This window comes from Canis lupus, chromosome 28 (assembly GCF_048164855.1).
Source record: "Canis lupus baileyi chromosome 28, mCanLup2.hap1, whole genome shotgun sequence".
NCBI classification, from domain to species: Eukaryota; Metazoa; Chordata; class Mammalia; order Carnivora; family Canidae; genus Canis; species Canis lupus.
In genome coordinates, this window is record NC_132865.1 from 21,311,663 (window position 1) to 21,888,378 (window position 576,716).

At 37.7% G+C, this 576,716-nt stretch overlaps 1 protein-coding gene and 3 long non-coding RNA genes across 21 annotated transcripts; 1 reads left to right on the top strand and 3 right to left on the bottom strand.

The window, feature by feature from the left end:
• The first annotated feature begins 41,598 nt into the window (after positions 1-41,598).
• On the top strand, positions 41,599-461,238 carry EYA1 (EYA transcriptional coactivator and phosphatase 1). Of its 16 annotated transcripts, XM_072804288.1 has the most exons (20): positions 111,064-111,231; positions 118,685-118,815; positions 124,016-124,123; positions 294,456-294,505; positions 296,041-296,168; positions 318,312-318,389; positions 329,596-329,665; positions 329,988-330,133; positions 333,794-333,931; positions 351,013-351,095; positions 351,489-351,675; positions 381,431-381,570; positions 382,890-382,973; positions 407,157-407,246; positions 437,035-437,093; positions 437,207-437,367; positions 438,333-438,447; positions 438,573-438,694; positions 443,310-443,410; positions 459,242-461,238. In XM_072804288.1, the coding sequence occupies exons 3-20, from the start codon at positions 124,091-124,093 to the stop codon at positions 459,320-459,322; spliced, it is 1,866 nt and encodes a 621-aa protein (XP_072660389.1). In that variant the 5' UTR covers positions 111,064-111,231; positions 118,685-118,815; positions 124,016-124,090; the 3' UTR covers positions 459,323-461,238. The 16 variants fall into 16 exon arrangements, with proteins under 16 accessions (XP_072660391.1, XP_072660392.1, XP_072660393.1 ...); XM_072804290.1 differs by lacking the exons at positions 111,064-111,231; positions 118,685-118,815 and adding an exon at positions 41,599-42,077 and having other exon boundaries at positions 329,991-330,133; XM_072804291.1 differs by lacking the exons at positions 111,064-111,231; positions 118,685-118,815 and adding an exon at positions 41,599-42,077 and having other exon boundaries at positions 329,991-330,133; positions 333,809-333,931.
• On the bottom strand, positions 43,155-100,342 carry LOC140620283 (uncharacterized). Of its 3 annotated transcripts, XR_012020062.1 has the most exons (6): positions 100,053-100,342; positions 68,825-69,015; positions 67,355-67,433; positions 66,392-66,442; positions 63,804-63,926; positions 62,942-63,098 (listed from the first exon to the last, which is right to left on the bottom strand). It is a non-coding gene; the product is annotated as an uncharacterized lncRNA (long non-coding RNA). The 3 variants fall into 3 exon arrangements; XR_012020060.1 differs by lacking the exons at positions 62,942-63,098; positions 63,804-63,926; positions 66,392-66,442 and adding exons at positions 43,155-43,477; positions 44,443-44,646; XR_012020061.1 differs by lacking the exons at positions 62,942-63,098; positions 63,804-63,926 and having other exon boundaries at positions 66,122-66,442.
• LOC140620284 (uncharacterized) lies at positions 103,044-110,732 on the bottom strand. The gene is made up of 2 exons (XR_012020063.1): positions 110,617-110,732; positions 103,044-103,864 (listed from the first exon to the last, which is right to left on the bottom strand). It is a non-coding gene; the product is annotated as an uncharacterized lncRNA (long non-coding RNA).
• On the bottom strand, positions 382,522-386,465 carry LOC140620285 (uncharacterized). The gene is made up of 2 exons (XR_012020064.1): positions 385,769-386,465; positions 382,522-382,951 (listed from the first exon to the last, which is right to left on the bottom strand). It is a non-coding gene; the product is annotated as an uncharacterized lncRNA (long non-coding RNA).
• Positions 461,239-576,716: the final 115,478 nt, after the last annotated feature.

A 576,716-nucleotide genomic window follows, 5' to 3' on the forward strand; every position in this document is an offset into this window, starting at 1 on the left:
CCAAATTGAACTCCAATAAAAAAATAAATAAACTGGGTTTTCAATTACTTGATAATTTAATACACGTTTAAATTAAGTGTATTTGTTTACAAATATCCCTAAGGGAATTGTATACCTCCAGATAGAGTCTGTTGCATTTCCTGGTCCTTCCTTCCTAGGAAGGGGTGGATTTTGTTTTCATGCCTCCTGGTCTCCCATGCAGAGTTGTTCCTCAGGAAGATGGAATCTCATCCTTTCAAGGTGGTCTGGTGAGACTAAGGGTCCCTACATCCTCGGTGGCGTGTGACTCAATTGTAGGCTATGAGTTGTAAAGGCAAGTCCCTTTGGGGGCAGTTTCTAAGGAAGATTTCTACACCTGGAAAGAAGGCCACAAGCAAGGATATTTCTTTTTGTTTCTCTGGATGCTGTTTTTCTGAACGTGATTTTCTTAATGGGATCCCTTGCAGCCTCAGAATAGCAGAGCTGTGAAGGAAAAGGATAGGCTCTTTGGGCTGAGGCCCTAAATTTATTGACCCACAAGGCTGCACACCTCAAGACTTCCTTAATGTGAGATATATATATATATATCTCCAAGGCTTTTTGAGTTCCAGTTTATGAAACCCGTAGTTTCTGAGAGCATCCTGATCAGGCCTCTGAGTGTAAGTATCTCCTCCAACCTCTGACCCTTGCTTTGGTATCCCCTCTTTATTTGCTTTGGTTTCCTAGTCCTGGAGGCTAGCTAGCTTCAAGTATAATCTTACTCTCTTTTCCTCTTGATTTCCTGGGTTCTTGTCATAAATGTCTCTCCTCCCTTCCACACGTATTTAATGAGCAGTCATTCGGGGCCCACTCCTCTAGGCATTGTGGATGCTAAGACACTGTCCCAGTCACTGTGTGGGGACACGGGCCTGGCCACCATGGTGGAGGATAGCTCCTTGATTTGTACACATACCCCCTATTGCTGTTCTTTCCAGGACTGAAAACATAATTACATTGAAGTCCACTTTGCTCTTTCATGTTCTGCTGCTCTGTTTTCTTTCCTTTTCCAGTTAGTTGCTGATTCTTTTCCTCCATCTGTTCTTGGGCTTGTTTTTTTTCCACTTTCCTTTGCCTTGCATGGGCATTGTGGTTTGTTCTCTTGTGTCTTCCTCCTTTGAGCACAATGGAAGGAGCTATTAATCCTCCCTTTCAGGCCATTGTGTTTTGAGGAGAAAAATACCCATTACCAGACACTACCAGAGATGCCAGACACACAGAGCCTTTCAAAAACCAGCAGTGAATCTGAGCAGAGAGCTGCAAAAGAGGGCCCTAAGAAAAGGTCATGAGAGCCATAGTGCAGGGGTTAAGCACTCAGGCTCTGAGTCCTCACAGTTTAGATTCAAACCCTAGCTCTACCCTTATAGATGTATGATCTTGACTTAAACTCCTTGTGCCATAGTACCCCATAAAATGGAGATGATGATAATTAGTGCTACTCCCATGGTTGTGATGAGGGGCAGTAAGTTCATATATGATAAGCACATATAACAAACAATTCCTGACCTATAGTAAGTGCTAATGCTTATACAATGGTCATTATCATGAAGGTTGCTCCTTCCTCATCTATGCTGTGAAGTCCTTTACAGCCATTTCTAGGGAACACCTGAAGGCCGAGCCCCAGGGGAAAGCCTTGTAGTGAGAGCAGGGGAAGAAGTATGGACAGGCCATAGGTCCTGGGTGAGTGTATCAATTGCATGATCTGGCCCAGAGCTAACCTGTCTTACAACAAAGTGGACCCTGTTTAGTGTGACACTGGCTCTCCCAGAGCCCACTGCATGCAGGAAATCCTGCCTGGTAACCCCCAAGACTTCTGGAGAAATTTTCTCTTTGGTTCCAAATCACAGATCTGAGCAAGTACCATACCGTGTGTGAGACTAGATACCAAAAACATACATGTCAGCCACACCACAGACTAAGCTCTGGTAGGGACCTCATATAAACCACAAACCACAGACCATAAAAAAGTTCTATAAGCTCATCCTTACAACTTCTCCATAAAAAAGCTGAATTGAATTAACTAAGGGCCAGCCTATTGCAACTCATCTCTGGATTGCATGCCCTATCCACGCACCATGGATAGTTAAAAAGGTAAACCTTATACTTGAATCTCAACCTAATCCTTTCTTCTTTCCCCCATTCCCTCATTCTTTCCTGAGCCATTCCAAAAAGGATGTAAATTTAGCCTTCTTGAAAATACTGTGTTAGGAAGCATGCAAGGGAAAGCATACTCTCATACATTGGTACTAAAAGATGAATTGGAATAATACCTATAGAGGGCAGCTATCAAAATTACAAATGTGCATCCTCTTTCACCTAGCATTTTGCCTTTCAGGATTTATCCTATGAATAAACACTGAGGACCTAAATGGAAAAAAGTTATTCATTGCAGTATTATTTGTAACATCTAAAGACTGGAAACAATCTAAAAGCTCAGTCCTTTACAGTTCATCAACCCAATTGACATCTCTACAACTCCCCCAAAAATGAGGAAGCTCTTCTTGTGTTCATATAAATTATTTCCCAAGATACAACACACACACACACACACACACACACACACACACACATTTACTCACTTGTAGATATTATCAGTTAAAATATCTTAGGAAAGGGAGGAGTTACATTGTTTGGGAACTTGGTGAAAGGGAGGCTTTTCACTGTTCAAATTACATTTGGGTTCATTGAACAGAGAAATAAAAATCACAAGGGCTTATCCATGAAAGAAGTCCAGGGGTAGGTGGTCCAGGGCTGACGCTATAGTGTCATGAAGTTAGAGCCATCCAGACTCTTTCAGGCTCTCTACCCCACCCCTCAGGTTGCGGTCCATTTTCTTGAACCCACCATCAGGCCCCCTTGCAGGAAGCAGGAGGAAGGAAGGAAGGGTGAAGTCCTTCCCATTCCAGAGGGCCTCCCAGATTCCTACCCACCATCCTGCCACAGGTCACTGATTGGACCTTAAGTATGCAGCCACACATTTTTCCAAGGAGTTTCTGGGAAATGCAGTTCTGGGCTAAAGTAAGGAAGAAAGCAAGCATTGGGAGGCTGCTACCATCAGCCCTTTCATGCTTTTGAATTATGAAATAAAATACTTATTAAAAATTAAATACAAATCAATTTAAAATATATTTTTAAAAAGGCCTACAAATTGGTACATAGGTCGGGCCAGACTTCTTTGGGGGCTTATCTCTGACCCCATTCTCTAGCCAATCCACTGAGGAGTTGCCTTTTCATTAGGTCCTGTTTTGTCCCAGGTGAACTCAGAGCTCCCCAGTCTCTCGTTCTCCCTGAAACCAGCGCCCCCTAGTGGCGACTTTGGTGGCTTGGATTCTGGAAGTAACCTACCAGATGCTTACAAGATTTCCATGAAGTCCTATTTTTACATCACCCAAAAGTCATTTGCAGAATTCAATCCACTAGGTAAATTCAGAACCATTGGCCTTTGAGTATTGTTATTATTGTTGTTGTTGTTGTTATTTTAAATATTTTGTTTATTTATTCATGAGAGACATAGAGATGCAGAGACATAGGCAGAGGGAGAAGCAGGCTCCCCACAGGGAGCCCGATGTGGGACTTGATAGCAGGACCCCAGGATCATGACCTGAGCCAAAGGCAGACACTCAACCACTGAGCCACCCAGGTGCCCCCTTTGAGTATTATTTTTAAATAATGCCTTGATTTTATTGATGAAAGCTAAATCTTTTGCCACAATAACTGACTATTCCTGCCTTATTACCTGACGTAAAGTAGCTTTGTGTATTCTTATAATAGGAAAACAAAAGTTTTAATTTCAAGCTCTATTTAACATACTTAGGACTGAGGAGTACTTAAGAGAGAATATAATTAGCTTGATCTTGGCATCCCAAATACTAGAGAAGAGTAATTCATATTATTTAACATGTAGCTATTAATGTATATTCAACATAGAGTTTCACTTTATCTTCTTCATTATAATCAACTTATTAAACACTTATTTAATAGAAACAATTCTGTAACTGCAGCCAAGCACTTTTGCCATCCTTCAGGAGTGGCAGCCATTAAAATCAAGTAAATTAATTTTTAAAAATGTCCCAGTCAGCACATTTTTCTTTATGTACTGACAACTCCAATTGTGAATAATAAATGCGAAAAGCTATTCTATCCAATAATAATGATGATGATCGGGGAACTATTTGCTTCATTAAGTGTAATCATAGATATTTAGGCTTGGTATTCACTGTTTATGTTTCCTAACCATTCACAAAGTAGGGCTATTTAACAGAATTTCTACTTAAAATATGTGGCCTCTCCTATCCTACTGACAATCTATGAGCAGTTTCTTGATTCTTTAGATTTGGACAGATGAGTTCTGCTGGAGGAATCCCTTAATATCTGCTTCTCAGTTCTCTATGGAAGAGGAGCTTTCTCTGCACCCTCTCCCGCCCCCAGGAGGAGCCAGTATTGCAGTGAAACTTCATTGTGAGATCCTTGAAAATCTAAGTGGCTTGTTTTGCCTCAGAACCAGAAAGCAGAGCCTCGCCCCCACACCTCACACGTTTGCACACTTGGAACAGGGTGCACTTCTTACCTGTACTCTTTTTGCTTTTTTCTTACCTGTACTTTCTTCCTGCCCATTTTGCTCCGTGGCCTGGGCTGGTGGGACAGATGTCTGGACAGATAAACAGGAGTGGCTTTGAGGACCCAGCTCCCACAAGCCAGCTGACAGAGATATACTAATTGATCCCTCTTTCTACAGCAGAAGCATTATCCAAAGACCCGAATGATGCTTAGATTTTGTGGTGTATCTCCTGGGGCAAATCCATAGGGAACTCCCAAACTTGTCCCCTCCGCCCCCAAATTTTACTCATTTTGGTAATTGACAATATGATTCAGAAATCTGGGGAGTCACGTTTGCCCCTTCCCTCTGTCTCACTTGCTGTACATTCAGTCCATCATCAGGTCCTGTCTGCTCTGCCCTCACATATATCTGAAGCACACCCACTTTCCTCCTCTCCCTGCCCCCAGACCCTCTCACCAGATAATCACCCAGCCTCCTAACCTACTCCAACTGGTGCTCCCTGCCAGCCCACTCTCCTATAGCCCTGACAGTAATCTTGAAACAGATAGGTCCAATGGTGTTTTTCCCCTGCTCCCTACCCCACTTCCACACCCTAGATTTTTCCATGACATTTGTTATGATCTGATAGGCTGTATATATTCATTCATTCATTCTGTGTCATCTCAGGAGTTTTTGTTTGGTTCACTATTGTATCCCCAGCCCCATCACATGATGCCTTCACCCTATTGGTGGTCAATAAATACAAGTAAAGAGATAGTGGTGTACTGCAGGAATGAGAAATTGGTTCATTTTCCTAAAGTCTTCAGTTCTATGTTAACATCATCTATGATGTGTCAATGTAAACAATCCAACAAGTTAAAATGTACTTTATTTGCAGACCAGCATAAGGCTGTTCAGGTTGTGTACTGTTCAATTCCATTGAGTCACATTCATGGAGACTTACTTTCTGGAGTTGGACACTTCTACAATCTGCAGGGCCCCTGGGAAGAGTGAATTCCTTTGCTGTTTGAGGGAAGGAAAAAAAAAACAGTGAAAGAAACTAAGGAAAAATGAATAAAGGAAGTAAAGGGGGGGTGTTTGGGTGGCTCATTTGATTAAGCATCCAACTCTTGACTTTGGCTCAGGTTGTGGTCTCAGGGCCATGAGATCGAGCCCCTTGTCAGGCTCCATGCTTGCCAAGGAGTCTACTTCTCTCTCTCTGTCCCCCCTCCCCCCTCCCTCCATTCTCACATGTGTATGCATGCTCTCTTCCTCTAAAATAAATATTTGGGGAAAAAAAAGAATTAAAGAAGTAGAAAGAGAAGCTGAAGAAGAGAGCAAGAGAGGAGAGTGCATAGTAGAAGAGAAAGGCAGAGAAGAAAGAGAGAGCTAGAAAGGCCAATGGGGGAATGCGAACCTGGCGCCATATCTCATTCCTTTCTAGCTCTCCCAGCCTGTTCATTGAGGACCTCTTATCCCCTCACTCAGATTTTGTTTAAAACTTGAAAGTCAGCCAGCCACTTAGGCCACTCTCAGCTTCAGCTGCACTGATATCTAATAAATACAACAGGTACCTAGACGGTCTACTTTAATTTTAAAAAGAATGCCTCTCTCCTAGAGCCAATTTCAGTTCATTTATGGAATGCCTGCTCTTGATGTGTTCGGGTGACCGAGCCTAGGGCGCTATGAACAAGAGATGGAGACGGACAGAGAAGCAGCAGGACTTGCCAAGAGATTGCAAGTGTGGTCACAGCAGGGGTCTGCAGTGATTAGAGCATGGGCAGTAGTACGGTGTGTGGCAATGGGCATGAAATATAAAACCAAGAGATGGTAATGAAGAGATAGCAGGATTTTATAATGATTGCATGTAATGATGGAAGGAATAACACAGGATCCCAAAGTTAGAGACCTGAACAGTGCTGGCTCTACTGTTATAAAACTGATATTTGAATAGGGGATTCTGTATGGATCAATTGAGTAGAAGAGGGAAGATTGGTTTTTAAATATGTTTAGAGGAAATTAATCCTTTGGAATTTTAGGCGAGTCCTCTTGAATGGAAAGAGTCATTAATAAAAACAACACACTATAAAGGTATCTGCATAATAAACTTCATTTTTATCTTAATTATGTAAGAAAAAACTGATTTTGACTATCAATTTCCAATTCCCCTTTCCTAATGAAGTTATACAGGCAAAATTGCAAAATATAGAAATTTGAACATAATTAGGAAAGGAAATTTTTAAACTAAACCTCACCAGTTTCCAGAGATGTTTAAAGAAGGAAAAGAAAGAAATTGCACATATTTTTTTTGGCTCATAGCCCAAAAAACTGCACTCCAAGCTTCATAAGAAACCGAAGTAGGGAAAAAGCTGGCAAATGCAAAAATAAGACAGAGATTGGGAAATTTTTTGGTAGAGGTACAGCTTAGTTGGAAATAAAAAGCCAAGAAAAAAAAGATTGCATTTTTATAAGAACTATAGTAGTAATGAAATCTTTAAACCTCATTTATAAGAAACAGCTTAAAAAATGTAAAACCTTGACTGATGTGGAAATAGAAAACTATATGCCCTTCTCACTTTCCACTAGTAAATCTTAAACCAGCTTCTCCATTTACGTATTACCATGTGACATTGGACAGTAAGACTATCAACCTCAAAGATTGTCGGGAAAATTCAGTGTAATAATCCACACGAAGCCTTTCGAGCAATACCTGCCATTTAGTAAGTGTTTCAGTAAGTCATTGCTATTCCAACTCTTAGCAATTTTAAAATGAAATGTCATCTTTGCTAAAAAAAAAAAAACAAACTAGATACCAATACTGATTTTTCCCAGTTTTGTCCCTTGTTCATTTCGGTCCTGGGAAAATACCTTTCCAGTTTTATAGCAGAGGACAGATAAAATGTCTGGCTTCCACCAATGCTCATTTGCTCTTGGGCATTTATCAAGGATAGTTATGCTCTTCTGGGTAGAATCAATTCCTCTTCCACTCCCGGTTTCTGAGGCAATGGACCAGGTATTGGAAATATTTCAATCCATAGCACCTATGGTCTATGGTACTTTCTCTTTCTGCCTTTGTCTTCTGCACTGTAGTGTAGGGACTCCACATTGAGGGAGACAGTAACCACCCACTCCCCACCTCCATTTCCCTTTCCCCCCACCCCACCCATTCACACCCCTAACTTTATACCTTATATGTTCTGGGAGCTTCAGTCTCCCAATGTATATGGAAGTGTTTGGGATTGAGGCAGTCAGGAATAATAATAGTAAGAGCCAAGAATACTAACTACTAGGCCATGTTCTAAGCATTTTATGTACTTCCTGAAAAGCCCATTTTATCCTCATACCACCCTATATGGTAGATTATATTACTATCTTCATTTTATAGATGAAGAAACCGAAGCAGAGACAGATAGTTAAGCTCCCTATAGCGAGTAGTGAGTAGTTGAGCTATCACTTGAATCTGCTCTAGAGGCCACCCCATTACACTAGCCTATCCCCCTGAAGAGAGTGTTCCAGCACTAACTGACAGAAAAATGGCAGCAAGTTGTATTGCGTATTCCTCAGGTATGGGCTACAGACTCTGTTTGCATCAGGAAGCAGGTGGCATCTCCCCATTCTCTTAGAAGCAAAGGACAGGCAAGCCAGCAATTATTTTTCTCAGAACTTGTCTGTCTTACTATCAGAGAAAATGTCTCCTTGGTCTCCTCCACACTTTTTTGGGACCGTATCTGGAGGTTTTCTCTAGAAAATTATAGGAGGGCCTCTTCTTTGGACCTTGGTTATTGCCATTTTCAACATCTGTTTCTTCTGCCACATGATATCCTCTCAAACTAGTTATGCTCCCAATTTTACCATCAAGGCGCTGCCCACTGCTACAGGCCCAGCACAGAGGCTCTCCTCGCACTTCAAGGGAAGAACAGTGGTTGCTGTTCATAGTTGGGCAGGTTGGGCAGCATGACCAAACAGGCACCATACTCATTGTTGACATCACAAACGCACATATTTGTTACAACAATTTTTCAGCAGATGGCAGTGAAGACTCTTGTTTTAACAAAATTTGTATACAATCATAATTTTCTGACAGAGAGTATTTTGAGGAAAGAGTCCCATCCCCATTCCTTTTTTTTTTTTTTTTTTTTTTTTACAGAAGTGTTGTGTGGACCACTGATATGGGCAGTGTTCAACTTCTCAGGCAGGCTTCCTCTGAGCCCCAGCTATCTATCTGTAAAAGACCCCACAGCTCTGGCCCCTTCCCACTTACCCTATTTAGACTAGACACGCTAATTTTCTCTTCATGGCTTCAAACTAGCCTAGTTCTCAAAGACAGGATGTTACATTCCAAGAAACTCTACTTCCACATAGCCCTAGAAATACAATTAGGCCATTGACACATAAATCTGGTTACTTCTTCCTAAAAAGAAAGGGGTAGGAGTAATAGGTGAAAGAAATGCTTAAATTTTTCATTTTTTCCTAGATGAGTATATAAAAGATAAGTATATAAAAAAATAACAGTTATCCCCCTTCCTCCAGGAAATCTCCATACTGGGCAAATATCTACAATTCCTCTCTCTCCTTGGTCTTTAAAAGAAAAGTCCAAGAAAAATTCCCTTAGATTGGCTAGAGGGTGAAACAGATAAGCATGCACACGGGGTAGATCACTCAATGTTTCTGGGTCTGTATATACTTAAAGGGGAAAAATATCTGAAAGGGATAATGGAGGATGGGCTGGGTATAGAAGTCAGATTAAAGATTTGGAGTGATGCAGTAAGGTATAGAAATTTGATTTTTGGAAGGTTTTGCTGTGTTTCATGATCTGCAACCCTCTCCTCAATTTCCTTAAAGAGCCTTAGCAAGGAAAAAACAACAAAATTACTTTGAAAGGCATTTGAGAATTAGATTTCTTTCTTTCTTTTTAACATCATTTGATTTGGGGTGACTGGGTGGCTCAGTGGTTGTGCATCTACTTTCGGCTCAAGTCATGATTCTGGAGTCCTGGGATGGAGTCCCGTGTCGGGCTCCCCATGGGGAGCCTGCTTCTCCCTCTGCCCATGTCTCTGTCTCTCTCTCCTTGTCTCTCTTGAATAAATAAGTAAAATCTTTAAAAAAAAAAAACATCGTTTGATTTTCCTGGTGATTCACATCAATGTCTTCCAAGTGGATGTCAATTTGGTAAATCACAAACTCCCCACTCTGTGAGGCTGCCTTGAACCACAAGTTTATAGGACCTATGCTTCTGTTCTACTGAATGATTATCCTCTTATAACAAACAACACATTCAGAGGGAGTAACACAAAACAGTCACAGGACAGCAAAACAAAAAGAAAAGGCATGATCTGATTTCAACAATAATGCCAAACTACTGAAAAAAAAAAAAAAACAAAGCCTGGACATTCAACTGAGAATAGACTAGGAAATGAATAAACAGTGGGCAGAATTAGGGTTTTCACTTTAGTTCTATATATACCCAAAAGTAGAATTGCAGCATTATATGATATTTCTATTTTTAATTAAAAAAATAATCTCCATACTGGTTTCCATAGAGGCTGCACCAACTTACATCCCCATCAACTGTGTGCAAGAATTTTATTTTCTCCATCTTTTCACCAACATTTATCGGTTCTTGTCTTTTTGATAATAGTCGTTCTAATAAGTGTGAGGCAATGACTCATTGTAGCTTTGATTTGCGTTCCTTGATGATGAGTGATGTCAAGCATCTTGTCACATACCTGTTGGCCACCGGCTTGCCTTATTTGGAAAAATGCCTATTCACAATTGCTCATTCTTTAAACAGATTTTTGGTTTGTTGTTATTGAGTTGTATGAGTTCCTTGTATATTTTGGAGATTAACCCCCTACCAGACATATGGTTTGCAAATATTTCTTCCCATTCTGTAAGTTGCCTTTTTTTTCCTTTTTATTTCTATTGTAGTTAACATACAGTGTTATATTAGTTTCAGGTGTACAACATAGTGAATCAACACTTCCTATATCACCCGATGCTCACCACAAATGCCCTCCTTAATTCATCACCTATTCCACCCATCCCTTTACCTCTTCTCCTCTGGGAACAATCAGTAGTTCTATAGTTAAGAGTCTATAGTCTGTTTTTTTCACTTTGTTCTCTTGTCTCGTTTCTTAAATTCTACATATGCATGACATCATATGGTATTTGCTTTTCTCTGACTGGCTTATTTCAGTTAGTATTATACTCTAGATCCATCAATGTTGTTGCATATGGCAAGATTTCATTTTTATGACTGAATAATATTCCACTGTATGTTAATACCTCATCTTCTCTATCCATTCATCTGTGGGTGGACACTTGCATTGCTGCCATAATTTGGCTGTTATAAATAGTGTTGCAATAAACAGGGGTGCATATATCCCTTTGAATTAGTATTTTCATATTCTTTGGGTAAATACATAAGTAGAGTTCCTGGATCATATGGTAGTTTTATTTTTAATTTTTGAGGAACCTCCACACTGTCACAATAGTTACAACAGTTTGCATTTTTGTTGGCAGTATAGAAACCTTCCTTTTTCTCCATAACCTTACCAACACATTTCTTGAATTTTTAATTTTTTTTTATTTTATCCATTCTGATACATGTGAGGTGATGTATCATTGTGGTTTGGCTTTGCATTTCCCAGATGATGAGTGATGTTGAGCATTTTATCATGTGTCTATTGGCCATCAGTATGTCTTCTTTGGAAAAAATGTCTGTTCATGTCTCCTGACCATTTTCAGTTGGATTATTTTGTGTGTATATGTTGAATTATATAAGTTCTTTATACATTTTGGATACTACTCCTTTATTGGATATGTCATTTGGCAAATATCTTTTCCCATTCAGTAGATTGTCTTTTATTTTGTTGTTTTCTTTGTCATGCAGAGCTTTTTATTTTGATCTAGCCCTAGTAGTTTATTTATGCTTTTGTTTCTCTTGCCTCAAGAGACACCTCTAAAAAGATGTAGCTTAGGCCAATGTGAGGGAAACTACTGCCTATGTCCTCTTCTGGGATTTTATGGTTTCAAGTCTAACATTTAGGTCCTTAATCCATTTTATTTCTGTATATGGTATAAGAAAGTGGTCCAGTTTCATTCTTTTGAATGTTGCTGTCCAGTTTACCCAGCACCATTTATCCTATTGCATATTCTTGCCTCCTTTGTATATATTAATTAACCATGTAATTGTGGGCTTATTTCTTATTTTGTTTTCTATTCTGTTCCATTGATCTAGGTGTCTATTTTTGTGCCAATACCATCCTGTTTTGATTACTACATTTTTGTAATATGACTTGAAGTCTGGAATTGCAAAACCTCCAGTTTTGTTTCCCTTTTTCAGGATTGCTTTGGCTATTAAGGGTTTTTTGCAGTTCCATACACATTTTAGGATTGCTTGTTCTAGCTCTGTGAAAAGTGGTGTTACTTTGCTAGGGATTGTGTTAACTCTAGTTTGCTTTGGGTAGTATTGACATTTTAACAATATTTGTTCTTCCAATCCATGAGCATGTAATGCATTTCCATTTGTTTTGTGTCATCTTCAATTTCTTTCATCAATGTTTTATAGTTTTCAGAATACAGGTCTTTCACTTCCTTGGTTACATTTATTTTTTGATATTTTATTATTTTTGGTATAATTGTAAATGGGATTGTTTCCTTAATTTCTCCTTCTGCTGTTTCATTATTAGTGAGTAGAAATGCAACAGATTTCCGTAGATTGATTTTGTATTCTGCAACTTTACTGAATTCATTTATCATTTCTAGCAGTTTTTTAGTGGAGTCTTCCCAGTTTTCTATATGTAGTATCATTTCATCTCCAAATAGTGAAAATTTTACTCCAAGTGGTGAGTGTGGACATTCTTGTCTCATTCTTGACATTAGAGGAAAAGCTCACGGGTTGTCTCCATTCCATATATTAGTTGTTAGTTGTTCATATAAGGCCTTTATTATGTAGATATATGTTCCCTCTAAACCTACTTGGTTGAGGGTTTTTACCATGAATGAATGTTATACTTTGTCAAAAGCTTTTTCCACATCTATTGAAATGATCATATTGTTTTTACCTTTTCTTTTATTGATGCAATATACCGCATTGATTTGCAAATGTTGAATCACCCTTGCATCCTAGGAATAAACCCCACTTAATTCTGGTGAGTGATTTATTTAAAGTTTTGTTGGATTCAGTTTGATAATATTTTGTTGAGGGTTTTTGCATTTAAGTTTATCAGAAATATTGGTCTATAGTTTTCTTTTCTACCCTGGCTTTCTTTCCACATTTATTTGCATGATAAATGTTTCTCCATGCCCTCACTTAGACTGCATGTGTCTGTAGGTCTGAAAAGAGTCTTTTGTGGGCAGCATATAGATAGGTCTTGTGTTTTTATGTGTTCTGTCACCGTAGGTCTATTGATTGGAGCATTTGATCTATTTACATTCAAAAGATTATGGATAGGTATGTGCTTATTACCATCTTGTTATTGTTTTATGGTGGTTTTTGTATTATTTCTCTGTTCCTTTCTTCCTTTGCCCTTTTCTCTCACAATAAATTGGCTTCCTTTAGTGGTATACTTGGATTCTATTCTCTTTATTTTTTGTATACCTATTTCTGGTTTTTAATTTGTGATTACCATTGAGTTTGTATATAATATGTTCTGCACATAGCAGTCTATATTAAGTTAATGATCACTTAACTTTGAACCCATCATTTACTCCTTTTCTCTTACATTTTAGGCATATGGTGTCTTAATTTACATCCTTTTATTTTGTGGCTCCCATGATTGATTTTTACAGATATACTTATTTTTACTGCTTATGCACTTCCTATTTTTATACTTATGGTCTTGTCTTTCCATTCAAAGAGTCCCCTTTAATGTTTCTTGGAGATCTAGTTTAGTGGTCATGAATTCCTTTAACATTTGCTTTGGAAACTCTTTATCTCTCATTCTATTCTGAATGATAGCCTTGCTAGATAGAGTATTCTTGGCTGGAGATATTTTTCTTTCAGCACTTTGAATATATCATGCCACTCCATTCTACCTTGTAAGGTTTCTGCTGAAAAATCAACTGATAGCCTTATGGTAGTTCCCTTGTATGCAACTGTCTTCTTTTCTTCTGCCGCTTTTTCACTTTTTCTTTATCACTACTTTTTACCATTTTAATTACTATGTGTCTTGATGAGGACCTCCTTGGGTTGATTTCAATGGGGGGATCTCTATGCCTCTTGAATATGGATTTCTGTATGTTACCCCAGAAGGGGTAACAGGAAGTTTTCAGCTGTTATTTCTCCGAATACATTTATCTTCCCCCTTTTCTATCTCTATCTCTTCTTGGGATCTCCATAATGCAAATATTAATACACTTGATGGTGTCACTGAATTCCCTAAGTCTGCTCATTTGCATTTCTTTTTCCCACCAGCTCAGCTTGATTACTTCCCATTATTCTTTCTTCCAGGTCACTGATTCATTCTTCTGATTCCTCTGGTGGTATTTATTCCGTCTAGTGTATTTTTAATTTTATTTGCATTCTTCATCTCTGATTGATTCTTTTTATTTCTCTTTGTTAATGGTCTCATTGAAGTCCTCCACACTTTTCTCAAGTCCAGTGAGTATCTTTATGATCATTACTTTATGTATCAAGTATATTATCTATTTCTGTTTCACTTAGATCACTTGCTACGTTCTTGTCCTGTTCCTTCATTTGGGATATATTCCTCTATCTCTTTATTATGTCTAACTCTCTGTTTCTGTTTCTCTGTGTTAGGAAAGTCAGCTACTTCCCCTATTCTTGAAAATAATGGCCTTATGACAAAGAAGTCCTGTAGTGCAGTGTCCCCTGTTTACTAGAACTTGGCACTTCAGGAGTGTCTCCTAAATATGTCGTGTGTGCCCTTCTGTTGTGACTGAGCTGCTTTTCCCTTCAGTCTTGTTGTCTTCAGTGGCTCTATTTGCCTGTTGTAGGCAGGTTTTGGTCTCTGTGATGTTAATGGACCAGTTTGGGGATTTTTGGGCTTGAGTTTAATCAGACCAGGTATTTGCCAGAGATAGAGAAGCAGCAAACTGCAGAGTACTTTTCCTGTGTTGTCCCCTGTGAAGCTTTCATTGCTGGGCAGGGCCTGCAATCAGACCAACTGTCTGCCCCCATCCCACTGCTTGGGCCACAGTCTGACTGGTCTGTGTGGTTATCTTTCCCTCTCCACAGAGCAGGAGACAGTTGGTACTGGTCTCTATTGGGGATGCATGCACACTGCTGGGCCTGTGGCCCCAGTTTGAATGGGCTCCAGTCAAGAGCATATTGGAAGCGGCAGATTCAAATTGTGCCCAGGGGTTGAGGCACAGCTCCCACAAGTTTTATGCTCAGTGAGAGGGGATGTGCTACTGCTGCCAAGATAGTCAGCCCTGGCCCATCCACATAGCATGCATGGTCAGGGCACGCAGTTTTAACAAGGTATGTGCTGGTCTTCCAGAGGGGACCAACCTCAACCAAGAACAAGGCACTGCAAGATGTGTGGGTGAGGAGACAGGTATTTGCAAGGTTTCTGCCAATCTTTTGCAGGAGAGGATCTACAGTGCTGGGACTGAGGCAAGCCTGGCCAGAGGAGGTGAATCACCAAAGCCAGAGGCAGGAGGAGGGGGAGCAGGCATGGTACAAGCATGTCAGGTAGTGAATGTTGGTGCTGTGCTGTTTCCAGCAGGTGGCCATGTGTTTATTTTGGGGGGTGGGGGAGAAATGGTGCCTGCCAGCTCCTTTGTTCCTGGAGGAGTCTCCTAGTGATCTCTGCCCCTCCAGGACATACTCTGAACTTAGTAAATAACTCTCCCTCCTGTATGCTCCAGGCATTTTTCAAACTGCTACCTCTATGCTATATCTACATGGACTTTTTAAGGATAAGGAATCAGTCTCTTATTGCCCTCCAGGTTAACCCAGAACCATGCCTCCTGATTTTTAAAATTCCAGGCTTTATGTCCTGCTGCTTCTAAGAAACTTATAGCCCATCTAGTTTCCAACACCAAAAGTTATGGGGATTTGTCTTCCCTGTGCATGGTCCCTATTGTGATAGTCTGTTTCTCTCCCTCTCTATACCTGTAGGTCCCTCCCTTCATGGACAGCCCAGCAGTCCATTTAGCTCCCCATTACATCTCTGCCCTTCCTGCCATCTTCGATGTGACCTCTTCTCTGCCTTTAGCTATAGAATTTGTTCTGTCAATCTTCAGGTCATTTCCTGTGTTATTTACATTGGTGTATCTGTAGGATAAGGTGAGCATGGGTCCTATTCCACCATCTTTCCAGCATTTCTCTCCTAGATTTATTTAAGAATGTGACAATATTGAATGGGTTTTAAGAAGGAGAAAGAAGACCCATAAATATTTGTGTTATGTTAGTTGTTGGTGTTACATTAGCTTTTCCTGTTTTTGTTGTTCAATCATTCCTAAATATTGTTACTTAAAAACTTATTTCTGGAGATCTTAATTATGAAAACAAAGAAAATCCATGGTTATATAACTGTGGACACCCCCACACTATACACTCCTTTATTCCATATTATAGGTGCACAGACATGCTAGAGAAAACTCTAGATTTGTTCCCATCCTGAATTGTTCCATGGGATGCTGATTTGAGAAATATAAGGGATACATTAATAGAAACTAAAAGTGACTATATCAGGAACAACTGCCTGATGCCATCCCAAATTGGAAGACATTTTTTAATGTGGAGTAATGCATTTTCCAAAAACAATATGATCAAAGATCATTTACTCAAGATGTAATGTCAAACTAAGTAAAAATGGCTTTGGGAAATTTCAAAATAACTATTATGTTGAAGAGTAGGAAACAGACAGTAATTATAAATAATTATAAATTGAAGTAAGTTTGGTTTCAGCTATAAAAAGTTTATATTAAATGATCTGTATTCTCTTAGAATAATAATATATGCAATGATCAGGCTTGTTTCATTTCACTTAGTAATAATACTTTCTTAAAGGTACCTCTTAAAAATTACTAGTAATGCAGAACAGCTTTATAGGTCAGCATTGCATCATAGATGGCAAGCTTTAACAAATGTTGCTTATTGATATTGTTTAATGAGGCATTGTTAATTTTGGATTTTCTGTGATCAATAAGATCTATTAAGTTTATAAGGAATTACCCCAAATTCACCCATAAATTCAAATGTTTATGTGTCACCTAAATGCATATACGTAGGAGATAAAGGAAAGGGGAAAGGAAGGATAATGACCTTAGGGTTATGGACAACATTTAAGTTCATTTAAATCAATGGCTCCTGTTTATTTTCCTTCAGGACTGTGGGCTTTATCAGATTTCATCACATCACACACCTGCATCTTCTTGGTTTGTTTACTTTCCACCCCATGACTGCATTCAATAAACAGTACTCAGAGTGAATAACAACAGAAATGGGATGGTGGAGAAAACCAGCAATATTCTTAAAACCTAATTTGAGTAAATACAAAATTTCATTATCTTAATTTTGGCTAGTTGAAATTTTATATTAACTTACAACAGAAAATAAATGCATTTGAAGAGGGGCTTCTTGATGATTCTTCTTGCATGTAATCACTATTGGTTTAATTTTAAAAAACAAGGAATCTGAACTTTATTCATTTCAGTAGGAAGCTGAAATCAATCACTGTGTCATTTCTCAACAATTTTTTAAAGAAACACCTTTCCACTTGTTCCTTGAGGTTTAGTTTTTTTAGGACACCTTCGAATAATTATTTAGATGAATGTAGCACCTCTTCATGTCATGCGATCCTGCAGTTGAAGAGGATTCTGTGGATTTTAAGTTTTTACACTCCTATCCTATGCCTTCTTCAGGAAGAAATACACAATAGGCAATTAACCATTTGGCGACGTCAAAAGGCAAAGAACACCTGAGCCCTTCCAGTCATAGAAAATGTGCATTTTGGAATGCATTAGTTTCTGTTTTTCAAAAATAGTGTTAAAACCAGGTTGAGGATACATTCCCATTAACAAGTTATGTGCTCTTCTAAGACTGAAAGCCTGAAGAAATTGAATGAATCCACAGTCTCAGTGCTTTGCATGATGCCTGGTATGTAGTTGTAAACAGTGGGTATTTGCTGAATTGATCTGAAATTTAATTATACAAAAATCATCCTTTATAGCAGATTATAGGATCAGGAGATCTTAGAACTGGAAAATAGTGATTACATTAACCAGTCCTCTCATTTTATCAATGGGAAACAAAGGTAGTGGGCAGAATCAAAATTACTAACTCAGCATTTAAAAAGCTCACTTACTTTCTCGGATTTACAGAATCATGGAATCTCAGGGTGGGGGCAGGTCTGAAGTTAGAGACAGCCTGTAGTGCACAAAACCTCCTTTATAATATGCTCTTCAGATAATCCTCCATACTCTTGAACACTTTGAGGTGGGGGTTATTTCACTTAAGAAGCCCATTTGATTTCCTAATAGGTATACTTTTTCTTTTTTTTTATTTTATTTTATTTTTTTTATTGGTGTTCAATTTACTAACATACAGAATAACCCCCAGTGCCCGTCACCCATTCAGTCCCACCCCCCGCCCTCCTCCACTTCTACCACCCCTAGTTCTTTTTTTTTTTTCTTTTACCACCCCTAGTTCTTTTCCCAGAGTTAGCAGTCTTTACGTTCTGTCTCCCTTTCTGATATTTCCCACACATTTCTTCTCCCTTCCCTTATATTCCCTTTCACTGTTATTTATATTCCCCAAATGAATGAGAACATATAATGTTTGTCCTTCTCCGGCTGACTTACTTCACTCAGCATAATACCCTCCAGTTCCATCCACGTTGAAGCAAATGGTGGGTATTTGTCATTTCTAATGGCTGAGGAATATTCCATTGTATACATAGACCACATCTTCTTTATCCATTCATCTTTCGTTGGATACTGAGGCTCCTTCTACAGTTTGGCTATCGTGGCCATTGCTGCTATAAACATTGGGGTGCAGGTGTCCCGGCGTTTCACTGCATCTGTATCTTTGGGGTAAATCCCCAGCAGTGCAATTGCTGGGTCGTAGGGCAGGTCTATTTTTAACTCTTTGAGGAACCTCCACACAGTTTTCCAGAGTGGCTGCACCAGTTCACATTCCCACCAACGGTGTAAGAGGGTTCCCTTTTCTCCGCATCCTCTCCAACATTTGTTGTTTCCTGCCTTGTTAATTTGCCCCATTCTCACTGGTGTGAGGTGGTATCTCATTGTGGTTTTGATTTGTATTTCCCTGATGGCAAGTGATGCAGAGCATTTTCTCATGTGCGTGTTGGCCATGTCTATGTCTTCCTCTGTGAGATTTCTCTTCATGTCTTTTGCCCATTTCATGATTAGATTGTTTGTTTCTTTGGTGTTGAGTTTCATAAGTTCTTTATAGATCTTGGAAACTAGCCCTTTATCTGATATGTCATTTGCAAATATCTTCTCCCATTCTGTAGGTTGTCTTTGAGTTTTGTTGACTGTATCCTTTGCTGTGCAAAAGCTTATCTTGATGAAGTCCCAATAGTTCATTTTTGCTTTTGTTTCTTTTGCCCTCGTGGATGTATCTTGCAAGAAGTTACTGTGGCCGAGTTCAAAAAGGGTGTTGCCTGTGTTCTTCTCTAGGATTTTGATGGAATCTTGTCTCACATTTAGATCTTTCATCCATTTTGAGTTTATCTTTGTGTATGGTGCAAGAGAGTGGTCTAGTTTCATTCTTCTGCATGTGGATGTCCAATTTTCCCAGCACCATTTATTGAAGAGACTGTCTTTCTTCCAATGGATAGTCTTTCCTCCTTTATCGAATATTAGTTGACTATAAAGTTCAGGGTCCACTTCTGGGTTCTCTATTCTGTTCTACTGATCTATGTGTCTGTTTTTGTGCCAGTACCACACTGTCTTGATGACCACAGCTTTGTAGTACAACCTGAAATCTGGCATTGTGATGCCCCCAGATATGGTTTTCTTTTTTAAAATTCCCCTGGCTATTCAGGGTCTTTTCTGATTCCACACAAATCTTTAAATAATTTGTTCTAACTCTCTGAAGAAAGTCCATGGTATTTTGATAGGGATTGCATTAAACGTGAATATTGCCCTGGGTAACATTGACATTTTCACAATATTAATTCTTCCAATCCATGAGCATGGAATCTTTTTCCATCTCTTTGTGTCTTCCTCAATTTCTTTCAGAAGTGTTCTATAGTTTTGAGGGTATAGATCCTTTACATCTTTGGTTAGGTTTATTCCTAGGTATCTTATGCTTTTGGGTGCAATTGTAAATGGGATTGACTCCTTAATTTCTCTTTCTTCAGTCTCATTGTTAGTGTATAGAAATGCCACTGATTTCTGGGCATTGATTTTGTATCCTGCGACGCTACCGAATTGCTGTATGAGTTCTAGCAATCTTGGAAACCATACCTATTCTCCTAAAGCTGTTTGGAAAGATAGAAAGAGATGGAGTACTTCCAAATTCGTTCTATGAGGCCAGCATCACCTTAATTCCAAAACCAGACAAAGACCCCACCAAAAAGGAGAATTACAAAACAAATATCCCTGATGAACATGGATGCAAAAATTCTCAACAAGATACTGGCCAATAGGATCCAACAGTACATTAAGAAAATTATTCACCATGACCAAGTAGGATTTATCCCCGGGACACAAGGCTGGTTCAACACCTGTAAAACAATCAATGTGATTCATCATATCAGCAAGAGAAAAACCAAGAACCATATGATCCTCTCATTAGATGCAGAGAAAGCATTTGACAAAGTACAGCATCCATTTCTGATCAAAACTCTTCAGAGTGTAGGGATAGAGGGAACATTCCTCAACATCTTAAAAGCCATCTATGAAAAGCCCACAGCAAATATCATTCTCAATGGGGAAGCACTGGGAGCCTTTCCCCTAAGATCAGGAACAAGACAGGGATGTCCACTCTAACCACTGCTATTCAACATAGTACTGGAAGTCCTAGCCTCAGCAATCAGACAACAAAAAGACATTAAAGGCATTCAAATTGGCAAAGAAGAAGTCAAACTCTCCCTCTTCGCCGATGACATGATACTCTACATAGAAAACCCAAAAGGCTCCACCCCAAGATTGCTACTTTTTCTTTATATCGAGTCAGATCTATATTCCAGCCAACTTCCACCTATGGTCCTCGTTCTGCTATCTGATATGAAATTTAAAAAGTAAAATCTCTCTTTCATGTGTCTGTCTCTTAAATGTGTAATAACATACATTATTTCTGTTCAACAGAATAGGCATTAATTGAATTCCTAGCATCAAGCACTTAGCATGTGCTGGGCACTGCTAAGTACTGGAATCTTAGAAATGGAAAGCTTAACATCCACATTTCCTTCAAACATTCCTTCAAAAAGTACATACCAAAAATCATATCTGTTTTAAATATCTATCAAATAAAATGAAGCTATTACCAATGATAAGAGCTATCAAATGCAGTTGTGATTTGTGTTGGTGTGAAAAGCTCACTCACTATCAAGCCAAATTGATTTGTTAAAGAGCTTACTTCTAAAAAAGACTGCTGGTACCCCTGAATGGAAATTAGGAACATTCTTTTATGAGATGTTATCTGACTCATCCTGCATCTTTCAAAATTCCCAAACTGAGGATTGACTTAATTTGGGAACAAAAAGGATATATATTCATTATGAAAAATTGATTCAAGCAGTGTAATAAAGTACATCCAAAATTACATGATCAGAAATAGCCATCGTTAACATTAAGTGGCCATAATTCCAGACGTACTTTGTATTACATTATGTTGCTATGAGAATGTCATATACATGTGGAAGACTGGAAGAGTGGTATGTGGGAATATATTGACCAAAATAATTGCACACAATTTTTACAAGTTTTTACTTAGCAGAAGACATGTAAAGGAAAATAAACTTGAAACACTTTACTGATCTTAAATGTTTCTTTACTAGAAGACATAGTCCTAAACATTCCTACTAAGGTTTAAAAAAAGGTTTGGTAATACATGAAGAAATTGGAGTTATGTCTAAGTTTCAATTTTAGACAACATTGATTCATTACCTAAAAATCATGAGATGATTTTTGTGATGTCCTTAGTCTTATTTTTATTTGCAAGATATATAGCAATTCCATTCTGTCCTATTAACATAATCCCAACAGCTACTTGCTTTTATTTTAAATGGGCTCAATATTGACTGTTAATAATTCATGTGAGCTTCTTTATGTCTGAGATTTTATTTTAATTCACTTTTTGACTTTTAATTAGCTGAATTTTATTGTCAAGTAGGTTTTCCATGAATAACTCTGAGTGTTATATCCTTGGAGCTCTGAAGTACAGGAAACTGTCTGCTTCCTTTATGTTGAAATGACCTCTTACCTGAGTATGACATCTAGGATCACAGTGGAGACATTGTGACACAGCTTTTGGCATGTGAATATCATGCATGTTCCTTTATTATGGCTACTGTTCTTAATTGTGATTTTTTTTGGCATTGAAAAGGATTTTCTAAGTTTCTTTGGTTGCCTTTTAAGGATGTCGAGAATGAGATGAGAACAATAAGGGAAAAACAACAGGCCAAGATTTTATGGCTGAGAAATTTTGGGAGGAAGTATGGAGACAAAGACCAAGTGAGTTAGGATGCCAGATCTCTCTCTCCATACCCATTCTTTCCTCAGAACCACACTTTATGCACAAGTTTTGAGCTTTGACTTTAATAACAATCACATGGGTATAAGGGTGTTCAAGACTAAGGCAGGCGATTTGGTTGCCTGGACATTTAGGGAAGGTTGGAACACTCTAGAATAAACGTCACATGGCCACTTCTGACATGACAGAGGAGCCAAGGGAAGGAAGTATTGAAGACAGACAGGTAGTTGGGAGGTGAAAGGATACATTTGTGGTTCTCATGGGAAGGCATGTGTAAGGCTTATGATCACAAGACATAAAATGAAATAGGGAGGAACTTTTGACACCAGTGGGAAATAACTGGAACCATGGACTCCATGAGGTGAACCAAGACATTGCTGCTAAAATGCCAGATGAAAACGATAGTACTCAATAGGCATTGGTTCCCAGAACCGTATCAGCCTACCTTGCAGGTATCCAGGGGACACAGAAGGAAATCTGAGGACCTAGACTCTGCTGCAATGTTAGAACATGCACAACACACACATACACACACGTGTATGCAAATGCACATATATGTACATACACAAACACACCTTGCCAATCACCCAGATTATCTTGGAGAGAACTGGGGACAGGAGATAGAGATGAGAAATATAAGAGGCTGGGCATTTTTCATGATGAGGATGAGGTATCTCTTATGCCAGCCAAGATGGAGTAAGCCCACTACAGCTTATCTCTCCTTCTGATTCCAACTAACAACTCTGGACAGAATAAAAAGCAACTATATAAGCACTCTGAGAAGTAGACAATAACAGACTAGGGAGGGAAATCAAAACTTGGGCGAGTGTGACAGTAAATTTACTAGTTTTTTTTTTCCTCCTTTATCTTTTGAGTTTGACTTGAGGGCAACTGATATCCCAAATAGTAAAAATTCCAAGAGAGACTTCACTGTTTCCAACCAGATGAAAGAGAAATGGGGACCTCATGAGAAAGTGTGTTTAGAAGGAGGATCTCCTTCTCTGTCTGCCTCTCTCTTTTTTTCTTGGTTCTTTCCCGAGGGCAACGTGGTCATAAAATTGTACCACCAGGTGATTATGGCAGTAAAGGCATCTATAATCTCTAAAAGAAAGTGCATTTCTCTGGCCAGAACTGGGACTTGGAGCCTGTGTAGTCTGAACAGTATGGTGGATCTCATCTGTTATTTTTCTCTCTCTTTTACCTCACTGCTTAACATCGGAAATAACACAGTATTTCCAATGCTGAGGGCTAAATATCTGAGAGAAACCCCAGATTTCTAGCCAGAAAGCTAAAAATTGAACTTCTGAAAGCTGAGAGTTTAGGGAAAGTTTCAGAGAGGAGAGAGCTGGAGAAAGGCATCCCCTACCTGTTGTCAACCAACCCACGTTCCAGATTCACTCCTGAGCTGCACTGACAAAGAAATATAGCAAAGGCTTTAGGATCTGAGCTATGATTAAGAACTATCACTCAAGTCTCAAACTAACACTAAGTCACGTATATGCATAGTAGATCCAAAAAGCACAGCAAAGGCTTTGAAAACCTAACTGGAACCACTGCGTGGAGAAGGCAGGATAGAATATGTGACCTGAACACAAGCAGGCTTATTGCCTCCCAAAACAAGCAAAGAAATAAATCAACATTCCCCAGAGGATTTTAACAGATCTCAAAGTCTCACAATATTACATCCAAAATCCCTAGTATAGAATCCAAAATTACATGCCAAAACCAACCAAACAAAAAACCCAGGAATACCTGACAAATTCCCAAGAGTAAAGGCAATTTCTAGTGTCAAGATAAAAAAAAAATTGGAATTAACAAAGACTTTAAGATAAAGGTGAATATTATTGAAATTAGTGGAAAGATGGAAATTCTCAACAAAGTAATAGAAACTAGGAAAAAGAATCAAATAAAAATTTTAATTCTTTTGAAGATTTTATTTATTTATTCATGAGAGACACAGGCAGAGGGAGGAGAAGCAGGCTCCATGCAAGGAGCCTAATGTGGGACTCGATCCTGGGAATCTGGGATCAGGCCCTGAGCCAAAGGCAGACAGACGCTCAACCACTGAGCCACCCAGGTGTCTCAAACAAAAATTTTAGAATTAAAAAATATAATAGCAGAAACAGGAAAAATTTTTGAATGGGCTCAGTAACAAAATGGAAGTAACAGTAAAAGGAGTCAGAAAACTTAGAAGTCAGTAGAAATAGTCTAACTTGGGGAAAAAAAGGGAAAATATTGAAAAATATGAACAGATCCTAAGGACCCATGGGACAATAATAAAAAATCTGAGATTTGTGTTGTTAGAGTCTCAAAAAGAGAGGAAAAAGGTAGGACTAAAAAATATTTGAAGAAATATTTACCAGAAAGTTTCCAAATTTTGTAAAAAGGGATCAATTTACAGATTGTAGTTGCTCAGAAAACCCCAAATAGGACAAATTCAAAGAAAAACATACTCAGTCACATCATGATCAAACTACTAAAAACCAGTGATAAAGACAAATCTTGAAGCAATCAGAAAATGATACACTACAGAGAAGGGAATAATTATTTGAATGACTGTGGATTTCTCATCAGAGGCCACAGAAGCCAGTAAAACAGTGGAACAAAATCTTTAAATGGCTGAAAGAAGTGTCAACCAGAATTCTATGTTCAGCATAAATACAAATATATATATAATATATATACAAATATGTAATATATATAATATATGTGTAATATATATAAATATATGTTATATATATATAATCTCCTTCAGGAATGAAGACAAGCTAGACATTCTCAGATGTACAAAAACTAAGAGAATGTATCACTAGTTGATGTGCCCTAAAGTAAATGCTAAAAAAAATATTCAAGATATAGAAGTAAATATGGAACATCAGAATAAAGAAACAACAGCAGAAATGGTAAATGGTATTTGGGTGAATATGAAGACAATTTTTCTCCCTGAAAGGTCTTTAAAATATGTATGACTGTTAAAAGTAAAAATTATAACATTGCCTGGTGGAGTTGTCACTGCATATAGATGTTAAGACATGGGGCAACTACAACACAAGAGAATGAATATTTACCTAAGGGTCTATTTTAAGTCCTGTATCAGGACACTTTACTGACTTTTTATATTTTACCCATTAGGGTGCTTATGGAAAAGGACAAAGCAGTTACAGAAAAAATAAACAAACTGAAATTTCCTTGCACAACTCAGTCAGTCACACATATGTTTTTCTGTCTTTGTGGAGAGAGAGTCAGACAAAATATTTTCTTTTTTTTAAGATTTTTTATTTATTTATGCATGAGAGAGAGAGAGAGAGAGAGAGAGAGAGAGAGGCAGGTACCATGCAGGGAGCCCAACATGGGACTCGATTCAGGATCTCCAGGATCATGCCCTGGGCTGAAGGCAACGCTAAACCACTGAGCCACCCGGGCTACCCCCAGACAAAATATTTTCATGGTTACCATATTGTTTCCGGTTATCTTCATATCTCAAGTAGGCAGCTCAGTTCAGAACTTGTAAAATATTTAATACAGCTTGAAAATTCTTCTGGATATGCTTTACTTTAGCTATTCCCTGTTTATTTCTCACTCCAAGCAATTCCATTCATGAACTGGAAAATTATGGTATTACCCATTTTTTGTAAATTGGATAACCTTTGTTAGACAACTTAGGGTCTCCACTCTCCCCTATGTTAAATGCCCTCACCAGATTCAATACCACCCTGAACACTAGCCCCAGATGAGGTACCACTACTGAGATATCTTAGTACTTACACTCCTGCTTTGGATCTTTAAGTTTAGGGAGCATGGACTCCTAAAAATTACTGATCATAGAATTTTCTTCACATCTCTAGCTGATGGTAGATGATGGTAGTAGCTAGGGGCTCCTACTCTTGAGAATTTTTCCTCTAATTTTCTAAAATTGCATCCTTTTAGTAGACAGATCTTCCTCACTCTATGATGGGCTTATGTCCCAGTAAACCCAACATAAGTTGAAAATATGGTAAGTCAAAATGCATTTATACATCTAACCTACCAAACATCATAACTTAGCCTAGCCTGCCTTAAACGTGCTCTGAACACTTAACATTAGCCTATGGGTGGGCAAAATATCTAACAGTAAGCCTATTTAATAATAAAGTGTCAACTATCTCATGTAACTTATTGAATACTATACTGAAAATGAAAAACAGAATGGTTGTATTATTACCGAATGATTGCAAAAATATCTATTATTTACCTTCATGAATGTGTGGCTGATTAGGAGCTATGGTTGCTGCTGCCTAACATCACAAGAGAGTATATTAGCCCAGGAAAAGATTAAAATTAAAAATTCAAAGTATAGTTTCTATTGAATGTGTATCACTTTTGCACTGTTATAAAGTTAAAAAAAAAAACGAAAGTTGAGGGATGCCTGATGGCTCAGTGGTTGAGTGTCTGCCTTTGACTCAGGTCATGATCCCAGGGTCCTGGGATCAAGCCTGCTTCTCCCTCTGTCTATGTCTCTGCCTCTCTCTCTGTGTGTGTCTCTCATGAAGAAATAAATAAAATCTTTTTTAAAAAAATCTTAAGTTGAACCATTGTAAACTGGGGCCATCTGTACTTCCTTTTACATAGGGGCATGTAAGAGAGAGAATTCTTCAGATTTTCTTGTCTCATCTTCTTTCCCCCCTGTGTTTTTGGAAGCAAAGGGATGATATTGGAAACCACACCAAAATATTCTGTTCTTTTATAAATTTTATGTCATGGAATTTTATTAGTTTCCCTCTCAGTTTCCTATTGGTAATTGTTTTTGCTGAGCTTTTCCTCCTTTCATTTGAGGGTAAAGAAGGATTGTTTTGTGAGGTATCAGGGGAGGAATTATCAGTGATCCGGTTTTATTCTGCTATCTTTACTCAGAATCCTGAGAATGAGATCAAGGTTTTGGCTATAACACAATATATGCAATTCTGAATAGTCCCACATCTTGCAAAATTGTACCAGAAATAAGAGGACTAATAGAAGAAATAAAATTAGGAATTCATTACTCAAAACCTATGCAACTTTGTAGTTGCAACAAAAAAAGTAATCTAACAAAAATACTGGCAGAGTTAAAATCTGCTAATTCTTTAAAAAGTGGTGAATGTAGCTCAATGGAAGAAAAAATAAAGAAAGGTTGAGGCTGCAGAGTTATGGAAACCAGGACAAAATGCTCACATGTCAGGAGGACATCACAACATGGACTTTGAGGACAGTGCAAGTAGCCAAAGCCAGGCTGAGAGGGAGGCTGTGGGGTGTATCCCATATGCTACTGAATGCCCCTGCAGCTTGCGTTCAGTGATGCTCATGTTGTTTGCACTTAACTGCTCTTATTTGATGGTATAAAACATTATTATGCTGGAGAAAAGTCCATATAAAAATTTCATATGAAAATTTTCAATCTATCCACAAATTCCCCTATTTCCCAGTTAGCATGAGCTAGCTGGGATTACTGAAAGACACATACATGACAGCAAAACAGACTGTATCTGTTGATATATGATATTTCCTGAGATCTGATTTCAACAGAATCTCTATCTACATAGTAACTCATAAAAATGGTGCTACATCACATATTTAAACAATACTCTTGTCAGTGTTTTAAAATACTAAAACAATTAAGAGCAATTAAGGGCAGAAAAAGATTGGAAATAATCTATACATGCAACAAGAATTTGATAAACTACAACATACCAACTCATTGGAATATGATGTGCACATTAACAAAGATTAAGAATACATGCGTTATCTTGGAAAGATATTTAAGTAATACTATATTAAAAAAAGGTCTATAACATACATAACTGTGTGTGCACATATACACCAAAATGTTAGCTTTGGTTATCTCAATGTGGTAGCATTCCAGTAAATTTTTATTTTGCTTTTTCCCCCTTATCTGTATTTTCTTTTTTTTTCCATAATAAACTTATATTACTCTTGTAATAAGATGAGGGGAAGTTATTATGAAAACTCACATCTGAAAATATTTTAGCTCTCACAGTATTTTATAGCAGGAAACAGCAAGCAATATAATTTCAAAACCATAGGGAGCTATTTTAAAGAGTCTCTTCTGCTTCAACCTACTAGGCTGGCGCAGCTTGGTGACGCGTGGATGTGGCATGAAATGTGGTGCTGGGGTCTGGAGAGGTTATACCAACACTCACTTATAGGTCTGTTGGATTTGGTCTGTTGCAACATCCTATGCTTATCAACAAACTTCGTTTTCAGGGATCATCCATCTCTTACGGAAACATTATTTCCTTGGAGGCACATATGGATGCAACACAATCCAGAGTCTTTATTGGGGGGAAGGAAAGAGTGACTGTAACAGGAAAGTAGGTTAATGCTACATCATGAATCAAGCCACCCCCACCCCAATAGTGATTTCTTGTACTTGCAAATATGACCACATTATGGTTTGAACCATCAAAAAACAGGGAAGATTCTGTTGTGTGTCTCTTGTTTCCAAGACTGAGCCAACAAGGCTAGATCTTAGTGGCTCTGCCTCAGTTATGATTCTTCATGTTAATAGTATCTGTACCAATTACTTGACTCCTCTGGACCCCAGCTTTCCTAAGTTGTAAAATGGTTATGATGACCTCAGAGGTTTTTATATGGCACTGAAATTCTATGGTGTGTTATAATTTAAGGGAATTCAGTTAATAATAACTGAGCACCTACTATGTGCAGGTATTACAGGTATTATGCTAGAAACGTCAAAAGGCATAAAGTTGAGTAATAGGTGGTCTTTCCCCTCCAGGACACTGATAATGTGATGAGATACAGGCATACTGACAATTAAGGCAAAATGAAAATGCCACCAGAGTAGGATATATGCAATACCCTGAAAGTCAGAAACAGCATAGACTCAAATAAGAATTCTAAAACTGTTCTCTAAGACTTCTTCAGCCACTTTTATGTGTTCAGCCATCTAGCTCTCTCAAACATGAACAAATTATTTTCAAAAACCCCAAACTGAAACTGTAACAATCCAATAAATATAGGAATCTATTTTGTTTCAAATACTAATAGATTTATTCTAATAAAATAGGATAAAACCTTAGTAATTCAGACCAAAGAAGGTAAGAATTGAGATATAATGCAAAGGCCATTATAGAACTTGAACAGTATTTGATTTTAATGAACTTGAGTTTTACTTTCACACGTATAAAAAACATCGTCTAGAAATCTTTACAAAATGGCTTTTGTGGAACATACAGTTTTGTGGAATGTAAAATATAAAACCATTCTAACCTTCTAGTAGAGACAAGAAAACTCCTACAAATCAGTCACTTGAGACCCCTAAGAGAGGAGCCATTTTAAATGACACAGCGAATGTCTGTAAATGGTTATTTGATGAACTTGAAATTTCTTGAAAGTGCCTTGTTCTCCAATGCTCTTCACATTGCCTATAATCTTGTCAATATATCACTTTGAGCTTTACATATATGAGAGATGTTTGATTGCAGAAGCAAGCTTTCATCTATTCATTGCCTTTTCCATTCGGTGTGGTTTCAACCAGGCAGTTTCTAGCCTAGATTGTTAATATATGACGTATGAAATAGAAGAAAGTCAATAAATGTTAACTATGAAGAGTCAACAAATGTTAACTATCCTGGTAGTATGTTTCCAGAAGAGGGGCCTGCCATTCTGCCTTAGCAGATTAGGTAACCATCAGCTATTATTGAGAAGTGCTATAAAGGCATTTTAATGCCTCTACTGTCCTGCTAAGACTACATTACACTGTTATGAATTCATTCCTCTGGGATATAATTTTGTGTCACCAGATGTCCTGTGTGAGAGGTAAGGCACTAAGACTTCACCTATTAGGTTCAACTATGTGAATTGTTGCTTTGGTATGCCATAAAGACTGGCAATTTAATATGGGTAAACTTATGCCCTGTAGGATTAGTTAGATATTAAAGCCATTCTCTCAGAGAACAGGTAATAGGACTCTGAAAGGAAAGAGACACAGGAAAGTTACATTGACAAAGGATTTAGAAACAAGAAGGTTTAGGACCGGGGATGTTGCTAAGATAGCAGATGTTGGGTGAAGTATCAAAAAGGAAAAGGATGCAAAGTAGACAAAATTGGTCCACTCTACCATTTCTTCAATTCCAGCTGTATTCAGAGAGATTCAAAGGAAGGAACTCTATTTGGCAAGAAAAGAACATACAAAATACCTAGCTTATATACAAGCCTATATAAAATCAAGAGCTGGATTGTTTTCAGACCACACTTATTATAATAATTCCAAAACAAGAAAAATCACTCTGGGTGGTCAGGCAAGAGTCTAAAGAGGTAATATCTTCAACTGAGGCTTGAAGGGTCTGAGTAAGTAGGAGGAAATGTACTATACTATATGCAGGGAAGATTGTATCCAGAAAGAAAATTGGCAGCTGGCAATGTGGGTATGAAAAGGGGTCCCTTGTTCTCCAAAGACCTCTACTCTTTTCCCTCACCTTGTTTGGAAAGAGAGAGGCAAAAATCACACAAAATGGTACTTAGCTAATCCCCCACTTTAAGTTCTCCATCACTGAGCAAGAGAACCCATGGGAAACAAATCCCATCTCTCAAGCTTGTGAATCTAATTTCAGTTCAAATTGATTGCTAGAAAATAAATAAATAGAATGAAGGCAGGACCAAGTCCTCAGCATCAGCATGTTGAGGTTCGTATGCAAAGGTTTTTAAACATAAACAGAATACCCAAATAGCTCAAGAGGGAAGGAAAGAATGTATTTGGCTTCAGTACAGGCAGTGTAACTGGACATCCAGGAAAAAGAAATATTCTGAGCAGGATTCAAAGATGCTTCTACATAAAGACAACTCTGCCTATACTTCTGAGAATATATCAGATAACTTGTGAAGAGCATTTGAACTATCTTTGAGACATATTTTCACTAAGAATCAGCTGTGGAAGTTATAATATTTTGGCAATAAAAATGTATTTTAAAATGACACCAGAAGTCCAAAAAATTCCACGAACATTTATTATGGTTCCTAAACTTTGCACCACCAATCACACCTTATATTGTTCTTTCCCCATTCCAGGATTCATGCTTTATCAGAGAGTTATTGTTATCCAATAAAAATCTCATTCCATCTGTGTTCCCACAACTTTTCCATTTTAGTTGTATTCTAGATTTTAACAATCTATACTTTGGAAAGAGACACAATATTATAAAATCATATATAGGGATCCCTGGGTGGTGCAGCAGTTTGGCGCCTGCCTTTGGCCCAGGGCGCGATCCTGGAGACCCGGGATCGAATCCCACATCGGGCTCCCGGTGCATGGACCCTGCTTCTCCCTCTGCCTGTGTCTCTGCCTCTCTCTCTCTCTCTCTCTCTGTGTGTGACTATCATAAATTAATTAATTAATTAATTAATTAATAAAAAATCATATATATATATATATAACAAGAAAGTTGTGATCTTAAATGATAATGCATACTAATTTGTTGTAGATCTGACTGTCCCTCTGTACTCACATCCAAGACTCATGGCATCCTCTCATATCCTCAAAACTAAGCAGAGGGCTTGGGCAGGGAGGAATAACCTTTTCTTATTCTTTTTTCCTTCTTCTTCTATATCTCAGCCCTATTTTTTTTAATATTTTCTGTTTTCAATCTTCCTTGCCAGTGCTCTTTAACCATAGTGTGCAACTATGTTCTAATTAATCAAATTTCAATAGGAATTAGTAAATCTTCCCTATGCCAGATGAGGAATTTGGTTTATAGTAATCTTTCTCCCTTCCCCATGCTTCCACCAATTTTGTTATTTGTATTTTGACTTTAGTTCTACACCTGTTTATCAATATAATTTTAAGCAATAGGCCTAAGCCTGCAATTCTTGTCACATCCATCTTCAACAGAATGACCTGAAATCCCTTTATACGTGCTCCCATACTTCTTCAATCACCTCTCTCACATCCACCTTCTGTCAGCCCTACCATTACTTTTTCCAAATTTCCTTAACTTTTTATCATAACAATTTTCATACATGTACAAAACCATCGTATAGTGAATTCCCACATACATGTCACCCAGCTTCAACAATGATCAATGATCCGCTATTCTTATTTCATGTATATGTTCAGTCATTCTTCACTCTTTCATTCACTAGTGTTTTTCTCATGACCTGAAGTTGTCAAATTTTATAACATTTGTCTTCTTCAACCAGCTTTTTCCCCCTGAGAAGTAATAGAATTCTAGAAAAAGTGAAAAAAAAAACTGTTGTTAGCTTGGATGGACTATTTGCAAATGAATGTACAATTTCTGTTAGCTTCTTTGAAATTATAGATACTTCCTGGCTCCCCCATAATGGCCCATCCTCATCTCCTGAGTCCATACTTCTGGTCCATAATTCCCCTGAAGAGCCCTTTACCCAAAACTAGATACAAGATCCTTACAGCTCATAGATGAGGTTAGGAGAGGAAAGGTAAAGTTAATAAAAAGAAGGATTTGACTGCCAGGCTAAAATTTTTGCAATAGATGCAATAGAAAAGATGCTCAATGAGGGAAAAATATTTGGGAGGCAATAGGATGTAGTATTGTTCATCTGGACTTCTCTACTAGTATCTTTGCATATTTGTTTTATTCATGCTCATAAGTTCTTTTCAGATGCAGCATCTTGTTTGCAGAACAAATGTATCCTCTGTTCCTGTTTGCCTCATATTTAACTTGAAGCAGTCTCTCCTAAATTTCCTGTCATGTCACCACAGAGCCAGAATTAGTTTATAATTATAAATCTCCTTACAAATACCAAAGTGTCACTGTGATATATAAATATGGTGTGGGGGGCAGAGATCTGTTGTGAGCTAAAATGAGAGCCAGACCACCCAAAGAAGGGGCCCGACCCACTTGGCTCTGGGAGGAGGGGAGAGTATGCCTGCTGTGGACAGCTCTGACCTGGAATGTCTCTCTTCTCTACCCCTGCCTCTCACACCCCCCTTGGGAACACTCTCACCTACTAGACTTTCATGCTGACCTTTGGCTTTTGAAAACTTCATAAGCCAAATATGCTTGTGATGGTCTTTGATGGGTTAGCTTGGCCAAGCTCAATCCTTCAGTTATTCAAAGAATTTTGTAGCTGTGTCTCTGAGGTGTTTTGTAAATGTTAATCATAATCAACTAATGTTAAGTAAGGGAGATTTATCTAAAATAATCTTGATCGGCCTGATTCAGCAGGTGAAAGAACTTCAGAACAGAGCTGAAGAACAATACTACCTTTGGACAGTGCAGAGAGTTCCAGCCTGCCCTTCCTGACAGCCTATCCTATGGATTTCAGACTTACTGAGATGGCCTTCTCAGTCATCTAAGCCAATGCCTTGCAGTGAATGTCTTATGTATCTACTGGTTCTTCTTCCCTGGATGCTGACTGACACCATGTTCGAAATTTTGCCCCAAATTGTATTTGTTCCTAGAGCAGAGATAGGACTTGTGTGCAAAAAGTATGAGGCATACATAATCAAGAGGCAGGGTGGCAATATGTCAGAGAAGCCATAGGAGCAAGTGATTTCATAGTGCTTTATTGGAGAGCTCTACTGAGTGGGATTTTAGTATGGATCATAATAAACTCTGCTACCAACTACATTGGAAAAAGAAACAGAGACAGAGGAAGGCAGGCCTCTCATTGACAGACCATAGGAAAAGCATTGGGAAAAGCATTCTTGCAGAGTCAGCTGAAAGGGTGAGGAAACCCAGGTCCCTCGAGCCATCCCCAGCTTGGATTGTCTGTGCTAATGAAAACAGAACCAGAGGACCTTCTATTCCTAAGGAGGCTTTTCATATTTCTGAGATTATCTGAAAATGTAAGCCACGTGCATGTGAATCTCAGGGAACTTTAAGAATCCCCATAGTCCCAGGTCTAATCCTGGAATTTAAGAGATAAAGTAGAATTTGGTTTCCTGCCCCCCCCCCCCATGTTAACTGGTTGGTGTTAACACTTGCCAATTAGGTCCAGGAAGTAAAAGACATAGTACAAACTTTAGAGCCACCCAGACCAGCAGCTTTAGCAAGCTTTCTAAACTCTTCCATGCTCGGCTTTCTCATTTGTGAAACAGAGATACTAACTGCCTTAGACTTTTTTTTTTTTTAAGATTTTCTTTATTTATTTATGAGAGACACACAGAGAGAGGCAGAGACACAGGCAGAGGGAGAAGCAGGCTCCCTGCAGCGAGCCCGATACAGGACTCGATCCCAGGACCCTGGGATCACGACCTGAGCCAAAGATAGGTGCTCAACCTCTGAGCCACCCAGGCGTCCCCTGCCTTAGACTTTAAAGCAAACAAAGTGTGTTGAGTTCTAGGCACATGGAAATGATGTTCCATAAACTGTATCCCCCTTTACATGCAAAAACTCACAGGGAATATAGAATCCTTGCAGTAAGCCTGAAATGAAGATTTCTAATATTATATCCCTTTCCTTCATTCCTGTCCATCTTTGCTAAAGTTTTTCATGACTTTTTTTTTATTATGTTCTTCCCCTTTGTTTGAAGATGAACATCATTTTACTTTCCTCTCTGGTGAAAAGTCCTTAGATTATGGGTGCTCAGTAAGCATTAATTATATCAAAAAAATGATGATTGCTATGATGGTGCAATAAATTTTTGAGAAACAAACATTGGACTTTCCTAGTATCCTGAGTCAATGACAGTCAGAAATAGATTCTAAAACTGCTGACCCATTGTCCTATGGTCTGCTAGCTCAAGGGATCTTTCTTTTAAGACCTCCACGTGTAATTAAGTATTCAGTTCTTCAATCATGTATTTTTCCTCTGCTTGGAACTTTTTTGCTGATGGCCAAGGGCATTAACTCCTTCCTTCCTTAGGCAATGGAGCCTTGGGAAAAAAAAAAAAAAACTCAGAGAGAAACTCTATAACCCTGGGAATGTACTACAAAAATGTAAGTGAGGAGACTTTTATTGGCTAATGATAGAAAGAGTTACCCAGCAGGTTTGAAACTGAAGATGGGCCTCTAATCTCTGTGATACATCAAATCAAAAGTTGCGTTTCCAAATTCCTGGAAATATCACATTTCCTCATGGTCTTTCGTTGCTTTCTCTTCCCTGGAGATAGTTTTTCCCTACTTCTTATGAAATGAAGTTTACTTTTCCCCAAAGATCCTCACAGAATTACTGTTTCATGATAGAAAAATTTCCCTGAGCACCAGGGTGAGGACAACGAGATGTCCCATCCCTACCCAAGTAACATGGAATTCCTCAATACGTGATTTAATTCAAGAGATTGATATACACTGGATTCTTATTTTGTATGTTTTCCTCCAGTGAAAAGGGGCTTTATCTCCAATTAAGAGCACTTTCAATAGTGTGTTGTCATCATGCCAGAGAGGACCATGAAAATTCAGCCAAAGTGAATTAATTCGTTGTTGAGAGGTAGTTGAACCAAGGGAGTGGGTCAGCAAATGAGCAGTTTTGAGAAATTATGTTAATTCTAGCAGTCAGTCAGAATGTTGGCCACCATGTCAAAAACAGAAAGGAAAAACTGAAAATGTGTTTAAAGTAGATTGCCGTAGGACACTTTTTTCTTTGTTGGTGTTTCTGGCATTAAGTCTTCACGTCTGCTAAGCAGTGTGGCCTTGTTGCAACTGGAAGCAGCACAAACTCCCTTCTCCCCAGTGAAACCAAAATACTAGCTATTGAAGTGATTGTGGTCCCAGTTGCTAAGACTCCTTCTGACTAGCCGGAAGAGAATTTCTGTTTCTAGCTGCACCTTGGTGCTTTTCCTTACCTTCTTTTTTCTTCTCAACCTAATACATCCTCCTTAAATAAAGGATCAATGATCAAATCTCTTAAATCATACATTATCTCTTTAATTATGCCATCCTGGTATAGACTTTTCATGTACATAAGACAGAATCAATCAAATTATCAGAAGTAAGTTGGGCTTTCCTTTTCTGTTCCCTCACTCTCCCTTCTCCTGGAGCCTTCAAAAAGATTGTGGCTAGGAGATACAACCATTTACCAAGACAACTGGAAATAGGTGGTTAACTGAAGTAGCCACAGGTAGCAAACTGTCTGCCCTTGGAAGAGCAGCACAAACAGGACAGCATGAAATGCAATCCCATAGACACTTCTAGACCTGACCAAACATAAACGTCCCTATGGTCCCCCATGGCCCAGTTTTCTAACGATAGGCTTCTTTAGCTTTATAGGCATTGTGTCTATAAATCCATGTTAAGCATTAAAATAAATACGTATATAGAGAGATAGAGATATATACATATATATAGATATATAATTACATAGGTAAAAGAGGTAATTTAATTTGCACTTCTATCATTGTATCTTTTTATATTTACCAAATTTTCTATAATATATATTCTGCTACAATCAGAAAAGAAAAACCTACTATAAATGTTGTTTGTATTTAACATTGCAGTGTGCTATTCCTTCACTTTAGCATTCAAGGACACACCTCATTCATTTTCTTATTGACTGCCTACTGTGTGCTAAGTACCAAGCACCACCCTAGAAAATTTGTGGGTTTTTAAGAAATCTAGGTCTGAAGTAAAAGGGACAATGGTTAATGGTGAGAAGGGCAAGAATAGATCCAGAACTAACTTAAATGTTGCTAAACTGGAAAATGGATAATTATAAATTATATTAAGTGAAAAAATCATAAGAGGATAGTCACAAAGTTACTTAAATTATAAAAATCTATTTCTGTATATTAGACAAGAAGGGAAATATGTTTGAGAGGAAGGAAACAGTGTTTATTGCTCATTTATGTTTCTAAATCAGACTGTAGTAATCACTCTTTGAAACTATAATAGAGCCCAGGCCATGGGACTCTGCTTAGAGGGAGCAGCTTCAGTGGGGGCCCTAAATTCTGGTGGCACTGACACCTACTTAGTTAAGAGAGCCACAAGGAGAGGAACAGAGGGAGGCAGATCTTTTGGTGTGAAGTTCACTTTAAGCCTGACCTTGACTAGCACACAAATAGTAACATTTGGTTCCATGCCCACAATGTTTCTATTTCTATTCACAGTACAAAATGGTTTTCTCAGTAAGATATGAACAAGGATACCAAAGTTCCAACATACTCGGTCTATTGAAAAATAGGCCATGAAAATTAAAAGTGAAAATGTGTTAGGAAATAAAACCTAAAACTTATTAGAAATGCTTTCAAAAAACCCAAGAGTAACATAAATAATAAAGACATTGAAGCAGCTCATATAAAGTCTGGAGGGGGTAGGCACTTCCCAGTTTGGTGGGACAACTCAGTAACTTCATTAGCATACCACTCGCTTTCTGACCATTCTGTCCTACTGTCTTCAGCATGTTGGCTTTTTACTTTTTGGTCATAAAATGGCTGCTGCTGCTCCAGTCAACATGACCTTGTTCCCACCTCCCACGCAAGAAGAAAAGGTTGAGAGCAAACACCTATCCTCACCAAGGTCTGACTTTCTAGTCCCGACAATTTCCCTTACAGCTCATTGATGAAACTGGGTATCATGCCCACACCTTAACTGGCTAACGGGCATAGATGACCATAACTTATCTTACCAGTATGGACTAACCAGTCATGACTTTTACCCCCTGGGACTAGGAGGAGTGTGCTTTTGCCAAGATCAAGGGACTCCTTTTGCTACCTAAATAAAATCTGGATTCATTTTTTAGCTAGGAAGAATGATTGTGAGACAATCAAAATCACCAAGGTCTGCCACAATATCCCCTCTCCTATCAGGCCGAAAAAGGTAGCATAGCATATAGTTGATGTCGCTAAAGTTATTCAAACCACGTATCCAAAATCAAGCATGCTAGACTCCTTTTTTTTAAGAGAATTCCTGAAACAGATTGTGTAATTCCTTCAGGAAAACCTTACTGGGACTAATTTTGTTTCTTGGAATATTCATTTATTTTCCCTTTGAATTTTTCCAAAACTCATTTAAAAATATGAATTGACACATGTGGTCAGGCTTGTTTAGCAAAGTTCAACATTTTTTGAAACATGTAACTGTAAATTTTTTTACAAACTAGATCTATTTGAAATGTGGTTGAATAAATGTGCCATTTGTTGTACTATGAAATGTCGACAAATGACCTAGCTAAAATATTGCTCTGTTTTTCTTAAAGGATTCTTTGTTCTATATCTGAATATAGGTGATGTTTTTATTTTTTAGAAATTTTCACTCAGAAATAAATCTGAGATAATACTTCTACCCAAACCCTCTTCAGGGACCATTGTAAGTGATCCACATAAGCTACTTTTAAAGTTTCCCTCATCTCCATATATTTAATTAAGTGGCCTAGGAATTGAAGATATTTCTTCATAGTTATGACTCATAGTTTTCCCATAAAACATAGTATAAAAATGAACTTTGAAAAATCTCCCAGTATATATCCAGCAATGCCATAGGTTTTTTTTCCTGACAGCCATTTAACTTGGGATGAGGGGAGTGCTGTCTATAAAATTTCACATGTGACAATGAGTTTCATGCTTTTTTGCCTTAGAATTGCAATGCAAAACACTTGGACTATCTCTCAACAGAAGCACAAAACTGGCGTCGACAAACATAATAAAAAGAATAATGTGAAACTTCTATAATTTTTACTTTTAGATTACCTATCTGGGTACCTTTAAGATATTTTTCAGATTTCTTTATGTTTTAATCATGGAGCAGTATGGAATTTAGGAGCTTGGGTTTGGGGTCGAATACAGAAGTTCAAATTTTGCTTCTATCTGTTATTACCTGTTCAACCTTCAGCAATTTGATGAGTCTCTTTGTTTTTTTTTAAGATTTATGTTTTATTTATTTATGATAGACAGAGAGAGAGAGAGAGAGAGAGAGGCAGAGACACAGGAGGAGGGAGAAGCAGGCTCCATGCCAGGAGCCCGTCGTGGGACTTGATCCCGGGACTCCAGGATCGCACCCTGGGCCAAAGGCAGGCACTAAATCGCTGAGCCACCCAGGGATCCCCTGATGAGTCTCTTTGAAACTTAATTCCTTCAATGGTTAAATAAGAAAAATAAATTCTTGAATAATAATTGTTTCAAAAAGTAAATCATGATTCTCATACAAATATAGAATGAATATATCCCAGAGATTTTTCTTAACTAATTAATACATAAGGAAAACAGCTGTTATAACCAACATAAAGTGGAATTTAAATCCACATCCATGTATATACCATTACAGATGCTCAAATGAATTTACTAATAGATGCAAAACTGGTCATTGGGCATTAGTTAATTAATGATTAATGCTTAATTTCATCTATTTCACTTCTACCAGACAAAATTTATTTGAATTTCTAATAACAAGAATCATTTGTATTGTATCTAATTTCTACAACGTCCAGAGTTATAAAGTAATTCAGACAATGGAAGAAAACCTAGAAAGATGTGCTAGATGGGGCAGCCTGGGGTGGCTCAGAAGTTTAGCGCCACCTTTAGCCCAGGGCATGATCCTGAGGACCCGGGACATGGGATTGAGTCCCATGTCAGATTCCCTGCATGGAGCCTGCTTCTCCCTCTGCCTGTGTCTCTGCCTCTCTCTGTGTGTCTCTCATGAATAAATAAATAAAATCTTTTTTTAAAAAAAAAAAAGATGTGCTAGATGGAATGTACTAGAACTCTGTAGGTCTCTGTCTATGGCATCCATTGCTTGAAGGGAAAATAGATGCAATTTAAAACCTGAAGGCAATATTAGACAATAATCAGGTGCCTGAGTCCGAAACTAAGTACCTTCTGGTTTGCAAGAGTTTGTCTTATGTGAATAAATCTTTTTCCTGCATTCCACACACTTCTTTAAATTTAAGAGTCTTTACTCCAAACCGGATAGGAGAGCATACTGAATGTGATGCTTTTTTCTCACTCTTTCCACGTCTGACAAGAGGATGTTGAAGCTAAAGGGAAAAGAAACCCAGATTGCAACTGAGTATGTTTCTTGGCACCCCCCTCTGGGTGTTACCTTAGGAAGGGCAGGAGAAGCTCCACGATGGAGTCCCATCCAGTCTTGGATGCTAAGAGCAGAAGACAGTTTGGCCCTGCTTCCCTCCTGAAATTCTGGAAGGAAGTAGCCTCACAGTATTTGCTCTTTCTATCTGGGGTTGCTGTGAAAATGAAAACATGGCAGAGGGGAATACTTAGAGTGACAGAAATTTTAATATACCAACCTGCATCCCCTATACCTTAGATCTGGCTTAGAGGAGATCTCATGCACGTATGTCCCTATGCACACATCTAGGATAAATTCAGTGCAGGGTGAGAAGCAGTGGATGCTAAGTACTAGACCTCCTTGGCTCAGACCCATGGCTCAGACAGCAGGAGATGTTGGCACTGCCCATCAGTAGATGGGGCTAGGTGCTGTAGGATAGAGGCCAGAAACACAGACCTCTCCACAAAGACCTGAGAGAAACAGAGGCAACATTCAGACATCCAGACATCTTTTCCTGAGGTTGGTGAGGGACAAAGTCCTTGAGAGAGGAGAAAGGTCAATAACAAGTTTGTCCTTTCCAGTGACTAAGTCTAAACCTTGAACTGATGATTTGCCCTAAAGTATCTCTACTCCAAACCACAATGACTGAATTGATCTGAACTGGACAGCTTCAGTTATTTCTACTATAGATTGGGCATTAACCACAATGGTGACACATATGAGAAGATACAGTGTTGGCATTTTACAAAAATACTGTAGAATAAACCCATCTTCCACCACACCTTATTGGCATTTTGCAAGGACCCCTACTGAAAGCACTCTCACCTTTTTTCATATTTTACAATTAGTTATTCATGTAGGTATTTCCCCCTTACTAAATCCCGGCAAGGCCTATATTTTGTACATCTTTTTGTAGCACCAACCCTGTTCATAGTAGGTGCTCAGTAAATGTGGATATTTATCAAACTGAGTTGGGTGGGGTTTTTTTCCCTAAATTAAAATGTCAGTGTTTTTTTTTCCTAAGGATAAATGTATTCTCTATTTTGCAATAATTTCAGAGCTAAAGGGATATCAGCGATCCTTAATTTTATTTTATCATGTATTTTCTAATAGCCAAATTGTTCAGGTATGTGTGCATGCACATACATATATAGTGATGATATAACATGACTCATAAATGGCTTGGTTGTTCCTAAATTAGCCAGAGGCCTTCACCGCACGGGCCATGGCCATGGTCTTGTCTTCTGCTAGGGTATTTGGGCAGTAGTGACTTTATCCTTTGGGTATCCATGCTTCTCCAGAAGTAGGCGTATGCCTGGCTCTCTTTTCATGCAGCCGACTGTGTTTAGGTTGCTGCCAGCCCCTACCTACTAAACTTCCATTGAGCTGTCAAAGTAGTTTTATCGTGCATGGCTAGATCATTTTTTTCCCCTGCCATGTTAAAATTAACCCAGAACTCATCATCGCATAAAGTCGCTGAATTGTTCTTTCCAATAGACATTACCTCTTACTTAACAGCCTTGTTTTTACCCTCCTGAAATTGCAGTGTCTGGCATCCAGAGATATGAGCTGCATGAATGCAGGACAACACAGGCACACGAGTCTCAGCACTGCAGAGTGGCTGCGGGCCCCACGATTCCATCTGACCCAAGGACCCATAAGTACCTCTCGGAAAGAGAATCTGCGGACCAAACACACTGGGAAGATTAGTGGGATGGCGATGGACCCTTGAGGGTGCCATGACATTGCAGAGAATGGCATCCAGTGCTGCTTCCCCCCCTCTGGTACCTTCCCATTCTTGGTGACTTTTGCCTTACTACCAATTCTGCATGCTGATGCAGTGCCCTTGCTCCTTTTGCTGTCACTGGTCATTCTTCTTTTAAACTGTTCTCCACGATACTTGACTGCATCCTGAGAAGCATTATCCTGCTCCAAAGGACTTGTCTCCTACTTACTGAAGGTGGTCTCAGGCTACTCTGGTGAGTACCATTCTGACTTCCCTTTAACTTAACTAACTCTCTCCCTGGATACTAATGAGGTGTCTGAAAGTGCTAACTCTGTTGTCTTAGCTTGCTAATTGCCTTCTTCAAAACATAAGAGATTTCATGACCCACTGTGTCACCTCTGCCCTTTGACCTATTCCGATGACACCTATAAGCATTCATGCAAGAATGTACATAAGTGTACCAAATAGCCTGAGATATTATCACATTTTGGTGGACTACTCTCAACACCTGTTAATGGATTTTCTTTTTTTTTTTACTCTGGTTGGCTAAAACATGAATTTTTGGACAACTGAAAAATATTGAGCCTTTGTAATCTAAAATGCAGTGTCCTTATAAAAAGCTTCCTGACATTTAAACTATAATAACTTGAGTTTAAAATGCACAATAAAGATGATGTTTATACAGAATGTAAAACATATTTTTTAAAGTTTAGGACCACATTACCCAACTTTGCACACCATATTCTTATTTCAGATTCTATTACAAAAGATGACTACCACACATGGGTAAGTTAGTTTGCCCCCTTGGCTTCTAGAATTTAAGTACAGGCCAGCTGTGAGAAGAAAATTCACTGCTTACAAACAGGAAGATGCAGATGGTTTATATCATACCTATAACCTAAATTATTAAAGTTAAAATATTTAAAACAGCACCTGGACCTTATAAAAATTCTATGTTATAGATGGATTCCAAACTGTTTAGCAATAACAATCATAATGGCTTATATAATTTTCTAAGAAATTTTCTTTTAAAATTAAATGACTGTTTGATGCTTCTCAAAGTTGATTTGTGGGTAGGGTTCTAGTCTGAGAAAAATCTGCTTTTATTTTTGAGTGATAGCAACATGAAAGAAACATATTTTTACCTCCTTTGCTGTTTTTCTTTAAAATTGCTCAAAAACATCTAAACGCTGAACACCAGGCAGTTCTTGTAGGTAGAGCTTGATGAGAAAAGCAAATTGGAAAAAGGTCTCCAAGATTCAGTGAATTGGTTTGAAAATGCCAGACTACATGCATGAAATAGAAGATTGTATTAGCTGAAACAATACTATAAGATTTTTGCCCAGTTTATTACAGTAAATAAAAAAGTTCGCCACCAACAGTTCCTCCCTAGATACAAATGCAAAACAATCAATCTAGATAACTGGTTAATTTGGACTTTGAAAACATTAAACGAACATTTGATTGAAATGGTTATTGGGCAAATTCTTTACAATGTCTTTCAGGCTTTGTCCATGCCCAGTAGGTCAGGAATCTTGTGTAGAGAAAAACTGCAGGGCAACCAGTAACTGAGGGAGGTAAGGATGCATGTTACCCTGAGCTCAGACTCTTCAGTTCCAGGAGTACGGGCCCCAGCAGAGGTACTTGCAAAATCTGAAGAGAAAACAGAGATATGTGCCATGGGATTCACTTGATGCCAGTTAGTTTCTTTTGCATAGTTTTACTTTGATTTTGCCAAATTCACATTACAGAGACTTTGAAATAAGTGAGGAAAGAGTTGATAGGAAATAGTTCTGACCAATTAATTTTCAAAAAGGTATTTTAGTTAGTTTTTGATTTTGTTCATAACCCTTTATATAACAGAGTTTTTATTTCTTGTTTAGGATTGTTTAGGGTCTCGTGGTCATAATTCTGGATTTCAGTTCTCTTTCAAAGCACCTAAGTGTGTTTGAAATGTAGGTGATTAGGCTGAACATGGCCTTCAGGGTATAGGCTGGGAGGCATTTTGGTTTAGCTTTGCTTTTACATCTTGTTCCCTTCTTTCCTTTAAAAATGGATTAAGGTGTACGATTATATGACGCTCTCCAAAAATATTATATATTTGTACATAGTATATCAATGCATCAATTGTATAGATAGCATAATCAGTTTTACCAACATTTTGTTGAATTTGACAAATCACATTCAACCTATTAAAGGCAGTGGTTAAGACTCCAAGCTAAAAATACACAAAATCTGGAAAATACCTAAGTTAGAATTCTGCTGCCAATGTTTGCACAGATACAGTAGGCACACAGAGAATATGGACGTATCACTGAAGATTTTTGTTTATGTTTGCCTAAAATATTGACTGCAAAAGAGTTTAGGATAAAGTGAGCAGCATGACAATGATGCATTCTTCTGATCAGAGATCAGACTGCTATTCCATTTGCAGAGCTACTGATTGAAGACAACCAGCCTATCTTGATAGGCAGAGAGTGGTAGACTTGAGGTTGAATTTCCCCCGTGTTCCTCTGCTTCTTTCAGCATCATTCATCTTATAAACATTGAGAACTTGCTGAATGCCAGACAAGTGCCGGGCACTAGAAATGCAAGGTTAAAAAAGACATCATTCCTACCTTCCAGAACTTAGAGTGGTGCTGCAGGAAGAAAGGGCAAACTGCGGCAGCCCGGGTGGCTCAGCGGTTTAGCGCCACCTTCAGCCCAGGGCCTGATCCTGGAGACCCAGGATCGAGTCCCACGTCAGGGTCCCTGCATGGAGCCTGCTTCTCCCTCTGCCTGTGTCTCTGCTTGTCTCTCTCTCTCTCATAAACAAATAAAATCTTAAAAAAAAAAAAAAAAAGAAAGGGCAAACTGGTAAATAAATGCAGGCAAATGGATAGATTACACTGAATAAGTGAGCTCAGATTGACTTGGTGAGCACACATACATGCACACACACACACACACACACACACACACAAAATCTGCCTCTAACTCTAAGCTTCTTGCACACATTAACTGTGCCCTTTAAAATGTGAATCCGGTCACATCATTACAACCACTCACCCCTGATTAAAATCCTTGTACAGTTCTCTACTCCTTTGAGGCTGAAAACAAAGCACCTTAGTACAACTGCCTACAGGAGTGTCATCACCCAGCTCTGGTGTCCCTCTTCACTCTCTGGTTCCAGCCATGCAGGCTTATGATTCTTCTGAAGAGATGTAACTTATATACCATAAAAATCACACTTGGCCTGTTTTAAGTGTGGAATTAAAAAAACTCTAGTTTATCACCACAGTCTGAATTTAAAACATTTCCGTCACCCTAAAAGGAAACTTCATATCTGTTTATCGTCAATCGTCAGTCCCAATCCCCACCCCTGCCCTGGGTAATCCTTAATCTACTATCTATCTTTATAGATTTGCCTTTTCTGGACATTTCATATAATTATATAATATGCGTTCTTTTGTGATTGGCTTCTTTCACTACACAGTATGTTTTTGAGGTTTATCCATGTTATAAACATATATCAGTACTCTGTCTCTCTTTATTTTAGGATAGTATTCTGTTGTATGGATTGACCATGCTTTGTCTATCCATCCCTCAGTGGATGGACATTTGGTTGTGTCTATTTGGGGGATATGATGAAAAATGCTACTATGAACATTCACATACAAGTCTTTGTGTGGACATATATTTCACTGTTTCTGGGTCGATACCTAGGAGTGGAATTGCTGGATCATATAGTAAGTCTATGTTTAACTTTTTATGAAAAATGATTTTCCAAAGTAATTCGCAATTTCCACAGTTTCATATACTCCTGTTAATATATAATGTATATTGGTTCCAATATATAAAGGTTCCAAGTTTTCTACATCCTTGTCAATGCTTGTTCATACCTGCCTATTATAGCCATCCGTAGGCTATAAAGTGGTATCTCATTGTGGTTTTGACTTGCATTTCCCTAATAACTAATAAAGTTGGACATCTTTTCATATGTTTATTGGACATTTGCACCTCTTCTTCAGAGAAATATTTATCCAAATCATTGACCCACTTTATTTGGGTTGTCTTTTCGTTCTTGAGTTTTCAGACTTCTTTATATATTCTGGCTGCAAGTCACATATCAAATATATGATTTGTAAATATTTTTTCCTATTCTGTGGGTTGTCTTTTCACTTTCTTCATGATGTCTTTTGAAGTACAGAAGGCTTTAATTTTTATTAAGTCCAGCTTATCTAATTTTTTTTATTCTACGTGTATGCTTTTGCTTTGATGTTGTGTCTAAGAAATTGGTGTCCAACCCAACTCTGCTCCTGGATGTAAACCTCTCCCCCACTCCCCCCATGCCAGCCTTTGTACATGGTATTCCTTCAGCATAGAACACTCTTTTGTTCCCCTGCTTCTCACCTGTTAATTTGAATCTACCCTTCGGCACTCAGCACAAACATTAGCTATTCAGAGAAGTCTTCCCTGACCTCTCCCTTCTACAGCACTGACACAGGTACAGCTTTTTCTTTGTTTGAATAATTGTTTTATGAATACTTCTCCCTCCTACTACACCTTAAGCTTCTCAAAAATTTGACCTATTTTTGCTTACTATTATATCCCCATACCTAAAAACTCCTCTTGGCACATAGGAAGTACTCAATATTTGTTGAAAAAAGAGTATATAACAAAGGAATGAAGTCTTAGGCTTCATTAAGAAGTTGTCATTTGAACTGGATACTGAAAGATGAGGTGCAGGGGTTTTGCAGGCAAAAAGGCAGGACAGAGAACTGCTGGGTGAAAGGATAGATACATACAGAGGAGTTAGGAAATGGTAAAGAACAGTGAAGGAGGCTGGCATGATGAGAAGTTCACTAAAGACAAATCATGGTGTGTGTGTGCATGCAAGTGTGGAGGTCTATGCCACTGAGCAGCTGACAGTAGAAGATCACAGATGGGGTGAGATATTCAGATATATGTAGGACACTGGCAGCAGTCAGAGAAATGGGGGGCTGGGGCAGGAGGAGCCAATAGACCGTGAGATCTGCACAGAGACCATGCAATATTCTACTACTGCCTTCTCTCTCTCATCCTGGCATTTTGGGATGCACTAATGGAAGGTGTTGTACCTCCTAGGAGTTACGCTTTGCAAAAAACAGAGTCAAAGAGAAGAATCCAAAAAGAGTCAACCCTAATGATGGAATGATGTCAAACACCAGAGCCCCTGTTTAGGGGAGACAGGAGCCCCTGTTTAGCAAGCCCTCCATATCATTTGGATTATGACCTGTACGGAACAGGGTGCAGCCCTAGGGAGGAGCAAGAATTCCTGTGTTATTCTAGATTCATCATTCATTCAGTATTCAACTCCGCAAACCATGCAGTTCACAAATGGCAAACTAGACATATTTTAACATGGGAACAAGATTCCTCTAGCCCATCTAATAAAGAACCACAGAAATGCTAAGAAAGTTGAGTTGTGGTAGCTAAACTGCACGAACTAAATTACTCTTCCAAAAGACTGTCTAGGGGCACCTGAGTGGCTCAGTTAGTAAAGCACCTGACTCCTGATTTCAGCTCAGGTCATGATCTCGGGGTCGAGGGGCTAGCCCCTGGCCAGGCTCCAAGCTCAGAGTGGGTTTGGATTGGGATTCTCTTTCTCCCTCTCCCTCTGACAGCCCACCTCCCTACTCATGCTCTGTCTCTAAAATAAATAAATAAAATCTTAAGGGGTGCCTGGTGGCTCAGTCAGTTGAGTGTCTGCTTTAGGCTCAGGTCATGATTTCAGGGTCCTGGGATCAAGCCCCCAGCTGGGCTCCCTAATCAGCAGGGAGCCTGCTTCTCCTTTTCTCTCTGTAGCATCCCCTGCTTATACTCTTACATTCTCTGTCAAATAAATAAATAAAACCTTAAGAAAAAATATATAAGACCTTAAAAAAAGAGAGACTGTCAAATGGCAGTGTGTAGAATACTTTGAGGTATCACGTATTTCTACTCTCCCTTTTTTCCTTTTTGATCACATATAAGAAAAAGTTGTGAAGTTTATAGTTTCAGTAAAATGAAAAAGATTGTGTTTGTAAAATATTTCATCATTTCTGTTTTTACTCTGGCAAAAATCTTTTAAGTTTACCTTCTTAAATTGGATCTTCTTGGCTCATTGCAACGATTTATTTATGTTTTTGTTGTTTCTATTGGCATTTCAAAGATTGGATTTTTAAGGTGCTTAACATAAAATAAATTCACACACTGATAAGTTTGGAACCTAGCAAAATTTGAAAACCACATGTTCGCAATGAAACAGGGAGAACTCTGAAATTCACAAATCCAAGTGAAACTTAGGATGAAACCAGAAATATTGCAGAAATGTCTCTGTGTTCAAGAGTTTGAGTCTGTGTGCATTGGTCTGCCCTCTTTCACTTATGTGATGGAAAATACCAAAAGCTACAAAATGAAGTCGTATGGAGAAATAAGCCTGGGATTAAAGATTCCCATCTAGCCTCTAAATATCCTTTCTGGTTATTGTTCTTGTTGCCTATCTTATTCCACACTTCATGACATTATTTTCCCCTAAAAATTAAATGCCAAACTCTACCCTCTCTTCAATTTATCAGCTAATTTGGGTGGTGTGGAACAGAAGCTTTGCTAATAATATCTCTGCAACGAAGTTTATTTCTGTGTTTTCTTTTGATTTGTATTGACCTGACTTATTTGTTCAATTTTTGTTTCAGATAAATATTCCTGCAGATCTTTGCAGGTTTGCATTAAAGAAAAAATAATGCTCTCTAGACATTTTTCTGGGCCTGAGAGTTCATAAATTGTAGGCTGGCATTTTTAGCCTTAATATATGGTAAAAATAAGTCTGTGTTGATATTTTGGTCGTGATTTAAAACTACTGTCTCTTATTTTTAACATTGATAAATGAGTCCTTTTATTTTCCTTCATTCCAGTTTATTTCATATGCATGCAGTTTAAAAGGCAAGACATGCATTTTCCATTCTGGCCACTTGAGGGAATCAGACTTTAGAAATGGCAGATAATTTAGATCATTATTTCAAAAGGTAGGAGAATAAATATTTATTTGTTGACAAAATGGTTCTTGTGTCACTTAGACATCATGAAGATCACAGAACTCAAGTTCTGAGATAAATTACTCTTTATATACTCTATATCCAGGTGGAAAAGAGGAATTGCTGATGAATGGGAGTCCGGGGAGGTACTAAGTGAGGGCCCCACACACAATTTATGATCAGCACTCTTGGACTTCAGAATGATTAATACCGTCAATTCTCACTGGAATAAGAGCTGTTTTAGCCCAGGAGAGGACTGTATATTACTGTTTATAGAAGCAGATAACATCAAAGTAACCCATGGCTTGTGTTAAGCAAATACAAAATTCTGGGTCAACGCAAATTAATCCTAAAGGAGTAAAGGAAAGTTCTTAATGACTGTGAGATCTATACATTATCACTTTTCATTCAAGTGGTGGAAAATGGTTAGACCTATTGATGAGATTTGCAACTGGTCTCCTTTACTGCATTGTGCTAACAGCTGCATAATAACATATTCTCTGATAAAGAGCCTTATTATCTATACATCTGTAGTTTGTTAATGAAGTGTAGAAGTCTATGCAATTTTAAAATTACATTCGGGAGCTTCTGGACCATTTTCATATTATGTTTCACAACAAGAATGCAGCAAATCATATTATACTTTATATATTCTTACACTTTAAGTGGTCGTGTGGATGGATGAATTAAAGACTGTTCTCTTATCTACATTATACAAAACAGATGTTATTTCAAGGGCATATCATAAAGAGATTTTTTTTTTCCAAATGATGTTACTCGGTGAGTAACAATATATCCCTTTGATTTTAGGAAGATGGGAAATTTGTAAACAAAAGGAAAATATATGTAGATATTAATATTTAAGTGCTGTATGAACACATTCTAAAAAAACATTTTGGGGATTTTGAGTGCAATTCAAAGGAACTGTGGATAAAGTAAGTTCCTCAACAAACATTTTTATATTTCTCTTCCTGTATAGTTGTTTTTCACTTTAACGCGTCTTTATTCTCAAATTCTTAATTATTTCATGGCCCCATTTGGGTTAGGTCACATATCCATCTTACTATTTCCAAATGAATTATGGAACGCCAAGCCTTTTCAGATAAGCATAGTAATAAATTAAAATTTATTAAAATCAGCTTCACGTCCTCTGCCTGACATGAAGTATATAAAGTAGAGTTTCCCTTTTTTCCCCCTACTGCTTCAAGTCATACCAATTTCAAAAAGGTAGGAATCTGATGGACTTGAAATTCACATCCTTTCTCTTCTTGTTCGGATGTTGCTAAAAGTTGCAATAGATAATTGGCAGACTAAATAATTTGCTAATTACTTAATCCAATCCCTAATAGAGTAAATTGATTTCCTTTGGAAAACACTTACTCATAGGAAAAATAAATTAGTCAAATGAAATTACTCTGTAGTAAAGTTTTTAAATTATTTTAATACTTAAAGATTATTTTACGTAAGTCGGTGGCTTAAACTCAGATTCCTAAAATTGGTATTTGACCATAACTTGTATTATATAATTTAGAGCAAGACGATTATCTTAGTCTAAATGATACCGAGAGAAATTATATTATCCCAATGAGTGTTCCTATGACATTTTTATTATTCAGTGTTTACTGAGTTGTGTGTATTTCTGACAAGTCATGTAAAATTAGGACTCACTTTGTTCTACCTAATTATGAAATAGTCCAGGCTTAACCACCCTGAATTTGAGCATTCCAAAACTAGTCTTTAAAGTGCTGACTGCTCACGCTTAAAATAGCTGCGTGCATTACAGAATCGTGAATGTGTGCCATTTCTGAAGTGATTTTCTTGAAAACTTAAGTCATAACGTAAAAGATGTTATCGCATTCAATTGTTTACATTCTTTCTCTCCTAGGCCACATTTTTAACGTCATGATCCAAATGCTTTATAGGTGCCCCTAATGATTGGCAAACAACCAATCAGCGTGGACAACCAAATCCAGTGACGTCTTTCTGACAAAAAGTGTTACTGTTACATGAGCAGGCTCTTTGTATACCATTTTTATTTGTCAAAGCAAGTCACTTTTCTGGACTTTCGAAATGGCATCTTCCCAACCAGGGCAGATAGAACCCCATTTAACAGATGAGAACCCTGAGTCCCAGTGGTCCAAAGTTAAGCCTGAGTCACAGAGTCCAGGGTCAAACAGCAAATTATGCTGCTTCAGGAACGGTGTCCAGGTATTTTGACACCTAGTCAGGGATTCTTTTCCTAAGCCAGTTGCCCAAATGATTCGCACAGTTTTAGTGAAGTTATTTCCAAAAGCTCTGCTTGCTTGAGTAACAGATTATTTCAACATGTCTATAAATATCATTCATATTAGGTAATAGACAGCCGTTGGGATTCTGATTTGGCTGCAATCGTTGTTGATAAAAACCCCTGATAAAGATGCTGCCCCAGAAATAGTAACCAGTGTAGTAGACTATGAGGATGTGACATTTTTTGTTTTGTTTTACTGCCATTTTATATTCAGGGAAGAAAGGAATTCCTCCAATATGTACCAATTTTCTTAAACAAAACTTTGTAAACTGTGTATTTATATACGTGTTTACTTCCAGTGTAGGTTTCTAAGCTAGTATCTTTAAGTAAGCAGTAGCACTTTACCTTTCAGCTGTGACATGGTAATGAATTAGCTCAACTTTTGTCCAGCGTGTCTTCCATTATCCTGCTCCCCCCCCCACACACACACACAATCTAATACCTTATATTTTCCTACTTCTTATAAGGGGTAATAAAGACAGTGCTCCTTGACTGGAATAGCATAGGATGCCAGCATGCTGTTTATTACGATGTTTATTCCACCCCCATTAGAATTTGCAACTGTCCCTTTCCTTGGGTTCTTATCAGTCATTTTAACGGTACCAGCCACTTGGGCTACCCTATCCATTGAGTTTATAGTGACTGTAAATCTATTAAGCCACAATTTGCACATAATAAAATGAAACAGCGAGTAGTTAAATGAAAGGCTCAATTCTGAGCCGCCGAACATTTTCCAGGAAAAGTCATTGAAACTGCTCCTGCTACTGCTCTCTGCCTTTGAGAAATTCAATCATGCTGATTGAGGAAACCTGGAGAGAGCTGGCTGTTCCTTCCTCCTGCTCATAATTGCCCTGTAGACCATTTAATCATCTGTAGATGAAACAAAGCTGGTGCTGTACAGGGCCGGAAACAAAGGCATGTGCTTATCAATTGCTTCCTCCCCACCCTGCAGAGCCAGCACCCATCCCTGAGCCGACCTGCCGTCGGGCGGGGGAGCTGCAGGCAGACTGGATCTTCCGGTTGTCAGTGCGGTGGCCTTCCTGAATGCCTTTATTTTATTACAGTAAAGCACACACCAGCCAAGTTTTTAAGAGCTGAGTTCAGAGCAGAGAATGAAGTCTTTCTACTTGCTGGAGAATGCAGATGGGCATAGATATACCAGCAAGACAAGAACTTGCCAGGTACTGACTTGACAAGAAGAAATTAGAGAAATCCTGGCATCGACCGTGCAAAACAAAGTGACCAGGAATGGCCATCTGCAAATAAATTTCACTGCAAGCGTGACACACACCTCTACTACAGATATTATCCGTAACATAAACAACCAGGTGCTATGTGTGCATATTTTGGTACATCCCCCTGAAAGCCTAATTTTTTTTTTTTTTTTTTTTTGCGTTAGCAGCCGGTTTCACTGCCCCATGTTGGTGGGTGACCCTGGCCCCTAGCACACAGAAGGTCTGGTCAGGAACCACATGCCCAGTTTTATTAAGTAAGAAAAGAAGACAGGCTGGCAAGTGGAGACATTGAGAACCAGAAAACCTGATACATCATACTAATTGACTTGGAATATTAGCTCTGTGTAGAGCCACAAAATGCCTTTCCTCCTGGGTATAGACAATTTGGCCAACACCTTAAGCCCCATAGGTAACTCTGCGAGGCTGTCATAAACTGTGATACCTAATTTTAAGCATAAAGTGGGATGGACATTTTGTTTACCAAAGAATTCCATAAAGAATAGTTACAGTTTGGAGCTGTCCATTTGATTACTACAAAACAATCTTTTTCATGTTTTTCGTTTTTAAGGTCTTCTTGTCAGTAGGAAATTCGTAGGGGATTTTAATTCTAAAAAAAAAAAAAAGAAAACACTCACTTCTGGCTAATGTGTGCCAATTAAGTTCTATTCATCGAATCAACAGTTTTCTGTTACCTGTTCCTTCAGGTAGAACAGAGTCTGATAGCCCTGCTCTTTCCCAGGCTTCTGTGCAAGGACCTTTGCTGCCTGCAAACAGTAGGGACACCTGTTTTCTGAGCAGGGAAGGCCAGCATCTGAAATCTTAGGAATGGGGCTGCTTTTGAAAAAGGGGTGCTTGATAAGGCAGCCACTGTGATAGGCAGCGGAAATTTGATAATGAAAGGAGATGCTTAATAGATTAATCTGGTGTGATTTGCCAAAACACAGGGTTTTCTGGAAGATTATCCACACTCGCAATAGGAAGCCCTTTGTTTTGTGAAAGTCTCCACTTATCATTGTATTCTTTATCTCAATAAGAAACATAATGGTTTACTTGTTTACATGCATGGTAGATATATTCAGAGCTGGGCTGTGGGGCTGTGAACTCCCTTTCATTTGAAATGTTTCCAGCATGCAGGTTATTAGCTGAGGGGGAACAAGCAGTTGGACACATATAAAATTTAAATCTGCCTTGCTTAGATTGGCAGAAAGGACTGTTATTTCATCCACTGGGAAAAAGGTTTTATTTCCTGCTCAAATACTTTCGGAGGAAAATCACAAGCTCATTTGTAGCCATCATATATGAATGTGTATATATTTTTAGAGCTTAAGTGGTCTGTCTACAGAAATGGACTTCTTGCTGTCAACCGGTTATTTTCCACTAATTTCAATTATTTCATTAGCTTGTCTTACTCCTTCTGTTTTGTTCAACTTACCATAAAGTGTGACTTCTGCCTTTACATTATTTACATTGACCGTGTGGTTCAAATCTAGCCCTTGATGCATCTTGAACAATACTGCTTTGGTTTCTGCAATTGATTTTTAAATATCTCACATATCCGGCAGGACAGGACTTCCAAAGCTCAGTGCTCCTACTCTGAAAATAAACAAAAGCATCCCCACGGTTGAACACAACTTGATTAAAGCTCTCACAGCTTTTTTTTTTTTTCTTTAAGTAATCCTCTCTATTGACAGAACTCTTTTTTTGTTGTTGTTCTCTTACAAAATAAAGCTTGCCAGAGGAAATAAATATCTGTGCATCATTTTTTGCACAGATACAGAGTTTTATATGCCATGCTCCCAGCGTCTCCCTGCTGAGGTTCAAATGATTACATCTCTGATCTTTAGTAAGAACAACTAACACATATTAGCTGGTTATAACATGCCAAGCCATTGTGCAGGGGACTTTTTAGGTTGTTTTTTTTTTTTTTTTTTAATGTAATCCTCACAACAATTACTCTCCCCTTTACAGGTGAAAATGAATGTGAAAAGGTCAGTAATTGCCTAGGGTTGCAATCCAACAGCAACAAAATGAGGACTTGAACCTAGGTGCTTGACCATCTGGAGAGTGTGTTTCTGGCGACTCCATTTCTTTTCTTCTTGGATCACTTGACTTTCCTTGTTATTCAATATTTAAGGAAACTGAGAGTGAGGTAGGGGGTGGTTATTTTTTATATAAGTGTGTGAAGAAGAAATTATTTCCAACAAGAAAGTTTGGGAGGCATGTAGCATACATAACCCACTGCTTTTCTCTGCTGCTTTTTTGGCTGCCGTGGGAGACTTTAGGCCACTGAATGACCTTTGCCAGGAAGAGTCGTCACATCATATGAGCAAGAAGGAGAGACAGAAGGATATAGAAATGTATGAAGGAAAGATGGGGGTGAAAATCTGATAAACCTATCAAAAGACAATGAATCTCCAAAGAATTGTCTGTCTAGACCAACTGATGGCTACAAACAACAGTTGCTGGCTCGTGCAACTGAAAATGGATCCAGTGCTGGGAAAATTTACCCCCAGGTAACACATGGCACCATTTGAAAAATGGCATTGTGCCTTCTTCAAATACATTTAGAAGATGAAAGCGCTGGAAATCTAGTCTTCACATTTATAGTTTTTGTTTCATATTTTACAGTTGGTTGAGGCACATATGGCTTCTCTGTCTTTCGTTTCCAGCCCTCTAGTTAACCTAAATTGGGGCTATTCTTATTGAAAAATAACTTTTCACTGGGGGGGGGCAGCTAAAGCTATATCACATACTTTGGAATTGCAGTCAACTGGTCAAACTTGAGCCTATGATTTCATCTTTCAAATGCTTTCTAAGATGGTCCCTAATTAACATATTTGCCTCAGAGTAGTATCGTTACATATTTTCATTTATTCAGCATTTGATTTCATTTTATATATGTGTAAAACTAATTTGACCCATTTTGATCAGTCTAAGAGCAGTAACTGTCCATCATTTCGGTATCTCGTGTAGAACATATTTTCAGTTTATTTATGTAAGGAATATGCCTCCTCTCAGTTGTGTTTCTGAATGGAAACGTATGGCTGCATGACCAGACCTGAAAACCGTGGTATTTCCTTTTCATAGATGTTAAAACACCATGAATAAGCAGGATTCCTCACCATCAAGCACCTTCATGGTTAATTAAATCTCTGCAGAGACACATAGAAGACTCGTGTCTCTGTGGTACAGTAATGGAGTCCCAGGGATAAACACAGGAACGAAATTGCTTGTTGGGCTTGGAATGTTTTCACTAGAAGCTGACTACTTCAAATAACTTTTTTTTGTTGACTCTAATTATTTACGTCGACTGGAATGATTTTATTTTCAGGAATAGCAATAGTCCTTTATCCTCCAAAATATTTTAGCAATGGGGAGTCCCAGATGAAAAAAATTAACATGAACAGTCACATTAAGTTCTGGCTGCAGATTTATAGAAAGCTTTGAATCACATTAAAATCTCCACTTTATAAACTTTTCTACTCAGTTTTAGTATCGAGTACAAGCCATGTGAGGTAGGATTATATTTGTGCCTTGAGCATTCAGGTCATTCTGTCTAGAGCAATATCTTATTTTCTTCCCTTATTATTATTGTCATGTTATTATTTATAATGTTTTGTTTATTGTTTCAATTATTTCTTAAATTTTGCTTTTTTGCTACAAATGTGCTTCCCCCACCCCCTGCTTTTTTTCTGTATAATAGACTGTCAGTTTTCTACAGAAGGATCACATCCTACCACACACACATTCTCCACAGCTTTCCCTGGGAAAATACACATCAACGTACTAAATATTTCTCAAATCTCCCTCTTGAATATATCTCTTCCACCATCAGTCTTATTCATTCTTCCTCATTTTTCACTGTGGCCACTGTAGCCCCTGCCTCATTTACTGCATCTACACCAGCCTCCTCCAGTCCGTTTTCCATGTTGCAATCCGAGGAGGTGTTCTAACAGCGCAAATCTGATCACCATTTTGTTTAAAACCCTTGAAGGCTTTCCATGACTCCCAGGATCAAGCCAAATCCCTCTAACCTGGTACAAACCCCAGCAGCCCCTTCTCCTGCTACCCTCTTGCTTTTTTCCTGCACGCCAGGGACACCGGCCTTCTTTCAGCACCTTGAGATCACTGTCTTTGTCCTCCTGCACGGATTCTGCACATGCCTTCTGTCAGCCTGGAATGGTCTTCCTTCTTCCTGTCACCTTCCTCGGAGAAGCTTCCCTTAACTTCTCTGATTCAATCACCCCTTTGTATGACCTCTCTGAGCCCTGGGAACCCCTATTGCACCAGTACCTTTATACTAACTTATGTGTCTCTCTCTTCCCTATTGGAGGTAAACCCCGACACTATCACTAGGATATGACCTCCCTATTGTCCTTATATAGCAGGCACTCAATAAAGACATATTAAACAATGAATTAATAGATTGAAAAATTAAATGCAGATTTTGCTAGGATATTTGAGTTAAGTTGCAAGTTAAATGAAACAACCTAAGCTGACAACTCTTTTCAGCACCAAGAATGAGACCGGTCTCATCTCACAGGTAGTGCTATCTGAGGCATAGTCAACAGATGGTGGAATAAGAGAGAGCAAATCTTCCTCTTGCACACCAACCTAGAGCTTGGGATCCCCACTGATGATATCTGTGTGAGGCAGGTTTATCATCAGCCCTTCTCAGGGATGTATCTTGCTGCTCTCAGCCCATAGGTCTCCAGAGCACACACTACACCTTCTAAATATGTAAACACCAGCATTGTGTTATCAGGTGAGCAAGCATAAAAAATTGCTTTAAGAAATAGTGTTCTGCCATCTTATTTATTCAACAAATTGGTTCTGTGCACACTGTGTGCCTTGCGATGAAGTTGATGCCCAAGAATGGTGAACTTTAGGAGAAAAAAATAATGTTATTGACAGTTGCAGTGAAGGCAAGGAAAAAAAGTCCTCAGCACCACTGAGAAGACTATAAGCCGGGATGAAAAAATCTTGATACCACCAAGGACATAAGTTTATTTACCCAAGGCTGCCAAGAGACTTGAGAAAGCCAAGCCCAATCAAGAAGTGATCAGCAAGACAGTGTGGTACTGGCACAAAAACAGACACATGGGTCAATGGAACAGAATAGAGAACCCACAAATGGGCCCTCAACTCTATGGTCAACTAATATTCAGCAAAACAGGAAAGACTATTCACTGGAAAAAGGACAGTCTCTTCAATAAATGGTGCTGGGAAAACTGAACAGCCACATGCCAAAGAATGAAACTGGACCATTCTTTTACACCAGACACAAAGATAAACTCTAAATGATTGAAAGATCTAAATGTGAGACAAGAATCCATCAGAATCCTAGAGGAGAACACAGGCAACAGCCTTTTTGAACTTGGCCAGAGCAACTTCTTGCAAGATACATCTATGAAGGCAAGGGAAACAAAAGCAAAACTGAACTATTGGGACTTCATCAAGATAAAAAGCTTCTGCAAGGCAAAAGAAACAGTCAACAAAACTAAAAGACAACCTACAGAATGGGAGAAGATATTTGCAAATGACCTATCAGATAAAGGGCTAGTACCCAAGATCTATAAAGAACTTATCAAACTCAACAAATGATCCAATCATGAAATGGGCAGAGGACATGAACAGAAATTTCTCCAAAGAAGACATAGACATGGTCAACAAGCACATGAGAAAATGCACTGCGTCACTTGCCATCAGGGAAATACAAATCAAAACCACAATGAGATACCACCTCACATCACTGAGAACAGCGAAAACTAACAAGACAGGAAACAACAAATGTTGGAGAGGATGCGGAGAAAGGGAAACGTTCTTCCTTGTTGGTGGTGATGCAAACTGGTGCAGCCACTCTGGAAAACTGTGTGGAGGTTCTTCAAGAAGTTAAAAATGGAGCTACTCTATGACCCAGCAATTGAACTACTGGGTATTTACCCCAAAGATACTGATGTGGTGAAACACTGGGACACTTGCACCTCAGTGTTCATAGCAGTAATGTCCACAATAACCAAACTGTGTGAAGGAGCCATGATGTCCTTCAGCAGATGAATGGATAAGGAAGATGTGGTGTATATATATACAATGAAGTATCAATCAGCCATCAGAAGAGACGAATACCCACCGTTTGATTTGACATGGATGGAACTGGAGGGTTTTATGCTGAGTGAAATAAGTCAATCGGAGAAGGACAATCATCATATGATTTCACTCACACATAGAATATAAGAAACAGTGAAAGGGATTATAAGGGAAAGGAGGGGAACTGGGTGGGAAAAATTAGAGAGGGAGACAAACCATGAGAAACTCTTAACTCTGGGAAACAAACAAAGGGTTGCAGAAGGGGAGATGGGTTGGGGGGATGGGGTAACTGGGTGACAGGCACTGAGGAGAGCACCTGATGGGATGAGCACTACGTGTTATACTGTATGTTGGCAAATTGAATTTAAATTTTAAAAATGTAAAAGAATTAAAAAAGAAGTCTTATCCTCAGCCATTCCACCAATGAGCTGCTATAATGACAACCCATTAAGACTAGGGGAGACAGGGGATCCCTGGGTGGCTTAGCTGTTTAGCACCTGCCTTCGGCCCAGGGCATGATTCTGGAGACCCAGGATTGAGTGCCGCATTGGGCTCCCTGCATGGAGCCTGCTTCTCCCTCTGCCTGTGTCTCTACCTCTCTCTCTCTCTCTGTGTGTCTCTGATGAATAAATAAATAGACTTGGGGTAGACAGCTATTCAACAATCTCAAGGTGTTCCAGGCCCTGTGCTCAGGTCAGAATTTCTGCCCTCAAGATCCTTGTTATCAACCAAGGCGGTCTGAAAGATGAAAGACTTTTCTCATACTAAGAGTTGGAGAACTGAAAGAATTCTTCACAGAGGAAATTACCCTTGAGCCAAACCTTACAGGGAGAGTAGAGTTCACCAGGTAAAGTCAGGGATGAAGAACATCTCAGGCAGAGGAAAGAGCTTGACCCAGAACAGGAAGATGCAAGACTAAGGCAAATCCAGAGAGCTGAAGCTCATTCATTGTAGCTGAAGTTGCGTGTGGAGAACGGGTCAATGAAGGAGTTAAAAAGATGCTGCTCATTATCCATAGTGGATCAAGGATGGGAAGAATAGCTGTTGTCCTTCCTACGTGGTGTCCATGTGGTGTCCACATGGTGTCTTTTCTCTTCAGGTAATCTGCTCTCTAGTGACCCTTCTTGCAACTTGCAGGGTTGCAACATCCGCCCTTCTGTCACACAGTGATGGAGCATTATGTGACAATGGAAATGGACAATCTTGAGCTCCTACTATTAGCATATTAGTTTTGTATTGTTGTATTTGCAATTTGTAATTTGCAATTACCAAAATTTAGCTGTTTAAACAACAAAAATGTATTATCTCACAATTTCTCTAGGTCTGTATGGCTGTATTCTCTGCTCAGGGTCTCACTGGGATGAAATCGGTGTCAGCCAGTGCTGCTATTCTCATTTGAGCCTCTGGGTTCTCTTTCAAGTTCATGATTATTGGAAGAACTCATCACTTTGGATTGGCCAGAATGACATCCCCATTTCTTTACTCCCTCTCAGGCAGGGGACACTCTCTAGAAACCACACATAGCTCTTGCCTCCCAGCCCCTTGATCTTCAAGCCAGCAGGCATGCTTCAGATCCTTCTCATGCCTTGGGTCTCTGACTTCTTTTTTACCAACTGGAAAACACTCCCTCCTTTTTAAAGGGCTCGTGTGATTTGGTTCAGCCCATCCAGATAATCTGCTTATTTTATGAGCATATAACATAACCAAAATATGGGAGTATAATCCATCCTATTCATAGAGATTATGAATATAACAGGGCAGGCAATCTTGGGAATGTTAGAATCTTCTAATTCTGCCTACCACAAGGAGCCACTACAATGGCTATGATTCAGCTTTTTGTAAACGAGAATGCAGTGACAATAAAAAGGCCCCTTGAAACTACCACCCACCCCCTAACCTTTACCCCACTGGCCTACCACCCCTAACACTGAAGTTCTTCTACAGATGTTATTTCTCTTCTAGGTTAACTAACAAACCAAAGGACACTGTGTGTAGGCGCTACCTACTGACCAAAAGGAAAAGGAAGACAATAGCTGGAGGATCCTTCTGCTCCAGTTCTTTCATATGGGCATATTCTCATGCACTGGTCTGTTGGAATCACTGGTTACTAACTGGGATACTCTAGGAGAAGGTTGTTACTTTTCACTGTCATGTTCATCACCCTTCTTCTGGCAAGCAGTCTTAATTTCCTTTGGGGAACTACCCCTGTCTCTAAGTCTGTGGGACTTGGGTGGAAATAATCCCCTGCCTAGTAATCAGGGGGATGTTGGACCCAGACCTGCCTGTGAGGATACAACAACTCTTTGGCCACAATGATTTCCCCATGGATGTGCATTTAACCCAGACTGAGTCAACTAGTACCAACAAGTCCCAAATTTTCACTAGAACTCTCTGGAAAAAAAAGAGCTCTCTTTTATTGGTGCTGGAATGCCTCAAGCAGAGTTTCTTAACTTCCAACACTATTGGCATCTTGGGCCCAAAAATATTTTGTTGAGGGAAAAGGTTGTGCACTGTAGGGCATTTTGCAGCATCCCTAGCTTCTATCTACTAGATGTCAGTAGCCATCCCCACCCCCATTCCCAGTTGCAACGACCAAAAATGTCTCCACAAATTGTCAGATGTCCCTTAGAGGGCAAATTCACAAACTATGGAGAACTTCTGACTTAGAGCTACTTGCGTCCCTCTTGCCACCAGGAGGAGAGAGTCTGCTTGAGAGTCAAACCAATATAGAAAACAGACCTGTAACATGTTGGGGAACAAACTTTTTTTTTCCTTTTTAAAGCTTTTATTTATTTATTCATGAGAGACACACAGAGAAGCAGAGACATAGGCAAAGGGAGAAGAAGCAAGATCCCTGTGGGGAGCCGGATGCGGGACTCGATCCTAGGAACCTGGGATCACCACCTGAGCCAAAGGCAGACGCTCAACCACTGAGCCATCCAGATGCCCCAATGAACAAATTCTGATGACACCAGTTGAACACTTTTGAATCTTTTCTTATGGGATATACCATAGACTTTTTAGTTATATACAACAATATATTCCTTTCTTTGCTTAAGCCTATTTGATTTAGGGTTTGTTTGTTTTTTTAACTAAATCAGGCACTTTGGATGACATATAGCCTGGGAAAAAAGAGGCCAAAACATGGATTTCAATCCATCCAATTCTAGTAATAGGAGTCTAGGTCAAATGCATAGGAAAATGAGCTTCTTAGAGGAAAAGTGTATAGAACTAAATGATAAACTTCATCAAATTCATAATGCTGTCTTTTCCTTGCCTAGAACACTTCACTTCAAATTTGTCCTCATAGTCAAATAAGTAGTAATTTCCTGACTGATGGCCATCATAAGCCTCTGAAAGAAGCTTCCCAAAGAGGTACTAAAAAGTGTATTTAGTAGGACTTTTTCAAGTGCAATTTAGAGAAGCCAAACCCAAATTAGCTGAAAGAAATGATATTTAACCTCTCTCTCTCTCTCTCTCTCTCTCTCTCTCTCTCTCTCACATACACACACACACACACACACACACATACACACAAAGGCCAGGGAGACCTAGACATGGAGCTGGCCCAAGAGTAACTGAAACCATTCTCCTTACTTTCCTCCAATCTCTGCTATTCCCTGAACATCAATTTATACCTCCCTTGATGCAAAATAGCTTCTTAAGATGACACAAAACATAGCTACCAATGGCTCCCAGTATTCTGTCCCCAGGCCATAAAAGAGGGACCTCCCACATTTCTATATACCTTAAGTTCCATCATTTTAGCCCAGTGAACAGACTTGGAGCTGGTACCTTTTCTTGGATCAATCAACTGTGGCCATTGGGTAGGCTACCTCGATGGGCCGTGTGCCTCCTCTCCCTAACTAGTGCTGTGGGGTTATATAAGGACAAAACCAACCCCTGTAGTAACCATGTGGACTGGGTCAGGGGGTGTTCCTGGAAAAAGTAGGAAGGAGCATTGAGCCATCATTTTGGAAGGAGGGCACTCAAAGGAATATTATTTGAAACTTTTTCCTTGAAGTCCAAGCAATTAATATTAGGTCTTGCTATACTTATATTGTTTCTTCGAGGTTACTTTAGTTCAGTCCATTAGCAACTTAGATAGGGCATAATGATCCTAAGATGCATAGCCCTGTGAAACAAAATGAAAAAGAAAAGAAAAAGGCTTCCCTGAACACAGCAGAGCCGCATTAATGGTGGCCTTGTTCAATAAAGCTTATAGATATAACTGATAGGACTCAGCCCAGACATTGAAAGTGGTATCTATAGCAGGTCCAGATATCAGAGCCTCACGGCCTTTTTGGAAAGATCCATTGTTTGTAGACCTTTAGTGGGATCTGGATCTTGGTGCCCTGTTGATGCCAGAGTCTGTCTACTTGCTTCCCAAAGGACTTGCTGGATTGTTGGATGCAGTACAAATTCCCCATGTATTAATGCAGTTGAGAAACGTTGACATGTTCTTTTTTTAAATTTTTATTTTTTGTAAACCCAATTACACAATGGCTGGGGCGAGAGTGCAGGAGGAGAGGGGAGGCTGGAGGAGCTGCTGGCCTAACAGAATGCTCCAGTTTTCCACAGAAAAGAACAAATCCTCCGTAAACCCACAAGCTGATTCACATCTTCTTGACCTTACAAAGATAACCAGAAGGGAAATTTTTATTTGATGAGTTCTGAGCCCTGGTCCTGAAAACTCATTAGTATCTTGAAGAAAGAAAGGGTGGGGGGGAACCCTCAGCTATTCCACTTATTCTTACTACTTGCACATAGGTCAACAAGGGTGGTTAGAAAACTTGTAAACTACAAAGCAGCAATTACTAAATATTTTCTCTGCAAGAACAAATGAGCTTGACGAGGATTCTAGCCTAAACTAGAGCCAAAAGAAATTTTTAAAAGCCAGGCCAACACTCAGAGCCAAATGGAGGAAGATGTGTTGTTCTTCCCTTCCTACTTTTGGGAAGAAATGATATGTAGATAAGGACAGCATACAATATTTCTCCATCTCAGCTACCAAGTCTGGTTTTACTTCTTAGCAAAAATGCATCAGAGCAGAGTTAAAGCTAGAGAAAGGTGCAAATTGAATTGGTTTTTAGCCTAGTTTTTAAAGTCTTAGACCTATTCATCCAAACACTGCTTTTCAAACATTTTTTCCCTAATGGTTCCACATGTAACCTATTCTGAACCCCAAAATATAAAACAGAAAATGCGGAGCTGCTATAGCTAAAATGGAGGGGAGAGGTTCAGAGTTCCATGTGCTTGGCTTCATATCTTCCCTTTGGACTCCACAGAGAACCACTGACCTAAATCACTCTTGAGTACCTGGACAAAAGTCATACCATGGTCACTCCTAGACCCTTGAGATATGGGGCAGATTCTCCAGATGGCGCCTTGGGTCAAGCCTGCCCTCATGTTCCTGGTACCCAGGGGGTCGTGACACCTTCATGAAGATGCAAGTAACGCTGCAAGCCAAAAACAGAGGACTTGAAAATACAGACTGGACCACCTGCAAAAAGTGAGCTAGCCAATTTCCCACATCATGGAATGAGGCTACATTTGTAAAGAAGTAATTGGCAGTCCTCCCCAGTCCTAGACAAGCACAAAAAGACCACATTCCTGCACTGATCAGCAAGCCTGCCCTTAGTCCCTATCTGGGAAAATCCAATATTTGTCCCAAAGACTGAAGACAAAAGATAGAGGGATTGAGAGTCTCCTTGTCAGGGTGGCCCAGGTTATGCAGCTTTCAGGCCAGGCCTCCCCTGGAGTCCCAGCTGTCAAGCAGCAGTGAAGTCAGACTGAGATGATGGAACCACAAACAAATGGGATGTGTAGGATCTGTGAACCATCTTGTTACCTGATGGCTTGCTACCTATGGGCCGTAAGAACTGAAATTTTATCAATATAAAATCTTACGAGAACAATTTACAGGTTTTTTTTTTTCAGAATACAGATTCACTAGGCTAAAATTGCAAAATTTTAAATCCCAATCCAATTGCATTTTAAGTTTTATTAAATTTAAATTTAAAATAGTATATAATCTGTAAACCACTTTCATTTGCCCCCTACAGTGTCCTGGGGAGGTAGACAGCTGATAGTTGCTATGTATTTGCTCATACTTAACATATCACAAACAGAACTCCTTGTTTTGTCTACCCAAACCCTTCTCTCCTTTACTTACCCCACAGTCTCCAGTTATTTGTTAAATCTCTTTTTTTTTTTAAAGATTCTATTTATCCATTCATTAGAGACACAGAGAGAGAGGCAGAGACACAAGCATGAGAGACACACGGAGAGAGAGAGAGAGAGAGATTGAGGCAGAGACACAGGCAGAGAGAGAAACAGGCTCCATGCACCGGGAGCCCGACGTGGGATTCGATCCCGGGTCTCCAGGATCGCGCCCTGGGCCAAAGGCAGGCGCCAAACCGCTGCGCCACCCAGGGATCCCCTGACCACTTCTTGTCATCCCAAAACCCTAGTCTGAGACATCATTGTCTTGTTTTGTCTTGTCTTCTTTTCTTTTTCCTTTTCTTCCTTTTTTTCTTTTCCTGCATACTCTCCATTCTTCAGGTAGACATCAAAGTGATCTTCTCAAAGCCTAAATCAGACAGTATCATTACCCTGCATAAAACCTACATGGGGGGGATCCCTGGGTGGCGCAGCGGTTTGGCGCCTGCCTTTGGCCCAGGGCGCGATCCTGGAGACCCGGGATCAAATCCTACGTCAGGCTCCTGGTGCATTGAGCCTGCATCTCCCTCTGCCTCTGCCTGTCTCTGCCTCTCTCTCTCTCTCTCTCTCTCTCTGACTATCATAAATAAATAAAAATAAAAAAAAACCTACATGGGGGATGCCTGGGTGGCTCAGTGGTTGAGCGTCTGCCTTTGGCTCAAGGCATGGTCCCAGAGCCCTGGGATTGAGTCCACATCGGGCTTCCCTTGAGGAGCCTGCTTCTCCCTTTGACTATGACTCTGCCTCTCTGTGTCTCTCATGAATAAATAAATAAAGTCTTTTTTTAAAAAACCCACAGTGGCCCATTATACCAAAAAAAAATCCAAACTCTTAACCATTCTCTAAAATTCCTAATAATGTAAAAAATCATCACCTACAAGTTTTACCTTCTACTCCCAAGCCTTACCTGCCTCTAGCCAGATTGACCTTCTTTCTTTCTCTCAAACTCACACTCATTTCCATACTGGGTTTTGGCAGTGCTATTTCCTCTACCTAGAAAATTCTTCCCTCTGATTTTTGCATGGCCATCTCCCTTTTATCATATATATCTCAGGACAAGTATCACTCCTTTAAAGAGTCATTTTGACCACATGACCATGGCCTTTGCTATCCCACCCACACATGCTCTGTGTCATTGATGTATCTTATTTCCTTTAGGATATTAATCGATACTTAAAATTAGCCATATAGGGCAGCCCGGGTGGCTCAGAGGTTTAGCGCCGCCTTCAGTCCAGGGCATGCTCCCGGAGATACAAGATCGAGTCCTGCATCAGGCACCCTGCATGGAGCCTGCTTCTACCTCTGCCTGTGTCTCTGCCTCTCACTCTCTTTCTCTGTGTGTGTGTGTCTCTATGAATAAATAAATAAATTGTAAAAAATATAAATAAATAAAAGTATCCATATGTTTTTATTGAAATATTTATTCCATTTTTCCCATAATACAATGTAAAATTTATGAAGCCTAGAATTTTGTCTTTCTGCTCTACTTCTAGTATCTAGAACTGTGTCTATCACATAATAGACAATAAATGTTAGTCAAATGAATGAATTTGTTCTCCCTTAACAGTGGTACCAGGAACTATGCTAGGCCCTTTGTATATATTCTTTCAACAATCTTTAATAAGGGAGGCAGTAAAACACAATGGTAGAGGGTGGACTGTGGACTCTAGCATCAGAGTCCTAGGATCAAACCTCAACTCACCACTTATACTAGCTTGTAAAAGCTTGAGTAGTTGGATCTCACTTTTCTTACCTGGAAAAAATTAAAATAAAGTAATACTTACCTCATAGATACCCATGACATAATTAGAACAGTATCTTACCCATAATAAATATTTAATAAATGCTAGGTATTATCACATTATCTTACTTTATCCTGACAATAACCCAGCAATGGTTATCTGCATATTACATTTGAGGAAAAACTCTCATCCAGTTAGAATAATGTCAACTCTAGTCCATGGAGCTAGAATGAGATGACAGAGGAGATGAGATCTCTGCCAAGACAATACTTTTAATAGTCTACCATGTTGCTTTACACAATGGACTGTTTCTAAGATTCTCAAGATTTCCAGGGAATCAAGACTACTGGAAATTCTCTTGTTCTCTAACCCTTAAGCAGGTTTAGAATCTTCTTTGGTAGACTACCCATTTGATAAGAATTCACCCTTATTTTCATGGTTTCAGTGACGGCATATTTGGTAAAAATTCAATTGATCCCCTGGGGCACAAAGATGGTCACTATATCTCAGCTAGACCAATAAAACATTCTCCAGGATTTTTGGACTTGCAACAAGTGAAAAATCTCAGATCAATTTCTGGCCATTCTTTGAAGGTATAAAATACAAAATGTAGGAGCTACTAGCAGTTACATTTCCCAGTATGCTTAAAAAAAATCTGGAGAGAGAATGCAGCAAAAAAATGAAAGATAAAGAAGAGTCTCAATAGTCTTTGGTTTCCTGATTCCTATTGTTCCTGAAGCCTGGTTCTTTCTCCATCATTCACAGTGTGAATGTTCAATTCTTCCTTGAATACCATGAGCCAGTTCCTATCAGGTTCAAGTTGACTTTATAACTTACTACCAAAATAGTCTCAAGTAAGAGACAGAAGAGTGTGAGTGCATGTGTATATATGTTTGTGATGCTCTAACATATTGAATACTTACTATATACTAAATGTGTCTTCTGTACTATGAAAGAGAATGATGCCTAAGATCTAGTCTCAGTTGAGTAGAATTCTTCACTCTAGTGGGAAAGAATAGATGCAAAAAGAACATTATTAAAGCTATGTAGTAGATATTATAACAAAAATATGTTTATGTTACAGGAGCACAGAACAAAAGCAGCTAAAGGAGAGGTGTCCAGGGGACTTTCCTATCATCATACTTTCACTATACACCTTACGCTTCTCAAATTATGCTTTCTCTCCTTGGAGAGTTCCCTTTCCTTCTCCCAATGTTCCTAAAGTTTCTAAGTATATCCATTGTCCCTGGACTGCATAATCCACTTACAATTTCAGTGACCATGTATTTGGGGGAACATTCTAACTATTTACAACCTACACTCTTCCTTCTATCTAATTCATACACATCATCTGCATTTCTCTCCATCCCCTAAAACTCAACATATTCCAATATGAATTTGTCACCTTCTTTCAGAACCTATTGCTTTTACATTCCTTTGCCCAGATTGAGGTACCATCAACCACTCAGTGATTCAAGCCAGAAAGCAGAAACATCCTTGAATGCTCCACCTTCCTTGTCCTTCCTTACCTGACCCCTACTAGCACAGTCTATGGCAAACCTTCATCATCTCTCCCAGGACTACTATAAAGATCTCACTAACCATCCTTCACACACATACTAGAGAGACCCCTAAATAAAAATTTGATCACATGTTTCCTAAACCTCTCCATGGTTTTCCACTGCCCTAGAAATTAGATGCCAAGTTCCTGTGAATGGGGTTCCTCTGACCACCATTTTTTAAGCTCATCTCCTGTCATTTTCTACTTCAACCACAGCCTCCCTAGGCTGAAATTCAAGTATTTTTCTAAATATGTCTGCTGTGTCATGACTATACTTTGGCATATGTCTAATTTCTATGTGGAATGTTCTTCTACCCTCCAACTTTTTCTCTCCTCTTATATACATAGTTGACTAAGGTAGACTCAACCTTCAGCACTTAAGTCAGGCATCTTTTTCTGCAGGAAATCTCTGATATTTAGGGCTTTGGTAGGTGGCTCTACTTTGTGGTTCCATGATGCCCTTGTTAGCTCCATTTCTTTGTCCTGGCACTTACCATAGTTTGTTATAATTATTTTTCACTTAACTGCAAATTTCTAAGGACAATGACAGTATCTTATTCATCTTTGTATCCCTAGTCCCCAGAGCAGTTACTGGAGTGCATAGCAAGTCTTCAATAAGTGCATCATGGATTAATGAATGGATCAATGAGAGAAATAGTGAATGGGTGGATACATTAATATCCCTCTAACTCTCTACTCCTTTTCTATGATTAGCCCTGCCCAGATCTATGGGATCCCCAGGTTGTCATTTACAGTCCTCTAAAATTGGGCAGGGTGGAAGAGTAGGGCTTAGGGTGAATACAAACAAGTTCTCCAGATTGTTCACACTTACCTGTGTCTCAGGCTTTTTCTCAGGGTACACACACACCAGCCCCTGCAGCATTACATTTATTGCAATCTCCTAATACATTTTATTTGTAATTCAACATCTCCTGCAACATTCAAATTCTTCTTTTCATACCTCCATTCATTATACAGCTACATATTGAGTAGCAGCAATGTGCTGAACAGTACGGTGTAGCCCTGCAAATACAAGTGTGTATATTTTAGCATTCATGCTTTTGAGATTACATTTTAGAGAAGACAGCTAGGTCTGATCCTGTCTAACTCTTTGATAAAGATAGAAAATGCCTCTCATAGTTCCCCACAGTCAGAGGGTAGGAGTGGCTGCCTATTGTGTTTGGGCAAAAGAGCAGTTTTCTCCTCTCTTCCTGATGCATGCATGCATTACTTACATGCCACCACCATTTCTTGGATTTTCCTCAGTCCCTTTCTTCCCTCAAATAAGTGTTTGGTTGAAGCCACACCCACAGCCTCCTCCACACCAACTCCCCCTACAGGTACAGGCATCACACTTGCTTCATCTGGTCAGCCAGGCTGCTCAAATGGAATAATAATCTCTACCTGTAGTGTAATGGTGATTTTAGGATTGAGCAGAGGCTACACTGGGGAAAATAGTGAGGGATCAGTGCTAATGGTAAGAGGGACTCAGAGAAACTGAAGACAAGAAAATTGAGCTATATAGTTCCACCAGTGAGCAACTTCCTTCTCTGCCACCTTTTTCTTGGAACAGCCAACAAGCAGAGGAAGGAAAGTTTAATGACACCATAGAGCTATTAGGGATTGGAGTCTATCTGCAAAAAGATTTGGAGCTATTATACATATGCAGCATAGGGTGATAAAAACCATAATTCTTTACAAAGATTCTTATATGAAAATAAAGTGGATACATGGAAGGATGAATGGATATATGAATATATTGATGTATGGGTGGATAATGGATTTATATTTCCCCTTTTAAAAATATTATGAGTCATCTTTTTAACATATTGTATACTACAAAAATGTTATATTCTCATATATCACAAATGTCTCCATATTGTGACAAATGTCAAAAATGGGTAATTAATCTTTCAATGGAATCATTCATGTGTTTCTAATCTTACTGATCTTTTTACAATACTCTCTTCCTTCAGATATATTTTAATAATGTAGTAGTTTCAGAAACTTGAATATTAAAAGAGAAGTGCCTTTATTTTGGCATAATATGATATCAGACAGCATTTTGAAACTTCCTTCTAATCATATAAAATGATTACCAAAGTGCCTGCCCAGCATGGTGCTGAGCACATGGTGGGTTTAAACCAATATGTTTAACATTGCTCCTTTCAGTCCCTTTAAATAACTTAGTCATTATTATCTTGTGTATGCCAATGAGACTTAAATAGTAATTAGGAACTAAATACAAAAATATCCCCACTATTCCCCATGATAGTTTAAGCATCCAGAGGTACATTTCTCCTCATTGTGATGGATTTTCTGAAGTCAGATTTTCTTGGGGCCAAATTACGGTTCTACTGTTTTCTAGCTGTGAGACCCTGGTCAAGTTACTTAACATCTTTGTCTGTAAAGTGGGGATAATAAGAAAATTGTTCTGAGGTGCCTTGGTGGCTCAGTTGGCTAAGCGGCTGCCTTTGGCTCAGGTCGAGTCCTGGGATCAAGTCCAGCATAGGGCTCCCTGCTCACTTGGGAGCCCAATTCTCCCTCTCCCTCTTTCTCTCCCTCTGCCTCTCTCCCTGCTTGTGTACTTGCTCTCCCTGTATGTCAAATAAATAAATAAAACCTTTAAAGAGAGAGAGAGAGAATTATTCTGATAATTAAATAAGACAGTAAGACATTTAAGGGCTTAGAACAGTGCCCTGCACATAATATATACTCTCTGAATACAGTGGTATGGTTTTTCATGTTACAAGCTATAGCAAAATGGGTTTCTTCATCTAAAAAGCACCTAGGATTTTGAAATGTACCAACCACAGCTCATAGACTAGAAACCATACATAGATACCACAGTAAGAGAAATAAAGCAATGTTTGAGCTACATAACTTTTACAGACTTCATGGGATTAACTGGCTTTATGTCTCTAAAATGAGCAATTAGCATTTTAGGAATATCTGAAAATATGCTTAATGCAGGTATAAAATAACATTTCCCACATTCTGCATGATGGTTTATGATTATAGAATTGAATTTTGGCCAAATAATATCAACCAAAAAGTAATTTAGGAGCAACCCAGAATATGTAATATAGAAATACTACATGCAACTAGAAAGTAAATTATGTTTTTCCGAGAATGTGAGAGAGCTCCACAGTCTGGATTTTTTAAATTACAAAGAGCTGTTATAGACTATTTGAAATAATAAGTAAAATAGACCACAGTCAATCCCTTCTTGGAATTACCACAAAAATATACTAGAATATTGTACGATAGCAAGAAAGCAAGATGAAGCAAAGACAGTAAAAACATGAAAGTGAGTTTAAGAAAAAACAATGAAATGGGTTACTTCTATACTTGTCACATGCATGCGTTGGGGCTTAAATTCACAATTCTAATAAGCATGAGACCTCACTGGTTTTCTAGACATAAGGGTGTCAGGTCAGAGCACAGGGTGATGGCTCTAGCAAAGGGTAGATGAGGCAGTCTGTGTACTTGCTGCCCTGTGGCTAGCGTGTCCCAAGGACTAATTTCAGCCAAGAGACTGATCTTTTAGGTCATAGTTTGAGACACAGAGAGTATGCAACTCAGAGTTCATCATTACAGAAGATAAATAGAACAAGGAACCATTTTCTTTTTACTTGAATTCGTAGTTTTTCATGCTAGAAGGCCCTAATAGCACAGGCATAAAAGAAACCAGGGGAAAATCGGTCAAAATAGCACAGAGAAGGGAGACAGAAAACAACGTGGAAACAACAACAACAAAAGGCTCCTTTCTTTTGGCATTGTTACCTTGGATCCCCGTTTCTGTATATTTTAACTTTTACTCTGTTTATCAGTTTCCATCTAAAAAATAATGTCTGAGCCAAATTTCATCCTATGTAACCCTATGAGGATTCTCTTTGCTTTCTTCAAGCCTAATTCTCCCATGGCGTTGCAATGAGATGTAAATCTGACCCTAAGGGAATATTATTTCAGTGAGAAGAGAAACTGCCTTTTATGGAAACATGGTATCATTTAAGTGGGTTTTTTAAATGTAATCTTTAGGAGAGATATAAAATTTATAAGTGGTAATGATATCATTTTAATCATTGGAAGATAACAGACCAACACAAAATGAAGGTGTTTTCTTCTTAAGTGGGCTTAATCAAATGCAGAGTTTCAGAGTCTCCAATTTAGAGATACTCCTTCAAATAAGCATTTTTCCTGCTGAGTCACTGTGGTTTTCATGGAATTGGTTTCTGAAGGTTGGAATTTACATGGTTTAACATTTTTCCTGCCCCTCTGACCCTAACTCCAACCCATTTTCTGGTTCAGTTGCACTCCTGAGTCACTAGCCCGAGGACATCCCAGCATGACCAACCTGTAGGATTATTTGGCTCCCTCTCTTCCCACTTGACCATGTAAAACTCTCTCTCAAAACAGCAATAGAATCTAAGGCAGTCCCCACTACAGAGATCCAAATCCATTTTCAATAACCGAACTATCCATCTCAGTGCCCATATACGTTTTGCACTCATGATTCATTTCCTTACAATTATAATGATCTAGTGTCAATCAATTCTGCTACTAAAGTGCTGATATGCAGAATAGTAGTGGCTCACAAAATAGTAAAATTTTGTTTGTTTTTTTAAAGAACTGGTCAGTTTTTGTCAATAATGCTTGTCATTAGCAGAAATAGACTTTTTTTTTTTTTTCTTTTTGAGAGAAAGAGAGTACATGCACAGAAGGAAGAGGCAGAGGAAAAGAGAGAATCTTAAGGAGGCTCCACACACAGCTTGGAGCCCTACACAGCCCTATGCAACTGCTAAGGACTAAATCTTAGGACCTTGAATTCATGATCTGAGCCAAAATCAAGAATCCGGTACTTAACCAACTGAGCCACCCAGGCTCTGCCTGCTTCCTCCCCACCCCCTTTTTTTTCCCAAAAGAATCAGAGAATGACTTTTTGGAATGTATGGTTTTTCTGATTAAATAAAAATTGAAAGAGGACAGTTGATGGGATGAGCACTGGATGTTATGCTATATGTTGGCAAATTGAACTCCAATATAAATAAATAAATAAATTAATTAATTAATTAATTAATTTAATTTAATTAAATAAAAAATAAAAACTCTTTGCCAAACACACACACACACACACACACACACACACACACACACACACACACAAAAATTGAAAGAAGAAAAAAAGAAGAAGAAAAGGACCAGCTGGGCTATGCATACTGTTGCTGCATAGGGGAAGTCTCTCTTCCAATAGAATTTTCTGTGGCAAGGAAATGATTTATATCTGTGCTGTCCAATACAATAGTCACTGGTCATATTTGGCTACTGAACACTTGAAATGTGACGAATGCAACAGAGGAAATAAATATTTAACTTTATCCAATTCATTGAAATTGAAATTGAAGTTGAAATTTAACTGACACTGTTTTGGATAACGCAGTTCCAGAATCTTGAATTGCATAATTTTGAGTTTATTTTCATTATACTCATTAGAGTAATTAGATGTTTAAATTTTGTATGTCATTTCTAAATTTGATTGCAAATCACAAAGCACAAAAACTCTGAATCATCATCTTTTTACATATCCTGTGGAAGAGTGTTCCTGATCAGTCTCTTTAAAAACCAACTCTACTATGAAAAATTCATTCACCTTTGATTTATTTAGGAAACATATTTATTAAATGAAGATAGGGAAGAGACTAGCTTGATCTTTGTTCTGCGAAAGCCAGCTCCTAAGGATGGTTTTGGTCTCCTTAGCATAAAATTACTACAAGATCAAGTCTGATTTCTATTGGCTTTCTAACTAGTTTTTGATTTTTCATTGTTCTTTATTGCTTTAACAGTGCCCTGGGGGTCTATGCTGTAGGACAAGGTCAGAATAAATTTCTTCCAGCATTTCTAGTAACTAATTTCTCTTGGCAGAAACCCAAAACATATTAACTTTATACCAAATTCTATACAATGTTAGGTTACAGTAAAACACTCATGCATTTTGTAAGTCTTTCTGAATGCTTTGCAATTTATTTTATACAATGCAACTTCATTTCAAAATTATAATACAAGTACTTATGACCTACTTTGTGAAATTCTATACAGATGAATTTGGAGATAATTAGGTATGTATATTACTAAAGCACTTGCTTTTAGTCATTCAAATGTTTCAATTTGCAGAAATTTTATAGAGCCCAATCATGTAAAAATCTATAATATGAGATTTTAAGTGTTAATATTTCCTACAAATGTTATTTTATGGGTTACTAGTGTGTTGTTTAAAATTTGTGCACAATTTAAGATTTTATGTTAGCCATAATAATAGCATACGTTCAAATCATTAGCTGAAATTTTTAGGTAATTTAAAAAATAAATTAAGGATTCTTCAAGACTACATACATACCTGTGGTAATATTAAAATTTATATGTGGGTAAAAATAAATATTAATCTGTAAAGAAGTAATTCTCAAAAATATATTCGATTGCACCTGAAAAATAGGTAAGTATTAACAATATATAATTATTCTTGCCAGACTAAAAATTTAACTTTGACAAAGTAATATATCAAATAATAAGGAATAAAATAATAAATATTTATTGAAGTAAAATGAGGTATTTAAAAGAAGAGGACACATAGTCTTTATTCTTAAGCCTTTTCAACCATAACTGAAATACAGAATTAGAACTAGGAAAATAGGGGGATCCCTGGGTGGCTCAGTGGTTTAACGCCTGCCTTCGGCCCAGGGCATGATCCTGGAGACCTGGGGTCGCGTCCCGCATCAGGCTCCTGCTTGGAGCCTGCTTCTCCCTCTGCCTGTGTCTCTGCCTCTCTCATTCTCTCTCTCTGTTTCTCTCATGAATAAATAAATAAAATCTTTTAAAAAATAAAAAGTAAAAATAAAAACTTTAAAAAAAAGAACTAGGAAAACAGGCGATATTAAATAATGACAATCTGAACAATCCATAAATCAAAGGATAGCAAAAAAAGATAGCTGTGGGTATAAATCCTTTTGATACATTACTCAGATTCAGATGTAAGACATTAGCCATTGTCTCAATGCTTAGACGTTTCTGAAGAGATAAAAATCACGAGACCAGAAGTGATTTTTCAGACACTGGACAGGCATCACGAAGGTCTTCCGATTAGCGCTGGCTTTCAGGACTTGACTTTGTGACCCTCTCTCTCCCAGTGAGCTAACAAAACTTTTGCTTGGGGACACTTGAGTAGCTGAGAGGTTAAGCATCTGCCTTCAGCTGGGGACATGATCCTGGAGTCCCAGGATCAAGCCCCACATCCGGCTCCCTGCGTGTCTCCCTCTGCCTGTGTCTCTGTCTCTCTCTCTTTCTCTCTCTTTCTCTCTGTGTCTCTCATGAATAAATGAATAAAATCTTAAAAAAATAAAAAAACTTTTGCTTGCAAAGAACCATTGTTGGCTAGGGAAAACTGGAGGAATTCACAAATTCTCTAACAAGATGTTATAACCACCTAGATATTTTTACGGAACTGATATATAGCCATATTTAATAACAATATGAGGTATTCATGAGCCACTAGAAACAACATGCAATTTTAAAGGAACACAACTCAAATTAAAAGATAGTGAGTATTCAGGAAAATAAGTTAGACATGTACATTAAGATCGTTAAGAAGGTACTGGTTCTCAAGAAATTTAGGTGAGAAATTTTGTTTAAATGCTATGTTTTTGCTGCTATTTCATTTAAAATCTGTTAAATTAAGGTGACATATGAAAGGCAGTTTAGAAATAGACCCAGTTTCAAAAGAAGAAATATGATATGCAAATGGAGCATAATGGAAGAGAAAAGTTCAAAAGATCATGAGCAAATCATGTTGAGAAACCAGTTTAACTTCCTCAAGTTTTCCATTCATTAAATATCCTCACACCAAAAGAAGCTAAGTGATGGACTTTTAAGTACAGGCTTTTCCCACTATCCAAAAGTACAGCATTCCCATGAAACCTTTCATGAGATGAAACGGCATATAGTGAAGAAGTAATTACCATTAATTTATATAGAAAGATTTTTGAGAATTCCCAGACTTCGAAAAACAGAACCTCTCTTAGGCTTTTCTGATACTTTCAGACACACCTTGCTAATGGATGCACAAAATAAATTTGAGATAGAGCACAGATGCTCAAAGACACAGTGGAAGGCTATGGCCTGCAAAAAGAGCTTGGCAGCACCACTGTCACTGGGCTGGGTATGAGCTGCCTCTACAACTGCCTGCTGCAAAATAAACGTTGAAGAAGCACTGTTTTTGCTTTTTGCCTTTTTTGGTAAAAACATGAAACCTCTTCAGATTTCTTTTGCTTAGCAAAAATCAGGTGCTAATGTAGGTCTCTTATAAAAGGAAAAATGGCATAACATGAAATTTCAGAGCAGACGATACCTGGACCCTATATAATAATCTGGTGACTGATCTACAGTCTAACTAAAATGCCTCCAGAGTTTATCAATGACAAGATGAGCAAAATATCCTCTTGGCAAGTAAATGGTATCAGCGATTTCTAACAAAATCAGAAAGGAAATGCAAAGCAATTGACACTTGCAACTATTCTGGTATGGATGTTGTGTTTGCTGCCCTAAGCATCATGCTGTAAGCTTACCGTGGCCTTTCTGTAAAAAGCATTGAAATTCTGATCTATGATTATTGAATTATAGAATCTTGGGGTTAGAAGTCGTTTTAGATGTTGCTAATTCAGCCCAATCCTTTCTGCAATATCCCTGCTGAAGTCTCATCCAGCTTCTTAATAAACACTAAGAGCATCGGAGAACTTAGCAGATGGTTCTCATTTTCAGAGTTTTAGTTGTTAAAAAGCTCTTCCTTGTGTAGTTCCTAAGTGCATCTATCTTTAACTGCTCTCCTCTAGTACTAATTATACTTTCCCCTAGATGCTCAGAGTCAGTTTAGAGATCCTCCCCGGAAGCACTGGCCACTTGTTAAGTCTCCTTTTTAATTGTTTGCACCATTGCTCACTTACCATTATTTATGGCATCATCATCTTTTCTGGGTCTCTGTAGTTGGCCATGTCCCTGTTAGACTAGGGCCCCAAGAAACCAGCACAATATCCCAGATGTTATCTGACCTAAGCAGGGAAGAGCAGGACTTAGCCTTCCTTGAGCAAAGCACTGTGCTTCTTTTTATTTTTATTTTTATTTTTATTTTTATTTTTACTTTTATTTTTATTTTTTTCTGTGCTTCTTTTTAAGACTGGGTCAAGTTCTTTGACAGCTATTGCACTGCCACCGACTCATGTTGATCATGTGATCCACAGTGTGATATTAGCTACAGGTATTTTAGAGATGAGGCAGTTCCCTTCTGTTCCTAGTTTGCTAAGAATATTTATCATAACTGAATATAAACTTTATTAAATACGTTTTCTGCATCTTTTGAAATAGCCATACAATGTTTCTCCTTTATTCCTTTAAAGGATGCGACAAACCTTCCCTGACACATTTTACAAATGTTGAACCAACATTGTATTCCTGGAACAATCCAGTTTGAGCATAATCTATTGTCTAATTTATGTATTGCTGAATTCTGCTTCCACATATTTTATGTGGAATATTTTTTTTGATCTATCCTCATAAGGAACATCAGCCTAAATTATTCCTCTTACAGTACCTTCATCAGGTTTAAAAATTAAGGTTATGATGGCCTCATGAAAAGGAAATAGGAAGTGCTTCCTCTTTTTCAATGCTCTGGAAAAGTTTGTGTCTTAGTTCTTCCTTAAATAGTAGTGTTTGCACTGATCCATCCAGTCCCAGAGGGTGGTTTGGTTTGGTTATTGTTGAAGGTTCAAAATTACAGATTTAACTTCCTATGGATCTTTTGGTTTCTTTTTTCACTATAGCTATTTCATTAATATCTGGTCTTATCACTTCCTTCCTTTTGGATTGAGCTGGAGTTCTTTTTTCTAACTACATGAGATATATGTTAGCCCATTTATTCTCAACCTTTGTTTTTTGTCATATATAGAAAAATAGCATATGGTTGGGATTCATTTAATCCAATATAATCTTTGCCATTTCATTACATAATTTACTTAATTTATAATTACTAATGCAATTTTTAATGTAATGTAATTTTAGTGTAATGTAGCATAAATCTACCATAATTATTATGTCTTTCTATTTGTTTTTGCTTGGTCTTCATTACTTTTTCACTCCATCCTTGTCTTATTTTAGATTAAATATTCCCCTATAATTTCTTTATTGATTTGGAAATTGCATGGGTTTTGAAGATATTTTATTAGTTCTCCTAGAAATTATAATAGATACCCCTGACTCATCAAAACCCTATGTTAGATTTCTACTTCCAGCCAAAATTGGGTAACAAGGGCTTAATTTATCCTCTGACCTGAAACAACCTGAAAAGCTAGCTGAAATGTGTATATATATTACCAAATATACGTATGTATATAATATAATATATATTATATAATACATATACATATATATCACCAAAAAAATCTCTAAAGATATTAAATAAGTAACCTAAGGAGTATGCTCCCTGCAAGGCAATGAGGTAAGCCTTACAATTAACCTCTGCTTACTGCCTGGAGAAAGCAGTACAGGCTGTGGTGCAAAGAGGGGGATCCAAAGGAGAGCTAGATGGTTATTTCTAAGTGTAGAGGTAGATCTGGGAGTGGAAAGGAGCAAAAGTTACTAGGGGCTATAAGGCAGAATACCAGAGAGGAGAGTTGCACACAGGAGGAGCTCTGGAGATATGCAAAAAGTTTGTCTCCAGTATGCAATTGAGTGCCTATGAGGAAATTCCTCGAGACTGGGGAAAGAATTGCCCAAAGTATGAGAGGAGAGAGTGCCCCCAGATCACGGGGAACAGGAATAGTGCTTGTTCCTATATTAACTCTATTTTCTTAATTTCTGTATTCTTGATGCACTGGCATCTGGGGTTTCACTGACTAAAAAGAGACTACTCCTCCCAGAGTTAGCTAATTAATTCCTAGAAATGCAAATGACTCCCCTGCAAGCACACCTTTTATATGCAAACCAGCAATAGAGCAGCTCAAACCCTCAACTATCTCTTTAATTGAACACTTGAGAAGACAATACTTCTCTGCCCTAATTACCCCAGGGCCAGGCACCAGACAACTAGGGAATACCCCTCTAGCCCAGAGCCTACTGTAATTATTCAAACTACTCAGCAGTTTACCTTGCTTCACTTATTCCCTCCCATGGAAACCACAATAAAGACTTTTGCCTGTGCTTCCCCACACTCCTTTTGCCTCCTGACTGACCCTGGAGCTTTCCCATGTGACCCTGCTTGATAAGCTGTGCTTCTTATCTCTAGGGAACTGTCAGGAAAAAGACATCTTCCTTCATGATAGTCATTTCCATGTCTTTGTATCTTACCATATCTGATTAAAACAAATCCTAACAGCCAGAGTGAAAAATCTCAAACTCAAGAATTACTTAATTACTAAAAAGAGTCTCATCTCAGTACTGGGGACAAATTACCATAGGCTAAGATGCTGCCCTTGTCCCATGCAACAAAGGCTAAAACAAGACCACAAAAATCTAACAGATTTAAAATAACCACATCCCAGGATAAAGCTCAAGAAAATTTATAGAAATGCAAAAATATCTAGCACCACAAAAGGTAAAATACCCAGTGACTGGCATCCAATGAAAAGTCACTGGGTATGAAAAGGAATGGAAAAATATAACCCATAATGAGGAGAAAAAAAATCAATCAATTGAATCTCACTCTGATATGACACAAATGATAGGGTTAATAGAAACATACATTAAAATAGATAGTATCTTAGAGGGAAGCTGTAAGATATTAGCTGATAGATATTATCTTAGAGGGAAGCTTTAATCATATTAAAGTAGGAAAAATCTAAAAAAGACAAATGAAACTTCTTTAAATAAAAAATCACAGTGACTGAGAAAAAAGTACACTAGATTAGGGGCACCTGGGTGGCTCAGTGGTTGAGCATCTGCCTTTGACGCAGGTCATGATTCTGGGGTCCTGGGATCAAGTCCCACATCAGTATCCCCACAGGGAGCCTGCTTCTCCATATGCCTATGTCTCTGCCTATCTCTCTCTGTTTCTCATGAATAAATAAATAAAATATTTTAAAAACCCAAAACACTAGATTAGATTAATGGCAGATTAGACATTGCAGAAGAAAACATAAGTAAACCTTAAGACATAACAATAAAAAACATCCGAAGTGCAACACAGAGAGTAAAAGGACTGAAAAAAGTACAGAGGATCAGTGGTTATTAAACTTTAGGACAACTTTGTGCAACCAAATGTACATGATATTGGAATCTCTTCAGGAGGAGAATGAGGAAAGGAAAAAGAATTTTTCTGGAAAAATAATGGTCAAAAAATTTTAAAATTTGATGAAAACTGTTAATCCACAAATTCTTGAAGTTCAATACCACAAAACACAAGAAACATAATCAAATTGTGATCTGAGTGATAAAAAGAAACATCTTAAAACCAAGAAGAGAAAAAAAAAGAAGAGCAGAGTTAAACATGATAGCAGACCTGCACTGAAATATATATATACACATATATATAAGAGTGGAAATATATATATACATATATATATAAGAAAGTCCTTAATGCAAAATGAAAATGATACCAAATGAAAAATTATATCTACACAAAGAATGAAAAGAATCAGAAAAGGTAACTACGTGGGTAAACATAAACACTTTTGCTTGTTAAAATCCTGAAATTATTTAAAGCAAAATAATAATAATGTATAATCGTTGAAGCATATACAAAAGCAGAACATAGGGCAGCAAATAACAGAAGAGCTGAAACAGGAGAAATGGAAGCATACTGTTCTAGGGTTTTTTGTAATGTATGTGATGTAGTATATCATGTGAATATGTGTGTGTGTGTGCTATATTAAAGCAACCAACAGAATAACATAGCAAAGAGTTATAGTTAATAGGTCAACAATAGAGTTGAATTAATTTTAAAAAACCATTTAATCCAAAAAGGGTAGAAAAAAGAAAACAGAGAAAAAAGCACAGATGGAAGCACAACCAGGTTAATAGGCATCTGACCTGTACAGTCATATGAAGCTTTGCACTTAGAAGAGTACTGAATTTCAATTAATGCTCCATTGTTGCTATTTTGAAATAATTAATAATAATAATAATAATTTATGAACAAAGACCCCACAATTTCACATTCCACTAGACCACACAAATTATGTAGTCAGTTCTGCATGGGACAAATAGAAAACACATTTAAAAATGTAGATTTAACCAAAGAGGTAAAGGATCTATACCCTAAAAAACTACAGAACACTTCTGAAAGAAATTGAGGAAGACACAAAGAGATGGAAAAACATTCCATGCTCATGGATTGGAAGAATTAATATTGTGAAAATGTCAATGTTATCCAGGGCAATTTACATGTTTAATGCAATCCCTATCAAAATACCATGGACTTTCTTCAGAGAGTTGAAACAAATTATTTTAAGATTTGTGTGGAATCAGAAAAGACCCCAAATAGCCAGGGGAATTTTAAAAAAGAAAACCATAGCTGAGGGCATCACAATGCCAGATTTCAGGTTGTACTACAAAGCTGTGGTCATCAAGACAGTGTGATACTGACACAAAAACAGACACATAGATCAATGGAACAGAGTAGAGAATCCAGAAGTGGACCCTCAACTTTATGGTCAACTAATATTCGACAAAGGAGGAAAGACTATCCACTGGGAAAAAGACAGTCTCTTCAATAAATGGTGCTGGGAAAATTGGACATCCACATGCAGAAGAATGAAACTAGACCACTCTCTTACACCATACACAGAGATAAACTCAAAATGGATGAAAGATCTAAATGTGGGATAAGATTCCATCAAAATCCTAGAGGAGAACACAGGCAACACCCTTTTTGAACTAGGCCACGGTAACTTCTTGCAAGATACATCCACAAAAGCAAGAGAAACAAAAGCAAAAATGAACTATTGGGACTTCATCAAGATAAGAAGCTTTTGCACAGCAAAGGATACAGTCAACAAAGCTAAAAGACAACCTACAGAATGGGAGAAGATATTTGCAAATGACGTATCAGATAAAGGGCTAGTTTCCAAGATCTATAAAGAACTTATGAAACTCAACACCAAAGAAACAAACAATCCAATCATGAAATGGGCAAAAGACATGAAGAGAAATCTCACAGAGGAAGACAGACATGGCCAACAAGCACATGAGGAAATGCTCCGCATCACTTGCCATCAGAGAAATACAAATCAAAACCACAATGAGATACCACCTCACACCAGTGAGAATGGGGAAAATTAACAAAGCAGGAAACAACAAATGTTGGAGAGGATGCGGAGAAAGGGGAACCCTCTTACACTGTTGGTGGGAATGTGAACTGGTGCAGCCACTCTGGAAAACTGTGTGGAGGTTCCTCAAAGAGTTAAAAATAGACCTGCCCTATGACCCAGCAATTGCACTGTTGGGGATTTACCCCAAAGATACAGATGCAGTGAAATGCCGGGACACCTGCACCCCGATGTTTCTAGCAGCAATGTCCACAATAGCCAAACTGTGGAAGGAGCCTTGGTGTCCATCGGAAGATGAATGGATAAAGAAGATGTGGTCTATGTATACAATGGAATATTACTCAGCCATTAGAAACGACAAATACCCACCATTTGCTTAGACGTGGATGGAACTGAAGGTATTATGCTGAGTGAAATAAGTCAATCGGAGAAGGACAAACATTATATGTTCTCATTCATTTGGGGAATATAAAAAATAGTGAAAGGGAATAAAGGGGAAAGGAGAAAAAATGAGTGGGAAATGTCAGAGAGGGAGAGAGAACATGAGAGACTCCTAACTCTGGGAAACGAACTAGGGGTGGTGGAAGGGAAGGTGGGCGGGGGGTGGGGGTGACTGGGTGACAGGCACTGAGGGGGGCCCTTGATGAGATGAGCACTGGGTGTTATTCAATATGTGGCAAATTGAACACCAATAAAAAAAATTTATAAAAAAATAAAAATAAAAAATAAAAATGTAGATTTAAACCCAACCACATCCATAATCACATTAAATGTAAATGTTCTAAACACTTCAATTTAAAGCTGCAAGTTGTCAAATGAGATTTATTTATTTATTTTAAAGATTTTATTTATTTATTCATGAGAGACAGAGAGAGAGAGAGGCAGAGAGAGAGAGAGAAAGAAGCAGATTCCATGCAGGGAGCCTGATGTGGGTTCAACCCCAGGACTCCAGGATAACACCCTGGGCCTGAAGTAGGAGCTTAACTGCTGAGCCACCCAGGCATCCCTGTCAAATGGGACATTAAAAACAATACTCAAGTGTTTACTTCCTACAAGGAACAAATTCTCTCCGTGTAAGATTTCTTAGATATAACAAAGCATTATCTATAAAAGAATAAATTAATAAATTGAACTTCATTAAAATAAAGAACTATGCTATTTGAAAGACACTGTTAGGGTATTGAAAATAAGCCAGACTCAAAGAAAATATTTACAAATCACATATCTAAAAAAAAAAAATCAAAGTTGTTTCCTGAAAATACAGAGAACTCTCAAACTCAATAATAAGAAAATGATTAAATTTTTAAAATAGACAAAAGATTTGAACAAACCCTTCTTTCAACAAAGAAGATATACAGATAGTAAGTAAATACATGAAAAGATGGTCAACTTGCTTAGTCACTAGGGAAATGCAAATTAAAGTCACAATGAGATATCACTACACACCTATTATAATGTCTAAAGTTAAAGACTGACCTTACTATGTGTTAGTGAGTATACGGAGCAGTTAAAACTAACACTACTGATGGAAATATAAAATGGTACAACCTTAGAAGTTATTTTGTCAAGTTTTTTTAAATTAAATATATATGTACCATATTACCCACCCATTCTACTACCTGGTATTAGAAGTAGTATCTTAAAAAAATTTTTTTTAAAAATTAAAAAAATAAAAAAATAAAAAATAAAAAAATAAAAAATAAAAATAAATAAAATAAAAAATAAAAAATAAAAATAAAAAAAGAAGTAGTATCTTATTACGGCTTATCAAGCAGGGTCACATGGGAAAGCACCAGGGTCAGTCAGGAGGCAAAAGGAGTGTGGGGAAGCACAGGCAAAAGTCTTTATTGTGGTCTTCATGGGAGGGAATAAGTGAAGCAAGGTAAACTGCTGAGTAGTTTGAATAATTACAGTAGGCTCTGGGCTAGAGGGGTATATATACACATGTATGTGTGTATATACTAAATATATACTTGATAGTATATACTGTGCTAAATATGAAGAGTAGTAAACAAATGTTCATAGCAGCTTTATATGAAATAGCCAAGGGCAGCCCAGGTGGCTCAGTGGTTTAGTGCCACCTTCAACCCAGGGCCTGATTTGGAGTCCCTGGATCGAGTCCCATGTCGGGCTCCCTGCATGGAGCCTGCTTCTGTCTCTGCCTGTGTCTCTGCCTCTCTCTCTGCGTGTATCGTGAATAAATAAATAAAATCTTAAAAAAAAAAAAAAAGAAATAGTCAAGAACTGGAAACTAGCCATATGTTTATCAATAGGTGAATTAATAAACAAATTGTCATATGCAATAGAATACAAGTCATCAATCAAAAAACTACTGTCTTATGTAACAACATGGATCAGTCTTAAAATAATTATGCTGCGTGAAAAAAAGCCAGAGAAAAGGGGACTATACTGTATAGTTTCATTTATATAAATATCTAGTAAATGTTAGTCTATAGGGATAGGAAGAAGATCAGTAGTGGCTTGGGAATTGGATGGGAGGCAGGAAGAAATTACAGAGAAGCACAAGGAAACTGTTGGGGTGCATGTTCATTATCTTGATTGTGGCAACTATTTCATGGGTGTCCATACATATTGAATCTTATAAAATTTGTCAGTTTACTGCATATCAATTATACCTCAATAAAACCACTTTTTCAAAAGAGCCCTAAAGATACTGCATGTACAAGAAGGAAACAATAAAGAAAAATTTTACATTAAAAAAATACATCAGGGGATCCCGAGGTGGCTCAGCAGTTTAGCGCCGCCTTCAGCCCAGGGCCTGATCCTGGAGACCCGGGATCGAGTCTTAGGTCAGGCTCCCTACATGGAGTCTGCTTCTCCTTCTGCCTGTGTCTCTGCCTCTCTCTCTGTGTGTGTGTCTCTCATAAAAAAATAAAATCTTTTTAAAAAATTAAAAATTAAAATTAAAAAATACATCATGTTAATTGTCCTTATTCTGGACAAAGCAAGAATTTAATTTATTGCCCTCTCTACCAGGTAACTGTTATGTATTTTAATTCTCTATATAAATTTATGCTCCCAGTACATTATTACTTTAGTTTTATACAGTCAACTCATTTACATTTACCTGCATTTTATCATTTTTATTCCTTTTTATCTCTTCTTGCATCTCTTATCATCTGTCCTGTGCCAGCACCACACATGCTACTTTTAAGATTTTCTTTTTGTCTTTGGTTTTCGGCAGTTTCTCTATCAGTGCATGGATTTCTTTTTATTTTCTCTAACTTTAGATTTGCTAAACTTTTAAATTCTGTGGACTGGTAGTTTTTATCACCTTTAAAAATTTTCAATACACAATCACTTTAAATATTGTACCTTCTACATTCTTCACCTCCTCCCTTCTAGGTCCCCAGCTGAATATGTGTGAAAGCAACTCACTGAATTTTCCTTCACTAACTTTCATGGATTTCTTATCTTTTTGTTATTCCATGCTTTATTATGTGTAATTTATTCTTAGTTATCATCAAGTTTACTGTTTCTCTCTTTTGCTAAGTTTATTTTGTTCTTAAACTCAGCTATTGTGTTATCAATTTTAATTATTACAGTTTCCAGTTCTAAAACTTCTATTTGGTTCATTTCATATATGCAATATCATGCTTTCATTTAAAACTTCATGCTGGGACACCTGGGTGGCTCAGTGTTTGAGCTCTGCCTTCAGTTCAGGATGTGATCCCCAGGTCCTGAGATTAACTCCTGCATCAGACTCCCTGTGGGGAGCCTGCTTCTCCCTCTGCCTAGGTCTCTCTGCCTCTTCCTCTGTGTCTCTCATGAATAAATAAAATCTTTAAAAAAAATTTTTTTTAAATAAAACTTCTTGCTGAGTTTAACTTGACCTTTTATTTCTCCAAACATAGCAACCATGGTTGCTTTACAGTCTGTGTCTGGTATCTCCACCATGTGGAGTATCTATAGGTGTCCATCTGTTATCTGTGCTTGTTCTTGTCTCTGTTGTCATCTTAACTCCTCATTTGCTTCTTTATATTTGATTTTTTTTGATGGACATTGTAGTAGAAAGATAATTTTGGAAGATGATCTGAGACCTAAGCTATATAATAAGCTAAGCTAATATTACTTTCCTCCATAAGCAGCTGTCATCTTTTGCCAACATTTTATTTTCTAACATGTTCAAAATTACTGAAAATTTTAAAGTTTTATAGTAAACATTTTCATATTTACTACTGAATCTCTACCTCTCCCATTCTACTACACTTTTATCACGTATCTATCCATGTAAGAGGTTTTTGGTTTGGGTTTCTGCTCCCATCAAGAACATGAGAGAAATAACAATCTGGGATCATTTCAATTTAATTTCAGGGCTCAAGACTTCTCTGGACCGAGAAGATGAGTTGAGTGCAACAGTCAGTGCGGAAACTATTTTACTCTTCCTTCTTTTCTCTTTTTTTAGTGTGCTTCCTTTTGGGGCACTAACTGAAAGCACATGGCGGTTTACCAACACTCTCCCTTGGAAGACTCTGGACTAAAATTTTGCCTCCCCAATTTGTTGAAACTCCTAGATGTACTGATTACTCTCTCAGTCACATTTTCATAGTTTACAAACACCCTCAGAACAAAAACAGCCCAATATTACAGATTCCCTTCTCCTTCTTAGCTCTGCAGTTACCCAATACTTTTTTAGCCCTCTAATGATTTTGGAAGATTTTACAAATGTTTCATCCAGATTTTTAGGTTTCCCTAGTGTAATGAAATAAATGACCTAGACTACCATTACCAAAGCACAAATCTCTCATTTCCTCATGGACCCATTCAAATCACAATTTCATCCCCATCACTTCACTAAAACAGCCCTTCTTAAGGTCACCAGTAACTCCTGAATTTGTAATCCCAATTTTCACCCCAACATTTCAGTAGCATCCAGTATTACTGGTCAAAACTTGCTTTATTTACTTGGTCTGAGACTTCCCACTCTCCTGGATTTTCTCCCATCTCAATTAGCTTCTCCTTCCCTGGGCTCATTTGTTGGAAACTATTTCTTGAACTGGATCCTATGTATGAGTGTGGCCAGAGCTAAATCGCCTGAAAATTTCTCTTCACTATGTTTACTTTCCAGGTGCTCTCCTCCTGTTTTAAATAACATATACATCCATTCTGATTGTCAAATATTATTCCTCAAATCTTAAATCTAATTATCATAGAGACATTTACTTTTCATATGTTTCTTAATTCTCTAAGTATTATATTTTGGCCAGTTTCATTTCAAAGAGTATTGTATACCTATTCAACAGAACATTAAGGATTCAAATTGTCTTATAGTTTAATAGGTTTTTATCCTTAATAAAAAATGAGAAGTCGTTCTTAGAGAAAGGAAATGACAGTAATTTACCTACAGTCACAAGGCATCCTGGGCAATAGAATAAAAACCTATGAGTTCTGATTTTTCACCCACTTGTTCTATATCAAATTGCTTATGCAGCATTGTTACTAGAATATCTAAGAGACATTTTGACATTAACATGTCCAAAGCTGAATTCTTGATTCTTCTAATCCCAGTCCATTCGAGCTTCTCCTCCTCAGTGTTACACATAGTTAGTAAATGGCATTATCATTTGCCTAGGTTTTCAGACCAAAAACCCATGTGACATTATAACATTTATAACTTTATGGCTTTCACCAGCTTCGGAAAATTATTTACTTCCATATTTTCAAATATGGCATCAGCCCCATTTTCTTTTCCTTCCTTCTCAAACTCCGAAACCAATATGCTAAACCTTTCCCCAAGTTTCACATATCTCTTACACATTTTCCATAATTTTGCCTCTTTATGCTTCATTTCTTTTGACTTATCTTTCAGTTCACTAATCCTCTTTTGGCTGTGTCTAATGTACTGCCAAACTCAACTATTAAGTCCTTAATTTTGATTATTTTATTTTTCAGCCTTAGAATTTCTATTTAATACTTCATTATGTCTGGCTATCTACTGAACTTCAAAATCTAGTCCTCTATTTTTGGAACATATTAATGACAGTGTTTTTTTTTTTAAGATTTGTGTATTTATTTTAGAAAGAGAGTCAGGGAGGGACAGAGGGAGAGGTGGAGGGAGAAGAAAAGAATCTCAAGCAGATTCCCTACTTAGTTCAGAGCCTGACCCAGAATTCAATCCCACAACCCGGAGATCATGACCTGAGCCCTGAATTGGCTATTTAACTGCCTGAGCCACCCAGGTGCCCTACAACAGTGCTGTTTTTTTTTTTTTTTAAGTTCATGTCAGATGCCCAGATAACCATTATTGCCAATCACTATCTTTTTTTATTCTGTGATTTTCTTGGCTTTAAGTTATTTAGTCATATTTTTTATAGGCTTGCTTTTTTTGATTGACTATCAGAAATTTGAGACTCTTAATGATGTTAATTTCCCCCAGAGAATGTACCTTTGCACATAGCAGGGAGTAGGAGAAAATCTTAAAGAAATCAAGCTTTGAGCGGATTGTGATTCGATTTTCAGTCTTAGGAAGTCAGGTCTATTTATAGTTCACATTTACTTATAGGGTATATCCCTTCAGTGGTCTCAAGAGAACATCTGAGGTGTTTTCCATGGCCCCTCCATCTGGATGAGCCTTGAGCTCCCATTTTGGTCTTCCTAGCCCCATGGGACAAGTTCTGATCAGCATGTTAGCTTCAGTGCTTCCACATATGGGCTCTGTAAGTATCACAAGTGGAAAGCAGCACTGAACGTTGGGCTCACTCTCTGTATTCTTTTTCTGGGAGAAGAGTGGTTCCTGGAACCTCACATTTTGGCTGGCTTGATAGTTCTATGATGCCTGTATATTCATGTGTTTAATAGTTTATTAGCTTCTCTAGCTCTTGGTGCATGGTCTGATAAATTCTAATCCACTATAGTCTAAGCATAACCTGCAGGAAAGTGTCAATCTTGATTTTTTTTTCTTTCTTTTATATCACATCCATGTTTTATCCATTATGAAGTGCTGTGGGTTCTTCTGTCCAAATATATTCCTGAATGTAACCAATTATCACCAACTATTCTAAGCTAATTCACCTTTCACTTATATAACTGTAGTAGCCTTCTAAATAGTAAGGGATTTAGCTTTAGGTGAAAAGTCTGAAAAGAAAAAAAAAGAAAAGTCAAATTTTATTTTGAAATAGAGAAGGAATATAGAATGGATATGGATAAAGATACTTTTGTATAGGACACCTGGGTGGCTCAGCAGTTGAGCGTCTGCCTTTGGCTCGGGGAGTGATCCCAGAGTTCTGGAATCGAGTCCCACATTGGGCTCCCTGCATGGAGCCCACTTCTCCCTCTGCCTATGTCTCTGCCTCTCTCTCTCTCTCTCTCATAAATAAATAAATAAAATATTTAATAAATGAAAGATACATTTGTATATTCGGTGTTGATTCAAAACATGAGAAGTTTTCTCTTTGGTTTTTTTTATTTTCTCTGGAACTTAAGATGTGAGGTAATGTACTAGGGAAAGGGCAGAGGTACAAGATCAGAGGTTTAAGAATTAGAGTAAGAAAATGACTTGATTTGATTTAATGACTGAGCTAATTTAATGCAGGACTATTGAGACCCCATGGGGTCATGAATACAGCAGTACCAAGCTGCCATGTTATATGACCCAGAGGAAGTAAGTGGTTGGGCTCACCAAATTTAGTGATTTAATATTTAATATTTAATGATAGAGTCAAAACAAAGGTTAGAGGAACATTAGGTCATTGGAAAGATTGTTTTTACTACTGGAATGATGACCTGCAAGCTTTAATTCAGATAGGACTGAGATAAAAACAGTAAAGGCTAATATATTTGTATAAAGTAAAATGATCAGTGACCAAAGTTTCCAAGTGAGATGAAAGAAACATTATGGTGTGGAGTACATGAACAGACAAGCTGAAAACAAGAGGGTTGTGGTCAGAGTTGGGCTCAAAAACTAGTGATATTAGAGGTGGGGAAAATGCAGATGACGATAGTGTCTGAGGGGAAACTGTCACCTGAATGAAGTGGAGAGGAGAGTGAGGTGAGGAAGAGGGAAGAACTGAAAGTCCTTGGTGTGGCACTCAACCTCTGGGCACTCAAGTAACTCAAGGCGACAGCAGGGCTTCAGGTGGAGAGAAGGACCATCAGCCAAAGTCTTTTCATTGGCTGAGAGGTTTGAAGAGTGGCTTAGTGGAATGGCATGCGCTTCTAATAATTTGAGAGAGCAGTAAGGAGAAAGACTACTCCTGAGAGTAGTGTGAGGTTTTAGAAAAGAGACTACTTGTTGGTACTTCATGAAAGTAGCTTCTTTGTTCCTCAAGTCTCAGAGCTGGGTCAAGGACAAAAATATATAGGACATTTGGGGAAAGACTGCAGAGTTGAAGATGGAGGGTCAAGTGTCTAGAACAGATAGCTTCCAGGTTGCATTCCAACCTTGAGACCCTAGGATAACAAGGCATCATAAAGTATTTGTATTGTCTGAACAAGCTGCTTCTTAAATAAAGCATAGACAAAATTCTGATTTATTTTCTGGAAGATGAAATTAGTTGTGGTATCAAAAGTGTCTAAATATGGGGGGGAAAATACTGCCACTATGTAACTGACTCAACAGTGAAGGAGAAAAGGACATTATTAGATATTTATTATTTCTCAAGAATTTGAAGGAACATGTTACTCATAAAAATGGCTCCCTCAAGATAAAACATCAAAGATGCTTATTTTGTTGAAGTGGCACTTCTGTGTCTATGGAATTATTTGTGTGATTTCTCTTAGTAATCAATCCATTGTGGCTTGATTTTTTAGTAAATAATATAGCCATATTTATAAATGTATATCTTCCAGAAAGGGGTAGAAAGTGATCTTCTTTAAAAAAATAAAAAAAAAGATTTTATTTGCTTATTCATGAGAGACACAGAGAGGCAGAGACACAGGCAGAGGGAGAAGCAGGCTCCATGCAGGGAGCTGATGTGGGACTCCATGGCACGCCAGGATCACTTGCTGAGCCACCCAGGCATCCCTGGTCTTCTTTTTAAATAGAAATTCAGAATAAGAAAATGCTTTTATTTCTTGATTAGGTCTAAGTTATCCAGAGAGCCCTGGATTAACCAGAAACATCTTAATTCACTTTTTCATTTATTCAATTGATATTTAATAAATACCTTGTAAGTTCAACACACTGTTTTAAAAGCCAGAGATATAATGCAAAAAGAAGGGATCCCTGGGTGGTGCAGCGGTTTGGCGCCTGCTTTTGGCCTGGGGCGCGATCCTGGAGGCCTGGGATCGAATCCCACGTCGGGCTCCCGGTGCATGGAGCCTGCTTCTCCCTCTCTGCCTGTGTCTCTGCCTCTCTCTCTCTCTCTCTCTGTATGACTATCATGAATAAATAAATAAAATCTTTAAAAAAAAATAATGCAAAAAGAAAAAGAGAAAACAATATTTATTCTCCAGGACATTTATTTTCTTTTTTGATTGTGCATGCCTGTTCTCAAAACTAAGACCTGTTGGAGCGCCTGGGTGGCTCACTTGGTTAAGCATCTGCCTTTGACTCAGGGCATTGAGCCCCCATTAGACCCTCCTGCTCAGTGGGGAGTCTGCTTCTCCCTCTCCATCCCTCCCCGCTTCTCCCCACCCTGTACACACCCTCTTTCTCTCTCTCAGATAAATAAATAAAATCTTAAAAAAAAAAAAAAAACTAAGACCTGTTAATGAAAAGACAAAAATGGTCACGTAATTTGATCCAAAGATCAGCAATAGTCTAGGATAATGTGGATTTCTGGCAACTCAGTAGATAATTTTAAAAATTATTAGGTTTTAAAGATTCTTGCACATTTGCTTTCAATATGCTATGGATCAATATGGGTATTAATTGATAAAAATTGTGGCTTTTTTTTTTCATGAAACCATCAACTTATTCTTTAACCTATAGAATTAAATCCCGAGGTTGATTAAATCTATGCTTATAGATAAGGTGGCTTTCCCTCCCTCTATTCCCAGGACAATCCCTGTTGTTCTGGACAACCCTCAAAAGTATCCTTGTTTGGAAAATAAAATATATGGTCAGGTTACTTATAGATAACTGAGCCACAGACAGTACTTAGAACTATATTTCAAAAGAAACAAAGAAGATATATAGGAGCCAAATATAAATCCATAAAATTACTCTGTAATATTCAGGTTAAAATTTTCTATCCACAACTAACTATGGATTCTTTACAAGTGTTTTTGAGTGTTATTTTTTACATTCATGAATTGAAAATAAAGACAGTGTTGATAAATGGGAACTTGAATTTTAGAACAGGTTTTTAATGAGTGGTGACATATGATATTTATCTGCAGAATCAGTAAAAGCTATTAGCTTTTGGTTCCACCACAGAGAGACAGCAGCATGTTATGCATGATATCCAGAAAAAACACTAAAATAGTTTAACGAGCAAATTTCATTGTACCCTTAGGGGTGATTTTTAGTCAAGATCACTCCAAGTCTGCTATAACAAAGGTCAGGACATAAAGAACACAGAGGTACTGTCCAAAGTGCCTTGATCTTTTCTTGGTGACTTACAGTGTAACTGTCACCCACAGCATTCTCAACTGACAGTCTTTCCTTTAAGTCTGGAAATATTTTTATATTTTCTTTCACTTATTTTTCCCACTGGCATTTGTAAGTTGTTGCATGAAAATTATCCATACACACAACTGGTTTTAAAACAAGGAAAGATTTGTCCTGAAATTACGTTTTGGAATTAAATCTGTTTGGATAAATTATCATCCTATTCATGCCAATGAAGTAAAATTACCCCCTGGGTTTCTGGGGTTAAGAATTTGGCCTGACAAAATCATAGCTCATGTCTCACTAAATGTCGGTTCATTAATAATTTTTATGTGTAGTACCGTAGAGGTGCAATTTCAAGAAATTCAATTCCATCTAAAGATGTTCTAATGATATCGTAAGAATTTACCACTACCGAGTTAAGAGTGAATATACACCCATTTTATAGATGAAAAAGCTGATGTTCAAATATAAAAAGCACAAGAGAGAAAGAAATAAGAAATGTAGAATCCAGGCCTCTGCTATATGGAAAAAAGAAATTTATTATTTGGGCTTTTTTTTTCTTTTTTTAAGGGATGAGAAAGGGCATGGGGATTCAAATTCTATTGATCTTGTTTTACCCTTTCTCAAATAATTGGCACTCATTGAGCATCTACTCTATGCCAAGAATTCTACTAGGTGCCTAATCTACATTATTTAATTTAATTCTCAATACAATGTTGTAAGGCTGTCGTCTTCATAACAACTTCACAACATGAAATGAAAGCTGAAAAGATGAATTTATCTCAGTCTTACAATTCAGATTCAGACCCAGCTGTCTAATTGCAGAGCATCTGCCACAAACCAGGCTGCTTAAACATTTCCCAAGGTGAGATTGCCACCCATGATACTCAAAATCCTGTGAGTTTGCACTACTTCCATTTTGCAGATGGAGAAATTGAGGGCTCAGCCCTGTGCAAGAATCACAGTTTTGCTTGACTTCAAAGCAAAGCTATTCCCCTTTTATTCCCCAGTCTCCCTCCTTAATCCCACCCCTCCTTAAAATTATTTTACTTTTAGAAAATGTAAATAATCAATGTTTTTCCATTCTCCTTTTTTATAGTCTAGCACTTTTCCTCCACACTGAAAAGAATTTCTATCTCAGCAAGACCCTTTTATTATAAACTGGCATGATGTGTGAACACATGATGTACATATATGAAAGACAATGTAATTGGTGGCGGGATGACACCATATCAAACTGATATAATGACATATTTCCACATATTTCATTTCCAAATGAAAATGGCTATTTTTCATTTGCCCACTTTTTGCCTCATAGTATTTTATTATTTTCTGCATACTTTTTAGATTAGCATAGACTATGATCCCAGTGTTTTATCATTTCTCAATAAAATATTTAGGATCTGATTTCTAGCTGTGTGTCTTCAGACAAGTTACTTCTCTGTGACTCATAAAATTGGAGTAATCAATGCATCTACTCCAGAGGAGTGTTGTGAGGATTAAGTGAGTTAATACCAATAAAGATCTGGAATTAGATCTCAGAATTAATATAAAGAACCTGGCAATCAGATGATAAGATTTTAATTTTCATAATAGTAGGATTATGATTTAAACACACCAACACACACACACATGCATTAGAGCCTTCCAATTATTTGTTGCTTGTCCAATTTCCCCTTTCCTTTGGCAGTATCTTCATGGTAAATCTAAGTTTCATGAACACAAATTATATACCCTCCCTAGACACAATCATTTTGTTTTTGAAATTGGAGAAATGTTGAACTACACTAGAAGTGACCCATGACAAAGAAGACATTTTGAAACTAACTAAATAAAGAAGCTTACTACCAAAAAATGGCAGTAAACATTGGACTGAAAAATGTAGAAAGAAATCATCTTGCTTTTATTTATCATCAGTTGCCTTCTGAAGTAGATTATGGCTATGATTATCATCACCCTCCATAATAAAAGAAATCTTGAATCAAATGACTACCCAATGTAATGCCTTCCCCCAAATTTAGGTAGAAGAAATATAGCATGTTCCCCATAATACTGGGAAATGATACTTTTAAAGAAAGCAAACCAAATAATGATTTTAGACCCAAGAATATTAGCAACAAGTTAACCTTATCTATAAAACAAATATGATTGGCAACCATAACATTGAGACAGTTGTCAGAACTAAGCACAAATGTTCCACTGTAGAGCCTCAAAGTAATAATGTGATGTACTGTGACAAGAACAAAGAGAGGATAAGGTTCCCATATATGCCATATTTACATAATTTTTAAGGATATCTGAAAGTAGAAATGCTGTAGCATACCCTTTCCCAAAAATTTGCTGGCAAAATTAGATTTGTATGCGAGCTTGAATACTTACAGTATATGTGTTTTGTCCAATATCATGAGCAAAAAAGTTCCCTGAAGTTCCATTATTTCCAACTCTGTTTTTTTTTTTTTTCTGTAAACTTTACTGTTATAGCAAGTACCATGAACTTTGTTGATTATCATTTTAAATTGGCAATGCTTGGATTTTCTCTGCTCATGAGGTGGAGCCAGAATACATTCAGTGAAATCTGCCCATTCTGGAAAGATTGCAGATTAAAAGCAAACACATGAAGTGAAGGAAGACAAACATGCTCCTGAATGGTAATTAATACAGTACATCACTGAATAACGCATACAAATCTTTCACGTCCATGTGTGTATTATGCCTATATTTTGTAGTCCTGAATCAACAATGTGACTGTTATCTTTTTCTATGTACATTGCATGTTCTGATTTAAAATTTCAAAATGCTTTCCCATGTCAATGACAATCTTAATAGAGTCCAATTAGTTCCACAAGGCACTTTCTGATGCACAAGCCTCTGGCTTGATTGCGGTGAATGGTGGGTATTTCCTGTGTTTAAGCCCACATATGGATTGAGTAAGGTAGTGGCAGAGAGACTACTGTTTTCCTTCACTACATCTTCATTTCTTTTTCACAGGCTAAGCCTTTTTTGTTTTTCCTGGCTCTGTTGTCAAAATACTGACCAAAGTTTTGGCTCATGGTTTGGAACACCAGGCCAAAACAATCCTCTGGAAACTAGTGTGGCAAAATGTATTTTAATCTATACATTCACCATTCAACCATGTGCATAACCACACCCAGTGACCCACTCTGTGGTTTAAAAACAACATGGGTTTGCCCCCAGAACAGTTTGATTTATATGACAAGTTTTTTCAAACCTGCTCTATCAACATTAAAAAATGTTCTGAGGCTTGGTTTCATCACATCTCTTGTGGAAAAAAAAAAAAAAAAAAGTACTAACTACACTAGGATCATTTTTGTTTCTGTTTTTAAAAACAAGGTGAATTCCATGTGCTTTCTGCAGAATTTCCTTTAAAAATGTATTCAAATAATAGGTTATTTTGATAATGCATGAAAAATATGTCCAAGTCAGAAAGCAGTTAATGCAATTATTGAAAGTATTTCCTAGTAAGTTACCAATAAGAAAAGATTAAGAATTTTCCTTGAATGAGTCATCCTATTTTTCTTTAGACTAATTCACAATGATTAATTCCTAAGTATCAGAATGATTAATTCATAAGTATCAGAATCCATATTTTTTTCCTTGCCTTTCCGGAAGTGCTGGATTAAGTTCTTTGTTAACTCTATTTCACAATGCAAAAGCATCACGGGTACCTCTCCCATCCAAGTTTGAATATTGCTTGAGAGATAAGATTGTTCAAAGGTATTCTGAAGAACTTTACAAACAGTGAATCCCACTTTTGATGATTCATCCATTTCGTTTCCTCCTCTGTACTGAACCTACTTTTTAAAATTCTGAACTAATGAATATTTTAATGGATACTAATTGCTTCTTGTTTCAACAAAAACAGATTTTGATTTGTGTCTCCAAGTACCTGCTCCCCTCAAGATGTTTGCCTTAAACAAGGCAACACTGGAAAATTTTACTGAATTACTTAAATTTGCCACCTGGATTTTCTCCCAGATGAACAGCAAGAGCTAAAGTGGTCAAAAAAAAATGTCCTTTGACTTTAAATTAAGTATTAAAACTTTCAGCAAAACGCATTTTATAGTGTGTGCTGCAGAAAATTTTACGGTTCCCCCTCCCTCCGCTAAAAGAGAGCTCGCTGAGAAACGAGGGGCAAACTCCATTAAAACATTAAGCTTCTCTTCTCTTTCCCCCCCCTCTCTCCCATATCTGACTACCTAGGCTTTAGTAACTTCTATCTCTAGTAGGTCTGGCAGGATAAAGATTTCAAAGTTCCAAAATCTAGATCCTCCTTTTGGAAAGTGAAGAAAGTGTTGATTTGGGAACATGGCAAAGGAAAGAAGGTGGAAAAAAAGTGGGGGTTAGCGGAAGGCATAGCTTTCCAATAGCTGGTGACCTACTTTGGGCTCTCTGTAAATTTTAAATGCATTGTTTATAGGATATTTTAGTCAGTTTGAATCTTTAGACTTCATTGTTCTGTTCCCTCTTCTCAACCCAATTACCATTTCCAAAACTGTAAGTTTCCATAAACCAGAGATAGTCCCAGTTCCAAATACTTTTGTACTTTTAGGTTCCCAGACTAGTGATATACTACCTAAGGGCTTTCATGCGCATTTAGGACAAGGATTTAAGATTTTGAAAAGTCAGAGGCAGCTTTTGGCGATGTCACTGTCTGTGGGTGCCTAAGCCTACAGTTACCAGGGTACGCAGGCTCTCTGCCCACCCAGGCATCCCTGACTCCAGCTTGTCTTCACCTGGAATCCGTGGAGGCTGCACAACCCACAGTAGACGCCCCAAAGGGATCCCTCGGCCCGAACACAGGCACCCCGGGGTGGAGGAGCGAGTAGTGGCGACGTCACACCGTTTCGCATATCTCTGAATTGAAGACTGGCTTGTAAGCCCGCCTGAACCGCCCATCCACCCGCCAAGGCAAATCCACAAACGCATTAGAAGTCCCACGGTGTACCTGGACCTCCTGCCCCTAAATGAGCTGTGATTTTAATAAGCTGAATCATATTTTGCAGTGCCTCTCATTTCATAGGAAATAGGGAAAAACTGAAAATACCTCAAGCAAAGAACACAAAACTGTTATTTGCAGACAAAGGAGCTTTTATCTATGATCTCTGATCTGTTGAAATATTGGTCCTAGGAATAGTGGCTATTGAATTACCAAAGTTTTTATTAACTACACGACTAATAAAATAATCCTTGAGAGGCTGAAAAGAATCAGAAAATTATTATATTGCACTTATTTTATTAGGATTGTACAGTTTATCACCTATTAATACAGTCTTAACTCTGTAATGCAACAGGAATACATCTGTTTTTAATACTTGCTGTATAGATCATTAGCCTACCGGTCTTTCTGATCTGTTTCTCCAGTGGCAAAATAAATATCATAATTAGTGCTATTTTTGTGCCTAGAGTGCCACTTTTGTACAAGTTAAGAGATATTATTGGGTCTGCTAATGTGGCCCTGGTTTTCAACTCAGGTGATTAGTGTAGGGAATTAAGTGTGTCTACTCATTATCCATTGGAGATTGCAGAGATACAGCAGACAATCAGAATCATAATTCCAAATGAAAATAAAGCATGATTCTTTAAACGTGTTTAGAAGGGTGCACGGCAGGGCATATTTTCTTTCTTACTGGCAAGAGTTTGTAACTGGATACGTTAACATTACTGAGAACATGAAAACATGAAACAAAAGTATTGATTCAAGAATTCACTGAAGAATCCAAGTGCACACTGGCTGGTTTTATTCTTTCAAAGTAGAAGTTATATTGGTTGTTTATGGCAGACAGGTACAACTAACTGGTCCTTCCCTTCATGCATTTTTCAACATACATGAAAGAAAGTGTTATTTGTATTGTTAAATTTACATTATCTCCCCCTTTAATCGCATCAGCTGCTAACTAGATCTAGAAATAATGACATTTCAAGGGAAAATGGCAAGCATCTCCAGAAGACTGGAGTATAATGGAAGAACCTAATTAATTTAACCTCATAATCTTCCATAATGGCTGAGTTTCATCATTCCCACAGATGGAGCTTGGAGGAATTAAGAGTGCTGTGCATCCCCACAGACTCCACAGATTGGCTGGCCAAGGGGAGACTTTTCTCTATATTGCTTCAATTCACATATTAGCAATGTCTGCTTGAAGTATACAAGGAAGACAAAGTGTGTGGCATTAAAAGGTGAAAGTGAAAACCCCATTATTGCAAAATGTCTTGCTTCTAGTTTTATACAGTAGAGGCAAAACAAAATCTCTTTGTTGAGAGACGTGGGACCAAGAATTTAAGATTACCTATAAATATTCTTTTAGGTTTAAATTGCAACAGAAAGGGAAACAAGGCTTAACCTCAGGAAAATGAGAGATTTGCACACGTCTACAGCTAGACTTAGAAATGCCGTTATTCATTTTTTTTCTTGCCTGAATGATTTGTAATATTTTCTAGAACTTTTCCTAATATAAGAAAATGGAAAGATGTGGGGATCCTGTGCAAGCACAGGTACAACAGAGTAGGGGATTTAAAAAAAAAATACTTGTGTCATCAGAATACTTTCACTGTTGATTTCTCTGCAACAGTGACAACTACTGTAGGCATTATATACCGCCCAAATTCTTTGCTGGTGAAGAAATCTGAGAGCATCTCTCTCATTTTTTTTTTTTTTTCCCAAAGAAGCCAGTTCCTTTCCAGTGTCAAAAAACTATATGCTACTTTACATACCTTAACTGTGAATATAAGCATGGCTTTCTGTTTCTCTGATCACACTGAACATTCAATCTCAGAAAAATATTGACAGCTGTCTGAGGGAACACTAATTTCAGATCCTACCCGTATTGTACATGTATTAGATGGGCTGATAATCACGAAATTGGAATTATTTGCTTGGGTCTCATACAAATCTTAGAAAGAGGAAGGGTGGTGGCTGAGCCCTCAGCAGCTCACCACAAGGGAAAAAAACCTTACCCATATTATTGTAAACACTGGCACTTACTCATTCCATGATCTTTGCATTTCCATATGCCAAGCCTTATGTTAGAGGCTAGAATCCGCCTTTCCTGCAGGTGCCCCCAACAACGAGTGTCAAGCTTTACAAACATTTTTTTTTTTTTTTGTCTGTCAGATTGTGATTTTTAAGTTGCTGGTCTAAATTTCGGAAATACTCCCAAATCACTCTCTACCTCTTTCGAAAACGTCCAAATCCACCTTCTAGGGAAGGGGGAGGTCTTTACCTGGCCAAAGCCCTAGGGGTCTTCAGGTAGCACTTGGCTGACGAATAACGACCTCCCTAAACGCATGAGCAAAGGTGTTTCTCCAGCAAATGGCAGGTGGCACCGTCTGGCTGCACCCAGCACAGCCAGTCTCCGGCGGTGGCAGAAAGAACCCGAGACCGCCGGGGCGGGGCCGAGCCGCTGGCTCCCTGCGCACTTTGCAGCGCCTCGCCCGTTGCTTCCCGAGACTGTGAGCCACGGGTCCCCCAGGGTGGTGGCGGCCCCAGAAATTCCGCAAGGCTCTAGCTAAAGGCAACGACGAGCTGGGAGTGTGTCGGGGGGGGGGGGGGAGGTGTGGTCCTGTCTTCAGGTTGTGATGCACCGCACGCACGCGCTCCCCCACTCATTATTTGTTCACGGTGGGGGGTTGGCGGGAGTGATGCTAAAGCTGGTCTGGGCGACCCTTAAAAGCTCCACCCCTGCCTTGAAATGGAAGGTTTGCACTTGGCCGCGGTGAAGGCCGCCAAAACGCGGGGGGCGGCCAGAAAGGGGAGAGGGGGCTGGGGAGAAAGGCTTCCCTGTAAACTTTGTGCTGCTAAGGAGAAGGTACTGGCCGTACTAAGCCCCCAGAACTGCAGAAGGAAAAGTGGGGTGCGAGTGGGGGCTGGAGAGCGCGGATTCTCAGAAATCCGTTTGCAAGGGTGAAGGGTGAAGGGCGGAGCGCGGTCGGTTCTCGGGGATGTGTCCTCAAAAGGGCACCTGGGTTCGGGAGCGGCGTGCCCTGGCCTCGGGGCGCGCGGGGTGGGCGCACAGCCTCCCCGCCGGTGGTTGGGCCTCGGTTAAAGGGGCGCGCGGGGATTCCGACCTGGCGGCAGCTCCCGAGCCTGCGACCGCCTGGCCGGGTGTTCGCTCACTGCACACCTAGGGACTGGTGAGCACTCGCCTCGCGCCGGGCACTATTCTAGACGCCGAGGGCAGCAGCCGTGTCATCTTAGGCGGGTCCCTTGACCCCGGGGAACGCCAGTTTCTTCACCCGCGGCACCGCAGGGCCGGACGGCTGCGAGGCCGCTCAGATCCCTTCCAGCTGTCAAACAGGCCGCGGGCGCGATGGGTGTGCCCTCCGCTGACGGATGAGCCCCCTACTCTCGGCGGTGGGCGGGGAGAAGGACCCGATAGGCCATTTTGCTTGGGTCACTTCTAGGCAGGCGAGATGCCATTGTTCCGCACGCTTGGCCGGCACGACAAAGCTGTTCGGGGGTGCGGGAGCCCAACTGATCTCAGCCCCCAGAGGCTGGTTTCCCAAAATATTACGGCTGACCTGGGCGAAATCTCTTTTCAGAAGCACAGGCGTAAGGCATCTGACCGTCGTCAGGGTCAGAGCAGGCCTCTCTGCAGCACGCGGGCCAGCAGGAGGCCCCTTCCAGCCGGGGGCCACGGCCCGGGGCCCCGCTGCCACTGGGCGCTCGGAGGAGAGACCCAATCCAGCCCACCGAGCAGGGCCCCCTCGGGGCGCGGCCCGCCCCGCCCGACCGCGCCGAAGCCAGCCGGGTGCCCCGCGCCCACCGCGGCCTCCCCGGCACCGTCGGCTCCCCGGGCCCAGTTGCCATCGAAGGCTTCTGTGCGCGCCTGCAGCCGCGTCCCTTCCCGGGGACTGTTTCTAGCCCGAGCTGGGAAATGCGGCGCGTGGATGCGGTGCCCCCGGTCCCCGCGCGCACTCCCCAGCGCCGGCGAGGGCAGCTCTACCCGAGCCCCCGGGGCCCCGCGCGCTCCTCGCGGCTCCGGTCTCCGCGACGCTACAGGCGGCGTCTCTCCCGCCCAGGCCTCCGACTGCTTCCCCGGCGCGGGTGTAGGGGCCCCTGCCTGCGGCAAGCCGAGCCCAGCGCCCTTCGCGCCTCTGGCCTCCTAATCTCACCGCCCACAGCCTTCCTCCAACCTCTCTGGGTGGGTTCAAAGCCTCCGGGGCTTTCTGGTTCAATCCTCGGGCTCCCTCCCCCAGTCCCAGTGCCCCCCAGTCTGGAGCTCAGAACCCGCGCGCGTGACTGCGCCGCTGCGGGAACTAGCCGGGTCGCTGCGGAGCTGGGGGGAGGGGGAGGCGGGGAAGGGGAAGGGGAGGGAGGGACGCGAGGGAGAGGCCGTGGGTTGGGGCAAACTGATCCTCGCGGGGCTAAGCAGAAGCAGCTGCTGGTAATAGGGCCGCCTGGGAGGGAGCGGGTTTCCCAGCCCCGGCCGCTCGCCCCTGCAGCGGGTGCGCAGGCGGCCAGAGCCACCGCCGGCGGGGGGGGGCGCCCGGAGACACCCGCTCCACCCGCGGGCCCGAGCGCAGGTCCTCCAGCCCTCCGTGGGACCCGGCAGTCCCGGAGGGCTTCCCGGATCGGCCTTCCTCACCGAGGCGTGGTAACATGCCCCCACCCCCACCGCTCCCGCCCGAACCCGCTCTCCTTTCCTTCCTCGCACCCCAAGTACGGTGCTAGACGGGCGTCCTGCAAAGCTGCCTAAGGAGGTGGGACGAGGGGCGGCAGGAGAAGTGCCCTCGCCTCCACCCCTCACACCCAGCATCCTGGAGGAGATAGCCAAACCCCTCTCGCTGCTTCCGGGGGCCAAGCAGCAAGGACGCGCTTCACTTAGAAGCATCTCTGGCTGTCTTTTCCCATGGACTTCTGAGAAGTGAAGTAAGGAAATGATGCTTGCTGCAGTTTCAGAAGCTTATATTGGACAAGTGTTAGCGAATGAAAAAATATGAAACTTAGGAAAATTAATAAGCGCATGGAAATCCACGACAAGCCATAACAACTGATTTTTATCTATCATTTTATATCCGTCTATTATCCATCTAAATATAAAAACCCCGTGATTTTATGTAGTTTACATAAACCACAGGTATTTGGCACTTGCTCTTGTGTTTTATTCCGATATTCGTGAATTGGCAATGGGCCTTCCAAACCGACTAAACACGTATTTTAATCTTGGAAAAATAAAATTCTGCTCGACTTCTTGCATTTACATTTTATGAGGTTTTTTTTTTTTTTTTTTTTTTAATTGGGAGGTAGTCCTCTAAAAATCTCCTCAACCACCCAGTTAGAGTCCTAAGGCTTTCGGCCTCTGGTTCCACTGCTTCAAGTGATATCTAGTAATAAAATCTTTGCGGTCCCAGAATATAATCAATCTAGAATTTCTTTGGATGTTTACATCACGAAGAGTTTTCATTACAATCTTGTTAACATGTTTTGTTTAACTCAAGACATGTTAGAAAAGAAAAACAAAACTGAACAGTTCTTATGGAGGGAATACTTTTTTCTTCAATCTAGACTTGATTGAAATATCAGCGGTAGTACTCTGATCTATCTCCCCTTTCCAAAGGAAATTTGTGTTCGATTTTATTTGTCAAATGATGCATACACACTGACAGTTTGTCTTTTGATTTTGTTTTAGAATGATATGGACTCTTAGCCACTAGAAGGCATATTCTGAAGTAAACAGCTCTTTCGGGTATCCGCCTACCTGTTAAGCTGCCCAAAACAGATCCTTAAAAAGATGTCTTTTCATCTTTACTTCTCTAATTCTTGAGGACTTCAGACATCTCTAAACAACTAAAATTTGAATGGCCCGTTTTAGGGAGCCTATGCATTATTGCACCTTGGATTTGGACAAAAGAACTGTTCATAATCTTTGGGGGGAAATAATCTACGTCTATTTCCAAATAGCCCGGGAAACGGCATCCTTGAGGTCCTTCCGCAAAAATCCCCGCCGGTGAGCTCCTTGTACATTTACGTCCGTAGACACGTCTCTATTCGGGCCACTCTCTTCCCTCTTCTCCTTTTATTGGATAAGTGCAGCTGTGGAGAACCAAACACAATATATATTGGTAAAGAATAAGGGAGACTCGAATCCTAAAGCCGTACCATATAATTTCTAGTTTCACTTCTTCTCTTCCCCACCTCCCCCACCCTCCTATCCCATTTGCAGGACCACGTGTGCAATTCTGCATCCCACAGTCTGTTCTCGAATTTCTTATATAGTTTTCCCCCTCTCTCAAGTAGTCCCCCCTACACACACACACACACACACACACACACACTCACACACACTCGCAAAAATGCCGAGGGGGAAAAGGGCCTGAAATCGAATTGCAGAGGCCCCAGGCGGAGCGGGAGCGGCGGGCGCGCCTGCATGCGGTGACCCGCTCCCCGGAGTCTCGGGGCTTCTCCGGGAGCATCAGAACGTGCCGGCGTGGAGGACCCAGACGAGCCTTACGAGAGCAGCTAGACTCCCCAGACTTCCGTAGACTGCGGACGAAATCGACCAAGAAAAACCTCCTGCCCGAGGTGAATTTTGCTTAACTCTCTGAACCCGGCTCACGTCGTTTCATGGTCTTTGGTCTTGCGCTTCCTCCCCGTTGCCACAGCCCCCCTCCCCTCCTCCCCTGCGCGGGACCCCAGACTGTCTCTCTCCGTCTGTCTGTCTGTCTGTCTCTCTTCTCAAGCTTCCCAGCTCAGTGCTTCCCTCAAATGAGTTATCCACGTTTGATCCTTGTAAGCCACAGGCACAAAACTTCTTGAAGGGTAAAAAAGCAAACGGTTTGATGAGCGTTTCTAGCTCACACTTAGTTTTCTACATACTTTCACCACCACCACCCCCTCCCCCGCGCCTCTTCTCGCTGGCAATCCAGTTCCATCGGTGCAGAGTGCAGGTACATGCATGGTGTGTTTTGCCTCCATAGATCCGATGGTGCCCGAGAATTCCCCGTGTTGCTGGACTGACACCCAAACCTATTGAATTAATGACTTGAGACTGCTAACAAAATTTTACGCAACTTCAAAGATTAGAAATTGCTACAAGTGGTCACCCTGCAGTCACCACAGGGATCATGTTATACACGTACACCCAGGAATAACTCCTTTTTCGCTCCAACAAACATTTTGCCCCAGCTAATCCAGTAGCTTCCTTAGCTGATTGTGACAGGATTTGAATTTTTCTTTTGCATATATAAATAAATTCTAGGCTCTGAAAGGAAATATCTATGTCATGTTAAGTTTAGGCAAATTATTAAGCTAGGCATTTATTTCAGGATCTTCAAGCAAATTAAAAAATGAAATCCAGGGACAAGGATTTCAGAGTAAAATGGCCATTAGTTTGTCAGCACGCTGTGCATTCTGGAAAGCGAGTGATAAAATTTATCTGTTGGGATTTCCCCCCTCCCCCCCCCCCCCGCCCCCCTTTCATGCTCACCATAAACATACTGGTTTGGGGCTATGATTTAGTTAATATATAGATTTAATGTGATATAAAAGTACTGGCTTAAATGGTGCATAAAGCAATTTTAAGTTTTGTTCCTTCAAGGATAGCTTAAGCTATCAAACGTTTGTTTGATAAAATAGAATAATCTAGCAAAACAAAGCAAGCAAACAAAATGTCTGGTGTTTGGAGAGAAACCACATGGAGGCAAAGAATAAAACAAAACAAAGAAAAAATAGACAAAAACAGAAACAGAAGAAGTCAACCCCAATCAGCAATTCAGCTCTCTGAATATCTAATATTCAAGGACACATTAGGTTTTCATTATCAAAAACAGCTCTTCAGTGCCTCTTGTTACATGTTAAGAAATAAAGACAATTACAATGTTGGAAACATAATTTTCCTCACTATAAATATTTTATGCTTATCAAACAAACAGTGGATTGTTTGTTTTCTCCTTTCCACTACTCCTTTGGCACTAATTTTGGCACTTAGATGGTACTTGGTTTGGCGTGCAAAGCAAGGCAGTTTGAAAATTATCTTTACAGCTACCTCTGGTACTGTTGTTCAGGCTTATTATTGGCCAATAGAGAGCTGACTGTTTCATCTAAATGGCCTCAGCCCACAATCTATGCTTTTATAGGATAAACCCTTCATGTTCCATCTTTTCAATGAATCCATACTCTCTTATCCTGGGCTTTCTACCTGTTTCGTTTTATTTTTACAAGATGCCAGAACTCACAAAATGGAATCAATTTTATTAAAATGTTAATAGTAATTTGCAATTATAAACCAAAAGTCAACAAAAGTACTATCAGCTACCTGCCAAAAACATGGTAAGGAAATAGCAAATGAGATTTAACCTAGATAAGTACAAGTAGTATGTCCGGGGAAATATAATCTAGAAGTCATAAACTTGAGCTCCAGCTTCATACTCTTCATGAGTCAAACTCCCTGATATTTCCATTTTGCTGGCCATTAGAGTTTACTTATGGAGCATGCAGTTCTGTTCTAAACTATGCGAGAAGAACAATTATTTTGGATTTTTTAAAATGCACGTGCAATTTTATTATTGGAGAAAAGGGTGCTATTTTAAAAATTTCCTAGTTGTGAGAAAGAAGAATAAATCTGATGCTTGTTTGTCATGTGATATCACAGAGATGTAAAAAGAACAATCAAACCATTGCCTTTGGAGTGGGGGCAAGAACAAGTGACTGCCACATCAAGGAATCATATTCCCTTACAGCACTTGTTAGATATCATCTCTTTATAAAAGTAAAGGCAGCTCACAAATGGATATGTTAATTAGTAGAATGATCTGGATAAAAGCAAATTGGAAGCTCAGGAAAGCTCCAACTATAATAGTAGTTGAGAATGAAAACTATATATGTGCCAAGAAAGAAAAGTGATAAAAAGAAAAGAAATATCAGGCAAATTAGATTAAATATGGACAAAGACTGAATCTCAGTAACTTCGGAAGATGAACACAACAGATACTAATTTTTTTAAATAGTAAATGTACAATAAAGTTTACCATAGTAATTATTTATGAGACATAGGATATGGGTAAAACATCACTTAACCTTAAGTCTTTGCTTTAGTAGAACACTGGCCAAGAACCCTTGTGTTGTATCCCACACTTGGTTTCCTAAGCTATAAGTGCATAAAGCATCCCCTCATTAGATACCTCCAAAATGTCTGGTATGATTAAAGAATTTGATGATGTTCTTTGGAAGTGTTGATGGGGGAAATGTATTTGCTTCTGTTAGTCAATAATAAATGGATTAGAAAACCAGCCCTAATCTAACAAGAAATTGTATGTTAAAGTCAAAATTTATGGCTCACCTTATAAGTTCCTGTCTAGTGAGTAAATATCTACCTGGCTTACCTCATACCATTTTTTTTTTTTAGAAGAGCATTAGGCATAGAAATTGACTTTCAGATCACAAGATATTTCAGTAGATGAAAATTCCTGTGTACTTTTCATAACATAAAGGTCCTAGAGCATAGGGGTCGGTCTTATGCACAATTTTCTTGGTAATATTATGCTAGTACCTTCCATTCATGCTCCCAGGCCACACACATTCTACACTGAAGGAGTTAATGTGATGCTAACTGTACTAAGTGATTTAGCTAAGTGAAAAAAGACCAATACAGGGGGAGGGGGGGGATGGGAGAGAATTATTGATCTAGTAGAAGTTTCTTTAAATGGTTCCTGCACATAAGAATTTCTAACTCACACCTGAAGAGTTGGCTTGACTCTTGGCTGTTCCCATAATGGTCCAATCTTCTCCCACTGATGCTCAGAAGTAAATCTCAATGTAAGCTAGCGGGCTGGATCTCCATCCTCCTTTAAGCAAAATTCCCATTAGGTGCTTTTGACAAGTTTTTCTATATAAAATTATATTGCCCAATAAATAATGAAAGGATTTTTAAAGTGTGTGTGTGTGTGTGTGTGAGAGAGAGAGAGAGAGAAGCGCAAAATCTCTTTTGAATCAAGATTGTTCATAACACACCCAACCTGTCATTGTAGACACAATACAAATGCTCAATGAACTGTGAAACTTCTGTTGATTCTTGCCCTCTGCCTTCTATGGATCTGTATTGAGAGTTTGACTAGGACCTGGGTTTAAATATACATTTCTGTCACATGTGTTCTGTGTTTATGCCATAAAGCTAGAGTATAACTCTACACTTAAGCAATTTTTATGCCGTCATGTGCAAAAAACCCTGTCATTTCTTTATTGTACATAAGGTAGGTTAGGATAGCAGTTAAGATTAGTATTTTATGACATGTAAACAGCTGAATGTTCTCAATCCAATATAAACTAACAGATATCTAATTGATTCCTTATGGTATTTACTAGTTACTTACATGGAAATTCAACAGATACATATATCTATAAATACATCAACAGATGAATATAAACATATAAATTCTCAAGTGGATAATTATGAATATATATTTTATTGGGTTTTGGCTTAGTGTTAGAAAGGACATTTACATTTTTATTGAAAACTTTGTTCAGACCTGCAGTCATGTCAAATGAAAAAATAAGTATATTTTATGTTAAAAATAAACCTATCTTAGGTGGTATAATGCATTTGCAGATTGTGACCCTATGCCCGAACAGGACTATAAATCCACACTGTGCCTGTGATTGATTTGGGATTTGGATTTCTGATCTGGCGGAGAGATGTGTAAAAACCTCAAGTAGTCAACAGCTCCCTATTGGCTGTGCATCTGAGGGGCTCGAGAGCATTGTTTATTCCAGCAAGTGTCTGGAATACATTATACTCAATAAATTGGCTCCTGTTACTCCCGTTTTGGAGAATATGAAGAATTTGTATACTGCACTAAAAGAAATGTACTTTGCCCAAATAACAACTTTCCCAAATAGAAAATTCTGAATATGACTTTATCTTCTGAATCTGGTACTGCCAATATTTTAAACACATGCATTTCCAAAAGAGCAATAATAAGATACTTCTCCACACCTTCAAATTCAGAAACTGGTTCAAAGTTTCGATCTGTCTTTATCCAAAGACCATAGGAATGTTTTGAGAAGTTAAAATATATATATATCATCATATTCTATTATATATTATATATAATTTCTGAATTATAAAGATTACAAAGATTGATTTTTTTAAAATATGATTTTCAGATCAATACCATGCCTATAGTCTTTGAGAAAAGAAACTTTCATTCATAGCAGAGTTCATAGCAGACACTTATATTTGGTAGTTTGGGGTTATTGTTGCTTCTTCGTTAAATAAAACTTTTGATCACCTAAGCTCTCAAAGACTCTGGATGTGCTTTTTTATATCATAAAAATTTTTTATATTCATAATGGGTTGAAAGGATAAGCAATGGATTCAAAAAGGCAAAGCCATCCTCATCACTGGCTGACTTGGTTAATATTTCTATTATTTCTAGTAGGACAAGACATTGGGTTTACATAATTTATCAGTGCACTGACTTCTGCAAGAAGTCCTCTCACCTGATTTATAGGGCCTATTTTGGAAAGTTTCAGGCTCTGCATATATAGAAACATCTAATAATTTAGGACCAAAAATCAGTCTTTGTGTGTATTTCTATTTATTTCCTGTGTGTTGGTCTTATCTCAGAATCTATAACCTATGGTCTTTGAAGGTGAAGGACACTGACTCCAACACATGGTATTTAGTAGAAGTCAACAGATTCTTGACTGCTATAAACTACAGTAAAGCTTGTGAATCTAGATGAGTTTGAAAGAATATGCACAACTATATCTGTATTCATGCCATGCTTTATACTTTCCGAGGGCCTTTTGCCTACATGATCTCATTTGATGTGAATCATTGAGCGAGGAAGGGGAAGGCATTTTATTTGAGAGGGAGAGAGAACTGCAAACCCTGCAATGCTCTGGAGCAGCAGGAGTCCTTATAAGAACAAATCATCAAATCATTTGCATATCTTTCAGTGCCTGTGATTGGATTCCCTAATCAAGTAAGCGGAAGTTCCCAAAGAAGGAGAATCTCAGATTACAGGCCTGTGAGGGATGCTTCATCCAACGCCTAAATACTTCACAGGTTGAATCCAGGTTGGCTCTAGCCCCCTATGAACTCACAGATACAGAGGGATTTTGAGGTTACAGAAACTTCCCCTTACCCTCCCAAAGGGTTCCTTGATGCAAAAAAAGGTAAAAAAAAAAAAAAAAAAAATTAGTAGAAAGGATCCTGGGCCAAGATGGGACAGAAAGTGCAGTGCGGGCTGAACGATTTTGGGTAATCCACTTACCACTCTTTGTCTCAGTTTCCTTAAGTTGGAGGACATACCTTTAAGACCACTTATAAACTTATCTGAATCCCAGATGTCTTAATAAGTTTCAGTCTCACTGCTTATTCCATTAAATCCTCCCTACCCCAGCAGGAACACACACACACACACACACACACACACACACACACACCTTGTCACTGCCTCTCCTCCCCTCAGGGCCACCTGGAGCACACCTAACTCCCGCATGTCGACAGGCCAGCCCCCCCCCACCCGCCCCCGTTTAAGCACTGCAAGGCTGAGGAGCCCCGGACGCCCCGCGGGGCGCGGGCAGCAGGCCCAGGCTCGGCTCGGGCGCGGAGGGGAGTCGGGCCCAGGGAGGGGGACGCGGCTCCGGGGGCGGCCGGGGTGCGGGGCCGCTGCGAGCCGCGCAAAGGGCGCCCCTCCGGCCCGAGGCACAGGCGCCTTCAAGGAGGAGAGAAAGGAGGAAAAAAAAGCCACCGCTGGCTCGAATTTCTGGAAGCCGGAGCAGTGTCTGCCCTAAACACAGAGACCGAACCCCTCTTGGCGCTGCCCAGGCCTCTCCGTTACCCATTTTCGGTTTGTCTCGGGAAGAACCGGTTCCTCGGCCGCGCGCCGCCGCAGTGGCGACCCGAGTAAGTCCAGCCGCCGGGCCGGGCGCCCGCCACCGTCCCCGCGCCCCGCGCCCCGCGCCCCGCGCCCCGCGCCCCACCTCCGGCCCCCGCCCGCGCCCCGCCAGCACCGCGGAGGCGGCCGGGGGGGCCCGGCCCGCGAGAGCGCGCCCCACCCCGCCCCCGCCCCCACCCCGCCCCCCAGGCGCGGGCACCGCCGCCAGGTGCGCCTGGACACCTGGACACCTGGACACCTGGAAGGGCGCGGCGGCGCGCGCAGCGGGGGGGGGGGGCGCGCGTGGCCCCTGTGCCCGCGGCCTTGGGGCGCCCGCTGCACGTGGAGGGATGTGTCTGGGGCCGTTTGTTTTCCTTCCGGGAGGTGGTGACGGATTGGGACGTCGGGGGACGGAGGGGGGTCATCTTGGCCCTATTTGATGTTGTGATTGCTGTCCTGGACGTGTGCTTGCGCTGGAAGCCCCAGTAATGGGAACCATTTGGGGAGCCGTTGGGGCAAAAACCAGATATTTATATTTAGCGTCTACCTAGCCCCTGGAATTCCTTACTCTGGCTGAAAGTGAGTTGGTTGGGCCACACCAAGGGGGCCGGTCGGAAGAAAGAAGTAGCAGATGGATAGGGGGATGGGTGGGGGGAGGCCAACAACGGGCACTCCTTATTTCTAGGAATAATTAAGAAACCAAGCAAAAATAAACAGGATCTGTGCTTTACCTTCGGTGAGTTTGGCGGGGAGGGAGGTGGGAATCATGCATGCAGGAGAAACAATTTCTATAATTTTCTTTATGTTAAAGCCCACCCGACGATTTTTGGTCTGGTAGCCACACTGATGAGCACTCGCTCCATTAGTCATTTCATGAGCCTCAAAGCCTCTTTAAAAAATTTGAGTGGGGGGATCCCTGGGTGGCTCAGTGGTTTGGCGCCTGCCTTTGGCCCAGGGCGCGACCCTGGAGACCCGGGATCCAGTCCCACGTCGGGCTCCCGGTGCATGGAGCCTGCTTCTCCCTCTGCCTGTGTCTCTGCCTCTCTCTCCATGTCTACCATAAATAAATAAATAAATAAATCTTTAAAAAAAATTGTTTTTGAGTGGGAAGAGGTCTCAAGCCTGTAAAGAAGTGTGGATTAATTATATATTCAAAAGAATGGGTGGCAAGTATCTACTCAGCGAACAGGAACCCAGCTAGGAGTGAGAAGTGGAGGAAAGATGTAGAAGCAGGATGTCCCTGTAGAACAAGGAAGGCATTCTTCCATCCTGTTCAGAGGCCCCATGTGTCCTGTGTCTCAAACTCCAGCGGTTCATTCAGCCAACGCTGGGAAAGGTGCCATGTACCAAGCATCTTGTTACATGGATAAAAATGGTTTGTGCCCTGAAGGCGCAGTGTGGTGGACAATTGTGACCTGATGTGACTAGCACTCTGATGGGTGAAATCACAAGTGCACAAGGCTTCCTGGGGGGAAAGGACTGGATGAGCCTTGAAAGCTATGGAGGAGTCCGGGTGAAAGGTGTGTCCTTCAGATAGATATTTGTTGGCATCAAGGGCGTCTGGGAGCAGCCAGGGATAGCTGCAGGGGAGCAGGAGAGACTTGAGATGCAGGAGAGATGTGCAGGGATGGTAGCTGGGGCCAGGTTGGAAAAGACTTGGATGTCTATCATCCGAATCAGACGAAATCAGACTGTTCTCTGCTTTGGGAGAGAGCACAGTCTAACAAGTTTCACAGTTTGGAACATGTAAAGAAAAGCCCTTGGAAAGCAGGGAGAGGACTGTGCTAATTAAGACTAGTCACAAAATAGGAACTATGAAAAAAATCTTTTAGTAGGATTATTTCCCCTATAAAAAATAGTGTTCACAAAAGGTAATTGAAGAGAGGAACACTACGGTAACAGATTGTTTTACTAATTGTCATCTTAGTGACCCAAAATGCAGCTTCTAAAAGTGTCCGATTGTCCTTAAGCAGTTGACATACATCATAATTTTTTAATGTAAAGACTAGAGACAGCTAAGCATATTGGATTATAGTCTTATGACCTTTCATCCTTCACAAAATGCTTATCATTTGCTCAACCCAAATTTACTGAACATGTACTATGTGTAGGACGCATTTTCAGTAATTTCTATCCTATTAGATGATATTAATGTCATTGTATAGATGAAGAAACAGGCCCCAAAAGGTTAATTTTTCTAAGATCACAGAGTTTATAAGTGTCAGGGTTTCCAATCCTTACCCTCCTACCCTAAGCCTTCAGTAGCCTTTTTCACCCTTTGACTCATGAGGACTAGCTCTGTTTTTGGCTTTCTCCCCTTTATCAATATATTTTTTAAAGATTTTATTTATTTATTTGGAGAGGACATGAGTGGGTGAGCATGAGCACAGGGAGTGGCAGAGGGAGAAGCAGATTCCCTGCTGAACAGAGAGCCAAATGCAAGTGGGGGTGGATCCCAGGACCCTAGGATCATGACCTGAGCAAAAGGCAGACATTTAACCGACTGAGCCATCCAGGTGCCTATCAGTGACTTTATTTTTTTTTTTAATTTTTATTTATTTATGATAGTCACACAGAGAGAGAGAGAGAGAGAGAGAGAGAGAGAGAGAGGCAGAGACATAGGCAGAAGGAGAAGCAGGCTCCATGCACCGGGAGCCCGACGTGGGATTCGATCCCGGGTCTCCAGGATCGCGCCCTGGGCCAAAGGCAGGCGCCAAACTGCTGCGCCACCCAGGGATCCCTATCAGTGACTTTAAAGTAGAATGCTAAAGTAGTGGTTTTTATTGTTTTATTTTTTTAAATATTTTATTTATTTATTTGAGAGAGAGAGAGAGAGCATGAGCAAGCAGGGTGAGAGGCAGAGGGAGAGAGGGAAGGAGAAGCAGACTCTCCTCTGAGCCCCAAATATGGGGCTCGATCCCAGGCCCCTGGGATCATGACCTGAGCCAAAAGCAGAAGCTTAGTTGACTGAGCCACCCAGGCACCCCTAAAGAAGTGGTTTTTAGGTTGGCATATGATGTATGGCATGTGATGCATCCACACAAAGCTGGAATGGATACATCAGTCATTGGCTTGCAGAATCCTGAGTCAAAGAGAATCTGAGTGAGCTTGATTGACAGGCAGAAACTAACAAAATGAGAATTTCACAGGGATGAGTCAGTTCTGCAACTGTAGACTAGAAGGATTATAACTTGAAAAGAGGTCATTTGCAGAAGAGTTGGAGTGTTCCTAAGCTCAGTCAATGCCAGTGATGTTGGAATCCAGGGACCACTGGCCAGCAGACATGTTCTATGGAGGGAAATCATAAAGGTAATTCATTTTTAAAAACATATTTGGGGCCTAGAAAGGAAAGCCTTTGAGGGATATTATTAACTTTAAATGTTTCGAGAACATTTTGTATAGGAGGGCATTGGAAAATGTTTGTGTTGGTGAAGAAGAGAAACTGATCCTAGAGAAGGGATTTTGCTGGATCTATTTCATTTCACTCTATGGGAAAACCTCCTAAAAGTTAAACCTTCCAGTTGTGTAGCAAGTGACTTGCCAAGCTGGTGATCTCTGTCCCCAAAAGGGTTCCTGCAGAAGGAGACTGGCCATTGGATGTTTTAGGTGATTCCCATCCTCTCTGGGAGTTTGGATTCCACAGCTTCTGTGGCCCCATCACAACATCTTGTACTCTGGATTTCCCTGTACGTTATGTCACCCATTGTTTGCTCGTGGAATTGAGAGGAGGCAGATTTCTGAAGCTTTTCTAGTTTGACTCTAATGGAAGTCATCCTTTGATTTTAAGGAAAGAGTGAAATTCATGAAACCCTGAGTCAGTACCTCTTTTTTGACCGCTTAATGCTTTCTCCATGAATGTCTTTGTTTTCGGTGTTTTGGCCGCTGAGACTGGAGCCCGGCAATCTTATTCCATCAAGCAATCCTTACTCTGGTCTAGAAGCAAGTAAAAGTAAGAGTCAGCATCCACGAAATGAGGAAATAGCTTTGCTAAATTTGAGTTGTGATTGTCAAGGGTAAGTGAGTAGTGTTGGAGCGGAGCAGGGAGGTGTGTGTTCTCTAGTTTCTCCTAAACTGGCACGTGTGATCTGCATTAATTCTAAAGTCTAATGATGACCTTGGGTCCCTGAACTAAATATGTTCCCTAATGAGCTGGACATTGAAGTCTATGTCTATATCCATGGCTAAAATTGCCTTCAGATTTTAGCAGATTTTAGCATAAGAATTGGAGACATAAATCTTTCCACTTATTTTTTTTTGTTTAGAAATAAACCTGCTGGGCAGCCCCGGTGGCACAGCGGTTTAGCGCTGCCTGCAGCCCGGGGTGTGCAGCCCGGGGTGTGATCCTGGGGACCTGAGATCAAGTCCTGCATCAGGCTTCCTGCATGGAGCCTGTTTCTCCCTCTGCCTGTGTCTCTGCCTCTCTCTCTCTCTCTGAATAAATAAATAAATAAATCTTAAAAAAAAAAAAAAGAAATAAACCTGCTTTTTAATTTTGACAGCTGAACTTTTTTTTTATAGGCTAAGCACAGACCAAGTACTTTATGAATCTGACTCAGGGTATTACTGAAAACCTGACCACCATTCCACATTCTAATTTAGGATTTAAAGCCTTCAGGTTCATATCAATGATTGACATGCCAATTGAACCATAATACTAAAGAACATAGTGTCCCTTTTAATCTTCATCTCTTAAACCAAGGAGATGTTTTAAAGCCCCTTTTCACTTTTACACCTAAAAATGAAGATTATTAATTGTTGGACCCATATAATTTACTCAAGCAGGAGTGACTGTCACCTGCATTAGAAAGGAGTGTTAGTGGATAAGCGGTTAGACAAAGATCAGCACTAATGTCATGTTTGATTTGGAGGGGCAATGACTATTATATTACCAGAATGTTGCTTCCTTGATGGTCCTGGAAAAAAGAGGTTGATAACTGATAAAAAATGTGAATTGTAGCACATTTTTTAAAAATCAACTTTATTAAGTGTATGGCTCAATGAGTTTGTTTGTTTGTTTGTTTTTAAGATTTGAGAGACACAGAGAGAGAGAGAGAGAGGCAGAGACACAGGCAGAGGAAGAAGCAGGCCCATTGCAGGAAACCTGACATGGGACTTGATCCTGGGTCTCCAGGGTCTCCAGGGTCTCCAGGGTCTCCAGGATCTCCAGGATCATGCCTTGAGCTGAAGGCGGCGCTAAACTGCTGAGCCACCCAGGCTGCCTGATTCAATGAGTTTTGATAATCATGTTCACCCGTATCACCACTACAGTCAAGATACAGCACTTCTAGCACTCCAGAAAGTTCCCTTATGGCTCTTTATAGTCCATCAACCACTCTCGACACCCCCACCCCATCTTGGGCTCTGGTTCCAGGCAACCACTATTCTGCTTTCTATCCCTATGGGTGAGTTTTTGTGGTTTATTTTTAACCTCTTAGGAGGTATTTGATGTTAGATCTTTCTACATAAAAGTAAGGGAGTTGATGTTTCGTATCTCCTCCTTGTCTTTAGAATAAAGTGAGAAAATTTGTCATTTAGTTATAGTTATTTAGTTAATTTAGAGAGCAGAAAACATAACCACTGAATGGTACCAGTGTAGTTTGCTCCAGTTATTCTAGACCTTGTTATTTTAAAACTGAAACTATAGTCTCTGTAGGCTGAGAAACTATTTCTAGGATACACTGTATTATAAACTACATCTGTAGAGGACTGACCGTACCCTATATCCAGTAGATTCAACAGAATTAATATACCAGCCTGGTGAAATGTTAGATAGATTTCTTACTTGTGATTATGTTTTAGGTTCTTTTCTCTTGGATGCCTGCATTTGTCCATTACATATGAGATTTATACGCCTGTGGTTCTCAAGCAATACACTACCACACACCACTGTTCTTTAAATCCCTCACAGGTGTTCCACCAATCATAATTAATGGGAAACATTTACTATTTCTATGCTTTAGTATGAAGTATTTTATGACAATGGCTGTCAGACTCAACCCAATGAGTCATGTGACTTGGTGATTCACCTTGCTGAAAGAAGGGGAAAAAATGATCAGGATGGTATTAAAAGATCCCATGTTTACTGGAATGAGGTTTGACTTTTCATCTTGAGTCCAGGAGAGCAGATTCTATTCAAAGAGCAGTGTTGAGTGGAAGAAAGAGCAAATGACTAGCGTGTGATAACCATGCATACTTTTATCAGCATGGTGATGATTCACATCAATGATTTAGTTAAGGCTTTCAAATGTCCAGACATGTTTTTTGGTATTCAAAAATTCTTCTATGAAAAAAAAAGGTAACCTATGATATAGGAAGATTCACAAATGCTATCAAGATTATAGGTTCTGGGCAGCCCGGGTGGCTCAGCGGTTTAGCGCCACCTTCAGCCCAGGGCCTGATCCTGGGGACCTGGGATCGAGTCCCATGTCAGGCTTCCTGCATAGAGCCTGCTTCTCCCTCTGCCTGTGTCTCTGCCTCTCTCTCTCTCTTTCTCTCTCTCTCTTTCTGTGTGTGTCTCTCATGAATGAATAAATAAATAAAATCTTTAAAAAAACTTAAAAAAAAGATTATAGGTTCTGTGGTAGCAATTTCATTGGAATATCAAGATATGACTTTCATATTTCATCCTTCTACTAGGGCCAATGTTCTTTGTAAGAGAAATATGAATAAGGGAATTTGACCTCAGTTTCTAAGAATTACACTTTCAACTATCATACCTTTTGGTCCTTTAATTGCAATCTAGAATTTATCCTTAAAGCATTTAAAAGTAGGGAAAGAACTTGATGAATGCAGATCTTAAAGTGTTATGTGCTATAGTGCAAAAGTGAAAAACAAACAAACCAATGTCCCACTTTATGGGATTATTGCCCTGATGGAATACAAATTACATGGGAATATAAATTGCATTAAAAATGATAAATGTAGGGCAGCCCCAGTGGCACAGTGGTTTAGCGCCGCCTGCAGCCCGGGGTGTGATCCTGGAGATCTAGGATCGAGTCCCACGTCGAGCTCCCTGAATGGAGCCTGCTTCTCCCTCTGCCTGTGTCTCTGCCTCTCTCTCTCTCTGAATAAATAAATAAATAAATAAATAAATAAATAAATAAATAATATTTAAAAATGGTAAATGTAGACCATAAAATGATTATGGAACAATGTTAAGAGAAACTGGAAAAATACAAGCATGATGATTCACTACGATTATACTTTTATAAAAGTAAGTTGGGTTGATGGGATTATGGTATGTTTCTTCAGAGTTTTCTCAATATTGTTCATACGTAAGTGCTGCATTAAAATACTGTATAGGTCTACTGCTCTTGAAAATATAGTTTGAATTGAACTTTACTGAATAAACACATGCTATTAATTTTCCTTGTTAGTGTCAGCTCTTTTGATTGTCCCCTTGCCTTATATTCTTCATCTGATATTAGAAGGAAGTTGCATATGGTGGAAGCAGAAATCTGGTCATATTTGTATGGAAATTCTGTAATGAATAGATAGGCTTCACACTTAAAACTTTAAAACATTAGTATCAGTAAATCAGTGGAACAGCTATAAAAGCAAATTTTTGTAGACATTTATTTCTGTAGAAACTTTACCTCTAGCTGTAGAAGACTTTCGCCAATGTAGAGCTGAACTTGTTTTTCCATTAATGGCTTCAGTGGTTGGGAACAATCTGAAAGATCGTTGAGTGTCTAGTTTCTGAATCCCATTCACCTGAGTATACCCAATCAATGTTTTCCTTGATATAACCAAATTTCCTGGGAAGGTGAGTAAAGCAAAGAAGAGGTGACAGTGCCACACAGCATCCTGTGGCTTTGGGAACCGTGGAATAGTGAGTAGAGTAGGTCCCTGGAGGACATTCATCCAGTGGTTCATTTCACTGCAGGCTTCTGTTTGTAAATTTTCTTAAAGACCCCTTGATTTGATATGTTTATTCAATCTGTAGTTGTAGTCTTCTGGGGACATACTTCAGAATAGCTCTTTTCTTTTCTATAAAGCAATGTTCAACCACGAGTTTCTTTCTGCTTCTCAGGAATGTTAGAAAACTCAACACTTGGTGAGAAAGCAAAGATTAAAGTGATGGTGTGTTGCAATGAAAATACTCTTTCATCCAAGGAGCCAGAAGTTATTAACAGTGTCTGATGAGTCTCTGGTTCATTACAGGTGATTTGTGTGTCATCTAAAATATAATTCATTTCTCAAAACCAGCGGGAAAAATTAAAATATAGAAGATGTAAAAAAATATATAGATGATGTATAAAATATTTTAAAATATTTTCTTCTCAATCATATTAGTCTCTATCTTATTTTTCTTCCTTCTAGTTATGTCCTACAAGCCTGCCTAACTAGCTCCTTTATCTGTTTCATGCCTCCATAATTTATACACTTATGCCAAGTTAACTTTTCCCAATATTTTGTTTTAACAATAGCCAGGAAGTTTGTGATGAGCCAGAACTAAGATAAAAAGAAAGCGAGATAATATTTACATGTAAGATGAGGTGCTATTGCTTATTTTATCAACCACCTGGCTTTGGCTGATGGGGAGAAATGAATAGGAAGCAACTATGCAGAGTGAATATAGATTTTATTCAACCCAGGAAATTTTAGGTTCAGAGCTACTGAGCATTTTTCTCTTAAACAGCAAGTGCTGTTCATAGACATGGGGAGAAAAATTGGCATCCCGAAAGTTTAAATTATAGCAGGAATGTACAGAATAGATTTTTCATCTCACATGCATTAAAGTTTCTGTATTTAGAACTATTCAGTATTTTAAAAATTAATATGCTTGTTGGTTGCCAGAGGTCCTAAAATATGCCAAGTATCACTGAACTCTAGAGATATAATGTCCTCACTGGGTGCCCAATTTCATAATGCACCTGGGCTCCCAAGGAAATTTCGTATGATTACAATATTTGTCAGATTGTAGTCTCAATTTGATGCTTTCTACAGAGCCTGTTTTATCAGTGTGTAAGTCTAATATTTATTTGTTATCATCTGTTTACTAACTTTAGTCTCTTCATACCCCACTCCCCCAAGAGTGGCAAATATAAAGGAAGTTCCTAAAGCTTCCTTAACCCTGTGTCGAGTCCACCTAACAAAATTAGCTTTTTGGTGGTAGTGTATCAACAGTCCAGGCAGTTGGACCAAAGGAGGCACAGTTCCCTCAGATGTTGGAAAGACCGAAACAGAGCCAGTACTCTTTATTTCCTTCTTGTCCAGCATGCCTCGTGCTGTCCCTCTTGCTGAGAAGAACCACCTACATGATTCTGCTCAACACCACATGCCTGGGCTAGCATCTGGCCTGAGCCTGTGAGTGCAACACTATCCTGAGCTGTGAGTGCCCCTAGCCTGTCTCCTGTCTTCTGTGAGCTGTGGTGGTCTTGGAAGGGGCTGATTGTACCACTGCCTGTCCTAAGAGAGCATTTTTCTCAGGTGGCCTCATGCAGCTAGTGAATAGGAAGAGTTGAATCATTTAAATATGTGCCCAGCTGTGCAACTGTTTCCCAGCATTTTGTTCAGTTGATCTTTTCTTCTTACTTAAGGAGTTGTTGAAACACATTTCAGGAAGAGGCTTCCAGGCTTTTCCTCTATGCTCAGAGTAGATAAATGACTCCAGAATGATGAAGTTGGCCAGCAGAAATCCAGGCTGTCTCTTGGTCCTTTGTCTTTTTATCAGGGAACCTTACACTTCAGTGGCTGACAAGCAGTGGCCTTCCATGTTGTACAAGTCTACCTACCCTTCTTAGGGAGGGTGCCATAATAGTTGACTCAGGAGTGGGTAAGTAAAGGATCTGGCCTTTTGTGGCAAATGCACCCTGCTTAGGCAAGGTGAGTGCTGGAGGTGGCTGTGTGAATGGGTTTCCAACTGCCACCAGACTCATAGTGCCCTGTCCTTGTAGGGAGACTTCTGATGCCAAAACACCTGCCTCTAGTGCCCCACAAATCTCCAAAACAAATATCAATCCACTGATCCTTCCGTCTGTGTGTAACTGCCCTCACCATTCTGTATCTAGAATAGCCTTCCTTAAACATTCCTCTATTCTTTCTTTTCTGGGGAAACCACTCCTTGGTTTAAACAAAGTACCTAAGAATTTCACCTCTGAGTACTCTTTATGTGTTTATGTGTAGGTGTAAACAGTTTTATGACTAGCTACTCTCTATGTGAGCAGTAAGTAGGTAAATAGGTAGATAGGTAAATAGATATGAATTAAGTAATGTGTTTTTGCTTGAGCCTGTTTCTTAGATACTTGGAACAAATGTTTAGGACCAGAAATTTGATGGATACTTTTAAAGCTGATTGAATATTAGTACCACCATTTAACTGCACACCTAATTCTGGCTCTGAGTTTGCATGTATTAAAATATTGCCACCTATTGATAACACTCATTCAATTCATTCATTCAGAATATTTAATGAGTGCCATATGTGCCTTGAATAAGAGAATAAGGCATGGGCCTAGCCCTCATGGAGCTACAGTCTAGTAGGGGAGACAGGTAGAGAAATAATTACACTCCCATTAAGTAAGTGCTATAATGGGGGCAAGCTTATTTATAAACCATGAAAGATCAAGTCCAGCAAGGGAATTAAGGGTTTACTAAAGCCAGGCTCCTAAATATCAGTAGACCCAGTCATGGCATCTATTGCATGGTTTGGATTGACATGTAGAAATCTGGAAACAACTATGCTGATTTAGCAAGCAGTGGAGGATTTGTAAATAAAGTCCATGGCTCTCTGTGATTTTTTGATTTTTGAGTGGTAGTCTTTCTCAATGGAGACATCTATCTGAAGTAGATGAATGCTGACTCTTTTGACTTCTCAATAAGCTCAGTCTTTTCTTTTTAGCCCAGGAAACAATAACAAATACAGCATTTGGTACAGAACAGTTTCATCTTCAGAGAAATAAAATTACAAATGAAATACCTTTCATGCTCATGTAACCTGACCATTCTTAATACCTTAAACTGTTCAGTAAGTTCAGTATGGCAATAGGGAAAAGAAACACATGGGAAATAATCCTGGAATATCAAATATACAGATTTTGATTGAAACATGTTCTCAGGACAGGTATGGAGAGGATGGGAGTTTAGGGGAAATCAGAGGGGGCTTTGTCTTGGGCCTGCTCCCTTCTGTGAGGAATGAGACTGGACTTTGTCTCCCCACATATAGGTGCACTGTGGGCAGTTCATGTGAAAGCACTTTGTAAACTGTAAAGTGTTTGACCAATGTAAGGCAGGATTATTATTATTATTTTTAAAAGTTGCCTTATCGCCTAGAAAAGTTAATGTGCCTCAAGAGAATAACTCAAGCAATGAAGAAAGTCTAGTTTCTATAATATCTCTTCCTTGATTAAGCAGGTAATCCTCTAAAAGCCAGGATGGGGTGCATTTTAAGATTCAGTTCTGAGATTTTGAGCAATTTGAAATAGAGTAAATGTAATCATTGTATTTTCTTGGTTTAGCAGGCCATAGATACGTCCACGGGATTTTTATTTACTCATAATCTGAAATTATAACTTTGTTTCTGGTGACATTACAAAAACACCATGCTCTCATATGGATTCTCAAAATTTGGGGAGTTATTTATGAGTATTATGTTGTCCAAGAAACATCACCTTTGTGTTGACAGTGGATAACGCATATATTTTCCAGCACTGATATAGTTGTGAGTGAAATAAACATAATGAGAATGACTCCAGCATTTCAAAATTACATCCCAAATGGTCCAAGCTTGGGATCTTTTACCTGAAGATTATATGTGTAAACATACATTCATTAAATTATGCATATAAAATACAACCCTGTAGGATATCATCCAGTTGAAATCTCCAATTTCACAGATAATAAAACTTGAGGCTCAGAGGGATAAATTATTTACCTCAGGTCATTCAGCTGGTTAGTGGCAGAGCCAGAACCTGAATTCAGGTCTCATGACTTCTAGTGCAGTGGTTTTCCTACCATGCTGACTGACACTCAGAAGTTCAAGTACTTTTACAAAAAGTGATACCAAAGTTAGATGACTATATACTCGAGGCCCCTGGGTGGCTCTGTCAGTTAAGTGTCTGACTCTTGGTTTTGGCTCTGGTCATGGTCTCAGGTTGTGAGGTGGATCCCCACGTTAGCTCTGCGCTGGTCATGGAACTTGCTTAAAATTCTCTCTCTACCTCTCCCCCACAGCCCCTCATGTGCACTCTCTCTGTCTCTTAAAGAGAGAGAGAGAGAGAGAGAGAAAAGACCACTACATACTCTCTCTTCATAATTTTGTCTTGGGTGATATTAAGATCATGTCTATTCTTTTCTTTCTTAAAATTCCATGATATTTAAATATCTGTATTAGAGTTGATGCAAGGCACGTAGAAAAGTGTTTTAGTTGCCAAGCCCAAGTTAGAGAACCTGAGAGTCTGTTTTGGGTTCCTCATTTGAGCATGAGCATAAAAACCAATTCAGAAAGTTAGGAAATGAGAATGGGCAGGCAGATAATTACGTTTTCTTTCTTTCTTTCTTTCTTTCTTTCTTTCTTTCTTTCTTTCTTTCTTTCTTTCTTTCTTCTTTCTTTCTTTCTTTCCTTTCTTTCTTTTCTTTCTTTCTTTCTTTCTTTCTTTCTTTCTTTCTTTCTTTCTTTCTTTCTTTCTTCTTTCTTTCTTTCTTCTTTCTTTCTTTCTTTCTTTCTTTCTTTCTTTCTTTCTTTCTTTCTTTCTTTCTTTCTTTCTTTTTCTTTTGAAGATAGCTAACTGCAGAAGGTATTTCAGCATACTGCATTTATTGTCCACGTCTTGAAACATCTCCAAAGCCCATTCTTCTCAAAGGTGTTGAGTCTCTGAAGGTTCAGAATTGATCAGCCGTGAAACTGTGACCTAATGTAAACTTGCTAAGAAATAGTATAATAATATCCTTGCCCTGAGGGTAAAACACTCAACTCTAGATTTTCTCTTTTATCCTCTGCTCAGACTACAGTCATATCTCTTTGTTACTATTTCCTCTTTGCATTATGGTACAATTGACGTTGATAAATAGCTTGGAGAAACTGAATTCAAAAAGAAAAAAAAAAAAAGCTCTTGTACTGTTGGCTCAAAAATAATGTGTGTGGAAAGCCCTCTAGCTGGCCTCTCAATTCTTTTTTTTCTTGGGCTGCAGCTGCTGACAGCGGACACACTGAGCTATAATTTGGCCACATTTGGCTCATGTAAATTGTGATAAACAGTAAACCCATAATATTATTTTAAAGATTCATTCAGTGAAGGTAAGCATTCTTGACTTGTGTATACATGTATACATTTGCTTAAATGGAAAGCTGCAGATGCAAAGACCAGCTCTTGATTTCATGCTACACAATTAATATGGCTGCTTGATGCTCTATTCTTCACAGGTGCAAGGGTGTTGGAACCCTTTGAAGAAGTGTGTAGCTAATAGCCCATATATAATTCAGAAGAAAAAGTCTTCAATGGAAGACCCCCGGGGGATAAATGGACAGTCTGTAAGTAAACAGAATGTCAATCCTAAGGAAAGAGTTATTACTTTTAAAATCGTAATTACTATTTTTGTTGTAACCTGAGTGTCTGGAAATTCCTCAAAAGCTCTGTACCAATTTTTAATGATTTTAGAAGTTATGAATCAAGTAGTACACTATTTAATCAGCTTAACCTAATTTATATCTGTCTTAGAGATATCGGTTATCAAAAGTATAGCTCTAGAAGAAAAATGCCAACCTTTAGTATGACTTAGTTACACCAATATGAATAATGCAGTTTTAAGGCCTACATTTTCCTTTGCCTCTGGGAAAAACATATATTTGTCTCATCAAACTTGAAATTAATGTCTAAGTTTTGCATCGCCTTGTATTTGTTTTATGAATACATGTGTGTGCATCTTTCAAATGTGTGTTCAGTGTTACTTTTTTAGTTTGATAAACTCCTGATTGTGTTTTAAGTTAAGGAGAACCTCAGGTCTCTTGGGTTTTATTTCTTTTATCTTGTGATCAGAGGAGAAAGGATTCTGAAATTTTCCTTAGGTTCATATCAGGAAGAAAGCAGGCTTCCTTCGGCTCATCAACAAATATTCCCAATTAGAGGTAACCTTATAAATAACTTTTGAGGTATTTATAATTCAAATAAGGCAATGGGTGTTAATTTTTAAAGAGCATGTGTTAGTTAGTTTAAGTTGTGATGGAATGCTCATACCAAAATTTGGGATGGCATTTGTGACTTTGTCTTAGGTTCTCTGATCAGATATGATGCTTTTAGACCTGTGGTTTCACAGCTCAGCTCTGTCCACCGTAGAATTATTACAAACCTGAAGTGTGATCTTTAGTAATGCTGTTGTGGTTCTTATAAATGTGTGTTTTACAAGACCTGTTGGTGTTATGCAATAAAAGTAACTGCTAATGGATGAGGATTTTAATAACAAAGGGTCAAGTGCTATCAGAGTACTTTTGTAGTCATATTGTATGCAATTACAGGGTGTATTTTTATGGATCTCCTCGGTCATCTTGTGAGGTAATTCACAGAAGCACTTGGAGAACATTCCACAAGGCATAGCCTTTAGCCTAAACAGGCAAAGGACCCCTAACCCATTTAATTTGTTTGTTCTTTTAAACTCCCGTAATGGGCCTAGTGTATCTGATTTTATTGTGATGTTAAAATATATATATATATATATTTTTTAAAAGATTTTATTACTTATTCATGAGAGACACAGAGAGGCAGAGACATATGCAGAGGGAGAAGCAACTCCTTACAGGGATCCTGATGTGGAACTCGAACCCAGGGCCCTGGGGTCACTACCTGAGCCAAAGGCAGACACTCAACTACTGTTACTTAGGAGTAACAGTACTCCTTTAGGAGCAACCCAGGTGCCCCTAAAAATATTTTTGTAGTGCGTATGAAATAAATGAAAAATTTAACTCACTAATAACTTACTACTTATGCCCTCTTTTATGTAACTTTTTTCTTTAGGTTGATGTGAATTGATGTGTTAGAGATTCACTAGGAAATTTAACAGTATCTGCAAATAAATGCTGATAATATTTCTTTTGATATTTCATATTATACAGATTCTAATTTAAGAATTAAAAAATTAAGATCTGAGACTAAAATTTAAAAACTAGGTAAAAAATATAATGATTAGAAACGTTTTTTTGCAAGGGCACCTGGATGGCTCAGTTGGTTAAATCATTGACTTTTGATTTCTGCTCAGGTCATGATCCTGGTGTTGTGAGATGAGCCACAATGGGCTCCAAGCTCCGCGTGGAGATTCTCTTCCTCCTTCTGTCCCTCCCATCCTCTGCCTGCGTGGGCATGCACCCTCTGTCTCTAATTTAAAAAATAAAGATAAATAAATAAATAAAATGGGGACACCTGGGTGGCTTAGCAGTTGAGCGTCTGCCTTTGGTCAGGGCATGATCCTGGGGTCCTGGGATTGAGTCCCACATCAGGCTCCCTGCATGGAGCCTGCTTCTCCCTCTGCCTATGTCTCTGACTCTTTCTCTCCTTGTCTCTCAAGAATAAATAAATAAATAAATAAATAAATAAATAAATAAATAAATAAATAAATAAAATGTATTTTGGCCTATTTGTTGTGTTTATGGGGCAATCTCATTAAATATCTTTAATATTTTAATATCTAATTAAAATTATTAAATTTTAAATTATTAAAATATGTAATATTTTAATACCTTTTTTTAAAAAGATATTTATTTATTTATTTATTTATTTATTTATTTATTTATTTAGAGAAAGAACATGAGAGAGTGAGCCCAAGCCAGGGGGAGGGGTAGAGGCAGAAGCAGACTCCTTGCTGACCAGGGAGCCCCACGTGGGACTTGATCCCAGTACCCTGGGATCGTGACCCGAGTTGAAGGCAGACACTAAACCGACTGAGCCACGCAAGTACCCTCATTATATGCCTTTTTTAGTTTTTTTTTTTTCCTTTTTTGCTATGTAAAAGTGAAGCAGTCTCATTCTTGAAAGCTATTTGGCTACCTCAGGGGTAGCAAACCAGAAGGGATATTTCTCAAGGGTACAAACCACATGGCACTGGAAAGCATTTCCTGGCAATTTGCCTCCTGCCTGCTGCACTGCTGCCAATGGCTTGGATCTTTTCAGAGACCCTGTGCAGAGGCTTTGGGTGGGCTCCTGCAGGCTCGCTTCCCCTCACCTCCCCTCAGGTTCCCTCTTTTCCTCTGGAAGGTTGGTTGTCATGGGCACACTACAAAGTGCATACACAACTTGTGTCTTTCCACAATGTCTGCTTTATTCAAATAAAATTAATCACAATTACAAAGCAGGTTCAGGATTCCAAACTCAGTGACATTTCACCATGTGATTAAGCTTGGCTTCTTACGTGGCACACAGCAGAACATAAGACAAGCCCCACAACAGACAAGATAACAGAGGGTGTAGGAAGTTAGCAAACCAAAGACTAAGTCGATCTGTATCTCAACACAGTTGAGATATGGCCTCGATCTGCTCCGGGTCAGCTCTCAGACACTTACTGCTTCTATGTTCAAGCAGTGAAGGATCTCAGTTCTGAGATCTATTGGGTAGGGCCTTCAGCGGCAGCTGCCTATTTTCAGCAGTCAGACATAGAGGGGTCACGTCTGAAGAGTCTGACAGTTTGCTGCAAAAATCCTCCCCCTTGTAAAAGGATTTAATCAGTCTTGGGCCTCTGCAGACCTCCTCTGGTTCTGCTTGCTATCAGCTCTGGGGTGTCAGCTGATCCTGGTCCTGGCGAGATCTCCTAACTGCGATACCTTAACTGCTGGCATCATTGCTTGACACAAGCCCCTGCTTGTCATGAGACACTCTATTTTGCATTCTAGAGTGGGTAACAGGCTGTATGGGAACAGGCCTAGAATGTGGCTGCAAACATTGATGAAACTCAGGAAAGGAAAAGGGTCTAAAGCAGACCAGGAGCTCACACACTCCCAGACACGAATGAAAGTCCCCTTACTCAGGCATGGTCACCTTTCAAGGTCTTTTGTAGAAAAAGTTTAGCAATATTCAGAGCAAACATAAGAGCATGCTGTATCCCCACCGTATCCACGTCAATATTAGGATGCTGCCATTGTCATTTTGCCTTATTTCAATCACTGTCCATGCCATTGCTGAGAGACTGTTATTCTTTCATAGCTTTTTTTTTTTTAGATAAAATTTACATGCACTGGAAGGCATAAATCTTAGCTGTATGGTTTTGACAAATAGAAATACCACATGACCCATATCCTACCACAAATTAGAACATTTCTATCTCCCCAGAAAGCTCTAACCCAAAACTTTCTCACTCAATACCTCCCTAGGACCCATCCCTGACCCAAGTCAACCACCCTTCAGTGGTTTTCATCTTCGATCAGTTTTGCCTGTTCCAAAAGATCGTATACGTCGAATCTTCCAGCATGTTTACTTTTGCTTCTGCCTTCCTTCACTTAGCGTTAGGCTTGTGAGAGTCTTCAGTGTCTTTGCACGTGGTTTTTGTTGTTGTTTTCTGTTTTTTTGCTAAGTAGTATTTCACAGCACACATTTTTTATAAAATGTTAAATATATTCTATGCATTTCTCTAGGAACCTCAATTTCTACATCTATAAAATGAGGAGACTGAATTCCATTTAACCTAGTGTTCTTTTCAGCTTTATTTTTGTAATTCTTACTTTCTTTTCCTCTATAAATCTTTGCTCATGGAATTGCCTCTGCTAACGACCCATTCTGGACTGTGCCTCTTCTAATAAGACTTCATACTTGTTTCCCTAAGCATATTTCTGATAGTAGTAGGAGTTTTAGTTTCCTCATCAGATAAATGGTATGATGGTTTTTTTGTTGTCTTTTTTTTTTTTTTAAGAAAAAGCTACTTGAGAGGTTTTGTACACACCACCAGTTTACAAAACTTACCTGTAATGCTCACTATGTGTAGTTACCAGAATAATATTATGAATCTCTATTGCCTTAGTAAATAATGATTCTTGCTTAGGTCTCGATGGTTCTTTCTCTACTCCCTAGATAACATGATATGTGACTGGGTGAGAGAAGAGGCAGCGAAGCCTCTTCATCCCTTTCTTTAGGTCCTGAGATCTGGGCTGGCCAGGAGCTAATGAGAGTGCCATCACTGTTCTTTTAGCCCCTTGACAGCTGTGAGCTCAGAGGGTCTGTGTGCAAGAGGCTGAAAAGAAATCCCCTGGCCTTCAGTGGGCAGTGAAGTGGGAATGCTCTTAATCTTGGTGGTGCATGCAATGTGAGATTTGAAGCTAAGCTCTGAGGCAGCCTGTGATACTTTCAGGGAGGGGAAAATGATGATTTAAACATCAAAATGTATAACATTCCTATAATTTAGCCTCTTGACCCTCAAGGTGCTTTGGAAATGAATCTATCAAGTGACAAGGGATCATGGCCAGAGGTCCAGGAGCTTCTCATTTTGATCCTAAGTAGACCTAGCACTGGGCAAAATTTATATCATAAGTTCCACCTTTCTTATTCTGGAATGTTCTGTGTACTTTCCACATCTAGAAAGAAAGAATCTGGAAAGAAGTAGCTCATGTGATTTTGTAAGTCTTGTCCACTCTTTAGTTTGTCTCATGAGGACAGAAAAGAGAGGAGAAGGTTTATGAGGCTTTTCATTATAATTCTGGCCACTCCTTTATCACCTCTTGAGAAGGACCCATCCCTCGGGCACAGCTCCACTGTCTCTCAGAGCCAGGATTGGCCCTCTCTCAGGTAAACACCTCTGAAACACAAGCATCAAGAAGCCAAACAATGGTTGTGTCAATTTCTTTAGTGATTTCTGGAAGGAAATCATGTCCAGATAAGAAAAGCATCTGCTAGCTCTTTGGGGGGAAAAATGAGTTAAAAATACCTCATTGTATTTTTCTTATGAAGCTGGGAGGCCAGCAGTTAAAAACCCACCTGCAATCACCTGACCCTTGTATCTGAATTAGATAGACAGCCTAATATCTTGAAAACCACATCTTAGATTTGGAGTCAGAAGACCTGGTTTTAACTTTTACTAGTTATACGACCTAGGACAGATTTCCTAGCATCTATCTCTTCAACAGTAAAACAGAGATGATAATATCTACCTTCTTCTATTTAAAATTGCAATTTTGTAGCTAAGTGGGATCATGTATTTTAAGGCTCTTTGAAAACTGAAAAGTTCAATATAACTCTAATGTACTTTTATTGGAAATATCTCTAGAAAAATGTGGTCACAGATAAAAAATTATCTGGCCGGGGATCCCTAGGTGGCTCAGTGGTTTAGCGCCTGCCTTTGGCCCAGGGTGCGATCCTGGAGTCCTGGGATCTAGTCCCACATCGGGCTCCTGGCATGGAGCCCGTTTATCCCTCTGCCTGTGTCTCTGCCTCTCTCTCTCTCTCCCTATGTCTATCATAAAAAAAAAAAAATTATCTGGCCACCTGCAAGTGTGCAATAAAATTTTAAAAATGCAACCATCAGACCAGTGCCAGTTATAAGCATTAACACTACATATGTTTGGTCATGGTGTTGTCAGCTGTGGGGGGAATCATGTCTCCTGAAACTTTTCTAGAAAAAAATTTATTTTAAATACTAGGTTGTTAACTTGCTTTTATTACAAAAATTTCAAATGGTATTCTGAAGCTTTTCAGAATAAAAATATTTTTAGGCTCCTTTGTATTCTTGTAACTATACCTCTTATGTCTCAAATTATGGTCAATTTGAAATGCTAACCCAGCTTTTGCTGAGATGCTGGATTTTGCAAGAAAACCATTAAATAAAATATGTACTAAATATGTACTTAATCCCGTACTTGAAGAGTCTGAAAATGAAAAGTGACTTTTAACCAAAATGGAAAAATGAAATATTTATTTTATTAACAGGGAGACATACTGTTTAGCAGAAGTTACTAAAAGTAGTTATACAATACATATGTGTAAGTCAAATTAACTGGGAAATTATAAATGAAATCAAGATTTCATTTATGCAGCTTTACCATGAATAAAATGTTTTCTATACATGAAATTTCTAAGTAATTCTAAGAAATTTCTAATGTAAGTTTAAAAAAGAGAATTCAGAACCTCATTGGAAGCCTTTATTTGTTTCCTCAGATTGCTGTAACAAACAACCATAAAGAGGGTGGCATACAATAACAGAAATATATTGTCTTATGCTTCTGGAGGCTAGACGTACAAAATCAAGGTGTTTGCAGGGCTCCCTCAGAAGCCCATAAAAGAATTATTCCTTGCTTCTTCAGAGCTTCTGGCGGTCTGCTAATAATCCTTGTCATCCCTTGGCTTGCAGAAGCAGCACTTTGACCTCTGCCATCTTGCCACATGGCATTCACCCCATTTATGTCTGTGTCTCTTCTCTTTTTATAAGGACAATAGTTCTATTGGGTTGGAGCCCAACCTAATGACTTCATCTTAACTTGATATTTGCAAAGACCCTATTTCCAAATAAGGTCACATTCACAGACACTGGAATTAGGACTATAACAGACTTTTTTTTGGGTGGAGGGGAGTCCAATTCAGCACATAACAAAATCCAATAAAAATGTGAGCCCTACAATAAAACCTCATCTATTTGCCTACCATCCTGCTTCCCATCTCTGAGTAACTCTGGTTTATTTGGTTGAAAGTGATGAGAGTCACCATGAGCTGGCTTAAGCAAAAAAAAGGGAAGTCTGAAAGAAAGGAAAGGATCAGGGAATCCAGGCAGTTTTCTGTTTTTCTCTGCCCATTTTCTCCAGTCCTTTTTTTGTTTATGGGCTGGCTTTGTCTGTTCCCCTCATACATCTCTGGCTTACTGGGCCATCCACCATGCAGAAAGAGAGGCTCTGATTGGTCCTGCCTGGGTCATGACTATGTGGCAGATGGAGCAGGGAGCTGCAGCAGAAACATGGTGATTCCCAGAGAAGGGGGCTGGGCAGACCATCCAGCAGATCCCTCCGATGGCCCTTCAAGAAACTTCCTCATGGAGGCACCAGTTTGAAACCATAGTTTAGTCCTACCTCAACATTTTTTTTTAACATTTTATTTATTTGAGAGAGAGACAGAGAGAGGGCCTAAGCAGGAGGAAGAGGCAGAGGGAAACACAGAAGCAGAGAGAGAAGCAGACTCCTCGCTGAGCCAAAAGCCTTACGTGGGGATCGACATGGGGCTTGATCCCAGGACCTGGAGGTCATGACCTGAGCTGAAGGCAGTCACTTAACCATCTGAGCCACCCAGACGCCCTCTACCTTAATATTTTATAGATGAGGAGATACAGCCCTGATGTGCCATCGCCTACCTTCTAATCATCTTGATGGAAATATCTAATAATGAATAATTCTTTCCTGATAACTTAGGGTTTTTTTTACAGCTATTAGCTGTAAGCTGCATCTCTAATATCCTAGTTTTTCCTCTCTCCCTTGACCTGTCAGAGAGCAGTAATGCTTAGCTTTTTCAGAAGTAGAGCCTAGAGCTGGGGCAAACTGGTTGGGATGGGTGCACAGCAAATAGATACCAACTTCCAAGTTAACCAAGAACACCCTGACATGGAATCAGAATACCTGGTTTTGTGTCACAGCTCAAATGACCCATATTTGGGAAAGTTATTTCAACTTCTTAGCCTCAATTTTGTTTTTATAATAGAGATAATAAGATCTATATTGCTGGGTATCTGTGATGAAGAAATAAGATTGCTTGTGCCAAGGCACTGTGTAAACTGTAAAACAATATATACAACTACTAGTGCCAAGCCCTGTGGGGCATCTTTTCCAAAGTGCAGGATATTTTGAGTCAGATATATCTGCTTCATTCTTTGCCCCGTCCTTAGGCAAGTTTTTAACCCTCTCTCAGCCTTAGTTCTTCCTCATTTGTAAAGTAGGAATTGTAATACCTTCCTTGCATGGTTGCATGGTTCGAAATAACATATGAAAAACATATAGTGAATAAGATCATTTCCTGGAGTCCCACTCCTGGGTTTCAGATTTGAGCTGGGGTCCTCACTGGCTGCATGACACCTGGCATGTCTGCATGCCTCCCATGGGCCATTTTCTTGGTCTGTAAATAGGAATGAAGGTAATAACTTCTACCACAGGGTTGGTGTAAAGATTGAATGAGATTATTTCTGAAAGAATTGTTATATCTGTTTTCTATTGTTACTAACATTATCTCCAACATGCCACACACACATAGAGTAAGTGTTTAAAAAACTTGAGTTGTCATTTAATTAAAATGGATTTAATTGGGGAGGATGATGCACTACCTCTTAATTTAATTGTGATGGACACACAATCACAGGGTTAAGATGAGGTTATGACTCGGGATGTCAGACCATGCTGGGAGGAATTAGGCACATTTTTTTCCCTGCACAGGGCAGGGCTGGTGTGGGCATATTAAAGAACCCAGGTTGGAATGTGATCTGAGAGTCTGGAAGGGACTAGCCGTTAGAGTTCAAATTGGGCACCAGGTTTTATTACCAGCTGGGTATTTTAGGTGAAGAATAAAACCTAGACAGGAAAATTGCTCCAGAGCCAGGACAGTGACTTGTTTATATTTCTAGGGCCAAACATAAGGTCAGGCCCTTTACATGCACTCAGTAAACGTTTGTTTATCTGAGCTGGCTGGCAGCTTGTGTCCTGGTATAGCTCACTTGGTCCATATGCACCAAACAGATCTAGTGTGACAAGGATGAAAATTGCTTGTGGCTGATGCTGGAAAGAAAGGAGAGAGGAGCACTAACCACTTGGACTCCCAGCCTCCGTTTTGTCTCTGAACTCTTAATAACTTGGGGTCAGATTCCAGTGTATATGAGCATTAGCAATGATGTTATGTCCATCTCTCTTTCTGAGTAAAAAGCACAGACTTGGGACTTTTTTTTTTTTTTTTTTTTGGAGGTAGAAAGGGCAGCTTAAATACTTAAAAGAGTAAAGAAAACCTGATTTACATCTCTATAAACCCTACCCAAAAGCTGGAATAAGAAAGCCATTAGTAAAGAAAGTCATTTCGATATAGCAATAACATAATAAACCTTCTCTTTTACAGAGAAAGTAAAAGACCAGACAGTAAGTATTTTGTGCTTTGCAGGTGAGAAGCTCTCAAGTCTACAGCTGTGGCATGAAAGTATGGGTAATAGGGAACAAAACCACAGACTGAGGTTAATGCCCAGAGAGAGACTGAGGCTCTCGGCTTTTGTTCTCTTGTGAGCACATGCAGGTGAGGCTACAGTTGCACCTCCCCTCCCTTTTAAGGTTTTTCTGTGTTGCCCCTCCTCGGGCTAGCTCTGTTATCTTGGATGTGACTTCTTTCCTCCTGCTTCTTTCCTCCTACTGGCCTCGTTGTTCTCATTCATAAAATGAGGAATCCAGAGAAGATCTCTTTTGGTTCTAACAAAGAATGATTCTACTGATGTTCATGATGTACTGGATAATCTCAGTTAGTAAAGTTTAGGCATAAATATGTGTGCTGGCCCAAGGGATGGGCAGAAGGACCCATCACTTTTTGTGACCCCACCAAGTGCTCCGTTCAATGATCCCATTCCATAGTTCCCAAGTTTGAACCCTAATGACCCATTTCTTAGGCCTCTTATATTTTTCTTTTGCAACTTTCTTCATCCCTCAGTCAATGAATACTATTATTTGTTGAGCCCATAGCATATCTTCATACTGGCACTAATATTGTGATGAGGGTTCTTCACTGCCCACATTGCTGTATGTGTATCATTTTATTTATAAGTAATATCATATACAAATGTTCCTATGATTATTTTTAAACAGTGCTTGGAATAACAAAGAAGCACTTCTGTCTTGTGTCCCATTCCTGAATGTGTTTGTAGTGACTTTAAAATAAGTGTACAAATTCTTTGATACACCTTCCTGTAAGATATGAAGCCTTTTTATGATGAACCCTTTGAGATAGCCTCTCCTCTTGGGTTTGGTCTGGACTTAGTGACTCACTTCTAGTAAGGAGAAAAATTAGCAGAAGTGGTATGCTGCTGTGGATACTAAGTCATAAAAATCACTGTGACTTCCTCCTTGCTTTCTTTTGAATCATTCACTATAGGGAAAGCCACTTGCCATGATGTGAGGACACTCAGGCAGCTTTGTGGAGAGGACTGTGTGGCCAAGAACTAAAACCTTTTTTTCCCTCCATGTGATGGAGGCTTCTTGGAAATAGATTCAAGGGGTGCCTGAGTGGCTTAGTGGTTAACCGTCTGCCTTTGGCTTGGGTCATGATCCCAAGGTCCTGGGATCGAATCCTCCATTGGGCTCCCTGTGGGGAGCCTGCTTCTTCCTCTGCCTATGTCTCTGCCTCTCTCTCTCTCTCTCTTTCTCTGTCGCTCATGAATAAATAAATAACATCTTAAAAAAAGAAAGAAAGAAAGAAATAGATACAACAGCTCAAATCCAGCCTTGAGGTGATGCAGCCACAGCAGACAGCCTTAAGTGTAGCCTCATGAGTGCCCCTGGTATCCATTAATTCTTAGATAACCTACCCCCAGATTTCTGACTCTCAAAAATTGCATGAGATGATAAATGTGTGTTATTTTAAGATACTAAGTTTTGGGGTAATTTGTTACACAGCAATAGATTATTAATACAGTGATCTCATCCACCTGTTTTTGCCTTAAAATTATCTTTGCTCTATATTTTGTAACATAAGTGAAGCTTGATAATTAATATAATTATACAAATGAATATAATATTGGTTATAGATAATATAGTTACATAAGTATATACAATTATATAAATATAACTAATATAACTTACTTTTCCTTTTGCATCTCATGTAGAATCAATCACAGGGTGTTTTTTTTTTTTCTTTTGCCTACTGGGTAGATTCAGATATCAATTTTTTTATCTTTATCTGCTCCCCACAATCTTTTTCCTTTACACAATAAATGCTTTGAACTGCTAGTTAGTGTATGTTTTATTCTATGTTATATTGTCCACACATACTTACAAATCTGCTTGCCTTCTAGATGGTGAGCTGCTCGAGGGCAGAGAGCACGGGTGAGGAATAATCACCTGTCCCCTTGACAATCAGCCCTCTGTTTTGTACACTGTAGACACAAAAAATGTTTTGGTTGATTCAATGAATGAATGAATAAGTACAATTGCCTGGAGCGAAGATTCTGTAAACAGAGAGAAATCTTCACAAGTGCTAGTTTGGCAGCTTTTGCTCCACATGGCTCCAGGGAACCAAGCACCTTTGGAAACAGACCAGAAGTCAAGCTCAGAGCTTTCCTTGCTCTGTGAGGTTTCATGAAGGTAGAGGTACATGGAAAACAAACACAACTGCTGTGAAACTTCATTAATTGGGCCTCCATTATTAGAAATTTCTGATAATTTAAGGAAAGATGAAGTTAATTCTTACATATGTCCTTTTATGAAAACAGGATTATAAAAGAAAATGACAATGTAGGTTAGTTTTACCTATGTATGTGAATGTAGAAAAACAGGTGGGCAAAATAGGCTGACAGTCATATACCAAAAATTTCATGTGCTTTTACAAATAAATCATATTCACTTAAGAAATTTTTCAAAGTGTTCTGCTAGGTTAAACTAAATCGATTAATGTTTATGTTTCAAAGGAATCCTTGAATGTCTGTAAAAGGTCTCCCAAATTTAAATTTAACATAAATCAGACTAACATTCTCTTATTTTTAGAATTTTGATTCATGTGACACTGTGAACATATGCAACTATCTCTCATCAATACAGCAATAACTGAGCCTATGCTCTTCCCAGTTTAAGTCAGGAAACACCGTGAGGATACAGGAGTGAGCATAGGCAGAAGGCTTGAGTCCTGACTCAATTGCCAGCCTGGGTGTGTGCAAATCTCTGATCATCTCTCAGCCAGGGTCTTCATCTCTTAAAATTGGGATAATATTTCAGTCCTGTGTATCTCAGAATTGTTGTAAGGATCAAAAGGAGAACATGCATGCCTTTATTGAGCAAGATAGCAACATACGTACACGTTATGTGTTTACCAATGCACATCTTAAAAAACAGCCAATGCACACTTCTAGGTAGCATTCAAAAACAAATTTCTACGTCCTTTTTAACAATTCCCCTTCTCTCTATGAGATTCCAGAATTTAGGATAATTTGATATCTAAAAATTCTATGTTTTCTTACTATATCAAAAATTATTTGGCAAAGTATTTAATATATGCTGATTTTGTCCTTTATTGAGGCTTTTGTATTTCTTTCAAAGTATTTACAACCATCATGGGTGTTTTTCAAGAATGAAATTTCATGCTTCGAGTAACCAGCTATTAACCTTAACAGCAGTCATATTTTACAAGGATAAAAATAAATGCTAGATTTTTTTATTATCTAAAAATAGTATCCAAAAGGAAATGCTAGATTATTTATTATTCAAATAATCTATTATTTAAAGCTCTATTTGTAATTTCCATATACAAAAAGAAAATAGAGTTTCTTGGCATAAGGAACAATTGCCAAATACACATTTTACTTCTTTTACTGTCAGTGCTCACATTGGTGATTTTTAGTGATTTGTCCATTCCCATTTATGTGAAACATTTTTAAAAACATGCATTTGTTGCCTGGCTTCATCTGGTAAGCTGGAAGCATTAACTTTAAAAATGGGTTCAAAAATATTTTGTGTTTGGGTGTGTGAAATTATGTACCCTGAAGAATGTTTATAATTGGTTAAATGTGCTTGCATTTAACCACTTGTATTCTCAAAATAGGAAACTGTTGGTGGTGAAATGGAACCCAGACAACTTAAAACAATTTCATCCACAAAGCTGACTTTTATTAAAGTTCATTTATTAAAATATTCACTTCAGACATTAGAATGACTTATTTGTTCAGATTCCAAATTATTTGGGAAACAAATATACTTGGCCATTTACTATGAACTAATAAAATTAGATCTATATTTTAACTTAATCAATTAGCATTTTATCTTGTCTTTTAAAAAACACTTATCTTTCTGTTTGTCCTAGGACAGTTTTTTAAGTACAGTGACTGATTTCCATCAAAATCAATTTAACTCTTAGTTATATTTTAAATTTAAACTATAAATCAGGCTGCCATCTTAAAACAATATAACCAACAATTTTTTTTTGAGATTTTTTTCCTTTTTATTCATAAGAGACACAGAGAGAGGCAGAGACACAGGCAGAGGGAGAAGCAGGCTCCCTGCAGGGAGTCCAATGTGGGACTGGATCCCAGGACTCCAGGATCATGCCCTGAGCCCAAAGCAGATGCTCAACAACTTAGCCACCCAGGCATCCCAACAGATATTTTCAAATGAACCATGTGATCCATTTGCAATATTGAGTGAGGACTATAATTCACAGAACCATCAGCAATGGCCGCAAGTGAAAGAACTACACTAATTTACACAAGTGTGCTATGAGATTGTATGGTGAACTTCTCATTACTTGGAGCATTAAGAAAGTTGCATTACCTTCTTGGACAAAGGTGATCTCCTTGGAATTGTGACTGACTTAGCGGATTTTACCTACCCTGCTGATAAGAGTTGAATAGATTTTGATACTATTTTGAGAGACCAAGCCCCACAATTTTATGATGTTTTTACCTACCTTAACAAATGAGAAAAGATAGTATCGCATAAAAGACATTCATAAAAGTAAAAATAAACTCGTGATCCTATAATTTCATAAATTCTAAGATGATAAATGTGTTTTACTAAAAAATGAAAAAAATGCATATTAAAATGATCAAATTATTGTTCCAAGAGTTCCTTTATGTTGTTGCCAAGAAAGTTGTTTGCATTGATAGCTAATTTCTCCATACGTTGTATATTTTTAAGTTATTAGACCAACGATCGTTCTTAAATACTTGAATTTACAGGAAAATATGAAATGGGCTGCTCTTCTTGGGAGGTATCAGCTCTATGTCCTTGGAGATGTTCTGTGGCTGAATATCACAACTAAGAATAAATAAGTTTTACGATGTACTTACTACAGAGCTGGGGCTGTTCTAAACCTGTTACGCATCTAGCTTTAGCTCATTACTACTTGGTGATAGTGTGTTGTAGACTCTTGCATGGGAATAAGGTGGAGCTGGATTACCTTTAAAATCCCTTCCACTGCTGAGATTTAGTGAATCCATGATTTATGATCTAGTGCTTATTGAAAGTGAGGAAGCAAGGCTGTAAGGATCAAGGTGGTTTTTCCATATTCAAGGAAGCAAAATGCATAATGCTCTCTGTGTTCCTTTGGGGTTAGCATATAATTTTGAAGAAAACTTGCTCTATTTTTCCAGAACGGTTCACATAAAGCGCATACAGATTACAAATACTTCTCCTGTTTCTTCCATTTTTTAAAGCCTTCTGTGAGCCCCAAAATACAGTAATCAAGCCTCTTATTTCTTTGTAATGTCTAACAAAATTACTCATCGAACCAAGGTTAAGTAATATAAGTTTTAGCTTGTTATATATTTACTTGAAGTAATAATCTGTTTCTTTCCTTTCTCCCCATTCTCTTCTTGTTCTCTCTTTTTAACAGAAATTCGATCAATAGTTATAAATTTGATCTTAAAATGGGAAATGTAGCTAATTATTGTTGAAAAATAAGAACCTTTGATAATATGTGCAGCCTTGAGAGAGAAGCATAACCAGGGCTTGTTTGTGAAATGTTCAGAAAATACAAAGTAATTCATCTAACTCTTTTTGCACTTTGGCAGAAAAATAAGTATGTGTAGATTTTGATCATTTAAAAAGATATGTTGAGACCATATTTCCCCCACCTGAAGTTTTACAAAAATAAAAGAATTCTACAGTGATTTCTCTAGGTAATAGATGCCTGCTTTTCCATGCATCCTACTTTTTTATAAATCTCTATAGGGAATCTATAGATGTATCTTCATTTTACCTTGAAGTATTTATATTTCTCTTGTTTCTTGACATATATATAAATCACTTCTCATGAGTAGCTCAAAATTTTGAAAAAAATATTAGTCTGTGAGTATTTTCAGTTACATTAGAATAAAACTCACAAATATGATCATCTTATTAGTCTTAATCCATGTTACTGAAATGTGAGCGTGATATGGAGCACACTTTTGGATATAACTGAAAACATCAGTTTTAGCAATTTTTATGTATTTTTTCTCATTATTTGTTAATGCTGTTTCCATCTATTATTGATTATAGTATATATACATACATATATTCTCTTTGATTCAACTCCAAGTAATGCTGGCTTAATTTAGGTTAGAAAAGAAATATTTCTTTTTTTAAAGAGAGGGACGAGGGGAATAGTTAATCTATGTCCCATCTTGTGATAAATATTTTCTTAAAACTTTTGCAAATTTAATTACATGTTGAGATTCATGGAATCTTGGAAACTAGAATATATTTCCAACTAACTAACAAAGACAATTAACTGCAGTTGTTAAATTTTCCAATGACATGCATTTTGAACAAATTTTTAAAGAATTTCTCGAGGATATTATACTTTAGGTTCTTTCATTTTATGTGCACATACTTTTGGATCTAAAAATGTCCCCAGCTTCAGTCTTGATTTCTAATCTTCACTTACCTCTTTGATAGAATTAGCACAAATTGACTAGGAGCTAGATTCAGCTCACTCAAGCTGAACTCTGGCCCCGGGGGGTGTGGAGGTGGGGAGAGGAAGTGTTCTTCATCTCTTTCTCAGAGGTGTGGTTCTGTTTACTTTGGAAAGAAAAGATACAAGTATCTCCTAAAGTGGATTAGACATGGCAAGACAAGATGATACATTTGCACTATAAACTCTCAAGCAGCTGTGAGAATGCCTTATGTGTGAAATTTCTTACCTTCTTAAAAATCTTGATAGAGTTGTAGCTAAGCTCTTAACAGTCAAAAACAAACTGCCAATGAAGTTTATTTTCTTTTTTGCTGAGTTTTCTGGACCATTGTTCCGCTTGAGGGGCCCTGTTTGTTAGTTTTGGCTCAGAGACTTCTCTTCCTTCAGGATAAGCTCTCCTCAGGCACTTGGACGAGGCATACTCAGGGGCTGCCTGACAGTTTATTCACAGCCCCGGCTAAAGCATAATTCAACTGCGTGACTTCCTGTCTCAGAGGAGGGGGTGGCCGACTTTGGGGTTTGTATTTGTAATGTAAATATATAGTTGATTTTGTGGAAGACGGGGACGTTTTTGTTTGTTCTCATAAAAGATTCCTGCTAGAAGTTTTATTTTAAAGTTGGCTTTTAGCCTTTTTCGCTGTGACTTGGAGACTGATCTGATTTTCTGCTTTCATGGCCCTTCTTTTTTTTTAAAAAAAAAAAAAATCTAAAATATTTAATTCAACATTAACTATGCTTACAAGCTACATAGCAGAATAAAATCACATTACAAACATTGTAGTATTAGATTTTATCACCATTTATTTCTTCTAGCCTGTCCAGGGATTTCTTCATGTTCAGTAGAACTAATTTGCAGTCAGACATTGAGGTCTTCTAGAAGGCCAGCAGGCTCCAGAAATTAATTTATCCAAATAACCGATCCCTCCTAGGCCAACCATAGAGGGACACCAAAATGGCCTAAGAAGGCAGAGCCTCCTTTTGAAGTCTGGAATGTTTTGACTGACTTGAAACAGGCGGCTGGAATGAAAGGATAATTTTCAGTGACCCAGGGGATTTTTTTTTGCCATTTTCAAATATTAGGTAAAACAAAGAGAAATTGCTTGCTCTAATTTAGAAAGACTTAGTAATCAGGAAGGCAACCAGACTGAGAATAAAGTTCCGAGGTATATAGCAGAAGCTTATTTACTAAACCAAGATTGCTGGCAAAAATCAAATTTATTATACCCTTGAAAAAAAATCTTACAGGGGATACATTTTAGTCAACATATCTGTATTTTCATCACCCATACCTGAATTACTTTCTTCATATCTAAAAAAAGAGAAGGTTAATTGCTTTGATTTATTGCCATCTAAAAACATTACTAAATTTTTAATCTTAATTTTATTAAACTACGTTATAATTTAAAAGAGCCTCCTATACTGAATTAGTTTACTAGAAACACTGAATAGATATTTCGTATTTGTCTAATTTTCAAAAAAAATTCGTAGATTTTAAGGCTATTAACTTTTTAAAGCAAACCGTCACCTGAGCTGATGGACAGGACTATCCAGGGGTAACAAATGTTTTTTGACTACCAACTCAGAGGAATAGAGCAAAGTCATTCTGAACAGATTTCTTCCTTATACTATAGATCAATATTGATTGTCCCAGAAAAAACAAAAACAAAAACAAAAAACAAAAAAACCTTTTTTGTTTTTCGTGAAGAAAGGGAAGTAAAAATAGGAATTGGTAACCAAACAACCTCACATTAAGGTAAAGATAGAAAATGCTTGTTCCATGTCACCCATAGTGCAGTTATGCCCGTCAAATATTATTTAGGGAGAAAAGGACTGAATAATACTTGTCATTGAAAAGTTCTGGATATCAGATGCCAACTGGCTTTATGAACTTAAGGCTTTATTTTGCAGTTTTTGAAAATTACAAAATAATTTATGTACCGATGAGACCACAAGTGTTGTCAGTCCTATTGCTGCCAATTGGTCATTTTTTAATTGGTAAAATGTGTCCTGAATTAATTTAAATAGAACAGAAATTATAATTTTATTTATTTTGATTTGTGTCCGAGTTTGCTTTTTTTCACATCGGGTTGATCGGTATCTTATATTTTCATTATTGAAGTTGTCGATCCTTTTTTTCTCTAAGCTTCATCTTTTTGGATGATCAGCTTTCCATTTAATCAGCTGCTCTTGCAAAGCCAAAGTACACAGTAAATAGAAGAAAAACCTCCAAAGGCAGAGTGTTCTAAGGCAACATTCACATTATTCTAAGGTGTTTCAGAGAGGAAATAACATTGCCATTCACTTTTATATCATCCTTAAGTTTTTCTTTTAGCTACTGGAATTTTGAATTAAAAAAAAAATCAGCTCTTAAATAAGTTGTGGGAAATAGCCTTTGGGAAAGAAGGAATGTGAGAGGTTTAAGTAATGGTTCACTGGGGCCAGCAATGTTGATGGATTTCAGAGGGAAGATGAGTTAAGCTATCTTTGGTAATAACAGCTAAGACTCTACATAAGTACACAGCAGATTTGAGAAATGCGTACAGCTGAAAGCATTGGGAGACACGTGGGAGGTAAGAGTTGCTTATACCAGTGGAGTGCAAAGAGGAATGTCTGCTGAGGTTGTATAATCCATTGAGCCATTGGAAGAAACTAGAATTTCTAATTTTTAATTTCAACCTTTTAAAAAGCATATATTTTTGTGGGTTTTATATGTAGTATTTTAGGAAGGCCCTATTTGTGTATAGTGTATAGGTACATGTGTGCTTACATTTTTTTTATTGATGAGGAATTAATGTTTAAAAAATATTTAGAAGTGGTTGGTTTTGGTAATAGTTGGCTTTATATGCTTTATCCTGAATATTGTCTCTTAGGAATCAGCCCTTGTATAGGTTGATCAGGAATCCTAAGTATTGTTGACTCTGGATCAACACCGGTTTGAACTGCGCGAGTCTGCTTACCCATGGATTTGTTTTGGATAAATACAATACATGACTGTAAATATATTTCATCTTCTTATGGTTTTTTTAATAACATTTTCTTTTCTCTAGCTTACTTTATTGCAAGAATATAGTATATAATTCATATAATACAAAATGTGTGTTGATCAACTGTATGTTATCAGTAAGCCTTCCAGTCCAGCGGGCTATTAGTAATTAAGTTTTGGGAGAATCAAAAGTTATACATGGATTTTCAACTATGCAAAGGGTGAGTGCCCCTAAGCGCTGCATTATTCAAGGGTCAGTTGTTGTTGAAATATGAAATTCTACACTCATGATTAATAAATGCATATAGATATTTTCATTTTGTAGATACAGAATTTGTATTTTTCTGTATGTGTGGATAAAGTAGCTCAGTGGCACTTGACAATATTTTATCTTTAAAATCTAATACTAGTTTCTTGCTGAAATCACTGTAAGGTAAATATGTATCATTACATAAATATTACCTTATGCTTTATATATGATAATGAAGTACCTTGGGTAAAAAGTAGCTGATTTTTCTTTGAAATTATGGTAATGGACTTTACAATAACTTTTTTTCCCCCTCAGTATTCATTGTTTGATCATTTCTTTCTGTTTGTAATAACTGTAAATTTGACTTCTGGATAAATAGCACTACAGTTACTTGGTAATAAAGATTTACTGATGACAGAGTGCTTTTTTTTCTAAATATTTAAAAGGTTTGCATGCAGGAAAAGGCTTCATCTTACTATGTTTAACTGCAAATGATGGAGGATAAATAGCCATCTACCCATCATCGAGTAGATGATACTGAAGCCAATAAATGAGATGACTCAGGAAAACTGTGATGAAGGAGAAAAGAACCCAACAAGAGAATTAGGAGGATATCAGGGCCAAGGAGAAAATGAGGAGCCAACTACGAGGTCTGAGGTGGAGTTGGAGAGGTAGGTGAACCAGAGACACTGGGACTGGTCCCAGAAGAGGAGTGGCCAGTGGTGTCAGGTTCCCTTATGAGATAAAGTCTGCTAAGTACTAAATAGAATGGGCAGGACACCGTTAGTCCTAGCAGTTTGAGTGAGACAGTGAAGGGTGGAATCTGGATTACTTGTGTTGATGAGTAAATGGTAACTGAAGTAGGGGGAGTACAATATTGAGTGAGATTCAGCTACCCTTTCTAGAAGATTGGCTGATAAAAAGGAATTAGGGCCATAGCTAGAAGGAGATGAAGGATTGATAGAAGATTTTTAGAGGAGAAAGTGTTTATGGAGAGGAAGTCCAAGGAAAGCCTACCCTTCCTCTTCTGATCCTAAACTACTTCTAATGTTTGTTTGTCTCATAGGTACCTCCTTTTCAGAAAGTACAACTTTGTAGGAAATGGGAGGAGCACCAATAAAGTTATAGCTATAATAAATACCTATAACAAAACTGGATTGGGGCCATAGGATTTTCATATTTGCATAGTAGCAAATAACCATTTATGTGTTACTGGCTGAGGATCAACTTGTACTAACTCTCCTAGTTCTAAAAGCCACACCTTCCTTCTTGGCTTCACATTTCTGTGCCTGTTTCTCTGCTTGGCAAGAGCCTTCTCCTCCTCCTGTTTTGAAGTCAGAGGCCAACCCTATCTGAAGTCTACTTGGCAATTTCAACTAGTTGTCCCCTCTCTTCTGTGATCCTTTAAGAGCTCTACTGTGACCCTTTGTAAGTTGATTTACAACTAGCTATTTACACATCTCTCTTTCAATGAACTGTGAATTCTCAGAGGAACACCCTGTTCTGACTCTTAATCACTAGCCCATCATGTTGCCTGGCACTTCATGGCTCCTCAATCAATATTGCTTGAATGAATGAACCAACAAAAGAGGACTTGAAAAAAGACAGACTAAGCCTTAGGAGAGGCACCAAAACACTGTCTTTGTGACTATAAGTTATTTATACTCATTATACGCATCTGTGTGTAACTGGCTAAAGGCCAACTTGGTCTATAAAGAGGGGATAATTATTACAGTTAATTGAGATGATATTTACACATCATGATCCCTGTTTATCAAAGTAGGAGCATGCTTAGTTTATTAATCTCATCCTTTCAAAAAGTGCATATATTTGTGTGGGATTCATATTGTATGTAATAAGTCAAAGTAGAAATATGCTCAGTTTAGTCAAAGTAGAAATATGCTCAGTTTAGTATATTCACTATTTGTCAAGCAAGAGAAACTAAATGAGAATTTCACAAGGAGGTTTGAATTGCCAAATGGCTTGTTAGGAGTATTTAGAGGATACAATTATAGTTTTAATAGAGGCTATAATGTTCAATGGACTATTGTTGAAACATTTTGTTTGTTTTTCATTCTTTTCTTCACAAGAGTTGCTCCCATTGCTTAAGAATCTTCAAAGTGGAATTGCAAATTAATGTGAAAAATGACTTGGGTTAAGAAATCTTTTACATAATTTTCTATGTTTCTCATCATTTATTCCAACAGTACTAGGTTTGGCACTTTTCTGTCGTGGTAATGCCCTGGTATGAACTGTATCAGTAGAAAAAAATGTGCTACTACATAATTAATTAGCTTTTTCTTTTGATGTTGTTCAGATTCAACTCGATTTTGAGCTTGTGGTTAACTGCATACTTTGAGAGAGCTAGCAACTGAGCACTTTATTTATTATAAAAGGATAATGAGATTAGTCTCTCTTAGAGTCAAGAAATTGGGAAGCAGAGGACTGGAAGGGGAGAGTGTGGCTTTGGGATCACGTGGCTTGGGTCCTCATTCAGATACTGTCACTCACTGGCTCTGTCACCCACATCAAATTACTTATTTGGCCTTCCTCATTTAAAAAATGAACTACAAAAATGTCATGGAGTTGCAGGACACACATACAGTACGTAGCATATGGTAGCTACTCAGCTAACATTTGTCTCTCTTTTTGATCTGCTTTCTTTTGTAACTAAAGGCATGTAACTCATTGTCCTTTCTTTTTCACCTTGCCAACAGAAAGGAAGATCAGAGGCAAGTCTAATGCCAATTATTGAGGATTGTTTAATTCTAGATCTTAGTATAGGTCTCCAGTTTTTGTCTTCTCTACTAATTTTTTTGTCTTTAAGTTTTCTTAAAAGGCTGTGCTATTTCTACACAAGCAGTACATTAATAATACAACTTCAAGTTGTAAATTATTAAATTTACAGTAAATTATTAAAAAATAAAGCAAAAGAAAACCACCTTAAATCCTACTATCGAGAAATAACCATTGATAATATTAAACATATATCATTCCAGACTTGTCTTGATGTATATGTGCAGATGAAAAAGAATTTTATAAAAGTTGGCTCATTCTATTTAATCCTGTTTGATTTTAATTGAAGAAAAACACTCAAGTGAGCTAAAGAATTGCTGAACTCCAGGAAGGTGTTATTTTCCCAAATGATATAAATTTATAAAAGAGAATCTCAAGTTGAGAAAAGATGAATATAAAACTCTAAAGAGTTATTTTTTTAACTACATGTATTAATTTTAGACAGACCATTGACATTTTGTCCTAAAACCTGAGGAAATTAGACTACTTCTCACTTCCTCTTTCTCATTTGACAGATTTTGTTAGCAATTCTTTTGACATTGTCAAGGTTCATAACATTTGGTTATGACAATTGTGGTAGTTGTTTAATCTGAAGTACTAAATGTTCTTTATCAATTCAGTGAATCCAGTGTTATCACCATTCTTTTCTGTTTATTTGTTTTGAAATTTTTAGTAATTTTTCAAGAAAAGCTCCTGGGGTGCTCTGCTCCCTGATTTTGTACAAGTTTGATTAACATCTGTATTGCCTTCATACTTACAAGGCAAGGTGGAAGAATGTGAGATTATTGGGTCTCAGTTTTTGTCCCCTTACTCTTTAAACATCACATGACTGTCTTCTGCTATTGCATGCAATTGTGAGTGATGGTATGGACTGGATCTTTAACCCTTGTGCATGGTTACATTCTTTTCTACTTGAATAACCTTTTGACCTGTCTTTGCCCTTGAGACCTTAGTAACAACATATATTTGTTGATTTTTCTGTATCATTATCATTATTTTGTTTTGTTTTGTTTTTTTTTGCAGCACATAGTGTGTCTCTTAAAACATTTACTAGAAAAACTTTATGAATGCTCTGTGAGATTGGTATGCCCCTTTGATTGAAAAATTCAAGTATAGGGATGCCTGGGTAACTCAGCCATTGAGCTGAGCTCAGAGTGTGATCCCAGGGACTAGGATCGAGTTCCTCATAGGGCTCCTGCTGGAAGCCTGCTTCTCCCTCTACTTATGTCTCTGCTTCTCTCTGTGTGTCTCTTATGAATAAATAAATAAAAATCTTAAAAATAAAAACTCAAGTATAGATTTCAAGAGAGCTTTTGTTTCATTATATTTTGAATTTTGGTCTGTTTTCTTTGCTGACTTGATTCCTTCTGGATACTGATATGTATATGTGAGGTATCTCTTATCTGTTCTTCAGATATTTTCTACAAAATCCATTTTTAATTATTTTCCATTTTGTTTTCAATGATTTTCTTCAGCTTCTCTTTGGTATCTCTGACTGTTAAATCCATATTTATTCTATTCACTGTTGCTTCTATTGTAGCTTTTATCTTTGTCAAGAAACATTCCTAATTTTTACTTCTGTTTCTTTCAGGAGTTTTGCCTCTTCACTCTTTATCACCCCTTGTTGTTTTATATGGTCTCTTTGAGTTTTCTTTCTTTTTTTTTTTCCTTAAGAACACATGTGGTCTATAAATTAAATAAAATTTCTTTTTCTGAATTCTTTTTCACTCTCTCTGCCTAATGTCTCTTGTGACATATAGAGTTCTAGATTATTGAGTGCCTTTCTGAAATTTTGTATTGAACTACAGAGAGTCTTGAAGACATTATCATTCATTCATGAAGTCACTTCGAATGAGTAGTTCTTCTAATGGATCGGGGTTGGCATTATACACAATATACAATGTCTCACATTTTGCAGGAATGCTTACAATTTATGTGGCACTTTCCAGATTGGGAGATGCTTTCATATGTATTAATTGATCATGGCAACAGAATATGAATAGATGAGACATTATCTGCTTTTTACTCTGGAAGGGACTGGATTTCAGAGAATGTGTGAATCTTGGTCAAGGGTCACCAGGCTAGTGAACCAGGCCCAGGGCAAGGTACACTACTACTGAATCCCCTGCTCAGATTTTTAGTTTGGTGGTGTTTTCTCCCTCTTACTTTGCTCTTTGCACTGGTGGGAAGAAGACCCTTAAGATTCTCACATTAATTGCATAACTTCCCCCAATTTTTTTATAGAATCCTGTGACTTGGTTTATTAAATAACAACAAAACAGTGGTGGCAAGATGTTTTAAACAATTGCATACAGTATGGAACTTACAGGAAGTTCAATGACCTCATGAATGGACCACCATCTCTCTTCTCCACATGCGCTCTTGATTCTAACCATGCACCTTGGTGTGATGGCACTGTTAATGCCCTTACCTGTGCTCTCTCTTCTGCCTAACTCCTGTAAATCTCTTTCTAGAATTCATTTATACTCATCAAAACCTCCTTCCATTTAAGCATCATCTTTTTTTGAGAAGATGTTTTCCCCTAAGCTCTCTACACATTTTGATTATGGTCTTAGCTCCTTACCATGAAATAGTTGGTTTCCTTGCTCGTCTCTTCCAGGAGACTTCAGTTTTCTTTGGATCGGGGAACTTGTCTGATTGTGGCTTTTTATTGCTTATATTTTGGTGATGAGGTTGAAACACAAAAGGTATTCAAAAGGTATTTTCTGAAATGAAGGAATGGACCAACACATTAGTTTTGTCTACATGGGGATGTACGTGTTGAAGGTTTCTCCCTACTATCAGTTTCATCAGCACCATGAGTCTAGGCTTTTGTGTACAGGGTAATTTAAAGAGGCAGAATGAGGAAGACTTCTTAGAAAACTCCAGAGTATTAGGTGTGTTATGAAGATGGATTCAACTTCCTCTTTAAAGCAAAGCACTTAGAATGAAAAGAAAGGAGTAGCTGTAAGAAATACTACAAAGAATGAATGACAGATCTTGATGAGGGATTGATGGGATGTCTTTACTCATGTAATTCTTCAGCCTAGAAAAGTCTTTCCTCTCCTTTTCAGATACCTAATGTACTTAATTAATTATTAACTAATTTAACGATTTTATTTTTAAGTAATCTCTCCACCCAACATAGAGCTCCAACTTACAACCCAGAGATCAAGAGTCACAAGCTCTACTGACTGAGCCAGCCAGGTGCTTCTAATTTTTCTTTTTACTTTTATTTTTTTTAATTGAGATACAATTGACATACAACATTGTATTAGTTTAAGATGTACAACATGATTTGATATTTGTACATTTATGAAATGACTACCATAATGAGTTAACATGTATCACCTCAGAGTTACAAAAATCTTTTTCTCATGATGAGAACTTTTAAAATCTACTCCTTTAGCAATATGAAAAATACAGTGCAGTATTATTTAGTGTAGTCACATTATAGCTAACATTGCATGCTAAGGACTTATTTATATTATAACTGGAAGCTTATACCTCTTGAACACTTTAACCTGTATTGCCCATTCCCTACCCTTCACCTCTGGCAACCACCATCTGTTCTCTGTGACTATGAGCTCTGAGCTCTGGGTGTTTTATGTGTGGTTTTTTTTTTTTTTTTTTTTTTTTTGTTTTTGTTTTTTTTTTTTTTTGCTTTTGTTGTTTGTTTTAGATTCCACATATAATTGCAATCAAAACATTCTTTGTCTGACTTATTTCACTTTGCATAATGCCTTCAAAGTTCATCCAGGTTCTCACAAATAGCAGTTTTTTCTCCTTTTTATGGCTGAATAATGTTCCATTGTCTCTAAATACTGCATTTTCTTTATCAACTCATTGGTGGACATTTAGATTGTTTCTGTGACTTGGCTATTGTAAACAATACTGCAATAAACATGTGGGTGGATATTTCTTTTTGAGATACTGGTTTTTTCCTCTGGATAATTACCTGTAAGTAAAATTGCTAAATCATATGGTAATTCTATTTTTAATTTTTTGAGGAATCCCCATATTGTTTTCCATTGTAGCTGTACTAATTTATTGCCAGTAACAGTATACAAGGGTTCTCTTTTTCTACGTCCTCACCAGCACTCATTTTTTGTCTTTTTGATAATAGTCATTTAACAGATCAGAAGTGACATCTCATTGTGCTTTGATTTGCATTTCCCTGGTGATTAGTGATATTGAGCACCTTTCTATCCACCTGTTGGCCATTTGTATATATTATTTGGAAAAATATCTATATAGATCTTCTGCCTTTCTTTTAATTGAATACTTTAGTTTCCTTCCTCACATATGTAAATTTTATCCATCTTTTATGTCCCATTCAAAACCATTCATTAGTCAGCTTTTGCCACAATAATGCTGCATGACACACAAACTTCACATCTCCACAGTTTATAGTAGCAGATGTATTCTCATCCTTGTATGTACAGGTTGACTGTGGTTTAGCTGATGGATCCTGGGCTCAACTGGGCAGTTCTGTTTCAGGCCAAGGTAAGCTGGGTTTGCTTCTGGGTTTTGCACTTGTTCAGATCTGCTCCATGTCTCTCATTATGCCAGGTCTAAAAACTGCCTGAGAACAGCACAAGTGTTAAAGCCTCTCCAATGTCACATCTTGTGAACATCCCATTAGCCAAGGGAAGCCACATGGTCAGGCCTAACTTTACTAAAACAATATATTTTATTATACATTAAAGTAATAAATAGTTTTTTTGTGAGAGTGTAGAATAGAATATAATTAAAGAACAACTATCCAAAATACCATACCATCCTATCTATGGTTCTCTCAGCAAGAAACACTCTTTTGGTTCTGAATTTTCATGGCACTCTGTGCATACTACTTTTTCTTGGTACTATTAAAGCAGTAACTCTTGAAGGCAGAAAATGATTCCTTATATTTAAGAGACAAGACAATGTGTTCTCTAGTGGAGCAGATTCAAGTATAGTAAAAATGCTATTCATTTAAACTTCTCTAAGTATATTCTTGAAATAAAAAGGTATTTTGTCTCTGTACAATTATAACACATTTGTAGATATATCCTTATAGAAACTCACAGAGATGTTTTCTTCTTATATTCTATTACTTACATTGTCTGAGACACACTTTGAGCTTTTATATTAGGGCACTGGAGGTCAAAATGCATTGAAGTTCACTCAGAAAGGAGCATGTGTAGTCCTTAACCAAGTAATTAGTTTTTTCTCTTTAGACAATTCCTTTTTAAACAGGTGATTAAGATATTTCAGGGATGATTTTTTTCCTAGTTAAGCATACTTTCTGAAAAATAGCTTTATTGGGTAGAAAATTGTCTATTTTTGGATGAAGATAGTTTCTAAAGTAAATAATTTATTGGTTGAATTATAAAAAGTTGACCTTAAGTGAAGGACTAATGGCATTGAAGAAAGATTTGTTTTATTTTTTCTTTTTTTAAAATAAAATATGCATGAAGCTGTGTGATGTAAGCTACTTTCAGAAAAAAAATGATATATTTGCTTGCTTTAAGAAGCCAAATGAAGGGATCCCTGGGTGGCACAGCGGTTTGGCGCCTGCCTTTGGCCCAGGGCACGATCCTGGAGACCCGGGATCGAATCCCACGTTGGGCTCCCGGTGCATGGAGCCTGCTTCTCCCTCTGCCTATGTCTCTGTCTCTCTCTCTCTCTCTGTGTGACTATCATAAATAAATAAAAAAATTTATGTATAAAAAAAGAATGTTTCAAGAAGCCAAATGAAATAAACTGTTATGAGAAATATAGTATAGTAAGACATTTTAAGGTCTTGGTTAGTACAGTAGAATAAGGATGACAAAATGTATTTTCTTTGGATAACCTGAAATCCTGCCCTTTTGAAAAGCCTATTTGTTTTGGTGAGAGCTGTATAATTACAAGTTGACATTGAAGACCTGAGGAACAGTGTGAATAGAAAGTTTTTCTGTATAATGGAGAAAAATTGGGAATTCAAACAGAGGAAAATGCAGAAGCTGACGTACAGAGCAGATGGTCACCATGAAACAAGTCTGTCTACTTGGATAGTGAAGTAGCACAGCTATATGGATGATCCCTTAGGCAGAGCATCACATTTAAACCTCATCAAGCCATGATCAGATTAACTGACAAAGTTGGCCAGAATAGAGACTCATAAGAATATAATGAATTCATGTTTTATCATCTTACTTTAGAGCACCAGGGTGGCTCAGTGGTTGAGCATCTGCCTTTGGCTCAGGTTGTGATCCCAGGGTCCTGGGATCAAGTCCCACATTGGGTTCCCTGTGGGGGAGCCTCTGCCTATGTCTCTTTTCCCTCTGCCTATGTCTCTGCCTCTCTCTCTCTCCGTGTCTCTCATGAATACATAAAATCTTTAAAAAAATAATTTATCATCCTACTTTAACTTAAAAGATGTAAGGTGTATATATTCATCCATGTTTTGATGTTAGGCAAGGCTTTTCCTTTGAGAATGGACCCAGGTTTAGAATTCAGAATCCTTTTTTCTTATTCCCTAGGCTACTGTGAATATATATTTTTATTTCTTTCTGTACAAAATACAGCTCACTATACACACTGTTCTGAACCTTGCTTTTTGCATTTACTCTATCTTAGAGATAATTCCCTATCAGTACAGAGAAAGCTTTGTTCTTTTTATATAGTTCCATGGTATTCCATTGAATGGCTGTGTTATTATGTTGGGCATGTGGAGTTTTTCTCATATTTTGCTATTATAAACAATACTATGTGAATAATGATCTTAGAAGTATGTAATTTTGCATATGTAGAGTTATATATGTATATGAGTGGGTTAACAAATGAAATTTGTTAACATATGCAAAGACTAGACTAGTTTCTTACACAGTGTTTTCCTATTATTGTAGTTATCATTAGTGGGGTTGAAGATCTCTTCAACTTCTCTTCTTTCCCTATCCCTTTTCTATTACTTGTTGATCTTTCTTTTAAAAATTCTATGAGCTGGGACGCCTGGGTAGCCCATTGGTTGAACATCTGCCTTTGGCTCAGGGTGTGATCCTGGGTTCGGGATCGAGTCCCACATCAGCAGGGATGCCTACATCCCCTACAGGGAGCCTGCTTCTCCCTCTGCCTATGTCTCTGTGTCTCTCATGAATAAATAAATACAATCTTTAAAAAAAAAAGAATCCTATGAGTTTTTGGCAGCCCGGGTGGCTCAGCGGTTTAGCACCACCTTCAGCCCAGGGAGTGATCCTGGAGATCCAGGATCAAGTCCCACGTTGAGCTCCCTGCATGGAGCCTGCGTCTCCCTCTGCCTGTGTCTCTGCCTCTCTCTCTCTCTCTTTCTCTCATTCTGTTGCTCATGAATAAATAAATAAAATCTTTAAAAAAAATTCTATGAGCTTTTAATATATTAAGATTAGCTCTTTATATATCATCTGCAAACATCTTTGCAAGTCTATTGCTTGTCTTTTATTTCTATGATACTTTATCATGCACACTTTTCACATTTATATAAATCAAGTTTATCAATCTTTTCTTCTATAGTTTTAGGATTTTGATTTATAGAGAGAAGCCTTTCCCACTTTAAGTTTTTAAGGGAATTGTCCATATTTTCCTCTAGTACTTTCATGATTTCAGTTTTTACATATGAATCCTTAATCCATTTGGAATTTATACTGGTATATGGTTACAGAGACTTTTAATTTGTTTTTATCAGTCATCTTTTCCCAAGCACTGACTCATTCTCAAGGAGTAACAAGAACAAGCTCTTTTCAAATACAGAGTGTGTTTTATGCAATATAATTAAAGTTGCAAAATTACAACAACCAGGATTGATAGGCACACACAGGTTTGAGAAGAACCACTGCAATCTCTGTCTTGCTTTTGTAGTAGTGGATAAGAATATGTATATCATGTCTCAGGGTGAGGGAAAAAGAATGCTTTGCACATGAGGTAAACAAACACATAAAACCAGGCCTGCCTTATCTGGCTCACCTCACAAACAAAATGGAGCGTCAAACTGTTACTTCCAAATGTCAGCCTTTTTTGCAAACCTTCTTTGTAGGTGAAGTGAATGAAGATTCCGCTTCTTCACTCTGTTTTAAGACAGAATGATCAAAATAGGAATGGGGAAGGATAATAAAGCTGGCTGTGCAAATGAACTCTGCTTTTCTGGTTTCTAAGGCATTTGAGGGACCAGTATTTTAGGAAGGAGCTGGCTGGGTTCTTCAAGGTGGCTGTGGCTGTTGCAGCACCCACAAAAATCTGTTAGATCAAAAAATTACGGAATGCAGAGGGTGGCAAACTGTGCTGCTGCAAAAGCATTACTGAATTTCCAGTCTTTTTGGATGCCAAGAAGAGAGCATGGCTTCTCCTATGTGGGTGGTCACCTATTCCTGTCCCTGGTCACCATGGAATGAAAGATGAGGAAATTTAGTAGAAATGTTTTTGTTGGTATTGTTACTTCTAACTATGAGGTTTGCTTATTAATGAAGACTTATCCCGCAAGCAATATATAGAAACATGTCACAGTATTCTCTAGTTATTCCATGGATTTATTGAGTCAGCAGCTCTCACCCTTGACTCTAGATCAGATCACCTAGGGCACTTGGCCTAGCTCCAGACCTAGTAATTCTGATGTGCTGCCAAAGTTGGGAACCAGTGCATTAATCTTCATTTATTTTACTTTCATGGGAAATATCATAGTGGAAGACAAAAATCCAGGTTTCCTAAAGTGGGGTGTTTGGTCCTCCTCTGTCAGAACCATTTCCCCTGTTACAGTGAAGACCTAGGAACTCTACTCCAGATTTACTAAAACAGGATCTCTGGAGACAGAGACCAGAAGTCTGCATTAATAAGCATCGTGGGTTAATTCTGATGTACATCAAAGCTTGAGAATTGACATGAAAGTAAGTCCTGGAATATTTGAAGCTAGCAAAATCCAACGAACTTTATGATTGTTAAGATAGAGAATTTTTTTATCTCTCTCTGTGAATACAGTTTAGAAGATTTCTTTTGTAACAGATTAAAAAACATATGTAACCTTGACTCTGAGTTTCAGTAATGAATATATCCGTGAAGAAGAGAATGATGGAATATTTGTTGTGTGGTTTGTAAAGAAATTGATAGCCATCTTAAAACGGGACTTGAAAAATCTGAATAGTGTACCCATAGAATGCATATTTTAAAATCCACTTGATTTTAAAATAATTTGAAAGTTATTGCTAATTTGAAAGTTTTGAAAGTTGCTAATTTGAAAGTTTCTTTGATGACTTTAAGTTCATTTACAATTAAATGTAAGCTATGTAGCCCTAGAAATCCTTCTATAATTAATAATTCAGCTAGTAATTCTATTTCTGTAGTTTTACATTAAAAACAATTTGTTTAAATAGGTTCCATGCCCACTGTGGAGCCCAGTGTGGGACTTGAACTCACAATCTTGACCTGAGCTGAGATCAAGTGTTGGACACTTAACTGAGTGAGCCACCCAGGCACCTCACGTTTTTAAGTTTTATTTATTTATTTATTTATTTATTTATTTATTTATTTATTTATTTATTTATTTTAAAGCTTTTATTTATTTATTCATAAGAGAGACACATACACACACAGAGGCAGAGATATAAGCAGGAGGAGAAGCAGTTTTCCTTCCAGGAAGCCCAATGTGGGACTTCATCCTAGGACCCTGGGATCACAACCTGAGTCAAAGGCAGATGCTCAACCACTGAGCCACCTAGGTGCCCCTATTTTTAAGTTTTAAATTAAAATTCTTAAAAGTTACAGCAATGGAAATGTGATCTGTACTATTTATCTCTTAACCAGAAAGAGATGCACAGCAAAGCAAGTGCATGAACACATTTGCCTCCTAAAAAATAATTCCACAAAAAGTAACATAAAAACACTTATTTAAACCAAGAAATGGTCATATTACCCATATAGATTTATTTATATAATTTAGTTGTCTCTCATTTTAAAGAGTAGCTGATACTGGAATATCCACAATGGAAGAATCATTGAAATGTGAGACTACCAATGAGACCTCTATTGAGTGGTAGTTAAGAACATGGGCTTGGAATTGGAGACAGTGGGATTCAAATCCAGATTTTACTGTGTTTTGTAGGGGCATTGGGTACATTATTAATCTTTAATGTTAATAGTCATTTGTTATAGAAGTAGTATTTCTAGTATCAGCTTAGCACCAAAATCTGTGTAATGTATATGAATATATTTATTCCAACAGTGGTCATTGTATTAGGGTTTTCCAGAGAAACAAAACCAAAGTCAGTGGGATGGATATTTGTGTTTATTTTGAGGAATTGGCTCACATGACTATGGAGCCTGAGAAGTCTCACGGTCTGATCTATTTTCTGTAAGTTGGAGAAAGCCTGTAGTATAATTCAGTCTGAAGTCCTGAGGCTAAAGGCCCATGAACCAGGGCGGGTGATGGTGTAAATCCCCGTCTGAGGGCTGGAAAAGATAAGATGAGATGTCCCAGCTCAATAGTAAGGCAGGAATAAAGAGCCAAGTTTTTTTCCTCCTCTACCTTTTGTTCTCTTCAGGGTCCCTAATGAATGAAATGATGCCCACCCACTTGGGGACCACAATCTGAGTCCACTCTTTCGAATGCTAATTTCCTCCAGAAACACTGTCATAGACACCCCCACCAATAATGTGCAGCGTGGCACTCCGTGGCCAGTCAGGCTCACACATGAAATCAATTATCACAGCATCAAGGATCACTTTGTGAGAGTGTGTTTCTGTATTCAAAGTCTGTAGACCTCAAGGATGGATCTACTTTCTAGCCTTCCCATCTTTATTTTGGGAGTGCCGAAGGCTATCTCTTCCACTTTGAATACGTCTATTAAAACTGTTTAGCTGTTTTTAGATTTATTAAAGTTTTAATGAAAAGCTACTGTGAGCCAGAACCTGGTGCTAGTTATTGACTAAATAGAGTTCCTGACTTCAAGGAGTATTGTTGCAAAGAACTATGTGTATAGAAACAATTATAATTCAATATCAGAAGTGATACAAGGAAGATAATGGCTGACTAACAAGTTTTAATTGGGGATGTGGGCAGAATCCAGCATTCAGTTATAATAAAAATGCCCCATATGCTTGGGGAGCTAGTGATGATACTCCGCTAAATAAAGGCAAATGGATAAGGTTAAGCAGGATGCTTTTATTAAGACGCAAGATTGTAGATGAGCTCTTGACTAGGGGTTTAGAAGCTGGTTTGAGTTATATAGGTCTCTCTGTCTCTTCCTCTTTTTAAGATTTAATTTATTTATTTGAAAGAGAGAGAATGAGAGAGAGAGAGAGATCACAAGGAGGGGGGAGGGGCAATGGGAGAAGCAGACTCCCTACTGAGCAGAGAGCCTGATGTGGGGCTCAACCCCAGGACCTTAGGATCATGACCTGAGCCAAAGGCAGACGCCCGACAGACTGAGCCACGTAGGCACTCGAATCACACAGGTCTCTTTATCTCCAAGTTTCAGGCTTCTTACCTGTAAAGTGTTATATTCTAAGTCATAATCTATGATTTTATCAAATGACTAGTATTGCCAGATAAAATATAGGATGTCCTTTAAGTTTTAATTTCAGCCAAACAACGAATACATTTTTTTGGTATAAGTATGTTCCAAATGTTTGATGGAATGTACTTATATGAAAAATAATTCAGAAATTAAAATTTAACTGGGCATGCTATATTTTTATTTGCTAGATCTGGCAACCCCACACATCGTGCCAAGTGAATTAGAATGACTAAATTCTAACCCTGCCAGTATAGGTGATGAGAACTGGAAAGACAGTTTCTTTCCCTGTAAAAGTAATATGTGGAGCACAGGAAAAATAATAAGAAAGAAAACTATCCAAAAACCAGGAATAAAATACGATGTACACAGAATAGGAAGTAATAACACAGCTCACAGATCTGTCATTCTGGCGTTCATCAAATCCTTTTTGTATCATTGAGTCTAATGGAATGTCAGAGAGGGAGAGAAATAATCTGGTATTGTGTTATGTGAAGGTCTCATGATTAATGTTTTTAGAGAGATATACTTTTCGGGGTGCCTGGGTGACTCAGTTGGTTAAGTGGCTGACTCTTGATTTTAGCTCAGGTCATGATTTTGGGGTCATGAGATTGAGCCCCACATCAGGCTCTGTGCTCAGTGCAGTCTGCTTGAGATTCTCTCTCTCACTCTGCCCCTCCCCCTGTGCTCTCTAAAGAAAGGAAAGAAGAAAGAAAGAAAGAAAGAAAGAAAGAAAGAAAGAAAGAAAGAAAGAAAGAAAGAAAGAAAGAAAGAAAGAAAAGAAAGAAAGAAAGAAGAAAATGTAAAAACAGTGATACTTAAAAATTTTTTTACTTTTTTGGGTTTAGGTTCAACAAATATTTATCAAGCCTTTAATTTGTATCAGGCAGCATTCTAGGGACTTTGAAATGCATAGCTCATGAAATGAAGGATAGGATTAGTAGGTCCTAGAATCAAAAGCTTCAGTGAGTCTGAAAATTTATAGTATAAAAGAGACAAGATGCAGAGCTTGTTGTTCTAGTTGCAGAAACCTCCAGAATATTTGCACAGTTCACCATAACTGGAGCCTAAGAATTATAAGAAGGGCTTCCATAGCTAAAAGGTTTAGCTTTTTAAAACTAAGTTTCCAGAAAAACTGAGTTACAGGTTTTTAAAACCATATGGAGTAGCTCTACAGTGCTCTGCTCCTGGACCATTATCTTGACTTTGTGTGGCTGCAGCAGCCAGGATCCCTACCAGTAGCGATTCAGTGTCCATTTTCCCCATGGAGCAGGCTTCTTTCACTGAAAGTCCCGAAGTCGTTTTAGCATCCAGCATGCATGAGCTAAGAGTTTTCCTGCTTTTCTTTACATAGATGTAGTATAAAATATGGCCTGGTTTATGCTTTCAATCATCTAAATTTGTCCAGGCATGATGGAGGATGCCATACAATTTTCTTTTGGTAGTTAGAGCTTTACTGACATAATTGCAGCCCAATCACATTTCTAAGATAACGAGTACAATATGTACATATTTAATTCAAAGTTTCCTGGAGGATTTCAGGCAAATAATGACCATGTTTTAAGTCATCTCAAAAAACAGAGACTCAAAACTGAAAGTGCTTTTTCATCATCTGTGCAAGGTTGCTCTAGGCAAATGTGTTTATTCCGTCTGCTTTTGAGATTTTCCTTCCACAAGAACCCTGGCTTCCTTTCTATCCCAGACCTTGCTTCTTATTCTGCATCATTCTCTTCTTCTCTTCCACCACCCAACTTTTCATATACCATATTGTCGTTTTAAAGTCCTATCAAATAACTCGTAGGTTAATAAGAAAAGTTTATTCAAGTATGCTAATAAAACTTAATGGCTGGATGAGTTATTACTCCAGATGACATATTTACATTTTAGTGGTGACCTTTTATGTCTTGACACCAAGTTGAGGCCAAGGCGGGAATGTAATCATAAATTGAAATGGGCAGAGATTAAGGGGGAGATCATTTTTCGCACAGGATCTCTTCACCTCATCAAATCACATCACTAGAACTCTTTTTATCTGGCTCAAGTTTGGGGATAACTACAACGTAAAGATAGGACTCTTCAGCTAAGACAAAGAACTCATGTTGTTTCTAAAGGTCTTTACTTTTTATAGCATAGAAAATAAAGTCATGATGAAATTGCCTGTGTGTATGTGTATGAGTAAAAAAAAATGTATGCTGTAATGAAGTGGTAATAAAATGCAGAATATAGATTATTGCATCTCATTTGGATCACAGATTTCATTGAAACAAATATACAGAAATACCAAGATTAAAGAATATGCATGTGTCAGTGTCGAAGTAGTCACTTGACAGCTTACTTGTAGTAACTACTAGTTCATGGCAGATGATTTCCTCTTCTTTTACTATGTATATACATCCAACTTTGGAAAAAGTAGGAAGATTCCAAAAGCAGGAACTGAGATACCACTGGAAAACTAGGGAAAGAAAGGATAAAGCAGTGCCCGTAGAAAAGTAGATAAGAGAGCATTTTGAGGAGGGATATACAGGAATCATTCTGCAGATTCTGCAAGAACTCATCTCCTAGCTGTGAGACGTGGTAGCTTCTGACAGCAGTAGAAGTTGTGAGCCAAGTCTGGTTCCTATTTTCCTCATCATGGAGGTCAGTCTTTCTAATTAGTTGCTTTTATGCATACTTGTTCTCTGGCAATATATCTGATATTTTTAAGGTGGTTACAACGAATTAGACAAACTTATTAGTAGGATAATCTTGCACATTTATCTTCAGACAAATAATGAAGAAATTCACACTCATACATTCAGATGGCTTTCTGGGCATCCTTTGTGCATACAGCATGGCGACTTGCTCATTCAACATGCCTGAAACTGACCTTACTGTGTATTTCTGCTACATTCCCATTTCACTGTGAGAGTCGTCTTTTACTGCCACCTGCGGTTCCTCATTTTTAAATTCAATCAAATTCTGTCAACTTTACTTTCACAATGATTCTTAATCTGCTGTCATGTCCATCCCAGTTACCACTACTCTAGTTCACTGAATTTGCTCCTTAAATTTCCTTGACTGGATTATTTCAGTAATGGATAATTTATCCATCTATCTCCATTCATGCCCCTTTCATAATCTATCTGTGATATGCAGCCAGAATAATCTTTTTTTTTAATTTTTAAAAATATTTATTTATTCATGACAGAGAGAGAGAGAGAGAGGCAGAGACACAGGCAGAGGGAGAGGGAGAGAAGCAGGCTCCATGCAGGGAGCCCACGTGGGACTCGATCCCAGGTCTCCAGGATCACACCCCGGGCCAAAGGCAGCGCCAAACCCCTGGGCCACCGGGGCTGCCCCAGAATAATCTAAAGGTAATTTTTACTAAACTACAAAAAGAGAAAAAAAAAAAAAAAAAAAAAAAACAAGGTCCTTGACATAGGAAGCTCTCCATGGCCTGACCATCTCAACCTCTCTGCAACATCTCAATCCATTTCTTACTCTGTTTTATTTTCTAGATTGAGTGAGCTGCCCCATTCAGAAATCTGTTATAATCATGTTGCACTGTATTTAAACAATTTCTTGAGCTCTGTATAGCTTTCAACTAACTCCTATTCCTGTAAACAAGCAAATAAACAAGCAAGCAAAAATTCTCTGGTTTCCAGTGGGCAGTGATAGACTCTTACTCATTTCCCTATGCTCAGCATAGCATAATGGCTTTGAGCAGGCTCTGGAATCAGACTGCCTTCGATTCTAGCTCTATCGTTTTGTAATGAATAACGTTTAGTAAGTTACAAGAGCTTCTGTCCCTCAGTTTCTGCAGTTGTAAATTAGGGATAATAACACCTATTTCACAGGATTGTTGTGAGGCATAAATATCAGGCTTTGGGACAATCAGTGTCTGGCACAGAGTAGGCAACCCACTGTTATATATCATCATAGAGAATGTGTTCAGTATCTTATAAAACTGAAGGCGTATAAAAAGAAGTCATTGCAGGGGAAGGAGGAGCCAGATTTGCTGAGAGTCTTGCTCCAGTGGTACATCTATTTTTCATTTGGAAGTTGAATTAGACCATATGTGCTGGTGGGTGTTATTTAGAGTGTGAGGGAAATCCCTGGGCAGAGGGTCTCCAGCCCCTCACCCCACAGCTACATCCTGGTTGAAATTGTATCCCAGTATCCTTGAGGGCCAGCCTATGCTGTATAGGTTCTGCTTTTCCTTCGAGAGCTGATAGAAGACATAGTGTCTTTGTCTGCATTAAACTTGAACAAACAATGACCTGGTTCCTGTTTGGGAGGATAATGGATGCTTTCATCAGAAGGATGCTTCCAGTTCACAGCTCAACAGTGGCATAAAGATGATGGACATTTTGAGTCTAATGAATGATCGTTCTTTTTGGATGTATTTTTCTAGCTCTTCTCATGACCCCAGTGTAGTCTCTGATGAATGATTCGAGTGACCTTCTGAGTCCTATCACTACATTTCTACCATAAATGTAGATTATATATGCTTTAACAGTCACAGAGATGGATTGCCCATTGGTAGAAGACATCTTCCCTGATTTCTTACGGTCTCTGGAACTTTTCTCTGCTCACATGTGAAGAGGCATCCTGAGAGTGCTCCTGAGTTGAGCCTATCCAGCCATGTGGTCTGGTAGACAGAGTATGGTTTGGTAGCTAATGCTTATAAACATTATGTCTACTGAATTGTCAGTGTTCTTGGAATGATATAGAGCTGTTTCTCCAACTTATGACGGTTTGACTTAGTTTTTTTCAACTTCACAATGATGTGAAAACAGTATGTATTCAGTAGAAACCATAATTTGAATTTTGAATTTTGATCTTTCTTTGGGCTAGCAATATGTGGTGGATACTCTCTTGTGATACTGGTCAGTGGTAGTGAGCTGAAGCTCCGGAACAGCCATGCAATCATGAGGGTATACAACTGATAGGCTTCCAACCATTCCATACCCAATAACCATTTCATCTTTCACTTTCAGTACAGTATTCAATAAACCACATGAGGTATTCAAAACTTCATTACAAAATAAGCTTTGTGTTAGATGATTTGCATCAACTGTAGGCTGATATAAGTGTTCTTAGCACTTTTAAGGTAGGCTAGGCTAAGCTATGATGTTTGGTAGTTTAGGTGTATTGACAGTATTTTTGACTTATGATATATTTTCAACTTATAATGAGTTTATAGGGAAGTAATCCCATCCTAAGTTGGGGAAGATCTGCCCTCTTCTTCCTTTTTTTTACACACTACTTCTCAGTTGGTATGAAAATATTAACCTCAGAATGATTCTGAGACCAGGATGATCACAATGGTAAAAGGAAAAGTTTGACAGTAATTCTATTCTAAATACAAGAATATTTTGGTGCCAGTATGCAATGGCTCCTTCATGGGCAAGAGCCTGTAATATGATTAGATTTTAATTGGTGGCCCTTCTACCTCTTTTTCTTTTTTCTTTTGTAGACAGTTTACCATGCTGGAAAAGTGAAGGACATAAACAATGTGGGATAGATATCAGATTTTCTGGCTTTTGCGAATTTAATCGACCAACAATAATTGGTGGTAATTGACTGATACAATTGGTTTCCCTGTGGTTCTTTGAAAAGACTGTGTGGTAAAAGATTTAAAGACAGAGGGTGAATTTGGGGGCCATTTTGAAGTTGCTGCAATTCTTTTAGGCCAGTAAGGTACCATTTAGTAAATTAGTGTTTTGTTGATGAATTTTAGTTCCAAGGGTTAGTTCACAGAATAAGAGAAATTGGCTTAAAACATTGAAAAAATGCTGATATATTCTTTCTGTGGGTAACTGTAACTTCTAAATTACAGCAAGCTTAAGTATTTTAAATTAGAAACAGAATAATCTTTTTTTCCTATGAATATTTAACACAGTTTGAGCTATAACATTTCAGTTAGATATAAATAGAAATTACAACTCATAGTTAATTAAACAATTCAAAGATCCCTTCCTGTTTTACAATCTGTTTTTGGTATCAGGGTATAATCTGAGCGAATTAAGTGCAAAGACCCGTAATACAATGATTTGCATAAGGCTGCCAACAAAAATAAACCTGGCTGTGATTAAGGCTATGACAATGGTGTTAGCTTAGCTATACAGGCTCATGGAAGCATGCAGAACAAGAGCAATTAGATTCACAAACTGATTTATTACATAGGCTGCAGGTGTTGAGTTTTATGGGAATTGGGGATTATCAGACTTGCCTCTACATATTTCAGTTTAGTTATATGGCCTCTTCTTGAAAATCATTCACTGAAACATTAAAAAAAAATAGGCATAGTGTCTCAATTCAAGAGTTGTTTTTTTTAAAAAGTTAAATTAACTTAAACATGTAAAAATCTTGGTTTGAGTTTTAGCAATGTTTAGGAGTAATACTGTCTTCTCACCTATTGCAAACCTTTAATTTTAGAGTCGATCATCAAGTGAATAAAGCACCCACATTGCTGGCGGGGCCATTGCTGGGGTGATCTCCTGGCAAGGCATTCCCTCTCACAATGTGAGTTGGGAGGAAACTATGATACTGCTCACTTACGGTGGAGGGCCACTCATATTCACTAATTATTGAATTATGTTTGTCATAATTGATTGATTTTCTTAAATAGAGGACTTCAAAGAAGTTAATTATATTAGAGGAGAAAAAAGAATCACCGTAGAATGTTGACTTAAAACTAAAATTAAGATGCCAGTAATTCCAGTTCCTAGAACTAAACTTTATTGAACTCCCCAAATAAATTTTACATCAAATCAGAGCTATTGCTACAGTTTGTTAGTTGTTATTTTTATTGTGGAAGAAAAAAAAACACGCTTGTCAAAGCCATACTATGGTAGTAATTTTGAAGATTTCAAGCATTTTATTGCAGAAAAGAATTATCTTTTATGGCAGTAAATTTTTGAGAACCACTAATGTTTATCTCTCTAATGTGTGTATTTTGCTTTTCTCAATTTCCTTCAAAAAAAAAAGTATAAATTTGCAAGGTCATCAGCCTTGAGTTAGTGGTTTGCCTAAGTATGTTCTGTGTTGTGGTGTCTTCCAGAAGCACAGAAAATATTCATAAACTACTTTAGAGTTTGCTATTGCTGTGTTTGTAAATACTATATTGCTTTGGCCTTAAGAAATGGAATGAACCTTACTCAAATTTTAAAACTTATGGTTCAATTTCTGTCTGTTAACTTGTTTAATGAATATTTTATTGAATTTGGCTTAAAAATATTCACATATGTGTTTCTCATGCCTAATTCTGTTATTTACAGGGTGTTTTCCTTCTACATATTTGAGATTATAAATGCTTGACTTAAAGCAGCTGCGTATCCACTTCGTTTCTAGCCCTTGGCATGGAAGGCTTGCTCCAGGCCTTGTCTTCATTTACCTTTCACCAGATTGCAAATGTGCAGCATTTTTCTTGCACTTTTTGAAACCGAGCAAATTATTCACAAATGTTATATGGTGACTGAAGCTAATGGTCTACTTCTCTTAAAATTCTTTTGCCTCTGTGCTTTCCTTGAAAGAATACTGAGTTTTGGCTAGGGTATACATTGCTGAGGCGGTAAGAATAATTGGAATGAACAAGTAAAAAGAATTTTCTTAGTAGCCAATTATTGAATCTCCATTTAAATAATATAGCATAGTTGTTACATTGTTGAAATTGCTTAAAATAACACGTTAATTACATGAGGGAAAAGTTGTATAATCTGGAGAAATAAGCAAACTAGAACTCTGAAGTGAATTCACATTACAGTGTAAAGCTTTTCTATATGCGAGGAGCAGGAGCCAGCAGCTTTGATATTTTTGTTGTCTTACAGTTTTGTTGTTTCTGAGGTTTGTTTGGAATCTACGAAATGAAGCACTATCTAATTTCAGATCTACAAAGCCAAGCTTTGAAATTATGTGCAAAGCTATTCTGCCTCAATACTATTATTATAATTTATAATGAAACTTAAAAAAAAAAGGGAAGCTGAATTTTATTTTGAAATTTTCTGTAATTGGTCCCATTCAACCCTATGGAGACAAATAGGCCTCTTGAAATCCACTCCAGAAAGTTTCAACTGGACAAATACAATGTATGACATATAATGAAACACACAATATTTAAAATGTTCCAAAAAATGAAAATACTTTTCTCTCCCCAGTGGGAGTAGAGTGATTTTTACACAGGGTATTGGATAAGGAGTATTTCAGAAAGCTCCAATGACACAGTTGTCTCTTAGTAGTTACATCCCTGTGGTCTTTGTATATAGTAAGAACAGTACGAATTCCTCTGGACAGTTTTACTGTGTGTTTACCGCTGGCTGTTGTATCACTATTTACTTGCTATCTTGTACCAGTTTAATTCCAGGCCTCTGAGCTGTTCTGAGTGTACTTCAGTGGGGGGCCGAGTGGTGAGGAAAGGATCAGACTGTGGGTAGCAGAAGGGGAGCCGCTGTCCCTGCAGAACAGAGGTGTGTGTGCGTGCGTGTGCTGGTGGACTGTCCCATCTATGGTTCTGCGGGCAGGGCATGTGGTCTGCTCAGGACTGGGGATTCCTGCCTCTTCCTGCTGCTATCTCCTCTCCATATCCTTACTCCATTGAAAATATGCTGTATTCATTACTAGTCTATTAAGAAGATTTTCAAAAATAACTGAATATAAAAGGTGGCTGGCATGTTTCTTAGTAGCTACTGAACAGATCTGAGTTTGGATGCTCTGCTCTCTGGGGCCTATGTGCTCCCTTCAGCCCTGTGGGGCCCATGGCAGCTACTGCCCCAGACATTATGGCAGATGCTGTTCCTAAACCCAGACTCCCTCTTGGAATCTATCTTAAGTATGGCATTTCAGCCTGCTACGGCCATGGATTGTAGTTGGCCGTTGAACCAAAACCCATCTACCATCCTTCCTGCAAGGCTGATCCCTCCAGAGGAAGCTGGGTCCAATAGTTTCTTACCTGCTGGACGCTGGTTGGCATTAACTAGATGCTGGGTACGTTCAAGTCTACTTTGCTTCTTAAGTAGAAAGACAAATATTAATTAAAATAATTGTATCTATTGGCTGACTCTATACAATAAGCTAAATAGAGAAAATAGCATACATCTCAGACATTTCTCTGCTGCTAGTAAATACCATGTAACTGAATTTGGTACTGCAGGTGTTATTCTGACTCATAGGGACAGAAGGTGGCAACACTTGGAAATTAGTTCACCAGGGCTGCTGGAACCAAGTGCCAAAGACTGTATGATTTAAACAACAGAACATTATTTGCCCACAATTCTGGAGGCTAGATGTCTAAGATCAAAGTGTCTGCACAGTTGGTTTCTTCTGAGGCCTCTTTCCTTGGTTTGTAGGTGGCTGTCTTCACCCCGTGTCTTCACATGGCCTTCCCTCTGTGCCTGTGTTCTAATCTGTTGGTTGTATAGGCCACCAATTGTGTTGGATTGGGACCCTTCCATATGACCTTATTTAGCCTTAATTACCTCTTTAAAAATCCTGTCTCCTGTGTATGAATTGGGGGGGGGGGGGTACAATTGAGCCTGTAACAACCTTTTTAAGTCTCTGATTAACGACTCTCTTCTCTTCGAGCTGTATCCATCAGAATAAATAGTTCATTTCCTTCTGGCCCTGCAAATAGCTAGAGTTCAGCTTCCTTAAACAATACTTCCATTTTCCTCTTACTGCTTTTTTGAAAAAGAAAGAGAAAATATATTGAGTGACCTGAAGAAAGTAGTGACCCAGGAAGAAGTCCTGTGTTCTAGCCCCACTACTACCACTTATCAGCTGTATAGTCTTGCAGAGCCTGCTTGGCCATAGGTCCATAGGTATTTCATATTCTCTAGAAAATAAAGAGGTGGGACCAGATGACTGCTTAGGTTTTTCCTAAAGCTAATATTTCGAGACTCTAATTAGTATTATTTTGTTCATTCATTTTTTCACCAGTTATTCGAGTGTCCATAGCATGACCTACTTTACGTGTCCTTCCCCCCAAGAAGTTCAGTGGTATCCAACTGTAGTAGCTCTTCACACATTTTAACTCCTAATTTCCTTCCTTCCTTCCTTCCTTCCTTCCTTCCTTCCTTCCTTCCTTCCTTCCTTCCTTCCTTCCTTCCTTCCTTCCTTTCTTTCTTTCTTTCTTTCTTTCTTTCTTTTCTTTCTTTCTTCTTTCTTTCTTTTTTCTTTTGGTTTTATTTTAATTCCAGTATAGTTAACATACAATGTTACATTGGTTTTAGGTATACAATATAGTGGTTCAACACTTCCATACATTGCCCAGTGCTCAGCACAGCAAGTACGTTCCTTAATTCCTATCACCTATGTCACTCATCCCCCCACCTCTCCTCTGGTAACCATCAGTTTGTTCTCTATAACTAAGAGTCTGTTCTTGGTTTCTCTCCCTCCTTTTTTCCTTTGCTTCTTTGTTTTGTTTCTTAAATTTCACATATGATTCTCATTCCTTTTCTCTGTACCCTCTTTTCTGATTAGTGCTTCTTTACAGCATGCAAATCACTTCTTCAATGAAAAATCTTTATGTTTTAATGGGTTACAACTTCTAAACTCTTCTAAACAGCTGTTTAAGTTGTGGCTTCTTTTCCATTTAATCCTTGCTTCCAAAGCCATTTCCTAAAAATGTTAAAACTTTTCATTGTAATATTTAAAATATGTTTTAAAACATAATTACACAACAGTTTCTCAAAGATTTATCTTGTAAACTCCCTAAGTTATATCCTCTCATTTATATAGTTGACTCTTGAATAACATGGGCTTGGACTGTACAAGTTCACTTATACACAGATTTTTTGGATAAATACAGTGCAGTACTATAAATGTGTTTTCTCTTCCTTATATTTTCTAAATGACATTTTCTTTTCTCTAACTTTATTGTAAGAATACAGTATGAAATACATATACAAAATATATGTTTGTTTGTTTGTTTTTACAAAATATATGTTAATCAGCTGCTTCTGTTATCACTTAGGCTTCCAGTCAACAGTAGGCTATTAGTAGTTAAATTTTGGGGAGACTACATTTTCAACTGCATGGGGGGAGGATAGCTATCTCTACACCCCTGTATTGTTCAAGGATCAACTCTATATGACACACAATATACATATGCCTATGTATGTGTGTATGTATGTGTGGATATATGATATATATATATATCAGCCCTTAAAATACTTTTTTTCAAAGTAATTCTGTTTTCTGTAAACATTGGTATTGGCATATCCAGTATACCCAACATTTATAATCAATCTTTTAAAGTATCTGTTTCTAAACAACTAATTTTCCAATAACTTCATTGAAAACATAAATGATAAAAGCTTTTATGATTCTGTTTACTGTGTAGAATAACATTAACATAGCAGACCCATAAGGTTTAATTCTGAAATGGCTATTTCAACATCAGCAACCCCATGGTTACTTAATTAAGCAAATCAAGAAATCTTGTCAGTCCGTTTTAATGGTGGAGAATCATCTCCCTTCAGGAAGTCTTGTGGTCAGTGGGCAAAATGGCAACCAGCTTCTCAAAAGTTGAAGGCATTATTATGTACTAAAGGTCACCCACAACTTTTATAATAGAGAGCCAGCTGTGTAAACTGCAAGATGTTGTCAAAAGGAAGTGCCAAGCAAAACTTTGGTGCTGTTTGCTGACTATGCTGAAGGGCAGAGAAGCTAAATTCTTGCCAGTAGTTTAGAAAATTGCTTAGAAAAGTATAGCCTCTGGGAGGTGCTTACTCCCCAGGGCCTGGGATCCAGTCCTAGAGATCACACTTGGCCTAGCACCTTGGTCCTCAGAATCTTTCTAATGACAAGGCCTGGATCCTGCAGGGTCAGGCTCAGGAAGCAGCTGGGCAGGCCGTGCTTCTAACTGGCCTAGTTAAGCTGCCAGTTCTTAAAACCTGGAAGTAATTCTTTAAATGGTTTGGAATCAGCATCAACTATGATGTGGTTGCAGCATTGTCAACTGAAGTTGATTAAAATACATGTCGCTCACTATGACATTATAATTAAAATAACCCAATTTCCAAATGGTGTGCAAGTTTTTGCAGGCCTAGAGCAAGAGTTCTTTCATGGTTTAAAAATGTGTTCATGCTCTGTATCACATGATCTGAAACATTGCCATTAGCTATAATTGCACAGAAGCAGTCAAATGGTGCTTGTTATGCCCCTATTGTCTACCTGAGACTCTTTAAAAAGTCACACATGGGGCCAGACCCAAGATGCTTATAGTGTAGTTAAAGAGATGAAATGGGCTTATGTGAAAAGGTTAGTGAGCAGAACAGTATTTAACCATGTACTGTTGGTATTCTGTTTTGGTTTAAGCAAAGTGTTCATAGTGGTTGTCACATAACAAAGTAATAAATAGTACAATATGAAAAAATATAAAGAAACTAAAGTGTAGAGAAACAGTGGTAAAATGAAGTCAGGAATAAAAGTAACTAACAAAAATAAACATTCCAGAAAGTTCTAAAAGAGAGTGGCTCAAGAACTAGGTGGAAAGCCAGAGAAGAGTGACAAACAAATGGATGCAGGGTTTTCTGTTTTTGTTCTGACCACCAGGAAGTTCAGATACAGGATTAATAGCATCCATCAGATAAAAACATACCAGTTGCTCAAGAGAAGCAACTTTCCCTGACCTGAGCACCCAAAGAGTTCTCTCCAGTGCCTCTCCATAAAGGAGAAATGACAGGAAAACGTCCTCAAACAGTATTCTTCAGTAAAAAGCTATCAGACTTTACCTTGTTTCGTAGGAAGCCCTCCATATAAGATAGGAGATAATCCTAAAACACAGTTTAGTGAATTTCTAATTAGAGGCAAAGGTACACTGTACGGTTGAGGGTGTATGTAGATCTGCTTTCATTCAAGAGTAAAATTGAGACCATCCCAAGAAAGCAGACGGTGGCATATTCTTCAGTGAATTCTCATGAATATTATTTTGTGAGTCTGGACTTTTTAATTTAAAATTGTCTTGTAAAAACTGAAGTAAAACATACATAAAGTGTGTTAAAATCAAATCTCAAGTGTATGGTTCATTGAATATTTACATCTTCATATATTTGTTTAAAACTATCATCCAGATCAAGATTTAGAACAGCTCTAGCAACCCAGAAGATCCCTCATTCTGCTTTCCAGTCACTACCCTCACTGTTGACTTATAATACAATTGATTAGTTGTGCCTCTACGTGAGCTTCCTATAAATTAAATTTTACAGTATGTACTCTTGTGAATCTTGCTCAATATAAGTTTCTGTGACATTCATGACCCCCCCCTTTTTTGGTATAGCAATTGTTCATTCTTCTCATTGCTATGCAGTATTCTATTATACAAATACACCATACTTTATTTGTATTTTATCCCATTGATGTATATTGGAGTATTAAATGGTTTTCCCTTTTTTTTGGTTATTATGAATAAAATAGCTATGAAAATCCTTGTGTGTGTCTTTTCCTGGACTTATGCACTCATTTCTTCTAGGAATGGAATAGCTGATCACAGAGCAAATGCATGTTTAGATTTAGATGATACTGCTAAACTGCTTTCCAAAACCAGTATACATTTCCACCAGCAATGTTTGAGTTTTCCGATTATTCTGCAGCTTCACTAATCCTTGGTATTGTTAATCTTTAAAAATTTTAGCAATTTTGGTGATATGTCGTGGTATCTCATTATGATTTTAATTTGTATTTCCTTGATGAGTAGAATACCATTTCTTAGGCCTGTTTGTCATTTGGTTAGCCTTTTTTTGTCTAGTTTTTTATAATTGAATTGTCTTTTTCTTAATCTTTTGTAGGAATTCTTTATATATTCTGAATATGAGTTCTTTGTTGGGCTTATGCATTAGAAGTACTTTTGCTCAGACTACTGTAGCCTTTTTACTATGTTAATGATGTTTTTAGAAGAACAAAAGATCCCAAGCTTTTGATAGAGGTTAGGTAGAAAAGAGAGGGTTGCAAATGATATTCTCTGGTAAGAACCTATAGGACAGCATAATGTTGTAGTAAAATGCTTAAATTATAGGTACAGGTAGAAAATAAGACCGTGGAGAATAACATAATAATTGTATGGTAGATAAAACAAGAAAAATCCAGATCTTTGTAGATGGTTTGGCCTCAAAGACTTAGAGAATGTTCACTGGGAAGGTTTATGGAGATCATCTGCCTGAACTCCTCATTTTACAGATGAAAATGAAGCCTAAGAATGTTAAATAATGTGCAGTAATTAAATTAGACTTGATGTAGAAAGTGAAATTGGAGCTGCTTCTTAAAGAATATGTGAACTACACCTGGGAAAATTTTCTGTATTCATCTTCACTTCAAATAATCGTCATATTTTCTTAATAATACATTTGAATTTCTAAGATTATTTCCTGGAACTAGTTTTTTTGTTTGTTTTGTTTTGTTTTGTTTTTGGAAAGGAGCGAAGTGGGAAAATGTGGTTACCACTGGCAAAGCACCTACTCTGTGTGTGATTGTGATGAAATCATTTAGCTTCTAGGAAACTGTTGCTGGGAATTTCAGGGACATTTCCCACTCCTGAGCTTGGAACTACCTGAGAGGCCACATGGGGTCACACAGATGGAGATAGTAAATAGCACGTTTATTACCAATAAGGCTGAATTGGAAAGCCTGAGTGACTTGCCACACTTGGAGTCTCTAATATTTATAGTCTTTTTCCCCTTTCCCCTGGCATGACCTTGAGACAGCCCCCATGAGGGAGAGTTTGGGTATGCATACCCAGAACCCCACCCTCCTTCCTTTAGGGATAGGAGAGAAGGAGAGCCAAGCCTCCAGACCTCTGAGAGCCAGGCCTGTGTTTGCATAGCACTTTTTCCCCTTTTAGAGAGCTCTGATTCTGCCTCCATGATTGCAATGGGAATTTCTCCGAGTCAGGCACCATGCCTCTGTACCAGGTCTGATAGCCCTCCACGTGGTAGGAAGTCTTAAAGATAGCAGCAGGCGTTAGGTACTTGCTGTGATAAATCGGCCCCACCCCTCAAACCAGGAAACCCCATACTACCACGATTCTCCCAAAACCATTCGTACTAATTAAACTCCATTTCTGAGATCCTATTCTTTGGAGGGAGGGCAGGGACTTCACAGGTCTCTTTAAAAGTTGGCAAAAGCTGTGGACTCTTCTTTCTATAAAAGACACATCAAACACAATTTTCTGTATTGTTCCCCGAGACTCATAAAAGCCCTAAACCCATCCACAGAGCCCTTAGGATAACTTTGGACATCAGTGAAAAACCCCTGTAATTGGATTAGGAGAATAACTCTGCAGGTTTTAATTTAAAACCCAGTACACTTTTAAATACAATATAAAGAAAAACAAAAACCATAATCCATTTAGCCGGGGCTAATTAAGAACTTGGGATGGCTTCTTCTAAAACCAGTAAATTCTTCCTCCACCCCCATTGGCTTACTCTTCTATTCATTTGTACTTTTATTCTGTAAAATCTGTTCTTTTCCTGATTAAAAGTTCTTCCTACATGACTCAGAGAAATGAGAAAACTAGATGGACATGGGATTTGAAATTCTTTGACTTTGACTATGACTTCTCTTCATTGCTTAGCTCTTTTAGAATGAACACGTTATTCGTATTTATACAGATTTACTTTTGACGCTCTAAAGAGAAATGTTTGAAATATGAAAACAACATTTTTATTAGTTGCACACATATGAAAAATCATGGTTTCTCTCAATGTGAAATATTTGATCACTTAAAAAATTTACATGGTTCTTTGGATAGAAACATCTTATTTCAATGCTTTATGTAATATTGCTAAGTGTAAATTTGAAAAGTGTTTTTCCATCTACTTTTATTCACAGAAATAAATTCTCAAAATTTAGTATATACCAACAGCAGTTTGGAATTGAAATCTGTGTCAATTAGTCAGCTCCTCCCCCAATTTTTATCTTTGGAATGCAGTCCCACTTGTAAATGGCCATGAGGCTGTTTAAGGGGTTTGGCAGACTCAGTTGAAGACTGCTGAAAGGTGCACAGAGCTTTGCATATTGCTTACATGTGGCCTGTGAAGAATTTCACAGGCATGGCTCCCAACCCAGCACCTGTTCCCTACCCTCTACTGCCCCTGGGACAGGTCAGTCTGGAGCCAAGGCCTGTGCTGTCAGCCAGCAAATGAAAAGGGGGTTGTGGTGAGATAAGCTTCTCAGGGTTGGCGTGGCAGTGGGCAGCAGGGTGATGCCTGGCGCTCAAAGATATAATACATACCTGGGAGGTATAATGATTTCCCAGGCATCTTCAATAAGGTGGCAATGAATACTACTGGGCAACAAAGCATGTAGCTCTTGTAAGGGTCTTCTTGTCAATGGGCAAACTAGACTGTTACGTGGTTACCTGGGAGAAGTCTTTGCCTTTTCCCCATCGAGGATGGGTGGCTGTGGGTCACTGGGTCAGCATAGCAGAGTTTACCTGCCCCATTGCCTTCCTGGACCGGTGGAGTCAACTATCTGACTGGTGCATGTGGCCAAGTATAATTCAGTAGCTGTCCCTACATGTCTTTCAAAGACTCTGTGGAAGTCACAGGAATTTGGGGAGTCCGTGGCTAAGTCATTCTTCTCTTTTTTGTTAAACTTATGTGTCATGACCCAAGGAAACAATTTATCCTCTCATTTTGTTCTTTATCCATCCTTTGTTCCTCAACTCCAGTCTAGTACCTCATCTTTGCTTAGCCAAACTCATTTCCTCAGCTTGAAGGAGAAAGAAGAAGCAATCTTCCTGTTGTATTTGGGGGTCAATGTAAGGCCACAATGAAGGAAAAGCTCCTGTTAACTTTGTATTTGGGCCCATTTTTATGCATTACATCACCACTTTCAGTTCTTGCTTTCTATCCTGTATGTTTGCATACCCAGGAAAATGCACACACACATACACCATGGACACTACTGGGGATATGGTCATATTCTTCCCACATCCTGCTGGTTTCCCCCAGCTTCCCCAGAGGCCACATAAAAAGTCTTTCTGTCTATTCTAAATATTTGCTGAAGACTAAAGGGGAAAGATTGTGAGTGAATTTTGCATATTAAAAAAACTGCTAAACATTAGAAACAGTCTAAGTATTTTTCTGTCTTTTGATAATTCACAGAAGCTTGGTTTCTTTTATTTCTTCTCCAGTGTTGTCAATCTGCTTGTGATTGATTCCAATTAAATTCTTTCTACCACCCCTCTAAAAAACCCACACAGGCTCAGGAAGACAAGTAAACACACACACAGATACACACACACAGGCACACAGACACACACACAGGCATACACAAAAACAGGACTTCAAGGTTTTAAACAGAATGAGATCAGGGTAGGGCTTGAGTGAGGAGATGGCATTTGAACAAAGTCTTGAAGAAGATGGGAGAGTGAGCTTTGTGGCTATCTGGGAGAAGAGCATTCCAGGAAAAGGGGACAGCCAGGACAAAAGCCCTGAGACAGGAATATTCAAGGCACGCTTTAGCAAAAGCAAGGAGGAGAATAAATGTGAAGAATAGGAGGGGCCAAATGGTGCCGTTAACTGTGGATCATAATAAAGAGTTTGACTTTTACCCTGGGTAAAATGGGAGCCACCAATGGGTTTTGAGCAGGGGAACATCATGACTTGCCTTATGTCTTCAGAGAACCAGCTTGGCCAGTTAGGAAGTGTAATCACAGTAGGAGCGTGACTTTTAATTACACATATACCCCTATAACCACCACTAAGAAGGAATAAAATACTCCCAGCACCTCCACTGTCTCCCCTCTTTCAGTTGATACTCGTGCACAAATGGAACCATTACTCTGATAGATTGGTTTTGCTTCTTTTTCATTCCATATAAATGGAAATCAAATAGTACATACTCTTGTACCTGGTCTCTATTGTTCAATATTTTGTCTGTGAGTTTTGTCCATGTTATTGCATATGTCAGTAGTTTCTTCTTTTCATTGCTCTCCAATATTCCATTATGTTCACATGCCACAGTTTGTCCACCCTCTTGTTGATGGACATTTATTTGTTGGTTTTCAATGTTTGTTTTTTTTATGAATGAAGTTACTCTGAACATACTGGTACATATCATTTGTTGAACATATGCATTAGTTTTCTTGAGTTTGTATCTAGAAATGGAATTAGTGGGTGATGGGTTAGGCAGACGTCTAATTTTGGAAGGTACTGCCAAACAGTTTCCAATGTAGTTGAACCAATTTAAATTCCCACCAGCAATGTGTGAGGATTTCAGTTATTCTACATCCTTAACAACTCTTGATATTATTAGTCCTTTAACTTTAACTACCCTTTAACTACCCTAACTACCCATATCAGCAGTGGTATATTATTGTCGTTTAATTTGCATTTTCCTGATTAATAATGATGTTGGGCACCTTGTCATACTTATTGGCTATTTGGATAGCCTCTTATGAACTGCTTGTTCAGGTATTTTGCCCATTTTTAAATTTTGAATTATCAATCTTTTTTGATATTGATTTATAGGAGTTCTTTATATATCCTGAATAGAAGTCCTTTGTTAGATACATGTTTTGTGAATACCTTTTCCTAATCTCACTTTCCTTTTCACATTCTTAATAGTGTTTTCTGAGAAATAGAAATTTTAAGTTTTAATGAAGATTTAACTTACTAATATTTTACTTTATGGATGCTATCTTTGCCATGATAAAGAAAGTATTGCTCTTCTCTTAACTATCTTCCTAAACAGAAAGTTAGAGAAATCAAAGCAACTTTGATTTAACTGGTTTTCAGGAAGACCTGAGACTAAACCACCCACTAAAATATCTTGTCTCCTCTCCTCTTCTTCTTTCTTCTTTTTCTTCTCCTACTCCTCCTCCCTTCCTCTTCCTCCTCCTCCTTTGGTATTCTCCATCAGAAGGTAAATCCCATCCCACTGTATTTATCCTGGCTCCATTTTCCCCTGTAGCAGCTACTGATGCTGCTGATCATTTGCAGGCCATTTGCAGGCCTGCCCAGCTGGATTAAGGAAAAGTAGGGGACAAAATATAACAGAGCACTCTAGTTGATCTGCTTGTTTTGCAATTGTATATTAGGCTCATCCTGTCAAGGGAATTAGCCTAGTTTTGTAGAAACCAAGTATAGAAACCACAAGGCAAAGGCAGTATCATTTTTATTCCATATCATATATGACATTTTGCAGAGTCCCAGCACATAGTAAGTACTCAGAAAATATTTTTTTTCTAAGGATTAGTGGGTTGATTCTGAAAAAACATCAAGAAATATCTTCTGCAGCCAATGTAACACTCTACAAATTATCATTATTCCCAGTATAATATAGGAGATGGTGTCATATATGCTCTTCTGGTCAATTGAGTGAGTTTTATCTTGAAAATTCATGGCAACTTTGGCTAGCCAATGTTTCCTTTTTTTAATAAAAAAACTTTATGTAAATGCAGATAGATATTTTGTACTTTGTCACCTCATATACTTACGGAGTTTAAATTTAAAAACTTTTAATACCCAGCTGTTTTATTATGTTCTTTACTTTGTATATTCTAATAAACTTATTTTATGAAGTTTTTTTTTTTTGCTTTTCCAAAGGAACAGAGTAAAATCTATGTATTTTCTTTGTTCATTTTTGTATAATTTCCTTTTGTATGTTCTTGTAGCTAAAATATCCATTTAATGTCTTAAAACATTACAATACACATCTAACTTGTTGACTAATATTTATTTAAAACTAGTTTTAATACTAGAACTTCAGGAACTTTTCCAACATTAGCTTTGAAAGTCCATTCATCAGAAAAAAATTTAATTGTCTTGCCCACTGAAAGAAGCCGTTTTTACCTCAAAGAAATTTCCTCAGACTTTCTAAAGCTAATATACACAAAAAAGCAAAATCTTATCACTTGTATGGAGTAGATATACATAACTGATATTTGTTTTAGAATATTTGAAACAGGTGGATATTTGCTTAAAGATCTATTTAAAACTGAAACTTAAACTGTCCCTTCTACTGATGTTTTTTTGGTGCATCGGGTATAATGTTTCAATTCCTTGGTGCTAAATCCGTTGACATGCATTATTTTGGACTCCACAAGACTGAGAAATTAAGCTCAGGTTTGAAAACAAGAAAGGCATTCATGGGATTTTTACTTTTTTGGCTAAAAGTACCTGCATTTTTTTTTTTAACTTTAGAAGGTAAATAAATTGCTTAGAAGCTAATCTTAATCTCTCAATTTTACAGACAAATCAATGGGATTTAGTTGAAATGGTTCTAGACAATGTGTGTGTACAAGTGACTTAACATGTGAAGAGAATAGAAAACAGCATCTGCTCTCAGACAAGTTATTGCTTTTGTACTGCTGTCTAAAAGCAAACAAAAGTTCCTTGTTTGGCCCCATTTTGTATCCTGATAATCTCATGTCATATACAGATAATCCCCATTTACATTTTTCACACATCTGTAAATGAACATTTTAATAATGATGTCTTTTCTGTTGATTAGAATGGTCATGATTAAATGGCTTTGGGTTTTCTTAGCCTGGGAATGTACAAGATTAGACAGGAATTATAAACAAAATTAAGGAAACTTTAACAATACCTTATGGATAAACTTTACTTAGGAGTAAAGCACCACGGATTTTTTCTTTTTCATCTTTCTTCCTTTTTCTTTTTCTTTCTTTCTTTCTTTCTTTCTTTCTTTCTTTCTTTCTTTCTTTCTTTCTTTCTTTCTTTCTTTCTTTCTTTCTTTCTTTCTTTCTTTCTTTCTTTCTTTCTTTCTTCTTTCTTTCTTCTTTCCTTCCTTCCTTCCTTCCTTCCTTCCTTCCTTCCTTCCTTCCTTCTTTCTCTTTCTTTCTTCCTTTTTTCTTTCAAGAATGAAAGAAATGAGAACAAGATGAGGAAATGAAAAATTTAAGTGACTGCGTGTATTTCTTGAAATGCCAGAGATTATAAAGAATCAGAAAAGATTTAGAAAAATAGAGTAAAAATAATTCTCTTCCAGTTCATTGTTTCTTGTCTCTTCAAACTGTGGAAAATTCAGACCATTACACAATAAACATTTTACGTGGAAATAATTTTTGTCCACCCACATAGCTCACTGACAGGTATTAATGGAAGAGCAGAGACGGAAGCACAGCTGAGTGGTGTTCAGGTATCTCAGGAAATGCTATCCACTGTTGAGTGATAGGGTATCTTCCCCTCACTTCTCAGAGGCTGGGCATAGTTGCTGGTGCCATGGGATTCCAGCTGTGATTTCAGTTGCTCTAAAATAGTGTCCCCAAAGAGCCAGTCCAAGGGGACTTTCTTGTAAGGAAGTTATTCTAAAGGTATTGGTATTGGTTACTTCTCTTCATTCAACAAATATTTATAGAAAATGCTAGAGGGACAGAAATGAAAAATATAGACAAAAACAATAAATCCCTACCCTCATGGAGCTAGCAGTATGGGATAGAGCAATGACAATAAACATAATAAATAAGGAAATTACACAGTGTGTTAAAATGGAACAGGGAAAGAGAAAGAAAGAGTGGGGTAAGGGGGATAGGAAACTATAGGGACAAGTGGGTTGTAATTTTTGGTAAGATAGGCCGATTAGGTAGGCCTCGCTGATAAATTATAATTTGATCAAGATACCAAAGGAAGTAAGGAAGGTGAGTTAATGATGAAAGCAGGGTGATCATTCCGGGTAGATGGAACATCTAGTACAGAGGCCTGAGTGAAGGAACATGCTTGTGTGTTGGAGAGCTAGCTAAGAGGCCAGTGACTATTGTAGAGTAGTGAAGTGAGAAAAGTTAGAGGTGAGGCCAGAGAGGTAAGGTGGGTACCCTGGGGGTGGGGGTGGGGGCATGTCATATAGATTCTCATAGGCCATTGTAAAGTTTGGCTTTTGTTCTCAGAAAAATGGAGAGTCTTTGCAAGGCTGTAAGTAGATCCTATCATTTTACATTCTTCTTGATACCCACAAAAGAATGTAATGCAAAAATAACTATTCTCCTGTAATCTCTGATACCTGTGCATGGTAGTTGCTCAGTAAATATTTGTTGAATGGATGAATGAAAACTAGCGACACACCCGTGCCCAGGTTTTTGATCAGTCTGATGATAAAGTGCCTCATTGTGGGATTGTTGTGTTTTCTCTGCCCAGGACTCTATGACTAAGCTGTAGGTTTTCCGTGGAAGTCCTCATGTGCCTCCTCTCACCCACTGTGAACATGCTAAGGGTTCAGCAGCTGTGTCCTCTGTATTGGTGCACAAAAACCTGAGAAGGATCTTTGAAGGTATTGCTATCCTTATGGCTGGTGTCCACAGCATGTAGGCAGGATTTCTCTTGCTAGCTCCTTCTCTGGTTGGGTGGCTGTTCATAGGTAGAGGTCTTTGAGGTAAGACTTTGACCTGTCATTCACTTCCAACATTTTCAGAGGAGCCATGGGTTCTACAAGGACAGCATTTCCTAAAGTGATTATCGTACAAAGTATGAATGTTCTAGTCCCTCGCTGTTTCCCACCTCTCTGTTTATGGAGATGGCTCTACTGGACTATTGCTAATTATGTTGTCTCTATTCAGTGTCCGTAATAGATTTGTAGTGGTATATTTATATCAAATAATGTCTGTGAATACCTCTATTTTAAATTTGGGTGCTGATATTTTTCTATTGTTTCTTCACCTTACTAATCTTTCAAAAGTTCTTAAACATAATTGTTGTTGACCCCTATGTCCCTCATGGTAGGTTTATCAGGATATAATTTATATGGAGTGAAATCCACAAATTACTTTCTCCTCTATTTTAACTGTGCTTAAGTGTACAATTCAGTGTTTTTGAGTATGTTCACGATGTGTGCAACCGTCACCACTATCTAATACTAAAACATTATGTCACCCAAAAAGAACCACGGAACCATTAACAGTCACACCCATTCCTCCTTCCTCCAGTCCTTGGAAATTACTAATCATCTATCTTTTGTTTCTATGGACTTACCTATTCTGGGCATTTCATATAAATAGAAACATACAGTATGTGACTTTTTGTGTTCATTTACATAACATCTTCAAGGTACATTCATGTTGTGGCATGTATGTGTACTCCCTCCTTTCCATGGCCTAATTATACTCCAGTATATGGATATACTACTATCTCTTACTTATTCATTCATCACTTGGTGGACATTCGGATTGCTTTTAGTTTTTTGGCTACTATAATGCTGCTATGAACATTCTCTTACAAGTGTTTATGTAAACATTTTTTCATTTGTCTTGGCTATATACCTAGGAGTGGATATGCTCCTAGGTATATGTTTATATTTTTGTCTTTAATTTTTTGAAGAAGGACCAAACTGTATTCCACAGCAGCTGCACTATTTTATATTCCCACCAGCAATATGTGGGAGTTCCAATTTCTCCACATCCTTATCAACCCTTGTTCTTTTCCTTTCTTTCTCTTATTTATTATAGCCACACTAGTGCTAGTGAAGTGGTATCTTATCATCATTTTGATTTACATTTCCCTAGTGGCTAATGATGTTGATAATCTTTTCATGAGTTTATCGGCCATTCCTATATTTTCTTGGAGAAGTGTCTACTCAGATTCATGGCCCTTTTTGAATTGGATTGTCTTTTATATTGCATTATAGCAGTTTTTTTTATATAGCCTAGGTACAAGTTCCTTGTCAGATATATGACTTGCAAATATTTTCTCCTCTTCTGTAGGTTGTCTTTTCGATTTCTTTGTGATGCACTTTAAAATATAAAAGCTTTTAATTTGGTAAGTCCAATTCATTTTTTCTGTTATTCGTGTTTTTGATACTGTATCTAAGAAATCTTTGACTAACCCAAGATCATGAAGATTTACCCCTATTTTTTTGAGTTTTGTAGTTTTAGTTTTTACATTTAGCTCTTTGATTCATTTGAAGTGAATTTTTCAGTTATGATGTGTTATAGGGCTCTAACTTCATTCTTTTGCATGTGAATATTCCATGGTCTCAGCACAATTTGTTGAAAAGACTGTTCTGTTCTTTTCTCACTGAATTTTCTTGGCATTCTTTGGAAATCATTTGATCATAGATGGTTGGGTTTATTTCTGGGCTCTCAGTTCTGTTGCACTGATCTATACGCATACTCTTTGCTAGTGCCACATTGTTTCAATTACTGTAGCTTTGTAAAGAGTTTTTAAATCAGGACCTATGAGTCCTCCAATTTTGTTCTTCTCCTCCAAGACAGCTTTTGCTCCTCTGGATCACTTAACATTTCCATATGATTTTAGGATCAGCTTGTCCATTTCTGTAAAAAAGGCAATTAAAATTTTAGCAGGGAATTCGTTGAATCTGAAGCTCAATTTGGGGAGTATAACCATTTTAACAATAATAAGTCTTCCAACCTATTAACATGGAATATCTTTACATATATTTAGCTCTTTAATTTCTTCCAACAATCTTTTGTGTTTTTCAGCAACAAGATTTGCCTTCCTTGGTTAAATTTATTTCTAGATATTTTATTCTTTCTTAATGCTATTGTACATGTAATTAGTTTCTTAATTTCATTTTCAGGATATGTGTAAATGTTAAGTGTATAGTTCAATTTTGAAAAATGAATACACCTATGTTACCGTTCTTTGATAATATAGCTAGAGAACCAGGTTCTGTTCACTCTTCATTAGAATGTATTTATTTAGATCAGGGTGCCTAGGAGACTCAGTTGCTTAAGTGTCTGCCTTTGGCTCAGGTCATAATCTCAGAATCCTGAGATAGAGCCCCATGATGAGCTGTCTGCTCAGCAAATAGTCTGCTTCTCCCTCTCCATATTTGCTCTTTCTCTCTCTGTCTCTCTCTGTCTCTGTCTCTCTGTCTCTCTCTCTTATTCTTGCTCTCTCTCCAGTAAATAAATAAAATATTTTAAAAAGAACTTATCTAGATTATAGGAAGACTTTAGTGATTTAAAGGAAAAAGCACTTTTGGATTTTTGTCATGGCTGTTCCAGAATTGAATTTTGTAAAATTTTTCTATAGGCTCTGTACTCTTTAAGACCAACAGATAATGTTGTGATTTGTAAGAATAGCACATGGTTAAAATGGGCATGAGTTATTGGGATTGGGAGTAGGAAATGAACAGAAATTCAGATTTAGAGATGCCTGGGTAGCTCAGCGGTTGGGCATCTGCCTTTGGTTTCAGGGCGTGATCCTGGAGTTCTGGGATCAAGTCCCACATTGGGCTTCCTGCATGGAGTCTGCTTCTCTCTCTGCCTGTGTCTGCCTCTCTGTGTGTCTCTCATGAATAAATACATAAAATCTTAAAAAAAAAAAAAAGAAATTCAGATTTTAAAAAATTCAGAGTTGTTTATAAAATCAGCTGAGCCATACCACTTTACTATCCATGGAGTTTCAGATGAGAGTTTCAGGTGAATCGTGACTTGGAAAGACTAAGATTAATTTGATGTAGGCATTCTATTGAATGGCTATTTAATATTGAGAAATCATTTTAAAATGTTCTATGACTCTTAGAAGCGTATCTAGTGAAGACTAAAAAAGTCCTCAAGGATTTCTGTATCAGTTTGAAATTTGCTTTTAGTTATATCAACAGCAAAATGGATAATAATTTGAGGTTCTATTTCAGGATAGACTGAGTAATAAAATAAGCAAATGAAAATTGTAGCCAGCAGAAATTTTTGTTTATAAAAAAATCTCCAATCCCTAACCATTTGCTCAGCTATGTAAACTAGAGAGGAGGAATTTAATGGCCATGGAAAGAAATTGGAGGAGGAACCAAAGCTTTTATCTTGCCTGCCAATAGTTATACTCTTGTACTTATTTTGAGTCTATAGCATTAGACTTTGAGACAGATGAGGAAAGGAAGTAAAATGTAATAAAAGAAAGTTCACTATGGTTTCCTGCCTAGATCCTTCTGGTTTTACATTATTTTTTTTGCCTAGGTTAACATTTAGAACTAAGCTTCGTTTATTTTTTATTATTATAAAAAAGCATATGCACATGATTTAAAAATATTCAAACAAAACAATATATCAATGAAAAGCAAATCTTCCTTTTGCTAGTCCTGCTCCCCAGACATAACCCCTCAACTGCTTCTTCTTTACCTTTTCAGAACATTTTTATGTATATACGTATACCTAACCTTGTTTGACCCTAACTACACAAATTATTATGGACTTTGATTTTTTTAACTAAACACTCTGTTTTGCTAGTTCCAAGTCAACACATAAGTGTGTACTTTATTCTTTGTAGCCAACACAAAATATTCCATTGTATGAATGAACTATAATTTTTTCAACCAGTCCCCATTGCTAAACATAGATTTTATTTTATTTTTCTTTTTAATTACAAATGATTATTACTTATCTTTGATGTAGGAGAGTGAAATTAAAAAGATACCATTTTTCTTTTCATTGGCTTTATTCTGGCTTTTTAGCATAAAGTGTTTTTGTACATTTTCATTTTCATAATTATACATAAAATATCATTATTTAATAACTAGCTTCTTAAGGCTGATTATGCATGGGATTTTGTATTTTTGTAAGGTCGAGGGTATGTATGATAGTTGTGAACTTGGTAGCATAGCTCTCTAGATAGAAGCTGTATTCCATTATACTACAAAAAAACACACTGTTTTGGGATAGATGGATGTCTGTATGGCACTGATGCTGAGCAGAGTGGCTTAAAATACATAGTCCTCTATTGTTGCTCTTGTTTGTTGTTCCCTTCATCCTCACCCCTGGAGCCCATCTGTTTTGTGCCCCCAGCTGGAAAGTGGTACCCTACTGATAGGTACAGGGAGAAGATCACTTGAGTTTAAGCTTTTCTTTTCCTGAGCCCCTCTGTCCCAACACATACACACATACACATAGACTAATGGACCTGTTTGGTAGATGGAGCTAGCATCTAGGATTTTGTCTAGAACAAATATAATGAGCTGAAGCAAATTATCCAAAAGATGAAGCATGAACAAAGGGAACTGTAGACTAGGGTTTCAACAGCATTCAAATAGGCATCTGCCAGAATGAGAAAGCACAGGTCCACTTTGAGTTAAAGGCAACGAGCTGTCGGGATTCCATTAGGCCAATGACTTCTCCTATGTCTCGCTCCATTTTGGCCTCCTACTTTTCTCTTCTTCTTCATCTGTCTAATAGATAGCCACCATTTTAAACATAATGAAGTCCCATCTTCTTCATGAAAATGTCCCCACCACTGAGATCCTTGATGCACTGCCTTTCTCTGCATTCTGAGGAAACCATTATTTATAGTAACAGTTCCCAACTTGCATGTTGCCATAAAATCAGTTACATGATGTTTGCAATGTAAGAGCTATTTCCAGTAAGTTTTATTGATATTTTTATGGATTAGAACAGATTAGTAGCTACCCCACCTATATCTTGCCTTATCTCACACTGTGTTCTTTACCACTCTGTCCCTAAGTGTCCCACTTAAACCTGGCCCCCTCTCAGCCACATTGATCTGTGCTTCTCAGTTTTGCTCCTTTCCACCAAAGGCTTTGAACAACCTATGGTCTCTCTCTGGAGCACTATCCCATCACCTTTTCCTCCTCATTTTTACAATTTACTGTAGTAGTTTCCCTATTACAAGGGAAACTTGATTGGTATTCCTGACAAATGCCCCTAGTTTATGTGCTCATAGCATTTGCTTTATAGCAGTGGCTTTGGCTAAAATTTTACATATAGGTTATTTGATTAATGTCTGTCTCTTCCATGAAACAGTAAACTCCATGAAGATAGAAGCCTTGACTATTTTGTTTTTCTTCATTATGTCTCTTGGAAAAATATTTGTTGAATAGATAAATGAATTAATTAATTCATATTATAATGCCATTTTTTGTACTTGCCTTCCTTTGTTTTCCTAAGTAGGAAAGAAGGGGATGAATAAATCCACCAAACTAGAATTAGATATTATTTTGGCTCATTTTTATCTAAGCCAAAGTCTGTTGGTTGAGAGTATGTTTTACAGATACATCTTGCTGGAAAGATATTTTTAATACTATTAATTTGACAATTATGTACTCCCCCAATTATATAGTGTTCTACTCCTTTTCCATCTAGATTATAAACTGGTAATACAAATAAATATAAAATATATGCATAGATACATGCATGCATGCATCTATGCATAAATAGCTATATATATATATATATATATATATATACACATATATATATACACACACACATATATATTTCCAAAGCTGCATCTGAAATACATATATTCAATACATACATGGTGTATTGATTAAGTGCATCATCATTAGGCAGCCTGAGTTATACTTTGGCAATGATGCCACTCAATGGCTAGCAATTACCTTAGGCAAGATACTTAGTCTCCCAGAGCCCCAATTTCTTCATTGTAAAAGAAAAATAATAGTATTACCCTGAATGGGTTGCTGTGAGAATTAAATGTGATTATGAGTTGGACTTAGTGCCTATCATAATAATGGTTGTTTTGGGGGTGTTTAGTAATTCTTATCTAAGGTAATAATTGGCCTTGACCTATTTTCAGTTCAAAGCTGCATACAGGGTAAGTCAACAACCGAAAATATAGAAAAAAAAGTAAGAATTCGGGGGAAGGGGCACCATTCCAGGAAATGACCTATAGTGATTACCTACTGACATCACCACCATCTCAATAGAATTTCTCTGCTGCTTGACTTGACTGAGTCTCACAGATTCTTTTTAAAGGTGTTGGAAACATTGCATTTACTCATGTTCTTTTCCTTTAACAAAAATGTTGACAGAGAGAAAAGGACAATTGGCTAGAAGTAGGCAGTGTTTAAAGTTGGCTGACTGCCTTGTTTTAAAGTGAAAAAAGAAACCAAACTGTAAACACCAGGCTAGCACAGCCGTACAGAATGATTTCACAAAAAAAAGAAATGCAGTTGCAAAAGAGGGTAAACGTTTTTATGGTTGAATGTAAGACATATATTAGGCTCCAAATGATCCTTGTTTCTTTTGATTCTCCTGGGACAAACAGGATTCTCAGTTCCTAGGAAAGAGCAACAGATCCTTCTTCAGAACTGCAGGAGTACTTAGAGGAGTCTTGCAAGCCTTATCATAAGCATACAAAGGGTGATTTTGCATTTGCCAATTTAAGTGATCAATTTATAATGGAGAAAATAGTGGGCTATAAAAGAGATTTTCATGATTTGAAATGAAAAACAAAGTTTGGCTGTTTGATAACCACAAGTATGCCACAACTCCAGAAACTTAGTTTCCATTATATGATAACATCCTTTTCTCCCATCCTGCCCCTGCATCCCACCAACCACAGCACAGCAAGAAGCAAAACAAAACAAAACAAAACAAAATCCCATTTATACTTTGGCAAGTTGGAAGCTCCTTTCCATGGGAGATTTATCCATAATCAAATAATTTGAAATAATTAAAAAATTTATAATATATTACTCAGGGTAAGAACATAAGTTCAGTACTAGATAATAAATGTTGTGTCTTATTTATGAGAAAACAGTTACTTTTCCAGATTTAATTTATATATATATATACATATATATATATACACACACACATATATAAAGAAACTCTTAACATATACAATCTTTATATGCATACATACAATCATTATGTTAAAACTTTGTATGTGTGTAGGTCAATATATGTATTAGCTTATTAGGTTATAGTTTGTTTTACATAGAATTTGTAATAACAAACTATATTTTCAGAAAATAAGGATTATGTCCATCTGTCATTCCTGAAATTAATTAAAAAACCTAATTGTATAACAATTGTTTTTTTTTTATATGTGTTCACATCATCTAAATGATTGGAATTCTGACCCTTTCCCCAGAGTAAGAGGCAATTCAGATTCTATGCTAATTGAGTCCTGTGAGTCTTATGAAATATCAGTTTTATTATAGGGAATTCTTTTCTCTGGGGCTTAACTAGGACCACCAAATGCAAAATTCTGAACCACACATATTTGAGAACCTCTAACGTCTCAAGATGAGTTAAGTAAGAGCAGTAAACTTTTAAAAGATGTGGGAAAATGAGCATAAATGTCTTAAGAGTAAGATCTGTCTCCTTTCCTTCTAAAAAAAGTTTGTTGGCATTGCTGTTTAATATGTTACAACATTTGGAGCAACCACAGCAACTGCTCCAGTCAGAAGTTAAAGGTAAATTAAACATTGTTTCATCATACAGTATTAAGTAGATAGGACTTAAAAAATTGCTGCATAATCTTTTAGTCATATGGTATTAAGTCTGTATTATTACACTGATGTTTTTCTCCTTCATCCTTGAATATTTAGGACATTAAAAAAGTGAAATGTCTCTGCATTTCTCACATGATTAACCTTTTCTATCTCCTTTTCTATCTCCTATTAATATTTCTTCAATCTGTGTTCTGTTGATCAGTGTAACAGAATGAGTTAGCTGATATAGGCACCCTAGAGACTATATAGTCCAAACACCTCACCTTCTACAGAAGGAAATAGTCTCTCCCAGTAAATTCAGAGTTGGTTCCCTTTTTCTTATGAGATTCATATGTGGGTTATGAGTTAAGTCAGAGGAATATCATTGTTTCTACTGGCTGATGGTTAAGAGAGAAAGGATGGAGAAGTAAGTGACTTTAAGTCTCAGATGTTGAAGTAAAACCATGGTTGAAGGCAAATAATGTGAAATAAAATACACTGTTTTTTCATCTATTCTTTAAAATTTTGTTTGAAAGCAATTACATAGAATAATTGACTAGATCATATTCAGGAAGAGTCTCACAGGTTTTGGTGGGAAAAGAAACCATCTGGCCAATACTAGCAAGAGGATAATGCTTTCCAGTATTAAGTTTTTTGTTGGTTTGCTTGTTTTCAAGTAACAGTTACTGACTCTGGTAACTGAAGTGAAGAGGGGGGTTTATTGGAACAATGCTGTCATAGCGAATAGAATCAAAAGACTCGCTAAACACCCAAACCTCTAGAAGGGTAGCACTTGGAGCAAGCAATTCAGCGACTGTCACTCTAAGGTTTTGCCATTAGAGATTTTCAGTTTCAAAGTCTATTTTTCTGTGTCTTCATGTTAATGATCAAATGCTCCAGAGAAAGAATCTGATTGATACAAGCTAGATCATTGCATTTACCCTCACATCAATTAGTTATAACCAGGAGGAAGGTCAAGGCACTCATATGATATAGACTCAAAGTCCGTATTTGCATATTTGGCTATCCCTTGGGAAAGAGAAATCCCCGTGAGCTGGAGATGCACCAGTTGTCATGTGCAATATCTCAAATGTGCTTAAAGATAATGAAAAACAACTGACTGTGTAGTGCACACACACATACACACACACATTCTCATGCATGCTCATACACACCTGATTCCAGATTGCAGAAAACAGAGCATAGTTTTGGTTCAGGATTGTATGCTAAGGCAAAAAAAAAAGAGCTAATATTTATTGGGTGTTTACAACGTGCTAAGCATAGCGCTAAGCATGACACATACATCATTTCATTTGATCCTCACAGTACCACTGAGGTGGGTACTGTTTTCATGCCCATTTTATAGGAGAAGAAGCTGAAATGTTAGAGAGGTTGTATATCTTCAAATCAGAATTAACTAAGTGGGAGGAGTATCTGTATCCATCTTTGACTACAGAGCCCACAATTTTAGGGAGTCACTGACATTTCTCCAACTGAAAAAAAAACCCACACTAGATGCTTACCACACTGAAATATAGTTATTTGTTTACAGCTTTTCTCTCTTCCTAAGATTTGAGCAACTTGAAGACAGATTGTCTTATTTATGTCTATATTTAACACCTAGCTGAGTGCCTGATATAAATTAGGTATTGTAATTAGTGTGAATGAATAAAAGAATAACTGAGTGAACATTTGACCCAACCAGATATTAAGTTCTATTCTAAAAATTCTCACAGTAGAATTAGCTAAACTTTATTGCTAGATGACATGTTGATTTCAAGAATCATTTGTTTAGGGCCTCCTGGGTGGCTTCATCAGTTGAGTGGCTGACTCTTGATTTCAGCTTGGGTCATGATCTTAGAGTCCTAGGATGGAGCCCCTCTGAGGGCTCCGTGCTCAATGAGGAGTCTGCTTCAGGATTCTCCTCCCTCTGCCCCTTTCCCTGCTTGCTTGCACTCTCTCAAATAAATTAATAAATCTTTTATTTTTTTTTAAGGAATCATTTGTTTAGTCCTTACTATCTTTTTTTTTAAAGATTTTATTTATTTATTCATGATAGTCACACACACAGAGAGAGAGAGAGAGAGAGGCAGAGACACAGGCAGAGGGAGAAGCAGGCTTCATGCAGGGAGCCAGATGCGGGATTCGATCCTGGGTTTCCAGGGTCGCGCCCCGGGCCAAAGGCAGGCGCCAAACCACTGTGCCACCCAGGGATCCCAGTCCTTACTATCTTTAAGACAGATAGTCCTAGTGATTGTATATGGATATTCGAAGAAATGTAACACATATTGTCTCCTGTCAGAGGGCTTATAATTATTCAGCAATAAAATTTATAAAAACAAATGAAAATATTTGTTAAGTATTAAAACTGTAATACCATTAGGTGTACATAAATAATGTAGGGGTTTAGGGGAGCATGTTATATCAGAAACTAGGGGTATTGGGAAAAGTGTCATGGGGACATGGAACTCATGTGGGCATTGAAAATATTGGACAACTGGATGGAAGACATTTTAGGTGAGGAACTGGCAGCAGCACACTCTTAAGAAACTTTTGTGGCATTAATTTTTTATTGTGGTAAAATATACATGTTATAAAATTTCCCATTTTAACCATCTTAAAGTATATAGTTCAGTGGCATTATGAACATTCATGGTGTATGTTTGCGATATTTTTGGAAAACAATAATCTGACAAGTTCCAACCAATAACCTGCTGGAAATTCTCTTTAGACTCATGAAAATTTTTATTATATGCCATCATTTTCCCCCAAACCCCCAACTCCAGCTTATTTTATGAAAAGTTACATCATGATTTTCATACCTGGAATTGCAGGGTGGGTGTGCCTAGGAACAATGAAGTCAAAATATGTAAGATAAACCATACCAGATGAGAGAGCAATGAAAACCCTGCTGAATAGGAAGACCAGAGACCAGAATTTTAACAATAGCTCTAATAATGACTGTGTTCTGTTGCTTATAGGGATAAACTTAGGCCAGTTATTTACATCCCTAAGATCCCTTACCAATGGCAAACCTCATGACTCCAAATATTTAAAATGGCTTGTAAAAGAATGCTCTGTGTTTTCTCTGAAAATGGGGAGTCATTTGGTCTTCATACTAAATGCAGAGGTCAAAATAGTTATCTAGCTCAGCTGTGTGCTGCCCTTGACTCGGTTATGCTACCAAGACTTTGCCTTTGAGCAATTCTAACTTCAAAGTCAAGGCTACAGGCTACTTTCCTACTAATGTTCACTTCAGTTTGGTATCTATCTGTTGAGACTTAGTAAATCATCTAGCCAAAGAGGAGGAAAATTCCAACTGTTCAAGACTTAATATAATGAAGTATTACAAAAATATTAGTGAAACTCATACTATGGATATTCTAAGGTATAAAATAATCATCATTATTTTGGGACTATTAATATTTCAGATAACGGTGCTTGTAGATTATATATAATAATATATCATTTATGCTGGTATCCATACAAACCAATGACCACTTCATACATTCTGTATTTTTATATGCTTTCTTCTTGAGTCGATGACTAATCGGAAGAGGCCCTTAGGCATTTAGAACCATTTATTAAGAAACTCTCAAAATTAATTACAAAATACTGAGTTTTAAATGGTACCTGAGAGATGCAACAGACCTTTGAGGATCCCAAAGGTACCAAACTTCCTTGGAAGCAGGAAATAGCTTATAACTTATTTAACATGGTAAATAAAACATACAGATAATTAAAACATACAACAAGAAAAATAAATTTGCTTCCTTTTCCTAGGTATTGGTAATTTTTTTATTGTTGTGCCTTTTCAGAAGGAAATATGCCACAAAGGAATGATAATGATTTATAAAACATTTATAAATACTCTGCAATAGGTATGCTAGTTGGCAAATAGCTAAGATGATTCTAATACCCAATTTATTAGACACTGTTAAAAACAAGGGATGTTAAAAAATACTGGACTCTGAAAAGCACATTAACTTTGGGTAGGTTTAAAAATGGATATTTAAAGTTACTTATCTTAAAAATCATGATATATTTTTTAATATAGATATAATTCTATCTCCCCCCATTTAGCTACTTAGTGTTGTTGAGACAAGAACTGAGTTCCAGTCATTAGAATGAAATATGTTTACAACTTTAGCCTAAAAACCTTGAAATAGTTTAGAATATGACTTTGTACCTATTTATTCCTCACTGGTGCTTCTTTTGATAATGCAAACAAATGCTCTAAAGTACATAGAGGAGGGATGCCTGGGTGGCTCAGTGGTCCTGGGATCGAATCCCACATTGGGCTCCCTGCAGGGAGCCTGTTTCTCCCTCTGCCTATGTCTTTGCCTCTCTCTCTGTCTCTAATGCATAAATGAATAAAATCTTTTTAAAAAATAAAGTACACATAGGAATCCCCTCATAAGTAGACATCAAAGTTCTTAAACAGTCATTTTTAAACTCCTGGATCTTAATGGCCCTTATCTCAGGGCTAAGAAGGATAGATGGAAGATTTCTGAACACCAGCAATGTGAGACTATTTCCTGCCTCTTCACTTCCAAGGGTTCTTCTTTCCCCCAGAGATTCTGTTTCTAAATATATACTAATGTCTTTTCCTTGCTCTATTACTTTTTCTCCCTTTTATTAGAAGAACAACAACATGTTTAATTCAGAAAATGACTTTTAAGGTGCTCCACTGGGAAACATTTTGTCAAGAAGTATAAGTCTGTGGTCATAAATTTATAGTGTGTGCAGCTGCCTTAATATTGATTAAGAATATATCTCTACACCTGCTTACATAAAATTATATGCATTCTTGTTGATATTTTGCAGTCACTGAAAGTTTTTATTCTCATTTTGAATGTTTTGTGTTTCAATATAATGAATCAAGTTACTGTATGAATACGCAATAGTGCATATTAATTACATCATTCAATGGAAAATGTCATTTTTATTATGTATTTTTCTCCTAATGCCAGTGTTTTAAAAGAGTTGCACTGAAGAAGAGCTGCTTTTGGTATGTTTTCTGCTTGCCTATATATGCATAAAAGTTTTATTCTACTATAAGTGCTCTGACATAAATACCATGTTGCCAAGAAATTGTTGCTTGGATATTTCCATTTTCATTCTGAGGCCACCAGAGCTTTTCAGTCCTAAACTCTACATCATTGTGGACATAATGCTATCTCCATCCTAAAATATTTTTATTGGCATTTTAACAAAATGAAAAAAAAAATATTTCACTGAAAAAAGGCCTAACTTTTCAGAGCAAAAGACTTCAGCTACTCATCTACAGCGGGATGTTTTGGCATACCATTTTTCATCGGTAAATTTTTTTTCTTCTGTAAAGTATGAAAGTGATCTTCTGTTTTGTAGAATTGATGTCCTTTCATCACTTTGGAAATAATAGGTGATCAATGAAGACTTAAATAAATAGATGAACAAATAGGATAATACAATTATATTTAAGTTTGTGAAAAATTTTGCCTTGCCTGTTCTGACTTCAGATACATTCATGAATATTTTTCTCAATTTATAAATAGCATCTTTAATCTCCAGCAGATTTGGGGAAAGATTCCCCACCCCACAGTTTTATTGAGAAATAATTGAATATATATCACTGCTTAAGTTTCAGGTGTAAGGCATGATGGTTTGACTTACATATATTATAGAATGATTACCACAATAGGTTTAGCTAACACTCTTCTTCTCATACACATACAATAAAAAGAAAAGAAAGGAATAAATGGGAAAAAATCTTTCTTGTAATAACTTTTTAGGATTTACTCTCTTAGCAACTTTCCTATACCATAAAGCAGTGTTAGCTATAGTCATAGTATTTTACATTACATTCCTAGTCCTTACTTATCTTACAACTGGAAATTTGTAACTTTTCGCTATCCTTCTTCAATATTCTCTCCCCATTTTGAGTTAATTTCTGTGACTAGTGTAAGATATGGGTCCAGTTTCATTCTTTACATGTGAATATCCAATTATGACAACACCATTTATTAAAGAGATTGTCTTTTCTCCATTTAGTTTTTTTAGCTCCCTTGTCAAATATCAGTTGACCATGTAAACTCTTGGGGTTACTTCTGGGCTCTTGATTTTGTTCCATTGATGGTTTCTCTGCTTTTATGCTAGAACTATACTGTTTTTGATGACTATAGATTTTTCTAAATTTTTTGTTTTAATTCCAGTAGTTAATATACATTATTATATATTAGTTTCAGGCATACAATACAGTGACTTAACAATTTTATGTATTACTCAGTGCTCATCATGGTAAGTGTACTCTCTCTCTCTCTCTTTTTAAAGACTTTATTCATTTGTTCATGAGAGACACAGAGAAAGAGTCAGAGACATAGGCAGAGAGGGAGAAGCAGGTTTCCTGTGGGGCGCCTGATGCAGGACTCTATCTGGGATTCCCGGATCACACCCTGAGCCAAAGGCAGATGCTCAACCCCTGAGCCACCCAGCTGTCCTAAGTATACTCTTTAATACCTATTTCATCCATCCTCCCACCCACCTCCCCTCTGGTAGCCATCAATTTGTACTCTATAGTTAAGAGTCTGTTTCTTGGTTTCTCTCTTTCTTTTTATTTTCCCTTTGCTCATTTGTTTTCTTTCTTAAATTCCACATATGAGTGCAAGCATATGGTATTTGTCTTTCTCTGACTGACTTATTCCACTTAGTACTATACTCTCTAGCTCCATGCAGGTTGTTGTTAACTGGCAAGATTTCATTCTTTTTATGGCTGAATAATATTCCATTATATGTCTATGTTTTGGGTAAATATATATGTGTCTCTGTCTCCATTCTTTATCCAGTCTATGGATGGACACTTGGCTACTCCCAATGGCTATTGTAAATAACACTGCAATAAACATAAGGGTAGATATATCTTTCCAAATTAGAGTTTTTGTATTATTTGGGTAAATACTAGTGTGATTACTGGGTTGTAGAGTAGTTCTATTTTGAATTTTTTGAGGAAACTCCATCCTGTTTTCCACAATGGCTGCACCAGTTTACATTCCCACCAATAGTGCATGAGGATTCTTTTTTCTCCACATCCTCACCAACACTTGTTTCTTGAGTTTTTGATTTTAGCTGTTCTGACAGCTGTGAAGTGGTATGTCATTGTAGTTTTGATTTGCATTTTCTTGATAATGAGTGATGTTGAACATCTTTTCATATTTCTGTTGGCCACCTGGATGTTTTCTTTGGAGAAATGTCTGGTCATGTCTTCTGCCCATTTTTAAATTAGATTATTTGTTTTTTTAGGTGTTGAGTTGTATCAGATCTTTATATATTTTGGATACTAAGTCTTTATTGGATATTTGGATGCTAATCCTTCATTTGCAAATGTCTTCTCCCATTTAATGGGTTGTCTTTTTTGTTGATTTTTTTTTCCTTCACTGTGCAGAAGCTTTTTATTTTGATGTAGTCCCAATAGGTAATTTTTGCTTTTATTTCCGTTGCCTCAGGAGACATATCTAGAAAAATGTTGCTACAGCTTATATCAGAGAAATTACTACCTGTGCCCTCTTCTGGGATTTTTATAATTTTAGGTCTCACATTTAGGTTTCTAGTACATTTTGAGTTTATTTTTGTGTATGGTATAAGAAAGTGGTCCGGTTTCATTCTTTCACATGTAGTTGTCCGATTTTTTCAACATAATTTGAAGAAGAGACTGTCTTTTTATCATTAGGTATTCTGGCCTCCTTTGTCAAAGATTAACTGACCATATACTTGTGGATTTATTTCTTGGCTCTCTATTCTGTTCTATTGACCTATGTGTTATTTTTGTGCCAGAATCATACTGCTTTGATTACTATACTTTTTTAGTATAACTTGAAATCAGGAATTGTGATTCCTGATGCAGTGTCTTTTGTAGTTCCATATAAATTTTAGGATTGTTTGTTCTAGTTCTGTGAAAAATGCTGTTGGTATTTTGGTAGGGATTGCATTAATTCTGTAGATCGATTTAGGTAGTATGGACATTTTAACAATATCTGTTCTTCCAATTCATGAGCATGGGATATCTTTCCATTTCTTTGTGTTATCTTCAATTTCTCTCATCAATGTTTTATAGAGTACAGCTGTTTCACTTCCTTGGTTAAGTTTATTCCTAGGTATTTTATTATTTTTGCTATAGTTGTAAATGGGATATTCTTTTTTTTTTAAAGGTATTTTTTTTTAATTTTTTTATTTATTTATGATAGTCACACAGAGAGAGAGAGAGAGGCAGAGACATAGGCAGAGGGAGAAGCAGTCTCCATGCACTGGGAGCCCGATGTGGGATTCGATCCCGGGTCTCCAGGATCGCGCCCTGGGTCAAAGGCAGGCGCTAAACCGCTGCACCACCCAGGGATCCCTAAATGGGATATTCTTAATTTCTCTTCCTGTTGCTTTGTTATTAGTGTATAGAAATACAAAAGATTTCTGTACATTGATTTTGTATCCTGTGACCTTACTGAATTTATTTATCAGTGCCAGTAGTTTTTTGGTAGAGTCCCCAGGGTTTTCTATATAGAGTATTATGTCATTTGCAAATATTGAAAGTATTACTTCTTTCTTACCAATTTGAATGCCTTTTATTTCTTTTTGTCATCTGATTGTTGTAGCTAGAACTTCTAGTATTTTGTTGAATACAAGTGGTAAGAATAGACATACTTGTCTTGCTCCTGGTCTTAAGGGGGAAGATCTCAGTTCTCCCTCATTGAGTATGATGTTCACTGTGGGTTTTTCATATAAGGCCTTTATTATGTTGAGGTATGTTCTCTTTATGCCCACTTTGTGGAGAATTTTTATAATGAATGGATATTGTACTTTGTCAAATGCTTTTCCTGCATCTGTTGAAATGATCATATGGTTTTTATCCTTTCTCTTATTGAGGTGATATATCACATTGATTGATTGACAAATATTGAATCACCCTTGCATCCTGAGAATAAATCCCACTTCATCATGGTGAATTATCTTTTTAACGTATTGTTGGATTTAGTTTACTAATACTTTGTTAAGGATTTTTACATGTATGTTCATCAGAGATATTGGCCTGTAGTTCTCTTTGTGGTGTCTTTATCTGGTTTTGGCATCATAGTAATGCAGGCCTTGTAACATGAATTTAGTAGTTTTCCTTTCTCTTCTATTTTTTGGAATAGTTTGAGAAAAATAGATATTAATTCTTTAAACGTTGGGTAGAATTCCCCTGTTAAGCCACATAGTCCTTGACTTATATCTGTTGGGAGTTTTTTGATTATTGATTCAATTTTATTGCTAGTAATTGGTTTGTTCGAATCATCTATTTCTTCTTGATTCAACTTTGGTAAGTTATATGTTTCCATTTATTCATTTCTTCTAGGTTGTCCCATTTGTTAGCAAATAATGGTTCATGATATTCTTTTATAATCTATTGTACTTCTGTGGTATTTGGTTGTTATTTTTCCTCTTTCAAAGTAAGTACTTCATTTATTTGAGTCCTTACTTTTTTTTTTAAATGAGTCTAGCTAAGGATTCATCAATTTTGTTAATCTTTTCAAAGAACCAGCTCCTTTCATTGATCTGTTCTATTAATTTTTTAGTTTATATTTCATTTATTTCTGCTCTAATTTTTATTATTTCCTTCCTTCTACTAGTTTTTGGTTTTGTTTGTTTTTTTACTACTCTCTTAAGTGTTAGGTTAGGTTGTTTATTTGAGATTTTTCTTGCTTCTTGGGGTAGGCTTGTATTACTATAAATTTACCTCTAGGAACAGTTTTTTGCCACATCCTACAGATTTTAGACTGTTATGTTTTCATTTTCATCTTTCTCTATGTATTTTTTAAATTCCTCTTTGATTTCTTGGTTGACCTATTCACTGTTTTGTACCATGTTATTTAACCTCCATGTATTTTTGCTCTTTCCAGATTTTTTCTGGTAGTTGATTTCTAGTTTCGTAGCATCGTGGTCAGAAAAGATGCATGGAATGACTTTGATCTTTTTTAATTTTCTAAGACTTGTTTTGTGTCCCCAAATGTGTTCTAGTCTGGAGAATGTTCCATGTGCACGTGTGTGCACCTGTGTATTCTGCTGTTTTAGGATGGAATGTTCTGAATATATCTGTTAAATCCATCTGGTCCAGTATGTCATTCAAAACCACTGTTACTCTGATTTTCTGTTTGAGTAATCTGTCCACTGATGTAAGTGGGGTGTGAAAGTTTCCTACTAGTATTGTATTATTATTGATTATTTCCTTTATGTTTGTTATTAACTGGTTTCAGTATTTGGGTGCTCCTATGTTGAGTGCATAAATATTTACAATTGTTATATCTTCTTGTTGGGTTGTCTCCTGGATGGTTATATAGTATCCTTTGTCTCTTGTTACAAAATTTATTTGAAAGTCTCTTGTCTGATTTAAGTATTGGTACCCTGGTTTTCTTTTCACATTCATTTGCATGATAAATGCTTCCCATCCTATTACTTTCAATCTGCATGTATCTTTAGCTCTTATAAACAGCATATAGGTGAGTCTTGTTTTTTAATCATTCTGTCACCTTATGTCTTTTGATTGGAGCATTTGGTCCATTTACTTTCAAAGCATCATTGATAGGCAAGTATTTATAGTCATTTTGTTACTTATTTTGTGATTGTTTTTGTAGTTCATCTCTGTTCCTTTCTTCCTTGGCTCTCTTCTCTCAACAATAAGTTGGATTTCTTTAGTGATATACTTGGATTACTTTCTCTCTTTTTTTTTTGAAATCTATTGCTGGTTTTCGACTTGTGGTTACCATTTGGCTTATATGTAATATCTTCTGAATATAGCAGTCCATATTAAGTTGATTTATCCTCATGCAGGCTCCCTGGTGTAGGGGTATGTTTCTCTCCCTTTTCTGTGCCTGCAGTGTCCCTCCTTCCTGTGAACAGTCCTGAGACTCCATTCCATTCCCGACTGGGTCTCTGCCCTTCTTACCCTTTTAGATGTGGCCTCTTCTCTGCATTTAGTTGTGGAATGTATCCTGCCAATCTTTGGATGGTTTTCTGGGTTATTTATACTGATGTGAGTGTTATCAAGTTGTATCCATGAGATGAGGTAAACCCAGTATCCTCCTACTCCATCATCTTCCACTGAACAAAAGAGATATCTATTGAGGACTATAGCTTTATAGCATAGCTTGAAATCAGGAAGTTCCATGTCACCTGTTTTATCCCTTTTTCTCAGAAATTCTTTGACTCTTCAGGGTTTTTTAAGTATAAATTTTAGGAGTGTTTTTTCTATTTCTCTAAAACATGCCATTAGGGGCCCCGGGGTGGCTCAGTCAGTTAAGAATCTGAGCCCCATGTCCACTCCCTGCTCAGTGAGGAGCCTGCTTCTCCCTCTCCCTCTGCAGCTTCCCTTGCTTGTGTTCTCTTTCTCTGTCAAATAAATAAATTTAAATGAAATCATTAAATAATAAATAAAAAATAAAATGTGTCATTGGAATATTGATAGGGATTGTATTGAATCTATAGATGACTTTTGGTAGTATTGACATTTTAACAATATGAGTTCTTCCAACCCATAAACATGGGATACATTTCCATTTATTTATATCTTTGATTTATCTCATGAATGTCTTATAGTTTTCAGAGTAGAGATCTTTTACCTCCTAAGTTAAGCTTATTCCTAATCATTTCATTGTATTTGATGCTATTGTAAATGGTATCAGTTTCTTTATTTCTTTTTTCAGATAATTCATTTTTAGTAGTATAGAAACAGTACTGATATTTGTATGTTAATTTTGTATTCTGTAACTTGAATGTATTTAATTGATTAAATCTAGACATTTTTTTGAGTCTTTAGGATTTTCTGTCTATAAGATCATGTCATCTGCAAATAAAGACTATTGTACTTTTTCCTTTCCAATTCTGAAAGTTTTTATTTCTTTTACTTGTTTATTGCTCTAGCTAGTACTTCTAATACTATGCTGAATAGGAATGGTAAGAATGGACACCGTTGTCTTGTTTCTGATCTTAGAGGAAAAGCTTTCAATCTTTCACCATTTGAGTAGGGCATCAAATTTGGGCTTGTCATATATGGCTTTTACTATGTTGAGAATTGTTGAGTTTTCTTATGCTTTCTATGCCTAATTTGTTAAGAGCTTTTTTTAAAAAAACCATGAATGGATGTTGAAGTTTGTCAAATAACTAAGATAAGCATATGATTCTTTTCTTTAATTCTATTAATGTGATGTATCACATTGATTGATTTGCATATATTGAGCCATCCTTGCATCTCAGAGCTAAGTCTGATCTGACTTATCATGATCATCATGGTGAATAAAATTTTTAGGTGGTGCTGAATTAATTTACTAGTATTATATTGAGAATTTTTACATCTGTATTCATCGGATATTGACTTGTAGTTTTCTTTTCTAGTGTATTTTTCTGGTTTTGGTATCAGGAATACTGACATCATAAAATGAGTTTGGGAATGTTTCCTCTTCTTCTAGTTTTTGGAAGAATTTGAAAAGGATTTATATTAATTCTTCTTTAAAGCTTTGGTCATATTGACCAGTGAAGCCATGTGATGCTGGCCCTCTCTTTGTTATATTTTTTTATTACAGATTCAATACCTGTACTCCTTACTAATACAGGTATCCCTTACCTTTTGAAAGCTTGCATTATACCACTTTCCATTTATGAAAGACATATATTAGTATCTGATTTTTTACTAATCAAAAGAAATCCAAAGGGGATTTTTGGTTTTACAAAAAAAAAGCTGTTACATACTATATTGTAGGTCTTTTCTGCTCTAATCTTTATCATTTCTTTTCTTCTGCTAACTTTGGCTCAGTTTGCTCTTCTTTTTCCAGTTCCTTAAGGTAGAGAGTTAGGTTATTTATTCGGAATTTTTCTTGCTTCTTAATGTACATTTTTATTCCTATAAATTTCCCTTTTAGAACTTTTATTTTCATTTGTCTCAGGAAACTTTTCATTTTCCCTTTAATATTTTCTTTGATCCATTGGTTTTTCAGGAGAGTGTGGTTTAATTTCTATGTATTCGTGAGTTTTCCAGTTGTCTGCTTGTTATTGTTTTCTAGTTTCACGCCATTGTGGTCAGAGAAGTTAGTTTTCTTGTATTTTTAAGACTTGTTTTGTGGCCTAACATATAATCGATCGTAGAAAATGTTTCATGTGTGCTTTAGGAGAATGTGTGTTCTGCTGTTGTTGGATAGGGGCAGCCTGGGTGGCTCAGTGTTTTAGTGCAGCCTTCGGCCCAGGGCATGATCCTGGGGTCCCAGGATCGAGTCCCGTGTCAGGCTCCCTGCCTGGAGCCTGCTTTTCCCTCTGCCTCTCTCTCTCTCTTTGTGTCTCTCATGAATAAATAAATAAAATCTTAAAAAAAAAAAGAATGTTCTATATATGTATGTTAGGTCCATTTCATCAATAATATTCAAATCACTGTTTCCTTTTTGACTCTCTGAATGATTTATCCATTATTAAGAGTGGGATATTAAAATTCCTAACTATTATTGTTAGGAAATGTTTGTATGTGTAATGTGTACTGTTTTTCTCTCTTTAGTTTTGTTACGTTTTGCTTTATATATTTAGGTACTCCAATGTTGGATGCATAAACAATCTACAGTTATTTTATCTTCTTGATGTATTGACCCCTTTATCATTACAGAATGACATCTGTGTCTTCACCACTTTTAAGATTAAAGTCTATACTATCTGATATAAGTATAGCTACTCCTACTGTTTCTGCTTATCATTTGCTTGAAATGTCTTTTCCCATCCCTTCACTCTCAGGTTATGTATGTCTTTAAGGCTAAAGTGAGTCATTTATAGGCAGAAACATATGGTTGAGTTTTTTTGTTTTTGTCCATTCAGCTATTCTGTCCCTTTTAATTGGAGAATTTAATCTGTTTATGCTTAAAATGATTAATGATGGGTAAGAACTTACTATTGCCATTTGTTTGTTATTTTCTGGTTGTTTCGTAGATCCACTGCTCCTTCTTTCTAATTGTGCTATCTTTTTTTGTGTGTTTTGATGTCTTTTTATATCAATGCTTTGACCTCTTTATCATGTTCTTTTGTGTAATTCTATAAGATATTCCTTTCTGGTTACCATGAAGCTTACATAAAGTATCTTAACCTTATAATACACTATTTTAAACTGATAACAACTTAACTTTAATAGAATGTATAAACTTTACACTTTACTTCTCCTCCATCTCACATTTTAGGTTATTGCTGTTACAATTTACATGATTTTTATATTGTGTAACTAATAACAGATTATGGTTATTTTTTATTATGTTCACCTTTTTTCTTTTAAACTAGAGTTACAGTGAATTATGTACCATTACTACCATATTGCAGAATCTAACTGTAACTATATATTTCCTTTACCAGCGAGATTCACACTAGGTTTTTATGTTTTTATGATGTTCATCTACGTTATTTTACTTCCACTCAAAGAACTCCCTGTAGCATTTCTTGTAAGGCAGGTCTAGGGGTAATGAATTCCTTCAGCTTTTGTTGGCTTTGGAAAGTCTTTATTTTTCTTTTGTTTCTGAAAGATAGCTTTGCCATGTATAGAATTTTTGGTAGACAGTATTTTCTTTCATTATTTTGAGTATGTCATATGTCATCCCATTCTCTCTTGGCCTGAAAAGTTTCTGTTGAGAAATCCAGCAATAACCTTATGGAGATTTCTTTGTATGTAAGTTTTCTCTTTCCTTCTGGTACTCTTAAAGTTATTTGTCTTTGACTTTTGGCAACTTAATTATGTTAATCAGTATAGTCCTATTTGGGTTCAACATATCTGGCATCTTTGGGGCTCATAGATTTGTATGTACATTTCTCTCTCCAGGTTTTGGAAGTGTTCAGCCATTGTTGCTTTAAATATGCTTTCTATTTCTTTCTCTTTCTCTCTCTCTCTTTTTAAATTCCCATAATGGGAATATTGTTTCATTTCACTGTGTCCCATAATTCCCATAGGCTTTTTTCATTCTTTTTACTTCTCTGACTGGGTAATTTCTAATGTCCTATCTTCCAGTTGCTGACTGTTTCTTCTGCATGGTCAAATATATTTTTTGAAACTATTGAATTCTTCAGTTAAATTATTATATTTTTCAACTCTAGGATTTCTATTTGTTTGTTTTTTGTTGTTTTTGGATGGTTGCTATTTCCTTATCAAACTTCTCATTTTGTTCATGCATCGTTTTCCTAATTTAGTTTAGTTGTCTGTATTTTCTTGTAGTTCACTAATCTTCCTTAAGAGGGTTATTCTGAAGTATTTGTCTGACACTTCACAGACTTCCATTTCTTTAGGGTCAGTTATTAGAGTCTTACAAGATTCATTTTCTCGTGTCATATTTACCTGATTTTTCATGCTTTTTAATTCTTTATATTGGTATCTGTCCATTTAAGTAATTAGACGTCCCTTCTAGATTTTACAGGTTTGCTTTATCAGAGGCAGTTTTTTCACCAGTCACCTGTTTGGCCTTTTTGATGTCTGCTATTGTCCTTATATACATGGGGCCTGCAATTATAGTCTGTTTTGGGGTGAATCAACCAGTTGGGCTCTGAGGATGAGAATGGGGATTTTGCCTCTATCTGAGAATAGTTAGATAGGACTACTGGCTTGGTTCTCTACCACTAGGCTGTAGGATGAACTTTGTGACTGCCTGGATTTCAGATCAAACTACTAGATGTTCAGCATTGGGTACTATATTCAATGATAGATGGGATTATGAGTTAGTTTCCCTACCCTGAGGGGCAACAGGATGAGACCAATGGCCTATATAGCTCATTGTTTGGGGACCTGAGTCAGTCCAGAGTATGCACTGAATTTCCTGATCAGGTGAATCCACCAGATTTGCTCTGCAGATGACAGAAGTCACATTGCTCTCTTTTCAAGGGCAGTTAAATGGACTATTCAGCTTTCTACATGCTCTGGTTAGGTTTCCTTTTTGGACAGCCTGAAGGCTGTAATCAGTGATGAGGAGGGCTATTAATTATATTCCCCACCCAGGTATAGTGGGAGAAGCAGCTCTAAAGTGGAGAAAGTGTAATGAGACTGATGAATCACTGAACTCTACCTTTGAAACTAATAATGTATTATATATTAATTAATTAAATTTAAATTAAAAAGTGAAGTGGGGGAAGCTTCTTATTTATTGTCTTAACTCAAGTTGACCTTTGCTCAAATTTCCATCACTGAACAGGGACACTGGCTTTGCTCTGTACCCTGTTGGTTCTGCCCACCTTCAGCTTGAATGCCACTGAGCCACACAGCTTTCAGGAGTTGTTGTCAGCCCTTCTGATCAGACGGAGCCACAAGGCACTCTCCACAGTGGGTGTAGCTGTGTCTCAGCTCCCTTGCCTGGGTGGGGGGGCACTCCAGTCTACTCTCAATTTCCCAAATAAGGTCTCTGGATGGGAACCTCCAGGTAGCCTCAGTCTTGGCTATGAATTAAAACTTGTACTTGTGTATAGCATGGGAATATTCCATGCACAGTACTAGCCTTGTTCTGGGGGCTATCAGCTCTGTTGCCCCCATCTCTCAGTTCAAGCACTGCTGGGTCACACTGCTTCCAGGAATTGTCACCAGTCCTTCTGTTAAAATGAAACCAGAAGTCATATTCTATATTCAGTAAGGCTGTGATTTAGCTCTTTTGCCTGGGTATGGGCAAACTGGGCTCTACAGCCAGCAAAACTCCTCAGTTGAGGATCTGAATCAGGCAGATCTTTACCCTGCTGAGTTCTGTACCCCTGATTTAGTTCTGCTGATGAACAAAACTGCTGATTGGGATTACTATTGGGCCTTGTAGGTATGAACGTGGGCTGCCAAGATCCAAGTGCTGGTTTTTGGAAGTCCCTCTCCTCTTCTCCATCACAGTCAGATTCCCAGTGGTTGAGCTGCACAGATTCCCCTACATTGCCTGTAGTAGAAGATCAGAGTAGGAGACCCCGCAGAGTGACCCACAGTCCTGGGGGTAGGAGCTGGTTCTTTCCCCCAGCCTTTCTCTTTTCCACTAGAGGAACTGGAGGTTCAAAGGAAACCACTCTACATGGTACTGTGCTGGACTGAGGCAGGAGCAATGTAGTTCACATGTAGCCATTTCCTTACCCTTCTAATGCAGTCTGTCTTGGTCTCTGTGGTACAGGTGTTGCTTCAGCTTCACCCCCATGTTCTAAGTTTCTCTCAGTAGTGTGCTGCTCTTGAATAGATGTTCACTGTTCTTGTGATGAGGGGTGAAGTCAGAAACAAGCTATGTTACCATATTCGTGACATCACTACCCCTGCTTTTCTAATAGTAAGTTTCTAAGCCTAAAATAAAGAATTCTTATATCCTTTAAGGAAACTGAATATTAGTGAATATTTTTTTTCCTCACTGTCTAAGCATCTCAACACAATGCAATAAATGACATCAGTGAAATTAAACATAACACAGGAGTGCCAATGGTGCAGTCATAGTGGAAGGACATGCACAATAAAAATTTTAACCAAAAAGTGGAAATAAAGCTGGTATGTTCATCAGAATAAGTATTCTGATTTACAAGAATGGGTTAGCAAGAAACATTCACAAAAGAATCTGGCCTCTTATACATCAGCAAGCAACAAGACTTTAATGTGAACAGTATGATTCTTATAACTTGCTGTTTGGCTGGGAATGCTTTGCAGTGGAGATCTGCAGGGTTGCACACTTTTTCTCTGCTACTGCCTCCTTCTTTCTAATTCATATCTCTTACTGATGTAAAATTATGTTTCTTTTTCTTTCACTTTTAATGGGTGAGGGAGTAATGTGACTTTTTCTTAATAAAGACTGAATCGCTCACATTTAGAAAAGAAAAGAAAGTTCCTGAGATTATGCTGCTGAGGGTGGGGGATACAGGGACAACTAGTGCTTCTGGCCTGAGGATATCTTGTGAAAGAAGGTGTGGATAGAGGTGCTGATGAGAAGTCCTGTCTGCAGGAAGCGCTGCATGATGCTCACCCACAGGGGCTGGGTGAGCCATCATTCATTATGGATTCTCATAATTAACTATCACCACCAATATGCATTGGCAAAGCAAACCCAAGGTAAGAATGGTGCGCTATTACCTGTGCACCTCATTTTTATTTTTATTGGGGAAAGATTGTATATGCAAAAGCATACATAAAATATATCTATACTGTTTAAGGAATAATAAAAACAATTTTGATGCTGAATATACAAGGCAAAGAAATGGAACTCTAGCAGTACCTTAGATTACCCCTCCCTGATGACATGTCATCCCTACAATCTCTTTCCCAAGAGGAAATGTATTCCTGATTTTATGTAAAATATCCTGTTGCTTTTCCTATGTTTTACACTTTATGAATAAACCTATAAACAAATTAAATTAACCATGTGGTTAAATATATTTTTAACTTTTTAAAGTAACAAAATATAAAATTAATATCCAATGCTGGTAAAGATTTGAACAAATTGAAACTTATTATGCTGACAACTATGTTAAACAGTACTCCAACTAACCTCCATATGTCCTTATATTTTTCCATCTCTCTTATGTTATCAAAAATACATAATCATATTTTTCGTATTTATTGCTTTCCTTGCACGTTATAAAATTTATCTACTTTCTTACAAAGTTTTATACATAAAGCCCTATATGTGGTACTATATTTTACAGATATAAATCTACTCTGACAAAAAGCAATTTGGAAATAAATATTAAAAACCATAAAAACTTCATATCCTTGCACTATTAATTTCACTTTTGGGAATTTATCTTAGAGATATGTGGAGGTTTTTTCCTAAAAAGGAGTAAAGTTATATGGTAAATGTTTTCATTATAGCATTATTTATGTTTTCTAAAAGTTGAAATAAGCTAAATGTGGAATAGGGAAGCAGTTAGATAAACTGGAGCTATTTCCTTTCATTCAACTCTTTTGCAGCAATGACACATAAAAGTATAAAGACCACATAAAAATATGTGAACATTTGTGATTTAATGTTAGGTAAAAACATAAAGCAAGATATACAACTTATGCATTACTATATAGAAGAGCACATAAAAATGCTTAGTAGGTAAAATCATCGAATTTTCTTTCATTTGGTTCTGGAAAATCAGCTACCTTTGCCATATTCATAAATTCTCTATAACATTGTAGGAACTTTACAATTTACATTTAAGAAAATAAAATAGATGTAGAACATCTCCAGTAGAAACTTTGAAAAACATTATGTCTCAAAGAATAAATTAAAATTATTTTTTATTTTCTGAATGAAATAGGGAGAGTGCTTTAATACAGTTGTTGAGACTCAAATATTTATTTGACTGTATAATAATTAAAATTATGAATTTACCTTTAAATTAGGAGTTTTTGAATACAATTATTGGTTACATTAAGATTTAACAAAGTTTCTCTAATTTAAGAATCTTTTCAGGGAAACTAAGATTCTGTAGAAACAAAACAAATGAGCAAAAGGAATAAGAATTGAGTTTGAATTATAGTCTGCAAAGAAAGGAACTTAGTTTCATTTCCAATGTAAGTTTTTCTATTTTAAATAAAAACTAAATATTTTGAGTATGCTTGTACATTAAAATATATATATATCTGGGGCTCCTAGGTCGCTCAGATGGTTGGGCATCTGCCTTAGGCTCAAGTCATGATCTCAGTTCTGGGGTGGAGCCCTGTGTTAGGCTCCCTCCTCAGTTGGGAACCTGCTTTTCCCCCTCCCTCTGCCTCCCCCATCCCCTGCCTCAGGCTCCTACTCTCTCTCTTTCTCAAATAAATAAATAAAATCTTTAAAAAAATAAAAATAAATTTCCTTTTAACTAACTCTTGATTATGTGGCCAGTTTTACCAGTCTAGTTTGTATTTTATAAAGGGGTTTCTACTCTATTCATTTACTTTAATATTATCAACAGCCTCTGCATTCTAAATATAATTGTATGGAGGTAATAAATAGAGCTTTAATAGTAACATAGTTTATCTGTTGTGTTCAATCCTTTCTGAACAAAGTATGCAGTAATAAAGTATCACTTATCAGAAAAATGTTAAATTTAGGCATAAGTTATATTTACAATATGAATAAGGTTCTGCTTTATCATTTCAAGTTTCCTTAAAGCTATATATGGGTCCTTCATATAAATTGTACAATGAGAAACATTAGTAAATATTTTAAAAAGCTAAGTAAAAGGGACACCTGGGTGGCTCAGTGGTTGAGCGTCTGCCTTCAGCTCAGGGTGTGATCCTGGGGTCCTGGGATTGTGTCCCACATTGGGTTCCCCATGAGAAGTCTGCTTCTGCCTCTACCTATGTCTCTGCCTCTCTCTCTATGTATCTCATGAATAAATAAATAAATAAAATTAAAAAAATAAAAAGCTAAGTAAGAAGTGATCCTTTGTTGCTCAGAGGGAAGTTGTGATCCTATATTTGAAAACAGATATTGAAGTTCAGAAATGTGATAGCAATGATCTTAGCAAGTACACTTGTAGAAGATTGAGTCTGAAAATAAGTTTAAATATAAAGCTTATAATATTTGATACATAGCAGAAATAGAATGCATACTAATATTGTATTTAAAAGAACAATGACTGCATGTTATAATTTGTTGTATTTTTATGCTATCTTTATTTCATAAAAAACCAGTAAGTAAAGACAGAAACCTCAAATTATATCAATAAGTTACACTGCAACCATAACTAAACAAATAAAAATGCTATGATAAAGAATTGTTATTTTGGAGTTTCTAAGGATTTTACCAAGATTGTGAGATAGGTGGTTCTTGACTTTCTCCTCTCCCACAGATGTACCAAGTATACAGCTACACACAAGTCAATTCACTCTGAGAATTATCCAGAAACTGGCTGAGTGACTCCTACACATCAAGTGACAAAAATACCCACATCCAAATGGGTGGGAAAGGCCTTTCTTGGTGGAAAAGGCCTAGATAAATTCTCACCATAGACCCCACCCCGGCACAGCGCCTTATAATCAGGAGAGAACTTCTAACTCCCAATTTCCCCCTAAGGAGCAAAAAGTTTGGACTGTACATCTAGTGCCCCAACTTGTAAGGCTACCACCTGAAGGGCAGGTCCCCAGATCACCTAGCGCTGATAGCCAGTGAGGCTGGGCATTTATGAGTCCCACAGGACCATGTTAAACAAAGAAAATCAATTCTTAAGTGGGCACACAAGCACATTCAACAGCTATGCCTCCTGGGCTTAGCAAAGAGAGAGCAGACAATCAATCAATCAATCAATCAATCAAACAATCAATCAATCCTATCTCCTAGTTTCTCCATGGAGAGGATTGGACTGCATAATTTTCCAGCTGCTGCCTGAGGTTGCAAGCTCTAATCGGTTTGCATATAAGAACTGATGGATCCTCTCGGAAGACTGAGAGGGCTGGTGGGTATGTTCCTTGCCATTTCTCCTGGGTTCACCCCAACAGTTAAATTAAGTCTCCATAGTCTCCCTGGAAGAGTCTTGTCTACATATCTACCACCCAAACTTTTACATTATAGCTATACCCCAAGGGCCTGGCCCCAAAATCATCTAGTCCAGGATGCTGGCAGGTCACAGCATTCATAAGTCCTCTGGCCCACATAAAACAGAAGCAGCTCTAATTGGGTATAAAAGTACTCTCAGAGACTGGCTATTCCCTCTGACTCAGCACACAGTGTGTAGGCAAAAATACCCAACTCCCAGTTTCTTCATGTTAGGGACTAGACTATATATCTACCATCCTGACTTTCCTAAGCTGCTGTCTGATGTTTGGGCTTCCAACTGGCTTGCATTAGGTAAGTGAAGGGAGGCAATAGGTAGACATCTGGGAGCCTTACCTGACATAGGGGCATGTTCCACACCTCTGGGACACTGACAGGTCTTTATGCATCCTTATCTGAAGCAGCAACTTGGACAATCACAAAAGTTTGATAGTCAACCGGGAGCTTGGGCTAGGCAGACTGATGAGGTTCAACTTCTAAATGAGGCCAGTCTTTTAAAACTGAGAAAGGTAGCTGTTTTATCTAATGTGCAGCAATCAACAAAAAAAAAGAAGAAAAATGAAGAAACAGAGGAATATGTCCCAAACGAAGGAAAAAGATACATCTCCAGAAACCTTAATGAAACAAAGTTAAATGTTTTATTCATCACAGAGTACAAAGCATGTTTGTAAAGATGCTCGCCAAAGTCAGGAGAGTAATGCATGAACAAAGTGAAAACATTTTTGAAGTTTTTATTTATTTATTCATGAGAGACGCAGAGAGAGAGAGGCAGGGATATAGGCAAAGGCAGAAACAGGCCTCCTCTGCAGAGCCTGATCAGGACTTGATCCCAGAACCCCAGGATCAAGTCACCCAGGTGGCCCCAAAGTGAAAATTTCAACAAAGAAAAAGAAAATACCAGAGAAAGATAGAGAGAAAGAACCAACCAGATGAAAATTATATAAGTGAAGAATGCAATAATTAAACTGAAAAATTCAATAGAAGGTTTCAATAGCAGACTAGATCAAACAGAAGAAAAGATCAGTTGGTCTGAGAGAGGAAATTCAAATAAATAAAACAAAAGATGAAAGACAAGCCATTACAGTTTTATTACAAATAAATAAAATCAGAAACAAAAAAGGATCATAAGGGACTATAATGAACAATTATATAGCAACAAATTGGATAATCCAGAAGAGATGGACAAATTCTTGGAAACATACAACCTACCAAGGCAGAATCATGAATAAATAGAAAACATCTGAATAGACCAATTATAAGTAAGGAGATTGAACTGGGAATCAAAAACCTCTTAGCAAAGAAAAGTGCAGGACCAGATGCCTTCACAAGTAAACTCTGCCAAACATTTAAAGAGTTAATACCAATTATTCTCAAACTCTTTCTAAGAATTGAAAAGATGGGAACACTTGCAAACTTATTTTATGAGGTATCAAAATACTAAGGCCAAATGAAGAAAGTATAAGAAAAGAAAATTATAGGCCAGTATCACTGTTGAACATAGATAAAAAAAATCTTCAACAAAATATTAGGAAACCAAATTTAACAGTACATTAAAAGGATCATACATGATGATCAACTGGAATTTATTTTTGAAATACATGGATGGTTAAACATCTGCAAATCAATAAATGTGATCTACCACATTAACAAAATTAATAAAAATCATATTATCTCAATAGATAAATAAAAAGTCTTTGACAAAATACATCCTTTCATGATAAAAACTCTCAACAAATTAGATATAGATGGGATGCACCTCAAACATAAAAGCCATATGTAACAAACCCATAGCTGACATCATACTCAATTATGAAAACCTGAAAACTTTTCCCCTAAGATCGGGAACAAGACAAAGAATGCCCACTTTGCCACTTGTATTCAACATAGTACTGGAAATCCTAGCTAAAGCAATTAGGCGAGAAAAAGAATTAAAAGGTGGCCAAATTGCAAGGCAGAAATAGAACTCTGTTTACAGATGACAAAAGACTACCAAAGATGGTTAGAAGTAATAATTTATTAAAGTTGCAGGATACAAAAATCTTTTTTTTTTAAGATTTTATTTATTTATTCATAGAGACACAGAGAGAGAGGCAGAGACACAGGCAGAGGGAGAAGTAGGCTCCATGCAGAGAGCCCGACGTGGGACTAGATCCAGGGTCTCCAGGATCATGCCCTGGGCTGCAGGCGGCGCTAAACTGCTGCACCACTGGGGCTGCCCAGGATACAAAATCTGTATACAAAAATACAGATATAGTATTTTTATATTTATTTAGTATTTTATAGTTATGTATTCTATATACTAACACTGTACTATCAGAATAAGAAATTAAGAAAACATAACATTTATAGTAGCATCAAAAATAGTGAAACACTTAGGAATAAATTTAACTGAGGAAGTGAAAGATCTGCACACTGAAAACTTTAAAACATCGATTAAAGAAATTTAAAAAGACACAAAGGAAGATAGTTTGTGTTCATGGATCGGAAGATTTAATATCTTTTTTTTTTTTTAAGATTTTATTTATTTATTCATGACAGACACAGAGAGAGGCAGAGACAGAGGCAGAAAGAAAAGCAGGCTCCCCACAGGGAGCCCAATACATGGCTTGATCCCAGTATTCTGGGATCCCGACCTGAGCCAAAGACAGATGCTCAACCACTGAGCCACCCAGGTGCCCCACAAATTAATATTTTTTAAATGTCCATATCACTCAAAGCAATCTGCAGATTCAATATAATCCCTATCAAAATTCCAATGGCATTTTTCATCAAAACATAAAAGACAATCCTCAAATTTATAAGGAAACACACAAGACCCCAAATAGCCAAAGCAATATGAAGCAGAACAAAGCTATAGGCATCACACACTCTGATTTAAAACTATTTTATAGAGCTATAATAACCAAAACAGTGTAGTATTGGCATAAAAAGAGAGATTGATCAATAGATCAATGAAACAGAATAGAGGGCCCTGATAAATCTACACATATATATGGTCAATTAATTTTTGACAAGGATACCAAAAACACACAATGGGGAAAGGATTGTCTCTTTAGTAAATGGTGTGTGGAAAACTGGATATTCATATACAAAGGAATTAAAATGGACACCTATCTTACGCTATACACATAAGCTCACAATAGATTAGAAACTTGAACATAAGACCTGAGATAAAACTCTTAGAGAAAAAACATAAGGAATAAGCTTCTTGACATTGGTCTTGGCAGTGATTTTTTTGGATCTGACACTTAAAGCAAAATAAATAAAAATAAAAATAAACAAGTGGGATTACATCAAACTAAGCAACTCTTCACAGCAAAAGAAACCATTAGCCTATGGAATGAGTGAAAATATTTGCAAATGACATATCCAATAAGGGTTTAATATGCAAAATATACAATAAATTTGTACAACTCAGTAGCAAAAAAATAATAAATTAATTTTGAAAGTAACCTAATTAAAAAATGGGCAGAGTATCCAAATAGATATTTTTCCAATGAAGACATACATGTGGCCAAGAGGTATATGAAAAGTGCTCAACATCACTAATCATCAGAGAAATGCAAAATCAAAACCACAATGAGATATCACATCATTGCTTTTAGAATGGCTATTATTAAAAAGAGAAGGGATAAACACATGCTGGTGAAGATGTGGCAAAAAGGGAATCCTTGTACACTGTTGGTAGAAATGTAAATTTGTACAGCCACTGTAGAAAACAGCATGGAAGTTCCTCAAAAATTAAAAGTGAAACTCTCATATGACCTAGAAATCCCACTTCTGGACATATATCCAAAAGAAAGGAAATCATTGTCTTAGGAAGATATATGTACTTCCATATTCATGGCACCTTGATTGCCAAAATATGGAAACAACCTAAGTGTCTATTGATAGATGAATGAATAAAGAAAATGTGACACACATACCCCACAATAGTAATGAGCCTAAATAAAGAAGGAAATTTTTCCATTTGTGACACCATGAATGAAACTGGAGGGCATTATGCTAAATGAAATAAGTCAGGCAGAAAAACATGGTATCACTTATATGTGGCATCAAATTGAAAAAATTAAACCCCATAGGGGTTGAAGGTTGAGGGAAATGGAAAGGGGTTGCTAGAAGGGTTCGAACTTTCAGTAATAAGATTAATAAGTTCTAAGGATCTAATGTACAATATGATGATTATAGTTGATAATACCGTATTATATGATTGAAATTTGACAAAAGAATAGTTCTTAAACATTCCCACCAAAAAAAGTGACTATGTGAGGTGATGAATTTATTAATTACCTTAATTATGGAAATCCTTTTATAATGTATATGTATATTAAATCATCACTTTGGGGATCCCTAGGTGGCGCAGCGGTTTGGCGCCTGCCTTTGGCCCAGGGCGCGATCCTGGAGACCCGGGATCGAGTCCCACGTCGGGCTCCCAGTGCATGGAGCCTGCTTCTCCCTCTGCCTGTGTCTCTGCCTCTCTCTCTCTCTCTCTCTCTCTCTGTGACTATCATAAATAAATAAAAATTAAAAAAAATAAATAAATCATCACTTTGTATACTTGAAATATATTATAATTATATTTGTCAATTTACCTCAATGAACCTGGGGGAAAAATAAAAGTGTCAGGCGTGAAAAATAAAATAAAGTCCCTTAAAAATGTTTTAAAAAATTGCTAATGTAAAAAAAAATAAAATAAATTAAAAATGATCATGTAATTATACTTATTATCCACACACCATGACATCACCAACATCACTATATATATATATATATATATATATATATATATATATATATATATATATGTGTGTGTGTATAAAACATATTATAATACTATTTCCTTTCTGTAGCTATTGAGCCAACTAGTACTTTGCACTGTCTGTTGAGTTTGGCTTTGGAGGGCCCCTTACCTGTGTGAGAGACACAATTTGAGAAAAGAAGAAAGATGACTGTTCCTTATGAAGAGGATTTGAATACATTTTTGCAGCTCAGAAAGGTGCCTCTTAGAAAGGAGGTAAGAGATGTAAGCAGTGATGAACATTTGTTATTAAAGGTGTGGAAGAACATGGAAGAAAAAGCCATAAACAGCACCAGTACCTGAAAAGCATGTGAATTTTTTGAGCTATAAAGATTAGTATCAAATTTGTGACGTGGAGGAAAATGAGTGCAGGAGGAGTTTGGAAGAGGCCCACAGGGAAAGGAGGGAAAACTACAGTAATGATGGAGAGCAATGCTTGGGTAGAATCATGGGGGACAACTGCCTGGAGAAAGATGATTTAGATGCAATAGTGAAAAGTTATATGCATAATTACCTAAAGAAGGTCTGTGTAGTGGACTCTCATAATTACATAGCAGTGGTGATCATAAAAGGCATAACTGATGAGTTTAAATCTCAATTAGGTAGTACACTCCATTAGCTTCAAATTACAGAGAAATGTTCTTTATGCTAGAGAAAATATAAAGGTGAGAGGATTCTGAGACAGAGCAGTGGGGGTTGGGGGGGGTACATTTAGGGATCACGGTAAGAAGACCAGAATAAAAGACTGTGTGGCCTTTACAAATACAGCAAAGGCCCAAAGAAATTTTTAAGCTATTTTGTGATGATTGTGACAGACCAATAGGAATAAGAGACTAGAGATTGTATTCTGGTTGAGTAAATGATACACATACACATGTGCAAATATACGTGTGTATATGTTATGTGCATGTGTGTGTACATGTGCAAGTGACAGAGAACATATGTATGTCAAGAAATAATTTTAAGCCTAATGTGTGGTTGCAAATACAGTATGTTAGCTCTGGAGTGTCTCAACTGGAATTAACTTTAGAGGTCATCTCACGCAACTTTTTGTGTCATGATCCGTGGACCTCTCCTCAACATTTCACCCAGGTGGTTGTCTAATTGCTGCCTTGCATTGTCCAGTGAAAATGAACCCACTGGCCCTATGAGGCAGTCCATTCCATTGTCTATAGACAAACGAGTAAATCTGGAGAGAAGTACATTTTATCTGTCATTGTGAGAATCACCACCATAGCTCATCATTTTGTTCTCTTAAGTCATGGGGCAGAAAACCCTGTAGCTGTCGTCTAGATCAGTGCTATTGCAGTAGCCATTAGCCTCATGTGGTTACCAAATACTTGAAATACTATGAGTCTCAAATTGGGATGTGCTGTACACACCAGATTTTGAAGATTTAGTGCAAACAAAAGAATATATTATATTAATAGTCTTGCTATTGAGTGTATGTTGAAATAATAGTATTTGGGATATATTGGGTTCACTAAAATATATTATTAAAATTAATTGTCTTTAAAAATGTGGCGATTAGTAAAATTTCAAATTATACAAAATTACATAAAAAACCTTAAAATTATACACTTATTATATTTCTGTTGGACACTGATGGTCTGTATGATATTTACAACTACTTCTTTTATTGGCATATCCTCCTTTTTCCCCCTAACTCTAAGTAATATGATTAACACAAAATCTAAACTTCCAAGTTCCTTAATTTCTAGGCAGACGTTAATGGTCCTAGAACTACCTTCCTATTCCCGAGATACTGTATTATTTCAGTCAGTGTTTTCCAAACTCACAGGATCAGCAGGTGGCCTAGGTTGCTTGCTAAAGTAGTGCTAACTATGCTGCTTCTAACTCTACTCAGTTTCTCCTGGGGCAGCCTTATGGCAGCCAAGTTTGGTAAACTATGCATTAGGGGAGATTCTACAATGGTTTTCATCTCTATAGGATGTGAACATTTTTTAAACCTTTCACAACCTGGTGAAGTCCTATCTTTGCTAGATTGTCTCCTTCTTCCTACCACCTTCATACACTTTTCCAGCCACTCTGACCTACTTACTACATTCTTTCCTGCCTTGAGTGTGAATTTGTTCCTCCACTTGCCTGATATACCTCATCCCTGGCCTCCAAGCCTGGTGTACTCTACTCACTTTTGCTACTGGCACCTGCAAATAGCTTTACTTCACATTCTCTCCATCCTAGGAAAAGTTAAGTGCTCTTTATTCTGTTTCCCTATTGCAAAAAATAAGCAAATTAAGCTGCACATTTAAATCACCTGGGAACTTTAAAAAACTAAAACTCAGGTCAAATGAGCTTCTAAAACTTCTAAAGCTCCTAAGGATACCAGTTAAGAATCTCGTCTGGTGGTTTGAGCACACTCCTGTTTCCAAGCTTTACCATACATTATTGTAATTATTTGCTTACACATCTCCCATCACCCTAGACTGAGCAACTGGAGAATATGGACAATATTTTGTTTTCTTCATATCACAAATGCTGGGTATGAAAAATACTCGAATACTTTTTGAGTAAATAGTTAAATGAACTTAGTGTGGGTTGGTGAGCAGACAAGGGATGGATCAGAAAATAGCATGTGAGTAAAATCACTTAAATCTATTTTGAAAAATCTTAGATACTTTTCTAAATGCATGTGCTGATAATCTGGAATATACTTGCAAAAATATAATCTGGAATATATTTGGAAAATGGGTTTACTGTAGGATTAGTTTACTTACTAAAAGGAACAGGTATTGGATATGCACATTGAAAATTACTTTTGTATAACCAGAAAAAGTAACTGAAGTTAACTAGACACAAAAGGAGGATTTTGACCCAGAATACAAAAAAATATTAAGAGCAGTGTTGTAAAGACAAATAAAAACCTTATAGCTAATCTCTACTCTCAAGGTAGTATGAATAATACAGTATTTAACACAAATATGACAAAAACAATAAAAAGGGAGATAAAAGGTTGAAAGAAGAGAATATATTTGAAAAATCAGCAAATAATTCATTTGAAACAAAAGTAGCAAACAAAAAGGTATAAATAGTAAGCTTGTGTATACTTAGATTAATATGGAGAAAACAGAATCAAATCACATTCATAGATATGAGTTTTATGTTGATGAACACAATGAAGATCACTATGCAAATCTGGAGACTTAAAAAGCTCATTACTACAAAACTTTAAGTTAAAATACTTGAAAATATTTTGAAAGCCAGTACTGATATGAAATGAAGTAATAATTGGAAATAATTGAGCTAGGTGCAGGTTTTGCGGAAATTAAAAGCAAAAATTACAGTTAAGAAAGTGAAAAACATATAAAAGGATTTGGTCACATCATCTAACTCTACAAGATTTTTGAGATTTCTCCAGCAAATTGCAGTTAATGGGAAATGAGATATGAAGCCAAAGGACATGTCATAATGAGCATGGAAAAACATTGGGAGAAGTCCCAGACTGTGTCAGAGAAATGTGGAAAGTCTCTTGCTAAGCCTTGAGTAGGAAAAGGTTTTTGAGCCATGTATTCCCCCACCCCCCACCCCCCCAAAAAATCTCTGTGAATATAAGAGTATTAGACAAGCTCATCAGATAAAGTCATTGTTTTGGAATCTTAAACCTGGAGGATACCACTGAGATATCAATTTAGCAATTTTACAGTTGATAGGATCACCACCAACAGTTGGTGACAGAACCAGGATTAAAAACCAGTCTCGCTAATCCCAGCCTAGTTCTCAAATAAGCAATGGTCAGTGAACATGGGACTGACATAACAATATTTAGATGCTAAGTGAACACATCTGGAAAGTGTGTATAGAAAAAGAGGAGACTGGTGACACTCTCCATGACTGAATATATGATCTCCACAACCATGGCAAGCATATAAGAAACCAAAGCATTGGTGGCAAGGAAGAAATGATATCACATCTTTGGGCAAATGAAAACATCAGATGATGTTGCAGTGCTGATGAGTCTCTCTCTCTCTCTGCTTTGTTTTAGTTTCACCCAGATTGCATGTGGTATTTTGCTTCAAATTCTTTTTTGGAAGCTTCTGAGCCAATCTGTTGACTCCAGTTTCTTTCTACACACCAGCCCCTTCTCATCTTTCCATCCCTCCAGATCTAGTTTAACAATCATAAATCATCATTTTAATAACATTCTTGCCAGTATTTTAAAATCCTCTTGCCCCTCATGTGTGTATGCACGTGTTTGTGTGTGTATTTTGTTTTGTTTTCTTCACCCATCTAGCAAAATTTCACCCTTGTAAGCCAAGCCCATCTATCCATTATCTTCTTGCCTCTGCTCCACATATATTGTTTAGTTACTTCACTAACATCTTCATTTTGTATATCATAATAGCATGTCAGACTCAACATGCATAAGATTGACTCTGGAGCTTTCTCTCCAAGCCTTTATCTCCTCCAGACTTATTTATCTTCAGTGTGACTCCACTTGTGACCTAGTTGCTCAAGCCCTCAACCTTAGAGTCCTTCTTGATACTACTTCATTCTTCATCATCCATATCTAGTCTATCACCAAGAACTTAATGCGTTTTGAATTGACTAAAGGAGCTTATAAGTAGCCATATTTGAAGCAAGGTAATCCCTAATGTCTTCTTTAGCAGTATATTCAATAGTTCTGGTGGTTGATGGAATATGGCTGGCGATGAAGAAAGCATACTCTGAATATGTGAGGGTAATGGACTCCTAAGAAGTCCTTGGAATTACGGTAAGGGTTTAGGTGAAAAGACAACAACAACAAAATTACTGAATTCTTGTCCATATAATTAGTGTTGAAAGTGTCAGGAAATACCACTGTGATTCCTAACATTGGTATCCTTACAAATTTCAAGAGAAAAATTTCAAAGTCCATGTCCCACCTCAGACCACAGAAGTTAAAATTTAAGGGTTTTGACCTGAATATCAGTTTGTTTGTTTTTTAAGATCTCAGGTGACTCAAATGTGTAACCAAGGTTGAACACACTGATGAAAGTTTTTAAAATTTCCATTTCCTATGTTTAAAATACCTTTTTGTTTATGTCTTCTAGTATCTCTTGTATTTTTTCAAGTAAAATATCAATATATTCAGCTAGCATAAGGAGTCACTCCCTATCCTGAATACCGCAATATATGCACAGTTAGGCACTTAGAATTTACAATTTCCAAATATTGTATTTGGCTTTACAAACTTATAGTTTTCCAAGTGAGAAACTACATAATGACTATCTTCTCTGGTAAAAGGTGAAGATACTACAGACAGTTTTGAAGAAGAACCCTGATTAAAAGAGTGAAAAATAAAAAGGAAATTTGAAAAATAAATTAAAAATATTCCTCATAAACCAGGTTGATGTTTCATATATTTCTGTCTAGTGTTGTATGTATTTGTGTGTACGTATTGTGCATATATAATGTACAGATCTGTCTCATCTCCTATGTAGTTTTATGTTCTACTCTTATTCTTTACATCACAACATTTCACATATAATTTCCTTTTTAAAAAGATTTTATTTATTGGAGAGAGAGAGAACATAAGCCAGGGGGAAAGACAGAGGAAGAGGGAGAAGTGGACTCCAGGACGTGGGGCTCAATCCCAGGACTCTGGATCATGACCTGAGCCAAAGGCAGACACTTATGGACTGAGCCACCTAGGGGCCAAATTAAATACTTTATAAAGAAGTAATTTTAAACTGTAGCATAATATTTAATCCATTTGCACCAAATTTGTATAACACTCCTCTATTTTTGGATATTTTGGTGGTTTTATACATGTGCTATTATACTTATTCCTATAATGAACATTATAATTCCTAATTCATTTAGGAGTTATTCCAGATGTGTGATTAATAGATTCAAAGTTATATATCTTTTGAAAGCTATTAAAATACAGTGCCAAATCATGTTCCAGAACAGTATATCCATTTGTTTTCCCATCATCAGGGAACAAAAATATCTGTAAGCTCACTGCACCCTTATTACATTAAGTTCTTCCCAATTTAATGGGTGATGATAGTATTAGAGTGTGCATTTCTCTGATGATTATTGCAAATGAATTTTCTTTCCTGTTTACTGACTGTTTGCATTTCTTTTGCATATTTTTAGTTTACAAACTTTGTGTACTTGTGAAATAATTTTAAAGTAATTTGAAAAAAGCATTAGAGAATGTAATTCCATTTGAATTTATACATTTGCAGTTATAATTTTATAGCGAATCCAACAGCCACAGATTGTGATGTCTACCTTGCTGAGGTCCTCTGTGTGCCTTTGTGGTTCTCTTTGTATTAGCATTCAGTAGCTGTGTGAATTACCACAGTTTAATTCAGTGCTATTAGATAGAACTTTTCCTATAAATATGAACTGCACAAAACAGATTAATCTGAACAGTCTAGAAGTTCAGACAACTAGGGATAGTTGAGAACAAGTGTTATTTTACTATGCAGTGATGTTGGTCCTTGTGAAATTGTTCTAGTGAGAAGACTGAAATGTCATGAAATTCACAGAGCACACGTGGAGAGCTCTTTTGAAGGGGTAATTCTGGCCTTTTGCAGACTTTACAGTTGCTTATATTTCAGACTTGTTAAAGAATGGATTGGAGATGATGACAGGTCGCCATTTAGCAATAGTTTAAAGCAAGATATATTTAGATTGATTGAAAGCTGGGAAAGCTGGGGCCCCCAAAGAGGTGGAGGGCCTAGTGGTGAGTAACTGACGAAAGATAAAGAGGGCTACTGCCTTTTGTGGTGGAGGAAGCAAAAAATTGGGGCCCTTCCCTATGCCACTCTGTGAAATATACATAAGACAGAATTACCAATAATGAGGTTTTAGAGTATGCCAGTGCTGCCAAGTACAGAGCAGTGTAGATGCTAATTGACATTTTCTTTCTTTTATTTTTTTACTTTTGATGGACATATTATAGATGCTCAGTGCTTGCTAAGAAGAAATTCAGCTTAAGCTGCTTCTTTAAGATAAGCTGCAAGTGTCATGGACAGGAATAGACCCGCCAAAGTATAATGTGAAAGATTTTTGCATTGCTTTCAATTTCTGGAAGTCTGGGGCAAATAGGCATGCTAACAGCAGTCAGAACTGTAATGGTTCACTCTGAACAAGCATTAATAGGTGGAAGATGAAGCGGTACACTCTGAAATAACTGCCAGTCCTAAAAATAGCAGCTGTCATCATAATTCAAAATTTTTAACATTTATGCTGAGTGTGAAGAATTGCTGGCCACCTGTCTTCTTGTCCACATTTGCAACATAATACAAAAGACAGAGCTAGATTTTATTATGTGCTCCGTAGGGGATTTTCTTGAGGTGGAGGTATATTTTAATTATTCGAACTTGAGGGCCTATGGATATTTAATAAGTAATATTGCAAAATAGTGATTTAGATTTTTCATGTAATTTTGGAGGCTTTTCACAAATAAAGCCAAATATTTTCTTAAAATATATATACTTATGAAGTTCTAACATCTGAGATTGATGTGTATAGTTCCGGCTTACCTGTTACAGTCAATTGTATTCTCCTAGTGTGTGGTTCTAGAAAGGAAGTGATTGAAATGAGAGTAAAAAGGAGGTTATAAGGCAAAATGAAAGCCTATACCCCCCCATGTTTCTTAATTTCTGAAAAGTTTAGACTGATTTGTGATGACAAAAATCTTATAGCAAAATACACAGTCTAAATTAATATTAATTAATGTTGTTACTTAAAAAAATCTATTCCTAATGTTTACACTCATACATCAGTTCCTAATGTTTATTATATTTGCAATAGATATCAAGCCAGACAAACATGTAATTTTACTATACTATCTATTAAGGGTAAGTCTAAAGCATTTTACGTAACTACTGGCTTTTCTTGAAAAGTGTTTCACTGGTTACCCAGTTTTGGATTTTCTGTTAATAGAAAGTCTCCATTTCAGCTACCAATATCAGCTTCCCTTCTATTAAGTCACCAAAGTTTAAGATCCAGTCTCTGCCCAGCACAAATCATCCAGTATAGTCAGGAACAGTAAAAGAGCTAATATGGAAAAAAAAAAAAAAAAAAGAGAGAGAGAGAGAGAGAGAGAGAGAGCTAATATGGAACGAGAGTTTTAAAAAGAAAAGGAAAAGGGATACCCGGGTGGCTCAGCGATTTAGTGCCTGCCTTCAGCCCAGGGCATGATCCTGGAGTCCCAGGATCGAGTTCCATGTCAGGTCCTGCATGGAGCCTGCTTCTTCCTCTGCCTGTGTCTCTGCCTCTCTCTCTCTCTCTCTCTCTCTCTCTCTGTCTTTCATGAATAAATAAGTAAAATCTTTAAAAAGAAAAAGAAAAGGAATGGATGATGAAAGTGGATTTCAACTGCTGAATTCAGCCAGATTCTGGAAGCACATTCAGAATCTCTCAGAACACACGCGCGCGCGCACACACACACACACAAATTATAAAATAAAATAAATAAAAGCAAATAAAAAGTATTCTACTAGCTGCGATATGAAAACATTGAGTTATCTCATGAAAATTCAGAGACCTTTTGATAGAGTCTGGTTTGAGTTCCATTTCTCTCCAATTTCACAGATGGTTTGAATTAACATCTCTACTTCTTGGGGGAAAATTACGTTTAAAAATTGTACTAAGAACTATATATTCTCCACAAATAGATTTGTAATGGCTATCCTGAGGAATATTTTCCTAAAGGTAGTTTTACTATCACTACCTCCCACGATGTGAAATCTGGTTGATGAGACCGACAGTTCAAATCCAACTTCTATAATTAAGGTTACAATCCTGTCTAAGGGTATAAGTTCAGATGTGTAATTCTCTCTGACATTTCTAACCCCTCGGTGTGGATTTGGGCTGTGAGCAAGAAACACATAAGGATGCTCATTTCCTCAGCACCAAGATAGCTTTCCTCTCACTTCGGGACTGGCTGGTCCTCACCTAATGTCGGTCCCCTGTGGCAGCATCTCCAGTCCTTACATCTTAATCCTAGTCCATTAAATTCTCAGTATTGGGTTCTCTATCCTTAGTACCAAAATCTTTCTTGGCCCCTCTGCTCCCTTTTGGTCTGTGATCATGTGCTCTGTTCTGGAAAATGGTCTTTGTTTTCTGAGTGTGCTTTCCATCCTTGAACTAATCTCTCCTGTTGGTGCTTTCTTCTGATTCTGTGTCCCCACATGTCCTTCCTTTAGAGCAGTGAATGCCTCACTGGGCTTGTATTTGGATCCAACCCTGGAAGCCTATCTCTACTCCTTTTCTAAGAAGGAATGTTCGGCTTTCATTCTGTGCTTTGAAGATAACTCACTTTACGTACACAGGTCACCTAAGTTGTGGTAAATTAATGTGATAGAAGCTACCTGAGCATAGAGTGGGCTGAGTAAGCACAACTGAAACTAATACTTATAGCAAAATAATCATTCATTTAGCTGGTAGATATTTATGAAAAACATAGTTTTGTCACACATGTAGGAATCCAGGTTATAGGAACTTTTGGAATAAAAAAAGATTGTGTATAACATCTTCCTGGAGAAAACAATCTCCTTTGTGTATATAGAAATACTCTAGAAAGCTGTCTACTTGCTCTCCAAAACTTTAATATTCCTAATGTTTTTAAAACTTCTGTTTTACCTAAGGGCAAAACTTAGATTAGATGTTAAGAAATCTTTTACTAAGGGGTCTTAGAATTTGTGTGAAGGTTTGAGGATGGACTCAATGGGAGTTAGAGTAAAATTCAGTGGAATGTCAATGGAAGCACTAAATATGCACAGACAGTTTAGTTTAGAGGGGGTTATGGGGGCAAATACCCTGGGAAATAGGAATACCAACTGAATGGGCACTGTGTAGGGTTGTGCATGATCATTATAACATAGTTAGCTCTCTTGTAGAGGCATAGTATACTGTTAAGAGTTCATTTCCTTCGAATCTCTAACTTGATGATAAATTTTGATGATGATGATAAATTGATGATAAATTTTTCTTTGATGATAAATTTTTCCAGTTAAGAATTATAGAACTGTTGATCAATTGTCCCAGCCTACACAATGTCAGAAGGCTTGTTCATCATCCTCTCTCTATCCTGAACCATTTTCTTGAACCTATGTTTTAATACCTAACATGATATTCTTCTGTTTCTTTGTGGTTTATCCTACTATAATTAACCCATCTAGAATAGTCCAGTAGATAGCTGGGTTGTTGACAGTAATTCCTCTATGGTGCATAAATTCTCACTAGTCGAGAGTAGTACCCTATGGTGGCTCTCATTTTGGCTGTTAGTGTAAAGCATGGGAGAATAAAAAGTAAGCTGTAATACACATTTGAAAAAGTATTTCCAAGATAAAGTATTATGACATCAGTATTAGCCAGGATATATTAAATAGGGTACAAATGTTCCCACTTTGTGTATTAGCCCTGTGATTTTGGTCAAGCGATCTCAAACATCTCTATTTATTTGTAAAATCATGATGGTTATACCTTCAAATGCACAGTGATATTGTAAAGATAAACTAAGTGCATAAGGGATCCATAGCAGAGTACCTGCCATAGTACCTAAGTTAATGCTCAATAAAGCCTACATTGAGATTCTGTCAGTTCAGAAGTTTTGATGAATGCCAGAAAAAGTTTTCCTTTCAAAATCCATACAACCTTCTTTGTAAAGTGGTCTACGTTGTATTATAGCATCCAGGTAAAGAAGCAGGTCCAGAAGTTGCATACTTCTTATGGTTTCTGAGATATGGACTTATATCTCGATCACTTTCTACTTAAACTTGGAGAAGGGCAGATGTGAATATGCTACGGTATCTTATACAGACATGAGAATAAGATTCAGGGACATCCGGGTGGCTTAGTGGTTGAGTGTCTGCCTTCAGCTCAGGACGTGATCCCAGGATCCTGAGATCGAGGTCTGCAGCGTGCTCCCCGTGGGGAGCCTGCTTCTCCCTCTGCCTATGTCTCTGCCTCTCTCTCTCTGTGTCTATCATGAATAAATAAATAAAATAAAATCTTAAAAAAAATAAGATTCTGTTATCTAGGAAGCAGTTTAGTTGCTTCAGGATTCAAATGTCTTCAAAAGAAAATGTCTGTTTCCCATGAGACCCATTGATTAATGGTTCAGTACATTTCCGCAGAGAGCTGTTGTGAGAATTAAAAAGATGGTACATGTAAAGAGCTTAGCGCATTGCCTTGCTCATACTAAGAGCTAAATAAATATTAGCTATTATAATTTATCTCACTTTCTCCCCATTCACAACAAACTACAAGTGGGCTATATTGTTACATTTAATTGAATATTAGAAAGATGAAACATGGAAAAATTCATTAACTTGTCCATAATTGCATAGTTAATAAGTAGAGGAGCTGGGTTTTGAATCCAGAAATTCCTAACTTAGAAGCCAATATTCTTTATACATATATATATATATGTATATATATGTATATATATATCCTGTAGTGTGTCGCTCCAAGTTCAGAGATTGAACGCTGCAGTAGGGGCTGTTTGAGCGCTAGAATCACTCCATTGCTGATCCAGTATTGTTTCAGTGGAGGACGGATAGAAATTAGCCTTCTAATCTGATTTTGGTGGTTTTAATGTTCTTTTATATGTACAGGACCCCAAAGCAAATTACAGGTGTGTCTGTCCTCCCTACTCTCTCTCTTGCATATACACGATATTAACCTCTTATGAAAATTCCTGTTTATGACTGTGATATTAAAATTCATTCAATACAATTCACATAAGTTATTTAGCCCCCAAATATTGGAAGTTCCTTTAGTTCTTTCCTCTCCTTCATGCATATGGTACTTGGGTCTATTTTTGGTCTCATTAGTGGTTTTGAGGAATGCCAGAAAAGTTTGACTTTCATAATCAATATAACCTGCTCTATAAAACAGTCCACATATGGATTTAAGTAGGCTTCCTAAACTTTGGTGTACCATAGGAGGGCGCTTTTAATTTGTTCGCTCTGCCTCTAGGGACCTTAAGAGGGACTTGTACTACATTGATTTGGTTCCTCTTTGCTTCTTATTTATATATTGCTTTTTTCTTTATATCTTCTTCTTGGGCAATCTTAACCATATTCATATTGTTAACTATAACTTAAAAACCCATAACTCAAGGGGCACCTGGGTGGTTCAGTTGGTTAAGTATCTGCCTTTGGCTCAGGTCATGATCCCAGGGTCCTGGGATGGAGCCCTGTGTCAGGCTCCGTCCTCAGCAGGGAGTCTGTTTTCCTCTCTCTCTATTTCTACCCCTACTTGTGCTCTCTCTCACTCACCCTCTCTCCCTCTCTCTCAAATAAAGGAATAAAATATTTTTAACACCCCATAACTCAAAAATGTGTGTCTCTGCTAATGTCCAGAGATAACCAATATGAACTTGATGTATGAGCTCCAAGTTCATATCTAGATGCCTACTTTCTCACTTGCATATCCTACATTTTAAACTCAGCAGGTCTAAACCTGAGCTCATCATCCCTACCCCTAAACCTTGGATTCTTAGGTTTCCTCATCTCAGAAAATGGCCTGTCCCTGACATAATTGCCCAAGACTTGGAACTATTGTCATCCTGTACTTCCCTCCCACCATTTCCCATGTCTGCTTAGTGATCAAGTCATATAAAGGTTTGCTCCAAAGCTCCTCTTCATTATGTCTCCTTGTCATCATATGCACAGCCCTGCCTTAGTTCAGGCCCTTGTCATTTCCTGCCCTTGTTGTCAAAGAGCTTCCAAAATTATATTTCTATCAGCACTGCCAGAAAAGTTTTTCTAAAGCACACAACTGATTATGTTAATACGCCTGTCATCAAATCTTCCAATGGCTTTCCATAGTTTTAAGTATAAAACTCCAACCTCTTAGCTTAGTATACAGGTCCTTTGGTGATTCGGCTTCTATTTTCAAATCTTCAGGCTCCAGCCAAGAGAGTAGTAGTTCCTGTCTTGTTGCTTCACACCTTCATTATTTTCATAGGCTTTTTAAATCTGCCTCAAATGCATATTTCTTCTAAACAAAAATGCCCACTAACACATCAAAATTCTACACCAGTGTTTCTACTGCTAGGAGACATCTTTGGTTTGGCTTACACAGTCTCTAAAAGTAATAATCATAATAACTAACATTTATTGAGGACTTAGTAGGTGCCTGGCCAGGTTCTAGGCATTTTTCATGTCTGAGTCTGTCTAGTTTTCACAATTATCCTGAGTTGAGTGTATTCATAATCAGAGCTAAGATACACAGCTGGTTTAGTGGACGAGCTGAGAATCTGCCTGATTCTTAAGAGTAACACTACTGGCTATACTTCCTTTAGTACTTGTAGGTGCTTAGTGAATATTTGTGGAATGAATAAATTAATAAATGTTCTTACAACTGAGTTAATACTGTTATGGAAAGGATTGACACAGTCCATTAAACTTTACAACTCTACTTCCATGCCACAGACACCAGAGTGAGTGGTAAGCCAAGTAATTCCATGAAGGCAAGAAATAATGGAAGAACCCAGGGAGTATTTACTGAATGAATTAATTGGAAAATATGAATCTACCCTGCAGTACAGGTCCCAGAATCATGGTCAAATGGAAAGATATTTAATAGCACTCAAGGTGTGACATGGGATACCAGCTAGATGACCAGCATCCTAACTCATACATAACTCTCTGTCCAACGTTAGCTTATAGTAGCTACTCCTAAATTTATTACACCCCTTTTCCAATTTATAGTAGCTGGGGTAACTACTTGGTCACAATTTTTCCCATTCAGTGGAGGCTGAGCAAGTTCAATGCTCAAATCATTTTTACTCAAGGTTTTACTCCCAGACTCCAGGTTTATTAACTGCTGTGATCTCTAAGATCCGTGAAGTCATTCTCCAAACCTCAATACACAGATTTGCCTCCTCTTTGCATGTTTTGTCACAGTGCCATATACACTGAACCGGAGATTTAGCTTCTGACATTCTCCTTCCTCTCACTATGGCTAAGCTAGTTTCAGCCACATCCCTATAAGCCATGCTCACTCCAGCTTCTCTTAGGCTCTCCACTTGAATACCCTCTTCTTTCTCTCTATCTGTATACTCTTGCCACATCTCAGACATCGCTGTTACAACCCTCACATCCTTCATGAAGTCAACACCCATCATTCCCTCTGCATTGATCAACCCTGACAGCACTTCCTGCCTGTATCATTCATTTTAATCTTATTAAATATTTTAAGTGTCTGCAATTCTTCTATGAGATTTTAGGGACAAGAGCTTAGGGACAAGAGCTGTAACTTAGGTCTGTGACATTCTTCAGTGCCAAGCACAATGTGTGAATTTACTTATTTGATTTATGTATTTAAGTTATGTATTACACGTAAATATATAATTCATTGAGTTCACCATAGAGCATTTGATTGTGATCACATTAGTTGGTTATGGGCTATCTACCTAATCTTACACATTCTAAAGAGCTATGCATCATCACATGTATTTTAGAGATGGAGAAACTGAGTCCTCAAAGATAAACCTTAGGTTCCTAGTAATAAGACTGTTCCTTCATAAACTGGTTTCTGATTTTGAAGCTGGTATCAGGGAGAACTAGAATTTGAACTCTGCTCTTTCTAACACAGTACACAGATATTTTAGTAGAGGAGATACGTGACAAAAAATATTTCCTTGAGCCACCAAAACTAATTTTTTAAAAAAAATTATGCCAAAAATTAAACTATCCAAAAACAAGAAATCCTGACTGAAACAAGAGTTTTTCCTCAACTTAATGGATTTACCCACATTACGTCCCTTTTGTAAGCTGTTTTGATAAATAATATGATGATGTTTTATCTCTGGTGCCTTTCCAAGTACTTTAATTATGATATGCATGATTTTACATTGTGCTTAGTTCCAGGTATGCAGATATGTGTATGAGTAAATATACACACATATATAGTACATAATATGACTTTGAGCTGTCAATGTTTTCCATTTTTTTTAAGTCCATTAGTTTGAGTCCACCTGGAGCTAAGCATAATATAAAATCATGCATATCATAATTACCATACTCGGAAATGCACCAAAGATAAAATATAACATCATCATACTGTTTATTGAAATAGCTTACAAAAGGGAAATAATGTGCTTAATTTTAAAGTCCCCCTGATGAGAGGTACTGTGTTTGAGGCAGGATGACCTCTTCTTTATTAGTGTGAATTTACCTTCAAGGCAAACATTTTTCAATCAGCACTAATTTGCATATAATTTATCAAGAGAGAAGTGCAAAATAATTTTGTTTAAAGATTTCCCTTTGTTTTAAGTGTCATTAGCAGCCCTGACTAATCCAATTTTTACAATCTCATCAGACGCTTTTAGAAAATTTCTCTGAACTCATCTGGAGGATGCATTTATTCCTAAGTGTCCCATATTGCATTACAGCACCGCGGAGAGGCACAGCCCACTACAGATGTTTATGTGAAATGCAGTTAACACTCTGCCAATTTAGTTTTTATAGGGACACAATCAATTTTTATTCATTTAAAAACCAGAATGCTTTCTTTTATTGTGTGCAGCCTCTCCTGATTATATAGCTAAACAAATTATTTCTCTGTTTGTACTAAATGGTACAATTGGGGAAGGGCAGCGGCAATGGGATAAGTGTACCATATATACATCAGGCAAATAAATAATGATTCTCTCTTAGGGTATGTTCCTTGCAATGGATTATTTAAAAGTTTTTTGTTTTTTTTTTTTTTTTTAGTTTTACTTACTGTAAATACACATAAATGAAATGTAAATCTTTCATCGGGTAGTGTGTGGGCAATGTCATTTGATCTTGATCTTGCATTTCCACAAAGTTGTATAGTTTCTAAGCTGTTCTTACACACATTACCTCGTATCACTTAAGATGCTTAGGTTCTATTGTCAAGGTTTTGGATTTTTCAGGTGCTTTCATGGTTTTGCCAAAGATTCCTATAACTTTACAGATTTATTGCACTACAATTTAAAAATGCTTTAGTAAGTCCATTTTATTCTACTTGTCTTTCACCCAGAGAACCAATGTGAGTAACTTTTCAGATTGAATTAATGCCATTAACTTATCTAATTGTATAAACTTTTCTTTCTGCAAAAAATCTTCTTATCACTGAGGTAATGTGCAAAAAATGTCCTCTGAGAGACAGTTTTACAGAAAACTGAAATGCTTTATTCTATTACTTAATGAATAATGCATTATTGTATTTATTAAGGAAATGTTGCAATACCTATATGCGTGAAATTGTGTGCCAGGTGATTAAGCATGTCATTTCTCAAGGTTTCAACTTGCAACCTGAAATAATATCCAGAAAATTATTAATATCATTGGGAATGAGAAATAGGTGTGTAAATATTTAAATATAAATTTAATAGCTACTCCATCCTTCAGTTGATTTGACTCCCAAATCCCAGGGTTATCCTGGATTCTGCTTTTCCCGTCACATTCCATATCCAATCCATTAGCAAAATCAGTTGGGTCTACCTACAAGATATATCAAGAATTGATCAATTCTCAACAACTCTATTGCTACAACTGTGGCACAAGCCATCATCATTCCTCAGTTGGGTTATTGAAATAGTCTCTTAACTCCTTGCTCCATCTGCTTTAGATTTCCAAAGCTAGAAGTGTTCCCCTTAAAATAAAAGTCAAATCCTGTGATTCCTCTGCTCAGAACCCTCCACAGCTTCTCACTTCACTCAAGAGTTATATCCAATGAAAAAAAAAAAAAGAAAAAAAAAGAGTTATATCCAATGGCTTTCAAGACACTGAATGATCTAGTCCCAGGTACCTCTCCAACATTACCTCCTACTCGTCTCTCACTGACTCTGTTTCAGGCTTGCTGGCCTCTCTTTTGTTCCCCAGACTCACCAACACACTCCCACTCAGGGCCTTTCATTTGCTGTTCCCATCTTCTGGAATGTTCTTGTCCCCCAACATCCCCATGGCTTGTTCTCTCTCCAGTTTCCGGTCTTTGTTAACATGGCACTTTCTTGGTGAAACTTGACTTTCCCTGGCTCCATTTAAATTGCAGCTTTCTAAGTTCCCATGGGGAACTGTCTTTTTTATCGTACTGATCACCATCTAAATACTATGTATTTCCCTTGTTTCTTTTGTGACTCTCTCCCTTTTTTAAAGGTAAGCTCCATGAGACAAGAATTTTGTCTGTTTTATTTAAATCTGTTCAAGTGACATTGGAGTATATTCTTCTACTTACTTAATTCCTAATATTGAAATATTCTAGAAAGTCTTGAAGTTTTCACACCTTTTTTTTCCTCTTCAAATCTTTCCCCCATGGGGCACCTGGGTGGCTCAGCGGTTGAGTGTCTGTCTTCGGCTCAGGGAGTGATCCTGGAGTTCTGGGATGTGGTCCCACATCAGGCTCCCACATCGGGCTCCCTTCATGGAGCCTGCTTCTCCCTCTGCCTATGTCTCTGCCTCTCTCTGTGTGTCTCTCATGAATAAATAAATAAAATCTTAAAAAACTATCTTTCCCCCACATTTTCCTGTGTACAATACACTGTTATTTTCTAGATACTAGAAATCTGAAAAAATGTAAAACTCTGAAGAAAAATGTCCAGATATATCCCTTTCATGCTTTCAGAAGACACAGGAGCTGCAGCTACAGGAGTGCTTCCTGCACAGGACTGGCAGGTTGGTATTTGACCATGTGGCTGGTTAATCCTAGGGGGAGTAGGAATCTCCTTAAGTTTGCCTTTGACTTATGTGTTTCCTGAAACAGAGAAGGTAATTGCTTCTAGTTTTAAAAGCTTTATTACAAGTAAAGAATAATGTGAGTAAAAAAAAAAAAAATCTAGAGCAACTTAAAAATGAAAACGTGGAATAGTAAAAAAAAAAAAAAAGAGAAAGAAAACGTGGAGTAGTGCTGTGGCAAATTGTCTTCCTTCAGTCTTTGTTCAATTTCAGTCTCATTGGTTCCACTCATTTGAATAAGTGATTCAAAAGCATCTATTATGGGCTGGATTATGCACCTCCCCATTAATATGTTGAAGTCCTAACCCCCAGCACCTCAAGATGTGACTGTATTTGGACATAGGAGGTAATTAAGGTAAAATGAGGTCATATGAGTGGCCCCAAGCCAATTTAATTCTTATAGGAAGAGGGGATTATGCACACAGAACACGATGAGGAAGGAGCATGCAAGGACAGAGCAAGAAGGCAAACATCGACAAGCCAAAGAGAGAAGGAAGCTCAGAAGATACCAAAGATATCTTTGTCTTGAACTTCCAACCACCAGAACCATAAGAAAATAGATTTCTATTGTTTAAGCCACTAGTTTGTGGCATTTTGTTATGATGGCTCTAGAAAACTAATACAGCATCTTGTTGATGAATGCCATGTGAGGATGGCATTCGTGGGGATGTATGGTGGCCATAAGCCCTTCTCTTCCAGATAAGCCACTCTGAATGCATACTGCTTCCAGCCTTCTTATTAAGAACATGTTGAGCAAACAAAGCTTTGCTGGATTCTAAAATGTTACTGCTTCTATTTAGTCTTTTCCTTTTATTGCCATCTTTTACATCTCTGAGTAGAGCATTGTTTCAGGTCCTAGGGATACAAATAAGTAAAACAAAACAAAAACCAAACATATTTCTTAACCACGAGAAATTTATGATCTCTTCTCCATAAAAACAAATGTGGCAACCATTCAAAGGAGGAAGCAACTATGAGAAACTCAGTGATATTTAAGCAAATTCTTTAAAAACTTGTGAGACAAAGGCTAGTGGAGGGCAGCCCGGGTGGCTCAGTGGTTTAGAGCTGCCTTCAGCACAGGGTGTGATCCTGGAGACCTGGGATCGAGTCCCACGTCGGGCTCCCTGCATGGGGCCTGCTTCTCACTCTGCCTGTGTCTCTGCCTCTCTCTCTCTCTCTCTCTGTCTCTCATGAATAAATACGTAAAATCTTAAAAAAAAAAAAAAAGACTAGTGGAGTAGTTAGTATTGTATTCCATGCAGTACAGATAGCACCCAAATGTGTGGAGGCTGACAAAATCTAGAAAATATGAGTAAATTAGATCAGTTGAATAGCGGGGACATATCTGGACAGCTTGTCAAATTCAGACTTCATGAAGTAGTCATAAAGGAGTCTCTGAAAGTTGTGATTAAGTGGATGATATATCCGAAATAATATTTTTGGAAAAACAATATGGTAGAAATGTATGCAATAGTGTTGGAGAGGGGAGTGGAGAGGATAGCCTTTGGAATCCATTTCAGTAATACAGGCTAATGCTTCCTAAAGGGTTGTCCTGAGTTTCCTCAAAGGAAAAATTTCCTCAAAAGAGACTTGTAGTTAAGTGAATTATATGGTGTGTTCTTAGGGAAGCACAATGCAGATTAGCCTATTTTAAAGGCCCTAAGCAGTTCCTCAGTAAAGACACTTGTTTAATTATGTTTAACCTGTGTTTTCTATATTTAACTTCCCCAGCACCATTTTTTTTTAAATTGGAATTGGCAGAGTAATGCCTCTATATATCCCATGGAATTAGTCATCCACTGATTAGGAATTGCTTGTGTGATTTGTGGGCTCAGACTTCAGTGGTGGAAAAAGAAAAGCAAAAGGAAGTATAGGGTTCAAGAGACATTTGAAAGAGTGAATTGATGGATCTCTCCTTAGGTCAAGTGAGAGAGAGGTTCACTGAATGATGATACAGTTTGGAGGAGAAGAGGCAGGGAGATTATTCTCCCTTTCCCAACCAGAAGGTAGACCTAAGAAAAGAGGATTGTATCTTGTTTCCTTTTTCTTTGTCTTTGCACTAACCAGAGAACTGTGAACATGATCCATATACAACAAATAGGTATTAACAGCTTTCTTGTCTAGTATCTGAGTTAATACTAAGGAGAGGATTATTTAGACATAACATTCTAAGCTGTACATAACTATCAAAGCTAGACTAAAACTCCTTCTAGATCCTAGAGATTTGGGGGTGTCTACATTGACTGTAATGGCTTTATCTTTTTTTTTTTTTTTTTGTAATGGCTTTATCTACTTAATGAAAACTAAGTTCTCTTCCCCATGTTCTTAGACTCTGTGGGTGTTACTTCTGGGTCATATTTTCTTCCAGTTTATTTCCAATTACCCATCTTTTGGCTGTTCCGTATATACTCCCACCTCATCTTTTGGGCTTGATTGGAAAGTGACATAGGTAGCTTTTGACTTTGCACTCTACAAGGATTCTGTTCTTACCCTTTGGCTTCTCCATTTCTGGCTGCTTCAGGAAACTTTGCAGCCCCAGCACCAGTTGGTTTCAGGGATAACAACCCCTTGGCCAGCATCCCAGATGGGCTGGCTCCAGCCTCCCCTGAAGGGAATCAATTATTTACCACAGGTTATTTCTAGGCATGACTCAACTGGATGTTCTCAGCCCAAATCAGAGATGATAATGCATGGCACTATTCCAAACAGTATTGATTCATGCTCTCCACCTTATTCTTATCTCTCTTCTCTTTCCAGATTTTAATGTAATTTATCAGTAATCATTTACCTAATTTATTCTGTTGTTTTTGTCTGGACTCTCAGGATAATCTTTGTACTCAAGTTTGGTTAACAGGTTGCAAATTAAGCCTTCCAGTTCTGCTACTGACTGCTTTTGTGTAACTCTGAACAGTGTATTAACTTCTTTGAACACTCTCCTGCAGGTGTAACATGTGGATAAAAATTATCCTAAATGACATCTCCCTTATGGGAGACATAATAAACGTTTTAGCAGAGTTGCTAGCCCATAAATTGTTTGATAAAGGTTAGTTATCATTGGACCCCTTATAGAAGACAAAATCTCCAAGTTAAAGCATTAATTATAGGATTAATACATTTTAAGTAGAATAATTTATTTCTTTCAAATTTATACAGTGGTTCAAGCCATACCAATAAAGCACTGCTTCATTGGTGTTTTCACGTTATTTTTACTAACACTAACTTATTTGCATTTTAAAGCCTCTGTCTCTCTTTGTATATAATAATGCAATAATTGCAAAAATTAATGATCCTTTATATATTTTAATTATTACATTCAATATAACATTTTTATTTTAATATATACTGTCCAATTTTCATAAGTAACCCCCATGGAACATTTGATCATATCAATAATGCCAAAATGAAACTACAGTATAGTTTTTGCCCAAATGATTAAAAAAAACTTAACTTGGAAAATATTATTAATTGCTTTATTTATAGTTCACTTCTTTTTATCAGTAAAAATAATATAGTAGCAGTGGTTTACATATGAGAAACATCTCTTTGCAAAATATCCCATCCATGATATGTTGTGTATCAAATCATCACATGGTACACTTTAAAACTACACAAATGTTAAATGTCAATTATGTCTCAATAAAGCTAGAAAAAAGTATTCCAAAAGGACAAACTGGGAGGGGATTCAGAAATCCTATCAGAAAATTCATAAGTTGCTTTTCCATAAAATAGAATGATGCTTTCTTGGCTCATCCCCTCCATCAGTTTATTCAATATATATTTTTGAGGGCCTGGTGTTATTGAGAGCCCACTATGAGTCAGGCTTTGTTTTTCCATTTATGACATTTTGAACAGTTGATCGTATTAGGTAAGTGATCTTGACAAAGTTCTTTTTCATACTGGGATTCATGATTTCTATGCTTCTTTTTCAGCCACAAGATAATCCTACATTTCTCTTATTACCAGGTGCTTACTAATGTAGTATATTCTTATCATTTGACCTAAATTATCTAAAATACAAAAATTTTATCATAGAGATGGATTTAGCAACATTCTTGAAATGTGCTTAAAAATACTTTTTTTCTAAATCAGCTTAAACATGTACTTAGATGATTAGACATCTTTAATTACTCACTAAACAAAAATCACTTTGGTGCAGTTTATTGGTTAAAATCTGATGGGTCTTCCCCATCCATAAAAGCCTCTAAAATATTTTCTACTTTTTCAAAATAATAAGTATCCAAATTCCTTTGTTAATTTCAATGGGCTAATGCTTTCAAGAAAACAAAGGAAATGTTTAAAAAATGACGACTTTGACATTCAGGATAAATTATATATTCAAATGACTTTGGCAGAACAAAGCCATCTGAGGCATTGCATTTCAGCCATTCAGAACTGATTTCTGCTCCTATCGAAGGTGACCAAATACTTCCATCAAAGGGACTAATACCAATAACTCACTTTCAAGCTCAGTTTTCCTAGGCCTCCCCGCAGACAGGAGTGAGGCCTCTGGAGTATTCATGTTCAGCGAAACCTAGTTGAATAATTGTAGAAAATAAACACCCCTAGGAAGTATGGAAAAGGTGAATGGTAGTAAATGTTATTAAACTTCGAGATTTCAGCTTTCCCCCTTGTTTCTCCTGGCCTTTTTCAAAGGAAATGCCACAGTGACTCTGAGGTTTTTAAGTCACATGCTGAACTTGCAATAGTATTAGAAAGGAAAGCCATTGTGAAATAGAAAAAGAAAAGAGCAGTTAGGACACTTTAATGAAGACTTGAATGCACCTCAAATGAAAAACAGATGTTCTTTGTTAAATTTAACAGCGTTTCTTATTCAGATTGAAGTAACTAGACGAGCCAGTGGGGTAGAATTGGCTACAGCAGGATCTTGTTCTAGGAAAGTTTGTGTATTTCTTGTTGCTCTGTACCGAGTATTTCTCCAGTTGTTTTTTGTTTTTTTTGACATATAGATAAAGTGAGCGTTTGAAAGTAAGTCGTGGAGAATGAGTTTATTCATGTATTTTTGCCTTAGTAATTATTCCTATACAAAAGAAGTTCGGTACCTTTTAAATTCATGAGATAGTTTTAGTCTTGTTAACTATTGCATAAATCTTATTCTGGCATTGCATTAGTTTTCTTTTTTTTTATGCATTGTTGCCACACAGCAACATAAGTTAGTATTAATGTTTCAGAGCAACAACTTATGTTTTACTAAATACATTTTATTAACATCGCCCCACGTAGAAGTGTATTTATCCATACCTCCCCAGTAAGCCACCCCCTCCAAACAAAACTCCATTAAATACAGCTTTTTCTGGGCAATCTATTTCAGTTCATCAATCAGTGGCACTTTCTTTTGTGTGCCAAAAATTCACTGTCCTATCTTAACTGATTCATTCAATGGAAACGTGGTTACAAGCCAATGTAGACTCACCCACATGACCCTTTCCTGAAAGTAATATAAATTATATCTTGAGATGCTCTAGGTTTCCCTGGTTTTTGGTTTTGTTGCATTTTCTTTCTCTTTTTTGTTTTTAGCCTATATATTTTGAACTACACCTGACATTCTATGTAACCATATATGTGCCAAAATCTACAATGACAGAAAGCAAGGACAGAAAAAAAAGACAAGGAGAAAAAAAATTAGGGGGCAGGGTATGGAAAAAAAGATTCAGTGCATTAACATACTATTGATTTTTAAGTCATGAATGACTTCCTAGAAATTATATAAAGCGTAAGGAAGACATAATCTTAGGCCACAATGAGATAAGAGAAGTATGTGATTTATTCAGTACCCTTCAAACAGACAATTCAAACTGAAATCCACTGCTCTGAATGGAGGTATCATCTTCTTAACTGTTCCACGTCTCTTTATTTTTCTGTATATTTTGGTTGGATGCCTGGGAAATTTATTCTCTCTTGTTTTTAATCTTTATTATTTAAAAAGAAAACCCATGAAACAAAGCTAGAGCCAGGTCATTAAACAGCAGGGGAGACAATATAAAAAGCTAAGCAAACAATGTAGGAAGGAAGGCATCCACAAGCTGCTGTAGTAAGGCAGGGCTTGATGGGAGCAGATTCCCAGCTGAGCAACATGAAGGCCAACCTCAGTATCGGACAAGAAATGAGGGGAAAAAATTGCAATGTTTCAAAAGGATAAAAATCACAGCTCCGAAACCACTTCTACATATCCATCAGTCACGCTGAGGAAGGGAAAGGAAGAGAGAGTGCTTCAAAGCAGACCGGTGCACTACTGTTAGAAATCACATGTATCTTTCAGGTTGTAATCATAATTTATACTATTGTACAATCCATTTCATGCAAATACTAGGTCAGGGATTCAAATTTCTCATTCTGAGTGCTTGAGCCCTGTTTGTTTTCTTTCTTCCTTTAGAGTTAATAAATTCAGTAATAATATAGAATAATAATATAGAAATTTAGGATTTTCAGTCATATGCAAAAAAATTCTTTTTAAAAAAATTTATTTATTTATTTTTGAGAGAGAGCAGAAGTGGGAAAGGGAGAAGGAGAGGGAGAGAGAATCTGAAGCTGACTTCTGAGTGCAGAGCCCTGAGATCAAGACCTGAGCCAAAACCAAGTCTGATGCTCAATTGACTGTACCACCCAGACGCCCCCCCCCAAATAATTTTTCTTAAAAACAACTACACATTTGAGAAAAAAACATTAACAAATAATGAAGAGTCCAACCACTGCAATATTAAAGGAGATTCGATCTGGGAATCAATATTTTCTAATTTATAAAGGGAAAAATTGTAAGTTACTGATCTTTTTAGATTATGAAAGCTTTTGTTTTTGAGTAAACCAGACCTGTACTTTGCAGACCTACTTGTTTAACCTAGTTAGGGGGTATTGGGGAAGCTAGGAGGCAAGGGGGAATAAATCTGTAGTGTCCCATGTTGGCAGTTACTTACATGCCTCATTCTTCCCAGTCCCCAAACTCTTCCTTTCATCCAAACTCCCGTGAGATTTTCTTGGCAAGATCCTTTGGCAAATGGTAAATCTTGTACACCAAATACATCTTGTTCATCTGCTATCCTGCCATCCAGTTGTGATTCCTTTCCTTGCTTGGCTCTTACAATCTGAGGATGCTTCATATGTAAATGGTAACTCTACTTTTCTTGTTCGTGTCTCCATGTGAGAAGGAACAGATTGCAATCAAAAGTTTTCTTAAAAGTTACACAATCATATTATTAACAGCGATGTTTTGCATCCCATGACTGAACTAGGAAGTCACCTATGACAGTATGGGCAATACTGAAGTATTTGATTAACTTTAAATGCATACTTTTGTTATTATTCAACATTATGAAGTATTAACCAGAATGGATGAAATTATATTTCCTTTCTTAGTCTCACTCCCCTAAGCCAAACATCCTAGTTGTAGCATCAAATTCAGCCTCAGGGGCACCTGGGTAGCTCAGTAGTTGGGTTTCTGCTTTTGGCTCAGGTCGTGATCCTGGGGTCCTGGGATTGAGTTCTGCATCAGGCTCCAGTGGGGAGCCTGCTTCTCCCTCTGCCTGCGTCTCTGCCTCTTTCTCGGTGTCTCTCATGAATGAATAAATAAATAAAATCTTCAAATATTTTAAATCTTAAAAAAAAAATCAGCCTCATGGATCTACGTGGCTTTTATCAGGACATTTTCAACCTTCCTGCCCTCCCAGGCCTTTGGAGATTTAGCCTGGAGCTGTTTGTCCAACTCCCCTTTATAGATTATTTGCCCATCCTTGGCAATGCCTTGTATCAGTACTGGCCTGTCTACCACTTCGCTGGAATATAGTCCTTCTCTCAGCCTATTCCAGCCAGAATGCTTGTTGAGAGTTAAAATACTGAAACTAGATTCCAGTGATATGGAAGCAACGAGAATGTTCTCTCTCTCTCACACACACACACACACACACACACACACACACACATACAGATACATTAAAGATTCAATGGAGAACTCATTTTTTAAAGACAATACCCTTGTATCATCTAAGAATATCCAAACCTGGAAAGGAATTAGGTATTTGTAGATGTTAAGCTCCTTCAGTGAGGGTCATATCCCCCTAATCAGTTGTGTACAGAACATACGTTTCCCTTTGTGTGTTTGTTGTGGGAGGGATGCTTAATCCCACTTCAGAACATGAAATAATTAAAAGTTGTTTATTATTATTATTATTATTATTATTATTATTATTTATTATGTGAACATTTGGAATGCTTATTGAGAAATCAGGGTGGCACCTTTTTTTAGATTTGTAAAAGCATGTTTTATTTTTACAATTTATATTTTACTATTTCAAAAGTTATTTGCTTTCTCAACCTCTCCTTTATCAAGAATTTTTTTGAAGTATGCATTCTCCTAGAAACAATATAGAAAATGATTCAAGAAACTATTTTTTTTTCTTCTTTCTGGAGTTCTACAGGGTTTTCTTTAAGAGTTTGGTGACAGTTCACACTGGAAGCCTGTGTCACTGCTCCGGTCAACAGGCTGGGAAGGCTTGCCTGACCTGGCAGGCAGTAGGAAGCCATCCCTCAGGCCATGGTGAGGACAGACACCTGGAACGTCTCAAAAAGCTACTTACCTTATACTAATTAAAAAGAAAACCCTTAGCAGGCAGAAAGTTCAAGGGGAACTAACATCGATCACATAGGGCTGAGAAAAAAAAAATGTACAGACTGCAAACATACACTTTTCCTGTGCAGATAAGATGACATTTGCCATTCCTGCCATCTTACTGAGATACATGTTCCCAATCAGAATATTTCTATCTCTAATACATTTTTATTCAAATGGGCTTCACATTTTATTAAAGTGAGTCCTAGATTTGGAGCAATTTATATATTCATATAAATAAGCCATATACAGTGTATCGTCATGGATATAAATACCCAAGATTCTTCTTAGGCAAAGCATTTTAGAACATCTTAAGTACAGCAGTAGAATTTTAATTTTAGACCCAATGATCATATCTATTTTATGATGTTCCTTATAAAATCATCACAATATCTGAATCACTGAATCTTGATTGTGAGGACCTAAGTGTATTGTAGGACTGAATATATTAACTAGAGACCATGAACCTCTAATAGTTGTAGGATATTTGATTGCTTATGTGATTCCCAAGAAGCATATTTCCTTGGTAACCTTCTATTATTGAAAAATCGTTGGGCCTGGAATAGGTGATGCTCAGGAAGCACTCATAACAAGCAGGTGGTGGGTGTCTTTTAGGTACTTTCATCGAACTTTTTGTTTTATATTTAAAAACAGCAAGACACTTGCAACTTCTGTAAGAAGGAGGCCTTTTCTAAATATATGGGGTGGTTGCTTAACATCATTCCAAGGTTACAAAAGAAACAAAAGCATTGGCAAAAGGGGGGAGTGAAGTCAAAACAGTTCATCTAGCTAAGAAGTAATCCTAACCTGTTACCCAAAACTTGTATCTACTCAATTGTTTTCAGATTTTGCTTTATTGAAAATTATTACTATTATTTGGGTATCCTAAAAATAAAACTAATGTAGTTATAGATGTCCCTTGTAAGTTTGAAAAATAAAATCAAAGACCATTCCATTAAAATGGGACAGATCAGATAATATATAAAGATGTAAATATTTCAAAAACAGTCATGAAGCAACATTCTAACTAGGAACCTTGAAATGAGGGACAATCCTATTTGTACCATTGATGTTGGGGGAAATTATTTCAGATGTTTAAAACAGTATGCCATTGTCACTATTTAAATCCACTCTTTTTTTTAAGACTTTATTTGTTTATTCATGAGAGACACACACAGAGAGAGAGAGAGAGAGAGACAGAGACACAGGCAGAGGAAGAAGCAGGCTCCATGCAGGGAGCCTGACATGGGACTCAATCCCGGGTCTCCAGGATCAGGCCCTGGGCTGAAGGCAAGCGCCAAACTGCTGGGCCACCCAGGGATCCCCTAAATCCAGTCTTTAAGAATATCTTTGTCAATCTAGTTATGTCCTGTAAGAGATCTAAACTTTGAACTGGTAGCAAAGACACACCCTGCTCCCCAGCCACAATAGGAAAACATAAGGCCTTTCTGAACAGTAGCATTCTATGGCATTTTATAGTAAAGGGAAAACAATACATAAAGTGTCTGTAGGTCTCTAAGTTTTGAGTCTTCATCTGTAAATTTAGACTAATCATACTTACAGTATTATTTCTAGTGAAGGTAGGTGTCTGTCTCAGTTCCTTCCCTGAGAATGCACTGACACCCACAGTCAAAGACAAAACCCTAGTTATGAATGGATCAGGAATGAGTCTGCTAAGGGTATCGTCCTTTCTTGTGCCTGAGAAACAGCAGGAGCAAATATTTTGCCACCTGGATACCCCTATTCCCAAAGACCAATAATCAATTTAATAGTTTTGGAGAGATAATAGCCCCAGAGAATATATTAATCCCTCAGTGCCTCCAGGGGGAGAACAGAGTAGGAGAGCTGTTCTAAATATATTCTGACCTCCCCCCCAAAAAAACTCGCCAGATTATCACTGACTTCTTCGTAAGCAGAACAAAATCAAACCAAGAAGCTTCCTTATCAAAGCAAAGTAACCATTTTTTTTCAGTCATTCCAAAAAAAGGATATTTATTACATAAGAAATGTCCAGTTGGAGAATCCTTCTCTTTACATTAAGTGAAGCCAGACATTCAGATGAAAATATCTGAAAGGAGGTATCTAATCACCACAGAAAGTTATCTCCTTTAAAAATTGATAATTGTCGGTAATTCCTTACCTTAATACCACCTAACACCCCTACAAAATTGATGCCAGTGCTTTTAGGATCTTAGGCTGGCCTTTGCCCTGGTCATGCCGTCCTCCACCACATTCTGCTCACACTTACACACATGGATGGCACAGCCCATTGTTCATTTTGCAGGTGCAGCAGCAACAGCTTTTGGGAGCACATTAGTTCAGTTTCAGGTACCTTTTCGACATCTCATATGTCTTAATTGAAGGTAAGAGGGGTGGGAGGAAGTTTGGAGGAGGCCATGAGGAGCTGGATGAAGCCAATTCACTGTATTTGTGTAACCTACGGTTGACCGCCACCACCATCATATGGCTGTTCAAAGAGCTGGGTCATTAATTTCCTCAACTATTTAGGACTTTCCCATCTACAAATCGCCCCTTCCCATCACACACACACACACACACACACACACACACACACACGAGCTTGTAGTGACAGATATAAACTTTGAGAAACACTATTATGTCACCATCATTAAGAAAATGTCTTTGGCAAGTGGTATAGTAAAAAACAAAACAAAACACAGTCTATACTGGCACTCAGAAAACTTGGATTTTGACTTAGTTCTGCCATGTAACAGTTGGATGGCCTTGAGCAAGTCCCTTTTGTGGGCCTTTGGTTTCCCCATTGGAAAATAAGTAGTGTGACTAGGAGATGTATAATGTCCGTTCATCTAGAATTCTGTGATAAATTCCCATTCAGGAGAAAGATTTGTCAAAGTTTCAATGGGATTCATTTCAACCACACCCACATTAAAGGAATTGATTGATCACCCTTGGAGACTTGATGCCGCGACCACTACTCATCCATCTCCTTATCCCTGATGGAAACAAGGAGTTTCCCCATAAACAAGGTGCCTCTTTTCCAAGGCTCAGAGAGCCCTGGGACTCAGATTTCAGGGGATGGACCATTTGTCCAAATATAGACCTAGTACTCTGAGGCCAGTGGGGTTGGCTCTGTGCTGCCTTAAGTGCCACCTTGGACATGGTCATCACAAGAAATTACATTTAACCTTTTTAAAAATCGAGAGTATTCATGGTCTATACGTTGTTATTTGCCATGTTACTGTTGGGGAAAAACCTGTCTGGAAAACTGGCTCAAATTTTGTGGTGATTGCGCCTTTATCTCTCACAAAATGATGCCTTTAAAAATAATATTTGATAGAAGGCTGATGCCTTTTATCATTCAGGTTAATTCATAACTGATCACCTGTAACTGAGAGAACTACTGAGACTACAATTTTACTATTCTAGTCTGGCTAAGTGCTTCTGGAGACTTGAAGCACAAAACTCTGCTCACTCAAAAAGCTTGTTAATGGGTCCCTCATGACTCAGCTATCAATTTTTTAGTATCAGATATACATGCTGTATCCATTATTACTTTCACTTAGAGCCAGATCTGACCTGACTGGACAGCAGCTTATGAGATTTTATTTATTTTCATTTTAGCAATAGATAAAAAGTTAGAAGTAATGGTACCTCGAAAAATGTGTATTTTAATAAGAACTTCCAGTGTAATATTCTAAAGGGATTTACTTTGTCTTTTAAAAGACTTCTTAATTTTTTGCATGCTTTCTACCTTTAACATACCCTAGGTTGTTTAAATGTGCTTTGTAAGCAATGATAAAATGACAAGTTATCATTGATCTGTCCTTTCTTCCATCTCAGAGGGATTCATTAAATAATGCATGCACCCCTGTGAATTACTTTCTTCACTATAGTATCCCCAGACCATTAGCCAAATATAGCAACATTAGCATCTTTCAATCCTTAGAAACCCTTTTGGCTTTCATTTAATTAAATTATCCCATTATGAAAACTCTTATAATGAGATTAAATTTAATTATTTATTAGACACTTATTTGCACTAGGGAACCTATCAATTATGCATGGTTGAGCTAAACATTTTTCAATCCATCACCTTTTCTTTTCAAGGAAGGTGCAATTTATTAAGTACATTTGGGATACTGTATCTAGCAGGGCTTAATGGGGATAAGTATTTAGCCCTCTTAAAAGCTACTATAATAAGGATTAAAATTACTATGTCTGAGAAATGGACAAGAGAATTGCTGTCAGGTATTATATTGTTCCAGAGTTTCAGTTTTTGTAAATCCTTGTAATATAGCTTGTAGTCCATCTTAGAGGATTTTTCTATTATTATGCACTTACCAAATATATCAAATATAGCTTAATTTTCACATACAGGAATAGTTATGGGACTAGTAAAGTATACATTTAAATCATATAGTTGTTAAAATAATCCTGTATTGAAATGTTAATAATGTTTTAAATGATTTTAGAAATTTTTATGAAAGCTTTCAAAATATGCAGGATTGGTGCAGTGAGCCACCTGGGTAGCCATCTCCCAGCTGCAACAATTTGGAACTCATGGCCAATCTGGTTTCAACCATCGGCTTCTACCCCTACCCTCAACTGAAGCAAACCTGAGTCCTCATATCATTTTGACAATAAAAGAAAATTAAGTGTCTCAAAGGTGAAACTTTTTTAATAATAGAAGTATGGAATTTTTAGTGAATGCTAAGATAAAACATGTCAACTCATAGAACCTCATAGGTTCTATGAGGTCTCATCAATATGTAATCAATTATTCTTCTGGTATGATTTATGCTGTATCTTAAGTCAAGATCATAGGAGGCATATGATTTTAAAACTGTAATATATATAATAATATGTAATATATATAATATATAACATAATATATATATGAAATTGATATCCCTCCTTAGAGGAAACTGTTCTCAATATCTTTTTTTAAAAGATTTTATTCATTTATTCATTAGAGACACAGAGAGAGAGGCAGAGGCATAGGCAGAGGGAGAAGCAGGCTCCCTGAGGGGAGCCCAATGTGGGACTCAATCCCAGGACCCCGGCATCATGACCTGAGCCAAAGGCAAAAGCTTTGAGAGATTGCATTTCGAATAAGATCTCAGACACTGCTAAGACTGCTAGTCTGAGGACCATACTTTGAGTACAAGAACATAGATAACACTCAAAATCATGAGAATGGATGGGGGATCAGCCAGGAAGGTTGGGTAGAGCCCAAGTTTTAACGTCACAAAAGTGAACTTTAAAGGGGTTATGAGGGGCAGCCTTGGTGGCTCAGTGGTTTAGCGCTGCCTTCAGCCCAGGGTGTGATCCTGGAGACCGAGGATCGAGTCCCACGTCGGGCTCTCTGTGTGCATCCTGCTTCTCCCTCTGCCTGTGTCTCTGCCTCTCTCTCTCTCTCTCTCTCTCTGTGTGTGTGTGTGTGTGTCTCTCATGAATAAATAAATAAAATCTTAAAAAAAAATAAAGGGGTTATGAATTAAGCCTCTCAAATGACTATTTTCTTCCTCTTATTTAAAAAATTATTTTTATTATAAATAGTATCATTGTATTCTTATACTCTGACTCCCAGCAGAAGATACAGTTCCACTCAGGTGACACAGCTAAAGTGCATTTAATAAAGAAACTGTTTCCACAGATGAGACACCAGGAAGCTGGAAACACTGGGATGCCCAGAGAGTGCTGGTGCTTTGAAGAAGGCCTCCTGAGGAGGTACTGTAGTCCTGGCAAGCCAGGCACAGTATAGGAAGGAGTGGGGAAGAAGTATGCCTACCTCTCTCTCCTTCAGCTCTCTCACCATTTCCTATAGGGCGAGTCCAGTTTGAAGCCTGTTGGCGTGGGAGCTTGGGTAGTGTAGTCAATAGATATCAGCCTCCTGAGGCAAGAGAGAGTGAAGAGCAGAGAATGACCAACACACACTCCAGACAGGTATAAGATGTACACACTCAAGCAATGTGTACTTGTCATTATCCCCACATTATGGCATCAAGCATAGCCTCTCATATATAGGGATTAAATAAAAGATCCTATTATGATCATAGAAATTTGGCTTTGTTTATGTTGGCTCTGGTTTTAATTTAAAAGTGGCAGTGAAACAAGACAGAGCTTGGCTACCTTTGGTTCTACTTTCATTGCTGAAGCTGCAGCAAGGAACCCCAGCACTCTATGGCTACGTCCTGTCTATGGACGCATGAAGCCAACAAAGCTAAAGGAGCAGCTTGTGTGTACCTCCCTGAAAGCACACCAAGCAAGGCAGAATTTTTTGATGAGGGGAAGGCCCAATTTAAAAATGTTGGGCTGACTCCCAAACTAACATTTGTTGCCAAAAGATGCTTGAAGTATAGTTAGGAGGGCAAACTTTGAAGTCTAGCAGCAGTGTGTATTTGAATCCAAGCTTCCTACTTATTAGGTCTGAGAATTTTGGCCAGCTACGTAACATCATTTGGTATCAATTTTCTCATCTGTAAAAATGCGAATCCCTAAACTAGAAATAAGAGTAGTTCTTACTCCATTTAGTTGTCATGAGAATTAATTGAAATGATACAATTAGATTGTTTGTGGCACATGGAAGGCCCTCGTTGCTATAATAAGGTTGACTGCCTCGTGTCCAGGAGCACCTGGGTGGTTCAGTGGTTGAGCGTCTGCCTTTGGCTCAGGTCATGATCCTGGGGTCCTGGGATGGAGTCCTGCATCGGGCTCTCCATAGGGAGCCTGCTTCTCCCTCTGCCTATGTTTCTGCCTCTCTTTGTGTGTCTCTCATGAATAAATGAATTATTAAAAAAAAAAAAAAAAGGTTGACTGCCTTGTGTCCAGCAAAAGTAGTAAACATTAGTGGAGACCATAAGTACCCCAGATATGGTCAAAGAAGCAGAGGAAGAAAACTGAAGTGGTTCCTTCATCAAAAGACGCCACCAAGAAAGAATCCCTGACACATATTTACCTGATTCCCTTCAGAGTGCCAATGGTAAACTTGTGATGCCTATCAGAGCACCAGTGTCTCTTTTTTTCTTCTGTTATGTGCATACTAATGCTATCAAAAAAGAATTATTTTTTTTAAAGATTTTATTTATTTATTCATGAGAGACAGAGAGAGACACATACAGGAAGGGGGAGAAGCAGGTTCCCTGCAGGGACCCGATGTGGGACTTGATCCTGGGACTTGATCCTGGGACTCCAGGATCATACCCTGAACTAAAGGCAGATGCTCAACCACTGAGCCACCCAGGCATCCCATATCAAAAAAGAATTCTTATGGGTACCTGGGTGGCTCAGTTGGTTAAGCATCTGCCTTTGGCTCAGGTCATGATCTCAGGATCCTAGGATTGAGCCCCGAGTTGGGCTTCCTGCTCAATGGAGAGTCGGCTTCTCCCTCTCCCTCTGCTTCCTGCTCGTGCTCCCTCTCTCACTCTTTCTTTCTCAAATAAATAAAATCTTAAAAAAAAAAGATCTTCAAAACAGTAAGTTTCTGGTGACAAAAAATATTGACCTATCAATAAATGGATTACTGCAATGCTCCAGAACATGCCAGATTTTATTTTAATGAAGAGTTTTCTAAGTAAGCATCTGACATGAAAGTCATGAATGTGATTAGAGCTACAGATTTAAATCACTATCTTTTCCAGAAGTTTATTTATTTTTAAAAAATATTTTATTTATTTATTCATGAGAGACACACACAGAGAGGCAGAGACACAGGCAGAGGGAGAAGCAGACTCCATGCAGGGATCACACCCTGGGTGGAAGGCAGGCACTAAACCGCTGAGCCACCCAGGGATCCCTTTTCCAGAAGTTTAGTTCATAAAGGGAAAAACAAAAGTTTTTCTCTGCTTCTTTTGAATACTTAATTAAATACCTGAAGTTCACGTATTCCAGGAATCAAAACTTTAAAGCCCTTAATCATAAAATGGACATTTTATTTTCTCAGAGTGAAAGGAGAAGCTGCTCTCAGAATTCTATGACCAAAGTTTCAACACAGCTTGGCTTACTTTGTGGAAATTTTTGACATATATATTTGAGGTAAATATTTTTATTCAAGAATTTGAAGGAACTCTTCTTACAACAGAGGGCAAGAAAACTGTTCTGGCTCTCTGGGAGAGAGGGGATTGCAGGTGGGTTTTAGTGTAAAATTTTTAGAGCTAGAGACATGGGGGATGAAGGGGGATGAAGCTCTGACCATTTCTCTGCAGTCAAAATTAAAAAGACCGCACACCTTACAAAGATGGCAGTATGCACTTGGGCACAGGGGAAATATAGGACAAGAATTCAGTTCAAAGAGTTTTCGAGAATGCTGATGTTTCCTGATAGAAGCCTTCTGTAGTGGACACTGTCATGTGCTGCCCAGATCCTGCTTCAGGAATGAAGGACAGTATTCCCCAGCCTCTGGGACTCCTACCAGCAGTGCTGTTCAAATACGTGCCTCAGTGGCTCTACAGGGATTGCCTTACCTGAAAAGCATTGCCTCACCTGCAGGAAGTCACATCCCTCCTGAGGCAGCCTGCATCAGGACTAATTGATTTGTGAGTATAGTGGCCCAGCTTCTGGCTCCAAGTCAGGATAGCTCTGAAACACCTTCCCACCTGGAAGGTGGACACACTGTAACCAGCCTCTTTACACCTGTCCCCCCTCCTCCCTACCCTCCACAGCATTGGTCCCAGCAGCACTCCCTCATAGACATACCATGTACTGATCCTCACTGATTCTACTTTCAGAAAACTCAGCTTGTGACACTCTCAACTAACAGAATAAACAAAGGGAGAGGATTTGCTCTTCACTGCACACTTTTAGGAGAAAGTTTTTAGCACTAGTTATTAACTAAATGAGAATACAAAGTCGACTGAGTAGGTGAAGATGACACAAACATACTACATCACGAACCACACTACGACCACAGCATTGCTGTCAACGTAAACAACAGCACGATTTACTTTTGAACACAATTACCTTACTTTTTGTTTTGCATATACAATATGAATTTTCCCTTTTATAATAAAAATGACTATTTTTTATTTGTGACACAAAAATTGTTTTATGTCTGAATATTTGAAGTAAATTTCCGATGTAATAAATGGCATACCAAATTTTGTGTGTAGGTGTTTATGGGCATTTTATCCTGGGGAAATGGCCCGTGCCTTTCATTGGATTCCCATAGGAGTTCATGACCCAAAAACAGTTAAAAACAATTGGTATAAAGTAAAATGAGAAGCAGAACTAGGATAATATACCGAGCATATGGAAGGCACTCAAATACTTGCTGAATATCCAGGGGCAGTTGGAGTTCTAATGCAGGAGACTGAGCAGTTCCAGTCAGAGTGGCAGGCAGCTGGTCCCAGGGGACATCTAGGGCTGTCATTATCACCACTGTACAGGTGCTGGAGACTCCTAAGAATGGAGCTCCAGAACACACTTTTATTGACATTTTAAAGATAATCTCTTTGACTTTTTGCTTATCTTTGATTCTATTCTACTTCTAAACCTCCAAACTCTTACCTTTGCAGCAATGTCTTTCCATTTTGGTCCTGTCTCATCCTATAGAATTTAACTATAGTTCTTTTACCTATAACATTGGCTTTGGACTATGACTCGGTTTTCTCAACCTGACTCTGCTGCTTTTTGTATAAATTCCTCTCAGCCTCTTAATTTAGTCCTGGAATTCTCTTCCCTAGTATTGGTCCCCAAGAAGTATTCCCACCAGGCTTTGTGATCAGGACAGTGGAGGTAGAGGAGAATGAGGAGAGAGGTGACCTTGAAATCAAGTGTGAGACTGGCAAGACTTAGGGATTAAGTAACAAAGGCAGGTACAAAAAGGATGTTGAGGGCAGCCCAGGTGGCTCAGCTGTTTAGCACCACCTTCAGCCCAGGATGTGATCCTATAGACCCAGGATCGAGTCCCATGTCAGGCTTCCTGCATGGAGCCTGCTTCTCCCTCTGCCTGTGTCTCTGCCTCTCTCTCCTCTCTGTGTTTCTCATGAATAAATAAATAAAATCTTAACAAAATAAAAAGGGATGTTGATAATGACTTGAAAAGATGCCCATGAAGTTGGCCATTTTGGTTATTGATGACTCTGCCCAAAGCAGTTTAAATAGAATGTTGGGGATTAAAGCCATACTTCTTTTTAACTTTTTATTATGGAATATTTCTGGAATATTTCAAATATAACATGATAAACCTCCATGTTCATTACTCAGCTTTAACAGTGATCAACTCATGGCCTTGTTTTGTTTAATACTCTATCCCTTGTATTGTTTTGGAATGCATTTCGACATATTATTTTATCCATAAATATTTCAGCATATGTCACTAAAAGATAAGACCATTTAAAAATATATAATTATCATACTGTTATTGCACCTAAAATCAATAAATAATAATTTCTTTATATCAAGTATGCAGTTATTGCTAATTTATATAATTGCCATTTTCTACAATTTTGAATAAATGTCATAAATCACTTTTTAAAAGTTTGAGTCCAAAAAGGTCCATGAATTTAAATTTTTTAATATTTTAAGAATCTGTGTTTACATTCATTTCTCTTTCTAAGTTAAGCCATTTGTTCTGTAGAGCTTGCTACAGTCAGATTTTGCTGATTGTATTCCTACGCTGTTTTAATATGTTCCTCTATTGACTGTATTTCCTGGAAATTGTAATTGGCTCTAAAGTTCTGGCCAAGGGAACCCGTAATTTAAGAGTTGAGGAGTGTAGGCAGGTTGAGAAAAGGGAGGCAGCAAAATTTGACTAGTTTTTCAGAATGTTTGGCTATGGTAGGAAGGAAAGAAATATCTTAAAAATTTGACAGAAGTTTTTTTTTCTTTTGTTTTTCTTTGTAAAAGGTATTTGGAAAGCCTGTACATGTGTGTTGAATAATATGGGAAAAGATCCAGAGGATAGAAGCTTAAAGTCCAAGAAAGATGGACACTTATGAAGCAAAGGATTGTAAAATAATGGAGTTAGAACTTAGCAAATGGTTCAGTACATATTTATTTATTCACTCATTCCAAGTGTTTTGCCTGCCATGTAGCAAACATAATACTGGGTGCTGGGGAAATACAAACAAGTTAAAAACAAAACTTACCCTACATGTGAGGCCCTTATGTGCTTTCATGCTAGAAGAGAGAGGCCACTGTGTGAACTAGTAAAGGAATGAAATGTTAATGCAAATCTTGTAAGTGACTGTGCTGAGAACAGTGGGTAGCTCAAAGGGGGGTGAATACCGTCATTAACTCTGACTCATCCCCATTCTGTGTGTTAAAGATAGCTACCCTGCAAAGGGTTGGAGAAGAGGGGGAGGGTTGAAAAGGGAAGGAGAGTGGGGATGGTTTAAGGAAACATTGTTCTTTTTTTTAATTAATGTATTTATTTGAGTGAGAGACAGAGAGAGCAAGGTGTGAGGGGCAGAGGGAGAGGGAGAGAGAGAATCCCAAGTGGACTTTCCACTAAGGCAGAGCCTGATGCAGGGCTTGATCTCAAGACCCTGAGATCAGGACCTGAGCCAAAACCAAGACTGAGCCTTAACCAAGTTAACTGACTGAGCCACTGAGGCATCCCAAGGAACCATTGTTATAAATGGAATTTATTGTTGAAAAAAGCAAAATGAAACAACCACAACAACAAACAGCTGGCTTGAAATAAACAATGATTTTAAAAAGTGAAAGTAACACTGATAGACTATCAGGTCCTGGTAGAGGGAGCCTATTTATGATCATTTGCCTTCCCGGAATGCCTTTATAGGATAACATGTTGGCACCTATATACTACTCTTATTAGGAAAAATCGTCCTGCATCCTAATTTTGTTCAGACAAAATTTACTTTAACTAAAGAGGCGGAGTCCTAGAGGTGGCTGTGACTGTATAAAATAAGATGAAGTGTATTATCCTTCCACTTTTAAATGTCATTTTAAACTTCTGGACCTTTACATTGTTCAATTCTTTCTTCCTTTACTTTGCAATCTTATCAGTTGATATGTTCTGTCAGTTTTACCTCGAAAAGCAACAAACTCACTTTAAATGTTTTTAATTGCAACCCCCAGCTGGAAATATTTTTCATTACAGTTTGTATGTATGAATGAATATCTATATGCCTGAAAAACATTTACAGAGTGATACCTTCACTTGTTAGGAGTGATGCCCTCTGATGTTTTATATTCTATTTCATTTTTCAAAAATGTTAATAGAAAGTCATTCAAGGGATCCCTGGGTGGCGCAGCAGTTTAGCGCCTGCCTTTGGCCCAGGGCGCGATCCTGGAGACCCAGGATCAAATCCCACGTCAGGCTCCCGGTGCATGGAGCCTGCTTCTCCCTCTGCCTGTGTCTCTGCCTCTCTCTCTTTCACTGTGTGCCTATCATAAATAAATAAAAATTAAAAAAAAAAAAGAAAGTCATTCAAGTCATTTCAAGGCCCATTATATATGGTGACCAGTGGTTTGAAAAACACTGTTGCCATATTTCTCTTTCCTCTCCGTCCTGGGATATTTTTTGTAATACCTCTGTGATTTGGACACCTCCAAAATCTCCTACTCCTACTCTAAAATGTTATTGCTTTTTAAATGTAAATTTCTTATTAGGTCACTTTCTTAGGGGCACCAGGATGGCGTAGATGGCTGAGCACTAGGCCCTTGGTTGGCTTGGGTCATGATTTCCAGTTGTGGGATTGAACCCTACATGGGGTTCCATGCTCAGCGTGGAGTATGCTCAAGATTCTTTTTCCCTCTATCCCTCCACCACCCCTTCTTTCTGAAATGAATAAATAAATCCTTATAAAGTTAGGTTACTTTCTTAAACACCAGAGATTCCTGAATAGAGCTTAAGTATCTTAGTCCTTTATAATGTGGACCTCAATGCCATTTTCAATCTGACTTCATAGTGCTTCTAGCTTCCAAGTCGCCATGCTACAAACTGACCTACAATAATTGGTTCCCTAAACAAGCACAATTATTTTTTAAAATATCTTTGGTTGTTTAAATTCACAACATTAATATTTTAAATAAAATTTAAAATTAAAATTGACAAATTTAAAGTTCATAAAAATTAGATTTGCAATTTAAGAAGGAAACAATCCAAACATGCTTAAAGAAAGAGTGAGTAACCTTCCCTCAATCTCTTTTTCCATTCCAGTTCACTTGAAGTGACCAGTGCTAACAGCCTCAGGTGTATACTTTCATAACTTTTTCCATCCTTTTTAAAACATACATATTATTATTATTTTTTAAAGATTTATTCATTTATTCATGAGAGACACAGAGAGAGAGGCAGAGACACAGGAAGAGGGAGAAGCAGGCTGCTCACAGGGAGCCCAACGTGGGCCTCCATCCCAGATCCTGGGTTCGTGCCCTGAGCCCAAGGCAGACACTCAACTGCTGAACTACTCAGGCATCCTTAAACATACATATTATTTATGAGGTTTTGTTTTTATTTTCAAAAATGGTATCATAGTATGAACATTACTCTGCAACTTGCTTTTTTACTTGAAAACAGATATCCCTTCAGGGTTATAGATATGGCTCTAGTTTATGCTTTTTAGAAGCAGCATGAAATTCTTTTGTACTTAAAAATTATTTATTTACTTCTCTACTGGTGGATGATCAAGTAGATTCCATTTTCACCAAATGATGCTGTGGAAGTCCTTACATAGCATAGCAGTCCTTTTTATTTCACTAGGGTACATTCTCAAAGGTGGGATTACAGCCTCACAGCGTGAGCAAATTCAAATTATAGATTAATGAATACTACCAATTTACATTTGTGTGTAAATAAAAATTACATTTTTGTGACTTTACTTCCACCAGCATCCTATGTAAATTTCCATTCTTTCATAAGTCCACCAGCACTACCTGTTACCCCTTGTACACATTTTGGTTTGTTTGTTTTTGTTCAGTTTTTTTGGTTTGCCAATAATAATGCATTTTTTTCATATGTTTATTGCCTGTTTGGATTCCCCTCTCTGCCAATTGCCTGCTCCTTTGAATACTTTTCTGTGTTCGATTGTTTGTCTTTTTCTCATCAATAGGTGGAGTTTTGCTTGTTTAGGATTATTCACCCAATTTCTGTCAAATGTTTTCCCAGTCTACCATCATCTCTGACTTCAGTTATGCTATCTTATGCCATACAATAATTTAGACCTTTATGTAGTCGATTATGTTAATCTTTTCCTATATCGCTTTTGGGTTTCTTGTTTTGCCTGGGAAAATCTCACTCACTAGACCTTGTACAGATGATATTCTAGTTTTCTTTTAAAATGTTTTTTAAATCATTTATGCTTGAATTGTTAACCCATCTGGAATTAATTTTTGTATACAGCATACAAGCAAAATTTAACTTTGTTTTTTCCCCCAGCCAATTATGCTTGCACTGTTTATTAAATAAACTTTACTTTCCTCACTGAATTGAAATGCCACTTGTGTCATAAATTAATATGCATTTATACTTGGATTTATCTTTGTTTTTTTTTTCTGTTCTGCTAATTTCTATGTATATTTCTATGCCAAAAGCTTAGCATTTTAATTAGAGTATTCTTTTTTTTAAATTTTTATTTATGATAGTCACAGAGAGAGAGAGAGAGAGAGAGAGAGGCAGAGACACAGGCAGAGGGAGAAGCAGGCTCCATGCACCGGGAGCCCGACGTGGGACTCGATCCCGGGTCTCCAGGATCGTGCCCCGGGCCAAAGGCAGGCGCTAAACCGCTGCGCCACCCAGGGATCCCTTAGAGTGTTCTTATAATAACTACTGTTACTTGAAAAAATCAAGTCCTGCCTTGGCCTTCAATTCAAAATTTTGAGGGATATTCTTGAACGTTGTAAATTTTCATATGAACCCTGAAAAATTTTTACTTAATTCCTCCCATTTGAGACACTCTGCTTTGAATTGCATTATTGTATATATTAATATTTTTTAATTTTTATGATTTTAGAATATTAAGCCTTCTTATCTTTAAACATGTTATTTTTATTTATGTTTTTGGGTCTATAACATTTAATCATAGTTTATTGTTTTCCTTATAAAGCCTCACACCTTTTGTGCTAAATTTATTCTTTTGTATCTTGCTATTTTTGTTGCTATTTTGAATGAAATATTATATTTCAATCAGGTTTTACTCCCATCTCCTATTTTCAGATTGTTATTGCTAATAAACTCTGGCCTTCATCTTTTTGATGCTGACAGAGAACAAGGGCACCAATAGCCAAAAAAAATCTTGCCTTTCACTGAGGTGTGGAGAGGTAGATCACAAATTGTGGCTCCCTCTTAGGTTCCCTAAGAGGCAGTAATCTGCCTATTTGCTGCATATGGGTTTCAGATGGCTTAATCCTACCAACTATGCAAAATTTGGAGGGAAACTACACTAGTGGGCAAAATAACCCACAGCTCCTGATGTTGTGGAAAAGGCCTTTACTAGTACCAGGCCAATCTGGGAGCAGACTATCTTCCACTGTTTAACAAGAGGGAGATGGTTGCACAGCCCTCAAGAACATAAATATTATCAACATCCATTGTTCACTCCTTGGTCTCTACTTGAGAGACCTTAATAGCCTGGCTTGTATAGGTGCTAATAGAAAACAAGCACCATAAACAGGCAAAGAAAGACATGGTTTATTTAAGTGGGGTTTAGTAGACCAAGGGAATACCAGCAAATTAAAATTTATGAAAAGTGGATTCCAGTGAAGTAGACCTTTAATAAAAAAGCAAAAAGAAGTATTGGAGTTGTACTTAGAACATAGAAAAGACTTTCTGAAACTATAAGCCATTGTTAACTTATTAATAAGTAACCTGAAAAGGAGTATTATGCTTCTGGGTAATCAGTGGTTTGAATACCAAGTGGGAGAAGAATCTCACTGCATACAACAAAAATAGGTGGAAGTTATAAGGTAAAATTTGAGAAATTTTGCCAAACCTCAGTGATCTAATAAAGCAAAGGTGCTCATATAACAAAGTAGTCAAATATATGGAAAAAGACTAATAGAAATAAAAGATATTTATCACCTTAACTGACTACATAAAGGTCCATTACAATGGGAAATTTTAAAAGATTTTATTTATTTATTCATGAGAGACACACAGAGAGAGGCAGAGACACAAACAGGGAGATACAATGGGAAATTTTAAAAATAAGCAAATGGAATAGTAAATCATATAGTTTCTACAAGTATTAGAAATTAGTAGAACATATACATTTGTATAAAGCTTTTTACCTTTTTAATTTTCATGGAATACTTAGAAAATATTATATATTTGGCCACAAAGAAACTTTAACAGAGTAAAATAATTAGGGTTTTACCTATTGCAATATCTGATCATTATCTAATAAATGCAGATATAAATAATTAAAAGTAGACCAAAAATCTCTTTAGTATTAGAAACTAAGATCCATTTTTAAATCATCCAAAAAGGAAATAAAATCAAAAGTAAAAATTATTTAGAAAGTAGTAGTGGTAACAATAATTATTGATGCTTACTCAGTGCAGTTTCTAAGCCCTTTAACCTGGAAGACCTCAACCTTTAGAATAATCTTAGCATAATATAGATTATGATTCTCATTGGCAAAAGAGATTAGGGCATAAAGAAGTTAAGTAACCTGCTCAAGTGAATACCAGAAGGGACAAGAGTTGCAATTCAAGGAAGGTACACTCTTAACTACCATACTAGAATACCCCATAGCAAAACCTGTGTAATAAGCTCATACGCATATACTTACATGTTTCAGAAGGAAATTTATAGCTTTAAATAATTTTATTCTGAAGAGAGTATCAAAACGAATTATTTAGTTGCAATAATGTGAAACTAACAAAATAAATATTGGGATGATACTAATTAATAAAGACAAAAGCTAAAAAAAAAAAAGAAGAAGTCTCTTGGCAAAGACTAATAAAATAGAGAAAGTTTTGCTATGACTGTTTTTTTTTTTTTTGGAAAGGGAGTTAAAGCAAAGATATGCCACATTAACAATGAGGAGATGTAACCACATATATGGAGGAGATAGATGGAAGAAAATATTTTGTTTGTTTTTGGTAAGTATATAGCAATACACTTGAAACTTTAGAAGAAATAAATGATTTTCTAGCAAAATATGAACTAAAAATACTGACTCAAGAATAAACTAAAGCTCTGAAAAGACCAAAAGCTATAAAGCAGGTTAGGAAGATAAATAAAGGTCTTTGTATTTAAAAGGCGTTAGTACTTCCAAGGACAATCAAGATGGAGTAAGCCCACTATAGCCTATCTATCCTATTGATTACAAGGGGGAACTCCGGATAAAACACAAGGAATAGCCATTTAGAACTCTGAAAGGTAAATAAAAGCAAGAAGATTGGAAATAGTAGGTGAAAACTAAGCAAATTATAGGAGTGTAAGTCTCATCTCCCTCTCTCTCTTTTCCTCATGGTTTTAATTTGCAAGTGATCATCTTAATCATGATTCAATAGCTGCAGAGATATGTGAATAAAGAACAGAGAAAAACCTCATCTTTCTGGCCAAAAATCCAGAAAAAACAAAAACAAAAACAACAACAAAACAATGCCAAAGAGAGCAGAGGTAAAACCTTCAGGATGTTTTTCTTCCTTTCTCTTTTTTCATCTCTCCCTCTTGATTGTAGCCCCAGTTATGAAGATGCAGACCACCCAAACTCAGAGAAATCCTAGCTTTCCGTCCAGAAGAACTAGGAAAACAGACCTCTAAAGTCTAAAATGTGTGGAGGAATTCACTTTTTTCCCCCTTGCTTTAATATTTCTGCTTTGACTCATGGGTAGGCCCCAGTCAAGGAGCTGCAGCTGTAATTCAGAGTGAAACTAACTTATCAGCCAGAGGGTATATAAAAGAGACCCCTGAATGGGATAGTGTGGTTGGATCTGAGAAAGGAGAAAGCTGGAAAAGGGGATTACCTAATTCTGTGTATGAATTGAAAACATCCTAGGCTCAAACCTGAGCTCTGCATGCCTACAACAGACCAAAAAGCACACAGCAAAGGCTTTAAGAATTGCACTATTATATGACAGCATATAATAGTGAGGCTTTTGAAACCTAATGGACATTGGGAGTTTAGGTTTCAAAGAAGAGAAGATAGAACTTGCAGTCTGAGACTAACCAGATCTATTGTCTCCTAAAACAAACAAAAAAAAATCCACATTCCCACAGGATCCAAAGTTTCACAACGTAATAGTCAAAATGTCCAAGACAGAACCCAAAATTACTTGACATGAGAAGAATAAGGAAAATGAGACTCTTTCTCAGCAAAAAAGACAACCAATAGATATCAACTCTAAGTTGATATATTGGAATAGTCAGAGATTTTAGAGAAGCAATTATGACTGTGCTACATAAGGTAAGGACAGTTGAAATGAATGGAAAGATAGAAGTTCTCAACAATGTAAATTATTTTTAAAAAGATGGAAATCTTAAAACTGAAAAGAACATATCTAAAATTTAAAAGTGTACTGTATTGTCTCAACAGCAAAATATAGATGACAGAAGAAAAAAATGGGTGAATATGAAATAGATTAATATAATCCAATATGAAAAGAGGAAGAAAAAAGATTTTAAAAAGTAACAGAGCCTCAGGGATTTAGGAAAGAATTTCAAAACATCTAGCATTTATGCTATTGGAGTCCAAGAAGAGGTAAGAGAAATTGGCACAGAAAAAAGAAAAGTGAAAAGGCACCAGACTAAGTGGTTCTACCTTTAAATAAAGAATAATTCCTCTAATTTTAAAATATTTCACATCGTACATACATCATTTATCCTATTCATTTTAGGAAACAGTCTGTCATTAATATCAAAACCTAAATTTAAAAAAGACAAATTGACTAATTTTTCTAGTAAACGCAAGATTTCCAAATATTGAAAGGAATTTGATTAGGAAATCAAATCTAGTAACGTTTTAAAAGCAGTATACTCCTTACCAAGTCAGGCTTATTCCAGGAATTTAAGAATGTTTTAACATAAGGAAATCTATCAACATAAACCCATTACATCAAAATACCTAAAGGAGAAAAACTACTATGAATATATCACTAAATGCAAAAAAAAAAAAAAAAAATGGCATCTGATAAATTCGACATCTAAAGGGCATATTAAATAGTGCTACAAAAAATTAAGCATCAACTAAGGAAAATATATATGTGAAATATAGTTGTGAATTGTAGAAGCAAATAGAGGGATAGATTGAAAAATTCAGAGAATTGAATATTGGCCTAGATATCTTCAAGTCTTCAAATTGAACTATCGACATTACAGTATATAGAAGCCTGGTGGAGCACAAAAGCCCTCAAGGACTGGAGACTAATTGGTTAGAATCTTGTACTAAAGTTGGCTTCAAAAAGATTTTGATGTGAATCTGTCACTCAAATATAGATTATCAGATATTTTTGGAATCAGTTTTTTTCCAGGTGTTAGTATCTTTTGTTTGAGGACTTTTTCATAATGTTGATTTTTCTACCTTCAAGCGCCAAGCCAAACAGCTGATTTGATTAACGCTATAGAACAAATGGACCCTGTAAACATATACAGAACTTTCTACCTAACAGCAGAATATTGTAGATTCTTCTCAAGCACACACAGAACATTCTCCAAGATAGATCATATGTTAAGTTATAAAACAAGTCTTAACAAATTTGATAAGGTCAAAATCATTCCAAGTGTCTTTTCTGACCACAATGGAATGAAAGTAAAAATCATTAAGAGAAAATGGGAAAATTCACAAATACATGGATACTAAACAACACACTCTTGAACAACCATTGGGTCAGGGAGGATATTAAAAGGGAATTTAAAAAGTATCTCAAGATAAGGAAAACAAAAACATAGTGTACCAAAGGCTGTAAGATGCAACAATGACAAAAAGCAGTATGAAGAAGAAGAATCAAATAAACAACCTAACTTTACACTGCAGCTATTTGTAGATGACATGGTATTATATGTAGAAAACTCTAAAGACTCCACTAAAAAAAACCTTACAACTAATAAATGCAGTAAAGTTGAAGGATACAAAATTAACATGCAAAAATCACATTTCTATACACAAACAACAAACGATCCAAAAAGGAAATTAAGAAAATGATTCATTCACAATAGCAACAAAAAGAATAAACTGCCTACAAATAAAGTTAATGAAAGAAGTGAAAGACTTGTAAACTGAAAACTATAAAACACTGATGATGGAAATTAAAGAAAACACACATAAATGGAAAGTCATCCCATTTTCATAGATTGAAAAAATTAAAATTACTAAATTGTCCACTAATCAAAGCAATCTATGGATACAGTGCAACCCCTTTCTAAATTCTAATGGCATTCTTTATAGAAATAGAAAAAAAATCCTAAAATTCATAGTTCTGTTATAAATGTAAAATTTGTTATTCAAAATAAAGAATTTCTGGAGATGTACAGCAATATGACTACAGTTAGTAATATTGTATGATTTACTCAAAATTTGCTAAGTAGGCGGATCTTAAGTGTTTTCACCAAAACAAAAAGGGGAAGTGTGAACTAGGAGATGATTGATATCTTAATTAGCTTGATTGCTTACAATACAGAAGTGTATCAAAATACCAAATCCTATACCTTAAATAAAAAAATATATTTGTCAATTATACTTCAATAAAATTGAGGGGTGGAATGCCACGCCCAGTGAGAGATGTGAAAATTCTAGATTGACCCTCTTAATAAAAGCTACTCAAGGAATATACAGTCTGGTTGGCCAACTTACTCTCTGAAACTCTTACAAAGTGCTCATGGTTATATCCAGAGTGTTTAATATGTTTTATTAAAGGAGATTTCTGATGCATTTCAGATCTCATTTAATCCGTACAATGTGGAATTTTTTTAATTGTAGTTAGTAATTAATAGAAGAGAGAACACATATCCTGACATTCTATATTCTAAAGCAGAGATTTAACAATGGATTTAAATATAATAATTTACTATATTTTTAAATATTTATATACTAAAATACTAATGAAAGAGATAAACAAGTAAGCCCTGTATACCAATGGTAAATCCTGTTAGAATTTAGAATCCCAAAGGATGGGATCCCTGGGTGGCGCAGCGGTTTGGCGCCTGCCTTTGGCCCAGGGCGCGATCCTGGAGACCCAGGATCGAATCCCATGTCAGGCTCCCGGTGCTTGGAGCCTGCTTCTCCCTCTGCCTATGTCTCTGCCTCTCTCCCTGTGTGACTATCATAAATAAATAAAAAAAAAAAAAAAAAAAAAAAAAGAATCCCAAAGGATGGTAAGAGTTTCCTGGGAGAAATTTTTTTCCCCCATCAAAAAGGTCAGGGAGGCAGGAGAGGTTTTGTTGTTTTCCTCTCTCCCTTTTTCTTTTTCTTTTTCTTTTTCTTTTTCTTTCTTTCTTTTTCTTTTTCTTTTTCTTTTTGTTTTGTTTGTTGGGTGTTGTTTTTGTTGCTTGATTGTCTTGGTAAAGTCCTGAGATGAAGGAGATTGGCATGCATTTTGGTGTGGAGGAGTGAGAGGAGCCCAGAAGAATGCTCTACATGTTTTAGTCTACAGAGGGACTTGTGTGTAGGAACTGGCTGGCTTCCTAAATCCCCTGGACCTAGCTGGATGCTGTGAAGTTGCCAGCATGATGTTTGATAACCAGGACCAGGCTGCATAAGACTTGGCATATAATTCAATTCATTTCCAAGCTGATTTTGACTATCATTCTCATGCTTATTAAAATATACTTTCTCTGATCTGAGCTACTATGCCAAGAAAGATTTGCTCACTTCCTCTTCCCAAATGTGTGATAGAGCTTCAGCATCCTAGGGTGCCAAAGGAACTCTGTGTGTATTTGTTTGATAGGCTATTAAATTAGAAAACTGGATAGTATTATCATTCTCTCTAGTTCCTACTCCTAAGTAACTGAGATTATAGGGAGCTAGAGATGATCAGTAAAGTCATAGTTCCAGAAAGGTTCTTCTACTATCTTTCTGTCTCTGTTAAACTATAGATTAGGCAGGGATCCCTGGGTGGCGCAGTGGTTTGGCGCCTGCCTTTGGCCCAGGGCGTGATCCTGGAGACCCGGGATCGAATCCCACGTCGGGCTCCCGGTGCATTGAGCCTGCTTCTCCCTCTGCCTGTGTCTCTGCCTCTCTCTCTCTATCTCTCTCTCTGTGTGTGACTATCATAAATAAATAAAAATTTTAAAAAAACTATAGATTAGGCATCGTAATAATGAATACCTTGTAAAATCCTTCATAGACAACTGAAAAACTGTAGTCACTCTCAATGTCTAATCCATGCCCATCCCTGCTTCCTTTTATTTTTTTATCATCATAGCCAAGCTTCTTTACCTTTGCTAATATTTAGCATTCACTAACTCCATTTCTTGACTTGCCAGTCATTTCAGAAACTAGAGTTTCTAGCTGTAATTACCAGTGGACTTGCTATTGTAAATTCAGTCCTTGACTTACTTGATCACATTGCTATATGAACTTGAGGATCACTGGCATCATGATGAAGTAGAAATTGTTCAGACTTTGCAATGTGGCAGGACTAGTTTTGAATTGCAAGTGTTTTAATTCCAGGCTGACCTGGAGCAAGACTTTACTTTTTTTGAGGTAGCTTAGTTTCTTGACTCAAAGATGAGTACGATATGAGAACTAACTTTGGGGATTATAGACAGTGTGTACATGTTTAGCACAGATACTGGCATGTACTAGTTGTACAATACTGCTTTTTATCTTCTTGAAGCCTTGTCACATATTTTGTCAGGTCTTCTACTTTTCTGTTGACTTCCTATCTGTATTAAGTTACGGTATTGCCCTAGGCTTCTATGTTCAGCCCCTGTTCTTCTCATTACACATTCACCCTAAATGTTCTCTACTACTCTCATGCTTTAACCACCATCTAATTTCTAAGAATTTTGTAAAGTGTATTTTCACCTCACATCTTATCCCCAAGATTCAGTCAAATGAATATCTGCACCTGAATATCCCATAGGCACCTCTAATTTAGAGCATCATCTTCCCTGAAACCTATTATTCTTCTTTATTCTTGGTCTCTTTGGACACTACTACTATCTACACTGTGACCCAAAGCTAGAAATTTGTGACTTACTGACATTGCTTCTCCTCTCAGTTCTACCATTTTAGAAGTCCTTAAGTTTCAACAATTTACCTTCCCAGTATTTTTCGCATCTCTCCATTTTCTTTCAGTTTCTTAACTCCGTTTTTCTAAGTCCTAATGACTCAAGTGGACTACAGCTATAGTCTCTTAAGACAAATCTTATTTGTCTCTCTTAATTCTGTCCTTCACAACCTACTGGATCAACTAAGTTGATATCTCTAAAATAGATGGCAACCTTATTTTCTTAAATGTTGTCAATGGCTCACTGTACATTGATGAAGATGTGATGTTATCTGGCTTCCATCCCTTTGCAAATCCTATTTTATTTGTCTTTCCCAGTTTACCTGAATGACTTTCATTCATTCTTCAATGTTCAGTTCTAACATCACCTGCATTAAGTAGTCACTGACCATCATAATCCCTATCCTCTATGCCCCCCAAATTTTCCTATACCTCCCTAGCAACTTTCAAATAAATCTATCACATTATGTGTTCTGCTTGCCTATTAGATCATGAGCTTTATGAGGACAGGGAACATCTCTCATTTATCTGTGTTCTCAGCACATGGCAAAATCATCTGGCCCACATAAAGAACCATAAAATGTTTGTTGACAAGAATTGAACTATACCCCATCTACCCAATAAGTTCCATGTTAAGAATCATTTCACAAAGCCATTAGTCAGTAAGATGATACTAAACAGTCTGATTTAGAATGAAAATTTCTATTTACAGTTATTTTTTGAATCCTTATATCAGATTATCATGAAATAGAAGAAGAATTACATCTCTTCCTTGTTAAAATTTTTTATTCTTGGCTTCTCATCAATATTCACTTATATTGACATGAGCAATTTCTTCCTCCATGTTAATTCTGTATCTCCCTAACATCCTAATTATATTTATGCCATCCTATTTTTTTCTAAATTTACCTAGGAATTGAATTGTAACCAGTGGAGGAAAACAGTCTTCCCTATGAAATCTGAACCAATGGTTGGAATGTTAGTGACTTTGGGTCAACCGTTCTGCTTGTGAGAATAGAAAACTCAGTTGGCAATTGTAAACTCCTGGCCGACAAATACTGTTTGTACTAAACAATGCTTGTCCATACACTGTTTAAAAAATTATCTTTAATTATAATTTAAAGATCAGAAACTTTCTAATGAATAAAACATAGATTTCTGTCTTTCTCAAAAACTTAGGAGAACTAGTCATAGTGAATGCATATTCCTGCTCGACAACAACCCATTTGGGTTGAACAGCAAATGACCCATTCAGGAGAGTTTTCCCACACTGTGGGGCCCCCTACCCATTTTTCTTTCACACATACTGGTTCCTGAAGGCTTTGCAGTCCAATTGCATCATAGGTGTTGACTTTGGTCTTGGACATAGTGCTAACCTTAGATGCATGGGAGTTTCTAGGTTTGTGAGGCTCAGAAATTCAAAAGGTGGTAAAAAAGTATGACTGCATCATTTGACCTAATTGAGAGAATTAGCATTACTGAAAAACAGAAACATCTTTCTAAGTGGTGTGAAAGTAATAGGGTTAAGCGTATTTTTTGGTGCAAAATCAAAACAAGTAGAAGTGTACTGTATAGCCACCCAAATGGTGAAAAGTTGAGGACAGATTTTCAAAGCCTTGAATGGGAATTTATCCACCTGATTTCTATTAGTGTTAATGAGAACCACACTGCTCAGTGCTTTGAATATTCCTCATAGGTGTTTCTCTATGAATATTTATGCAATCAGAAGTAAAATGCACAGCTAAGTATAATCTAGATAGATATTATTCAATTATAGCAGAGTTTCAACATTTTCTAAATTCCAGTTCAACTATAGTCATTTAGAAGCATTTATTTTTAAGTGGAAGAAAATTGAGGAAATATTATAGTGCTGCATTTTGAAGACACTGGATTAAAAGTAAAATCTTTTGGGTTTAAATTTCACTTCTGACACTATCACTGTGTCCTTAGCCTCTCTGAGCCTGAGTTTCCTCATTTGTGGAACAGTTATATTCTCTCATCTTTCCAATCTCAGGATTTTTTTTTCTAATCTCAGGATTGTTGTGGGATGTCAGTGAGATTACATGGGGGAGAGTGCTTTATAAATTTTTTAAAGCATATATAAACTCCAGATTTTGCTATTTAATCAGTAGCTATTTAAATAGGTAAAAAGATTTTCCTACTTATTTTCTTAGCTCTTGTCTTCATCTGTACCTAATTTTTTCCTATTTCCTACGATGGCTAGCATGAGATCCATTCCTATTCTTTTAGGGTTCGAAGGTATTCTGTTATATTGAGGCCTGGCCTCATCTATTTGACCACTTATTTGTTGCCTGGATGCTCCTGAATATGTTTTGCATCACTCGCTTTAGTTAAATAATTCTTAATTTACTTCTATATTAGAAATCAAGTGCAGGGGCACCTGGGTGGCTCAGTAGGTTAAGTGTCTGCCTTCGGCTCAGGTCATGATCCCCTCATCAGGCTCCCTGATCAGTGGGGACTGTGTTTCCCCCTCTTCCTCTGCCCTTCCCCCATACTTGTGTGTGTACACTCTCTCAAATAAATAAAATCTTAAAAATAGTGCTAGCATATCTAAAAAGCCATTAGCTTCATTCTTCAGTTACTAATTTAGAAAGATCTTTTACATTGTATTTTAATATTTTAAATCTATGAGGGTCTATTTGCTACAGTTTGGTATAGAGGTATACAGTTCTTACTTAAAAATTACTGCATCAGTGAGCATGTCATTCTGAGGACTATTAATTATCAGATCAAAGCACTATTATCAATGTGCTTTACTTAAAACTTGGATTCAAGAGTAAGTTGCATTTCTCCCTCCAGGGGAATTGCCATTGCCTGAGAGAAGGATTCTATGCTGATTTTGCCCTTTGCCTTCCTAACACACAAAAGCACCATGTAAAGAATAATACTAGGGGGAAAAGATTGATGCTGTTGTTTTTATAGCTTCTTTCATTCCTTTATTCATCAGCAAACACTTAACAAGACCATAGTTGCTGTTTTCAGGAAGCTTATATTCTAGAAGGGGAGATGGAATATCTGCCAGAACAGCAGGGAGAAATATTCCTGATCTAGATATTTGTGAGAACAAATGAAATTCCAGGGAGAGGCCCCAACCTGGCTTTGGTTACCCCAACCTGGGGTAGGTCCTACCGAAAGTAAGTTCTAAAAGATGAGAAATCCCATCATGAAAGGGCAGTGGGATCTGGGGGAGGATAAGTCAGCAGCACTCTGGATCTCACAAAGCTTAGAAAAGAAGAAATCTACATGGAAAGGTTAAGCTCTTTAAATAAGTTCCTAAAAATGTTTTGATGGGGAACAGGCACACCAATTTAAAATATATGCAGGCTGATAATGTAAGCAACATGAAAAGAACCAATTACCATGTCAGATAGTGTATCATCTGAATCATTAGAATCATTAGAATCAGAGTTCTAAACTTGTCTTAGTGAGGTTGGGAAATTCGATGCAACTCTTGAAGATCTAGAGATTATAAACATAGAAAACACTTAAAATTGTAGTTTCTGTCTCTGAGATGCAGCGAATTTTTTTTAAATTGAAGTATAATTAACATACAATCTTATATTAGTTTCAGGTGTACAATATAATGATTCAACATAAAAAATTACAACTTCAAAGAATTAAAAAGAAATCTTTGTGGCATAAAATAATACTGTGTGCTAAAATACATGTGAAGTGAATATAAAATTAAATTTAATGTATTTACAATTTAAGGTGGATAACTTAGCTCTGATATAACTTTAACCATTGGGATAGTTGGGATACTTGATCTTTTTAATCTAATTTATGTCTGTTGAGGTAGAGAGCCTTGAAATATTTTTTATGTAACAAATTTGTGTATACTTTAGCAACTTGAAATGCAAAGTAATTCAATATTCTACATAGTAATTTGTTACCACTGTATAAGTACTGCTTCTATTCAGTATAATATAATTTTAATTATGAAAATTAAGCTTTTATCTACTTTCATCTGGTTTTGATTTCTTCATTTTTATTGTAAGATCCCTTCATAAATATTATGTAATTCATCTGTGGTTCTACTAAAATGTCTAGTTTTACTCTAACAAATGGAAGATCAGATGGTAGTCTTAATATATGCGTTCTGTTTCTTCTCATCTTGTATGTCATTAGTAAAAATAAGGATGGTTGTGATGTATAATGAAAATGCAGATTCATGACATGATTAGCTTGATGTAAAACAAATTTTAAAGTGCCCCAGGCTTTAAAGGCATTACTCTGGATCTGTGCCCATGTTGTGTATACAAAGTGCTTTTTATATTATAAGAGCCTAGAATCAACCTGTTAACTAAAATACCGATAAATCCCCCAGTGACACATGGAGGAAGAAAATTATAAACGATGTCTGCACACCAGAGCATGTGTGGTGGGGGCAGTGTGTGTGTGTGTACGTGTGTGTGTGCTGGAGTATCTTTGCATTCTTCTAATAGAACTAGAAAGGAGGAAATATTCAAGGAAATTTTTACATCCAAAGTGTTAACTGTCTGCACAATAGGTACTCACAAATGTAGGACCTTGGCTCTAGAAATAATACCATAAGGATAAATTTAATAAAATATCCTTACCTTAGCCCTGATAAAAATGAATTCCAGTTTTCCAGTTTTTTGCTGTCTTTTCAAAAATCCAAACCTTGTCAATCCATTTGCTCCTAATTCATCTTTTGGGTGTGCCTTGTCCCAGGACTCAACCTGACTCTTTCTCTTCCCTCTTTCTCCTACATTTTTCCAATGCCCTCATGTACCCAATTTCCAGGCAAGTGTAAAATAGCACAAGAAGTTAAGGGAAGTTTCATCTCACACTGGCATGAAGAAGATTGAGCAATCTTACAGACTGGGGGTAATTTGCTTTCTTGTCATTTGGTATCTAACTGAAAGTTTAAAGGACATTTCCAATGGCAGGGATGACATGAGTAAAGGTGTCTTGAGGAAAAGCATATGTGTCCAAGGAAACTGCAGGCAATTAGGACTGGAGCATGAAGGGCAAGCAGGTGGTTGGGGGGTACACTGGAAAGGTGGCTGACATCTAGACCACAGAGAGCTTCACAAGATTTTCTATGGATTCGGTCTTTGTTCATGGAGTGTTGTTAGCTGTTAAAGGATTTGAAGCCTTGCAGTGAAATTATCGGAATCCCTGTGTATGAAGTCCATGCTGGCTGCAGTGTGAATGGAAGAGAACCATCAGCTGCGAGGCTGTCTGAGCTGGGCAGTGGGCATAGGGCAAGACATAAGGAGACTGGGGTAGATATGTAGAGGTGGTATGAGCTCGTCTTGGCATTGGATTTGGATATGGAGAAAGAAGAGTAAAAAACCGTTTATATTCCCAGCTTGGATTACTTGTTACACCCCCAAAAGGAGAAATAGAGAAGCAGGTTTCGGGCTAAGAATATGCATTTACTTTGGTAGAGATTGCATTTGAAGTGTTTATGGGAAATTTAGCTGGTTACACAAAGGAGGGGTAGGATTGTGGGAAAAGGATGGCCAGAGTGATGCTGAGCTGAATCCAGATAGATGGTGGGGCTAGAAGTTCCAGGCACAGGGAACAACATAGGTGTGAACTCAAAGGTCAGGTTTGGGACCTACTCATGTTTCAGAATGGCTAGAAGGAACAGGTGTATACAGTAAATGAGAACTCCAGGCTGGATAAGGAGGCTTATACCAGGTCATCCAGGGCTGCTGTGATAAACTGGTGAGTTTGAAGTGAGAGGATTTTGCAGTGAGAGATGTGATGAGGTTTATATTTTATGGAGACAATCTGGCAATATGGGAAGTTCAATGGGTAGATTGAGTTTGGAGCTTAGAAGATGTCATCTACTAGGGGCAGTGCTATTACAGTTTACACATGACTCAGATGTAAATTCAAAGTTGAATTTATCTTCCATAACTGATTGCATCCTGCTTCCGAGTACACAGTAGCAAAACAAAAACTAGCCACAACAGCAGCAAAGATCCTTAAATGTGTCTATTTCAAGGTCACAGATCTCTTAGGTAAACAGATGGTCCTTTTAGGATGTAAGCTCCGATAGATAGTTTGGATCCTATGGCACCTCTTTGCTTCTCCTTGGGGTGATCTATGTGCCTGGGGGTGCATTCGTGCCATCCTGGCCTTGGCGTAGGTATAGCTATTGCATCTCACATACACATGTTCTCTATAGCCCCCTGCAGAGATATCCTTGTCCGCTTGATCGCTGTGAACCCTACCTGGTAGAGGGCCCAGGCATGGCTGGTCCTGTGTAGTCCTGTCTAGCATCATGCTGGTTCATTCTCTTCAAGTCCTTGGTCCCCACAGTGGCCTCCAAGGCTCAGTGACCTATCTGTGACCTCCTCATTGTCACAAAAGCCTCTACTCAGCTCATCAAGTTTCTTAGCACTTTCATGTCCCTATTAGAGACCCAGGAATTCTTGGCTGCCTTCTGTCTGCCATACTGGAGTGTGTTCTCATGCTTGAGGAAGGCTTTTGTATATAAAAAGGAATTTATATATTCCCTTGTGTTTTAATATAGTGGTTTATCCCAAAGCCTACAGACCTTATTTTACTTTTAAATCTGGTTATTTGTCACAATATAAGAAAAATTACTCTCACTTATTTGTTTGGTTTAATGAACTCACATATTTAACCAATTGAAACTTCCTTAGGGGCACTTGGGTGGCTTAGTTGGTTAAGCATCTGCCTTTGGCTCGGGTCATGATCTCGGGGTCCTGGGATTGAGCCCTGCAACAGGCTCCCTGCTCAGCAGGGGAGCCTGCTTCTCCATCTCTCTCTCTGCCGCTCCCCTCTGCTCATGCACTCTCTCTCAAATAAATAAAATAAATTGTTTAAAAAGGGAGAGCAAAAATTAAAACAAAACAGAACAAAACAAAAAAACATTAACTACAGGGGATCCCTGGGTAGCTCAGCGGTTTAGCGCCTGCCTTCAGCCCAGGGCATGATCCTGGAGTCCTGGGATCAAGTCCCACATCAGGCTCCCTGCATGGAACCTGCTTTTCCCTCTGCCTGTGTCTCTGCCTGTTTCTCTCTCTGTGTGTCTCTCATGAATAAATAAATTAAATATTTTTAAAAAAAACATTAACTGCACTTAATTAATCAAATTCCCTTAGCCATTTCAAATTATGGCCTCTGGTCTTTGATTTTAGAATGTGGTAACGGTCAAAATCTAAAGAGTCGACAAAGAATACAGAGGAGCCTAATGATTATAAAATACATGATCTCACTGGCCTTCAAACTTAAAGCACTGATAGTAAAGGTTTCTGATTTCTTCATTCGTTTCTTAACATTTTATATTTTCACTTTAAAATAAAACACCTATACACATCTTTATTTTTTAAAATAGATTTTTGTAAATTCCTGGAGTTATGGTAATCTTACCAGATCCTAAGGTAATGCCAGGCAAGGTTACTGGTTCTTGGTTATTGACCATTTGATGGTTTTGATTGAAGCATGGGACTTAGTTGCACATTCTAAAGATTCAAACCTGAGCCTTAGATTTAGGCTTAGTCCCCCTTCTTAGAGCCAGCTACTTTTAAGTCTGACATACCTTAACTAATTACATAAATTTCCATTTCCAAAAACCAGTACCCAGAACTGGAAGCCTTTTCTTGTTCCCTTCTTGTGCTTTTTTTTTTTTTTTAAGATTTTATTTATTTATTTATTTATTTATTTATTTATTTATTTATTTTTTAAAGATTTTATTTATTTATTCATAGAGACACACACACACACACAGAGAGGCAGAGACACAGAGGGAGAAGCAGGCTCCATGCAGGGGGCCCGACATGGGACTCGATCCCGGGTCTCCAGGATCACACCCTGGGCTGCAGGCGGCACTAAACCGCTGCGCCACCAGGGCTGCCCAAGATTTTATTTATTTATTCGTGAGAGACACAGAGAGAGAGAGAGGCAGAGACACAAGCAGAGAGAGAACTAGGCTCCAGGTGGGGAGTCTGACGTGGGACTTAATCCCAGATCTCCGGGATCAGGCCCTGGGCTGAAGGCGGCGCTAAACTGCTGAGCCACCCGGCCTGCCCCCTTCTTGTCCTAAAGAGACTTCCTTTACGTTCTATCTTCACATCATCCCTAACTTCAAAGTAATCTTAATGGGAGAAAGACTTCAGGGTGATGGAGGAAGACATAATTGCTGAGAAAGGAAAGGGTCTATATCAGGCTTCTAGAAATAGCTCTGTGTTATCAGAGATGATGCTTTGGTATATATCACTACCATATATATATATATATATATATATATATATATATATGGTGTTTGCAGCAAAGAAGGGATGAGGTCACACAGGAGACCCACAATTATATGGTCACTTAATCTATGACAAAGGAGGCAAGAATATACAAAGGAAAAAGTCTCTTCAGCACATGGTGTTGGGAAAACTGGACAGCTACATGCAACAGAATGAAACTGGACCACTTTCTTATGCTATACAGAAAAATAAACTCAAGATGGATTAAGGACCTAAATGTGAGACCTGAACTGTAAATATAAACTATAAAAGATAGCACAGGCAGTAATTTCTCTGACATTGGCCATAGCACCATTTTTCTAGATATGTCTCTTTAAGCAAAGGAAACAAAGGCTAAAATAAACTTGTGTCTACATCAAAATAAAAAAAAACTTCTGCACAGCAAAGAAAACTATCAACAAAACTATAAGACAACCTACCAAATAGGAGAAGATATTTGCAAGTGATGTATCTGATAAAGGAATAATATCCAAAGTATGTAAAGACCTTATACAACTCAACACCAAAAAACAACCCCAAATAATCTCATTTAAAAATGAATAGAAGACTTGAATGGACATTTCTCCAAAGAAAACATACAGATCGCCAACAGACAAGAGAAAAGATTCTCCCATCACCAATCATCAGGAAAATGCAAATCAAAACCACAATGAGGGGGATCCCTGGGTGGCCCAGTGGTTTAGCGCCTGTCTTTGGCCCAAGGCACAATCCTGGAGTCCCGGGATCGATTCCTGTGTTGGGCTCCCAGCATGGAGCCTGCCTCTCCCTCTGCCTGTGTCTCTGCCTCTCTCTATATTTCATAAATAAATAAAATCTTTAAAAGAACACACACACACAATGAGATATCACTTCACATCTGTCAGAATAGGTAAAATAAAAAAACACAAGAAACAAGTGTTGACAAGGATGAGGAGAAAAAGGAACCCTCATGTACTGGTACAGCCACTGTGGAACACAGTATAGAGGTTCCTCAAAAAATTAAAAATAGATTTACCATATGATCCAGTAATTCTGCTACTGGATATTTACCCCAACAATACAAAAACAGTAATTCAAAATGATATAAGCACCCCTATGTTTACTGCAGCATTATTTACAACAATCAAATTATAGAAGTAGCCCATATGCCCATTGGTAGATGAATGAATAAAGAAGATGTGAGACACACACACACACACACACACACACACACACACACAGACAATGGAATATTACTCAGCCATAGAAATAAACGTGACCATTTGCAACAATATGGATGAAACTAGAGGGTATGATGCTAAGTGAAATCAGTCAGAGAAAACCAAAACCCTATGATTTTACTAATGTGGAATTTAAGAAACAAAACGCATGAACAAAGGGAAAAAGAAAGAAACCGAAAAATAGACTCATCTATAAAGAACAAACTGGTGGTTACCTGAGGGGTGAGGGATGGGTGAAATAGGCAAAGAGAATTAAAAATACACATACTTAAAAAAAAATAACTAGAGCTGGAATATACAAGAAGGTTTGGCTGTCACATCCAGTACCTTGGTGGGATGACTGGTAGACTGGGACTTCTGTTCTACCATATAGCAAATTGGACTTCCTTCATGGTGGCTGGGTCCAGAGAGGAGCATATGTAGGGGATAAACCCCAAGGTGCAAGTACAATTCTCCGCATGCATCATCCTTACTAATATTCCATTTGCCAAGCCTAGAATTAGTCTTTTTGGGAGGCATGGTTCAATGGGAGCTATCAAAAGTAATAGCCTGCCATGTTGAGACAGAAGCCAGCAGCGGATGAGAGGTAGGCTGAAAAGAAAAGAGGAGTGAAGACATTTATATCAGGCTGGTGAGAGTGCAGAAACATGAACAGCAACAGGAGTGAGCAGAGTATACTGGGATGACAAAGGATGCTCGTGACACGTAAGTGGGAGGGGGGAGGGGATGTGTTAGATTGTTTGACTAGATAGTAATGAAAAGACTTTTAGTTAATGTTCAATTATTTAGATTGTAATTATTCAGGCTCTTTGTGTTTATGTCATGTTATTGTATGAGCAAGAAAGCAGAAAGAAGAAATGAATGGAGATGAAAGTCAAATCAGTGGTGTTTATTGTTTATGCGGAGAGACTGGAGTCATCTTTAATTTCTTTCTTTGCCTCAAACCCACATCCAATCTACCAGTCCCATTGGGTCTAATTCAAAAATATGCCCTAAATCTGACTACGTATGATCATCTCCTCCGATAAAACTCTCGTCTAGATTACCACCACCTCTTACCTTAACTACCGCTCAGCCCCATTTGCCTCCCTGCCTCTATTCTCTCTTTCCTGTTGTCTCTTTTCCACAGAGCAGCCGGAGGGATCTTTCTTAAATGTAAGTCAGACAGAGTCACTCTTCTGATCAAAAATAAATTATAAAATAAAATAAAACAAAACAAAAAAAGGATTGCTAGTAATTTTCTATTTTACTAAGAATAAAATCTCAGCTCTTTAATTGGCCTACAGTAACCCATGCTCCACACCCAGGCAGGTCCTATTCTTTCCTTCTTGTCAACTATCTTCCACAATTCTTTCTTTCTTCCCTCCTACTGGCCAAGCTTGTTCCCTTTGAACTTGCTGTTTATTTTCAGTGGACAGCATCCCCTCCATGTCAAATTTTTACAAGTCGGGATCCCTGGGTGGCGCAGGGGTTTGGCGCCTTCCTTTGGCCCAGGGCGCGATCCTGGAGACTCGGGATCGAATCCCACGTCGGGCTCCCAGTGCATGGAGCCTGCTTCTCCCTCTGCCTGTGTCTCTGCCTCTCTCTCTCTCTCTCTGTGTGACTATCATAAATAAATAAATAATTAAAAAAAATTTTACAAGTCTATCACTTCTTTTTCTTTTTGAGTTTTAAAATTCGTTTCTAAAATTTGGTTTTATTTTTTATTCACATATCAATAACACATAGTGCTTTGTTAGTTTCAGGTGTACAATGTAATGATTCAGCAATTCTGTACATTACTCAGTGCTCCTCACGTTAAGTGTATCCTTAATCCTCTTTATCTATTTCACTCATCCTCAGCCCCCCACAACCGATGGTTTGTTCTCTATATTTAAGAGTCGGATTTGTCTCTTTTTAAAATTTGTTTGTTCCTGTTCTTAAATTCCACATATGAGTAAAATCACATGATATTTGTCATTCTCTGACGACTTATCTCAGCATTATACCCTCTAGGTTCACCCAATTTTTGCAAATGGCAAGATTGCATTCCTTTATAGCTGAACAATATTATATTGTTATATATATATTATTTTTATGCTATTTATATATTATATAAATATGTAATTTATATAAATATATAGTTTACACATTATATATTACAATATATTATGTATACAATATATATATATCACATCTTCTTTGTCTTTTCATCTATCAGTGGACACTTAGGCTGCTTCCATAATTTGGCTACTGTGTAAATAATGCTGCAGTAAACATAGGGGTGGATATATATTTTCAAATTAGTGTTTTTGTTTCCTTTGGGTAAATACTCAGTAGTGGAATTACTAGATCATAGGTAATCTTATTTTTAATTTTTTGAGGAACCTCCATACTGTTTTCCACAGTGGCTGCACCAGTTTGCATTCCCACCAGTAATGCATAAGGGTTCCCCTTTCTCCACATCCTCTCCATCACTTGTCTAGGTTCTTTACTTTAGCCATTCTGACAGGTGTGAAGTGATATCTCATTGTAGTTTTGATTCGCATTTCCCTGATGATGAGTGATGTTGAGCATCTTTTCATGTGTTCATTAGCTACCTGGATGTCTTCTTTGGGAAAATTTATTTAGGTCCTCTGTCCATTTTTAAATTGTGTGTGTGTGTGTGTGTGTGTGTGTGTTGGGTTGTATAACTTCTGTATATATATATTGGATAGTAACCTCTTATCAGCTATATCATTTGCAAATACCTTCTCCTATTCAATAGGTTGCCTTTTTTGTTTTGTTGATGGTTTCCTTCACTGCACAAACTTTGTTGTTGTTGTTGTTGTTGTTGTTATTGTTTTTACTTTGGTGTAGTCCCAAGAGTTTAATTTTACTTGCATTTCCTTTTCCTGAGGGGACATATCTAGAAAAATGTTGCTCTAGCTGATGTCAGAGAAATTACTGCCTGTGCTCTCTTCTAGAATTTTTATGGTTTCAGGTCTCACATTTAGGTCCTTAATGCATTTTGAGTTTATTTTTGTGTATGGTGTAAGAAAGTGGTCCAGTTTCATCCTTTTGCACATAGCTGTCCATTTTTCCCAACAGCATTTACTAAAGAGACCATCTTATCTCCATTGTGTATTCTTGCCTCCTTTGCCATAGATTAATTGGTTATATAATCATGGGCTTCTTTCTGTGTTCTCTGTTCTGTTCCATTGATTTATGTATCTATTCTTGTGCTAGTACCGTACTGTTTTAATAACTACAGTTTTATAGTATACTTGAAATCAGGAATTGTGAGTCAGGATCTTTTGTGATTCCATACAAATTTTAGGATTATTTGTTTTAGTAGTGAATAATGCTGTTGGTATTTTGATAGGGATTGCATTAACTCTGCAGGTTGCTTTGGGTAGTATGGACATTTTAATAGTTTTTGTTCCCTCAATTCATGAGCATGGAATATTTTTCTATTTGTTTCTGTCAGCTTTTATTTCTTTCATCAATGTTTTATGGTTTTTGGAATACAGGTGTTTTACCTCCCTGGTTAAGTTTATTCCTAGGTATTTTATTATTTTTGGTGCAATTGTAAATGGGATTGTTTTCTTAATTTTCCTTTCTGCTTCGTTATTAGTATATAGAAATGCAACAGGCTTGTGTATATTAATTATGTATCCTGTGACTTTATTGAATTCATTTATTAGTTCTAGTAGTTTTTTGGTGGAGTCTTGAGGATTTTCTCTATATAGTATCACATCATCTGCACGAGTGAAAGTTTTACTCTTATTTACCAATTTGGATGCCTTTTATTTCTTTTTCTTTTCTTTCTAAGATTTTATTTATCTGAGAGAGTGAGCGAGATCACAGAGGAAGGGGCAGAGAAAGAAACAGACTCCCTGAGCAGAGAGCCCAATATGGGGCTCAATTCCAGAACCCTGAGATCATGGCCTGAGCTGAAGGCGGCTGCTTACCAGACTGAGCCACCCCAGTGCCTTTTTTTTCTTTCCTGATGACCGTAGTTAGGACTTTTAGTATTATGCTGAATAAAAATGGTGAGAGTGAACATCCTTGTCTTGTTCCTGATCTTAAAGGAAAAGCTCTCAGGTTTTCACCATTAAATATGATGCTAGCCGTGGGTTTTTCATACATGGCTTTTATCATGTTGAGTTATATTTCCTCTAAACCTAGTTTTTTGAGAGGTTTTTTTTTTATCATGAATGAATGTTACACTTTGTCAAATGCTTTTTCTGCATGTATTAATGTGATCATATATTTTTTATCCATTCTCTTGTCAATGTGATGTATCACACTGATTGATTTGTGAATGCTGAGCCAAAACTTCCATTCCAGGAATGAACCCCACTTGATGATGGTGAATGATTTTTTTAACATATTGTTACATTTGTTTTGCTAAGATTTTGTTGAAGATTTTTGTTTCTATTGTTCATTAGAGATACTGGCCTAGAATTCTCTTTATTTTTGTACTGTCTTACCTAGTTTTGGCATCAGAATAGTGCTGGCCTCATAGAATGAATTTGAGTGCTTTCCTTCCATTTCCATTTTGTGAGAAGAATAGGTATTAACTCTTCGTTAAACATTTGGTAGAATTCACCTGTGAAACCATCTGGTCCTGGACTATTGTTCATTGGGAGTTTTTTTTTTAATTATTGATTCACACTGGTAATTGGTCTGTTCAGATTTTCTAGTTCTTCCTCATCCAGTTTTGGAAGGTTGTGTGTCTAGGAATTCATCTGCATTTTCTAGGCTGTCCAATTTGTTGGCATATGATTTTTCATAATATTCTCTTATAAACATCTGTATTTCTGTGTTGTTGATTGTTATTTCTCCTTCATTTCTGATTTTATTATTTTTTTTGAGTCTCCCTCTTTTTGTTAAATCTGGTTAAGGTTTTATCAATTTTGTTTATTTTTTCAAAGAACTATCTCCTGGTTTCATTTATGTGTTCTATTGGGTTTTTTATTTTTTTATTTTTTTAAAGATTTTTAAAAATTTATTTATTCATAGAGACACAGAGAGAGAGAGAGGCAGAGACACAGGCAGAGGGAAGCGGGCTCCATGAAGGGAGCCCGACGTGGGACTGGATCCCGGGTCTCCAGGATCATGCCCTGGGCCACAGGCGCGCTAAACCACTGCACCACTGGGGCTGCCCTCTATTGGGTTTTTTAGTCTCTATTTCTATTCTAATCTTTATTATTTCTTTTCTTCTACTGGCTTTGTTCTTCTTTTATTAGCTCTTTTAGTCTGCCACCTTTTCATTATCTATGCCTCAAGTGACACCTCCTCAACAAGGCTTTCCTTAACTAGTTAACACATCACCCACTCCTTTTCCCATATCCCTCTGTATCAAATTTTACCTGAAATATACTTTAGTACTTGTCAATAAGTAATATACACACAGAGGGTCAGGATCAGGAAAATGTCTGGGTTTTTTTTTCATTTTTATTTTAATCAAAATTATATGCACATAATTGTGAAAGTCAATTCTTTAAAAATTATTGTGGAGAGGAGAATCCTACCTTTCATCTATCTTTGCCTTTCCCAGATAAAACCATTTCTAACTTTTCAGCTTAATCTTGCTATACTATTCCTCACTGATTTTTGTTTCATTTTTAGGTATTACTTATTGATTTGCCACTATGGAAGATGAATATTTATTCCTCTTTCATCTCACTCCCACGTCAACACATACACACAAAAATTTTGTCAGTCCTGCCATCATTCCAATATGGATATTTCCAGATCTTTGGCATTTGTATCATTCCATCTACATGTATGCCCTTTTCAGCAGCTGCATGTAGTATTCTATAATTTCTTTTAATAATTCAATTTCATACCCTCCCTTGATTATTTAACTCTTCTTTCCATGTGCTCAGATGTATCAACTATTTATCAATTTTTTCATCTTGAAAACCTTTCTGGTGCTTTCTGACCTCTTCTGGATTGGACAGCCATGCCTGGTGCAGAGCTATCATCCTAGAAATTCTCTTTACTACCAACACCAGGGATTAGATTCTTCTCTTCCTCTGTGGAGGACTTCTACTTATTTCATAAAGGAGGTTAACTCCCAAATTTCACTAAAACATGTCTTCTGTTAGCTTCCTGAAAAAAGATACTTCTGAAATAAACTTTTTAAAACCTGACATGACTTCAAATACCCTCAACTTGATTTAAGTATCTTCAATTTTCCTACTTGTTATAAAGTATTTTAGGTTATAAAATTCTAAGTTGAGACTTATTTTTCCTTAAGGAATTTGAAATCATTGTTCTATTACCTTCTAAAACTACAGGTTCCAATTAAGAAATCTGAAGTCACATGATCTGTTTTGTCTGTGACCTGTTTTTTTTTTTTTTTCTCTTTGGATGCATGTAGGGGCTACCCTTTTCCCAAGGATTTTTGAAATGTCTCAACAATGTCCATCACCCTTTTTTTAAAAAAATATTTTTTTTGTTGGGTATTATTGAGCTCTTTCAATATGAAGTTTAATGTCCTAGGAACTATTTTAGAATTATTTATTTAAATTTTACCCTTCATTTTCTCTGCTTTCCTTCTGGAACTCCAGTTATTTTGATGTTGGACCACCATATTTTCTTTTATTTTTATTTTATTATTGTATTTTCTGTTCTTCTCTTGTTTTTTCCATGTTTTTTACTCTATTCTCTACAAAACTTCTTCAATTTTATTTTTTCAAACATTCAGTTACACATTTCTGCTCATCTGCTTTTTCTTTCTAAGGGCTCTTTCTTGCTAGATATTTCTCTTTTTTAAAATCTCATTATTATTACTTTTCTATCTTATCAACTATCTTATTTCTCTGTGATTATTAATGAGAGTTTTTTGTTTTTGTTTTTCTGGCTCTTGCCTGACCTCTATTTCCTCAGATTGCTTTTCTCTGTTCATTTGGTTTCCTAATTTCTTGCAAGAAGATTTCCTCAGACACAGCTAACCCTTGAATACTGGCTTATACATACAAGTGGAGCACCTTGGAATTGACTGTCTGGGGACTCACAGACCATGGTTGCTATGGTAGGGCAGTTAGGCTGGGTCTTTTCTTTAAGAGACCTCCAGGTATAAGTTTCTCAAGTCTTTCCACTTGGGCTAGTTAAAATTCTTAGTGAAGGCCCTTTTTATCTACTGCCTGGATATCCTAGATTTAGCTGCCATTATTCTAGGAAATCCAAATGGGGAGAGGTTTAATGGAAGGAAACAAGGGCAGTTGTCCCAGAATTCGGTGTGTCCCAGCATTCAGGGTTCTGCAAACAGAATCTACCTGTTTTAGTACGGTACCCCTTCCAGAACACATTCCAGAGCTTCTCCTTTAGTCCAAGTGTATTTATTTTACTGACTATGTGGAGTGGCATCTAAGAGTGAATCTAACTGCTTCTTAAACTGATTTGTACCCTTCTTTTTTTTGTATTTTTTTTTTATTCCTACTTCCAAAAGTACTTGGTACCTCCAATTCCTGAAATGTTTGGGGCTTTGGTGGTGTAAATTAGGTATCTTTTCAGCTTTCCTCACTGCCAGCTTTTGATTCAGCATTCTCAGATTCGCTAAGCCAGATACTAATGGTCTGTCTGGTTTTTTGCCTCTAATTTTTTTTTATCATTTTCTTATTAGCTGCCTTCTTTGTTCTTTGGTATTTATGCTTTATTTAAAAAATCCGCTTACTATTGCTTTAGTGGGGTTTGTAGAAAAAAAGCAAAAATAAATGTTTATGTCAGTTGGCCATATTTTAATTTATTATACACTTTTATGCACACATGGTAAGTGGGAATTTATTCATTTACTGCTTTGTCCCCTACTTGCCACAGTACTCAGCACATACCAGATGCATGGTAAATACCTGTTGAGTGACTGATTGGCTGACAGACCCACTAACTAGCTTGGTTAGTTAAATTTCTGAATAACCTACAAGCAGCAGAATTTGAAAATGACAATATTGTGGCTGTATTTCTGAAAGGTGAAGATGTAGGGTTTCTTTAAAGAAAACGCTTATGTATCCCTTTACATTTTTTAAAATTAATTTTCCTGAATTTTCCCATTAAGAATTCAAAAGGGAAATATGGACTGCTTTGCAGTAAAGAGCACTTTGTGAGGAATATGATAGGTAAAACTAAACATGTCGATGATCACTTCTTTTTCAGTGGAACTTAACTCTTTATTTCATTTTCTTGTCCCACTCAAAAACATAGCCCATGTAGATACAGTGACTTCAGGTCTCTTCTCATTTCTTCATCTCCTTAGAATTTGGTTATTTCCTATTGTCTGGATGGCAAATTCCTGGCACAGTTTCAATGACTCAATTTGTTCTATAAAGTGATTTAAATATGTTTTGAACATGAGAATGAGATTAACTCCTCTATGACAATAATGTCCCTAGCCAGTCCACTTTAGAGTTTCCAATACAGGGCAAACGTAACAATGTGTAGGGAAAATAAAAACACAGAAGCAAAAGAAATTCAGGGAAATCATTGAAATTCAGTTTTCTATTGCTAGTTTACTATCTATGAGAGTTTTACCCTTGCAGTAAATATTTTTTTTAAGATTTTGTTATTTATTTGTGGGGGATGAGTGCATGAGCTAGGGAGAGGGGCAGAGAGAGAGAGAGGGAAAAGCAGGCTCCCCACTGAGCAGGGAGCCAGATGTGGTACTCCATCCCAGGACCCCAAGATCATGACCTAAGCCAAAGGCAGACACAACCCACTGAGCCACTCAGGTGCCCCTACAGCAAACATTTTTATCCCCATGCCATTTTGGTAAGATGTGTAACCTTCTTGCATCCATTTTATAGGTAGCCTGTTTACAGGTTATAAATTGAGAGTCTAAGTATTGTGATAATAAAGGGCACAGAGAAAACCTATGCTAAATCTGGAATTAGAACTTGGATCTCTAGTGCTTTTTTTTTTTTTTTTTTCTAGTGACTATTGGTACATTTTGGTAGTTCTACAAATTTAAAGGAAAGGGCAGCATTTAAATTTTGAACAATGATAGACACAAAATCCACAAGTACAGAAAGGGGGCGCCTGGGTGGCTCAGTAGTTGAACATCTGCCTTTGGCTCAGGTCGTGATCCTGGGGTCTTGGGATCAAGTCCCACAACAGGCTCCCTGCAGGGAGTCTGCTTCTCCCTCTGCCTATGTCTCTGCCTCTCTCTGTGTGTCTCTCATGAATAAATAAATAAAATCCTTTAAAAAAAACCTACAAAAGTACAGAAAGATGTGGCATATAAAGCTTCAGAAATGTCTTAATGTGAAATATCTCATTCAAAAATCTTTTTTCAAAATAGGCCATTCATTGGTTGGGAAACAACATGATTTGGGGAAATTGTAAATAGAGAGCTTAGTGGACCTTCCTTCCAAATAGTCTTTGGTTATTAGTCATGAATGAATTTATTTGCGGTGAGTTAGTTCTTTTATATTTTTTTCATTTTTATATTTATCAAATGCAATGCCTCCCCAAAGAGACATAGATACTAGTAAAGGTAAATTTAAAACATATTAAAATCTGCATATCTAAAAGCATGATCTTTTTCCTTTAGAATTTCTAAGTCATAGACATTCATTCTTTAAGAACAGCTGAGATCCTTGAACTAGTTTTCTGATCATTGTCTTGAATAACTTCTCGTTTTCTGCTTTGTTTTTGTTCTCTCCCTCCTTTACCTCCTCTTACCCCTCTCATCCACTCTCTGTTGGTGAGGAAGATCTGTCCTCTCAGGCAAGGGCAGGAAGGAAAGTGAACAGCTCTCCCAGGAGGCCAGAGCTAATGGGAGTTTTGCGGATCTTTCAGCAGGGCTTGTCAATGATAACTGTTCAGTAGAGGTCTCCCCTACTGGCTCTCTGACCTCTTGGTAAACTATTTGTTTTTCCTAGTATTGATTAAAAAAAAAAAAAACGAGCCACCAGTCTATAAGTCCCTATCAACCAGGCCATTGTTTTTAAGAACCATACACATGTAAAATACACTAGTTCAGAAAAACCAAGATCCCTGACTTTGTTTTACTCTGCAATTCAGGTAAAACAGTCATTCATTAATGGTGTTAAAACAGGAACCTTGAAAGAAGACTTCTATTTTTTGAAAGCATACAAATTGCAAATTTTTAAAAATCAGTATAATACTCCAAATATTAAACCATCTAAAATAAGAATTTTTATTACTTGTGAACACCTAAAGACTAGAAAACTGTCATCTTTATTTCCAGGTCGGTCCTAAAAAGGTACCCTCTTTCAGTATTTGAACAAAGTGGAGCTATTGTATCCTTAGTATATAATGCAGAGTCTATTTTTTTCCTTGCTCTACAGCATGCTAAAGTAAAATTCAAGGACCCAAGGCAACTTGATCGCCTGCAAGTCCGAATCTTTACAGTAGACAGAAACCTTCAGGTTGTATACCTATTGACATTGCTTAATAAAAACATCTAGAATAATGGTGCTTCTGGTTGTGTTTCCAATAGCAATGTGATTGCAGCACACTGTGGATTAGGTTACCGATCCTTTGAATTCTGACCTTCTGTCTAAAACAGCTTTAGAGGTTACTCTTTTTTCCGATTTGGAAGACTGGAGGGGGAAAAAGTTAATGCTGTTTGAAGGAAGAAAAAAAAATCTCTAGGTTATTAAGTTTTGGTTTTTTATTTTTCTCCTTCCTGGCAATTCCTTTGTAATAATAATAGAGCTTCTTGATTCTGGATGCTTAAACTCTACCTCCAAATGCATCAGGACACTTGGAGTACATTTTGAATGTAATTATTTCCTCATGAACAAATCAAGTGTTTATGATGTAATAGCTATTAAGATCAAAGCATATCACACTGGAAAACTGAAATTAGGAATACAAAAGGGAAGAAATGGATAGAACTGTAAAACAAGTTGTCCATATAATTTGCTTGTGCTACACTCAGACCCTTAGTGTCTCCTTTGTATTATGAAGAAAAAGTTGGGAATATTTATATTCCCTATTTTAGAAACGTAATTCACCTTTTTTTGATTAATAATGAGAAAAAGAATATATCCCTGATTTGATCATTTCAGGTTTAAGGATTCATTACATTTCTTCCCTCTGGATCATATAATGTATTTTTATTTTTGAACTTGCACACTAACTTACAATATACATTTGTGAGTAGTCACATATTGTATAGTCATTGTGTCTATTCTATATTGAATATACCATTTCAATATATATCATTTCAACATGTCGCACACCTTTCCGGATTTATTAACTTTATTGGGTCTCCCCTTGATCCAAAATGATGAGACAGCCCAGGACACATTGATGTCCCAGTGCTCCATCTACTGTTTAGTGGTAACTTTGATGGTATCAGAAAAATGAGGCAGATTCTAGAACAAATAGTTAGGGCGGAGAGGGCATATTTTTAAAACACAGGATTCATACAGATAAATTGTCATGTTATTTGTTAAAATAAATGAAGAATGTATATAAAACGCCTAGCACGGTGCCTGCCATGCATAAGCACTCAGTAAATATTAATTTCCTCCCCTGCTCCATGAGATAGTCAACATTTCTGAAGAATTTAAAAACTGTGAACTCAGCTGTCATGAAACCTGGAAAACACAAAACAAATTTCCAGATCCTCTTACAAGTATTGGGAGGTGCTGACAAGATTGGTTTTGCCCATGGCTTTGAGAAAAAAAAGTTTGAAGAGGAGACAAATCTGGGTTTTCTGGGTTACTTCATGTCAACAGAAATCCATTTGAAAGTGTGAGAAAGCAAAAGAGCTATTGCTGAGATTAAGCATATGCTTCCAAGACAATTATTTACATATTTTTGGCAGAAGGGAGAAAAAGTAACTCTGTTTGCCATTTTTGAAAATAAGTTGCTTTTAAAATAGAAAATCTGGTATGTCATATTTTTCTAGATCTTTTACCTCTATCATCCCATTCCCTTTCCTTAAAAATCCACCATTGCCCTTGTTATCATTATTTGTTTCAATAAGTGCTCCTCAAGTTTTCTATTAGAATAATTATTTTCAAAAAAAACATCCTATAGGCAGTCATTACTACGTATGATAAGTTTCCCACCCTACATAAATAAATGTTATTATGCTTATGTAATAACCAATGTGCTTATTAGAGGGCCAGGAAATAGATTATATTTCCAAATTGTGTTGGTATAAAGACTACAATATTTATTAAAATAATTTTCCATGGTACAGTGAATAGTTAGTAATTGCCTCCTTAAATTTACTGTTAAAAGCTATTCATGTTAGAGTTTGAATGGAAAACATTTAGCAAAATACTGGTAGACATTCAGTTTGGCAGATTTAGTATCATTCTTAAAATAAATAGAGGATGTTTTACTTGGTTGTGTTTCAGCAGAAGGCTACTGGGAGCAGGGCCCTCATTGTAGGTCTCGTGCCAGTGGGGAAAGAGGAGGTCATAGAAGTGACCACTCCAAATGCCAGCAAGAATCTTAACGTCAGCCGTCCACTGTTCCAACGGTTCCATAAAAAAGCCAGGAATGTAATGCCATGGCATGAACACGAGAAAAGAGAGAGTTATTTGGAAGCAGAGGGACCAGAAGAACAGTATTTTGGAATACTCTATTTGCCATTCCACTTTGAACAGTCTGAATCAAAAAATGTTGATTTTATTGATCAGATATTCATTGATTTTGTTAGTGTGGAAGAAATAATAACTAGGATTTTGCTTTTGAAGAGAATGCATTGGCCTTTAAATGCTAATTATGGTTTTGCAACTGACCATACTATTATTCTTGAGCAATAATCTGCTAAGAATGGTAGAAACAGAGGTAAGAGATGGTTGATGCTGACCAGGTAATAAAATTATTAAAAGGTAAACAAAAGTAGAAGAAAAATAACTTCTGAGTACATTTTCATTGAAAACTTCCTAATTACTCATGATCTTTATTACTGTTACTGGAAGGGAGAAAGGAGAGAAATACTTGCCTGTGAGCATTTGTTTTCTGCGTTCATTATATTTTATTTGGTTAATCAACTGTTTACTCATAGTTTTAGAAAAGTTCAGTTACTTTTTTGATTGTTCTGAGGAATTTCTTATATCCGCCCTAGTCTTTTTTTTTTTTTTAAATTAGGGACATTTGTTTATTTTTGTACTTATGCTTTTATTTAAAATTCTGTTAATTAGAAAGCACTAACAACTTCTCTCAAAATTGCAGACTTCTTTAAAACTAGGCACGTGTCTAAGCAACGGCTTGTTCTATAAGATAAAACCTATTTGGAGATGCAGTATATGAAAGATATTGTCTCTCTGAGGGTATTCAAACACTTTGTTACCATTGCCTATTTCATGTTTTCCTTTTCCAGATACAATCATATATTTATTTTTTGCTTTAGTGGGGAAAAGGCATACTCGAAATTTCTTTGCTCCTATTCATATGTTTATGTGTTGAAATTTCTTCAGGAAATATCAGAAGGTAATGCTTTCTACTATTACCTGTCTTTACAAATGGCAAATTTTCGGCAAATGTTTCTAACTGCTGGTGTGATGTGTATGGCTTTATTTAGGGGCCATTTTCGTCCTTAACAGATATGGATAGGTTATGTAATTGTAGTTAGTGAAAATTTAGAAATAGGAAGTTAACAGTACGCTACAAACTGGATCTCATTAGTAATGACTTACATATTGGCTATTTATTGGAGAATAACTTATTTTTGGTGTAAGTTGTATGGTAATTATTGCATACTTGATATTCAGGAGTAGTATCCAGATAAAATTTATGGATAAGCATGTGATTGTTTTTAATCCATCTAATTTTGCTTTAGGAAAAGGAAACCATTTAAAATTGGCACATATGCACATGGACATTTCTTTTAGCCAATGACTAAGCTCTTTGTTACATAATTATGAAGCATGACCTGTGTCATATTAGTGGTCATATTACCTTCATCATGCTTTTCATAATTTTCCTCATTATTACATGCATCATTTCTTTAATGGTATCTTGTTTGGCTATATAAATAAAAATAATTGAATTTCAATATAAAAACTACTGTAATATGATAAATTTGATTATAATATATGCAAGTTATTTATATATAAAAGTCAGATACTTTACATGATATCCTGCTGTTTTGACTTCGTATAGTTTGTGTCTCTGGATATGCAAAAATAATCTCTCGTGGGTCAGAAAACTAATATTTTATCCTTTCACATCTAAAATAAGTTTTAAACTGTGGGAAGCATGAGTATAATAGCTTAATGTAGAGTTTCAAACAGGGTTGAATTCTCCAACCAGCACCTCAGATTTTTATTTTATGGACCTTAGGGATAAATATGATAGCAAAAGCAGTTACTATGTGGGTGCTTGATACCATAGATTGAATCAATGTAACATCACATTTTATTTCACAGCACTAGAAACCTCCATTATGTGCTGTATTTTATTTTCCGCATACATACTTTAGTATATTGAATAACTGATACTTCTGGTTTTAGAAAGTGCTGTAGGTGGTAATGTAATTCTATTTCTGCTGCATATATGAACAGATCCAATAGCAATCAACTGATTTTTGACCTAGCCTCCCAAATATGGCAGATGACTAGCCCATGATTCCTTGCCGGTACCATACAAAATGAAATCCTAGGTGAGTTTGCAGTTTAAGCTGACTCTTAGGTTCGACAATGCGTTCTTTTCTGAGGAATTTAGATTGGCATCCTTTCAGGGGGGAGAGGGGGAGAAAGCCCATACTGAATTTTGTTCATTAGAAGCTTTTTGTTTTGGTTGCATGGGAATGGTGCATTCATTTACAAATTAGCAAAGAAAAGGTAAGATTGTGTGTATCTGTTTTATTAATTGGTGATCTGGAAATGTATCATAAACTCATTTAAGAATTTACTGTGATTTTAAAAATGTTTTTTCATCTGAAAGCAAGAGCCTTAAAAAAGAGAGAGAGATGCTTTTTATCATTAATAAAACGACCAAATACGTAGAATAGTATTATCGTTGATGGCAAAACAGTTTTAAAGAAAATCCAATGGGTATAAAGATTTTACTTTGGAGAACAAGATTGGTTATGATAAGTGAGTAGTATCAAAATAAACATTTGCATTTGAACTTTGGTGTGGACTGGCAAATTAAAACATAACGGGCACATCGATGATGCCTTCTTTAAATATTCGAAATCAATATAACGGTTGTCATCAATCTAACAACCGAAGTCATTTATTTGCCTTAAACGTGATAGTAAGTAAATATTTTAAACTGAAGCTGTAATTTAGTGATAATGTGAATAGGTCAACTCTCCAGATAAGTGTTATGGATTATCATGCATAGACTGTGAATTTAGTTAGCATTTTTAAAAAGAACAAAGTGTATGTTCTAGATAAAATAAATCTTTTACCCAAAATGACTTTAAGATGTTAACACTGAAATACTATCTGGTTCATATCCAAAAAAAAAAAAAAAAAAAAAACACACACACACACACAACTGTTCCTGTAAAACTAGCCATTCTAGAAATCACTGCAGAATCATCATTCAGGCATTCATTGTTAAACTGATAACAGTTTACACGGTTGCTTCTTTTCTCCTTTTTCCTACTTAATAAATAAATGGCCATTCTCTCTCTCTCTCTCTTTAAAATTTTTCCCAGACCTGTAAGTTGGTGCATTTGGAACAAAAAAAAATTTTTTTTTTCTTGAAAAGTATTGATTCCCCAAGTTTCAGGGCCTGAAAAAAAAAAAAAAACCAAACTTTTGGAAAAGTATAAAAGATAACGTGTAACTACTCCCCAAAGCTCGTAATTGGTAGCTGCTGTAGCAGGAGATGTGTGTTGACAGTGTCTCAGAGAACCTCTTCTCACACAGCTGTTTATCCAGATAGCATGGGGCGCGTTCATTTACATAATAAATTTTTTTTAAGCAGCAAGGTTGAGTCAGACGGAGCAGGGCTCCTTTCAATTGTTGCATTCAAACCAATAAGGTTAGAACAAGAGAATAGCTGTGGTCTGCGTTGCAAAAACAAGAAAAGCCCCGAGGCTCCACGGGCAGACCTACAAGGCTGCGCAAACAAACCGAGGGATGAGATTGCGCCGGGCCTTTGTCTAGGGTTCTCAGATGCTATCTGCGGCTGCTGTTCGGTGGGGAAAGAGCGCGGGGCGCGGAGAGGTTACCCAACAGGACGGTGGGAGCCGATGGCTCCGAGCTTGGGGCGAGGGAGCAACTGTGCAGAGCCACTTCCGACTCTGAGCCTTCCTGTGGGCGGCGGGCGCGGCGGGGACGGCGCGGGGGGCAGCGTGTGCGCTCAGTGGCTCGGCAGCCCGAGCGAGCAGCAGCGGCCGGGCGCCTGGGCCCGCGGCCCGGCCTCCCCCTCCCGGGGCGCCCCGCTCGCAGCTGCGCCGCGCTCCGCCGGCCGCTGCCGAGAGCTCGCGCGTCCTTAACCCGGAGCCGAGCCGCGTCGGGAATGGAGCTCTGCTAGACCAGAACGTTCCAAGGGGCGCCGTAAGCCGGTGGATGCGGCGGCCGTAAACGCTGTAAGTACACGCCGACCCTTCGGGAAGCCCCAGCGACTGACCCCCGCGGTCCCGTGGGCGAGACCCCGGAGAGCAGGAGCGCGGTTGGGGGGTGTTTTGATTTGCTGCAAAATAAAAGCAAGAGCCTGACACTTTGTACCTGAGGGCTCCGGCAGCCACAGGGGCTCCATCCTAAAAGGAGGATTCCTAACCCCCCAGATCGTCTGAGCGATTAGCATCCTTAAGAGATAATTACAAATTAACTGTTGATCCCTGTTGCCTGTGAGCGGTGGGACCGGGACACGCGGCTGCATTCTTGTAGGGAGGTTACTTCACCTCTCTCCTGATTTGCTGCACGAACCTCACATACTACTGTGGGATAGGGAGGAAAGCGGTAAGTGCGTGTGTGTAATCTCTCCAACGCACACAACTTTGCACCCACACCTCAGCTTGATATGAGAAAACGAGGAAGGGATTACCATTATGAGAGGACAAACAGATAGCAGACATCGATTGATGCCACTTTTTAGGGAAGGAAATCCTTTGGCTTCAATAAACAGATTTCCCCAAGCGTTGTATCATAACGGGCTCCTCTTCAAATAGGCGAAATAACAAACGTTCGCTAAATTAATATAGTTTTCACTTATTGACGCTTTCCAGGACTTGAATGGACCTTGAAATGTAAAACGGGATTCTTAAACTTTTGAAATTGCCATTTAAAGTTATTTGTCATTCCAAATCAGTATATTGCTAATGACTCATGGGCTTCTATTTCTTGGGAGAAGTTTTTGAACACGTTTAAGTAGCTTTTGCAAGAATTCAATAAATTCAGACCTGTCATTGAATTTAGACAAGTGTTTTGATGTTGCATTTCTTTAAATGACAAGGGGGTACAAAAAGTCAGCAGTTAAGCACAAAGTGTAGTTTTATAGGGTTAGGATTGTGTTTTTTTTTTTTTTTTTTATGTGTCTTTCTGAGTAGCTTCTATTTTAGGCTTCTGTGAGTTTTTTCACCCACCGTCTGGAGGTTTGAGGACATGCATACATAAATAGTCATGCTTTTCTGCATTATCAAATATTTGATATTTGACTTTCTTGCTGCTTGAGTTCTCCTAAGGCCCAGAGTGTTCAGTAAGTGAGCAAACAGCCCTGGGTTTTCAATTCTGAAAATTCTTCGCGGTGACAGACAGAGAAGCCTAATTGAGCCACTGTTCAGTTTTAGATTGCCAGAAGGAAGTCAACTGCTATGTGAGTTTCGTAGACATGATAAATGATTTTCTCAAAAGAAGATTTCCAGTTGAATGCGAAAATTCATATTTTAGAATACACAAGAAAGAGGAAAAAGACTTGCAGCGAGAATAAAATTCCTTCTCCCATTTAATCAGATAGCAAAGGTATTTCATTCAACATTTTCGATGAATGCTCATTTTGAAAACAATCTTTTAAAACTAGTGGCACCAGTGTCGTTTAAATGCTTGTTTTTGTTTTCACGGGGCACTCGATTTTTGTCACTTTCTTCAAACGAGGAAGTTCGAGATACAGCATGTTACATTAAAATCAGTAATAGTGTTGGAGCATTCATTTTATAGTCTCTGATAAAAGAGCAAATAAGTGTTAACATTGAAAAGACATCTGCCTCTTCCTAGAAGTTCATTTCGATTTTAGGTTCAGGTTTTTATTACAGCACTGACACCATAGTTAGAAATATTGATCGAGGAAAATTTTAGCAAGAATATATTCTGATTAAAAAGCAGATTTATGCCTAAGGCTCATTCTTATAGAATACATTCTGATTAGAAAATTGCCATTGTCTTTCAAATTTGGGAGTACTCAGGTTGATCTGTGGTTGGGCAAAACCAGCTTGCCTGCCAACTCTATTTATTTAGATAAGTTCAGTACTTTCACTTTGAAAATTTCTTTTTAGTTTGGAGAAAAAAAGTTTTAAATTATAGTCATTTTATAAAAATTGCTTCTAGCAAGCAAAAAAGCCTATGGAAAACCCATAATTTAGACAAGTACCTACATTTTATTTGCTCTGTGCTGCTGAGATTTAGAATCCTTTTCCATTTACAGTTTACTTTTCACAGAACATTATTAACTTTTTGGCTTCATACATGATCTGCTGTCAGATGCTTTTGATTTGTAATTTAGCAAAGTATAATAAACAGTGCAAAAGTCATGAATTTTGCTCTGCATCCTGAGCTCTGTGGTAGGGAAAATGTGATAAAATGTGTACCTTAAGTCTTGTTTGATGATCTCTCAAAGCAAGTTTGCCTTCTGGAAATAATTTCTGGGGTTGAAGAGCATGGTATTAACAGATTTAATGTGGCTATTCAATGGATTGGCGAAGTACTATGTGAGGTTTAACAAAATGAGAGAGACAAATTGAACATCAACAAAAGTTACATCTGTGAAGAATTATAAATTTAATTAGAAAAAAGGCAAACTTAAAAGACCTCATTAACTAATCAGAAGTCAAAGTTACTAGTTCAGAATTCTTGAATTTAAATTCTACGAAGTTCTATCTTTTTTTCTCTTTTTTTTTTTTTTTTTTTTTTTGCAACTCTCAGTATGCTGCTGTGGGTTTTCTGTACAAAGAATTTGAAAAAGCATTAAAGTGAAGTGACTTCGTTGTAATAGAAGATGACTATTTGTAATGTTATGGGAAATATTTTCAAACTCCTAGAACATTTGAATTAAAGATACCAGATTAGAAGAAGACAAGAAACATGTTAAGTTTATGGATGGAAAGCAGAAAATGTAAGCTTACTGAACACCTAACAGCATTTTTCTGAAAACCATGAGATAATTTTTTTTTTCTTTTTGAATGGGAATGGGCCTAGTTAATGATTTTTGAAACACCTTATGCTCTCAGACCTTTAAAACACAAAAACTTCCAGAGATATTGCCAAACATAAGAAAAAATCAACACCAATCAGAAATAGGTGTTCTTTTCAGATAAGTCATTATTAGGAGTATGTTTCCTTACTGGACTGTAATCTTGTACTACACATAAAAAACTAAAAGCATGTGAAGTGTAGCATTTTGTAAACTGTAACTAATTTTGCTCACATCTGTGTCTAATTGTTGTCTGCATTCGCATTCTTGAGAGTAGATTTATTTTTCCTGGACCACGATGTGGATTCAGCTGACCAGCCTAAGTGAGGATTAGTTGTTTTAAAGTTATTTTGATTAAAGAGTCATTTTTAAATACAGTAACACACAACACATGGTTTAAATAATCCTTGAGACACAAAAGAATATATCTGAAGTATACTTAATGAAATGAAGATCATGGATATGGGCTTTCAAAAATTGTAGTGTATGAAAGTACAGTAGAGACTGAGTCAGGCCAGCATTTAAAAAAAAATGCTGTTGTGCAAATGCATTTTTTTTCAGTGAGAAAACGTGTTAGAATAGCTTATTTTTAAGTTTAAGTTTGACTTATTTTGAAGTTCATTCTTAAGTTTGACTTTGAAATTTAATTAATGATACGTTAAGCCACAAAATCAAACTTGCAAAGTATACAATGAAACTAAACTTATATTTCCAAGATTATACTATCTAGCCAATGTTAAACTAGGAATGTATTTTAACATTTAACAGAAAGTGTGTTTTACATACTCTTTCCCATAATTGGGCCAAGAGAGTTCTTAAAACTAAGTTAGTTCTCACCTATAATTTATTCCAGGTGTATAAAAGCAGAAAAAAAGAAAAAAAAAAGGAAATTTATCCTTGAGGTAGATTGCTGCAGTTTCTAAAGGAAAACATTTAATCTTGTGTGAGAACATTACTTTTGGCAAAAATTGCGGACCCCTGCTATCACAAAGTGACATATCTGCAGGCATTAAAATTAATTTTCACTTAATACTTAATGCGTCTCTTAATTATTTTCCGTCCTGCACATATTCTAGAAACCCCTACCTAGAAATTTCACATAACCTTACACCAAGACATTCAGACTGTAACAATGTGCTCTTCTCACCAAAAAAGGTAGAATTTCTTAGTTTTCATCAATCAGAATTTAAAAAATAACGACTCAAGAGCAGATATTTGGTTGGATCACTTTAATGCCATTTGAGATGCTTCGGTTCTCATCTTTGTTCTGTAGCCCTAATTGATGTCAGTTCAGGTTGAATGAAAATGCACATCAAAGATTTGGAATTCTGAGTCATTTTAAGCGTTTTTCAGAATGCTCCTCGCTGGGAGGCGTCAGCCCGAGCTTGTAAGGCAGCAGCCCACCCTCACCTGGGCTTTTCACCTGCTGGCAGTTCGCGCTGCCTCTGGAGGAGGGACAGGGACTAGCAGAGCCCGCACGTTCACCTGGTTGATTCATCTGGAGACAAAAGGCACCCAAATGCTGGCTAACTGGGACACTGACTTGATTATGGAGCCATCCGTTGTCCTGGTTGGTTTAAACGGCAGAAAACTGAACGGAAAGCTAACTGCTGCTTCTGTTTTCAGCCAGGCAGTGCGGGAGCAGCGCTCGCGGAGTCGTACGTTTGCACGAGTAACTGAGCCCATCCTCAGTGCTGTGCTTTGGGGTGTGAACACTTGCCTTGGCCGTTTTGAGTCAGCCCAGCATTGCCCGAAAGTTGCCCAGAAGCCGTGTCAGTAGACGTGAAGTGGCAAATAGTAAATCTAGGCGAAAACCATCCTGATAAGGATAAGAGACTGTCAGGAGGCAAAGGGGTGGGCGGGAGCTCGGTTTCAGCTGGTGATAGCACAGGATGAAAGATCTTCTGAGGATGCAGGAGGATTAATTCTTGAACTGCTGTGAAACACACTCATTTTGCTAATAGCTATTTTTTTTTTTTTTTTCCAAGCACCTTTTCCAAGCTGCCTGGGCAAGGCTGCTTTGCATGTTGATTGGGGGAGGGGTAATCCCGTTTGCAGCTGTCATAGGCCAGTGATGAATCACTATCCCGTCATTTGGCTGCCTTCCCCCCTGACAAGGGGAGGAGGAGGGTAGACCTGCTGGAGGAAACAACAGTGGAGACCTCAACTTAAAGACAATATGCCTTTCACTGCTGCAGTATCCTCCTTTTTCTCTTTTGGTTAAAAGAGAGCATTGTCGTTCTCAGCCATGTGCTCTGTATAATTAAGAGCTGACACTGAAGCAGAGTAACAACAGCTTCTAATTTCTTACCCCTGCTCACAGGTGCAAACATCTCAAACCAGTTCAGATGTTGCTGTTTCCTCAAGTTGCAGGTAAGGATATTTGACATTTTTGGAGATTACCTTTCTGTGACCCATATCTATTTTTGTCTAGTATTTCTTAATTATTTCTATTAATAGCAACAGCCTCTGTTGGAAATTACTTAGCAATTTGTGTGTGTGCGCGCTTGTAAAACATTTTAAGTATGTAGAGAGGGAATAGGAGCCTGGGTTTGAAAATGATTATGGGCTATAGTTTCTGGTGTTAGGTAAACTGTGAATGTGTAATGTGAATTAGGAGAGAAAAGTTGGATTGCAAGCCATTTCTAGTCTGGATTTAGAAGATTTGGAAGAGTAAAAACTCATTTAGAAGTGACATGGTTCATATTAAGCTATTTTAAAAACTATTTAAGTGCAATCTCTAAAATAACTAGCTTTTATTGACCTGGTTGGGAGGGGGGGCAGGGACAGGGACAGTCCTCACTTCAGTGGAATGTTAATACCCCCTCCTTTTTTCTTTTTTTTTCTTCTTCTTTTTTTAAACACATAAGTTTAAAGTAATGTGAATGGGCCTTAGATTTTTTTTTTTAATTGGCTGCCAGAAAGCAGAAGAGTATCTAGGTGTGTTTTTAGTTGCTTTAGATAAACCCCCTCCTCTCTATTAATAGAATATTAAATATAAATGGATAGTTCTGCAACTATGAACCAGAGGAGTGGCCTCTGTACCATAATTTTCTAGATAAGTAACTACCGAGTCTAAAATGGTTGGGGGGGTATTTAAATGTTTTTGTATGGTAAAAATGCAAAATTGCAGCATTGAAGTAGAATTGTTATTTCTCTGAATAAGTGACAGCTGAGGTATTCCAAGTGCTAATGCTCGCAGGGACTCCCTGTATGTTGGCCTTATCCCTTTTCAATTGGGCACGCTGTATGTAATCCACAAAGCAAACAAGTGAGCCGACATCATAATGTTTTAATGCTGCATTTGTTTCAAGGGAAACAGAGGAACAATTAAGCAGTTTGCCAGAGTAAACACATGCATCAGGACTATCTCTTTCCCTGTCACTGCACTATAGGCTTCAAGTGTTTTATTTGGTTTGGAGACCCATTAAATTACAATTGGGTGGTAAATTATAAGGGAGTACCTAGTGCTAATTTATCAGATGAAACAGATGCCATAGAAAAGTGATTTTTTTTTCCTATTATACCTGTTTACATATTTGCCTTTTACAGAAATCATGCCTCTCTTTTTCTCAATATAAAAAACATGACTGCATTTTCTTTTCTTTGAAAATTAAAATAGATACAGTTGTCTCATTGCGATTTGATAAGCTGTGTAAGAAAAAAGATTTTCAAAGTGCCATGTGAATGTTTGGTTGGGTAGGTAAAGCAAACGACACCTTTGAACACCACATGTTATGAAAGCATGACCGAAGTTAAAATGTAAGATGGACTATTTGGACTCTAAGAAAATAGATACAATGGGACTTTTGTGTGACTGTGTTTCAAAGGTGTCAAGTCGTTAGCACATTAAATAGTAGTGTTATGAATTTGGTACATCTGTCACACGGAAGGCTTCTTGTCTTTAGGTCTATGGAAATGCAGGATCTAACCAGCCCGCATAGCCGTCTGAGTGGTAGTAGCGAGTCCCCCAGTGGTCCCAAACTCGATAACTCTCATAGAAATAGTAATTCCATGACTCCCAATGGCACCGAAGGTGAGTGGCTGCCTTCCCCTGTTTACTTTGCACCTTGTTTCTTCGTCAGTACATGCTTTGTTATGAGGTGGTTGTAATTGCAGTTGTCAAACCCAAAAACCAACCGTACTCGCTCCCCTTTAGACAATTTGACTTGTGAATCAGTTTTCCTCCTCAGGAGCTGCACAGTGCTAAATTATTGTCTCACAGCCTGGTTTTATTTGGCACAAATGGGTATATATGTTTATATACATATTATAGGCACACGTGCGTAACATTTCTAACCTTGGAGTGTGTTTTAGCTCCTTGTTGATCATTCTCCAGAGCACAGTATCAATTTGCATTGATTTACTCTATGAGCAAGGAGAATTTGGAAATATTTCCTTCATGGTACTTTCCCTTTTGTTACTAAATATAACAACATTTGTTTAAAGGTAACGTTGGATTGTTTCTAAATACCAATAAAATTGTGTGCCTGATGTTCTTATGGCCATGACCATTAAAATATCAATTAGTAAAAACAAAAAATTGGGTTGCAAATGTACAACCTTATTTGGAAGATACATGAAATTGGTTTACTTTCTTAAAAATTAAATAGTATACGTTAAACATAGTACCGTTACGATTATTTTGTATGATTAATACATATGAATATGTAAATTTTATGCAGATATCTATTTTAGTCCGTATAGTTCTAAGTCTAAACATGTAAGTAAGGCTATCCGTGTGTATTGGTCGCTGTTATGGGCATTTATTTAGGTGCTGTGTATAATTTTAGAACTTCAACATATGCAAAGATATGTTACATGTTGTGTTTGTTTCTGCTTTAGCCTGTTGAAAAATTACTTCTTCACGGATATTTGTGCTTATTCCTTTCTAAGCTTCAGATCTTAATGAACTTAGAGCATAAGTTTCACTAGAAGTACAATGAATTATCCATGTTAGAATTCTATCCATAAAACCCTTAACCGTCATTTCCCAATCACCATGGTGAATTTTTATCATAATTCTTAAAAATAAAACTAAATGCCATATAATTGTTTGGTGCAATATTCCAATGTGTATGTATTGGTGAAGCCCTTTGAAGCTAGCAATGGTATGAAATTTCTGATAATACAAAAAATAGAGTAAGTTTCTGATATTAGACATGTTCATTTTTATACCAACAGTGATTATTTTTAATGTGTAAATAGTCCCTATTTTACTTTTTGAGTGAATACCTTCATTACCAGTGTTTATGAAAAATGGTCACTGTCAAAAGAAGAAACTTTGCTGATCTAGCAAAAAATAAAAATAAAATAAAAATCTCTGGATAAGGTGGCCTCTCATCTGAAACTCCGCTTTGGTAGGTGATCAAAAAGAAATTGGAATTATTTTTAGGAAGGCAATTCTGGTATTTAAGTAGATTTTATAGAGCAAATAAAAATATCAAGCAGTCCTTTTTCCTCTTCTTTGCAATTTGGCTTCAGGTGGAAGCATGGCTGCTGCCCCGTGTAGGTTGGGCATGAGCAGTCTCACTGTAGGTCCTGAGGCTGGTGGGCCTCACGCCAGCGTCATCATGCAGGTAGCCGCTGACAGGAGTGTCAGAGGGGGCCCACGGGTGCAAACCTTTAAATGGTCATTCTCGGTCATTCTCCTTGCTGAGAAATCCAAATAAGGCAATCATTTAAAGTAACTTAAAGGAGACCATGTTAAATCCCTTTTGCACTAAACATATATTTTGCTTAGAACCATAATGCATATTGGTAGGAATACTTATGAAATAATTTATGTATAAAGAAATGAAATTTTAATTTTGTCATCACTGGCAAATGGTTTCCTACAAAATAAGAACCACATAATACTGAAACAGACTATGTGTTGGGGACTGCCCCCTAGGAAGACTGTGTGAATGTGTGGTTTGTTTTTTAAGGGCATGTGGAGTGGTTAGATGATTTCTACCAGTTTACATTGAATGGCTTGGATATCTGGTCCATATTCAAACATATATATATCTTATACAATTTTAGCATAACTAAAATATTCAAAATAATACAATATTTTACATAATTGTAGAACCTGCTGAGCCAGTCAGTCTGGTAAATATTTAGAAATTACTACTTACCCCCAAAAAATTATCATAGGTCTTTGAAATGAATTTTTCAGACTTATTTCAGGCAAGCGCAGTTACTCATCTCACTTTATTGTGGGCATCATTCCTGGGTATACTTTGGAAGGGTTATGGTAGTTAGGGTAGTTAGAAGATACGAATATGAAGTATCCAAAGAATAAAGGGAATTTTGGTCAACCCACTGGGGGTATCCAGTTTTATTTTAGTATAAAGTTTGGAAATATGGATCCAAACTCACTTCATGATCCACGTTACATGCCTGTTTAGATGCAAACTACATCAGAAAGTTCTGGGTTATTATTAAGTTTTCGAATCAATTCATCGTGCTGCTTACGTGTTCCGTAATGCGTCTATTTCATTGCCCTCAGTCACCACTAGAGGAGTGAAGCTTAAAATTAGTGAACTCCCAGTGCCTGGCAAGCTTCCCTGAGATATAATCATTATAGATTTTCCTAGTACTTTGAAAATCTTACTGATGTCGACACCAGCACTGTTTACCAAGTAATTAGAAGTACGCAAAACAAGAAATTCATGTAAATTTAAGAGAGCATTTAAAATATCAGTCCTCTCCCCTAACTCCGTAACAGGTATCTCTAGCTCTGTAGGCCATGATTTATATTTAAGCGACTCTACTGCAGCTTAGTTGAAACCAGCCTCCTTAATGAGGTCAACAAAACTTCCATTTCGTTTACACAGTTGTTGGCTTCGCCCGCGTTTCCATAGGTTGTCGTCTGTCTCTCTGAGCCAGTTTTTACTTCCTGCCACCACTTGTCCCTATAATGAGGCTAAGAAAACATGAAAATCTCCTGTATCAAAAACCATAACTTCATCTGAAGAACAAACAAGAAGGGAATGGAACGGAGAGGCAGAGAATATTAAGTTTCTTCTTAAGTCTGCTGCCAAATTATCATAAGACTCAATGTTTGTAGGTTCTGTACTCACAGGCTAGTGCCTATTTTCATGGTTCATCTAAGGGATAAAGAGAGAAAGACACTGAACTACAGCCTCCAATACTGAGCTTTTTTATTTCCTAGATGAAATGTTCTTCAGTTAGAATAGTTGTTTGATTGTTTCATATTTCAAAAGTTTCAACTATTCGTCTTTTATGTTCTATTCCAACCTCTCTCTGAATCGTTATTGTAGTTAGCTGTTGGTTTCGCACAGTTTATAAATCTTTGAGATAGAAAGCATAGATAGGTAAAAATACAAAATAGTAGCATGAATGAATGCTTGCCTTGCCCTGAAAAAAGCACTGTTGGAAGTGATATGTTTCCAAATGAATTAATAAATATTTTAGTTACTATTAAACACTTAAAGCTTGATTTGGACGAGACTAATGGATGGTTATGAAAACACCCATTGTGGCTTTCTTTTAACTGTTTTGCCTATTTTGCGGTGGGGGCGAGGGGGCAGTTAGTCTTCCAAGACAGGATGGAATAGAAATTTCCTATTAGAGACAGATTATGAGAGCGTAGTTTTTAAGACCTAAGCTTCTTGCTGGTGATGCTCCCATAGATCCATTTTAAAAAGCACCAAATCTGAGAGAATGTCTAATGTGTGGATTTATGTTCAAGCCTCTACTTGGTAGAGGCTGTGTGTGTTGATGTCTGTGTTGTGGAAGTGTGAGAAGTAGCTGGGAAATCTTCCTTTGGAACGACTCAGGGCCATTGCAGTAAAAGGATTTTTATTTCCATACCTCATTAAGGCCTTGTTTGCAAAGCAGTGATTCTTTCCGTCTTTGTTTTTTGCTGGTTGCCTTATGTCTATGGCAGCGTAAGATTGGTCAGTTCATATATTGCTAGTGTGAGTGTTTATTTTTGGTTGTCTGGAGATGTGAAGTGGGGATGGGCAGAAAAGAGGTGTGAGCAAGTGGAGCCAAGAGCTCTGAGTTTTCTCTGTTGTAAATTTAGATCCAAACTCAAAAAGAAGCTTAAACTTGTCCTAAAGCAGATGAATTTTCCTTTAAGTGACATAAAACCAGATGCAATTGGAATCTTCCACTACAAATAGAGTTTCAGGAATTCTGATGGTAATTCAAATAGTAATTTTGAATTGGTATATCAGATTTCCAAGATGATAAGAGATACAATCTTGAATTAGGTGGCTAAATTTTCTGCGTTTTAAAATTTATTTAATTTTGTATTGCATATTTTTAGGATGATAGGTTAATTCAATTTTACAAATTTATATTATCAGAAGCTATTTTAAAGTTTTATCATTTCTACAAAGCTTAGAACACTAACAAATTATCTGAATTTGTTTTTCTCACTGTAATGTGAATTTAGTAAAATACAGTTATATCCAACTAGAGTATTTTTAAGAAATCTTATTTACAAGAAATATGTAAACTGGAGTGAATGTGTATAAAATTATGGTTTGAGGCTGCATTATAAAGGCTATATTTGTATATTTGTGGTCAGATATTCTGTTGTCAATAGAAACATGGTAATCTAATTTTATTATTGTTTACATTCTGCACATGATTTACTTTCTGTAAGATTAGGGGACATTGTAAATGTAAAAGGATTTCTAACTGACATTTTTAAAGTTTGCCTGTAGCCACATAATTGGCCTCTTATAAATCGTTCTTAAGCAAAAGCTATGAAAGGATGAACAAACTTTTTTCCGATTTAATATTTGCCTATGTTGTGTATAAGAATAGTATTCATGTGCCTATTGCCAATTAATAATAATAATGGCTAATGTGTTTATAAATAATTTATTGTTAGTCATTATGCTGACCATTCTCCATGATTTGTTTCATTAATCTTCAGAAAATTCCTGACATACCAGCATAATGGTTAAGAGGCTGGGTACTAACAGTGTTAGTTTCCTTTAGGTTCCTTTTCCTCATCTGTAGAAATAAGGATAATAGCAGAACTTCCATCAGGTTTGCTGTGAGGATGATAAGGAAAACCTGGAACATACTTGGGACTTACTAAATGCCCTGTCTATTAACTATGAAACCACGTCTAGATAGTAGGCACCTCTATAGTACTATTGCTGTTTTACACACAAGAAAAGGGAATCTTAGAAATGTCAATGTTCAAAGGCACAGTCTTTGTCATTAGTAGAACTAATATCTGACCCAGTATTTGAATCAAGTTCTGAGTCTAGAGCTTGGGTTTTAAAATCACTGTTAGTCTTTGGAGAGAATGTGATTCCCATCACCTGCTAGTTTTGGATTTTGTTTTGTTTTGTTTTTGACACCTTCCTATTAAACATTAGAGCCTTCCCTGCCACATGGATGCTTTCATGACTGGAGAACACCATTTCCTAGCAAACAGCAGAGCTGTAAAAGGACCAATGGCAGAGGCTTTGATGACGAAATGACTTCATTTTGAAGACACGTCCGTGGGGCAGTTATACTCTGGTCTTTAAGTTCTTGTGTGCGTGAGTGTGTGAGCTTTCTTACTGGTGTCGTGCATGCTCAGCATATTGCATCAATAGGTTAAGTTTTAGGGGATTGTCTCTTACTAGTTTTCAAAGCTTTAGACTTAATTATAATTCCATCAGCTGTCTCTCTCTGTTAGGCTTCTCTGGGATCAAACAGAGATGGGAAGTCTTCTCTGCTTTTCATTATAAGTCATTATTATATGCACATTTGGATTGGAGCAGTAATACTGTGAAATTTAAAAAGCAGTTCTAGTTACGCTACTGCTCAGAGTAACAATTTTCTATCTCAGAAAATATTTTTTAGTGGGTGATGAATTTGGTCACATTTCTCTTGACTTAGCCAGGTTATGCTAACCAAGCAACACTCAAAGAAGCAGCTTAAGTGGCATTTGTTGGGGGCTCCATAGAAACAGCAGTTATCAAAGCCAGGATTTGGGAGCATGCGCGCTATGTTCTAGGAACAGTTCAGGTGGTGTGGCTGGAGGGGAATGAATGGGGGGGCGGGGGCTGTCTAAGAGGTGAAGTCAGAGGATGAAGGGGTGGCATGTGTAGGGCCTGGCGTTTGGTAGATATAGTTTATTATAAATAGCTTTCATAGTAAGAATAGGAACTCCAATGCTTATTGGCTAAAACTAGGCTTAGAGTTTATAGAGAGCCAGGCTTCTTGAAAAACTAATGACTCTATGTATAACAGTATTCACCTACTCTCAATACCTAATAATTTCAGAAAATCACATTTCTATGACATTTTTTCACTATCTGGGCCAGAAGTTTAGTATGATCAGAAATCTATATATTCCTTAGAACATCCTGTCTTCTGGGGAAAAATGTCAGATTCCCTCCAGGGAGATCTATGAAACTTTAGTGAGTGCTAGTATTTGGCTAATTCTTAATCCTTCACTCCCAGAATACTTGCCTTAAGTAATTCCTAATTTGTTATGGTGGCGGAGGATGCCCGGGAGTGAGCTCTATGTAGATGAAGTGCTGTGTCTCTGTGTGCCAGTTCCAAAAGTGACTCATTTTCCTTTTTATTTTTATTTTTTGGCTCCAAATATACAATATAATAGGAAAAAATATATAATTACAAATTTTCCATCTTTGGGTAGATAAAGTTATCTGACACATGACTGCTAAATAATCAAGATTTATGTTAAGGATTTATGTTAAGTTTTAGGACCCCTTCTATAAGTAAAAGCTTGTTATTATGTTAACAGTAATTTGTTGGTTGGGTAGACTTTTTAGTTTCACTTCATGCCTATAATAACTCAATTATACTGAAAAAGATGGATGAACTCTACCAAACACATCCCAAGGTGATATGTTTATAAAATTCCCTTTAAAGCAAATTGAAAACATTTCTTTTACATGATGTCAATCAAAATCTAAGGTGCTTACCTATTTTGTCATTGCATCTATTACTGTTCAGAGGAATTGTGAGTGGAAAGAATACTTTTTAACAAAATAAGGAGTATGAAATGAATTAAATTCTTTATCGAGCACATCATTATGCCTTCTGCATACCTTATTTTACCCACAGAAAAAGTTAAATTTTATGTACCTCATTTTAAAGAGTTTAAACAGCATAGTACTATTTTGGAGAAAAGCTTCAAAGACCTGTAAGGTTGATTTCAAAGCCCACATTCTTTACACTCTAAAAGACAAATGCCCCAATAGCCAAATAACTTGGTTCTTACATGATTTATCTGCCTTAAGAAATTTTTATGTTACCCTAAGCGTATGATTCAGTGAAGGAAATATAATATCTATTTATATGTGTTTTGCCTAGTAGAGTCTGTGTGTTCCTTAAAGGCAAGGATAGACCTGCTCACGACTGTGTGTGTCTTCAGCATCTAGCAGAAGTCTTGGCAGTGATTAGGCGGTCAACAAATATTTGTTGAGTGAATGCTGCATATGACTAAGCAAATAATGCAGGCTAGTGATTACAAGAGAAGAGAATCATTCATTTTATTTAAAGGCACTACCAGATTCAGTGAGTGTCTAAAAGCCTGTTTTTCAAATTTTGAAAATGATTTCACAGACCAATTTATATAATAGTTACATAGGCCATCCATCCAAAGTACATCCACAGTCAACATTCCTGCTGATTTTGAATTTGATCTATAGTAACTGACTTACATTTGACCCATACTAATTAATTTATTAATGGAAACTGCCACTGTTGGATTTAATAGTGTTTAGCAATTATGATGCAACTTCCACATAGTCCAAGAAACGACTGAATTATATAAAGTTCAGGCAGTGAGTACAGTTAGGCTTAGTATCTTTACAATATGGTGAGGAGTCATGACTGGAGGTGAACATTTTAAAAGGAAAAATTGCAAGAACAAGGATATATACATACTGTGGTGAAAAGTCTATATATCTGTATTTATAAAATTAGAATATATATCATACTGTATATTCACCATTGCATTATTCATTCAAGAAATATTTATTGATTTGTATCTAGAAATTTACCAAATATCATTTTTGCCGAGGAGAAGTTTACAGTCTACTGTGATTTGCAGACCTATAATCAGATGACCACTATACTTTATGACAAGGGCTATATTATGCAGAGAGGTGGGGACCTAATTATGACTAGGGTGATGAAGGATGGTTTCTGCACACAGGCAATACTTAAATTGAGTCTTGAAAAAGAGGTGGAAAAACACTGGGTGCCAAGCCAGGAAGGAAGAAAGAGCATGGATTGTTCAGCTGTAGCAAAGACATCCCTAATCCCAGGGGTATTCTCTCTCTTTTTCTCTCTCTCTTTCTCTTTCTCTTTCTGTGTGTGTGTGTGTGTGTGTGTGTGTGTGGTGTTTGGAGAGGGACATGCACAGAGTGCTAAGACAGTCGCCCAAAACAGATGATAAAAGAGCCTTACATACGAAATTCAGGAGTTCGGATTCAATCCTGTGACAGCTGACCAACCTGGAGGCTCACAAACAGGAGAGTGATATGATTGAGCCTGTGTTTCAGAAATCTACTCCAGTGGTATTTTGAAACTGTATTCAAGAGTAGGTGGATGGTGAGAACAGACCCCAGGTGAAAAGCTACAAGGACATTTTTTGTCTGAAATAATGTACTTATTTACACATTATTATTTCAGTACAAATTTACATTTGATGCTTACCTTAAAGTTGATAATGCATAATATTAAAAATATAGAAAGACAGTATTGTGTGATGGTGACAAATGGATTTTGCTGTCGGACTAACCCTGGCTAAAAAAAAAAAAAAAAAAAAAAAAAATGCAGGGTAGCTACTTACTAACAATATAACTGACATGAGGGTTTTGAGAAGCAACAGCGCAGGGGTTTGAGAGAAGGCTCTGAAGCCAGGCTGCTCGCTCTACCATTCACTGGTTAGCTAGTGTGATGCTGAATAATTATTACTTAACAGCTCTGTGCCTCCGCTTCCTTTGAAGATAATAATAGTTCTTACCTGTAGGGTTGCAAGGATGGTAAATGAATGCGTAAAGCACTTAGGACACAATGTGCCTCCTAGGAAGTGCTTAATATTTATTAGTTATTATTACCATGATCATCATTATCTATATCTCTGAACCTCTGTTTTCTCCATTATAAAATGGAGATTGCAGTTTTATCATGGTATTATGGCAATGTCTATTTACAATACTAAGCATTGAGTGTGTGGGTGGTGCTATCTGACTCTTGGTTTCGGCTCAGGTCATGATCTCAGGGTCCTAGGGTCAAGCCCTTCAGTGGGGTCCATCCTCAGCAGGGAGTCTGTTTGAAGATTCTCTTTTCCTCTCTGTCTCTCCCGCTTGTGCTCTTTCTCTCTCTCAAATAAGGGCTTTAAAAAATTAAAAATACTAAGCATAGTCACGAGCATCTATTACGTACTCAAAAAATAGGTATTATTAAATTATTATATTTTTAAAAATCTGCTGGGACTGGCTACTGTGTCTCCATGGGGGAAAGAGGATATCTCCTCCTCCTCTGAGGTCCATCAAATCGTCTAATGGCTGCTGCAGGTACTCTGAGTACCTGGGCTACTCAAGAAGTTTTTGTTCAGTTAATACTTAAGGGTAGGGCTTATGTCTGGGGTACTCCTGTGAATTGGTGAAGAATGGGAAAATATGGGGGGGAAAAAGCATAATCTGAGATGTAAATTTGGTAGGTTGATTACATTTTAGGCAAGTAAACCATTTTTCCAGATTGATATGATTGAGGTTGAGTCCGCGCCAGCTCATCTGCTTCCAATCTTCATACACTAGTTTATTTTACCATCCGCTAATTTGCAACATACACTGATACACTTTTATTCAGTGCCCTGGTATTCTGGGACTTTTCCTATGGCTGTGCTGTTTGCTGATTGTTCAGATTTCCATCAGAGCAATGATTAAGGATGATAAAGCCCCTAATTAGAAAATGTTTGACTTTTCACTTTTTAAAGGTTTCATGAAAGATGGTAATCAAAAAAAAAAAAAAAAAGTTGAAACTAGCTATGTGAACTTAGGCTAGTTTTTAAACACCTTTCAACTGCAGTTGCCTCATCTTTGAAATGTGACAATATTAAGAAATATTTCATGAGGTTGCCATGAGGAAGAAAGGAGCCATTGCTTGGAAAGTGTTTAACACGATACGTGACCTACAGTAGATGCTCAGTAAACATAAACTTCCACTTATTCCTTTTCCATTCTAAATTCTACTTAAATATTGCCTATGTCATAAATTAAGACTATTACTATCTTAATTCGTATTAGAGCAGTCTTTTCATACTGTCGTGCCATGTTTCAATTATTATAACAAACTAAAAATAGATCTCACTTTGGAATTTATTGTAGCTATCTGTTAAAAGTCATTACATGGCACATTTAAGGTTTGTATATTCAGTTATATGTACATTTTAGTTAAAAGAACCAGAAACAAATATTAACTCTAGTTAATGATATGACTGGTGAAGTGTTGAGGGGATATTTATTGTTTATGCAACTTATTTTGAAGCACATGAAAAATAAGAGGGTTTTATAAGAAATAGGGAAAAGTAAATATAGTAAAATGTTACTTGTGGGATTTAGGTGGTTGGTTTATGACTATTCACTGTGTACTTCTTTTAACTTTTCTATATATGTAAAAATGTTATAATAAAATATTGGTGAAAAAAGTTAACCTGCGATACCTAACGTGTCCTAGGAAGGCCCCATTTATTTGGTTGCTTTGTTTTGTTTTTTCCACAAAGAACTATTCCAGAATCTAGCAGAAATTCAAAGATGTATGTGACACTATGAACTAAGACTAAGAACTAAACACTAAGAACTCACAGACTGGTTGGGGGAAATAAGACTCTTTGAAAATTGAATCCAAACTCAAAGGTCCTAGTATAACAATTGAATTATGGAGGTGAGAATTTTCCATGTACAGCTTAGAGATCCCCAGGAGTTGTAGAGCTAGTATCAAGGTCAGCAAATTCTTTTGTGCAAAAAGCTTTGTCTGTAGGATGAGGAAGTTAACAGGCCACATGTATGTTTAACTCTTTTTCACATGGGGACAGTCCATTATCTTTATTAAAATACACATTTTCACATCTGAAAATTCACAGTAGGTTATTTTTATCATTATGCAGTTTTTCAAACAGCAGATTAAAAGTAGTCTGTCATTTCTGTTCTGAAATATTTCGGTGTTAGAAAGAGGGCTTCATTCTCAAGAAGGTTAGAAGCCACTGATCCAAACAAAAGTGCTCTCAGAGTTTGGAAAAAAAGAGCTCTTCAGCTTGCTGAGGTCTGGCCAGGCTTCAAGAAGGAGATGGAATCTGAGCTGAGTGTTGGGCAATGGGTAGAATTTGAATAGGTCGACAAGAGATGGAATGCATCCTAAATGAGGAACCAATCTGAACAAAGGTAGGATAGTTTGGGAGACTGTGAGGAGACCAGTTTAGCTGAAGAAGGAATTGATAGTAGATAAGGTTGGAAGGGTCAGCTGGAGCCAAACTGTGGAGGACTCTGAATGTTAGGCAGAGGAATTTGGACTTCATCCTGGAGCCAGTAGAGAAGCCACGAAATATTTTGAGCAAGGGCTTGATATGGTGAAAGTGTTTTAGGTATTAATCTGGCAGCAATTTCAAGGATAGATTGGAATGGGGGAGAGATGAACAGTTGTACGGAGGCTCATGTAGTCTGCCCAGATTTTATGTGTCAGGAATCTGAGCTAGTGTGGCAAGAATGAGAGTCACAGAAAAGGAAAGTGAAGTCTCAAAAGCAGACCTTTAAAGGCGCATCATTTACCATGCGGCACTTTTACCAAAAACACTCAACTTGTCTAGACCTTACAGAAGCCATTGCATGGTGCTGCTCCAATATACTGCATTTGCTACACTTCTGTGAATACGTTTGGAAATTGACTAACAGTTCTGTGGGCCCTGTATACGTTCAGGTTCTGGTTAGTCTATAGATGTTGATTTGTTTTTCCTAAGGTCGCATAAGGTGGGATATTTTGAAAAACTATTTTTCTACCCTCTTTTAGGCAAAAGAAGATGGATGACTCTAACTTTAAAATTTTGGAGGGATGATAATCATATGCCAGGGCCAATATACACACAAGGAGGAATGCCTCATTTTTCCATATGGGAACTACTTAAACACATTTGCTTCATGGATATATACATTTTTAGATAAAGAAGAAATGGTTAAATGGTTACTTGCAATATTTAATTTATTCAGTTCTATTTCTTTAAGAGGTATCATGTAAAATTATAAATTTAGGCATATTGCTATTTTTCACTTTATTTCATGTTATCATTCTATTCTCTTTACATAGGCCTCTGGTATCCCTTGATAGCTCTTTTTCATTCATTTGACACAGTTTTCAAAAACCTGCATTTCCACTTCTGTCTCATGGTTTGAGAAAGAGTGCTCATTGAATCCAAACTGTAACATAATATTATGGTGGTTGTGCTTTTGTTTTGTCCCACAGTTTATTATTTGTTATCTAAACAGCATAGTCTTGTGCCGTATAGCTTTTAAAAAGGGTTCTTTTTAAGGCCTATTTATAGCAATAGCTAATATTTGCCTTTGAATGGTTATGCCCCATGCGTTATTATTAAATCCATGTAATTTACCTCTCTTTTGAAAGATCCAAGCAGGGTCCTCTTTTAACAAAAATTCCAATGGTAGATACTATTTTATGTTAATGTGTCTTCTCCAAAGAGTCCTTTGTTCAAAATAATGTAACAATGTGTCCTATAAGTAAGAGGCTTTATAAGGACCTGCACATAAATGTGCATAATGTGATAATTTGGGAGGAATAAAATGTCATCTTACATTTGAGCATATATAGTATTAATTGCCCTATGCAATGTGCCTAGCAATTTAAAGTCAGTTATAAGTCAGTTGTACATTTTTACCTTTATTTATCCTCTCAATGAATATTGAGTTTCAGCTCTATGTCAGGCATTGTGCTAAGTTCTGTAGGGTTGTAAAAAGGTCTAGTTCCTACCATAAAGAAATTTATAATGTATTAAAATGTAAAATTATAATATATTAAAATGGATAAGACTGACATGTAAAATGAGGTAGAATAGGATGTATTTTCTAAAGGAGGTACAAACTCAGATTTAGTAGCTAAAGGAAAAGAAAGATCAGTCCTGAATAGTAGATCAAGCAAGACTTAGCAAAGCAATTGCAACTTTGACTGAACCTTGAAGAAGCTGTGGGATTTAGTCAGATGGAAATTTTGTAGAATGCTTTATGTTGGAGGGAAAGACATTAGCAAAATCATGGTTCTGGGGATGCATTAAGCATCTCAGTAGGCCAGTTTGGTTTAAATGTTGAATATATACAGTCATGATTCATGATCTGTAAAATGCGGTAATAGTGTCATACAGAAAAGTTGGGACAATTAGACGTGACTGTGTATTTTGTAATACTCTTGTGTTCTTATAAGTCACTAGTTATACAAATAGGAAAGTAAAGCAAAAAAGAAAAAAAAGAAACATCTTGGTATAGTGGGGGGGGGCTTAAAAACATGATAAAGGGAAGTAACTTAATAGCTTATTTTAGGAGAACATGGAGAGCTGAAGACCTCGGAGCAAAGAGTGACTCACTCAATCTAAGCTATGGAAGGATCAGTATCTGCTTAGAGTAGAAGAGTAGAGGCTGAAAAGCCGATTGCCAACTTTTACAAGAGAAGAGATGTAAGGTAATCAGGGTAGTGGCTGTGAATAAATGATTGGGAAAGATCAAAGTCATAGAAATTATAGATGTGGCAATATAGGGTATAAGGAGAAGGGGTCTGGGAGAAATTAGGGTGAAAAGGAAACTTTCAGTTAGGTGACATGACCATTACAGAGGGATAAAAGAAGATTTTATGTTTAAGTAGGTTGAGTTGGACCCTGATCAAGGCAAGGAAGGACATTGTATAATTGGGTTGTGGGGATTGGTTCCCATGAAAAAGATGTGCAGGTAAATAGAGATTTGGCAGTCATCTACATAAAGATGATTTTTTTAAACCTCTGGCAAAGAAAGACTAGAGAAACATTCAGACAGGTAAGAATGGCACAGAATTAAAAAGCCACAGAGTAACCAAAGGGAGGAAAAGCCAGAGAACAAGAGAGCTATAAGGGGAGCTATAAGCTGTGTTGTATTGGTTAATGATAAGAAAAGGGTCAGAGGAAGGCACATTCTGTAAAAGAATTAAGGAAAACCAGGATTGGGAAAAGTTTGATGTGGTCAATTAGGAAAGTCCTTTTAGTAAAATAGCAGCTACAAAAAAGAGAATGGATGATCCATATTTCAAGGCAAATTTTTAAGAAACTTGATGAATAAGGAAGAGGAGAAAAGTATCATGTTGAAAGGAAACTTTTACAAATTATGTTGACACACAACGTTAAATGAGTTTCAGGTATACAACATAGTGATTTGACAAGTCTCCATGTTACTCTGCTCACCTCAGGTGTAGCTGCCATCTGTCCCCATACAACACTATTACAGTACCATTGACAGTATTCCCTGTGCTGTGCTTTTTAGTCCTCTGACTCATTTATTCCACAACTGGAAGCCTTTATTTCCTAATCCCCTTCATCCATTTTGTGCATGTCCGTACTCCTCCCCTCTGGCAACCATCAGTTTGTTCTCTGCATTTACAGGTCTGTTTCTGCTTTTTGTTTGTTTGTTCATTTGTTTTGTTTTTTAGATTCCACTTATAAGTGAAATCATATGGTATTTGTCCTTCTCTGACTTATTTCACTTAGCATAATACCCTCTAAGTCCATCCATGTTGTTGCAAATGGCAAGATCTCATCTTTTTTTTTTTATGGCTGAGGGGTGTGTGCGTGCATGCACATACATACACACATACACATATATATTTTATTTTGTCCCACAAGTTTATGTTATCCATACAGAATAGTCTTGTGCAGTATAGTTTTTAAAAGGATTCTTTTAAAGCCTATTTATAGCAATAGTTAATACTTGCCTTTGAGTGGTTATGCCCCATGCATTATTTTTAAATCCATGTAATTTACTCTTTTGAAGGATCCAAGAAGGGTCCTCTTTTAACAAACAAAATTCCAATGGTAGACACTATTTTATGTTAATGTGTCTTTTCCAAAGAGTACTCTGTTCAAAATAGTGTAAAATGTGTCTTATAAGTAAGAGGTTTTACAAGAACCTGCACATAAGTACATATGTGTATATATGTTAGATATGTATGTATGTGTACACACATAACACATCTTCTTTATCCATTCATCTATCCATGGACACTTGGGTTGCTGCCATATCTTGACTACTATAAAGAAGGCTGCAGTTAACATAGGGGTACCATATATCTTTTCAAATTAGTGTTTTTATTTCCTTTTGGCAAATATCCACATGTGGAATTATTGGATCACAAGGTACTTCTATTTTTAACTTTTTTTTTAATTCATGAGAGGCAGAGAAAGAGAGAGGCAGAGACACAGGCAGAAGGAAAAGCAGGCCCCATGCTGGGAATCCGATGTGGGACTTGATCCCGGGTCTCCAGGATCACACTCTGGGCTAAAGGCGGCACTAAACCGCTGAGCCACCCGGGCTGCCCTCTATTTTTAACTTTTTAAGGAATTTCCAAACTGTTTTCCACAGTGAGTGCACCAATTTACAATCCTAGTAACAGTGCCTGAGGGTTCCCTTTGCTCCACATCCTTGCCAATACTTATTTGTCTTTTTAATTTTAGCCATCTTGACAGGCATAAGGTGATATCTGAGACTTGTCTGTCTTTGTCAGTAGAAGAGAGGTAGCCTCTTGAGATGAAATTACTGAAAATTCTGGGAGATCAGATCATTGAGTTTTGTTGCAAAGGAGACATGGAAGTGGCACCAAGAATAAAGGTTTAAAAGGTTAAGTCCTACTAAAGAAAGGAAACCTTCACTGAGATTAACCAATAGGAAACTGGGAGATACTGCAAGAAGATCATTGAAAGATTTAATGTAGCTTCAACATTCTTTATAGAATAGTTGGTTAGGGCATGTGCTGAAGAGAATGAGGAATGAGGTGAGGACTGGGTACTTGAGAGAAGTGGAAAAGCCTCAGTAGAAACTGTTTCAAGCGCAAGAAGTGGAAAAGGGAGATTGTCAAGCAACAGGATGACTCACAAGAACATGGAAAGCATAAATTTTAGCAAATTTGGTCAACATGCATATTGTGGCCGCCTCTCTCATGCTCAGCCATCCAGAACAGCAGTTGAAGAGTGAACAGCAAGGGCTTGCCAGTGGTAGGATTAGAGCTTGGCAAATAAAGATGCTTGGAAAAACAAGATGACCCAGGACTCTAAGGTGGAATCTCTGGGTTCCAGACTGGGCCAGTGCAGTTGGAAAGACATGATGTTCTGATGAGCAAGTCTAGGGTAAGTGAGCAAATGAAAAAAAAAAAAAGGTGGCATTTCTTGGAGGTCATGCAATTCTAGGCAATAGTGTAGCTGAATCATTTAATAACCAAAATGGAATGAAGGTAAATCTCATTGAGATATAAGAGATGAAGGAATCATAGAGTAGTAGAGGGATGGCAGACTGGGGTTTTGATGCTCTTGATCATTATAGTAGGGAACAAAATAGAAAGGAAGACCAAGGGTATGCCAAGCAAAGATATGCTATTATATTTTGAAAAAAAGTTACATGATAAATTAGCTTAGATACTGCTGGAGGATGATCTGCTGCTCATCTGTGCTGATGCCTTAACTGTGCAATCCTGGACAGATTCTTCATAACACAAAGGCTGGCTCCTAGTCCAGCAGGCAGAGCTGCCCTTTGATAATACGTTCACTTTAACTGATCTTAATTTATGGTAAAAACAAAAAAACAAAAAGAAATGGGTTTACCATGTGTCTCCCCTGATCAATCCATCATCTTCCTGGAGATTATTTATATGACTGCAACATTCAAAGTATAACCAGAAGTTGCTTGATGAGCACAGAGTCATAATGTAATGGGCTAATTAGATGATCTTGATAGCATAATGCCACCAAGTTCCAGTGGTCTGATAGCTATGTCTCCACTTAAATTTATGGTGAAGGAATACTGACTTATCTTATTCTTGGGCCAGTTTTAGTATACTCCCCCCTAAACAGTACTGGAAAGAGAGGCCCACATTTTCTCTTGGAATCCTTGATCACAGTGGCTAAATACGTCATCATCCTGCTAGCGTGTTTGTGTTTTGTTTTTGTTTTTTTTTCAGATTGAGCATATTCAGATTGTAGTGATGGAAAATACATTAAGACTGCCTTATCTGCAGTTTTGCTTTCCATGGTTCTAGTCAACTGTGGTCCAGAAGTAGACAATTATCCTTCTGACATATCGTCAGAAGGTCAGTCACAGTACCTACATCCTTTACTTCACTTCATCTCATCCTGTAGGCATTTATCATCTCATATCATCAGGAGGGTGAGTGTAGTACAATAAAATATTTTGAGAGAGAGACCATATTCAACTTTTATTACAGTATAATTTTTTTATTGTTAATCTTACTATGCGTAATTTGTAAGTTAAACTTTATCATAGGTACGTACATATAGGAGAAAGCATAGTATGTGAAGGATTAGGTACTGTGGTTACAGGCATCCACTGAGGGTCTTGGAACATATTCTCCACAGATAAGGGGGGACTACTGTATACGTTTTCTTATATAGTCATAATTGGTTTTGCCTTTTTAAATTACATTCAAATTACCTTGATTTGATTTTGGCCATCCTAAATAAAATGGCCTCATGTTAGATCTTAGGTAGGTTGCTTGACTTTATATTTTCAATTTACTTTTCATTCAAAGGGTAAGTTTAACTTTAATGTGAAGGTTATAATAGATTTTATTCCATAAGAAAGACTTTGATTTCTCTTAATTAAAGAGACCTATAATGATAAAGTGACTATAAAAGTATGGCCTCTGGACATAGCTAAATGATTTATTAACCACTGGACAGTACTCAATGATTTCTAAACATTTCTCTCTTTTTTTATCCTTGCATGAGTATGTTATCCCCACTTAACAGATGAGGAAACTGAGACACAGAAATTGAGTAACTTTTCCAGATTTGTACTGTTAATAGCAAAGCTAGATTGAAATTCAATTGCTAATTCCAAAACTGGTGCTTTTAACAATCTTTATTTGATCTTGCTCCCTGGTACTACTCCCCAGGAGAAAGGCATTCAGGGTAGCAGAATCCTACTACTACTCATGATGATGATAAATCAGTTTCTGGGGGATCCCTGGGTGGCTCAGGGGTTTCTGGGGGATCCCTGGGTGGCTCAGCGGTTTAGCACCTGCCTGCTTTTGGCCCAGGGCGTGATCCTGTGGTCCTGGGATTGAGTCTCACATCGGGCTCCCTGCATGGAGCCTGCTTCTCCCTCTGCCTGTGTCTCTGCCTCTCTCTCTCGGTGTCTCTCATAACTAACTAACTAAATAAATAAATCAGTTCCTGCTTTATATAAGGTACTTTATATACATTTTTACAAATCCTTACTGCCTTCTTTTATATAGCTATCATTTTAAAAGTTTTGTGTGTGAAATAATTAAGGTCAGAGATCAAATAACTTTTATAAAGTCCTATAGTGAATAACTAGATTTGTTGACTCCAGAACCAGGGCTCAAAGGCATTGATAGATGGGAGTTTGAGGCACCCCTGAGGAGTAGCAAGTTGCATGTATAGCGCAGGTCTAAAATACATGGCTGAGCAGAGGAGTTGGGATTGTGAAGATTAAAGAGGTAAAGGAGTTTCTGAATATTTCTAGAGATGAGAGGAGATCCTTACAGTATTGGATGGAAGATTGAATACTTGGAGTGGTGAAGAGACTCTTGAGTGGGGGCAAAAGAATACAAATTGCTGTATTCTAATAGACTAAAATCTTGTAATGAAGGAAAAAGTACAATGGAGATAAGAGTTGTACATTTATTTATTGAGATTTATTTATTTATTTTAGAGACGGTGCACATGAGTGGGTAGAGGGGCAGAGGGAGAGAATCCTCAAGAGGATTCCTCAGTGAGTGCAGAGCCTGACATGGGGCTCAATCCCAGGACCCTGAGATCATCACCTGAGCTGAAACTAAGAATTGGACACTTAACTGACTGAGCTACCCAAGGGCCTCTAGAATTGTATAGTTATTTAAAAGAAAACAGATGAGGGACGTCTGGGTGGCTCAGTGGTTGAGCATCTGCCTTTGACCCAGGGCATGATCCTGGAGTACCAGGACCGAGTCCCACATCGGGTTCTCTGCATGGAGCTTGCTTCTGAAAAGACTGGTGGGGGAAAAAAAACCCTCGGGATGTGATTTTTTTTTTTAATTTAAATTTTAATTTTTTTTTGGGGGGGGGATGTGATGTTTTAAACTCAAAGCCTTGGAGAGTGCTCTATTATACCATCTATGGCATATTTATAAATGAGATAGTGCTAGTGAGGATGGGTAGTTTGATGGCTGGAGATTAGTCTTGTCTTTCTAACTTTCTGGTGGGTCTATGCATGGCAATGACACTTCCAACTGGAAGTGGTCTCTCCTCATTTGGCTTTGACTCAAACTACTTTAAATCACAATAAATCTCCAATCTCTTTAACATCAGGTCCCTGCTGATCAAAGTATTCAATTCCAGTACCTGATAAAACCATGCATATCCTGCTAGTTACTGTATGTACATCCTCTTCAATAGTGAGCCTTTTAAAAAACTGGATTCATTAGGAAAAGAGAATCTTTATTCCTTATAGATGGGCATATTTGAACAATGGCAAAAGGCAATGTACTTGGGACCTAAAAGAAAAAGTATCCTCTTCCTTTCCTCCCTATTTTTAATGGAATTTCAAGTATAATTGAATGCGTCTCCTGAGAGTGAAAGCTATATTCAGTCAAGCTAATAATATGGAGAATTAGCTAGGCTAAGTCTTAGAGGTACCAGAGTAGGAGTGGTTTTGGCATAGTCTAGCTTTCATCAAGTAATTTTATAGTCCAATATACAGAATCATAGATCTTAGATTTGGCAAAGACTTAAAAGTAATCTGGGCTAACATCTTGTACACTGGAAACTTTCTTCTTCACTGTTTTCTCAGGCAGGTGGATATGGGACTTCTACCTGAGATCTTCCTGTGAGTGCCTTAGCCTAGAAGTGTTAACACTAGGAGAATCTGGACTGATGGGGTTTTAGCTCCCTCTATATCCACAGTGTGTGGCTCTGTGCCTCATTTTCTTTGCTCTGTTGTAGAGTAGTGCTAATTATTGGGAATTGCCAAGTACTGTCATTTCTTCAAGCCTTGAAATTGAAAACATCCAAAATTAATTCCCATTTTCTGCCACTTGTGACTTTGGGCAATTTCCTAATCCCTTGGTTTTCATTTTTGCATGTGAAACAAGAAGACTGTCCCCAATTAGGGAGTTTGTGAGTTGTGCTCTGAGACTAACTTGGAGAATTGTTTAAAAGGATTAATGTCTGTTTAATATCTGATTAATCATAATGTTTCTAGTCTGACAATACTAGGTACTTTACATGACCTATTCCCCTTGGGCCTGATTCTCATCTTTGATCAGTATATTGTATTTGATTATGAGTTCAAATCCCTGTGGTAATCTGTTCAGTACAGAGTAAAATAGAGCTATTGCTTTATAGGTACAGGGCATTGTATGAGTTCTTTCAGGAAGGAAAAAGAAGATGTGGACAACAGGTAGGATACTTTGGAGCTGTGAACCAGCAGAGGAGGATATTCTTTCCACAATCTATGGCAGAATAATGGTTATGAAGAGCAAGACCTGCAGGTGTAAAGAGAAAAGGGAAATACAGGCTTATGTCAGAATTTATTAGCATCAACTGAGACTGCTAACCCCAAACAACTGGTGGAAAAGTGAAAACTTCAGTTACACTATTGTTTGGTCTACATTAAAATAATCAGTTGGAGTGATTCCCTTTAGACTCACTGGTTTTATTTTTCAACTTTGTTTAGAAGCAGTCTAAATAATTAATTCTTTGGAAGTGACTATCTGCTGCAACTATTTATAATGTCTATTTGAAAACTACTCATTATGCATTAGTAAAAGATTCAAAGGTCAAGGAGAGGGAATTTGTTCTTTGCCTGTTGTTTATAAGAGGCGATTTTGAAAGAAGGAAAAGCTGCATTTCCTCCATCATTCTTTCCCATTTCAGAATGTATTTACTTTTGAGAGAAGCTGCCCCAGATATTCTCTTCGTAGGACCTTTGTTTTGGAAAACATGTTAGTGATTTTTAAGTAGCCTCCAAGATATTATTGCATTGTTTCTAAAAACCCATTAGTGAGGATATATAACTTCTACAAAGAAGACCACAAATTCCAGTGATGGCACTTCATCTGTCATTTCTAAGGAAAGCAATAATGCTATGTCTTCATTAAAGCCTAAATCTTAGGAAAAAAGGCAAATGTTCTGAGGTGGTCTAGTATATTTGCTTAATAGGGTTCAATGATATCATAGGTCAGTAGAGTGGTTCCTTTTGTGAACCTACAGCATAAATCTAAATGTTTTTATTGTACAGCCACAAACGACTTTACTAAAGATCATAAGTTTCCTACAAACTGTCTGATACTGGTTTTATTTGGGAATGAAAAACTTAATTTCTGCTTCATTTATATTTAGTGTGGTTTTGATACTAAGTGTACATCAGATATTGACATATTGGCAGCCAGATATGGCTGAGTGTTAATAATGACCCATTAAATTGAACACTCTATTTTTCAGCCATGTCAGATAATTAAGAGTGTGTGTGTGCACCCATGTGTGCATGTGTGTACCTGAGTCTGTCCTTGAGCATGATGAAAACCTACCAGCATTATTTCCTATTCCAAGTCTTTTTATTCTACCCTTTTGGTTCTGTTTAGCTAAATAGCTACAAACCCAAGGAAATACTCTTACATCTTCATCATAAAAATTTTGAGAGATAAATTATTTGTTAATAAGCAATTCAATTAATATGTAAGATAATGAATTTAACTACTAAAGTGTTTCTTTTCAAGGATAGCTTGTTACAGTAGGTTAACTAGGGAGGAAATAGTTAATGTGTGGTGTTTTTTTAAATTACAAATATTAATCTGAATTATATTCAAATACTAATAGTCTTTAAAGTGATTTTATTGTAACTATTTTAAATATTATAACTTATTTACCATGCCTTTACAAATAACTATTAATTGGATATATCATATATGTTGTTTATTTTTGTAGTTAAAACAGAGCCAATGAGCAGCAGTGAAATAGTTTCAACAACAGCAGACGGGTCTTTAGACAATTTCTCAGGTTCAGGTAAGGAATAAATATTAGCTTTTCACATTAATACAAAACAGTTTTTCTTAGTTTATTTATATATGAAAGTATATATCTAAGTGTATATGTATGTGAGTATATGCATGTGTGTATGTATTATATAAATGTAATATAGCTTTACTCAGAGTCCCATACCTGCAATTATGTTGTTTTTATCCAGTGTTTGCTAGAAATATTGATAGCCTATAAAGGAGATTAAATCAAAAGAGGTTGTGTTTTTTTTTCTTGTACTAAATTATCTTCTTATGTTAATGATTCTTACCCTATTTCTCTCATCTGTGTGATTTCCTTTCCAATTAAACAAATTTAGGGGGGATCCCTGGGTGGCTCAGTGGTTGAGCGTCTGTCTTCAGCCCAGGGTGTGATCCTTGAGTCCTGGGATTGAGTCCTACATCGGGCTCCCTGCATGGAGCCTGCTTCTCCCTCTGCCTGTGTCTCTGTCTCTCTGTCTCTCATTAAATAAATAAAATCTTTAAAAAATGTAAACAAATTTGGGTAGGCAGGATTTGGCTTCTCATACTCTTTAAGCAGACTTACCAAACCATCCTCCTAGGGAACTGTCATGTCAACTGTAGACCTAAGTTAGACTTTATAAAGCAATTTTAAGTCCTTAAGTTAGTTTTAATCTCTTTCACATTAACAAAGTCTGCCTCCAGGAAACAAAATATCCAAGTTTCATGTCTTTGCTAATGAAATTACTGATAAGAAAGTCATTGTAATAAAGTAACCATGAGATTGTGATTATATATTTGCCATATTACTCAGCTTGGACTATTTCAACAAAAAATTATGTTTATCAGATGCAATTCTTAAGTTTTCTAACCTGTTTTTATTACGTGCTGTGTTTATCCAACCTCTTAAATGGACATGCTATACTTACATAAGTTTGTGATTGACATACTGCAGCTTTCAAGACCATTTATTTAATACATAACACAACTAAAGGGAATCATGCATAAATATAACATGAAATGCAAATGCATAACTTTTATACTAATGATACCAGATGGAAACAATAAGGAAATAACAAAAGGGTATTGCATCCTTGAGTTCTTTTATAAAACACTTACTAGAATTCGGCTGATGCCAGATAATGTGCTTGGTGCTCTTAGGGATTCATAGATATCTGAGGATGGCCCTGGTTTGACGGTTGGTAAGGTGAATAAATGACAAGACTGTCACATTACATAAAGTTTGATATTTCCAGAGGGAAGGTCAAGGATCCCAAAACACCCAGGAAGGGACCCAACAGGGACTGGGTTGGGATGGGGTGGTCAGGAAAGGTTTCCTGGAGGAGATGCCTGCAATCAGCCTTAAATACTAAATAGGAATAAAGCACACAAAGGTCTGGGGAGAGGGAGTTGGACAGATGGAACATTCCATGGGAGGAGACCAAGACACAGAGGCATGGAATTTGGAACTGCCGGTGGTTCAGCATTCCTGGTGTGTACAGTGTGAGCAGTGATAGGCATGCTGGACAAGGTCAGGATAGTCTAAAGAGGCATTTGTGTACCATGTAATGTTTGCATTGTATCCTGAGCACAGTGGGAGGCATCCAAAGACGGGGGTTGCTTGATCATATTCACATACAGAATCCTAACTGTAGTAGGAGGAGGGGAGAGGGGCTGGAGCACAGAAGGAGAGAGAGCAGACAGTCTTTTTGTTAATTTGGGCCAAAAATACTGAAGACCTGAGATAAGGTGCTGGTGATAGGGAAAGACGGTGGATTAAGATGTATTTGCGAAGTTGAATTCATGGCATAATAACCAATGAATATAGGGGATAAATGAGGCAGAAAAACAGGTTAGGGTGATGGAATGCAAGAATAGCGTGATTGAGAGAGAAAGGCATGTTGAATGGGAGGTATTATCCACTTGAAGATGTTGAAGCTCAGGAATGATATGGATTGGAAATTTTGGAAGTGTTCAGGGAGTTAAAGCTAGTGGGCTATAACAGAGTTGAAGACAGACTGCAGGGCAGACCAGTATAGAGTGATGGGCAAGGATGACATGAAAACACAGGTTTTTCAACTGGAAAAGAAGAGAGTTGAGTTGAAAGTGAAGGCAGGAAGAATTTCAAGGAAGCACTGTCTACATGACAGATTTGTATATAGCTATTAAAAATAGTTTGGAAAAAAACTTAATGGCATGAGCAGATGTTAACTATATTAAGTGAAAAGCAGGTTACAAAAGGTCATATGCTCAGTATAATCTGTGTTTTTAAACATCTATATGTATGTATATGTGTCTTTGTATATGTGTATAAAAATTAATGACGGCTTTCTCCAGATGATGGAAAATAATTTGAATTATATTCCTTCGGTTTTTTTTTTTCAAAAATATTCTGCAGTATATTTGTGTAACATGCGTACTTTCAGAAAGTAGTAATTTTAAAATGCAAGTTTAAAGTCACATACTGAAATGAGATACGTTTTTATAAGTATCTACAGATAATAGTATTGCTTTGCTATTTTTCCTGATATTGAAAACCTGTGGTAAAGGAATTCCTTGTTCTTAAGAAATATACACCAAATAAAGGGACATCGTATCTGCAGCTCTAAAAAGCATGAGCTATACGCGTATACATGCACACATATGCAGGGAAAAAGAATAGAGAATAAAGCAAGTATAATAAGATGTTACATTTAGGGAATTGTGGTCAAGATTTTCTTGGAGAAGAAGATGATTTTCTATTTTTGCAACTATTCTGTAGTGTGAAGTTATGCCAAAATAAAATATAAAAGAGAAACCTCAGTGGATTTAGCCTACAGCAGTTTCAGTGAATGGTACTTTACTTCCCCTAATGCCAACTTGCCCCATTTCTCCAACACAGGTCCTAGCAGATATATGTGCTCCTAAAATTTAGTGAGTAAGTGGATGATTTAACCAATAAGGTGAAGGAAGTGGAGACAGGGAGGAGAAAAATGTCGTTCAAGTACGTAAGCGATAAAAGGAGAAAATAGTCCGTTAGAAAGTGGGAGATAGGGTTGAGGGTGGCATTTAGATCAGAGTGTTTTTTGCTGCCGACACAAACTTTATAGAGGTAGGGGGTTAAAGGTATAGGCAAAATGGGGAAAATTGATGCAGAGAGGGCCCTGCTGGGACAGCAGTGGCTTAAATCCAAAACAGAAATGGATTCCCTTTGAAAAGGAATAACTTTTCCCCAGAAACATCAGGAACAATGGAAGGGGAATTAATGCGGTTGAGTATGAAGTAGGGGAGGAGTTAATAGGCTAAGGGAATTCCTACCTGCTTCCTCTACTCAAACCCTCCAGTAGCTCCAATGTGTCTGAGTTAATGCTGAGCCCTTGCAATGGCTACGAGCGTCATCAGGCCTATTGCCTGCTTTCCACTATTCCCTCAACATTCCAGACATGCTCCCAATCAGGACCTTTGCACTGTCAATCCTTCTGCACCTCTCTGTATACTTGCTTGACCCCTTCACCACCTTCCAGTCTGCTGTCATCTCACTGTGAGGTGTCCCCTCACCCCAAGCACCCTACTCAGTGTTGCAAGAGTCTCACTGTAGGCTTCCAGCCTCTCTAATGCTAAATACCCCCCCGCCCCATAACACAGCCTTTTGCTAACTGTATCATTTACTGGTGTATAGGTTTATTGTTTCATCCCCACCAAAATATAAGCTTTGACGGCAGAGATTTGTCTTGTTTTGTTAATTTGTATTCTCAATACCTGAAAAAGTATCTGGTGCATGTTCAGCACTTAGATATTTGTTAGATGGATGGATGAATGCATGAATAAACCATGGCTTCTTTCATTTTCTCTGAAGCAACTCCAAATGAGCATAGTTGATAGGCTTATGAACTGGAAGACATGGAGAAGATTGAAGTAGATGCCACAAGGACTTGGGAAGCCTGAGACTACTTAGAACATAAAGGAAGGTTGGCAATAAAGCCAGAGTCCAAATAAAGCTAGAACTATGAATATGGAGCCTTTATCATAGAGCAGTTTTTCTCTACAAGGGTTTTGCTGCCCAGATCAAAAGATGTTTATCTTGATCCAGGGTTAAGGATTTTCTAGGTAAGGCATGAAAGAATATGGAAGTAAGAGACTTGAGGCTATCAGTAAGAAAAGAGTTTATTTTTATTTTTTTTTTTATTTATTTATTCATGATAGTCACAGAGAGAGAGAGAGAGGGGCAGAGACACAGACAGAGAAGCAGGCTCCATGCATCGGAAGCCCGATGTGGGATTCGATCCCGGGTCTCCAGGATCGCGCCCTGGGCCAAAGGCAGGCGCCAAACCGCTGCGCCACCCAGGGATCCCAAGAAAAGAGTTTAAAATAATTATTCATGTATCCTCTTGGGATAAATACCTTTAAAAAAGTGAAAGTAAGGGATAACAAATTGAGAGAAGATAAGGATGTCAGGGGTCCTGCATCTATAAGGTTACAGTACAGATAAGATGGAAATAAAGGAAAGAAAATTCTGGCAGGAGAGGATGATCCTTCCTTAATCTCAAAACTCAGTGAGGCCTCTACCCCATGCTTCTGTAGCTAGTCCTCCATACTTCCCTTTCTCAGCCTTCATCACTACTTTTTAAATTACTTCTCATTGTCTTCTGCTAAATGATAGTGCTGTGAGAAAAGAGATTTTTGTTTGGCTTGTTCACACTTACAGCCCTGGTGGCCATGATGGTATTGAGCACATCGATGCTGGTCAGTAAATATTTGTTAAGTAAACAAATGTATTGATTGATGCTGTTGTGGCACAAGACTATGGAATGGGGAGAAAGAAAAGTCCAAAAAAAAAAAAAAAAGAAAGGTCCACACTGTGGTCCTGAGCTTGATGGTTGAAGTAGGCCAGAGTTGAGGTCTAGACAGAAGGAGAGAAGTGTTGGGTGTATAACCCAAAATCACACTGGAACTTGCTAGGGGACATGGTCAAATACTAAAGGTTATGATAAATTCAAGGCAGGGTTTAGGGTCCTTCATGAATGTGTTTAGGATTGTCATAAACCTTAGAGAAGGAGGAGTTTTATGGGAGAGCAAAAAACCAAAACAATGATTTTGGAAGAAGCAGCAGTGGGGGATATGTTTTTCAGATCTTTGTAATATCTGGGATCTAAGAGAGTAGTAGTAGGCTCTACTTGAAAAAAACTATGCAAGAGAAGGAAGGTCTTTGGAAAAAGGCTTAGCAGAAGGTGGAAGGATGGTTTGGTGAGGAGACTGAAGCTATAGGGGATCTTGTTTTCCATAGATTGATTCTCCATGTTGCACAGTGGAGAGGGATAGAGGGAGCTGGGGAATCAGGTCTCTAGGTATAGACAACACAAAGCGTTTCTCTTAATTCCTTTTTTTCCTTCTTTCTTTCTATCTTAAGTAAAGATGCAAGAACCATGGCATGCTGGAGTAGCTGTGAATAGAACTTAGGGCTCCTAAGGGAAAGAGAAAAGCTATCTCTAATTGACTCTAAAATGGTCTTCACCTCTGTGATCACTACTGCTTCCTTCTCCATCATGGCTTAAAATTCACATCCCAATCATTCTGGGTGTCTTGAGGAATTAGCGAGAATAAAGAGGAAATGGAGCTATTCTGAAATTGATAGTAGCTTTCTCCACCTCTGTCCTTCAAGGAATCTGAGCGTCTTAAAACATTAAGGAAGCAGTGAGGCTTCCTCTTGTTCAGAAAAATCACCTGGTATGGAGAGACTGGAGGAAAGCAGCGGATTTTCAAAGGCATGTTGCTGGATTGAAAATTGCAAGGTTGTTTATTATGTTTTTAGGATGTAATCATGTTCTCCCCATTTACAGTGTACCAATGAAAAGTGATATTTTAATGATCTAAATGTTAACAATTGTGGTTGAAAATAATGTTTTTAAGGAGTGCAAAAATGTCTTTGCATTCTGTTTCTTTCATTTGCACAAGGCCTAAATTTGTTATTAATTTGTTACATGAAGTGCCAGTTGATAATACTGATCATACAATGTTGATGTCTGGTATTTGAAAATTGGAATTAGGAACAGGAATGCTTCTGGAAGAGAAAAAAATATCCCATATGACAAGTATGATTTCTATATTTTAATTGTTCATAAAAAGATGTAACTTTCTGGGGCTGACTCATTCATTCAACAATTACATCTAGAGCACCTACTATACGTGAGACAATGTTCTAGGCAGTGGGAATATAGCAGTGACGAAGTAGATGAGGTCCTTGCCCTCATGGAGCTTCATTCTATAGGAGAGACAGATGATAAAGAGGTAAGTGGTAGTGTAAGTAAAGAGGCTACAAAATTAATGAAAGCAGGTCAAATAATATAGTGAAGAGTGAATGGGGGCCTCTATTAGAGGATACACCTCTCTGAGGGGTGGACCTATGAGCAGAGATCTGAGTGAAGTAAGAGAATAAGTTTGAGTGTATCTATGTATTTGTTTTTTAAGTTTGGGTTCCTTTAAATGTAACCAGAGGATAATGGGGCTTGGAGGTTGGAGGTTGGGGCAGTTGTGACAGGATTTACTTTTTTTTTTTTTTTTTTTTTAAAGAGATCACCATTTGTTGTATGGAGGATGCTTTATGGGAGAAGAGTAGGGAAGAGGGTAAATAGACACAGGAAGACCAGTATTGCCCTAGCTCAGAAGAGAAAGGACTGTGTGAGCCCACGTACTTCCCAGAAGAGCCACTGAGGCAGGATTAAATGTGCCAGGATTCCCTTAGGAGAAAAGAGTGGAGGAGAGAAGGAAGGAGGGCAAGGTCGGGGATGTCCTGACTGCCATCCTCTGGTGGGCGGCACCACATTGACGATTGGAACAGAGGGGAAAATGAGAGCAATGAGAAGATGTCAGGTCTAGGACATATTCTGGAAGGCGAGCTGGCTGAATTTGTAATAAAATAGTACAAGTACAAGGAAAGAGAAGAGTCAAAACTTTGAGGCTTTCGACTCATTTGTTCAACTGAGGAGTTATGTTGAGATTAAGGAGATAGAAAGTGTGAACTGAGGACCTACTAATTTGGGGACTTCTATTGACCTTCTCAGTAGATTCTCAAGCTTGGGTCTTCCCCTCCCTACAACAAGATTGAGGAGCTGCTTTAATATCTATGTTAGAAGTATGAGAAAGAATGGAATAATAGGAAACAAATGTGCTAAAACAGTGAGGTGTCAGGTGCCCATATGTTCCCAAGGCTCTGGTATATGTAATTTGGAGTTTCCAAATGGTAAAATGACCATTGATGAGTGATGAAGTCTGCGAGCATTCTTTTTGCTTTAGGTTATTCTTGTGTCATGAAATTAAAATTAATCTGAATTCCTAAATTATTGCTCAAAAAAGATAAAGGTGTTTTAAGGAATTAAGAGGAGAAGGACTTCAGGTATGAGATGCAAGATTCTTGACTTTAGGCCACAAAAAAAGTTGTAGGGGTTTGGATTTAGGGAAATCCCAAAAGATACATGCTTATTATATAGCTTATTTTAAGCATTATTATATAATGCTTATTATATAGCATTAAATACTTAATCATCTTAGAGGCACATAGGTAATTAGTAGCAAGATACTTAGGGGCAGCATCATGGGTTCTTAGTCACATGTATTTTATAAAGAATACTCTTCATTCCCAATTATATTGCCAAAGACCTGAATCAGGTTTATTATTATTATTATTATTATTATTATTATGTATGTTTACATGTGACTTAGAATAATGTAACCATCCTTCATACCATCAGGGTTTGAAAAAAAAAATCTACTTTGCTTACAACCTAAATCTCACATTGTAATTTTTTTTTAAGATTTTATTTATTCATGAGAGAGAGAGAGGCAGAGACACAGGCAGAGGGAGAAGCAGGCTCCATGCAGGAAGCCTGATGTGGGACTCGATCCCGAGACTCCAGGATCAGGCCCTGGGCTCAAGGCAGTGGTGCTAAACCACTGAGCCACCCGGGCTGCCCTCACATTGTAATTAAACAAATATTGTTTATTGATTACTTACCACATGCAAGGCCCAGTCAGTTACCTGGAAAGAAAGGAGAACAAGAGGTCTTGGGCCCCAAAAGCTCAGGGTTAGCAGAGGAAACATCTATACCCTATACATGCTAAGTAAATGCAGTGTGTTTAAGCGCTACATTGCCAATGCTCACAACACTCCCAAGAAAGTACAGAGAAGGAAGACATTATCCTAAAGAGAAAATGATATTTTAGTCCCAACAGAGGAGGAAGTGTTCACAAGGTGGGGAAAGAAAGTGTAAGGAGGCCTCCCTAGGCAGAGGGTCTGGTATGAAGAGCCACCGAACCAGTGGGCACGTATGGGTGTACCTCAAGTCTAAGGAGGCTACAGATTAGTAAACCCAGGGAGGGTGGATGCTTACATCTCTTTGGGTACTCTGCCAAGAAATTTGGAGTTTTTCCTAGGAATAATGTGAGCACAGTCGAGAGACCTACGTTGGAGAATAGGCATGAAGTTTCTATTTAAGAAAGATCACCGTAGTAGCAGTAGTGTGTTGAGGGTGTTGGGTGGAGGGCAGCAGACCTGGCTGAGGTTAATTAGAGCCTGAGCCAGGGCAGGGGAGCAGGGATGGAGTACATAGGACACCTTGACAAGCAATATCTGGGTTTGAGGCAGGTGACTTGAGACTCATGAAATAGAGGGAGGAGAAGGAGATGATTTTGAGGTTTTTAGTTTTTGTGTAGGAGGTCAGGAGATAGGATACTTTGGTGGAAAGAGTTGGACAGATGTGAGTTCAAACAGTAGCTTTCCCATTGGTTTGTTTGGATGTGTTACTTTCTATGCCCCATATGTCAAATGGGAACAAAGAATCCTGCTTTTAAGTATTTTGCTGGACAGTTGGTGATGCTGTCCATTGAGTAGAAGTAAAAATACAGGAGGAAGGGCAAATGGGCAGGGGGTGGGGGGCAAAGATAGTGGGAATCTGGAGATCTGAGCTAATTAACACTTACTACACATTGCACTGTTGGCCAATGCTCCCATTTAGTCCTCAGACAATCCTGGGAGGTGTAAGTAGTATCATTGCCATCATACAGGGGAACATAGCAAGGCCTAGAGGGACCGGGTAACTTGACCAAGACAATAGAGGAGTTGGAACTTCAGTCTGAGCTGAAATTCTGATTTCAAAACCTGTGCTGCATTACCACACTCTGCAACCTCCCAGATCGCTTTAGGTGTACACACTTATACTATGCAAATAATCTTCAAGCTTCACGCAACTTACCTTACCACGTGTTAATAGTCCTGCTGTGTACTATTCTGTTATTCTGTTTGTTTAAAAAAAAAAATTGCTGGGTGTTACCTGTGAGGTTGAGTTTGTGATGTTTTTCATGGGTCCCAACCCACGATTTGAAAAGCCCAGGGATAGAGCTGGAAAAGAATAAAAGGGATTTCTGTGGCTTCATATCATGAGGTTTATTGGGTTTTTGTTCTGGTTTTATTTTTTTAAAACTTGTTTTTAACTGTGATTGTCTAGGGAAGGTATCCTTCTTCCCAGTTACTCTGTTGGATAAATCTACTTTGCCCTTGGTCTCTTCTCAGGCTTAGAAAAGGGAAGTAGGAACGGTTGTAGTCATGGGTGACCTGGGCAAGTGGTAGTCCTTGCTCTCTAATCCCTCCCTTCTATAAATTGCAATATTTAAACTAATCCTCTCATGGCTGTTTGTGTGATGGCTGTTTGTGTGTCGGCCTCCCCACATGTGACAAGCAGAATTTGTCTTTGCATGTTTGCATCTACGGCATCTAACTCAATGCCTGGTACAGAGCAGTGACTCAACATATGCCTGCAGATGGGGGGACACCAGCTGAGCTGGCCTGCCATGGCTTTAATGTAGCCCCCAGCTCTGCCAAACTGAGAGCCACATGGTGGAAGTCTGGCAGCTTGCATGCAAGAGTAGTCCTAATCTAGATCTATTCTGCTGTCACTGGGTTAGGCCTGTGTGTTTCACGAGGAAAGGATTACTCATAGATTGAGGTTCTGGTCCAACTCTACCTCTCTTCTCCCAAAAACAAATGGAAAATTAAATTTGAGAAGTATAAAGGTACTGATGTGACATCATGAAAAATGTATAAAACTTTGAGTGCATGGAACCGTATATAAGGATTTTAATATACAGTATAGTTAATTATAGAGCCTCTGAAGACCATGATTATTAGTGGAAGAAGAAAATAAACATATTTCATCTTGTAATTGTACCTAAAGAATATGCTTTTTAGCTAGATGGAGGATAGGAAGAACCTGACAGAGGAAAATGTGTGTGTGTGTGTGTGTGTGTGTGTGTGTGTTTGTACTATCTTTTTATGTGTGTTTTATATCTATTTATATGTAATATATAGAAACATGTATAGCTGTCTGTATATTAAATCTATAAATGCAAATGTGTGTAATGTATATGCACATAAAATAGCCCCTATTTATAATAAATCTGAGAACTACCATTTTAATGCCTTATGTTAACAAAAATGGTTGTTTGCTTTAGTTCAGAATGAGTGTAAAAGAATGTTTGATAGAGTTTAGTGCATTTTCTGAGACATATTGAATGAAGTATATGTGATTAAAAAGAAATGAAATTCTGCTTGAATGCTTAAATAACATCGTTAAACAAAAAACAAAACAAAAACAAAAACAAAAACACCTTTTTTTTTACTTGAATAACCAAAGTTGAGCATGTTGAATTGAAAGGCACAGGAACATCGCTTCAGCACAAGAAAAAACAGGCTTAGCTTGCAACCTGAGAAATTTAAGTGAGCTATAGGAATGCATTTTTACTTAAAAAAAAAAAAAAAAAAGTTGCTAAATCAATGCAGGATTGGCCCTATTTGTACTCACCTGAGAGCAGATTAGACTGTGTTGCTCTGTAATCTAGTCTCAGGTGTGTGTGTTCCCGAGCACACATAATAGGCCAGGTGACCTGCAGGGTCCTGCCCAGCCCTGCAGATTTACCCTCCTCCCTCCCCTTTGACCAGATCCTTCCAGTCACCAGGACTGCAGCTGGCGGGTATCGCAGATGAGGGCAACTCTCTCTAACAGTTAATTTACAATTTGAACCCCTTCATGAGTTCCCATAGATTGTTGAATATATTTTAACTTTCTCTGAGGTCGAGCATTTTTTTTTCAGTCCAAAAAGGGCGAATATCTGCAATTTCATGTGGTCTACCTATAGTTCAAAACAGATCAATGCTTTACACATATTTTGTATTTTGCTGTGATTATCGTGCATTATTTTTTTTCCAGCCATTGGGAGCAGTAGCTTCAGCCCAAGACCAACTCACCAGTTCTCCCCACCACAGATTTATCCTTCCAAGTAAGATGTATTTTCTCTTAATAAATGACTTTTTAGAGTAGTCTTTTTACCTTACTTCAAGTCATGTTTTGTGCCCACGTGTAATGTCTTAATTAAAACTAAAGTGCCTTTCGTAGAGACTTCAATGTGTTTACACGGAAGTATTTTGAGGGTCACCTAGAAGATCTACTGAAGTATTTCAGTATTTTGTATATTCTATTTGAAAGTCATACTTTAAGAGACAGTCTTTAGCTGCAATTTGTGATGTGGTTGTTCATCCGTTACCTTGCATGTTTCCATCTAATGCATGGGCTTTCTATTTTCTGTCATTTCTGACAAATAGCAGACCATACCCACATATTCTCCCTACCCCTTCCTCACAAACTATGGCTGCATATGGGCAAACACAGTTTACCACAGGAATGCAACAAGCTACAGCGTATGCCACGTACCCACAGCCGGGACAGCCGTATGGAATTTCCTCATATGGTGAGTAATCCTCTTCCCTCTGTAGTGGGATTGGACAGGCATCCCTGTATGTGTGTGCGCATGTTTCAGAGGACTGGTACCTAACGAACATCATCTTGGGCCACTTTTTTAGAGAGCATTCCCACCTTTTGGGTCTAAATTCTTCATACGCCTGTTTTGAATGAACCTTGTAAGAAGTGGTGGCTATTTATCTTAAGGTCAGCGGTGGCATATAGATGGCACAGTTCATATGCCCTCTTGCTCTCATTTTTATTTTTTCCCATTTATAGCTCAAGTTTTAAGTTGCCACTCAAGCACTTGGTTCTGGAATCCAAAGTATTTGGGTTGCATATTTGCGATAAAACTCCAGTGAATGAAGTCTTTTGGGGTAAAGATTAATTTCCTATTTATCAGATGTCTACCTATGATTAGGGAAGTACAAACAGAATTCAACAAGCCCTTGCTGTGAACTTGAGGGTGGTAGTGCTTTCAAATTTCAGCAGTATCAGCCCTTAGGAAAAGTGATCTATATATCACAGCTTGGGCTGTGCTTTAGAGAGGCAAAGCAGGAAATGTTTAAAAGCTCACATCCCTATTTGTTCCTTCCTAGCTGGAGATTATCTTGATCTAGGTGTGAGTTAACTCAATTGTTAAGGGATCAATACCTGTAAGTTAAAAATAAATCTGGCAAGACCCCCAAGTTTAAGAAATCTTAGAATTTCAAGACATCTTTTCTTCAATTGAAGTTGTAATTTTAAGCAAATTGAACTTTGAATAGAAAAAATATGAATTTTTAGCATGTTCTTGAAAAAATCGAGTGATCCAGAAAAAGTACATGGAAATGTAAAGGAAAGCACTAGTAGATTAAGTAATTCTGTGTTTATAGTAGTATATTGAAAGAAATAAGCACTTAAACATCAATAATTAGAAGGTAAATTACTTTATTCCTTTTTATTCTCTATCTCTACCCCAAACCAAATCAACTATATAAAATTTCTTAGGAAATATATGTGAATTATATGATTTTTATCCTTTAGAGTTTCATTTCAAAACTATCCAGAACTGAATATTATCTAACTAGGCATTTTTTTAAAATTTATTTTTATTTAAAGCTTGTTTGTTTATTTATTTATTAACTAGGCATTTTGAAGTCAGATTTTAGAAACAGCCATAAAATGGACTTCCTGGAATTATCTTTCATTTCCATAACTTTTACTCAAGATTTTTGGAAATATTAGATACAGATCAATTTTATCCGCAATGTGCTTTTAAACAATTCTTGTTCTAAAAGAGGGAAAAAGGATCTCTGATTTTAATTGCATACCTTCAACTTTATAACATGTGTTGAGGCAGTCCCCAATTTATGTTCTCAAAATGTTATTTGTAAGCTGAGTATTTGAAGTGTAAAAGTGTCTTTACTAAAGTACTGTACTTAAAGTACTTTAGACCTACCAGTGCTGCCACGGGAAGGTGCCTTTCATGTCACTGCCTTGGCTGCCACTCATGAGACTCCTCTCTTGTTCTTTCTTCTCCCCATCGAGTCATGGTAGGTTCCTTTGCCTCTTTCTTGCCTGTGGTCTAGGACTGTTCCAGTTCTGAACCATTAGTGGATGTCCCTGTTGTCTGCAGTAATTGTTCTGGGAGAGTAAGATGAGCAGAGGTTCCGAGATTCAGACCTCAAATAACTAGTAGAGTGAGGATGGGCATTTTAATGTGATAGGACAGGAGAGACTGTAAGAGCATGGCTCCAGGTCAAGGGGTTTGACCCCAGGGCCGTCTGTGCTTATAAATTTCCTGGGAATGATTCTGATACCTTAGTATTTTCCCAATCTCTTTCTTTCTTCTCTTTCTGGGCCTTGAGTACAGAGAGATGCCCCTAGTGCTTTGGAATAGGCATTCTGTTTTTCTTAGGCCAGTGCATTGAAAAATGACTGCCTGCTCCCCTCTTGCTTATGAAGGAAAAACACATAGTTTAGGGTTTTTTTTTTATGACTGAGAGTCAAGGTCTAATAGGTCTAAGAAGACCCTCTTCAGAGATTTATGACCCTGACTTTTTGCTTAGACCAGTGAGAAACGATAGGCAAATTTTTTTGTGTGTGAACAATAGTATCAGTGGGGGAAAAAGAACTGCATTTCTCTGGATCTGCATGGAGCTGACCCATGAGTTTGCAGACTAGTTGGGTGGAAGTTCTCTAAGTAGGTGTAGATGAGGGTGTTTTCTGCCTCTGCTTACTTTTCCTTATCTGCTCCTATCACAGAGATTGAACCTCCAGGCCCAAACCAGAGGTGGTACAAGTGAAGACTGGATAATAGAGTCTCAAATAGAGAGGGGGGAAGTCCCTGTTGGTGATGAGGAAACAGGAAAGAAAAGGAGTTTCTAGAGCCATGAAACCACCTGCCTAGTTTTCCAGGGACCATTTATAAGTATGGGTTATTTATTGGTTTGGGATTGCCTGTACAGGGAGAAATCACATTTTTCTTTTTTTTTTAATGTTAAGGTTATGTTAAGACTTAACTGTTAAGGTCATTACGAGGTTATTTAGAGATACTCCAGGAATTATCGTAGCCTCTCTCGGCCAAGAGTCAGATTCTTCCACTGCCTTAGGCAAGTTACCTAAACTTCATTCTACTGATGAAATTCCCCTAAAATGGAAATAAACAGCGCGCCTACTGTGTATTCTAGATCTCAGAGATATTATTTATCTGAAGTGCAAAGTAAAATTATTCAAACATGTGAATTCACTTGGCAGACATTTTTCTCCCTTCCTTCTGTGGAAATTAAGGACCGTTGTGAACTTTCATGACTGTCTTTAATTATAATCCACTGCTGAACCCCACACAATACTGCCAAACCCAAGTCCTGAAATTCAGCTGTCAGCCTGGTGCTTTGGAAAGTCTTAATGGGCCACAAACACCTTATTTTTATATCATCATGATGATATAAAGTGTTCTTTAGGCTACACTTAAAACGATAAAGTTGGAATAAATACTTGAAACTATAAGGGACAAAAGGGAACTACTGGTCAGCTTCACTTGTTTATAGATGACTATGCTGCCCAACCAGATTCAGTTCTTTAATAGTCTCCTTTCTTTGTGCTTACATTCTGGTGGGATCTGGGTATTTGGGAGGAGGTTTTCCCCTCAGTTGCTTACTTCCATGTCCAATAATGCTTCCTCTGACTTCAAAATGAATTGTGTGTTAACATCAGCTTTGGGCAGGAAGAATAAGGAAAAAACAGGGGAAAAATGCTGTGACGCTAGAGACTCTAATTCATCTCTTTTTAGAAAACAGAATTTTGATTTTGACAATAATCAACAACTTTGAGAATAATCTAAAGTGTAATTAATGACTATTTCTGGACTATGAAGGAGATGGTCTTTTAACCTCTTATAAAACAAAACTAAATATAGAAATGATATCCTACAAGTTAAAGTTCGTAGAAAATGTAAATCAGAAAAACGGGAAAGGACAATGTGAATAGTCACTCAAGACTATAATATTCCTGTTAGTTTGTTTTTAATTGAAGCTCTAATTGAGGATATTCTACTCCAAGCTTGTTTACCTTTGATTCTTGGGATAATACTGGGAAGCATTTGTGACCCAACAGTTGTGGGAGTGTTTTTGTATATTGACCAGCTTCTGAGATGAACAGATAGATAAGCTATCACTAACTGATTTAGGTGCATTGTGGGCAGGCATCAAGACTGAAGGTGGATTGTCACAGTCTCAGTCACCTGGACAGACGGGATTTCTCAGCTATGGCACAAGCTTTGGTACCCCTCAACCTGGACAGGCACCATACAGCTACCAGATGCAAGGTCTGTATAAACATTGATGTTGCTTTTTTCAATGATCCGGGGGTCCAATAGTTACTTTTTAAAGTAGAACCCAGTGTTCGGTGTAAGTAGTAGTCGAGGGTGGAAAGTAGACTGGGCTGAGAGGCAAGATACCTGGTTCTGGTTTGGCTCTTCACTTATTTATTCTCTAGGCCTAAACTTCCATATTTATGAGATTAAGAGGTTACTCTAAATCATCTCTGAAATATTTTGCAGAAAGCTCTAAAATTCTCTATGAAGTTGAAGTTTTCTGGCTTGCCTCTATCAATTAGAAAAGGAATGACAGTTAATGCTGTGAGAGGCTGTAGAGTGATACATGCTAGCCACTGCCACTTGGTGTTGCCAGCCAACCTTTTTAAAAAGGTTATGTCTTCATTGTCATTATCATAACTCTACAAGTAGAGTGTGTGCTATGCGTAAACTATATGACCTGCCAATGGTCAAGAGATCAAATTGACAACCACTCAGTGCAGCTTCGAGAGATACTGCTTTTAAGAACTGGTTCCTGGACTCTAATTTTGAATCTGTAGACAAAAGATAATGTAAATGCAAGTCAGATGGAGCAACTGCTGAAAGTTGAACATTGTCAATACTGTTTTCAGGAATACACAGGCAGAAGTGTAATGGTCAGATGATTATTATGGAAATGTGACTGTAAAATACCTGAAAGTGATCCTCATCATTTAAATATTCTCCTAATATCTTGTTTTTACTACAAATCAGTTTAGCCACATTTGACCCCTTACTAGGGCCAACAGTTGAATTAAATCCCTTATCACTACTTTTTGACTGAAAGCATTTTTTTTGTATTTTTATCTTTTATATCTTTTCTTATTCCTCACTACATTAAAATAATTGTTTATTACAGAATAATTAGAAAATAAAGAGAATCAAAAATAATTAAATATCTCATATATTTATTATTTATTACTTTGATAAATATTCTTCTAGATATGCAGTATAGGACCATATTGTATATATGGTACTATATATATATATATGGTACCATATATATATGGTACTATATATATAGTATTGCAACTTGTTATTTTCAGTAACGGTATATTGTAAATATACTATAAACATCTTTTCACATCAATAAATCCTATTCTACAGCATCATTTAATGACTGCATAATTTCATAGGTATATCTTATTTAACTAATGTCCCTTTTATTCGACATCTAGGCAATACCATAGATATTTTATTTGCATTCTTAATTATTTCCTTTGAATGAATTTAAGCGTCAATTGCTAAACTTAGACTCTTTTAAGGATTTGTTATTAGCAAGCACATACTGAATAATATTTTAAACTCATTTTCGTAGATACAAGATTTTATTTTATTTTTTAAAGAATCAGATTTTTTTTAATTAATTAATTTATTTATTTATGATAGTCACAGAGAGAGAGAGAGAGAGAGAGAGGCAGAGACATAGGCAGAGGGAGAAGCAGGCTCCATGCACCGGGAGCCGACATGGGATTCGATCCCGGGTCTCCAGGTTCTATATTCATTTTTTAATTGAGAAGATAAATCCTTTTTTATGTCAATATTCATCTTTGTCTTATTTTTTATTAATGTTCTTAAACTTTTGTAATATTTTATATATAAATTTCTAGTTTATCACTTTTAAGTGCTTTTTTTTTCTGTTCAGTAAACTTAAAATTTTATGGAAGCAGATCCATTAATTTTTCATATTTGGTTTTGCCTTGGTATACAAATATCTGAATTATAGGGGCATCTGTAATTCAGTGGCTGGGTGGCTTGGTTGGTTAAGTGTCCAACTCTTGATTTTAGCTGAGGGTCATGATCTCAGGTGGCAAGGTCAAGCCCCCACATGGGGCTCTGTGCCTGGTGTGGACTTGCTTAAGATTCTCTCTCCAAAAAAAAAAAAAAAAAATTCTCTCTCCCCCCTCCCTTTGCCCCTACCCCAACTCCCCCCATGCGTTCTTGTTCTCTCTCTCTCTCTCTCTCTCTCTCTCTGAAAAACAACAACAAAACCTGAACTATAAAGTTTTGATATATTTGGTAGCTATAAAATAAAAGTTGTCTTACAATAGATAGTATGTATTAGAGGGATGTTACTGTTTGCCTGACTCCAGAACTTTAAAAGCTGCCCTAGGAAAGAATTATGTTTCTGCATGTGCTGAATATCAGTTGAGTAAAAGAATAAAAAGGAAAAGTGATGAAGAGAGTTTATTAATTTAAGAGTCCTAGGCCCTAGTAATGAAGCAGATTATAAGACAAACAGGTCTGTTTGCATGTAGAGCTTTCATTTGTGAAGGACAGAGGCTTCATAGAGCTATGAGAGAAATAAATAGGGCACCATGGTAGGTCCCATTCTCTGATGGGCATCCAGGTCCCCTTGAGGAGAAGGTCCTTGGGACCTAAAGGTCAGAAGGAAACAGGAAGCACCCTCTGGAGAGGAGAGCTACCGCAGTGTGTGTGGTACCTGGGCCCAAGCCCATCGGCAGCCTGTTGGCTACCCATCCACAATGAGCAAAGTACAGAAATTTCAAGTAAAGTGTTTAGAAACTCTTACAGTAGGTCAAGAGTAAATCTCATGTTGGTTAAATCAAATAATGGTATTAAGAAATGGGACTGATCCCTGGGTGGCGCAGCGGTTTGGCGCCTGCCTTTGACCCAGGGCGCGATCCTGGAGACCCGGGATCGAATCCCACATCGGGCTCCCGGTGCATGGAGCCTGCTTCTCCCTCTGCCTATGTCTCTGCCTCTCTCTCTCTCTCTCTCTCTCTCTCTCTCTCTCTGTGTGACTATCATAAATAAAAATTAAAAAAAAAAAAAAGAAATGGGACTTACACTCTTTTTTCATCTCCTTTGGTAATTCATTATTACTGTATTTTCAATTATTCTAGAGGTTTGGGGGTAGGAGTGGGGACTGATCTTGTATCTCAGAGAGTTTGAGAAATAATGCCCTTGAAAGTTATTTTTTATTCTTTCTCTCCTCTCAGATTGAAAGCTTATGTGGCAGAAATAGTTCCTAAGAGGGGTAACCAGCTGTCAGAGAGTAAGCATAGTGTTAGAATAGAGAGAAGTGTGGAAATGAAACGGGAAAATACGGTTAGTTTGGAGAGGGAAAAGCTGTCTATTTTTTTAAAAGTCCAGACACGTGCAGCACCAAATATAACATTGTTTCTCTACCCATTGGTTTCACTGCATCTGGGCATATTGGTTGTTGCATTAAAACTTTTTTTGTGTTTTTGTGCAGCCTTTGGTTGGATGGCCTTTCCAGTGGGATTTCAGAACCCATTTTCCATGACTGAGATATTTTATATGGATATTTCTATAATGGCACTTGACTCAATTTTAGATTATTAGATATAATATGACTTCCACAGATCAAGCCAGATAATTATATGCTATTATCTTGAAACACAGTAGTGTGATGATGGATAATGATATATAATATGCTATAAACTCCTTATGGCCAGATTTAGATAAATAATTAAATTCTGATTAGTATGTATTTCATAAATATTAAATGCATTATGAAAAATGCTTTGCTGTTATTAAATGATCTTGTATATCCTGTTGTGGGAGTCTATTGGCCTTTGAGTGTCTTCTCAGTACATCTTTTTCAATATAAAAATTTCTATAATCCCTTACATTATTTCCAAAATTCTCCCAATTCTTTTATCCCTAATGAATAAATAAGAATGATTTTTTGCTTATATCGGTCTCATCTAGAGCTATTAAAAATTCTTAGAATCGCAGAAGCCTGGGTGGCTCAGCGGTTTAGTGCCTGCCTTCAGCCTAGGGCGTGATCCTGGGGTCCTGGGATCGAGTCCCATGTCGGGCTCCCTGCATGGAGCCTGCTTCTCCCTCTGCCTGTGTTTCTGCCTCTTTCTCTCTCTGTCTCTCTCATGAATAAGTAAATAAAATCTTAAAAAAAAAAAAACAACTTGGAATCCTAGATGAAGCTTATGTATTTTAGTGGTTTGAGTGTTTTACTTAGCTTTTTTTCTGAGATCTTTTCACCTTTAAAATATAAGGTAGTAGATATACATAATATTAAAATTTCATAACACTAGAAGAAATATTCTAATAACCCAGAAGATTCAACAAACTGAAATGTGTGCTTACTGTGTTATGCTGATTAATTAAAAAAAAAAAATACGGTGATCGCCTCTTTGAATCTGTCAGACATACTAAGGCTAGACTCACTGCCCAGTGAAATCTTGGTCTCTGGTTAACAAGTGTAGGTTCTAGAGTTAGACTGCCTGTTGAACAGCTCTGCCATTGCTGGCTACGGGCCTTCAACAGTGTTTAACTTCTCCACAGCTGCATTTTCTCACCTTTCAGGTAGGGATATTGTCTTACTCCCACAGTGATAGTGTGAGATGTGATTGAGATCATCCGTATAAATCACTCTGACCAACATCTAACGCATAGTAAGAACTGCCGTGGTTGTTTTCATTGTTAATGCTCTCATTGTGGTGGTGATGTGGATAATAATATTTATTATCGTTGTTGTTATTATTGTCCAGCTTTTTCAAATAGTTCCAAATTAGGAACTATTACCTATTCCAAACTATTACCTAAATGCTCCCTCTCTCCTATTCCCTGGGAGGAAACAAACAGCATATATAAATTAAACATATACATAGTATACTAAAATATGTACATATGTGTGTGTGTGTGTGTGTATATATGCGCGCGCGCGCGCGCACACACACACACACACGAAACCAGCAATGAGAACTCCAAGAACCCATTAACCAAATAAGCTTGCAAAAAAAAAAAAAAAAATCCAGATCTAGATCTAACTAATGTGCTGGCAAAAAGGAAAATCACTAACAACAAAATCAGGCTATTTGAACATGAGAAAAATTCAGGGAGAGACCAGAAGAAATAGCGAGGAACATGAAGAAGCAGCCCAGAAGAGAAGAATCTGTGTTGGCAACAGTGGTGAGAGACACTGGAAAGTGGAAGCGGTGGGACATACGAACGGCTGCTGACAGAGACAGGAGCTCAGTTCTGCAGGGGTGAGAGAGAAGGAAGCATCAACCAGGTGCTTATGCCTTAACAATCCCCCAGGCAGCTCTCTGAGCAAGAAGAACGAGTAGAAAAGAAGCAGCAGCCATTTAAACAGTGAATTGTTTATTACTCCAGAAATCAAGATTAGGGAAGAAGATAGGAATGTGACAAACTATGCTATGCAGAGATGGAAAACTCTAGTGCCTGTACAACAAAATAACATTTATCTAGCGATGATTAATGCCAACAGCTCTAATTATTTTACACATGTTGTCTCAATCCTTCTAACAACCCTAAACAATAACCGTAATGGATAAAAACCTGAAAATGCCAAAGAATGCATCAAAATGGAGAATGGTTTAGAACTGTCAGACCCTGCTATGTTGTAATCCATCTAAATTCTAGCACCAGGAGCAGAGCCTCTTAGAGAAACTACAGAAAATCAAAATGTAGTTGCCTTTGGTAGATATATTCTGAAGGACAGATATGCTCTTTGAATAACCGAGACATTGTATTGCACAACTACATATATAGTCAAAAATACCAGCTCTAGAAAACAAGTGTTTAGATCATTCATTTCTGAGCTCTGTTTGTACTTTAACACTTTCATGGAACTTAAGGAACAGATTAATTTGGTAATATGTGGGTACGTGCCACTGCCAAGCCTTGTAAACTACCTCATACTTGCTGCCCACGTTTGTTCCAGGTGATCTTTCTAGATCCTTCTGGCTCCACCGTTCAGGACTTCTGTCATGGTAGGCTCCCGTGATCCTGTACGTGCCAGATTTTAAGCCAAACAAGGGTTGAATTTGTATTTTTTAGGTACTCATATTAATAGCCCACGAAGTAAAACTCTCATGGATTGGGAAATCTGATTGCCTTTGCTGCAAGATCACTAGAAACTGCTTTAGTTATCTCTTTTGTACATCCAGCGAAAGGTTAGAAACTTAGGAAAACAAAACGTTTCTGTTTGTAAACACCTGTAGGGTTTACCCGGAAGAAGTGAAATCCTTTTAATTTGATACCTTCCTGTTCCTAGGATTAGCCTCAGTGTTTCTGGAAGACACTCTGGAATGGTGAGGAGGTTTTCCTTCAGGCATCATTGACAAACCTCATGTAAATGAGTTAACTGAGTGGTTGAATGTGGGTGGACATAGGGTGTAAATAGTGTTTTCAATGCTGCTGGCCAGAGGGCACTGTCAGGCTGGGTGAGGCAGGGATGTTGTATGTGCAGGGGGTGTGAGTGTGTGTGGGGGTGTGAGTTTGAGTTTGTATGTGTCCATGTAAAAATCTTCCATGGGGAAACTGCTTCAGCCTTTGATTTACTGACCAATTTCATAGAATATCTGTCCACTTTGTCATAAACTAGTTTTACTCACCTTTCATGTGTAAGAAGCAACTGACTTGAAATCAAACTGTTATATTTTTTTTTAAAAATATGAGTTCCAGAGCTATTGCTGGCATTACCCTTCATTTACTCCTGCATTCCATATAATACAGGCTCGTAGTACCATCTACCACAGAAAAGAAGAAACTGTGCTCATAATTTTGAGGCTGAGTCACATGCAGAAAATGACATTTTATTTGGCAGTTTATTTAAGGTAAGGAAGTATAAAGACGCTCACACAAAAAAAATTAAAATTAGATCAGGACAGTTAACTGAACCTCAGCTCTGAGGAAAACCCAGCATTCCACAATAACTTAGTCTTGTTGATTCTAGATGGTTGCAGGTAGTGATCATCTTTAGCCATATTTTCATCTCTGGTATCTAGTAATGTTAAAAAATATGCAAACGTTTTTTAAAGGTGGAGAGGCCAATGCCACAAAGAAGGTTAGAGATTCATAAGGACCCTAGCTCCCTTCATCTGAAGAAGTGAATTTGGCATGTAGTGTAATCTTGGTTAGTTAATGATCACGGTTTGTTCAAAGCAGTCTTCCCTTGTGTTTGTACTCCTAGGAGGAGCTGGTCCGGGGTATCACAGAATGGGGGTTGGAGGTAGAGAGTGCTTTTTGAGTGTTTTACTGTCCCAGAATAGTAGTTGTGGTGCTGGGCATTCCTGTCATTCTGCACCAGGAAGGTGTCAGGATTGGCCATGATTAGATAGGAGGGGCTACACAGATACACACGCAGGAAAACCAGAAGGCTCTGGAAACTTCGTGTTGTTTATTTTCCTTAGGCTTTATTGCTCTCACTTAGAGAAAACAATAACACAAATTCTAACTGCCTCTTCTTATATTATGTTATTCATTTCTGTTAAAGAGATTGGGGTTCAAACCAGTGAGGGAGACAAAGGATGACAGAGGTTTGTTAAAAGGTATGTGGCGGGATGCATAACTCTGCAGCTTTCCATGCCGCACTTCTCTAGGGCTCATTATCCAGTGGAAATAATCTAATAATAACCTAATGAGGGAAACCATCCTTATTTCCTTTGTCCTGACCGTCCAGAGCTTTTCAAACGTACAGCAGAAGTGTTTCTGTGTACGAGTCACTTAGAACCTCAAAATTGCTTAGTAAAATGTACTTTGAAACTTTCTCATTATCCACAGAAATGGTATTTTTCAAAAGGAAAAAATAGCAAACTCCAAATTGCATGGTTTTAAGAAAGTGGATCTTCAACCTTTTTAGTAATCTGCTATGATGAAGCATTTGAGGTTTGTACTTTCTGACATGAAATGACACAATGCAGTTAGAATTGCAGAATCGCTCTTGCAGCTTGCCCCGGTGTTCAGAATTTCTCCTTAATTTCTTTGCCAGTCTGCTCACGTTAATGTTTTAGTTTGTGGCCTTTTTGCATTCTAGAACTTTTTTAATGCTTTTTAAAGTAATATTCCATTTTGGTTCTTTTGGCTTCTCCTGTGATTTCAAGTAACAGGTATTGAAGATTGTACCAAATTTGGTTGAAATCCGGCTGTCGCAGTAATTAGCGATCAGTACAAAATTTGTTTTCTATGGGAATTGTTAAAGTATATAGGAATAGATCAAGCAAGGTAAATGTAAAGGCTCTACAGTCCTTATTGCCTAAGTTAAAAATGCTCCTTGGAATATAAAAACTCTTACCGGGATAACAAGGAAAGCTTGGTCACTTAAAAGTCCTTCCTGTAAGAAAGGGGGAAAACTTTAGTTTTAAATAACCCATCTGGCCTTCAGAGGCTCTTCCCCGGGGAGTTGCACTAACTTCTGCCACATAGATCGCACCCGATGATGGACATAGCCCATGGCAAAGAGGCCAGGGAAGGAAAGCAAATGGACTTCTGTGAAAATACACGAGGGACAAATAGCATCCTGCTTGCCGAGTAAGTGCTAGGAAACCCTCTAAAACATGGGAAGTACAGACAGGCCCCAGCAGGTTCCAGCATTCTTATGTTGGCTGGGATTCTGGTTTTTAATGTGAGTCCTTGTTCTCTGTGAAGTAGACCTTTGACCTACATGTTACCCTTCTCTTTTCTTAAATGTTTTGAAGTTCCAGCCGGGCAGTATTGTCCACGTTAAGTCACATACGAAACTTTGATTTAATATTTTAGATTACGGAGTTTCTCCGTATGAACTGTGTTCGTAGTATGTTAAAGTAGCAGGGGTTTATTAATAAAGGTTCCGAGGTTGGCTTATTTTTAAATTGCGGTTGCTTAGCACCTATGGAACGGGGTGGCCCACGCTGGGTCTCCTCGCAAGACTGTTTCTTGTTTGTTACGGTTGACAAGACCACCACCCCTTCTCTGTAGGAACCCCTGGCAGTGACAAGAAGAAAGCAAAATCTTTGTGATCCAGGGCCTGTGGGCAACTTTATATAATTTGCTTGTAAAATGACTTACTAGCCTACAAGCGTTACAAGGAAGAAGTCCTTTAGAAACGAGATGGTTTGATCACAAATTTATTCATTAAATTTTTCAGGTGCCTTTGTCTCTACTAACTGCGGTGTTTGTGTAACCAAAAATTAAGACCATGTTTTGTAATGTATGATTCCCTTTCAATGTTACTGAATCAGAAAATCTTAACAGTGGATTTGGGGTGGTTAGGGTAGAAAGCAGTGACCTGGAAGTGGAGACAATGAATGGTCTTTCCCTAACCGAGAGTCCTTGTGTAAGAGAGAAAGCAGCATTCACTCTGCCTCTTGGAAAAGGAGAAGGATCCCTGCCTCAGCTACCTTACAAACTGATAATGGAAATAACCAGCAGACGATGGAGATGGAAATACCCAAATATAAATGGACTGTAAAAAACACAGAATATTATTTGCATTCCAAATATGAAATTTCTCATATGCAAGCAGGACTCTAAATTTCATTAATGTACCCACAGTATGCCAATGTCTGAGCTAACAGTGCTTGTTGAGAGGGCCGTATCCATGTGGTACGGTCAGTGTTCTGTTAGAATACCCATGTGGTATTATATAGATGTGACATCCTTGTACCATCTTTGGGTTCCAATGGTACTAATATCTAAAACCAGTGAGATTTTATCAGCTGTTCAAATTCCAAGATGCTGGGGATCCCTGGATGGCTCGGTGGTTTGGTGCCTGCCTTCAGCCCAGGGCATGCTCCTGGAGACCCGAGATCAAGTCCCACATTGGGCTCCCTGCCCGGTGGAGCCTGTTTCTCTCTCTGCCTGTGTCTCTGCCTCTTTCTCTCTCTCTGTCTCTCATGAATAAATAAATAAAATATTTAAAAAAGAAATTCCAAGATGCATAATCAGTTTAAAATCTTATTTGATCATTTGAAAAAAAAAAAAAAGTATCTGGGTGGCTCAGTTGGTTAAGCATCTGCTTTCCGTTCAGGTCATTGGGCTCGAGCCTGCTTTTCCCTCTGCCCTGTGCTGCCTCACTCATGTGCATTCTTGCTCTCTCTCGCTCACTTGCTTTTCACAAATAAATAACATTTAAAACTGAATTTTAAAAATCTTACTTGATTTAAAACTCGATAGATTTTCTTTTTGGAGTTTTAGAAATATTTTAAATCCTTCCAGAAGGGTACTTATTCAAGCCTGCATTTAATTTCATTTAATTTAAATCTAAAGTAGTGACTGTAACTTAGTAAAGATAAGCCTTTATACACCATCTAGTTAAAAAGAAACAGTAAAGTGTGTGTTCTTTAGATAAAATCTGAGAAGTAAGCTCAATTATTCATTTTTCCTTTCCTTTTTTTTTTCCCCACTACTGTGAACAAGTAAGGAAGTTGAGAGATGTTTTTCTCTTGTGATACCTGTTGATTTTCAAGTTGCTCTTCATTACCACCACCACCATCACCAAAAATAAAACCATTATAAATATATATAAATATACTTATATGTTTATATTTCCTTCTGTCCATATACCTGATTCTTTAGGACAGGTATATTATTACCAGACCCTTTTGTCACTTACTGCACTGGACTAAAATTTTCAAGCATCAGTTTTCTCACTTGAGCCTAAATGAAAGTCTTCCAAGGCATGAGTCAGCCATGGTTTATCCATCTCCATGTGAGGCAGGCAGGATAAATACAACACAGGAATCTAAGGAACATAGGATGAAAGCGAGACTAGTGAAGAGGCAAATGATATGGCTTCAGTTAGTAAGCTGGGATTCCCAGAAAGTGAAATCAGTCCTGAGAGGAATAGTCAGGGAAAACTGATTGGAAAGCTAGGCCTTAAACGATGAGAAATGGGGGCTGTTAGAGGGAAGCATCAGATAAAAGGAGCAGAAATGAGGGGCACCCGGGTGGCTCAGTGGTTGAGTGTCTGGCTTTGGCTCAGGTCATGATCCCGAGGTCTTGAGATCAAGTCCCGCATCAGGCTCCCCACATGGAACCTGCTTCTCCCTCTGTCTCTGCCTCTCCTTCTCTCTGTCTTTCATAAATAAGTAAAATCTTAAAAAAAAAAAAAAAAAAAAAAAAAAAAACAAGAATGAGTCTGATGTGTTTCAGGATTCCAGTGACCCTCTCCTGAATTAGTCTAGCAGGCTGTGGATGAGGGAGCATAAGCAACGGCATGGACAGTGATATCCTCTCCTCAGCCACAACCATCCCAGACTCTGCCCCAAGCCCCATGTCCCTTCTCCAGGCCCATACATATCCTTGCATGTGGACAGCTTCCCCGGACCCCCTCCACCCTTTAACATTTCCCGTGTCCCAATATGCTCCTAGTGGCGTATTCGACATTTAGATTCTTAGAGTTTTTTCAAAGAATGCCATGTCTTTTCCTGAACTGTTAATCTTAAATTATCAACAAACTTTTCTCACTTCTCTTACCTTCTTCCTCTACTTCTCTAAAAAAAACTTTCATTCTCTGATCTTCTCCTTCACTGCATTCCCAGAACACACTACTTGCTTTTTCTGAGCAGTTGCATTTCCCTTCCCAAACTAAACAGGTGCTTTCATTCACTTGAGTAGCCTTGTCTCTTAGAAGTGTTCTGAAAGGAAAACTTTTTTCAGTGTTCTTTTTTTTCCTCTCCCTGCCAAAAAAGAAGTATTGCTATGATTTTTTGTAATTTGTGAAATAGGTAAGATTTAAATAGGTAAGATTTTCGACTTAACAACTGGATAAGAAGGTTCCCCCACTGTCACCCCACATGGGACATAACTTCATTCCAAACCATACCAAGAATAATACTGGGCATTACTTGAGCTTCACTTGGGCCTATCCCTGCCAAACTCATAATTAAGGAATAATGAGTTCTAAGTGAAAATTCTTCCTACTTTGGGGAATTTTTGTAAGATTACATCACATAAAATTTGAAGCATTTTATTATAGAATATTTTTGCCCTCTTCTTTACCTAGAGGTGACTTTTCACATAAAGTGATTTGTCTCTAGGGAGGAGGAGACTTCTATATTAGTTTGATAAAGGAATTCTGAATATTAAGCCTAATTCTGTGATGTAAGACCAAAGTGAAGACCCTAAATCAAACAAAAACTCTCAGCAGATTGATCCTAATGGACAAGGGAGGTCTGTTTTTCTTTGTCATGTCTTGCCCTCTCTCCCCTTCAGCATCCGTGTATGGTGGCCTTCCCCACAGATGGGCCTCTCCTGCTGTGCCTGCGTAGGGAGGGAAGTGGGTTCGCAGCTACACACCGAAACTTTTTGGGGAGCGTTGTGGTTGCTCTTTTGCCTTTGCTTTGTGGTGTTCTGAACTGGTGAGGTTCAGCTGGTGGGATTGGCACCAACTGAGCACCGGATCAGCTATCACGGTGGGACCTTCTCCTCCCTTTACGAGCTTTCACACAGTGCAAGAGCCAAAGGTGCCCCAAATGGTCTCTGTGTCACTTCCATTCTGCAAATGCTTAGCAATGGTGATGACTTTCTTAGAGAAAATGAAAGCCTGTACTGGTTACAGGTTTCTGAAGCAGTTGCTAAAACACCTACTGAATTGGCACAAAACATAGTAGTGCTAACAATCAGGTACTGAGGTGTTTGATAAACCTGTGGATTTTCAGGTTCAAACCCTCACTCTTCTACCTCAGTGAGGTGGGGATTCCTGTGTCTAATGAGGGGCCTAGATATGTGCCTTTTAACAAACACTTTGTGAATGTGCCTGGCAAATAGCCATATGTTGGATATGTGTTGTTGTTTTTTTTTAAAGATTGTGTTTATTTGTTCATAAGAGACACAAAGAGGCAGAGGAGAAGCAGGCTCCCTGCGGGGAGCTCCATGCTGGACTCTCCCAGGATCCCGGGATCATACCCTGAGCCCAAGGCAGATGCTCAACCACTGAGCCACCCAGGTGCCCCGAAGCTGTATTATCTTGACCTCTTGTTTCCTTATTTGCAAAATGGGAATATTAATATTCCTTATCATATCCAAGTGTTGTGGGGTTTAGGTAAAGCATGTAAAAGATGAGCACACTCCTAACACATAGTTCGTGCTCGGTAGGCATTGTCTCTCTTTAGTGTTACTGTGTTTTGTATTCTGGGGATGTTTGTATGAGTTGACTACAAATGTCCAATTATATAAGTTCTAAGGTTTCTTTGTAGCCTATTTAATAGGGAAAGAATGAGTTTAAATATGATTAGTATTTGGGATGCCTGGGTGGCTCAGTGAAGTGTCTGACTCTTGATTTTGGCTCAAGTCATGATCTCAGGGCCCTGAGATTGAACCCCCATGGGGCATCTGCCCCTCCCCCTGCTCATGCAAGCACAAGCTCTTTCACAAATTAAATATTTTTAAAAATGTAATTAGTATTTAATTTGCTAATTAATTAGTACTAATTAGCTTAAAATACTGATAAGTAGTTATGGGTATATATGAATATACATTTGTGTACATATTATATAAATTTGTGTGTGTGTGTATATATATATATATATAAATTTGTATAAAACCATATACACATTGGAGAGAGAGAGAGAAGTGATTAAGTAATCCAGGCCTAAGAAAATAGAGAAGAGGGGAATTTAAGGAAGTTTTTTCTGAAGAAAGGTTTCTAGTCCATGCTGAGTTATGAAGTTGATTAGAGATTAGTCAGGATACAATGGGGAGGAAGTAAGAGGTGCAAAGAGTAGCCTTAAGAGAACCACATGTTGCTTCATTTGTGTGAAGTTAGGCTGGAATGTGTATCTGGGTGGGTTGGGTGGTTGAGGTTATTGGGAAGAAACCAAAGAAGTCCAAAAGATAAACTGGAGCCAGACCAGGGTCTAATAAATACGCTCTGGTAAGGAGTTTGAATTTTATCCTGAGGGCGAGAGGAAGCCACTAACAGTTACTTTTTTTAAACAGGGGAGTGAGAAGATCAGATATGCACATTAGACAAAGTATCCTACCTTTATGGAAAATGAGCTGGAGAGGGCCAGAAAGTGGGCAGGAAACCAGTAAAGGAGGCTGTTGCAGAAATCCAGTGCCAGTGGCCTGGACTGAAAGCAGCCCTCTTTGCCTGAGTCCTATGTGAAAGCAGGTGGGGATGGCCCTACAGATCCGATTCTGGTGGTGCAAAAGTAATATTGCCTGAGCCTGATTCTCTAGTATGTACACCTCTCGCTGAAGTAAGTTTTACCCTTTTGGAAGTTGCATTAAGTCTCCTAGGCCACAGGAGTGCCATTAAAGCCTGCTTCAGCATACTAAATGGAATGGAATCTCGGCCTGCAGTCAGCCAGTAAATGAATATAACTTATGTTGAATTCCAGCTAATGTACAGTCTTAGAAGTAGCATTAAGTCTGGAAAGTCACTTGGGTACCATTTCAAGTACTGAACTGTGATTTACTTGGTCATACCTCAGTGGCCTATATGTGCCAATATAGCTTCCATGGCCTTTTCTACTGTGTTCCAGGGAATAACTTATGGAATGAAAACACCCATTTTAAAAATATATTTTCTATATCTTACTCATTTTCTTGGTGGATAGGGATTATTGAGGTCAGTATTTATTGTTCAAAAATGTGTAGTATAAATGAAAGTAGCAAGTCATAACCTAGAAATGTGCAGTTTAAATGAAAATAACAAGCCATAACCCAAAGTAATGTTTCCTATTAAATGTATATAATAAAGTTTAAAAAAGTATTGATAGTCACACTCTTATCCAAAAGAAATTTAAATTTTATTTTATAAGGCATGTTTGAAATGCTCATTGTAAGTTTGCTTTACACATATTAATTAAATGTTCACTGATAAATACAGAGTCACATGCCCATGAAATCCAGTGCTTAACAAAAACAAAACAAACAAACAAACAAAAACCAAAAAACCTGATGTCATCCTGATAAGTCCTGTGAGGTCCCAAACTATGTCTTAGTCATCTTTTTATCCCCATGTAATTATCACCATGAAAATTATGTTATTATTTGTGTGGTATTTAAGTATTTAATATATGTTTAAGTTTGTGATTGCCACATGCTAATGACAGTAATATGGGAAGCTTGTCTGAGGCTCCAGGTTTCATGGCAGAGTAAGTATTAGGAGTGTAAGACCTCTCTGCTTATCTGTGATGGGTGTTATGGGAACTTTGGACAATTGGTATTCCTGAAAGGCACAAATAAAGAAACCTCAAATATGAGTCTGTGATAACTAAATTTGAAACTAGCTTAGGAAATATTTTCCCTTAATAAAAATAACAAAGCCTTGGATCAGGTTTTCAAAGTTCGGAGATGTTTGATAAGTAAGTAGGAAAAGAATTTTAGATATGCAAAGAGATTAAGTCATATTTATCTAGTTTGGGAAAGTAAAAAAGAGAGAAAAGACACATAAATGCAGTGAAGAATTTTAGAAATGTTTACTGAGATAAACAATAACAGTTCCTAACATTTGTGTAGTATTATGGATTGGGCATTGTGCTTTCTAAAACATTATCTCATTTGATCTGGGGAAGAACCTTATGAAGTAGTTTTCCCAGGTAGGGAATCTTAGAGTGGTTAGATGATTTGTCCTAAGTCCAAACAGCTCCTAAGTGATGACTGGAAACCCTGTTTTCTGACTCTTAACATCATACTTAAATGTTGAGCAGCAAATAAATAATTGGCATGTATTAACTACCACATCATACTTGAAGGCCTCTGTGAATAGCTAATTCACACTAAAGACTTTCTCCCTAATGGCCAACACATTTATTGCCTGTATCATTCATTTGCCATAAAATTTTAATTTTTAAAAAAAGGTTTCTCTTTTTATAGAAGCAACACGGCTTCTGAGTAGACAGTTTTAAAATGTCTTGACTTCCTCAATATTATGTGACCAGTGGTTGTGCCCTTCCGTAGATAATGTTTGAGATTTTTTGTGCTTTTTCAAAACGTCTTATGCTTTCAAAAAATATTTCAAATAAAATCACCAAAACATTTTCCTTGTTTTCATTTTTACTTTAGTGAAATAATATGAAAAAATTTTCCATGTAATTAAACATCATTATAATACCATTTCAATGTCTTCATCGTGTTCCATTTTCTGAATAACACCCATTAAGGGCTTGGGAATGCTTTCTATGTTTTGTTATTAGAAATGACACTGAAGAACATCTTTGCTAACAGTCTCTTTATATAAAGCCATATAGTTTTTTCTTAGAGTAAATGTCTGATAATAAAATTGCTGGCTGAAAGTTATTTAATCATTGACCAAATAGCCCAACCGGAAAGGTTGTGCTTATTTAAACTCCCACTTTGTAGCATATGAATGACACTGTTTGCACATTTGCCAATCCCTGATCTTTTAAAAAATCTTTGCTAATATGATTATCAAAAATAGTATATTATTCAGGCACCAGAGTGGCTCAGTTGGTTAAGTGTCAGACTCTTGATTTCAGCTCAGATTATGACCTCAGGGTATTGGGACTGAGCCCCGAGTCAGACTCAGCACTAGGTGTGGAGCCTGCTTGAGATCCTCTCCTTCCCTGCCATTCATATGTTCATTCCTTTTTTTTCTCTCTCTCTCTCTCAATCTATAAAAAAAAAAAAAAAAAAAAGCTGCTTTACATAGCTTAACAGTAAGTAAATAAAACCAGGGTGGGAACTGAGATTTGCTTTTATGTTTGTATCCTGCACAATGACTACTGCTTATTGCTGAACACATGTAGACATTCCAAAAATAGAATGTTACCTAGAGAGCACATATAATATATAAAACAATATATCAATCATGTTCCTCCTTGGCCCTTGTTTTATCAAGTACTTCAAGGGCTGCCATTTATTCTTCTGGGAAATGAAATAATCAGCTTTTTCAGTGGGCCATTATAATGACAAGCACAATTCTGAAAGCATTTAAAAGTATCATTGTAGTTTTTGAGCTTGCAAGAACTTTAAAGATCATTTCATCAGATCCCATCATTTTACGTTAAGCATATTTAATGTAAAGCTATGAAAAAATCCTGGTTTGTTCAACAAATTGAAATAGAAAGCTCAGTGTCTAATGTTTGCACAAATGTATGATTTTGCCCATAATTTTATGAGTTACACCCGTGGAAATTTAAATTTCTTTACTCTTTAATCCTTTGCAATATGGTGAAACTAAAAATGTCAACTATTTTAAGAAAACACAGTTTTTGTCATGGCAGTGGATTCTGGTTTTAAAGATAAATGCATTTGCAATGAACTTCAACTCTGTTTTATCTAAATAAGGCTTTCTTACAGGTACATTATTCTGCATAGTTTAGTCAACCATATTTCTTTTCACTTTGTTTTAGGTAGCAGTTTTACAACATCATCAGGATTATATACAGGAAATAATTCACTCACAAATTCCTCTGGATTTAACAGTTCACAGCAGGTAATTTTAAAAGCCACTTTAACTTCAGAATTTTTTTTTAATGCAACAGATGATTTTCTTAGATCTGTTTACAGTGTACTACTATAAGTGATTGCTTACCTAAGCCTTATAAAATATATTTTTTTCTTTTAAAAATCTCTTCAGTCTTATATGGTGAGCCTTTGCTTTTCAGATTCTTAATTTTACCTAATGCATCATGGAATAGAAAAGGTAGGAAGAATGTATCTGATCTTATGTAAAATTTGTTTGCAAGTAGGCACTTCAGTCAATGGGTACTTGTATGCTCCTTTGTAAATTCGGAGAAGACACACAAACCCAAATATAGTTATATTTGAAAAGTAAGAAATAAGCAGCAGTATTCTGACATAATTTTTGTGTGGTTTGATTTGGTAGGACTATCCATCTTATCCCAGTTTTGGCCAGGGTCAGTATGCACAGTATTATAACAGCTCACCGTATCCAGCCCATTACATGACGAGCAGTAACACCAGCCCAACGACACCGTCCACAAATGCCACTTACCAGCTTCAGGAGCCACCATCTGGCATCACCAGCCAAGCAGTCACAGATCCCGCAGCAGGTAATTATGTGCACTTTATTAGTCCTGCAGGCTGTATTTCTGGTGGTTTAAATGCATTTTTCTACAGTCATATATTCATGCAGTGGTTTCACAGTTTTGGCAAGTTTTGGCAAGGCCTGAATGTAAGTCAAACAGTGTGATTGTGACATTAACTTTATTTAATTTTGTTTGCTGAAAAATTTTAGCGTAAATGGTGTAACTTCAAAAGCACTTAAATTGAGACTTTATTTAGTTGTAAATATACTCAGTTTTCAAGAGCTATATATAATGTTTTAGATACATAATTATATTTAGCTATAATTATTAACTATAATTATAAATATTTGCCCACATACTGAATATAAAAATAAATGATATTACTTTGAATTCAATGTTTATTATAATTAAATATCTCTCCAAAATAAAAAAAGATACCAGAGTTCATAATGGAAAACAGTGATTCCTCTGGCTCACTCTTTCCATGCATGACCTAATTCTGAATTTCATGACTGGGCAAGAGCATTTTCATACTTCTGCACAACCCTTGATAAGCCTTTTCAAATGACAATCTCTCCAGCTCTGGAAATTTTCCTACTATGTATTTGATATTTCTTGCCTTCCATTAGTTTTTTCTGGAACTTTTAATACTGTATGATTAATTTCCTGAATTGGTCTTTATCTATACTTCTATTTTCTCTTGCACGTCGTCTCACCTTTGTCTTGTTAAAAATGTCGTCTCCTTTCATAGATTATGAAGTGATCTCTTATCCTCAAACAATCACAGAGTTTTCTTTCTTTTTGCCTTTTATTCTTAGAGCCCCAGACCACTCTTTGCTACAAGCCAGGTTAAAAATTCTGAAACACACTTCTGTGAGATCATGATCATAGTGTCTTAATTCTAGTTGGTTCCCCTAAATCATGAAAACAAATTTTAGGTGCTAATTTCAATCTGGACAATAAGTTTATCTTACAAATATTAGCAGATGTCCCCCATAAAAAAAAAATCTCCTTCAGGTTTTTGGTGTTTCACATCGTTTTCCTGAATATATGTGAACACTCTTTTGCTCTAGAGTAGGAAGTTACATCATTCCTAAACTTGTATTCCACCTATAACTAAACTCTTTCTGCACAACTCAACATTTTTATCTTTATCAGATTCCATTTACCTATATTTTTTAAAAGCTAGCTTGATCTATTTTTCACTTAGTTCACATGTGTAATTACAGTTTTCACAGAATCTAGTATACATGTCTTTTAATTAGATTTAACATCTATATAATCACTCTCAAAAATTGGATTTATTATAGAGCTATTGTAGAATTTTCCTCTCTGCTTCCATCAAGTTGATGTAGGCATCATGAGAAAGGTAATGGCCTGTCCCAATTTTAGGGAAATCTCATGTTTTCATATGAACCATCTGAGTCATGCAAACTTCTTGAGGACTAAAAGGAGCTTTGAAATAGAATAGCTATGTAAACAAGTAGAAAAACTTCAGGATCTGTGGAATAATAGAATGAGAAAAGAAGACAGCAGAGTAATGTTACTTTAATTCATGACATTTTGATTGTGAAGAGTACAATACAAAACAAGCTAGTGAAGACTTAATCATGTTTTTTTAAAATTAAGCTTGATTAGCACTTTCTAAAAAATACCAATTCAGTCATATCAGAAAAGTTTGTGCCATTTTTTTAAGTGAATTTTATTTATCAAAGTGGTGTTGTGTGAAAGAGTGGGGAGGACTAGGCACAGAACCATGTGACATAGGAAATAATGCAAAATTATGATTTTCAAAATGTCTACATGATTTCAAGATCAAATTATTTATTTTAGATTTTATTTGAATAAATGCTCAGTGTTTCAGGTATTCATTTCAATTGCAATATCTTTATGGCTACAGAATAGGAATGAATAGGATTGGGGACAAGTATTTTTCAGGTTTCTTGTATTTACTACTTCCCACTAAAATAAACGTATGTATCAGTCTTCCTTATGTAGTTAGAAGTGAAAAGTTCAGTGAGTTTCCACATTAAAAAGAAATGTGAATTACTTGAGGAATTCAAAGAGGATTTAGTCTGGTGTAGGGGGTTTTGGTTTGTTTGTTTACTTTTGCAGTATGATGGATTCAGCCAAAGTCTTTTGGTGCTAATTTTCCTTTATTACTAGTCATATGTAAGATGGTAGACTTGTCTTCGATGAAAAGGAAGTTTGAATGATAGAGTCCATAAAGTCGTTAAAGAATTCAAAGGAATGATTTATTATCTATAACCTAATGTTTTGTGATAGAAATAAAAAATAGTTAAAATCATGTCTATTTTGTTGAAATTTCAGATTTTTTTATTTTACATTTAATAATCTGTTAGGTTTAAAGTCAGTATTATCTACATTGGAAAAATAGACTCTAGTTATGATCTGATCTTATGTATGGCTAGGTTTCTGCCTTTCAGTTTCAAGAAATTATACTGTTCAGAATGAATACACAGTATATGTGGCTCTCCTCCCATACTTTATAATATCTGTTCTTGTATTGCTTAAGGAATTGTTATGTCATGATGAACATAAAAAGATAATAACCTCACAAAGACTTTTCAGGCTAAACATGTAAATACTCATTATTTGGTATTATGCATTTTTAAAGTTACAAAGAATAGCTATCTTTTAAGTTCATGGTATTATGTAGTATTACTTATAAACATGGGCCTCCTTGTGAATTTTAAGCACAAAAATTATTTTAATGTGTTCATGATTAAATATTGAAAGCTATAGTCTCCTTTGGGTAGATATATATAATACACTAAAAATAATATAACTTGAACATGAAAGTTTAATCTCAAAATTTTAATTCATTTTAAAAACTAAAAACAATGCCTTTCTTGTTTTTTATTGAGATATAATGGATATTTAAGATTATTTTAGTTTCACATGTACAACATGATTTGATACTTGTATGTATTATGAAATGATCACCATAGTAAGTCTAGTTAACTTCCACCAGCATATGTAGTTACAAATTTTTTCTCTTGTAATGAGAACTTTTAAGATCTAAGCAATTTAAATCCTTTGCATTCATTTTTAAAAATGAGTGTGGGGGCACCTGGGTGGCTCAATCAGTTGTGTCCTATTCTTGATTTCAGCTCAGATCATGATCTCAGGGTTGTGGGATGGAGCCCTGTGTCGGGCTCCACGCTCAACAGGGAATCTGCTAGAGATTCTCTCTCTCCCTCTCCTTTTGTACCCCCACACCGGAATAAATAGATAAATCTTTATTTTAAAAAATGAGTTTGTTGGTCATGTTTTGACTATCTAAATAAAATAAAAGTTACATCACCAGGAAATATTTAAGTATTAATCTATTTTGGGAATATGGTGAGGTTTATCTGGTTGTTTAGCAACATTGTAATTTACTTATTGGGCTCAAGAAAATTGTACCTATTCTTTAACTAGCAATGCTCCCTCCCCATTTTGGTTGTTTCTAATTTTGGCATTTATAAATCTATAAATATTTGTGCTCAGGTTTTTTGTATAGGCACAAGTTTTCTCTTTTTTAAAAAAGATTTTATTTATTTATTCATGAGAGGCAGAGACACAGGCAGAAGGAGAAGAAGGCTCCATGCAAGGATCCCAATGCAGGACTCGATCCCAGAACCCCGGGAATCATGCCCTGAGCTGAAGGCAGATGTTCAACCGCTAAGCCACAGACTTAGGTGTCCGTAGACCTAAGTCTTCAAATTGTATAAATACCTAGCGGTGTGATCACTGAATTACTCTATAAGAGTATGGTTAGTCTTATAAGGAATTGCCAAATTGTCTTCCAAAGTGCTATACCATTTTGTGATCCAATAAGCAATGAATGAGAATCCTGTTGCTCCACTACCTCATCAGCATTTGGTGTTGTCAGTATTTCAGATTTTGGCCATCCTAATGAGGGGTAGCAGTATCTAGTTGTTTTAGTTTGCATTTCCCTAATGAAATATTATGTTGAGTATGTATTCATGTATTTATTTGCTCTGAATATCTTCTTTGGTAGGTGCCTGTTCAAATGTTTAGCCCACTTTTTAATGAGGCTGTTTTCTTATTGTTGAGTTTTAAGTTCTTGTATATTTTGGATGCAAGTTCTTTATCAGATAAGTTTTGCAAATACTTTCTCCCAGTCTGTGGCTTGTCTTTTTAAAATCTCTTAACAGTATGTTTCAAAGAGCAGAAGTTTTTAATTTGAATGAAGTCCATCTTAGCAGTTTTTCTTTTTCATGGAATATGCTTTTGGTTTTGTATCTAGAAATTCATTACCAAGCCCAAGGTCACCTAGGCTTTTTGCTGTGTGATGATCTAGAAGTTTCATAGTTTTGCCATTTCAAAATGTTTAGGTCTCTGATCCTTTCTGAGTGAATTTTTGTGAAAAGTGTAAGTCAGTGTCTAGATTCTTTTTTTTTCTTTTTTCTTTTATTTCTTTTTTGGCATGTGGATGCCCAGTTATTGTAGCACCGTTTGTTGAAAAGCCTCTCTCTTGCCCACTGAGTTACCTTTACTTCATCAAAGATCAGTTGACTATATGTGGGTGGGTCTATTTCTGGGCTCTCTGTTCTCTTTCATCAATTTGTCTATTCTTTTTCTGATACCACAGTGTCTTGATTATTGTGGTTTTGTATAATAAGTCCTTAAGTTGGGTAGTATCACTCCTCTGACTGGGTTCTTCCTCAATATTGTGTTGGCTATCCATGGTCCTCTGCCTTTCCACAGAATCTTTAGTCAGCTTGTCAGTATCCACCAAGGAATTCACTTGAGTTTTGTTTAGAATTGCATTGAATCTAAAGGTCAATTTGGGGAAAACGGAATATATGGAATCTTGACAATATTGAGTCTTCTTATCCATGTACATGGAATATCTCTCCATTAATTTACTTTTTTATTTTTTTCATCAGAGTCCTATAGTTTCCCTCATATAGATTTTATACATATTTTTTAGGTTTTTCTCCTTTTTTTGGTGCTAATTAAATCATGTAACATTTTAAATTCAAATTCAATTGCTCATTGCTGGTATCTAGGAAAGCAATTGACTTCTGTATATAATCCTTATACCCAGAATCTTCTATAATCGCTTACTAGTTCCAGAAGTTTTACCGTTGATTCTTTGATATATTGTTTTACATATACAGGTATGTAATTTGTGAACAGAGATTTATGTCTTTCTTCCTACTCTGAATATCATTTGTTTCCTTTTCTTACCTTATTGCATTAGCCAGGACAGTGTTGAATAGGAGTGGTACAGGAGACATCCTGTCTGGTTTTCGTGATCTTAGAAAACTGATTTCTCATCACTAAGTGTGATGTTAGCTATATATTCTTAATAGATATGTTTTATCAACTTGAGGAAGTTTTCCCTTGTCCCCCGTTTGCTCAGCATTTGTGTCATGAATTGGTATTGGATTGTATCCAGTGCTTTTTCTGCATCTGTTGATACGATCATATGATTTGTCTTCCTTAGCCTGTTGATGTGATGAATTACATTAATTGATTTTCAAATGCAGAACCAGCTTTTCCTACCTGGAATAAATCCCACTTTGTCATGGTGTATAAATCTTTATATACATTGTTGGATTCAGTTGTGCTAATATTTTAAGAATCTTTGAATCTATGTTCATGAGATGTATTGGTCTGTGGTTTTCATTTCTTATAATGTCTTTGTCTGGTTTTGGTATTAGGATAATAGTGGATAACTATTAGGATAACATCATAGACTAAGTTAGGAAATGTTTTTTTCTGCTTCTATTTTCTGGAACAGATTGTAAAGAATTCATATCATTTATTTCCTAAATATTTGGTAGAATTCACCAGTGAAGCCATCTAGGCCTAGTGCTGTTTTGGAAGGTTAATTATTGATTCAATTTCTTTAATATATATAAACCTATTCAGATTATCTATTTCTCCTTCTGTGAGTAGATTGTCTTTCACAGAATGGTTCATACTATGTAGGTTATATAATTGGTGGGCATAGAATTACTCATAATATTCCTTTATTACCATTTAATGTTCAGGGGATTGGTAGTGATGGCCTTTTTCATGTCTGATATTAATGATTTGTGTCTCCCCCCCCCCCCTTTTTTTTTTTCCACCTTGGTTAACCTGGCTGGAGATTTATCAGTTTTATTGATCTTTTCAAAGAGCCAACTTTCCATTTCATTGATTTTTTTTTTTCCTTATTGTTTTCCTGTTTTCAATTTCATTGACTTCTTTGATTTTTTTTTTTTATTTCTTCTTTCTTTTGATTTAATTTGGTCTTCTTTTTCTAGTTTCCTAAGGCTTGAAGCTTAGATTGTTGATTTTAATACATGCTGTAAATGCTTTCAATTTCCCTCTAAGTATTGCTTTTGTGCACCCACAAAACTTAATGTTTCTATTTATTTTTATTTAGTTCGAAATATTTTTATTTCCATTATCATCAAAACCCTTTTAAAGATATATGTATTTATAAACATTTTATGGAGAAAAATATTAAAGACTTAATGATGTATGAGTATGTATCCTTTGTGATGGTTGTCTAATTATTCACATTTTTCCAGTTAAGTGGTTTTCAGTTGTTAAAGAATGTGTTTAGTTTCTGAGAATAAAAATATCCCATGGTAAATTCAAATTCCACTATCTATAGGAGAAAATTTTGGTCAGAGTCAACTCTTTCCTTTTTTATTCAATTCTAAGACTTGTAAGACAATATCACAGTTAAATTCATGGTTACTTTAAATTTTAAGTGGTAGTTTTCATTTTTAAATTTCTTTTTTAAAACAATCCTTTGCAAAGTAAGTGGTTTTCTTTTATGTTCAAAAACATATAGACGTAAGAAAAAAAAAGGAAAAAGTCATTTAGGATGTTTTCCTTTTGTATCTGAACTCAAATATTATCATCTCTTAGCCACTGACATGTGAAGAATGTTATTTTTTTATACTAAATACTAAAATTTTAAGGCATATTATTATCAACATAACTTTTTTTTCAAAAAGTGATAAAAATTATTTCACCACCACTTGAGAGTAATTGTCATGAAGGAATTTGCTAAATTGACTCTTAGAGTACTTAAGCCATTCTTTTTTTTAAAGATTTTTTAAAATTTATTTATTCATGAGAGACTGAGAGACACCGAGAGAGAGAGAGAGAGAGAGAGAGAGAGAGAGAGAAAGGCAGAGACACAGGCAGAGGGAGAAGCAGGCTCCATGCAGGGAGCCTGATGCGGGACTCAATCCCGGGACTCCAGGATCACGCCCTGGGCCAAACCGCTGAGCCACCCAGTGATCCCCTTAAGCCATTCTTTTAAAAATACTTTTCTTTATCATATGACTTCCATATATCTGATCAAAATATGAATTTATTTGTAATTCATTTACTGTACTGTGCTTAAATAATTTAGCTTGAGCACATTTTTGGTCAAAAATCTCTTAGAGCATCTTATAATTATGACAGCTATCATAATAATACACAGTAAAAATGTAATTGATGTTTTTAGAGCTTTACACTATATGTAATCTTATACCCATGAAGTGTAGGTACTATTTGCCCCATTTTACAGATGAGGAAAATGAGGCACATAGCTCTTAAGTGCTCAATAAAGAATAAGTATTATTGAGGTAATCAAGAATTTTGAGGCCAAATTTTTGTGAAAGTACTAGTCATCTGTAACATTGTATTTTTGAAATAAAGCAATCAGAGAAAAGAGTAAATGGTAAATAAAACACATTAATGTGAAATAAAGCTAATTATTTGTTCATTAGGAGTGAATTTTAATATGGATGCTATAGAAAAGTTAGGTTTTCCAAGGATTTGTTCATTCAAATTCTTACCAAAAAGGTAGACTTTGAAATCTACCTTTTCATGCTCTGACCGCATGCAGACGATTTACTGGTTAAGGTGATGTACGGGAATCTTGCCAATATTGAATTTCAAGTGACAGAGGAAAAATCAGTATAAGAGGGAATTCAATATGCATGGGAAACCATTTGTTCCCTCTGCTTCTTTGATCCTTGCCAAGGCCCAGGAAAATAGAGCAAAGCGCCTGAAAACCGGGAACATTCTTGTGCAAAGTTGCAGGGGAACTCTGAGCTCTCACAGGAATTCAGTGTGACAGGATGAAAAACTAAACTGCTGGCCGTCTCCCTTATAAATGCAGGAAATTTGGGCCGCATCTATACTACCGAACATGCCTACATCTGTCCACTGTAGAAACAATCCTGAGGTTTGCAAACAGCATGCATCTTGACTCCTACCGTTTTGCCAAGTGAGCAATTCTGAAAATCTTTAGGCCATGCTTGCTCATTCTTACTAATAATGCCTTGTGGACTTTGGAGAAGTTTACAATTTGTTCAGCTCAAAAATAAACTCATTTACTGAAACAGTTTTAACTAACATGCTGGAAACATTTGTCGGCAAAACAAATATTTGTGTCTAAAATGGTCAGGCTATTAAGATGTGAGAAAACAAAACAGATGTTTGTTTGGGGTTGTTGGGTTTGTTTGTCTTGATGGCATTTGCTTTCTTTTTTCTTTCCCCTCAACCCCAGAGAAAACACAGTGTCAACCTTAATGAGATTATAAAATTCTTGAAAATTAAGTTCATTTTTGTTTTATATTGTCAGGAATATCATAAATATAAGTTGCCTTATTGTTGAGTTTTGGACTGTGTTTCTAAGAAGTAAAAAAAAATCAGTGCTTTAGCATTTTCCTGTTTGGTGCCTCATTACTGGTTTGACTAATTTTTTCAGTTTGTTGTCTGGAAGTCAGGATGCTATATAGAGTCAATTTTAGTATATGTGGATTCAAATATGTAATTCTTTCTTCTACTTATACTTATGATTTGTATATAAATACCCAAAATAAAAAAGCATATATTATTGAGCTAAATTTGTTTGCTATCCCTCCCAAACATTTATTACTGTATCTTCTTTTGTAGCTAATTGATTCATTGTTTCTGTAAAGCATTAAGCATCCTCTGGGACCAACACAAATCAATGTAATAAGTTTCCTTATTTAAGTTGGAGGACAACAGCATTTATGGATACGATTTTTTAATGGGAGATGGTTCAGAAAAGAATATACAAAATTATCTATGTTTACCATCCCTTCACCTCATTTAATTTGGATTGAATGGTTTCTGGGGAAAGTTTTGAATTAATTTATATTTATTTTCAGGGGGAGGGTAGGTAATTTTATTTTATTTACATATGTGTTTTTCTTGAAATATAGTTAATATACAATGTTACATGAGTTTCAGGTATACAACATAATAAATTGACAAATCTGTACATTATGCTTACCCTTACCACAAGCATAACTCCTGTCACCATACACCACTATCGCGATACCACTGACTATATTCCCTATGCTATACCTTTCATCCCCATGATTTATCTAGATTAACTTTTATTTTATTTTTTTATTATTTTATTTTTTTATATTTTATTTATTTATTCATGAAAGACATGGAGAGAGAGAGACAGAGACAGAGACACAGGCAGAGGGAGGAGCAGGCTCCATGCAGGAAGCCCAATGTGGGACTCGATCCCGGGTCTCCAGGATCAGGCCCTGGGCTGAAGGCGGTGCTAAACCACTGAGCCACCCAGGCTGCCCTGGATTAACTTTGAAATACAACTTTTAAATTGATGGATTCATGGCTATCGATTTTAGTCCAAGTTCGATAGCCAAAAATTTACGTTTAATGCATTTTTTAAATTTACTGAAGAAGAATATATGAGCATGGGACAAAATTATAAAACTATAGAAGGGTTTCCAAAGAAGAGTAAAATTCCCTTAATCATTTATAGCCAGTTTTTTTTTTAATCAATTGAGTTTCTTGTGTACCTTTCCAGGGATATTGCTTACATAAACATATAAAAAGCACCTGCCCCTGGACACTTTTTTCCATATTCAAATATGTATACTTTCTATTATTTTTCTTTTTCCATAAAGAGAATATATACTATTCTATCCCCTACTTCTTTTTTTTACTTAACATATGGAGAAAAATTTAATAGGTATTTTTGATGTGGATTTTCAATGAGAGTATAATAACTATATTTTTTAGTGCATACTATGTGCCAGGCATTTTTCTAAGCATTGCTCATGCATGAACTTAGCTCATTCCTACCCAGCTTCATGAGATAAGCAGTGTTCTTAGTATCCCCATTTTACAGATGGAGGAGCTAAGGAGAGAGGTCCATGACAGCATGAGCATTTACCCTCCAGTAGCTTGACTACAAACATGAATTGTTGATTAGGCAAGCATGCTGCTTCTAGAAGCCACTGTGTCTGAAGTTTCAAACAAGCAAAATAATGGAAATGTAAACAAAGGAGAGGCAGTAGCGATCTGGTGCTCATTTTCTTAAATTATTCAAAGAACTGAGCAAAGGCATATATTAGCAGGTATTCCATTAAATATGTGTTAAGTAATTTGAATGAACTCTGTTTGCTCATGAAATAGTGTGGGTCTGAAATTACAGGGAAGTGATCATGTAGTATATTTAAGGTTATCTGGTAGTATTCCCTGAATTAGAAGATCAGTTTGTGGATACCTTGGATAATCTAACATCCAATTGCACACTTTTCCTGAATGTGCTCCATCCTCACTCTTTATCCTATGTAACTGCCTGTCATGGACTTGCTTAGAGAACAATTTTTCACAACATCTCTACATCCCCTATCCTTCCCTAAGGACCTAGTTCTCTACATTACTAATTTCCTTTTTCTTTTCTTTTCTCTGTTTCTCCATTTGCCTCTCACAGTTGATGAGCACTAAGTATAGGGGTAATATTATTCTTGTATCAAGGAAGAGGGAAGCCATTCTTTGTAAAGTATGAGTAGGCATCTTAATATAGTAGTCACCTTCTAACATTTTTGAGAATATTTACATGACCCCTTCAGAAACTTTATCAAGTACCTCTTCATAAAATTAAAACTGCATTTTCTTCAGTACCATTAGTTAAGACAGATTTTACTGTTGCTTACTTTATGTAAGTCCTGATACTTGAGTACAAATTTCTAGTATTTTACATTGTATATTTGTGGTATTCACCTGGATTGTTGATTTACTTGATAATCATGGATTGATTTAGAAATCCTGTCTGCCATTGATTCTGTGGAAAATAGCTTCTAGGTCCCAAGCAACTGCTTTAAAAATATGTAAAACAGAGGCACCTAGGTGGCTCGATTGGTTAAGGGTCCCACTCTTGATTTCAGTTTGGTCATGATCTCAGGGTCGTGGGATCCACAGTGTGGGTGGAGCCCGCTTGGGATTCTCTCTTCCTCTGCCATCCCCCTGTACCTCTTGCTCTGAAGCACGTGCGCGCTCCCTCCCTCTCAAAAAAAAAAAAAAAAGATAAAACATAGCTGATTTGTAAATCGACACATCTCTTGTATCTGCAAGTACATTTTCAAATGAAGCAATTGGGCAATAGGGAATTTTGTTAGAAGGGACCTTACAGGTTCTTTTGCTGAAGACTTTGAATAAGGAATCTAGAAATATTATTTCTTTCCAAAGCTGCATAGCCCATCACTGCCAGCATCTCTTAATGTTATGGCTGGAATGGCAACCTTGGGAGACAGTGTCATGTGGTGTGGCCTTTCCCACACTGCTCTGGGGAAGCACTACCATCTGTGAAAGATGGGGCCAGATAGCCTTTAATGAGTTCCAAAGCAGGATAGGTGAGGGAGACAAATTGTTAGGTTGAAAGTTAGCAGGGCTCCTGTACTTGAGGTCTTTCCTGATCCTTTGATACAGTAATATCCACTGAGAACTGAATATAATACACAGTGCACCTCAATCATACTTGGCTGGAAACCATTCTCCACCCACCTTCCGCCCCCACAGTGGGTATCTGTGAACTTGGGCACTACACTTCCTCACAATATAATTAAGAAAAAGGAGTGGTAGCTAAGGATTTGGGGTTGGGCTAACCTGGATTTGAATCCTGGTTTTGTTATTTATTCTGGGCAGGTCACTTAGCACTTCAGAGTATCAGTTTTCCATTAAATGAGGATAATACTACTCATGTGTATGGGATGAATGTGAGGATGACGTTATGTAAGTGGCCAGCAAAGCGACACCTGCTAGGCCCTCAAGTATTTATTTCTTCCATGCGTGCATTTAGCAGATACTTATAAATGCTTACTGTGTCCAGGCCCTGTGTTTGGCCCAGGGGATATAGAGGTGACAAGAAGGGCAAGATCCCTGGCAAAAGGAAGCCAGTGTGTTTTCTTCCTTCTTGAAGATTATTACTGTGGTGTATTGTGCATTGTGGTTGTTTCAGATGCTTCAGCCCCCAAAGTGGTGTTCACCAGTTTCCTTCATGTAGTATGAGTAGAAGAGGTTGAAGCCAGAGGTTGAAATGTGTGAGGATGGATGATTGAAGTTTCTATGAGATTGTCCACAGAGTACTGGAGACAATGGCTGTACTCCAGGGATGATAAAACTCTTAATTTACTTACTAAACCTTGACTGAGGAATTAATTTACTGAAGAGACCGTAATCAGTGATTGTGTGAAAGGGAAGTAATGATTATGGAATACAGATAGAGAAGTCAAAGCAATTCTCTAAAATTAGTTCAAATATATATTAATCTATGACTTGTGGTTAATCCTATAACATTAGTCAACAGATCTACTTGCCTTTAGTTTATTTTACCCAAGTTTCTATGGCAGAGTTCTATGACCATAACTTAAAGTTGTTAAGATTCCTTTATTTTAAGTCTTCTCCTCTTTGATAAGGTAATATTCAATGAGAATCTAATATAATGTAATTTATTCAAGACCTTACTGAGGTTTTGGTGGTTTCTTTATTTGGCCAAGACAGAAATAACTCCCACTTAAAAAATCCAGAATAACATCATCATGGTCATACTCTGTGGCACGTAATTTTGAAGGCTTGATCACCTACTACTTCATAGTCTACAAGAATCCCAAGAAGCGTTTTGAGGACTCTTATGAGCCTTCTCTCAGGGCTGTGGCCTTCCACATGGGGATTTTCCCTGATAAGGTCCCTTTATCTTCATAAAGCTTTCTGTCCTCAGCAGAGGTAACTTAGTAAAGCATAGAGGTTTCCACTCAACTGAGCAACCGAGAATAGCTCCACTTCAAGTAACTCGTTAGTATAACCTTTTACCTCGTTGCTTCTTAATACTCAAGGAGACACTCACTTCTGTCAGCTACCAGAAGGACACATAATGCCTCAATCTTCTAGATGTTTTCAATTTTACCTTTAAAATAAGCAAGGTGCCCCACCTCAGTGCTTTGTAGTCTGAAGTACTGAGTCAGCCAAATGGAGTCTGCTGTGGTCAGCCAGAGAAGTAAAAAACCTATGAAACCTGCTGTTTTATTTACCTTGAGGTTCCTGGTGTCACACAACATCCTCTCCATGAGCAGTCTTGTGAAGCATTTTTGTCTCATCTCTGTGCTAGAAATACCTGTTTCTGTAGAAAATTTGTTATGTCTCATTGCATGTGCACCGAACAAGTCCTAGAACTATGTGTGCCATTGACTGCTTAGGTCAAGAAGACCTGTGTGACCACTCTGTCTCCTGGCTTTATGGCTTTATTTTACCTTTCCCACTTCAGTGTTTTACTAATGTACTTGTTCATTAAAAAATAAAATTACTATATAGTCACTGTGTACATATTTGGGGGGTTAAACCCATTTGAAGAAAGGTAGAATATAAATTATACAGAAGATACTATTAACTAAAATGTCTTATTAGACAAGAATAGGAGCAAGAAAATAGATTTATTTCCTCCACTCCATTTTCAGGAAGCACTTATTTTCCAAATGTTGCATTATAACTACCTTTGTGAATGTCGCCATTTTGGTTATTATGTGCATAAAAACCTCTTCAAGATTCTCCTAATTATAGCCTCCCAAGAGCACACACCTGCCCATCTTTTCTTCTCTTTGCTCAAAGTCCCAAACTACCATGTCTAATAGGCCTGTTATTTGTTTCAATCCAACTAATTTATATAAGAAAGCACGTTGCCAACTGCAAAATGCCTCCCAAATGTAAGAATTCATTTTCTCTACCACTGACATTATTTTCAACTTCTGCAGTTTATTTTCCATCCCTGATGACATTTTAAATGTTCTCCCTTTAAGTATTCTAAGAATGTTCTTTCTGTGGAGTCTCTTTCCTTTCCAGTTTGCCATTTAATGTTTTCCCTAAAGCATCTGTTTCAGTACATTTGTTCATCTAATTACCTCCCTTGACTCACTTTTAATATTGATAAAGTTTATCGAGGAAGCACATTTCTCTTGAGACTTATTCCTTAATCTTGCTATTAAATTTCATTACACTATTCCCCAATTGAAGGAAAGGCAGAAAGCAAGGTTTCTTCTATGTTCAAATGTGAATGAAGGTTTGAAGATGTTCTTCAACATTCCATTAGCTATTCATTGAGCAGCTCTCAATTACAATATTGTCTTAGGTTCCGCAGGGATACAGGGAGTGAGATGATTGGTTATTCCCTGTCCTTAAGGAGCATTTATGTGAATAGCCAAACCCAATAAAGGTTGCATTTAAGAAATGTGCTAGAAGAAGCAAACTATTCTGGAAGAATAGAAGAACAGAAATTTCTTCTATAAAGTATTTGAAGAAAAAAATAACGAATAAAAGGGGTGAAATTTATCCTCTGTATTGAAAGATATAAATGGGTGAGAGAGAATAGGGATGAGATATTTATTCAAGGCTAGAGAAATAGACCCATTTATTTATCCATGTAGCTATTTATTTATTTATTTAACAGAAAACACAGTAGGCAGAGCGGCAGGCAGAGGGAGAGGGAGAAGCAGGTTCCCTGTTAAGCTGGGAGCCTGATGGTGGAGCTCAATCCCAGGACCCCCAGGCTCATGACCTGAGCTGAAGGCAGACACTTAACCAACTAAACCACCCAGATGCCCCAGAGAAATAGACCCTTTTAAATGGGCTCAACAGTGGTATCATTTCTGTCAGAACAAACTTAAGCTACGTATAAATTTCACTGAAGAATGAAAGGTCGCCTTATGATCATCTTTATGAGTAAGATAACTGAACCTGAAGAGATAGCTTTGAACAATTCACTTCCCACCACCACACTAACATGTTTGTATGAAATACTTTAGCATGCATTATCTTATATAATCTTCATGGCTCTGCTGTCTTCATTTTACTGTTGAGGAAACCAAAGTACAGATAATGTCAGGATAATTCCATAAATTACAAGTTACCAAGCCTGTTCAGATCCTACTGTCTGAATTTGTAGCTTATTCTTTCTACCACAATGAAATGTGAACTATTCAATTTTCCATGTTCAGTAAGTTGAGGAGAATGTGGAAATGGACCAAAGTTTGCAAGACCCATTCCCTCCACAGGTGGGGTATTCCCCAAACATGAAAAGGGATGAGTTCACATTTTTGACATCAGTACAGGTTCAGTAATCCATGCAGCTAAGCTTTGGTCCCTGACAGCTCTCCCTCTGACCCCAAATCTCCCCAGGCAGGTGCCCATCAGAAACTGCCATCCCTATGGAACAAGGGTTCTGGCTTAGGGAAGTGATGTGCTGAGAAAAGAGAAGACTGGTTCAGTCAGGCATGTGAAACAGGAGAATGCAGATGGAGTGAGAGAAATAATTACAGAGCCTACAGGAAGCCCTGTTCAATCCACCCCTCTACTTGTCAACCCTGATGTGTCTTCTTTTTCTGTGAAGGGTAAGGTCTACTCTGCACTGAATGAAATAAGTTGAACTCAGAAGATGAAATCAGGAACCAAGTATGCCCAAGTTCGCTTCCTGACGATCCATCCTGAATGACCATGAAGGCACATTGATAAATACTTAACTGTGACACATTCTTCAAGAGAATGGTGAAATCAAATTTTACATGAAGAGTTATCAGGGATCACAAGCACCTTGTGACCCAGAGATGGTCCACATGCCAGCTTGTTATCTCATTCAACAACAGATGTCTGCAGGGTCTCTGGTATATCTCAGGCACTGTTTTAGACACAGGGCATTCAGCAGTGAATAAGATGAAGTCTGTGTCCTCAAGGAGTGTTTATATTTAATCAAAGCACACATATTACAAGTAAATGTAAAATGCCTCTGGTAGTCAGAAGCGTCTGGAAGGATGACATGGTTTATAAAATAGGGTTAGGGCAGAAGACTGGTCTGACAGAGTGACATTTTAGCAGAGACCTGAAATTACTGAGTGGAGAGCCACCTCCTAGTTTGGGGAAGAGCTTTCTGGGAGAGGAAATGGCAGTTGGTGGATGGAGCAGCAACAGAAAGGCCAATGTCACTGGAGCTCTGGGGTGGAGTATGAGAGGGGGGTAAGGGTAGGCAGGGAAGGAGCCAGATCATAGCAGGCATGTGGGCATGGGAAGGACTTTGGATTTTATGTTTGTTTTGAATGAGATGAAAAGTGTTTAAGCAAAAAGTGACGTGATGCCATTACATTTAAAGGAGAATCTGTCTGGTTGTTGGGCAGAGAATAAGCAAAGGTAAGAAGGGGTGTGGTTGTGGTCATGCAGATGGTTCCAGTGGCCCATGGAGAGGCAACTTGGCCAAGCTCAGGTGCCTAGGGGTGGAGGTGGTGAAAGTGGTCAGATTTGAGAGAGATTACGAAGTAGAGCTATCAGGATTTGTCAATAGGTTGAATGTGAAGAATAAGAAAGGAATCACGGATGACACCACAGTTTGGAGCCCAAACACCAAAAAAAAAAAAAAAAAAATGCATTTTCCACTTCTTAATATGGAGGAAATGGCAGGAAGAGAAAGTATTGTTGGAGAAATCAAGATTTCTATTGAGCACATATTAAGTGTATGGTGCCTATTAGAAATCCAGGGGGAAATGGCAAGTGAGTTGATGAATAAGTCTGTTGTTGATAAGATAACTTAGGACCTAAATTTGTGAGTCATCACAGATGCCATTTAAAGCTCATGTGCCTGGATGAGAGTTGACCAGGGCAGCGAGTATAAATACAGAAAGGGAGAGAGCCAAACATGGAGCCTGGCCTTGCAACCAAGAATGGAGCCTCCCAGAAGCCAAGGGAAGCAAGTGTTACAGACAAAAGGAGTAATGAGCTGTGTGTCATGCTGGCGAAAGGTTGAGAGAAGAGGAACTTGAGACTTGACCATTGGGTCTGACAGGGTGAGGGTCACTGGTGATGTTGACAAAGGTTGGTGGTAGTGGAATATTGGAGAGAAGAACCTAATTGGACTGAGCTCAGAAGGGACTGGAGGAGAGGAAATTGATGCAGCAAATATTTACGACTCTTTTAATAATTCTTGCTTTGTACTATAAGGTAACAGAGACTGGAGAATCTAGGGGGTGATTTTTTAGGCAAGAAATATATCTGGCTTGTGTGCACATGTGAGTGATCCAGAGGAAGGGGACACTTGGCCAAAGGGGGTGCGAGTGGGCTGGGATCTCATGCCTCAGTGAGGGGCTGGCAGAAAGTTCACCCATATAACATGAGGGGAGGAAGACTATGCATAGAAAGTACTAGTAAATGTGTTTTCCTGGGTATGCAGAGTGTAGAGGGTGAGTGCTTTTTGCTTACGGGCTTGGTCACGAAAGAGAGTGGCAAGTGGTCTTATGCTGTTACTTCTGACACTCTTGGATGTAATAAATACAGCCAGACATGAGACTCTATGGGGCAAGACCATCATGCTTAGTGCTTGGTACGTTGCCTGATACATAGAAGGTGCTGTGTTACCACATAATCCTAAGGTAACACACACTTTACTGGCTCAGGGGTTTGTTTGTGATAGACAGAGGCAGGGCCAGCTACATAATTTGTGCACCCAGTGCTCCATGAAAATGTGCACTTGTTCATAAATAATTTCAAAACAGCACTGCAGAACGTTAAGCCAAGTGCAAGGCCCGTGTGAGCACACGACTCTGGGTGACTGCATTCGCACACGTCCAGAAGCCCACCCAGTATACAGGTCCTGTTGAATCGGATCAGGTCAGCAAATGCAACAGCAGTGGGCAGACCAGGGGCACTGGCTGGAGACTGGCCTCCCGAGAGGGAAGCATCACACAGTCACCTGTCTTTCAGAAGTGTGAGAAAGAAAGATCAAATTCAAAAAGAAGCTGCCGTCTTCACAGATTAATAGAGATGGGGGTCTAGGAGTGTCCTCAAAGTGAGCAGAATGAGCAGAAAGTGCATCGGAGCTATCTAGAAGCCTTTTTGACCACAAACACACACACACACACGCATGCACACACACAAAATCACTAGTGGTGTCTCTCAAGCAGAATTGCACAGATCACGGTGGCGGGAAGGGGAAGCTGAGAACAGTGAAGCTTGGCAGTACTATGGGAGGTTGCAGTCCATTACCGATAGACGTGGCATTCATGGCCATTAAAGACAGAAGAAAATCTTCCGCAGACAATCCCTAACCTCCAGGAGTGAAGGGTAGTGTGAATGGAAGATGAGCTCCTGTGCCAGGATAAGATGACTTCTCTTGTAGCTACTTTAAATTGATTTGTATCAAAGATTTTTTTTTAAACTGTCTATAAAGATCTTTTCAAAGGTTTCCAAGTTTGTGGCCCTTTTATTGGAAAATAGAAGCCAGTAGCTGAATGAACGTGTGTGCATACACCCATGCTCTGTGAGCATTTGTTGTCTGCAGTATTGCATTCTGACATAGGAGAATTCAGTCAGGAAGTCTAGGCCACCACTGGAATTTCTCTAGGGGTTTGAGAAGAATAGGAAGTTCAGTTTTTAGCTATGAGGCTGGGTGATTACAGGTGGCCTTCCCCCTGCCTGCCTTACAGGAAGAGGAGAATCCTTTTTACAAAACATCAGAGATAGATGGAATATAAGAAATAGTGAAAGGAACCATAAGGGAAGGGTGGATACTGAGTGGTGAAAAATTAGAGATGGAGAGGAATCATGAGAGATTCCTAATGCTGGGAAACAAATAAAGGGTTGCGGAAGGGCAGGGGGTGAGGGGATAGAGTGACTGGGTGACTGGCACTAAGGAGGGCACTTGATGGGATGGGCACTGGATGTTATATGTTGGCAAATTGAATCTAAATAAAATAATTTTTAAAAAGGGCTGGAGGTGAGCCTAGAAAAGAATGTTCATCAGATTCAGTTATTAGGGGTCACTGGAAGTCCAGGAAATCTAAGTGCTCAGTATAAAAGGCATATACCTCTCCTTTTCCATGTGACCTTTTCCCTAATTTTTCTGTATAGTGAACAGCATGGTTTAACAATGGCGGGGCATTTGAATTTTTCGTAGAAAGACAGCTTAGCCCATTATCACCCAGCATCACTGGTGTGCTTGCCTGCTTGTGTCGTTTGTGATTACGTCCTCCAGATTCAGGCAACTCCAAAGAGCCTGGTAAGAAGGTATCCCCAAGCCCACACAAAATCACTCCCAAGATGTATGTGTCTAGTGTTTCTACCAACCCCAAGTTACTGTGTTCATGAGAAAAACAAAACCTTGTTTGCATATTTGCACGTTCAAGGTTGACACCTTTTGATATCACAGTAGCTGGGCTCCCTTACGACCTGGGATGAGGCCTTTTAAAAAGTACGTATTAAATTCCCTTTCTACTTATTATCAATTCCAAAAAAATAACACCTTGTTTTGGGCCTTGCTCTCCAATTAGTTTGGCAACATGTTTCACTTAACTGTACCACAATGCTAACATTTAATGTTTGCAGCAATTTTGAAGAAGTAATGCCACTCTGAGAAATAAGTTGACAGTCACTTAAATCTCACAGCCATCATGGAGTTACTTACTTGCATCTCATATTAACACACAGTTTCTTTAATGAATATAATTATATATTACCACAAGCCAAATCTGTTTTATAAAGTTTTATTGAAACATCACCATATTCCTTTATTTTCTTAATTTTTTAAAATTGTATTTATACTCAATTAATATATAATGTATTATTAGCTTCAGAGATAGAGTTCATTGATTCATCAGTTGTATATAACACCCATCGCTCATTACATCATGTACCCTCCCTCCTCTTTAATGCCCATCACCCAGTAGCCCCATCCTCCCACCTCCTTTCCCCTCCAGCAACCCTCAATTTGTTTCTTCTGGTTAAAAGTCTCTTATAGTTTGTCTCCCTCTCTGATTTCCTCTGGTTTTATTTTATCCTCTTTTCTTTTTTTTTTTTTTAATTTTTATCTATTTATGATAGTCACAGAGAGAGAGAGAGAGGCAGAGCACAGGCAGAGGGAGAAGCAGGCTCCATGCACCGGGAGCCCGACGTGGGATTCGATCCCGGGTCTCCAGGATCGCGCCCTGGGCCAAAGGCAGGCACCAAACCGCTGTGCCACCCAGGGATCCCCTTTATCCTCTTTTCTTCTGTGCTCCTTTGTTTTGTTAAATTCCACATATGAGTGAAATTATGATAGTTGTCTTTCTCTGACTGACTTTACTTCACTCAGCATAATACCCTCTAGTTCCATCCATGGTGTTGCAAATGGCAAGATTTCATTTTTTTAATGGTTGAGTAGTATTCCATTGGGTATATATACACCACATCTTCTTTATCCATTCATCTGTCAATGTACATCTGGGCTCTTTCACAGTCTAACTTCTTGAGGAAACTCCATACCATTTTCCAGAATGGCTGCACCAGCTTGCATTCCCACCAACAGTTTAAGGGGGTTGCCCTTTCTTTTTTTTTGGGGGGGGGGTTCCCTTTCTCTGTATCCTCGCCAACATTTGTCATTTCCTGACTCGTTAAATTTTAGCCATTCTGACTGGTAAGAGGTGGTATCTCATTGTGGTTTTGATTTGTATTTCCCTGATGCCGAGTGAAGAGCATTTTTTTGTATGTCTATTGGCCATTTGTATGTCGTCTTTGGAGAAATGTCTGTTCAAATCTGCCCATTTCTTCATTAGGTTATTTGTTCTTTGGGTTTTGAGTTTGATAAGGTCTTTATAGGTTTTGGATACTAGCCATTTATCTGATAAAACATTTGCAAATATCATTTCCCATTCTATAGGTTGTCTTTTGGTTTTGTCAACTGTTTCCTTTGCTGTGCAAAAGGAGTCCCAGTAAGTCATTTTTGCCTTAATTTCCCTTGCCTTTGGAGACAATACCACCATACTCTTTTATTAAATTGTCGTGGTTGTTTTTGCACTATAATGACAGAGCTAAGTCATTGCAACAGACTATATGCATCTTACAAAGCCTAAGACATTTACTATCTGACTTTAAAAAAATTTCTGACCTCTGCTTTAGAGTAGATAGAAAAGAAAAAAGTGTGGACAAGTTGGCTCCATGCCTCTCCAGGTACCTATGTGATGTGTACCCCACAGTCCCACCAGTGGGTTTCATTGCTTTTGTACCTCATAGTGTTGCTGTTTGAGAGAGGATTTCTGGGAAATTTTGAGTATATGTGGTTTTTACTTTGTGCATTGATTACAGAACCCATCCTGGAGTAAGATGCAATCCCATATTTACCTTAAAGTAATCAAACTCAGCTTTACAGAATAGTTTCTTCCCTCATAGGAAAAGCAGTTTTTAAAATTATGAACAGAAATAAACCCAATTGTGGTATATGATTCTTTTGGCCAGTAGCATCAAGCTTGATGCATCTCCCTCCCTATGGGGAATGCCAGGGTAATCAGAATAACCTTTCCTCGTGGATTTAGTATTAATCTCTCTGTATTCTTAGTCTGCATGATTTGGCTTGATGCATCAGCTTTTGAGAGGATTTTTGCATATAGTTAAGTTGATTTTGAGAGTCTCAAAATTTGGGAGTACCTTACTGTCAGTTGCTGTCTGGCATCTTCACAGTCACCTGTGTAACTATTCATGCACTTTAAGTCATGAGCCTCAAACATGACAATATCTGCTTTTAGGAAATTAAGATACTCGTTTTTATCTGAGTCCCCAATAGCAGCAAATAGAATATAATTATCGATTGCCATGTCTCATGTTCATTAAATTTAGGTAATCTTTATAAGGATTTCCCTCTGCACTTCTTTTGTAATTGGTATGCCTTAGCATAGATTCAGGATCTAGCTGGAGATAGCCTTCCTGGCCTCCACCCAATTATCATTATATATGTGGCAAGAGCTTCCTGTCCACACGGAGTCTGGTTACTTGAATCTGTTTCAGGGGAGTAGTCTTTCACCTCAGTTAAACTTAGAAATGAGTAAGGAGAGCCTCCATCCTCCCAAACCACAGAGAAGGGAACTTGCCGGAACCCTGTATTCTGCTTCCTTTACAACTACCACTGGCATACACAGTCCCAGGAGTATAAAGTTATATCAAAAGTTCTTTGCTACACTTGGAATAAACGTAAATGCTTATCCCTAAATCTTCTAGGAGTCAACCAGGCCAACAGGCTGTGTTTTATTTAGTGCAGGACCAAGTAAAAATAAAAAATAAAAAAAACTTATGTGAAGGAAAACATAATTTAGGAAATATCAGCATAATTTGAGGATTTGAGGAAGTATCAGGAATGGAAAAGTGCCTGCACTTTGATATTAGGTTATAAAATAGAAGTTAAAGATGTTAAAACTTTTATGTTAATCAGTAAAGGAATATAAAAATTTGCAAAGGACTTGGATAGTTCATAAAGAGAAATATTATTTTTAAGCCCATATCTGTAAGTATCTTGAACATGTCCCAATTAAAATCACTAGTGTTTTACACCTAAGAAATAGCCAGGACTTCTTTAAAACAAAGATAGGTAGGAGGGAGGGAGGGAGGGAGGGAGGGAGGGAGATAGATAGATAGATAGATAGATAGATAGATAGATAGATAGAGCAAAGATAACTTTGTGTGTAAGACTGTTGGTAAAACTGACACAATTTAAATTGATATAATTCTTTTGAAAGCTATATGGCAATGTGTAACTAAGAGGGAAAGACTAAAAACACCTAGGAAGATGTGGTATCTATTGTACATGATAGATAGTAGCACTTTAAAGCTAAATCATCTAGGCTGTGACCTCATTTGACAGACCAGGTGTTTTAGGAGGCTAAAAAACATGGAGGAAATGTCTCTAAGACTCAAATAGGAGTTATGAGCTCAGCTCAGAGGGACTAGAGGTGCCAAGAGGAACTAAGTGGAATCTTCTGAGTTCCAGTTCTGTTTTTCTTTTCAGTATTGAAGGATTTATGGAACTCTTCAGTAATACAAATGTACAATGTTAATGATCTTATGTAGATTTTAACATTTAATGAATGAATATGTAAACATTAATGTTTAAATAAGCTTTAAAAGTAATTACAGCTATTTCTCATTTTTAAATATTTTGACTAGCTAGTAGGAATAATTAGGTAATCTTCATAGATTTAATGGAGCAAAAGCCAAACTTGAGAAACCCTCATTCTTTCAATCATCAGTTTGTTTGTTTTTTTTAATGTGTGCTTGGCACCCTGGACTCTTACTGCACTCTCCAAATATAAAATGAACACCACCAGCTTCTGTCTTCTAAGAGCAGGAGTGATGGACATTTGCTCAAAATAACTCAAATTATTATCCACTGTGAATATGAATGATTGCAGAAATTGTATAATCCTACAATAGATAACCATAAATGCAAAACAGGGCCTCAGATATAGATAGAAAATTCACGAAGAAGATACTTGATCTTTAGAGATTGATAGGAGTTTCACAGACAGATCAGGGAAGGGATGATAAGCATGAAGAAAAAGCATTGTAAGAAGAGGGAACAGGGATCCCTGGGTGGCGCAGCGGTTTGGCTCCTGCCTTTGGCCCAGGGCGTGATCCTGGAGACCGAGGATCGAATCCCACATCGGGCTCCCGGTGCATGGAGCCTGCTTCTCCCTCTGCCTGTGTCTCTGCCTCTCTCTCTCTCTCTCTCTCTCTGTAACTATCATAAGTAAATAAAAATTTAAAAAAAAAAAAAAAAGAAGAGGGAACAGCATGTTCAAAGTCATGAAACAGCCTAGCATGTTCAGGGAACTCAGATAATTAGGTGTGTCTGTCTGAAGTGTAGACTATGAAGGGAAGAGAGAAGTTGAACTTGGTGGGACTTCTCTTTACTTCAAGGCAGCTTAACATCATAAAATACTAGTTCAAACTACCTTTACAGGTATGTTGGTTTTATTTCATCTCATTTATTCCAGTTTTACAGTTGATGAAACTGACTCAGAAAAAGTAAACTTGCCCAAAGACATATTTCTAATAAGCAGTGAGATTATGATTTGAAATATGGTAGTTGAGTCCACAGGTCCTAAAATCTAGACCATCCTTCCTGTTCTACACTAGAAGTTGGGAGCATTGAAGATTTTTTAAAGTTTTCTTTCATGGTGGTGTAGGTGGTAATTGAAAGGTTTGGATACTAAGCTTGAAAACAAGCCTGTTGCAGTACTTTAAAGCAGGGATGATGAGAGCCTGAATTTAGAACAAAAGTATTCAGAAGGTAAAAGACCTAAAACTTAGTCTTAATTTGTTGGAGCTGATGAGGAATTTCTGGCTTGAAACACTGGGTTGATGTTGGTACCATTAATCAGACTCAGTAAGAGAGGAGGCTGATCCATTTGGGGACAACTTTAGTTGTGGTGCCCCTGGAATATTCAAATAGAGAGGTCTAGTAAGTAGTGGCGTATTCAGCCTGGAACTTATCATTGAAATCCCTCTTACAAATACTTCAAACTGCTGAGAGCTTTCAGTGAGATAGAGAAAATTGTCTTGTACTGCTGCTCAAGGTATAGTCTACCAACTATCTGCCTATCCACTAATTTTTTATTATATATATATATAATTGTTATGTCCATATAACATAAGGATTTGCTTCAGAATGTAATCAACTGCATCACTAAGCACATTGTTTTCTTTTTAATCATAGCAAGACTTTTGATGAGGGGGGATTGCATTAATTAACATCCTGATACAAGCTCCTTATTTTGTCCCAGAGAGCACTTTGAGTATCAATAATACAAAAAACACTAATATTTAAGCTTTGGGTAGAGGAAAAGGTCTCTAAAGAGGCAAAAGTAATAGCGTGAGTAGTAGGATAAGAAGCAGAAAAAGGGGAAGTCAGGTTACTCTGATGTGACACAGTTTAAAGTAGCCAGTGGTCAGGACAGTCACAGAGAGGTACAATAAGGTTAATAAGAACTAAAAACAGGGATCCCTGGGTGGCGCAGCGGTTTGGCGCCTGCCTTTGGCCCAGGGCGCGATCCTGGAGACCCGGGATCGAATCCCACATCGGGCTCCCGGTGCATGGAGCCTGCTTCTCCCTCTGCCTGTGTCTCTGCCTCTCTCTCTCTCTCTCTCTCTGTGACTATCATAAATAAATAAAAATTAAAAAAAAAAAAAAAGAACTAAAAACAATTATTGAATTTCGCTATTACAGGGTCTTCAGTAACATGTTGGGAATTTTGACTCCTGTTTACTGTTGTCCTTTCTGTCTCATTTTTATCCCACCAATCTACCTCCTAAATACTTCTCATTTTGCCAGTTTGCCAAAGATCTCAGTAACTCTAAATCTAAATACTGTTGGATTCAATTTTGATGTTACTGATTATTCTCTCCTTCCTGATACTCTTTCCTCTATAACATGCTAACCTTGGTTTTCCTCCTGAGACCCCACCCATTTTTTTAAAGATTTTATTTATTTATTCATGAGAGACACAGAGAGAGAGACAGAGACAGGCAGAGGGAGAAGCAGGCTCCATGCAAGGAGCTGGATGTGGGACTCGATCCTGGGACTCTAGGATCACGCCCTGGGCTGAAGGCAGGTGCTAAACCACTAAGCCCTACCCATTTTTCTCTCCCTGTCTCTTCCTATACCCTCCATGTCTTTAATTATACCCATTTCTTTAATTACATTATGTATGGCATCAGTTTCCAAACCTAAACCCAGCCTACATGTCTTTCCTGAGCTTTAGGGTAGTCTAACAGCCTACTGAACATCTTTATTATGGCATACAATCTTCAAGTTCAGCATGTCCAAAGCTGAATGTGAATTCTCATCTACACACTTCCCTATAATCCCTTCTTCCTAAATCCCATACCTGATAGCTTCATCTTCATCTTCCCAGTTGTTAAACCACTGACATAAGCATCTTCCTTCCCTTCCTCCTCCTTTCTTATCCAATTAGTTATTGATTTCTCTCCCAGTGAAATCAATACACTTCAAATCTGTAGCTCTTCCAATCTCCACGACCTGCATGGGCCACCACCAATCCTCACTGAATTCACTTTTCCTACCTTGGTCTCTGCTTCTCAGTCTTGATTTGCCTCCAGTACTCATAGCACATTGGAACTAGAATCCTCTAAAGTGTAAATTTGATTTCATCCCTCTCTCCTTGATTCTTTGCCTGCCATTCCAACCTCATCTCTGTACTCTTTTTCTAGAGTCGGGTCAGATTGATTTTTTTTCAATTCTTTGACATGCTTGCACATGTTTTCTCTCTCTCCACCTTCACACATGTTCATGCACCTGCCTAGAGAACTTTTATAGTCTATTTTTCACTGGTAATTTTGTCCCCCATTTTCAAGAAGCTTCTGTAATCCTGTAAATCTAAGTTATGTGAACTTACTCTGTGGTTTCCCAGCATTCTACCTTTCTTATGCCATAACCCTTCCTAATTGTTTTCTAATCTCTTACTTTTGTTCATAAATCAGTACCTTCCTCTGAATTTTAAGCTCCATGACAACCATATCTGTATGATACATCATTATACTTCAAGCTCCTGATACAGTGCCTGGAGTGGGGTGGACATTTAGTCATTGTTTGTTAAATAAATGCTCCTCTGAGTATTTTCACATTCATTATCTAAGTGGGGGTAAAGTTGAATAATTTGGAAAGGATTTTAATGAAATATGAGATGTCAGTGGATTAGAAGATTAAATTATTTGTTGAGTTGTTTTACACTAATAGAAGGAAAAGAATAGAATCAGGAAAGCTGGTTAGGAGAGTAGAAGTGTTTAATCCCACTTCATAGAACAAAGAGGAAGAGATTTTTTTTTTTTTTTTTTAATCTAGCCTGCATTGGGCAGCCCAGGTGGCTCAGCGGTTTAGCACCGCCTTCAGTCCAGGGCCTGATCCTGGAGACCTGGGATCGAGTCCCACGTCAAGCTCCCTGCATGGAGCCTGCTTCTCCCTCTTCCTGTGCCTCTGTCTCTCTTTCTCTCTTTCGTGAATAAATAAATAAAATCTTTAAAAAAAAAAATCTAGCTTGCATCATTTAAATTTTATCTTTCGGGGATCCCTGGGTAGCTCAGCAGTTTAGCACCTGCCTTTGGCCCAGGGCATGATCCTGGAGTCTGGAGATCTAGTCCCACATCGGGCTCCCTGCATGAAGCCTGCTTCTCCCTCTGCCTGTGTCTGCCTCTCTCTCTCTCTCTCTCTCTCTCTCTCTCTCTCTCTCTCTGTGTTTCTCATGAATAAATAAATAAAATCTATTTTTTAAAAAAATTTATCTTCTAATAAATTGAGGCCTATAAGGTGTGTGTGTATGTGTGTGTGTTTTAATATTTAGACGTATCAGATTGTCCATATTTTAGGGCTTTTTCTCCACCTGGAAAAACTTTAGATGATTTAAAAATCCCCCTTTATACTTTGCCCATTGAACTTATTTTCTTTGGGGCCAGGTTTACAGAAGTGAGTAATCAATTTATCACTTTTTTTATTTCCCCTCCCAAAAAAGTGGGTGGAATATATTTACAAAGATTTAATTAGTTCTAATGCAGGTATAAAGAAATACACACCAAGAAAAGGAATGGGCAATCCATACAAAGAAATCCAGGGTAAGAAAACCTCAATAAGATAAACTAGTTGGAGGAGAGAATTCACCCTAAACTAGCTGGAAGTGGAAGCAAAAGACACAATGCAATAAGATACATTGCTTAACATCTTTTAGCTTTTTGTCAAATATGAACTTCAAAATGTGGAAAGCTCACAAGTCAAGATGGACTTTGAAGTCAAGTACTTGAAGTATGAGTCCAATTAGATGCCCCTTGTGCCAGTTGCAAAGTAAATGCTCTGTCTTGAAACTGTTAAAGAGATCGGCATGTGTTCTGTCTCAAATGGTGGCTATCCAGGTTCGCATAGAGATATAGTTGCAGAATTTTTAAAGAAAAAGAAGGTCAGAAAAAAAAAAAAAACAAGAAAAAGAAGGTCAGGACTTTTTCTTCAAAATACAACTTTGAATTCATGGAGCCCCTTTAAAAATATGTTTTTTGGTTTTTGTTTTGTTTTGTTTTTTGGTGCTCCTAATTTTCTATAAAACATGGAAGGCAGATGCTTGGCTTAGAACATTTGAGAAGATGCCACAGTCTTCTGCCTCTGCAAGAAAACAATCTAATAGGGATTTGGAGAATGTTAAACATGGACCAGCCAGCACTGTATTCTGATTGTTCCATAAGATGGGTTAGCTCAAAAATGCATCCCATATAACTACATAAGCTGACCTAGTAAGTGGAGTTGTTTTGGATTTTCTGGCCATAATTAACTAATAGGCTTGTAAGGTATCATAATGATTTCTGAGTATAAGGATCACATTGCTGGTATATGTGATAAAGTTTGCTGGTCTTATTTCCTATGGCAGAGGACATGCAAAAAAGTCTCATCTAAAAATAATAGGAATCTGTTTAGATTTTAAAATTAAACAGGAGCTGTAGGGCTGTTCCATGTGATTTAGAAATGGAATTTACTCTGTCAAAGTCCATTCCTATCCACTGAAATTCCTAACTCTTAAACTTACTGAGACCATACTGAGACCATGTGGTTTGACACATGGCTAGCCTTGTTGGGACAGTCAAGGATGATAGTATATAATAAAGGCTATTAGGTATTCACCTGTCCTCAATACTTTTCTGTTTGATGAAATGCAACATCAGCATCTCAATGAAAATTATCATTCCTTATATCAGCTTGAGAGATTCCAACCCACATCTAGTAGAGAAATCTGGCAAAGAGTTTGGGGTGGAGAGGCAGCACACTGGCACATCTGGAATTTGGGGAGATAGAAATTGTCTGATGGGTGAACTCTTAGAAGAAGAGACTATAAGGGGTTTTATTCATTGTGGAAGCAGGGTAAGAGCGTCCCCCTTCAACTCCACAACCACTACTCAGCCATTCCTCTAGCAGATTGGAAGTTGTTCTTTATTTTGTAGTTTCTATATAATTATTTCCATGATTTCTCTGAGTTACCCAGGTGAGCAATTTTAATGTTCTGTTTGAGATTTTTTTGGTTCAGAGACTAAAATACTGGAAGAATCCATGATGAATGTTGTACAGAGTATGGGCAGTACCCATATATCTGGTCTTCCTTATCTTGCCACTCCCTTGTTCTCACATAAAATGAGAGAGAAAAAGGAGGTTTTGAAATGTTCAATGAAAAATCTGCCTGCTAATTTGTTTTTTCCTGCCATAGAGTTGATTTTTCTTTCTCTGAACCAAAAACCTTTTTGTAGGTCGGCGAGGGGCTGGTAAGGCACATGTATGAACCTCTCAGTATGGCCAGGCACTATTTATGGAAAGAAAGAAAGACACAATTGTGGAAGTGGGGATAGGGGAGCTTTGTCTCATCATGGAGAACCACAAAGAAAAACTAGGCAGCTTACTACAACCTGCTGTCTTCCACCCTCAATTTAATTTTATTCATTTCTGATCACACATTCTTTCAAAAGAATGGATTCTTGGAATCAAATATCTCATAAATTATTTATCAATGGAAGTAAACGTAATGAAGATGAACAGAATGAAATGTGTTTTACTTTTCAAGCTTCTCCATGAATCAAAACAAGGTTGATCTTGACACCAGGGTAATAGAACCAAAAGATGAAAGACCTTCCTGTATTTCTACAGAGTACAGTACAATCCACAGCCCGTCAACACCCATTAAAGACTCAGATTCTGATCGATTGCGTCGAGGTTCAGATGGGAAGTCACGTGGACGGGGCCGAAGAAACAATAATCCTTCACCTCCCCCAGATTCTGATCTTGAGGTATGTCATTGCCAATGCCCTAGTAAATAACAAGGTATCCTGGTAGTTAAATGGTGGTTCTGTATACCTGTAATGTAAATGGCCATCAAGATGCCCAAATGCTTTGTTATTGCTTTCTTCTCTATATCATAAGTAAAGCATTATTTTCTTTTTATTATCACCTATAGGTAAAAATAATTATTTATGTTTTTTTCTGGCATTTTAACTACATGTAAAGCATCTGGTTATTTCTTTCTAATATAGTGAATTATATAATTTTGCTTATACAAAATTCTCTTATCTTGCTGTCATTGACATTTTAATTGAGTAAGTATCATATTAAAAATGCTTACTAAAGTCCACTTTGAAAATTGGACACGTTTATATATGTTGAGAAAGGAAAAGCTGGGATATTCTAAACTGAAATGGTAGTCATTTTATGAGACCTGTTTTGGTCGAGTTCAAAAGCAGGAGGGATTAAATAAAACCTTGAAGGGTAGATTTCATAGCCTTGAATCCACTGCAGTTAAGTTTCTGGGTTTTGCCTAATGAAATCTGATGGTGGAAAACATGATTATTTTGGCCGAAAAGATGGAAATTTCCCAGAAGAACCTATGTGTATGAATATATATATACTGGTATGAGTGGAAAGAGGAAGAAGAAAAGTAGGCTTGGGAAGCCTTTGTGGTATCTCAAAGATGTTTTTGAAGTGAATTCCTTCAAATCCAATTCCAGATATCCCAAGTGTGTCAAGAGCATGTGTGATGTGTCTGCTTATATTGTTAACTATCTGTAATCTGAAGAAAACGAGGCAGGAGTTCATGCATAACCCACCCATGTGATAACAATCATAAGGTGAATAGATGATATGAAGTTTTAAGTTTTATGTGCAGGTTTTTAATACTTAGCTTGATAAAAATAAAACATAAGATTCACTATTTTAACGCTTCTTAATAAGTAGAGAAGAGGAAAGAAAAATGGAATGATTTTTTAATTGATTGGCCCTTCTTTATCTCAAGAAATTATAAACTAGTTTTAGCTCATTATTCATTTTTTCAGAATAGAGAACTGAGAATCTACTTCAAAGTAGAAAGGACATTTATTATTGCTTGCTCATGTTGGTGTTGATGTCACTAGTATAATTAATATAATTACCTGAGGTTATGTACTCTGGAGAAAAGCTGGTGGATACTCTGGAACAGTTGTATTTTAGAAACATAGTAAATTCAGATTTTTTCCTTGTCTTCTATTTCAAGACTGCTTATTTATGCTGAGGTTAACTGAATAACAGGTTTCTTCAACCAAAGAAAAGATATATTGATTCAGTTCTTCTTTTGTAGAGGGTTTTCATCTGGGACTTGGATGAGACAATCATTGTATTCCATTCCTTGCTTACTGGGTCCTACGCCAACAGATATGGAAGGGTGAGTACCAAGAGACATCAGTTTTTAATTTCTTTAGAGTAAATATGCCTAGAACTGAATTTTTTGTCCAGATGGGAATGTGGTTTAACTGTAAATAATCTAAAATATGAAAGGGAGAACTACTTAATTTATTGATATAGTCAAATATATATGTAAGGCAAAAACATATAAATGAACAAAAGGAGGTTGTTTTTAGGTCCTTAAAAATGAGGTAAACTTTATGCAATTAAATTCATACTTATTTCAGACTCTAATGAATAAAAGTGTTTGAATACTATTCTAGGATGAAATATTAAAATATAGATGACATAAAGATTTTGTATTTTTTATATGCACTGTTATTTTACTTTTTTATCTGCAACGTATTCATGGAGCAAGTATTTTACATGTTATTGTCTTCAGTGATTAACAGTGTTAGTATTTTGCTTTCAAAATACCTGTTATGAGTGTCTTTATAAATCCCTTTGCTATGAGGCTATATTTATGTGAATGGTATGTAAAATTGGGCCTAGAATGACCATAGAACAAATAACTCCATGTCTGAGTTGTTATAATACTTGGTGTGGTAAGTAAAAAGGAATATTACAGACCACCTTCTACAAGTAGGAATTCAGCCTCAATGTTCTGCTTTTGGGCTTCTCAAAAACCTTAGAAATTCTTTTTGGAAAAAAAAAAAAATTCTTTTTGGTCTATTCCTTGGTGGTTTCATAAACCTTTCCCACACAAAAACCTTATTATTTAAAGTGGCCCTAGGTAATTTCTGAAGTTATCCTGTGAATATGGTATTTCTCATTTTTTTAATCTTTAAAGAAATCATAAGTCTTACATCAGGTTCAGAGCCTTAGGAACTGAATTCTGTGTCTTGGTGACTCCAGGTGTTTATTATAATTAAATGTAAAATTGATACCCACAAAATGTGCATGCTGTCATTACAGTATTTATCCAGGCACCCACTCTTTCAACAAATATATATTGAATGCCTGCCATGTAGGTATAGTTTGGCAGTGAAAGTTGAGGAATTATCAGTTGAACTTCACAGTGCAACTTTCATTCTCATAACCCTGAAGTTATACCTAATACCCCCAAAAAAAGCCTGGAAAAAATGCACATTTGTAAGAGCGAGAATATTCTAGAATATGCCACCCTTTAGATTTCTCTTTAGAAATAAGATATCTGTAAAACACAAAATGCCCCATCTAATTATTGTTAGATGTTCATAAGAAGACAGTGAACAAAAATACAGTATGATTATTAAGAGAAAAAAAGCCATTAGAATCAATCATTCAAAGAAATTCTCTACTTTGTGGCTACCACATAATAAGGATTCAATAAATATTTGCTGTGGTGTTTTTTATATTCTTCCTTCTATGAAGAATTACTACAAAACTAATATTTCTACAAAACTACTACTAGAGATTAATAGCTAAAATATCCATGTGTAATTAGTAGGAGGAATCCTGAAGATCTTCTTAACTGAAACATTTTAATGTCCCTACAACTAACTCCTAGGAAAGCAAGCCTTGGAACTCACACAAAATCATTGAAAAGAGCATGCACTTAGAACACCAGCATTTGAAAACCATCTAGAAAGTATTGAGTCTTTGAAAGCTTTTGTACTAAGGGCCAGATTGATGCAATGAGAGTTGTCTTATAAGGGCTCTGTTCACCACTGAAAGGGGTCAGCTTCGGGTAAGGTAGTGAGCATCCCATGACCCAATGGCCTGATGTCAGTCCCTGGCCATAAATCATTGGTTTACACATGGAATTTACACCTAACCTAGAAACCCCTGGCAGCTTAGAGTTTTTCATTCGGATTCTCAACAATATCTAAACCAAATATTACAATCGCACAAATTTTATTTTTAAAAGTGTCCACCATTAGTATTTTGAGGCTTCATCAAATGGTATTTTGTTAGTTTAGTTTTCTCATAAAAGAGTGTGTGATAAAAAGTTTTATCTCATATAATTTCTAAAACCAAATATGAGTGATCTGAAATATTTAAATGTAAGTTAACCATTCATTTATAGGTTAACAGGGGTTGGGGAGAAAGTAACCTCAGAAAGCTTGGTTCAGGAAGGTCTTCCTGAGCACAACTTTGAACCTGAGGTCAGACTAAAAGGTTGGTTGAGAATGTAACCATCAAGAGAAAGAGAGTTCTAAGCAGAGGAAGTAGTGAGCATGAAAGCAGGAAAGGGTTTGATATTTGAGGGACAGAAGCGAATGTGGGTGAGCTGAGTGACGAAGATGCAGAGTTAAGATGTGGGCTGGGATGAGGGCAAGTACAAGCCATGTCAAGAAGGTCAGTCTCATTGCACATGCCATAGGAAGTCACTAGAGGACTTCAAGCAAGAGCATGACACGATCTGATTTAGATTATTTTGGCTGTATGTGGAGAACCAATGGTGGGGAAAGAGGGTTGGGGAAAAGAGGTATTAGGGGTGACTTGATGTATTAGCAGTAGAGATGGAAAGAACTAACTGGATTATGGATTCTATTGCAAATAGAGAAATAGAATTTACAAAGGATTCCATTTGGACTGGTGGGCAGTAATAGAGACGAGTGAAAAAAAATTCCCAGGTTTTTGTCCTAAGCAGCTGGGAAGCTAATCGTGTATTTGTTGAGAGGAGGAATACATCTCTTGGACCAGGCAAGAAGGTAGATGGAAGGTGAGCCTGGGACATACGGGAATGGGCAAGCCTTCAAATAACAGGTTTAGTGTTGACAGTACACAGCTCAGGATCGGAGGGTCCTCAGACACTCTAAATCTGATTTCACCTGAAATGTTTGTGCATACCTTCTTTGCAGTGAACACCTGTTGGCTCAATGCTATGAGGCATCCCTTCTGAAGACACATTGCTGAGGATGTTGAATTGTAGCTTGAAGCATGCAAGGAAGCTTGCTTAATGTTCTCTTTATTAGAGAACTTCAGAGTCAGGAAGAATTTGTTCTCAAATTTGTTCTCAAACGTGTGATTCAACAAGAATTCTTCTAAACAATGATAACAACCAAGCTGATCCCAATACCTTGCCTCCCTTTCATTCCTTTCACTAAGGAGAGAAGTCTTAAAGCAGTTGAAGGGCAAGCCTTCTTTCTTGGAACACAGCTTTGGTGGTGTCCCTGAGCATTGTTAAGGGAGCATGTGGTTGGGCCTTACTCTCCAGGCATATAAAGAAATGAATGCCTGACAATGTGATAGCTGTTCTGTCTCTATGGGAACCAGATACTTGAGAAGTAGCTTAGTCACAGTAGCTTAGGCAACTCAATGAGTAGGCCATTCAGTAAGAGGATACGGGATCTGGTTGATATAATACAAAATTAGGGCATGTTACAGCAATATGTACAAAAAAGTTTGAGAATGTCCCACCTTCCATGTAATCCTAGCTGTGGGAAGCAGGCATGTTGGGCATTATAAGGAAGTGTTTTATAACAAAGGTGATGGGAACAAAAAGAGGGTGCTTGGTACATGACAGGTCTGGCTAGCAAAGAGAAAAGAAAGAGCGTATTAACAGAAAAATGAAGTCCATGAGTGTGTTACCATAAATTAGGTTGTTAATAATGTCTGTCCTAGGGTTTTGTTTAATGCATTTTTAAAGGGGCTTTCAAACTAATCTACATCCCCCAGTTTTGCTGAAGAAAACTAGTCTTGATTTTATTTTCATTGAATGTTCTCTTTTAACTAGACAATATAATTCTGTTGTTAATTTCTATCCACATACCCCAAACTTATGTTTCAAGTAAGTATTGTGCTAGTGTCCTCAGCATAGTTCCTGTCTTATGGGATGGCATCCCAAGATATTTATAGTCAATGGCTTCATTGTTTCAATACTTTATTTTTATTGTTGCTTAACACCTGTGTCTCAGATGGATTGAGCCAGAACAGGTCTCCTAAAGGTAATGAGCCTCACCCCTCATTTTACACAAAAACTTAAACACGAACACTTAAGACAGCATAAAGCTTAGCATTTTTGACTGTAGGCCCTACTTATGAAGAATTTCCTATGTGCTAGTACTTGCTCAATTCACCAGTAGTTACCAAACCCATTTTACAGATAAGGAAACTCAGGCTTGGAAGGGGTTAGAGACTAAACGTCTGACAAAGTAAATACCGATTCTGTTTTAATGTAGTTGAAGCTTGACTGTCAAAAACCAAAACAACCAACAAAACAACACTTTGAATCTGGCATAGTGGCCAGGGAGTAAGTAATATGTGGTAGTGTCTTTAAATTTATGAATTACCAATATGAGATCCACCTGTGGTGAAATCGAAGGCATAACATTTGAATTCATATAGATCTAGACTCAAACCCAAGCTCTGACTTTTCAGTTCTTTGACCCTGGGTAAATTTTTTATTCACACTGAGCTCCAGTTCCCTCATCTATAAAACTGGATACTTGTCAAATTGTTTTAAGAATTCAGTTGGGACAATTGTATCTCTCAGTAAAGCCAGGAGAAGAAAGATCTAAGTTGTGAAATTAAAGGGCCCATCATTGTGTCCTATTAATAACAATAACCCAGTAATGAAAACAGCATATGTCAATGATTGATCTTGTATCTGCTGTCTAAACATTTGTTTTGTAATGCACCAGGCTTCTAGAAGGATGCTAGTCACCAGTGTGAATTTAAATCAACTAAGCCTCCCTAGTGAGTGTATACTGTAATCATTTAGGACATTGAGCAGAGAAAAAAATTGACAGCAGTTGAGGGAGCCAATTTTATTAGAACACTCCTGTTAACCAGTAAAGGTTACTCTTCTTACCTTGTTTCAGAGTGAGACACTAAACTCCAAAATCTTTTGAAGGATGATCCTCTTCTGTGGTGGCTAGTAAAGATGCTGAATTATTGGCATGGCACCAAAGTAGTCAGACATGCAGTGTCCTCCTTAGATTATACAGGATCTGGTTACTTAGAATAATCTCTCTTTAGGAAGCTCCAGATCAGAGATTGGGAAATATTTATTAGCTGACCCTTTACCAAAAATGAAGGCTTTGTGGACCATATGCCTTCATAACTGCTCATTTCTGCCTTAGCAGTGCAAAAGCAGCCACAGACAGTAGACAGACAAATAAATGGATCTCTATTCCAATAAATCCTTACTTATAATTCCTAAATTTGAATTTCATGTAATTTTTGTATGTCATGAAATATTTTTCTTCTGTTAGATTTTAAAAATCCAGACCAAGTGTCTAGGCCAGTAATTGACAGACCATATTCCATAGGCTAAATCTGGTCCATGGTTTGTTTTTGTAGGGTTTCAAGCTAAGAATGTTGTTTAAATTTTTAAAGGGTTATGAAAAAGAAGATGTGTCAGAGACTTTTATGGACTGCAAAACCTAAAATCTTTATTGTCTGTCCCTTTAGAGAAAAAGTTTGCCTAGCTCTACTCTAGATCATGCTCTCACCTTTGTGGTGATTCATTTGCTTCTGTCTTTCAGGACATCAGGAAAATTCAGTAGCACGCACACTGTGGCCAACTAGATTGTAAACTTAGTGAAGGTATTGTATGTCTGTATCTGGGTCCCCAGTGAAGCATAAGCCAGCACATGAATTTGCTAGGGTAGGTGCAGTGGCTGTAACAAATAGGCCCAATATGTCATGACAATAGAAATTTATCATTTTTAGTGGCCTCAAGTGGATCTTCCAGTTTGCTTGGTTTAGGCAAGGATTGGTAGTGCAGATCATGGTTGTACCATCACACCATATAGCTTCTGAAGCTTCTGTGATCATTGTCATGAGCTTTCTACCCCACAGGGTGAAAAAGCAGGGGAGCATGAATGGGAGACTATACAGACCTGGCTTAGAAGGGGCACATACTTCTTCTGTTCACATAGCCCAGTGCAAAGGAGGTGGGAAGTATATGTAGCCTGTCTGTGTGCCCAGGAAGAAACAGAGAGAGTTTTGGTGGACAGGTGGCAGTAGCCACCACAGTTCTCAGTGAAGAACTATTTGATTAATAATGAGTGAAACCCAAAGCACACTTTCCACCGCAGCAGAGTGGTGCCCAAAGGCTATGTGACAGATGTTCAATCCCAGAGCACGGTCTCCTGATTTTATTTTCTTCTTTGTATATCAATACCAAGTGCAAAATGATGAAATAATTTATGGTTCCAGGTCCAACTTTTAGAAACCATGGGATGACAAAGAATCTAAACTCTCAAAACAAAAAGCCTTTTTTTTTCATTTTTTGTTTCAAAAAGACAGTGTTTTTGACTATCAGAGGGCTGTCCAGCTGAAAGATCCTCCTTCATTCATTTTTTTGTCCTTATCTTTCCAGTTGTTCTCTTTCTGACTGCCAGCCCTTTACCCCTGACAGCAAGTAAAATGTATATTCCTGCCTCCTCCTTGAATATGGCCTTATTTTCTTCAGACCTGTGAAAGGGAATGCAGTGAATGAACACAAATCACAGCTTTCCAGCCACAAGGCTGGCCTGCCACCGCTGGCATTGGACCTTCCTTGTTCTGTGGCCTCAGGAAGGCACCTCATATCTGAGTCTCACTTGCTCTATTTCAACCTTTCCATCTATAAGATGAAAGGAATCCCAGCATTACTGGGAGAACAATGTAAACCCTATAGAAACATACTTAGAGGCACTCCATAAATAAGAGCTTTTGCTTCCCCAGGGATTCAGAGAAAGGAGTGGGCAGTGGGAAAGGCAGTATTTTGTTGGTGCAGGTAGCAGAGAGGGAGAGGTAGAGGCAGAGCATAACCATGTAGGGGAAGGATAGGCAAAGTGGCTGGAGATCTATAAAATGTATTTAGAGGGTCAGAGTGGCCGAGGATGAGTAGCAGAGAATTTATTGAAATGGTAATGAAAATATTGTACCTTTGTTGAGCTTTTATAGTTTACACACCTGTCTCACATTTATTATACAACTGATTTCTAACCTTTTTTTTATCCCAGTGGAGAAATGTGTCTCAGAAAAATTAAATGAACAGCTCCAGGAAGCACGTCTATTAACCGACAACACTAGGAACAGAATCTAGTCTTGTGATTGGTTCGTTGCCCTCAAAGAAGGGCTGGAGGGAGCGTTGAGTGTCAAGATTTTGTGCTGTAGGTGTGGGGATGCCATGAACGATAGTGGAGGAGCGTGATGGAATTGTACAATTGGGAAGATAAGCCCGATAGCAGAATAGATCATCACAGTTCTCCTGGTAGGAAGTAATAAAGGCCTAAGGAAATGGCTGTAACACTAGGAAAGAGAGAGATAGGAGAGTGGTTACAAATGAAATTTAGATAGGTCTTTTGATTGGATTAGCTGTTTAGGCTTTCGTTGGCACCGCGTGGGTCCCCATGTGTCGAGGCCAATTTGGCCAGTTCTTCTCTGGTTTTATTCTTCTTCCCTCCCACTTTGTACCACTTCTTGGCAGTTGTCTCAGGTTGGGATTCGTTGGGCTTTCTCCACAATCAAAATTAATCTTTGGAATGGTGAAGCTCTTTTTCTTATTTTCCACGTGGGTATTATTTTCATGATGTTGAAAGGGAGTCTCTTAAGGAGAAAATTAAAGTGGTTGGGTGTCACATATCTAATCAGTAAAAATGACCTGATTAGCCCCACCACAAGTTTGGGTTTGGTTTTGTTTTGTTCTTTTTAATCATTCAATCAGTAGTTCAACCGTGGTTTATTTTTCACGTGTATACACTCTCTCATGGTGATCCAGATTATTTCTTAGCTGGCATTAGAACTACACCCAACTCCTAAAACTTGGCAATTTAGGCCAGCTGTTCAGTGATAGGAGTTTCTAAAATTGCAAAAAGTTAATATTCCATTGATGGTATTGATGACTGTAGACAGGTGGAAAGCAAACAGTGGAGACTTTGGGTCTCCCAGGTTATATAGATCGCTTACATAACACTTTCAGTGATATTTTTAAAAAGAAACAACATTTTTGCATAATTTTTTTCTTCTCTCAGATAAGGAAGCTAATTTTCCTAATCTTATCTTTAATCCTTCCCTTGTGAGCAGCCAGCATGGGGCCTTAAAAATAGGCCCCTCCTGTACTCAGAGTGCCCATTCCTGTTTTTCAGCTTCTTTTCCCCCACCAAAACAAAAGATCCTGAATGAGAATTTATTTTAAATGACATCCAGGCCTTGTTTGTGGCTGTAATGTTAGCATTCTAAATAAGGACTTATTGAAAGAGCCCAAAACATATTTTTGCTTTCATTTGGTGGATGCTGCCCAAAGATTTGTTGTCAGTTTGAGCATACTTTACAAGATTTTCACATTGACCAACAAATCCTCATAAACCTGTCTACAATGTTAGCATCACACCTCACTGGGCCACTACAACAGAGTAATTGCTTGCCAAGGGAGGCTTAGCTGCCCACATAGGATCAGTGCAGATATAATTTAGGAACCGTATCCTTTGTTCTACAAATTCAAAATCTAAGTACCATATCCTGAAGAACTAGTTGAACTTTTGAAATGGTTGAACCATCTTCTAGTAACTCTTTCTAGCCTAAGGTTAATTCTTTAAACAGCAATCTTTAAAACATATTTCTATTTTTTGATCCAAAGAAGAATAGCATTGCTAGGAGTCTGTGTAGATGTGGTCTCATAGATGTAAGGGATACACATTCAAAAAAGAGAGATGCAAAAGACATTAGGCATATATTTAAAATGTGCTTATAAATTGAAAGTAGAATAGATAAAAATTTAAAAGTAATATTAACTTTTTTTTTTTTTTTTTTACTTTCAGAAAAATAAATCCCCAACACCATAGGTACTTTGTAGAACTAAATTACTAATTAAAAATGCCATAGCTATCTAAAATTGGAACAATAGGGGTGCCTGGGTGGCTCAGTCAGTTAAGCATCAGATTCTTGGTTTCGGCTCAGCTAGTGATCTCAAGGTCCTTAGATCAAACCCATGTTGGGTTTTGAACTCTGTGGAGTTGCCTGGAGATTCTCTTTCTGTCTCCTTCCCACTCTGTCCCTCCCCACCACCTGAAAGAAGAAGCAAGGGAGGGATGGAGGGAGGGAGGAAGGAAATAAGGAAGATAAATCTTTAAAAAATTGGACCAATGACTTAGGTATTAAAATATCTCCTTGGGGGGCAGCCCAGGTGACTCAGTGGTTTAGCGCCACCTTCAGCCCAGGGCGTGATCCTGGGGACCCAGGATGGAGTCCCACATCGGGCTCCCTGCATGGAGCCTGCTTCTCCCTCTGCCTGTGTCTCTGCCCTGCCCCCCTCTCTCTGTGTGTCTGTCATGAATAAATAAATAAAATCTTAAAAAAAAATTTCCTTAGGATCTCAAAGAATTTAAATTCGATGAACATTCCATTACCTTTTGTGTTTGCTTAGTTTATTTTACCAGTAATTTTTTGCTTTTCAGTTAAGAAAAATAAGATACTAAAAGAAAAGAAATAAAAAGGCAAATGTCCCAGGGTATGTCAGTAGGAACCAGAGTTACATTAAAAATAGGAACAATTTGGGGGGCATGTGACTCTTGATCTCAGGGTCATGAATTCAAGCCCCATGCTGGGTGTAGAGCATACTTTAAAAAACTTTTTTTAAATAGGAACAATTTTTTCTCTTAATGTTTTATTGCTATATCTAAGCAATAAAGAAAAATTCCTTATTAACATTTGGTACTATTTTTAATTGTTCTTATAGTAAAACTGAAATGATATGGTTATTCTCTTTGGACTGTACATGATCTGATGTAACATTTGATATTTGTGACATTTTTAAATCAAAACTAAAAATCTAGGGATGTATCTTTTAATACCTAAATAAAAGGAAGATATTTTTATAGTTAGATGAATGACTCGTTTTAAGACTTCTAGGGAAAGAAGGAAGTATTCTATTTTTATACTCAGAAACATTCTAGATCCTATTCTAAAACCCCAAGAAGAGATAAACAGGTTTTCTTTAAACTTTCTATCTTGAGGCTTAAAGGACTATGGATACTCTGAGACATTCTGAGAAGTAGAATTTATAAGAAAGTAAATGAACATGGGTTGAGAAAATCATTTTAAGTCAGATTCAATTCTGTGTGTGTGTGTGGTAGAGGGTGTGGGAGTGGTTCATGTTTGGCATTAAAAATAGATTAAATTGCCATGTGAAGCAAGGGAGTGAGAATTGAGGATGAGTGTGTATTACCCTCCAAATATTTTCTGTAGCATTTACTTAAAAGATAGTTAAGATCAAATATCATGTACAGAGGCGCCTGGGTGGCTCAGTCAGTTGAGTAAGTCATGGTTTTGGCTTAGGTCATGATCTCAAGGCTGTGAGATCGGGCTCTATGCTCGGCAGCAAGTCTACTTGACACTCTCACTGTCTACCTCTACCCCTCCCTGTGCTCACACACACATGTGCTCTCTCCTTCAAATAATCTTAAAAAAGAAAACAAATATGTACAAATAATGGAATTAGCAATACAATTGTAACTATAATATTTCTCGACATAAACAATCTGAGAAGCATGAGCTTCAACCTGGTCACTGGAATAAAGCAAAAGTTGTGTAAGAAATTACCCACTGCTCCCCATCATCAGGCACATGGAGGAATTGACCACGGAGCCCTATTGGCTAGAGTATTCTGCTAATACCGTGTGGTCTCCATGCTAGGACTACCCCAAATTTAAGACTCTATCAAAAGAATTTGTCATAACAGAAGGCCCTCAGTAACTTACCCTTCTGGCAATAGTTTAGTTATGGGTAATGATCACTGAAAACATCCATGAAATAATTCAGAAAATTGTACTACCAAATGGCACCCTTCTCAAGTTGCACACACACAACCTCCTATGTTATACGGGCTGCAGTACCCAAGATACATACCTGGCTACCCACCCTTCTCTTACTTGAGACACCATTTGTTTCCTGGCCTGACACTACTGAGTCATTCAGAAAGTCAGTCTTTCATAACTTACTAAACGAATACATAGCTATAGTATTTATTTGTGTATATAGTATACTGTATAAATATTACATAGTATATGCATATAGCACATATATATAACAAATATATATATAGTATATATCTGTAATATAGTATGTATTTGTATGGTCTAGTAGTGCCAGCCATAATTTGTGCCTTCACAGAGCTTATAAATTAATAAAGGGGGCTGTTGGGAGAGAAGGAGTGACTCTCCAACAGTAATCTCTCACTGGGGCAAAACCGTTCTGAACTAATGCCACTAGAAATCCACAAAGAGTGAAACCACAAAATGTCCAAAGGAATGACAATATTACAAAAGAAACAAGTCTCCGTGTGTTATTCGTGACAAGTGTGCTCCAGTAGCTATGATCACTTCACTAGTAAGAAATAGCCAATAATAGGATGTTAGATGATAACACTAGTATTGTGGATGAGAAAGAAAAAAAAAAAATAAGGATCTGCAGGAGCTGTACAACCAAAACATAAATGCCAGAGGCTCTAAATGAGATGCTTCTAGGGTTACTGCTATTCTTAAATTACACTGGGAATTCTTCTTTGCAGCCGATCAGCGTTGCAATGTGACACCACTATTCCTCCGTGTATGAGACGGAGGTCCTGTGGCTTCAATTATAAATGTAGGAGTTCCTCTGGTTTTCTGGAAAAGAACATCCCATGTGATAAAAATTAGTGGAGTTAATACAGGCAAAGCAGTGTCTGACATAGATTCTTGTGTATATTCTAAAGCTTACTTAAGCCTGGGTAAGGATTACCAAGCAAGGCCTAGCACCTTCTTTTCAATAATCGGTGTGTGCTGAGGAACTCTGTAAGGCTTTTGCAGTTTTGCCTTTAAAAAAATTTTGTCTTTGACGTTTTAAAAGTATGGTTTGAGTTTACTTTAAATTTTCAAAATAAATATCCATAGTTTCATCAACAAAAGACAGCCAATCTTACCTTGGCGAATGTTTTTTCTATATTAAAAAAAATTTTCTTATGCTAACTTCTAAACATACACAAAAGTAGGTGGGATAGTATAATGAAATTCATTGTAACCTCTTTAAACTAACAGTCGTCAAATCCTAGTTAATCTTATTGTATCTGTAACCTCACCACATCCCTCCCCTGCTCAGTCCTATGATTATTTTTGAAAGCTGATCCCAGATATGTTACTTAATTTGTGTATATTTCAATATGTATTTAAGACTCCATTAAAGGAATGTTTTTAGAATAGAAATAGTAGATGGTATCCAGCACTTTAGCCATCTAGCAAATTAGCAGTAATTTCTTAATGTTATAAAATGTGTAATCAAGTTATATTTCTCCAATTCTTATTAATTTTTAAGTTAAATAATGATAAAATACATATAATGTAAGCTCTACCTTCTTAGTCATTTTTTAAAACATTTTTAAAAGATTTATTTATGTATTTTAGAGAAAGAAAGAGAGGGAGAAGCAGAGTGAGAGGGAGAGCATCTCCAGCAGACTTCCTGTTGAGCACAAAGCCCAATGAGGGCCTTAATCTCACAAACCCTGAGATCATGACCGAGCCAAAACCAAGAGTCCAGTGCTTAACTGATTGAACCACCCAGGCACCCCCTTAGTCATTTTTAAGTGTGTAGTTCAGTAGTAGTAAATACATTCATATTGTTGTACAAACCAGTTTCCATAACTTACTGAAAGTCTATACATTAAATAACTCATACTGTCTCTATGATTTTGACAGCACTAAATACCGCATACAAGTAAAACCATACAGTATCCATCTTTTTGTGAATGACTTATTTCGCTTAGCATAATGTCTTCAAGGTTCATTCATGTCATATGCATGTGTCAAAATGTCCTTCCTTTTTAAGACTGAATAATAATATGCCATTTATATGGGTATATCACATTTTAGGTTATTCACCCGTCATTGGGCACTTCTTGGGTTGCTTCTACATTTTAGCTGTTGCGAATTAGGCTACCGTATGTATGGGTGTACAGACACCTTTTTCTTATTTTGCTTTATTTTTTGTACACCTGAAACTAATATGTCAACTATATTTCAATTAAAGGTTTTAAAATGCAAATACCTTTGAGACCCTGCTTTCAATTATTTTGGGTATATACCCAGAACTAGAATTGCTGGATCACACAGTAATTCTATGCCTAAATTTTTGAGAAACCGCCATACTACTTTTCATAGCAGCTGTACCATTTTATGTTCTCACTAACAGTGTATTAATATTCCATTTTCTCCATATGCTCATCAACACTCATTATTTTCTGTGCTCCCCCTCCCCTTGTTTGGTAGTAGCCATCCTAATGAGTGTGAAGTGGTATCTTATTGTAATTTTGATTCATGTTTCCCTAATGATTAGTAATATTGAGCATCTTTTCTTTTGCTTGTTCTTTGGAAGAATATCTATTCAAGTCTTTTGCCCATTTATTTAACAAATTGGTTTTTTGTTGTTGAATTATAGGAGTTCTTTATACATCCTGGATATTAGCCTCTTAGCAGATATGTGAGTTGTAAATATTTTCTCCCATCCCGTGGGTTGACTTTTTACTCTTTGATGCATAGAAGTTTTCAGATATGGTCTAATTTATCTGTCTTTTCTGTTATTGTTGATGCTTATAATATCTAAGAAGTTACTGCCAAATCCAGTATCATAAAGCTTTTTCTACAAAAGTATTATACTTTCACCCTTAAATTTAGGTCTTTGATCCATTTTGAGCTAATTTTTATATATGGCATAAGGTAAGGAACCAACTTTGTTCTTTTACATTTGGATATCCAGTTTTCCCAGCACAATTTGTTGAAAAGACAACATTCTGCATTGAATGCAGAATCATTTCTGCATTAAATGGTCTTGGTACCCCTGCTGAAAATCATTTGACCATATGAATAAGAGTTTATTTCTGGACCTTCTTATATTCCATTCGTCTATATCTCTTTCTTTATATCAGTACCACCCTATTTTGATTACTGTAGCTTTATAATAATCTTTGAAGCCAGAAGTATGAGACCCACCTGTGTTCTTTTCCAAGATTGCTTTGTCTATTTAGAGTCCTTTGAGATTCCATTTGAATTTATGATGGATTTTTCCATTTCTGTAAAAAGTGCCATTGAGAATTTGATAGACATTGCATGAAATCTATAAACCACTCTGGGTACTATTAACATCTTTATATTAAGTCTTCCCATTGGATGTCTTTCCATTTATTTGTGTCCTCTTTGATTTCAGCAACATTTTGATAGTTTTCAGTGTACAAGTTTTTTGCATACTTGGTTATGTCTATTTCTAAGTTTTATTCTTTTGGTGCTATTGTAAATTAAATTATTTTCTTAATTTCTTTTCTGGATTGTTCATTGTTAGTATATAAAAATGAAACTGATTTTTGCATGTTGAGTTTATATACTTTAACTGTACTGAATTTATTTATTCTAATAGGTTTTTATGTATATGTGTGGAATCTAGAGTTTTCTACATATAAGATCATGTCATCTGCTAACAGATAATTGTATTTCTTTTCCTATTTGACTGCCTTTTAATTCTCTTTTTTTTTTTTTTTTTTTTTTTTTTTTACCTAATTGCTTTGGCTAGGATTTCTAGTACTATATGAAGTAGAAATGGCAAAAGTGGGGCACTCTTGTCTTATTCCTGATCATAAAGGAAAAGTATTCAGGCTTTCATCTTTGACTGTACTGTTACCTATGGGCTCTCCTATATGGTCTTTACTGTGTTGAGATAGTTTTCTATCCCTTGTTACTAGTTTGTAAGGTGATTTTCTCCAATGGTTTTACAATTTTTAACAGTTTACTGTGTGTCTCTCAAGTGTCTTTTAATCTATAGATTCTCACTCAACCCTTTTTGGTTTTCTTACCTGTGTACTTCTGTTGAAGTAACCAGGCCATTGGTCCTGTACAATTCCTGCAACTCTTCATGGAGAATTAAGAGTCATTGTACAATGAAATTCATTGTAATAAATTTTCTTCATTACATCCCCATTGCGTTCCTTTGTCATGTATTTCCTGTCCTCTGTATTTCCTGGAGCTAGATCCAGAAGCTTAATTAGATTGAGGCTTGATTTTGGGGCGGGGGGGCAGTGAAGACTTCATAGATGGATATATCCTTCCAATAAGAAGAACATGATGTCTGGTTGCTGTCATTTTTAAAACTTCAGGATTCTGGTTAGACACTCTCCTTTAGTAATTTGGTTAGACAGTTCTTACTTATCCTATATATCCTTTCTTCTTGGCTCAAAGATAGTTGATTAGGAAGGAAGAAACTCAAGAGTTATGTATTGGGGGGGCAGGAAGTTAAACTATAAATCCATTAATTCTGCAAGTATACACATATATACTGTCAGAAATAAAATGATTGACAATTCTTGTTGCAAATATCTAAGCCATAATTCTTTTTGGTGAGGCAAAGTTTTGAAGTGAATCTAAACCACTTCCTTACTTGAGATTTTCCCAAATATCTCTTCTTGAATAGCTCTCCAGTATTTCTGAAGATGCTTTATTAAGGCTTCCTGGTCACTTCTAGTGAACAGAGAGGTAATCTCAGTGGCTCCTGCTGAGTAACCTGGCAGGTGCCACATTTCTTTATTATCTTTTCAGTACCATGGTGAATTTTAGTTTATCAGACCTAGTTTCAAGCCAGTTTACTAATGTGGTTAAATCTATAGATGTGCTTGATGCTTGGCAGCTAATTTTAAAGGTAAATCCAACTGTTCTCCTTAAGGCTTGAGTTTAGCTTTAAGCTTTTTCTCTGCAGGTGGTTTCCTTGCAAATCTCAGTATAAGAATAATATTTAACAGAGGTTTATGTATAATGTGTATACAATGTAATCTTGACTTGGAAGTAAATGACCAATTTACATTAGGAAAAGAATGTCCACATCATGGAGCTGAGGAATGGAATACCTTTCCCCAGGAATCAGTCAGATGATTCAATCAAGAGTTGCTATTTTGTGAAAAACCTGATACTAGAAGACCCTACTTTTCTTTCTTACTGTGGTAGCTAAAAATAATATATTATGTTGATATTCTTAAAGTGCTTCCACCATTTATCCTTTAATCCTTCCATAAACAAGAACTAAGATACTCTGTTACTCCTGAAATGCTGGAGTCAGTGCATCATTTTGTGAGCATTGAAAATTTTCAGGGACTGTATACATTGAAGGTACTAAATTTGTAATGTACCCCAGTAATTACTGACTATTGCCAAATCACTACAGCCATGATAAACTTGGGCAGGGTCAAGATTTTGCCAAGATGTAATCTCCCAAGTCATCTGCTAATTGGCTGTAAACAATGGATTTGGGCTAGGCTTACCTGCCTATTCACAAAGTCTGATCTTTTAATGATTAATGGTATAATCTAACAGGATTTATGACTAACTCAAGATAACACTGCTTGGCTATGCACGTGATTGTGTGTGTGTGTGTGTGTGTGTGTGTGTGTGTGTTTTAAGAACATCTATAAATTTCAACTAAATTGGTGCAGTGCCTTGATCCTATCTGAATCCTATCAGTCCTATCTGACTACCTCCTACTCAACTCCTAGAGATCTTCAGTGTATGAAACATATTTTGCTGGTTTCCCAGTGTTGGGTCATCTCTCCTAGTGATAAGAACCAGCTTTGTACCAAACAGCTCGGTTGCTATTTTTGTGAGAATAAATGGCAGGCCTTCCTGAGAGTAGGAACAGTGAAATGAAGTTTAGCTCTTAAAAACATGGTCATCTCGGGACGCCTGGGTGGCTCAGTGTTGAGCATCTGCCTTGGACTCAGGGTGTGATCCCGGGACCTGGGATCAAGTCCCACATCAGGCTTCTTGCAGGGAACCTGCTTCTCCCTCTTCCTGTATCTCTGCCCCCCACCCCTCTCTCTCTCTGTCCCTTATGAATAAATAAATAACATCTTTAAAAAACAAAAACGTGGTCATCTCAAAAATACTGGCATGGGGAATTTATGGTTACTCTTCTCATTAAATAGCCTGAACTCCGCATCCAATTTGAATGCAGAATGTTAATGCATCTTTTTGTAGTGGAACATGGAGTCCCATGTGTGGACTCCACACAGCTATTGATGTAGTAGTGGCAGTAATAGTAGAAATAACACCACCACTACCAGTAGTAGCAATAGCACCACCAGCAGCTTCCTGCTTGCCAGGCACTGTGTTCAGAATTTTAAATAAATTACCAAATTTAACCTTTAACATACCTGGTTTTATTCCCGTTTTACTGATGAGGGACGTGAGGCTCAAAGGGGAAGTAACTGAACTTGACCACTACACAGCTAGTCCATGGCAAAGTTTAAAATCCCGGTCTAAACTCTGTGGCTGCAAAGCCGGTGGTATGAGCATTATGAGAGTGTGCATTTCTGATGATCTTCTGCCCTTGTATAAGAGGTTTTTGCCCACAGATTATGAGCAAAATTACTTTAAAGGAAACTCCTTGAGGTACCTGGGTGGCTCAATGCTTGAGCATCTGCCTTTGGCTCAAGTCATGATCCTCGGTTCTTGGAATCGAGTCCTGCATTGGGCTCCCTGCAGGAAACCAGCATCTTCCTCTGCCTGTGTCTCTGCTTTGCTGTGTCTCTCATGAATAAATAAATAAAATCTTTTAAAAAATAAAACAAACAATAAAAGAAACTCCTTGAATTTCTGTGCCATGTAGTGAAAGAGTGGCCCTGAGAATGCCTGGTATTAGACCTAGTTAGTATTAGACCTAGTTCAGTCAAGAGATGAACTGAATGGCTACATTGTAAGCACTGTGTACAATGCAGTTCCAATACTAGTCCTCCTAAGAGAATTCCTCTACTGATGTGTAGAAGCAAATGGAACAGACTTTCAGGGGCAACAGTATCTTCATCTGGTGGCTGAGTCTCAGTAACATCAAATTTCTGAATTGCTATGGATTCCATATTTAATGACCCTGATAATTTATCAAATGCCGTAGCTCATCTATGAGAACAAGGTGACGAGGTCATATCCTAATCTTCTGATAGTCCAATACCCACATGCATTTACAGACACTCCTTTCCTTTGTTCAAAACAGATCATAGATTTTCAACATGTGAATTCAAGACTAACAGACATAAATCTCTCTAGAGGCTGAATTTAATGGCATTTCAGCATTTCTATGTACGAATTTGTCTAGAATTTATTTTTTTCTCTTTTAAAAGCATTTTCATTATGTGAACATCTCATATAACCATGGTGATTAAGCTGAAAAAAAAATCATGAAACAGAAAAACAAATAACAATAAGCCAGGGATGATGCTAGTGATTTCAGCATTGGATGATAATTATTTGAGTTTCTTTGGGCATTCTGTGTCCTAGAAACAGGAGAAAAAGATCTTGAGGCAGTGGGATAATTAAAGATCACTTGATAAAGGATGAAAGCAAAACAGTTGTTTTAGGCCTGGGTCCATACTCAGCAGATTTCATTGTTATTTAATTTTTCAGCTAAATGTTGCTTTCTCCTCAATAGACATAATTGTCTTTGACTTAACATGCAATAGCCTGGGGTAGCCTCACATTGCAACAAGTTCCTTCACTTTATTTTCATGACTTTATGCAGACATTTGCAATTTAATATCCTATCAAAATAATTTAGGAACAGATTTAAATTTCACTTCTCTCTGTTGGTGGGGGGTTTTGGATGCTGTTTGTTTTGCTGTGGTAAGGAACAGCTTGAAAAGAAGGTCTCTAGTAAATGTCCTGGGCATAAGAGCTATAGTAAATTGACCCCATTTCTTCATTAAACAAGAAAAATGATAAAACATTTGACTATTTTCTCTTTTTGAGGCTCTTCACTCTATTCAATGAGGGAACTCATTGCAGAGCAGCATATAAGAATATATTTTGCAGAATGTTGTAATGCATACCACTAGTGAATTTAAAAAATAAATAATTGCATGCTGATCTTATGCTAATCTTATCTATTTCATGAGGAAGATAAGTAAGGCTTTATAAGCAGCTGTTCTAAGAATTGGCTGCTCTTTCATCAAGTACAAATTAATCAGGCATTCCTCATATGTTTAATACTATATTATTTAGATAGAATCATTTTAGGACTCAAATGTCTGGGTTTTTGTTTTTCTTTTCCTAAGCTGGGTAACTAGGAATTTTTTCACAAAGTCTGAATGCTAACAACTAACTAAAGATCAAATTTAATATTTTTTTCATTGGAATTATTTAAAATACTCTCTATTGCTTTTCATTCATTTACTATTCTACCAAACTTTGGGAAAGCTCTGTGCCAGGCATATTGTGCTAGGTCCCAAACATCTAGAGATAAGGATGTAGGGTTATGGCTTTGCTCTGCTTAGACAAGAACACACACAGCTATGGTACCCAGTGGCCAGTGGGCCAGGGTGGGAAAAGCTAGGGATGAGACTCTTAAATGATCAAAGGGGCGATGACCTCACTATACTAATGTGGGTAACCAATGGAGACTTGTCATTTGCCCTAATTTTTTTTTAAGGTCCTTGGTGGGAATGTCCATCAGAGCCCCTCCTCTTTTTTTAAACTTAAATTCAATTTAGTTAACATTTAGTGTATTATTAGTTTCAGAGGTAGACTTTAGTGATTCATCTGTTGAAAATAACACCCAGTGCTCATCACCTCATGTGCCCTCCTTAATGCCCAGCACTCAGTTATCCCATCCCTCACCCTCACCCCTCCACAACTCTGAGTTTGTTTCCTATAGTTAAGAGTCTTTTATCATTTGTCTCCCTCTGTTTTCATCTTATATTGTTTTTCTCCTCCTCTATGTTCGTCTGTTTTGTTTCTTAAATTCCACATATGAGTTAAATCATATTGCTTTTTCTTTCTCTGAATGACTTACTTCACTTAGCATAATACCCTCTAGTTCCATCCACGTCATTGCAAATGGCAAGCTTTCCTCCTTTTGATGGCTGAATAATATTCCACTGCACGTATATGTGTGTGTATCACATCTTCTTTATCCATTCATCTGTTGATGGACATCTAAGAGCCCCTCCTCTTTTATATAAGGCCTCTGCCTTGTTATGGCTTTAAGAAAAGATTTCATCATAAAAAAAACCACTCTTTGAAAAACTATAAATTGGCCACATGTTAGGGAGGTAAGCAAGAGTCAGATACTTATGGGCCTTTTGTACTTGTTGAAGTGTTTGGATATTTTCTAAAAGCGATGAGAGAATGACATTGTCATAGTGAGGGCCTGGGCATGGAGCCTAGGGAAGGAGACTGTGGCAGATATCCACAGAGGAGGCATATGATTGGCAGCGGGGAGCGGGATTGGGGAGAGGATGGTGAATATAAAGAAGACATGAATTCCAGATCCAAGTGGCAAGATGTCATATTGATTTGATGTGATGTACAGAGAGGCTCTTTAAAAGAATGCCAAGGTCTGGAGCTGGTAGGTTGCCATTCTCCTAGAGAAGAAAATAGTAGGTTTCCTGGAGAACTATGATGAATCCAACTTGCAGCACATGCTATATGGGACATCCAGCTAGAAATGACCTATAGGTAATTGATATATGGGCCTACAGTTGAGATCTAAGATTTTAGTAGAAGGGAGCAGGGTGATGGCTGAAGCCATGAGTGTGTTGGGGTCTGTCTTACAGTAAGGAATGGATAAAACAGTCCCAGGGACCCATATCATTTAAGGGATAGATGATGGATACTCAGATTCTACAAGGATACCCCCCAAATACTGATGATGTTATAGGCATCAGAAAGGAGAAATGTCAAGAAGATATTGAACGACAGTGACAAGTGCCACAGAGGGTCAAGTTCAGGAAAAAAAAATGGAAACATTTGGCAACAAGGTTTACTTACATGACATGTTTCTTTGAAGTGGAGGCAAAGTTCTAAATAATTTTTCAAAAGTGATATAACAAAAAATGGTTTTATAAAAGCAACCATTTTATAACTGCTGCTCTGGAATTTGTTATTGCAAAGCACAAGAAAAGTAAGATTAAGCCAAAGACGTGGTGATTTTAATGTCTCAGTTTTGGTCTAAAAAAATGTGGGTTTTTTCTTCCTTTAAATATGCCAAAATAAGCCATCAAGCTATGACTAATTTATTAACTGTTCAATGTTAGCTTTTGTCACATTTGACTTGTATCAGACATATTTGAAAAATCTGAAAGTATTAAAGGATTTTTATAAAATAAATTTAACCTCAATGTGAGAACTCCAGTGTAAGCAAATTATGAACGGGGTTATCTATTTGCTCTTCTGCTAGTTTCCTCTTAGGTCAGCCACTTTGGGTGAGGCAGCTGTGTACCCTGCCAGCCCTGTACCAGGAGCAAATCACAACACTGATGCGACTCTGTTTCCCTGTCTCTAAAAGCACAAGTGGGTGTACCATAGGGTTCTTCTTTTCACACTATATAGATCATGATGCATTAGTGGGCCATGACATGGAAAACTATCAACGTGCACTCCACACAGTGGGTAATGTCTTGTTTTGACAAATTAAACATTTCAGCTCTTTTTGTGTGAGAAGGGGGGGAGGGGAGGGAGGGAGGAGGAAGAAGGAGAGAGAGAATACTAGAACATCATGTAAAATGTATTTTTTACTATGGCTTGTGGTTTTAAAATGTTTGAGAAACAGTGTTGTCATCTTGAGCCCTTTCCTATTCTAAAATTCTCTCTTTCCAGTCAACTGTCAGACCATTCTTTTACTGTAGTAAATGTTTCATAACAATACTGTGGAGCAGCAGGTATAAAAACTTGAAGGACAGCTAACAACAAAGGAGAAAAACATTAAAAGGTAAATAAGACCAACATCTGTGTTGTATTTGACCACAAGATTGAACAAGCCTTTAAAATTTATTAGTATTCCGACTAGCAAGTCATTACTGTAATTTATGAAGTAAAGCTAAAGTATGCTATATATTAACAAACAATGGAGTAATTCTTTTGATGGTGATATAAATAAGCAACCCTATCAAAGGAGAAATCATACTTTTTTCAAAAGTAATGATACCATGGCACATAAATTCCAGAATTGGCAATTAAATAAATGTGGTGAGTCTCTTCCACTTTGCCACATAAAAAGATTCATTGACATAGTTATGAGACAAGTCAGTGTATTTTTATTGGCCCGAGCTGGAGGGAGTAAACACCTTAGTCAGGTGTTTTGTTTTAGAAACAGCTGTTTGAACTTCTCTGACTGGTTATTTCTGCTCTAGGGTCTATTTGAGCATTTGCTTTTTCCAGCACACTTTACTGTTTTAGAATCCAAGTGAGTGAGCAATTAATTTCCTATAAAACTAAGATTCGGTGAAAGTTTTTCTTTATTTGTGAACTATTTTCAATTCTTCTACAACCACAAGCTCTCACAGATTTTAGGTGGCCTTAAACAGGGACAATTTAAAGAATCCTGAGGAATAGAACTCATCAAACAGGAAATCTGAGGGAGGTGATTTTATTTGTCCTTCCCCACCGTGCTCTTGAACACTCAGTTGGTCTGTCTGTCTTTTCCTCTCTGTCTTGATATAAACCCTGGGGAGTTTGCTTTGCCCCTTTGCCCACCCTAACCCCTGACTTTTGGCAGCACTGTTCTCTGCCTCCTTCCCAGTATCAATCAGCTAGGCAAGACTGGAATTCAGGCCAGCAATGCCATCCTGCCCTATTTTCCCAAACCATCCGCTGCCCCCCCTCTGGGGCTCCTGACAGGTAGACCATTGGAGTGCTGGTGGGATGGGGATGGTGCTAGCAGGGTGGGCGGCCAGAGAGGTGGTGGCTCCTCCCCCGGCCAGCTGATTGGCACGTGGCAGGCAGCCATTGAGGCAGTCTCTACCCCCATCCCAACATCCCAGGTCCCTGCTCTCTCCAAGGTGTATGGACAGATATGATGGTGCCAAATTAAGAGACAAGAATTTTTTTTTAATTCTACATAAGAACAAAGTGTTTTTCAGTCAGTCATCTGATTTATTAGATGAGCAAACTGAGGATCAGGGAGGTAAGGACACCAAAGTAGGAGAGCAAAGGTAAGAGCTTTTCTGCCATTGCTTCCTGCTATTTCCCAAAATCCGTGAGGAGATGATACTTGAGGTAACTACTCAACGGCTTAATAGATTCCAGATACAAGGAGAGTAGAAGGTCAGGACACAGGCAAGTCTTGAGCTCTGGAATGAAGATAGCACGCTCAGAAGACAATGCACAAAACATACAAAGTTTACGTCAGACAGTAGAGATGCACACAGTGTACACCAATATGTGAAGGCATAATTTCTCTAGTTATAATTTCCCCAGTTAATGATGATATCGGTAGATTCTATACTTAGTCCAAAGGCTTGCTGTAATAACAAAGTAGTATTTCAGAAATTATTGTCTGAAAATATTTAAAATGTCGTGCTTGTAAAAGCCAATATTGTTAGAATGCCAGTAAAACCTTCCCAGTAAAAACTCACATTCCATCTTTGTATCCTTGATGGACATTTTTTCTTTCCTAATTATGCAGGTCTTCACCATGAGCCATGTGGTTTCCCGGATTCGATACGTTACAAATACAGTAACCCCATGAACACTGCAAATATTTGCATAGCCCGAGTTCTTCTCAGTGCCAGTAGATGTCATTGGGATACGGGGTTGTATGAGACAGACTGCTCATCACGAGTGTCCAAGGCTTGAAGTTTTTGATGGAAGCCCCTGTACATTTCAGAATGCTGGTACTTCCCTTTGTGTATGGTACTGGCTGTTTGAGGACTGGAGAGTGTCGCATGAATGTCAGGATCAGCTCCCTGTGCTGGGCATGGTGCCAGGTGGTCAGAAAGGGTACCACTTCCTACTATGAGCATGCTCAAAATTGGCAGGCAGTCTGAATAAATAAGAAATAATGATAGTTGTCATCTGATGTAGAATTAGTATTTATTACTCCTCTGAAATTAATCTATATTGTATCTATTTTCTGGTATTTGTGGCAATGCTTTCAGATACTCTTAATGGGTTGTGGCACAACACAATGTCTTCTCCAGTCACTGAGTTTCTTGCTCCTGAAACAGACGTGTGAAACTAAATTTCCTCTACTTTCTATGTCTCAATAACCCTAGATTTTATATTTTTGTAATATTTTAAGCAGCACACCATTTCTTCCTTATGCAAAGTACGAACAACATTTGGGTCACTTGTTAAATAAGTCCCTAATGTCTGCTCACACAATGCGTCACTTACACCAAAAGCAGCTGAAGCCCAAACCTCCCAATGAATCTCTTGCTCTCACCCCTTCCTGGCACTGACCCCCTCTTATTGTGACAATATATTCCATTAACCTGAAATATATATGTTCTTGACCTGAAAAATTCTTCTTTTAGGATCCACCTACATCAGTTTCCCTTGGACTGAGAATGGAAGAAATGATTTTCAACTTGGCAGACACACATCTGTTTTTCAATGACTTAGAAGTAAGTTCTGATTATTTTATATACACACTTCATGTTACATGTCTGCAAATTGATGAATGGCCTTTTGAAATAACAGATATTATTTTGTGACTATATAACTAGAATAAGATAAATTAATTATATGGTGATGTTTGCCTTCCTGGTATTTCTGATTTTGCTTTATTTTGACTCCTATGTTTCAAGGTTAGATTCCACATGACCCTTGGTAAGGATTAAAATTTGATGTCAGGAATCTTAAATATTAAACTGTGCTGGTATCAGAAGCTACAGATTCATCAGCTACATAATTACTGTTGAGATGGATTACCTTCAGAATCCTCCAGAAGTTGTGATACTGGCATATGCTGTGTCAGACTTTTATCCTACTGGGTCACATGCTTTTGTTTCTGATTGCCCCAATTGTATAACATTTTAGTCCAGCCTCCGCTCTTTGGGCTGCCAGGTTTTCTTAGGTCAAACTGCTGATGATTTCATTTGCCTGTTATGGTTTGGGGGGAAACTTTTGTAAGATGGTTAATTGTGTTATGGGCACTGTCAAACATGATGATCTCGATTAGCAGCATTCTTAAGAATAAAGACTATTGTTTCTCATATCTCCATTATGAGAAAACATGACTATAACTACATTTCACTTTCTTCTTAATAGAGACAGTTGTTTATTTAAATCCTGCTGTTAAGCAAGCTTGTGGTAGGGCTGCCAACAGGCATTAATCATCAAGTTGTTGTTTTGGTAGATTTTATAAATGTATGTTATTTCAGACAGGAGAAGAATCTGAAAGATTCAAATAGAACTTTTACTGATCAAAGTTAATTGGCAGCAATTGGCCTTTAAATATTTCCTGATGTTTCCCTTTTCAAAATCAAGCAAAACACACCTTATTTAATAGATGAGCCAAAATCATTTGAAAAATGCCAGTGTGTGACAGAACTTAAATGCGGTTTGTTCAACATCTGTCCTGTATTTTGATTTCTTTTCATCTGCAATGAAACTACTCATAGGCGAATTGGCAACTTCCAGTGCAATAAAATTATTTAAATGTGCTTCATTTTTTTCCCCATTCCTTAGTGAAATATTTATTTTTACACTTAGAGTAAAATACATTTTTTTTTTTTTGCATTTTAAAGTGTTTGCTTTTCTTAAGGAAATTATATGTAAGGCATTACTTTTTTTTGAGGTAGAAATATTCCAAGTGAGTGACAAGTTCAGAGTTGCCTTTAGAAGAGCTTAATAATCATTCTTATTTTCAAAAGCTGTTTCTGATTTATGGTTGTGATTCACTTCATAAGAGAAGGGCACAAAGAATTCCATATTTTACTAGTATGTTAAAATTCCTCCCCCAAGTTTCCATTTGTTTCTAATGATACGGAATGGGCTGATATTTTGTCTAGAGTATAACCTTGTTACTCTTATTGGTGTTAATAGGTGTTAATAGCGCCCATCAAGAAGAAATTAGCAGTAATTTGCTATTGCTTTTAAATTCTACGTTCTTATAAATGCCAAAGCTTGTCTATGCAGTGCCAAAACTATGTGGTGAAAGTGAGAAGTTAGGCAAAGTAATAATTCGGTATAATATAGACCAAAAAGCTTCCAAACTTGGTGTTGATATAATATATAGCTGGATTTTTGTTTACCGACATCATTCACAGTGAACTATATACAGAGAGGGTCTAAAATAGTGATCAGGCAAATACATGAAAAATACCTATTTGAAAGTTCTACTTTTAAGGTGGTAGGGGATGTAGTTTTTCCATAAGCCGAGATTGAAACAAAAAGAAAATGAAGAGGTAGGGGGTCTATGCAGTCACTAAAATATCTGATTCTGTTCTTGGAACAAGGACTCTGACTTATGTAAAACAGAGAAAGGAATAAACCAAGTATAAAAATCAATAGTAGAAACATTATTTAGGCTTATAACCTTAAAAAAGTTGGTTTTAAGTTATTTTACTCGAGAATAATATGAGGGCGTCAGCAAAAGTATAAATGAAAGGTCCACTTAGCCTCTGTCTTTGAAAATTGTTTACTTGCTCTAGATTTGAACAATATTTTAAAAATAAACTGGTTCTTATACTTATTGCAGTCTTTCATTTTATATTTTTGTAATTCAACAGGCCTGGAACTGGTCATTGCAAATATTAGTTTCTTTCAAAATAAAAAGCAAAATTATTTCCTGGGAAAAATAAATGTATTGGCATTATATTCCCAAGAAAACCAAAATTATCTCATCAGGCAGAAATGGTGTGGTAACGCTGGATTTCACACTCTAATGAGCAATGTGCTGCGGTAGGGGACATGGATATTTTAATATATTTAAATTACATGTTTTTAGCTTTTTAAGATCTCTGATACAAGTAATTTCAAGGAGATTAGTGATCTGTTGGTTAGCTTGAAGTGTGATTTCTGAACTCCAGTTGTTGGCCTCATTTTCTTTTAAAATGTTAACTTTTTGCCAGCCACCCCTGTGTATAATTTGGTTAATTCACAGTTTTGGCTTGTAAGAGATTCTAAATAATGAAACACACTATGTGAGAGGCTTTCAGTAACAGTTCCTGTATTATCAAAGTATATGCTTAAAATAGTTATTAGGATATTATTTAGGAAAGTTAGAGTATCATTTTAAAGTAATTTAGAAATATTTTAATTGTATTTTAAAAATTAAAGAGTTAATCATTTTTAGTTTTAAGTCTTATTTGTCACTTCATTTCATAACATTTGTAAATAAAAGCAATCACAAATTAGTTGTGTTGACATTCGGGGGAGGGGTGGACAGGGAACAAAGGAGAAATTTTGGGTTTTTTGTACCGTTAAAAATCTTTGACATGTTAAGAAACATGAGTGACAGGGAGACATAATTATCAAAGGAAATGATATCTTCCCCCACCAGAGAAGGGTTTAGACTTTAGTTCCATAGTGTACTTCTGGCTTTCCTATTTCTAAGTCTGAATAACGTCCTGCGTATCATTTTACCAAAAGGTCTCCACATGCAATACGATGATGCTTATATGGAAGTCATTTTTTATGAATGACAGTATGGAACTAGAGGTGTGTTTTTTTTCCCCCCTCAGCTTCTTTAGTAAAGCATGATGCTTTCTGAGTGAATGGAGAAAGAGTTCTTTCTGTTGGATTTTTATTGAAAGGCAACCTGCAAACAGAGGAAAGGAAAGGCCTTTCGTGTCTGATAACGTTTCAGTTTTAACTTGCCATTGGTCGGTTCTCCTGCTAGACTTTTCCACAGTTAAGGAAAGTATTTCATCAAGGTGGATATAAGTCTAAATACAAACAAAATGTAAGCTTATGTTGAATTTTCTCTCTCTGTCTGCTGTTAAGTACTATCATTTTGATGTAGTTTTGCTTGGGGTGAGAGGGAGTTGCAGGGTGGGGTGTCAGCTTCTGTTTTGTCCTCAGCTAGTCTCTGTTCCCCATCAATTTTACTGGCATTATGGTTGCTTTACTCACTGGTATTATTGACCTGGTGTTCTGCAAGAGCCTCAGAGGCTCTCACCCCACACTCCCCACTGCGGGGATCAAGGTTGGGAAGCAGCAGGAACACTCCCCACCCTTCTCTGTGTGCAGGTGTTGTGCACACCACATTCATCTGGATGAGTGTGAAGTTACATTGGAATATTCTCCTCCTTCTAGTGTGTTACACAGTTGGGACAGACCAGACGATACCTTGGTGTCAGGATTTATGAATATTTCAGTCCTTTTTTGGACCTTTGCTACATAGACTTCTGTCCCAGATGTGATTTTTAAGCACCTGCTCCTGGTGGCCCCTTGTTTTCACCTTTTCTACTAAGAAAAATCTTGGGGGACACCTGGTTTGCTCAGTGGTTAAGCATCTGCCTCCATCTCAGGTCATAGTCTTGAGGTCCAGAGATTGAGTCCTGTATCAGGCTCCCTACAGGGAGCCCACTTTTCCCTCTGCCTATGTCTCTGCCTCTCTATGTCTCTCATGAATAAATAAATAAAATCAGAAAGAAGGAAGGAAGGAAGGAAGGAAGGAAGGAAGGAAGGAAGGAAGGAAGGGAGGGAGGGAGGGAGGGAGGGAGGGAGGGAGGGAGGGAGGGAGGAAGGAAGGAAAGAAAGAAAGAAAGAAAGAAAGAAAGAAAGAAAGAAAGAAAGAAAGAGAGAGAGAGAGAGAGAGAGAAAAGAAAAGAAAAGAAAAGAAAAGAAAAGAAAAGAAAAGAAAAGAAAAGAAAAGAAAAGAAAAGAAAAGAAAAATGTCTTGGGATAGAAGGTTCTGGTCTCAGTAGAGGCCAGTCTGCGTTTGGTGAGTCGAAGTCCATGGAAAGGATCTGGAAACAATCTCTAAATAGTGCCATGGTTTAAAGGAAAGAAGCTGTAATGATTTTTCTTATTTATAAAGAAAAAAAGATTAGTTTTCCCCTTAGTTTAATTTAGTGTTTAAATTCGTAGTAATATTTTGTTACTCCAAACCTTAGGTTGTCATCTAATAAACTAATTATTTTAATATTTGTTAATTATTTTAATATTTGTTGTTTAGAAATTTAATTTTAGCTAGGAAAAAAAGTCTGTCTTCAAAGCATCAACCATGCCAATACTTTAGTAGCTTTGATTACAAGTGATCCGTTCAGTAGTAACCTAATGCTTATGTTTCCAAAAGTGTAAAGACTTAAACTAATTCAGAAGTTGATTTGAGTTGAAAAATATAATTCATCTAGAAAGTGCCTTATTCTCCATAAATAGGAAGAAACTTTCATGCCCATTATCTAACTATTGTGGCGGGTGCTGAAAGCTCTGGTTCTCTGCTGCCAAAAGAGTAGGACACTTCAAGATCTTGAACTGTTTTCTGTTTTCAGTCCCTTTCACAAGCCAAGAGCAGCTATATGGAAATGTGTGTACGTATTACTATTACATTCCAAACATAAACATACCCATACACAAATATGCCATTTGTTTTCTGCTCTACACGGAGGCTTTTGTATACTTATTTTCCTCTTACAGATTTAGCAAACATAGAGGATCACTTTTTATTTTTTAAAGATTTTATTTATTCATGAGAGACACACAGAGAGAGGCAGAGACATAGGCAGAGGGAGAAGCAGGCTCCTTGTGGGGAGCCTGATGCGGGACTTGATGCCTGGACTCTGAAATCAAGACTTGAGCTGAAGGCAGATGCTCAACCACTGAACCAACCAGCATCCAGAGGATCACATTTTTTAAACTGCCAGTAGCATCCTTCATAACATCCAAAATATTGCCTTCTGCATGCAGACTGTTAAGTGAATTAGACTGAATTCTTGCTATCTTAGAGTCTTAGAATAGAAGAACAATTTCTACTTCCTTCCGCATGGAAGACACTCAAGTTGACTTTGCCTTCCTATGTTTTAAGGTAAGTTGTTTGGCCTTGTCCATTTCCTTAGTGGACAAAAGTAACAGCAAAACCCTCAGTTTAGAGAGCAGAAGACAGTTTTCGGGTAACAAATGATTATTAGACATAGTAAATGAATATTGGATTTAACTATGTTGCAAGTGATGACTGAAAAGAAACAATGTCCGTATTTTCTTATTATTACTAATGAAGAACTTTAAGTGTTCTTCCAATTTAACCATCTTACAAGATTGTCATCTTTCTTTTATCTGAAGTAAGAAATAGAAATATAAAAATATATTCAAGGACTTCCTTAATTCTGAGTTTCACCAGAAAGGTGTAGGAGTCAAAGTATATATATATATCTGTTTAACATAATAAAAGATAGTATGTCACCTTACACTGACAGCCAGCCTTGTACTTAGCAGTAAAATAAAAGAGGCACACTGTCATCACAAAAGGAAAAAAAAAATGAGAATGCCCTCTGCCAGCACTATTATTCAGCATTATTCTAGGAGTCTGAGGCATAACATGAGCTATAATTAATGAAATGAGAGCGATGGAAATGATTGTTCTTTGCAAAAAATTTGATATACATAGAAAATAGAAGGGAATCTACTAGAGTAGGCTGAGAATTTATAATATATTTCAGAAAAGTGAAGGATTATAGAATTTTAAAAATCAGTAACCTATTATAGCAAGACATGCAAAAATTTTATTTTTTTCAAAAATTTTAATAATTTTAAAGTAGCAGCAGTAACCATAACACCAAGACAAAAAAAAATTTTAAGAGGAAAAATAAGGAATGACCTATGTAAGAAGTATTTGCAAGACACATATGAATAAAACTTTGAGAGATCTAAAGAAAGATTTGCATAAAAGATTTCTTCCTTTTCTTTTCTTTTTTGTAACATGTTCTAACAATTTTGTAAAATCGTTCCTAAAGTCCATTTGAAAGGATAAATAGGCAAAAATAACTGGAAGGTTTTAACAAAAAGTAATAGCATCCAGCTCAAACAAATAGTAAATGGTTTATAATTCTACGATTATATGAAGATTTGTGTTAGCCTACTGTTAGCCTGCATTGGCATTGGATAACCATTGGGAGAAAAGATCAGATGGCTCAGGGATGCCTGGGTGGCTCAGTGGTTGAGCATCTGCTTTGGGCTCAGGTCATGATACCGTGGTCCTGAGATCAAGTCCAACATCGGGCTGCCTGCGAGGAGTCTACTTCTCCCTCTGCCTTGTCTCTGCCTCTGAGTGTCTGTCATGAATAAATAAATAAAATCTTAAAAAAAAAAAATCACTCAGGCACAGCCCAACTTCTAGAAAACTCTTGTATGTGTTAAATGGAACCAAGCAAATTAATAGTGAAGGGATGGATTATTCAACTTGTATGCAGAAATCGGTCAATTAAAGAGTTAAAATGTAAAAGAATAAAACACAAAGAGAAAACATAGGTAGATCAAAAGGAGATCTCAGATTGCTTACAGGAAGTAAATTTTTGGGTAGCTGTTTGGCAATAAGCCTCAAGAGCCTAAAAACATTGCACTCATTTTACATCTAAGAATTTTACTTTTATCAGAGCTAAAAGCAAGTGTTTATAATAATAAACATTTCTGAATTACGGAATTCTGATGATGTTTTGTTTCTTGGCCTGGGTGTTAGTTACAGGAGTATTCCATTTGTGAAAATTCATCAAGGTATGATAGTTATTTTTTCAGTAAAATGTTAATTTTTAAAAGGCACTATTTTGAGGAATAGACACACACACATAGTTTGCTGTCAATTCTGTTTTAAAAAAAATTGCATGCCCTATGTATAATATATTCAACTGCTATGTTTTAGCAGAGTATCTGGCCCATAGAAGGCACTCAGTAAATATATGTTAAATACAAAATAAATGTAAGAGCAAAAAATATATGGAAAAAATACACCCTAGAATTTTAACATTATTTATATCTGGGATTTGGGTGTTCACTATTCTCTTACTTGTGTTTCTCTGTATATTTTGGGGTTTTTTTTTTTTTTTGTAAAATATATTTCTTTAGTGATCAGGGTAGAAAACAAATACTAAAAAAAAAAGAAAATGCTGTTTTTCGAAAGCCATAGATAAAAGACAAATTATTTTTAATTAATAAACTAAAGAATTAATATGTCAGCCCATTAAGAGAAACATAAGAAATGTCTCAATAGAAGAAATGAGCAAAAAACATTGAACAGATTATTTGCAAGAGAAAGACATTCAAATTGTCCACACACAAAAAGGAAAAATGTTAGTTTTCCACTTTTGGTAATCAGAAGTGTCAGAGGGTGAGTGTTCAGACTATTGCCCATTTATCAGCAAAGATTTAAATTCAGTGATTTATTTCACTGCACTGCAGTGCAGTGAAGTAAACACTTGTGTACATTGCTGATAAGGATATAAATTGGTACAAGTTTTCAGAAAATCAGGTTAAAAAATAGGCTATATAATGCAATGTAACTTTAATGTTAAAATGTGTGGCATCATCTGAAAAGACTACATACAGTATGATTCAAACTATTTGACATTCTAGAAAAGGCAAAAACTATGAATGGAGACAGTAAAAAGATCAGTTGGTTGCCTTGGGTTGGAGGGAGGAAGGGATGAATAGATGGAGCTCAGAGGATTTTTTAAGTAGTGAAACTATTCTATATGATACTACCATGGTGGATACACAACATTGTACATTTGTCAAAACTCATAGGATGTACAACACCAAGAGTAAGCTCTACTGTAAACAGTGGGCTGTAGGCGATGATGATGTATCAGTGTAGGTTCATTGATTATTACAGATGCAACACTCTGATGTAAGATGTCCATAGTAGGGGAGGTTATGCATGCATGGAGACAGGGTGCATATGGAAAATGTCTGTGCTTTCTGTTCAGTTTTTTGTGAATCCTTTATTTCACTAAAATCTAAGGTTTATTAACTTGTTAAAGAAGTTATGGCATATTAAAAATACTGGAGGAAATATTTTTTAAAAACTACCATGATATAACTTCAAATTTAAAAATAAGTCTTCAAAATAAATCTTACAGTATGATCCTGTTTTAACATATATGACATTAAAAATAACTAGAGATAAATATATTAAAAGTTGCCAGTCTGGATGATGCGGTTACAAATGCTGTTTCTCTGTGATGCTCCAAAACTGAAATGATTATCGCATTTGTCTCTTTTTATATTTTGTTGCTTCTGTCCTTTATTCAATAGTTAATACATATTTATCAAGCAACGTTAAGTGCTAGGCACAGTTCTAAATGCTGAGAATACAGTGATGATTGAGTCAAGGTTATTCTCATGGAATTAGCACTCTGGAGGGGAAGTAGGAAATAAGCACTATGTAAGTAGAATAATTTCATGTGGGAATAAGTGCTATAAAGAAAAAGAATAATTGGATAAGGCATGGATCACCTAAAGTGGAGCATCTTTAGCTGAGATGTTCAGAAAGAGGTGTCCCTGAGGAGAGGACATTTGTGAAGAAACCAGGAATTTGGGAAAGAAGCAGCTGCAACTACAGAAAATTCTGCATTCTGGAAAGGGAATGGCAAGTGCAAAGGCCCTGTGGTGGGAATGTATTTCATTCCTTCAAAAAATAAACAAGATCAATGTGGCTATAACAGAGTGAATAGGGGGACAGTGACAGAGTCCCTATCATGAAGGACCTTGTAGACTTTAGTGAAGAATTTGGATTGTTTTTCTAATTGCAGTAGAAACTCATTAGAGGGTTTTAAGCATTAATATGATAGATGAGTGTTTATACTCTTAAAAGATCAGTCTGATTATCATGCGAGGAATAAGGCAAGACTGGAACCAATGAGACCAATTAAAAGACGGTTCAGCCAGCTACAGAGACTTGTACTGTGAGACTGTAGCAGGTTCTGGACATGGTAAGAAGTTGTAGGATTTATAGTATAATTTGGTGAAACACTGGCAGGATTTGCTTAAGGGATCAGAGGTGGGAGAAGACAGAAAGCTGAATCGAGGATGGCCACTAGGTTTTGACCTGTGCAACTAGGTGGAGGGTGGATTATCTGAGATGAGAAAGAATGGTTTTGGGGTGATGAGGATGTGGAGCTTGTACTCAAGTATTTTGTGTTGTGCATATGAAGTTTGAAGTACATATTTGCCACCCAAGTTAAGAGATTATATACATATAGGTTTGAATCTCAGAGGAGAGAAGTAAATTTGGGGATATCGTGTTGGAAGTCATAAAGGCATCTTATATGGGAAAGAGTGCCAGGTGAGAAGAGGGCCTGTGATTGAATGTTAGACACTCTAACAATCAGAAGTAAGACCAAGAAAGAAGAATTTTCGAGAGAGAGTGTTAAGGACTAGACAGTGAAGTAGATGGAAAAGTATGAGGTACCATAGAAACCTAGAGAATAGTATTTCAGAAACAAGGGAATAGTGTGCTAGGTCAAATGCTACCAACGTTGAGGAAGTTGGGGACAGAGACATGATTGTTGAATTTGGCAAGAATCATGATGGTTGATGTGTCTGATAAGCAGCATTTCAATGAAGAAGGAAGACATAAGCCCAATTACTGTGGTTTGAGGAGAGCATGATGGTTGACAAAGTGAAGACAGGAAGGATTGAGTGTTCCCACAGTGATAGAGTGCAAAGAGATGGGTGGTGTGTGGAGGGGATCAGAGAATCAAGGGAGGTTGTGTAGTTTTTCAGTGGAAGACATTTAGGCCTGTTGGATGTCAGTTGGAATGATCAGTAGAAAGAGAAAATATATGGTACAGCAAGAAGAGAGAACTCCAGGAGTGATGTCCTTCAGTAGCAAGAGAAGTTGGATGGCATCCGGAACACGAGATAAGAAGAAAGAGAGCACTTGCAGGTGCAGGCAGGCAGCTGGGGTTCAACATGCTAAGAGGAGGCTGTTCTCACTAACAAGACTTACCATTCTATTACGATTCTCTGTCTGCTGTCCTTTATTCCCCACTAGGCACACTCCCTTAAGGGCAGAGGCAGTGGCTTGTCCACTTGAATCCTAAGCTCCTAACACAGGATTTGGTGCATGGAAGGCTCTCATATGTTTCTTAAATTTTTTCCAAAATTTTCAAATTAATAGTCTATAATGAGAATGCATGCATCCATGCATGCTTGCTTGCTTTATTTGAGGGAGAGCGTGGGTGGGGAGGTGCAGAGGGAGAGAAACTCAATCTTGTGACACTGAGGTTATGACCTGAGCCCAAATCAAGAGTCAGATGCCTAACCAACCGAGCCACCCAGGTGCCCCAGCACCCCTACTTTTATGATTTGCAAAAATTAACTTTTTACAGGTAAATAATTAATCACAGACTTAAAAACCATTGAGAGTCCCTAAGATGTTAAATTTTGATATCTTTTTCTTAAAGTCATATTTTCAAAATTCTAATGCCAAGATACAATATACATGGAAGGGTAAGATATAAAATCATACACAGTGTGGTTCTAGTTCAAGGTTTCAGTAAAAGGTATTAATGTCAAAAGAAAAATAAAAGATTTTCTACATTAAAAAACGTTACAAAAATAATTTCTACAATAAAAACTTATTTCCAAATAGCGGTATATATCACCACTAATTACACAGTAAGCTTTATTTATATTTTTATTTTCTATAGTATTTCTTAAAATTAGCAAAGTATTGAATTGTAATCAATGACTCAACTACTTCACCTTGACTCAAAGCACTCTATTTATGTGGTTTGTTATCTTACAATGCTAGAGGTACCAGCAGTTGAACTCATGAATTCACTCATTCATGGAGGAACCCCTCTGTGCCTCAATTTCCTGTCTGTAAAACTGGGTCATGATAGTACGTGCCTCATAGGTTCAATGTGCGGATTCAGGACTTCTGTGTCACTAAGTGCATAGAACTAGCATGGGCCCACAGGAAGTGCTGAAGAAGTCTAAGCTGCTATTACTGTTTATGGGGATCTTCTACATGGAAAACCCTAGATAGGAGGGCTCTGGTGGAAGAAGAGAGATGACTTAAAGAGGAGTTAGAGAAGAAAGAATGATACAGTAGCTGGTTTGCTGCCAAAATTCCCATGTAGACCTCCAGTAGTAATCACACCAGAAACAGCAATAACAGAATCTGCCAGTGTTTAATTTGCAAATGCAACTGGTTCCAGCCATATCACATGCTACTTCTCCTGCTCTTTCCTCATTCACAGTCCCCTCCCACCTCCAGTTCCATGACAGGGGATTCACTCTTGGCGGTTAAATAGCTACTGGATCTGGCTTCCATCATGCTGTGTTGTTCCTTCATAGAAAATGAAGATGCTGGCTTCGTGTCAAAAAGACACGTGTTTCTTTGCTTGTGCTAAGTTTTCCTTTCCTTGTCCAAACCTGGCCTTGTGTTTTGAAGGATGGCTCATGGAACTTGCTGGTAGTCTGCAGTGTGGAGCAGAGCCTGGCTGTGTATGCAGTCTCATTGCCAAGCAGAGCAGCCCCTCCCTGGGTGCATCCCACACAGCAGTGGGGGATGCACTGTTGGGCTCAGTCTGCTGGTTTTAGGGAAACTCCTCTCATCAGTCAAAAAGCATATCAATTGACTTTGATTCTCCCCTCAACACTGTGAACTCCATCTCACCATCTCCAGCTCATACATGTGGGAAATTCAAGTGAAGTGATTTTTGCCTAGGGCCTCTTTGGGAGAGCTAGGGTTGAAGCAAGCGTTTCCTACCACAGCTGTCATTGCACTAACCCTCTCTAGCTGTGTCTCATAAGCTGACAGTCACTCTTTAGCAACATAAAGGAGATAGTAGCATCTTGGTGCTGTCATACATGGATGTAATATAGAAGAGCCCAAAAATGGCATTTTCTCTAATGTATTCTTTGACAGCTTTGTTTCTTGCCTTGTCGTTCAACCAGTAGCTACTCAAGCAGCCTAAAAATCTGTTCTGAGAAAGTTGGGAAATCAGTGGATAAGTAGATAAACAGAGAGGAAATCAGTCAGCAGGTGGACAGATGTGTGCTTATAAATCCTTGCTGTTGAATAGACAGAAATATTGTTTTTGCAGCCCCTATATCATAGAGTAAAAGAGCTGATGTGCTGTACGTGTACTCAACGCTCACTCCATTCTGGACACCACATAAGCTATAGAAGAGAAGAGATGAAATATGTTAATTGTCCCCAAGAAGCCAAGATGCTATGTGGAGCAGAAAAGCAAAAGCATGATTATATCACAGAGTAATCTCCCCAGTGATGGGGATACATAAGAACATTTGTAGAGGCCAAAGGCAGGATGGCTCACTCAGATTGAGGGAGAGGTGGTGGCAAGGCTGAGTGTCAGAGAAATGGCTTCCATAGGAAGGGATCTTTGACATGAGAAGGCATGGCATGTAAGGACAGAGCTGAGTAGGTATGTGCCACAGGGCGCATGCTGTGGTTGTGAGGTCAGAGGATAGAAAGGGAGACCGAGCCAGGTCATGGAAGGCTCTATATGCTCTGCTAAGGATGTTAGAGTTCATGTGCCATGTCAATGGTAATCGTTAAAGAATGTTTAGCATTACTGTAGACGTGCATTGCGTCATGAAGTCATAGGTATCAATAATCTAGGTGAGAAATCTGTCTCCCTGCAAGAACAGAGACCACAGCCAGATGTGGAAGGTAAGAAACTAGTTTGGAGAGATTTGGGAGTATATTCACCGTAAGGGATAGGGAAGCAAGGAGTCTCACCTTCTAGCTTGAGTAATCAGGTAGAGATTTAAAACCCCAGGACAGGTAGCTGGCTTTGGAAGGAAGACAGCAAATTGGGTTTGGAAGTGTTCGATTTGAAGTGTGTGTTGGATCTACAGGTGAAGTCCAGCAAGCAGTCTGCATACAGGTCCGAAGCTTAGAAGAGAAACCTGAGCTTGAAGTCATCACCCTTGAAAATGGTGAAGACTTGCCAGGAAGAAATGTACTGGATTTAAAAAAAAAGAAAAAAGAAAAGCTATCTCAGATCAGGGGTCCCTTTGTGAAATTTTTGTTCCTAAACACAGGATCCAGACGTATGTTGAAGATCCCCATTCAGAAAATGAAATAACCCAGTCCCTTCTAGCACACTGACTATTCACCCGCCCATGAAACAGTCTTTCTGGTTTTGCCACAGTCTCTTTATTCTGAAGAGGAAGCTGCAGGGAGGTGGCTTGGTCAGAGGAAAGAGTGAATGCTTCAGAGTTCAGTCCTTGCTTCAAGTTAATGTTTGACCTTCCCACAGACAGCCTGAGAAGCCTCAGAGGTGGTTTGGGGGCGCTGGGCAGCAAGGAGACAACAGGATCTGGAGCCCAGCCCAGTGCCTGGAGTACCACCAATAAATAGGAGCACTATCCCTTCTTGAGCAGAAATACTGCTTCAGCTTTCATATAGTTGGCTGGAAGGCTGTCAGTTTATTTTAAAATCCTGTGAAATTGACCGGTTGGTGTCACATATGACAGACTTTTCATTTAGAGTCTTGATTTTGACAGGTGCTCACTAATCTGCAATCTGGAAGAGAGTCACTATTTTATAAAGTCAGATTTTACTATTACCTTCATTGTAAGTTTGCTTCAGACAGAAAGGAATTTTTTTTTTTTAGATTGACTAATGCAGGAGAAAGCCTGTAACTTCAACTTCCCCAAAATGTGTCTAAGTTGCTGTCCCTGGAGACTTCTCCCATTTCAGTGCACTTACAATGGAGCCTCTATGTGAACAGCATTTCTAAGGAAACGGTTTCTAAATCATGGATTCTTCTCACTGCTAATTGTGTGCTACTCCTTTGTGAGGCAGGTGGAGGGTCGGGACAGGGGAGAGGATGCTGTTTTTATCAACATTATGTTGCAAATTTGTTCGCCTCTTCAAAAATAATTGACTAAGAATTATCTCCTGGTATTGGCATCTTGTCAGAAAGTTAAAGGGAGCTCTTATGTCCAAGATACCTCTTCAGTTGGTGGGAATTGTTTTGAACATATTGCAACCCTCCTGGACTTGGAGATAAGATATATTTGTCAAGGAAAAAATCAGTAGCTTGGAAAATTAACAATTGAAAGATAGTGTTTTGCATGTACATAATAACATTTAGAGTCACTATGAAATACAAATAGTTTCTCTTTTTAAAGTAGTAATTGTAACATTTTCTTGTTTTAAAATTTAACAGACATCATATTACTCAGCTATTAGAAATGACAAATACCCACCATTTGCTTCAACGTGGATGGAACTGGAGGGTATTATGCTGAGTGAAGTAAGTCAGTCGGAGAAGGACAAACATTATATGTTCTCATTCATTTGGGGAATATAAATAATAGTGAAAGGGAAAATAAGGGAAGGGAGAAGAAATGTGTGGGAAATATCAGAAAGGGAGACAGAACGTAAAGACTGCTAACTCTGGGAAACGAACTAGGGGTGGTAGAAGGGGAGGAGAGCGGGGGGTGGGAGTGAATGGGTGACGGGCACTGGGTGTTATTCTGTATGTTAGTAAATTGAACACCAATAAAAAAAAAATAAAAAAAAATAAAATTTAACAGACATCATTTAAATTCTAAAGGACAAAAATGAATATTTCATTCTACTTATACTCACAAACCTATTAAAATGGTCCTAAGCAGAAGTCATTCCTCATAATTGGCCAAGCCCTAACAGAGATTGGCAATCGGGGCTCTCCCCCAATCCAAGAGAATATTTAAGACTCTATATTTTAGTTGAGGCAAGAAACAAATGAATTTTGAACTCTTTTTTGTGATAATGGCACACAAGATGGAGATATTCCCATTTTCAAGTTGCTTAGCATCATTGAAGCACAGAGTAAGCAATGGCGGTGAGCCCTGGTACTCAGAAAGTCAAGGTTGACATGCAAACTGCCATCGAAGGGTTAACAGATCCACAGAATTTCATGGGGTGGGCTTTGGAGAAGAGTGTTCTAAGCAGAAGATACATAATGAACAAGGCTCTGAGGGATAAAAATATCCGTTGATTAAAATATACTATAGCTTGAGATAAATGAATGTCCCAACCTGTCAAAGCACGTTCTTCATTGCGGCCACTGACTTAAACGGTTACTAAGCAATGACTGCACCATGCACCAGACATGATTTTAGATGCTTAAAATAGAATTGCCAGGAGAACTGACAGTTGTCGCCCTACTACATTAACAGTCCAAAAAAAATATATTAGAAATGATCAGCCATTGCTTGAGTAAAAGAAATCTGAAACATACATAACATGGAATATTAAAAGAATGTAAAAGATAACACAGATGATTAATATAGAAAGTTCCTTATTACATATGGTTGAGTGGAGGAGAAAGTAGCTATAAAACATGGATCTGGTTCTCCCTGCTTTTTGGGTATGTGTCCCCCATGACAACATAAGCCCTGTGAAGGGTGTGAGGAACTTTGGACAACGGAGTTGGTGGAAGGAGGGTAGGAAGGATGGTGGAAGTTTTTAGCAGTGGTTACTTTTGAAGGATGGGATCAATATTTCTTTTACATGCTTTTTTGGTTTGCACTAGTTGTCTGCATGAGTTTGTATTATGATTGGTCAAAATAAATCATCACAAAACTGCTTTTTAACACTTCTGTAACATAAGGCAGCAACATTATCACTTACCTTTTGGTAGGGTCATCAATTCTGTTAGATGATCAGAAAGGTTTCCTTCCGTACTATGTGCTTGGTTCACATCGAAAGGAAATAGAAGTAGGGACCTGTTAGAAAATAAACAGGGAGAAGAAGACCCGTAAGAAACTCTCTCTTAAAAAAAAAAGAAAAAAAGAAACTCTCTCTTCCTTCAAAGAGCATATTATCTGGTGGGATACTTCTTGGCTTAAGCCTTCATTCCCTTATCCATCAAATGTAGAGTTTTAGAGAGGATTGGAAATAACATGCAATACTGTGCTGAACACATAATAGATTCTCAATAATTGTCACTATTGTTATTCAGACAGTGGATTACAGAGCGTACATCAGGGGTTGGGGTGTTAAAAAAAAAAGGCAACTAAAAGTTTAACAGAGGGATTGCCTCGACCAGAAAAGAAAGGAGAGGGAAGGCATGCCAGCCAACAGTAGATACAACTATCATCTGGTGAAGGAAAATGGAAGAAGACAGGCTCATTGGGACTGGGTGGGCAGAAGCACACAGGGTGTGATGGGATATGAGGGGTAAACAGTTGGATATGGCATTGGATAGGCAAGGTGAAGGTTCATCATTAAGGCCATCGGATGCCCAGCTGCATCAGGATATATTGGTTCCAGTTTAATTTTTCCAAAGTATCTATTGATCACTCTCTGGCTAAAAGGCAGGCACAGAAAAGGAAGTGAAATGTATTACCTACTTCCAAGAAACTCCGTGTTGGAAATTATACTTTCAGGTTAAGCAAAACCTACTTTGAAAAAAAAATGTGTCTGAAGGTGAAGGTTGAATGGAGTGGACTAGCAGCAGGATGAATTACATTTTGCAGTCTCATAGCTTTATAAGAATTCTAGCTCCTTCCCAGAGAGAAAATTATAGTGACACCCACCTCTACCCTCTTTCTCTGTAGCCCTGTCATATTTATCAAGCCTTACTGGCGATATTTGTGATTTATTTTTGTGTACTTGGTGCCTGGTATATAAATAAGCAATCAAGTCATTATTAGTTGAATGCATGACAAACTGAATAAAACAATACAGAATGAGTGTCCTATATATTTTCTAGAGATATTTCCACACACATAACATGCATAACATAAATGTTCTATTGATGGTATATAATATAGTATTTTCCTGAATAATATAAACAACCAGATTTATGATTAACAACCAAAACATGATTATCTGTCCTTTTAAATGTTCATAGGAAAAGGGGTGATTCGCTAGGGAGTGAGAATATGAGAACAAAATTTTCATTTGTTTTCCTTTCAGGTACCTACTCTTTCCCCCTTCCTCCATTGACACCCAATGGTTTGGGGCACCAGAGCTCCCCATGCTAGATGAAATCTATGATAGAATAGTTCACACCAAAGTAATGGAGCTTAAATAATTTACTCTTATCTGAAATCTTTGTCTTATAAAAGACGCTTCAAAGGGAATGACGTCAGAGGCGGATTTCAGATACTTGGAAGAGAAGAGAGAATTTTTTTGAGTAAGAAAATGCCCCTTCAGAGATCCTCCCTTACCCATGAGGGGCTGACATGAGAGGTGACATGGAACCTTCCAACAGCTCACAGAATCCTTTTATTAAGTGCCTGTATCTGGCTCTGCATACTTTTCTATCCAAAGTCAGTAATAACAGAAGAAATTGGCTTGGGAAATTTTTATCAACTTATTAACTAAGGATGTTATTCTGTGCTACATATTCTTTTATATAAAATGGAGGATATTTTTACTATTATAAAATTATCTGGCTTTGTAAGTTCATAAATTGAGCTCTTTTAAACTTTCAAGTTTCACTCCCCACCCTTGCAAAAAACAATCACTTAAAAAGCCAATTAATTTCAAATATCTCTTTAAAAATTGTATTTTGTGGTTTGCAGTTAAATAAGGACAAATTGATAGGCATGGAATAGTGATAAACTGGAACTAATATTTGTTGCAAATATTTAATTTCAGAGTAAAAATTGCTCCGGAAAAAAAAAAAAAAAAAACTCTCTTAAAACATGACCTCCTTACTATTACATCTTTAGTTTCTTGTTTTCTATGTGATCACAACAGAAATATCCTGTGTAAATTAAAACTTCTATTTAAAAGCTTTGTGAATAAATTGGTATAGGATTCATTTTCCAAAAAAAAGAAAAAAAAAATGGCAGTGAGAGCTACAGGAAAGTGATTGCAGAAAAAGATAAAAGGGCTCCTAGTTGGAGTATTTTTCCATGTTTCTGGCAGCAAGTTTGCAATAAAAAGAATGATTTTCATGAGAATGTGATTATTCACAGTAAGATGAGAGCTGGTGTCACTATGAAAAATTCTTCTTCAGTAGATACTCTCAGCAGGAATAATAAATCGAAAAGAAAGGCAACAGGAGTTACAAAGAACACTTTTGCCAATGACAAATTATGTTTGCCAAATGATGAGCAAACCCATTGAACATTGAGAAATCAGTTCAGTAAATCAAAGGCTTATTTTTTTAAAGATTTATTTATTTATTATGATAGACATAGAGACAGGCAGAGACACAGGAGGAGGGAGAAGCAGGCTCCATTCAGGAAGCCCGACGTGGGACTCGATCCCAGGACTCCAGGATCACGCCCTGGGACGAAAGCAGGCGCTAAACTGCTGAGCCACCCAGGGATCCCCTCAAAGGCTTATTCTTAAGAGTAGTTCTGACTCACCATTCGAAAGGATCACATGTATATTACCTTCATGCTATTTTCTTTTTTTAAGTTCTGAAATATTTTTTACATTAAGTCTGCCTTGAATTTTTAATATGTGAAAAATCACGTGATACAATTAAATCTATGTATGGTACTTTTAGGATAAAATTGCATAATGCAGCTTGACACATTAGCAAACACACATTTCCCTATTCTGTTTGAAGGTCTACAACGTTTTCACTGGCTCCTACACAAATTTGTTAAATGTCATATCTTCTGATATTAGCTGAATCATAAATGAAGCTATATATTTGGGTCTACGCCTCTTGTATATAATACCATGTGGTAGGGGTAGAGAATGCCCTGAATATAACTTAATAAAAGATGGATCTTGTAGCATTAGATAGGAAGTGCTCACTGTATTCTTAACTTTTAAAAAAAGTAAAGAAATTAATCCTGGGAAACAAACTGGGTTGTTGGAGGGGAGGGGGGTGGGGAGGCAGGGTAACTGGGTGATGGGCATTAAGGGGTGCACATGGTGTGATCAGCACTGGGTGTTATACTGTATGTTGGCAAACTGAAAATTAAATGAAGAAAAAGAAGTAAACTGTATGTTGATATCATTAGATCACACGTAATATATGCCAAAATTATCAACTAAATGAACCCACTAATTCAGTGTTAAGCAATTTTGAATAAGCCCATTTTATTTTTAAAAAGCTTATTTTCAATTCTGACTTGCATTAGCAAGCCTTTCTTTTTTTCATCCTAACGTTGAGAGTGTGAATAAAGACAAATATATTTAATATAATCGTGTGGTAAAGAAGGTATTCATGGTGAGAAAGAAGGAACTCCAAGCAGAGTGAAGCTGACATATAGTATTTATTAGCACTGTACTTACTCACTAAGAAGGAACTCTCTTCATGTTGTTCCTTTGGGATTCTTAGAGCAATGTGTTGAAGTGGTATAATGATGACATCTTATTTGTAATGAGCACATTTTTAAAGAAGTGAATATAAAATATATTAACAATTTTTAAAACTTTATTAACAGTAAGCTTGAGAATCCTATGCATTTTTATGTAGTGATCTGAAATATTTATCTTAACTATGTATATAAAGACACAGCTTAAGCATGCACTTTAGTTTATCTTTTGCTTTAAAATGCCATCTTCAGGGATCCCTGGGTGGCTCAGCGGTTTGGCGCCTGCCTTTGGCCCAGGGCACGATCCTGGAGTCCTGGGATCCAGTCCCGAGTCGGGCTCTCGACATGGAGCCTGCTTCTCCCTCTGCCTGTGTCTCTGCCTCTCTCTCTCTCTCTCTCTCTCTCTCTCTCTCATAAATCAGTCAATCTTTAAAATAAAATAAAATGCCATCTTCAGATACTTTCAATAACAATTTTATTCTCTAAATATTTTATGAATATTCATCTAAACAGAATCAGACTGAAATCAGTAATATCCTCTTACCTTTGTTGAAATTGCTATAACTTGGGCAGCCCTGGTGTCAGGGCAGCCCTGGGGGTGCAGCGGTTTAATGCCACCTGCAGCCCAGGGCATGATCCTGGAGACCCTGGATCGAGTCCCACGTCAGGCTCTCTGCATGGAGCCTGCTTCTCCCTCTGCCTGTGTGTCTCTGCCTCTCTCTCTCTCTCTCTGCATCTCTATGAATAAATAAATAAAATCTTTAAAAAAAAAAAAAGAAAGAAAAATTGCTGTAACTCAACTCTTGAGTTTCTAGTACAAGTACCTAGGTCTCCTCGCATATGTAAACATAATTCATGTAAAATCTCTCATTCTGATAACCTCAATAAGATATAGTAACATATATTAAAATATGGTTTTTGTAAGTAAGACACAGTAATAAAAGCAGTGTATGTCTCTACAAGTTGCACCTTATGACCACATCTCAAAAATAGATGTTAAATGCCTCTTATTAGCTTCTGAGGTTTGAAATTTTGTCTCTTTACCCCATTTGGCTGCTCTGGTTGTGTCTTCCTATTCCTGTCCAAACAGAGATAGATAGATATTGACTTATTGTACACATCGGTGCCTATGCTATGCTGAGCGCATAGTCTAGAGTGAGAATTCAAAGATCAGTTTGTCCAGGTATGTTCTAATTCCTTAACTTGCATTTCCCCAAATTGTCACAGAATGAGGCCGATTTCAAAAAACTCCAGTGCCTTAGCCATGGGTCATCTGCACCCTTTTCTTTTGAAAGAAAGCATTGTGGTGGGAAAGCAAAGCAAAGAGGAAGATCACGAGGTGTACCCCAGACAGGTATGACAGGTCCTAGCCAGCTTGGGCATGGGACCGAGGGGCTGCGAAAGGCACACCCCATTGCCACTTGGCCCTGCTGTGGCCTCGCATCCAGTCCTCAATGGTAGGCACAAGGGCACAGCAGCGCTGAAGCTTTTTATTACATCTACAGGGAAGTGCAGTGAGGGCTTTGACACACCTTTAGAAAGCACATTGCAGTCATGTTAATCCACATCAGTAAGTATGAAAACACCGTACACTGATTGGACAGTCTCCTTTCTACAGAAAGAAATGTGCAAGTAAAAACCTGGCTTCTGCAAATTGACTAACTCATGGGCAGGATTTCTTACCCACAGAGACCGACATACTCAATCTAATTGCCAGTGAATTCGAAGCAGCGTTCTTCACATCTCTTCCATCAGTCGGCTTGTTTCTGGACCATCCCTCCCCTCTGAACTTCTGAATCACAGAGCACCGCTAGGGATGACCCATTTTACCCTATTTTCCCAAAGAAGTTATAAAAATATCTAGGGAGTCAGGAGTTATTTCCAAAAGCCACTATGGAAATCACTCCCTTAAAACCTCTGTCACTCAAATACTGGTCACCCTGTAATGCCATCTGTGCAATTTAGACTTTCTGCGAGAAGGAGGGTAGTGTGGGCCGATCCACAGGGGGATGTCTTGCCATTGCTTTTTCTTTTTAAAGCACTGCTGATTGCTTGTCAAAATAAAGCGTTCGGACAATTTGTGTGTCTCTAAGGTACTGGAAGTACTTCTGTTCCTCATATAATTAAACTTTTTTTGTGTGTGTTTGGAAATAAGAGGAAAACTTCTTTCTAGTGACTTGTAGATGTCTGAGGTATATATAGAGTATCTATATTGTTCAGTGGGGAGGTGGGAGCAGTGGATGTAATTGCTTGATGACAGATAGGAGGGGACAGAGGACCCAGCAATCGTTTCCTCTGCCTTGGCCAACTCCAGCTGGTCTCAATAGGCACGCTGATGTACAGACACAATGAAAATAGCTCTTTCTCTGGTGACCCTTTTTTTCCTTTCATTTCTACTTTGTAAAGGAAGGTATTGAAACAATTAGTTGGCAGTATGGTGTTAGTTTTCTCATGGTAAATTTGGAAAATGGGGCAAATGTAGCCTCGGTCAGTGGAATTTGGGCTTGTGTAACTCCGCTTCTCCAAAGACGTGTTTGTAACGTTTTTACATTGTTCCCTTTCACGCAGCCTGCCTCAGAGTCTTCTTAGAGTCTCTGTTTATTCAAAGACTTTGGGTTTACTTGGAGTTTATGTTTCTAGTGTCGTGTTCAGAGGTATAGTGCCCCAGCGTGCTGGCTATTACATCACTGAGCTTGGCATAGATAATAAGACCCATTGTAACGGTCTTAATTCTCTTCATTAATTTTCCTAAACTAACCTGAATGGTGGGGTGTTTTTTTACGTAATTATGGCACAAGTGAAAGGCTTGGAGGAAAAGTACAACCACTACGGTATCAAAGCAGAATAAATATTTGCAGAAAAATACTGCCATAACTTAATATTTTGCATATGAGCCCCTGTACAGAATCTGAGTTATTCCTGGGGCTTGGTCCAAAAGAACATGTCTGTGGCCCGGCCCTGGAAGGCCAGAGATGATGACGGATCAGAAAAAGGTCAGCTTGAGTCGCAGTGCCAAAAATAATGACAGAAGGGACCAAAAAGGCAGAATAACAGTGCAACCAGAGTTCTGAAGGGGAATGTGCCTTTGCCGCACGGCTGTGAGCTCGTACCCCATGTGGCTTTCTTCATACTCCCAACACCGGGACTGGTATTTAGCTGCTTCATGTATTGGCAGTTTTCCCCAGCCATCCATGCAAGCATTTTATAATCTAGCCCCACAAGTGCTTAGATGTCTGCGAGCAGAGGGCCAGTAGTAACTAAAGCTTACTAATTTTATTTCTTTTACTCCTCTGTAAAGCCTAGGCCGTGGGACAGAAAGGGAAGCCAGGCGAGGGTAAACTCTGGTCATTTGGTTTGTGGTGTTTATCTGCGAGATGGTGGTGGGAGCCCGTCATGTAGAACAGAGGTCGCAGGTTGGCACCTGTAGGCTCAACACTGTGCGCCTCTGATTGTTGCCATCTGCCCGCACGCACGCCGTCCACCCTGACTGGCCAGAGCCTTCTCCCCGGGCCTCCAGCCTCCTACTTAGGACACTGTCAAAGTCATGCTGACACCCGTGCTTTCACCACCTACAGTCGTGCTCTGTACCCTCTACCCCTGGCAAAGGCCTAGTTACCACAGTGTCTCTCTTTCCAGGGCGATTTCCCTCTGAAGTGCCAGTCACTGGAAAGGCCCACTGGTGTGATGAAGGGCTGGGGCTTGTCCCTTAGGACAGAGGACTCCCATCTAAGCTCCAGGCTGGGAGAGGGGGCCGTGGGGACAGACGCTGGGCACAGGAGGAGTGGGGCAAATGAAGGCGTGGATACGTTTTGTAGCTGAAGTCTCCTGAGCCCCAAACAACTGATAAGCCACAAAGAATCCAGATGACAGCAGTCGTTGGCATCGTGTGCAGTTGGTGTGGGAAGAGGCAATGAGTCGGGAGTCATAAGTATAGTGTCCCAGCACTTAACGATATTTAACTTTTCTGAGTCTTCATGTTTTGTATCTGTGAAATGGGTTACACCATTAAATACTAGTCCACTCTCACCCGACATTAGTAACACTAATTCAGCTCGACAAGAAGGAGGAATGTCTGTGAGGGAGAGAAGCCGTGTGCCTGCCTCCACAAGAACTCCACAGAAATAATAAGAAATGACTTATTGAGGTAGTTTGCCACCCCTGTGGAGAAGGAGGAGTATACTCCTCAAGGGATATGAAGCATCAAAATAGGTCATTTAATCAGATGTCAACAGCTCTTGTATCCCTGGCACTTTAGGACATCTGAAAAGAGAGAGGCCAACCTCAGGTTGCTTTAGCAATAATCTAAGTTCGGTAATTAATTATAAAATATTCCTAGTGAAGGAGAATCACAGCTTTGCCTAGCACTGGCCCTCTTTCTGAGAATTTGTGCTATGTGGGTGTTTATGAAAATTGGTTAAATAAAAATGTTAATTATATATTCCTCTACTATTGACGGGTTACAGAGCCTGTATGCGAAATGTTGCTGATTTTGATTTCCCTCTGAAAAGCCATTATCAAAAAATAACTCTTTTCCCTCTTGATCCCTTGCCAGTTCCCGTAGCAGTTCTCATATTTATAATTAAGAGGGTAACAGAAACTATCTCCATTAACCTTCCCTTATGGGAACCTGCTTGCTAACCCCGCAGAGTTCCATGCATGTCTGGGAACCAAGTCTGGGATCTTGCTCAGTAAGTGCCACCTTCCCCCCGCCTCCCTCACCACCATGCACAAGTAGAGGTCTGGCATCCACAGTCTGGGATCAAAAAGCTATGTTTTGTTTCTGTTACCACAGCTTCAGTGACTGTGAACCATCTCTAGTGAGTCTTCCATTTATCTCTTGATTGCTTTAATCACAAAAGCAACGAGGATAAATGGTGAGCCCTGCTGTCCCTCCCTGATCTAGCAAAATACAGTCTAAGTTTTTTAGACCTTGGCAGTTCTTTTAGTCTAATTAGAATTCAGCCATTCGCTGCAGTTTTGCAGCATTTATTACCATTGTAATTTATCACAGGTGGAGTTAATTAACTTCTGTTTTTCCTCCTAAACTGTACGTACCTTGAGGGCAGGGACTCATAACTGGATGCTACTTCCAAAGCTAGCTCCGTGCCATCACCTGCTAGCATTTGTAACTCTCCTGCCTCATTTCCTTGTGCCTCCCTCCTGCCTCATCTCCCCCAGCACACCAGGGTTCTCCTGCCTCAGGGCCTTTGAACATGTTCTTTCCATGGCCTATAGGGCCATTCGCTGGACCTCACACAGCATTGCATCATGCTCTTGCCTGCTGTATTTTTTCTCCTTAGCAGTCATCAGCATCTAACATATTATACATTTTGCATATTTTCTTGTTTGGGCAACTCCCCGCCTAGAATGTTAGTTCCAAGATGGTAAGGAGTTTTGCCTGTTAAATGTTGTGTCCTTAGCATCTAGAACATAGCAACCCCTTAATATAAATAATAGGATACATGAATGAATAAATGATCACCTTTCTAAGCTAAGGCACCCATTAACCAACTCAGATGGGTGTTGAGTGCGGAATCTACCAGGAGTCATGAGAATCGATACCTCCTCCCCAAATGAGGTCCCAAGCCAGATCCCCAAACACAATTGGGGGGTTGCCAACCTTAACAGGACAGATTAATGCATAAAATCAAACTGGCTGTCCTGGCAATAGTAGCTGAGACTTGGGAGTGCTAGGCAGTCTTGGTCTCAGCAATGACTTCAGTGCCTTAAAACCCTATCACAGACTTTTTGGCAGTTTATTTCAAAAATATATTTTCAGGGACTCCTGGGTAGCTCAGTCCATTAAGCATCTGCCTTCAGTTCAGGTCATGATCCTAGGGTCCTGCTCAGCAGGGAGTCTGCTTCACTCTCTCCCTCTGTTCTCCCACACACACTTGTGTGCACATGCACCCACTCACTCGCTCTCTCTCATCTTTATTTTTTTATTTTTATTTTTTTAAAGATTTTATTTATTCATGACGGACATACACACACACAGAGAGAGAGAGAGAGAGAGAAGCAGGCTCCATGCAGGGAGCCCGATGTGAGACTCGATCCAGGGTCTCCAGGATCACACCCTGGGCTGAAGCCGGCACTAAACCGCTGCGCCACTGGGGCTGCTTTGAATTCTTTTTTTTTTTTTTTTATAAATTTATTTTTTATTTGTGTTCAATTTGCCAACATATAGAATAACACCCAGTGCTCATCCCGTCAGTGCCCACCTCAGTGCCCATCATCCAGTCACCCCCACCCCCCTCCCACCTCCCCTTCTACCTCCCCTACTTCCCAGAGTTAGGAGTCTTTCATGTTCTGTCTCCCTTTCTGATATTTCCCACTTATTTTTTCTCCTTTCCCCTTTATTCCTTTCCACTATTTTTTATATTCCCCAAATGAATGAGACCATATAATGTTTGTCCTTCTCCAATGGACTTATTTCACTCAGCATAATACCCTCCAGTTCCATCCACCTCAAAGCAAATGGGGGGAATTTGTCGTTTCTAATGCCTGAGTAATATTCCATTGTATACATAGACCACAGCTTCTTTATCCATTCATCTTTCGATGGACACCGAGGCTCAATTCTTTTTTAAAAAATACATTTTCAGCATATTCAGTCATTCTGGAATAAAGACTTCATTTTCCCATGACATTCTATATGCTCTGCATTCTGTATGAAGCAGCAAGATAAGGTTTTCAGGAGTATCTCTTGGTACCTGGAAATATAGGAAGCTTGTTTTTCTGTGTTTTCTGTGTTTACAAATTCTTCCAGTAGACTTTAAATTTTGCTGTGTTGTTTCAGTGGGTCCAGAGCTCCTGCTCCTTCCTTCAATTATCTAATTTTCTGAGTTGAAAACAAACTTAGAAACTAAAAAACAGGGACGCCTGGGTGGCTCAGCAGTTGAGCGACTGCCTTTGGCTCTGGGTATGATCTGGGGTCCCGGGAGGGAGTCCCACATTGGGCTCCCTGCAGGGAGCCTGCTTCTCCCTCTGCCTGTGTCTCTATGCCTCTCTCTGTCTGCATCTCTCATGAATAAATAAATAAAATCTTAGGAAAAAAAAACAGCTAAGTGCAGAAAGCAAAAATGAAAACATAAAATTAGGCTTTTAAGAAGACAAGTAAAAAAGTTAGATGGCTTCCGAAAAAAAGGGAGAGAAGGAAAGTCTCATCCCAATAGAGAAAATTTCCGATGTCAGGATACAGGAAAACTACAGTTTTTAATTTGAGAGTAGATGCACTTAGGTTTACACATTCCACACGTATCAGGTAGTTCTGTATTTTAATATTCTCCATTCCTTTAGGAATTAAGAATTTTAACAGGTAAACATCAAGATATTACAATATTATAGTTTTTCACCAAAGTCAAGACATACAGAGCTATTTCCCGAGACATTTCTACCACGATGTAGAGAAGCTTATACCAAGACTCAGTTAATGAATCTTTACTATGTATCTTGTGGATAGGAAGTTTGTGCTGTATAGTATTTTTCTACCATTAAGTGCAATGAACAATTCTGAAAACATATTTTCCATGGTCATTTTGGTGATTTCTTTTTATTCCTGGGGCGCTAGGTAGGCCCTTTACAAAATGCTCCTGATATGTTTGCATTTATTTTTGTTGAAATCATTCTACAAAAAAAAAAAAAAAAAAAAACTGATAGAGAATGAAGATTTCTTTGTTGCCACCACACCAGAGTTGATCACGTCGCTGTGAAGTGGGTTTGATGTCTTGCAGTAGGAGCCGGGAAGCTGTTGCTACTCAATTAGAGCTCACCGAGATCGAGCTTCAAATGAGGGCTTCAGCCCTGGGAACAAAGAGACTCGGATAAAGCTCCCCGGGAGAAAACAAATACAGGATATGGGGGAACAATAGTGACAATGGAGTCATTAACAGTCATTGGAAGATAACTGGCTTCTCCGTCAGTCATGGAGATTTACAACTGCATTCATTTAAGAAAAGCCTCTTAACACCCCGCCTTTCTAAGGAATTCTCTCCACCCTTAGAGTTAACTAACTTCCAGTCAGTTTTGGTTTGATTCCTTGAATTAAACCCTCTTAGACCTAACTCTGGGAAATGAACAAGGGGTAGTAGAAAGGGAGGTGGGCTGGGGGGGGGAGGGGGGTTGGGGTGACTGGGTGATGGGCACTGAGAGGGGCACTTGGCAGGATGAACACTGGGTCTTATACTAAATGTTGGCAAATTGAACTCCAATTAAAAAATCTTTTTTAAATCACGTAAGTAGGTTAAAAGTAAAAAAAAAAAAAAAAGAAAAATAAACCCTCTTATTTTAAAAAAAAAAACTTAAAATAAATAAAATAAAATAAATAAACCCTTTTAAACGTAGCTTTTCCTCCTGTACTTCCTCACCTTTCACCTCCTGTTTCTCCCAAAAGTGAAAAAGCTTCCATTGTGGCCCTCTGGCATTTTGGGTGTTTCTGGTTTGGGTTACTTTTTCTTCGGTTGGGGGGGACGCTTTTTTGGTTTGTCTTGGTTTTTTTCCTCTCTTTTGTACACTCACCATGCACCCTAAAGGAGTTGTTTACCAACAACATAAAAAAAAAATGTATTTCTGGCTAGATAAATGGCAGAAACGTCTACACTCGTGGTTGGATCACACTTTAAACCCGGAATAAGTGCCTTGTTGAGAAAACTATCATTCATCTTCTGAAATATGATTAAGTTAATAACTCTGAGAAGTCCCCAAACATGTTTTCCAGGAATGACCTGTTTTTAAAATGTTGAATTCACAGTCCACATGTGCGGCCTCCTCACTCGCTTTTTCCTCTTTTCTTATCTGAGGTTATAGACCTGGGGAGAGCAGGGGAGGGTTACAAGGTCAAAGTCTTTTCCTCCTTGGAACTTGCTGCTTGCTGGGAGGCAGTTGCCTGGAAAGTAGATGCTTTAGAGAAGAGGTTGGGGGGTCACGATTTTAATTCTGTTAAGCAACAGCTGGTTTGAGTTTCTTTCCTTTTCTATCTCCTGCTCCCTTCCTCACAAATCCGTGGAGAGAAAAGAATTTGTTCAGAAGGAACTGGGGACATAAAAATACACCTTGTATTACTGTGGCACTTTATGTCTGTCATCTTTGTTACAAATTGTATGTTGAACATTACAGGGATAGGCTAGATTTTACAAACTTAAGTAGGAAATCTAACCAGTACTTTAGTCAAAAGAACCTTTTAAAATACAGGACACGACACAGACCTGGAAATCTTCTAACATTTTTAAACTAAGACTTTTAACAAAAATAAGTATGATAAAGGCTTCTGGGGTATTTGGAGCCTGACTGCAAAGGATCACGACAGAAATATTAAAGCACGCCAAGTGTGGTTGCCTTGTCTCTGGGTGGGAGACCCTGTCGTGTGTCTCCAGATTAGTGTGCTGTCATTTGTTCAACAAATGTTTACTGACTGTTCCTCACACAGCTATGCTAGGGGCTGGGATATAGCAGTGAGATGTAGGGGTGCTCATATGCAAGCAGGTGCATAAACATCAGATCAGTCCAGTAGAGCTTTAGCCCCAAATCACAGCCTCCTATTCTAAACCGTTTACACATGGTTTGGGATTTAAAAATCAGGCCTGTTCACATAACATTATTCTACAGTAAATCCATAAATCCAACACTTAAAAGGAATATATAATAGTGAACCAGTTAAAAAAAAAAAAACACCACATGGTTTGATTGTTTTTATTTGGGTTTTGAAGTCTCTTGTGCTTTCTTCCTCCTCCTCCTCCTCCTCCTACACACACACACACACACACAAACACACACACACTAAAACTCACATCTCTGAAATCAATGGCAAACCAGTAACAGATTTTTTCGTCTGGGCTCCTCGGCACACTGGCCTCAGGCTCTGTTGGTGTGTGGCTCAACAGCAATCAGAGGTCATAATTTCATTGGCAGTTAGCATCAGGTTTAATTTTTCTAGCATGTTACATTTACCAAAATGTCTGGTTCCAGTTATGCTTTAGGCATTGACTGAATCAGCTCTGAGCAGCATGATGTCTTCAGGTACCTGAGGTTTATGGAACACATATGCTAATTGTTTTCAATCACTTTCCTTTCTAAATGCAAAAATGTGTTTTCTGAAGCTGAATAACAGTAGTCCTTAATGGTATTGCTCATTTTTTTATGTTCAAAGAGGACTTGAAGTAGGTAAAAATATCAAGCAGCTGTGTGTGGTTTTTTCCAAAAAAAAAAAAAAAAAAAAAAAATGAAGATACTTATCGAAAATGAACATGTATCACTTTAATTGCATTTTAGGAATGTGACCAAGTTCATATAGATGATGTGTCTTCCGATGATAATGGGCAAGACCTAAGGTGAGCATGTTGAAATATGAAGTGATTCACTCCATTTTATAAGTCTAATTGCTCAGCTAATTAAGATGAACTTTCTGTTTGGTTAACTTTGGGTTTTTCTTGCATCTAAATAGCACATATAACTTTGGAACAGATGGCTTTCCTGCTGCAGCAACCAGTGCTAATTTATGCTTGGCAACCGGTGTGCGGGGTGGTGTAGACTGGATGAGAAAATTGGCTTTCCGCTACAGACGAGTAAAAGAGATCTACAATACCTACAAAAATAATGTTGGAGGCAAGTAACTCTTACCAATATCCTATTGGATTATTAAGATAGTCTAACTAAAATTCTCAAAGTACCACACACTTTCACATCACACATTTTTGGGATCTAATAGCTTTTTTAGAGTGCTTTCATCTAACCAGTGATTATTCTGCTATGATTTAGTGACAGGAATGTGAGATTGAGCCAGCCACCCTGGCTAGTCTAATCTCCTGGCTCCATTACTTCATAGTGTGTGTGACCTGGAGTAAGTTTCTTGACCTTTCTGATGTTCATTTGTCCTACCAAGGAGGCGTAGGATTAATAACCTTTGGCCAAATCACTTGAGATGGATTATAAAGCTCATTCAACTGTGTTTCAAAATGGCTTTAGCATACAAGGGAATATGTTGACTTATAACAAAAAGTTTAGGGGTGTGTTGGTTTCTAGCATTGGCTAAATCCACATACTCAAAAGATGACATCTGAGATCTCTTGCCTATGCTTTCCTTTGGGTAGGAGTCATTCTAGGTCAGCCCCTCCCATAAGTGGCATATGTGACCATTAACAGATCCAGGCTTATATTCTATGAGTTTAGTACCTTGATTGGATAGAAAAATATTTTCCCCAATAGATTCAGCAAAAGTTCCAAGACTGACTTGCACTGGCCAACCCATAGTCATACACCTACCCTGAGAGCCAGAGTGGAGGGTTGGCTCTATCCAAACTCCATGATTAGAGGAATGGTGTGAGCAGACTCCTTAAAAAGAAGAACTGACTTCTGTAACCAGGGGAAGGGAATGCTAAGAATGCAAAATCAAGAGATGTTTCCTATGGTACTAAATAAACATGTGTCAAATGGATGCTCGTATGTGAAAAATTATTTTATATACTATAAAGCTTGAGGGTGATATTAAGAATAGTATTAAATGTTTATTATTTATAAAGTTGAATAGACACATTGGTGAGGAAGGAATTCATGTGCTTTTAAATTCACAGGCCTGCTTGGTCCAGCCAAGAGGGAAGCCTGGCTGCAGCTGAGGGCTGAGATTGAAGCCCTAACAGACTCCTGGTTGACACTGGCCCTGAAAGCACTCACGCTCATTCACTCCCGGTAGGCTGTCCCCAAGTCACTCCATGGTGCTTTTGCTGGAAAACAGCCTTTACTCCTGTTTGTTCATTTTGGAGATTCATTTTTCAACAGTCTTCTTTTTTTTTCTTCTTTTTCTGTTCTCATAGGACAAATTGTGTGAATATTTTAGTAACAACTACTCAGCTTATCCCAGCATTGGCAAAAGTCCTGCTATATGGATTAGGAATTGTATTTCCGATAGAAAATATTTACAGTGCAACAAAAATAGGTGAGCTGCTTTTATTTTATTTTATACTTGACTCTTTTCCTTCAGGCTAGTAAAAGTGAAAGGCAGTAAATGAGACTTTTTTCATAATGTTAGGTGTCAGCAAACTAGAAGAAGAATTTAATTTTATTGTCAGAATTGGCTTTACACATGAAGAGAAATATAAATCATAATTCATGCTGATTAATTCAAAAAATTTTACTTCACTGACATTAAGACCTATGTACTTTAGCTATTGCCAATTGAGCATCAATTCTGGATTAATCTCTTACTTTCCTTTAGATAACATCAACAAAAATATTTAATAAGCCAAAACAAATACTAGTATAGAGATCTACAAAGTAGAAATGAAACAATTCTAATAGCTTTCTTTATAATCACTGAAACTATTTTTTTTTTTTTGCTTTATTTTAATTCAACATGCATAAACAGTTGAGTTCCCATTTTCATTATCGGGATACCAAAAAAAATTTAAGTTCACAAAAGAAGGAATCACAGTTGGTGAAAGAAGACTAATGTGAAATTTGGTTAGAATATAAACTAAGACAGAATAAAAAGTGATATAAAAAGACATGATTCCTGTTCTTACAGAATTTACCATCTAATGGGAGAAGGAGACATCTAAATAATTGTAATATGACAAAGAAGTATGTAAATGAGCATTTATCATATATTCAGTAGATGCCCAGAACTGTACTAAGCATTTTACCTATTAAAACCAATCTTCGGGATCCCTGGGTGGCGCAGTGGTTTAGCATCTGTCTTTGGCCCAGGGCGCGATCCTGGAGACCCGGGATCGAGTCCCATGTCGGGCTCCCGGTGCATGGAGCCTGCTTCTCCCTCTGCCTGTGTCTCTGCCTCTCTCTCTCTCTGTGACTATCATAAATAAATAAAAATTAAAAAAAAAAAACAAACAATCTTCACAGCCTTTCCATTTTACAAATGTGGAAACTAAATCTCAGAAACTTAATTGTCCAAGTTAATAGCTGGTAAAGGTAAGGGTCAAACTGGGTCTGTTTCCAGGGTTCAGACTCCTTTCCTTACCATAGGAAGTTCTACCACTAAGTGCCTAAATGTGCACTTGAATGAGGAAACATTCACTCCCAGCCAGGGGGAGGTGGAGGGCATGTGTCAATGAAGCCTAAAATGAAGAAATGGCATTTGAGCTGGGTATAGAAGGATACCTCAGGGTTTAGAAGATAGATGGGCTAGTGAGAGCAGACAGACAGATATTAAAACGTGTTCCCTGCTAAGGGACTTGTAAGTGATCATGGGTCATGGGAAGCTGAAAGCTAGAAAAGTAGACTTAGGCCTAGACATTCATGGCCTTGTTTATTACCCTAATAAGATGTTATTTTAGTGAGTCCTAGAGAAGCGGGATGAGGATCCTAGTAGGTGGGAAGAATGTTGTTTCTGGCTGCTCACCTCTATCTAAAGAAAAAAGGGTAAAAATGGAATCTAATTCTCCATCTAACTATACTTGTATATTTCCTAAGTTATTGCTAAAGAATTACTTTCATAATTATTTGTTCATCTGACTTCCCTATCAGACTGTAATATCCTTGTTAATGGAGTCTATCTGTGCTGCTTGTCATTGTAGCTATGGTGCCCAACACATAGTAGGTGCTCAATAAATGTTTGTTTAATAAAATGGATGAGTAAACGGTTGTTTCTTTTGAAGAAGGCTGATACAGAGTTTCCTTTTAAACACTTGTGTCAGTGATGATGCTATTGACTAATGGGGAAAATCAGGTGTGATGGGAAAGATCAGAATTTTATTTTATCAGTGTTGAGATGAAGAACCTGTGAGATATTCAGATAGCCCTGCCAAATTGGAAATAACTAGAGTTGGAGAATGATGCTTTCTGAGAAGCACCAAAAACAGAATGCTAAAAGATACATAGAAAGAGAAAGGAATGTACCAAATAGAATTCCTGGTTTAGCCCAAGTAACCAGAATTTTTATATGTTTTCATGTCCATAAAAATAACAGTTTGCAGTAAGATATATATGCTATCCATAACAATAAAGAGGAATCATACTGTGTTTTGTAGACAGGAGTCCATGGTAAATGTTTATCAGCACATGAAAGAACAATTTCCAAAGAAGCTATAGAATGGAAGGGGTAGTGCTTAACTTTCCAGAAGGAAAGAACAAGTAGTGTATTACATGTCTTGCACATTGAACCTTAATCCCAAATATTTTAAATAATTTCAAAAATATTTTAGTGAAGGGGATAACAAAATTATACTAACAAGTATATATTAGATATCTGTAATGGGCATTTTGTTTGTGATATTGAACTTAAATTTTTATCAATACCGAATAAAAAATCAGGGGAAAAAAAGTGGTAGAAATTACCTCAAAACCAGAGGTAAAAATCACTTTTCTATGGTATTTTTAAAAAGATTTTATTTATTTATTCATGAGAGACACAGAGAGAGAGGCAGAGACACAGGCAGAGGGAGAAGCAGGCTCCGGGGGGAGCCCGACATGGGACTTGATCCCCGATCTCCAGGATCAGGCCCTGGGCTGAAGGCAGCACTAAACCCCTATGGGCAGTAATCTATGGGCAGTAATAAGAAAAGTAAATGGGGCACCTGAGTGATTCAGTTGGTTAAGCTTCCTACTCTTGATTTTTGACTACAGTCATGATCTCTAGGTCGTGAGATCAAGCCCCACATTGGCTCCAGGCTGGGCATGGAGCCTGCTTAAGATTCTCTCAAAAAGAAGAAAAATAGAGCTTGAAGTTCTGTAGTTTTCCTAATTTTGCCATCAGATGAGATATAATTTGGGAGTCATTGCAGAAAACTCAGGAATTTCCTTATAAGCAGCAGTCATTTGAGGAGATGACTAGTATCTCGTTTGACAGTTACGATGTTCTTCTAGATAAAATGGATGCATCAAAATGAAAATTTCATGTAGGATCTCTAACTTCTAATAGTCAGCTTCAATTTTTCCATCATTATGATGGAAAACATCTATGTGACCCAGAATTCACAGTGAAGCCTAAAGGAGATAGTATATAGGCAAGAATTTTTTTTTTTTTTTTTTTTTTTGTCCACCACAGCTTTACCTTTAAATAACATTGAGTTTACCTTCCATTTCCCATGAAAGGGAAACTTGGCAAAAACACATAAACATTTCCCTCTAAGGAGGGAAAGAAGTTTCATGACATCTAAGTCTGTGGTTGTATATTTTTGCAGTGAAAACTACACTTTGTATTTGTTTCTTAAAGTGATTTAATATTTCACAGTTTAGTGGGCAGCTAAAGAAGCATTGAAATTACATCCTTTGAATAAGGCTGGCCCGAATTTCGTTCTGTCAGATGCAAACCAGAGATTTTAGTGCAAAATACAAATATAAAGCAGACATTTGTTTAAGCAAACAAGCAATTTGTTCGTGAGTATATCTGATCCTTATTTGAAAGAGATGCGGCTCGGCTCAGCCATTTACATTTGAAAACTATAAACTGTCCCATTGTCCATTAAAATGACCCTGTTGGCAGCCGGGAACTTGGAACAGCAGTTTCTTCTCTAAAGGAGCAACAATGACTGCATTAACTGCAGGGATGTGCCGCCAGAGAGCCCAAACGAAGTCTTGACATGGGAAAGATAATAGATAGATAAAGGTATTCTGTTACCTTTATCCCGCTTTGCCTTTAGGAAAGTGCTTTATTGGACATTAGATGCCTGGGTAGGGCAGGCGCGATCTCTCTATAGTACCCCAAATTACCTGACATTTATTTCAGAAACAGTTTTACCAGAATATTTCAAGTAAACACATCAGGTTTGGCAGAGAGCTGGGGCAGAGAGGGGAGGGGCTTTCATTCAAATAGAATCCCAACTGGAAAATGAAGGAATAAACGGATTCCACTGTTTGATTTTTTCCTGCTATAACAAAACCAGTTAATATTTTTTTTCCACCTTCCTTCTGAATAGACTTCATGGATCAGATATTATTTTCAGAGTTTGGTAGATCATGAAACATTTTTAAAAATCAAGTTCAAGTATGTTGCCAGAATCATATGCCTTTGTTGAGTCTTAGCTTAAAGTACCTAAAGGAAATTATTGCTGTAAAAATGGTATTTTTCCCGAATGCTATACTGTGATTGACTGGATCCTACTTTTAAATAAACGAGCCCTTGGGAAAAGAATACTAAAATTGTCAATTTCCTGGTGGCTCAGTCGGTTAAGCATCTGCCTTGGGCTTGGGTTGTGATTACGGGGTCCTGGGATCTAGCCCTGAGTCTGGCTCCCCACTCAGCCAGGAGTCTGCCTCCCTCTTCCTCTGCCCCTTCTCCTTTTGTGTGCTCTCTCTCCCTCTCTCTCTCTCTCTCTCTCTCCCCCTTCCTCTCTCTCAAATAAATGAAAAAATAAAATATTTAAAGCTGACAATTTCCAAGGGACAAGTCATCCCTTACATAATTTACAATTTGTAATTTACTGCGCCGTTCCACATTTTACCCAAATGGCATCTAAAAGCACTCTTCTCCAGTTTGTACAAATAGGATAGAGTTGAATCAGAAGTATAAAGGAAGTATTTCATATAAAAGTTCAAGCGCTGTAGTGCTGAGTTACCTGAACTTTAATTTTTTGTAATTTATTTGTATTCATTAGGAAAGGAGAGCTGTTTTGAGAGGATAATTCAAAGGTTTGGAAGAAAAGTGGTGTACGTCGTTATAGGAGATGGTGTGGAAGAAGAACAAGGAGCAAAAAAGGTCAGTGTTCCTTGATGGTGCATCTCGTGCCATATAATTTTTTAGTCTTCAGAATGCTCATAGCTAGATCATGTAAACAAGTTCCATTTCTCAGAAACTAACTACAAATGTGTTCAGAACCATAAGCAATGAAAAAAGGAAGGAGGAGAATTTAATAAACATGATCTTTTTGAAGAGCGCCCTATCCAGACTCCAAGGTCATGGATGGTGGGTCTTCACAGAACGTAGACTTTTAAGCAGAAAGGAAGGTTTAGTGCTGCAGCCGTCATCCAGAACAGAGATGACACATTTGCTGTGCTCAAGTGAGCATGTCCCATTCTGCCCCAGGGCAGACATTGCCAAGGGATTAAAACCTACCTGAGCCTGCATTCAGCCAAAGAACCTTCTAAACCTCACTTCAGAAAGACTCGACCAGTTGGTAGGAGCTGGTTTGCCAAACTGTTTGCTGTCCTAGAGCACAGTGCCTTCTATTTTCACAAGGTTGGCACCTCACCCCTCTTGGGATGCTCGGAAAGGAAGGACATGGATCCAGCTCTGGTCCCTTGACTCCCAGTTTGTCTGTCATACACCTTTTTATTCTCCTACATGCCTGCAAGTGTAATTGTGCCATTTGCCTCAGCAAAAGCTTTCCATTAATGTATTTCACTGCATTTCAAAAGGAGGGGAGGAGGAGGGGACCACTCATGGTCTAGTGCCAGCCTACCTGTTCAATCTTCCTCACCTTCAGCCATGCCCAGCACTTCCTCGCAGCTATTGCCTCTGCTCGGAATGCTCTTTTCCCCAATGCCCTGCTGTCACTGTCTTCCTCATTTGTCAAAATCCAGTTCCTGTAACCACCTTTTCAATTCCCCTTAGCACTTAGTTAGAGTAGTACTCATAGTACTCACTCACACTTTAATTGGAGAAGTTGGATTCTTGGATTCTTGAGCAGACAGCCTGGGTTTGAATGATAGCTCCACTGCTTACCAGTTCTGTGACTTGGAACAAGGTATTTATCCCTCCTCTTTCTCTTTCCTTCTCGACAAATGGCAGTTATAACAGAATCTAGCTCACTGGGATTAGATTTAGTTAAGATGTAAAACCCATAAAACAGAACCTGATACATATAAAATCTGCAACAAATGATAGCATTGTTATTATTTTTGGATACATCTGTTTCAGCAGTAAAAGGTGAGCTCAAGAGGTAGGGATTTTTATTTTGCTTAGTTTGTTGTTTGAGACTTTGTTTTCCATTTTTTAACACACACCCTAAATCTTGGCACACACAATCATACTCTCTAAATAGTTTTTAAAATGAAGAGCATTAAATAATTTATGAGGTTAACCAGTAGAATTATTTTCCCTTCCTTTCCCCGCACACTGACTCATAGAAATCACTGTATATTTCCATGAGAGATGCAACAAATCAGCTCTTCTGGAGTATTCCAGTATACACCAGAAGTGACCCCCAAAGTCACCAGATCATATATGCAGCATTAAGCATGACAGATAGCCAACCTTCTTATAGAGACTAAAGATGACTTAATTCACCTTCGGTGCCTCTGAATTCTACTAAAACATAGAAATGGACCCTAATTTTGTAAATAATAGATTATTTAATTCATACCCATTGATATTGTGCCCTGGATTACATGCTCCCCACATGGGATTGGTGCAGACAGAAACTCACATACACTTCAGATCCAGTAGAGGTTGATGCAAAGCTGCCTTTGCCCTATAACCACTAGTTCTGACATTCCAACTTCACCAGTGGGCAACCACCATGATCATTAGGTACATCTCTCAGCCCTTTGGGCTGTTTTCTTAAAACGAAAATTTTCCCAGATTAAATTAGAATACCCCAAACTCAACCCTGGAGAGTTAAGGAGAATGTTTGATGGGAATCCAGACTCAAGTCGTCTTCCTGGGAAAAGCCTCTGGAATCCCCCATGCCATTCCTAGACAGGACTTCCTAGTGGCTAGCAGGATAGATGTGCACATTTCATCAGCGTAGAAGTGAGGCCCAGGGCCAAAGACGTGCATCTGACCCCTTGGCTTCTCGTCCTCCCTCTAGTAGTCACCAAAAAGTTTAGTTTCAGGACAAGGTTGCCAAAATGTGGCTTTCTAGCTTGTGGTAGGCAGAAGGGTGCTTACAAAAGTGATGGTTTGCCTGTGCATCCACAGGCAAGCACAGGCAAAGTTGCTTCCTAAATCTTTCAGAGAGGGGGGTTTCTTCAATGTTCTTCATGGGTGAATATAACATGGAAGAAGTAAAGGAATTCTTGGTTTAATGTTAGAATTGAGAATAGTAATGCAGCTAAATGCATTTGCTCTCTCTGCAGAACCATTAAAACGATTTCTAGTGTTTAGATATGTTACTCTTTTTATTCAGAACAAACACACCTGTGCCAAAAAGAATTAGACAGCTGCCTATGAAGAGTATCCTTTGAATTTTTTGACTGTGAATGAGTATTCTTAGCTTCAGTATTTGCATTTTTCCTTTCAGGAGGCAGATAGCACTATTCAAGTGGTTTCTTTTCTAAGTTTGCAGTCATGATTAAAATTTTAAAAATACTGGTATTCTAGTTTGTGAGCATATTAGATTATTAAATAGTGAACCAGTCAAGTTCTGCAAGTTTGAGCACTAAAATGTTTTGCAAAGATCAGAACATTTTACAGTTTTTCTAAATCAATTTTAACCATTTTAGCTTGTCTCTCTCAGTTTCCTAAGTCTTTTCAAAAATCTAATAGAACAATCTTTCTTTCTCCCTGTAGAGATGTCTTTCATCTCTCTAAATCATGTTCTTTTGCTTGGGGTAGTTACTTTTTTCAAGCTCAGAAATGAAACCAGTAAGCATTCCACCCGTTGCCTGTTTCGTTATGGTCAATTGAAGTCTGTTCTGTCATCTTTGTTCTCTTTGCCAACATAGTCCCAGGACTTTCCTCAGTAATTTTATCTAATTCTGTAATTCGTATCATTAAAACACACCCCTTCAAAGGGAAAAAGTTAAAATTACCTTCGTTTATTTAAAAGAAACACTTTATTCCAGAAAGATCTCTTGAAAGAGTTTTCTGTAGGCGCCTCTTCATTCCTAGAAAGACTGCAGAGAACGTGAGAATAGCCATCTAAAAAAAAAAAAAAAGAAAAGAAAAAAGAATAGCCATCTACCAGGCTTTCTTTTTCATCACAGAATTCTATTTCCGTAATACAACATGCTTTGAGGGACAATAATGGGCATCTGTATGATTAAAAAAACAAAAAAGTCAAAATGGGAGTAATAGCCTTCTGCATACCAAGAGCAATTTTCAGTTCTAGAGTAAAAGTGGCCTTGTTTTATGACTCTACAACCAAGCTTACTGTACTTACTCTTCAGGTGACTACTTAAGATAAATCACTTGGGAACACCAGGGAGAAAATGGCAGGCCTCCATTATTCTGCATAATGGCAAAGACTTCATCAACAGATGTCCATTTCATTTATTTATTTATTAGATCTTTTTCATATAGCCGACACACACTGTTACGTTAGGTTCAGATGTATAGCATAGCGATTCCACAATTCTATACATTTTACTGTGTTCCTTAAAAGTGTAGCTGCCATCTGTCACCGTGCAACACTATTACAATACCATTGATTATATTCCCTGTGCTGTACCTTTGATCACCTTGACTTATTCATTCCATAAATGGAAGCCAGTATACCTCGCACTCTGTTTCATCTGCTCATCCGGCCTACCCTTGTCACCTCTGGCAACCACCAGTAAATTCTCTGAATTGATGGGGCTATTTCAGTTTTTTTGATGGTTTATGTTTTGTTCTTTAGATGCCACATGTAAGTGAAATCATATGGTATTTGTCTTTCTCTGACTTATGTCACTTAGCACTTAGGTCATCCTCTAGATCCATCATGTTACCACATGTCTCACATTTTTATGGCTGAGTCATATTCCTTAATATATATACACCACATCTTCTTTATCCATTCATCTGTCAGTGGACACTTAAGTTATTTCCACATCCTGACTATTAGAAATAATGCTGCAGTAAACATAGGGATGCACGTATCTTTTTAAGTTAGTGTTTTTGTTTTCTTTGGATAAATACTCAGTAGTGGAATTACTGGATCATATGTAATTTGTATTTTAAATTTTTTGAGGAACCTCCATACTGTTTTCTACAGTGGTTGCACCAATTTACATTTCCACCAACAGTGCATAAGGGTTTCTTTTTCTTCACATTCTCGCCAAGACTTGTTATTTCTTGTCTTTTTGATATCAGCCATTCTAATAGTAACAGATAATAGATCATTGTGGTTTTCATTTGCATGTCCCCCATAATTAGTGATGTGCTGAGCATCTTTTGATGTGTCTAATTGTCATCTGTATATCTTCTTGGAAAAATGTATATCCTCTGCCCATTTTTTAATCAAATTATTCTTCTGGTGTTGGCTTATCTAAGTTCTTTATATATTTTAGATAATCAACACCTTATCAGATATATCATTTGCAAATATCTTCTCTCATTCATGTGTTCCCTTTTCATTTTGTTGATTGTTCCCTTTGCAATGCAAAAAGCTTTTTATTTTGGTGTGGTCCCAAGAGTTTTTGCTTTTGTTTCCCTTGCCTGAAGAAGAGACATCATCTAGCAAAATGTTACTAAGGCCAATGTCAGAGAGATGACTACCTATGTTTTCCCCCAGGACTATGGTGGTTTCAGGTCTCACATTCAAGTCATTCTTCCATTTTGAGTTTATTTTTTGTGTGTGGTATAAGCAAGTATTCTTTTATGCGTAATGGTTCAATTTCCCCAGCACCGTTTATTGAAGAGACTGCCTTTTCCCTACTGTATTTTCTGACTCCTAGAAAAATTAACCATATGCATATGGGTTTATTTCTGGGCTGTTTTGTTCCATTTATCTATGTGTGTGTGTTGATGCCAGCACCATACTATTTTGATTACTGCAGCTTTTATAGTTTACCTTGAAATTTAAGATGCAATACCTCCAGCTTTGTTCTTCTCTCTCAAGACTGCTTTGGCTAGTCAAGATCTTTTGTGGGTCTATACAAAGTCTAGTACTAAATGTTCTAGCTCTGCGAAAAATGCTATTGCTATTCCAATATTGGTTGCACTGAATCTGTAGATTGCTTTGGATATTTGGGAATTTTAACAATATTAATTCTTTGAATCCATGGACATGGAATATCTTTTCATTTGTTTGTATCATCAATTTCTTTAACCAGTGTTTTATAGTTTTCAGAGTACAGTTCACTCATCTCCTTGATTAAGTTTATTCCTAGGTGTTTTATCCTTTTTGGTGCAATTGCAAATGGAATTGTTTTTAATTTCTTTTGCTACTTCATTATGAGTCCTAATAGTTTTTTGCATGGGTCATTAAGGTTTTCTGTGTATAGTATCATGTCATCTGCAAATAGTGACAATTTACTTTTTCCTTACCAATTTGGATGGCTTTTATTCTTGTCTCATTGCTGAAGCTAGGACTTCTATTTTAGTCTATTTGTTTATCTTTTACTTCTAATTATTCTACATTGAATAAGAGGGACATCTTGTCTTGTTCCTGAGCTTAGAGATAAAGCTCCCAGTTTTCACCATGTAGTATGATGTTTCCCATGGGTTTATTATATATGGCCTTTGTTATATGGAGGTATGTTCCTCGGATTCTACTTTGTTGAGAGTTTTATCATGAATGAATGTTGAATTTTTTCAAATGCTTTTTCTGCATTTTTTTAGCTTGCAAACTGAGAAAATTTTTATCCTTGATTTTGTTAAATGCAGTGATCACTTTGGTTGATATCCAGATATTGAAGCTTCCTTGCATCCACAGAATAAATCATGCTTGATTTTAATGTATTGTTGAATCCTTTTACCAATTAAAGATCCTTTTAATGTATTATTGAATGCCATTTACTAATTTTTATTGAATATTTTTACATTTCTGTTCATCAGGAATATTGGCCTGTAATTTGGCGGGGTGGGGGTGTGTGTGTGTGTGTGTGTGAAGGGGTGGGGAGGTGATATATAGTGTCTTTGCCTGGATTTGGCATCAGGGTAATTCTGGTCCTATAAAATGTATTTGGAAGCTTTTCTTCCTCTCTGTTGGGAATACTTTCAGAATAGGTATTAACTTTTCTTTAAATGTTTTATAGAGGGATGCCTGGGTGGCTCGGTGATTGAGCATCTGCCTTTGGCTTAGGTTGTGATCCCAGAGTCCTGGGATCAAGCCCATATCAGGCTCCCTGTGGGGAGTCTGCTTTTCCCTCTGCCTATGTCTCTGCCTCTCCTTGTGTCTCTCATGAATAAATAAATAAAATCGTTTTTAAAAAGTTTGATAGACTACTCACTTCAGTAGCACATAAACTAAAATTGGAACAATAAATGCTTGATAGAATTCACCTGTAAATCCATCAGGTCCTGAACTTTTGTTTGTTGGAAATTTTTGATTACTGATTCAATTTCATTATTAGTAATTAGTCTGCTCAGATTTTCTATTTATTCCTGATTATTTTTAGATTATATATTTCTAGGAATTTATCCATTTCTTCTACATTGTCTAATTTGTTGGTATATGATTTTTCATAGCAGTCTCTAATTATACTTTATTTTTATGGTGTAGGTTGTTAATTCTCTCCTTTCATTTAAGTCTGACTAAAGGTTTGTCAGTTTTGTTTAACTTTTCCAAGATCCCGCTCTTGGTTTTGTTGATCTTTTCTATTTTTTTTTAAGTCTATTTTATTTCCAGTCTGAACTTTATTATTTCCTTCTACACACTGGGCTTTATACTTATTTAAGTGTAAGGTTAGATTATTTGAGATTTCCCTTATTTCTTGAAGTAGGCCTGAATCACTATAAATTTTCCTCTTGAAAGTGCTTTCACTGTGTCCTAAAGATTTTAGACCTTTGTGTTTTTATTTTCACTTTTATTTTTTATTTCCTCTTTAATTTCTTTGTTGACCCATTAGCCTCCACATCATTTTTTTCCAGTTTTTTCTTGTAATTGATTTTAGTTTTATACTGTTGTGGTCTGAAATGATACTTGAAATGATTTTAATCTTCTTAAATTTATTGAGACTTGTTTTGTGGCCCAACATGTGATCTATCCTGGAGAACATACCAAGTACACTTGAAAATAACATGTATTCTATGGTTTGGGCATGGAATGTTCTGTATATATCTATTAAATCCAGCATATCTAATGTGACATTTAGAGCCACTATTTCTTTGTTAATTTTCTGTCTGAATGATCCATTCATGTAAGGGGGTTATTAAAGTCCTCTACTACTATTATATTACTGTCATTTTATCCCCTTTGTGTCTGTTAATAGTTGTGTTATGTATTTAGGTGCTCCAGTGTTAGATACATAAATATTTACAATTGTTATATCCTCTTGTTGGATTGATCTCTTTATCACTATGCAATGCCCTTCTTTGTTTTATAGTCTATTTTTGTCTGATATAAGCATTCCTACCCCAGCTTTTTTTTAATATATTTCCATTTGCATGGAAAATCTTTTTCCATCCCTTTACTTTCAGTCCATATGTGTCTTTAGGTCTGAAGTGAGTCCCTTGTAAACAATGTATAGATATCTTGTGTTTTTTTATCCATTTCTTCACCCTGTGTCTTTGGATTGGAGCATTTAGACCATTTAAAGTAATTATTGATAGATATGTACTTAGGGCCATTTTGTTCATTGATTTCTGATTATTTTTGTAGTTCTTCTCTGTTCTCTTGCTCTCTTTCCTTGTGATTGGATTTTTTTTAGCGACATGTGGCTTTTTCTCTTTTTTCTTATGTATCTGTTATTAGTTTTGGTTTGTGGTTACCCTGAGGTTTATATATATTATCCTAAGTATATAGCAGCCTGTATTAAGTTGAAGATCACTTAAAATCAAATACATTCTGAAAAAACTTCATTTTTACTTCCATGTTTTATGCACGCTATCATAGTTTACATGTTTTTATTTTGTGAGTCTATATTTTATAGATATACTTGATTTTGTTACTTTTGTCTTTAATCTTCATATTAACTTTATAAATGGTTATTCTACCTTTATGTTTACTTGTGAAATTTTGTCCTTTCATAATTTTCTTCTAATTATGGCCTTTTTGCTTCCACTTAAGGACTCTAACATTTCTTGTAAGACCAGTTTAGTGGTGACGAACTCCTTTAATTTTTGTTTGTCTGGGAAACTATCCCTCTTTCATTTCTGAATGATAATCTTGCCTGGTATTCTTGGTTGTTGGCTTCTTTCCTTTTAGCGCTTTCAATATATCATGCCACTTTTTCCTAAACCTGCAAAGTTTCTGCTTAAAAATTAGCTAATAACTTTATGAGGTTTTCCTTGTATGTAACTAAGTGCTTCTTTCTTGCTACTTTTAAATTTTTCTCTTTAAACTTTGCCATTTTAATTTTTATGTGTCATGATATAGACCTCATTGGGTTCATCTTGTGTGGGATTCTCTGTGCCTTCTGAACCTAGATGTGTCTTTCCTTCCCTGGATTAGGAAAGTTTTCTGCCCCTTTATCTCACTCTTTTCTTTTTTGGATCCCTATAATACGAATGTTTGTTGGCTTGATGTTAACTAAGAGATCCTTTAACCTATCCTTATTTTTATTTTTTTTTTCTTTTTGCTATTCAGCATAGGTGCTTTCCATTATTTTGTCTTCCAGATCACTGATCTATTTTTTTTCATCCTCTATTCTGCTGTCAATTCCCCCTAGTATATTTTTCATTTCAGTTATTCTCCAACTTTTATTGATTCTTTGTTATATTTTCTTTTTGTTAAAATTCTGAGTTCATCCACTCCTCAGTCCAGTGAGTATCTTTATGACCATTAATTTGAACTCTCTATGTTCTGAGGCTTTAAACTTGTTCTTTCTTTGGGAGCATAACCCTTTGTTTCCTCATTTTGTTTGACTCTCTCTGTTTGTTTATATGAATTAAGTAAAATAGCAATTTCCCCTAAACTTGAAGGAATGGTCCTGTGTATGGTCATCCTCGGTGTAGACTGTGTGTGCTTAGCGACTTTGGCTGGCCTGCTGGAGCTATGGCTGGCCTGGGCTTGGGGTCCTGGGGTACTCTGTGCTGGGGCTGCCCTGGTGGGATGGCTTGAGCTAGAGTAGTCACAGGTTGGGGCAGTCCTGGTGTTCTTTGTGTGGAAAGCAACCGGGCAGGATAGCTAATGTGGGTATAAGCCAGTGTATCTCAGGGTGTTCTGTGTAGGAGTGCTCTGGTAGAGCAGCTGGAGCCAAGGCAGGCATGGGCCATGGCTTCTCAGGGTACCATGTGCTAGGACGCCCTGGCAAATCATCTACCACCAAAGTGGAGTGTTTTGTGCTTGTGTCACCTTGGCAAGATGACTGGAGCTGTAATGAGTATGCGTATACTGCCATGGAGTCACCTTGGTGGGAGAGCAAGGGGCTCACTGAGGTGGTGAGTCAGCTATGATGTCCAGACCCTGCTTCTTTCCATGCTATCAAGGTGGAAGGGGAACATAGACCATGGCATTTGACCACCACTCCACCACAGATTTTCAGCAGCTCCCTCACTGCTTGGTGGAATTCTAGGGCAAGATCCTTTATATTCTAGTTGCACTTTAAACTGCAGTTTTTTGTGTGCCCCAGGATGGACAGATATGTTCAAGGTTGCTTGGTACTATTCCTCCCTGCTGCTATTCATAGCACTGGAGGTGGGGCTTCATGTCTCTTTTTCTTTTGCCATTTCCTGTGTAGTCTATATTTTGTTGTGCAGAAGGTGTTCAGTCAACTCTCAGTTCTTCAGAAGATATTGCTAAATAAGTAAGTGCCTATTTGATGTGTTCATAGAGGAGGTGTGTTCAAGGTCTTCCTGCATTGCCATCTGTATACTAGACAAACTAAAAAAAAAAATGTTCATTTTAAATGTGAACTCCAAAATTTGTTGAAATCCAAGATGAAGTAGAGAACCTGATTGATAATGCTGAATTCTAAGTGAATTATTCAGGAGAAAAATGAGAGCTGCCTTTGGAAAAAAAAAAAAAAAAAGTAAAAAATTAACATTTTTAATGAATTTTTTTGCTTATAGAATTTGAGACATGGGGATTACTAACACCAACTATGGTGAATTTTAATGAGAACATTATGTATGCCAGGTCCTAAACTGGATTTCATCTTTGTTCTTAAAGAATTCACATCTGTCTAGAATAGAAGCCAGATATACAAATAATAAAAGAGCAATGCTGTGCAATAAATTTCATCATGAATTTTTAGAAAACTCTATCTTCCAAGATCTTTTTATTTACAACTTAGGAAGTATTTTTACCTCCAGATGCAAATTCTCCACAGATAAAATGAAAGCACAGTTGTTTTGTTGGTTTATATGTATACAAATGGTAACTACACCCTTTTTTCTGTACCTGCCTTTTTTAACAATATATCCTGGTAGTCATTCCATATCAATACGTGGAGTTCTCTATCTCTAATTGTTTTAAATGTCTGCATTGGTATTCTGTTACATGGATGTGCTGTATATACTTCAATGAGTCCCTTGAGGCTAAATATTTAGGTGGTTTCCCATATTTACTACTACAAACAGTTCTGTAGTGAATGGTCTTTATGTTATTCAGGCAGGAGCAAGTGTATCTGTGGAATAAGTCCCAAGGAGTACAATACCTAAGCCCAAGGTTATGTCCTTTTGTGTTTAGCATCTTATAAATATATTCTTCAGCAAAATTCAACTTACATCTGAGTGTCCAAGCACACAGCTTTTTATGTTAGTGATTTCCTGTATAACTAGAATGCAAAAATGCAAAAAACTAGATGAGGAGGAAAGGTAACATAAAAGAATTTGGGAAGTTGCACATATGGACAAGACAAGAGGAGCATGAAGGATGTATCATTTTCCCATTAGTCAGGGAGTATTTTGGTTCTAATCACCCCAAAACCTGTGCTACTTTCCAAGATTCTGGCTTTAGCATCCATTTCTCTCAATATATGCCTAGTCTTTTTGAAAATATTTTGTTTATTCATGAAAGACACAGAAAGGCAGAGACATAGGCAGAGGGAGAAGCAGGCCTCCTGCGGGGAGCCCAATGCGGGACTCAGTCCCGACCCCGGACCATGACCCGAGCCAAAGGCAGATGCTCAACTACTGAGCCACCCAGGCAAATAAAATAATATGCTCATCAGTTTCAGCTATCATTTCTGTTAATATTTGTGGTTAGCCCTGTTTTCAGTCCCATGGCTCTAGTTACCTGATGGAGTATCTTCATTTAAGCAACCTATGCCATCCCATCTGAATATCAGCTAATGAACTCAGTTCACCCACGCAAATTTTCTTTGGTGGTCCCTTCCTCCAACCCATCACCAAGATGCATGAATTGTTCCTTCATGTGGCTCCCATCCATTGTGCACATTCCATTTCCACTGTCCTGTGGCATAATTTCTCTGCTACTGGCCAGCCACACCTCCAACTATCTTCCCAGTGCTTCTACCTATAAAAACCTCCTTCCTTATTAGTCTTATTATGAACATAACATTCTAGCCCCATCACTTCCAGACCAAATGCCCTGTTGATCCCACCTATCATCTTTGTCATATACCGACTCCTGACTGGGAGTCCATCTCCTTTCCATCTACCTAACCAGCTTTGCCCATTCTGCAAATTCAGTGAAGGCTCAACTTACCCTTTCTAGCATACAACCAAGATCTCCTCCCTCTCAATCTATTCATTGATTCTTTTTGTTTTATTGAGATATAATTGATAGACATCACTGTATAAGTTTGAGGAGGTATGTAGCATAATGATTTGAGTTACATATTATAGCAATCATTTCACAATATTAGTTAACATCTATCATATGGCTACAAAAAATGTGTTTTTTTTTAAGTTTTTCCTTATGCTGAGAATTCTTAGAATCTGTTCCTAAATTTCAAATATACTATAAATCCATATTCTTTATCTTACAACCAGATCTTTCAATCACTTTCATATAATCCCACCCTATGTCTGGTAGCCACAAATCTGATCTTTTTTTCTATGAGTTTGTGTTTTGTTTTCTTTTAAGATTCTAAATATAAGTGAGATCATATATTGCTTATATTTCTCTGACTTATTTTACTAGGCATAAGGTCCATCCATGTTGTTGCAAATGGTAGGATTTTCATTTTTGTGGTTCAATAATATTCCATTGTATATGTATGCTACAACTCTCTTATCCATTCCCTCATCAGTGAACACTCAGGTTGTCTCCATGTCTTGGCTATTGTGAATAATGCTGTAATGAACAAAGGGCACAGATATCTCTTCAACAATGTTTTTGTTTCCTTTGGATATATACCCAGAAGTGGAATTGCAGGATAATATGGTAGTTCAATTTTTTTTTTTTTTTTTTTTTTTACATTCCCACCAATAGTACACAAGGGTTCCCTTTTCTCCACGACTCGCAAGCATGTTATCTCTTGTGTTTTTGGTGATATTCTCACAGATATAAGTTCTCATTGTGGTTTTGACTTGCAGTTCCCAGATTAGTGATGTTGAACACCTTTTCACGTATCTGTTAACCATCAGTATATCTTCTTTGGAAAAACGTCTCTTTAAGTTCCCTGCCCATCTTTAATTAGGTTATTAAACCAACATATATGGTTTACAGATTTTTTTCCTCCCATTCTTTAGGTTGTCTTTCCATTTTGTTGATCATTTCATGTGCTATGCAGAAGTTTAGTTCGATGTAATCCATTTGGTTTTTTGCTTGTGCTTTAGAGGCCATATCCAAAAAACAATCATTGCCAAGTTCCATGTCAAGCAGATTTTTTCCTATGGAGTTTTCTAATTTCTGGTCTTACATTTTAGTCTTTAATCCATTTTGAGTTAATTTGTGAGTGGTGTAAAGTAGGGGTCTAGTTTCATTTGTTTACATGTTTGCAGCCAATTTTCTCAGCACCATTTAATGAAGAGACTGCCTTTTTATCCACTGAGTATTCTTGGCTTCATTGTCAAATGTTATGTGACCATATATATGTGGTCTATTTCTAGGTAGTTGATTCTGTCTCATTGATCTATGTGTCTGTTTTTATGCCAGTACTATACTGTTTTTATTACCATAGCTTTATAATATACCTTGAAATCAGGAAACGTGATGTTTCCCACTTTCTTTCTCAGGATTGCTTTGGCCATTTTACATTCATTTTTTTCTACTTCTCTAAAATGCTATTGAAATCTTGATAGGAATTGCAGTGAATCTATGGTTGGGTAGCACAGACATTTAAACAATATGAATTCTTCCAATCCATGAACATGAGACACCTTTCCATTTGTGTATAGTAGTTTCTTTCATTAATGTCTTGTGCTTTTTAGTGTGGCTATTTTCCTTGTTTAAATTAATTCCTGTTTTTTTTTTTTTTTTGCAGGTAATTTGTCATTAGTATGTAGAAACACATACAAAAATCAGTTAATTTTGTGTTCTACAGCTTTTATTGAATTTGCTGGTTAGATCTAGCATTTGTATATAAAATCATGTAATATGTAGGTAATTTTTCATCCTCTTCAATTCTAATTCCTCCTCTTTTTCCATGTTGGTTCTTGTCAGTGGGGGCATAGGTCATGCATATTATTTTATACAGCTGCTGTAGCTACAATATTAATGTTATAGGCTTCATTAAGCCAAGACACAACCTTGAGTCATTTCCCCAAACTTTCATTTTATGGGTAAGCTGGGGCTCCAGGAAAACTAAGTCATAATTCAAAATTGCATAATGATTTTCCTTAAAAATGATGTGTCAGAAATGGACTTGAGATTAAGTAGTAAAATGAGCAGGTTGCTAAATGGTACGTACTACATACACAATTTCAAATATAAGAATGCACATATAAAAGATATAGAAAAATATGGAGGCTATCTGGATAGTAGGATCAGAAAGGATTCACATTTCTCTATAAAACTGAAGTTCTACTTTATGCAAACATTTTACAGTACATGTGGATTTTTATTCTAATAACAGAAAAAGAAGGAAAGCTTTCTGTGTTATAACTACAAATATTTTCCAAATCTGATCTATATATCAGTCACTCAAATTTTCAGTGTCCTTCACTCAACAGAATTCAGAAGGGAGTGTGTTTTAAGCTATATACTATGGTGCTGATAATTTATACTTCTGGATTAAAAGGCCATTGAGAATAGTTAGGAGGCATTAGAGCATCTGGGCTTCAGATTCAGACCAGACCTGATGTGAATCGAGTGTTCACTCCTTACCAGCTGTTATTTAAACCTCTCTGCTCCTCCTCTAAGGCTCAGTTTTTATTTCACTGATGAAAAAATGATGGTGAGAATCATAGCTGTCATTATTATCATGGAACAGGCCCTGCTCCATGTGGCTCCTGCAGCCAATCATGTCTTTCTCTCATATACAGCCAGCATCCTAACAGTGAACCTCTCCTTCATTCTCTGCCCTCTAACACACACAGCCATCAAGTGTTCTTCTGAATAGTCATCCTTTCATACCTAGCTTAACTACTACTACCTCTTACCAAGTATTTCCCCAGTTTCTCAGGTAATGGGAACTGGCCTCCTCCTAGTCCTTTCATAACAGAGATAAAGGCTCTTGATTGTTGTATATTTCTACTTCTCACCCAGACTGAGAGGGTGGACCAAGGCCATCTTCTCTACCATCCCTGCAGAGGCAAAACAGACTGCATTACTTTTGATTAGAAAAACAGGAGTGAATGAATGCAAAGTTGCCAAGTAGATCATACTAAAACTTTGAAAAGAGATCTCTAGTACTCGATGCTGGACTGTTGTTATTGAAAAATACAGAGTCCAGAAAGGTCTACATTTGAATTGGAAAGTGGTATATGCTTTTAGCAGATTACTTGAGACAAAGGCATTATTAATAACTTAATAGTGTGCATTTCCAGAATACAACAGCTATGTGATTTACATCAAAATAGTTACTCGCTTCCATTTTTACCTACTAATTTGCTTCTACGCCAAATGCTTCTGTTAGTCTGATTTTAATTCCTTAGCGCTATAATTGCAAATTAGGCCTTCACCCTGTTTCTTTTGTTTAAAAAGCTGCTTTTCTATGGACTAAGTAGAATGTTGTCTTCTGAAAAATGGTTACTTTTCTCTTATTTGAAAAAAAGATTTGCTGATGCTTAAGTACTTACTATAGAGCTTTTGAGCAATAACAATTTATAATCATGTTTTCATCCTTCATGGGTGAAGTAATCTCCTTTTCCTATCTCTGGCTAATTCAGGTGTTTTACAAATATTCTCATCATTTAAACTAGATTTTTAGATTCTTTTTAAACAACTACAAAAAAATGTTATATAGTCACTGAAAATTTTCCCATATGGTAAAGCCATTTCAAGGTCAACATGAAGAATCCCTAATGGAAGTAAATGGAAAAAAGCTGCTTCTTACAGGAGTAAAACTAAGTTTTGAAAAATATAAAATACTACCAACTAAGGAAAACTGCTTTAACGTTCAGCCTTAAAAATCCACTGGCTATGTATTTTGAAAGGCAACCATTTTTGACAAAGTTTCATTCATAGCTACTGTATTTTATGTAAAGTTTGGACTTGGCACTCAAGTCACAGTGTAGATCGACTTCAGAAATATCCATCACTTTCTTAAAAGAAACAGACTCCAGATTATATTTTAAAATGCACTCCAGTAGTCTTAGGGGAGGATTAAGTTTGAATTTTTGTTTTAAACAGATGTGATGTTAAGATCTTCCCTGGCAGTTCTCACAATACTGAAAAAAGGGGATGAGCGTTGTAGCGAATTTCAAAAGCAGGTTTAAGGCTTCTTGCTGGGAGCACTGTCTGCCCTCACCGTGTGTCTGCCCCTTCCACAGCATGCGATGCCCTTCTGGAGGATCTCTAGTCACTCGGACCTCATGGCCCTACATCATGCCTTGGAACTGGAGTACCTGTAACGGCCACATAGCACTTTGAAACCGCACAACTGCCCTGTGACCAGGAAAATATCCAGCAGGCCTGAGTCCTGTGTCAGCGCTGGAGTACCCAACGTAGTGATTTCAACATGGTGACACACAGCTGCTGTCGTTCTTCACCTCTGCCCTTGTGGTAAATGAAGGACCACACCTATCTCTTCAGAACAGCTGTTGACTCTAGTACTGTGAATCCAATGAAAATAAGCCATGAGAATGTTCTAGTACAGTGTGATGTGTCTTTGCCACATTAACTACGTGGTTCAAACCTGTGAAGAAAGGACCTGCAAACGCTTACATTGTTAGCATCTTCAATGTGACATAAACAGCTTCTCCAGTACAGCAAACTTGATTGCACAACAAAGACTGAAATGGGTTTCCTGAATCCGTGAGGGGATTTTCTTGTAAAGAAAGTTTACTTTTTTGGTGTCTCATACCCAGGGTAATCTGTACATCTCTACTTATTTATGAACAGACTTTTTAAAAACAGCTTTATTGAGGTATGATTCCAGCACCATACAATTCACTCAACCAGACTTTTTTGACATCAAATAATTGAAGAGACAGTAGCATCATAATAAGCGAGTAAAGGCCTTTGCCTCACGACACAGCAAGTACTTTGAATCTTAGCACATTGCAAAGTAGTTTAAAGTATGTCTAATTTAAACGTGTAATATGTACATCACTGAGACAATCATGTACAGAGAGAATTTTTGGTGTAAATTTGTAATAATGGATGATTCTTTTACATATTGTTTAGAAAATGATATTGAAAGGTAGCAATGCCTTGATAGTGAAGTATGAGGCGATGTGTGCACAAAGTCATGTGCAGTGCCTTATCGAAGTACTGGGTATAAATATGTAGATAATGGAAGTTTTTGTTTTTATTTTTAGATGATGTTGTCAAGACCAAAAGCATGGATGTTAATAGGATTTTGTTTTCCAAATTATTTTTCCCAATTTTTTTTTTTATTGCTATTAGGAGGACCTTGGTAAAACAACACAGCCGTGTCTTAAATAATTTGAAAAAAAGTCCTCTTACAACCTCACTTTTTCATTTTCAATGCTATTGTATTATATGTAACTACTTGAAAAAATTATGCAAATGCTTCTTCCCACAGAAAGAATGTAGATGATTGATAGATATATTTTATTAATAAAATGGTTCTTGAATTGGAGACTAGCAAAGTTTTTGTGTGCTCAGATTTTAGGGTCTGCATTTTCTTGCTTAGATAAAGAAGGACATTACCACATATCTGGAAATCAACAAAATCTTTTTGATTGTCCCTTCTGTTTTCCTCCACATCATCTTTCCCCCACCCTCACTGGAAAGTTCATTGCGGGCAGTGGACATGGCCCGATCATCACCACCAAGGAAATATCACCAAGGTTATTCTTCATCTACATTATGTATAAAGCATAAATCTGGGAAATAAAAATTGTCACCTCTGTTAGGCCATAAGACAGTTTCTCCAAAAGTGATGAGTTTGGGCAGTAGTTTTCATCTAAAGCCTTCCATTGTTATGAAATTATTTTTTGGATGAATTTTCTTTAATATTACATTGGGGGAAAAAAACAAACACCAGCTTTAACCCAAAGTAGCTAAAAAGCTACTCTATCTTTTCCTGAAGTTTCATGTTGCTGCTAGAATTAGTTGTGAATTTTCCAAATTGTGTAACAATTGAATTTGTTTTTTTTTCTTTTTTTTTTTGCTTGAAGCGAACAGAAGTTGACAATTTTTTAGCCTTTTCATTTTATGTTTTTGTAATACACAGATTGGAAAGACAAAGTTTATCTTGGCTTTACTGTATAAAGGTGTGTTGTGTCCACAATTGTGTACAGAATTTTTCTTCATTAATTTTGTGTTTAAATTAATAAAATTGATTTGTGAAGTACTGTAAGTTCCTTGAATGTATTTTTTTTCTCTCTCATTTAGGAGAAATAGCAGGATCTTGGTTGCATTAGCATGCTTCTTGTCCAACAAAAGGAAGTGGTATGAAGCAATTGTAGTAATAATGGCTTTATCAGTCCTTGAGGGTAACAGCTGTTTCTCTGATCACTGTAAGAACAGATGAATAGAAAAGCTCTACACTTCCTCTAAAACTATATAAACTGGACGACCCTCACTCAAATTTACTATAGAACAGAATTCAGCATCAAGAATCTTCGATTGACAGAGCATAGATTTAGCCATTTAAATACTGTAGGGACAGCAATATAAAGCAGTTTCGTCTATAAAGAACACCCACAACATTTACCTCTAAAATTTGGCCAGATTCATCACTGACAGGGAGCTATAAAACAGCATAACTTGCTTGCTCCTGAGATTTAATCTTAGAAACATAACATTCATACATACAAACACATGAAAAACCAAACCTGCAGTTATTGGACTCATTTATCAGGCCCATGATGTTCATTTTTCACAGGTGCACACCCAGGCAAGTGGCTTGAGTAATGAAGTATATGAGCATGCTTGGACACCCTGAGAATAAAAAAAAGTTTGGACAAAGTCTTCAAAGAGAGGCAAGAATGGAAAGTGGAGGGATTTTTAGGTCTCAGGTAAAGAAAATAAGAAAAATGGGCTAAATGGAGGGTATAGCTTCAAAGATCATTTTTTAAAGCATCATTTCTAACATGACACTACTTGGCCAAAATATTTAAAAGGTTTCCCTTTGACCATTGATGAGAGCCCAGATCTTCCCACTTGGCATTCTCAAGTTTCCAAATAGAGTATCTACTCTCTTCCCAACATAATCTCTCATTACTGCTATGAACAAACCAGTACAAATTAACTGGACTTTTTTTTTTTTTTAAGATTTTATTTGTTCATGAAAGACACAGAGAAAGGCAGAGACGTAGGCAGAGGGAGAAGCAGGCTCTAGGCAAGGAGCCTGATATGGGACTCGATCCTAAGACTGCAGATCATGCCCTGAGCCAGGGACAGGCTGAGCCACCCAGGTGTCCCTTAACTGGACTTTTTAATGGACCAAACCACCTGTAAAGCATCCCTGCCTCATCTTTGTTCAGACCATTCCCATTGCCATTAATGACTTCCTCTACCCTCAATCAGCCAAAACAAATGCTTTAGTTCCTTCTTTGGAGCCTTGTTTCCCATCATGGCGCACAGTGTTAGCCCCCTCTCCTGAACTTCTCTCACTCGATGTCTATACTTTCACTGGAGTTCGTATTATTTCCTTTCATAAAGATTCTCTGGGCCCCCACTATGGGGGAAATTGCCCTTGGTGCTAATGAAGCAAGTCCCGGCTCCTGAGGATGCAGCTTTACACTAGAGTAGATAGGACTAGACCACACAAGACATGAATGAATGAATGCATGAATGAATGAATGAGAGATACATTCAGTCAAAAACACACTTGATGGAAAATTAAGACAGGAATAGAAGTGACAGGGCCTGAGCTTCCTTGGAAAGGGTGGACAGAACCAAAATGTATGAAATGAGACCAACTGCTAAGAAATAGCATATGAATGGGACACCTGGGTGGCTCAGTGGTTTAGCACCTGCCTTCGGCCCAGGGTGTGATCCTGGAGTCCCAGGATTGAGTCCCACATCGGGCTTCTTGCATGGAGCCTGCTTCTCCCTCTGCCTGTGTCTCTCTCTCTCTCTCTCTCTGTGTCTCTCATGAATAAATCTTTTTTAAAAAAGTAGCATGTGAAGGTCAGGGGCAGAGCAACAGGCAAAGGTCCTCAGAGAAGAATGCTTGTTCTAGGAGTTAAAATCATGCTCATGGAAAAAAAAAAAAAAAATCATGCTCATGGGTCTAAGAAGAGATGACTTTGGAAAGGAAGCCTTGAAGTCATGGTAAAGGATTTGGATGTTATTCTAAATGCAATGGGAGACCATTGAGGCTTTTGTACAGGAATGTGGCCAAATCTGACACACTCTGAAATGATCACTGGTTGCCGGATGGAGAAGGGGATGTCAAAGAGCAAGAAAAGAAGTGGGGAAAACAAGCTACTAGCCCAAGAAGGCAGAACTAGTTCTTTGACTAGACCATTCATCAGGGCACTGCATTATTCTGGCTTGTCAAAAAACAAGGTGAAAAAGATAGTCCTGTCCCTGACCTTAAGCAGGGACAGATAGTAATTTAAAAAGAATCAATTATAATTGTAAAACAGGCTTCCATGCACAGTAAGGATGGGTGTGAAAGTGGGGCTGCACAGGCAGCCTAGGCAAGCAGGGGATGCTTCCCTGCAGAACTGGCATCTAAACTGAGACCTGAAGGCTAGAGTTGGCCTGAGCAGAGGGAAGAGAAATAGAAAAATGGAAGAGGCCTTGTGTGGAAGAAGTGTAACAAGGGAAGGAGAGAAGAAAAAGCCATGGGACTATGAGCCTGACCCCTGAGGGAGGGTGGAAGTGGCCAGAAGATGGAGGGGGTCTTTACCTGTCCTTCATCTCAGAGTAAACTTCAAGCTTAGTGCTTACTATACACAAGTTTGACTCTTCCCCTTCTCCATGGGAGAAAGAAAAATAAGGGGATAGGAACAGAAATTTCACTCAGCTCCTGTGTTAACACAACCTGGAGCCCTTCAGTGCGGCAGCAATTCCACATGAGACTTAAAATGTTAGGTCTAAGTAGTGTAGTTGAGCCCCTTTTAATTTACAGATTACAAAACTTGGGTTAAATGCTTTGCCAGGGGTCACAGCCAAATAAGGCAGAGTCATGACCCCAACCAACTCTTGGATACAATACAGAATCCTGGAAAGTTCATGAGTTCCAGGGGAAACGAACCTTGGCTTTGCCTCCCTGCTCCATCACTACATACAAGGGGGAGCTTCGGCAGCCCCTCAATTTTCAAGGTATATGCAGTGTCCGGTCCACACAGTTAACACAATTTCCCAGTGATGTCCTTTTTTTCAAAACCTTAGCACCTCAATTCCATGTCATCTTTTCAGAAGCTGATTTAAAATTTGTCTTTTAATCAGTATTTACAAATGTCAACTTATAGCAACAACTGGGAAAATTTGCTTTTAAAAAATATCTGAAGGCACGTAGATGTTTCCCAATTCAAATGAAGATAAAGGAGGCCATTTGCTTTACAGAATGTAGAGATGATGCCACCGATGCTATGTATTCATTTAAGACCTGTGAGAAATTTCCTTCCAGACACAGGACCTTACCCACACTCCATGCAGCTATGCAAGATTCAACTGGAAGAGTCCTGTCCACCCCATTCGGGATATTTTTTTTTGGGGAATCCAAAAGGATAGACTCAGTAAAAGCACTTCTTTCAATGTCTCTCAGAATGTTTCCATTTCTCTCTATTCTGTGCAATTATACAAACTGACAGGATAACTTGTGGCAGAAGAAATGAAAGGGTTTGTAATTTAGGAAACCTTTGGCCCCACTGACTGAAAACAGGTTGTTTGTAAAAAGGAAATCCTGACCTCAGCTAACTGGCAAACTCTGTCAGAAGCAATAGAAGGAAGCGAGGGAGAAAGAACAGCGCTGGGGATTTTTATTGGCAACAGAAGAAAAACGGATGCTCTGCCAGAGGAAAGCCCTTCGAAGAGAACTCTCCAGTGGGGGAACAAGACACGCCCAGAGTTACTGAGTGTGTGACTGCACAACTGCATGGTGGTTCTGTTCTGGTTTTGTGGGCTGGTTTGACTGGGGGAGTTTGCTGCATGGGACACTGGCTAGACTGACATTGCTGAAAATGGATTTCCTCCAGTTACCTCAAGTTGGAGTCCCACTTCTGCTACAAGCACTCCATGGCCTGTCCCATCTTCTATCTTGGCTTGACATAAAGCTCTAAGGACCACAGACAATGGAGTGTGTATGAGGAGTCCACGGAGATAAACCATCTAATGTTTTCTGTGTTAGCGCTGCCCATCAACTCACCCGCACTAACTTCCACCCTCTCTGTGCTGTTTGTGTGGCCAGACTCTGCAGTGACCTCTGGGTAACTCCACAAAAGAAAGGAGGTCTCTGCACATTCTGATTTCCTTATGCCAGTAATTTTCAATTAGCTGCCCATTGGAATCACCTAGGTGCTTTGAAAAATACTTCATACCCACTAATTTGTCTCAACTAGGGCTCAAGCGGTAGCTAAGGTTCAAAGCCATTGTTTCATGACAACCAGGTATATGTGAGAGTGACCTCCACTGTAGTCACCTCCTGGCAGGTCCAGGCAACTTGGGAAGTATGTTTTCCAGCTCTCAGTTTTACCTTTCCAATTCATTCTGATTCCCAGTTGGCCATGCCTATATTTCTGAAATCCTTATGACTCCATTTCAACACCTGGAGAGTTCTTACTATGATTAACACTTCTGCCTCATACCTGGGGTATCCCAGAGGGCTGGCCAAATATTAGGGAAACAGAGATATATGATAGAAGGTAGACTGTGATGAGGACCTCACTAGACTGTAGAACACCTGCAAAGAGGGCAAAGGTTGCAAAGAAAATTTAATTTATAATGGTAGTCCAGAGGGAAAAGCAATGAATGCAGGCTGGAGAGACCGGAGAAGTCTCACTGAAGAGCTGATATTTTTGTTGGCCTACATAGAAAAATAAGATGCTGATGGGCTCCTAAACCCAGCCCTCACCTGGATTAACAAGAGAAACATACAGTAACCACAGGCTGAAAGACAGTGTGTGGGGGGGGAGCAGGGGGTGGCTGCAATAATCTGAACAAGATGTAATGAGAGTCTATCCTATGGCAGCCCTGAAGACAGAAATATGGAACCAACATAGTAGATGTCCCAGAGGCAGCGCTACTCATGAGTGGATGAGGTGAGCTTGCAAGATCCTCTGGCTACCCTCACTTTGACACCCAACACTGGAAAGGGTCTGTTTGGTAAAGTGTTGGTTCATTCTAAATCTTCTAATTTAGAACTAGGAGACTTTGCTCTTTGGAACCAACTATACACAGATCTTCCTTGACTTACGATGTGATTACACCCCCAATAAAAAATTATTGTAAGTTGAAAACACATTTAATATGTGTAACCTTCTGAATGTCACAGCTTAGCCTAGCCTACCTTAAGCATGCTTGGAAGACTTATATTAGCCTACAGTTGGACAATATCATCTACACAAATCCTATTTGATAATACAGTATTGAATAGCTCATGTAACTCACTAAATGGTGTGCTGAAAGTGAAACACAGAATGGTTGTATGGGTTCAGAATGGTCATGAGTGTATCAGTTGTTAACCCCATGATTATATGGCTTACTGGGAGCTGCAGCTCACTGCCATCCCCAGCATCAAGGAGTATCACACTGCCTATCTCTGGCCCGAGCAAAGGTCCAAATTCAAAATGCAAAGTACAGTTTCTACTGAATGCATATTGCTTTTGTACCATCGTAAAGTTAAAAAATTATCATTTGAAACATTGTAAATCAGGAACTGTCTGTATATAGTTGAGTGTGTCTGTGTGTGTTACAGAACTGTTGAGGATAAGCAACCTGCTTTCCTTGACTGATCCAGAAAGTGCAGTAATCAGGCTGAAGCTCTTTATATATAATTAAGAAAATATCACTTTTCCATTTCAGATAGTAGAAAGGTGGCTGGTTAAAGGAGATTACGAAGAAGTTAAACCCTCCCTATGAAGTCCCTTATTATCCACTTTCTAAAAACATAATCTGGATGTAGTAGTGGTGCTGGGGAATCCAGGCCCAACTTCAAAAATATGTGCATGGCTTTTGTAGCATCTCCAGGAGGACATGAGTCCCCACAAATACTCTTCATACCTCCTATTAAGGGATGCTGCATCCTTTGAGATGAACCAAGCACCCAGAGACTGCCCCAAGGTTCCTAATACAAAATTCCTTTGACTGTGTCCCTTGCACTTCTTTGTTTATAAGCACAAAGCCCACCTTAGACAATCAGCAAAGTGTTGAACAGGAGGAAAAGAAAAAGAAGAAAAACCAAGACAAAGAATGTAGACAAAATAAGGGGAGAGGTTGGTTGTGTCAATGTGGACAATGAAAAAAACTAAATCACAGATTCCCCCTGAACTTGCTCTAGCCCTGAAGTGCAGGAGGCCTGGCCAGAAGCCACCCGCTGTCGCAGGGATCAAAGTCCCCATGAACTTAAGTACAGACAACCCCGGGAAAGGAAGAGGAAGGAGGAGGGGGTCTGAGCAGGAGGAGGCAATGCTCCCTCCTCTGTCTCTTCAGAAAGGGCCTCTTTCACCGCCTCCCCATGTTCCTGTCTGTACAAACCTCTCACTGAGAAATCACCACAGGCCCCATCACCTTGCCTACTTAGTGGTTCAAAAATACCAAAGGTTTTGCAGAATTTCCATTCTTCCCAAAGTAGTTAAAATGCAAGCAGGCGGGAGAAAGAGTTGATGGAGGAAGCACACGCCCCTATTGGAACAGTCTTGTTTTGAAAAACTTCTGCCCTCTGGGGTTGAAAGCATTTCTTGGCCCAGTGGAAGCAAGAGGTGCCATGATAGCTCCAGAAATGCTTCCAGCCCTTGACCTTGATATTTATTTGCAAAGCCTTACAGGAAATCAGTTCTATGTGTTCCATGAAAAACAAAAGAAAATGCAAGAATCAGGAAAAACAACAGACTGCTCCAAACAGCCTTACATGAACAGACTTTAAAGAAAATTAGATGCTTAAAAAATAGTTCCCTTTGACATGTAATCTTCCAACATGTACTGAAGACCCACTATGTGCTCAGGCCTAGCTAGGTGCTGACAGGGTCTGTGCCCTGAGAAATTCATGTTTTCCAGGGTAGACTAAGGAGTGCTGAAGAGATAAAAGAGGTGAGTGGGTGATTTGAACTTCACCACTAAGATGCAGGATGAGCTGAAGCCTTCAGACACAGAGGGAAGAGGAACATACAGAAGACTCCTAGCAGAATGTTACATTTAACTTGTACTGTGAAGAACAGGTAGGAGATTCACAGATTAAAAAAGAAGAAGATAGCTAGGAAGAAAGCAAATAATGTCTAAAACAGAATTTCAGAAATTAAGTCTTAAAATTACAATAAAAATTAAGCATGACTTTGGAAGACCTGACAGTCCTTTATAACCATTTATGGCATGCTTTCTACATGTTGTGAGAATTCACAGAACAGCAAGGGAGACGTGCCATGCACATAAATGCCTAGACTTAAGTTCACCAAGAACTGCACACTCACATGACAAAAGGGACAGGAAGTAACATAAGTGGGGGATTGATACAGACCTAGTAGAGGGATCCTCTTCTGATAATGACAGGATCTCAGAAAAGTATTTCTACACTGTAACAAAAACATCAGAACATGCTATAGGCATTCATCCTCAGAGGGAAGGACACAGCAGAAAGTGGTAGGGATTGTGTCAGACAGAAAAGTGCATGGCCCTACAGAGAGGACAGCTGCTTCTCAACTTTGAACAGTTGTTGCCACCTAGGAATGCTGGCTCAGGGTGTCAGGTTTTCCAGTTTTCAAGAGAAGCCACATACCTTGATATTGAGAATAGTTGGTTGCAGGAATCTTAAGCTTTGTAAATTACGGGTCAAAATTTAAAATTGTGTAGATGGATTAAAACAAGGCTGTGGGCACAGTTTAAAACATTCCAATAATGGGAAATATTTGTCTGGAATGTTTAGGAAGACTTCATGGAGGAATTGCTGGTGAAGCTGAGCCTTAGGGGAAATTATTGGCAGAACTGACAACCTCACATAGAAGGCTGAAAGGCAAAAGGGCTCAAGTGACATACATACTTTTGAAAGCCATGTAATTCACGGGTCCCAAACTTGGCTATATACACCAAAATGAACTTGGAAATTTTTGTTATTGTTTAATGGGTACATAATTTCTGTTTGGGATTATGAAAAGTGCCTAGAGATGGGTGATATTTGCACAATATTTTGAATGTACTTAATAGCACTAAATTATATCCTTAAGAAACTCTAAAATAGTAAAAAAGAAAAGTTTATGTAATCTAAGTCATGCCTTATTATAAACACTAGAGACAGATTATAGAAAAAGGTAATTTTAATGAAGGATTTTTGTTCTCAGCTTGTTGCCAAATGGATCTTAAATGAACCAACCAATTCAAAACTATTAGGAATTCATCTCACTGGGCTCCTATATCTCAACATTGGATATTTCATAGGCAACAACCCCAACTATTTCCATTAAAATCATCCTGGGCTTCATGTGCTTTTATTCTGATCATTTACAGAATTTGAGAGAAGAGAGATGACAGAAAGCAGGTAAGTTTCAGGTTCCCAGGAAGTAAAGTCATGTGGATGCCTTTATTTGTGTCTACGTTTGTGTGTAATGTGTGTGTGTGCATGAGTATGTTTAATGATATTGGCTTAATTTTCTGCTTCTTAGTTTTTAAAAATGTTAACTGAGATACCTTCCCACTTCAGTACTGATAGATTTAATTCTTCACTTTAAACAGCCTAGTGTTCCATTATATATAAGAAGCATGCCTCTTCCATTAATAGAAACTGAGGGAGTTTGCTGTATTTTTTCCTTTACAAACTATGTTGAAATATTCTTTTACACATATTTATAAATGTGCACAAATATTTCATATAAGTTAACTTTCTAGATATATAGTTGTAAGGTCAACAGGTGTGACTATTTAAATACAATAAAATTGGCCCAATTACTTTGCAAAAAGAAACACTGCACCAATTTTTATACTTCCACCAAAAGTGGTGTGGAATCTAGAAGGCATTAAGGCATTAGACTCTAAGAATTCTACTCCCAGAAATCCTGATTTAGTAGTTTTGAGGTACAGTCTGGAGATCAATATTATTTAAAAACCCTATAGGTAACTCTAATATTTATCAGCTTTTAAAACCATTGACCTAAGTATAATATGAACATCAAAATGTTTAAGTAATTGCAACTAAAATCTAAGAACTAAGAAACATTGTTGGCAGAAATTGAAGAAGTCAGGATGCCTGGGTGGTTCAATGTTTGAGCATCTGCCTTCAGCTCAGGGTGTGATCCTGGAGTCACAGGATCAAGTTCTGCATCAGGCTACCCAAAGAGCCTACCTCTCCCTCTGCCTATGTCTCTGCCTCTCTCTCTCTCTCTCATGAATAAGTAAATAAAATATTTTTTAAAAAAGAAATCAAGAAGTCCTAAAATAAATGGGAAGGTAAAATATGTTCATGAATTAGAATACTAGATATTGCAAGGATGTCAATTCTCAAGTTGATCTGTGGATTAACTGTAATCGCAACCTAAGAGCACACAGAGAACACAAGCTGATTTCTTAAAATAGAGCAGGAAGACACACTAACAGGTATCAAAACTAATCACAAAGATATAGCAATTAGACACTATTGTATTGGCATTAGAATAGACAAAAAAGAAAATTAGAAACATATAAAGAATAGAACATACACTGTCACCAGTAACCAGGATGAAAGTACAGTACAACAGAGAAAGAATGGCCTTTTTGGTAAATGGTGCTGATCAATTGTATTACCTTTTGGGAAAAGAATGAATCTTGACCCTTACCATTCACCATACACAAAAATAAATCCTCACAGATTGTAGGTCAGATGTAAAATAATAGAGATATTAAGAATATATTATAAAAATATCTTTATGACTCTCAGATAAACAGAGATTTTGTAAGAGGACGAGGACACAAAAGCATTAACAATTCTTAAAATGATAAATTAGACTATAATAAAATTCAGATTAAAAGAGTAAAAGGGCAAGCCAGCAGGAGAAAGGTATTTATAATCATATGTCTGAGAAAATACTCATAAAGAGAATATTTTTAAAACTCCTACAAATCAATATAGAAAAGATAAGAAATCCCAAGAAAATGTGCAAAAGATTTGAATAGATACTTCATATGAAGAGGATATCCAACTATTTAATAAACATGGGAAAAGTTGTTCAACTTCACTGGCTGTCAGAGAAATGCAAATTACTAATAACTAAAATTTAAAAAAAGATAATACCAGTATATAGTGCTTGTGAGAGTATAAATTAGTACAGCCTTTTTGTAAAACTATTTGACACTATCTACTAAATGGGATCATGCTACACTCCTCTAAATTACTGAGAAAGATAATCTTTATGCTATGTATTATTAATTGTTGCCTTAAAAAATAATAGTTAGCTTTCACATATATATATTTCTTAACCCTCTACCCAGCATTTTAAAGCTTCCTAGAGCAGGAATAATGCCTTGTTTCTTACCACCAGAGTATTTAGTCCATCATATGGTAAACATACAGAATTATATATTGAAGGTGGCACTGATTTACATTGTCAATCAATAAGTAAGTCCATTTATATGTTAACAAAAAACCATTCATTTTTCATTGATATCTTATACATACTAAACGTGTTAGTGTCTTACATCTCAATTTTTTAAATCTGCTATAATTCCATTTCTGGGAATTTATTCAGAATATTATTCATTATTTCTTTACCCACCAGAAGCAGTCCTAGTCACTGAGGATAAGACAGGAGCAAAAACAAGCAACTGGTTGGGATAATCATGATCAGATCATAAAAAATGAATACTTGGGTTCCAGGGTAGGATGATGATATAGGAGGCTACTGAACTCACTTCCCTCCATGGATACACTGAATCTATAGCTACATATGGAACAATTCCCCCTGAAAAAAACCCTAAAAACTGTCTGAGGGACTTCTCCATATCAGGTGAGTGAAAGAGGGCCCACACTGAAGCAGGTAGGAGAGACTGGGACACAATCTTACCAGAAATGTCATCCCTGATATGGCAACCCATAATTGGGAGAACGCAAAACCCAGAGCTTTTCTCTCAGGATAAAAGGCTTTAAAACCCCACAGCAGGCACCCCAACTTTTAAGAACTGCACCTGACAAACTTTCAAAACATCTAGTTTTGAAAACCAACAAGGCCCATCTCCACGAGAGCCCCAGACTATAGCAATCTGAAGAATGGCTCTTCAAGGGCTCACATGTGGACTCACTTAATCCAGAGGCAGGGGATCAAGAAGTAGCCAGACTTTATGTGAAAAAGGCTCATTGGCTATTTGGGCTAATTGTAAAGCCCTGGTCTAAGGGACAGGCATCTAATTTAACATACATTTAGAGGCCTGCTGACTGGCAGGTGCTGTCTTCATATTCCAGTGACATATTTGCAATCTCCATCAGGGGTCACCTCTACATCACTTGGCTTTGGTGGCTAGTGGGGCTTACACTCATGGGTCCCACAGAACTATAACCAGTGGAAAAAGAGTTCTTAAATGGCTACCATTCTCAGGGCACACCAAGAAGCAACAGATTCAGGAGCTTGGTCTGTCTGTAAAAGAGGACTTTTAGGTTATCATTATAGCTGCAGCCTGAGGAGCAGGCTTCCAATTAAACACAGCTAAGAACTGACTGGAATCCCTTCCAGAGACCTCAAATGGTGAAAACTATCTTTGTATTCCCTCTCTGCCATGCTCCAGAGTGCCAGTAACTCCAAGATGGGAGCATTTACATACAGCTGGTACCCTGGCTTTTACGTCTGGTGCCCCAGTTTTTGCACTGCCCTTTAATTGTCTGGCACTGGTGGCAAGGGGTGGGGGTGGGGGCTTATGTTCCTGGATCCCATGGCAGTTCTTGGCTGCCACCCCCAGGGCACTATACTGCAAGCAGACTGAAATTTAGCCCCAGACTTTCCATGAAAAAGATCTATCTACTTGTTCCTATACCTTTGGCCTGAAGGAAGGACTTCAGATTTGGCACATACCTAGGAGCCAACAGAAGTGTACTCAGGGAACAGGCTGATGGATGCCATCTTTATGATCTCCAGTGCCTCACACAGTTCACTAGTGTCCCTAGATATAAATTTGTACGTTCATTGGGAGCCCCACTTTTTGCATCTGCTGCTCAGGGTACACCTCCAAATCACCTGGCTCTGGTCACCAGCAAAGCATACACTTGTGATTTCAAAGGACTGTATTATTTGCAAACTTTAAAAGCTTGAGAGTCTGGCTCCAATTGGTCTGAATCTAGGTGCTAACTAAGAGCCTCCCCTTTGGGAAGCTGATAGCCTAGTAGGTGAAGGTGTTCTAGGACCTATTTTTTTCTTTAATTACTTTAATACAAAAGACAGCAATGTTCCTTATTTCACATAACATAAAAAACAGTTTGAAGTATTTAATGAAAATAAATTTACTGAATGGTAGCAATGACTACAAAATTAATACTCTCAAACACTACAAAGTCAAAGAAAGGCAAATACCATGTGCATTTATGTATATGTGGAATTTTAAAAAACAAACAAACAGATGAAAAAGAAACAGACCCATAAATACAGAGAATAAACTGATGTTGTCATTGGCAAAATAGGATGAAGGGGTATGGAAGGTACAGGCTTCCAGTTATAGAATGAATAAGTATTGGAAATAAAAAGTACAGCATAGGGAATACAGTCAACGGTATTGTAATAGTGTTGTATGATGAAAGATGGTACTACACTTGTGGCAAGCATAATATAATATATAGACTTGTAGAATCACTATGTTGTACACCTAAACTAATGTAACATTAGTGTGTGAACTACACTTCAATAACCTAGGGTCCTTGGACAATCACAGAGGTTTGAGAGACAACCAAAAGCTAGTGCAGGGTTAAATGATGAAGCATATCTCCTACATGGGGCCACTACTTCATCTGGCATAGATGGCTCTTTTATATAATGCACAAATCCAACACAGATTGTCAAGGAAAATGAAGAAGCAGAGGAATATGTTTCAAATGAAGGAATAAGACAAGACATCAGGGAAAAATTCTTTAAAGAAATGGAGATAATTTTCTTGATAAAGAATATAAAATGATAGTCAAAGATGCTCATCAAACTCAGGAGAATAATGGATGAACTAAATTAAAACTTCAACAATGAGCTAGAAAATAAAAGAAAATACCAAATAGAAGTAAAAAAACTGAAGAATATAATAACTGCACTGAAAAACACACCAAAGGGGTTCAACAGCAGGCCAAATGAAACAGAAAAAGGCATCAATGATCTCGAAGAGATGTCAGTGGAACTCACTACCAAAGAATCAAAACTTTATTTAAAAAATGAGGGAAAAAATGAGAAAAAAAAAGCGAAGATAGCATAAGGGACTTACAGGACAGCATCAAACAGATTAACATTCCCATTACATGGGTCTCAGAAGAGGAAGAGAGAGAGAGAAATGGAGAAATGGGCAGAAAAGTTATTTGAAGAAGAATGGCTGAAAATTTTCCTAACCTAGGGCAGGAAACAGACATCCAGATGCAGGAAACCCAAAGAATTCCACAGAAGATAAACCCAAAGAGACCTACACCAAGAAACATTATATTTAAAATGTTAAAAATTAAAGGAGAGAATTATGGCACCTGAGTGGCACAGTCAGTTGAACATCTGACTCTTGGTTTTGGCTCAGGTTGTGATCTCAAGATCGTAAGATTGGGCACCACCTCAGGGAAGGGAGATCCATTCTCCCTCTTCCTCTGCCCTTCTTGGCTCTCACTCTCACTCTCTCCCTAAAATAAATAAGTGAATCTTTAAAAAAAAAAAATTAAAGGAGAGAATCTTAAAAGCAATAAGAGAAAAATAACTTGTTACATATAAAGGGAAACCCCATAGGACTATGAACAGACTTTTCAGCAGAAAATCTTGTAGACCAAAAGGGAATGTCACCATATATCCAAAGTGCTGAAAGAAAACAACTTGCAACCAATAATATTCTACCTGTCAAAGTTATTCAGAACTGAAGGAGATATAAACAGTTTTCTAGACAAGCAAAAACTAAAAGTATTCATCATGTATAAACCAGTCTTACAAGGAATGTTAAGAAATTTCTTTTCACTGAAAAGAAAGAGTGCTAATAAGTAATCAGAATACCTATGAAAGTATAACTCTTGCTGGTAAAGGTAAAGATGGTGCATTAATTACTTATAAAGCTAGTATAAAAGTTAAAAGACAAAAGTAGAAAAAAACTATAATTATAATAATTCATTCAGGGATACATACAATAAAAAGATGTACAATGTGACATAAAAATGTAAAATTTGGTAGAGGAAAGCAAAAACAGAGGTTTAGGTTTAGAATATGTTTATACTGAATTTATTATAAATTTAAAATAGAATGTTATCAATATAAGTTATATGTAAGAATCATGGTAATCACAAAACAAAAACTTATATAAGATACACAAAAGAGACAGAGAAAGAAATCTAGACACACCAACTAAAGAAACCACCAGTCATCAAACCACCAAAGAAGAGAATAACAGAAGAGATGAACAAAAGAACTACAAAGGAGCCAGAAAACAGTTAACAAACCAAGATGGCAATGCAGGAAGACCCTGAACTCACCTCCTCCATGGACATACCAAATCTATACCTATTCCTGAAGAATATCCTGAAGACCTATAAAGCTGACTACACAGCTTCTGCACAACAAAAGATAGAGAGACCACATAGAAAATAGCAAGAAAAATAGTGACACAGTAATGAAGGGAACTCCCTGAAGCTGCCAACCACAGTGAAGAGAGGTAACACTGAGGAATTGCAAAGAGTTAGGGCACACAAAAAAGTATGGTTTAAACAGGCAACCAGAATATGAAGAAACTTGTCCTAGAACCCTGAAAAATGGCAGAGGAGGTCATGAAACTCTCCATGGATTGGAGGGACAGGTGGACTCCACAATTTATGTTCCCCTTCCACATTGATAGTCCAGATGGGAGTAGGGTCTAGGAGCTATAGCTGGCCTGCTGCCTCTGTTGGCACTGGACCCCTACCCCACATTAGCCTTGAACATCCTAGTACACAAGGAAAAAATGGCTGTTCAAAAGAGTAATTAGAATATAAAGGATCCAGTCCTAGAACTCCAGAAAATCATAGAGGTGCTGCTAGAACTCTCTCTAGGTAAGAGGAGCTGGTAAACACCTTGGTTTGTATCCCCCCTCCACCTTCATAACTCAGACAGAAATAACTCCAGGCACCATAGCTGACATGCCACCTCAGTAAGCCCTGGACCCCTAGCCCATATCATCCCCAAACAGTCTGGGGCATAGGGGGAAAAAAAATAAAGGATCCACCCCTAGAACTACACCAAACAGTGAAAGAGCTGCCAAAGCTCACTCTGGCTTAGAGCAGCTGACAAGCAACATGACTTACCTTCCTCTTCAGACTTGATACCAGACAGGAGTGGGTGCCAGGCACCATAGCTGGCCTGGTTGGTGAGCCCAGGGCCCTAGCACATACCAGCCTGACAATCCCACCATGGTGGCTTCAACATGGTAGGCACTGGAACACCTCTGGTGAGCAATCACTATAGCTCCAGCTATTTCACTAAGGTGACAAAGGTGCAAAACTCCTCAGAATACTCTAGGAACCCATTATTTTAACTTCAGATGACTCACCAGAGTACCACTGGCACAGAGTACTTTGACTGTGGCTGACCTGCCACAGTGCTACCTGCACAAAATACCCCAGACCACCTGGCCTGTGCTCACCTCAGGTTCAACAGCATGGCCAGGATGCCCTCTACATGAAATGCCACAGGACACACCAGTTTAAACCCACTTCAGATTTAGCTGTCCTACTAGAGTGCCTTCTGCATGGAGAGCCCTCGGCCTCCCTGGTTTACACTCACTTCACCTGCAGATTTAATCTCAGGATGTCCTCATTGCAGTTAGTACTGGGACCTGGCTCATGCCCACTTCAGCATTGGCTGTCCTGCCAGGGACATCCTTTACACACAGAACACCAGGTACTGAGCTTTCACATATTTCAATTTCACCTGTCCTACCAGAGGTCAGGTCAGACCAAGGCAACCACAGCAACTAAGTGTCCTGGGACTAACAGTCATGCTAGCCACAGCTCCAATTAGCTAGCCAAAATCACCAGGGACACACAGTCAACACAGGGGATGACCATACACAATACCACTCCTTTAAAATTAGGAGAAATAGCTGTTCCACCAAAATCATGAGGAACCAAGTAGAGTCAAGCAAAATAAGCAAACAGAGGATATGCTCCAAGGGAAAGAATAAAACAAAACCTCAGAAAAAGATATAAATGAAATGAAGATAGTCAACCTACCTGATAAAGAATTCAAAATAATGGTCATAAAGATGTTCACCATATTGGAGGAGAGAAGTGTGGATGAACTCAGTGATAATTTCAATGGAGACAGAAAATAGAGAATGAATCAGAGTTGATTAACAGAATAAATGAAATGGAATAATGTATCAAAAAAGTATCCATACCGAACAGTTTTTTTTAGTATGTGTTTAATTTTAATTTCTTCTTTTTTACAGAAAGAAAAAAGAATTATAAAAAAAAGAAGAAGAAAAATTAAAGGGTTAAAATATTCCCTGGATAATATGAAGCCAAGAAAATAAACATTTTTATGATAGGGGTCACAGAAGGGAAGGGAAGGGAAGGGAAGGAAGGAAGGAAGGAAGGAAGGAAGGAAGGAAGGAAGGATGGAAGGAAGGAAGGAAAGAAAGAAGAAAAAAGAAAAGAAAAGAAAAGAAAAGAAAAGAAAAGAAAAGAAAAGAAAAGAAAAAAAGAAAAAAGAAAAGAAAAGAAAAGAAAAAAGAAAGAGAGAGAGAGAAAGAAAGAAAGAAAGAAAGAAAGAAAGAAAGAAAAAAGAAAGAAAGAAAGAAAGAAAGAAAGAAAGAAAGAAAGAAAGAAAGAAAGAAAGAAAACTTGTTTGAATAAATAATAGCTAAAACTTCCCTAATCTGGGAAAGGAGATATCCAGATTCAAGGAGCACAGAGAGTTCTAAACAAGATGAATTCAATGAGGTCCATAATGTGACACATAATAATTAAGATGTCAAAGACTAAAGAAAAAGAATTGTAAAAGTAGCAAGAAAAAAGCACCAACTTACATACAAGGGAAACACCATAAGGCTATCAGCTGATTTTTCAGCATAAACTTTGCAGGCCAAAAGAAAGTGGCTTGATATATTCAAAGTGCTGAAAGGAAAGAACCAAAAACAGAAGACAAAAAACAAAAGTATAACCAAGAATACTCTATGAGGTAAGATTATAATTCAAAATTAAAGGAGAGATAGTTTCCCAGACAAAAGTTAAAGGACTTCACCAGCAGTAAGCCAACTTTACAAGAAATGTTGGGAATTCATTAAATGGGGAGATAAAAGGCCACAGTTAGAAGTACAAAAATTATGACAGGACAAAATTTCACAAGTAAAAGCAAATATAAACATAGTAGAGCAGTTACTTATAAAACTAGTACAAAGGTTAAAGAAAAAAGTAGTAAAATCAACTATATCTAAAAAGCAAAGGAAAAAAACAAAAATAAAAAAAAGCAAAGGAGACTCAAATCAAAAGATGTAAAATATGATAACATGTATGTAAAACATAGATAGGAAAATAACTATGAGGGGTTTCTTTAGTATGTGTTCAATTTTAAGTAACCATCAACTTGACAAGACTGCTATGTAATTAGGATGTTAGATATGAACCTCGTGGTAACTACAAACCAAAACTTATAATAGATATATGAAAAGTAAAGAGAAACAATGCAACACAAAACATTAAGTTCTTAATCACAAAGAAAGAGAGCAAGAGAAAAAGAAACAAAGAAGAACTACAAAAACAATCAGAAATCAATTTACAAAATGGCAATAAATACTTATCAATAACTGCTTTAAAGATGGTCTAATCAAAAGACATAGTTGTGAAGGAATGGATTTAAAAAACAAGCTCCGGGCAGCCCGGGTGGCTCAGCAGTTGAGCATCTGCCTTCCGCCCAGGACGTGATCCTGGAGACCCGGGATCAAGTCCCACATCGGGCTCCACACCCCCGCCTGTGTCTCTGCCTCTCTCTCTCTCTCTCTCTCTCTCTCTCTCCCTCGTGAATAAATAAATAAATAAATCTAAAAAAAAAACAAGCTCTATGTATATGCTGCCTACAAGAGACTTATGTCAGACCTAAAAACACATACAAATGGAAAATAAAGGAATAGAAAAAGATATTCCATGCAAATGAAAGCAAAAAATGCTGAGGGTAACTACACCAGACAAAATAGACTTTAAAACAAAAGGGCATCACATACTGATAAAGGGATCAACTCAACAAGAAGATATAACAATCGTAAGTATCTATGCACCCAACTTTGGAGCACCTAAATACACAAGGCAAATATTAGCATAAATAAATAGAGAAATTGCCAGTAATCCAATAATAGGAGGGGACTTAACACCAAATTTATATCAATGGATGGATCAGAGTGAAAATCAACAAGGAAACAGTGGCTTTGAATGATGCATTAGACCAGACGGATTTAAAAGATATGTAGAGAAGATTCCATCCAAAAGCAATAAAATACACATTCCTTTCAAGTGCACATGAAACATTTCCCAGGACAGATCATGAATTAGGTTACAAAACAAGTCTCAATAAATTTAAGAAGACTGAATTTATAACAAGCCATCTTTTCAAACTACAATGGTATGACACTAGAAATCAATTATAATGGAAAAAACACAAACATGTGGAGGCCAAACAATATGCCACTAAACAACCAATGGGTCAAGAAATAAATTAAAGAGAAAATAAAAAATACATGGAAACAAATGAAAATGAAAACCCAAAGGTCCAACATCCTGGGACACGGCAAAAGTAGGTTAGAGATGAACATTTGTACAATACAGGTATACCTCAAGAAACAAGAAAAATCTCGAATAAATGATCTAACTTTATATCTAAAGGGACTAGAAAAAGAAGAACAAAATCCAAAGTTAGGGTGAGGGAGAGAAAAATAACAATCAGAATGGAAATAAGTTAAATAAGGACCAAGAAAACAATAGAAAAGATCAATGAAACCAAGACCTGGTTCTGTGCAAAAATAAACACAACTGATAAACCTTTAGTCAGACTCATCAAGAATAAAAGAGGACCCAAACAAATAAAATCAGAAATGAAAGAGAAGTAACAATAGACATTGCAGAAATACAAAAGATTATTAGAGACCACTACGAAAAATGATATGCCAATAAATTGGACAACCTAGAAGAAATGGATAAACTTCTAGAAACATACAATCTTCTAAAACTGAAAAAGGAATAAAAGTTCTGAACAGACTGATTATTAGTAACCAAATTGAATTGGTAATCAAAAACCTTCCAATAAATATCCAGGACTGGGCGGATTCTCAGGTGAATTCTACCAAACATTTCAAGATGAGTTAACAACTATTCTCCTCAAACTGTTCTAAACAATAGGACAGGAAGGAAATACATTTTATGAGGCCAGCATTGCCCTGATACCAAAATCAATGACATTGCTAGACACACACACACACACACACACACACACACACACACACAAACACATATTATGGGAAAATATTCCTGAAGAACACACATGTAAAAATCCTCAACAAAATATTATCAAACCACATTCAGTAATACATTAAAAGGATCATTCACCACAATCAAGTGGAATTTATACAGGGTATGCAAAAATGGCTCAATTTCAGCAAATCCACAACAGGATATACTACATTAAGAAAATAAAGGATATAAATCATACAATCATTTTGATACAGAAAAAGCATGTGACAAAATTCAACATCCGTTTATGATAAAAATTCTCAACAAAATGGGTTTATAGGAAACATATTTCAACCTAATAAAGGCCATATATTATAAACCCATAGCTAACATACTCAATGGTGAGAGACAGAGGTTTTCAAGATCAGGAACAAGACAAGGATGCCCACTTTCACCAATTTTATTCAACATAGTACTAAAGTCCTAACCATAGCAATCAGACAAGAAAAAAACAAATAAATAAAAGACCTCCAAACTGGTAAGGAAGAAGTAAAAGAGCCACTATTTGCATGACATGTATTATACATAGAAAACCCTAAAGACTCACCAAAAAACTATGAATTCAGTAAAGTCGAAGGATACATAATACACATAAATCTGTTGCATTTCTATACACCAATAATGAAGTAGCAGAATGAGAAACTAAAGTGGAAAATTCATTTACAATTGTACTGCAGAGAATAAAATACCTAGGAATAAAATTAACCAAAAAGGTGAAAGACTTGTTCTCTGTAAACTATAAAATATTGATGAAAGACATTAAAGTTGCATAAACAAATGAAAATATATTCTATGCACATGGATTGGAAGAATTAATATTGTTTAGGTGTCCATACTACCCAAAGACAACTACAGATTCAATGCCACCAATATTAGAATATTAATAGAATTTTTCACACCATCACAGATTCAATGCAACTCCTATCAAAATACCAATAACATTTTTCACAAATCTAGAATAAATAATACAAAATTTGTACAGAACTGCAAAAGACCATGAATAGCCAAAGTAATCTAGAGAAAGAACAACAAAATTGGAAACATTATGCTCCCTGATTTCAACTGTATTACAAAATTATGGTAATCAAAACAGCATGATATCAGAATAAAAACAAACTCCTAGATCAATAAAACAGAATAGAAACCTCAGACATTGGGAATCCCTGGGTGGCTCAGTGGTTTAGTGCCTGCCTTTGGCCTGGGGCGTGATTCTGGAGTCCCAGGATCAAGTACTGCATTGGGCTCCTGCATGGAGCCTGCTCCTCCCTCTGCCTGTGTCTCTGCCTCTCTCTCTGTGTCTCTCATGAATAAATAAATAAAATCTTAAAAAAAAAAAAGAAAAGAAACCTCAGACATAAACCCATACATATATGGTCAATTAATGTATGACAAAGAAGTCAAGAATATACAATGAGGAAAAGACATACTTTTTAATGAATGTTGTTGGGAAAACTGGACAGCTACATGCAAAGAATGAAACTGGGTCACTACCTCACATCACACACAAAAATTAACTCAAAATTGACTAAGGACTTGCATGTAAAATCTAAACCCATGAAACTCCTAGAAGAAAACATAGATAGTAAGCTTCTTAACACTACACTTGATGATATTTTTGGATTTGACACCAAAAGCAAAGACAACAAAATAAGAAATAAACAGGACTTCATCAAACTAAAAAGCTTCTGCACAAAGGAAATCAGCAGAATGAAAAGACAACTTACTGAATAAAAGATAATAAATGGGGGATCCCTGGGTGGCGCAGCAGTTTGGCACCTGCCTTTGGCCCAGGGCGTGATCCTGGAGACCCGGGATCGAGTCCCACATCGGGCTCCGGTGCATGGAGCCTGCTTCTCCCTCTGCCTATGTCTCTGCCTCTCTCTCTCTCTCTGTGACTATCATAAATTAATTAATTAATTAATTAAAAAAAGATAATAAATGCAATCATAAATCTGATAAGGGGTTACTATCCAAAGTTTATAAAGCATCATACAACTCAATGGCAAATAGCAAGCAATCAGATTTAAAAATGAGCAGAGGACCTGAATAGACATTATTTCAAAGAAGACATATGGATGGCCAACAGATACATAAAAAGGTACTCAACTTCACTAACCATTACAGATGCACAAATGAAAACCATATCACCTTATACCTGTTAGAATGGGTAGTATCAAAAAGACAAGAAACTGACCTCCTAGGAAGATGGTGAAGTAGGATGACCCTGAGCTCACCTTATCCCGTGGATACATCTAGGTAACACCCACATCTGTTGAAATAATCCAAAAACAGCTGAACAGTGGCAGATCTCGCTCTCTACAGCTAATTGTAGAGAAGAGGCCACACTGAAAATGGTAGGAAGGGAGGAAACATGGTCAGGAACAAAATAGATACTCAAAATTGACTGTGGGAGGGAGGGACACTGAAAACAGAGAAGGGAGAAGAGCAAAATCTACCCCAGGCAACCCAGGCACAGGGAATCCTCACTAAAAATACAAATTTCCATAACATTTGATTTGGAAAACCAGAGGGTCTTAAATTCATGACTTCTTACAATCAGTGGGCCCTAACACTTGGAACTTTAAAAATCAGCACACTCGGTTCTGGGAGAGGCAGGAGGGCAAAAGGAAACTGAGCCCTGATCCTGAAAGAGCCAGCAAAGCAAATGACTTCACCGAGATACAACATAGAAGCAGCAGTCTGAAAAATGCCTGGAGTATGTGGGAAAGAAATTTATTTCTTAAACTCAGAATGTGAACTGGAGGGAGAGGTAGGAATCTTTGGGAGACTTCTCGGAGAACAAAAGAAGTGATGGAAGCCACGTCCCTTCCCCAACCTCTTCCTAGATACACACATTCCTGCAAGAATGAGCATGAACACCCTGTACCTAGCTGGCTAACAATGCACACTGCCCCATGCTCTCTTGCAGAGTTGCCTTCTCCAACCATGCTCTTGGCAGGAGTTCTCCATAGCTGCTCCAGGTTGTTTTGCACAGCAAACTAATACAAACCTTACAAACGGTGTAGCCCACCCCCACATTCACCTGTGGTCCCACCCTCAGCAGTCCTCAAAAACAGCTCTAGGTTCCTTCTGGTAGTAAACCAGCACAAACCTTACTGGCACTGCATGCTTCACTCCTGCGTTCTCCTGTGGATGCACCCACCAAAACACCTTCAATCGTCATCCTTTCAAAGCAGCCCCACATGGTATTGTGCTGACACTCCCAAGAGGGGCCTGCGCAACTGACAAGTGACTCATGTCTGAGGAGAGGAGAAGATAACCATATGCAGCAGTTCAGCCATATACAGCAGTTCACCAACAGTGTGCTAGAAGAAGACATTTGGTCATAGGCCCTGCCCATTAATGAAAGCCTCTCATGGAATAACAGAGAGAGAACAACTCTCAGCTCAGCTCAACAACAGCTCAGTGCAACTGCAATTCTGGGAGACACCAGTTCTGACCCAGCTCAAGCCTTAGATGCCCCAAGACTGGCCCATTAACAACATAGGGATCAAATCCTGCCAATGATAGGCAATGAGAGCCATTGCAGATGACTGGACTGAAAGTAAATGTGGCCCAGCCACAACAGTAGGGTGCATGCACCTGAAGACACCCTAGGTTCTAAGGAACAGAGGACATTGCACCACATGGCAATACAAGGCCTCTTCTTCATAAGACAACTACTTTCAAGAGCAGGAGATATAGCTGACTTTCCTAACACATAAAAGCAGATTGATATTAGAAAAAATTAGGAGACAGAGGGATATCCCAAATGAAAGAACAAAATCACAGCAAGAGAACTAAACAAAACAGAGATAAGTAATATCCTTGATCAAGAATTTAAAGTAATGGTCATAAAGATACTCACTCAACTTAAGAATGGAGGATCTCAGCAAGATCCTCAACAAAGACATAGAAAACATAAAATAGAACCAATTAGAGATTAAAAAAAAACCCACCTCAACAACTAAAATGAAAAACATAGTAGAGGGAATAAATAGTACACTAGAGGAAGCAGAAGGACATGCTTCTCTGACTTGCAGAACAGAGTAATGGAAAGCAAAAAAAGCTGAACAGGAGAAAGAAAAAAGAATAATTTAAAAAATGAGAATAGATTGATGGAATTCAGCAGCACCATTGAGCATAACAATATTTGCATTATAGGGATCCCAAAAGGAGAAGAAGGGGTAAAAGAGGGAGAAAAAAATAAATGTAAATTTATAAAAATAAATATAATTTATAATAAATATAATATTGATATATAATATAACATATATAATAAATATTTATTTATAAAAATAAATAAAAATTGTAAAGTATAATGCCATATACCTAAAATGGGTAAAAGAGGGAGGAGGAACAAAAATTTAGTGCTTTTAGGATGGGTTCAACTTTAAGCAACCATCAGTCTAGAGTGCTATATGCATAAAATGTTCTATATCAACCTAAAGGTAGTGAAAAATCAAAAACAATAGATATGCAAAAAATGAAGAGAAAAGAATCCAAGTATATCAGTAAAGAAAGCCAGCAAACCATGAGAGAAGAGATCAAGAAGAGAAAGGAAGAGAAGAACTACAAAAACAACCTTAACACAAGTAAAAAATGGCAATAAGTACATACCTATCAATAATTACTTTGAATGTAAATGGACTAAACGCTCCAATAAAATGGCAAAGTAACATAGTAGGTTTAAAAAGCAAGGGCTCATCTATATGCTGCCTGCAAAAGACTCACTTCAGACCTAAAGACACATAAAGATTGAAAGTGAAAGGATGGATAAACACTGATGATGCAAATAGAAGTGAAAAGAAATCTGAGGTAGCAATATTTATATCAACAAAATATGCTTCAAAACAAAGACTTTAACAAGAGATAAAAAAAGACACTACATAATTATAAAGGGACAATCCAGGGCAGCCTGGGTGGCTCAGCGGTTTAGTGCTGCCTTCCACCGGGGCCTGATCCTGGAGACCTGGATCGAGTCCCACGGCTGGCTCCCTGGGTGGAGCCTGCTTCTCCCTCTGCCTGTGTCTCTGCCTCTCTCTCTCTCTCTGTCTCCCATGAATAAATAAAATCTTAAAAAAAATAATAATAATAAGGGGACAATCCAACAAGATATAACTGCTTCCAACAGTTTAAATATTTCTGCTTCCAACATAGGAGCACCAGCTATTAACAAACATAAAGGAACTAATTGGGGCAGCCTGGGTGGCTCAGCGGTTTAGCACTGCCTTCAGCCCAGGGCCTGATCCTGGAGATCCGGGATTGAGTCCTGCGACCGGCTCCCTGCATGGAGTCCACTTCTCCCTCCGCCTATGTCTCTGTCTCTGTCTCTCTCTGTGTGTCTCTCATGAATAAATAAATAAAATCTTTTTTTAAAAAAAGGAAATTGATAATAATATAAATACAATATATTTAAATATATGTAAACATGCGATTTAGATATATTTAAATACAAATACAAGAATAGGAGGGGACTCTAACCATTCACTTACATTAGTAGATAGATCATCCAAACGAAATCAATAAGGAAACACTGGTTTTGAATAACACCTTAGACCACATGGATCTAAGATATATTCAGAACATCCCATCAAAAGAGAGCAGAACACACATTATTTTCAAGTGCATATGGAACATTCTCCAGAATAGATGTTAGGCCAGAAAACAAGTCTCAATAAATTAAAAAAACAGTGAAGGGGCATCAAACATCTTTTCCAACCACAACACCATGAAACTAGAAATCAACCACAAGAAAAAAATCTGGAAAGAACACAAATCATGGGGGTTAAATAATATGCCACTAAACAAAGAATAGGTCAACCAAGAAATCAGAGGAAATCAAAAAACACATGGAGACAAATGAACATGAAACAATTCCAAAACCTTTGGGATACAGCAAAAGTGGTTTTAAGGGTAAAGTTTATAGCAATACAGGCCTACTTCAAGAAGCAAGAAATACCTCAAATAAACCACCTAACCTTAAGGAGCTAGAAAAAGATGAACAAACAAAATCCAAAACCAGTAGGAGGAAGGAAATAATAGAGATTACACCAGAAATAAATAAATAGGAAAAAAAACCAAAACAATAGAACACATCAATGAAACCAGGAATGGTTCTTTTAAAAAAACTCAACAAAATTGGTAGACCTTTGCCAGACTCCTCAAACAAACAAGCTGGGGCTCAACACAATCAGAAATGAAAGAAAGATCAAAGAGAAATAAATCAAAACTACAGAAATACAAAGGATTATAAGAAAATATTATTAAAAATTATATATGCCAACAAACAGGACAACTTAGAAGAAATTGATAAATTCCTAGAAACATATAACTTTCCAAAACTGAATCAGAGAGAAATAGAAAATTTGATGAGACCAACTACCAGCAATGAAATTGAACCAGTAATAATAATAATAAAAATTCCCATCAATCAAAAGTCAGGACCAGATGGCTTCATAGGTGAGAGTTAATACCTATTCTTCTCAAACTACTCAAAAAAAAAAAAATAGAAGAGGAAGGAAACTTCCAAATTCATTCTATGAGACCAGCAAAACAAGTCTCAACAAATTAAAAAAAAAACAAAAAAAAACAGTGAAGTGGTATCAAGCATCTTTTCCAACCAGATAAAAAAAATGATACAAAAACCAGATAAAAACATTACAAAGAAAGAGAGAAAAGAAGGGAGGAAGGGAGGAGGAGAGGAAGGAAGGAAGAGAAAACTACAGGCTAATATTTCTGATTAACATAGAGGCAAAAATCCACAAGAAAATATTAGGAAACTTTATTCAACAATACATTTTAAGAAATCATTCACATGATCCAGTAGGATTTATTTCCACAATGCATGAATGGTTCAATATTTAAAAATCAATCAACCTGATATGCAACATTGAGAAAGAATATAAACCATATGATCATTTCAATAGATGTAAAAAAAAAAGCATTTGACAATGTTCAACATCCATTCATGATAAAAGCTCTCAACAAAATAGGTTTAGAGGGATCATGCCTCAACATAGTAAGGGCCTTATATAAAAAATCTACAGCTAACTTTATACTCAATAGTGAAAAACTGGGAGCTTTTCTTTTAAGATCAGGAACAAGACAAGGATGTCAATTCTCACCACTTTTATTCAACATAGTACTCGATGTCCTAACTAGTCATCAGAAAGGAAACAAAAGCCATCCAAATCAGTAAGGGAGAAGTAAAACTTTCACTATTTGTAGATAACATGATGACATATGCAGAAAACCCAAAGACTCCACCAAAAACTGCTAAAACTGATAAATGAATTCAGTAAACTCACAGGATTCGAAATCAATGTACAGAAATCTGTTGCATTTCTATACACTAATAATGAAGTACCAGAAGGAGAAATTAAGAAAACAGTTCCATTTACAATTGCACCAAAACTAAGAAGATACCTAGGAATACACTTAACCAAGGGGTGAAAAACCTATACTCTGAGTAGAGTGGAGTAAGAAATTGAAGATAACACAAACAGATAGAAAGATATTCTGTGTTCATGGATTAGGAGAATTTATATTATTAAAAAGGCCATACTACCTAAAGCAATCTACAGTTTCAATGTAATCTCTGTCAAAGTAGCAAAAGCATTTTTCACAGAACTGGAACAAACAATCCTAAAACTTGTAGGCAACAAAAGAAAACCTGATTATCCAAAGCAATCTTGAAAAAAGAAGAACAAAACTGGAAGTATCACAATCCCAGATTTAAGGATATACTGCAAAACTGTAGTAATCAAAGCAGTATGTTACTGGCACAAAAACAGACACATAGATCAACAGAACAGAACAGAGAACCTAGAAATAAATTTATGAGTTAATAGTTGAATAATTCGTGACAAAGAAGGACAGAATATGCAATGGGAAAAAAGACAGTCTCTTCAACTGTATGGTATTGGGAAAACAGGACAGATGCATATGGGGGGGGAAGGAAAGAAAAGAAACTAGACCACTTTTTTTACATTATACACAAAAATAAATTCAAAATGGATTAAGGGCCTAAATGTGAGACCTGAAACCATAAAAATCCTAGAAGCGAGCACAGACAATAATTTCTCTGACATTAGCCATAGCAATATTTTTCTAGATATGTCTCTTGAGGCAAGGGAAACAAAAGCAAAAATAAACTATTGGGATTACATCAAAATAAAAAGCTTCTGCATAGCAAAGAAAACATTCAACAAAACAAAAAGTAAACCTATTGAATGGAAGAAGATACTTGAAAATGATATATCCAATAAGGGTTTGGTATGCAGAATGTGTAAAGAACTTAAACTCTACACCAAGAAAACAAACAATTCAATTAAAAATTGGCAAAAGACATAAACAAACATTTCTCCAAAGACGACATACAGATGGCCAACAGACCTATGAAAAGATGTTCAACATCACTCATCATCAGGGAAATGCAAATCAAAACCACAATAAGATATCACCTTACACCTGTCAGAATGGCTACAATCAAAAACACAAGAAACAGCAAGTGTTGGCAAGGATATGGAGAAAAAGAAATCCTCATACACTGTTGGTGAGTGTGCAAACTGGTGCAGCCACTATGAAAAATACTATGGAGATTCCTCAACAAATTAAAAATAGAAATATCATATGATACAGTAAATCTACCACCCAGAAAATACAAAAACACTAATTCAAAAGAATACATGCACCCCTATGTTTACCATAGCATTATTTAAAATAGTCAAATTATGTAAACAACCAAGTGTCCATTGAGAGATGAATAATTAAAGATGTGGTATATGTTTTATGTATATGTATACACACACACACACACACACACACACACACACACAATGAAAATGTTACCAGCCATAAAAAGAATGAAATCTTGCCATTCACAACAACATGGATAGGTATAATGCAAGCAAATAAGTGAAATAAGTCAGAGAAAGACAAATACCATAGGATTTTATTCATATATGAAATTTTAGGGTAAAAACCCAAGTGAACAAAGAAATAAAGAGACAAAAAAAAAAAAACAACAACCCAGTCTTAAACATAGAGAACAAACTGGTGGTTACATAGGGGAGGCTGAGGGGGGGTGGTGAAATAGGAGAAGGTGATCAAGAATATATTTATCATGATGAGCAATGAGTAATATGCAGAATTGTTGAATAACAATATTGTACACCTGAAACTAATATAACCCTATACGTTAAGTATACTAAAAATACATTACATACATACATACATTTTGGGAAAATAAGTATTTTTTTCAAAAAAAGAGAAAATAACTTGTTGGCAAGAATGTGGAGAAAAGGGAAACCTCGTGCACAGTTGGTAGGATAGTAAGTGATCCAGCTACCATAAAAAACATTATAGAGGTTCCTCAAAATTAATAAAAATAGAACCACCATATGATCCAGCAATTCTACTTCTGGATATTTATCCAAAGTAAACAAAAAACTCAATTCAAAAAGATATATGTTTTCCCATGTTCATTGCATCATTTACAATAGCCAAGGTATGGATAAAACATTAATGTTCATTAACGAATGAGTCAACAAAGAAAGTATATTGTATAGGGACTTGGGAAGATGGCAAAGTAGGAGGACCCTGAGCTCACCCTGTCTCATGTTTACAACTAGATATCACTCACATCTAAATCAAAAAACTGAATAGCATCTGAAGACTGTCAGTACAAACTCCACAACTAAATGTAGAGAAGATGCATCTGAAAGGTTAGGAAAGTCAGAAAGGCCAAGAGAGGTCACCCATAGGAGGGAGGGAGCTATGCATAAGAGAGGGCAGAAAACTACACCTTTGCATCTGTTCAAACTGACTTTGGAATGTGTTGGGCAATTTGGTGGAAAGTGAGGAAGCTGCCAGGTGCCATTTTACTTTCCTGCACCCAGCATAAACACAGAGCCATCTGCGGGAAGATTGTGCCATGCCTATGAATTATCCTAAGGACTCACCCATTCCAAGCCTGCAAGCCTCATTCCTGGGTTTAGGGAAAATTTTGTTAAAGTGCATGCCCCACCCAGCCACTGGGTGCACAGCTGCCACTATGCACCATGCCCAGCTGTACATTCCCAGCTACTGTTGCATGTTGAGCCCAGCCATGCCCAGCCACACACCTGTGGCTGCCCAGCATGTAGCCCCCAGCTGTCACAGTGTTTGGGGGATCCAGCATAGGACTAGTGACCCATTGCAAATTTTGCTAACACTACTGCCCCATTCCCGAATTCCTGGTGGGCACCTCCTCAGAGCTGGCCTGTCTGGGTCCCATTAACACCACAGAGAGTAAGCATAGCCCACAATAGGCAGAGAGTCAGTACGGATGACTGCACTGGAAGGAAAAGTGACTCAATACATTAATAGGGTGTAAGCAAGATGCACAGAATACTATCCTGAAGCACCAGTTTCTGGTGAACAGGGGACACTCCACTGCAGGACCTCTACTTCATAAAGTCACTATCAAGAGTGAAAGACATAGCTGGCTTTCTTAACAGTCACAGATGCAGAGGCACACAAAATGAGGAGAAAGAGAAATTTATCCCAAATGAAATAGCAGGACAAAGCCACGGCCAGAGATTTAAGTGAAAACATATATAAGTAACACGAGTGATGGAGAATTTCTTTAAAATGACCATAAGGATACTCACTGGACTTGAGACAAGAGTGGAAGATATGAATGAGAGTCTTAACACTGAAATAAGGAACGACATATAGTAGAGATAAAGGGCTCAATAAATGAAATGAGAAAAAAAAAAAAAAACACTTGATAGAGGGACACCAGGGTGGCTCAGCAGTTGAGTGTCTGCCTTCAGCCCAGGGCATGATCCTGGAGTCCCAGGATCAAGTGCCACATCAGGCTCCCTCCATGGAGCCTGCTTCTCTCTCTGCCTATGTCTCTGCCTCTCTCTCTCTCTCTCTCTGTCTGTCTCTCATGAATAAATAAATAAAATATTTAAAAAAAAGAAAAAACACTTGATAGAATGAATTGAAGGATGGAAGAAGCAGAGGAATGAATTAGTGACCTAGAAGACAGAGCAATGGAAAGTAATCAAGCTGAACAAAAGAAAGAAAAAAGAATTACACAAAAAGAAAATAGACTTAGGGAACTCAGTGACTCCATTAAATGAATAACATTCATATGATATGAGAAGAGGGAAGGGAAGGGGGTGGAAAGGGGATGGGGGAGGTGGGGAGAGGGAAGGAAGGAGAGGGAGAGAGAGGAGGGGGAAGAGGAGGAGAAGGAGTAGGAGATGAGAGAAAAGGGGACAGAAAAAATTTATCTGAAGAAATAATAGCTGAAAACATCCCTAATCTGGGGAAGGAAACAGACATCCAGATCCAGGAGGCACAGAGAATTCTCATCAAAATCAACAAAAACAGATCCACACTAAGACATATTATCATTAAACTTACAAAATACAGTGATAAAGGTAAAATCTTAAAAGCAGCAAAACAAAAGAAGTCAATAACTTACAAAGGAAAACCCATAAGGCTAGAATGAGATTTTTCACAGAAACCTTGCAAGCCAGAAGAGAGTGGCATGATATACACAAAGTGCTGACTGATAAAAATCGGCAGTCAAGAATACTCTACCCACAAGACTATCATTCAGAATAGAAGGAGAGATAGTTTCTCAAACAAAAACTAAAGGAGTTCATGACCACTATACTAGCCCTGCAAGAAATATTAAAGGGTACTCTTTATGTGGAAAGGAGAGACCCCAAAGTGACAGTGTAAGTGTAGGAAACATAAAATCAGTAAAAATGAATATTTTTGTAAAAGAATCAGTCAAGGAACTCACACAGAAAAGGATGTAAAATATCATAATATATATTTAAATATGGGGAGGAGAGGAGAAAAGAATGAGTTCAAACTTAAGCATCAACTTAATATAGACTATTTGGAGGAAAGGTTATATACAAACTTAATGGTAGCTATGGATCAAATCCACTAAAAAACATACAAAAAATGAAGAGAAAAAATCTAAATATAGAACTTAAAACCAACAAACGAAGAAAAAGAAAGGATCAGAGAAAATCTTCAGAAACAACCACAAAATAATAAAATGTCAAAAAATACATCTCTATCAATAATTATTTTGAATGTAAATGGACTATAAACTTCAATAAAAATACATAGGGTGACAGAAAGGATAAAAAAAAAAACAACAACAACAAGGGGATCCCTGGGTGGCTCAAAAGATTACCACCTATCTTTGGCCCAGGGTGCAATCCTGGAATCCCAGGATTGCGTCCCGGGTTGGGCTCTCTGCATGGAGCCTGTTTTTCCCTCTGCCTGTGTCTCTGCCTCTCTCTCTCTCTCTCTGTCTCTCATGAATAAATAATTAAAATCTAAAAAAACACACACACACACACACACACAAGATATAAAATCTAAAGATACCTGCAGATTGAAAGGGGATGAAGAAACATCTATCATACAAAAGGGTATCAAAAGAAAGCCAAAGTAGTAACGTTTATATAAGACAAAATAGACTTTAAAATGAAGAGTTTAAGAAGAGACAAAGAGCACTGTATTATAATAAAAAGAACAATCCAACAAGGAGATATAACAATTGTAAATATTTATGCATCCAACATGGGAGCAATCAAATTAACATAAAACAGTTAATAGCAAACATAGGGGAACTAATTAATAGTAATATAATAATTGTGTGGGACTTTAACACTCCACTTACATCAATGGACAGAATATCTAAACAAACAAACAAGAAAAACACAAAGAAACTATGGCTTTGAATGACACATTGGAACAGATGGATTTAACAGATACATTCAGAACATTCCATCCTAAAGCATCAGAATACACCTTCTATTCAAGTGCACAAGGTACTTTCTCCAGAATGGATCACATATTAGCCTACAAAACCAGCCTCCACAAATTCATGAAGATCAAAGTCATTCATCTTTTCTGACCACGGTGCTATGAAACTAGGAGTCAAACACAAGAAAAATCTGGAAAGACCACAAATTCGTCAAGGTTAAATATCACACTACTAAACAATAAATGGGTCAACTAAGAAATCAAAGAATAAATTAAAAAGCATATGGAAACAAATGAAAATGAAACATAACAGTCCAAAACCTTTGGGATTCAGCAAAAGCAGCTCTAAGAGGGAAGTTTATAGCAAAATAGGCCTATCTCAAGAAGCAAGAAAAATCTCAACTTAATCTTACACCTGAGGGAGCTAAGAAAAGAATAAACAAAACCTAAAATCAGCAGAAGTAAATGATACAGAAACTAAAAAAGCAAACAACAGATCAATGAAACCAAGAGCTGGTTCTTCGAAAGAAAAAAAAAAAAGATAAAAAAAGATCAATAAAATTGATAAACCCCTAGCCAGCCTTATCAAGAAAAAAAAGAGAATGGGCTCAGGTAAATAAGACCACAAATGAGAAAGGAGAAATAACAACCAACACCACAACAATACAAGTAATCATAAGAGAATATTAAGAAAAATTATATGCCAAAAAATTGGACAGCCTAGAAGAAATGGGAAAAGTCCTAGAAATATATAAACTACCAAAACTGAAACAGGAAGAAATAGAAAATGTGAACAGAGTGATTCCTGGCAAGGAAACTGAATCAGTATTCAAAAACCTCCCAACAAACAAGTCAGGACCAGATGGCTTCAGAGGTGAATTCTACCAAACTTTTAATGTGGAGTTAATACCCGTTCTTCTCAAACTATTCCAAAACATAGGGGCACCTGGGTGACTCAGTCAGTTGAGCATCTGCCTTTGGCTCAGTTTATGATCCTAGGGTACTGGGAAAGAGCCCCCTGTCTTCAGCCTCCCTGCTCAGCAGGGACCCTGCTTCTCCCTCTTTCCCCCCTGCCCTTCCCCCACTGCTTGTGCTTGATTTATCTCTCTCTTTCTCAAATAAATAAATTTTTTTTAAAAGAAAACTATTCCAAAAAATAGAAGAGAAACACTTCCAAATTCATTCTATGAGGCCAGCAATATCCTGATATAAAGGCACTACTAAAAAAGAGAGGTAAAGGACAACATGCCTGATGAATATAGATGCACAAATCCTCAACAAAATACTAGCAAACTGAATTCAACAATACATTAAAAATTCATTCACCACAATCACATGGGATTCACTCCTGGGTTGCAAGGGTAGTTTAATATTTGCAAATTAATCAACGTGATACATCACATTAATAAGTGAAATAACAAGAGCCATATGATCCTTCCAATAGATGCAGAAAATGCATTTGACAAAGTACAACATCCACTCATGATAAAAACCCTCAATAAAGTAGGTTTAGAAGGAACATGCCTCAACATAATAAAAACCATGTATAAAAAACCCACAGTCAACATCATCCTCAATGTGGAGAAACTGAGAGTTTTTCCCCTAAGGTCAGGAAAAAGACAAGGATGTCCACTGTTACCACTTTTATTCCACATAGTACTGGAAGTCCTAGCCATAGCAATCAGACAAGAAAAAGAAATAAGACAATCCAAATCAGTAAGGAAGAAGTAAAACTTTCATTATTTGCAGATAACATTATACTATGTATGGAAAATCCTGAATAGTCCACCAAAAAACTGCTAGAAAGAACTGATAAATGATATTAACAAAGTCACAGAACATACAATCAATGTATAGATATATGTTGCATTTCTATACACCAATAATGAAGCAGGAGAAAGAGAAATTAAGAAAACAATCCCATTTATAACTGCCCCAAAAAGAAGATATCTAGGAACAAACTTCACCAAACAGGTACAAGATCTGTACCCTGGAAAGTATAAAGCACTGATGAAAGAAATTGAAGATGACACAGATGGCTCATGGATTGGAGGAACAAATATTATTAATGTGTCTCTACATTTTGATGCAATGTACACATTTAACATAATCCCTATCAAAATACCAATAGCATTTTTCACAGAACCAGGACAAACAATTCTAAAATGTGCATGGAACAACAAAAGAGCCCTAAAAGCCAAAGCAACCTTCAAAACAGAAAGCAAAACTGGAGGCATTACAATTCCAGACTTCAAGTTATATTTTAAAACTTTTGTGATCAAAACAGTATAGTACTAGCACAAAACCAGACACATAGATCAATAGAACAGAATAGAAAACCCAGAAATAAACCCACAATTATATAGTCAAATTAATCTTTGACAAAGCAAGACAAAATATCCAATGGGAAAAGGACAGTCTCTTCTTCACCAGATGGTGTTGGGAAAACTGGATGCAACATGCAAAAGAAAGAAACTGGACCAGTTTCTTACATTGATACAAAAATAAATTCAAAATGTATTAAAGACCTAAACGTAAGACTTGAAACCATAAAAATCCTAGAAGAGAATACAGGTAGGTAATAACCTCTTTCACATTGGTCCCAACAACTTTTTTCTAGCTACATCTCCTGAGGCAAGAGAAAAAAGCAAAAATAAGCTATTGGGACTTAAAAGCTTCCACACAATGAAGGAAACAATCAACAAAACTCAAAGGCAACCTACAGAACAGAAGAAGATATTTGCAAGTGACACATATACTAAAGGGTTAGTATCCAAAATATATAAAGAACTTATACAACTCCATATCAAAAAAACTAAACAATCCAATTTAAAATTGGCAGAAGACAAGATCAGACATTTCTCCGAAGAAGACATCAGATGGCCAACAAACACATGAAAAGATGTTCATCATCACCATCAGGGAAATGCAAATTCAAACTACCATGAGATATCATCTCACCCCTGCAAAATGGCTAAAATAAAAAACCCAAGAAACATCGAGTAGTAGAAAGGTTGTACAGAAAAAGGAACTCTGTTGCACTGTTGGTGGGAACACAGCATGCTGACTATAGGTAATAATCCTGCATTGAACATTTGAAAGTTGCTAAGAGAATAGTTCTTATAAGTACTAATCACAATGGGAAACAATTTTTTAACTGTGTGTGGCATCAGATGTTAATCAGACTTATTATGGTGATCATTTGCAATATATATAAATATGAAATCCTTATGTTGTGCAACTGGAACTAATATGATGTTATGTGGCATGTATACCTCAATAAAAAATGAATATTAGATAATAAATATGAAGGTACTACAAATTATACTTAAATGTGCTAATAAGCTGGGAACTTTCTGCCTCTGTGCTCGAGGAGAATCTTCAACCTTCTCCACATCACATTTAGCATACTTAAGTTGGTTAATTGCCTCAAGCCCGCTTCGGCCCCTTAGTTCTTTTTTTTTTTTTTTTTTTTAAGATTTTATTTATTTATTCGAGAGAGAGAGAGAGAGAGGGGGGCACAGACACAGGAAGAGGGAGAGGGAGAAGCAAGCTCCTTGCAGGAAGCCTGACGTGGGACTTGATCCTGGGTCTCCAGGATCACACCCTGGGCTGAAGGTGGTGCTAACCCGCTGAGCCACCCGGGCTGCCCCTGGCCCCTTAGTCCTATGAGGACAGGTATCATGCCTGATTTTGTCCATCCCATCTCTAATATAGAGCACGTGTGAGAATTGAGTAAAAAAAAAAAAAATTTAAAGTTACATTTATTTAATTAGATACTGTATAGCCATGAGAGAAATGATGTAGCACTATAGCAATAGTCACAGAAAGCTGCTCACAATATGCCATTTATTCAAAGGGTAAAAAATAAAGGCATGGATTGGATGAATGTGCATGAATATGCACAGTGCTAATCTCTGAATGCTGGAATTTTGAAGGCTTTTAACTTTTAGATTGTGCCTTTAGATCTTAAACTACCGATGAGCAAATGACATATCTAAAATAATTTAAAAGCTAATTTTTATTTCTTAAAAAAGATTTTATTTATTTGATAGAGAGGGAGCAAGCACACGAGGAGGGGGAGTGGCAGACAGAGGGAGAGGTAGAAGCAGACTTCCTGCTGAGCAGAGAACCTTACTGGGAGCTCCATCCTAGGACACTAAGATCATGAACTGAGCTAAAGGCAGATGCTTAACCTACTGAGCCAGCCAGGCACCCCAAGATATTTTAACTTTTAAGTAAAACTTTTCCTATTTCCTAATCACTATGTTTAGCAAGACTTAGATCAAATACCATGTCTTTGACGAAGGTAGGTGTTTTGAGGGCCACACGCTGTCCAAGAGGTGAAGCTCTCCATGATCTCTGCTTTCTCGTACATCTTCCCAGTCTGTACAGTGGAAAAGCACTGGGTCACCCAGGCAAGCCAATCCCCTGGCACCATAGCCTTGGCTTGAACCATTCTTTCCACCACCAATACCATTTACCTTTCACCATATAGTCAGTGAGTATCTAATTCACATAAGCCCTGAATATCTATGCTAGACCCTAAACTAGACAGAAGGAAGGCATGGGGGATTGGCTGGCACAGAGTCCATGCCCTCAAAGAGGAAGATCACAAAATCCCTGTGAAATAAGGCATATACACCTGCATGTGTGCCCACATACCAACACAGAAGAGCAGGATTGTCTACATCCCACTGCCTTGAGGACAGTCTTTGCACTCTTCTGGTGATTCCTAGCTATGCCTAGAAGCCAGTTTGCCAACGACAGTGGACAACATTGACTATTGTCTGTCTTTCTAGCTGATTTAGATGCATTTTAATATTTTCCATTAGAAAAAGCACTGGTGGTAATTTTGAAAAGTACACAGAAATATATAGAAGCAATAAACTTATGAAAAATTTTTCTAAGACACAAGCACTATTAATATTTTAACTGGTTTCATTTTAACTCTAATTCTTTTTTCTTACATAGCTGAGATAAAATTAGATATTCAAGTTTTTTTTTATTGGTGTTCAATTTACCAACATACAGAATAACCCCCAGGGCCCGTCACCCATTCACTCCCACCCCCCAGAGATATTCAAGTTTTAATCTTGTTTTTCCTGGCAGTTTAGGATTAGTATTTACTCATGTCATTAAACATACTTCCTAAACACCATTCTTTAGGACAGCATGATAATTCATTATATGAGCACATTCTATTTGCCAGGTGCTGTACTGAACACTGTAACAGCTGTAGAACTAATGCTGGGGAGCGCTAACTACTTTTCTAAGAAGTGGATAAGGGGATTGATTCATTTCATCCTTACAACTTCAGGAGAGAACATTCAGAATAAAAAAAAACAAGGTTGTCAGTTACAAAAATGTAAAGTGCTTGATCAAAGTCAGAGGTGGTAAAGGGTGGAACTAGGTTATGAACCTAGAAAATCTGATGAAAATGAAATGCTACTCCCTGCCCTCATCCCCCAAATGGATAGTAATGACTCATAGTAAACCATATGCCGGGCACCTGGCTAAGTCTTTGAGGTGAATTAATTTATGTAATTCCCACTATCATTCTCTTACTGTTCTTTTTTTTATAGATGAGAAAGCAGAGACCTAGAAAGGATAGATAATGTGCTTAAGATCACACAGGTAGGGAATAATGGTCTTGAGTTTGAACTCAGGTCTCTGACGCCAGCCCCCAACTTGACTGTTCTTTTCCACGACAACATAAAACACAGTCTCATTGCCAGGTCTAATGTCAGGAAGCTATTCCCTCTCAAAAGTTTTCTACTAAGAGCTTTATAGTTTTAGGTTTAACATTTAAGTCTTTGATCTATTTTGAGTTAATTTTTGTATATGGTACCAGGTAAGGGTCCAGCTTCATTATTTTGCAATGTGGATATCAAGTTTCCCCGGCACCATTTGTTAAAAAAGACTGTCCTTCCTCCACTGAATGGTCTTGGCACCCTGTTGAAAGTCACTGGACCACACATGTGAGGGTTTATTTCTGGGCTCTCTATTCTATTCCATTGGTCTATATTTCTGTCTTTATATTTTGATTATTTTAGCTTTGTATTAAGTTTTAAAATCAGGAAGTGTAAGACTTAAAATTTTGTTCTTTTTTTTCCCCAAGGTTTTGTTTGTTTGTTTTGCAATTTGGGGTCCCTTGAGATTTCACATGGATTTTAGAATAGATTTCTCTATTTCTGAAGAAAAGAAAAGTTGCTGGGATTTTGAAAGAGTCCACAATAACAACATGCAAATTGATAATTACAAGAAAATGCTATGAGTGTTGGGAGCCACTGATCTTCCCCACTAAACTAAGTATTCCAAGGGTAATCATTTCATATTTGTAATCCCCTCAGAATGTAGTATTGAATCACAGGTTGGGTAGAACTTGATTAATGCTTTTGAATGAATCAGAGCATCAAATACCTATTTCTTTATCTGATAAGAACCAAGATGTTTTAAGAATTGAGCAGAACAAACTGAAAACAAACAGATGTCTTCTTTATGATCAGTCTTCTAATTTCTCAGGAAAGTAAAACAAAGTTGAGGCCTGGCTGGTACAAACACATCATAATTTCCCTGATTATATAAGAACTTGGACAGATGCAAAATAAAGTGTGGGTTTTTTTTTTTCCTACAGTTGAAAACAAGTAGAATGTCTTCCTAACACATCTCCCCTCACCCAAGCCCAGCCAGCTGTAGCTTAAAATCTAAAGGTGATACACACACATGTGCACGTGCACATGCACGTGCCTATCGGAGGTAAGTGGTTTATTATTTCAGGGGCTATATTACTGACTGCATGCTTATTATAAGTGCTCAGAATTGGACATGGTTTATTCTATTTATAGCATTAGTACTATTTTTTAAATTTAAATAAACTAAACAGATTGAAGAATTGAAGTTCGCATAGTAATGTTGTTATATAATATAAAAGGTATGAAACATAAACCTCTTCCTTCCTTCTGCAGAGTCTAATGAAACTGCCAGTTGTTTATTTTAGCACAAGAAACTCTTGGCCTGCAGAGCACAGGAAAGACAAAAGAAATGCTTGCTTTGATTCTTCTAGAATTAACCCAAGAGGCCTTGTAAAGCAAGATAGCGAAAGTGCCCTTATACTGCCAGCTGAGGCACTGTCTCCTTCGCCGCCCCTTCTCTTGGCAGACAGAATTTCTAGAGCTCACAAAGGAATAGTCCAGTGTCCAGCGGTAGTGGTGTGTGGGAAGAGAATTCACTTTTATCTAGGCCAGGAAAGTTCAACCTTTTATGGGATATAGGCCTTTTTGAAATCTGAAAAAATATACGAACTCTGACCCCCAACTCAAACTCAAAGGCAAACATACCTGCCAACTTTACACATGATTTCAGGGGTTTCAGTTCACAGACTAGAACTTCTGGTCCACTGAGCGTCAACTTTGTATTACATACGGTGTTAGGTGAATTAATCCAATGTTATATACATTAATCTGGCATGTGATGATGTTTGGGCCTAAGGAGTGACAAGTTTACTAGTTTATTTTAATGAATTTGCCCAGAAAAGAGCCCCACAGTTAGAAGACCTGGGGCCAGTGAAGAGTCTTGCTAAGCCACCATACAATAAATAATTTGGCCTTATATGGAGAGGTCTAGCCTTTGCCCTTAACTTCTGGGATGTAATCTATGTCATACCTTAGATAGGAGGGTCTTTAGGGAAGAGGTTGGCCACACAGGATCTTAGGGTGGGGCCAGCCATATGAGATTGCTTGAGGGGAAAGCTGAACACTGCAGAAGATTAAGCATATGCTCTCCAGTGATGGCTTTGGGTCAGGCAGGTCACCTGGAAGTTGAGCTCAATCACGTGAGCAATCAATCAATGGTGCTTATGTAGTGAAGCCCCAATAAAAACCCTGGATCTCAAAGCTCAACGAGCCTCCCAGATTGGCAATACTCCACGTATGTCATCACACACTCATACTGGAGGATAACATGTCCCTGAGGATGATGGGAGCTTTGTGTTTTTACCTTTCCAAACTCTGCCATATGCTTCTTTTCCCTTTGACTAAATTTGATCTGTGTCCTCTGCCTGTAACAAACCACAGGCTCTGAGTATAACAGCTTTCGGTAAGTTTAATGAGTTCTTCCAGTGGCTTATCAAACCTGAGGGTAATTTGGGGGACCCTCCTAAACTTGGTGTCAGTAGTGAGGTAGTCCTGGGATTGTGCCTTTCAACTTTGATGTTGGATACTAATTCCTTGTGGTTTGTGTCAGAAGTCTTGGGCAGAGTTGGTGGTGTGGAGTCCCCCTTAACCTTACAGTTTGGCTGAGCGTAGTAGCCACTTTCAAGCAGAGCTCGGTAGCGCCCAGGCCCCCTTGGCAACCAGCTACCCCAGGGTTGGCAGGCAAGTTGTCAGAGGATTTCTAGACTTCCTACTTCTGGGCAAGCCTAGCTATTGAAAGTCATCAGACTCTTGATATGGACAGAATAGTGGACCTTATGAACTCAAATCAATATAAGTCCATGCCTGAGTTAACCTTTCCCAAGGCAAAGCCACTCATTTAGTCTTTCTCACCCCAGTTTACACCAGCAGAAGTAGAAAAAAAAAAAAAAAAAAACTCAGTAAAAATGGAAGCCCCAGGTGAAGCAGAGGCCTAAGTTTTGTTCTCTAGAACAGCCTCATAGTTTCTACAGCAAAGGAAATGCACCGAGTAGGTGAGCAATAACAACTTATGCATATGGAGAACCCCCTCCATGTTTGGTTCTGAGTATATATTGACTGATGAGATCTTTAAAGGAATACATGGCATCCACCACTAATGGGTGTTGGTCTTTTTTAATAGGTATATCCATTTTTATTACCTACTGAAGAAAAAAATCTAGGTGACAAATATTTAGTCCATAAGATAAGCTAATGAAATAAGCTCATAAGAAGCCTTACAAGGGCAGAGAGGCAGGTTACTGCTCAACACTTTCCAAACCTTTCATTCCTTCTCCCAAACTAGCAGGAGCATCAAAGTTAAGAGATTAAGTGGAAATCAATACCACTCTGCTCCTAAGGTGCCCTTGAGGATTCACGGATTAATTAATACATGTGCACTGAATACTTTGTGTGCTTGAAATACTATGCTGAGCACTATGAGGTGGGTGAGAGTTTTGGTTCAAAACTTTAAGATAGGACCCTGACTGGAAGGACTTGTGGTCCAAAAAGAGAAGTAGGATATCCACACCTAGGACAGAAGATAGAGTGGGGACTATCTGGAATATACCAAAAACCAATAAATAACACTTTGGAAACTCAAAGAAGGGAGATTTTGCTTCCTTCTGGGGTAGAGATAGGAAAGACCAGGTTTTAAATGGAGGAATTTGTGGTTTAGGTCATGTAAATAACAAAATCACGGTCATCACAAAGAAATACCATTAACGAGATAAGAAGAGACTTAGGATATTAGTGCTCTGGAGTCCTTTTTATCTGGAGATATAAAAAGGAATAAAGGTGGGCAGTAACTATTTATGCCAGAGTTTCCCTAAGACTCTTTTTAAGACTAAAAATCAGGAAGTCTGAACCCAGGGGCTAGATCTTATCCTGAGTCTATCAGAAAACAGGTACAGTATGACCAGAGTAGCTGAGCAATTTGTGCAAGATCCTACAGGGAGTTGTCGGAGGATTGGCTGACTGTGATTCAAACGCACACCTGCTCGATGCAAAAGCACACAGCAGGCCAGAAGTGCAACTTGCCATAGTGATGGAGCAATCCTGGGCATGGCTCAGTGTCTGGGAGGGGTGAGGAGTGGGATCTGAGAGGGGAAATGAGTACATTGGTGGAGAAGTCCCAGATGCAGCAACAAAGCTGCAAATTCAGGCCAGGCAGATACTGGCATCATGGTTTCAAACAAACCACCTGTTCTTGGCAGGACGTGAGGGCATGGCTGAGGGTTGCATTGAGTAGAATTGCCTCTGGGGAGATGGAATGCTGTGCCAGATGAACAGAGGTAAAGCATAAGTTTTTATGGATGTGGGAAATGTTTCCTGTGTTTTCCTTTGATCCCATTACCCCATCAAGACAAGGGGACCAGCAAGGGATCCCTCTGTCGTCTCACCACCACCCCAAAGGGATTTGTATTTTCTGGACTTACACTAGGGAAAACACAATTTATTTTTTATTTATTTATTTATTTTTTTATTTTTTTTTAAGATTTATTTATTTATTCATTCAGAGAGAGCGAAGAGAGATGCAGAGACACAGGCAGAGGGAGAAGCAGGCTCCATGCCGGGAGCCCGACGTGGGACTTGATCCTGGGTCGCCAGAATCACACCCCGGGCTGCAGGCGGCGCCAAACCGCTGCGCCACCGGGGCTGCCCGGGAAAACACAATTTAAAAGTTCTATCCCTGTTATGCACCTGGACTAGTTACTGGCTTTGAAACCGAAGTCTTATCTCCATTTAAAAGGATGGAGAAATAAATGTGTCCTACTTATCTCCTTCCCAGCAGCCTTCCCTTCTCACACACAGGAGTCAAATGACTCTAGTTATAGAGCACTCAGGAGAATTCTGGAAGTTACCAAAGACATCAGTGGGACCTCACCTCCAGGCTCTAGAGCTCATTGCACAATGTCTGTGATTCTGTCCCTCTTTACTCTGAAATAATTCAGAAAAAGCTACAGACACAAGTAACATGAATGCAGTATGAGCAGAACTCTGATCTGAAATTCTACTAAGTGCACATAGATAAAACAGTAAGGTGGAAAGGAAAATACCCAGAGGAAATAAATCCAACCTCAACAGAAAAAAATGAATTGGCTAGGAAAAAGAGGAATGGAGTGTAGAGACAGATTCAGACCCTGAGAGAACATGGTTTCCTCTCAACAGCCTCAGTTTTCTTGTCTATCCATGATGATAAAAGTATTTACTTTGGAGCACACTATTCTGGATTAAGAGATATAACAACCGGGGCACCTGGGTTGCTCAGTGGTTGAGCATCTGCCTTTGGCTCAAGTCATGATCCTGGAGTCCTGGGATTGAGTCCCACATTAGGCTCTCTGCAAGGAGCCTGCTTCTCCCTCTGCTTATGTCTCTGCCTTCCTCTGAGTTTCCCATGAATAAATAAATAAAATCCCTTTTTAAAAAAAGAGAGATAACAACCAAACAATAATGTGTGACCTTATATGAATCCTGAGATGAACAAACCAATTGAATGAGATACTTCTGAAACAATAAGAAAAATGAAGATGGGCTGGGTATTAAGATGATACCAAAGAAATATTAGGTTTATGGTTTGAAGAAAATGTCCCTATGTTTTTCAGACATGCTTAGCTGTAGAGGTAACATGATCTGAGTTCTGGAATTTGCTTTACTATATTAACAACCAGGAAGGGAGGGAAAGAGGGAAGGTGCAAATAGGAGGTCTAATTTTCAAAGGCTTCTTTTTGGCTCCACCCAGTTGTAAACAGCCAACTCCTCCAAACCCTCCCTTTCTAAAACGTATTGCCACCTTGAAAACTCAAACCTTCCTAAAACATTCTTGAATATGAGCCACACAAGATGCTGGCTCCTAGTGGGGGCTACCTGTAGGTATTACATATTCTCAAATCAATCGCTTGACATTTTTACGGCATCACAAAATCTACACCTTTGCTCCAGCCTAAATCAACAACAAACGCGTCAGCCAAGACTGCATATATTACAAGATCCTTGTAAATCAGCAGTTGCCTTTGGGCTCAAGGGGCCTCCAAATTTGACCAGCTGTTCAAAACAGTAAAATCTCCTTAGTTCAATGTCCAGCCACTCAACAGTGAGGCTTACTTCAAAGTCGTGCACTGCATCCAAGAGAGAATAACCAGGAAACTTTTGTATTTGTAAGTTAATAATAAGCTGAAAACCTGATTTCTTGTCAATAGGAGAAAAAGAAAATGCTAATTTTTTTTCCTTTTAATTATTCTTTTCCTTCCCTTTTATGAGGAGGCACTTTTTTTCTGGTGGTGAAGAATTGGTAGGAGTTTGCTTCCCTATGATTATGATGGGAAATTAGATGCTAAAAGCCATTAACACAAGATTAATGTTGACTGTTTTGATGCACTGAAACATTTCACTTAATGATCTGACTTAAGCATCAGACTGTAAAAATTTGACATTTCATCTCTGCTGAACAGTGTTATGGAAAAGTGGGTGTTACTTATTGGTATTTAAGTTAAATCCATTATATATCAGGGATCCTTTCTTAAACACATGCTAGCACTGAAATGGTTGGTTGGCAAGTATATTGGATGGCAAATCTGTCCCAATATCTATCAGACAGTGAAAAAAGAGAAAAACTGTGAGCATGTGTGGGTATACTTATTAATTTGGCAGCCTGCTGAGGGAAGCAAATTACAAAGCTAAATATTCTGATCCCTGGCAAGCTAAAGAAAAATACGCCACTCATATTGATATTGATATTCAGTGCCAGATGTTTTCATCTTTATCTCTGTTAATTGTCTACATATGCCCTAAAGAGTTTGATAAGTCTCCATGTCTTGATTTGTTTGATGCAGGATTTATGGGGAACATGATGATGATCAAGGGCAAGAAGAAAAAGCAGGAGGTGGAAGCTGGTGAACCTGATTGTGTATCCCCTGCTTTTTGCCGGTGATAAGCTTTCACATGGAGCAGGTCTGTCAGGATAGCAAAGCCCACTGATTGGAAACAAACTCTTGGAGCCAAGATTTGGTAAGAGGGGTCCAGCTGGCACATTAAGGAATGGAAGCCCACACCTGGCTGGACCAATAAATTCTTCCTTAAAAGTGTGCTTGCTGTCATGCTAACACATGCACAGACCTGCTCTTACATCTTGTCTCTTTAACACGTTGTTTTTATCATCATGGTGCATTCCACCTCTTCCAGAAGCTATTCTGGAAAAGCTCAGCTTTAAAATTAAAGAGGATAAAAGAAATACCAGAAACCACGTCACTGTTCTAATTTCTTTTTAAAGAACCACATCACTCTAGATCATTTTCATGGTGGCTTTTGAAAAGGAAGCTTAGCGACAATAACAGGTTTCTATTCAAAGGGAGCATGGCTTCACTGTTCCAGGATTTCACTAGAAAAAGCTTCATGACAATAATAGTTAACTTCCATATCACTAAGCACTAAGAATAGTGCTGTTGCATAGTGGTGCTCAATAGGTAGGTATTTGTTAGATGAATGAATAAATGAAATTAGTCTATTTTATCTGTTGTTTGGTGGCAAAGGAAAAGCTATCTCTCATGAGATTCACAAAGTTATGTCTGAGAATGAACTCCACTAATACCTCTCTTCATTCCTTTTAATCATGTTTCTCTAGTACCATAAAATTCCTGTGTTTTCTAAAGATACTGATTTGTTTGTCACATGGATGCCAAACATGTTTGCCAAAGAGGAGGAAGCAGGAATCCTGCTGTGCGTGTTTTGTATTCTTTAAAAGCAACACCAAACCAACCACAGAAGGCCACTGTCTAAGAATTAAACTGACTATTCCGATTGAACAATCGGCTCTCGCTGGGCGAGTTTTCCAAATCACCAGAATGGTGTTAGAAACCAGACCAGAGACAGCATTAACGTTCAAAAATCTGCCAGATTCTCACACAAGTTTTTAACATCACTCTCCATAGTTTGGTACAGATGAAAGGGTAATTGGAAGCGTGTGGAAAATATGAGTAGTGGGGTCACAGATTTTTCTTTGCTTCTCACATATCCCTCCACATTCTAGAAGGGAAGGAAATGACTTATGCAATGTTATGATAGTATTAAGTGACTATTGTTTCGATGTTCATGCTAACCACCTAAGGCAGGTCAGGGTGTGGATTCTGGGTTTCCAGTGGAGGGGACCACAAAAATCATGAGTGCGTCTCAGTTCTTTTCTCCTGTGGTATCCAACCTGAATTGAGCAGCAAGCACAAAACACAAAGACTTCCAAAAATCTGAGGCTCTTCTCTTCTAGCCCAATGATGTACTTAACAGGAAAAAGGAAATGAAATTAAATGAAAACAGGTTTCCAAAAACATAGTAGTTACCAGCCAAATCAAAGTCCAAAAAAATGTTAACAGCCCATGATTATATCCTTGGTAAAGGATGATCCAAAACATAATCCATCAGGAAAAAGACAATTTAGTCCAAGATATTCCTTGAAAGGGAATCCCAGTAGTATATGAAGTAGCTCCAACCTTTCTCACAGCAGGAAAGATCTTCCCCAATCTGGTACTTGAGTCCACCATGCCAAAAACCTATTACAAAGCCAGCTCTCTGGCCCAGTAAGATGAGAAGGGCCCAGCAGAGTAGGCGGCAACAGCTTTATGTTCCAATTGTGTCCACGCATCCATCTAAGGAAAATTAAACATTTGGTTACTAAGCTTCAGGCAAGCATGCTTCCAGACTGGTGAGGAGCTCCAGAAAGTGAATTGACACTTTTTCTAGCATGCTTACCCCATCATGGCTAATGTTATATCATCACCCGTACACTTAGGCTCTGGCATTTACTTGTTCTGTCGGAATAACCAACAGGATCCAGCATCTTTGTTTATGCCTATTTTTATATGCATGTCTCAGCTTTTCTACTTCATATCTACAATTTTGTGATGTCTGCTGTTCCTCATGTCTTTTCATCTGTTGAACACAAATTCTCCTGCAAATATACATAGATCCAGGTTGACTCATGTAGCACCAAAGATTTACTAGTAGGAAGTAGTCCAGCCCACTTCCCAGACACTAACTTAGAGCAGGGGAAAATACAGGGAATAAGCTTTCATTTGTTCAGTTTGTCTTATTAACAAAAGAATCACAGAAATCTCTCTCTCTTTCACACACACACACACACACACACACACACACAGATACAATGAGTTTATGTTTGAGCTTTGAAGGATTTAGGAATCCCAACACTGCAGTTCAATTCATCTACTGAAATTCATTTTAAGAACAAAAATCCATTTGAAATAGTTTTACTGTTGACCCCTGACACAGGCTTGAATGTAGGTCCAAATAAATTTTTTTTTTTTAAGATTTATTTATTTATTCATGAGACACAGAGAGAGAGGCAGAGACACAGGCAGTGGGAGAAGCAGGCTCCATGCAGGGAGTCCGACGCCGGACTCAATCCCGGGACTCCTGGAGCACGCCCTGGGCCAAAGGTGGGCGCTAAACCGCTGAGCCACCCAGGGATTCCCAATAAATATTTTTTTTATAGAGTCCAGGACTGTGAATGTATTTTCTCTTCCCGATGATTTTCTTAACATTTTTTTCTCTAGCTTACCTTATTGTGAGAATATAGTATAATACATACAACACACAAAATTTGTGTTTATTGACTGTTTAGGTTTCAGTAAGGCTTCTGGTCAACAGTAGGCTATTAGTAGTTTTGAGGAGTCAAAAGTTGCACGTGAATTTTTGACTGTATGGGGGTCCATGCACCTAATCCCTGCATCGTTCAAGGGTCAGTTATATATACTGCCTTATTTAACATTCTCATTAATACAGTTAAGAACTGCTTTCAAATGTTCCGATCCTACATATTTAGCCTTGTTTTCTTCTCTCTTTCCTTCCTCTTCCCCCCCTCCCTTCCCATACTTGACCAGCACCTACTGATATTTATGGAACAAAGATTTTAATTGCTTTGTTTTAAAGCATGCTAATCTCATGTTATTGGCCAAATTTTGACTTCTTCATTTTTATTCACTCACGCAACTAACATTTATGAAATGCCTATCTGTGTGAGGTGCTCAGCATATGAACGTAAGTCAGAAATTTTACACTCAAGAGACTTAGAGCTTACTAAGGAAAATAATGCAAGGGGCATGGGTTTGCCTACGTATATGGTTTTTTTTCTTCTAACACCTAAGCCAGTACCTGGAACATGCTCAGTAAATGTTTATTGAATGAATAACTTTATTAATAATTAATTTGGTCTTGGGGAGAATTCCAGACAGAGGCCACAGAGAGCAGTTGATTATAGACAGATTCTTTTGATTCCGTTGTTTGGCAAATACGGCCTCTTTCAGCTATGAAAAATAAAGCAATATGTTTCTTGTTCCATTTGAAAGTTTATTTTGATTTGAAACAAACTTCCTTGTCTTCTCCCTAAGTCCTGCTTCATGAATTTGCTGGGCGTGCCTGCATGTGCTGAGAGACAACAGAACTCGGGTAGACATTTCCTTTTCTCACCCAGGTTCCTGAGCAGCTTCCTGGCTGAGTGGGGGCTTCACTCATGGCCCTTCCAGAATGTGGGAATGTTTCACCATGGCTATACTGAGGATTAACCAAACTCAGGCAAGTGTTTGGAGAGACTTAGATGAAGGTCCCCACAGACCCACAAGGTATTAATGTGATGGAATGTTTAGAAAATCTTACAGCTTGGCTCGATTTTTCAAACTTGTGAGGCTCCGTGTTGGAGTTTTCCTATGTTCCCATTTCCAGCAGATCAGAGCCCATTACCAGCCACATCATGGGAAAAGATTTAGGAAACGGAGAAAGAGAAATAAAGTCTGAAGCTTCTATCGCTTCAATATTTGTGTGTATATGTGTGTAAGGGGAGGGTCTTGTGGGAAGGGACTGCAAGAAGTAAATAACTAGATGAAAAGTGTGATCCAAAAACATTCCAACTGGAAAGAAGGGCAATCCTTCCCCCGTTTCATGGAATACTTGGAGAGGACTAAATCTTTCTTGGCTCCTTTACTCTCAGTATTGTTTCTGTAAGTTAAATGATAGAGAAGACTTTTTTATTATAAAAAGGTACTTACTAGTAAACTCATTTGATTATGTTTGAGAGATGATTAAAGACAGGGCAAACCTTGTGCTCTCTAAGTCACTCTATTTGAAGATCCTCATTTTGCTTTGCTTAGAATAAGGAAAACTGCCCCGGCAAGGATATTTGCTTGACAATGACCCTTAACAAAGGCAGAGGATAATAGCACCTTTGCCGTCTATGACATTTGCAACTTGGTATGTTCATATTTATGACTTTTTGGATACTAACAATGTTAGAGAGTCATAAGTCAGATGATTTTGGCCCGTTTCACAAAAAAAACAGATTCAAGTTAAACATATTTACTTCCATAGACCTGTTAGTTAAAAATAGAAGCACTTTGTAAAAATCTCTTCATTCAATTTATACCAGCCCTGCAAAAGAAGTGCTGTCCTGCCTTATTAGAGAAAGGATTTCTTTGAATTGGAGAAATTAGATGCTTTCCAAAATATCACAGAATCTGTAAAATGGTGATTCCACTAGGTTAATAGGATCATGACAGCATCAACACTATTCTTTAATCACACCCCTTTATTTATTTGACAGTCTGTGTGTGGAGGGCCTACTATATGTCAAACACTCTTTTAGGTACCTTAGATCAGCATCTTATGATGTTGGAACATTCAAAATGGAGATAAATCAATTACTCATTATTCTGTGTGTGTGTGCGTGCGTGTGTGTGCATGTGTGTGCATACACCTACTGAGGTTCTCTTGGAGATAGCTGGAACAATTTGAAGTGAATTTACCAGAACGTAATTTTACAAGTGGAAGCAGCTTCTATGCTTTTAATACTTCAAACACTGCTCAAGTAGTTGCAGGAGCCACAGCAAAGTTTCCCTGTACGGTTTAGCCTGAATCTAATGACTAGATCTTAAAAGAACCACCCCCAGGGCCTTAAAGGCTAAATGTAATTTCTCAACCCATAGTCTTAGTCTCAGACCCCACTGTCAGAGAGAGGATAAATCAGTGGCAAGGCAAAAGGATTCATATTAAATAATGTCTTGTTGATGGGCCAAAGAATCTGGTGACCCTGATGTAAATTCGAAAATAAAATGGTTAGGAGTAAGTTGTAATGTATAGAAGTGACTAGTTATCAAGTTTTGTACAATTCAGTCATCAACTATCTCTTAGGGAATTTGGAGAGTGTTGTGCTACCATTCGAATATTTCTTTCTCCCAGCCCTGACTTTTTAAATGTTAATTGATTTGCTCCATGAAATGCCCTGTAAAGCAGCCAGATGTTGTAAGAGAATCTTGATAGTATGGGAATTCAGCAGGAGACTTCAGCAGCATAAAATGATCCTCAAATTTCCCCAGCTCTCGACTTAGCAAAAACAAAGACTCCCACTTTAAGTGGGATTATAAAGAATCTCCTGGATTTCACTGGTAATGTCTAAAGAAAAGAAAAATTGCCCACTACCCAGATCACTAAACACACCAAACAGGATTTTGTAAACACAGAGGATATTATCCTGGACTAGTAGCTGGGAGACCTTGGTTAATTCTTGACTCTGCCATTGTGTAGCTGTGTAACCCTGAACAAATCACACATTCTCTGGGTTTCACATTCTCAGTTATTAAAACAAATGTTGAACATTAAGTGTGCTTCCATGAGGAATGGACAAAGTGCCATGGGGAGGGATGCCTGCCTAACTCAATAGGAATGAATAAAGTGCTGGGGGTGGGTGGGGAGATTAGAGGAGCAAGTAACTCTCTCAGGGGAAGTCAGGGAAGGCTTCACAGAGGAGGTGATCTGTGATCTGGTCAAGTCTTCAAAAGATAAGTAGACATTGCCTGCCAAAGAGCCAGGCCAGGAATGTGAGGATAGGAGAGGATGGGGTGGCTGTGCGTCATAATCAAGAGCTATTTGCAAAGACAATCATGAAAGGGGATGGTGTGGCATGTCTTCAGGATTCAGGGGAAAGCAGTGAATGACTACACCAAGGGGTGTAGGCAAGGCTGTGAGATCAGTTCCATTCAGATTTCAGGGCCCTATGTCCCTCACTCAGTTAAGATTTTATCCAGAAGGTAACAAGCAGCCAATGAAAATTTTTATTTGTTTGAGTGGTTTCATTTTTCAGTAGGCCAAGATTTTTAACATAGGAAGATAACTCTGTTGACTGTATGTGGATGAATTAGATGGGAAAGTAAGTGATGATAAGAAACCAATGAGGAAGCTACATCAGAGAAGACATAAGGGTATACAGTTAAAACCCGGCAGATCTTAATGCAGAAGAAATTTCTGAATTTAAAACCTGGCAGAAGACATGTTTTAGGGAGAGTTGGCAATGCTCTGTAACTGGGGAAGAAAAACAAAGGTCAATAAACCAAAAGGACTATGGAGTTTCTAATTTGAGAGGCTCTATGGGTAATCCATGGAGATAGGCATTCTGAAACATGAGCCAGCATTGCAGTCACCTGGAGGGCTTGTTGAAACACAGATTTCTAGGCCCTGTCCCCCAAAATTTCTATTCAGTAGATGTGAATGGGGCTAAAGAGTCATCATTTCTAATGAGTTCTTCAGAGACACTGCTGTCACTCTGAAAAGAACATGCTTTGAGAACCATAGATGCAGGATTTGAGGAGGTGGAGAGTTAGTTTAAAGAGGAAGTAAGATGATGGGTTCATTTAAAGTGTGTATTGATGGGGGAGCCTATAGGACATGTCCTATATTTCTCAATGATTGATCACCCCATTAGATATAAACTCTAAGAGAACAAGGGTATTGTTTGCTTCATATCTGTACTACCAGGGCCTAACATAAGGCCTGGAACATATCTGCTGCTCAATAAAGACTTGCTAAATGAACAAAAGAATATTAAATTAATCCAGGTAGGGATAGCCAGGAAGTAGTTGGGCTATCCCTGGGTTCCTGAATATTGGAGAAGTCTTATGTCTTCATATGGATTGGGCTACGTAGATAGAAGAATGATTAGGAGTAAGGGGTTAAAATCATTAGAATTGACATTTTTCAAATCCTTAAGTTTATCAAAGTTATAAGAAATTAATAACAATATTTATTATAATACTTATAGGTATAAGAAATTCTACTGAGTTCATACACTTTGGAGGAAAGTGGCAACAGAGGGAGGGGTAAAGATGTCTCCATGCTTAGAATCTCTCTCAGCCTGAGGAATAAGTATGCAACCTGCAAGGTTGAAAACTACTCATTCCTAAAATTATTGAAAGAATATTGAAGGGGCAGCCACATGGAATATGGAAGAAAGACTGTCTGTACTTAGAGGGAAACGGGACTAGATGATCTCTCAGTTCCCTTCTAACTCTACTATATATCATAATTCTATGACTGAAGGAGGGAATAGGGAACAATGGTAGATTCATGTAAAATTGAAATGAGGAACATGGTGGTTGGATGCAGCGGGAGAGCCAACCAAAATTTATTTCAGAGTGGGACAGACAAGCATAATAAAAATATGAGAAAGAGCTAAGATACTCTAGGGAGAAAAAACACATGTGAGTCAGGGCACGGGGGAAGTACTGGCCATGACCCCACCCTAACTTGCTAGAAAGAATGGATGGACCATTTCAGCTCACGGCCAAGACCATGCCACACACAGCATAACAAGCCTATTACACTAGGCAACTACTCTTCTGTCTTCTTTGCCTCATTATTCTGACGTTCATAGATCATTATGAGAAAATAAAGCTCTCATTTACCAGAAAGTCCTACACTGTTCTTGGGCTGAAAAGTCACGATTCCAGTTTCAGAGGCATCAAGAAAAGACACATATATTCTAGCCCTGGCACTTATATCTCACGATGGATTATTTTTAGAAAGAAAGTATATAAATCAGGCAACATTTTGCTGAGAAGTAAATTCTTTTTATCAGTAAAGGAAATTTGTGGCCTGATAGTGATAGAACATGGCCCTCTCAACTTAGAGTATGCTTTTACCTCTGCTACTGGTTTAGAAATACTTTAGAAATACACAAAGGATTAAAAAAAAATGGGAGCGCAGTGCCTTGGGGAGTACCGCTAGTTTAAATAACACATGAAAAGTATTTATGAGCCCTTTTTTATGAGGTGGTCAAAGAAAAGACCATCCAGCATGTAACATAAGACTGGCTGAAGAAGAAAGCATTTCCAAACCACACTGGAGAGTTAAGCATGAATGGAATTTTATTTTAGTCTCTATTGCTTATTTAAATGAATGGTGTTTTCAGATGGGGCCTAAATGATAATGCAGATCAAGGTGAGGCTTGCCAGGAAGAAAATATACTAGTCTATTATTCCAAGAATGTTACTAGGTAATGCTGGAATAATCTGAAATACACGGGTTTAGCAAAAGGGGGTTTCTGGAAGGGGTACGTGGTAGTAATGCGCCCAAGTCCATTTTGAATGCTGTGCGTTGAGCATTTGCTACAGTCAGTGCTTTGGAATTACTTCATGTTCAGCAAATTGTGGCTAGTTGTCTATAGCCAGCCGTGCCAGGGCTCTGTACACACAGCACTGCAACATGTTATACCACTTGGTCCAGTGGCTAGGAAGTGTACAGTTCTGCATTTGCTCAGTTGTTACAACTGACCTCTCTAGAGAGTGCGTGCCTTTAGCTTTATTCCTCCTAAATGGTAACGGGTCTGAGCTAATCTCCTCTCTGGATCTCTGTGTGACAAAGAGCATGCCCTGGTGTGTGACAGCTGGCAAAGGTTACGGGTTGTGGATGCAGCATGGAACAGAACAAAAATAACTGGCCCCTCGAGGCATTAAACGGAGATCCTTGGCCTCATTAATTTTCTGTCTTATAATGAGCATCTGCCTTGTGAGTTGTATCAGTAACAAATTGTAATGGTAAAGTGTTCCCTCAGGCCACCAGTTGATTGAGTTCCATAGCTGTGTCAGAAGTATTGATGTATTCAGGCCTTAAATGAATGCTAAATGCTCCTGGCTATTCCCTCATTTATTCCATAAACTTTGATTGAGCACCAACTATATTCTAGGCACCGTGCTAGGCTATAACCTAACTTATGTGATTTTTCACTAAATTCCTTTTGGATATTACAAATATAACAAAGTGTATAAAATCTGAAATGAGCATTTCTGGATCAGAAAAGAAAACCCAGGGGGCAAGGGAGCAGGGGCTGGCTGGCTCAGTAGGTAGAACATGTGATTCTTAATCTCAGGGTCGTGAGTTCAAGCCCCGTGCTAGGCATGGGCTCTACTTAAAAAAGGAAGATCCAGTTTTTGTGTAATAATTTGAAATAGAATCCATCAGATCATTAACATAGCATTCTTCCTCAAAAAGCCCACGTTTCAAGTTCAAAAGCATCAAGCACGGTACATATTTTATAAATCTCACATTTAGTAGAGGCGTTGTTCAATCAAACTTAGAAAAAGAAATATAGGGCACCTGGGTAGCTCAGTGGGTTAACTACCTGCCTTCTGCTCAGGTCATGATCCCAGATCAAGCTCCACGTCAGGCTCCCTGCTCCCTCTCTCACCTGCTCCTGCTCCCCCTGCTTGTGCTCTTTCTCTCGTTTTCTCTCCGTCAAATAAGTAAATAAAGTCTTTTAAAAAAAGAAAAAGAAATACAATCTCAGACAATTTGTCATTTGTGTATCTACCTAATAGCTTCAAAATATTATGAAGGAAAAAGGAAATTAGTGATAGGAAACTAATGATTTTACTGAATTTCCTGAAAACCTAAAGTATGTTTTAGTCCCTCTTACAGAATCAAATCAGTTTTGTTGATACATTTTCCCTTAAACATTCACTTTTTACATTCCTTGCTCATCTACCTTCCTTGCTCCCAAACTTTTGGTTTGCAGTCTATGGACAGTGATGGAATTGGTGCACACAGAGCTGGGATCCTGATTCTGCCCATTTAAAAGGGACATGAGCTAGTGCACAGTGCAGCTTGGCACACACGTATCCCCCCTCCTTGGTGCCCATCCTCCACTTCCCTTTCTTTCCCTCTAACCTTTTTGCCAGATGGAAGAGTAGTTTACCAGCAGGAGGGAACTCCATCCTGTGACTGCCTCTCAGTGAGGCTGCTGGATACAGAACCAAAAGGTGTCTACCCTTTAGCAGCTGTCAAGCCCAACCCAAGGTAAATGATCACATCTCTGTCTAGTGGTTGGGGCCCCTTGCTGGGAGGTAAAGGTAAAGTTTAATTAGCTTCTATTAAGAGGTAATCTACAGTTCCTCACTTTTCACTTGGCAAAGTAACTTTTAAATATATCTGGCCACATTGAGTACAGAGTGAATAAACACAGGATGCCACCTCCATCTGCTTTATTGCTGTCTTTGCCATTCCTGGTGGAGGGAGGCTGGAGATTCAGTGTTTTGTGCAGCAACTCGCTCCCAATTTACCAGCTCAGGGCCATGTGGTGGAAAGGGCTCTCAATGTGATTATGGATTTCCAGCCGTTTTTTGAAAAGGAAGAATTTACAATTCTTTTTCTCAAATAATCTGTCTTCAGTTCAGCAAAGAACAACTGCTGTGGGTCCCTAGTTGTCAGATTTTTTTTCTCTAAAATAAACACTACCATTCCTCAAGTATACCTGATTAATTGGAGGTCACTCTATTAGACTTGATGCTCAAATTCTTCCTCTTTTTCTTCCCTAGAGGCAGGAATACTTTTAGTTTCAAAATGAAAAAATGTAACAGCTGAATCCAACACAGCCCCAATTTCTTCAGGAACATTCTGCATTATCTAATGGTTAACTTACTTTATTTAGATTGTTCCAGCAGCTGAAAAGTCATGAGCATGAAATCCTACCAGTATTTGCCCAAGAAGTCACTCCAGTGCATCTTTACAGGGAGGTGATGGGAAATTCTTCACCAAACGGTGCTTCCAGGGGCCCCTGGGTGGCTCAGTTGGTTAGCCATCTACCTTTGGCTCAGGTCATGATCTCAGGGTCCTGGATGGAGCCCCATATTGGGCTACTGCTCAGCAGGGAGTCTGCTTCTGCCTCCCCCACTGCCATGTCCTCCTCCTGCTTGTCGTGCATGCTCTCTCAAATAAATAAATCTAAAACAAACAACCCTGCTTCTAGCTGTATCAACTGGGTGCTCATTGCAACTATGAAGACCACATAGTATTGATCTTGGCTCCCTCAACAACTAAGTCTAAAAAAAAACTTTTTATTTTATTTTTTTTAATAACTGATTTTTTAAAAATTTTTATTTATTTATGATAGTCACACAGAGAGAGAGAGGCAGAGACATAGGCAGAGGGAGAAGCAGGCTCCATGCACCGGGAGCCCGACGTGGGATTCGATCCCGGGTCTCCAGGATCACGCCCCGGGCCAAAGGCAGGCGCTAAACTGCTGCACCACCTTTAAACTGATTTCTAGAACTCTCTCTTTTTTTACTGAAGTATAGTAAATACACAATGTTACATTAGTTTCAGGTGTACAACATAGTGATCAGGCAAGTCTATATATTATATTGTGCTCACCACAAGTGTAGCAACCATCTGTCACCATACAACATATTATAATACCGGTGGCTATATTTCCTATTCTGTACCTTTCATCCCTGTGACTTATTCATTCCATAACTGGAAGCCTGTACTTGCCATTCCTCTTCACCCATTTTGCACATCTCCCCTACTTCCCTCCTCTCTGGCAACCATCAGTCTTAAAAACAATACTTTTTAGTAGTTTTTCAATTTAATGATATCCCATAAGCAAGAGCAAATTCCAATTCACACTTATAGCCATTGATAAGCCATGGTTCAGCCACTGCACTATCATCTGTTCAATGTAAGGACATGTTAGGTGCTGGGATATTTTGGCTTTGTAGATAGCATGCTCACTGCAGTATCCAAGGACCTCTAGAAATAGAACCACCTTTGTCTACTACCAACAAGAGATTAATCAAGATTCTTCTCTGTCTTGGGCTTCACATCTGCCAGTTTATGAAATGCTGCAATAGCCTGTGGACCTTTCTGTAATAAACATTAGATGAGAGCCATTTAGTCCTTAATCCACTCACTGACTCAAGCATATTGAGTACCAATTTTGGGTCAGGTACTGTTCTAGCTTCTAGAGCCATTCCTCTTACAGAAGCTGCATTCCACATCCTTACATTGATAAGCATTTTATCAAGATCACTTTCCACAAACTAAACAGAGGCTGGCATATCTGAAAAGACTTTGGGTTGTCTGGAGCCAGCAACTGCCATTTTATACCGATTCCATTAGTGATACCTGTTGACATATGTGGGATTGGAAGAAATCTTGTAGGAAGCCGTCCTTTGGTTTCAGAGACACATGGAGGTACAGTTTCATTTGACCAGGACTTGGTCATATTGGAAATATGAGACCTGAAGATTGAGTCAAGTGATGCAGAACACTAGAGTGTTTCCTTATGAGTGAGGCACAGGACTGCATAATGCAATCTCTCCACATGGCCTCTGTACACTTCCATCTACACATGCCCCCACACACATTCATTTGCCCCAGCACTGACACAAAGGCAGCAGGGCATTTATCAGAATAGTTAAATTTATAAATATCTCTTAAATAATGGAGAACTTAGAGCTGATGGGAAATAATTTTAGCTAAATTTCATCTACCACTCTGGGGAAAATGAATATGAGAAACTAATTTATAAAGAGACTTCATAGTCACACTGGAATGAGTTCTGATTCCTACTACACTGCTTGGCACCTGACTGTCCTCAGCAAGCTCCTTAATCTGAATCTCAGTTCTCCGATTCATGTTGCCCTCGTGCTCTTCTGAGGGTTAAATAAGATAAAGTGCCTATCAGGGTGCCCAATACAAAATAGGGACCAAACAATGTTCGAAATCTGCTTCTTTCTCACTTAATGTAGCAAAAATTTCTGCCTTCATTTATGACTGGGAAGAAACACAGCAGATCCAGATCAGAGCTCAATAGATTATAGCAATATGAAAGTCTCCATATAATCATTCAAACCATTTTCCTTTCTTTTTTTTTTTTAAGATTTTATTTATTTATTCATGAGACACACACAGAGAAAGAGGCAGAGACACAGGCAGAAGGAGAAACAGGCTCCATGCAGGAACCTGACATGGGACTTGATCCTGGGTCTCCAGGACCACACCCTGGGCTGAAGGTGGCGCTAAACCTCTGGGCTACCTGGGCTGCCCCTCAAACCATTTTCTTATTCTACTCTCTGTTAATCACATTCCAATGTGAAAGGCACTGTCTCAGGAAGGACAACCGTCATCAAGCTCTTTATTATTACATCATGCTTTAATCTCAAAGCTGTAGCTTTTACGTAAAGCCTAGAGTCAATTGTCTACCAAGAACACTAAAGAAGAAAAATTTTTTGTGCTTCCTAAGTATGTCCAATTTTTTTTAAAGGCAGGATTCCAATCTCACAGTCAGAAAATGTGGTGTTTAGGGTGGCAGTCATAATACTGTGACTATATTTCTCAAACCATAAATTGACATGTGGTCTGACAAGCATAAAGTGTACTTCTGGAGACAGTGGGATAGAATATTTGAAATCAGAACTGGAAAATTTGGGACATATGAAGGCTATAAATAGTGGGCAGAGACTGGGCTGGTTCCAACAGAGACTTGATTCCTACTAAGAACCGCATAATTAGCCAGCCCCCATTTGTTATACATATAAATACCAGTACATAAGAAAGGCAATTTAAAAAAAAAGAAAGGCAATTTAAATCAGAATGGTAAACAAGCCAAGCCTGTGCCAGAGGACTGCCTGGCACACACATTCCCTATTCCCAGAGTTCTTCACAGGCTAAGGCTGCCCAACAATATAGCTGGGAAAAAAACATTAAGACCCAAACATACTCAAAGTAGTGTATTCATTGACATGAAATGGTCATCTCCTGTTGTTCTACAGGAGGAAGATAGAATGATTTTACACAGGAAGTTTTAAGGCAGCCATGCGCCTTTTTTTCCCCCAGTGGAAGCATCTACTTTGGGCTCAGAGCCATTAGGCAGTTATTCCTCCTATACAGGCTGATAAAATAATGCTGGGGTCAAAGAAAAACAGGAGACCCGGGGCAAAGAGTAAAAGCAGGCAGCATGCATTGCACAGAGCATATCTGAGGGACGTTATGCTTCTTTATGACTTTCACATTGTATTTTAGCAGTAAGGCATAGCACCTCTCTGCAAAATATAATAAGGACTTTGATAGGAGACTTTGACCACTCCAACACAGAGTGGCAATGGACAAAGTATGTGGGGCACAAATTCATCAGAATAATGACAGAAATGGTCTATTTGATGAGCATGACTCATGGCTGATACATATCAGACATGCTGCTAAGATCCTCTCTTAATCTCAACAGCCCCAATTACCATCTCACCTTTTAGTGGTAAGGACATTGGGGCTGAAAACCATGCAGAGAAACCTGTCTTGGCTCACACAACTTCTAATAAATTATACTGTCTGAATCTGTGATTCCCAACAAAACATCACAGCAAGAGGAAATATATTTTAGGGAGGATCAGAACAGAGACTATTCTCACATTCTCACAGCCTTCTGATTCCTCACAGCAAAAGTATCTAAATCATAAAGGAACACTTCGAAAATATAAGTGTTTGGGCCCCAGCCTGCAATTTGATTCAGAGGGCCAAGATCTCTGTTTTTTGAAGAAGCTCCCTGCCTTCCTTTTTTTTTTTTTTTATAAGATTTATTTATTTTAGAGAGAATGTGAGCATGAGTGGGAGGGACAGAGGGAGAGGGAGAGAGAATCTCAAGCCGACTTCACACTGAGTATGAAGCCTGCCATGGGGCTCAATCACATGACCCTGATATCATGACCTGAGCCAAAGCTGAAAGTTGGACACTCAATCAGTTGTGACACCCAGACATCCTCAAACACACTTCCTATTAAGAACTTCTTGACAAAAAAAAAAAAAAAAAAAAAAAAAGAACTTCTTGACAAACCCCATTGTATCTGGCTGAGTTTCTACTTCTTTCTTAGTGAGGAGGGATTTGAAATCAGTATTTAACATTACCAGTAAGCTTTTGTTGTCTACTCATTATAAATATAAATCTACCATGGATGAAATAAAGTAATAGCTAAATAGTTCTAGGTTTAGGGTAGCATTTAAGGGATTCTCTACCACTTCTCAAGATCTTGTATTCATTGATGTCCACTCTGGGTGACACATTCTTGACAACTGCAATAAGCCAAAAACAGATAAAGCCAAATCCAGGTTAAAGAGATGGCCAAGTTATGAAAAATTGGGCAGAGAGGCAAGAGTAAGAGGTGTAGGTGTAGCGATACAAGCACGGCTCAAGTGGCTTTTGGTAAATGGAATGTGTAAATTTTAAAGTATGGAACACACATGGACTAAAAGTAAAAAATTCCAAAAAGATCAATCCTTACAAAGTGCTCAAAAAAGGATGGCAGAAAGGATAAAGAAAGTAGGTCCATTTCCAAAATCTTTATTTGAAATTTTTGTGCTGCCTCCATGGAAAGCTGTACAAAAAGGCAATGGGACCAAAATATCCAGGTTCCTATTTCTGTATAACCCAAGTCTCAGAGATAATCCATTGTTTACTGTTTTAAATGTGCAACAGAACAATGGAATTAAACATGTTACGCTGGGCTCTTGGCTTGATGATAGAAAAGAACATGATGCCGAGGGCAATTTATATTCCTAACTGGTCTCTGCTACTCGGTGACTTAGGCAAAAGATTTAACTTCAATGCCTTGATTTCTCAATCTGAAAATTTGGGTAGAGAGGACGAAGGGGAATATTGGTAGATGAGAGACACCACATTTGTACTATACTTACGCTCTAATTGCAAACTACCCACAGTTATGTACATTCTGTTTTATGTGCTTTATAAGAGTCAGATGTGGAATTCCCTGTGGTGGTGGTTGTTTTAACTCTCTAGAAACTTGAAGGGAAGTTAGAACTCAAAAGAAACTGAAGAAATAGGACTTAAGAATTAAATGTTTTGAATATTTTCCTTCCTAATTTGCTTTGCAGAAAAAATGGAATACAGACTATCATCAATAGAGTGCTTTCAAGTGAATCACAATCACATGCATGTGCAAAACCGTCGCTGAAGTCTATATGTGCAATTAAATGCCTAATTATGCTTAAAGAGCCCCTGCATTCTTTGCTCCCTGACTATACCCTCAGGAAAACACACAGTGGCCTTCTGTCTTGAGCATGGGTTCTTTAAAGTGTTTAAATGCCATGAAAGTGCAACTGTGTGCCCAATTAGGGGTGCAATTGCTGGGTCAAAGCATAAAACTCAGCCTATCCTCTGCCACGCTGGGTTAACTCTCTAGATTCTAGTTACCAACCCAACCAGCGATATTAATCAGCTTCCTCTGTCATCCTGGGGCTCAATGAGAAGTAGTGAATGCTCTATTCTTTGGCAGTTTTAGAGATGGTACAAGGGGGAAAAAAAAGTCAAAGTCTGGTACCCTCTTCAAGGGCTTTTTGTTTACTTCCTCAACTAAGTGATTAAAAATCATCCTTAGCCACTGCTCTGCTGCATGGAGTCAGGTATTGTGGGAAATGAGAAAAGGACAGGAATTCCTTAACTCTGTCTCTCAGTACTCATCCTGACCATACCCTTTTGCAGCCCTTTGGAGAAAAATTGTGGATTATCAAGATGGACTCACTACTAGGGACCTATGGCACATATTCTAAGAAGGTTGTAGTAAGGGCTTAAAATGTTCTCTAATTTGAAAGTCACAGATACATCTTTTTAAATCAAAAGATTTTACAATATGGGCACCTGAGTGATTCTGTTGGTCAAGTGCCTGCCTGCAGCTCAGGTCATGATCTCAGGGACTTGGGATTGAGCCTGCATCAGGCTTCCTGCTCTGCTGGGAGCCAGCTCTGCCTCTGCTGTTCCCCCTGCTTATGCTCTCTGGCTCTATCCCTCTGTCAAATAAATAAACAAGATCTTAAAAAAAAAAAAAAAGATCTTACATTGGTTGGTCACCCACCTCCCTAGTTCCAACGTTCTTTCATAGATTTTTAAGTAATCGCCAAACCTGGTCATGGTCAGTGTGAGAATGCGCTACAGGAGAAAGTCCAAAGCCAAGCCTTAGATACCCATACTCTATAAAGTGGCTATGAAGAGCAGGTCACACTGGCAGAGAAGACATCCTGGGTGGACACGTGGGGAGGGTCATGGGGAGCAGGCAGAGAGAGGAGAACTGGTATGAAGCACATATAACAGCCACAGGAAAGAGATTTCAGTGGTAGAACTTCAAGCCCTAAGAAGACCATTGGAATAACAGGATTTGAGTCCCAGAGGAAGAGGTAAATATAAGGAATCAAAGAATGGTCCACAGCAAAGTAGAAGAAAGAAACCAGAGAACTCAATCCTAGATCAAAATATGAGGACAGGGTTTGGTCAGGAGAAACAAGATAAGAAGCCCAGCATTGAAACTTTTTACTTAAAAACCTTTAACTAAACACTTAGGAGGTGTCATTTGTGATTATAGCATCAGTGTTGATAACACAACAGTAAACCAGTTGAGAAAGGTAATGGTCAGGAGGAGACCTGACAAGAGGCTTGGGATACTGAACATACAGCTGTGGACTCAGGGGATCCTTTAGCTCCCTTTACAGATTCCAAAGTCTGGGATAATATGAAAGTAGTTTCAGCTAGATGCATCCAAGTACAATTGGATCAGGGCTCCAGCAGGACCCTGAATTTCTGGTATATGTTTATTCTTCCCTCTTATTTGTCTAGACTGCTGCCTTTCTACATTCCCCGTCTTGTTTTAAAAAAATTAAAAAGAGAGAGAAAAGAAAAAAATCTTAACATGTCTTACCTCCTTCCTAGTTGGCTTAGAAGCAAAAATTCCAGCTGTTGGTATTTCATGCCTCATCATGAAACAGAACCTGACCTCTCACTGGCAAAGTTGTCCCCCATTGTATGGTGGGCATGCAGAGCTCTCTGGGCCTGTCCCACAAACCTCCTCCTTGCTTTTGCCTAAAGAGCTCTGTGTGACTGAGTCATGAACAAAACAACTGAAGTGGTGAGAGGCCAGTCCCAGTCTCAAAGAGAAATGCAGTGGCTGTGCCTCAACAGAAACAACATAGATGCATTGATAAGATAAAAATAAACAATTATTTAGAATTTATTCTTCTCATCAAAATTATGTAACCTTGATGGATAGTACTAATAATATGACAGGGATCAAAGATACTGTCTCCCCTCTGATACTTGGAATTGTGCATGACAAATACTACATCTGGATTTCTACTGGACAGAGAATGGGAAGAGACAGGCTAGATAGTAGCTTGTTGTCTTGAAATCAGTGAAGTGCTAGGATAAATCTTTTTTGGCAGAGATCCACTTGGTCATAGTTCTGCCTTATTAGTGGATCTAATATATCCATATGGTTTTCCCCAACTATAAGCAATGAGTCATGATCATTATGTGGCTTCTATTGCACCGGTTTTCACCCAGAGCTGGGAAAACCCCATCCAGCTGAATCTTCATTAGCTTAATGGGACATCTGTCCCATGATAGACACAAGGCAAAATGCTAAAGTGGAAGTATTCAATGTCTAAGAAGTCAGAGTCATCTAGAACTATATTTTGACTTGAAAGAACTTTTATAAACATCCGATGGGTAAAAAAAAAAAAAAGGGCTGAAAAAATATTTGGGGGACCCCTGATACACTATGACACAGGGACTTTCTGGGCTTATTTTTGGACACTAATATGCAGCCTTACAGCACTGACTCTGCCCCTAACATATCAAGGGCCCCACACCTGGCACCATTCCTTCTCCCTTGTGCTACTCAGAGGCTTTCTACTGATCTCCCCACTTAGAGTATCTCCTCTTCCTCATAGACATATGTGCCAGAGTAATATTATCAAAAAAAAAAAAAAAAAACCAGACTCTATTCATGCTACCCACTTGTCCAACATCCCCAAGGATTCATCTTTACCTAATATAATAATTATAGCTGGGGTGCCTGGAGGGCACAGTCAGTTGAAAGCATTGGACTCTTGGTTTCAGCTCAGGTAGTGATCTTAGGGTCTTGAGGTGGAGCCCTGAGTTGGCTCTGTATTTAGCACAGAGTCTGCTTAAGACTCCCTCTCCCTCACTGCTTAACCACTCTCCCCTGCATGTGCACTCTCTCTCTCAAATAAATATTTAAAAAGAAAAAAAAATTACAGCTACCATTTACCGACTACAAGATTTCAGTACTTTGCTTTGATTATTATCATTCTCACAATAATATGAGGTGGGGGTAGCCCCTTCAAAGATTCAATAAACAAATGTGAACAAATCCTCAATGAAGTAATCAATGAGAAAACTGAAGATCAGAGGGCCATCTTTCCAAAGTGACTCGCAGGTGGTCATCTTAGTAGTCACATGCAGGTCTGTCTAGTTTGAATACTGAAAATCTCCTACTCTCCAGGCTGCTCCTCTGAAAAAAAGATGCAAACACTATAATTGGCATTCAAGGCCTTCTAAAACTGGGACAAGACAGATGTCTCCAATTGGATCTCCCCAGCCCATCCTTTGTTTTGATCAAAACAAATTCCATGCAGGTCCTTGGAAATACTCAGCCCCATTCTGTGTCTGAGATTTCTATTCTGAGCCTACTTCTTGGGATGCTTCTTTCCCATGTAAATTCTACCCACCAATTCCAGGCTTCCTTAAGAGCATACTTGTACCACTAACACACCAGCCAGAGGTGACTTCTCCTTCCTCTAAACCCCCAAATAGCCTTGGGACTCCCTCTTGTGGCTTGTATCATGGAATGGGACAAACTCAGAAGACAGATGAATCAAGGTTCACTTCTTCACTTTACTTAGTACTTAAACTCTAGGACCTCTGCCTCCCTGCACCATTGGCTTATTTTCAGAATTCAGTTATGTAAAACTACAAAAGTGCTCAACATAGCCTGCCAAAGAGCAAATTTCCAAATGCCATTATTAAAATGATTTGTATTCATGCATTACCCTGTCTTTTGATCATAAGCTCCTTGAGGAGCGAGGACTACCTTACTCAATCTTCTATCCCCAGTACATTTAATGGTATATGGAAATGTCTGATGAAGGAATGACAGACACAATGGAGCTTCTGATCTAATTTCAAAACCCATTAGGCTACAACGGATATCAAAGTTCCATATAATAATAAAATGAAATTAGAGTAAGAATTTAATAATGCAAACATATATATGCTTCTGGGTTATGGTTTTGTCTACTTGGATGAATAGGATCCAGAGTCTATAATGTCATAGCCACAGTTAAAGGAGAGGAAAAAAAATGCTCAAAACACACTTCCCATTCCCCATATATGAAGCACTCCCAATGCCTAAAAACAGCATAGTGGCAGAAGTATCATTATAGTAGGGGTAGGAAGAGCTGCCAATATTTATCAAGTGCTTAAGTACCAGACACTAGTTTAAATGCTTCATATGTGTTAACTCATTAACTTTTACAACAATTATAAGATGCTTCTATTCTTTCCACATTTTTAGATAAAGAAACTAAGGCACAGAAAAATTAGGTAACCCTAAGGTCTCACAGCAATGGTAAAACAGGGATTTAAACCAGAGCCCATCATCCTATATATCATGACAAACAGCAACTGTCTGGATGCAGAGCTGTTTCCCCCACCCCACCCCCCCATAGTGAGGATTCAATTCAGGCAGACCTCAAAAAAGTTTCCTGTACCCGATTCATCAGTTACTAGACTAATTGGCCTCCTCCTCTAGGACACCCAAATACTGTTAGAACCTGTGCTTACAGAGAGGAGTGAAAAAGTATTGACATTAGAGATTAATATCTATCTTTTAAAGCCCATAACTTCGCATTTGCAAAGGTAAGTTATAAGTACCAGAAGATGTCTGTTGGTAAAATGACCCACATGGGTCAGCTTAAGAATATAGGTAAAGACCCCACAGAGCCCCTGGACAGCAAGCTCTCTGATGAGGTCATGGTATGTAAGGAAGTCGGTACAAACTAAGGCAAAAGAATAAGGAGAAGCAGCAATACTCCTGGATTAGTTCCTTCAGGAAAACAAATACAAGAAATGTGATGAAAATACTTTTAAGGAGATCTGTGGGTGGCTCAGCGGTTCAGCGCCTGCCTTTGGCCCGGGCGTGATCCTGGAGTCCCAGGATCCAGTCCTGCATCGGGCTCCTGCATGGGGCCTGCTCCTCCCTCTGCCTGGGTCTCTGCCTCTCTTCCTCTGTCTATCATGAATAAATAAATAAAATCTTAAAAAAAAAAAAGAAAATACTTTTAAAATCCCACATTGTTTTAGTCATTAACTATCCACAGTTTGGGCAATGGGATCATTTGATGTTGAGGAGTTAATATTGAAATTGCTGCCTAAGCTAGTTAAACATGAGAGCCCTTCTGATGGAAACTATGAGAAAAAAATAGGCCCACAAAAATGAAGCACAGAATGACTATGATGATTCATTAGCGTTGCTCTCATATCAACCACCCCATTCCTGAAGGGCAAGAGGCTACCATACTCTTGAGCATGAAGCTAATCCATTTCAGAAGTAGGAATTTTACAAATCCTTCCTGAGGCTGTGATATCCTGGACCATGACAAATCACTGCTCTAAATATGTGAAAGAAAGGTGAGCATTCCTCTGCAGGGTGATCTATCCCCCAATGCAGGGCCGTGGTGTTGAGTGCCTGGCTGGCATCTAAGCACACAGAAGAAAGGAAAGGAGCTGACGGTTTTACTCACTAATTTAGATGAACTCCTGGATAAGCTTTCTTTCATTCAATTGACCCTAGAACATGCATTCTCAATAGAGATGGTAAAGGGGTGGTTCTTGGGAGGGTGATAAAAACCTTACTTTTTGTATAAATCATCCATATATATTATATATATAATATATATGTAAATATATATATATATATTAATATATCTGTGGTATTAACATTCCATGGTGAGGGAAATGACTAGGGAAAAAATAAACCCCTTTGTGAGAGAGGGACAAACATGAGCCCACTTTTGGAACACCAGGAGAGAGATGCATAAGAAAATCAGAAAAAAAAAAAAAAAAAAAAAGAAAACAACCTGTTGTTGGGAGCAGTTGGAAGATGGGACAGAAAATATTCCCCATTCTTCAGTTTTTTATCCAAACCCACCACCCATAGTCTTGGAAGACATGACTGGAGCCTATATCCAGCTTATTCTTTAGTACAGTTTGGTCAAGCCAGCCATCGTCAATTAACATAATGAAGGAATCTCCCTTGTACCAATAAGGATAAACCCCAAATTCAGCCATTCCCTGCAACTTAGGAAAAAAGGCAATGAGGCCTCAGGAGAAAATAAACCTGATGACACCTTGACCTTAGACTTCTAGTCTCTAGAACTGTGGCAAAAGTTTGTTTCTGTTGTTGAAGCCACAGAGTCTGTGATATTTTGTTATGGTGGCCCTAGCAGACTAAAATACCTGCTATGGAATACATAGTAGGCATTATTTCATTACTAGTGCTCATTTGTATCTGGTCCTACTTTCCTGGGCACAAGAGGACTACTTCCTCAAATCTAAACAATTAGTTGTAAGCAGAAGGGACATTATCATATTTCTGAGCCAAAGCATTAAGCTGCTGGGTCAAGACACGTGTAGTGCTCTTCCATGCCATGGTGATCAGAGAACACATAGAGAGGCAGGTGCCAGAAGACTGAAGTAGTCCAGAATTCTAAACCAGTACCTCCTTGGAGAATTGGCCTGGATCTGCAAGGGATATCGTGTGAAAGAGAAATAAAGCTTTGTTCTGTTAAGCCATTGAGATTTCTAATGTTATTTTTTACACAGCAGGACTTAGCCTAGCCTTACTGATGTACCCACTCCACATAAATCTGGGAGAAGGCCTCCTGGTGGGCCTGGGGTGTCTCCTTGTGGGCTGTCTATGAAATGAGAAGTCTCTCCTCTAGCAAAGTCATGAGAAAATGAAAAACTGACAATGAAATGAAGAGTTCAAACAAAAGGGTTGATCCCTGCGGCGCCTTTACAAACCAGAAATGAAGGAAAAGAGTCAATGTTTGCCATGCTTTTCAAGTCAGGCTGGAAGACAATCTTGAGGGTATGAGCAGTCGGAGGCAAAAAAAAAAAAAAAAAAAAGAAATGCATGTTTTGGCATAAGGCAGGACAAGTCAATGGGTTCTATTGTGACATTAAGGAAATATCCTTCAAGACCTTCTCTGGTTCCATTCTCACCAGGAAGGCCCTTTGATTCGGAGAGTTTGATTTCCTGGATAGTCAACAAGAATATCTGTTCCCACAAAAATATATAGTACCATAGAAAACTATAAATAGATTTCCCTGCACATGTCAGTTAAGTGTGTATTTGGCTAGTTGACTTTGGACAAATACCTCAAGATTTCACGATCCCAAAGTGCACTGATTATTGAAGTTCCAACCTCCATGAAGAAACCCACCTAGACAAAGCCACCAGTGTCATCCAGTTTAACCACACAAAACAGGGGGAAGGGATTCCCTTAATTTGTTGATAGAAGCCACTAAACATATCCTCTTTTTGCAGATACCTTTTACTCATTTCTTATTCCCTTTACTACTCACAAGTCCTCTGATCAAGACTATGATTAACTTTCCCAGAACAAGGTCAAGCTTCCTAGGCCACTCCAAGGTAATCACTCATCCAGTCAGTGGGCAATTTATCTTTTACTCTTAACCCTTGATTTCTTCTCATGTGGAAACCCAGAAAAGGTGTGCACAAGTTGAGTCCTGTTCAAAGGCACTTGGGGCCAAGAAGTCAGGAGAGGCACCTGCCTTCCAAGCAGCACCCCACTTGCCAGGACATGTGACTTCCATGGGCTCTCATCAGCTACCAGACAGTTCTTAGAAAAAGAACTCTGGTCTGCCCAGGGGGGGTGCCTTTTCTTTAATTCATACCAAGGTCCCTGCGGGCTGACAACAGCTCTGACCTGCATTACATACCCCTTTTCCAACTCCCCATTTCCCTCAGAGCTACATCCTCACTATTATGCACACACCTCACAGCAGACAGTCCCTTTAACAGGGCTGTCCCATTACCACTGGTTAAGGATCATTTCTTGAGTGGCTTTTCCCTGGCATCTGATGGACAGACACCATACCCACATCATTACTCAATTCTGTGGTTCTGAACAGTACCACCCAAAGGGGCAATCTGGAAATTTGTGGTGGCTGCTTTTTGAGCTCTCATGATAATTAGAAGCACTGCTGGCTCCAGTGAGCAAGGGCAATGGATGCTAGCCATCACACAATGTCTAGGGTAGTCCTATACAACGGATAATTGTCCCTCATCCTGCATGATTTTCAAATGTCCCACCTAATTTCACGGAGATGAAAATCTTCCATACATTCATACAGATATTAACTAAATGCTTGCCACATGCTAACCACTCTTTCAGGGGTTCTGGGTGAATGAAATTCTCTGCTCTCTGGCACTTATAAAAAACCTATTTTAATTTTCTAAGCCTGGAACCTAACTCAATTTTACATACAAACAGAAAGTACATTTGTACTGTCTTAAGATACCTTATGTTTCCTGAAATGCAACCACCATGCAAATCAAGGGAAAATTATAATTAATTTTGTTCTGAGTCCATCAGGAATTATTTACTGCACCAGAAAACCACATCACTAATTGTATGACTACTCATGATATCAAAGCCACCAGCACAACTTGTCTATCTAGTCCACATTGTGGCTGTGCCATTGACAGGGACTCTGTGACTAGGCAAACATTTGACTCCTTCATTATATTTTCTCACATAGCCATGCCCAAACAATTACAATAAGAAAGAGGTGGATTTTTTGTTATTATTGTAAATTGCTTTACTTTAGTTTTAGCTACATTCTACTTAGGGCATTACATTCTTGTTATTTAATGTGTGGTTGGTTATATTATCAATGAATCCCCTTCCAAGATGGCAAATGTAATGTAAAAAAAACAAAAGTGCCTTTCTTATAAAAAGGGGGCATCGCATCTAATAAGGCATTGATTCTCAACCATTTAAGTACTCAGCCTCCTAGCCTCCAGTGAAAATTCTCTGCCCCAACAATTTTCCAAAGTAAGCGTCAAATTCCCCCTTTTAAAACAGTCCTCGTAAGTCTAATGAATTTGAGGAATACTTCCTCAACAAACCATGTCCAATGAAAACTCTTACCATGTAAGGTAGAACAATGTGTAAGTTTTCATTAATTTCATAAATAATGAAAATAAATAACCAAATTGATTTCCACACACATTAGTAACTAACTTCAGTTAGGTAAGATTCTGAAAATCCCATATTCTCTACTTCGATGTAATTTATTTACAAAAACTATTCAAATAATCAAAAAATTAATCAAATAGTCGTTGATTAAAGTGAAAAGCACAAGCTAACTCTAAAGCTGTTTGGGAAGATAGCTGTACTTAATACAAACACATGGTGAACAATAAATGTCTCAAAAAAGAGTACATGTTAAGCAGGACCTGAGGGAAGATCTAAGGGAGGTTAGGGAGATGAACACCAAGTTAGTGGGAGGGCATCTGGACATTGACAGAGGGACCCAAGGCAGTGCAGTGAACTTACTAGCTGTTTGGCTATGGATGAGTTTCTTTTCCCTTCTATCAGTTACGGCTCAAATGGAAATGCAGAACCAGTAGGAGACATCTATGAAGAGATTGACTAAAGAAATTGGCAATGATGAGGGGCCTGGCTAGGCAAGTCTGATGTCCATAGGACATGACATCGGGAAGGCAGCCTAGAAGTCTTGAGCGTGGGCTGTCACTCTTTCCACAGGCAGAATTTCTCCTTCAAAGAGGCCTTTTGACAGATTGAGTCAGGCCCCTCCAGACTATCCAGAATAATCTCCCTTAATAAAATCTCCCTTAATTATGGGCTTTAGTCACATCCATAAAACATCTTCACAGCAACACCTAGATCAGTATTTGATGGAATAACGGGGCCAACCTGACATACCAAAAATCATCACAGACCCCATCCCTTGTCAATCTGGCACCTATCCCCATCTCTTAAAACCATACCCAGAGGCATCTGGGTGGCTCAGTCAGTTGAGCATCCAACTCTTGGTTTCAGCTCAGGTCATGATCTCAGGGTTGTGAGATCAAGCCCCACCTCAGGTTCACACTGAGCATGAAGCCCCAGCAGGAGATTCTCTCTGTCTCTCCCTCTGCCCCTCCCCCATCCCATGCTCACACACACACACACACACACACACACACACACACAATATCTCTCTAAAAATAAATCCTTTTACAAATACATACATACATACATACTTAATCTCCAAATAAAGAGAACAACAAAGTCATACTTCTTCCTACCATGATGTAACTATATTTCATATAACTGACAACACATTAGCCCTTTCTCCAGAAGGGAATGAAAAGTTCTTGGCTAAAGTTCACACTTTTCCAATGACATCCTGTTACTTAAATACTGGGCAATAAAGTTCACTATTAATAAATTTTATATTTAGATGATAAGGGGGCAAGAGGAAAAAAACAAAAATTCTTTAATATGTATACAAGCATATGAACAGCAAATTAAGAAATACTTATAGCTATTACTAGCTATACTATTCTCAACTTGGAAGGGGGAATGGCAGGGACCACCTTCATAGGTGGCTAAAGGAATTGAGTGATGTGATAGGTTACATACACTATATTCTGAATATCACTATCATTGTCAGTATTAGTATTATTACTGGACAGGTACTTGTAATGGTATTAAAGTGAAGACTGCGACTCAGAAGAGGGCAATGGTACGTCTGTAATGTAGGAGTGAAAAGGAAGTAAGAAACAGCCATTTTTGGTGTGGGAGGAAGCAACAGAAAAAAAAACTATGGTGAAACATACCAGGTTCTCCTCTGGAAAGACTAAATATTGAAAATTTATAAATTATTTTCCCAGACTGTGCAATAGAAAGGCAGTCTTCCTCTTGGGGAGCAAAATATTTTGCCTTTTGATAAGCAAAATATCTGCATAACCCCTTTAGTTGTAAACAATAAAGCCTCTTTCCTCTTCCTCTCTACCTGGTTGCCCCCTCCACTCCACCCACCTAGAAAGAAATCTGGATTAAAATAAAGGAGGGAAGACAGGGTGTCAGTGATTTCCCAGCATGAAGGATTTAACAATCTGGAGGACCAGAAACAAAAAAGGGTCACCCAAAGAGACAGACAGACTTGCAGATGGAGCACGAGAAGGAGGGAGACTAAAAGAGGAGCAAAGATGCAAAGCATCCTGGGGCAGCACAGCTGGGCACAGCAGGACGGGCAATAAGTTCTTGGAGACAGGAAGAGCTGAGGGGGTTTTAACTGCACCTGCCAGAGCCTTATTAAAATGCTCCCTGAAAATGAGTTTATTGTATTCTATGTAAATTATAACCCAATAAAGTTGATTTTAAAAGATTATATGTGCATTATGATCTAAATTTTTATAAGACACAATATGGTCAAAACGTCTGGAAGGAAATATAAAAATTAGCAGTGGTTATTTCTCAGGAGGCAGAAGTGATGCTTATTTTAACTGTCTTGTATTTTCCACTTCCTCCAACAAGTATGCTGACGTTTTTCATCATGAGAAAAAGTAAAATCTTCCTGAAAAAGAGCCATTTTTCACTGAGCCCATGCTCAGTTCCAAATAGCGCTGGCTACTTAAAACCTAACAATTAATATCCATTTATGTGGAATTCTCCATCCATTGTTTCGATGCTATGCTGGTTCAAGTTTTGTTTTCAGAACGTCCGCTTGCCTTTGAATTGTAAAAGCAGATAAAGTGAATGAATAAGTATCAAGAAGAGCATGTGCTTGTCTAGAGGTAGAAAGGGCAACAAATGGAAAGGCTCCAGACTCAGATTTCCAGACAGCTCTGGTGAAAGAATTCACTTTGTGGCCTTTGGAGAGACACTTCCCCTTCAGGCTGCAGCTTCTTCAGCCATAAAACAAGGGCCGTGAACGAGAGCATCTCTCAGGGCCCATCTTGGACGGGCATCCCGCCATTTTACAGGCCCTTTGGGGGAGGAAAAGAAAGCAAAGCAGAGACGCATTGCTGAGTCATCTTATCACAACATTGTGATAGAAATCACACCTCAGGCATCCCCCTTTTCTCTGTATTTCTCTATTTCATCTTACACACTCAGCCTTCGTGCTCTTGCCAATCATGTAGCTGTAAAACTTATTTTTCACTCCTAACACTTCAGCTCTTCTGGCTCTTACTCAGAGAGCTCAATCCTTATTGGTATCTGATTTTGCTCTGGCAGTCACTGGGGGTCTACATAGTTCTTCCACTCAACTTCAGCTCATTCCAGCAAAACTTCACACCCTCTCCTTTGTTGAAAGCTTAGCCTGCCCCTCCCTACGGCTGTCCTTGTGCTATTAACACAGGCATGTGGGGGCAGCATCCATCCTGGTCCCATTTCAGCTCTCGCAAAATGATACTGGCATTTAAGAAAACTCTGTGTGAGTGCAGAGCGGGGGGAGCGGGGGTGGAGGCCCTGAAATCCTAATGCAATCATACTCATTTTAAGATCTACAGTCATTTGTCCTTGGCTCAGTTTCCCAGAAATGACTGGCATAGGAAGCTCTTTCAAAGGGCAGTTGGCTCAAGGTTTGCTTGGCGAGTCATAGGGGACCACTTCAGCTACAGTTTCATCTGCCAAGTCTGTATTCCCCACTGACCCAGTTGGGATTTTAAGTTTCCATCGAGACCACCTGCCTGGTGTTAATTAGCTATGGTTTCTTATTTTATATGCAAACTTGTTTTAACGTCCATGAACTGGCACAGTGTCCTGGGCTTCTCTCCTGGTTCTACTGTACAAGCAGCATTCTTAGCTGTCCCAGCTATTCATATTTGAATAACATGATGTAGCCAGGATGGCAAAACATTCAGCAAAAATCTGAGGATGGAAATTGCAAAATCCAAGTAAATCCCAAATTATATTTTTCTTCTGCTCATTGTTTTTCAAAAACCTTGAACTTACAATTTGGGAAATGTTTTCTTATCCCCCATCCCACACATGTGCCTTCTACTTCCTAAGATACATAGTAAGAAAACTTTGCAGTGAAACACAAACCTATTGTATTTAATGCTACTCTAGACAGCTGTCATGTTTACCCATTTGTGATATATTTACTGATTGACAATTATTAAATCAACTGGTTTCCTCTTACTTTTCCAAGAACTAGGGGGAGAAAATGATCTCTTTACACATACAGCCTTTCCTTTAGCATGAAAAAAAAAATCAAAGTTTAAGGGTTCCTTTCTTCCATCAGTGTGAGCATGCTCTCATAAGACATGTTCTCACCTGATAACTTTCAGAAATTGATCCTAAATTTTCTCAACTCATGGTACATAAGTAAACATAAGCACATTAGAATGGTGGATATACAGCCTGTCAGTAAAAAGATTTGTCATTGATACGTAAATAAAGTGAGCCAAGAACTTTGGAAGGTATAACAATCCCTTTTTTCTCCCAGGGTCAAAAATGAAAATTGCATCTGAGGACAAATCAAGAGTCATTGGTTCTCAAAGAAGAGCATGTGTCTGTAGGCATTTTGATTTTAAATCCATTCATTTTCACATAATTTGGGACCAACATTAAATGGAAAGAATTCATACTGTTGTTGTCATTTTACATTTACTTGAGTTGTCTGCCATAGAGATTTCCTCATCATGTTTAAAAAAACTGATTTTATGTTCTACTCTGCCGACGACTAAATCCAGGGCTAACATGACTGGAAAGAGGGTATGGAGTTACTTCTCTGTCATAATTTAATGGACAATTTTCTGGGTGCTAAGTATTAAATGGTTTTAGGAAATGATAAATAGCACCAGCCTCAGGAATTGAAGGATTCCATTTCACCAATGGCTCTTTTTTGGATCCACATATAATCTGGGATTAGCTGGCAACAGGAAAAACCATCGCCGGGGCCATCATCTTCCCCTTGGGCTTCTCCCCCTAAACACATAGCTGTGGATGCCTCTGTGTGAAGGGAGGAAGGAGGATTTTTTGAATAGATCCCTCTACTGGAGCCAAGGCCAATTGGAAAACCGCTAGCTTGGTACCGGATGATAAACATAAATATCTAATATCGAAAAGTAAATGTTCTGTTGTTTTGAATATAAACGAGTTATTGAAGTGCAGTTCCTGAGAAACTTTCTGGAAAGTAGAATTATAGACATATCCTAGATAATAGTCCATATATGTTTTTATATATTATGCATGTGAATGTGTATGTAGATTATAAATTTTATATATTTTGCCTATTACCAAATTGTACATTCTTCTAAAGGTACTGTGTCGTAAGAAGTGGCATATACTGATTAGGTATAGCTGTAATAATTCCCAGGACAGTAGCAGTTTCCAACTCATCAAAATCTACATTCATCCCTTTAACGGAATTTTCTGAAACAATGTGAGTATGATTAGAGAAGAAAACTGCTACTCAGCTCAAACTGTAGTACTATGCACCTTCACTAAATCAATATGCTCTTCAAGGACAGATATATTTGCTTACTTTTATGGCAAGTGATTAAACATTATTATGCTGCCAAATGCCAGGTACAATTGTCTGACACATCCGTTTTTTGCTGCTCCTGATGCTCTGGCCTGAATTCTTTTGCTTTCTGAGAACTGAAATTTTCTTTTTGTAAATGTCACTTGCCTTCACAATAATCACCATTTTGTTGTCATTTTCCCTCCTAAATCACTTTATTCTCTGACAAACTGATCTCAAATCTTTTAAAAACTTTATTATATCTACTTTCCTTCAAATATCAAAGGACAATGTTTGAATCTGTCATTTACATAATAAAAGTGCTATATTTATGTTTGGCTCCTAGTCCTTTCCATTGAATCAAAAAGTATCAGATTTGTTACTAATAAAAAAAAATTCTTTACAAGGATATTTTCAGGTTTTGAATCATTAAATATCCTGTTTCCTACTTTGCTTGAAAGTATGAGGCAAGTAGTTAATTTGTCATAAATAAGTGACTATTTGATTTAAATTCAACTCATATTTCAAAACTTTCACAATAAAAATGTCATATTCCCTTTATGAGTCTGCCTTAAATTCTTTTATTTTCTTTTTGAGAAAGAGAGAGAGTGCGTGTGCACACAAGCACACATAGGGGTGAGAGGGACAGAGGGAGAGGGAGAGAGAGAATCTTACACAGGTTCCATGCCCAGCACAGAACCCAATGCTGGGCTCCATCTCACAGTCCTGAGATCACGACCTGTGCCAAAATCAAGAGTCAGACAGTTAACCAACTGAACCAACTAGGCCCCTGCCTTAAATTCTTTTAAAGTGGGATAGATGGGTGGATGGATGGATGGATGGATGGATGGATGGATGGATGGATGGAGAGATAGAAGTCCCTTTGAAAATACAGATTAGGGATCCCTGGGTGGCACAGTGGTTTGGCGCCTGCCTTCGGCCCAGGGCACGATCCTGGAGACCCAGGATTGAATCCCACGTCGGGCTCCTGGTGCATGGAGCCTGCTTCTCCCTCTGCCTGTGTCTCTGCCTCTCTCTCTCTCTCTCTCTCTCTCTGTGACTATCATAAATAAATAAAATTTTTTTTTAAAAAATGAAAATATAGATTAAAGAAAAACATACAGCAGATTCAATAACAAAAAAGGATATCAGAAAATTCCAGGAGCTATGTAAATAAGTTATTTGACATTAATTGAATATTGCTGAAGAAGAAAGAGTAAGCTAGAAGAACACACTAATTAAATGTGGGTAGTTATTGGCTGAAAGGGGAAGATAATCATGGCATCCATATTTTTAGCTCTAGGGAGGGGGAAAAAAGACAGAGAGGAGACACTGCTTGCTCTAGATAGCAATTCTCTTTTAGCCACAAAGAGACCAGTTGGCTGGGATCAGCAATGAGAAGCGTTAAAAAGCCAGCCAATAGCAAAACTACACAGTAGTTAACATGAGAACTCCAAGTATCTGGCAAGAAACTGTAACTAGGACCCAAGTGACACTAAGAGTGATTACACAAGCACAGAAAAAAAAATAAACTAATTTGTACCTTGATATTTGTGTTTCCTTCATTCTTGGTCTGTATCTATATAGTATCTGGGTTTCAAATTATAATAAATGGTTAAATATTTGTATTCTGTTAATGGAGAATTCTATTTTTATATCAAAATGCAGACTGATGAGGTGTTCTATTAAGTCCCTCATCTGGCCAAACCTGAGGAAATTCTAGCATTTTAGCTTATGTGTTCTAATCCATGGCAGTGTATGTATAGAAGTAACCACCTTAATTACAGCTAAAATGTCTAGGGGGATTTAACAGTCTTCCACTGAGCTGGCCTTATGTGACAGCAAATTTTGCAGACAGACATATAAAAGGAGGAATAAATTTAGTCCATTATGTAAACCATAGAAGATAATGTACTACCACTTTTATAGTTTGGGATTATCAATATCAAAGGAGTCTTTGGATTGTTTAAGAAATGGCCATGACCACTTCTTATCCATTATAGGTTCTCTAAGTAAATCTCCCTGGTGATTAATAATGCACATTTTCAAAATAGCCTCTCAGCAGGGCCTGAAAACAAACCAACCCATAAGGAACCAGAAGCTAAGAACACCTGTCTCTAAGCACAGAGTCAACTGAGATAACCAGGACCTCAGAACATGTATTAAGGTTAAAATGATACTTTTCTTTAAAGATTGAAATGAAACAAAGATTTGCAATTTTGACAATCTTGTTGTATACTAACCAAATTTTCTACAAAACACACATATGGCTTTTCAAAATAAAGAAAAGTAAAAGCAGAAAAATTATTTTTTAATGCCCAAAGAAAAGTCTAGAAACAATATACACCAATTATTTCTGAATGCTACTCAGAAAAGCCAAGTGTCTTGACTGGACATTTCTCAGCTGACTTGTGCTATGCTCTTTCCCTTCTTGCCTCCCCTCTGTTCCTTCTTTCATTTATTCATTCACAAGTGGTCTTAAAAAACTCAAACACTGTTCATAGGATTTAGGGTGAGAAACCCTGGTCCCAGCAAATAGCTAATATATCAAGGATGGAGTAAAATTTATATAGCTTATTTATCTGTGTATAGGGAAAACAAAAAATGTAATCAAATCATGAGTCATCAGAAAAAGATTCATCTAAATTATGTCATATTGAATACATTAAAACACCTGAGCAACCTAAATTTCCACTTGTTAATTGGTAGCTATATCACATAGACTCAGTCTAAGAGACAAAGTTTGGAATTTGTCTTAATTACATGGTCTTTCATCAAGGAAAACTTAACAATATTTGTGCACTTAACAAATTCAACCAATGTCGGATTTTTTACAATCTTTTTAAGTAGTACCTTTGTTGAGGGATTGATTTTAATATTCATGCCCCCCTCTATAAGGCGTAAAACAAATTCAATTTCTTATAGGTTTTCTTGGTTTTATGTTTTTCCTTCATTAATCTTCCAGTGGGTAGGATTTATCTTTTTATTTGAAACACATAGCAGAACATTTGCCTGGTTATCGATTCATTGCAAAAGTAGTTACGTGGTTTTTCCAATGAGGTTAGAACAAAATGATTTTGGAATTTCTAGAATTTGCAGAAATGGAGAGAAGCCTGACCAAATTTGAATTCTGCTCAAGGAAGAAAAATGAGAATGGATGTTATTTTGAAATGTGTGTGTACATGTGTTTGCCAGGTTCTCTTCTTGGCAGCTGCAAAATCTCTCAAAAAGTAGCCCAAACTCAATGAAAGACTGGTTACTCCAAACTCATTTTTTTGAATCTTTGTATTAAAAATGGATACATTCTTCAATATTATTGACAGAGAAGCAAAATAATGAAAACCAGGTAAAAAGTTGAGATTAATTTCTCAATCTGGAGAAATAGTAGACTTTCTACCTGGCATTAGCACAGGTACTTAATAACAGGTACACACAAAGTAAAAAAAAAGTAATGGTTAGTTTGCCTTTTTTCCCCTAAGTTAGTAGTTCTATAATGTCAGACTGACTCCTGACATTATAGATATGGTGACTTCACTAGCAACATAGGTCATTTGGGAAGGAAAAGAAGAACCATTTGATTGTTCAAAAGAGAGAAGGTGCTGTAGAGGAAGCACAATGTGACCTGGGCAGATCTCTGGGTGACGCTGAGCTCCACTGGACACCTGCCAGCACTCTCTGTGAGGGCTACAAAGATTCCAACAGGTTCCCCACTGCTCACAGTTGGTTGAGAAGATAAACAATTGTCATGCAAGAAGCTCTAGAATAAAGGAGTATGTGGAATTTCTTCGGATCCCTGTGAAAGAAAAAGCTGTGCACAGGTGGCAGGTGATGAAGCCAACCCTTGAAGGAGGAGTAGAGCTCTTCCACTAGACAGGAAGCCAAAGGATAAGGAAGACAGAAGCCATGACGAGAGCAAGGCACAGAGAGTGAGGTAACAATATCCTCATAGAGGAGTAAGCCCCACTTTGGTCCAAAGGATCTTCTCAAGGATGTCTGTAGGCAAACAGCCTTGAGACTTAGTTTCCTACCATGGAAGAGAGAACACTTTACAATTCAGAGTAGTAAAGACAATGTTTCCCTCTGGTCCACATGTTGTACAGTTTGCTTGCAGCTCATTATAAAGGGAGTCCCTAAGCTCAGCACTTCTCAGTGGTGATGCAGACTCAGTGTGTGCGTGGCATCCACTGGGATCACGCCGTGTCATCTCTGTGGGACTCTGGAGGCAAGGGGACTCTACATGATCACGAAGCTCACACAGCTTGCTCTGCCAGGAGTAAGACAGACTCTGACCCAAGAGACTTGTGTCTTGTGCCAGCATCCAGGAAACCGAAAGAGAGGCAAATCTGTTAGCTTATAAAAAGGGCAAAATCCCAGACCATTCACAGTTCCTGCTGGATGGGCAGCGATTCCATCAAGTAAGACAGGAAACAAAGGAAAATGAAATGGAAATTTAGGGAAAAAAGGAGGAGTTTGGTTTTGCTCTTGTTGAATTTGTAGTAGTTGTGGTGGCAGGGAATTGGAAGCACACAGGTCTGTATTTCAGGATGGGTCCCTCATCAAAAAAAAAAAGGAAAATAGTAATAATTTCTACCTCAAGAGATTATGAAACTGAATGAGAAAGCTAAAACAGAGTGCCTCCTAAAGATCCTGACACACAGAGAACTCAGTGAGGGGCAGCAGCAGAGTTGCACATTTTCACTAATCAGATCCTCGTCCAAGTTTGATTTCTGTTCTCTCTTTGAAGACAGGTCTCAGAAGACAATTCTGAAACACACAACATGGGGTTTCAAACAAGTGCATCTCAGGCTCCTCTGTGGCTCTAAATAACAAAGGAAAATTCTGGTGAGACCCTGGTCCACTGTCCTCTAGAGAGAATAGAACTGTTTGAGGATTCTTATTATATGAAGACTGGAATCTGTATAGATATAAGTCCCTGGAGACCCACAGACTGGGCAATTTGACTGGGGCACAGAAATGGACCATTTATGCAAAGGGGTCCTCCTGGGACCAAAGGCTGAGATTTAGAGCCATCAGAGACATCTGGGGAAACAATCATGGACACACTGCCTAACAGTCCAATAGAGGCAGGACCATGACAAGTCTCCAGAACCACAACTTATTTATAACTCGTCACAAAGTGATCGCCCTGCCTGCTGATGGCCCAGGCTCCTCGTTCTTCGTTTTCGGCCTTCCTACTCCTTTTTTTCTCATTACCCTGACAGATGGAAGAAGATTCCCCGTAGAGCTGTCACTCTCTGATGGGATCAGAAGATAGGAAACCCACGTCAGCCAATTTTATTACCTCTAACAAGCTGTTAAAGGATAAAATTATTGCCTATAATGAGCTTTTTTGGAAAGAAGCTTGTGGGCCTCTTTTGCTGATAAATAACCACCCTGGTTCTTATTTCTTTAATAAGTAGGAGTAAAAGGAGCTAAACAATACCATAAATTTACCCACTTTCACTTGCTCTCAGTAAAAAAGAAACAACAACATCCTCAAATATCCGAACCCCTACCAAGTGGAGAATTGCTAACGACTGTATCCTGATTCCTTCAAGGAAGTTTGATGATAGGAAAACGACACATGTCCTCACTGATTCCTGGGATATCAGAGAGAAAAATATACAAAGCCTTAATGAACCGATGAAGAAAGAAAACTGGTAATTGACATTTCTGGCTGGGGAATAGGACGGTCCACAGAAAGGCTCCTGCCCAAATCTCACAGACTGAAAATCCTAAAAGCTTCTCCCAGAGTCAACAAATGCCATGTTCTGAGGAGAGGCGTCTTAGGGGACAGATCTGTTAACCATCAGCAGGCATGTTTCATCTCACCGCTCCTGGAGGGCGAGTTAAAGAAGGCTTTGTGTACCTGCTTTCCAACAGAAGCTGGACCCAGAAGGCACAGGAAGGCCCCGTCCTGCCCTCAGGCCCCGGGACAGATAACACACACACACACACACACACACACACACACACACACACAGTATGTGTATAAAGACACACACACAGCACAGTCTTCAAACACTTCCCTTCAGGCTCGCAGAAGAAAAGCTTGAGTCAACTACAGGTCAGAAAGACAGAGACTTTTTCTTGTATTGAACACTGATCTTCCTGTTCAGCAAAGTCAGAATGGCTTGCCGTGGGCCTTAAAGAGTAGAGTGTGCTGAAAGATCATTTAAAAATTAGTCCGACAGCTAAGTTGCCTTGCAGCATGTCCAGTTTACACAAAGCATTTTAGTGTCATCTGAAAGAAGGGAACACCACCGCCTGATGCTCTTATTAGTGTGTGCTATCCAGGCCACCAGGTTCCTCTGAGAGAGAGTCATGACTGGGACAGAGAAGGTAAGGCAGTGGGAGCTGTTCTGGCGGCCTGGGTAGGCACCACTGAACCCACTTTGGGTGAAGATATGCGGTTCTCATCATCACCCTGCAGGAAAAATGCTACTAATGTTGAAAAGGTATAGTGAAGAGCAGACAGAAGGACTCAGAGCTTCCAGAACAAGGCCCATATGTTGACCCCACTCTCCTGTTGCAAATCAATGGTAGTAAAGACCCCAAAAAGAGGAACCTCCTAGAGCCTTTGCTTACAAATCTCAGCATGGGGTAGAAATGGTCCTTCCTGAGCTCCAGGATGTGTAGGGAAATTTTTTTAACACCTGGTCTTAAAATCCATTCAAGTTGACCCATGTGTCAGTCAAAATCCAATCATTCTGTAGCATCGAGAAAACCCTTTCTGATCCCTGCATTCTTACTTGCTCTTTATATCAGACTGTAAGAAGTAAAATATTTATCAAACGTTGCAAAGCAGGGAATGGACCCCAAAACCAGGACAGCAGCAGAGGAACTTGTAATCTTCCTCTATTATATCGTAGCTCTGCTGCTTACTACCACTGCACTTGAATTGGTTACTTTCTTCTCCCCACGTTTCCAGGGTAACCAGTTCATGGGGTTGAGGAGAGGCGGCACAGGCAAGGAAAAGTTTCTTAAGTGATGCATACCATGAAGTCAACCTGAATGAATTTAATTTGCGGTGGCGGTGCGACAATACTGAAAGGGTGTACTCAGAGTCCTTTTTTTTTTATTTTTTCTGACTGAGTAATTTGAGGAGAGTTTCTTCATAATGGTGCCTTTTTCACACAGCAGGCACTTTTGAATCCCACCTGTAAATCAGGGATGTCTACAGGGATTTGTCGGTTCTTTTCCCTCATCTCTTTTATCTCTACCTCTTTTTCAGTTATTTGTGAAAATAAAATAGTCCTCCTAATTCTTTTATGTGAAAGAAGATTGGGTTGTTATGCCCTGAAAGTGGCACATTAATTTTGGTCAACAATTTGCTCACTGAAATTCAATCTCTAAGATATTTTCCCCATCTTTTGCTTTATTTTTTTCCCCATCTTTTGCTTTATTTTTTTTCCCCACCTTTTGCTTTAAAAACAAAAATGTCCATCTGAAATTCTGGGTCTATAAGCTACAATGCTAGTGTTGCTTTACATTAAAATTTAGCATTTACTTCCTGTTCCTAGCCCAGATAGAAGCATCTATATAAAAAGATGAATTTGACAATATACATTGTTTGATTTCCTTAAATTTCCTTAAACAATGATTTCTCCAACTAAATATGAGGTATTTATAACTATTAATGGAAATGTACATGATAAAATTACCCTGTGGTATCAGCCTGTATTGGAACTAATCCTGTGTTTTGTCTCAAGCAAATTTTCAATTTAAATTCGTTAAATGTTTTGACTTTGATTACAGAATCAAGCCATTTAAACAACATGTGTACCTACACATGCAGCCGTAATAATATTTGCAGTGGAAACAAATGTCTCACTATGTTGCATTGGCTAATAAAGTAGGACATATCCACACAACAGAATACCATCCAGTCACCAAAACTGAGAATGTAGAGCAGAGCAATGCTCAATGACATGGAAAGAATACCAAACAAGAGAATGCCAAAATTGCAAAGGAATATATAAAATATCTCATTTCCATTAAAAAAAAAAAAAAACAGGTGTTCTTATACATAGGCGAAAACAGCTGAAAGAATTTGTCAGAATAATAGTGGTTAATACAGCTCAGTGATTCAGTGAGCTATTTTTGCTTGCTTCTTCTTTGCTTGTCAGTTCCTGACTGCACGCCCATTCCCAAATTTTACAAGGAATGTGCTGCACTTAAAAGTCTCTTATTTTTTAATAGTAACTTTTTTTTTTTTTTTTTTCCAGCAGAAGCGAGGAGAATCTTTAAATACTGGCAAGGGGCCTATTCACATATAGTGTAAGAACGGGACAGCCAAACCAAATGAATTTAACAATACCTCAGAATGTTAGAAAGGAGTTAAAATGTGTGGCAAATCATGATATGTCCTGAGTTCGCAGAAAATTGGTTGTGATATTTGTGAGACCGTTTGATTACTGTAGACCTAAAACTCCTCTCACTTTTTCTCTTCTCAGATGTCTGTAGGACATCCCTTGGATTGCTTTCTGGGATGAGGGTCCAGAAACAGCAGGCACAGAGTGCTATGAATGTATCATGCTCTTAACCTCAGAGAAATATTGGTCGCAATTATTTGTGATGACCATTTTGGTAAAGTTTTATGTGTCAGAGGCATGCTGTAAATGTCATTGTCAAAAAGCTATAGTTGTAATAAAATAAGCACTCAAATATTTATGGACTAAATAATTTACTTCTCAAAATGCCCCTTTTTGAAGAAAATCACTACTTACAAAGCATATTTAGAAAGAAAAAGGAAAAAGGAAAAGAAAAGAAAAACAAGAGAAGTGATAAAGAGTTTTAAAAAAGGCAAAGAAAAAAAAAAAAAGACAACCAGAGGTGAGATTAGCATACGATGATGCCCTACCTGCTTGATAAAAATGAGCCAGAAATTTGTATTTAAGCTTCTTAGTAGCCAATGCCACCAACAAAACACAATAACTCTGCAATTCATATTTCTAAGGTAAAAACAAGGTAGAATCACAGAAGAAACCAAAGAACACTTTATTCCACGAATCGCTAATGAGAACAACTATGTGATGGAACGAGCAAAATTTTCAACACCTCCTTTGGGATATTGATGCCTATGGAGCCGGTTCTTATAATGATTCACAATGTAGGTTGATACTTACCTCCCAATTCACAGTTTATTTATTTTTAAAGATTGTATTCATTTATTCATGAGAGACACCACAGAGAGAGAGACGGAGACACAGGCAGAGGGAGAAGCAGGCTCCATGCAGGGAGCCTGATGCGGGACTCGATCCCGGGACCGCGGGATCACACCCTGAGCAAAAGGCAGTTGCTCGACCACTGAGCCACCCAGGCATCCTCCAATTCACACTTTAAATACACACACTTTAAATTCACACTCAGAGGATAGAAAATTGACCCACAGTTGTCCAGGTTCTCAGCTCGGTGATTTTGCTTAATCTTAGGTTAATTTCTTATATGTAGGAATGCACAAACTGTGTATCTTTTTTAAATAGTCCATTATTATTTTTAAAGATTTTATTTATTTATTTATTAGAGACACAGAGAGAGAGAGAAAGAGAGAGGCAGAGACACAGGCAGAGGGAGAAGCAGGCTCCACGCAAGGAGCCCGACGTGGGACCCAATCCCGAGTCTCCAGGATCACGCCCCGGGCTGAAGGCAGCGCCAAACCGCTGAGCCACCTGGGCTGCCCTAAATACTCCATTATTAATTCTGCCAACCAAACTTTGAAAAGCAGAGTGCTGCAGTAAACTTGAAACGATTGTCCCTAATACCAATATTTACGATTGGAAGCAAATGTGTGTGTTTTAACTGTTAGTGTACTGAATGAAAGGTTGTTATCCTTTTTCACTCATTCATTCTTGCAATTGGTTAAAAGTAATTCAACAAACATTTATTGAAAGCTTCCTATTTCCCAGAGGTTTGTTTACGTGCAGGAAAACAGAGGTGACCAAGGCAGGCGTGGCCACTACGGTCCTCATGGAAGTGACAACACAGTCTAGAAAGTCTACAACAAGGTTTCTCAACTGTAGCACTCTATATTTGAGGCTGGAGAACTCTTTGTTATGGGGGTTGTCCTGTGCGTTATAGGAGATTTGACAGCACCCCCAGCCACTATCTACTATATGCCAGTAGCAACTTCACCAGTTTTGACAAGCAAAAGTCTCTCCAGATATTGCCAAATGGCCCTGGCAAAACCACTAATTAGAGAGAATTTAATGTAAGAAACTACAATGAATCAGTTCTGAGAAGGAAGGAAGAGGTGCTGAGAGAATGTAAAGAGGGATTATCCAAGGGCCACCTGGGTGCCTCAGTCAGCTAAGCATATGACTCTTGATTTTGGCTCACATCATGATCTCTGGGTCATGAGATTGAGTCCCATGTCAGGTTCCATGCTCTGTGAGGAGTCTGCTTAAGATTCTCTCTCTGCTCCTCTTCCTGCTCATGCAAGTACTTTTTCTCTCTTTCTAAAATAAATAAATGAATCTTTTTTAAAAAGGGGATTATCCCAGTCTGGTGGCCCACAAAGGCCTCCTTGAGGAAGTTTAAAAGCTACAGGAAACAGAGGTGTAAAAATGGTACTTCACAGAGAAGTAAACTGGGGAACACAGACAGGGCCAAGGCCAACCTCTTCCCCAAAACACTATTTGAATCTACTCTAACACACTGTCTACCCAGGACCAAGAGTGTCATGTATAAGACACTGAAAAGGCCACTAAAAAACATCAGCCATGCATACCTTCAGGAGCAACAGAACTTCCTATTGTCCTTCCAAGATAAAATGAGCACAAAATGCACTCCCTGTGACTGATGGAATTACTCTTCACTACGGGATTGTTAGCTATAAGCCAGTTAAATGTTGCAACTAATGAATTTATAGATTGTACTATCAGGAGTTAAACATTAAGAGAGGTATGTTTTTACTTAAGAAACAAAGCATTCAATAGAACTTTTTACAAAAACAATTATGCCAATTAAACTCAAGCACATCCATTAGCCAGCTTGGCATCATTCTTAAAAGACACTTAGTTGTTGTTTCTATTGCCATAGAATCAAGAATTTGGATTGCATGGTTTTCTAACCATCCTGGCAAATTTTTAGGTTTTGCAATTTTATACCTAAATTCATTTTTTATCACAGGTTATTTCTCTTTTTTTTTTAAGATTTTATTTATTTGACAGAGAGAGAGTGAGGTAGCACAAGCAGGGGGAGCTGCAGCAGGAGAGGGAGAAGCAGGCCACCCACTGAGCAAGGAACCCGACACAGGGCTCAATCCCAGAACCCTGAGATCATGACCTGAGCTGAAGGCAGACACTTAACTGACTGAGCTACCCCTATAAATAGGTGCTATAAATAGGCACCCCTATTTATACTCTATCTCTAAAAGCAGATATTTATCATTGGAGCAGAACAGAAAATTTCATGAAATTTACTCAAAGTATTAAAGTATTTAAAATTTTAAAGAAAATATTGGTTCTCTATTATCCGTTGCTTACTCGTCCAATTGCTATCGCAATGATAATAGGATCAGATAGGACTCTTAGGTTTTAACATGATAAAATGCATCATTTTCATCATCGTTATCCTCTTTTTTATAATTGATACAATTGAGACTCAAAAAGGTTAACCCAAGGTCACAGATAACAACTAGCCAAGCCAAGAGCTGAACCCATATCTCCTGATTCCACCCAGAAGTGTTGGTAGAGGAGCGACAGCAGCACAACCCTTCGATATGCTGGTAGAAGAAAAACAGCATGATGTGCTTTTAAGAAAAAAAGGATTGGATGGAATGTGCTGAGAAGCTGGGAAGCATAACAGCACTAGACATAGATCCCAAGGGAAGGAGAGAGCAAGACAGTTGGTTACCCTAATCTTATATTTGTAGACCCTCCCAGACCACCACCTTCTACTTGATCAAAAACAAAATAGTAACAAAGAATATTTGTTGAGTACCTGTGATATGATAGACACTTTATATTTAGCATCCTTAATCCTCACAACAACCCTATAGATCAGAGGTCCACAAACCTTAACGTGTACCTGGATCATCTCGGGAACTTGATAGATTTAATGCAGATCCAAATTCAGTAGGGCTTGGGTAGAGACTGAGAATTTACATTTCTAACAAGCTCCCAGGGGATGCTGATGCTGCTGGTCCAAAACCACAGACCACACCTGAGATAACAAGGCTATTAGAGGACTCTTATGCAGTGCATAGGAGTCATCTAAGTGGTGAGTTCAAATGCATGTTCCTGGGCCCCATACCCAGAAATGCTAATGCAGAAGGTCTGCAATCGAAGCTAGGATTCCTCCAATAACATATGCTCCAGGTCATTCTGACCCATTAGTCTAATGGACTGTGGAGTCCAATAGGCCTGGATTAAAATCCTGGCTCTGTTACTTTCCAGCCATAGGAAAGTTTGAGCAAATCACTTAACTTCTCTGAGCTTGTTTTCCCCATCTGCAGAATAAAAAATACCTCACTGAAATAATACTGATGATTAAACAAGACTATCTATGTAAAATGTCTAGCATATTACAGGCATTTAGGAGGTGACAGTTACTGTCATGATGTTGATGTGATGAAGAGGATTCTCCTGTAACAGAAGTAGAGAGGTTAAATCACTCATCCAAGCCAGCTCACTAAGCAAGATTTGAATCAAGATCCAACTCCAACACTAGACTCATCTCAGTGCACCAGGTTACATGTACCAAGTTTTACACATTTCATCTACATTTATGGAAATCCCCCAAATCTTTCCTTCCTCTGCCCCAATCCTATTAGTTCTGCCAGCCTATTCCCCAGTGGACTTTATTTTCAGCTTCTTCCCCTGCAAACTTCCCTACCCTATCCCCACTAACCCTTTGGGTTTTGTTCCCAGGGTTTGATCTTTAGGGATTTCCAGGGACCTTCTGGTTCTCCTGCCCTTGGCCTTTTGAGGGGGCTTATATATGCAGAAAAAAAGGATAGATAGTATAGGAATGAAATCTAATTGTGAAGATGTGTTCCAATATTTTTTGGACCTTAGTAGGATATGCAGATTCTGCATATCCTGCCTTTTACCATTCTTGGATCCTCAAAAATTGTTCTATTTTTTAATGAACAACTCTTGAGAAAATGCCAATCATAGCATAAAATATCTGGGAGAGAAAAGTCCAAATAGAATTATTTACCCATTGCATTCTGATACACATGGGAGGAATACAAAATATATTATAGAGGTAATACAATCCCATAAAATACATGACAAGAAAAGCCACGGACTTACATTACTACTGCTCTGGCTGAAAAGATATTTCATGAGAGGTCGAGACACATCAAAATGCTGGGAAAAACTCAAGACCCTAAATAAGCGAATTGTTTTAGCATTTCTGTTCCAAGCAATAACATTCAATGACTGCATGGAGATTATTTTCAATAGAGATTTTATGGGAAAACTATAACTGGAAATAAAAGAAATATTCTAGCCATAAACATGACGTATCTCTTGTTGCACATGTTGGTGATGACATAGAATGAGAACTCCAAGCAAAATAAGAGTTATGATGTGTGGTGTCGGCATAATAAAATAAGACTTTTCCCTCTCAAAGGTCAATTCTTGAGCTTCGTAAAGATGTACAGAATTTCATAGCCTGAAAACTATGTTAAGGGGACACTGAAAACCAGATGGCAAAAAAGTTTTTGAAAAGGAAAACAGGGCCTTATGTCCCTGCTTTAATTCATTGCAGCACAAATCAGTGTTTTTAAACCAGCTATTCTCTTTAACAGTCTTTAAAAAAATGTTCATAGATGTGAATTCTCTTGAAGAATGTGTCTATATAGAAAAAACACATGGAGAGTTGAAATGTCATCTTAAATAGCCAGCATCGATCATTCTGTTTCTTCTTCAGTAGGTACAAATTTATAAGGCTACTTATATTATTTAAGTAGCTTTTATTTTTAATTTTTAAAAAAGATTTTATTTATTTATTCATGAAAGACAGAGAGAGAGAGAGAGAGAGAGAGAGAGAGAGAGGCAGAGACACAGGCAAAGGGAGAAGCAGGCTCCATGCAAGCAGTCCCAGGATCACGCCCTGGGCCGAAGGCAGGCGCTAAACCACTGAATTTAAGTAGCTTTTAGCCTCCCTTTTTCTTTCCCTATGCTAAGACAGAAAATATGACATCGGATGGAAAAAATAGGGTAGACAGAGGTCAGCTGAACTGAAATAAGAGGTCTTCTCGGCTAGGAGAGGTCTGTGGTTGACTTTGGGCTTTACAAGCAGGCTGCCTGCTTTGAATCCCAAATCTGTTATTTACAAGGTATGTGACCTGGGACAAGTTACTTAACCTCTCTAAGCTGCAGTTTACTGATGTGTAAAGTGAGGGTAATAATAATCCTCCCTAGGAGGGTTGCTGCAGTCGTTAAACAATAGAATGCAGGTGAAAGACCTGGCAGGATGTCTAGTTCACAGAATCTTGTGTGTGCATACACACACACACACACACACACACACGTAACCACTTTACTGAGATAATTCACATGCCATAAAACTCACCCCTTTAAGGTATACACTCCAATGTCTTTTAGTATGTTCATATATTCAGAGTTATGCAACCATCACCACAATCAATTTTAGAACATTGTCATCAAAAAGAGCTGTCTCTATTAGCAATCCCTCTGTATTTACCAGCAATCCTCTCTCCCTACCCTACTCTCCCATCTACCACCTGACAGCCCTAGGCAAACACTAGTCTAATTTCTTTCTCTATACATTCACCTATTCTGGACCTTTCATATAAATGAATTCATATAACATGTAGTCTTTTGTGACTGCCTTCTTGTACCTATAGTAATGTTTTCCAAGTTCATCTAGTTTGTAGTGTATATGAATACTTTATTCCTTTATATTGAAAAAAAAATACTCCATTGTATGCATGTACACTTCATCTACCAATTCATCAGTTTACTGAAATTTATTTCCAGTTTGCAGTTACTCTAATGCTTTTCTGAATATTTACTACATGCTCACCAACATTTTTTGATTCTTGCCATCTTAGTGGGAATGAAGGGTTATCTCATTGTGGTTTTGATTTGCATTTCCATGATAGATACTGAGTTAGAGCATTTTCATTTTCTTATTAGCCACCTATGTATCTTCTTCAGGGAAATATCTATTTGGATCTTTCACCCTTTTTTTTACTTGGGATGTCTTTTACTATTGAGTTGTAAGAGTCCTTTATATAGTCTAGATATCAAACCAGATGCACAAAAGCAACAAAAGAAAGCCAACAGCTCTTATGAATATAGAGGCCAAAATTCTTAATAAAAGTCTAGCAAACCATACCCAGGAATAAACAATTACACATCAAGACAAAGTGGGATTTATCTTATGAAAGATGGGCTTAACATCTGAAGGTCAAATATATATAACACGTTACATCAATCAAATAAAGGACAAATCACATGATCCTACACAAAAAGAATTTGACAAGATCCAATATTCCTTTGTGATGAAAACACTCAAAGTAGGAATCTAAGGAAACTTCCTCAACCTGATAAAGAACATCTACAAACAAAACAAAAGCCAACAATGCAATACAACAAAAACCCTCCACAACTAATCTAATACTTAATGGTGAAAGACTGAACGATTTATTCCTAATATTAGGAACAAGACAAAGATATCCATTTTTGCTACTTCTATTCAACCTTGTACTAGAAGTTCTGGCAAGGGTCATTAGATCAGAAAATGAAATAAAAGACATCTAGTTTGGAAAGAAAGAAGTAAAACTCTCTGCCTTTGCAGATGATACAATCTTTTTTTTTTAAAGATTTATTTTTATTTATTCATGATAGACATAGAGAGAGAGAGAGGTAGAGACACAGGCAGAGGGAGAAGCAGGCTCTATGCCGGGAGCCCGACGCGGGACTCGATCCAGGGACTCTAGGATCGCGCCCTGGGCCAAAGGCAGGTGTGAAACTGCTGAGCCACCCAGGGATCCCCCAGATGATGCAATCTTAAACGTAGAAAAATCTTAAGGAATTCACTAAAAACCTATTGTATTGAATAAATGAGTTCAGCAAGATTGCAAAGTAAAAAAACACATACATACCACAAAATCAACTGTATTTGTATATACTAGCAATGTACAATTCAAAAATAAAATTAAGAAAATATTTACAGGGATCTCTGGGTGGTACAGTGGTTTGGCGCCTGCCTTTGGCCCAGGGCGTGATCCTGGAGACCCGGGATCAAATCCCACATTGGGCTCCTGGTGCATGGAGCCTGCTTCTCCCTCTGCCTGTGTCTCTGCCTCTCTCTCTCTCTCTGTGACTATCATAAATAAATAAAAAAAAATTTAAAAAATTTTTTAAAAAGAAAGAAAATATTTACAGTAGCATTGTAAAGAATAAAGCACATAGGAATAAATATAACAAAAAGAGACATAAAACATTCTGAAGACAGCAAAAAATTGTTGAAAGAAATTCAGAGACTTAAATAGAAAGACATCTCATGTTCATGATTTGGAAGACTTCATATTGTTAAGATGTCAATACTCCTCAAATTGGTGTGGAGAATCAACACAATCCATATCAAAATCCCAGTTGACTTCTCGGCAGAAATTGACAAGCTGATTCTAGGATTCATATGGAAATGCGACAGACCCAGAATAAACAAATACATCTTGGAAAATTTTCCAGATTTTAAAAACTACTATGAAGCTACAGGATCCCAAAGTAGTATGGTGCTGGTACAAGGACAAACATATAGATCGACGGAATAGAATGGAGGGTTCAGAAATACACTCTTAAATTGAGGGCCAATTGATCTTTTGACAAAAGTGCCCAAACAATTCAAAGGGGTAAAGAGTATTCTGTCCAACAAATTGTACTGAGACAACTGGTTATTTGCACACAAAGTGTGAAGTTGGAGCAAGTCACATATCATACACAAAAAATCATTTAAAAATTGACAACAGCCCAAAATGTAAGAACTACAGCTATAAAATTCTTAGACCCAAATGAGCTCTTCCAACTTTGTTCCACTCTCAGCTACTTTGCCCGTACCACTTGCTTTCTTCATCTTCTTCAGGTAAGTTTATCTTCTACTAACTTGATGCTAGGTGTCTTAAGGTCAGGGATCATGATATTCTTCATGGTGATTTACTCAGCCCTGGGCTTAGCACTCAGCAGACAGTCTGAATGACTGACTGAATGAATGTATATGCAGAATTTGAAATAAACTCTTTGTCATGGGAATACCAAATCCCATCTATTTCATTGATAGGCGGACTCACAAGGTTTATTCAGTTAGAGTTGAAAGATGGGCCCAAGCCCTGTTTTGCCACATTCAACACCACTTGTCCCCAATACAGCAGCCTGGTCCCAAAGTGAGAAGAGGGATTCTATTTCTAGTGCTGTCATTTCAGAGAATCATAAGCAATACACCACACAGCTTTTTTTTTTGGCTGAGAAATAGTTATTTGTGGTATGTTCACAAGTTACTTAGCTCATTTCAATGTTCATTTCAGTCATTTAGAGGCCATTTTTCCACTACTTTCCATAAGACTTCTATTAAAATCCCCAGATTAACCTGGCTTCTTGGGAGGACATTTTGAGAACTATTGATTTTTCTTTTCATGACAAACATTCTTCTGTTTATCTTTTCCCTGTCTTCCCTAAACAGTTTAATAACATCATTTGCTTAATGGAAGCCCATATTTACCTCATTAAAAAACAAGCTTCAGATCACTCCCAGAGATTTTATATCTCTGCCAAGACTTGGACCTTTCCGACATTCTCAGAAATCCACCAAAGCCTTACACATTCAAGCAGTCCTTGAAGGATGATACAGGTTGGGGCCCATTTCTCCCTCGGGAAATTAATTATAACTGAGAACACTATTAGCTTTTTGGCATATTTAAATTCTTACTCAAGCATGTGAACTGAATCACCAGGTCAGTGAGGCTCCCTAGCTTACACCTCTGAAGACATCAAATACTCCCCTACCTGTGAGTTCTTCCTCAGGACGATGCAAGTCACCTTGTGGTGGTGACAAGGTGAAGATTTATGACCCACACAGTGACACAGTCAATAGGCAGCCGGTTGGCCAGGCAGCTGACTCAATCCTGGCAAGCTTTCCTGTAGTTATTCCTTTGACAGTTTATGATTTGGCACATTTGCTTGCTTTTGGCAGCAGTGCCAAGGGCATATTGATCTCCAAAAGTTACTTGGGCTGTTGAAGAAGGAAAAAAGTCAGTCTCCCGTACCCTACTCTTCACGCATTACCTCTTCATCCTGGATGTATTCAGGGCTCATTTTTTTTTTCCTGCAATGAACTTTTAAAAAGAAAAATTCTCTTCAATTCACACTGAAGTGGTTTATTGAAGGGAAATACCTGAAGGGATGGTAGAGTAAGGCAGGTAACTTCTTTAGCAGGGTGGGCTGTTGTTAGCAGCCTGAGGTTGCCATCTGGTTTGGGCTGAGGCACGTGGGGCTTATTGATTACTTCAAAGGTGAAGGCATTTCTCTTTCAAAGAGTAATTTGTGCTCCTGGATTGATTCTCAGAGATTGTCAATCAACGTTAACTGGGCACACCAGCATGGAAAATATACAGGCCTCCATTCCAACGTGCATATAGAAAATTATTTCTAAATTATTAATTATTAATCTGGTGTCATTGACAAGCCAGCCTCCTCTACTGGACTGTGATTTCTTTGCAGTCAAGATCATTTCTGCAAGTTCAGGGCTTCTCCTGGTGCCTGGCACATAAGCAGAGGGCACTCGAATCGTTGCAGAATAAATAAACTTCTAAAAATTACTTAGAATTTAGCAACAAAGTATTCAAAATTTTGGGGGACCAGCAACCCTTCACAAGAGTAACTTCTAAAATAACCACAAATGAACTGATGGACATTACTGTAAATCTGATGCATCTGCCAGCATTTAAACATGAAACTCTTGTAAGAAGCCTGGACTCATTCTCCCCAGGGAGTATAAGCACCAGAAGAAAATTCTGGGATTTCTCCCTCCTGGACCCTAGTTTAAAAAAACAAAAAAGCAAAGCACTGTAAAGTCACCAACTAGCATATAAACTAAATTATGTGTCCATTTTACATATTTTTCAAGGATTTAATGGATTTTAACTTTATTTTAGAAAATGCAACAATTGAAGCAAGAGAAGAGAATCTAACAAAATGTACTGCTTAGGCCTAATTCTGAAATCATTCGTTTAAATAAGCTCCCCTGCATTTCTTAGTCCCTTAACAAAGCTTCTTGGTACAATAGAAGGGGAGATGTGCATGATTACCTCCACCTGCCCGCCCCCAAGTGGAAAAGAGTAAATAAACACAGTAAGCAAGAAGCTGCCTTGCCCTAGCTATTATTAGAAATAATTTGTCGATAGATCATTTTCTTTGAAAGTTTATGTTTGCTGCACCTAGAAAAAGTAGAATGAATAGTAGCCAGGTGAAATAAGCTATTGCCTGTGCATGACATATGCTAAAATTCAACACCATTCTTTGTATTCATTGTCACCAGCTTAAACATATATTGCCAAAGAGCCATTCTTTGAGAATAAGCCAGCTGACAGCTATAAGGTGTGTTTGCAAGGGCTTTAATGACTTACTTGCAACATGTGCTGAATACACATCATTTTCCCCCCTTCCCCACATTTCCTGGAGTTTAATGCAAGAAAAAGGAACTCCACTAAAATGAAAAATCAATCATTTTAGAGGCAAAAAGTAACTTTCTTTGAGTATAAATAAGTGCTGCTCAGCACTCAAATGTGATGAAAAATCATTGTTCAGAATCAATGGCCATCTTTGTGGAGAATTATAGAAGCTTTGTAACTTGTTAATAGACCTGAAAGTCTACAGAAGTTTAAACTCCCCCTAATCACCATTCCCATAAGCCTATGGAAATTACTAGCATGCCATTGCTTTTCTCAGGTGTTCCTGGACTTCTTTAGGATCACGCATACACATTTTTTCAGCTTGTACAGATTTCAACCCTTCTGGAACATCAGAAATACTTATGAGATTTACTGAAAATGTAACATGTGCAGGTCCCACAGGAAGAAACGAATTCAGTAGGTCTGGTTTGAGGCCCTGTCTATAATCCGTATTTTTTAAAATAATTGTGTGTGCCCCAAAGGTTCAGAATCCTGATAAACAGTGTGATCAGAAGTTCAGCAACATTTACCCTGAAAGATTCCAACATTCAATAAAAAAATATAAGCACCATTCCTTGAACTATTAATGGTAACTATGATTTATCATGTCAGAAGTATAGTCAGTGAGTAAATCCAAGTTCACCCAGACAACACCACGTTGCAGGTCTTCTGAGTACAACCAGGCTCTTTCCCTTCCTTTAAAGCCATCTCAGTATGTTTCTCCATCCAAACAAATGCAACTCCCAAGCCTCTTTAATTAAGTTTTATTGAGAAAAAGGAGGTTACAGCAAACTTGATTTAAAAAATTTTTTTAATATTTTCTTTCTAAATGTACACTCCAAAACAATCGCCAAAATAATCTCAAACTCTTGATCTCTCTCTCTCTCCTTCTCTCTCCCTTTTGACAGTTTTTTGTTGGGATTGACTCACTAATCCTTTGAAACTGTGACTTCTGAAAGCATTCCCGCCATAGGAAACCTCAGACTATGGTGATGGTTATGGCAGCATGGTCACCGTCTAACCTGGACCCAGGCCTCTTTGGCATTTTGCATACCCTATATGGTATGTCTTCCACGAAAATACAAGTCAGGCCCATCAGAGGCAGGAAGTTTAAGAGAGCATGGATAACTAAGCAGTAGGCAGCTATGAGGTCCACAAGAGAACAATTAAGAAACATCAAAAGTACAAAAGGTACAAACTTGCATTTATAAGATAAACAGGACCTGGGGATGTAACATACAGTACGGTGACTGTCATTAACAATACTGCACTGTATATTTGAAAGCAAAGGGAGGAGATCTTAAAAGTTCTCATCACAAGTAAAAAGCAGATTATAGGCATGTGAGGAGATGGATGTTAACTAGATTTATTACAATCACTTCACAATATACACATATATTAAATCATTACATTGTACAACTAAAATTAATATAATGAGGGATGCCTGGGTGGCTCAGTGGTTGAGCATCTGCCTTTGGCTCATCATCCTGGATGTATTCAGGGCTCATTTAAATAAATAAAATCTTTATTTTTTTACTCATGAGAAACAGAGAGACAGAGAGGCAGAGACACAGGTGGAGGGAGAAGCAAGCTCCATGCAGGGAGCCTGACGTGAGACTCGATCCGGGTCTCCAGGATCAGGCCCTGGGCTGAAGGCAGCGCTAAATCGCTGAGCCACCTGGGCTGCCCTAAACAAAATCTTTAAAAAAATAAAACAAAACTAATATAATGTTACTTGTCAATTATATCTCATTTTTAACAAAGAAATGGTAGAGATAAATAACTGAATTAATGAATTAAAATAATAAGAAAAAAAGAGTAAAACTAAGAAGAGGCTTGATTACCTATAAGGAAATGTGTCTAGAGAAATTGGTAAGAAGTTATGACTTCAGGAAAGGAATATAAAACATTAAACAAAAAATTAGAGCTATGATAAAGCATTAAGTCAAAGGATCAAACTACATAATAATATAAAAATAAGCTAAGCCAAATGTCCTAAGGAAATATTTATTGCTGAACTGATTAAACAATATTTCTGTCTTGAATGTATACTTGTCAATAGCAAAGACTAAGTTTCATTTATAGAAAAAAAAAAAGAATCTTGTGTAGAGCCTAGTATAGAGCCTTATCCATAAGTTGGTGGATGGATAGATGTGCAAACAAATGAATGAATTACTGATAGAGGACTCAGTTGTACTGCTTTTTAATATACAGACTTCTTGCTGACATGACTTCAATGATTTGTTTTATTTTTTTTTAAAGATTTTATTTATTTATTCATGAGAAACACAGGAAGAGAGAGGCAGAGATATAGGCAGAGGGAGAAACAGGCTCCATGTAGGAAGCCTGACATGGGACTCGACCCCAGGTCTCTAGGATCACGCCCTGGGCTAAAGGCGGTATTAAACCGCTGAGCCACCAGGGCTGCCCAGTGATTTGTTTTAAAGGATATGGCATCACTCAAAATTACTTGCCATCTTGATTCCTACTCTGTCAACCCTTTCTTTGTATCTTTGAAACAGAAAAATTGTGTGTGTGTGTGTGTGTGTGTGTGTGTGTGCTTTACTGGGAAGCCATGTATTCCTTATCATCTACCAAAAAAAATCACATTTATGTTCACGAATACAACCTCAAAATTCTCAGCCCTTACGAATGTTTGTACAAAGGCTAGGAAAATAAGATATTAGCAATATCATAAATAAAATCCTAGCCATTCAAATATAGTCAAATCTATATCATTTTCACAAATGGATTCAAATTACTAATACATGTTTGCATGTGGTCTTTCAAGCACACAATAAAATGTTAGTGTAAATACCATGGTAATGCTAATAACTATTTGTTTAGATTCTGGATTATGTTATAAAATCAAGAAAAATTTGTTGAACTAATTAGAATTATAAAATAGAAATGCATGCACTAAAATTATCAATGCAAAAGTGTTAATATCTGCTTTTAACAGAAAGTGAAATCTGAAGATATATCATCAAATATAATTTGAGTAGAGATTCAATGCTTTGTGCATCATGTTGACTGACTATTCTAGGAGTCAAAGTACTAATTTTAGTTTTAATGTCCCTATGATTCAGGAACCATGTCCTCGAACAAATAAATAAATACATGAGAATATTATTGCTATAGTCCCCTATGAAGTTAGGGTTATCATTGACTTAAAAGATATTTTTGACTTTACTCTAAAATCATAATAAGCTCACCCCATTTGGAGCCTCTGTTTCTATTACTACCAATGTTCATGTTTGAAAATCTCCTTGTTCTGAACCTTTACCCACCAAGCACTCTTTGGATAAGATTTGGCTTTTCTTATACATCAATCTACTCTCTAACAAATTTTAACGCATAAGTTACAATAACAATTGTAACTGTCATACAGACCAGAATCTCTGCACAACTCTCACTGACACACACTTTAGTAGGTGTGACAGTTATAGTTCTAATTGTCCATTAGTGAATTGGCATTCTGCTTTTCAAAAAATAAATTACTTTCTCATTTGCCTTTGTTCATCTTGCCCTGAAACCACCTGGAGTGAGGATCATCTTGCAGCAAGTGATACTGACCTTGTTCCTTGTGGGCTGACACATATGGTGCCAGTGGCAGGAGCAATTAAGGACACGGATAAAAATTAGGTGGCTTGGGGAAAGCAAAATAGAAGCAATTAAGTTGTTGGAAGACACTCCCATCAGGAAACAATGAAAAACAGTATGGTGCTCCATTAATTCTCTCACCATTTTGAAGAACCCAGGAGAGCTGACTCCAAATCGAATTCCAAAATCAAACAATCCTCAAAAACAAAATAAAACTGATTCTCCAACACTTCTCAATGACTCCTTTTCACAGTAATTTCTCTATTTGGTTTGTCCATAGCAAATCTTGCTTTCAAGTTTATGATAGCAGTGCAGGGACGGACAAATTCTCCTCTACCCTCTCAGGGTCTCTAGTTGGGCCTAGGAATCAAACTGACAAATGACAGATTAACAGGAGGAAAGCATATAAATTTATTAAATTTTTACATGTTCATGAGAGCTTTCATAAGCGAATGAGGACCTGAAGAACTGACCAGAGCAGGAAGTATTTACCTTTTAGAGGAAGAAACAATACATTTGTGAAGAAATGACAAGACAAAGGGTTGGGGTGAGGACAGTAAGTGGCAGAGAAGTGACTAGAAGACCATGTGGGGATAGGGACTACTAGTGAGAACCGAGCTTATTTTAGTATACAGATCTATTTCAGAATCCATTCCCAGTCTCTGGTGATAAAGAAATTCTCTTCCTGAAATGCAGCGGTACCTTTTTCATGGGAAAATTTATGGTCTCTTTCTAGGTAGAGAAGGGTAGGTCAGAAAGTGCCTCCTGCATCTGCTGCTCCTAAACATCTGTGTTTCAGCTCAAAATAATCAACATGCCAAACTGGCATGTTTTGAGGTGGCATGTCCTGAACTTCAGTAGCAGCAGATATGTTATTTGGATTGATTGACAGTTCCTCTAGCTCTAGTTTACATACTCTCAAATCCCTACAGAAACATAATCACCACCCCTATTTAAAGAAAGACTAGAAAAAAGTTCTTTACATCAGTCAAATAGGGCCATCTCTTTTCAGGATGGAGGAAGATGGAGTGACTTTGCAGAAATACTGGCCAGCTTTTCCATTCACCAGAATCCATTTTTGATCATTTGAAATGAATTCTTAATATTTCAAACACTGTCCCACTCAAATTTAACTGCATTATCAAAACAATTGCCTGGGCCAAAAACACTTTAAATTGTTATTCATGCTTCTGATCTTCTCTCTTAAGAAAACAACCAATGATACTCTTCCCATATAGCCTCTTATATAGTTTGCTAGACTGAGGCATGGCTAGGGAGCAGAAAGAATGGGCTATTGATCATAATCATAACTCTAGAAGCTAACATTTATTAAATATCTATGATTTACCAGAATTATTCTAATTACCATACGTGGATCCTTTTGTTCTTATGCCACCTAACAAGATGTGTTTTATTATTATTTCCTCCATTTTACAAAAGAAGAAACAGAGGAAAAAGAAAGGTTATACGACTTGTGCCAGGTAAGTCCTTCACAATAAGGTAAGTGGTGAAGGTAGGATCTGAACGTAGGCTGTTTACAAGTTTGCACTGTTTACAAGTTTGTGCTCTTAATTATTGTGCCACACGTACTGAAGATTTTTTTTTTTAAAGAAAGGGGAGTTGGGAGGGAAAGAAAGGGACAGAAATTCTAATCCTCATTCTTCCAGCTTCTGTGACTTTGGGCAAATACTTCAATTCTCTAGGCTCTTGCTATTCAATGTATGGTTCTGCCAACAGCAGTATGCATCACCTGAGAGCTTGTTAGAAGCACAGAATCATAATCTGCATGTTAACAAGATCTCAAGGTGATTTATATGCGTGCTAAATTTTGAGAAACATGTCTCTAGGCCTTATCAGTAAAATTTGAAAGCTGGCCTGGATGATATTAGCTGTCTCTTTCAACTTAAAACTCTATGTACATGTACATGTGACTTCAAATACATGGGTGTTTAACGTGTTTATACATGCTCAAAATCAAATGCTGGATGCTATCCATAGTCAGGAGAAACAATTTGCAAATCCATCAGAGTTTCTTGATTCATAGTTTATCAGGATTGGATTACATGGTCTGTACTGATTGAAACTATTAATTTTAAAACAAGCGAAAAGGTATCTGAAGTTGGAAGTTTAAATTTTATGTTGATGGTTTTTCACTGAGATTTAGGTTCAACCAACATTTCAAAGTTGACTACCGTAATTCACTCATAAGTAGAACTTAAATAATCATCTCCAAATGGAGTGTTAGCAAAATGTTGACTCATTTCTGAATTATTTTTTTCTAAAGAAGACCTTAATTGGTATTCCCGTCTTTCAGTAAAATATACAATCAATGCCCCATTTTTTCTTTCTTCAACCCATTAATCACATATGTTTTTCCATTTTGCACTAATGACAATTAACTTCTGGAAGTTATTGAATTTTAAAAATGACCATGAGGAAATAAACAAGTAGGCGATAACATCACTAACCATTCTGATATTTTAATAAGTAGATGTATTTTAATTATTTATGCTACTTTGTAACATGCCAGTAAATGCTTTCTAATGCTTTTTGTAAAGGCAGTGAAGTCTTGATAATTTTATATCCGACTATCATTCTTTACTATTAGATTGTTCACTGGAAATGTAAGGTGATACTGCTGATAGGATTATAAAAATTAGATTTGGGGATTAGGGAAGTTTGAGCCATTGCATGGCTACAATTTCTGTAATTAATTATCCCAGAAAGAACTTCCTTTTGTTATATGCTGATGTCACTGCTTTTGCATTGCTCCTTGGAAGGACTTTTGTGAACATGGTGATAATTAAAAAAAAAAAAAAACAAATGCCTATTTTTATATCTGTCCAATAACTGGTTCATTTGGAAGAAGGACTAACTCTTGATCTACCAGTATGACCACTCGTATGACTTTGGACAGATAATTTCAATTTCCTAGGCTCTTACTAATCAAAGTATTCTCCAGTTCTCAGTTCTTGCTGGTTGTCTGGGACTGAGTCCCCACCTTAGAACAGCTGGCCTTCCTAATTCCCAGTTTACCCTCAAAAGCCCTGTGATTAGGGAGTTCCTCTGCATTCATCCTGGTATCCCTGGCTTGTACTCCTGGATTCATCACTGGACTCTGTCTCTCTGGATTAATGTGCTTCCATGACCTACCTCTTGTTATATTCATTTTCTTCCCTGGACACTGCCTACCTAATCAGCCTTTTCCATCCCATAAACTCTCCTGGACTCCTGCTTTGTGTGAGGAAGAAGGACCAGATGAAAAATAATCTATGAATTATATTTTATTTTTCCTCTGCTGTTTTAGTCCCTTTGGCCTGCTATCGCAGAATACCATATACTGTATGGCTTATAAGCAACAGAAATCTATTTCTCACATTTCTGGAGGCTGCCAAGTCTAAGATCAAAGAACCATGACATTTGGTAGGCTCTTTCTCTAGAGAGAGCCCACTTCCTGGTTCATGACAGTAGTTTCCTCACTGTGTCCTCACTTGATGGAAAGGGTGAGGGATCTCTCTCTGGGGTCTCTAAGAACACCAATCTCATTCATGAAGGCCCCACTCTCATGACCTAATCACCACCCACCTGCGTCCTAAGACCTTGACATTGCAAATTAGATTTAACATACGAATTTGGAGGGGGAATGCCATAGACTTTCAGTCTATAGCATTTATATTCAAGTATAAGACTTCTAAAACTATGTACTAATAAATAAAAATAAGATACAAAAGGACCACAAAAATGAGACTTACAACTAATTTTTAAACAGCCAGTATTTTAAATTTAAATTAATTAAAATGAAATTTAAAATTCAGTTTCTTGGTTGCACTAGCAACATTTCAAGTGCTTAATAACCATATGTTGTCTGCCATTTTGGTCAGAACAAATAGAACGTTTGCATCATTTTTTGTTCAGGATTTTATTTATTTATTCATGAGAGACAGAGAGAGAGAGAGAGAGGCAAAGACACAGGCAGAGGGAGGAGAAAGCAGCCGGCTCCATGCAGGGAACACGATGTGGGACTCGATCCCAGGACCCCAGGATCACGATCCGAGCCGAAAGCAGCTGCTTAACCGCTGAGCCACCCAGGTGTCCCAGAACATTTGCATCATTGAATAGAGTTCTACACTAAACACTGAACAATAGTGCTCTAGATATTTTATGCAACTTTTTCATTTATTCCTAATAGCAACCTTGTGAGGTAGGACATTATCTGACATTTACCAATGAGGACTCAGAGATGCCGAGGGACTCAGGAGGCTTAACCACCTATCAAGTGAAAGAGCCAAAGGAAGAAATCAGAATTTAAGTCATTCATACTCAAGATTTAAATACAGATCAGCTGGAGACCTGGGATCGAATCCCACGTCGGGCTCCCTGTGCATGGAGCCTGCTTCTCCCTCTGCCTGTGTCTCTGCCTCTCTCTTCTCTCACTGTGTGACTATCATAAATAAATAAATAAATAAATAAATAAATAAATAAATAAATAAATAAATATTAAAAAAAAGATTTAAATACAGATCGGTTTGACTCTAGCATTCCACTATACTAGATTCTAGATTCCTGACTGCTAATTATATGAACATGCATCTTAGAATATAATTTGTAGTTAATTATTCTATGTTTCAATCTCCTGGGTTGATACATGAGACCAGAAAACTATTTCAAAGCCCAAATACTAGTAAATGAGAAAGTACTATATTGTTTCTCTTAGTGCTACATCTCCTCTTAGTTGGACCTAGTTTGATGATAAAGTGGTAGGGAAAATAAGGTAAAAAGAATTAATGTTTATAGAGTCATAACTTATGTTAAACCCTGTGTTGGTTTTGGAATGCCATAAAGTACGTATTACCCTCATTTTGTAAATAAGGAAACGAGCATAGGGATTATGTCATAGGTTGATTCCCTTGAGCCTCTCCTATATTTTGAACAGTTATTTGTCTTGTCATCAGAATCAGTTATTTTGGATTTGATTCTACTTCCTTTGTCATCATTTTCCTCTGTGTATTTGCTGAATCCCTTATATTCTGCCTTGATATCTCACATAGTGTGACAGTGGACTGGCTACTCCCTATGATGTCTACAGTCTTAACATTTTCATTGTTATCCAAAAGAATATGGCTTTTTATAAAGGTGACATTGACTTCTTGATTTAGCTGTAGTGATAACACGTGGCAATACCAGGATGCCATCTTGAGAGATGCAACATATACACACTCTATCTAGGCCTGCAGCCTAAACGTACTGCCATTTCTTTAATGGTTAGAATATAAGGAATCTGGAAAGTCATCCGGGCAAGTGGAGATGGTGCTTCTCTTGAATACATGTAATGAGTCATTTGCGAAGTCATTATTTTCTGGCTAAGATTTTAAACTCTATTGATTTAAGACTTTAGCGCCCAGAGAGGATTGCTTCTTTCTAGAAGACAAATAATGATCCCATTCCTTAGGGGAAGTGAGGAGAGGCAGATGATGGTTTTTGCTGGGTTATTTCTTATAGGATGGGAGAAATAAGGTTGCTGCTTTCCCATGCAATGTAGGAGGAATAGACGTAGGATATAGAAGCTGAGGAACCTTGATAGGACATCTCCATGTCCATGATGCCAATGGTAAAGATTCAGAAGGCCACAATTATATTACATATGCAGAATCACAAGGGCTTTTGGGGAATGGACTTTCCTGTGGTTCCAATCTCCTCTTCCATAAACTGAGGGGGCTGAAATGGGCCAGGGAGGGAGGAGAGAGGTTGCAGTAGACCAGTAGTTCTCAAATTTAGGCAATCATCAGAATCACCTGAAGACATCCTTAAAGCACAGATTGTTGACCCCTATCACAGTTCCTGATTCCTGAAATCTAGACTAGGTCTGATCATTTGCATTTCCAAGTTCCCAGGTGATACTGATTACTGCTGATCTTGGGACCATACTTCAAGAACCACTGCTTTAGGATCAAAAATCCCAAATATGGGGCAGCCCAGGTGGCTCAGCGGTTTAGCACCGCCTTCAGCCCAGAGCCTGATCCTGGAGACCCCGAATCCAGTCCCACGTCAGGCTCCCTGCATGGAGCCTGCTTCTGCCTCCGCCTCTCTCTCTCTCTCTCTCTCTCTCTCTGTGTGTGTTTCTCATGAATAAATAAAATCTTTTTTAAAAATCCAAAATATGAAGATAAAATCCATTCTTCCCTTATAATCCCTATCAACTGATATGATGTCTCCTTTTTCTCTAGATTTTGGTCCAAGAGAAGGAAAACCAGGCAGCTTATGTTTCACCCTTGCTTTCTTCAGACATGTTTGTCTCCTCATGACACCTATGGCCAGAAAGAGCATTTAAATCCCCCAGCTGTCTTAGGCTCCTCCTCTATATTATAGAAGAAATTCTACAGCTAAGAGGCTACTATGCTACTGATATGCTAATGATAGATAAAGGAATCTAAATTCTCTACTCTTTCTCTATAGTGCCTAGCCTCTAGATTAGTATCTAGATGGACAGGGCAATAACACCAGTTTTCTGATGCAAATCCAATCTCTGATTCTGGTCAGTATCCAATTATCCTCAACTATGAGTGATTAGGTTCTGCTTGGCCTTGGTTTAAGATTTAAGAGAGAAGGTAGAAAAGTCAGCTTAATTTTAACAAAGTATCATGCCATCTATCTTGAAGATAGGAAAATGCAGAGTGTGCTTGTCACAGGCAAGTGCAGATGTACCAGGAGCTAAGGGGTGGAGAGTAATGAAGAGTTCACTGCCTGGCATTTCCTCTGGGTATAAACCCCATATTATACATATAGTGGGGCTCTTGTAGCTATATCTTCGGTATGTATTTGACCTCCTAGGTCAAATCTTATTGACCTACATCTGACCCAAGATAAGCTCATGAGAGTCTTCCTCCCTTGGGAATTTAAACATAGCACACAGAGAATTGCTGAAGCTCAGGGCCATTAATTTAGCCTTTTAAAGAAAAGAGTCATGGAATCCTGCTGCTGAGAACCCCAACATTGCCTTGGTATGTTCTCAGGCCAACATTTAGTAACACTTTCAACTCTGAAGGAGACAGAGAAACCATAAAAAGCGGATTTTATCTAAAGCTAGTCAGATTTAGTTTATTTTCTTACAACCAAATATATATATATATATATATATATATATATATATATATATATATTAACCAATATGCAAGCCCAATGCGAAATTCTTTAGAAAAGTTATCACACTGGATCTTGACTTAACAACTCCCTGTGATGCAGGGAGTTTCCTCTTTTCATAATTGAGGAAATAAATGAAGTTCCTATATTTACACAGCTAGAGAGTAAGTGGCCAACCAGAGATTTGGTCTCAGGTCTGATTGACTTCAAAGTTCATATTTTTTCTACAGCCTTACTCCTGAAGGAAGTGGAGCTAGGACTATAATGCCAACTAGATTTCTAATGTGAAGACACCTGATTTCTAGGTAAAATCAGTGTACACACAGGTCAGTCAGAATATTAGAACAGATTCCAAAGGATCTTTAAGATTCAGTGCCTCTTCTTGGAGCTTAAAGTATGATGGCGAAATGATTTTTTTTTAAAGGAAAAAAAGCAAGAAAAAACTCCCACTGACACCAAAGTAGTATCTCACAGTGTATAAGAAGCTGATGAATTTATGTAATTTCTGAATTACAAATTTTTTAATGAAATGTGATATCACTTCTAAGTACATAACAGAATTTGAATGAGGCCAAGAAACAATGCCTAGAAAAGCTCACAGTCTACTACTGAGTAGAAAAAATTATAATTACCATATCAAAAGAGTATTTAAAAGGAAAGTCTCTGATTACATGTAATTATTCTATAAAAAAGTAAAGTACATGCTTCTAAAATTGTTTAAAATAGTTTGTTCTCTTACATAATTAAGGAACTTATAACTTCATTTACGAAGTCCTTTCTAAGTCCTTTCAAATACTTAACATACTGGTAACCATTCACCAAGAGCTTGATCAAATTTTTATAAATTCCAAGTTAATCGGATTTAAGGCAATTTTATTATAAATTCAGCTTCTCATTAGCTAGCTCTTCATAGACATCTCTGAACTCAAACACTTGAAGTCCTTGAGATTTATCAACACATTGCAACATTTGATTAGGCTACCTTCTGATCTTTAGCCAAGTTAATTCTGAAATGAACACAAAGAAACCAAGAAAACAAAATCATCCTCAAAATGTGTAAGAAATTGTGTGCCAGGACACAGAGATGTTCTCTAAGTGTGATCCAAATGCCCTGTGTTGTTGATAAATTGAAGAAATGAACAGACAAAATTTGGAACTACTAGATCAGAATAAACAAAACATTATTACTGCTATTTGGTTAAATATATGCCAGATGATTAAAATATTTCCCTCTTCTAATTACAATTCATTTTAAATTTAATTTTGAAGCCTTACGCTGCTCTCTAATTGTTTCATCTGTTTTTGGTTTTCCTTAAGTAGATTATAAATTCTTTAAAGAATTATGTTTTATACTCAAGTTTCTCTATAATACCTTGCGCAGTGCTGAGTAAATAACAGATTAGGAATGACAAATAAGTCTTATTTCCTACCTCCACATTAGTGGCTGTGTCTGCCTGGGGAAGTACACTGAGGAAGATTATGAAATCACAACTAGACTCCACCAAGAGAGACTGCAGATGATTGATTAGTAATGTCTTCTCTGAGCTTAAGAGGAGGAAGTAGCAGCACGCATGCCATCTATTTTTCCAACCCACTAGTAGACATTCATTTCATACTTGTTAAATGAATTAAAATGTGAACAGGAAGAAAAATATGATGCCAGTTAAATTTTCCCATTGAGTGTTCATTCACATTTAATAAAAATTATACCATATGTAAGTTCATTATGAAGCATGGGATCAAAAAACTTCAAAATTCAAAGGAAAAACAACTAGCATAAGAGATCATGAAACATACTTTGTGTTTTCTTTCAGATCTTTAAAGTTAACTCACTTAAAAGTTTAAAGTTAACTCACTTAAAATCTTCACACCTTTATCTAGAAAATGGCAAAACCAAGGATTCTCAGAGCCAAATATGTATGCAGAAGTGTACACACTGAGGTTGGATCAAGGGTAAACACTTGTGCATATGGGCATAGGGTAGCATCACCATAACCAAAGACTATCCCAATGGTACTGCTTCGAAAGGGCAGAGGTTATGATTAAATTAATGTTTACTAGCCCCAAATAACCTTTGGAGTCTTTCTTGCCTCAGTAGCTGGTAGCAGTTCTAGTAACTACTTATGCCCCCACATACACACATGCATACCATGCACACATTTACCCTGGCTTGTATACCTCTAAGCCACAGCTATGTGAGCTGCCTATCTCTGTAAAGAAGAGATGTATAGAAGTTTCTTTCTTTTTTTTTTTTTTGTATAGAAGTTTCAAGGAAAGTCAAGTTTCCCATTTTTAGTAGCTCTTTGAAAGGCCTATTTAATGATAAGATAAAGGTGGCACGAGATTGTTGTATTATTGTTTATATTTTGCATTATGGAGGAGGAGAATACAGGACTTAGAACGTGAGGCAACTTTTCACTAAAGATAGCTTGGCAAAAATATTTATTCATCCAGTAGCATATTTCAAACAAAGGAAATTTTTAGATCATAATTCTACATTTCAGTCCACTTTAACATCTGGCATTTCAGTCCACTTCCATATCTCACAAAACTGTAATACTTATACAAGTGGTAAAGGATTCTATCTAGTAGGATGTATTTAAATTCAGATAGTAGGTAGAAGCAAGTAGGGGCTAATTATCCTAGTGATAGTGGTAAACTCTTTGAGAAGCTAAGAAATGGTGCAAGTTAAAGAAAAAAGCATGGATATGTCTTACAGAAAATGATTTAAAAACATGAGTTTGGTTCTAGCTGCCCATCCATAGCACCTGCTACCTGACACTGTGAAGTCGACCCTAAGCGAGGTGGGTGGCCAAAAGAATCCATGGGGCCATTGGGTTTGACCCCAATTATCTTTTATTGTAAATAGGCCATATGTCAAATTCCAAAATAAATTGGAAACATTTGATCTATCTCCTGCTTCTAGATTAATTTTAAAGATTCATTTTCTATTCTTACAGATCCTTTATTTGAGCTGCTTTGCTCTTATGTTTTAAAGAAAAGACACTTTATATTTGCTTTTGTAGACTCAAGAGGATTCTGTCTTTAAGAATATTTTTGGAAGAAGAGAATTCAACAGTCATAACATAACTGAGAGAAAAATGACAGGAAATGAGTATACTCAAAATTTAAGATGTGACCAATACCATCTACTGAATTTCTTCATAGGAATTTATGTTTACTAAGGAGAAAAAGACAACTAAGAAAACATTCATTACCATGCTTAACAGAGATGAATGCTTTAACAAATCTCCTCATTTCCCCATGCAAATCATTGCTATATCCATGCAAACCAACACAAATAAATAAATCACACATGAAAAATAATAGTCCTATGAGCCTTTGAGGTATATATGAAACAATGCTTCCTTAAGACAGACTATTAAACCACTGAAAAGATCTTGATTTATTCAAAAATGAAAATAATATCAATGTAAACCAACATGACCTACAACCAAATAGATTCTGCATGAGTGAGTCAAGACAATGTGATTTTCATAAAACAATTTGGCATTAAAACTAAACAGCATAGCAAAATAGAATCCATATTGCCCACTCCCCCTCCCAAATACTCACAGTCCTGAACAACCTAATATATATTTCTGAATTTTCCAAACAAATAATCTGTTGGAGAAAGAAGTACTGTAGAAATGAGTTAAAGTTATTTCCTCAAATTGATTAGAACAAAATGAGAATTTTTTTAAAGTCTAATTTTTACCAGCTTTTGTCTGCTTAGTAAAACACCCCTGAAGTTAGAGAATTTATTAGTACAAAATTCTTTATTCTGCTTTTCCCCCCCTTTTCTTTCTATTTTCTTCTTTTGAAAGACTATTCCATGGTGTTTGCCTGCCAGATTAATTGCCCTCGAAACCAGGAATATAGCCACTTCTGTGCTCACTCGTATATGACCAGGACTCCGGTTCTAAAATCAGAGTCATTGTTTCCACCCCACAGACAACACAAACAATAGCTTCAAGCAAATGGAAAGATGAAACAGAGCTGAAAAGGGGAAGAGCAAGAAAAGCAATAAAGGGCTGAGTGAAGGAAAGAAGATCTTCCTGTAATGGAAAGAAAACAGCATCCTGCTCTAGTCCTGTTTGACCTTGCTTGCTACTTAATTTTGAATTTTTTGTAATGATACTGAAGAAGTGATGAGAGGTAACTGGTGAGGTAATGACCTCAAATGTCCCTTGGGTTGCTCTCCGGTCTCACCCTCATATCCAATGAGTTTCCCTTCTCACTGTCCCCTGCCCCTTTCCCTCGCACGACCCCAAGGCTCCCTTCCTGCAACCCAGTTCCTCCCTCCAACACCATCCTTTATTCTTTCTAAATCTATAAAAGAACACATTGTGCGTTGAGGAAACAACTAAGAAAGGAAATGTAGAAACATTTAGCTTTTCCTAAAAACAAATACACACACATACACACATACATATACATATGGTCTAATGAACTTTCCACCTTTCCACAATAAAGCATTAATAAGAACAGAGTGAGATCCTCACAGTATCAATGATCATGAATGATGTATTCATTACCAATAAGTGTTAGTATCACATCGATGATGCATCTATCCATACACCTAATTACAATATTAAATAGTCAGTGTGTATGATTAATTTATTTTCCTAAGAAGTACACATTTTTATTAAGAACTTGTTTCAATTTTTATTAAGAGTCTCCGGTTACATTAATAGACAGACTTTAGCTAGATGAGTTCATCACACTCCTTTGACTAATCCTTAAAAAAGAAAAAAACATTCAAAATATTTACTGTTCCTAGGATAATGAACTGACCATCCTCAGGAGATAGAAAAAGACAAAAAATCTCTAGACTTCTATTTATTTCTTCAGCCAAACTTCAGTTTTTAAATAATCTGAATTATATATTGTATGAAAAGTGGTCCTCTGGAACTTCAGAGGGATCACCAGCTCTGGTGACAAAGTCACTACAGTCTCTGCCTCCATCATCAATGCATGAACTCAGAGAAGAGAATAAAAATGTGGGCATTCAGGGTGATCTAAAATGGGCAGCAGTATGATGCATATCATGATCGTTGATGAGCTCCCTCCACATCCAGGGCCCAAACCAGACTATTCAGGGGAACTTCATGTGAAGGCTGACTCTAAATTAGAAATTACTACTCACCCAGGTACCTCGTCTGTGACACTCCAGCAATGCCACCAGATAAATATGGGATAAAGTCACTCTACTTTCTGGGTCATTTTTTATGCAGCCATGAAATGGAGATCCCTAATATTCCCAAATTCTAAAGAAATATTCCTCAATGGAAATGAGGAAAATTAGTCAAAACATTTTCCTAAATGGAAACTAGTATTTATAATCAACTTGATCAATATCTGAATACCCAATTTTTATAATAGTTATGATCTTTGTTTCTGACATTATTTTTAATTTTCTTTTCTAATTGTATATTTACTTCACCATAAGGGGAAAAGAGGTTAAAATATGAAACATGTTTATAGTAGAACTCTTTCAATGTTTAGTGTGGAAGAAAAGTTGAAGCTAAATATCCCAAAATGAGGTCTGGAGATTTAGTATTCCCCTTATCTGTATTTTTACCTCATCTATCTGAGGATACTTAAAATTCTATTTGTACATATTGCATTTCTTAAGTAATCAAAGCACATATAGGGCATGATCTAATTAATAATTTTTACTTCTTAAAAAAAGAAAGAGTAGATTTCTATATATTTACAGTTTAAAAAAGAAGAAAAGAATATTGTATGATTAGAATAACAAATAATAGATTCCAGAGTAATACATTCCTTTAGCTGCCCATGTTTCCTACAAACAAATGTGTTCAAATCTATAAAACTATTAATAAACAAAGAAAATGACTAGTACTTGAGGGTTCTACTCTATTTTAATTCAAGCTTCAAGGTGAAACCTTTCCTTCACTCTGATGAGGGACATATATCCTCATAGTAGCTTTCAAAACCTATTTTTAAATGCTAACGAGACTGTAAAAAGAAATTCTAAATCTTTTCTCTTTTTCATTGCTGTTTTTTTTTCACCTCTAAAAACAAAAAAAGACTAAGTCAACCATCCACTATGACACAGCTATTTTTACCTTTGTTCAAAACACAAATGCACTTTCTGAGTGCCTGTGGCGCTCTGAGCAATGATCCAGGTATCACATCGGTTCCAGAGGTAAACCATTTAATCAGAGAGAAAAACAGCCAGGAGTTCATTCGGAGTGGAGCATTGGGACAGAAAATATCATGGCAGAAGAAGAGAGGGAAAAGTAGGCTGGAGCCAAAGAGTGAAAGAATACAGAGGCTGTGAAAATAAGTCAGAAAATTTATGAGACAAAAGAGAATTATCAAAGGGTGTGTGTGTGTGTGTGTGTGTGTGTGTGTGTTTCCATTATGAATGTTTGCCTAGAAGAAGCATGATTAGATTTGAAAGTTGGAAAAATGTGTTGGGCATCCACATGTAGGTGGAAATTAAAGTAGGAGAGCATAGTGGTAGCGAGGACAGTTGAGACATAGTGAAGGCACAGACTAAGACAATAGTGGCATAAATGGGGAAGAAGGGAACCAGAGGGAAACCAGTCATGGAAATATAGTTATCTGAACTTGGCTATAGTTTGGATATGAAGGTGATGGAGGAAGTACTGAAACTAACTAACACCTTGGCTTTGAATCCTAGGGAGCAGGTAAAGGAGGATACCTTAGCCGACATAGGGGTTTTGGGTGGGGCAATGGATTTAGGAACAATCGCAGGTTTTCAATTTAATATATCGAACTTCAGGTCTCCCGGGGCATTCTGGTGTAGATGTGCAGCAGGAACCTGGAATTGCAAATCTAGAGCTCAGAAGAGAGATTGAAACTAGAAATTCCAGCCAAAGTTCTACAAATGACTGTAGTGAGTTAATGCTGAAATATTAGAGAAATGGGCATTGGGAAGTTAAAGATAGCCTGGATTTCCTGTTAATCGGATGCTTTGAAATCAATCTATGCCAAAGCCCACTGATCCATCTTTCTTCTTCCTCACCAATTTAATTATCCTCTTCACCCCCAAATGTATCCTTCCTTTCACCATCTCTTATGTTGGCCTCATTATTTATACTCTCAGCCAAGAAAGAACTCTTTTAAGTTACCCTTGGGTTTCCTTGTTCCTCAAATCCAATAGATCCTACTCCTTGGAAGTTTCTTCCATCTAGCACCCTTTTTTGCCAATCAGTTCATGAGTTTGAGTTAGGAGAGGTCCTTATGCCTGACCTAACTCCTTCCCTGTTCTTGTCCATTCTCCAAATTACCTCTGAAAAGTTTCTCTCTAAGAGATTTAATTGATCATATCATTAACATTAACCCTATGTTAAAACCTCTGATGGCCAACTTCACACAGAATGACATAAGTATCTGGTTATGGCTTAAAATGCCCATGTCTACCTATGGAAATGCTGATGGACAGGGGTGTTTGGGTGACTCAGTGGGTTAAGCATCCAACTCTTGGCTCAGGTCATGATCTCATGGTCGTAAGATTGAGCCCCAGTTCCACCCAACACAGAGCCTGCTAGAGGTTCTCTTCTTCTCCCTCTGCCCCCCTCCCTCCTCAAATAAAATAAACAAATAAAATCTTAAAAAAAAAAAAAAGATGTTGATGGACAAATGTCAGCTCTTCTGTGAAGCTTTTCCTATTTGGTTCCTTCCTTAGCACCCTCCTCAGGATTCTGTATGAAACAGATGAACGATTTTTGTGCTCTCTGCTATATTCCTAGCAGCTGTGAAGGAGGAATGTGAGGCTAAGGAATCATAAGGCCAATGCTCAAAAACAATCAACAAAAGGGATGTTGGGCCCTTGAGAATAATGGTGAGAGATGAAAGAGACTAGACCATGGTAACTCAAGATGATAAAGGCCAAAGTCCTCAATGTGGCTCCAAAACCTTGATGACCCACCCTCAGCCCACCTCTTCAGACTCATCTCAAACCATGCCTTTTGCTCTCTGCAGTCAGGTTTTGTGGGCCTTCTTGCATGATAGCCAGTGTCCCTTTTTATGTGCTGCTGTCTCTGGCAGAATCACTTTTGCTTGCCTCTAACCTGCTGACCTAGAGCCAGTCTCTAGCTGTGTCACTCGCACAGAGACCAGGGCCTGACTCCCAGACTAGGTCATCTCCCCTGCATTTGTTCTTTTGGAGCTCTGGAATCTTCCTTCACATACACATACACACACCATTCTGGCAGGTCTTAATAGTTAATAAAGTATTATCACATCTAGTCCGTTTCTGTATGTTATTAAAAACATAACTAACAATTTTATTCTGAAATGCAACCCTTAAAAAGCCCAAAGATGGACAGAATAATGTTACCTATGACCAAGTACAACTTTCAGAAGGTAAAAGCAGATTCTCAAATGTGTGCTCCTTTCTAGACTCAAAAATCTGTGAAATTCTGTTATAAACAGAATAGAAATTCTGTTTATAAACAGTCAAGACTTGTCACTCAGTGTCAACATTTAGAAATTACGTATGTTTTTTATGACCATGTAACACTTGTATGCACATAAGTTGGGTGATCATGTGAAAATCATGACCAGTGAATCCAAGAGGACACAAATAATGAGTGAACAATCTCGACTGTCAAATCACTATAGCAGGGGGCATAACCACCATCTTTTCTCTGGCCTTATCACAGCAGACTTGCTACAAATATTTGTTAAATGGAAGAAGGGGCTCCTTGAAAATGAGCACTATTTAGTCTTTAGTAGAAGAGAAGCATAGGGAAAATTGTGATATGACTGAGTAGTGTAGACTTCTCACTATTGTGGCCGAAAAATAGTCTAGAAACAAGAGTGGGGAGGAGGGTTTCGATAGTAGGGAGCAACACTGCTGAGCCAGTTAAGAATAAGACAGGAAAAAACTCGAACTTTGTTTAAGTGAGAAACTGAGGTTAAATTTGGAGTGTGGGTTTATGCGTCTCCTTGCCCCCTTTGCTAACCCAGATGCAGACAGAGGCTTCCAGTTTTCCGCAGTGAAATGAGTAGGCTGTACACATGCCCCTAACATTGGGAGATCTTCAAGATACTCTACGCAGCAGTTAATTCATTTTCACCCCAGAGAATAGCTAATGAAATGAAGGATTGCCAAGATTACTTGGCAGACCTATTACCACCAAAATCTTCCAATGTAACCAGTTGAGCATGGCTTATTTTCTGAAAAGTGCCATTGAGTTGGTGTCTAGCAGGAGCTTAACATCTATTAGGTCTTTAGACATGCCTGAGTGAAAGGTGCTATATACTAAAATTATTGAGTTTCACCATATGCTCCCAGTTGATCACAGAGGTGAGAAACAGCTGGTTCATCATTGAAAGGCAAAAACTCAAGTCCCTTGAACTAACAGCTTTCAAAAATTATATTCACCAGTTGTAGAATTCATTTCTGATTCTTATTCATAGCAGCCATTCATTCTAAGATATTTATTTATCCACACATACCTATTTCATTCTCTAATTGCATTTAAATTCTTCTGGGGGGAAACTGTTATAAAACACGTCCTTGTTACATAAGGGAGCCATATACATACAGTTTGATGGCATACTAATTTATCAATATCCAGAATTATTATAAAGAAGCTGTTTGAAAGTACCAGAAGAGTACCAAAGTTTCATTCATTCATGAAATGATTGATTGCATATACTTGGTAGAAATGGATTCATATTTCTGAATACATGTTACTTTATATCCCTCAAAGAGAAAAATACATTTGCACTCAATATGCATTTATAGGATAATATGACA

Excerpts from the sequence above, each read along its gene's own strand:
- EYA1 (XM_072804289.1), top strand. The coding sequence starts at position 124,091 with ATGGAAGACCCCCGGGGGATAAATGGACAGTCT. Across the intron at positions 318,390-329,595 it reads AGACAATTTCTCAGGTTCAG|CCATTGGGAGCAGTAGCTTC; the intron begins GTAAGGAATAAA and ends TTTTTTTTCCAG. Across the intron at positions 329,666-329,987 it reads CCACAGATTTATCCTTCCAA|CAGACCATACCCACATATTC; the intron begins GTAAGATGTATT and ends TCTGACAAATAG.